The 570000-nt window shown below is 43.7% G+C and overlaps 8 protein-coding genes, 4 long non-coding RNA genes, 1 other non-coding gene and 1 pseudogene across 72 annotated transcripts; 9 read left to right on the top strand and 5 right to left on the bottom strand.

The window, feature by feature from the left end:
• Positions 1-3732: 3732 nt before the first annotated feature.
• Positions 3733-10234, top strand: Tmem37 (transmembrane protein 37). Of its 2 annotated transcripts, none has more exons than XM_087579978.1 (2): positions 3733-3830; positions 9409-10234. In XM_087579978.1, exons 1-2 carry the CDS (start codon positions 3777-3779, stop codon positions 10015-10017), a joined length of 663 nt encoding a protein of 220 aa, XP_087436104.1. In that variant the 5' UTR covers positions 3733-3776; the 3' UTR covers positions 10018-10234.
• Positions 10235-14364: 4130 nt separating this feature from the next.
• Positions 14365-71224, bottom strand: Sctr (secretin receptor). 5 transcript variants are annotated; one of them, XM_087581770.1, is made up of 14 exons: positions 71043-71224; positions 70420-70677; positions 53675-53792; positions 45403-45510; positions 40586-40689; positions 33915-34012; positions 32723-32855; positions 30759-30912; positions 24211-24271; positions 23647-23716; positions 22556-22647; positions 21298-21424; positions 15943-15984; positions 14365-14788 (listed from the first exon to the last, which is right to left on the bottom strand). In XM_087581770.1, exons 2-14 carry the CDS (start codon positions 70492-70494, stop codon positions 14621-14623), a joined length of 1350 nt encoding a protein of 449 aa, XP_087437896.1. In that variant the 5' UTR covers positions 70495-70677; positions 71043-71224; the 3' UTR covers positions 14365-14620.
• A 10435-nt stretch (positions 71225-81659) lies between these two features.
• On the top strand, positions 81660-152213 carry Cfap221 (cilia and flagella associated protein 221). Of its 3 annotated transcripts, none has more exon segments than NM_001429616.1 (24): positions 81660-81765; positions 83814-83998; positions 89838-89938; positions 94658-94744; positions 94939-95037; positions 97607-97707; positions 120339-120442; positions 126751-126910; positions 128323-128443; positions 128523-128634; positions 128827-128935; positions 130253-130340; positions 131429-131518; positions 133041-133139; positions 134852-134957; positions 138220-138347; positions 140681-140761; positions 142074-142181; positions 142486-142617; positions 143675-143833; positions 144191-144279; positions 147006-147098; positions 150185-150280; positions 151928-152213. In NM_001429616.1, coding segments are annotated over 23 exon segments (2511 nt in total). In that variant the 5' UTR covers positions 81660-81765; positions 83814-83859; the 3' UTR covers positions 152037-152213.
• Positions 115566-120571, bottom strand: LOC148001578 (uncharacterized). The gene is made up of 3 exons (XR_015635462.1): positions 120300-120571; positions 117377-117528; positions 115566-116422 (listed from the first exon to the last, which is right to left on the bottom strand). It is a non-coding gene; the product is annotated as an uncharacterized LOC148001578 (long non-coding RNA).
• A 3145-nt stretch (positions 152214-155358) lies between the features above and the next one.
• LOC148001577 (uncharacterized) lies at positions 155359-161992 on the top strand. The gene is given in 2 exon segments (XM_087581921.1): positions 155359-159879; positions 160184-161992. Coding segments are annotated over 2 exon segments (4572 nt in total). The 3' UTR covers positions 160235-161992.
• A 9356-nt stretch (positions 161993-171348) lies between these two features.
• Tmem177 (transmembrane protein 177) lies at positions 171349-174786 on the top strand. 2 transcript variants are annotated; one of them, XM_087580612.1, is made up of 2 exons: positions 171349-171674; positions 173371-174786. In XM_087580612.1, the coding sequence occupies exon 2, from the start codon at positions 173576-173578 to the stop codon at positions 174509-174511; it is 936 nt and encodes a 311-aa protein (XP_087436738.1). In that variant the 5' UTR covers positions 171349-171674; positions 173371-173575; the 3' UTR covers positions 174512-174786.
• Positions 174787-215295: 40509 nt separating this feature from the next.
• LOC120096199 (uncharacterized) lies at positions 215296-216260 on the top strand. The gene is made up of 3 exons (XR_015635860.1): positions 215296-215365; positions 215626-215719; positions 216040-216260. It is a non-coding gene; the product is annotated as an uncharacterized LOC120096199 (long non-coding RNA).
• LOC134481620 (uncharacterized) lies at positions 215372-216686 on the bottom strand. Its single transcript, XR_015635861.1, has 2 exons — positions 216224-216686; positions 215372-215492 (listed from the first exon to the last, which is right to left on the bottom strand). It is a non-coding gene; the product is annotated as an uncharacterized LOC134481620 (long non-coding RNA).
• Positions 216687-226319: 9633 nt separating this feature from the next.
• LOC134481551 (uncharacterized) lies at positions 226320-229623 on the top strand. Of its 2 annotated transcripts, none has more exons than XR_015635858.1 (2): positions 226320-226535; positions 228342-229623. It is a non-coding gene; the product is annotated as an uncharacterized LOC134481551 (long non-coding RNA). The 2 variants fall into 2 exon arrangements; XR_015635859.1 differs by having other exon boundaries at positions 228330-229623.
• Positions 229624-246434: 16811 nt separating this feature from the next.
• On the top strand, positions 246435-426567 carry Ptpn4 (protein tyrosine phosphatase, non-receptor type 4). Of its 6 annotated transcripts, none has more exons than XM_087579981.1 (27): positions 246435-247062; positions 281931-282085; positions 298164-298271; positions 315772-315814; positions 315891-315990; positions 321146-321190; positions 321674-321726; positions 322001-322121; positions 331575-331662; positions 335649-335737; positions 352929-352992; positions 356471-356643; positions 368639-368707; positions 374449-374574; positions 376224-376382; positions 384943-385102; positions 386511-386594; positions 386683-386739; positions 391108-391264; positions 393820-393986; positions 395906-395996; positions 396161-396222; positions 398516-398662; positions 400025-400153; positions 405471-405619; positions 409449-409584; positions 419141-426567. In XM_087579981.1, the coding sequence occupies exons 2-27, from the start codon at positions 281948-281950 to the stop codon at positions 419225-419227; spliced, it is 2802 nt and encodes a 933-aa protein (XP_087436107.1). In that variant the 5' UTR covers positions 246435-247062; positions 281931-281947; the 3' UTR covers positions 419228-426567.
• LOC148001576 (ankyrin repeat domain-containing protein 49 pseudogene) lies at positions 256365-257259 on the top strand (annotated as a pseudogene).
• Positions 426568-430253: 3686 nt separating the features above from the next.
• Positions 430254-546545, top strand: Epb41l5 (erythrocyte membrane protein band 4.1 like 5). 46 transcript variants are annotated; one of them, XR_015635189.1, is made up of 26 exons: positions 430264-430431; positions 435186-435367; positions 445293-445397; positions 456473-456515; positions 458315-458393; positions 459544-459588; positions 460027-460079; positions 462490-462610; positions 462722-462809; positions 463738-463826; positions 464850-464919; positions 468905-469074; positions 470076-470182; positions 472363-472390; positions 477933-477972; positions 479076-479191; positions 497147-497310; positions 502825-502922; positions 505503-505631; positions 507721-507785; positions 518274-518364; positions 519898-519972; positions 523517-523558; positions 524166-524296; positions 525049-525456; positions 545280-546545. XR_015635189.1 is itself a non-coding variant. In XM_087580575.1 (26 exons), the coding sequence occupies exons 3-26, from the start codon at positions 435188-435190 to the stop codon at positions 525113-525115; spliced, it is 2196 nt and encodes a 731-aa protein (XP_087436701.1). In that variant the 5' UTR covers positions 430264-430431; positions 430718-430855; positions 435139-435187; the 3' UTR covers positions 525116-529653.
• On the bottom strand, positions 546523-546629 carry LOC120096454 (U6 spliceosomal RNA). The gene has a single exon (XR_015636451.1). It is a non-coding gene; the product is annotated as a U6 spliceosomal RNA (small nuclear RNA).
• A 1041-nt stretch (positions 546630-547670) lies between these two features.
• On the bottom strand, positions 547671-551004 carry Tmem185b (transmembrane protein 185B). Its single transcript, NM_001191668.3, is given in 1 exon segment — positions 547671-551004. A coding segment is annotated over 1 exon segment (1053 nt). The 5' UTR covers positions 550662-551004; the 3' UTR covers positions 547671-549608.
• Between the last annotated feature and the right edge of the window lie 18996 nt (positions 551005-570000).

Here is a 570000-nt window from a genome sequence, read left to right as displayed (position 1 = left end):
TTTTCTGTCTTTGTGTGTGTGTGTGGTATATAGGTTTGTGTGTGTGTGTGTGTGTATGTGTGTGTGTGTGTGTGGTATATAGGTTTGTGTGTGTGTGTGTGTGTGGTATATAGGTTTGTGTGTGTGTGTGTGTGTGTGTGTGTGTGTGTGTGTGTGTGTGTGTAACAGGCTGAAACAGACACACACACAGAGGGAGCTAGGCACAGCAGTCTGGGCTGTCATTCCACCCTGCATCTACCTTGTCTTTGAGACATGGTCTTCCGCTGTCCTGGAACTCACCAAGCAAGCTAAGCTTGGCACGAGTGGATACCTGTCTCTGCCTCCCTGGTGCTGGCATCGCAAGTGGGTCATAGTCCTGGGATTGCAGGTGGGTCGTAGCACCTAGCTTGTTTTATGTGGGTTCTGGGTGTTGCACCCACATCTTGGTGCTTACCAACAGAACCATCTCTCTAGCCCGCTGTTTCTCTGTATGTGTGGTGCTGGCAATCAAACCCAGGGACTTGTACACACGTTTGTCTGTAACAGGTGAGCCCTCCTCCACTGAGCCTCAGTTCTTTGCTCCATCTGATGTCTTAAGAATTGTGAGGGCAGAAGAAGCAATTTTTTTGTTATAAAGACCAAGCTGTGGGAGAATGCTTTCTGACTGATTAACAACATTAATGCTTTTTGGTTGGTTAGTTAGCCGCAGTTCGCCTGGGAACTTTAAGACACTGTCTTGGCCTGGGTCTTATCAGAGAGTGGTGGGACATGGGGGGAGGGAGTTTCTCTTTTGATGTCATTCCTTTTTCCCAAATCTGACCAGGTTTACTACTAGGAGGAGGGGCAGAGGCTCACACCTGTCAGACCATCTGGAGAGAAGGCAGACAGAGATTTTGTGCTGTCTCAAAGCTCCACATACCTATCCATGCTGCCTCTGGTTCTAACACCTAAGGCCCCACCCTGCCTGTCCCTGTCTACCACGGGCTCCACCATATGGACACTCCTGCTGTTACTGGAGTTCTGAAGGTCACAGCCTGGACCCTGGCAACTCTAACAAGCCAGACTCTGCCGCTGGTCCTCAAGTGGCCAATTAAACAGATAAGTGGCGAGTGAAAAGCAGAGAAAGAGTTATTCACTGGCCAGACCCAAAACAAGAGAAATAAAGAGGTCCAGCCTCAGGGTCCTGACGTGAGGGTCGGCTTTCAACAGAGGGCAAGAGCTGGGCATAGCTAACCTGTCCTGTCACTGACCCAGCCTTGCCTCAGCCTTAATCTCTCCTGCAAGGTGATCTAGCAAGTTACCAGGGTTGTGTAAAAACAAAACAAAAAACAAAACAAAACCAAAAAAACAAAAACAAACGAACAAACAACAACAACAACAAAAAAAACTCTTCCCTGGATACAAATCTGTGCTCTCTGGTGCCAGGCGTCAGCCTTTCCCTCCCCAGCATGGGCTTCCCCAGGGGTTTCCTTGGGGTCCATGTGTGATAGTCAGAGGGAGAGAGGCACAGGCCTAATAAGTAGCCCAGGCTAGTCTATATAGGTCTTACAGTGATCGGCATGACTCAGCTTCTAGAGTGCTGGGCTTAAAGCCTGTGTCACCTCAAGTCACCTCAAGGCACAGTGGTCTCTCTTTCGAATATCTTTGTCTCTGCCAGGACAGTGTCTGCCCTTATAGTGTCACTGGGAAGGAGGGTGTGCTGAGGGATCTTGCTGTGGATTCCTCAAGCCTAGGGTGCTGGATCTTGCCACAAGCCGCACCCAGACCCCGGGCCTTGTCCTGTGCTCCTTTGGGAACTGGACCGACACTTCCTCATTTCTGCTTCTTAGACCTTCTTGCTGACAGGGCATGCTACTCTAAATTCAACTGATTCAAGACTTCTCTATTCTTATAAACAACAGCTAAAAGGCACCCTACCCGTAGTCACGCACAACCTCAGAAGGCACGAGATGGGGACGGATTATGAAACAGGACAATTCTTTATTTTTTTCTCTTTCTCTTTTTGGGATAAGGTCTCATGTGGCCCAGACTAGCCTTAAACTCACCATGTGCTCCGCCCCCCAAGTGCTGTGATTGCAGATGTCTGTAACATCTCATCTACGTAGTCCCCGGGATGGAATGCAGAACTTCAGCATGCTAGGCAGACCTTAACTCTGAACAACAGCTTCAGCCATAGCTCCTTCTGGTGCTTCCTGTGGGCGCTGGCAGTAAAAAAAGGTCCAGTAAAAAAGAGCAACCCAGGTTCCTCTAAAGAGTATTTTAGAGCTGCTTGACTGAAGGGACAGCCACAGGCCCCCAGGTTGGGGAGAGGTAGGTCCTCCTTCCACTGGAATCTTGAGCTTCAGAGAAATGAATGCCTGGCTTCTAGAATCCTGGACCGGGGAGAAAGCAGGTGGCACCATGGAGAGAACATGGTGGACGGAGGAAAGCCAAGTGGCTGGACTTGGCCAAGAGCCCTTGGCCTTAGCTCAGGCCTCTAACCCAGAACTAGCAGTACCAAATGTCACCCAGGGCAGGTCTCAGCCTGGTCCCACTGGTCACAAGTTCCAGGGAGGGGCCCAACAATGTGTGTTTGCACCAGCCAGCATCTCAGGTGGCCCTCACTCAGAGTGGGAAAGCAAGAGAAGGCAAGGAGATGCCTCCACACCCTATCTGTTTGCCCCAGGACTGGCTCTGGGACTGATGAAGGGTTTCTACGGTAGGAAGCAGAAAGTGCGTCTTCCTGGTTTCCCCGATGGCTCCTTCCAGGGAGATAGAAGTGTAGTCTTTTCAATGTCCACAGGTAAACCAGAGAGCTGCCTGCTGAGTCAATCCCTTAGTCAGCTCTTGTTTTATCTTAAGCAGGACCCCACCCACCTTCTTCCCCAAGCTGGAGGAAGGAATTAGGTAACACTAGCTGAAACCCTTGCCTTCGGACCACACCGTCCATCCTTTTGGGGTGGGAGTATTTTATTATACTCACCTATACCCCCTCCCACCCTCGTTTACTTACACTGCTGGGAAAGAAACCTAAGGCCTTGTGCTTGCTACACTAAGCTCTTAGTCACCCTCCTCCCCTCCTCCCTCCTGGCCCTTCTCTTCCTCCCCCTCCTCTTCTGCTCCACCGCTCTCCTCCCTTCTCTCTAAGATTACAGGGTCTCACCCTGTGTCCCGGGCTGCTCACATAACCCAGATTGGCCTCTTACTCAAGGCAATTCCTCTGCATCAGCCCTTCAAATGCTGGGATTACGGGAGTCTGCCACCACATTTGACCTAGTGTTTGCTGATAGTCCCTGAAGGGATCAAAGAGACAAGAACGCTGTCACATCCTCTTTAAACCGTAAACTAAGGCAAGTGATAGCCTCCGAAGGTTCTGGTCCATTCACATGTCACAAAAGCTTTGTAAGAGCCCAGCCAATCACATATTATCTCACTTATTAACCAAGGCTCAGCGATGTTAAACCCGCGATCCAAGGTCACACAGCCGCCGGTGTAGACGGCAGAATCCTGGCGGGATCCTCCACTTTTTGCGCCCAGGTGCTCCTTCCCGACACTCCGCCCTTCAGACTTGGACTGGAACCAAATTTCTCAGTCCTCGAGGAATCTGCATCCAGGGGAAGAACGTATGCTGGGTCACCGCATACCCCATCTCTGGGACCCAGAGCGCTGCTGAGTCAGCGTAACCGGAGCAGCCCAGTGATCGCGAAGCCCCCGCCCCCGGCTTGCGCCCCGCCCCGAGAGAGGGCCAACCCCGCGGACGAGCACAGCCGGAGTGCGACAGCAAGGCTAGGCGACAGCGCTGCCTCCGAGAGCGCAGCATGACGGCCATCGGCGCGCAGGTAGCCCGAGGGACCCGCGGGGCGCAGAGCCGGGTACAGTCTACTATGGGGGAGGACTGGGAACCCTCAGTGACTGAAACCTTGGGTCAGGGTGACAACTCCCCAAGGTGACCAGGTCTTGATTGGACACCCTTCCTCCTGGAGGGTTTCTCTGAGAGCGGTCCGGGGGTACCTGCTCCCCCAATGCAGCTCGCTCTGCGCAATCTTCTCAGCCTCTGATGGCGCTCTGAGAGCACCAGAGGCCACCAAACTTTTCTGCGGGGTCACCAGTGAGTGACCTATCGGTTAGGCTTTTCTCAGGGGTCGTTGGGAATCTTTAAAAACTGGGCGTCTAGAGTGGCAGACTGACAGGATGGACTTGGAAAAATGCCAGGCTTGGTTTATGTAACGGACGGAGGACGTTGCTCGCGAAGCCAGAACTTTCTGGGAGCGGGATCGCAAAGACCATCTTCCTCCGAAGTGCGTGTGAGGAGCTAGGTGGAACTGAGGTGGGACTGGGGACCCGACGCCCCAGGAAAAAGGTTCCTGGGACAGAAGCGGCCGCTTTCCCTAAGATCTGCCTTCTTTTGGAGCAGTTCTGAGTGTTTGTGTTGGCTGACAATCTCCGCATTCCTGCCCGCTTCAAAGGGCGGTCGGGAAGTGTCCACTACCCCGCGGGCCAGCTTCCTGCTCACCCAGGCATCCCGGCGGCTGGCTGTGCTCCGGGCTGTCCACTGTCCGGTCTTGCCCTGAGAAGTACAGAGGTCAGTTGACTCTGCCTTGAGGTCCTCAGGGCCTGATAATTTAGGTAGTGTTCCGCCCATTAATCGTCATTATTTTTATCATTATCAGCCCTGCTTGAGACAGACAAGATCTGTTCTTGCTGCTCTCAGACTCCTGGGCTCAACCCGCCCTCCTTTCTTAGCCTCCCAGTACCTGGCATTATAGGAATAGCTACCTTTACAGCTCTACCCATTTTACAGAGAGATAACTGAGGCTTAAAAATAACCTGGCCACAGTGGACAGTAGGTTGCCAAGTGACAGGATGTAGACAAATTCAGGTCTTCCTGACTCTGAATCTCACTCACACCTTTGGTAACAAGGAGAGAAAAAAAAAAAAAAAAAAAAAAAAAAAAAAAAAAAAAAGCCCTGCAAGGCACCCACAAACTCTTTGTCCAGAACTGTTGCTAGGGTGTGGTAGGGACTCTGATTTGGCGACTTGTTTTTCTTTGTTCCTGGGCATATTCCAGACCATTTCCAGGGAGGGGGCGTGAGAGGAAGGCACAGGAAGAAAGGAGGAATAAGCCAAGGTGTGGGGGCACCCCAAAGGAAATACTCAGAAACCTGTGTGGGTGTGGGAGGGGCTAAACTAAGAAGCCACTGGTAGGAGCCCCTTTAGGGAGAGGGGGAGGGGGAAGGGGGAGGAGGGGAGAAGGTGAAGAAAAACAAAGCAAGGAATAGGAAGATATGGGGGAGAGGAAAGAGGCAAGGAAAGACGAAAAGGGAGGGGAGGGGAGGGGGAGGAGGGAGAGGAAGAGGAGGGAAGGAGAATAATGAGAGGAGGAGGGAGGAGGGGAGGAGAGAAGAGAGGAAGAACAGGAAGAGGAGGAGTTAGAGAGATCGAGGAAGAGGCAGTAAGAGGTAGAGGGGTGGGAGAAGGGGGGAAAGAGGAAGCAAAGGAGAGACAGCAAGAGGAGAGAAGGGAGGAGGAAAGGAGGGTTCCCCGGCATATTTGCCCCAGACTCAACTGCTGTGGAAGTGAGGAAGACGATCTACAGCCCAACTGTCAGTGCAGGATGCAGAACACACTTGTCCCTACTGAGGGAAACTTGGCCAATGACTTCATCCCTAAAACAACCTTAGGTGTTAGGTACTATTAGCACCCTCTAGTGGAGAGGAGACAGGGTAAAAAATGACAGGTAAACACCAAGACCTGTTAGGGCAGGCCTCCCTATTCCAGCTCCTTGAGAGGCTGGGGCAGGAAGATCGCAGGTTCAAGGCCTACCTGGGCTAGCGTGAGTGTTCATCAGACTGTCTCAGAATAAAACGTGTAAAAAGTGTGTGTAGCTAGGGTAGAGCACTTGCCTAGCACGGAAGGGTCTATATCCAGTAGCAAGAATGGGCACAAGGCCTGGAGCCTGCAAGCAGAGGTTGAGCTGAAAGAAACAGGCACAGGCTGCAGAAGAAATGTTACTGTGTTAGAGGTAGTCAGTGCTGGGATTGGTGGCCTGACCCAGGCTTGGGCAGAGTGCTCATTGAAGAGTCGTGAATACAGGAGTGTGAGAAGTGAGTATACATAGTTGGGGTGTTGTTGGTCTTGGGGAGCAGAGGCCCATTCAACATGGCACTGGAGTTAGCCTCAGAAGCCTGGTTGAGTCAGGTCAGTGGAAATCATGCAGGGTCACACAGGTTCAAAGAATGGGTGAGCAGTGTTAGCAGAGGAAGTGGAGGCCCTGTGTGAAGGGACTGTCCTAAGGCACAGAGATGAGGCTGACAGGGCAGGACTGGCCGCATGCTTCTGCTTTTCTGGCCCCTCCACTCAGCATGTGCCATTCAGCTGTGCCACCCTGCCTCCAGGAGAGGATGGCAGAGTCACAGATGTCATCAGAAGTTGATGGATGTACCAGTGGTATGGGGTGAGGCACACAGGTTCGAGATGAAGATTGCAGTAGACATGATGGGGCTGGTGAGACTGACTGCCCTCAAGACTTGAGAGCCACCTGTGGCCTACACATTTTATATGTGGGGATGAGGGGTGTGGAATTCCCGGGAGTGCCCTTCCTCCTCAGGCTCTGTCTACCTTGTGTTTCTCACTGGCCTAGAACTCAGCTGAGCTAGCAGACCAGCGATCCCTAGTGACCTGCCTGTTTCCCTAATACTGAGACCCCTAGCACCCACCACACCCAGGTCTGCTATGTTTTCTAATATAGGTTTTAGGGATGGAATTCAGGTCTCTTATTTTACTGACTACCCCTGTGATGTCAAGGTCTCTTCCTGGCCTGGAACTCACCCAGTAGGTGAGACTGGCTGACCAGTGAGCCCTCCCTACAACTCCCCTTCCCCAGTGCTGGGATTACAAGTGTGCACCAACAAGCCCATCTTTTTTTCTTGGCATCTGGGGACTGAGCTCAAGTTTCCAAGAACTTTCCAGACTGAGACACCTTCCGGGTCCCACACATCTTTATCAACATGAGCTTTTAACCCTGGCAGTTTTACGAGTGGTCAGTGAGTTTTAATGAAGCCTGTTTCAAGTCAAGAAAAGGGTACGTGACACCAGATCTGTCACCTCTGTCTGATCCCAGTGTGGTGTCTTAGCGCCTGGAGATTAAAGTCCAGTCTGGGTCTGGGACAGGCGGGGCTGAGGAAGGGACTGGATGTGCCTGTTTCCAGACAGTGTGAGGCCTAGGGTCAAAAGGTGTCTGAGCTGGCCTGTGTCTTGTGACTGTTCTCTTCATCCTTGGCTGTCCCGTCTTGTGACCATATTAGTCTCTAGGGATTTTAAACCTTGCCAGGTGCTTTCCTGCCGGGATCGCCAGCTTCCCTGGGTAGCTTGGAAAGCAAATGCCCGCTGGAGAGCTGGCTCCATTGGGAAAGTACTCGCTTAGTTAGCATGGGTGAAACCCTGGTTCCAAATGCTAGCACCAAATCAAACAGTGTGGTGGTTCTCCCGTCGTCCCAGGAGGAAGAAGGGTTAGAAGTTCAATGTCATCTTTGGCAACTTAGTGAACCAAGACCAAATTTGTATATATAAAATTCCAGCTCAAAATAAAGGGAGGGAAGAAAAGGAGAGAGACAGAGAGACAGAGACAGAGAGAGATAGAGAGACAGAGACAAAGAGAGACAGGGACAGAGAGACAGAAAGAGATAGAGAGAAGGAGACAGAGAGAGACAGACAGATAGAAAAAGACAGAGAGAAACAGAGACAGAAAGAGACAGAGAGCGACAGAGACAGAGAAAAAGAGAGAAAGAGACAGAGAGACAGACAGAGACAGAGAGAGACCGACAGAGACAGAAAGAGACAAAGGCAGAGAGACAGGAAGAGACAGAGGCAGAGAGACAGAGACAGAGAGAGGAAGAGCATGTGAACACACAACATCGAAGCCATAGGTTGATGCCAGGGTGTCTTCATCTACTTAATTGTTTGAGACACGTCTTTCACCGAATCTGAAACTCATTGATTTAACAAGACTGTCTATGAGCTCCAGAGATCCACCCATCTGCCCCTAACCCCACCCAGCACTGGAGTTACAAACATGCATCATCACCATGTCTGGTTTTTTATGGGGTGCCAGAACCTGCCCTCAGGTCCCACGCTTACACAGCAGGCCTTTACTGACTCACTACCTCCCCAGCTTTCGCCGACAGCCTCCTACCAGTCTGCCAGGAGCCAGGCTCAGCACCACATCTTAGAAAGGTGTGGCCCACACTCCCCTCTGGAAATCTTTGTTTACAGCGGACATACGGTGCTCCCTGAAGCCCCCCTCCCTTGTTTGCCAGCACCAACCAGTCCATGTGTGTGACCTGCTTCTGAACATCCTATGAAGGGAGTCACTCATAGGATGGAGGCTCAGTCTATGAGGAGTCGCAAACGGAAGCACAAGTTGCAAACTTGACCAATTTCCCCCATGTTCTCCCTCAAGTGCAGGCCTAACACCGTGACAGGTACTAGGACTACCCCAGTGTCTTGACACATGGCTTTGTCCCTGCCCTCCTAGTGTCCAAGGAAGACAGTCAATAGCATGTTAGTCCAGCATATCATCAGAATGGAGCAGAGAGCAGCACAGGGCACCTGGTGGACAAGAGCAGTAGAGGACCCAGTGGGCTGACTGGGTGGGAAAGACATGCATGAGAACAGAGGAGGGGGGTGAAGTCAGGGGACAGCAGGGACCCAGGAGGTTTGAAAGAGGACCCAGGCATGGAACTATATTAATTAGAGTGCCATCCATGGTGTGTGTGTGTGCACGAAACCTGCATGCATGTGGAGTTCAAAAGACAACCTTAACCGTTGTTCTATAGGCACCATCTTCTCTCCCCTCCCCCTCCCCCCTCCTCCTCGAGTCCCCTCTCCCCCTCCATCTCCCTCTCCTCTTCCTCTCCCTCTCTATTCCCCTCTCCTCCCCCCTCCCCCTCCATTCTCCTCTCCCCTCCCCCCTCCCCCTTTCCCTAGCCTTCTTCCTTTCCCTGACCTAGTCTGGAGCTCATCAAAGTTCCTAGTTCATCCTGGGCTTCGCTGGACAGCCAGCCAACCCCAGGGATCTGACTCTCTCTGCCTCCCTGGCACTGGGGTTATATACATTTGCTAGGTAAAGCAAGCACTTTACCAATAAGGCCATGTCCCCAGCTCCGTTTGGGCTTTTCACTCTCGGTAAAGATCCTGAGATGAAGAACAGTAAGGGATTAGTCTGCCATGGTTAATCGCCTGACCAGGCTTCAGTAGAGGAGGGAAGACAGGTAGAAAAAGGAATCCCCCCCTCCCGTGAAGGTGGGTCTAATAGGAAGCTGGGTGGGTCCGTTCAACGTTTTCCATGGTATCAGAGCAGAAAGCCGGGCTGGAGGAAACGGGATTGCATGCTGGGTCTTCCCTGGTGTCGCGGGCCCTTGCCAACTCATTGCTTCCCGTGGTGTCTTCCAGGCCTACAAGCTGTTGGGCCCTAAGAGGCCTCACCGGTCTTTCTTTGAGTCCTTCATCCGGACACTCATCATCGTGTGCACTGCCCTGGCCGTGGTCCTTTCTTCGGTCTCCATCTGCGATGGTCACTGGCTCCTCGTGGAGGATCGTCTCTTTGGGCTCTGGTACTTCTGCACCATCAGCAACCACAGTGAACCACACTGTCTGAGAGACCTGAGCCAGGCGCAGGTGCCCGGGGTGGCTGTAGGCATGGGCCTAGCACGCAGCGTGGCCGCCATGGCCGTGGTGGCTGCCATCTTTGGCTTGGAGCTGCTCATCGTGTCCCAGGTGTGTGAGGATGTCCGCTCACGGAGCAAGTGGGCCATCGGTTCCTACCTCCTCCTGGTTGCCTTCATACTCTCCTCTGGGGGTCTCCTCACCTTTATCATCCTCCTCAAGAATCAGATCACCCTCATGGGCTTCACCCTGATGTTTTGGTGTGAATTCACTGCCTCCTTCCTCTTCTTCCTCAATGCCACCAGCGGTCTTCACATTAACAGTCTCACTCGGTCCCCTCCAGCGGGGACCCTGGCTTACAGAAAGCAAGGTCATGACGGGACTTCTCTGATATAGGACCTCTGGCTGAGACTGCACGGGACAGCCAGCGACCTTGCCGCTGACACTGCCTCTTAGGCACTACTAGCTCTAGAAATGCTGTGGGAGTCTCCTCAGCTGACCTCCAGGGCAGGGGCCAGAAGAGTACCTCAGTACCACAGCACAGAGAGCTGGATAGGTTAGACAAGCTATTAAAGATGTCAATTGTGAAATAAGAAGAATATCCTAAAATGTCTTCCTCGGGTGTTTTCTTCCCTGACTGGAATAGGGTTTGAAAGAGACCAAAAGTCAGTTCCTGGCTGGCTACCCAGGTATGTAGGGCTCAGACCTGTTTCATTGATTGCTCTGGGATCCGCATCCCAGACTTTTTTTTTTTTAAAGAGGATTATTTATTTTACGTATATGAGTACACTGTTGCTGTCTTCAGACACACCAGAAGAGGGCATCAAATCTCACTACAGATGACTGTGAGCCACCATGTGGTTGCTGGGAATTGAACTCAGGACCTCTGGAAGAGTAGTCAGTGCTCCTAACCACTGAGCCATCTCTCCAGCCCCCTGAGACTCTTTTTAAATGTTTTCTTGTGTATATGTATGCGCTATTTGTGCATATGTGTGTGTGGGAGGTATGAGTGTGTACATGTTTTCACATGTGTATGTGTTCATGCATGCGTGTGTGACTGTAGATACAAGTGTGCATACACAGAGGTCTCACGTCTGTGTCTGGACTCATCCTCAATTGCTTTTCTACCTTTAAAAAAAGCTTTATTTATTTATTATTTATTTATGTATATGAGTGTCCTATCTGTGTATATACCTACATACCAGAAAAAGGCAACAGATCACATTGTAGATGGTTATGAACCACTATATGGTTGCTGGGATTCTAACTCAGGAACCCTGGAAGAGCAGTCAGTGCTCTTAACCACTGAGCCACCTCTCCAGCCCTGCTTTTCTACTTTATTCATTGAGGCAGGGTCTCTCAATCAAACCCAGAGTTCACCTGTAAGGCTAGTCTTTTGAACTAGCTTGCTCTAGACATGCCCCGACTCTGCCTCCAAGGCCTAGAAATACAGGTGTGTCACCACACCCATCCAGATTTATGTGGGTTCTAAGGATGCTTGTGGCAAGTGATTTAATCACAAAGCAATCGCCCAGCCCAACTCCTGGGACTCTGGAGGTTTCTAAGAATGGCTCAGTCTTCCACCTAAAGGGCCAGTCAGTGCCTGGGACCTTCTCCCGTCAGCTTCAGGAGACTTTGCACCCATTTTCCTGGCTTTATCAGGATTCCCCTAGAAAGTCTTGTCGATGGTAGCTTTCAATCTATTGACTTAAAGCCCGCCCTCCCCACCCCCTGTCCTCTGTGTGGACTCACAAGCTTTGGAACACCCTTGTTTCTAGGATCTAACTGTTCTCTCTCGGCTTAGTTTGAAGTCTTCCTTGAACAGCTGCCCAGCAAGGGTGCTCAGATGATTTCTAAGGGAAAAAGTTCTGAGGCCAGTTTGGACTCAGGACTGTTTGCCAGGCCGTCCTTGGTGAGGTTCTGGAGGCCTCAGGGTACGTTTCTGATCCTGGAGCGCCTTTCAAAGAGCACAGGCTTTCAAGGCTGAGTTCCACAGTGGGTGAGGAGACAAACAGATACTGTGTAATCATTAACAGCTTGCAGGGGATAGGTGGAGGTGAAAGGGGTCAAGAACCAGTGGAGATTTCCATACTCACAGGAAGAACTGCTCTCCCTCCCTCCCTCCTGCCCCCCCTCTGTGTGCATGTGTGCACATGTATGGAGGTGCATGTGTGTGCACCCATGTATGGAGGCCAGAGGACAACCTTGGCTGTGTGGTTTCTCAGACACTTCCCACTTTTTAAAAAAAAAAAATCTCTGCGTGTGGATGTGGGCCCACACATGCCACGGCACACAGGTGGAGTTCAGAGGTCATTTGATCTCCTCCATCTTGTTTGAGATAGGGTTTCTGCTGCACATACCAGGGTAGCCAGCCGGTGAGCTCTCAAGGCTTTCCTGTCTCCTTTTCACTCCGAGGGCGCTGGGATTACAGATGTGGTCACGACTGCATCCAACTTTATGTAGGTACTGGGAATCCCGGCTTGGGTGTTCGTAGTCATGTAACAAGTGCTTTTACCCACTGAGCCATATGCTTAACCCCATTTTTTTTGTTTTGTTTTGTTTTGTTTTGTTTTTTGAGATGGCCTGGCTCTGGTCTAGAATTTGCCAAGTAGTCTAGATGGGCCAGCCAGAGAACTCCAGAGTCTCTAGTCTCACCAGGGCTGGGATTGCAAGCACACACCTCCATGCCCAGCTTAAACAAACAAAAAAAAGAGACATTGGTCATGCAGATTGAACTCTAGTCTTATGCTTGTAAGACGACTAACAGATCAACCAGCTGAGCTGCCTCCTCGGGCCTCAGATCTGAAGTTCTGCTCATTCTGTTGCCTCATTTCCAGTTTCTTCCCCACCCAGAAAAACAGGTGAAATGTTTTCTTTAATGTTCTACAAGATCCCTTTCTCCCCCAGACACCGATTGGATTTTTAGACTTTCTCATCTTGTCGAAAGGGTCTCTTCCCAGGGTAGCTGTGCGCCTACATGTGTTTTTTTGTAGTTTGTTTTTGTCTTTTCAGGATTTTTTTCCCCTGGAGATCAAACCCAGGGCCTTATATATGCTAATCAAATACTTGCCCACTGAGGACCCATTTTATTTTGAGACAAAATATTGCCCAGACTGGTCTCTATTTTGTGGACTTAAGTGGTCCTACTGCTTCAGCCTCCCAGAGTAATATCTAATGTGATTTTTGTACATGTATAGATACATATTCATGTGTGTACACATATGTGTGCATTGGAACTCAGAAATCAATGGTAGGTATTGTTCTCCAGAATATATGCCTTGTTTCTGAGGCAGTGTACCTCATGGACCTAGAGCTCACCGAGTGTGCTTTCCTGGATGGCCAGTGAGCCCCAGGGCCTCCTGCCCCTGCCCCAGCCCTGGGATTGTATCCATTACAGCCCTGCTAGGCTTTTCCATGAGTTGCTGGGACTGAACTCGGATTTTCAGGTAATTTACCCACTGAGCCATCCTCTAGCTCCTTCTACGATGATTTAAAATATCTTTATTTTACTTACCATTGCGCGTGTGTGTGGGTATGGACATATGAGCTGTTCTTTCTTTCCCCCTTTGCATGGCTTCCAGGGCACTGTTACTGGCTGAGCCACCTCTCTAGTCCCAGTTTTTAGGCACTTTTTATTTCAGATCATCTCCCATTGCTAAAACTGGACCACCCCCGACACAGACCTTGGAGGTCCCACAACTGGTTGATTAGCTTTGGTTTTTCACAGTGATGAGGGTCATTCATATCCAAGGCCCAGTGAATCTGGGCTGGCACTCTCCCACTGAGCCATATTGCCACCTCCACCTGAGGAGTTTGTGCGGGCTGCCTGGTTTTACCAAAATCCGAGTTCATTAACCATTCAGTCTGACTCTCAGCCAGGGAAGGGGTCCCGAAGCAACCTGCATGCAAATGGGAGGCCATGTCTCCACTTCTGTCTGGGTTCCCCCGTTAGGTTTCATTTTGGAAGAAGGTTAAAACATTTCATCCCTGGTCATCCTCTCATGGAGCCAAGGAGTGCAAACTCGGCATGGAGAGCCAGAGTTATGGAAGCTTAAAGCTCAGGGAGACGGACCTTTGTCCTTTCCTGTTTGAGAGTTGGGAAATCACCACCTGCCTCAAAGCCCAGATATAAAGCAAAAAGTCTGTGGACTAGGGCTCCATGGAGATATCACTCAGCTCACAGAGTGAGCCTGCAGTGAATGAAGCCGCAAGTCTGATTGCCAGTTGCACTCCTGTAATTCTAGCACCTAGAAAGTGAAGGCAGGAGACTTGCAAGTTCAAGGCCACCCTCAGCTACCTAGGAAGTACCAGACCAGCCTGGGCTACAGGAGACGCTGTCTCAAAGTAACAAGACTTCCATATCAATGTCGAGTAGCTTGGCCAAATCTTGGGCCTTCCAGGAGCTGTGTCTCACCCACAGAGAGTACGGCTTATTTTCTTATGCACTTACTCTCCCTGGAGTCCTCTTACTATATCAGGGTTATATAATGAAAGGGGGTCCGATGCCCTGTGATTTTATAATTTAATTTCACCTTTGTCCTGAAGGCTTGGTGAGAGAGCTATAGGATAGGCAAGAGCTGTCTGAGGCCAAGGGCCTTGATTCCTCATATTTTCTGTGCTTCTAAGCGTGTCCTTAAAAGTGAGATTTGGAGGCAGGGAAGCTCCCTCCTCCTGTGGGGACGAGTTGGAAAGTGATCTAGAGCACACTCCCTCTCTAGGTAGCAAAAGACTGACAGACTAAGGTTTCTCTGGGTGTCATTTTATTCCCCTGCCCCTTCTGGAGTTGCTGAATTGCTCTTCTTAGAAGAACAAGAAAAACCAAGTCATGGGTCCGTTTCCTGCTCCGCGATGACCTAGTAGTCTCCTCTTGCTTGATCTCCGAGGAAGCTCGGACCCGAGAGACAAGCCTGTTCAGCCAGTCGAGCACGAGATGGCTATCAGACAGATGTCCGTCCTACTGAATATCCAACCCTTCGTCCGCTGGCGCCTTGCTGCAGCCTCAGATGATACTGGCCCTGGGGATGCTCCGGCTTTGCTCAGTGCTAGCCTTGGTGCTGTGGGTGGGGCCGTTGGTGGCGTTGCTGAAGGAGTTATTGAAGGCCACAGGGCGCAGCGGGAACTCTTGAAGGTGCCACTGGCGCCATTTTTTCTGAACTTCCAACTGCACCTGCCCAAGACCACCATCAGCTGCAGCAATTGCCTGGGAGGGAAGGCCAGGCCTCTGCCTGGAACCTCGCTCACTGGTTGGCCCAGCTGCTCCTGTTCTGCCTGTCCCTTTGCCAAAAGGCCTCTGAATGACCATTTCCTGTCCTCCCCCGTATAGAAGGTACTGAAGGCCCCCCATAACCTGAGCACTTGTATAGGTCTTTAATTTTTTTAAATTATATTTTACTTTATTGCTTTAGAGATGGGGACGGGAAGAGTGGGCGAGCCACAGGACAGATACAGGCCATGGTATTCTTGTGAGGTCTGAGGACAACTTGAGTTTCTACTTCCCCCCATCAGTCAGTTAAAGGAAGTGAACTTGTCGTCAGTCTTAGGGCAACCACTCTCACCCACTGAGTCATCCTGCCTGATCTGTACCTGCATCTTCTGACACTGCGTCCCACAAAAAGGGAGTGAGACTTGTTTCACAAACAGCAACACCAACCTTCGAGAGTATTCCCATCAAACTCCTCACCCTGGCTCAGAATCTGTCAGAGGCTTCCTAGATGGGGTCCCCAGTAGAACACTCGAACCAACCTCTTAATTCAGGTGTGAGGTTTGAGCTTTGGGAAACATCTGAGGTCGTTCCCATTCAAGTGCGTGAACCAGACAGATTGGCCAGCAGCCACAGAGACACTTGGCTCTGGTGCCGTAACTTAGTTAGCCAGGGTCAATGACTGGAGCATCATATCATGAAACTGAAGCCTCCATGCAAGGCCGGGGCAGTTCTGAGTGATCCACTTTACCTGTGGGGAGGCTGAGCTCCAGGCAGGACGTGACCAGGCCACACACAAAGCAAGCATCAGAACTGCCGGGAGCTTAGGTTCTAGGGTGGGGTAGAGGGGAGCTGGGCTCATCTGGGTTTGTTGAACTTGTCCACAGATAAGAGGCACCCAGAGAACTTAGTAAGGATCACTTCCCCAACCTTAGCCCAGACTCACAAAATCTATTTCTGCTGGCTCTATCCTGGGTATATTGCCCAGGATGTGAATTAACACGTCCCCTAGGTAACTCTGCCAAGCAAGCAGACCTGCTCAAGAACCCTTCCCAACCCTTTCCACTGCTCTCTCCAGGGAGCCTCTGCATCGGAATCCCATGGTTCCCCAGGACACTCACCTCACCATTGAGGAAGCAGTAAAGGACAGCTACCACCAGACCCTGTCAGAAGGAACTGGGTTAGTTCATAGGCTAGGTTGAGGGACTTAACTCACCCCTCCCATCTGGCCCTGCCTAAGTATGCCTCAAGCACTCAGGGGACCATGCATATCTGTGAACACACACACACACACACACACACACACACACACACACACACGCACACACATACACACACACATACACACACACGCGTGTGAACATAACATAATCTCTCTCTCTCTCTCTCTCTCTCTCTCTTTCTCTCTCTCTCTCTCTAGCACACCTTTCAGCCTTGAAGAATCCCCTATTTGGGGACCATAGTGCCCTGATATGCCTGTCTTATTGAACACAAACCAGGAATCATTTTTACCTATTGACCCTGAGGCCTGTCACATGACCTCTAACACTTTTCAGAGGTGACAAGGGAAGAGCTTCTGACTAAAGGGACGATTCGGATCCCCTGAATGGTAGAGAGGGCCATCTGGGATGGTAAAAAGAGGTGGCCCCTGAGGTATGCCCCTCCCCTTCATCCCACTGTAAGAGGCGCAGCTATCCTGTGGGATATCCTGGGCTCAGGAGACAGATGGCCAATTCCTACTGAAGACCAGGTGTGTGGTAAGAGCAAAGCGTGTACAATGCAGGTGTGTTGTTAGCAATGAGGAAGGGCTCTGTGGCCCAGGCTCTGTGTCTCCTAATTTGTAGGGGTTGAGGCTATCTGGACCTTCTCTCAGTGTTCCTGTTTTCCCCGATGGTGTTCCGAGGGTCTTAGCATGCATCTGTGTCAGGTTAGAGGTGGCCACAATGTCTGCAGAGCCATGGGTAATGTGTAATGGCTGATGCTGTCAACTTGACAGGGGCTAGGATCACCCAGGAGGAAAACCCCTGTGAGGATTTTCTAGATTAGGTTAATCAAGGTGGAAAGATGCTCCCCGAATGTGGGTGGCTCTATTGTCTCTAGGGGAGGGAAAGCTGAGCACCAGCGTTCATTTCTCCCCTGGGGGACTGCCTGTAGCTACTTACCGTGTTGAAGGACCCCAAATGGCAATGAACCTGCCCCTCCATAGTGGGCTTAATATGTACAAGTACTCAAGAATATTGGCTTTATATTTGGTGTGTGTGTGTGTGTGTGTGTGTGTGTGTGTGTGTGTGTGTGTGTAAGTATGCATGTGCTGATTGGTGAAGGCCTAAAGCCAACAAGTTGACACCGGTCATTATCCTCAACTTGGTCTCCCCATGCCTTTCTGAGACAGGATTTCTCCTAACTCGTGACTTCCCAAATGGCCAGGACAGGCAGCTCCATGGATGTACCATCTCCATCCCCTCAGTACTTGGGTTACTGTCACCCCACTTCAGCGTTCTACATGAATGCTGTGATTCTAGATCAGGTCCTCATGTTCATATGTGTGGTGAGCAATCTCCTCAGGCTGGCTTTGAAGGGGGTAGGACTTGAACCCATGGCCTCAGACATGCTAAGTACACGTTCTACCATTGAGATACAAAGCCAGAGCCATACTGGTGAGTTTTTGTTGTAATTGTTGTCGTCGTGTGTGTGTGTGTGTGTGTGTGTGTGTGTGTGTGTGTGTGTGTACGCATTGCAGTGTTCACGTGCCCGTGGAGGCCAAAAGAGAACGTTGGAGCTGTTACAGGCAATTGTGAACCACCTGATAGAGGTGCTGAGAATCAAACTCAGGTCTTTGTAAGGGCAGCAAGAACTCTTGAGCATGAAGCCATTTCTCCAGCCATGGGCCACATCAGTTTGTTGTTGGTGTTGTTGTTGTTGTTGTTGTTGTTGTGGTGGTGGTGGTGGTGTTTAGACAGGCTCCTGCTACATTGTCTAGGATGGTTGGTGGATGCAGGTTCATTCTGATCTTTGGTATGTGGTAGAAACTTTGATACGTTTATATATGAATGCACATATGGATATGTGGGTGCATATATATATATATATATATATATATTTCCTGTATGCGCTTATATAAGAATGCACACACACTTTTGGGGACAGAATACCATCAAGCCTCTCACAAGCCACTGGCTGGCTTGGAATTTGTAATGTAGCCAAGGCTAGCCTAGAGCAAGATGCTATCTTCCTGCCTCTGCCTTCTAAGGGCTGGGGCCGCATGTGTGGACCACATGTTTTTATGATCTTTTTATTTATAGGAAACCCCATGGGGGGTTAGAAAAGCATTCTTGTGTTTTCATTGTTTTCCAATCTCATATTCCCAGTTCTGGGGACAGCGAGTCCCTTCTATATGGAAAGGCAGCTCTGGGGCCCGCAAGCTCTGAAAGCTCACTACTTGCTTTGGTGGTCAAGCCAAATACTTCCGAGCTTGGACCAGACCTCAAATCCCACAGTCAGTGGACGGGTCATAGTGAACCCACTGTCACCTATGCAACAGGACCCTGGCAGGGTCAGGGAAGCTTCTCAGAGGTGGGTACAGGGCACAGCCTGGGGTTGGGTCTGAAACAGGAGAGAGGACAAGATCTGGTTCCCTGCATCTCCAATGAAGCATCTTCCCTGGAGCCCAGAGCAGTGGCAGTAGCCAGCTCCGTCTGCAGAGCAGAATCCAAGTGATGAAGGGAGAGTGCTGCCATCCATCACCCACTGGGAGGTTCTGCTGGAGTCTGAGTGGGAGCACTAGCAAGGAAAACTTAGCCGGGAAAAATGTCCTCAAGCCCCAAAGCATGATCACAAGACTTCTTCGGCAAGGAGTTTACTTTCGTGGTGTATTGGTGTGTGTGTATTTGAGAGAGAGAGTATGTGTGTGTGACTGTGTGTGTGAGTGTGCAAGTGTGTGAGAGTGGGTGTATGTAAATGTGTGAGTGTGTGTGTGAGAGAGAGAGTGTTTGCCAGCCTGCCTGCCTTCCTGACTGTGTGTGTGAGTGTGTAAGTGTGTGTGGTATGTGTGTGTGAGAGAGAGAGAGACTGTGTGTGTGTCTGTCTGCCAGCCTGCCTGCCTTCCTGATTTTGTGTGTGTGTGTGTGTGTGTGTATGTAAACATGCATGCCAGGGTTGTACTTGGGAATGGAACCGAGGGTCTCAAGCATGCAGGGCAAATGCTCTACTAGTGAGCCACAAGCCAAATCCATCGGCTTTCATCTAATGGATACTGTGAGTCTTAAACATACTGTTCCTGCTCTGGCTTCTGGAAAACTCCAAACCCAGGCTGACCCCAGACTTACTATATAGTGAAGGGTGACCTTGACTCACACCTCCCCCTCCTCCTCCCCCTCCTCCTCCCCCCTCCTCCTCCCCCTCCTCCTCCCCCTCCTCCCAAGTGCTTGGTTTACAAAGTACACTGGTTTATATTCTTCCCAACCACCCCTGATAAGTCATCTACATATTTTTCTCCTCTGTTGTTTTTGAAATTGACTTCATGTTATTTTTGGATGGAAATGATTGTAACCAAATAAATAAAGTAACAATGTGAGGCTCCAGACTCCAGTTACGATTTCTTCTTACCCATCTTGTTGTTGCCTTAACAGTCACAGCATTTTGGTGGAGTAGAGATCAGTGATCTCCCCCACTTCCTGGTTAAACCCCATAGCTAGGGGCTGAGAAGATGGCACAGTAGGTAAAGTGCTTGCTTTGCAAGCACAAGGCCCTGAATTCCATCCTGGAACCCACGTAAAATATTCAGGGCATGGTGGCACACTAGGGAGACAGACTGGCTGATCCCTGAGGCTGGCTGGCCGGCCAGCATGGTCTAGCCTACTTGGTAAGTTCCAGGCCACAGAGAAATCCTGTCCAAAAAACAAAATAGAACTAAGGTATACGACACCTGAGAAATGTTGTCCCCTGGCACACTCATTTGTGCACACACACATATGTATAAATAAGACACATAACACTACATACACACATGCATACTCATATACTCACACTCACACACATACACACACATACACACATGCACAGACACATACACCACATTCACACAGGCACACATACACACACATGCATGCACACACACACACACACACACACACACACACACACCACACTGGCACACACACTGTGAGTCTTTTTTTTTTTTTTTTTTTGGTTCTTTTTTTCGGAGCTGGGGACTGAACCCAGGGCCTTGCGCTTCCTAGGTAAGCGCTCTACCACTGAGCTAAATCCCCAGCCCACACACTGTGAGTCTTAAACATACTGTTCCTGCTCTAGCTTCTGGAAAACTCCAAACCCAGGCTGACCTCAGACTTACTATGTAGTGAAGGGTGACCTTGACTCACACCTCCTCCCTCCTCCCCCTCCTCCTCCTCCTCCACACATACACACACACACACACACACACACACACACACACACACACACACCTGCCATCCACAGCCCCCCACCCCCTTTTCCTACTCCTTAAGGGTGACTGGAGTCCAGCCTGAACTCTTTTAACTGATTTTACACAATTTGCTGATGTTTCGAGTTTCCAATTTCTTAGCTTTAAGCATTTGACTTCCCAGTAGAGGAGGGGGGGTTCATGTGCCTGCCTGTGACTTTGGACAGCCTGTGCCTCATTGTGGTTATGAATGTGTTACCTGCTACGGTTGTGTAACACCATGTGCATCATGCTGGAGTGATTTTGCCCTTCTTTCTCCCAGGAGTCAGCCTCTCCCATTTCCAATATGTTTTTACTACTAGAGACTCAAAATCACTTGGCATCATAAGGTCCTCCCCCTGTGGCCCTTGGGTCATCACTGTATGACTTTCAGGCTTGCTGATTCTGCAGGCTCATCATTTATCTCTCTCTCTCTCTCTCTCTCTCTCTCTCTCTCTCTCTCTCTCTCTCTTTCTCTCTCTCTCTCTCTCTCTTTGTGTGTGTGTGTGTGTGTGTGTGTGTCTGCACACGTGTGTAGATGTGGAGGTCTCAGGTATCTTTATATTTTTTTAAAGATTTATTTATTTATTATATATAAGTACACTGTAGCTATCTTCAGACACATCAGAAGAGGGCATCAGATCCCATCACAGATGGTTGTGAGCCACCGTGTGGTTCCTGGGATTTGAACTCAGGACCTCTGGAAGAGCAGTCAGTGCTCGTAACCGCTGAGCCATCTCTGCAGCCCAGGTATCTTTATATTTGACATAGGGTCTCTCATTGGCCTGGCCCGTCACTGAGCAGGCTGGGTAGCTCACTAGTGGTCTGCAGAGATCCTGTTGTGTCTCCCTCCTACCTCATCCTCACTGGGATCACAGACATGCAGCCCATGCAGGCTTTCTGTGGGATCTGGGGATTGAACTCAGGCTCCCATGCTCACGGTGCCAGCACTTCACTGAGTGAGCCATTGCTCTCATCCTGAGGAGTCCTCTTTTAAGTCATGGTTCCCAAAACGTACCTGGAAGGAGCCCAGGGCCAGTTCGAAGAACAGCTGGACCTCCATGGCGTCCTCTGGGGAGAAGGCGAAGACAATGTAGTGGATGCCAAAGAGCGGGATCAGCAGGAGGGTGGACTTGGCCAGGCGCCTGGGGACACAGGGACATGCCGACACTCCCCATCTGACTCAGCCCCAGTCACAGATATAGGGCCTGACCGCTTTAAGTTTGGCTGCAATGTCTTGCTTGTTTTTCTGGATCTCTCTTCTGCCTGTCTCCCCACCTCTGTCACTTATTTGTGTACCTAACAGCTATTTATCTACCATTTATCCATCATCTTCGTATGTACCTGCATACCTACCGGCCATTTGTTTACCCATCACCTACCTGTGTTCTGTCTTTAAGTGTTTGTCTCCATATCTGCCATCCATCTATACAGTTACCTATCTACCTACTTATCTCTGATCTGTGTATTTTGCACTGCTAGGTGCTGAGCCCTGGCCCTCACTCACGCTGGGCAAATATTCTGTTACAGAGCAACATCTCTAACATGCTTCCACTTATTTTGAAAAATCTCCTAAGTCCCCCGTGCTTGTCACGTGGTAAGAACAAAGCTTGCCAGACTCCTGGCTAAGCCTCGGTGCCTTCCGGTCACTCACCTCTATCGGTAACAGCTAAAAGAAACTGTGCCAGCATTTAAATCAGACAGATGCCTGCTCTACTGCTGCTGTGCTTAACAAACAATGCCATGGCCTTTGCGTTCCTTGCCATCTCAATACTTCCTACCCACCTCCTCCCCCTCCCAGCCTTGCAATGGTCAGATCTCTCTGCTTGTCGGTTTCCTGTCTGATTTCATAGTTTCTCTCTGCCCAGTGCCTGAGGTTTCATACTCAGGGTCTAGATCCACCCGCCTGCCCTAGTTGCACCGTCCCCAGGCTGTCTTCACACTTAGCACCGTGGAGTGAAGAGCAGGCACTCAGACGCTGCTTGCTGACTACCCAGGCAATGCCAAGCTTACCTTACTTATAATGCTCTCCACTTACTTATAATGCTCTCCACTTACTTAGAATGCTCTACACTTATAACGCTCTACACTTATAACGTTCTACATTTACTTATGATGCTCTACACTCATTTATGATGCGCTACACTTACTTATGATGCTCTACACTCATTTATGATGCGCTACACTTACTTATGATGCTCTACACTTACTTAGAATGCTCTACACTTACTTAGAATGCTCTACACTTAGAATGCTCTACGCTTACTTATACTTACTTATAATGGTTTGTTTCACTTCCTCTTGTTTCTTGTGTTCTAAGTTTCCTCATCAGGATTCTTAGAATGTTTATGAAGAAGATGAAATTGATCTGCAAAGCAAAAGGCAGAGGTCAGGCTGAAGGTGTTTTGGTTTCCCAAGTCCTCTGTCCAGGCCCTGACCCCTAGAGCTGGGGACAGGAAAGACACCACAGCCAGAATGGCAAATCATAGCTGTCCATCCGGGCACCCAGAGTCCCAGGGTCATAAATAAATCTAGATACCATGGCTGGAAGTAGCAGGCACTGCTGTCCAGGGTCCATGACTCATAGATTTACACAATTTACAGACAATCACTCACTCTTGGGCTTGGAATCCTTGGTGAATCTTGATAAACGCAGGCTTCCCTGAGCCGTGGGGTCCACTTTTATTTATTGGTTTATTTATCTTTAAGTTTTATTATAATATTTGTGTTTTTGCTCGTGCATTTGTGCACACGCATGTATGCACGCACACGCATGTGCATGCTGGTGTCGGTCAAAGGTTAACTGTCAGTGACAGCTTCTCTCTTCATTTGTGGGTTCTGGTGATGGAACTCAAGTTGTCTACTTGCACAGCAAGGTCTTTTTCTCATGGAGTCATTGTGCCAGCCCACCCTCTCCTCTTTGACACAGCACACCACGATGTAGCTCAGATAAGCCTCCAACTCTAAATTCTCCTGCCTCAGTCTCCTGAGTGCAAAATTACCTCACCACGCTTGGAATGAATTTGCTTTCTGGTTGTTGCTGCTGCTGTTGGACTTGGGTTTTTTCTTTGGAGGGAGAGATTTTAAAGGTGTTTGTTTGTTTATGCAAATGTACAAGCTCTAGGTCCTGTGAGAGACTGCCTCAAAAAAATGACATGAATGCCTCCTGACAAGCCTTACCCACTCCCTCCTGCCACTCTTTAGGGAACAGCCTGCTGACCTCTGACCTCTGACCTCTGCGATCCTGCAGTTTCTACCTCCTGGCCCTTGCTGAGAATTCAAGCTCCAGGCTCTCCAACCCTCAGGGTTACTCACTACATCTGAGTTCCCCTACTTGTCCTCAGCTCAGCAGAGGACAGTCACTCACCAGGATGGACAGAATCACAGGCCCTCGAATGACCCACCAGACGGAAGCATTGGCGTTGATGTCCCAGCATCTGTGGAAGAGAGTGTCAGGCATCACTAAGAACGGGGAGCTAGGCGGACAAGCAGACCTGATCCCCAGTGCAGCCTTCGAAAGGAGGAGGAATGTGCTTACGCCCTTAGGCCTCACAGAGTGTGCCCACCATTAAGATCTGTTCTTGCAGAGTTCCTGAGTTCAGGTCCCAGCACCCATGTAGGACAGATCACAACCACCTGTAACTGCAGGCCCAGGGGATCCAATCCCCTCTTCAGCCTCCACGGGCAGCTGTATTCATATGACATACCCTATATGTATAAACATAATTTAAAATACTTATTCTGAAAAGTATGTCTCTCCTATATCAGTTAATGCTGGGCTGAAATCAAACGCTGAATTTCATGCACGCTAGGCGAGCATTTTGCCTCTTGAGCCAGCAATTCCTAGCTGCAGAGGCAGCAGCTACCGAGGCTGATGGTTGGATGATATACTGTGTTCTTGTTCCTCCTCCTCCTCCTCCTCCCAACTTACCCAGTATTTTCTAGAAAGTGCCTGGTGATAGCCCACAAAGCAACAAAAATGGCTGGAGAACCTGAAGATCAAAACAAAGAGAGGCACAGTGTGATAACGTTGACTGCCAGCTTGACAGGATTTAGAATGACTGAACAAACAAGGCTCTCGGTGTGTCTTCAAAGGACTGTTCAGGTTAGGTACACCGAGGTAGGAAGACCCACCCCAGACATGGGTAGCATTATCCCAAGGACTGAGGTCCTGGACTGAATAAAAAGGAGAGTGAGCTGAGTCCCAGCATTCACGTCTCTGCTTCCTGACTGTGGATGTCATGTGAGCAGCTGCCTTGGGTGCACACTGCCCTGCCTTCACTGCTATCATGGACTGTATACCCTCAAACCGCGAGCCGCTTTCTTAAGTTGCTTCTTGTCAGGGTATTTAGTCACAGCAAAGGGACAAGCAACTCATTCTTTAACACAGGCACATGAGTGGACATTTATCCTTGTCCAGGTACTAAGCAGATGACAAGATTCAGTTGCCATGGAACCCCCTTTATCATTTTGTAGCATGTGTGCAGTCATGTGCTTCCGGGGTTCTGTAATGCTATGAGGTCTGCAATGGGGTCAGGTGGATCCTGCAGGGACAATCTCCTTGCAGGCTTGGAGGCTGTGTAAAGGTTGTCTTTATATTATTCAAATGCTGACTTCTGTACCGGCAAAGAGTTGGGTACAGGCCGGACTTTTGGTATTGTTATTTTTATGAAGCATCACCCGTCTCTGTGTTTTATAAACTTTCTTCTCCATTACCTTCTGATTGGTTAATAAAGAGCTTGTCAGCCAATTAGCTGAGCAGAAGAGAAAAGGGTGGGACTTCTGATCTGAATGGGGGAGGTGTCCCAGGGAGGAGAGGAGGGAGGCAAAGGAGGACCAAGAGGAAGGAAGAGAAGAGGTGGCCATGAGGCAGAAGGTCCATGAGTCATGAGGAGCACGTCACCAAGGATTCTCCATGAGGACAGGCATGGAGCAGAGCAAGCCAGGATGAAGAGCGTAGAGCCTATGACTGGGAAGTAAATGGCTTAGAGGGTTAGAATAACCCAGAACCTGCCCAGCTCAACTTTACAGTTTGTTTTTGTGTCGACTATTTGGGTGCAAGAAAGAGAGTCCATAGGCTTCCTCTATAAACTACATCCTACAGGAACATGGATGCCACTGGGTTTAGAACATCCCAGGAGCCTGGACCATCTTCCTGAAGACTTCTGAAAGGGAGAGAAGGCACAGATGCAATTTGGGGAAGCTCTGGTTTAAAACAGGGCACACCTGGCAGAGTCAGGTAGATAGAGGATCCAGCGGGTAGAAAAACCATTAACTTTATTGAAACACTAACTTGTACCAACCTTGTCCGTTGGAATGGGAGATGGGTCAGTAGGTGTGAGTGCTTTCTGGGCAGTGATGTGCTGTCTGAGTCTGAGTTCCCAGAAGCCACATAAAAAGCAGGTATCCCAGGCCCTAGCCCAGGTTGGCCTGGAACTCAATAGGTAACTGAGGATGACCTGGAACTCCTGATGTTCCTGCCTCTGCTTCTTGAGTGCCCAGCTGATGGGTGTATATCACCATGCTGGGTGCTACAGACTGAACGTGGGACTTTGTGCAGGATGGGCAAGAATATATATATTAAGAGATGAGGTTTCACTATGTTGTCCAGAGGCCTCAAACTCCTGGACTCCAGTCATAGTCCTGCTTCAGCCTCACCAGGAGCTGAGGGCCCCACGCTTGCATCACTGTGCCCAGCTTCTTTAGTGTTTCACTGTGGATCATGCAGGGATTCTAATAGGTATGCTCATCTATACAGTGGATGGGGAGAGGCCAGGCACACGGGTGACTCCATTTTAGATCTCTAGTAGGCAAGTCTCTACCTCACTCTGACCCTGTGACTCCAAACAAGGGCACTAAAGGATGCTTTTCAGGATAAACCGAATGGCCCTAGACAAAAGGCCTAGAAACAGGGCTGCCGAGATGCCTTGTTGGGTAAAAGCACTTGCCACTAAGCCTCACGACCTGTCTTTGAGTCCTGGACTCAAGAACCAACTCTCTCAAATTGTCTCCTCACCTCTGCGTGTGTACCGAGGCCTGTGTACGTGAAAGCACAACACACACACACACACACACACACACACACACACACACACACACCCCTTACACTACCAGGCAGTCTCTCTGGGGAAACAAACAGCTTTCTGTCAGGTTGGCAGTGACTCATTCTTAACTATGAACAGAGAGTCAAGGTCACAGACATCAGATCATATCAAAAGCTAGAAACAAAACAGTCAAAGAAAAGGAACAGAGAGGAAACGGACCATGCAGGGAGCTGCAGGAACTTGAACAAAACAACCCCAGGGAGATCACCAGAGAGACAGGGAAGATTACATCTATAAGAGACAGCGGGATGCTGCCGGTCCGGAGCACCAGAGAACAAGAAAGGGCAGAGAAACGAATACACGGTTTCCAAAATAAATACTCAGAAGATGAGATAAAGGCTAGAAGACACCCCCCACCCCCAATGCTGAATAAACAGAGGGAACAGGGAAGATAGAGCAGGAACTTAGGAAAAGAAAGTATGTATCAGTGACTTAAAGGAGTTTCTGCACCAAGAACAAAGTCCGGGCAAACAGAAAGGATCTAAGAGCTGGGTCGGGAGCATCCTCCCAAACGCGGATGCAGTCTGTAGGATGCTCAGTGAGCACATCCCAGGGACGCTGAGGTTGAAGGAGAGAGTCAACTCCCACGCCCCTCCCTCTGTTCCTCAGTACTCAAACTAGCACACACATGAGCCACAGGCCTGCACTTGCCGTGCTGAGGAGACTGAGGCAGGAGGATTGCATGTTCAAGGTCAGCCTAGGCTAGACAGGGAGTTCCTACGTCAAAAACAAAACCAAAAACTGCAAGAAAAAGAACTGGAGCCGTGCCCTGTAGATGAAAGCAGTAAGATTTCAGGGAGAGCAGGGGAGGGAAACTGTATCATGCTACACGCTCTGACGGAGACACAAAAACATCTCTCAGTTTTACTGAATACGTTTTTGTGGCGTGGGGATCAAACTCAGGGCCTCCCACATGCTAGGCAAGTACTGTACCATTGAAATGAATCTCTGATGCTGGCATTTTTCAAACTAGTCTTTGGATAACCTCTCTCTGACTAACACTTTTTAAAAAATTAAATATACACGGCTGGAGAGACGGGCTCAGTCCATTACATCACAAGCATATGAACTCGAGCTTGTTTCCCCAGCACCACAGGGAGCTGGAGAGATGGTTCAGTGTTTAAGAGCACTTGCTGCTCTTGCAGAGGACCTGGGTTCAGTTCTCAGAGTGAGCGCGCGCGCACACACACACACACACACACACACACACACACACACAGTGACTTACAACTGTTTGAAAGTCCAGTTCCTGGGGACCTGATGTCTAATTATGGCCTCCATGGTACAAGGTTTACACATGGGTGCACATACATACATGACAGCACACACTGATACCAGGTTTACACATGGGTGCACATACATACATGACAGCACACACTCATACACAATAAATAAATATAAATTACCTTTAAAAAATAGTTGTGCCTGGTAATAGGTGTCAGCCCTGGGAGAGAGGGGAGGCCAATGTGGGGGCATCCCTGGACTTCCCTGTCCCCTGACTCCAGGGAGAAACCATCTCAAAAGATTAATGGACAGTTATAGTAGAAGACACTTGACATAGACCTTCGACTTCTACATGTATGTGCGAACATGCACACACTACACACTGCACATACACACAAAATACTTAAGAACTTAGAGGTTTCTTGTTCACTTATTTAATGCTTTGGCAAATAAGACTGAAGGGGTTTTCAGAGGGTTTGGAAGAATTAGTAGAAGTCTGATTGGTCTCCTCCCTTCTGGTCTAATGGAGAGACAAGGTCCTAGCGTGTGGAGATTTAGACTAGCAGAAGACTCGGAGTGACATCCCTAGGAGAGACACTTATTAATGAAGTACACAAGGAAGGGACAGGAGCTGGAGAGATGACCGAGTGGTGAACAGGACTGGCTGCTCGGTTAGAGGACACAGTTCAGTTCCCAGCATGGCTTGCTTGATGTCGAATCAATTAGGGTTCCGGTATCCATTTCTCGGATCCTGACAGATTAGGGCTCTGGAGCTCTGTGAGCTGCGTTCTAAATCGGGAGCTTAGGGACAGCCAAATCCCTGTCCCCTGTAGGAATGCCTGTCCACACAAACATCCATCTGTACAGCCCTGTGAGCCGCTGCTGGTCCAGGGCCACATGCCACCTAGACTGGCGATCTGGAGGCGGAGGAGGGACAGCCTCCCTTCCGGTCTGACGAAGAGACAAGATTCTAGTCTGTAGGGATTCAGACAAGCAGACACATCCGAGGAGGGCTTTACTTGCAGGGACACTGCTTAATTAGTTAAAGGTATCAGGAAGAAACCAAGGGAAACTGTAAGTCACTCCCAGAACCTTATTCTACCTAGAACCTTGAGGTTACCTACACATAGGATAAGTCAAAAGAACAATGAATAGGTAGGTAGCTGGGTGGATGGATGGATGGAGGGAAGGATGAACGGATAGATGGATAGGTTTGGGATTAGTAAGTGATGGCTAGATAGATGTATGGAGAGGAGCATGGATGCATGAGTGGTTATGGGCATAGGTATATGGTTATATGTATATACACATGAGCGGGTGGATATGTTGTGTTTGTAAGTGGGTGGGTGGGTGGATGGATAGGCAGACAGGTGAGTATTTGGACACATAAGTGACTGAGTGGGTAGGTGGATGTTTGTTTCAGGCAAATAATCCTGAGTCCACCCTTGTTTAGAGTGTGAATTGACACGTGTGTCCCATCTTTGAGCTGAAGTCTCTTCTGGGGGTTGATGAATTGATTAAATGACCAATGTAAAGAACTGAGCCCATGAAGCACTCAAGCAATAAAAGTTATTTTCCTAGGCCAGGAAGGAGAGGAGTAAGACGCTGTGGCAGGGGGTGGGGGGGTTGCATGACTGGCTTGCTATCATTTTCTCTTTCCTAGAAACTGAATCCTTAACTTCCTTTGGACACCAGGTAATTTGTTTGAGTGGCTTACGGTCATCGGTGTATTGTGTTCTCTTGAACCCCTGTGGTTGCCTCAGCCATGGGTATGAGATTCATGTGGCTCAGTCAGACAAACTGCAGAGCAGTGCAGGGACCGGTGGGACATGATCTGTCATGTGTGTTTGTACATATGTATGTGTGTGTATGTGTATGTGTGTATGTGTGTGTGTGAATGTGTATATGTGTGTATGGTGTATGCATGTGTATATATGTGTATGAGTGTGTCTATGTGTGTGAGTGTATTTGTGTGTGAATGTATGTATGTATGTGTGTGTATATATGTGTGTGGTATGTGCATATGCATATATCTGTATGAATGTGTGTATGTAAGCATGTGTCTATGTGTGTTCATGTGCATGTGTGGGAGTGTGTGTATATGTATGTGGTATGTGTTATTTATATAAGTGTATATGTGTGCATATGTGTGTGAGTATGTGTGTGTATCTGTGCATGTATGTGTGTGAGTGTATGTATATATGTATCTGTGTATGTGTGTGTGTGTGTGTGTGTGTGTGTGTATGTGTGTATAAATATATGTGTCAGAGATCAGAGGTTCCTTGACTTTGTCTTATTGGAGTCTCGTCATGAGACAGAGATATCCCAGATTCCCTTGTGCTAGTGACATGGTAAACCCTAGGAATGAAGAAAGTGTTGTTACAAACAGCAATACAAAGGCAGAAGGAAGACATTAAAAACCTGAGTTCAACTTGGTGTGAAGTTGGTGGTCTCCGTGCTCGACAGTTATGTGAACCAGTTTGCTTCCTTCACCCTGGAAGTCTGTCTGTCTGCTCTCTCTCGATTCCAGACTTGCAAGGATCCCCATGAAGAGGACTCAAGAACAGATTATGTGTAGAACATAAGGTGAGTGCAGGGCAGAATAAAACTAGAAACAGCTCAGGGTGCCCACCATTCAGCTGAAGCTAAATTACAGCTCTTACTACACTTGAGAGACAGGGAAGCTGAGGTTAGAGGGTTAACCATCCAGCAACTTGCCAAAGATAACCCGTTAGTTAAGTGTGGATCTGGGACTCGACACTAAATCCCTGGTTGGTCGGTTGGTTGGTTGATTGGTCAATTGGTTGGTCGGTTGGTCGGTTGGTTGGTAGGTTGGTTGGTTGGTTGGTTGATTGTTTGGTTGGTTGGTTGGTTGGATGGTTGGTTGGTTGGTTGGTTGGTTGGTTGGTTGGTTGGTTGGATGGTTGGTTGGTTGGTTGGTCGATCGATTGGTTGGTTGGTTGGTTGATTGGTTGGTTGGATGGTTGGTTGGTTGGTTGGTTGGTTGGTTAGATGGTTGGTTGGTTGAGAGGATGAGTGGGTTGGTGGATGGATACATGGTGGATGGACTGATGTGTAGCTACATGGAGCTGCGACAGGAAACCCTCCTTCCCTGCATAGCACACACGTATAACACCGTGGACGGACCTACCCCATCCGAGGAGCACAAAGGCCTGCAGGTACTTCCTTTCTGAGAAGAAGGAGATGGCAAGGAGTGTGTGAAGGTAGAGGCCCTCCACCAGCAGCCATGCGTAGTTGGCCATGATGCAGTACTGGAAGAAGATCATGACCAGCTTGCAGCCCACCTGGAAGAGATAGCACGTGAGCCTGGACTTGGTGACTGTAAGCCTCGGGTAACTGCTCCCTCAAAGGAAACAACACTACACGGAAGGAGGTAGGAGGTAGCTTAGAGTGAACCTTGGGGTATATGGTGGCCTCCACAGGACTGTGGAGAGAGCTCAGTGGGTAAAGTGTTTGCTGGGTGAGCATGAGGACCTGAGTTTGATTCCCAGAGCCTACATTTTAAAAAGCCAGGTATGGTAGTGCATGCTTGCCATCCAAGCACTGGGAAGGTGGAGACAGGCAGATCCTGGCGGGGGGCCACCTACTGGCCAACCTAACATATTTGGGTAGGGGACAGTTCCAGGTCAGTAATAGATCCTGTCTGAAAAAAAGTGAGGCAGAGTCTGAGGAAGGGCATCTAAGCTCGACCGTGTGTGTGTGTGTGTGTGTGTGTGTGTGTGTGTGTACACACAGCTGTGAACACACTCAAGTGTTCTCCTGAAGCCGTTCTTGGTCAGGAGGCCAGACCCAGTGGGGTTAGTCAAGATGGCCTAGGAGCTGCCGGACTCAGGAAGTGGATTCCAATTGAACTGGTCCTGAGCCTTGGTGAGGAAGACATTTGTGCTTCTTCATGGAAAACCATCTATTACTAACCAACACCTTTATTTTTCCACAGAGAACACTATAGCCTAGGGAGAGAAAGGAGGGCCTAGACAAAGTTAGCAAAACTGCCTTTCCTCTTCTGTGAGTGGGAGCATGTGTGTGTGTGTGTGTGTGTGTGTGTGTGTGTGTGACTGTATGTTAGTGTGTGTTTGTATATGTGAGTGTGTTTATATATGTATGCATATGTTTGAGTGTATGTATGTGTGTGAGTTTGTGTATGTATATAAGTATGTGTATGTATGTATTTGTGTGTGTATGTGTGTGTGTGTACACTTTCTGAGAGAAAAATAAAAAAAGCAAAGTCTCTCAAAATGAAAAAAAAAAAAACAACAACAACAACAACAACAACAACACCCCTTTAATCTGCAGCCTTCTTCCGTGCCTGGAATGGATGTGAAGCCTAGAGTCGCAGCACCCATATTGCAAGCCTGAGATGCAAGGCTCGCACCAGGGCAGAACAGACCAAAGAGAAGCATTGTGCCCTATGACACCACGGGGACATGGAGCACTAAGGAGCTCTCATCAGTGAGCTGCTTACGTGGGCAGTTAGGGACCCCAGGTGACACACAGAGAGGGCAACACTTAGGAGGCATCTGGACACTGGGACAGAGAAAACAGGTCACACTTGGCAGAACGACGTTCTTCTGAAGACGTGTGTATGCAGACAGTCAGGTGCAAACCTGCCCTTTTTGCTCTCCAATAACCAGGCAACTTCACCTAGACTTTGCCATTTGTCTGTAGCTGGCAGTTGGCAAAGTCCAGATAAAAGAAGTCTCACGATAGGTCTAGTTCCCAGAACGGCTGGTGCACTCCGGACACTCAGAACTAAAAGCAGCCCCCAGCGATTCTAACACACGGCTTGCATCACGCCTCCATGGCTGCGTTACGGTACCCCCTGGAACTTCCACTTCCTGCCAAGCACCGCCCGTTACTTGGAGCATCTGTGTAATCTTTTTTTTTTTTTTTCTTTTTTTTTTTTTTCCTTTTTTTTTTCTTTTTCTCGGAGCTGGGGACCGAACCCAGGGCCTTGCGCTTGCGCTTTAGCGCTCTACCACTGAGCTAAATCCCCAACCCCGCATCTGTGTAATCTTAATGGTGCTTGCAAGGAGGACGGTATGCTACAGGGCTTGGTCCTCTCCTAGGTCAGCCTAGGACATTTAGTCATGTTACCTTATGGGCATCACAGTAGGTGACGTCGTCCGAGGAGAAGAGTACGGCGTCCTTGATGAAGTTGGACAGGGCGCGCAGGATGAAGGACACGAACAGGTGCATGTGGATGTAGTTGCGAGTGCAGTGCAGCCTCCTGTCGGAGAGAACGTGGGGCTGCGAGATCACGAGATCACGGAAGGAGCCGTGGGTGCTCGCACAGGCACACCCGCCCCCGCCCCCTCCCTTTGCATGGAGAAACGAAAGCCCCACCGCGGGCCCTCAGGTCCCATCTGTCTTTGTTAAGAGAACCCGAGTGAGGGCATAGGTCCCTAGGTGCCCGGCACACCCTGTGCAGAAGTTACAGAGAGGACAGCCAGGCCTAGTGGTCCATGCCTGCAATCCTAGCTCCTGGGTGGTGGAGGCAGAGGGATCATCTCGAGTTCTAGGATAGCAGGGGCTGCTACATGATGATGCCATGATTCGGAACAGAGTGGAGTCACATGATCATTAGTTTGGTAACAGTAACATGTCTTCTGCCCTGGCCAACCACCACCTCTAGCTGCCCAATTTTCTCCTGTGCTCTAGGGACTGGAAGTTTGTTACTGGTCCTCCATGCCACCATTTGATTTTGAGATCAGATTGTATGCAGCCTAGTCTGGCCTCCAAAGATGACCATGGACTTCTCGTCCTTCCATCTCCACCCGGAGTGGCAACAGGCATGTGCCACCATGACCGGTTTATGCAATGCAGGGGACTGAACCCATGGCTCTGTGCTTGCTCGGTGGGTACTGTGCTAACCGAGCCCCACCCCTAGCGCCACAAGAGAGCTTTGCATAGAGGGTGTCCAACCTTTTAGTTTCTCTGAACTGCACTGAACAAAGAATTGTCTTGGAATACACATTAAATCCAGGGGTGTCCCACCACCGCCTTCTGGATTTGAAGGCATGCATTCGTATGTTCACATACATCTTTGCATGATGTTGCAATAGCACACGGTCATCTACAAAATTTACTCCCTTTGTGAGTTACAAAATAAAACATGTTTTAAGTTTCCAATTTCATGTTGAGCCAGATTTATAGCTATCCTGAGCTTAACAAGATGGCCGGGCAGCCCACCCAGACCTCCCTCTTTCCATCCTGGGTATTAGGGAGAGATTTGAGGACTGTGTCCCTGAGGGCCAGGGCGACTGGAGAGTGGGCAGGATGTTCTCACCGGAAAGAGCACAGGATGCTGAGGGCGACCAGGAGCATGGCCAAGGAGGAACTGTAGCCTACAGTGTACATGACCTTGAGTTTCAGCAGGTACGCATGCTGCAGAGAGAGGCACAGGTCAGCCCTACCTGCCCGCCTCGCTGTAGCTGGCTTTCCTGCATCCCAGGGCACCGGCTTGCGGCAGAGCTGGTCCCATCAACCTCCACTACTGTTCCAATGACTGTTGGCAGGTCCCTTTACCAGCGCTCTGAGCGCAAGGCTTTACTTGAATACTTGCAGAAGCATGCTGCTTGCTACCTTTGGTGGAAGTCGTACCACAATGCCGAATGCTGGAAACCAGTTTTGCTGAGAAAGGGTTTTACGTCTATCAGTCTGGCCTCAAGCTTCCTATGTGGATGGCCTTGAACTCCAGATCCCCCTGCCTCCACTTCTCAAGTGCTTAGATTACAGGCGTGGACCACCATGCCTGGTCTACAGGTACTAGGAATCAACCCCAGGGCTCCATGTATGCTAGGCAAGCACTCTTTCAACTTAACCACCCCGCCAGCCCCCACCCCTCCCTTTTTGTCTTTCAGACACAGGGTCTCATATATTCCAGGTTGGCCTTGAACCCATAACATAACTGAAGATGACCCCGAACTTCTAATCCTCCTGCCTCTACACCTTCTAAGCGCAGGCATCAAAGGTGTGCTATGGGTCCCAGCAGGAATGTCTTAAAGTAGGACTCAAAGTAGATAACTTCTGTATTCAAGTTTGAGTCTTTTTCTTTCTTTCTAGAACCATCTGAAATAAATGTGTCTTCTAGATGGAGTCCGAGGAGGGTTTTTAATAGTTATTTTACCCGCTGCCCCCACTCACCCTCTCAGCGCTCACTGCCTGCATCTTCCCTCTCTCCACACCATTCACCATTTAGTTCAACTAAAATGGCGCTTTGTTGGTGTCCTTAGAGAAGACCCTCAGGGGCCTGGGACATGGCTCAAGGGTGCTGTGCCTCTTGAGGAAAGACTGAGTTTGGTTCTAGTACCTGTGCTAGGCAGTTCACGGTGACCCGTAACAAATTCCAACTCCTGGGGACCAGACACATTCATCTGACCTCCAAGGGCACCTTCACGCATGCACATATAAGACACATAAATAAAGATACAATCATTTCTGTTGGTTTTCTGAGTCAGGGTCTGAGTCCTGGCTGCCCTGGAATTTAAACTGTAAACCAGGCTGGCCTTGAACTTAGATCCGCCTGCTTCTGCCTCCTGGGTGCTGGGATTAAAGGTGTGCGCCAACATCTCGCTCCCTGGCATAAAATAAATCCTTTTAAATGACAATGACAAGAACGGCATCACTGTACGGCCCAGGCCAGATGCACAGGAACAACAGCCCCGCCCCCGCCTGTGCCCTACCCTACTGTGAATGTAACCACACAGACATTACTCGTTCTCCAGCCGCCTCACACTGTTTGATGCAGAAATATTGCAGTAGAAAGGAATACTGACCGAAAACACCGATTAACACCTGCATTCCGACTCAGAACAACGAATTTTACAACAGTCTTAAGGTAGGTCAAGGAAATGAACGTTAAAACCATGATTATTATTTATCATATTATAGTATAATATATTAATTCTATGTCAATTATAATATATAACATATTAATGAATATATTAGTTCTGTATCAATTATATATGTAATATATAATAATATACAATTAATACATTAATTGATTGATAATAAGAATATAATTTTCTGACCCCCCCTTCCACTTCAGGACAGGGTCTCACATAGTTTGATGTGTACCTGATGATGGCCGTGAAAACCAATCCTTTTATTTGTGCCACCCTGCCCAGCTTTCACAGTACCGGGGACGAAGGCCAGGGCTTCCTACATGTTAGCCAAGCACACTCTACCAACGGGGCTGCAGCCAGACACTGTAGGAGTTAATTCTAAGAAACGGAGCCAGCTTTCCATAGGCACAGGCACTGTGTTCACAGATTCAATGAACCACAATTTTTTAAATATTGGTAGAGGTGGGGGAAGCTGTTTCTGGGTCAGAGAGATGGCTCAGCAGATAATGCTACACACCACCAAGATTTAAACCCGAGTTCTATCCCTGGGACCCACATAGGGGAAGGGGAGAACCAAGCTGCAAACTGTTCTCTGACCTCACATGCCTCCAACATGCAAAAAAACCCCAAACCAACCAACCAAACAAAAACCCAAAAAGTCTTTCTGTCCTGAGCATGTGCAGACATTGGCCCTTCCTTATTGCCGGAGGAGCACAGTGTCAATGTTTGTAGAGCATAGCATCCACACAGTGCATTCAGTGCCGTGAGTCCCCTAGAGGTGACATCGACTATGCAGAAGGATGCGCATGAACGCTGTATAAATATGTAATTTTATATAAGTGACTTTAGCGTCTTCAGATTTGGGTATACATACATTTTCCAGAACCAAGGCCACGAAGACACTGAGGGACAATTGTCAGAAAATATTTGCGTATAAAGACATTTTAAAGGTTACATTTATCTTTTTCCATGTGTGCAGCAGCAAGCTTGGGAGAAGCCCCTATGTCCTTCTCGTGGGTTCTGTAAAGGTGTTTATTATAGAACTGCTGTGATGAACCTTCCGTGCCCAACACTGGGATAATTAATTAAGTCCATTATCTTAAACCTATAGATCGTTAATGCTATCCCAGTGCTAAAGGTATGGTTTCTAAAGAGGTCAAGACCTATTCATGGGACGTCATACTAAGCAAAGGCAGAAGATAAACTTTACACGTGCTGTGTGGTTTTAGCTACACGTAAAAATAGGATTAAATGATAGTAGACGGCGTGTGTGTGTGTGTGTGTGTGTGTGTGTGTGTGTGTGTGTGTGTGTGTGTGTGTGAGAGAGAGAGAGAGATATCAAAATGATTGGGAGGTGGGGCTCAGGCTGTTTGTCGACTGCATATCCAGCATGTTCGAAGCCCTGGTTTCCACTTCAGCACTTTGTATAGTGGGTATGTGGGGGTGCATGAGTAGGTAGAGGTCAAATATCATCAGGTCAGGGTTCTTCCTAGCCACAAGGAGAGTTTAAAGCCACATGACCTTGACTGAGGAAGTAAAGCAAGCCACTGGAACTTGCTCTGTGTTAAATGTTTTTCTTCCTGAATCCCACATTCTGAGAGTCTTGACTGGAACCTGCACTTATATATGCTGTGATCTGATCTATTAGTCACAATTTTAAAATCTATGAAGCCGTGTAACATAGTGAGTTTGAGGCTGGCCTGTGGTACACAAGACCTTGTCTCAAACAAACAAACAAACAAACAAAAAGATATCAGCTAATCCATGGGACTCTGTTTCATACCTTTATTAAAAACAAGCTGTGAGCTGGTAGGGCTGCACACCAAGTCAAGGCATTTGCAGACAAACCTGAGTCTGTCCTTGGGCTCCACAGAGCAGAAGGAGAGAACTGATTACAGCAAGTTGTCCTCTGGTCTCCTGAGCTGTGGTGCAGGGGCCCACCCCTCCCCCGTAAATAAACTAATGCAATTGTGATCATTTGTATCTGCTCCGCCCAGGAAGTGGCACTATTAGAAGGTGTGGCCTTTTGGAGTAGGTGTGTCACTGTGGTGTGGGTTTCAAGACTCTCATCCTAGCTGCCTGGAAGCCAGTCTTCTGCTAGCAGCCTTCAGGTGAAGATGTAGACTCTCTGCTCCTCCTGCACCAAGCCTACCTGGATGCTGCCATGTTTCTGCCTTGATGACAATGGACTGAACCTCTGAGCCTGTAAGACAGCCCCAATTAAATGTTGTCCTTTATAAGAGTTGCCTTGGTTATAGTGTCTGTTCACAGCAGTAAAATCTTAACTAAAGACAATAATAAAAAATTCTTAAAAAAAATATTGGTAAGGTGTCAAATGTCAGCAAGTCACTGACCGTGGTCTGATGTTTCTGAGCAGAGCTGTCATTTCCTTTCGTATTTTTCTATCCTGGCAATTTCATGAGTGCTGTTTGGTAAGCGAAAGAAAAGGGAAGTCACATTTTTAAGGCACAAGAACTGTACATGGGGCCTTGATGACTCTGCCCCGTGTGGCCTCAGTATTGGAATGGCCTAAATGCCACAGTCATACAGTGGTAAGGAAACAAGGCAAGCTTCTACATCCTAGAGGCCAGCCATTCTTTAGCTGATGTCCAACCCGGATGAACTACTTAACTTCCCTGAGCCTCAGATTCTCTACGTACAAAGTGGGGACCATATTGTCTCTCTTGCGTAGTTGTTAAAAACAGGGAAAAGCTAACAGAAAGGGTGTGTGTGTGTGTGCAATGCTGCCATTCAGCATACGTAACTTCCCCAGCGACCGCCAGCCACTCTTCTTGTGAGTCAGCAGGATGAGGTGGTGGGAGTGCTGAGAATATGAGTTAGCCTCCCAAAATAAAAATGGACCTGTTTTCTCTTTCACCGATAGAATGCTCTGAACAGGTGGCTGTGCCACTGGGCTGTCACTAGTCCCACTGTGTTATTTTAAGAGGCATCTTAATGAATATGGGTGCTTCTGGGTTGCCTCATCTGAAGTGCAGAGGAAAAGCTGAGAGTGTGGGGTGAGAGAGCAGGGACAACCTAAGGGGGCGGGGAATATTAGAATGATTGACAAGTCGAAAGGCAAGACTCCCTGTGTAAGGTCGCTGGAAGAAGCTTCGAGAAGGTATGTAGATTTGTGACTCAGAATAAATGAGGCCATTTTGGCTTCAGACCCTGGGAGTGATACGGCTGTGTCAGGTGGAGCCTCCCTCTAGCAGCAACTGTCCCTGCAGCCAAAAGCCACCCCTCAGGGATGACAGAAGAACTGTGAAGGTAAGTTACCTTAGATTAGTGACCCCCAGAATTTGGGACACAAAATAATTATGTATGGTGGCGGGTACAGCTCAGCTCCACCCTAGTGTCATGTTAACTGGGCATGGTGACACAACCCTGTCATCCAACTCAAGGGAGGCAGAGGCAGGGGGACCAGATATTCCCAGACATCTCAGCTACATGAGGAGTTTGAGGCTAGCCTGGGCAACAGGAGACCCTTCCTCATAAAAATCCAGTAAGAAAACATGGACTGGTTGTGACTGGGAGCAGTTTCAGGGACTGGGAAGGGGAAAACAGGGAATGGTTGGTTCAGTAGTGCCAGAGTGTCCACTTCCTAAGGTGAGAAAGAGCTGACGTAATGCTTGCCTGGCAGGTTGAGTTCTAATCTCAGCACCACACACACGAGGCACGGTGTAGCATGGGTAATCCCAGCACTTTGAAAGAGGAGCCCGGGAACAGGAGTTCTAGGTCATTCTGAGCTATTTAGAGAGGCTAAGGTCGGCCTGGGCAGCATGAGACACTATCTAAAAATAAAGAAAAAAAAGTAAAAAAGGAAAGATTTGGAATTTCACAAGTCCTGTTGTGTGCACTCCCAACTCCTGAGTTCATGCCCCGAACCACCAGACTGTGCTCTTACCTTTAATTCGAAACTTGATAAAGCGAGGCCCGCACCACTTGGCCGGGGGGCGGGGGGGCAGTCTGTTCTAGAGATGCCTACACTGGCTCGTGGGAGCCTGAGAGGGCACGGGGTGACTGTGTGCAGTGTCCTGGCAGAATAATTTGTCCTATTCAGTACCAAGTGACCTTCAGCCCTGACTTCATGTCCGTGATGTCTGTCCTCAGCCTGACTGTGACTCCCAGGAGTTCCCATATGACCCTTGTCCCCTCAGCTTTTAACAGCCACAGTCTTCCATTGCCTCTAGAGGACTCAGAGTCCAGGAACACCCCTGGCCTGGGTCGAACTGTCTCTGCCTCAGGCCCTGACAGTGCCACCTGTTTACTGTCCCCTCTCCTCAGCTGACAGCAAGCATTTTTTTTTCCTTTTCTTTTCTTTTTTTCGGAGCTGGGGACCGAACCCAGGGCCTTGTGCTTGCTAGGCAAGCGCTCTACCACTGAGCTAAATCCCCAACCCCGCATTTTTTTTTTCTTAAGAGACAGACAGTAAATAGTTTAGGCTCAAAATGCCACTTAGCCTCTTCCAGCTACTCAGCTCTGTCTCTGTCACACAGGAGCAGCCTCAGGGTGCTAATGGACTTGGCTTTGTCCCAACAAAACCTCATTTGCAAAAGCTGGGGGAGGCTGATCATGGCCCAAGGCCAAGGTGTGTTGATCTTTGCTCTAAGTAGGTGCCCTCAGCATTGTAGACGCGTAAGGGCACCCGTGCCTGGTCTTTCTGTCCATCTATGTCTACTACTGACATCGTCTAATACACAAAAAAAGGAGGGAAGGGAAGGGAAGGGAAGGGAAGGGAAGGGAAGGGAAGGAAAGGAAAGGAAAGGAAAGGAAAGGAAAGGAAAGGAAAGGAAAGGAAAGGAAAGGAAAGGAAAGGAAAGGAAAGGAAAGGAAGCCAGGCAAGACATATTGTCATCACGAGCCAGTGAAAGGAGGAGGGTTTTTAATAGAAAGAACTAAGTTGGCCAGGACGTGACTCCACTGAGTGCTGCTTGTACAGAGCGCACAAAGCCTTGCTTGGGTGCTGTGCTCCACTCCCTGTGAACTAGCTATGACGGCACATGCTTGTGACACTGTCACTCAGATCCTCTCTGGCATCCCTGCCCTTTCTGGGAGTTTGCCCTCCATTCATTCCTCTCGAGGGCACAGAGCTGCCATAAAACAGGCTTACCCGTCTCTCATTAAAGGAGTTGTTTATGTTGACCCCACAGGCCAGGTCAGGCCTGGGGAAGGTTTCTGACCATCCATCTTGTGTGCAGTTCCGGAACAGAGACCCTGAGGGTGACAAGGGCACAGCGGATGAATAGTGGGGTCATTCCAGGAAACCTCTGGCAACACAGAAGTACTGACACCATTCTACAGGTGGGCAAATTGAGGCATGCGGTGGCCATATAACATGTCCAAACCACAGCCCAGTAAATGGAGGAGAAGGGTCGGACCTGCAGGACTCTTCACGTCAGGTGTGAATGCCCTTTCTTACCCCTACCCGGGTTCTGTCCCCCCACCCCGGCCCCCACATGATAGGTCTCTCTGTCTCCCTCTCTCTTCTTCCTTCCCCTCCCTCCTGTCTTTCTGTGTCCCTGTCTGTATGTCTGTCTCTCTCCTCACTCTCTCCTATCTTTCTGTATCTTTATCTGTCTATATGTCTGTATGTCTCTCTGTCTCCCTCTCTCTCTTCTCCCTTCCCCTCTCTCCTGTCTTTCTGTGTCTGTCTGTCTGTCTGTCTGTCTGTCTGTCTCGCTCTCTCTCGCTGTCTGTGTGTGTGCCTGTGTGTATATAGGTCAAAGGTCAACTTTGGGTCTCATTCCTTCCACCTTGACCTTTGGAGACAGAGTTAGGCTCTTACTGGCTTGGAACTTGTCAACTACTGAGCCAACTGGTTGGTGAGTCTCAGGGCCGCACCTGCCTCTGCCTCCCTCGTGTTTTCATTGCAAGTGCATTTTATGCCCAGCCTGGCTACCAGACTCAGGTTTTTGTGCTTTTGCCACAGTGTCCTGCTTAACTCTCCAGATGGAAACCAGCAGAGGCCACTGAGGTAAAGCCTGTCAGGTAGCCAGCCGTTCCTTGTGGAAGGAGGTGGGTTATTATTCCTTTAGCCACAACGTTGCAGGCTGACTCCTTGGACCACATGGGCAATGGATTTCTGGAACCGAGAGTGTAGTCCAGAGTCCTTGGACATCAACACTGACTTGCTACATAGACAGAGTAAGGAAGGAGACTGACAGACATGAACTCTTCTAGAGAACAGGGTTGAGTTTCCCACTGCGTGAGATATGTTAAGTGGGGAGGGTTCCCACTGTGGGCATGCATGTGTGTGCTTGTGTATGTTTGCATATATGGCTCTGGGAATCTCGCCAGGACCACTGCATTCCAGGCACACATGCTAGCACCTACCTGTTGGGAATTTGCCTCATTTTTGCTCCCAAAAGTTTCCAAACCTGAGGTTCCCTGCTCCCTCCAGGGTATAGAGTCTTAGCATTCAAGAGTTTTGGAATGAAGTCAAGGAGGGCGGTTGTGGGGCAGGAAAGGAGGAGGATCAAATGTGGGCTGACTGAATGGAAACACAGAGCTCCAGAACCAAAGGCCGTCAGGACAGGTGGAAGTGGTGGCTCTCTATGGGTCCAGCACAGCACAGCTGCCTGCCTGTGTAGGGTCCTCAGGGACCCAGTAGCATTCCCAAGATATCTGACTGTGACTCAGGTGGTTCCTGAAACTTTGACAAGGCTAGAATGCTGCAACAAAAGAATGGGCTTTCTCTGTAGCCTCAACTCCAATCCCTTCCTCTGCGATTCACTCCTAACAGGGATAGAGATCCCTTCAGAAGAGCCCGGAAGCTTACACTTGCATGCCTGTGTGTGCACACCTGTGTGTGCATGCCTGTGTGTGCACGCCTGTGTGTGCATGCTTGCATAATTCAGTGAAGAACCTGTCTAAATTTTCATTTGACTCTCAAGTCCCTGGGATCCTACCTAAAAGGCTGAACCAGCACCTGATCCCACCCAGAAACTTGTGGGGTCTGTGTGTGTGTGTGTGTGTGTGTGTGTGTGTGTAGGGAGAGAGAGAAGTTGGGGGTTGAACCTAGGGCCTGAGACATTCTGGCCAGGAGCTCTTTCACTAAACTATATCTCTAACCTTTTTAAACTATGTGTGTATATGTATACATACTCATGTGTGTGTATGTGTGTATATGTATGTGTGTATGTGTTTGTGTGTGTATTGTGTATGTGTTTGTATGTATGTTGGTGTATGTGTATATATATGTGTGTGTATGTATATAGTTATGTATGTTTATATGTATGCATGTGTGCATGTGTGTATATATGTGTGTATGTGTGTGTTTGTATATATGTGTGTTTGTGTGTGTATATATATATATGTATATATATATGGTGTGTGTGTGTGTGTGTGTGTGTGTGTGTGTGTATCTGTGCAGGGAGGCCAGATGTTGATATAAAGTATCTTCCTTGACAACTCTTCACCTCATTTTGTTTTTATTTGTACTTTTATTTATTTATTTTTTTTAGGCTCTTACTGAACCTGGAGCTCATGTAGCTTGCTAACCTAACTGGTCAGCAAACTCCAGATCGTACATGTCTGCCTCCCCAGCACTGGGGTTACAGACAGGCACCCCTGCCCAGCTGTCACCTGGGTGGTGGGGATCAAACTCAGACCCTCACGTTTGCAGTAAGCACTTTTACCAGCAGTGCTGTCTCCCAGCCCCTCCTTTAATTTCCATTATGAGACAGAGTCTCTAAGTTGCTCCGAAACACCTTAGACTTGGGAATCTTCCTGCCTCAGCCTTAGAAGAGGCCAGGTTTACAGGCCAGGTATCAAGGCCTACTAAGGGACATTGGAAATACCAGTGCTGTTTAAAGAATCAAAGGAATGTGTCCTTGAAGGAACATTCTAGGCCCCAAATGAGAACTATCTGGGGAGAAAGCAGCCTGCAGTTTTTCTAGTCACAGGCAGATGCCTGTCTGGGCCAGTGTGGAGACTGCTGTGGGGAAAAGCTACTTAGGAATTAACTCTAGAATGTATCTGTCCCTGTCAAAAGGAAGTTGTCCTGAACACTGGCTGGTGTCCATGAACACTTCTCCCTGGGATTGGGGACATACTATGGGGAGGCTTCTGGAGAGGCAAAAGGCAAAAGTCTAATCAGATACTATGCAACTATGCGAGAGAAAAGTTCTTGGTGACTAGCAGGCCCAGACAGGTCCTGACCCTCTGACCCACACTCTTTGGCCAGCCAACACCCCAGGCTAGGTATGACCCAGTGAGCTGAGGATCCTCCCACCAGCGCTGGAGCCAGGCCAGCTCCCAGAAGGCAGGGCCTCAGGGTAAGCCCGTGTCCCCACAGTGACACCTTGTGGCAGGTAGAGGAAGCTGCAGCAGCAGAAAACGTAAGTGGGGGACTTGGCTGTGCATCACCAACAATTCAGAGGTAGGTGGGAGTTCAGAAAGTTAACCATGGAGAAATGTGACCAGGCCAGCATTTGGTCACTTTTGTGTCCACAGGAACTGGTTCTTCCTAGTCAGGCTGCAGGGGGTAGGGGTGGGGCTCTAAGGTTTTTTTGAGGGAATGCATGGCAGAGAAGAACAGGCATGCATCCTATTAGGAAGCTGGGCAGCCATGGGTGGTACCTGGGTGTTAGGTCAGCACATTGCTCCAGGCCAACCATGGCTGCATGAATGGCTGAGTCCTGAGCTTCACAGACCCAAGGACCTGCCATGGAGGGGTCCTGCCAGGGGACATACCCTTAGTAGAATTGAAGGTGTGAGCACAGGAAGGGAAGGGGACTATGGTGGGCAGGTGAAGGTTCACAAGGAATATATGGGAGGGGACAGGAGAGGAGAAGGAACAAAGGGAAATGTTTTAAATTCATGTCCGGGGCAGGGGAGAGGCCTGGTGCATACAGAGCTCGCTATGCAAACGGACGTGCCCAAGGTTGGCTCCCCAGCAGCCATGTGAACTGGGGCACGGCAGAGTGGCCCAAAATGCAGATGTACTCAGGTAAGGCATCCCTCCAGGAACCAGGGCACCCAGGGACGCTTCTGGTTACCAGCGAGGGCCAGAATAATGGGCACAAAAGTATTCTAGACACAGGCACAGTGTATCTCAAGCAAGGTGGCTGGTTGCTAAGGGGACAGAAATATTGGAAGGGAGAAGGTTCCTAAACTGGGGTTAAAAGGTACATCTTAGCCAATGCCAATTCCTCTTCCTCCTCCTTTCCCCTTCCTCTTCCCATCTTCTCCTTTCCCTCCTCCTCCTTTCCCTTATCTTCCTCCTTCCCTTCCCCTCTCCCCTCCCCTTCTCCCCTTCTCCCCTTCCTCCCCCTCTTTCTCCTCTTCCCCCTCTCCCCCTTCCTTCTCCTTTTCCCCCTCTTCCCCCTCCTCCTCTTCCCCTTCCTCCTCCTCTTCCCCTTCCTCTTCCCCTTCCTCCTCCTTTCCCCTTCTTCCTCTTCCTCCTCTTCCTCCCCCTCCTCTTCTTTTTCTTCACCTTCCTCTTTCTCTCCCTCCTTTTTTCTTTTTTTTGGTTCTTTTTTTCGGAGCTGGGGACCGAACCCAGGGCCTTGCGCTTCCAAGGTAAGCGCTCTACCACTGAGCTAAATCCCCAGCCCCCTCTCCCTCCTTTTTTAATTACCCTTTTTTGCTTGGACACCCAGTATGGTGGTGAGAGAACAACTTGTAGGAGTTGTACATCTTCCACAGATGGTGGGGATCAAGCTCAGATCAAAAGACTTAGCGGTAAGCACCTTTAACAAGCTGAGCCAACACACTGCCAGCCTTCTCATACTTCCCTAAAGCCTTTGTCTCCTGCTTCTTCCCTTGGGACCCTGCACTCTCACACACCCGTGCAAGAATTCCCGTCTCCCAAGATTCCCCCTATCATTTTCCACACCGCTCCTCCTCAGAGCTTCCTGGCACCCATGTCCTCATCTGAGAACCGTTACAGCCTTTGGTCGGGGTGCTTCCTTCTGAGTGGTTTACCATTTTTGTTTGAGAGCATCAGGAGGAACTTCGGACACTGCACTTCCACTGTCCGTGCTGGTGCAGAGGAGGGCCAGCAGCTCATGTTGTCCCAAAGCCCCTCACAGCCTGCAGACAAGATTGGACTGACTGGAACGGAGCATGGACCAAGGTCACCCACCACCCTTTAACCCCAGTTCCCATTATACACTGACACCTTGAACTCTACCTTTCCAGGACTGGGACCTGGATGGAAAGCAGGGTCTCACACATACTGGGCAAATGTTCTGCCTCCGAGATATTTTTCCAGCTCTTGCCTCACCCCCACAGTTCCCAAAATCTTTCCCAATAGCACCACCACCGAGAGGCAAGTGATTAACATGTAAGTCTACGGGGGACATATTCAGCTCCTAACACCAGGGCTAAGGAGTGAATACTTAGTTGGATGAGCCCTTGCCTGGCAAACTTAAGAGCCCTGGGTTTGCTCCCCAGTACCACAGAAGCTGGCCGTAGTAGCACATGCCTATAGTCCCAGTAAGGAGGAGGCAGGAGGATCAGAAGTTCAAAGTCATCCTCAGCTACATAGTAGGTTCGAGGCCAGCCTGGGCTACACAAAACCCTGTCTCAAGGAAAGAAAACAATGCCATCTAAGTAAGGGGCTTCCCAAGGCCACTCCCACCATCTTTATCTTGGGTCATAGCCTGACCTGGCCCCCTGCTTCAGCTACCTCTAAACTTTGCCAGGCCCACTAGGTGCCTGGTGCCACTGACAGGGCAAAACACACCACAGCTGACTCACCTTCTCACCCTACCAGACCTCTGTACCCTCTACTAACCCAATTCATCCTGACCAGGCCCACTCCTTGTTCTCTCTCTCTCTCTCTCTCTCTCTCTCTCTCTCTCTCTCTCTCTCTCTCACACACACACACACACACACACACACACACACACACACCTCCTTGCCTCTTCACAATGGCCCTGAACCTGCCCAGAATCAACCAATGCCTTGGGACATTGGTTGGGGACTATGGACTGGCACCAGATAGTAAGCTAGGCAGACACATCCTGCCTCTATGTTTCCTGGCCGTGTCAACTCAGTAAGCCACCCCATCTCACTCTATTTCATGGCTTCTGCTTCATTGAAAGTGCGGGCTGAGTCAGATGCCTTGGCTTCCTCCCACAAACACCAAATCAGAGACTGGCAGCAAGAGCAGAGGGCCCCGATAAAGACATGGAACTGAGAAGCCACAAGGATATCAAAACATCTGTACACCAGGGGAACGGGTGTGAACACCAAGGATGCCAGCATTGGTCCATCCACTGGTTTCCTGGGTTCATAATGAGTATCCTCAGTGTGCCAGGCCCACAGGAGGCCCAGGGCTTCAGCTGAAGACCATCAGATAGGCTTCTGCTCTTGGGGACCCTTCTGCCTGGTGGACAATAGTGTTCTCTTTGGAAGTTAGGTCAATGACTGCCTCTGTCTCTGTGTGCTGAGAACTGGGGCATTCTGGACACTCAGCTCAGGGAAGAAGGGAAGGCTGGGTGAATTCTCAAAGCATCTCTGGGGAGTTTATAAAATACACCTCCCAAAGGTTGAATTAGAAAACTGTAGGCCAAAGCCCAAAGAGTTGTGTATTGGACATACTTCCCATCGCTTCTGATGGGAAGTAAAGGGCAGAGCTTCTGTGGTGGGTCTGGTTACCATGGAGACTGTACTGAGAAGGGATACAGATGCTACGTTTGTTTGGACCTTGCTTGTTTGGACTGATGCTTCAACATGGCCTCCTACTGTTTCTCTGTCTCCTGGCTTCATGTATCCCAGAACAGCCTTGAACTCTCTATGTATCTCAGACAGGCCTTGAACTTCTGATCCACCTACCTCCACCTCCTGAGTCCTGAGGATACAGATTGGCTCACTTAGGTCACTTCTGTTGCTATGATATAATATTCTAACCGACAGAGAGAGGAAGAATGATTTATTGTTTTATATTTCTAGGTTAAATCACAGTGGCAGGAACTTGAAGCACTTAGTTACACTATGTCCACGTCAAGGGCAGGCAGATGAATGATTGCATGTGTGTTTCCTTTCTTGTTTGTTCTCAACTCATTTTTTCCACTTTTATACAGCTTGGGACCTCTGCCTAGGGGATGGTGCTACCCACAGTGAGCTGGCTCTTCCCACATCTATTAACTCAGGACAATCCCCAACAGACACACCCACAAGCCAATCAGTATAGACCCTCCTTTACTGAGATTCTCTTCGCAGGTGATTTTAGGTTGAGTCAAGTTAACAATTAAAGTTAATCATCACAATAATCATTTATGAATGGCTAGGGATGGAACCCAGGGATTTATGCATATTAGGTTATCAACTGAGCCACATCCCAGACTGGGTTGTTGTGATACAAATAGAAATGTCCCCTACTGGTTCGTGTACTAATCAGTTGGTCCCTAAGTGGTGGCACAGTTATAGGAGGTTAAGGAAAGTTTTTGAGAGGGGCTTGTTGAAGGGAGAGTGTCTATGAATGGTTTGCACAACTTTCAAGCTCTTTCTTATGCATTGCCTCCTGTCCACCATGAAGCAAACAGCATCCTTCTGAACATGTTCTTACCACCATGACATTCTGCCTCACCACAGGCCTAAAGTCAGTAGGGCTGAGGACAATAGACTGAACTCTTGGAAACTGTGAGAAAAACAAATTCCTCCCCTCTTAGGTTGTTTATGTCAGCACCATCCAATATAGATGTGGTTCCAGGGGCCAGCAAAAGCATCTGCAGAATGAAGGATTAGACAGATGCTGGTCCCTTGAGGAACCCAGGACATAAGCAGCACTTGAATGCTTCTGAATCTTCACTCCGGATGTTACAGGGAGCCTGGGGCAGGAAGCCCTGTGCTTCTCTGTCTTGGAGCAGCTACAGAGTGCTTGTCTGTCCCATGATCCCGGAGGTCAGACTTTCTCCAGGCACCCACGGGTGTCCTCTTCAGGGCTGGGAAGGGTCTTCCCAGGTGTCCCTGGGTGCAACAGTTAATGTCCCACTGTCAGTTTGATGGGATGTAGAATCACTGAGGAGATAAACTTCCATGCACATCTGGGTTAACTAGGGTGGAAAGAGCTACCTGGAGTGGGAGCTGTTCCATGGGCTGGAGAAAAAGGGACAGAGTGATCTCAGCACAAACGTCCATCTCTTCTCTGCTGGCTGTGGATGCCGTGTGAGCAGCTGACTCCTGATGCTGTGCCTGCCTTGATGGACTGTACCCTCAAACTCTGAGCCCAAACCAGCACCGTCCTTTCTTGCGCTGATCTTGTCACAGCGATGAGAAAAGTAATTAATGTAACAGGTATGACTTGGTCCTAGGAGAGTCCTTTCCTTCCGGACTGCTTTCTGTTTCTGGCATTTGGAGTTCCCCCTTCCTTCCTTCCTTCCTTCCTTCCTTCCTTCCTTCCTTCCTTCCTCCCTTCCTCCCTCCCTTCCTTCCTTCCTTCCTTATTTATTTATAGATTTATTTATTTTTAGATTTATTCATGTATTATATATGAATATACATAGCTGTCTTTAGACACACCAGAAGAGGGCATCAGATCTCATTACAGATGGTTGTGAGCCACCATGTGGTTGTCAGGAATTGAACTCAGGACCTCTGGAAGAACAGTCAGTGCCCTTAACTACTGAGCCATCTCTCCAGCCCACAGTGTTCCCCCTTCCTTAAGCAGGTATCTCCATGCGCTTTCTCCAGTACTGAGGGAAGATGGCCACTTCCAGAGACTATTAGCCACCTGAGAAGTGAGACTCAGAGCTGCCTGGAGCTGGCCAAGTCACCAGGGCACTAGCCAAAGACTCCAGTCCACATGATAGGTGACCTTGCCTGCCTGGCCAGACAGAATGAGGTGTCAGAATGTCTGAGAATCTTCTGGGGGTCACGTTGGGCAGGGTCCACAGAACAGCCAACCCAGAGCTAACTGGGGCCTGGTAAAGGTGACTGGGGTAGGTAGGCACCCTTGCCAGCTGGCTCAGTGCCACACTCCTCATGTCAGCCAGGCCCTGGGCCAGGGTGGAACTACTGCCAGGCCTGAGCTCTGAGAAGCAGACATTCTGGAACTGCATATTGCAACAGCCCAGGTGTCACAGGGTGTCAATGGCCCATGTGTGGAGGAAGAACAGAGGAGTCCAAGGTGGAGCAAGAGACAAACGCAGGAGGATGACCAAGCTGGGGTCCTGTACAGCCTTCCTGTCTCCTCAGTGAAGGGTCACCCGCCAGGCTGCCCTCACATCAGGAAAACTGGCCCTAAACCCTGCATTTCAGAGCATTACCCACAGACGCACTTATTTGCCCAGTTCATCTCCATCCTCTGAGCAAAGATGGCAGAGAGCAGACCTGTGAATTCCTGGCAGGCGAGGAAACGGCTCACATGGAGGCTTGGCCTTTTCCGTGGCACTTGTTTGAACAATTTTTATTTTACTGGTTATGTGGTTTTTAGAGAATTTACTTTGTCTTTAGAAGATGGGGGGGGGCAAACAGGGTGCTGGGGCTACAGCTTTGTTGGGGGCAGTGCTGGCCTAGCATGTAGGGAGCCCTGAGTCCAGCTCTAGCATCACAGGAGCAGGCAAGGTGGCACACACCTGAAATCTGAGCCATCAGGAAGAGGAGGAGGAGGAGGGAGAGGAGGAGGAGGGAGAGGAAGAGGAGGAAGAGAAGGAGGAGGAGAAGGGAGAGGAAGAGGAGGAGGAAGAAGAGGAGGAGGAGGAAGAGGAGGAGGGGGCGGTCAGAAGGTCAATGTCATCTCTGACTACCTCGCAATTTGAGGCCAACCTGAGCTACATGAGACGATGTCAAGAAAGAAAGAAAGACAGCAAGGAAGGAAGGAAGGGAGGAAGGGAGGGAGGGAGGGAGGGGTAAAGAAAGAAGGGAGGGAGGGAAGAAGAGGAAAAAGCACAAGGCCCCTCAAAAGCCATACGACTGGTGTGAAAAATGGCTCTGTGGAGAATGGCTACAGAGACCAGAGCACGGACAGCCCAGCAGAGAGCTCTTCCCCGGCCAGGCACAGAAGGACCCTGTGGCTACGGGTAGTGATCCCTTAGCTACCACCCATGCAGAGCAAAGTCTGAGGTGTTTTCAAGAAATGCCAAGGCAATGGGAGGGACCAGATTGGGGGAGGATGGCGAGAGATGGTACTGGGAGAGACAACTGGAATGGAAAGCGGGGGTAGGCATGTCTGGGATGAGCTAGAAACCTAGGACAGTGGAAACTGCCAGGAATCTGTGAGGGTGATCCTAGCTAAGACCCCTAGCAATGGGAGACATGGAGCCTGAACCGGACACCACCTGTAACAGGCAAGACTTCCAGTGGAGGAATTGGGGACACCAACCCAGTCATAAAACTTTCAACATACAAGATGTGCTGGGGTAAAGGTGGCTTAGAAATTGTGGGAGTGGCCAACCAATGACTGTCCAACTTGAGACCCACGAGCCCATCCCTGATGTTGCCGGGAGATCCAGACCCAGAGTCTAGATAGCGCAGAGACCTACGATAGAATCAAGCACTACTCAGGGGAAACAAAGGTCATGAAATGATTCCTCATGGTACTCTGCTATACTCATAGACTGGTGTCTAGCCCAACTGTCACCAGTAACTGATGGAAACAGATGGAGAGACCCACAGCCAAACATCAGGTGGAGTTCAAGCAACCCTGATGAAGAAGGGAAGGGTGGACTGTAGGAACCACGGGATCAAGGACACCACACAACAAAACCCAGAATCAACTAACCTGAGACTTAAACACCAACAGGGAGCTTGCATGGGTCTGACCTAGACCCTCTCTGCACATATGCTACGTATGTTGTGTAGCTTTATCTTGTGGGACTCCTAACAGTGGGGGCAGGGGCTGTCTCTGACTCTGCTGCCTGACTGGGACCCTTTTCCTCATACTGGGTTGCCTTGTCCAGCGTTACTACAAGGGATGGTACCTAGTCTTACTACAACTGGATATGCCATGTTTGGTTGACATCCATGGGAGGCCTGCCCCTTTCTAAAGAGAAAGGAATGAGGAGTGGATGGGGAGAGGGTAGAGGGGACGGAGGAGGGGGGATTTGGAGGAGAGGAGGGAGGGGATATGAAAATAATAAACAAGCACACAAGCAGATGGATGGGTGGGTGGGTGGGTGGAGAGATGGACGGATAGATGGATAGAAGTGCCAAGGCTTAAGTGTCAGGAGAACAGAGTCAAAATAAAAGCCACAGCTAAGAGAGAATGATCTGTTGCCACCCAGTGGAGGGTATAGGCTCCTCTAGCCTCTGAGTCTGGAACAACCCAATGCGTGCCTGTGTCTTGCCTAGAGATAGCCCCAGATGCAGGCTTATGGTGAAGTAGGGCCAGGAAATGGCGGAAGACTGAGCTGGAAGGCAGAACGGGGCCTTAGAGACCTTCAGGGCCCCAGCCAGCCAGGGTGCTTGGCTCACAGAGAGCCAGCCCTCTGTCAACTTTTACTCTTTCCTGTGTGAGTGCATGGGGCTACCCTCAGGGCTTATTTATAAATCGGCACAGATGGCCTGATGATAACAGGGACTATTTCTGGAGTGTGTGACAGAGGAGTTGGAACACCCCTGCTCTGGGACCCTGAACCTGCTGGTGGAGGTCCCGGGGAGTCAGCTCATGGTTCTTCCTTGCCTGATAGGAGCATTTTAGACTCACTATGAGTGGTTGCATAGTATGACCAATGCCAGGGCATTGTAAACCTCCCAGAGGTTGATTTAATGTGAGGTTCATGTCAACAGAAAAGCACAAAGGTAAAAACCTTCTGTGCCTTCCCACTCATGCTTGGGGGAGACCAACCAGCTGGACAGACAAGAAGAGAGCATGGACGTGCTCCACTTGACAGAGAAGGCAGAACACCAAGGTCTTGCTGGAGGTCACACAGGCCCTATGTGACAAATCTGGGTGGATGCCCAGGCCTGTTATGACCACAGAACCTACAAATATCTGGCCACATCCTCTCCTTCTGGAACATTTTTTTTATAAGGAGAGCCAGAAACTTCCCCCGGCCCCCTCTGAGAGGACGGTGGCTTCTACAAACCCAGTAATAAATATCCTGGTAGAGTGGCAGCTAGGGTCATGACCCCGAGACATTCCCACAGAACGGACTGGGCCCCCTAACTCAAAAGAGCTGAAGAGTCAGTGTTTTATACGTGGTAGGTATTTCAGGCCTGGTGACTCTCCGTGAGTGGCATTTCCTGTAATTTGTCTAGCTTTCAAACATTAACCTCTACCTGAGAGAAGCAACAGCTTAACCATTAACCCCAGGCCCCCAGCAGAGAGTCCCCTGACTGCTCCTGAGCACAGGAGCCAACCTTGCGAGGGATTGAGAATTGAGTTTATTGGAAACCCACTGAGGTGGCAGGGTGGTGAGGAAAACACCTCAACCCCTCCGAGGCCTTGCATCAGGCTCAGAGCATTTGACACCTGCCTGGTTCTAAGAACAACCCTCAACCAGGCAGTCAGTTCTGTCCACAGGAGCTCCTTCCCCCTACCTCAGCCATCTTGGTGCCACACTGCCCCTCCCACCTTGCTCATCACAATGGGCCAAGAGTGTGGATGAGGGACCAGGGATGGTGTGAAACACTTCCCAGCAAAACTTCACTTTGCACTAGGGAGGTGATTTGATGGGTCAAGTGCTTGCTCTACAAGCAGGAGGACTTGAGTTCAGAGCCCTAGAACCTACATAAAGCTAGGTGTACTGCAATCTGCAATCCCAGCATGCCTGCGGGAGAAAGGCACAGAAAGTGCGCAGGTGCCCTCAGGTCAGCCAGCCTGGCATAGCCATCAGTGTTGAAATCTTGTCTCAAAGAAGGTGAGAGGCAAGGAGCAGTTGTCCTCTGACTTCATACATACTCCCTACATGCGCGTGCGCGTGTGCGCGCGTGCACACACACACACACGCACACAGACACACAAAGACATATATATATATATATGTATATATATATATATATATATCATACACACACCATACAGATGCACGCACTCAAAGATTTATAAATGAACGACAAACTCACCTTGATAAACTGCGTGTGAAGAAGCAAATGGTGAGAATACGCTAGCTGTTCCCAGAGAAAGGAGACATGAAGATGCTGCCTTCTGAGTCCATGAACACCATGGACCCGATCCGACAGCTGATTGGGCGCACAAAATTGGACCCACCCCGGACAGCCACCTGGTCCTGAGGACAGGTTTCCCACCCTGATGACTGGACAGTTTCCTCAACCTGCAGAGGGTACTGGGCTGAGGGAGGCCTCCTACCTGATGCTGTCTCCGGGCCCAGTGCTCCTTTCTTCTCTTTGGAGAGTTGCTGTAGGCAGTGGGCCCGTTCCTCAAGCAGCACACGCCGCACGTCACACAGTCGGGGCGGAACTCCAACCTGCAAGTGGAACACCGAAGATTCTCGTCAGTGCTGCTGGTGGATCCTGCCTTCTTCAAACAAGAACCGGAAGGCAGGCAGATGATGACGGAGAGGGTGGGGATACCAACTCCCACACGGGTCTCCAACATTAGCTTCAGCGTTGCAGCGAGGATCTGCACCTGACCGCCTCATAACCCTACTCTCTAAGGATGAGACCTTTGCTACTTCTAGGTTAGGATCAAATGGTCTCCATGGATACCAACCCCTGGCCAGGAGTGAGAGAAAAAGAGGAAGAGGAGCATCTTAGCCCTACTCACCTTTCCAAAGGTAACACTTACAATGACCTCCCAATTGGTCCCAACAGCACCAAGCTTGGGTAACTCTTTGACACATGGGATTTGGGGAACATTCCAGAATCAATTTTTAGAAAAATTACGTAAGTGCAAGTGTAGCAAACATACACAGACTTGGTGAATAAAAGGTATATGGTGTTGAGAAAGGAATCCAATGGTCTAAATCAATGCATAGAGATGTCCTCACCCAGCCTGCTCTCATTGGATGTTACCAAGTCAAAACTGGAGCTAAGACCCTGGAGTGACCTAGCTTGTCTCCTTCCCAGAATTCTACAGGGTCGGCTACAGAGTGGTTTTTGTAAGACTGCCCACATCTCTGAATTATTCTGAAAAGCTTAACTTTGCCTTTCCTTCTCTGTCCGTTGGTTCTAAGCATGTTTTCCCCAATCCTCTGGGTTCTTCATTCTTTTGTAATGGTCTCCTCCTCGCCATGTGGCTGCAGCACTGCTGTGTGCCAGGCTCGTGGCACGACAGCTTAACTTGAACGACCCAGCCATGCTTTCCTTCTCTTCTCCACTCTCCTCCAAGCAGCAGCTGACATTTACAGCTTACCTGCCCTGAAACTTTCCCCCTTGAACTTTAATGAAACTGACCTGGAGCTTGAAATAAATGTACTTAAGGCATGAAGATATGGCTCCTTTGGAAGCATGGGGCCTGAATAAAGCCCTGGATTCGGTTCCCAGCTCTCTACGAACCAGGTAAGGTGGTCCATTCTAGCACATGGGAGAAGAGGGCAGAGGATCAAGGTCTAGAGAAGATCTTGCCTTTAAAAAAAGCAAACGAAAACCTCTAATGCACCCATGTGAGCATCACGCTGCTATGCAGCACAAGAGACTGCATCTTGTGGCCGACTGCCAGCACCCAACTTCATCAGAAATGAGAAGTCCGGGTATCTCTAGCCAGAGAAAGGATTCAAATGCAAAAGGCTTGGCCCAGCAATGCTGAATACCTGTCACCCTCTCACTGCTGCAAAGTCACAGGGATCACGGGTCATCTGTGAGTCCAGAGCAGACTTGCCGGAGATTTCGGCAATGCATTTAATCTGTTAGGAAGCACTGAACTATGGCTTCCTCGTTTCCTCTCCAACCCTGTTGCTTCTCTGTTTATTGTTCTAGTTTATTCTTGTTCTGTGTGTGTGTGTGTGTGTGTGTGTGTTGCGTGTGCGTGTGTGTGTGCATGTGTATGTCTGTGTGTGCACACATATGTGTGTACATGTGTGTGCAGTTGCACATGCCCGTTTTTGAGACAGAGTCCCATGAACCTGGAGCTGACTGATTCAGCTGGTGTCCCAGTTACTTTTTGTTTGTTTGTTTGTGAATGTGACACAAACTACAGTTATGTGAGAAGAGAGAATCACCACTGAAAAGGTGCCTCCATAAGACTGTGCTATAAGTAAGCCAGCAGTACATTTTCTTAATAGTGATTGACGCTGAAGTGTCCAGCCCCTTGTGGGTGGTGCCACCCCTAGACAAATGATCCTGTGTGGTACGAGAAAGCAGGATAAGTAAACCACAGGGAGCAGGGAGTGCCATGTTCCCTGCTTCAGTTCCTGTCTTTAGTTCCTGTCTTCAGTTCCTGTCTTCAGTTCCTGTTCCAACAACTCCTTCCAATGATGGATTACAAATTGTAAGGTGGAATAAACCCCTTTCTCCTCCTGTTGCTTTTGTTCATGGTGTTTTCTCACAGCAACAGACAGCCTGTTACTAGTGTGTGCAGGGACACTCACACATGTGTTTGGTATACTTATTGACTTCGTCGAGCTGGGTGCATGGCTCAGTACTTGCCTTGCAAGCAGAGGACCTGCATTCCATCCCCCAAAATCCACATTAAAAAGAAAAATGAGCCAGGCATCATGATCGTAATATATTTTATGCGTGGATGGAATTCTCAAAGGATAAATTAAAATAGTTTTTAAAAAGCAGACATGGAAAAGGGCACTTGTCGTTCCCACTGGGGAAGGAAGGGTGTCTGAGGCTCACAGGAAGGCTCCAGGTCACTGAGAGTCAAAACAAACCAAGAACAAGGTGGGCAGTGCCCAAGGAACAGCCAAGATGTCCTCTGCCCTCCACATATATACATTCACACACGCATATGGTTGCTAACACACATGCACACATGTACACAGACATGAACACACATGTACACGCACACAGTTGTGCATGAAATTCACAGGAGCATACATGTTCTTCTTCATTTCTCTTGTACCAGGACCTGAAAGGTTAAAACGAAACTGGCCATGCTCCCTTCCTACTGTCTGCCTGTTTCTCCCTCGGCAACCCATTTCCTGCTCACTTTCATTTTTATCTCCATATTTTTAATTTGCATGTTTTAAAACGACAGTTCTCCCCCCTTCCTTCTCCCTCATGTGCACATTCATGCATGTGCGCCTGTGTGCATCTGTGGGTGGAGACCTGAGGACAGCCTTCTATACATGAAGCCTCAGACACTGTCTGTCTTGGTTGTTTTGTTTTGAGACAAGGTCTCTCCCTGGCCTGGAGAAGGCTGGGGTGGCTGACAAGTAAGACCTTTATGATTTACCCATCCCTGCCTCTTACCTTCTGGAATCACAGATGCATGCCCTGTGCCCGGATCTTTCATTTTTGTGTGTATTCTGGGGACTGAACTCATTTTAAAATGTATAAATCTATAAATTTTTAGATTATGTGTATATCTATGTATGGGAATGTGCATACATGCAAGAACCCACAGAGGCCAAAAGAGGGCGCCAGGGCCCTGGGGCTGGAGGTTGGGGCAGTTATGGTGCTGCCCAGTTTCTGAGAACCGAACCATGCAGAAGCAGTACTCACTCTTAACCCCATCTCTCTAGCACCCCCCCCCCCCACATTCTTAAAACCTATTTCTTAGATTGTTGGAACATCTCAAGATTCCTATTAAGGCCATTAAAGATTTAGATGTTTTAAATTCTCCCTGGAAATATTTCTCACTCCCGGATTCCACACACTCTGTTCATATCCCTTTCAGTGAAAGCAACGTTCCATGTTTATAATGGCTTCTTTTGACAATGACATATTGTTAGCTGTTGAGGCAAGTCCCGTAAGAGGATTATGTGTCCTTGGGCATTGTGTTTTCCCTGAGGTCAATAATCAATGTGCTTTTTCATCTAATTAGTTTCTGTGTACCTGTGGCTAACCTTCCCTTTCCTCCTCCCCCAAGGCTTTCTAGAATTCCATCTAGTCAAACAGTAGCCATCTGAATTGGCCCCCTAGCCTTTCAGCTTTCTGAACTTTTTTTTCTACCATTTCCATGAAAGAGTTCCTGAATATTACCTGTGATAACTCCTTTGTTCTTTCTGTTCTCTTGTGAGACAAGGTCTCAGATATGCCAGGCCAGCCTTAAACTCCCTGTGTAGCCAAGGATAACTTTAAACTTCTAATTCTCCTGCCTCCATCTCTCTCCAACCATACACCCAGTGCTGGGATTACAGGCAACGCCTTCTGGGGCTTGAACCCAGGGCCTTGTGCATTCTGGGCAAGTCTTATACCAATTGAGCCATATCCTCAGCCCTGCTTCTTTATTTTTTAATCTTATATATTTTAACTCAATTTTGGTATTGCCAGGGTATAGCCTGTGCTAATTTTCTTTTTTTTAAAAGATGTGTTTGTAATCAAAACAACCCTGAGACTCCACCTCACACCAGTCAGAATGGCTAAGGTCAAAAACTCAGGTGACAGCAAATGCTGGCGAGGATGTGGAGAAAGAGGAATACTCCTCCATTGTTGGTGGGATTGCAGATTGGTACAACCATTCTGGAAATTAGTCTGGAGGTTCCTCAGAAAATTGGACATTGAACTGCCTGAGGACCAGCTATACCTCTCTTGGGCATATACTCAAAAGATGCCCCAACATATAACAAAGACACGTGCTCCACTATGTTCATAGCAGCCTTATTTATAATACAGAAGCTGGAAAGAACCCAGATGCCCTTCAACAGAGGAATGGATACAGAAAATGTGGTACATCTACACAATCGAGTACTACACAGCTATCAAAAACAATGACTTTATGAAATTCATAGGCAAATGGATGAAACTAGAAAATATCACCTTGAGTGAGTTAACCCAATCACAGAAAAACACACATGGTATGCATTCATTGATCAGTGGATATTAGCCCAAATGCTCAAATTACCCTAGATGCACAGAACACATGAAACTCAAGAAGGATGACCAAAATGCGGATATTTCACTTCTTCTTTAAAAGGGGAACAAAAATACCCATAGGAGGGTATAGGGAGGCAAAGATTAGAGCAAAGACTGAAGGAACTGCTATTCAGAGCCTGCCCCACATGAGGCCCATACATATACAGCCACCAAAACTAGGTAAGATTGATGAAGCTAAGAAGTGCAGGCCGACAGGAACCGGATATAGATCTCTCCTGAGAGACACAGCCAGAACATGTCAAATACAGAAGCGAATGCCAGCAGCAAACCACTGAACTGAGAACAGGACCCCCATTGAAGGAATCAGAGAAAGAACTGGAAGAGCTTGAAGGGGCTCGAGACCCCATATGAACAACAATGCCAAGCAACCAGAGCTTCCAGGGACTAAGCCACTACCCAAAGACTATGCATGGACTGACCCTGGGCTCCAACTGCATATGTAGCAGAGAATAGCCTTGTTGGGGCACCAGTAGAAGGGGAAGCCCTTGGTCCTGCCCAGGTTGGACCCCCAGTGCAGGGGAATATGGGGGGCAGTAAAGGGGATGTATGGGGGAACACTTATATGGGGAGGGGGAGGGGATGGGGGCTTATGGACAGGAAACCGGGAAAGAGAATAACATTTGAAATGTAAATAAGAAATACCCAATTTAATAAAAATGGAAGAAAAAAAGATGTGTTTGTTTTTAATTTTATGTGTATACCTGTATGAAATTATGAGCATGCAGTGTCCCTGGGGGAGGGAAGAGGGCTCTGATCCTCTGCAACTACAATTATTGGTAGTTGTAAATCACCCTGTGGATGCTGGGAACTGAACCTATGTCCTCTGCAAGAATAGCAAACACTTTAACCCCCAGAGCCACCTCCCTTTACACAACCAACAGCATCGGAACTCCTCCCAGGGGCAGCCCTGTGGCTGTGTCTGTTGCACTTTGTGTCCAGCTCACTGATGAGGCCAAAGGAGAAAAAGAAATCACGAGTTTGGGACAACCTGTATGCTCTTGGATTCTTGGCCCTGCCATGGGGCGTCATGCCAGCCTACCCTTCCACCAAGCAGATGGACTGGAAGCTATAGGCAGCCATGGTCTGTCCTTAGGAAAGCAATGGAAGAGTTCACCCCAGTCTGAAGGTAGGGATAGTGAGGCAGATGTCAACAGAAGAAAGATGTTGCATTCCATTAGCTATTGTTAGTTTAATTTTGGACTCTGCAGTCTGAAAAGAGAAAATTATGACAGAATTAAAAAATCTGTTCAATTCTTGGAGGCGTATAAGAGGGCTTGGCCGGTGAAATGTTGGATAAGTATGAGGGCCTGGATTTGGATGCCCAGGAAAGAATGGGGCATGGGACCTTGCTGTTGTAATCCCAAGGCTGATGCGGTGGAGACAAGAAAATTAAGGAGAATGCCTGAGTCTTGCTTGTCTATCAATTTAGCCAAATCTGCAAGCCCCAGATCCCTATCTTAAAAGAAGAGGGCTGTGGAGATGACTAGGAAAGTAAAGAGTTTGTTCTGCATCCACTAAAAACCAAGCAAATGCCTGGTAGGCTTGGTGGCCGGGCCCACAGAGCAGAGACAAAGGTTCCCTGGGGCAAGCTGTCTAGGTAAATTAGCATAACTGTCAAGCTCTGGGCTCAGTGAGAGACTCCCTAGAATAATAACCCAGTGGGGCTGGAGAGGTGGCTTAGCAGTTAGAAGCACTTGCTGCTCTTGCAAAGGACCCAAGTCCGTTTCCTACGACCCATGTTGGGTGGCTAGCAAACCCTTGTAACTCCAGCGCCCTCTTCTGGCCTCCTCAGGAAACTGCACTCACAGGCTCATGCTTCCATGTAGAAAATGAATGATACACATAAATAAAAATAAATAAACACTTTTTAAAGAAAAAAGTGGAAGAGTGATTGAGGGAAATACCTAGCCTCAACCCCAGGCCTCTACATGCACATACAGAATGTGCTTTCACACACATATGCACACACAGAAACATGTGCACTACATACATGTCATCTGACCAGGCCAGGGTACCAAACGTCACCGTCAAACATTGATCGGCATGTCTATAACCCAGCAGTCTGCTTACATGACACAGGGGCATGGGATATGACTTCCACTCTTGGAGACCATGGTCTTCAGTGGGTACAGAGAGGTCAGCAGCCAGGGGGGTGTGGTGATAAGGGCTTAGAGGGAGGAGGTGAAGGTGGGGCCCAGGAATGGGTATGGAGACTGCAGGAAAGGGCAGTGCTTAACCCAAGTGCTGAGGTGACAATAGTATATCCATACGAAGAGGAGTCAACAGTGAGGGTCTCTGGGTGGGGAACCAAAGTTTGAGTAGAAAGATTTAAGTACAGAGGCGAAGTGGGTGGGTGGATGGAGGGATGGATGGATGGAGGGCTGGACGGATGGATGGGTGGGTAGATGGGATGGGTGAGTTGGTAGACGGGTGAGAGGGTGGATGGGTGAGTGGGCGGGTGGATAGATAGATGGATGGATGAATGGGTGGATGGATGGACAGACACAGGGCTGCTGCAGAAGGTCACTTGGTGACATTAGCAAAGTAAGAGAATAGTGACCATGGGCAGAAGGATCCTGTGAAGCTGAGAGGATGCAGCGTGAGGAACCACACAGAGGCAAATGGGAGGCAGGGACACAGGCAGAGCCAGGACAGAGCCCCCAGCTCCACAAGCCTGCAGGGAGCTGCACTGCTTGGCCCCTCTCCTTAAGTCAGAGGAATGCATTCTTCCTGACCTCATGTCTCTATTACTGTGTCCTTTCTATTTCTCAGATGATGTGCTGCTGTGACTTGAACGTGCCACCAGGTTCTCCTGCTGAAAACTCAGATCAATTTCCAACACACACACACACACACACGCAACATATACACACATGAAGACTCATGCACACACACACACACACACACACACACACACACACACACACACACTGTCTCTTGCCCTTCTCCTTCTATGGTGACATAGCATGAAGAACTGAGTTAGAGGCAGCTCCCCAGTATTGGATTCTCCATCCTCTGAAACTGTACTAAACCTCTGAGCTGGAAAGATGCTCAGTTGACGCACCAGCAATGAGGACCTGAGTTTGATTGGTAGAATCCATGTCCAAAAGCTGGGGTCTCTCTGGCCCCCCAGCCTGCATGTGTCAGCAGTTACAAGGCCAAAGGAGAGACGTCACACAAAAACAAAGTAGACAGCACATGCATCTGTACACGCATACACATATGTAGGCACATGCACACAGATTCCGAAAAGACAAATGGACTAAAACAGTATAAAGTGGTGATTACATGGAGCTGGGAGATGAAGGAAAGGGAGAGATACTTAGAGAGTGGATTTCAAGGGTTCTTCACACACACATACACACACACACACACACTCACACGCACGCACGCGCAGGGATGGAGCTCTAAAATGTTAATTTGCTTGACTGTGGCAATCATTTCACCATGCACATCAAAACATCTTGTCCTTTTAAGCGCGTGAGATTTCTAATCGTATAAGCGTGTGTATGTGTGCATGGGTCAAAGCTGGGGACTACCTTGGATGTCATGCTCAGGAATACTGTCTTCCTCCTTTGATACAAGGTCTGTCATTGGCCTGGAACTCACTGGTTAGGCTGGACTGTCAGGCCAGCAAGTCACAGGGACTCTCCTGTCTCAGTCTCCCTAGCCCTGTGATTACTGGTAACCACCACTCTTGATACTTTGACCTGAGTGAGGATGGAACTCAGGTTCTCCTGGTAGCCAGGCAAGCATTTACTACTAAGCTGTCTCATCTTGCACTCGAAGCACACCACAATTTTTAAAGATTTTTTTCCCAAAAATGTCTAGCAAATGTGTCTACCGGAAGCCACTGATAAGCCTGATTCTGTGGATGCTGAGCAGGAGCCCAGCTTCAGCAAGAAAAAGTGAGGGCTACGAGCCCAGAAACAGCTTCCAAGAAGCTGGCCACCAGGGGGCAGAGCTGCGACTGTGGAAGGAGGTGTTAGGAGAGCTATTTTACCAGCCCTGAAGGGGCAAGAGGGAAACATTCAGTGTGACCCCCACTTCCTAATGGAATCTGAAGAAATCAGACACAGAGAAGCGGGTCTGGGAGAGACATCAGTGGGTGGTCATGCAAGATGGGGTCTCCTGGGGAAGGAAGCTCCTGAGGTATGGGTCAGCGGTATAGTTTGGATCTAGTATGGTCCCCAGTGTATTAGAGCTGAGTACCTAATTTAGTGTTATTTGGAAGGTTGTAGAACTTTTAGAAGGCAGGAACTAGTAAAGACAGGGCACATCTTACTTTTGTGTCTGTTGCTGTAAAAAATACTCTGACGAGAGCAGAGGGACAGAGGGAGGGGTTTTCTACCGCACAGTTCCATGATCCTTCGCAGCTCTGTGATCCATCATCCATCATGGCAGCAGGAGTGTGAGCCAGCTGGTCCCATCATATCCACAGTCCCAACAAATGCTCGCACGCTAACACTCTGCTCCTCTCTCTACTTCTATTCTACCCAGAGAACAGCAACCTCGATGACGTTCCACCTAAATTAATCTGATCTGAGTAATACCCCAGAGATATGCCCAGCGGGCAAGCCAATCTAGAAACCCTTCAGTGATACTCCTTCCCAGATGGTTCCGAACCAACCATCACACGGGGCGCCTTTGAAGGGGACTGTGTACCTACAGTCCCTTCCCGCCTGTATTTTGTTTTCTGGTTATGAAGCATGAAGTTTTGTTCCACTATGAACGTACACCATGAACAATAGGCTAATTCATCATGAACTGAATCTCCAAAACTGTGAGCCAAAATTGACCTTTGTCTTCCTAAGTTGGTCACCCCATGTGTTTGTTTCAATGACAAAAGCTGAGCAACACAGATAGGTTTAGGGACTGGGCATGACAAGGGGGCTGAGCTCCTGCTCAGATAGTGTCATAGACTGAAAGTCTATGTCACCCCAATTCATACACCGAAGCCCTCACAACAGTGTGGATATCTTTGAAGACAGAACCTTTCAGAATATAATGAATGTGTGTAAGATGGGTGGAGGCTGGACCCTAAACGATCTATATTCTCATAGAGGAGACAATATCCACCCAGCGTGCTCCCCAGATAGGCCACATGAGAACAGAGTAGCTACCTAGAAGCCAGGAAATGATAATGTGTATGCTGGTCAGCTGTGGTGTGTGTGTGTGTGTATGTGTGTGTGTGTGTCTGTGGTGTGTGTGTATGTGTGTGTGTGTGAGTGTGTGTATATGTGTATGTGTGAGTGTGTGTGTCTGTGGTGTGTGTGTCTGTGTGTGAGTGTGTGTGTGTCTGTGTGTGAGTATGTGTATGTGTGAGTGTGTGTGTGTGAGTGTGTGTGTCTGTGTCTGTGGTGTGTGTGTCTGTGTGTGAGTATGTGTATGTGTGAGTGTGTGTTAGTGTGTGTGTCTGTGTGTGTGAGTGTGTGTGTCTGTGTATGTGAGTGTGTGTGTCTGTGGTGTGGGTGTGTGTATGTGTATGTGTGTGTATGGTGTGTGAGTACGTGTGTGTATGTGTATGTGTGAGTGTGTGTGTATGTGTGTGTATGGTGTGTGTGTATGGTGTGTGAGTATGTGTGTGTGTATGTGTGAGTGTGTGTGTATGTGTGTGTATGGTGTGTGTGTGTATGGTGTGTGAGTATGTGTATGTGTGAGTGTGTGTGTCTGTGGTGTGTGTGTCTGTGTGTGAGTGTGTGTGTGTCTGTGTGTGAGTATGTGTATGTGTGAGTGTGTGTGTGTGAGTGTGTGTGTCTGTGTCTGTGGTGTGTGTGTCTGTGTGTGAGTGTGTGTGTCTGTGGTGTGTGTGTGTGTATGTGTATGTGTGTGTATGGTGTGTGAGTACCTGTGTGTATGTGTATGTGTGAGTGTGTGTGTATGTGTGTGTATGGTGTGTGTGTGTATGGTGTGTGAGTATGTGTGTGTGTATGTGTGAGTGTGTGTGTATGTGTGTGTATGGTGTGTGTGTGTATGGTGTGTGAGTATGTGTATGTATGTGTATGTGTGAGTGTGTGTGTATGTGTGTGTATGTGTATGGTGTGTGAATATGTGTGTGTATGTGTATGTGTGAGTGTGTGTGTATGTGTGTGTATGGTGTGTGTGTGTATCTGTGTGGTGTGTGTGTGTGTCTGTGAGTGTGTGTGTGTCTGTGTGTGTTCACACACACAGGTGTACCAGAGGTCAACCTGATGCGTTATTATTATCACTTGCTGCCTTGGTTTTTGGTTTTTTGTTTTGTTTTGGTTTTGGTTTTTTTTGTTAGTTTGTTTTGAAGCAGAGTCTTTCACTGACCTGGAACTTAACAACTAGACTAGGCTGACTGACCAGGAAGCACCAAAGATCTGCTGGTCTCCACCTTTCCAGAGCTGAGATATACGCACAAACCATCATATCTGACCTTTTTAAACATGGGAGTCAAACTTAGGTCCTTGTGCTCACTAGGCACGCAGTTTGCCAACAGAGCCGCGCCCTCAGCCCTGGTGTACGGTTTTCTTAGGACAGTCTGACTGACCAAGATGAATAGGAAGGAAAGAAGCAGAGGGCTCGCAGGAGACACATCTATCAGAAGCTAGCTGCTCAGAGGAAGCCAGTCCAGGTAGTCTTGACTCTCAGGAAACAACAGGCAAATCCATCAGCTGGAAATGAGATTGTGAATCAGGAGGGCAGGGATTCAAATAGACAGGTCATGTGAGAGCCGTGGGTGAAGGGAGCAACGGGGAAAGTTCCAGATAGAGTCCTGGGGTTAACTGAGGTTACGGGGCCCGGTTCCAATCCTAACAGACTCATGTTCCTATAAGGGACAGGATGGGCTGGACTGCAGGCACAATTCTGGGTATACCTCTCCCCACTACAGTTCATCTGTCAGAGTGGTCTGTTGAAGCCAGCGGCGCCTGGACAGTCTCACTTTCTTAAGTCCAGTCAGTGCTGAGCCGCCTGATATTTATTGTAAGCAAGCACAAGTAGAGAGGATCTGAGTGTTGTGGGTTTGCCTGGGTACCCCGGAGCCTGGAGAAGGTCAGCGTCTTTAACTCTGCAAGGAGACTGGGGCCCCCGTGAGGAGACACTGGAAGGGGCTGCCACAGTGGCAGAATGCTAACCACTCAGACCAGCAGGGATACACTGCTACAGTGCGGGAGAGTCTCTGCTTCAGAGCAGGGACAAGGAGAAGACGCCAAAGCCGGCAGCGAAGACGACACATTCTCTACGGTCTTCTCTCCGGTTTGGAAATGGGTTCTTATTAGGTGTGCTTAAGTGTCCGTTAGCTTCCCACTGCTCTGATGAGGTGACAGAGAAAGTCAGCCTAGGAGGGAGGACGTATCTGACCTAGGGTGTCATTTGAGCTTGTGGCAGCAGAGCCTGTCATACTGAGAGCACTTGAGCATTCAGGGTAGCCAGGAAGCAGAGAGAGGTAGAGGAAAGGCCAGGGTCATAATATCCCCTAACTTGCTCCCATTAGACTCTCCCTCCCCGGTCTGGTTATCTCTGGACTGTCCTAAGGACTGGGCATCAAGTCTTCAACACAGGAGAGGAATTCAAGATTTAAACTATAGGGCTGGGGAGATGGCTCAGTGGGTAAAGTGGCTGCATTCCAAGACCAACGACCTGAGTTCAGTTCCAAGACCCCACATAACAAAGCCAGGCATGGTAACACATACTTAAAATGTCACTAGCGGGAAGTAGAGACCGGCGAGTCCTTAAGGCTTTCGGACCACTCAGCCCAGCCAAACCAGTGAGTTCCAAACCCCAGTGAAAGACCCTGTCTCAAAAAACCAACATGGACAGAGTCCCAAACCAGACAGAGACCTGAGGAATGATGCTCAAGGTTGACCTCTGACCTCCACATGCATTTCTACACACACACAAGATCCAAATTCTAATAGCCTGTTCCCACCATGACTCAGTCGTTGTCATCATAGTGCCTCAAATCCAATCAGCAGCCCCTATTTTTAGTCCTGTTGATGTACCTCTCAGACACATGACAGACCTTAGGGCAGTAGTTGTCACACAGGGGCAATGCCCCTCCTTGTTTTCATAGAACATTTGACAATGTCTGATATTTTCTGTTGTCACGGCCTTGCAGATATACTCCCGGTTCCTCATCTAGGGAGATCAGAGATGCCTCTCAGGCTCATATAACGCACAGAACTGCTATATCTTGTCCACATGTCAAAAGTGTCAGGTTGGCCTGGGGATGTGGTTCAGCTGGTTCATGGACTAGTGTGCATGAAACCCCGAGTTCCCCCACCCCCAGCATGAACTTGGCATGGTGGCACACGCCTGTACCAAGTAGGTAGAGGCGGTGGGATCGGAAATTCAAGACCATCCTTAGTTACCTAGGGAACTGGAGGCTATCCTGGGCTACATGAGACCTGTCTCGAAAAAATTGTGTCAAAGTTAAGAGACCCTGCTTGAAACGTGGGTCAGAAAGATTACAAGAGCCGGGAGGTACAGAGGATTGCCTTAAGGCAGTGTTTTCCTGACATGCCGGGGCAAGCACACACAGGAAGTCACTGCAGACATGGTTGCCTGAGCAAATCAAGCCAGCAGCCTACCCACAGGGAGGGGGAGGGACGGTGAGACCCTGCCTCTACTGGGGCGCTACAGGCAGCTAATCACTGATGTGGGGATGAGGGTCAGTTAACCACTGATGTGGGGATGAGGGTCAGTTAACCACTGATGTGGGGATGAGGGTCAGTTAACCACTGATGTGGGGATGAGGGTCAGTTAACCACTGATGTGGGGATGAGGGTCAGTTAACCACTGATGTGGGGATGAGGGTCAGTTAACCACTGATGTGGAGATGAGGGTCAGTTAATCACTTATGTGGGGATGAGGGTCAGTTAATCACTTATGTGGGGATGAGGGTCAGTTAACCACTGATGTGGGGATGAGGGTCAGTTAACCACTGATGTGGAGATGAGGGTCAGTTAATCACTTATGTGGGGATGAGGGTCAGTTAATCACTTATGTGGGGATGAGGGTCAGTTAATCACTGATGTGGGGATGAGGGTCAGTTTTCTCCAGGGATGCAGACCCTGGTGGGTTCCCCATGCTTCAGTGGATTGCCCCACACCCATGATTATATGGGCAACACTAATAGCACTCAGTGGGTTATTGGAGAGAGAGAGAGAGAGAGAGAGAGAGAGAGAGAGAGAGAGAGAGAGAGAGAGAGAGGATGAACTGGGGAGGGGTTAGGATGAATCCAGGAGAGTTAGGGGAATAAGTGAGGAATGAATGTGATCAAAATATATTAATAATATTCTAATACAAACAATAGAGCTAGTATAGAGGGCATATTAATTTTAAAAAGAATTTTACATATATGGGTATTTTGCCTGCATGTAGGTCTGTGTAGCCTGTACATGCCTGGTGATTCTAATTTGTGACGTTTACGTTAAAACCAGGCATAATAGCCAGAGCTAGGGAAATGGAGACAGGAGAATTCCTGGGGCTTACAGACCTTACTTGGTGAGTCCCAGGCCAGGGAGAGACCTGGCTTTAAGAAACCAGGGTGGAATTCAGAGCCTGCCCCATTGAAGGAATCAGAGAAAGAACTGGAAGAGCTTGAAGGGGCTCGAGACCCCATAGGTACAACAATGCCAAGCAACCAGAGCTTCCAGGGACTAAGCCACTACCTAAAGACTAAACATGGACTGACCCTGGACTCTGACCTCATAGGTAGCAATGAATATCCTAGTAAGAGCACCAGTGGAAGGGGAAGCCCTGGGTCCTGCTAAGACTGAACCCCCAGTGAACTAGATTGTTGGGGGGAGGGCGGCAAGGGGGGGGAGGATGGGGAGGGGAACGCCCATAAAGAAGGGGAGGGGGAGGGATTAGGGGGATGTTTGCCCAGAAACCGGGAAAGGGAATAACACTCGAAATGTATATAAGAAATACTCAAGTTAATAAAAAAAAAAAAAAAAAAGAAAGAAAAAAAGAAACCAGGGTGGATAGCACATGAGGAATAAAAGCCAGAAGATGCTCTCCGGCCTCCACATGCACACACACACACACACACACACACACACACACACACACACACACCAAAGACAGACAGACAGACAGACACACACACACACCAAAGACAGACAGACAGACAGACACACACACACACCAAAGACAGACAGACAGACAGACAGACACACACACCAAAGACAGACAGACAGACAGACAGACAGACACACACACACACACACACACACACACACACACACACACCCATCGAGTTTCCTCTTATGGGACAAAATAGAACAAGACAAGTCTCAAGTCTCAGTGCTCAAGCTACAGCATGTGTCTGCTGGGACGAGTGTGTGTGTGTGTGTGTGTGTGTGTGTGTGTGTGTTTGTGTGTTTGTGGGGGGGAGGGGGAGAGAGGTCAGATGTTATATATGAAGAAAGTCAGCAGAGAAGATGGCATGCTCAGTTTCTTATAGAAAAAAACCCAACCCCCTTCAGCAGTCACAGTTTTTCAGTTTCTACTTGCAAAGGACCCTCTGGCACCTCCCCTGTAGAAAGAGGTGAGGAAGGGAGCTAGGAACAAATACTTCAGCTTCAGTGGTCTCTTTGGAAGAGGCTTATGATGTCCCTCTGAGGGAAAACCAAGAGGAAGGAAGAAATTGTCTTTATTGTCCCTGGATGTCAAGAGCCAACGGGTGAGCACCCAAAGTCAAAGAAAGGATCAAGAGGAGAAGTTGCAGAAGCTGGGAAATGGTCCAAACAAAGCAGGCCATTCCGCCCTCATTTATTAAAGGCGTTTTCTACCACAAACCCCAAGAGATAGGATCACAGGTCTGGATAAACCCTCACAGTGACCAGAGGCCCACATGAAACCTTTTCCTAGAGATACCCACGGTGCATATGTGTATGTACCTGACATGCAGAAACAAGGGACGCAAGGGACAGAACAAACCTCGGGCAGGTCAGACCCCTCCTCCCAAAGTGAGGAATCTAAAGATCTGGGCTCTGGTCCCAGCCCTGCTCCTCAGACGCTGACCAAAAGCAAATCTCCCGCTGAGGCCTTTCATGGTCTGAAAAAACGTGGGACTTGAACAGACATACACAGCAGGGGTCCCAGGTGCAGTGAAGACTTGAACCAAGCAAAGCCTCAGTTTCCCCATCTGTTCATTCCTGAGATTGCCTTTGAGACAAAAATGTAAACTGAGCCTGGCCCGGCAGCCCTGGCACCACACGAAAATGCCTCGGGAAACAGGAAACAATGTTGTAGACCCAGATGGTAGTGTCAGGATCTATTCCCTGTGTTAATATTGCAGTCCAACCGGCAGCCTTGACCTTCTTCCCAATTCTTCCCATCCTGCCAGCCTCGAAGCAGGCTGTCTCGCATCCAGATATCCCAGGGGAAAGTTCCCAGAAGTTTCTATGGGAAAGAAACACAAACCACCCGCCTGGCCTCTCTCCCCACTCCTCCAACTTTCTTCCTCTCCTACCCTGAGTTTGTTGCAACCTACCGCTCCTAGGAGGGGCAGACTTCAGAAGGTCAGTCCCTCCAGGCGGGGGAGGGCTGAAATGGTCCCATCACAGATGCGAAAACTGAAATTTCCCATCTGCACACCGGAGCACGTGAAAAAAAAAAAGTGCTACCTAGCCTGAACAACGTGGTTCTTTTTTCTGACAGTAGCCTCTCCCGCTCCCTTTCTGAGCCTTAGTCTCCGTGCTTGAGACCAGGTTCTCAAAAGGAAACGAGGGTGTTTGGATAAAATCCTAGAGAGCAAATATCTAGCACACGTCGTTTCCCCGGCGGCTACAGAATTTTGTCTCCTGGAAAGAAGTGTGTTTAGCGGCGGGCGGCGGGAAGGGGTGAGCGAAGGTGAGGGGAATGAGCCTCACACAGAGCCCATGAAGTTTTTGCCTTTGGAGAAGAAGGGGGCTCCGACAGAGCGATAGTATGTTGAGGGAAGAGAGATCGGCTGCTCCCCATAACTCCTAGGACCCGATAGAGGACGGTGGACTGGTCCGTGGGGTCCACGTCCGGGGGGCGCGGGGTGGGGGCGCGGGGTGGGGGCGCGGGGTGGGGGCGCGGGGTGGGGGCGCGGGGTGGGGGCGCGGGGTGGGGGCGCGGGGTGGGGGCGCGGGGTGGGGGCGCGGTACTCACGGTGTGCGCTGCTTTGGTGAGCAGCAACAGCCTCAGCAGAAGCAGGGACAGCCGGGGTCTCATGGTGCTGAGCATGCTCCGCCCACTGTTGCTCCCCTTTGCGTTCTGGCCCCTTCAGGAGCTTGGTGGCCGGTTCTGCGTCCAGCTCAGCGACCTGCACGTGGTCCAGGACCCTGGGCCACCTCCAAGCCCAGAGAGACCATGGCTGGACCTACCCAGTCCGATCAGATCCACAGCCAGGCTTGAGGCTGCTGCTCCCTGAAGGAGGTGGCAAGACTGTTAACAAACCTGCAGTGCCTATTGATAAGGACTGGACGCTGCTCTCGACTCCACCCTGCTGGGAATAGCAGGGAGGGGTTGCGGGGGGCAGCACAGAGCTGGAAGGGTGGAGACAGGAGGAGGGACCCCAGACACCCTACTGGAGGCAGCTGTAACCTCCCTCCTTCCCTTCCAATCCAGAAAGTACTCTCTCTGGAGGATCTAAGTCAGGTGCCTTGAGCAGAATAACGAGGTAGGCAACACTTTTTTTTAAGTCCTTAATTGAGACAGGGTCTCACTATATAGCCCAGTTTGAACTCTCAGACCTCCCGCCTCAATTTTCTGGGATTTCAGATGTACTACACCTGATCTAGTATCAGCAACCGTTCGTTTCCCAGGCTGACTTTTAAACAAACAGAATTAAGTGAATGTCTACTCCATCCTACAGAACGGCGTGAAGTGATGTAAACCCTCTTTTCTTTAGCTTTCAGCACTGCAGTAAGTAAGCAGCTTATCCATGCATAAAGACGAAAGGGTTGTTTGGCTCGTAGTCTGGGGAGCTTCAGTCCATGATTGGTTGGCGTTGGCGCAGGCGCAAAGCAGCCCCATGATCACGGTTTGGGAGTACATAATGGGGAAAAACTTCCTGCTTAACGAGCCCGCCGGACAAAGAGAAAGAGGCCAGGGTCCAACGGTTTCCTCTGAGGCCACATCCCTTATGACCTAAAACCTCTCACTAGGTCTCACCTCCTAGGAGCCATCACTCTCCACTAGCTCCACCCCAGGGACAAAGTCTTTATCAACACAGGGGTCTTTGAGTGACACTTATAATTCCAAACTGTAGGAAGATATTTTTTTTCTCCTTAAAACAGTTTCAAACCCATCCTGGCCCCCAGCTCTCTATGTAGCCAGAGATAACTTCTGATCGTCCTGTCTCTCTCTGCTGAATAGGATTGTAACTACGTATCAGCGTCACCTCACCCAGTGCACGCAGAGCTAGAGAGCAAACTCAAGGCTTCCTGCATGCTAGGCAAGCACTCTGAGCCCAGCAAACCACACTTCTCCATGTGACAGGGAAATGGGAGAGACTGTGGTGGCCACTATGGGGAAATATCATACTGTACAGTCTCCCAGGTTCAACGTCACCCTCTCTGGGGAAGAGAGGGCCATTCTTTTATGTCAATGGCCTCTTAGTTCTAACACAGTTGACCCAGTCACACGTACCGGAAAGTGGGATCTCTAAACCAAAGTCCCAACCATCAGAACCCTAGATATTCAGTATGTCCTTCCAACAGGTCATCCTGAGGAGAGGAGAGTCTGTTCTTGACTCTGGGGTCAGTTCCACCAATACTTCCCATTTGATTATGTGCCTGTGTGGAGGTGTGTGTAGAAATTAAAGATAAGTAGTGAACGCTTTCCTCGTTCACTCTTCCCGGAACTTTTGAGGCAGGGTCTCTCAGTGAACTTGAAGCTCCTCTTCTCTCTGCCTCTCCAGTGCTGGGACAGCAAGTGCCCACAGCACGCTGTGCCTGGCTTTTTGTAAGGTCCTCATGCTGGCGTGGCAAGCATTTTACAGACTGAGCCAACTCCCCAGCCCTCCTGCAGACACACTTAGCACCTCACTGAGGCAGTGACACGAATTTTCAGAAAATGAAAATCTCAATGAAAATGAAATCAAGTGCCAAAGGGGAAAGAAATTTCCCTCCTTTCTCCTTTCTTTCGGCATATCCTTTAGAATACTTTGCCTCTTTACTGCATGTACAAATCCATGGAGATATAAACAAGCCCCTTGCCAGCTTTGAATCCCAGTCCACTCTTCAGTCTTTTCTAGGCCTTAAATTTTGGGAGAGTGTCTCTAACCCAGGCTTGCCTTTAATCCCCTGTGAGTAGCTGGGGATACCCTTGAAAGTCGGGTCCTATCTTCACACCCCACGTGCTGGGGCTGCAGATACGGTGGTCTGTCACACCTGGTTTTATGTGACAGCTGTGAGATACCCCAGGGCTTTGTAAATGTTAGGCAGGCACTCCACAGGGGCTTGGTTACTGCTTGTAGCGTAGTACTTGTGGAATGGGCTGAGGTGTTTCCTCTTTTGTTTGGCTAAACACAGTCCTCTGTGTATAGATGAGTATGCATATCCAGGAGTGACACTTCTGCTGCTTTTGTAGAGGGCTGGTTAAAGTGCATTCAGTCTGACTTGATGCTGACTGAACATGGTTACTTTATCGGTGCCCGTGATAAAATACTTCCACAAAAGCAGTTTAGGGGGAGCGGGTTTAGTTTGGCTCATAGTTTAGGGGTATCGTCAGTCCATCATGGTGGGGAAGGCACTGCAGCAGGAGCCTAGGGCAGCTGGTTACATTGTATCCACAGTCAGGAAGCAGAGAGACAGACGCTGGGGCTCAGCTCTCTTTCTCCGTTTTTACTTGGTCCAGAACAGCAGCCCATGAGATGGCGCTGCCCACAGTTCCAGGGAGCCTTCCCGCCTCAATTAACCTAATTAGTTAATTGCATCAACGAGTAACAGCAGCTATCTAACTGAGTTAGAAAATTGTCTTGTTTTCTTCACATTGTGAAAAGGGTTTACCAATGATCCCTTTTTAAAAATTATTTCTCCATTATGTCATATGTAGTTTCTCTTTCTTTCCCCACAAAAGGAATAAGATATGCTAGAGAATTAACATTATTCGACAGATATTTACAAAGCCCTGCTCTGAGGCAGGTGCTACATTAGGGAGACGGAGGCCTGTGGAAATCACCCTTGCCGACCTCAGCCCATGTGGACAGTCTACAGTGCTACACCTTCATCCTCTCCCGGGAGCTACAAAGGATGCTACTTAAGTCCTGCATCACCATGAAATGAATAAGTCTGTTGGTCAGCAGACATAAGCAACCGTAGAGAGCAGAGCAGGCAATTATTTTTCAGACTGAAGCAAGTTCTATGCAAAGGACATAGAGATGCTATGAGGGTGTTTTCCTTGGTCAAGTGATTGTAAGGTAATATGGAGACCTGAGGTTGATCCCCAGAATGCATATCATTCACATAAAAGGCCATTAAGTTTGGTGGCATATATCTGTGATTCTAGGGGAAGGAGAGATGGGTGACCTCTGGGGCATGTTTTTTTGTTGAGCCCGAGGTCTCAATGAGAGACAAACAAATAAACAAAAAACCAAGGTGCATGGTGCCTGAAGAATAATTCCTGAGGCTGAATTCTGGCCTTCAAGTATATGCACACATGTGTTCACATGTTTACGTGGTACATGTGCTGGGGCATGCACATGTGGCATACACACACACACACACTCGCATGCACACACACTCACACACACACACAGTAGATAGGAAGGCATGAGACAGCTAAGACCATTGGATCTGCACATTAGTTGAGCCCTACCTGTCTTCAGGCTTAAAGGCAAAGCACATTTGATCGTCCTTATTTTATAAGGTCCAAGCCTGTTTTGACTCCATTCTCCTTCTTAATTACTTTTATAACTTAATGCCTACTTAATAACTTTTCTTGTCTACTCTCAGACCATGAGCCTTATTGAGGCTTTCTGGAAGAACAGCCTAAGAGTTAGCACGTGAACCAACAGGGGAGCAACATCACCATCCCCCAATCAAGCAAGCAGTGACAGGTCCTGAGACAGGCACTGGACTCATTCTGACCAGGAGGAGTGGGGCACCAACACATCCTATATGTGGGCATCCTGATCAAACTAATAGCAAGAAGGCAGTCTTCCAGAGCATAGGGACCGCCTTGTTGAGACTGAAACCAGTTGAAATGGAAAGAACCAGCCATCGAGAGAGGATGGCCCAACAGCTGTCAGCTTAGTGCAGACATCGCTGAAGTCCTAACTTGCTAATCTTGGTTGTCAAGATGACTACATCTGGAGTTAACGAAAACCCAAGCAGCTGGGTACATCTGTGAAGGGTGATTTTTTTTTTTTGGTTCTTTTTTTCGGAGTTGGGGACTGAACCCAGGGCCTTGCACTTCCTAGGCAAGCGCTCTACCACTGAGCTAAATCCCCAACCCCGTGATTTTTTTTCTTAATTGAATCATTTGACATAGGAAGACCCATTTCTAACCTGGATCTTTAAGATGGGAAGATCTGCCTTTAATCTGGACCACACCTCTGCTGGCAGCCCAATAAAGGACAGGGAAGAAGAAAGCTTTCTCTTTGCCAGCTGCTCTTACTCTCGCTGGCAAATCCATTCCTTCACTGGCATTCGAGTCTATTTCTTTAGGATTCTGACGTAGATTCTAGTCCAGCTGAGACATCCAGCTTTGGGGACTGAAAAACCACTACATTCTTGGATCTTTTCCTGGTAGAAAGTCATTGTTGGACTAGCTGGGCCAAAGCCTGTAAGCCATTCTAATAAATTCCCTGAATAGACAGATGATAGATAGATAGATAGATAGATAGATAGATAGATAGATAGATAGATGATAGACAGACAGATAGATAGATAGATAGATAGAGATAGATAGATAGATAGATAGATAGATAGATAGATAGATAGATAGATAGATCGGTAGACAGATGGATGGACAGACAGGCAGGTAGGTTCATTCTACAACTTCTGTTCCTCTAGAGAACACTGACTAATGTGCTTGCCTTCCAGTGAGGCTTCCCTAAGGAATATTTGAGATTTTGTAGTTTGGAGGTTGTGGGGGGAGACAACAGAGGACAGAGAAAGAAATGGGCTGCTCCATATGTTCGAGTCAAAGGTGTCCCTCAAATGACTGCACAGGTTCAAAGAGAGCCATCCGAGGCATGGAGTCAGCTCCGTGGAGAGACCTGTGCGCTGAATGGCAGGCAGCTTTACCGAGAGCAGAACTAATGTTTGATTGATGAGCCGTGAGTAAAGAGCCAGAGTGGTTTCCTATTGAGCGCTGAACTACAAAGGCTCGACATTCACGTTGTAATGAGGTTTTAATGCTCCCGCCTCTGTGTTTACTCTCTAGAAATGCGGACTGCAGTTCTCAGGAAAGCGGTTTCTTCTTTACTTTTTCTATTTTTCGCCACCGTTTGTCAGCATCCTTTTGAATATTTAAATGAAATATGAGAGTTAAAGGAGATCAAATAAAAGAGCAAATATAGCCACCTCTGGAAGAGTGCTGTTAGTGCTTTCAAATCCTTATCATCGGTGGATGGAAGATCAGGAGCGCCCAGACCTTCCTAAAGAAACCCACAGGGCTTATTCAGCCCACAGAATACTTGTGGGCTGGCAAACTGGCTCAGCAGGTAAAGGTGCTTGCCTCCAAGTCTGATGGCCTGAGTTCAATCCCCGAATCCCACACTGTGGAAGGAGAAAACTTAGTTGTCCTCTGACCTCTATACATGCACTGAGTCATATGTGCACGCACGCGCGTGTGCGCGCACACACACACACACATGTATGAAATAAATAACAAATGCATGAAATACATAATTGTTATAAAAATTTTAAGAATTTTGTTATCAGCCAAACCTGGATTCAAGTCCTGACTTAATATTCAATTAGTACTAGGACTTTGGGCAAATTTCTTGAACCCTGGAGACTTCAGCTTCTTCATTTATGCAGTGGAGGGGGGGTAAATACCCATCTTCAGCATCACCGTGTGGGAAAGGGACCGCCATTGTCCTCAGCCCTGTATCCAGTGGTATGTCCACAGGGCTCTGATGGATAACCCCAAAGCCCTGGTCACACAGATGGCCCTGGTTAAACTCTGCAGGTCATAAAACAAAAAAGTGATAGATGGAAAAAATGACTTATAGGGAGGGAAGGAGGCTAAAAGGCTCTCAGGATGGGGTTCGGAGAGAACACGTTATGCATGTAGGTATAGAGAGATAGTGAGTTTATCAGTGAGCCAGCTCAGTGACTATGGTGCTCACCTCAAGCCCCCAGGTAGGAGGAGAGACCTGGCCTCAGTGTTAGGCTCTGATTTCCACATGTGTGCTCACAAAACAAATAATATAAAAATAAAACAATTACTACATACATGCACAGGGTTGTCCGAGAATAAGTTGAGTAAGTTGCTCTTTTTTTTTTTCTTTCGGAGCTGAGGACCGAACCCAGGGCCTTGCGCTTGCTAGACAGGCGCTCTACCATTGAGCTAAATCCCCAACCCGTAAGTTGCTCTTTTTGGAAGATTTCAGCGCATGTAAATAGTGGTCTGAGAGCTTTGTTCAGATTCCCAGCTAGCAGCATAGGTGCCACTGTCAGATGATGTGGTCCAAGAGATCTGGGCTTCAAACTGAAGCTCTCGTCGTCGAGGAGGAGAAACAAGCTTTCTTTGCTCTGTCTTATTTTATTTTTTTTTTAAAAACTATATAACTTTTTTGGGCTGGAGAGATGGCTCAGTGGTTAAGAGCTTTCCAGAGGTCCTCAGTTCAATTCCCAGCAACCACATGGCAGCTCACAACTGTAACTCCAGGGCTCTGACACCCTCACACAGACACACACGGAGGCAAAACACCAATGAACATTCATATACGTGTGTGTGTGTGTGTGTGTGTGTGTGTGTGTGTGTGTGTGTGTGTGAGATATACATGTATATGTATATGATGTATATGTATATGTATGTGTGTATGTGTATATATATGTATGTGATATATATGTATATGTGTATGTGTATAATACATTATATATTATATATAAAGTTTATTTTATGTGTATGAATGAATATTTCTTGTATACATATATATTTAATCACACCATATGCATGCCTAGATGCTGTCAAGAGAAGGCTGCAGATCCCGTGGAGCTGGGGTTATATATGGTTGTGAACCACCATGTGGATATTGGTAATTGAACCAAGGTCCTCTGCGTGAGCAACATCTCTCTGGTCCCCTGCCATATATTATTTGAAATGTTCTTCAGGGAAAACATGAAAGCAAGAATGGGAGAAAGATCATATGAGAGTTTGGAAGGATCAAAAGATAAATACAGCACATCAAAAGGTTTTAAGACAGAAAGCATTACCAGTATATTCAAATATCAAGTGTGATGGCTGTGTCAAGTGTCAGCTTGAAAGGATCTAGGTGCACCTAGAAGACTTGGGCACACCTGTGAGGGGTAGTCTGGGTCAGGTTAGTCTCTTGGGATGACTACAGAAATTATTCTGATCACATTAACCGAGGTGAGTAGACTAGCCTGCCAAGGGTGGCACCATTCCCTGGCTGGGGTCTTTGTGTATAAATGGAGCTGGCTAGGAGTCAGTCAGTCAAGTTTCTCACTATTTGATGTTGCACTGTAAACTTGTATCACAAAGTTAGTGTCTTGAAACAAACACCATGTGAAACTTTGGAATCTTAAATTCAGGCAGGGCTCAATTGGACAGTGAAGAGAGTCACAGATCAATGAAGATCCAAGGAGAGACAGGGCCATGGAAATAGAATGGGTCAGTATCTGGTCTAAATCGCCACACCGTCAGGCAAAGAAAGGGCAGTGGGGTAGGGGGCAAAAAGAGAAGGCAGGAGTGGGGTGGCGGTTAAGTCTGAAAACATGGTAAGTATTTTGAGTTTTCTTCCGCATACAGTGTGAAATCCCCAGAGAGATTTAAACAATGGAATTGGTGGCCCTCCCTGTTCCATAGAAACGTGTGACAAGCTTCTAAACCTGTGTCTCGCTCATTGTCTCTTCTCATTCTCCTGGGGCCTGGGGCACCTCTGTGTCTGCTCACTGTGGACGCCAACTGCAGCATGCATATGAATAGAGGAAGTAATTAACCATCTAGACCGGCCATAATTGTAGAGCATCCTTGGGTCCAGAATTCTCAGACTTTAATGAGCTCACAAACATCACAGCGGAATTTTACTAAAATGTGGTTTCTGATTCAGGAGATCTCAGACAGCCCGAGATTCTAGATTCTTAACAAGCTTCCGTGCCAGTTCCACGGAATGAACACCAAGGGTTTAGAAATCAGGTTGGGAGTGTGGATGGGGGTTGTGGAGGATAGTTCACTCTGTGAAGTATTTGCCTTACAAGCATTAGGACCTGAGATTTTGATCCTCATAGGCCGCATAAGAAGAGCCAAGCATGGTTTAACCAGCTTGTAAACTTAGCCCTGGTGAGGCAGAGCCAGGAAGATCCTTGGGACTTGCTGATCAGCCATCTTAGATGACCTGGTCACTTCCAAGCCATTTAGAGACACTGTCTCAAAAGGCAAGGTGGATGATGGCTTAGGAATGATGTGGAAGGTTATGCCCTGGTCTTCACATGCACACATGCATGCACATATACACACATGAATGTATGTGGGCATGAATGCACGAGCAAACACACACATACACACACGCACGTGCACACACACACACACACACACACACACACACAAAGAAATCACTCTATGCCAGGTGTTTGAAGCCCTAAGAACAAGAACATGAGCTACAAAGCTCAGATAGAGAAAGATATGGTAGGGTTCATACTGATGCTTAATCTAACAAGCTCTAGAATCACCTAGGAGACAAATCTCTAGACTTGTCTGTGAGGAAGTCTTCAGACTGGTAACTTGAGGTGGAAAGACATACTCTGGATGTAGGCAACACCATTTCATGGACTGGAGTCCTGGGCTGAGAGAGAGAGAGAGAGAGAGAGAGAGAGAGAGAGAGAGAGAGAGAGAGAGAGGTGAGCGCCAGCATCTGTCTTCTCTGCTTCCAGACTGAGGATTGAATGTGACCGGCCACCTCCCACTGATTGGCACGCTATCCCCCGTGGTGTACTATATTCCTGAACTGAGCCAAAATGAATCCATCCTTTTTAAAGTTGCTTTTGTTGGTGTTTTGTCATGGCTATGGGCAAAGTACCTAGTGCAGTAGTATATCTCTGTCTGTCCTTCTTACCAGAGAGAAAGCCATCTACAGGCTTCTGCCAGGAGCCAGAGTTAGACGATGTGCCCAGCCCTAAATTCATCAATGCTTGGCCTGGATGCAGCCGAGCTGCTATGAGACAGTGAACAACAGACAGTGACTGCATATGACAACAGGCCCTGTTGCTAATTGCTGTGTGACCATATGGGTACTTTCTTGTATAATAGAAAATACGTTTTTACTAAGAAAAATGCTAAGTTCACATTTCATTCTGTTCACTCAGCACAATACACATGGGAACATCTTGTGGTCCTGCTCTCCTGACGTCTTGTCCTGTTGGGGCACAAAAAAAAAAAAAAAAAAAAAAAAAAAGAGAAGGAATTAAAGCAACCCATGAGCTCACCCAGTGATGTCCATTCTCTCAGTCAACAGTAACCGGGTAATCACTGTGGACTAAGAACTGCATCAAGGGCTATGGGAGAGCCAAGGACGAGATGTGAGGCTCTTCCCCTAGGACTTTTGCTGGGGGGATGTAGCATGGCTGCCTAGAACGCACAAAGCCCTCCAGCATGCGCACCACGGAGAGTGACAGCGCACATTTGCAAGTCCAGCACTGAAGCAAGAAAATAAACAAGTCAAGGTCAATAAACGTAGCCAAGTTTTAAGTCAGCCCAAGATGCCTGAGATTATCTCAAAACCAAAAACAAAGCACATACACAAACAATGATGGGTGTGACATATAAAGAGCTATGTGTTATAAGAAATGGAGATGGAGGTGGGTGTGGTGGTGGCCCTCACCTACAACCCCAACATGTGAGAGGGAGAGATTGGGGGAGCAGGGGCCCAAAGCCCTCATATATAGAGTTCTGGTTGGAAGTGAATCTTACCAGTGCCAGTGTTGATAGATGAGGATATATTCTCATCTAGAGAGAGAGAGAGAGAGAGAGAGAGAGAGAGAGAGAGAGAGAGAACACGTGGAGGTCAGAGGACAACTTACATGAGTCGCTTCTTTCCTTCCATCAGATGGATTTAAGGATCAAACTAAAGTTTGGAATCAAGCACACTTAACTACTGAGCCACCCTCCCAGTCCCGAGATGAAGGTTTTTTTATAGGTAGGAATGGTGGTAAGGAGAGAGGGGAAAGCAGAACCAAACCAAACCAACAAAAAACAATGAACCTTTCCAGATGGGGTAAGGGCTACACACCCAGCGCCACAGATGCAGGAAGTAGACAGTAAATAGGAGGTTAGACATCATCTAGTCTCTATAATCCAGAGTCTCCCCATATGTGACTGTAAATAACATCAAGTTTCAAGTCATACAGGGAAAGAGAGAGACCAAAAGAGAAACCGGAAAGAGAATTTTGAATGGACGCTGTAAACTTCCGGTGCTTTTGGATTAGACTTAAAGTCTTCCCCACAGGTAGGAATTCAGGCCTGGTGCTGTGAACCCAGTCAAAAGCTGGTGCCTGCTGGGTCAGCGCTCTAAGGACTACTGCTGTTTTGCGAAACCGCATGTTGCCAAACTGCCTTCTAGATATTTGTGCTTATGCCCATGGGTTAGTAGAGCCTTAACCTTGGTCGGAGAAGATGCGATGCTCTCTGTAGTCCGCACCAATTTATGCAGAGATTCCTAAGTGGTCAGAGCGCTTAGAATAAGCACCTACTGAGTGTTCAGCCTAAGCAGAAATCTGTGTCAACCCAATGCTCAAGGAAATCAAAGAAGTGGGGCGGAAAGAGTGACGAGCCAGTGGGAGGAAGGAAGGAGTGCTGTGAACTCCCTGCAGCTGTGGTTATCTGCGTCAGCCTTGCGCAAGTCAGGTCAGCCTTCCAGCAGGGGACGCTAATTGGAGTCAGTGGGCTATTAACAAAAGATGATGTGGCGAGGGAGGGGATGCATTGAGGGCTCTTGGTCCGGGTTGGGGTGCATATAATCGAGATACGTTTACAAGTATAAAATTGTCAAAGAAGAAATAAAAGATATATACTATTTTTTAAAAAATATGCAAGAGAATGTGGGAATTTCTTCAAAATAATGGAAAGTGCAACTGAAACTAGATTGGCTGAGATTTGACCATGGTTGCAGCGGGAGAAGGGGAGCTTCTCTTTAGCATATTGCCTAACTCTGCTAGTGTACGAACTTTACCATGAATCGAAGTGTAAAACTGGGAGGGGACTGGACAGGAGGTCCCGCCCACTGTGCCGGGGCCCCGCCCCCATCTGCTCAGGCAAGCTGCCCAGCCCGCAGGGTGGCTAAACTTTCTCCGCTCCTCTGGGACTCCATTAGTTTTCCACATAGTAAGTGGCGCTTTCTGGTCTTTCTCAAGCTCCGCATATTGTTCAAAGAAGTCAACCCTCGCCCCAGAACAGAAACCGCCAACTTCCCCCACGTTTGGGGGCCGTTTGGGCGCGTTCCCCAGCATATCCTGGGAAAGCGTCCGCGTTGTCATGGCGACGCTCTGAGTAGGTTCCTGCGCGCCCGCCCCGGAACTATCATTTGCAGGGTAAGAGGCTTCGGATTTGTGGCTTGAGTGTCCCAAGGTGGTGGTGGTCGCCAAGCTACTAAAGCAGCGGGAGCCCCCAGGCAGATCCCCTAGATGTTCATCTAGGCATCGGGTCGGGGGTGGGAGCGAGGTGAGGCCCAAAGAAATGATGGTGGTAGGAGTGAGTCTGCGTTCTACCTACCCCTTTAGCTTGGGGTTGGCAAGAAAGAAGAGGGGATTAGCCAGGGTGAGGTCCAGTTTAACTTGGCCCTACCCGAAACACAAACAATGACTGTATGGGACCAAGAGCAGCAGGGTTAGGGGTGAAGTTGGGGTAGGCAATGGAAGGCAGAAGTCGTTGAGGGGGGGTGTTAAGCGGGTTCCCCAGGCTGTGTTGAGGATTGTGCAGCCTTTGCTACTGAACAGGATGCTGGGGAAAGGACGGCCCAACTTATTTCTGGAAATAATTTTTACACAGCTATTATACTGATAACCTCCCCATATCTCTACTTTCTCTGTGTCTTCTTCAAAGCTATGAAACTTCTCCAGGGAAAACAAAAAGCAAAACTCATAAATGTCCATTCTTGGTTTTACCTTCAGTTTCAGGGGATTCTCCAAGCAGCCCCCTGGCTTGTTTGAAGGAGTCACAAGTTATGCATGATATAGAAAATGTGGTGTTGGGAGCCAGTGAGATGGCTCAATAGGTAAATGTGCTTGCTTTGCAAGCCCAATGACCGGAGTTCAATCCCAACAACCGCCCGCCCAAGAGTGGGCAGAAACAACCAACTGCACAGATCTGTCATCTGACTTCCACATGTGCACTTCCTGCTCCCCACCACTCCCACAAAATAATAAAGGTTTTCAAAATGTGGAATTTGTAAAGTTCTGTTTCGAGGCAATGAATTGTCAATGCCAAATGACATCTAAAATAGTAATTGAAAAGAATGTTAAAGGGGGTTAGGACTGTCAACTGAAAACGGTCTCAACCCTGAGTCCTAGGCATACCGCAGGTTTCTGATTGGCCACCTCCAGGATCCATCACCCTTCTACCATCTCCTAGTAGCAGACAGGTCCAGAAGGTGACATATGAATGCCTGTGTCTTGCAAACACTCAATATGTTGAAGGGACCCTTGTTCACATCTCTGCGGATGTGATGTGCAGACTTGTCGGAAAACTTTTAACTGTCAACTCGACACAATCTAGAATCATCTGGGAAGAGAGTTTGAACGAGGAGTTATCTAGATCAGATTGGCCTCTGGCTATTTGGAGGTTGTTAATTGATGTGAGAAGACCTCACCTACTGTGGGCAGCACCATGCCCTAGGCTCTGAACTGTGGAAGAGTGAAGAAAGCTAGGGGGCATAAGGGAATAGCTAGCATGGGAGCATTCATTTCTCTCTGCTTTTGACTCTGGGTATTAATGTGACTAATTGAGTTCCTGTCTCAATTTCCCTTTGATCTGGAGTTGTGAGTCCAATAAACCTTTTCCTCCCCTACGCTGAATTTTTTTTTTTGTCGGGATGACTTGTCATTAACTAGGGAGCTTTCCAAATTTATTAGCCCTTGAGAGTTCTTTCTTTTCCCCTTGGCTGCCCAAGAAGCATCTCAGGAACACGTTTTAGAAAAGCTCAAGAGAGTCATGGGAGAGTTGCGAGCTTGTGGCCATATTGGGTTATGGTGTGTGATGTCAAATGATTAATGAGACAGCCTTGTGTGGGAATGCAGTGTCCAGTACATGAGAGGCAGGCAGGGTCTGAGCCGCAGCACACCATGTAGAGACAAGAGGTACATTTGTCAAAAACCGAGAAGGAATATGTGCGTGATTTCTCATGATAAATCCAGGACTCCTGTTTTTCCTCCCAGGAAATAACCTTTGACTCTAGACAGACAGCTCCATTTTTCACGAGAGATGGCAGCTGTGAAAAGCCCCATGCAGGAACTAAAGAACGCAAATGAACCCTTTGATACGATGTCACCCATCCTCTTGAAGAGCCTGGTGGAGGAGCCCAAGAAGAGAACTGAGGTGCCTAACCACCTTCTGGAATCTAGTAAGTGGGCAGCAAACCCTTGCCTGTGAATTACATTTCCAGGGGATGCAGAGTGCAGGACGCTGGGATTGTGGGTACTGACCTAGCTGTATCACTATGTGCAATGATATACACTACCACTATGCATAGGCTTGTAATAGTTTTTGTTATTAAGACTGGTAGTTTTATTTAGATCTAGCTGCTTAAATGGTAGATTTATAAAAAATAATAATTTTTATTTTCATTTATGTATATGTTTATGTGTCTGTGTTTATGTACAGGTGTTTATGTGTACATGTGTATATGGCACATGTATTGTGGGTGCTTATGGAGGCTATAAGAGCCCCTCAGATGCCCTGGATCTGGAGTCACAGGCATTTGTAAACCATCCAGCGTGGGTGCTAAGAACCAAACTCAGGTCCACAGGAAGAGCTGAAAGTGCTCTTAACCACTAAGCCATTTCTCCTGCCTCTGAACAATAGATTTTTGTCGTAAAAAGTACTCACAAATTCAGTGACTTCCATTTCTTCACATGTTGCTCTTGTCTGTCCCACTGTGTAAGGAAAGTAGGAGGTGAAGCAAGGTACATGAGGCTAGGGACCTAGGTCAGTAAGTAAAGCACTTGTAAGCACAAGGACATAAGTTCAAATCCCAGATCCCACATTCAAAAGCACGGATGTGGTATGCACTTGTAACCCCAGCACTAAGGAGGACTCCTGAGCGTCGGAGATCCCTGAGGCTCACTGACCAGTCAGCCTAGCCAAGATAGGAGACCCTGCCTTACAAAACAATGTGGAGAGTGGCTAACAACCAAGGTTGTACATTCTACGCATATGCACACTCACGGGTGTTCATGCGCACACACACACACACACCACATACACACCACACACACATACACTACACCACACACACACACACCCCACATACACACTACACCACACACACCACCACACACCACATACACACCACACACACACACACACACACACACACACACACACACTTGACATTTGAATAAAAGAACACTGGCAGAGAAAGCCTGGACTACTCTCTGACCAAGGCTGATATGTCCCAGGCATGTGGAGAAAATATGACTGCTACTCAGATGACCAGAAGCCTACTGAACTGGACTGGAAGATCCTGATCTGTGGTTCATCATCCACCATTGAGCCTCTGACCTTTCCCCAGCCCCATGCACTTCCATTTCCTAAAGTGCTTTTCTCTCTTAATAAACTACTTCTGTTTGACTGCCACTCACGTGTCCCTCATGCAATTCCTTGCTCTGGGATGTAAGAACCTAGAAATCCCAGGGAGCACCCTCCAATGTCCAACATCTGCCTGTAACACCACAGACAATTTCCATCCTCAGCCAGGCTTGGGACTGCCACGCTTCTTGCCTCAGTATCCACACTCTCGGTTTCCCTTCTAGAACCCTCACTCTCACCTCTGCCCTGCTTATTACTCTCAATAGATCTCTGTATGCCGGGCAAAGTCACAGTTCTCACAAGCTTGAGGAGGCAACCTCAGTAGCCTGAGGAGTTCCCCTAACCTTTAGGGGCTTCTCTTGGGCCAAACCAGAACTCGTTTCTTTGACATAGAAAAACTACCCAGTTTGGGAAGCAGGTATATTATATTATTACAAAATATATTTTAATTATAAATTTAACTAAGAAGATATATTTTAATGACGTCTTCGGCACAAGGGTTGAGGGGAAGAGAGGTACTCAGCAGAAATCAAGACACAGGCATTGATGCGGGCAACTCCACATGAGTCACAGGGAGGCACATGAGCCCAAGTGTAGGCGGGCTCCTGGAGGGATAGCCGTGATTAGCCGTCTTGTTGGTCGGAGATGCATATACCTTTTTTGGTGGCTTTCAGGATGCATTTTAACAGGTTGCCAAGAACTCTTTTCTGTCCTTTTGGCTCTCTTCTGGAGACATAACAGGGTGACTCTGGCAATTCTTGGATAGGGTTATAATTTGAGAAAGTAAAATAAGAAACCTCTGGGTCTGCACAGGCAGGCTTCCACAATCCTTTCCTTGTCAATGGGCTTCTGGTGATGTTCTAAGAAGCCTGGGTTTATAGGTGGGAGGGTGGAAAGGCCCTGGGTGGTTGTTAATTTGCCGGACTCTTGCTTCTGTACAGATGAGAAGCTTTGGCTAGGGTGAGGGGCTCTCCTGCCTTTTCATATCCCCCAAGTTTTTCCTGTGTCTCCGTCCCACCTCACCCAGAGCTGCCTGACCTGACACCTTTGCTATCCACGTGTCCTGTCTGACTCATCCCCAGCCACATGGGTCAGTCTGCTTCTCCAGACAAGGGCATTCCACCCTTTCATGCGTATCACATAACCACACAAGCCTCTGGAAAACCCTGTTGCTTGATGGGAGAGGAGAACTACAGCTCTGCACCTTAGGGTCATCCAACAACGTCCTGAAAACACTCTATTTCAGTTCACAGTTGGAGCAGCTGACATGCGGGAAGGTCCCACCATTTGCTGGAGGTGGACACCTTGTGGGGGAGGAGGGGCATTCAGTGGGTGGTGAGCTGTGGCCAGCTCCCCACTGTCATGCTTAGTCACCCCATCTTGGTTTCATTTCCATGCTGTGGTGAACTTCCCTGACAATGGCAACTGAGGGGACACAAGGTCTATTTCAGCTCACAGTTCATCAAAGCAAGGAAGTCAAGGCGGGATCTCGACACAGCCAGTCACATCATGGCCATGGTCAAGAGCAGAGAGAGAATCAATGCACGCTGGTGCTCAGCTGGTTTCTTTTGTACAGCCCAGGACTCCCAAATCGGGGAATGGTGCCCCCTCAGTTTCAGGTTGTGTCTCCCCACATCAAGACAGCCTCACAGTTGTGTCCACAAGGCTAAGTTGTTGTAGTTAGGGCCCGGTGTTTCCTCCCAGCTCCATGCTCCTAGAAATAAGACTCGGACTCAAAATACATTTACAAATACCTTGGCCATATAGCTAGGCTGATTAGACTCTTAACTTAAGATAGACCGTTTATTTTCATCTACGTTCTGCCATGTGTCTGGTTACCTGTGCTCAGGCACCATGCATCTGTCTCCTCACGTCTTCCCCGGCAGATCTCCCGCCTGCCTCTGTTCCAGAATTCTTTTCTCCTCCCAGACGTCCCACGTCTCAACTCTATTTCCTGCCTAAGCCGTAGGCCACAGGCGTTTGAATTGACAGGCGATGCATTCATACAATACACGAGATACTCTCTCTACATTAACTTGATCTAGATTCTAGGCAGTCCTTCATGGAGGCTCTTCTCCCAGGTTAGGTAGGTTGTGTCAAGGTTATAATTAAAACTAACCACACCCCCCAACACAACCACGTCAATCATTCCAGCACCACCTTAGACCTTAGGAACGCCTCTGCTCCACGGGGCTCTTTTGTCAGCTTAAGACAAAACCGGTTCTGAGCAGGAGTACAGCGTGCTGCTTTGCGATCCCAAACAAATTTTGAAATTAGAAAAATATCAGAAATGGATTAGAGTTGTAGCTCAATTGTTAGAGCCCTTGCCTAGCACACTTGAGGCCCTGGCTTCCATCTCCAGCACTGCAGAAATCGAATGTGGTAGCTAGTACACATCTGTAACTTGGCACTGTGGAGTTGAAGGCAGGAGAATTAGTAGTTCAAGGTCGTCCTTTGTCCAGATTGTGAACTTGATGCAGCCTGGGATATAGAAGACCCCAACTTTAAAAAAAAAAAAAAAAGGGAAGGAAGAAAAAATAAGTTGAGCGGCTCACTGGCCAGCGCTGCTTGCTTACTAATGACAGGCTGTGCATAAGTGGTGAGTCTCGGCTCCACTTCTATAGAATGGGGACCCTGGCTCCATATTGGTGCAGTTAGAGCTTAGAAGACGCCTACAGGGAGGTTCCAGGTGCTCATGACTCAGAACAAGGAACCAGACAGAAGATGTGGGGATTAGCAGGAGCAGGTGCATTTGAGAGCTAGGACACCTGAATCTTATCTCCAGACCCCAAGGTCTTTAGAAAGCGGGGCATGGGAAACTGCGTGTGTGGTCCCGGTGCTGGGAGGTGGAGACAGGAGAATGAAGGGCTCACGGGTCAGCAAGCACAGTTGAATGAGGAGTTCTAGGGGAAGGTGAGAACCCCATCACTAGAAAAGGGTGTGACTTCCAAGGAAGGACACTCCACCGCAGCACACGTGAATGTGTACACACACACACACACACACACACACACACACACACACACACAAAGTATACACAATGGGGCAGGGGCAGAGAGGAAAGCCTGCGTGTTTCAAAGAAGGTTGAGGTAGGTCAGAGCAGGGAGAGAGTCTGGAAGCTAAAAGGCCCCGTTATGCAGAGCAGGACCTTTCATGTTACAGTGCAGGCTTTCTCTCACATGAAACTTAACGTAAAGTTCCATCGGCATCTCAAATCTCGGATGTGTTTAGTGTTATAATGTGCCACAAGTCACTGTCAGACACTCTGAAGCGTCTGTATCTGTGCCAGTGGCTCCAGAGGGGAGAAGGGTCCAGCCATTTTAATACCAATATCTATTAACTTTTTGCCAAGGTCTGCTGGACAGTTTAATGTCAACTTGACACAAGTTCAAGTCATCTGAGAGGAGAGCACCTCAACTGAGAAATGCTTCCACAGGGTCAGACTGTAGGCGGGTCTGCAGGGAAGTTTCCTCATTGGTGATTGATAGAAACCCTGCCCTCTGTGGGTGGAGCCGTCCCTGGGCTGGAGGTCATGGGTTCTGTAAGAAAGCAGGCTGAGCGATCCACGGAGAGCAAGCCAGAGAGCAGCACCCCTCTGTGGCCTCTGCATCAGCTCCTCCAGGGCCCTGCTCAGTTTGAGTTCTTGCCTCGACGTCCCTCAGAGCACTGTGACTCAGTAGGACATGAACGCCAAAGAAACTCTTTCCTCCGCAAGCTGATTTTGGCGATGGTGTTTTACCACAGCAACAGTAGCTCTAACTACGAAACAAGGGATTTTTCATATTCTCATTGTGCAGCCTTTATGTAAACATGTGTAACGTGGGCTAGGAAGATGGCTCAGAGAGTAAAGTTCTTGCCTTGAAAGCATGAGGACCTGGATCATGCTTTCAATCATGAACTCACGTAGAACATACACTCAAACCAGCAGCAGCAACAACAACAGCAAAACCCATGTCTGTGTGATATGTGCTTGCAGTCCCAGCACTTAGGGGAGCAGATCCAGGCAGCTCCCTGGGGCTCCCTGGGGCTCCCTGGGGCTCCCTGGCCCACTACCCTAGTCCACCTTCTAAGTATCAGGCCTGTGAGACACCTCATCTCAGAAATCAAAAGAAAAGTGGACAGCACATGAAGAATGACCCCAGAGAGGGGTCATTTAACCTCTACGAGCACACACACGAAGACATGCATGACATACGTGGAGAGCGAATAACTTTAGTGGGCAGGAGCATGCATGAACACAGACGAAAGGGAGGGGATAGAGAAGATGACCCAACGAGGGCACTGGCTGCTCTGCAAACCTGAGTCCGTTCCCACCGCTCATGCCAGGGAGCTCTCAGCTGCCTGGAACTCCAGCTCTAGGGGATCTGGCATCCTCTTCTGGCCTCTGTAGGTACACACAGACATAGACAGATGGACACACACACACACACACACACACACACACACACACAGAGACATGTAAAAATAATTAAAAAAAAAAAGGAAAAAGAAGACTCAGTACAGTTTCTTTTGGGATTCAGAATCAATCTTACTGGCAGCTGAAGCCACTGTGCTTAAAGCTCCCTAAAGTAGAGACAGCCCATACGAAGACCTTTTTCAGTGCAGTGCTCGCTTTGGTTGCTCATGACGGGCGTGTCTACCTTCCTCCACAGAGGTTTACGCCAAGCTGCTGAACAACAAGGTCATCCAGGCCAGACCAGGCATAGTCCATTTTGGAGGCTATACGATAGAAAAAGAGCACCAACAGATCCTGGTAGGTACTTGCTAAGGGCACGGAGTTGGAAAAGCATTTATGTTACTAATTCAGATACAGAGCAGGGGCTGGGGAGATGGCTCAGTCAGTAAGGTGCTTGCTCTACAAGCCTGAGGACCTGAGTTCGATTCCCAGCACTACGCCAAGAAGCTGGGTGTGATGGCATTGGCTTGTAAGCCTGTTTGCTAGGGAGGTGGAGACAGACATTGGGGCTTCCAGGCCAGCCAGACCAGGTCATGACCTCAGCCAGACCTCCAGTCATGGAGCCCCAGATAAAAATGAGAGATCTTACTTCAAAAAATACTGGGTGTGGGAGGTGAGATGTCTGTGGTAAAGGCTCTTACCAACAAGCTTGACAATCTAAGTTCAGTCCATGGGGCCCACACGGAGAGGGAGAAAACCAACTCCCACAACTTGTCCTCAGACCTCTATAAGCAATCCATGATTCGCACCCCCCAATAAGTAGATAAATGTAACCAAAAAAAAAAATTTAAGGCAGGGCCCTTGAGGAAGCTCAGTAGGTTAAAGCACTTTCTGCCAACCCTGATGGCCTGAATTTGCTCCCCAGGATCCCCATGGCAGAGTGAGAATCAGTTCCTGGAAGTCCTCTGAGCACCAGGTGCCATGACACATGCTCACCCTCCCTCTAAAGAAGCCTAGTACAATTTTAAAAATAAACTAGAAAACAACTAAGGAAGACACCCAAGGCTGACCTCTAGCCTCCACACACACATGCACACAAGAATACAAGTACTTACACACACACACACACACACACACACACACACACACTCACACATGGGGTGGGGGAGCACTTAGTCAGAAAGGCAGTTCCTTGAAGAGAAATTAGGCATCAGTGTCCTTGAATGAACAAATCCATCTGCCACAGGAGTCCTCCCAGCACCCTTTCTAGAACTGTGACCCTCTTGTCCACAGGAGGGCAGGGTCTGGGCTTCACGGCGGCTCCGAGGAGGGACTATCTGAACGAGAACCCCTGGTTCCAAAAACTTAACTCAGTTGTTCCAATACACAGGGGGTTGAATGATGTGGTCCCGACTGCATTCAAGGACTGTGTCCTTCCAAACCAGTGTGGTTACAACACCAGGGGACGGGAGGACCCTTTCCTAGGACATCCCAGGTAGGGGTCTCCTGCTCCTATTCTGATCATGCCTGTCCAGAGATGTGTCTAGGCCTGGGTAACAGTGGGCACTCCAGTGTACACATTCCAGAATGTGCCAGAATGACTGATTTAGGCATGACCCATGCTCAGAGCATATCAGAGAGAGCTCTGGCTGCAACCTCATCTTTTCTATTCCTTTTTTTACCATGCGGGTTGAGATTCAGATATTAACATAAACAACATGAGGGGACTGGAGAGATGGCTTAGCAATTAAGAGTGCACACTGTGCCTGCAAAGGACCTGACCTTGGTTCCCAGAACCCATGTTGGGCAGTTCACAACTACGTATAACTACTCTAGCTCCAAGAGATCAGACACACCTTCCTAGCCTCCACAGGCATCCACATGTATGTGCCCAAACCCTGACATACATGTACACATGATTAAAGATACTATCTTTAAGATCAAAGTGTCAACTCTGCCCTGTTGGAGGGCAGCCCCATGCCTGCTTTTCCCCCCTATTGCTACTTCCTCATTGTCCAGCACAATGCCTGACCTGCAGAGAGGAAAGACTCCGAGCTCACTCTCACACCAGGCTGACCTGATGGTTAATTCATTCAGCGAGGACAGTGTGACATCTAAAACGCCACGCCGATTCTATCAGACATTAAAACAAACAAGAAGTAGATAAAAGTACAATATGACTTCATCTTAATAGCATTCTGGGGCATGCTGGAAAAGCCAGTTTCCTGTTCCCATCAGGAAGGCTAAGCAGAAGCCCAAAGCAATTACCTCAATACTCTCATCGAAGGCACTCGTAACTGCTAGAGGTGCTAGGAATAAGTTAGCGTGGGCTCAGCCTCAGAAGAGGTATCTCTGTGGACCTGCTTCTCCACCCACTGAGCTCAGAGGACACTGCTAGAGGGCAGAAAGAATGTAAAAGCCACACAATGGGGAAGAGATAATCTTCTGGACAGGACTTATCCTTGCACGTTTGAACCCAAAGCAGCTGTGGTTGCCTGCACAAGACCTTTGCAAGATCCAGCCAGTAAAACTCCAACAAGGGTTGGACAAAGGCTCTTGAGCCCCAGCTGGGGGCTGAAGGAGCTATAGGCAATTGATGGCCACCAGGGGAGGGAGAGTCAGTTTTCTGTGTGTAGGTTGCTTGTGCCCCAGTAGATGACCTCACACTCATGCACATATGGGCGGCACCAATTTCAAAACAAGTCTTGCTAAACAAGGGGAGAACACTGTTTTACTAAGGTTTCCCCCTTCCCGCAAATCAGTAGAAGTCTTCATTTCGCCAAAATAAAAGGTCTCAATCATCAGCCAGCTGTACCATTTCTTTTTCAGAAACACCAACACCATCTAAAACCTTTCTCCCATTCTTTTTTTTTTAAAGATTTATTCATTTATTATATATAAGTACACTGTAGCTGTCTTCAGACACACCAGAAGAGGGCATCGGATCTCTTTACAGATGGTTGTGAGCCACCATGTGGTTGCTGGGATTTGAACTCAGGACCTCTGGAAGAGCAGTCAGTGCTCTTAACCGCTGAGCCATCTCCAGCTCCTTTCTTCCGTCCTTGGCTTGTTAACTGCAGCTGAACTCAGAGCAAGTGTGATAGCGTTTCCTTCAAGGATTAATACATCCTAGGCTTCATATACTAGATACACAACACCTGTCCTGTCCCAAACCCTGCGGTTCAAGCCAAGAGATCCCTTGCTCTGAACCTTGGTGTTGATGGAGACATAGGTACAGACATGTTGATTCAGGTGGCAGCCAGCTCATGTATGCCTCCCACCCTGGTCAGCTGGAGCCTCCATTTCTTTTCAAGGAGACTCAGGCCCATGCCGACCGTATTGCAGTCTCTCAGAAGGTTCACCGTCATTACATCCCCTCAGAGCAAGGTAGACATTCTGTGGAATGTGGGTAGTCTGATTGCTGAAAATGGTCTTCGTTGTTGCAGAAGATGACAAGGCACGGGAAACTATGCAAATTGCCCACAAGTGGGATGAACTGAGTGCAGTTCATTAACACTGAGGCCACGCAGATCTGAAGGGTCTGAAGCATCTGTCTGCATGCATATTAATATTAGTGATTCAGTCTACTTTGAAAGTTTAAATAATGATCTCTGTGGGTTTTTTTTCCTAAAACCCAAGGCCCCTAGTATTCTCTCCCCCCCCCCCCGTTTTGGGAACAGAGTTGTCTTTGTCTCAGAAATTATATTTATTAAGAAGTAAGCTATCACTTTTCCTAGAAGACATCCAGAGTGTTTATAGGTCCAGACAAAACTCATTAACCTCGAGCTTTCTGTAATATACTGTTCAACTCCATGATACAGATTTTACGGACTCTACCCTCCCCTAAATGTTGCTTCTCAAAATTAGGTCCACGAGTAGCAGTCAGTGTCTTCTCCTGAGGGCCTGGGGATTTGGGGCACAGTATAGACACAGCACACCCTGCCACAGCACGCCCCACATGAGCATAATCATGCTTATTGTTTTTTTTTTGAACCACACTTATTTATTTACTGTAGTCATCAGTTGGCCATGAATGCAAGGTTTAGGCAAAAATCAACAAGGTCATCTCTTTATTTTATTCCCATACATGAGAGTTGTCTGGGTGACTGTATACCACATGTGTGTAAATTCCCTCAGAAGCCAGAGAGGGCTTTGTGTCCCCTGGAGCTACAGTTACAGGTAGCTGTGAGTCAACTTGTGTGTGTGTGTGTGTGTGTGTGTGTGTATGTGTGTGTGTGGTGGGTGGGGGAGAAGGGAGGTGAGGGTGTGTGCATGTGACTGCTAGTGCCCGTGGCATCCAGGAGAGGGTGTCCTCAGAGCCTCTGGATCTGGAGTTACGGGTGCTGTAAGTCACCAGCTGTGGGTGCTGGGAACTGAACCCTGATCCTGTATAAGTACAGAAAGCAATCAACTGCTGAGCCATCTCTCCAGTCCTAAAAAAAGTCATTTGTGATAATCAATTGGCAATCTAGAACTTTAAATTAAAAGTATAATGTGTCTTTTTTAAGTTGCGTGCTATTGAGCATAATAAACATATTACATATAAACACATAAGCACACATTTATAACCCACATATTCTAAGAACATAGGAAAAGCTAATTTTGCCTAATGCTATTCTCTCTCTCTCTCTCTCTCTCTCTCTCTCTCTCTCTCTCTCTTTCTGTGTGTGTGTGTATGTATGTGTATGCATACACGTACGTATGACATACGTACACATATGTGTATGTAAGCACATGCACCTGTATACATACAGGAGAAAGCCAAAAGAGGGCATGGGCGTCTTCTGCAGTCGCTCTCCACCAGAACCTGGAGCTAATCCATTCTTCTAGACTTGCTGGCCAGGGAGCCCCAGGGTTCTCCTGGCTCCTCCCCAGCACAGGGCTCACTGGTACAAACTGCTGCTGTGGTACCCAGCTTTCCCGTGGGGGCTGGGGATCTGAACTCGGTGCCTCATGCTTACCCAGCACTCATCGACTGAGCCATCTCCCAGCCCATATTTCATGTCTTTTGAAAATTTTAAAATAATAAGGTGTACGCAAATAAGCCCTATTCTTACTGGTCTTTCTCTCACCCAGAATATCGCCAATATTTCGGATGAAGACACACACCTTCATATTTTACCTCCACAAACCAAATACTTTCAGATCAGCTTTGAGAAGAAGGTACTGCCCCTGGGTCACCTTCCCTGCTGAGGGAGATGTGGGAAGGGTTGTGGTTTCTGACTCAGGCCTGCTAGGGCAGGAGTGTGTGCATTCTTCCCCCCACCCCATGCCCCACCCCACCCCCATCCCACCCCAGTGCTGCTGCTGTCTGTCAGGTCCAGGGCCTGTCCCAACACAGCCTACCTGCCTTCCAGGAGCATCGCCTCATCCCAGGCTTGTCACTCACGGTCACTATTACATTTTCTCCAGATGAGTGGCGTTACTATTATGACTGCATCCGCATTCACTGTAAGGTGAGTTTCTGGAAGTTGCTATTTGTCTGGGGTTTGAGATGGTGGGGGAGGGGGACACTTTGTATCCTAATCCTGAAGGAGGATGAAGGACAGGTAGCTGGACCTGTGTGCTCTCAGTGTCCTAAGAGAGGAGACTGCCCTCAGCTGTACCTTCCTCCCAGTGGGAAAGATATTAGAACACAGTGATCCTGAATCGCCTGCACCGCGAGTCTCTCTCTGCCAGCCATGCCTTAACTCATCACACCCTGAAAGGAAGAAGAGCGAGCCAGTGTGGCCCCTCAGCACTCCCCGAGTGGTGTATGAGGCTGGAGGTTCAGGGCTGTGCCTGGATCCCAACTAGGAAGAGGTTAGGCCACAGCGTTCCTGGGAAGACACTACCCTGCAATCCCCCACTGCCTATGCCAAACCTCCATTTATCCTGCGGTGGTGGGGCCCTGTGAAAGTTTTGTCAAATAACCTTAATGTGCTCCTTTAAGTGCGGAGCTAGAAAATAAATAGCACCCCATTCTGTAGTTATAAACACTGGCGACTGGAGACTCCAGCGGCAGCAACGCGCACAGAGAGGGGTGGAGTCTTCAGTCCTCAGAGAGGCGGAGCCTACTGGCCTGAGGTGCCTGCGGGTTGAGCTCTTGGGAGTCTATGCCAGGTCTCTTCATTCAACCTTCAGCTCCGGCCTGAGTGAGCAGGCCCCACAGTGCCCTCCACTCATCTTTTTGTCAAAGGCCCAGTCTTTCAAAGATCCGAAGTCTCGAAGTTAGCTTCACTCAATGGGAGGTTACCAAATTTGCAGCAGCTGAGTTCCTTTTTTCTTTCAAATAATACTCTTATCGCTTATCATCTGTGTAGCAAGGTCTGATTTAAAGGCCTTTGGTTTTCACTTTCAAAAGGCCCATGCCCTCAGTGCTATAATTTCAGCTCTGAAGAGGATCTCAATTTCATGGCCATCCTGGGCTGTAAAGAGAAACCTTGTATAAGAACTAAAGTCAAGGCTGGGGAGACAGTTAATGGTTAAAGCATTGAGTTCGAGTCTCCAGAACCCATGTAAAGACCTGGGCATGAATGTGCATCCCTGTATCCCTAGCACCATGCCGTGATGGAGACAGGAGGATTGCAGGGACTGTCTGGTTCGAGGTTCACTGAGAGACCCTGTCTCAAGGGAATAAGGCAGGTAGAACAGGGCACTCAACATCTTCCCCTGGCCATTCACAAGCATGTATACTAACACACACGTGTGCCAACACTACACACATATACAATAAAACTAAAGACCAAGCAGACAAACACACAAAGTCCCGTACATTCTAACATAATACAATCCCAAGCTACACTTGACACGTGCTGAGGAGTAACAGAGGAAGGCTAAGGTAGCTTCACTGCTGAGGGGAAGTCCCCTTTTCCCATGATTAAAGTGTTGTGTTTCTGTAGAACTACTCTGCAGACTATCTCGTATGTACAATTTACAAATACTCTACAATTAACATTATGTGATAGTCTTGGCTCTGAGCCAGGGTGTTTCAGCAGTGTCGACTGGCACTGCTCGGACTCACGGCATACACAATGAAGTGCACATGCCCTGTATTCAGAGCCAAGGCTGCAGTGATGTCAGATGAACCATGGGCAAGCAATCCTGGATACATCTCAGATTCACCAGCACTTGGTTTTAAATTAAAATTTTTTAGGCCTTGTGCATTTGGACCTTTTACCAAATATTTTATAACCCCATACTCAGTTCTGTGATCTCATACAGAGTCAGGAAGCTGGGGCATAGAGCCCCACAGCACATTTCCTGCCACTGGAAATGGTCACCGAGCTAATAAAGATACACCACATTAATGCAGTACTTTTCACATTTTAAGGCTGTAGCCTGCTTTGACTTTTAAAGAGATCCACAAAGGAAAATATAACTGTACCCATGTTGCTGAGGACCTCACAAACATGGAGAAATCAAAGACCTTTTTTCAAGGTCACAGCCAAACTAGAATGACCGAGAATTGGTCTTTGTGCTCTTTCTGACGAATAGCTTTGCACTCCACCTTGCTGAGCAGACCTTGTCGTGGTCTCCTCTCTAACCGCCCCCCCCCCCAGGAGCAGATGGAGCAGCAGGGTGGGGGGTTATTACCTTCGGTTTCTATAGGTAGCAGCAGACATTGTTCCAGTAAGATAGATTTTAACATCTCTGTGCTTTGTTCATGGTTAAGAAATACGATTTCCTAGGAGTCGAGACACAGCTCAGTTGGTAAAGTACTCACCATGCAAGCATGAAGATCTGAGTTTGATCCCTAGAACATACTTTTTAAAGATGCAGGCCATGTTGCTATGTACTGGTGATCTCATTGCTGGGAGGAGGAGGTAGGCGTAAGAGGATCCCTTGGGTTCTCTTGCCAGCCACTTCTGTGCAAATGGATGTGTGCACATGTCCACACACATACACTCACAAAAGAAACCCAGGATTTCTAATGTTTTACTTAAACCACCGAGGTTTCCTAAGGAAATTCTCGAAGGATTAAAAAAAGTTCAAAATGATAGTTTTCCAAACACTAAATTTAACTTTCCTCCACACTAATTTCAGGGAGATGACACCTTGCTTGTCCCCATTCATGCCTACCCTGTCTTGAATGACCTGGACTTTCCCACGTTTATAAATCTATCAGATGTCCTCCTTGGAGAGAGGTGAGTTTCCAGGGTTAACCAGTAAGACGCCACAGAATGTGAAAAGTTACCACAGTCTGCCCACATGAGCCCTTCCAGTTCCTTTCTAAGCATCTGAGTCCTGAGTCCTGGTGCTGTGCCTTGAAGTCCTGCTTCCTCAAACACTGACCATTTTTTATTCACTGACTGCCACATCTGGCCCTCAGTGGGTAGGAACACCCACTCTCACTGGCCCCAGAGGATGCTTGGTAACTCTCTCTCTCTCTCTCTCTCTCTCTCTCTCTCTCTCTCTCTCTCTCTGTTCTCTCTTGAGATGCCTTTTCTTGCAATTCTAAAAACTCTTTCTTGATAGCATAGCCTTTTATTTTCATAGTAATTCTGTCATTACCCCAGGTTCCCTTTTGATTATCCCATGAATCAGCATCCCATGACCCCAGCCCCTTGATTCTTTTTTTTTTTTTCTTTTCTTTTTTTCGGGGCTGGGGATTGAACCCAGGACCTTGTGCTTCCTAGGCAAGTGCTCTACCACTGAGCCAAATCCCCAACCCCCCCTTGATTCTTAGTAAGAGACAGCAAGCACATTTTATTTACATTGTGATAGAATTCAATGATCTGCCTGCCTTTGTTAAACACAGACAGTAAGTTAGCTGGGTAGGATCCTGCCCTAAAATTACCATTCCTCCCATGCCTGGGCCTGGACCTAAACTCCCTCTGTCCTAGGCTGACCTTAAACTCAGGAATCTGATTGCCTTTGTAAGCACATACAGTGAACTTAGCTGGGTGGGATCTTGCCCTGTGATCACCAATCCCTAAATCTCTTTATCTCCTTCCTTAGTACCTTTCTGATTAGCTGCCTCTGTTCCTTTGTCTTTGAAGCTCCTTATACTATTCACATTGCATCTTTATATTTTGCATAGTTAAGAAATTATATATTTTGAGCTCATGTTTTCAGAGTTCTTTCCTACAGCCTTAAGGGCTATCCTGAAGGTCTCAGCATTTACCATTTTGCTGAGACATAGACCCACCCTTGCCTCTCAGACTCATGCTGTCTCTGATAATCATGAAGTCATTAACCTTGTCAGGAAGAACATTCCCTAATAACCTTGGCAGGGAGAATATTTCCCAAAGGAGGGACATAAAGTAAAATATATATTTTCATACAAATAAGCTTTATGCCCATAGCAACTATAGGCACTCATGGAAGCCCACGCCCTGCTGACTCTGTTCCAGGGGTGGAAACCATGTTACACTGCCCCAGCCATGACCAAGCTGGACTCAGCATGGGGTTGGGGAGATGGATCAGTGAGTAAGACTGATTGCTGCACAATCATTAGGGACTTGAGTCAAATCCCAAGTATGTACAAAAAAAAAAGTATGATCACATGCACCAGTAACTCAAGTATTGTACTTGGTGGACTAAAGAGGATCACAGGGTCTTTATGGCTATCCAGTCTCGCAGAAAAATGACAAGCTTGAGTGTGCTGATAAGTTTTTTGTCAACTTGATACAAGCTGGAAAGAGAGACCTTCAGTTAAGAAAATGCCTTCATCAGATTGGCTTTTAGGTATGACTGTGAGGTTCGTTATCATTATTATTATTATTATTATTATTATTATTATTATTATTATTATTTATTTGTCAATGTGAGAGGGCCCAGCTCACCGATCAGGTGCCACCCCTGTGCAGATGGTGCTGGACTCTCTAAGAAAGCAAGCTGAAGAAGCTATGGGTGTAAGCCAGGAAGCAGCTCTCCTCCATGGTCTCTGTTTTAGTTCCTGCCTCCAGGTTCCTGCCTTGGCTTTCCTTTGTAACATACTACTATAGGATGAAATAAACCCTTTCCTTCCCAAGTTGCTTTTGGTCATAGTGTTTATCATAGCAGTTGGGAAGCAAACTAGGACACTCAAGTTTCAGTGAGAGATTCTATCTGAAGCGAATAAGGGGGCAAGTGACAGAAGTCACCTGGCATCCTTGTCTGGTTTCCACAGAGAAGTACATGGGAATGCACGCCTGTACAAACACACATGCACATGTCACATAGGACATGCATATCTACAGACACACACACACACACACACGAGAAAGAGAGAGAGAGAGAGAGAGAGAGAGAGAGAACATTTTTCTGATGAAAGTTCATTCTTCCACTTCAATTAGACAGCATTTACAGCAGCAAAAGACAAAACAAGATGATTCAAACAAACCAGTTCAAAATACTGTTAAGAAAGAAAGGAGAACCCTCTGAATATGGCTGGATCCAGAATCAGTTGGAACTGCCTGGCTCTGCCCATGTCTTCTTTCTGCTACCTGAGGTGCCCTTCCCATAGGACCTGCTCACGGCAGGCAAGACAGCAGTGGCCCCTCCAGCCTATAATAGAGAGTGACAGGAGGGGATGAAGAATTAAGCCAATACTAGACCAGCTTGCATCATATGGCTTCCCCAACCCTCACACTCCCCTCACCAGTCTTCCTTTAGAAGAAGGAAAAGCAAATACAACTAGATCTCTGATTCTGCCCTTCCTTCTGAGGAAATGGTTAATTATTCTAATTGTGGTCCAGTTTATATCTCATCCTGTGTGTGTGGTGCATGTGTGTAGTGTGGTGTGTGTGTGTGGTGTGATGTGTGTGTTTGTGGTGTGGTGTGTGTGGTGTGTGTGATATGTGTGTGTGGTGTGTGTTGGGTGTGTGTGTGGTGTGTTGGGTGTGGTGTGTGTGTGGTGTGGTATGGTGTGGGTGTGTGGTGTGGTATGTGTGTGGTGTGTGTGTGGTGTGGTATGGTGTGTGGTGTGTGTGGTGTGGTATGTGTGTGGTGTGTGTGTGTGTGTGTGGTGTGGTGTGTGTGTGTGTGGTGTGCTGTGTGTGTCTGTGGTGTGTGTGTGGGGGTATGTGGTGTGTGTGTGTTTGGTGTGGTGTGATGTATGTGTGTGTGGGGGGGTGGTGTGGTACGGTGTGTGTAGTGTGTTGGGTGTGTGTGGTGTGTGTGTGTGGTGTGTGTGTGGTGTGTGTGTGTGGTGTGTGTGTGTGGTGTGTGTGTGTGGTGTGTGTGGTGTGTTTGTGGTGTGTGTGTGTGTGGTGTGTGTGGTGTGTGTGTTTGGTGTGGTGTGTATGTGTGTGTTTGTGGTATGTGTGTGGTGTGTTGTGTGTGTGTGTGGTGTATGTGTGGTGTGTGTGTGGTGTGTGTGTGGTGTGTGGTGTGGTGTGTGGTGTGGTGTGTGTGTCATGTGGTATAAGTGTAGTGTTGTGTGTGTGTGTGGTGTGTGTGTGTGGTGTGTGTGTGTGGTGTGTGTGTGTGTGGTGTGTGTGGTGTGTTTGTGGTGTGTGTGTGTGTGGTGTGTGTGGTGTGTGTGTTTGGTGTGGTGTGTATGTGTGTGTTTGTGGTATGTGTGTGGTGTGTTGTGTGTGTGTGTGGTGTATGTGTGGTGTGTGTGTGGTGTGTGGTGTGGTGTGTGGTGTGGTGTGTGTGTCATGTGGTATAAGTGTAGTGTTGTGTGTGTGTGTGGTGTGGTGTGTGTGTTGTGTGTGTTGTGTTGTGTGTGTGTGGTGTATGTGTGGTATTTTTGTGTATGTGTGGTGTGTGGTGTGTGGTGTGCTGTGTGGTGTGGTGTGTGTGTGTTTGGTGTGGTGTGGTGTGTGTATGGTGAGGTATGTGTGTGGTATGTGGTGTGCGTGTGTTTGGTGTGGTATGATGTATGTGTGTGTGTGGTATGAGTGTAGTGTGGTGTGTGTGTGTGGTGTGGTGTGTGTTTGTGGTATGTGTGTGGTGTGTTGTGTGTGTGTTGTGTGTGTGTGTGTGGTGTATGTGTGGTGTGTGTGTGGTGTGTGGTGTGTGGTGTGGTGTGTGGTGTGGTGTGGTGTGTGTGTCGTGTGGTAAAAGTGTAGTGTTGTGTGTGTGTGGTGTGGTGTGTGTGTGGTGTGGTGTGTGTGTGTTTGGTGTGGTGTGGTGTGTGTATGGTGAGGTATGTGTGTGGTATGTGGTGTGCGTGTGTTTGGTGTGGTATGATGTATGTGTGTGTGTGGTATGAGTGTAGTGTGGTGTGTGTGTGTGGTGTGGTGTGTGTTTGTGGTATGTGTGTGGTGTGTTGTGTGTGTGTTGTGTGTGTGTGTGTGGTGTATGTGTGGTGTGTGTGTGGTGTGTGGTGTGTGGTGTGGTGTGTGGTGTGGTGTGGTGTGTGTGTCGTGTGGTAAAAGTGTAGTGTTGTGTGTGTGTGGTGTGGTGTGTGTGTGGTGTGGTGTGTGTGTTGTGTGGTATAAGTGTAGTGTTGTGTGTGTGTGTGGTGTGGTGTGTGTGTGGTGTGTGTGTTGTGTTGTGTGTGTGTGTGGTGTATGTGTGGTGTGTGTGGTGTGTGGTGTGTGGTGTGCTGTGTGGTGTGGTGTGTGTGTGTGTGTGGTGTGTGTGTGGTGGGGAGGGGTGACAGAAGATAACCTCACTCTTTATGCTGTTCACTTTTTATTTAATCTTTTGAGACAGAGTCTTTCAGTGGCCTGGAACCTGCCAGTAGGCTAGTCTACCTGGCCAGTGAGCCCCAGGATCTGCCTGTCTGCATCCCTGTAGCACTGGGATTACACATGCACACACCACCATGCCTGGCTTTCTGTTACGTGGGTTCTGGGGATCAGACTTACATCTTCATACTGGCGAGGCAGGCACTTCACCAACCAACTCATCTCCCCAGCTCTCTGTATCTCAGTCTCTTGGCAGATGCTAAATGCCTACCAGCAGGCATAGTGCCATCTTCCCCAGAAATGCCAAGGGGATGCCATTTGGCTGCTGGATATACATAAAGTGGCTGTGTTGGTTGTTTAAGGCTTGAAATACTCAACTCAGGTTGCTTAGAGAGAGCTGGTGACTAAAAGCGATGTACTGAAATCTGGGCCACTGGGATGTACCTGCCTCCAAGCCAGACAACTGAGTTCCATTCCTGGAACCCACATGGTCAAAGGAGAAAGCCCCCTCCCACAAGCTGTCTTCTGACCTGCACACACATGTCGTGACATACATGTGACACACTCAATGAATAATAAAATAAAATTTTAATGTAAAAAATCAAGTCTTTCTGCACCAATAGGAAATGCCTACTGTCCTGAGAACTTCATCTCTCTACCCTAGATGTCTAGCCCTCCCCTGGCTTCCTTCCCTCTTTCATTATGGTAAAATGTCCATACAAAGGAACTTAAAGGGGAAAAGGATCAGAGGGCTAGAGCCCGTCATGGTGGGAAGATGTGAGCAGCAGGGAAGGCATGACCACAGGAGCAGGAAGCTGGCTGCTCATCTCATCCATACACAGAAGATATAAAGAGAACTGTAAGGGGCGTGAGCATGAACATCTGAAGCTCATCCCCATCCCCATGACTTACATCCTCTGTCAAGGCCCTACCTCCTAGAAGTTCTACAACCTTCCAGATCACACCACAGCAGGGGACCAGGGGGCATTCCACACCCCAACCACAGCACCCACTGGGCCGTCTCATGACTGGTACAATCTGGTACATTCTGGTACATTCTGGTGCATCCCTTCCCGTTCCTCATTTCCGCAGAATCATTCTGACAGAACTCCATGCCTGTAAACTGGTGTGTTGGGGAACAAGAAGTCCTGATTCACAGTTCTGTCTCTGTAAGCCGCCTCTCATTTGGGTCACAAGCAAGGCTTGTGGGTTGAAGGGGAAAGATGGTCTAAGAAAGCGGTTCAACCAGAGTGCCTCACACTGCGGACATCAGTCACTGGCCCTTGAAACAGATGTCCACCCTCCTAGGGGCCTCCCCCAGGCTATTTTCCACATAATGCGTCTCTTTTGTATTCAGAATGAAAAATTCAGCTAAACAATTTACTTAATTGAGTTACTGTTTATAATGGCATAATATATTTTTTAAAATCTCTTAAAAGATAAACAGGCTAGTTTTCTTCTCCAGACATCCTGGCAGCAGGCAGTACCTTCCCAAGACTTTCTGCCTTTTACAGTCTCTTTAGCAACGTTTAAACACTCAGACCCTTCTTTGCTTCTTTCAATCTAAACCATCTGCTACTAAAATGATATGCTTGAATAAGCGTTCCCCAGAAGTGTTCCAAGTAAGTCATAGGCCACCTTAGTGGTCTAGTGTATCATTGGGATGGGTTCTTTATTCCGCATTCATTTAGTCAGTCAGTCAGTCAGTCAGCCAATCAGTCAGTCAGCCGGTCAGTCAGTCAGCCGGTCAGTCAGCTAGTCAGTCAGTCAGTCAGTCAGTCAGTCAGTCAGTCAGCCAGCCAGTCAGCCAGCCAGCCAGTCAGTCAGTCAGTCAGTCAGCCAGCCAGTCAGCCAGCCAGTCAGCCAGTCAGTCAGTCAGCCAGCCAGTCAGTCAGTCAGCCAGTCAGTCAGTCAGTCAGTCAGTCAGTCAGTCAGTCAGTCAGTCAGCCAATCAGTCAGTCAGCCAGTCAGTCAGCCAGTCAGTCAGTCAGCCAGTCAGTCAGTCAGCCGGTCAGTCAGCTAGTCAGTCAGTCAGTCAGTCAGCCAGCCAGTCAGTCAGTCAGTCAGTCAGTCAGTCAGTCAGTCAGTCAGTCAGTCAGCCAGTCAGTCAGCCAGTCAGCCAGTCAGCCGGTCAGTCAGCTAGTCAGTCAGTCAGTCAGTCAGTCAGCCGGTCAGTCAGTCAGTCAGCCGGTCAGTCAGCTAGTCAGTCAGTCAGTCAGTCAGTCAGTCAGTCAGTCAGTCAGTCAGCCAGTCGGTCAGTCAGTCAGCCAGCCGGCCAGTCAGTCAGTCAGTCAGTCAGTCAGCCAGCCAGTCAGTCAGTCAGTCAGTCAGTCAGCCAGCCAGTCAGTCAGTCAGCCAGCCAGTCAGTCAGTCAGTCAGTCAGTCAGCCAGTCAGCCAGTCAGTCAGTCAGTCAGTCAGTCAGCCAGCCAGTCAGTCAGTCAGCCAGCCAGTCAGTCAGTCAGTCAGTCAGTCAGCCAGTCAGCCAGTCAGTCAGTCACTCAGCCGGTCAGTCAGCCGGTCAGTCAGCCAGTCAGTCAACTGGTCAGTCAGCCGGTCAGTCAGTCGTTTTTCAAATGTTTGATGTGTTATATACTGTCTCAGCCCATTTTTGTTGCTATAATAAAATGCCAGTGAGTTATAAAGAACCGTTTGCTTCAGCTCTTAGTTCAGGAGGCTGATAAGAGCATGGTGCCAGCATCCTTCAGCTTCTAGGTAGAGCCTAAATGACGTAAAAGAGACACGACTCAGGACGACTCAGGGCCCTTTGTCAGTTATGTCACCACTGTGACAGAAAAGGAAGAAAGGGACAGTTCACATTGGCTCACAGTCTGAGGGTACAGTCCATCATGGTGGGGAAGGCATGGCAGCAGGAGTGTGAGGCAGCTGCTCACACACAGCCACAGTCAGGAGACACAGAAAGGCAAAGGCCTGTACTCAGCTTGCCTTCTTTTCTAGTGAATCCAGGATCCCAGTTCCATGGAATGGTGCTGCCCACATCCAGGGTGGGTCTTTGTCCTCAGTTAACCCCATCTAGAAACTCTCACAGATATGCCCTGAGGCTTGTCTCCAACTTAGGAGTCTAGATCCTGCCAGGTTGGCAGTCAACATTGACTGTCACTGTGCCCCTTATAAGTCTGTGTGCCCTACTCCCCTGCAATCCCACTGGGCATCATGCACAGAGACCAAAGCAGAAGAGAGAGTGAGGATTCTCAAGCGAGGCCTTCACAGAGCCAATGACTTTCTTCTTTTTCTATGTGAATTCTTGGGATCCAGGTCAGGTCCATAAACTTTGGGAGGCAAGAACTTTACCAACTGAGCCATCTTCCCAGCGCTGTATATGTGTTTTCTTAAAATGTCTCAGTAAGACAGCCATTTCTTCTACCAAAGAACCTCCCTGAATTATGAAGAAGTGAGAAAGCAATGGGAGGACCTAGACTGGCCAGATGGCAGGGTTCTGGTTTTGTTCTGTTGCTGTAACAAATACTCTGATCAAAATCACTTTAAATGGAGGAAGGTTCATATTGGCTTGGGACTCCAGGTTGTAATCCATCACTGAAAGAAGTCAAGGCAAGAACTTGAAGGCAGGGATGTTTGATGTTCCATGCAACATTACCTCCAAGTAAGGAACTCACCTCACAGCCAAGAAGTACAACAGGAACCATGGAGGATGCTGGGTGCTGGCTGGCTCAAAGGCTGGCTTGGAATTAGCTAGCTTTCTAATATGGTTCAGGACCATCTGCCTAGGGATGGTGCCACCTACAGTGGTTCTGGGCCCTCCTATATCTATTAACAATTAAAACAATGCCCCCACCCCAGACATGCCAGTAGGCCAATCTGATCCAGACATTAAAGCTTCCCCTCTCACATGACTCTGGGCTGTGTCAAGCTGACAGCCACGGCCAACTAGGACAGGGGACTCAAAGGACTCTGTTTTCCCCTTTGCACATAAAAGAATTTGGACAAAATTGTCAGAAGTTGGGGATTTGTGTTGAAGTCACTCATGTGGCTTTCTTACTATGGGGTGCTTTCTTACTGTGGGGTAGTTCTGTGGAAGAACAACTGTGGTCTGACCAAGGGCTCTCTGAAGCCCAGACAACATCTTCATCCATCTTCTTCTAGGTTACACAGTGGGCTTGTTCACATTTATCATCTACATTTTTTGGTGACTTGTTCTGGCTGTTTTCAAGTTTTCCTTACCGAGATAAAATGCCATGGGGATCCTTGCCAGATAGCCATAAACAACTTTGGTGGCTTAAGATCTGCTAAAACGCACCCTGACATTCTCTGTAAATAAGAAAGTTGCATTCCCACGTCTGTCCAACATCCCCAAGTCAAACAGTGTCGCAAAGGACTTGCAGTTCTGTACTCCTCTGTGGGCTCAATTTATAATTTGCAACCAGATAAACTCAAGTGTGCTAGCTTGTTAAATGCGGCAATCAGGGGTTTGGGTGAGTGGCTCAGGGAGTAAGAGTTTGCTGAACAAACATGAGGACCCGAATTTGGGTATCAGCACCTACAGAGAAAGCCTGCACCTGTGTGCCTGGCACGAAGATGGAAAGACCCCTGGAGCATGTTAGCCAATCCGTGAGTCCCAGGCTCAGTAAGAGACTGTCTCAGAAAATAAGGTGGAGGGTGATAGAGGAGGATCCTAATGTAGATCTCTGGGTGTCATACACATGTGTACACAGGAACACATACATAAACTTCCCACACAGAGCACTGGATGGTCACTTGATATCGCTGAGAGTATTGCCGCCACAGTGCAATCTCATTCTTCCTATGCATCAAGATAAATAACTTTCTTGTATTAGATACAGAAAATGTGTACCACTCCACTCTCCTGGTTCTGAAAAGGTTTCGTCAGGTCGTCTTTGTCTGCAGTTTTGCAACACCGCTTTCCTGGCTGAGTGTGATGACCTGCACCTGGAATCCCAGCCCTCGGTGGATAGAGGCAGGAAGAGAAAATTTTAGCTCATCCTCAGCTGCATAGGGAATTGAAGACTACACCAGGCCCTGTCTCAAGACCAAAACAAGTGTCTTCCTCGTACCACATAGCCAGCCGAAGCCACTGACCAAGCTCTCCTATCTTTCCATCTTCCTTGCACCAAGCAACCGCTGACAATCAACCAGTTAGTTAGCTAAGGCTAACTCAATGATTCATCTTGCAACCTGATAGGGCTTAGAATCACCGTAGAAACAACTCTGGGCCTGTCTGTAAGAGAGTTCCAATATTGGATTAAGTGACGAAGACCCACCCAGATTGTAGGCTGCACCCTCCCGTGGGCTGGGATCCTGGACAGCAGAAGGTGAACCGAACACCGGCCTCCATCTCTCTCTTCGTCTTGACAGTGGATGTGATGTGACCAGCCCCCCTCAAGCTTTGTACCTCCAGCCTTCCCTGACACAACGATCTGTATCCTCAGACCAAGAGGCAAAATAAACCATTTCTGAAGTTGCTTTTGTCTCAACAATGAGGCACTGATCCTCATGGCTTACTCTAGGTGTGGGAATGGCCAACGTCAGAAGGTGTTGTTCTGCCCCCCCGCCTGGGTTACACGGGACTGTGTATTCCCCAACTCGTGCTGACAGGGAAGATGGACGACACAGACAACAGCCAAGCCCGGCTCGCTCTTTGACAACTCTGAGCCCTTCTGGGAGGCTCAGAGAACCAGCTGCCCCAGATCACAGCAAACACATCAGCAGACAAATCCATCTCCACGAAGAGCTTCAGAGGTCAATTTTCAAGAGAAAAATTACTCTCCATACTAAGACTCTGTTTAGGCATCCCAAATTCAAGGTAGAGTTGAAGAAGTATTTTATTAAAGTGTTCCTAAGTTGGCAAAGTTAACAGCATATTCAAGAGACTTAAGAAAAGAGACAGTCTTTAATATACAATTCTTCAGAAAGACGTCAGCATAAAGAGAGGGCCAAAATGGCCAGCACACTGATTTGGTACAGCAAATGTGATTTTCTTATACAAAATGGACAGTAACAATTTGTTTCTTACCACAATAAGGATGACTTTATCTTGGGGAAAAGCTTCTTTATTTCAGCTTCTACCTGCATCTCTAGGACAGCAGTTAGCTTCCATTTCAAAATCAGTATTATGGATCAAAGAAATGATCATGGGCAGAAGAGATGGCCCACTTGTAAACTGCTTGCCGCACAGGTATGAGGACCTGGGTTCAATCTCTGGAAGCCACAGAGAAGCTGGGTTTGGGGTTTGGTGGTCCCCAGATGCTGTATTTGTTTGGGAAGGACTAGGCGTGTGGCCTTGTTGGAGGTGTGTAACTAGGGGGTGGGCTTTGGACAAAACTGTTATCATTCCCAACATGCCCCTCTGCCTCCTGCTTGTACATCAAGGTGTGCGCTCTCAGTTGTTTGTGCCAGCATGCCTCTGCCCCACTATTGTGAGCTCTAAGCAAGAAAAGAAACAAATACAGCCATGTGCACTTGTAATCTCAGTGCTACTAAATAGGCAGAGATGGGAGGATCTCTGGGGCTTACTGATCAACCAAGCTAGCCTACTCGGTGAGCTCCAGGCCAGGGAGAGAACATGCACACGAGTGCACCTGTACAATGCGTGCATACAGACACACATGCATGCACGCACACACATGCACACACTCCCTGTCAATTGACAAGTGCCTGTGGTTTTGTTACATGAACAATTCTCCCCTCCTTTGTAGTTAGGATGTCTTTGACTTAAGATGCTCTGACTGCACACACATCAATCTAGTTGTTCCTCTTAGTCCAGTCTCCTGAGTCTTAGTAGGAAAGGAGTCTAACCTCTAGGGATTCCACTGAACAATAACGCAGGGACCTAAGATCTTCAGGTGCCAAGTTCAGACAGCTAACAAGGGGGACTCGAACCTAAAGACCTGCGTTAACACTCTCTTTCTCCAAAAAGGACATAGATCCTGGGGAAAGCAAAGGAAAGCCCGGTTTTAAAGCTTTAATACGCTCTTCTCCCATCAACTTCATTTATACTGTTCAGTTGGTTTATGTGGTGGGTAAAGCGGACTAAATTTATGATCTGCTCCACGAACAAATGAATGTGTGTATTGGGCAGTTAAGGATAGAACATTTTTCACGACAGGACCATCCAGTCTATAATGAGTCATTTGTTCAGTATCTATGCTTAAACAGCCAAGCTAGCATCACATACTAAGTCCTGATGACCTCCATTGTTAGAGAAAGTGTTCACAAAGACCAGAGAGATGGCTCAGTCCATAACTCAGTCAAACAGGAGGAACTAAGTTCAGATCTCTAGAACCCAGGCCAAAAAGCTGGGTGTGGTAGTATCCATGCTTGTGATCCCCATACTGCCAAAGTGGAGATGGGGGGGTCCCTAGGGCTTGAACACACACACACACACACACACACACACACACACTGACACAAAGGATTCATGGATAAATTGCTAGACCTAATATTTAAGAATATAACATAAAGAATGTCAGTGTCTACCCAAAGCACATTCCTTCAGGGAGCATGAGCTACATTCCCTCACCTTCCGAGTGGTGTCTGAATGCTCCCCCCTTGCTCGGTTAATATGGCTGCTATTTCCAACACAAACTTTACTCTAGTAGCCAGTTGGCATGTGGCTGCTCCATCCCAGATCTGTGTAGCTGGCACTGATGATATGTGATACACGTACACAGGTGCACATGAATGCACATGCAGGCACACAAGCACACAGGTGCATGTGTCCAGTGTGCATTTTAGAATATGTCCATTGGGTCCTTGTCAAGTAGGATGAAAGAGTAGTTGCCAGCTCCCAGAATTATGACTAAAATTCTTTCCTTTCTTCCTTCTGTCCTTTCTGTGTCACGTTGTAGCACAGGCTGGCTTCAAACTCTCTATATAGCACTGAGACTGCAGGTGTGTGCCACCGTGCCTCTTGGCATGGTGCTGATATTCAAACCTAGGGCATGCTAGGCAAGCATCCTGTCACGGGAGCTACATCCCAGGCCGTGGCTGTAGTTTTGTAAACAGCCGTCTTCTGTAATGCATGGCCCCAGCTTCTTAGCCCAACTCTTAGACACAGCGGTTTCAAAACCAGAGGGATTTGAGTTTCCTTCATGTTATTTAAAAGTAGTCAATTTCCTCTCCCCAAGGGAAGAGAACACCAATTGATAATCCAATACCAAGTGGTTAGCCCTGAAAACATACATACAAGTGATATCATACAGACTGAGCAGGTCGTAGTTATGCAGTTAGGAAAACACACACGGCAACAACAGTTAAAGAAAAGGGGCCATGCATTTGAAAGAGCATTGAGGAGGGGTATATGGAAGGTTTAGAGAGAGGACAAGGAAAAATGATGTAATTATATTATCATCTCAAAAGAGAAAATATATTTTAAATAAACAAAAGACATGCATTTCTTTCTCCAACAAAGAGTGAGCCTTTTGTTTTGATGGCTGCAGGTGGATGGACCACAAGGACAAGCAGATGGTCAGCAGGGTGTGCTGTGGGTTATGTCAGCCAAACGTCATTACAAGCTCTTAGGCTGGGAGAAACTGGTTTTAATACAATTGGCATATGGTCACTTCCACCACCTAATATAAAGAAGCTAGCTTGCACAGCTTTTCATGGCGCTTAGATATCTTCATATCTTCCCCTAACGATGATCTATAGTTCTCCATCTGAGAAGCCAGCACTCTGCAAGAGGCTTTTCATTACACACACACACACACACACACACACACACACACACACACACACACCTCAGCCCCCATTCCTTCCCCGCAGCTCCCTTCCTGGGTCATGCCACCACCTGCCTCCCTTCTTTAGGCTGCAGTCTGACAGACCCTGCTTCCTCCCAGGGAGCAGTCCGGAATTTCCCTCTGTATCTCCACTATCCTACGTTACCCACACCCGTGAGAACTGCAAAGCGCTGTTTGCCATCAAATACGTTGTTTCTATTAAGAATTCCATGTTGAGTGAATTTAACATTTAGTTTTTCCTGTGCGTGTTCAGTTGTATGTTTATGTTCATATCCTGGTACATGTCTGTGTTGTGGGGGAGGTTCTGAAACACATTTACACATGTGTACAGAGGCCAGCAGACAATCTTGTGTATTATTCCTCAGTAGCTAGCCAGGTTCTGTCACGGGGACCTAGAGACCCGTGGTTCCACGATGCTAGTTGGTAAACGAGCCCTCCAGATCTGCCTGTTTCTGCCTTCTCAGCACCAAGATTTAAAATGCAAACCACCACACCCAACTCTACCCGGGTGTGGGATCTGAACTCAGGTCCCTGTGCTTGTGAAGCACGCTATCTCCCAGCCCCCTTAGCACGTAGCTTGTAAAGGCATTTTATTCTGTAAGATCCTTGTCATACAGAGGACCTACAGACATCACATTCTTGGAGATGGGTATAGATGTGGCTGCCAGTGTCTGGGGAGAAAAAAATGGGGATGGGATTTAAACAAAGACAGATCCTGAGGGCGGCTGAGGGAGGCTCAGCACTGTAGTGCATTTCATGCCCAGAATGGCACATTTAAAGTGTTAAAACAGGAAATGTTATCGCACTCTTCTAAGTGAGGCTGTGGGTTCGATGCAGGGATTTGAATCCAGCACGTCACTCAGGCTAAGCAGGCGCTCCACCGGGAGCTGCAGCCATCACGGAAGGCGTTCGTGGAACGTGAATAAGCTATGTATGATCTCTGCAGATGACAGACACCACGTAACTTCTGCCGTCTCTGTTTCAAGTGTGGTGTGCAGACGTGCGTGCGTGCATGCGTGTGTGTGTGTGTGTGTGTGTGTGCTCACATGTGTGTGTACACATGCTCGTGTGTACTAAAGGTTAGCACTGAGAGCTCTCTACCTTATTCCTTTAGATAGCGTTTCTCTGAACCTGTGACCCCAGACAGGCCCTGAGATACACCTCTCTCCTCTCTGCCAGGGTCTACCTGGCCACACCCGATATCTACATGGATCCTGGGAACCAGAATTCAAGTGCAGAGCAAGACTGAACACATTGAGTCTCTTCTCTTCTCTTCTCTTCTCTTCTCTTCTCTTCTCTTCTCTTCTCTTCTCTTCTCTTCTCTTCTCTTCTCTTCTCTTTTCTTCTCTCCTCTCTCTCTCTCTCTCTCTCTCTCTCTCTCTCTCTCTCTCTCTCTCTCTCTCTCCAATATCCATGGGGGAAAACACATCTTTTATTAAGTCTAGAGAGGTGAACTCTCTGAATCCAGGTTGTTCTCTTAATCTTAACTCTTAATCTCCTGGTCATCATTGCACTTGTGGGTTGTAAAAACTTTGGCAACAGTAAAAGTCTTCCAAATGTACATCGACCAAAAATTAATTCAAAATCAAATGTGTGGTGAACCTCAGGTGTTTTGAGCTGCACTTGCTCCTGTTGCATGGAGATAGCCTGTGTGCTCACAGAACATAGACATTTTGCATGCTGTCATACAACACTTTGACTCAGATCACAGACTCTTGTCTTTGCTCTGAATGGCACATACACAGTTTTTTTCTAAGAGAAGCATGATGGACCCTATCATAGAGGAGCTATACCTCTATGGTGGGTAGAATATAACATGAGGAGAAGAGAACAAGAAAGACTGGATATAAGGGAGTGAGGGGCGCTGAATGCAGGTGGTGGATACAAGTTATGAAAGAGGATTTAACGCTGTTTGCTTTCTAGTTGTAATTCACTCATGGATTTTTCTGGTCTTGGTGCTGATTTTAACTGTGTAGAAATTCATTGACGAGTATAGACTTTGGATCTGCTTAATTTTAGTGTGTGACATTTTTATTTGCAAGTTTCTCTGCAATAAAGTTTATAAAATTAAAAAACAATGATGTAATTATAGAAAACAAAGACCTCTAATACTTAATATTAATGTCTTAGCATTGTGAGTGTGAAATCAGTATCTTTAGGTATAACAGAATCTCTCACAATTCTGGTGCCCAAGATCACAATCTGGTTCTAGTAAAGGCTCACTTTCCCCTTAAAAGAACATTAATCTCAGATGCACAAGGTCCAGCTGCCGTGATAAAGGTGGGGTTTGTAACTAGGTGTACTTAAGGCCATATGGGTGGGCCCTAACTACTATCTATCCCCCCCATGTGTGTGCATTTGTTTGCGAGTATACATTTGTAAGTGTACATTTTGAGTGTGCATTTGGGGGTGTGCATTCATGAGTGTGCATTTGTGAGTGTGCATTTGGGGGTGTGCATTCGTAAATGTGCATTTTCATCATGCTCAGCCTTTTAATGTGAGTTGTGGGTCTCTAACTCAGGTTCTCACATTTGCAAGGCAAATACTTTGTCAGCCCCATCTCTCCTAGAGTTTTATAAGACATAATAACTAATAATTGTGCTGCTGTAGCTGCTGAGTCCAGCCATTGTGGGACAGCTCACATCTGTCATGCCTCTTGTCCCTTGCCCTTCCCTCTCTAGCAAAGGAGCCAAATCCTATTATGGTAAAGTGGCCTGTTCACGACACTCTCCAGACACTGAGAGCTTTAAACAGTTTATTTGATTTTAAGTCATCCAATAAGTTCACTCTAAAACAAATCAGAGATGGGAAGAGAGAAATTTGAATTTATTCTCTCTCTCTCTCTCTCTCTCTCTCTCTCTCTCTTTCTCACCTCCCCTTTCCCTCCCTCCCTCCCTCCCTCTCTCCCTCCCTCCCTTCCTTCCTTCCTTCCTCCTCCTCCCTCCCCCCTCTCCTTTCTTCCTCACAGTGGGGTCTCATGTAGCCCAGGCTAACATCAGACTCACTGTGTACCAGAAGATGACCTTGGTCCTCCTGGGTGCTGGACTGCACGCATGTATGCACCAACCCCCTTGGTTTATGCTGTGCTGGGGATGGAACCCAGGGCTTTGAGCTAGGCAAGCACCAACCGAGCCACAGTCCCAGGCCCTCCCCTCTCCCGTGTACTTTCTATAAGGTAAATGTGTGCTCTCTTCTGATGATGAAATTAGACCATAATAAAAGGCCTAGTATTTTAAAGGTTTATGCTGTCATTCAAAAAACAGGAAGTGATTCTTCTGCAGTATGTAACGTACTTTTATCTGCAGTCCTAATGAAACTGATAAAATGAGTGATAAAGTCAGGATAAAAGCTAAGATGGTCTCCCAGAGCGCCGACTTCCACCTGCTTTTCTGTTTCAATTGCCTGATGCTTGTCAGTTCGAGAACTCTGACCTAAGGTCCTGTTTGCTTCTGAGGAATAACAAGAATGGGTGTTTTTCTTCAGTGTAGATCAGAATTCATCAGTAGGGATTTAGCTTAGGTGTGTGTGTGTGTGTGTGTGTGTGTGTGTGTGTGTGTGTGTGTATGTGTCTGCACATATGTATGTATGCCTGTGAGTGTGTATGCTTGTGTGTATGTGAGTGCGTTTGTGTGCATGTGTGTCCAGAGGCCAGAGGAGAATATGAGGTTTTCTGATTTTCCACCTCAGACTCTCTCCCTGGTCCTGGAGCTAGGCTGGCAGCCATCAAATCCCCAAATTCTCTGGCCACTTTCCCGTCACCCAGCAGAGTTTTAGGTACCCTGAAGCCTCATCTAAATTTTTAGGTGGGTGCTGGGTATTTGAACTTGGGCCTTCATGCTTGCACAGACAACACACTTGCCTAGCTACACATGTCTCCAAAGCTGAAGAGGTTTATTTGTTTATTTGAGATGCTGTCTCAAGAAAGTTTCCCAGGCTGGCTTTGAACTTCTGATCCTCCCGCATCTGCCTCCCACGTGCTAGGATTACAGATCTGCCCTGCCACTCTCAGCAAACACTAAACAACTTCTAGTACCAGGCTTGAACCCAGGACCTCACATGTGATAAGCATCCCATTCCCTTTCCTGACGCTGTGTGATAAAATACCCTAACAAAAGCAACTCGAGGGAGAAAGGGCCTGGGTGGCTCACAGTTCCAAGTGTGCCAGTGTTCGGCTTGCTTTCTCCAAGGTTGTTTGCTTGTTTTCTACTCTTGTATGGCTCAGAATCCCACTTACCCTCTCAAGGGAATCTTCAGACATCTTTCCTTAATTAACATAATCAGGATAATTCTGCACAGCTGGAGGCATTGTGGTGCATCCCTCTAATTCTAGCACTGGGGAGGCAAAGGCAGCCATGTCTCTGAGTTCAAAGCCAACCTTCCACATGATCCTAGACTGTGCCAGCTTGGTAATTGAAATTAACCGTCATATAAGGAGGGAAGACTCATTGGTTAAGAGTGCATACAGCAGAGACCCGAGTTCATTTTCCAGCACCCACATGTGGCGGTTTACCTCCAACCACCTGTAACTGCAGCTCCGTGGGATCTCACAGAGACCAGCATTCCTGTGAACATCAACACACACGCACACACACACACACACACACACACACACACACACACACACGCTCATACACGCTCATGCACGCACGTACACACGTGGAAGCATGTCATTTAGAAGTAAAATAAGAGGCTGGAGAGTTTGCTCAGAAATGAACACTCGTTTGCTGCTCTTGCACAAGAACAAGGTTTAGTTCCCAGCATCCGTATGGGATGCATTCATAAATGCACAATAAAAGTAAATAAATGTTTATAAACCCCAACAATGTCTCATCCGGGTAACGCTGCTGAGCTGCAGTCCAGCCCCACCCTGCGTGCAGCCCTGACTCTGATAAAGGAGCAGGAGTAGCTGGAGCAGAGTGCAGATTCCACGCAGCCTGGTGACCTGCATCGGCTGCTGCCTTCTGAATCACGGTGCTTGGACTTCTGTTCCCTTAAGGACCTGTTTATTTTTCCAGGCTGGCAAGTGCATCGGGAACTTGGCTGATGGTAATCATCACTAAACAAATACCTCAACACCTTTTCTGAGAACTATCAGAGCTTAGGAGTTCATTGAAAATGGGTCATTTATCACCAATGGGAAGGACCCCAGGAGAGTTTGTGGGGAATTATTTCAGCTGGAAAACATTCAGCCATGTGGCATTTATCAGAAGTGCCTTGAGCATCAGATCGGGGTGGGGGGGTCCTTATTGGGACAGCTCTGTGCTGACCCCTGCAGGTGCTGACCTATAAGTCATAGTCGCTTGCCTTATCCCCAGAGACCACGTGTGGACAGCAATAAGCCATTGCCCACAGCCTGTTCACATCTCCATGAGTGGGATCCAGCCCTGGGTTGCCGTAACAAAAGGTGTTAGTTCAGCCTAACCATTTTGGGGTGGAATGGCTGGCACGGAGTGGAGTGCCTAAGTGTCTGCTCGGCTGATCCACCTTCTGTTTTAGATACGGTTGGGAGTCTTCGGGGTGGTAAGGCCTTAGACAGACTTCTGTAGTCACCACTTTCTAGATGCTGTGACAAAAAAGAGAAAAAACAACGTGATGAAAGCAACATAAGAAATGGCTTATTGTGGCTCACATTTCCAGGGCACAGTCCATCACGGCGGAAAGGTATGGTAGTGAGGACTCAAGGTAGCAGCTCACATGGCCTCCACTGTCAGGGAGGCAGAGGGAAGGATGCTGTGCTCAGCTCATTTTCTCCCTTTTACTCAGTCCAGGACCCCAGCACGCAGGATGATGCCATCCACGTTTACTTTTAGGGTGGCTAAAAGTGGTTTTCCTGCTTCAGTCAACCTAATCTAGAAAATTCCTCACCACCATGCCCAGAAGTCTCTGTGCACGGTGACTCTAAACGCCATCAAGTTGACAGTCAAGGTGACTGTCACACCTTAAACAATGCAGCAACTGTTGTACATGGTGCATTGTTTGCAGAATCGGGATGCTTTGCAGGGAGTTCTGGTTGGCTGTACACCTGAGCAGAGCCTGAGGTAGGACAGTTGTTTGGTAGAATCCTGTAAACTGGGCTGAAGGAAGGATCCCATGTGACCATTATCCAGGATTTATGTCAACAAGTGTTATTGTCGGAGCCCTGGTCTCCTTGTCTCCTACCAGGGCACTTGGGTGTTTATAGCGCACCTACCCACAGCTAAGGAATAACATTTACCAAGAAGCAGCAGCAGCGTAGGGCTGGAGGTCTGGCTCAGTGGGTAGCGCGCCTGTTTAGCATGCAGGAAGCCCTGGGTCCCAGCTCTAGCACCACATAAACCAACTGTGGTGGCTCACACCGCCATCCCAGCGTTTGGGAGGTGGGGACAAGGGTGATAAAGTCATCCGTGCTACACAGGGAAGATGGAGAAGAGCCTGGCTACAATGAGACCGTTTTCAGGAAAGAGGGTGGGAGGCAGGGAGGGAGGGAGGAAGAGAGGGAGGGGGAGGGAGAAAACAAATAGCAGTGGAAATCACTTACGAGCAGGACGTTGCGTGGCAAGTGTCAAGAGCAACCTTCAGAGCACAGATCTCTTCAATGTCATCAGATGCACTACACCAAATGGAGCGGGGAAAGGTTGCCATGTTAGCACGGTGCTCGCTGGGCAAGCAGAAGGACCCGAGTTCAGTATCCTAGCACACATGTAAAAATTTAGGTATAGCACACTGCATCCGTAACCCCAGAACTGAACAGCCAGAGACAGGTGGCTCTTTGGTCACCCAGTCTCATCAAGAAACCCTACCTGTCTCGAAAACAATGAGGTAGATAGTAATAAAGACACAAGGCAACACACACACACACACACACACACACACACACACACACACACACACGAGTGGGGGGCAGGGACTATATCCTTTCCATACCTGTAAACAGGCAGCATAACACCGGAAATGCCTTTCAGCAGAACAGGGAGAAGCTGCAACCTCCAAGGTCTGGAGCTGCATCAAACTCCAGCAGGCCACAGGCAGGTTCCAGGGCTGCCAACTCTCTGGGCTGCAGTGGGCTCAGAGGCTGCAGTGGGCTCAGGGGCTGCAGTGGGCACAGGGGCTGCAGTGGTGTCAGGAGCTGCAGTGGGCTCAGGAGCTGCAGTGGGCTCAGGGGCTGCAGTGGGCTCAGGGGCTGCAGTGGGCTCAGGGGCTGCAGTGGGCTCAGGGGCTGCAGTGGGCTCCTAGCTGTGGAGTTCATTCCCATGGATCAAGGAGGCATGGTCAACTGATCCCAGGGAGTAGCTGATCCCAGGGAGTAGCTGATCCCAGGGAGTAGCTGATCCCAGGGAGTAGCACCTGCCCTTGCCTTGAAGCTGAGGGGAGACTGAGGTTCTCTTCCTCTTCATCCAATGAAAGCCAGGTATTGTTGCTGACCTGGGCTTGGAGCTTCATACCAAGTTGGCATCAGAAGTAAGTAGAGGATAGTGACAACCAGCTTGGGATGCAGAGCAGAGCCAAGCTGTCTGTTGGCCCAGTGGCTGACGGCACTGTAGCCCTAAAATAGCAGCATCCTTAGAGAACGTCATACATGATTATAACACATCTTACTCCTCTCCTCCTTCCAGCTTCTCCTGTGCACCCCCATCCAGGTTTTCCTCTCAACTGCATGCCCTGTCCTAGTTTTTAAAGTATATTACCTACTGGACCCAGTTGCCCGTGTGGCCATGGGTGTAGTACTGACTCCCAGAATGTGGACAACATACTGAGGACCATGACCCTGACAGAAAATGTCTGTCTCTCCAGTAGCATCTGTCCAGGGGTGGGCTTTGCAGACTCTGTTCCCATCCACACTGGAATGTCCACCAACTTATCTTCCTCGTGTCTCGTGAAGGTGACCACAGCTCTTGAGGGGTCATGAGTGCACTGACAAATTTGACTTAAGTTTGGAACCACCTAGAAAGCACACATGGGTGTGCCCAAGAGGGTATTTCCACAGCAATACAACTGAACTAGGAAGACCCATTCTGCATGTGGTGGGTGGGATCCTATGGGGCAGGGTCCCAGATTAATAAAAAAGGAGAGAGGGAGTTGGAGACCAGCATTCAACACTGGCTGCCTGCCTGCCTGAGATGCAATGTGGCCACCTGCATGACATGTAGCAATGTTTACACACACACACACACACACACACACACACACACACACACACACACACGCGCGCGCGCGTGCGAGCACACATTTTAGACAGAGGAGATCCAGTGCTGGTCACCTCTGCAAAGAAAAGAACAGAGATCAACAAGCACAGTCAGCTGGTGATGTTTTATTTCCTTGGGAAAAAAAATTTGTAGATCTTAATAATGAATAAAGAAACCTTAATTGTTTAAAAATATTTATATCTGAACTATTTCAGATATTTCACAGATTATTAAAAGATCATGAATTTCAAAGCCCAATATAAATGTTTTGAGCACACTTTTAAAAACCACACTTATATATATAAATGGTTACGTGAAAACCAAATGTTTATTGACCATTGTATGGTGGTATGGTGTGTGTGTGTGTGTGTGTGTGTGTGTGTGTGTGTGTGTGTGTGTGTGTGTGAATCTGGGATATCACTGAAATTCCTACACATTTAACTCTACCAGAATACAGGGAACTCTGGCATTGTTGGTGAGGCCCAGCCTAGCATGTAGGGGTGAAGTCCACGGAAGTGAGCAGGTCAGATGGATACTTCCCAAGAAGGCAGAGTCCCCAAACTCGGCAGCTCCACTGAACGTTGATTATAATGGAGTTCTCTCAAGAGTGTGAGCGAGAGATGGAACTCATTTGGTAGACTGTTTGCCTACTACGGGTACAAAACCCTGGGTTCCGTCCTGAGCCCTGTGCACACCTGCAATCCCCACTACTCAACGGGAAAGAAGAACAGAAAGTCAAGGTCTTCCTTGGTGTGGCGGTTAGTGTTAAGAGTTAATATGATTCGCTCAAGAATCACCAGAGAAGTGTGTCAGTGAGGGATTGCCTAGATCACATTGGCCTGCAGGCGTGTCTTTGAAGGATTATCTTGATTACATTACCTGACATGGGAAGACCTGCCCACTGTGGGTGGCACCATTCCCTGGGCTTAGGATCCTGGACTGTGTAAGAGGGAGCTAGAGAGCTCAGCACAAGCAAGCATGCATTACTTCATAGCTCATTGCTCTTAGCGGACGTAGCTGCTTCAGTTTCCTGCTACCTCAGTTTTTCTCTACAGCGATGGCAACAACTTGGCATTGAGAACGGAACAAACCCATTCCCCCTTAAGTTGCTTCTGTCAGGGCATTTTGTCACAGCAACTGGAAACTGAACTCAGGCACTCAGCCATGTGGCAAGTTGGATGCTAGCCCAGGCTACATGAGAGCCAATTTTAAAACTTTTTTTTTTTTTTTTTTTTGATGAAAGACAGGAAAGGCCAGTTGGGATCGGGCGACACTTACTGTGCTTCCTGAGTGTACTTTCTTGGGCTTGTTTTGCAGCAAAAGCTATGTGATCCCCTTGCAGTGCAGCTGCCCCGTGGATTTCGAATTCCATATCACGTTGCTTCGGTCTCATCAAGCCTTTACGATTGAGCCAAAGTCAGGTGAGGACCGTGTGACTTCAGACACCTGACTGCCACAGCCATGTCATGACAGAGGCTTGAAACAAGAGCCACTTTCCTTGTTGGTGTAGGAAAAAAAAAACAGGAGGAAGAAATGGAGGGAGGGAGGGAAGGGAGGGAAGGAGAGGGAGGGAGGGAGGGAGGGGAAGGAGAGGGAGGGGGAGGGGAGGGAGAAAGGCTTGCTTTGGCTCACAGTCTGAGGGTCCAGTCCATCATGGCAGGGAGCCACGACAGCAGGAGCTTGAGGCAGGTGCTCACCCTGCATCCACAGCCAGGAAACAGAGAGACGGATGCTGCCACTCAGCTCACTTCTTTTCTCTCAGTGCAGCTCATGGAACGGTGCTGCCCATTCAGGACGGGTCTTCTTACCTTGGTTACACATTTCCGGTAGCACTCTCATGAAATACCCACTCAGAATGTGTTTATATGGTAACTCCAAGCCCAGTTCAGTTGACAAGAAGTATTAACCAGCGTATTTGGAGAGCGAGCACACACGTGCAAACATGCACTATGCACATGTGCTCCACACACAAGAAAATGGGGGGGTGGATGGGGCATTGAAATGAGTCAAGTGTACAATTGTTTCAAGACACATTTCTTCTTCCAAGCAGTTCAGTGGTAACTGAACCCATGTGAGTACCCCTTGCCTGTGCGGCCTAAAGGCTGGGAAGTTCAGTTTTCAGACACTGCACTTGAGCTCACCTCAGATCCTCAGATCAGTGTATCCTTTAAGCCCTATCCCATTTTACAGATGAGAAAACTGAGACTCCATTAAGGTTTTCAAGCTGAGTCACAGAATTCCTGAGTGACCAAAGAGAATTGTGTCTGATGGATACCCAGTGACCCTTGAGACTGCTCTCTTGCCCCAGACCCTGGGCAACAGCAGTGGCCTGTGACTGGGAGGTAGAGGGAGGCCCTGTCTTCTTGGTGCCCTCCTCCATAATCTCAGTGCTAAAATTTATCAATAGCTTGTCCCCAGATAATGTTTAGATTGTGCAGCTGTTCACTGAATCTTACAGTGGTTAGTCCACTCCAAACCCCGTTCTCAGTGGGACGCTAAATCTTAGAAGGTTAAAATTGTCCTTACGAGACTCTAAGCATGAGGCTTTGGATGTCTCTGACAATTCTTGGGGAACAGTCTGCACCTCTGCGCTGTTGGGAGGACATGTTTAAAGCTTGTGCTAATGTAGGTGATCTCACGGAGGTGGGATCTGGAGTTTGATCTCATAGGAATGTAGCTCAGGTGGCAGCGTGCAAGCCAAGCAATGCTCCACTCTCAGCCCTGCGGAACTGCACGTGTAATCCCGTTGCATGAGACGTGGAGCAGGGTGATCAGGCACCCACAGTCCTCTTCAGCTACACAGAAAGCAAAGGCCTGGCACTGGCACCCCCACCACACCCCTACCACACCCACCACACCCCCATAACACCCCCATAACACCCCACCACACCCCCACAACACCCCCATAACATCCCACCACACCCCCATAACACCCCACCACACCCCCATAACACCCCACCACACCCCCACAACACCCCCATAACACCCCACCACACCCACCACACCCCCATAACACCCCACCATACCCCACCACACCCCCACTCCGAAAAGCTTTGTTTTGGTCAAGTGTGGTGGCACATGCATTTAATCCCAGCACTCAGGAGGCAGAGGCAGGTGAATCTCTGTGAGTGTGAGGCCAGCCTGGTCTACATAGAGAGCTCCAGGAGAGTCTGGACTACAGAGAGAGTAGGTTTATGTCTTAAATTTAAATAAAAATAATTAAAAAAATTATTGCATGGAACCAGAATCTAGACTAGTGGTTATCAAGAGCTGGGGACACGAGGTGGGATGGTCAGCAGGTTACAGTTAGAGGAAGTAAATGCACATTAAAGTAATAGAGGTCAGTAATGTACAGTTCGAATGACTCAGCACCACTGAAGGGAGCCCCTCAGTAAAGTGCTTGCTGCTCGAGATGACTGGCTCTCCAGCACCCCCATAAAAGCCTCATAGAGGAACTTTGCCTTCAAGAACTAGGTCAGGAGGAGCCCTGGTCCTTGCTGGCCACACAACCTAGCCAGTCAGTGAGCTCTGTGGTCAGTGAAATATTCTGTCCCACAAAGTAAGGGAGAAGCCACAGAGGAAGGCACCCAATGTCAGCCTTCACACACACCTACACATGTGTGCAGACACAGGTGTGCATAGACAACGGGTGTGCACAGACACTGGTGTGCACAGGCACAGGTGTGCACAGGCACAGGTGTGCATAGGTGCACAGACTCCTCTGAGAAAAGTTTAGATGACTTACTGTGACAAAGATAAGGTTTGAGGTGATAGACTACCCTGCTTCCTCCTCCAACTGTATATGTATGGAAAAATCATATCTTTACAATTATATGTTGATTAAAATTTTTAAAGGCTGTAACAGTATAAAAATGTATAATATGGAACAATTTTTACAAGTTTTCCCAGCCTGGGCCTTACTGCCCTAAAACATAATGTACTTTTATTTTCTGTTCTTTTAGTCCCTGCCCATGCCTATATTTTCAATTAGATCATTTACATATTTAAATATGTCTACTGCATACTTATATTATTCATTTACATAGTTAAATATGTCCATGGGAATACTTCCTACTTTATTTACATGTTTAAATATGTCCACCTTTGCTTTATAATAGTGTCACCTAGGAAATGACTCAGGAACACCTCCTTGTGACATCGCATTGCCCAGTGTCATGCTTACACTGATAAACTATGGCCTTTATTTTTGCTCTCTGTGTGTGTGTGTGTGTGTGTGTGTGTGTGTGTGTGTGTGTGTGTGTGTGTATGTATGCCACATGCGTGTGATGTCCGTGGAGGGTGGAAGTGGATCCTCCTGGAGGTGGAGTTACAGGCAGTTGTGAGCCGCCGGATGTCGTCACTGGGAACCAAACTCAAGTCATCAAGAGCAGCAAATTCCCTTAACCTCTCTCTGAGCGATCCGTGCAGCCAGAGCGTCCTCAGCTTTTTCGTTTTGTTGTTGCTGTTCTGTTTGTTTGCTGTTTGTTTGCTGTTGTTAAGTGCAGACTAGCCTGGGCCCTGCCTTGCTTTCCTGAGTCCCAGGATCATAGGCACACATCCCCCCACCCAGCTTCCTGCTCTGTGACTTTGCAGTATTCATTTTTCCTGGCTGTGCCGAGGGTAGCGAGCTGTGAATTGATCCAAGAGTAGTCATTTGAGCTCTAGCTTTGTTTATTACCTTCTTAAGTATTTATTTCATGGACTTGTGCATGCACATGTATGTATTGTGGGCCAAGGGCAACTTTCTAGTTAGTTCTTTCCTTCCACCATGTGGGTCGAGGGCTCAAACTCAGACCATTGGCTTGACATCGTGCACCTTTACTATGAGCCTTCTCACCGACCGCTCCACAGACACACTTGTACTTTGAAGGATGGCCTAAAAGTCACTATGTAGCCAAGGATAACCTTGAACTTCTGATGCTGCTGCCCTTACCTCCTGCGTGTTGACACCACTATGGGCGGCTTCTGAAGGGCTGGAGGTCTTTGTGCAAGCTAGGCAAGCTCCTCCAGACTGAGCCACACCCCCAGCCCTAAGGTAGACTTTTTCTAATGGGGTTAAACATTGAGAATACCATTCTCACTTATAAAACACAGGACAGGGTTGGGGATTTAGCTCAGTGGTAGAGCGCTTGCCTAGCAAGCGCAAGACCCTGGGTTCGGTCGCCAGCTCCGAAAACAAAAAGAAAAAAGAAAAAAAAAAGAAAGAAAAAAACACAGGACATCGCTCCTTTGTGCCACATGAATTTCGGCCAAGCAGTAGCTGTCAAGACTTGGCACATGCTCTACAACAGTTAGCATTGCACAGCCTGCACCCCCATGTTCTAGTGATGGACAGGGCTGCAGGAATAGGAAAAAAAGCAGTTTACTGTGGTTGCCTTGGCTACATCTCCACCACTGGCTTTATGTATTATGTCCGGACTGAGAGCACTTAAAAAAAAATAAATCACCCAGATGAAGTTACCGTGATCCGTGCCCGCGCTTGACCTTACGTTTTTTAAGTTAATGAGCTGAAGTAAAGCAGTAGGGTGCTCTTGGCATCAAGCCCTAAATGGTCTGCAGTGGCCACAGGGTAGGTGCTTCGACCAAGTGATGGTCAATGCATTATAACGTCTCTGTGGTTGGAATTTCTACCCAGATGTCTTGCTGTTAGCCTGCACACCCAATGTCTCTAGTGACTCTTCTACCTGGCCCTGGGCTTGAGAGACAATGGTGGCCATTACTTAACCCTTTTGATCTCTATCTGTATCCAGGAAATTAACAAATGCCCACTTGTGTGTGTGTGTGCATGTGTATGCATGTGTGTGCATGTATGCTTGCATGCATGTGTGTGTGTGCGCGCGCGTGCGTGTGTGTGCATGAGCTCGTTGTGATACCTAATTTAACTGTTCCTCTGCCTTACCTCTTGAGGTAGGGTCTTTCATTGTTTCTGCTAGGCTGGCCAGTGAGCTCCAGGAATCCACCTGTCTCCTCCCCTCCCTATGCTGGGGTTACAGATATGTTCACCTTGTCTGGCTTTTACATTTGTGGGTGTTGGGGGAACCTCATGCTTGTGCAGTCAGTCCTTTACTCACTGATCCATCCCCCCCAGTCTTCTGTATTGTTTATATAATGGCTTGCGATGGTATTTTCATACGTTTGTAATGGTTTTCAATCATATTCACCCCACTACTCCCTCTTGTCCCCCAACCATCCTTATTGATCTCCTTGCCCTCCCCAACTGGTTGCCCATCTATTTTCACTTCTGTGTGTCCCAATATGCTTCATGAGAGCTTCTTACAGGAGCGTGGGTGAGGAACTGTTTCCCAGAGCATGTGCACCTTACCAGTGGTGTAGCCACTGAAGAAGCCATTGCTGCTTCCCTTAGGGACTAGTAACTGCCTGTTTTTAAAGCATCATAGAAGGCCTTCAGGTGGATAAAAGAGCTGTGAGTGGTGTTTGCCTTGGGGGCTTGCAATTTCCCTGGAAGGTACAGTCAGTAGGACCCACAGAGAGATTTCACACAGTGCTGACAACCTGGGTGAGTGACGGGCAGGATCACACCTAGACCGGGACAGCTTAGCCATGCCCAGCTCTTGTCCTCTTTGTAAACCTGAACTTTACAGCAGGGCTGTATGGGTGGAATTATGGGCCATTGCACCTTGTCGTTCTTCTTCGTGGTGTGTACACTGACCGCAGCTCTTCTCTTTCCCATTGTCACTTTGTCTCTGTACCTGAGTTCCTGAGTGCTGCAGGCAGCCTGACTAACACAGTCAGGCTATGAAGGTCCCCGACGACCCCTGGAACATACCAAGGAGGAGTGTGGCATAGTGTACTGCTTGGTGTTGGAAGGAACACCAGTTCATTGGACAGATTTGAAAGGAAAGGGCTGGGGTATAGCTTTGTGCTAGAGCACTTGCCAAGTGTGGATAAGGCCTTGGGCTTCAGCCCCAACACTGAAAAAAAGAAAGGAAAGGCAGGCAGGCAGGCAGGCAGGCAGGTAGGCAGGCAGGCAGGAAGGAAGATTTGAAAAGAAAGAATGAAGTTATAGAAAACACTGTACTGAACTGTTCCCAGCTTTCCACGTCACTCCCAGCACTCACATTGCATTCTGGTCATTTGCTCTAGGCTCAGCATCCTGTGAATTTGTGTCTAAGGCACTGATGTACTAGGGTTTGTCCATATCTGTGTAACTCCATGATCAGACAGCTGTTGGAAAGGATTCCCCTAGTCACTGATAAGCAAGGTCTGTGTTGAGCCTCGCACACTTAAGGAAGAGACTGTACAGAGAGCAGACACACACACACACACACACACACGCGCGCGCGCGCGCGCGCTGTGCTGGGACAATGGGGTTTGTGTTGCCTCTTCCCCTGCACTTGCTGAGCAGAGCACACCTCTGTGGTGGTTCATCTTACCCGGCTGTGCCAGAGGGAAAAACACCTTCTGGGCAGGGCATAGGTTTGAGGTGAGAAGATCCACCCTACATATGGGAAACCCCATCTCATGGCCTGGGGTCCTAGACAAAATAAAAAGGAGGAAATGAGGTCAGCCCCAGCATCCACCTCTCTCTGCTTCCTGACTGTAGCTGCCATGAGACCAACTATCTCACGCCCCTGCTGCCGTGCCTTCCCCGCCATGATGGACTGTGCCCTCGAGCTGTGAGCCACTGTACACTCTTCCTCCCTGACACTGCTCGTGTCAGGCATCCTGACACAGCATTGAGAACAATATGACATCCCCCTCCTTACAGGAATAATTCCAGCTAACGGGGAGGCAAGAGTAACTGTCACGTTCACGCCCATCCAGTATGGGATAGCACAAATAAAAATTCAGTTGTGGATCTCACAGTTCAACTCTCAGCCATACGAATGCGTCTTCACTGGAACCTGCCACCCCAACATCGCCTTACCGTATGTATGGTGTCTTCACTGTGCTTCTGTCTATTCATTAGACCAGGCTGGCCTCAGACTCACTATAGACCCAAGATGACTTTGAATTCTGCCTGCCTCCACCTGCAGAGTGCTGGGGTCATGGACATGCACCACTACACCCAGTTTATAGGGTGCTGGGGACGGAATCCAGGGCCCTGTGTATTCTAGACAAGCACTCTTCTGGCTGAGCCACCGCCACCGCCACAGCCACCGCCACAGCCACGGCCACGGCCACAGCCACAGCTTTTTTCTTAACACTTCATCACAAATCCGGTACAATCCAGTTCTGGGCATTGTGGTACACATTTGTAATCCTATCATTGAAAAGGCAGAGGCAGAAAGAGCATGAGTTCCAAGCTAGCCTAAAGTACGTAGCAAGAAGTTGCCTTTTTAAAAAATAAGAAATATTTGAGTTTTTCTTTCCATTTTCTCTCTTTTCTTGTTTAAAGCTGGGAGTGAGGGTCGGTCACTGGCCTCTTGCCTGGCATATATGTGGCTCCAGGTTCAACCCAACACTATGAGGACATTTAGACTACAAGAAGAGTCTACACAAACAGCTTTAAAGCATAGAGGAAGGGATTCTATCTGTTTCAAATGGTATAGCCATTCTTTTACTAGGATAATAAAGTAACGGTTGGTTTCTAAATTAATCAGCTTAGGTGGTTGAAGAGCTACAGGCTAGAAATAAATTACACTAAACTAGGAGAGCATTCCCCAGCCTGGTGTGTTCATTTACATATTCATGAGAAATGCAAATAAGACCTGGTGAAGGAGCTGGCTGCCCAGGCAGACCTGAGTTTCTATCTGGGACCCACAAAGTGGAGGAGAGAGCTGTTGTCCTCTGACCTCCACACATATGTCATGGCACACCCAGGCACACAGGCACAAACACACACAGACACACACAGGCACACATGCATACTCCCACACAATAGATATGTATAGCATTTTAAAGAATGGGAGGAAAAGCAACCACTGGTGTATATATGTGTACACACAAACATATGCATATATACCTATCTACATTATATGTTAATATATTGATATGAAATTTGTTTTCATGGACACACAAATTTACTTTTCATTTAGTTATTAGTTACTACTGGTCACAAGTAATAGTTTTATCAGAAAGAATACAATAACAAAATACTTGAGCTACGTGGGTATAGAGACAGCTCAGTGGCTAAGAGCAGTGGCCTGCGTTCAGTTCCCAGCACTGCGTGGCAACTCATGGCTGTCTGTAACTCTGACCACAGGGGACCAGACGCCCTCCTTTGGCCTCAGCAGGTATACAGACAACATGGCAGCACGATCAAAAATAGAAATAAACATTTATAACAAACCTTGAACCTTGGATCATACACTAATTTAACATCTGTTTTAAACTCTAGATTAGAAGAGTTTAAACGATTAAATGACCGTTCTAAGAAAGTAAATGTTCCTCTAGAAAAAACAGCATACGTGCAATTTTACCCAACTGTGGCACAGGCAAAAAAACCTCAGAAGTTAAAGGTAAGAAGTTGGGTGCACGCCCAGTGTGATGGGAACTTGGGAAGAAAAGAACTCATTCCCTGCCCAATTGGGTCCTCAGGAAATCGATTATCAGGACCTGCGGTTTCCAGCCGACCTGTCAAATCCATTCGCCGTGGCGACCGTCCTAAACCAGGAAGCCGGGAAGATGAAGATTAAGGACTTAAAACAAGGTAACAGTCCTTTGGCCTTCCCTAAACCAGTCCCTGGGGCAGAGGAAGAAAGAAATGTCTCCAGTCACATTTATTATTAATGAGCAAAACTCAGTTAGATGTCTGTTAGGTGACATGGTTAGAAACTTGTGTTCGTCTGGGCAAATGACTGATTTGATTACGGCCATGATCTCCGCTCGTTCCTGCCTCCAGTCCTGGACCAAGGTGACGAAGTCTCCAAAACCAAGCAGATGAAGGAGGCGATCTTTGAGCAGAAAGTCAGACAGGACATCGTGACAGAGATCGAGAACCATCTTAAGTGGTAAATATCGAGGGGTAATTTGTATCAAGTGACAGGGTCACTGCTTTTATGAGATAGCCCTTGACACAGGAGACACAATGACACACAATCATTGATAAACTCTCTCTGTGAATTCGATTACTCCTTCCCCTCGGCCAGTGTTCCTGTCTCAGAATGGGCGGCTATGGGGCATCAATTAATAATGACAACATGTTATTTCCTACACATACGCAGACACGGCAGAGCAACAGTGAACTGTGAGCGTGGGGCCCCTCCTTTCTTCCTGATACCCTAGTCCCCATTCCCAGACAGACTTGGGGTGTGACTCAGGTACCCACATTGCACCCCATAACCCCTCACCTCCCTGTGAGCCCCCGTTCCATGGGGAGCATAGCAGCTGGGGGGGGGGCGGTTCTGGCAACAGAGGTTCAGATAGGAGGGCTCTTGTGTTTCCATCTGGTGAGTCTACCACACCTCAGCCACCAGCCTTTTTACATTTTCACCCGCAACACTGGAGGATTGCAGGGGTTGGTTTTCCACATCCTCATCAGCGCCTGCTGCCTCGTACAGCTTATATCTGCATTTCCTGAACACTAGTGCTGCTGAGTACTCAGGGGTGTGTGCGTGTGCATGTGTGCGTGTGTGCATGTGTGCGTGTGTTTGCATGTGGGCACAGGTGTGTGTACTTGTGGCACCTGGAAGTCAACCTTGGGTATTGTTCCTCCAATGGCCTCCACCTTACATTGTTTGTTTTAAAGATCGATTTATTTTGTCTTCCCATTTTGCCCGCATGTTTACCAGTGTGTGTGTGGTACCGTGAAGGCCAGATGAGAGCATCAGATCCTCTAATACTGAAGTTGCAGTCCCTTGTAAGCTGCCATGTCAGGGCTACTAATTGAATCTGGGTCCTCTGCTCTTAAACACTGAGCTGTCTATCAGCCTTTTTTTGAGACAGGGCCTCTCACTGGCCTGGAGCTCACCCAGCAGGCTAGGCTGGCTTGTCCTGGGATCCTTTGTCTGTACCTGTACAGTGCTGAGATAAAGAGAGCATCCTCCACTCCCAACATTTTATACCAGGCTCCTGCTCTGGGGCTTGAACTCAGATTCTCAGGCTTACAAAGCACTTTACTGAATGAACTATTTGTCAGGCCCTTGTCTTATTAATTCATAAATATTTTAGCATTAATCACTAAATGATAAGTTTCATTTCCCTGGACCCCAAACTGCTTTCATCCGGTTCTTCCTCATCCCTTCTTGATTATAGTATATAGCAAAGGCACTCACTGCAGAGACGATGTTTGTGGATGGCTTCTGGAAGTTGGCTTTTGTTCCCCACAGGCAGGTGCACCTTGGCAAAGAGCACACAACTTACAAGTTTAAAAAAGAGCTCATTGAGGAGCGGCAAAAAGCACGTGAGAAATACAAGGTCAGAACGGCTGCCACGATGAGCTCGGTTGTTTTGCTGAATCTTTTCAATTCCCGTTGCACGCAAGATGCCAGACCAGGAGAAAGACAGCTCGAAGACAGCTGAGAGTACCGGAGAATGGCAGAGCACTGCCTAGAATGCGTGAGCCCCAGGTTCAGTTCTGAGAGAGAGAGAGAGAGAGAGAGAGAGAGAGAGAGAGGCTTTCAGTCCAAGGAGATGACCAGACTCAGGCTCTGTTTCTAGCCGTGAGATATACCTGCTGTCTAGAGAGCATCAAAATGAGAGGCCCCAAAACTGCTGTCAGGAGTCACCCTGAGCTGGATGCCATGTACAATCATGTGCTGGGGAGCTAGGGTTGAGGCACCAGCGTCTGAATTATAGGGGACCTCCGCCCCCCAAAAAACCCTAGCAAATCTTAATAGTGTGAACTACAGGGTCTCAATGAGTAGGAAGGATGGGGGCGTGGTCGAGCTTTTATTTTTTGAGGATTCATCCTATTTGTAATCGTAAGTACACGTGTGTGAGCATGCCCCTGTGAGTGGAGTGACTGCAGAGGCAAGAAGGGGGGCAGCTCCTCCCCTGGGGCTAGAGCTCCAAACAGTTGTGGGCCAATCAACACCGTGGTAGGAAGTAGACCAACTCCTCCGCAAACACAGCAACCACTCCTCACTGTTGAGCCTCCCCTGCAGCCCCTGTGGCCAGCCTTGTAGGCATTACAGTATGATGTCATACAAAGTTCACAATGGAGGACCTGCAGTCAAATTATATTTTTTTTTAAAAGAAGGGATAGCCTTGTGGTGTTTAGGAGGGCATGGGGGGAGACTGGTTCCTACCTATCCTGGGATGCTCTGTGAAGTAGAAGCAGGAGGCATTCAGACTCATAGCGAGTTCCAGGCTAGACTGGGTTGCATGAGACTCTGTCTATGTGAAATTTCCCCATGTGTGAACAATAAGAATGGTGGACACTCTAGCCCGTCAGCACTCTGTGGCAGGGTGACCCATTGTCCCTTAGGCTTCTACGAGCTTTAAAGAGAAAGTTTCACGCATTTGTTTTTGACTTTAGTGTGTCTACTAATATAAAAATCTAGCAAAACAGAGGCGACCCTATCATAGGGGAGGAGCTTCAACGACTCCAGATGAAACAGAGCAAGAAGCGCATCGTCCACAACTTGGAGGAGGTAGGTAACTTCCCTTCCTGTGAAATCTAATTAAGCGGCAGTTCTTCGACTGCTCATTTCCAGAGACACCAACAAATGTTACAGGAAGCCCATCAGCAGGGAGTGGTTGCTTTTGGTTCTTTGTATTTTCAGTGTCGTTGTACCCTGTCTCTTGGTTTCCTTTCTGACCAAAAGTAGCAGAAGGAACCTGGAGAGGCGGTTGTGTGGCTGAGTACACTTCAGGGGCTCAACTCCCATCCCCACCCTTGTAACTCCAGCTCCAGTGGATCAGATGTGATCTGCTGAACTTCAGTGACACCTCACTCCCAGTAGCATACAACACACACACGCACGCACACACACACATACACGCACACACGCATGCATGCACGCATGCGCACACACACGCACACGTGCACACAGGCACACAATTTAAAATATAATAAATCTGTTTTGTTTGGGTTTTTAATGTATATTTTCGAGGTTTTTAAAACTTATTTTTTTCATATGCAATGGTGTTTTGCCTGCGTGTATGTCTGTGTGAGGGTGTCAGATCCCTTGGAACTGGAGTTAGAGACAGTTGTGAGCTGCCATGGGAATATGAACCCAGGTCATCTGGAAGAGCAGTCAGTGCTCTTAACCACTGAACCATCTCTCCAGCCTTTGTGTTTTATTTATTTATTTATTTATTTATTTATTTATTTATTTATTTATTTTAAAAAAAGCAATTTAGGGGAATGAAAATTTTATTTGCTCACAACTCTGTCGATCACACTCTATCATTGAAGGGACTCAAAGTAGGAGCTCAAAGTCTGCCCTGCATGCTGTTTCCCACAAGCATTACCTCTGACCACAGACTTACTTCACAGCCAGAGCAGTGCATCAGAACCCGTGGAGGAGGAGGATGCTAGCTGGCTGAGTTTAGTTTTCCTAAACACTCCTGGGCCACCTACTTAGGTATGATGCTGCCCACAGTGGACTGGACCCTCATCTCAATTAACAATCAAGACAAGTCCCCATACACACAGATACCTGCCCACAGGCCAGTCTGATTTAGGAAATTCTTCAACCGAGACTGTCCTCTCAAATGGCGGCATGTGCCTCCAGCCCCAGCACTGGAGAGATAAAGAGACAGTCTATTCAAATAGGTGAGCTCCACACTGAGTGGAAGACTCGGTCTCAAAAAGATGAAGTAGAGGCTGAAGAGCTGGCTCAGGGACAAGAGGATTCGCTGTTTTCGGTTTGAAGACCAAGATTGGATTCCCAGCACCGATGTAGCAGAGAGCGAACTCAGGTCATCAGGCAGGGTGGCAAACAGTTTCGTTCTCTGAGCCACTTGCTGCTCCTGGCTTTGCTTGTTTTGTTAAGAGTCTTGCTAAGTGGGCCAAGACTCTTCTCAAACTCATGCTGCCCCTGAGTTGCTGGTATTCCAGACATGCACTACCACATCCAGCCAGAGATCAAACTCAAAAGCATTTACGAAATGTTCACTCGGAAGAGTTTGAATTCAAAGTAAGCTGTGCCTGTGTTTTTAAATTCACAGAAAGTCCAGGAATTCCATGCTAATTTCGATCCACTCATTAATAACATGTGGCTGAGCAGACACCGGGCACAAAGACGATTTCAGCAAGCAGCACGCAAGGTAGTTCTCACCTCTCCATTTCTTTCTTCCTTTCTTTCTTTGGTCAGTGTCTATACCTCAGGGGAGCCTTTGAACCACTCCTCCTCCTGCCTCTACCTCCCGAATGCTAGAATGCTAGGACTACTGATGTGCACCACCACACCAGGTTTATGTTTATGGTTGGAACTCGGGGCTTTGTGAAATGCAGGCATGCACTCTGTGGACAGACTGCACCGTCTGAGGTACACCCCTGCCTGCTACCTAGTTCCAAAACATTTTTGTTATGCAGAAAGGAACTTCACAGTTCCTGCCCATCCCCTTCCTCCCCAGACTTCTGGCACCCACTAGATCTATATTCTATCCCTATAGACTTGGCTCTTCTGGTCATTTCATGAAACAGGATTACAGAGTCTCTGGCTTTTTGGAACTGACTCTTTTCTGTTATATCTCCAAGTTCCCTGGTGTCATGAATGAGCACTTCACTCTCTTTTTTATTACTGTGTAATGTTTCACTATTTGAATAGACCAGGGGTTTTTTCGTTTGTTTGTTTTTTAACTGTTTATGTACTGATGGGCATCTCAGCAATTTTTACCACGCGGCTATTCGAAGCATGCTGTATAAACATTCACACACAAGTTAGTGGACATATATGTGGTTCTCTACTCTCCAGGGTATACACATGTAGGAGAGGAATTGCTGAGGCTCCTACAATGACTTTAAAGCTATGGGATTTTGGGGCAATTATTCCTATGGAGAATGGAGACTCTCAGAGGTGACATTGGGCTCACTGCTTTCCCCTCGTCACCTCCTACAGTGGCTCCCCATTACACCTATCCTCCAAGAAGTATTTGTTATGTAAGCGTGAGGATAGATCCTTACCCCTGTGTAAATGTCAGGTGTGGTGGCATGACCTGTGATTCTAATGTTACGGAGGTTGAATCAGGATGATCCTGGGACTCCATGACCAGCCATTCTAGCCAAATCCAAGACTTCTGTCTTCATGGGGAGACCCTGTCTCACAAAATAAGGTGGAGATGTTATTAAGGATGATACCCGGTATCATTCTCTTGTCTTCACCAGCACACATATACCTGCATACGTATGTACACATGCACATGCATGAATACATAGATATGCGCACCACACAGAACAGAACCGTGGAAAGGGAGGAAGAATGAAGCCTTCTGGAGCTCTAACTCAGTAGAGACGTGAGGGGGCGTGTCCGACTGCAGCCACGCCTCTGCCTTATGCCGCACCCATCCAAGAACATCATCCCCACTGTGGACCTGCGTTTCTACTCCTCCCCTATGATGGAAACACTCCTGTCTCCTTCTACGGTTCACCCCTGTCCTTCCCAACTGGAGTCCACCTCTCTCAGAAAGAACAACCCTTCTGCTCTTTGACACCAAAGGAGGTGCTCAGCCACTCCGTCATCTTAGGCCACCTGCAGGCCTCTCCCTTTCAGAGTGTGGCTCCCCTAGGGGACAAGGCCATATTCAAGCAAGGGAGAGAGATGATTAAGACTTTGCCTGTTATTCAGCTTTCTGCTGTGACAAAATGCCGGAAGCAGTCACGACTGAGCGCAAAAGAATGTCCGTGTGTCGATTCGGTTCCAGAGGTGTCACTCCATCCTACAGGGCGTCACGGCGAGGAGAGCCAAGCTGCTCGCCTCACGGCAGCAGAGAGACCCACGCAGCGATGCCTAACTTGGAGATGTTCTTTCCGATTGCAGATCATGCTTGAACGAAGGTTACTTCTTATGCTGTGTGCCATCCGTGAAATGGACAAAGAAGGCATCATGAGAAAGCTTGTCCAAGTCAAGCGGTCGCTGGTACAAGGTAAACACACCGGCAGGGTGCTGGTAACCATGGCCCCTTAGAGCCCGAGGTCTCTCCTTGATGAGCTCTGTGCTGGCGACATCCAGTCACATCGGCTTCCTGGTGCCATTATACCAACCTCGCCGCTCAACACTACACAGATTCAGGGATGGGACAATGGCTCAGTCAACAGAGCCTGGAAACTGTGAGGACCTGAGTTCAACCCTGGAAACCAATAAAAGGCAGGTGCAGATGTCTTGTGACTGTGAGTTGGGAGGCAGAGACAGCAAGGTCCCGAGAAGTTCCCTGACCAGCCAGCCTAGCCTGTTTGGTGACGGTCCAGACCAGTGGGAGGTCCTATCACGAACAAGAGGTGGAAAGCACTAAGACTGACAGCCAAGGTCCTCCAACCTCCACATGAGGTGTACAGACATACATGTGTGTGCACACATGAGCACACAGATGTCAGATTCTAGAAATCAGATCAGGAGTCTAAAACTGAGAGAGAGAGAGAGAGAGAGAGAGAGAGAGAGAGAGAGAGAGAGAGAGAGAGGGTGGGAGGGGGGAGGCGAGGGGATGGGATGGGAAAGGGAGGGGGAAAGGGAGAGGAAAAGGAAGGGGAGGGGGAGCGGGAGGGGGAAGGAAGGGGGAGAGAAGCAGATTCATTTTGACTCTCTGGTCCACAAGGTGCTTCCAAGAATCAACAAGTCATAATTTTCTCCTAGGAGATGAATTTCCAGTCTGTGGACCACACACACAAAGACCCACAGGCAGCACCCTGCCCTGCTCTGGGCCTGCCTCTAGCACTCCCTCACCTCCCCAGCAGCAAAACATGCCCCTCTCCACAAGACTACCTTGCTTCCCTCCCAAAATGCTTTGCAGCCTTTTAATTACTCTTTTGTTCCTCCTATAGCATTTTATTTCTAAAATTGAAATTTCTGACAAAGACAGTGTTATTGTTGTTGTTTTTTTAAATAACGAAACAGTAAACTTTACACGAAATTCTCATCTATAAGCCATCTCTAGAATTCAGTTTTTCTTGGTTAAAATTCATCAGAGGTTATTTAAGTAAGAACTTAGTCTGGAGGACTGAGATGTGGCCCAGCAGTTGCTGCTCTTGCAGAGGACAGGAGTCTGTGTCCCAGAACCTGTAATTCTAACGCCAGGGATTTTGTCGCCCTCCTCTGGCCTTCTTGGGCACTGCATCCATACGCACAAGCCTGTTCACATGGTTAAAAATAACAATAAAATCTTAAAATAAAGTAAAAACTTAGGAGAATTGTAGCTTGAAAAGCAACATGAAGTACAATTTTAATATTAAAGGAATCCAAGTGTGGTGGCACACATCTTTAATCCCAGAACTCCAGAGGGAGCTGGAGGCCAACCTGGTCTACAGATGGCATTTTGGGACAGCCAGGGCTACACAGAGAAACCCTGCCTCAAAAAAAAAAAAAAAAAAAAAAAAAAAAAAAAAAAAAAAAAAAAAAAAAAAAAAAAAAAAAAAGAAAGAAAGAAAGAAAACAAATAAAGAGAACGGGTACTGGGAACGTCGCTCAGTAGACTGCTTGCCTGGCATTCACAAAGCCCTGGGTTTCATTCCTAACATCCCATAATCCTAGCATGATGGCACACACCTGTATTCCCAGCATTTGGGAGGTGGAGGCAGGAGGATCAGAAGTTCAACATCATCCTTAGCTACACAGTGAGTTCAAGGCCAGGCTACACCACATGAGAGATAAAGAGGGAAGGAGCACAGAGAACTAACAATGTACACATGCATTACATGTGTGTGTGCAAACATGCTTGAATCTACAGCAATGTGAATGTTATTTCTAAAGCCTATATTAGCATAGATTAATGCTCTATAAGATTTCCAGTATGATGTTTTCACGTGTGTACCTGTTTCTTGGCTTTATTCATTCCGCACTGGTCTTTTTCCTTTCTTCCAACTCCTGTGGATCCCCTCTTTCCCAACTAATCCCTCCTGTGCAATGTGTGCATCTGTTTGTGTGCTCTGTGTGTGTATGTACATATGTGTATGTGCATGTGGCAGGGAATATGAGTGGTATGTGCTCTGTATGTGTTTATGTGCGTGTGATTGGTGTGTGTTGTGCATGACAGAGAGGGGTGTGTATATGGTATGTGTACATGTATTCTCTGTATATGTGTGAAAGAGATTGGAGTGTGTGTGCTTTGTATATATGTATAATGTAGAGTATGTATGTGCGCTGTGTAATATGTATGTGTTATGTGAATGTATGAATGTGGCGGTGCTGTGTTGTACGTGGTATGTGTATTATGTATGTGTGTGCATGTATTAATGTGGGGGAATTGTATATGTATGCATATGTGTGTGTTGTATGCTGTGGGGGGGGCGAATATGTGTGTGATATGTGCTGTGTGTAGGTAATAGGTGTATGGAGGATGCTTGGCATGTGCTATGTGTTGCATATGTTGTTGTAAGTGCGTGCATGTTCATGCCTGCATGTATGTGGTGTGTGTGTGTGTGTGTGTGTGTGTGTGAAAGTGTGTATGTGTGTGTGTGTTTGTGGTGTGTGTGTATGTGGTGTGTGTGTGGTATGTGTGGTGTGTGGTATGGTGTGGTATGTGTGTGTGTGTTTGTGTGTGTGTGTGTTTGTGGTGTGTGTGTGGTGTGTGTGGTATGTGGTGTGGTGTGTGTGTGAGAGTGTGTATGTGTGTGTGGTGTGTGTGTGTTTGTGTGTGTGTGTATATGTGGTGTGTGTGTGGTGTGTGGTGTGTGTGTGTTTGTGTGTTTGTGTGTGTGTGTATATGTGGTGTGTGTGTGGTGTGTGGTGTGTGTGTGTGTTTGTGTGTTTGTGTGTGTGTGTATATGTGGTGTGTGTGTGGTGTGTGGTGTGTGTGTGTGTTTGTGTGTTTGTGTGTGTGTGTATATGTGGTGTGTGTGTGGTGTGTGGTGTGGTGTGTGTGTGTTTGTGTGTGTATGTGGTGTGTGTGTGGTGTGTGTGGTGTGTGTGTGGTGTGTGTGAGAGTGTGTATGTGTGTGTGTGGTGTGTGTGTTTGTGTGTGTGTGTGTATGTGGTGTGTGTGTGTGTGTGTGTGTGTGTGTGTGTGTGTGTGTGTGTTTGGTAACCCAATACATTTAACTAGGGCCATTTATGGAATCATGGCACCGTATCAGTCCCTATAGCAGATAAACCTAAATATTCTGTTGCACATGGCATCTGGTACGCACACAACTGAAGATGCTGGTTTCACATGGAAATGCCTTAAGAAGCCCTTAAAATTGCTTGTGTTTCTCTAGCAGAGAATCCCTACCGGTCCCTGAAGGTCCGGGTGAGTCAGGATGACAACCTCTGGCCCTACTCACTACAGCCTGAGGAAGTGCTACACTTCGCCTTCCCAACAGACTCGCAGAGCTACAATGAGCTGGTGGGTGTCTTTCCTCTGTTGGGGAAGCAAACAGGATCACGTGGGTGTGGGCAGATTGCTAGCCAAGCTGGCTCCCAGTCTCTCCACTTACTGTGAGAGCCTCTGAAGGAGGCTCGTACCTGGGACTCTGTGAGTACCCACTGCTGTCTGCCCCGGGCCTACTGAAGCCACAGGTCCCCTGGAGGAGCTCCCAGTAACCTGAGCTGCTTCCCCGGCTGAAGCCCAGCCAGCATGGGCACTGGGGTGACTCCCAGTAGACCAGAAAGAAGGGAAGACAGGACAGAACATCCTCCTGGCCTGTGCCCAAATGAGACCCTGGCCTGGCAAATCGAAGACCAAGATGAGAGCAGCTGCTAGGTCTGGGCATGTGGCCCCAGACTCAGACGAGCTAACCCATCAGACGTGGGACCCCACCTCTCCACCCCCATCTCTTTCTTGAAGTATAACAATGCCTCCCTTTTCTTCCCTTATGGGTATGATGAGTCATAATCATAACAACAATAATAACAATAACAACAGCAACAACAATAATAAACAACTGTCGTAAATATGTCTGGGAAAATAGCATAAAGACCCAGGTTTGATCTTCAGAATCCAGGTGTAGAGAGGAAGAAGCCAAGCATGGTAGCCTTTGTAATCTTGTGCTGGGGAGGTAGTGACTGGCAGGCCCTTGGGGCTCACCGGTCAGCCATTGGTGAGTTCCCGGTAAAGGGAAATATCTTGTGTCAAGAAACAGAGTAGAGGGCTGGAGAGATGGCACAGCGGTTAAGAGCACTTGCTGCTCTTCCAGAGGATCCAAGTTTGATTCCCAGCAACCATGTAGGATATCTCACACCTACTTGTAACTTTAGTTCTGGCAAATCCAGTCTCCCCCTCTGGACTCACCTCCACATACACGTCATACGCTGACTCAGACACAGACACATACACAATGAAGTTAAAAAGCAACCTTTTGAAAAGTATAAACCAGTTCTGAGTAAAAATACATCCAAGGCCATTTTCTGTGTTCCACATCCAGGTGTATACATATGCACCTGCACATACATGAACCTGCACATATACCAACACACATATAACAATAATAAATAATGTAACGATGATAATAAAATAAACAGTAATAATTAAGAGAGTTAATCTTTACATGGCATTTACAAGTCATGTCTTAAGGGCTTTGGGTGCTAGACTTCATCAATTCTAAGATGCACACTTTTTTTTTAACATTTAGCAAATTTAAAATTGAGTTATCTCTTTCAAATGATGGCATGTTAGCAATCCACCATATTAAAGGCATGCTGATGCCTAACTGGAATAAAGTAAAGAATGATATCTGTTGGGTGCCAGAATGTACCTGGGCCTGCCCCAGGGTCTCTGGGTATCTGAGGCAGATGGCTGTGTGGAAAGCTCTTCCAAGGCCAGCACAGCGATGGAGCCTGGGTGGAGAAGTGTGACCACAGTGTTTTTGGTAAAGGACTTGGCTAAGCCCATGAGGATCTCTGAATCTCTCACTTTGACTTCAAACTGTCCTAGGAGGTAGACCAGAAGGTTGTGAGGCAGCTCCCTCAGACAAGACAACTCCTTTGCTGACCTCACCAGTTGCTACTTTGAACTCCCAAGAGTTCATGAGCTGTCCTTTAAGCCTGAGGGGACTCTGGAACTGATAGTATGAGAAAGTGGGGCAGTGTTATTAGATTTGTTTATACAATACAATCTGGGTAATCCAACAATGGCTACCTTATACCAGAGGGGCTGAGAACCTGGTAGCTGCTTGGTCCACAGGTCGCATCCCTCAGTGACCTGCCATTGAAGACCCTGGAGAGCCACTGGCCCTCAATCTGCAACAGAAACCCAAAGAAGCTGAGTTTTGATCTCAGCCAAGGAATGTAGCAGCAACGGCAGGAACAGGGTAGATAAGCTCACTGGTGAGCTGTGTAGGCAATGAGGCAAAAATCAAAGCTTCCTCCTCAGAATTCTGTCTGACGCTACCCACATTTCAGGTAGGTCTTCCCATTTCAAATAACCTGGTCAAGAGAATCCCTCATAGGTGTGCCCAGCAGCTTGGGTCTTAGTTGACTGGATTAACTACCACAGAAGGGCATGTTGCAGCCTATGTGACAGCCCATAAGATTCCCACACAAAGAGAATGAGAGGGTGGGAGCTGCCTTCATGCCCACAGCTCAGATAGCAACCAGGGCCACAGGAAGGACTGTTTTGAGCACAGAACTATTCAGGTAATGTTTCAAAACATGATGACAGCACACACACAGCTGTTTCTCTTCACAGATGTGTATCTGTCCTTTTATGGTTTTTCATTTTTGTTTCGTTTTCCCATGTAGGCTCTTGATGGCCTTGGACTAGTCCCAATTAAGTCTTCGGACATTCAAATCAAGCACAATTATCCCTTCTTCACTTTAAAGGTGAGACTTGCACAGAAGGTAAATGATCCAGGTTGCTTATAGGTTGCTTATAGCTATCAACTATCAATCATCCGGAAGGCACACATGCCACAGTGTGTGTGTGACCAGCGTGGGACAACTTTGGGGAGTTGGTTCTCTCCTTCTAGAGTATGAGTCTTAGAAATTGATCATCAGGCTTGATGGCAAAACATACTGAGCCATGTTACTGGTCCTCGGGTTTCTTATGAAGGAGCAAAATAGGCTTGAATTCGAATTGCATTATTTTGTTAGTATTGCTCAATCCTGGCTTATGCGGAGTGGCACACTGCTTTTCTCGATTATTTGGTGGTGTATTGAGCACACCTCAGGTTCTTTTTCTCTAAGGTAAATATGGAAACTCATTCTTTCCTGTGTATGCAGTACATATTATGGATATAGGAAGCTCTACATGTATTAGAAACCTCAAGACACTAGTTAGTCTTAACTTCTTTCATTTTTTCTCTTTTGGTTTTTCAAGAGAGGATTTCTCTGTGTAGCTTTGGTTGTCCTGAAACTCACTCAGTAGATCAGGCTGGCCTTGAATTCTAAATATCCACCTGTCTCTGCCTCCCAAACGCTGGGATTAAAGGCATGTACCACCACTGCCTGGATCTTTCTTGACGTGTAGGACCATTTGTGCTTTTAAAATTAAAAATATGTTTATGTATGTCTCCAGTGAAGCCATCTGGTATGAGAAAATAATTTGAATACTGATATGTGCCAAGACTCAGAATAAGGCTCAAGACTGGCCCTGTTAAGCAGCTGTTGTTGAGATGCTAGTCTTACCAAACAGTAATGGATTCTTGTGAGCCATTTTCTTTTTAAAGAAAAACAAATGTCTCTTCACTCTAAATAAGGTACTGATGACAGAACAAAGAAATTATTTCCCTCAGTCTAGCTTGAAGATCCAGAATGTTTATTGGAATTACTTACAGATACATGGGTGAAAGAATATGTATAGGAACATAGATGACTCAAAGGGGCCTGGGTCACAGAAACCTCACATTGTCATGGGTGAAGACTCAGTAAAGCTGCATCTCCGAAGCACCCTGCACAATTTGCAGGCAGCTCAGTTAATCAGAGAGTCTCCTCTCCCCAGGAACTGGTCACCTTGGAGAGGAGCTTTTTCTGTGAATCTTGTAAGTTTCAGGGACTTCTTGAGACTTGTGAGTTTCATTTACTACCTGAGTCTTAGTGGGCCTTCTTCCAGGAAGGGATGTTTCCATTTGAAGGAAGTAACTATACAAAACAGGTTTTTATTTATCACCAATATGCTGTCTTTTTTCATTTTCAGGTTCCACAGTTATATAAAATCAAGGGATATCACCCATTTTCTGTCAACAAGTCCTCAACAAATTACAGACTTCAGAAACTTGCACGACCACTGAAGCATGGTGCTGAGGTAATACATCTGAAAATTCAAGAACTGTTCTTACCACTCATGTCCTATCAAGACTAACAGGTTATTGAGTTGGAGGAATGGCTTAAGTGGGTAAGGGAATTTATTATTCTTGAAGAAAACTCTTGTTTGAGTCCCACCACCCATGTGGTAACTCACAACCATCCATAATCCCAGTTCCAGGGGATCCAACAGGCATACACACAGTGCGCGTACAGGCAGGCAGGCAGGCATTTGTTTACATAAAGTAAAATAAATAACTCTTTAATGAAAAAAGATTAGCAGGTCATTCTTGTTCCCTACACAGGATGAAGTCACCACCATCATAACCCTACCCAAGAAGAACACCGTACAGGTCTCAGAGAAGCCCTCCATCTTGAGTATGAAGCCACCTGAGGGCTTGGCCATGTCTGTAGAATATGACCCGCTGTATATTTTCGTAAGTTGGCAGATGCCCATGTTCTGTATCCCTTTATCTTAGCACTTTCATGAAAACACGAGCATGAGTTGGAAATGAGTTTTCTTTTTCTTGTTTTCGTTTTTAAATTAAGTTTTTCTTCACTGAATATCCGTGTTTACTCTTGTTACTTGTTTGTGCGTCCCCAAAGGAGTGGGGACAGGAGAGGACACTAGATCCTCTGGACTTGGAGTTGTTGTGCTTAGGAGCCATCCAACATGGATGCTTGGATTTGAACTCTTGTCTCCATAATAAAGCAAGAAGCACTCTCAACCCCTAAGTCCTTTTTTTAGACTCCACTTTTAAAAACAGTATCTCATCGCCCAGGGTGGGCTCAAGCATGATAACGCGCCAAGAGTGACCTTGAACTCCTAACCCTCTCGCCTGCCTCTATGTCCCAAGTACCAGGGCTGCTGGTGAGCTACACCACATCCATTTTCATGTGGTGCTGGGGATTGAACCTAGGGTTTGACACATGCTAGGCAACTGCTTTTCTAATGAGCTACACCACAGCCCTGGAATGTTTTTTCTCTTTGGCATCTCAAGTCAGCTGAGCACTCCTCACCCTTGCCTTCTGATTATGAATGGTGTGATATGGCAAACTGCTTCTTCCTCTCTGAAGTTGCTTTCCTTAGAGCATTTTTCCACAGCAACAGGAAAAGGAAAGAAGGCAGTCCCAGAAATGGCTTTTTCTCTCTCTAATCAGTTGGCTTATTTAATTATTACCCACACCTCCTCGCTGATAATGGCCAGAAGCAGTTTCAAACTGCAATTCCAGTGACATTTTCTTCCTCATGAGGTCAGCAAATTTAAATAGCGTCTAACACAGCCCTTAAACCAGAAAACACAGATCTGAAGCTGGCAGTGCTGGAGAGACGGGCCAACCTTAAGCTCTGCTCCTGGGCCCCAGTTTGCTAGAAAAGTTAACGCACATTCCCACTGTCAGTGCTAGGGGAGGAACAGCAGGCACCACTGACGCCTGTCCTGTGCCTGCTATGGACATTGGTGAACACCGTCAATCTCTTCCTCTCGTCCACAGAACCCCAGCCCAGGACTGTTTACTATGAAGCATCCTCTGACCTATGAAGAAACGCTGATAGATTACCATCTGTGCACTCACCCCAAGTACAAGTACACCCAGGAGCCCCACCAGGGGTCCAGCATTCCTCTTACCCAAAAGCAGTTTCTCCATCACACGGTAATGTCAGCCCCAGGCTTGGCAGAGCTGGCCTTGGACTGTGTGCAGGGGCAGGGAACAGGGGGAGTGGAGACAGCCGTGGAGACAGCCGGTCGCCTCAGGGCCACAGTCAGGAAGGCAGAGGGAGGGATGCTGGGGCTTTCTTCTTTGTATTCAGTCTGGGACCTCAGCCTGTGGGATAACACTGCTCACATCTAGGGTGGCTCTTCCCGCCTCAGTTAATTCAAGTTTTTAAAAAGCCTCAGAAACGTTCCCAGAGCCGTGCCTCCTAGGTGAGTCTAGAGGCTGTCAAGTTAACAGCGAATACTAGCTCTCAAAGCTAACTGCATCCTGACCGTGCACCAACTTTCCCCACAGGATATAATTCCTGGAATCATGAACTGGAAGAAGTTCCAGCCCCTGGTATTCTCCTCCATGTCTGAGTCCTCTAAGGAAAACACTCAGAGGTAAGCTGGGAAGCTGCTGGCCCCTTGGGTATGTTATGTTAGCGCCTTAGCATACAGAGGCAGGGAGACCCTGAGTCAAAGGCCAACAGTGACAAACCACACTTTCAAATCATGTTCGAAATGCGAGGGGCTTGCCTACCAAGGAGATACAATGACAGACAGCAGATTTTCATATTTTGAATCTATCTTAATCAAGACATGCCTTTTAAAAAGTAATGTAAATCCTGGCCAGTTGGCAGCACAGATAAAGACTTAACTGATCAGATAATTCTGCTGAATTATTCATAGTCTGGTTTTTTCCTTTATGGTTTATGGTGTGTGTGTGTGTGTGTGTGTGTGTGTGTGTGTATTCAGGTACACATGCTGATGTGTGACATGCTTATGGAGACCAGAAGGTGATTTTGAGTGTTCTTCATCAGAAACTGCGACTTTTTGCTTATTTTTAAATTTATTTCTTTATTTCCTTATTTCTTTCTTTCTTTCTTTCTTTCTTTCTTTATTTCAAAACAAGGTCTTTTATTAGTACCTGGAGCTAGCTGATTCTGCTAGGGTAGCCAGCCATATTACCACTGGAGTCTCCTGCCTTTGCTTCCTCCCCTCTGGAATTACAGTTGTTCATCACCAAACCCAGTCTTTTTAAGTGTGTTCTGGGACTGAAACTCAGCTTCTTGGGATCAAATTCAGGTCCACAAGCTTGCCCGGCAAGCACTTTATTGAGTCATTTCCTGGCCTTTGAGCAGTTATCTTCCTCTTTATGAGACAGGGGCTGGGATGAAAACGTCACTGGGATGTTGCAAATGGCTATATGAAGAAGTATCTAGGATCTGACTGACGCTTGCTTTTGAGAACTCATTTTCAACTGAGCGCACAAAACTGTGCATTTGTTCTCTTACCACTAGATGGCAGCACCAGCCCCCTAAACCAACTCCTACAGGAAAACTGGAATGACCGGTTTTCTAGTTTCATTTCTGTTGCTGTGATAAAATACCCTGACACAAAGCAGCTTAGGGAGGAAAGGGTTTGTTTGGATTGCAATTCCAGGTTACATTGTGTTACTGCAGGAAGGTCAGGGCAGAAACTTCAAGCACCATCAATCACATCCACAGCCAAGGGCAGACAGGATAGAATCCTTGCTCATTCAGGACCTGCTGCCTAAGGAATGGTGCCACCCACAATGGGCTGGGTCTTCCTATATCATTTAATAATCCCGACCTCCTTCATGCACACACGGGCAGACTCACAGACAAACCTGATATAGACCTGTATGGAAGCTGGTGCGTAACTAAGTAGTAAAGTTCTTGCGTGGCATCCTCACCCCTACAGTGAGTGGGAGGGTGGAAAACTGACTCATTTAATCAGCAAACTAGACTCTGCTGGTTCTGGGGTTGTGCCTGGATTCCAGCGCACCCACTGTTAGCATACATGGATTCCAAGTATTAAAAACTAGCCAATTCATTTTTCCAAAGTAATGTTCTTGCAACATCTCCCAAAACGATTGTTTTAGTGGGAAGTCAGGAGGTTGTCTTGTCGTGGAATAGCCATGCATTAAGCATTCCTGCCACGAATTTTGCCTTCCAGCTCCTGTGCCTGAATGCTCTGTTGGGCCAGCTTGTTCCAGATAAACTGCCATTATGTAATAGCTCAAAAATCAGGAGCAGGGCCCAGGCAGGGATGCAGCTCAGCAGGTCGAAAGTGTGTAACAAAGCCTTGGGCTCTCTTAGCATGGAGAGGTTGAAGCAGAAGAATCAGGAGTTCTAAGTCATCCTCAGCTACACACTGAGTTCAAGGCCAGCCTGGGCTACATGAGATTCTGTCTCAAAAGAAAAAAATAATCTTTATTTTTCTGTTATGTGTCTATACTGGTTGTTGGACTGAAGTTCACGCCATTGTTTCTAAAAGCAGTTATAAGTAATAATGGTAATTCTTTTTCTTAATTTTGTATGAATCCATCCAGGGTGCTATAGCAAAATGCTATAGTTTCCATGGGTTAAAAATAACACATATATCTCTCATAAGTCAAGCACCATAAGTCAAGATTTTGTCTAGTGAGGGCTTACTTCCTGGTTCACACACAAGGCCTTGTTTCCTATTCTTATTTATCTATGTGCATGTGTGCATGGTATGGGTGCACTCAGGGCACATCACATATGTGGAGAACAGAGGACAGCTTTCAGAAGTCTGTCCTGTCTTCTCACCACGTGAGTCCCAGGAACCAAACTCATGGCATCAGGCTTGGTGGCAGGAGCCATCTTGCTGGCCTAGAAGCCTTGCTTGTGGCCTCCCACGGAGAGACGGAGGAGTGAGGCATCTCTGTGGCTTCTTTTATGAAGGCTCTAATCCTAGCTGTGGGGCACTGCTCTTACAAATATTGTTAAGTCATGCAGTGTGGTTATTAAACATTTATTTATTCCAAATCATTTAAAATATTTTTACTTTTTTTTTTTTTTTTAATCTTGGAGGATGAGACATAGATCACAGTGCACATGTGGAGGTCAGGGGGAAGTTTCCAGAAGGCAGTTCTGGGCTCCCCAGCCTCTGGGTCATGGCCCTCCAGGCGGTGTCAGGGTGGACTCCCTCTCATGGCGTGGGTCTCAAACTGGACCAGTTAGTTGTTGGTTGGTTTCTCCCATAATTGCTGTGCCATTTTTACCCCGGCACATCTTGTGGGCAGGACAAATTGTAGGTTGAAAGTTATGTGGCCTCATTGCTTGTGCCTTCCTCCACAGAAGTGACTGGTACAGCCCTGTGATGCTACCCATAGATATCCCCTCCCCACTGGAGGACTTACCAGAAGAGGACAGATTGGAAACTACTGAGCGGTATGTTTCTGATTTTCTTTTTGGGTGGCTTTTGGTGTGTACGCTGTTACGTTTTCCTCACGAGGCTCTCTGAGGGATTGTGGAAGAGCGCACAGCACCCGAGTGTCTACCTGAGGGGAGCAGGTAAGGCTTACACCCAGCTGTGCCACCAGGAGATGAGATAGACGCTTACGTCGCAGTGCAGACATCCCTCAGCACACACACAAGAAGCCAGACTGGGGCCGGCGAGGTGGTTCAGCATTTCAGAGCACTGGCTGTCCTTGCAGAGGACCCAGGCCCATTCTCACATTCCACATGACACTGCATAACTCCCTGTAACTTCAGACTGGGGGGTCCAGTGCCACCTTCCAGCCTCTGTGGGCAATGGGCACACACGTGGCACACACCATGCATGTAATCAAATACTCATAACTGGAAGAAAAGAGGGGTGTGTGTGTGTGTGTGTGTGTGTGTGTGTGTGTGTGTGTGTGTGTGGTGCACATCTGTAACCCCAGCACAGCACTGAGGTCACAGAGACAATCAGATCCTCCTCCACACTCAGTCCCCACTCTCTCCAGCTGAAACCCAAGCAGTCAGAGTCCTGGTTTAACCAGCCAGCAACAGCTCACAGGTCAGCCAGCAACAGCCCATACACAAACCTGGCCCACCGCCTGTGTGTAAATAAAGTTTTGTTATAACCAACCACACCTCTTCATTTACATATTTTTCCATGCTTCCCTTGATGGTTAGCCTTGGTGGTAAACTTTGCAGGATCTAGAATTACGAAAGAGACAAACATCTGGGCACTTCTGTGAGGGACTTTGCAGATTGTGTTCACTGAGGTGGATGGCTAAATATGGATGGTGTCATTCAGTGTACTGGGGACCCAGGCTGCATAAGGGAGAGAGTGAGCTGAGCCCCAGCATCCACCTCTCTCTGCCACTGAGAGCAATGCCACGTGACCATCTGCATAAGCTCCTGCTGCACCACCTCTCCTACCATGATCCCTCACCCTTGATCTGTGAGGTGGAATCAGCCTAACCTTCCCTCAGTTGCGTCCATCTGAGGCATTCTGTCTCAGCAATCGTAAGTCAGTATTGAAGTCCTTTAGTGCCACGTGGCAAAGCTGAGGGGTTATAACTGAGAGCACAACCCACAGAGGCTTCAAAGAAAATGCCTGCTGCTCTCATGGTACCCAGACGCTCTCATCACTGTGGCAAAGCACCCAAAAGGAACACCTTCCAAGGGAAAGGGTTGGCTCTGGCTTCAGAGGTCCATCCCTGTTTGGCTAGATCCATTTCTTTGGGTGGGAGACAAAACAAACAGCATGGAGATAGGAGCCTGTGGCTCAGTGGCCAGAAAACTGAAAGAGAGAGAGAGAGAGAGAGAGAAGGGAGAGAGAGAGAGAGAGAGAGAGAGAGAAACAGACACAGAGACAGAGGCAGAGAGACAGAGACAGGGAGACAGAGACACAGAGACAGAGGCAGAGAGACAGAGACAGGGAGATAGAGACACAGAGATACAGAGAGAGACAGAGACGGGGGAACAGGAAGTGTCTGGGGATTGGACATCCTTCACAGACATGCCACCTGTGATCTGTTTCATCCAACAGCTCCCATGACCCATGACTGTCATAGAATCATTAATGAATTAACTCCCATGAATCATTAATGAATTAACTCCCATGAATCATTAATAAATTAACCCATTGATTAAGTCAGAGCCCCTTATGAACCAACACTTGAAAAATCCTCATGGCAGAATTCCACTGTGCCGGGAACTAAGCCTTCAACACTGGGCCTTTAGGGAGATAACCTCATAGTCTAGTACTAAGCCTGAATTAAATGCAACTGAAATAAGCTGGATCAGACTGGGTCCATGACTGCATAGGTAAAGTGACTGCCACATAAGCATGATGGCCTGAGTCCAGGTCCCCGGACCCCACATAAAAGCTGAGCACAGCAGTGCACATCTGAAATGGAAGTGTTGCTAATGCAAGGCGGACAGGAGAGTCACTAGGCTCTCACTGACCAGCTAGCCCGGGTGCACAGCGGTAATAGCAAGACAACATGCCCACACAACACAGAAGGCAAGGTTGTAAACTTGCATACATGACACTCACAGTACACACACACACACACACACACACACACACACATACACGCATGCACACATACACAGAGAGAGTGACAAAGAGACAACATACACACACACACACACATGCATGCACGCATGCACGCACACACAGGGAGAGAATGACAGAGAGACAGAGATGGACAGAGACAGAGAGAAAGCTTGAATTTCTTTCACTAAAGACTATTTAGAAATAGACTGTTCACAAGGTGACTCAAACACAGGAAGGCAAACATGTTCTCTGTCACATGCAGATCCTAACCCAGAGTGTATGCATATATACATGGAAGCTGGTGTGGGTAGGGGTAAAGCTTAAAAATCCGGAGGGGAAACACAGAGGAGAGCAATAGGTGATGCGGAAACAAGACAAGGCACATGGGACGTGCACAAGGAATTAATCCACAGTGGGGATGATACAGGGAGAATGCAGGGGTGACAGGAGGCAGGGGAGACAGGGAAGAGAACTGCAAAAGCACAGTTTGTTCTAAAATGCCATAATGGTACTTAACATCTTACATGATTTTTAAAAATAAATTTCAAAGAAATACACATTTGGTTCGCAGCAGCTGCAGGCTTTCTAGTTATCTGTGGCTTTAGCTCTCCTTTGGTCCCATTGTGCCCAGAGGACGTCATCAAATGAATCCCACCTTTTGAAATCGTTTGGACCTCTTTACTGGGGAAACGTGGGATAAAGGCGTGAGATTCAAGGGATAAACATTCTGGGTGCCCTTGAAAGGAGCCTGAAACCTGTGACCTCCCCCTTTTAAAAACAGTTCTTTATGAATATCTCCCCCCAGCATCGTCAGGGGGAGGCAGTTTGTCTGCCCTCTGCTTCTCTGGACTCGGCAGAAGCAGCCGGAGCTGACCCTGGAAAGCACCGGGAAATGCATGGCTCCCAAATGCTCTGATATTTCATCCTATTTTTATGCTGAGAAAGAAAAACCATTCCCATTCAGCATCTTATTCCTTTCCAGAGATCTCTGTGATCAGGATATAGAAGTCATGCTGACTCCAGAAATGATCCAAGTGGAATTCCCCATCCTGACCCACAGGGACTCCAAGAAGGAGAAGTAAGTGGGTGTTTCTGCCCGGGATAATATCTGTCAGAAGGAGGTCAGAAATGTCATAATGTCTGAATCGAAGTATGTCCAGTGTTGAAGGGGGCCTATCTCCAATGCTTCGAATATTCAGATGCACATCATCCTTTATACACCAGCACCTCCTTCAAATGCTTTAGCAAGGAAACCTTTAAAAACTGAATCCACGGGCTGGAGAGATGACTCAGTGGCTAAGCGTGCGTATGGCTCTTGAAGAGAACCAGAGTTCAGTTCCCAGAACCCACACCAGCTCAAAACTGCCTATTGATCCAATACCAACCAACACCTTTCTCTGGCCCTTTGGGCATTGTGTTCACAGACATGTGTGCGCGTGCACGCGCGCTCGCGCGCGCACACACACACACACACACACACACACACTTTGCTTAAAGAACAATAAAATATTTTTAAAACTTGCATTCAGATTTGGGGATGATCAGTCAGTAAATGTCCACTGGGCAAGTGTGAAGACCTGACTTTGATCCCCCAGAACCTACGGTTTGTCTTGTTTTGTTTTTCAAAGAGGCAAATTGGACATGGCAGGCATGTCTTTAATCCCAGCACTTGAGAGATAGAGGATCTGTGTGAGTTCAAGGCCACACCTGGTCTACATAGAACAGCCAGGGTCACATAGAGAGACCCTGTCTCAAAAAAAAAAAGTGAAAAAGAAATAAGGCACGATAATGTATGCCATGCCTGTAATCTCAGCACTTGGAGAGGCAGAGGCAGGAGGATTTCTGGGGCTGGCTGGCCAGCTTACCTGAATTAGTTAGCTCCAGGTTCAATAAGAGACCCTGCCTCAAAAAATAAGGCAAAGAGATTCTGCCCTCCAGCACACACATGCGCTCACGTGCACGCAGATATGCCCTCAGCACATCCACACGGTTGCACATAGCTACTGCTGACTGAGAATTGAGACTGTATCCTGTAGGATCTGTGTGGCTGGTTTCTCGTCACCCTCACAGTGGTGCAGGGTGACAAGGATGACCAGAGTAGGAGGTAGAGACTTCCATTCAGAATTCACCATGTAGCAAACTGAGTTGCTAAGACCCACATCCATGTCCAGTCCCTTAGGAGACGAAAGTTATCAACGGTTATTAAGCTACTGCTAAATATAACTACAACCTTTTTTCTATATTAAAGTGAAAATTTCCAGTCTTCATGGGACATCGGGTTGATTTGCATAGTTTTTAAAAAGTTTATTTGTGCGTATGAGTGTGGTGTGTGTGTGTGTGTGTGTGTGTGTGTGTGTGTGTGTGTGTGTGTGTTGGTTCTTTCCAATAAAGTGGGTCCTAGGAATCAAAACCCCATCCTAAGGCAGGGAAGTAACTGCCTTTACCCACTGAATTATCTCTCCAGCTTCTAAATTCTTTTAAAGTATATTTATTGATTGACTTTTGTATGCATGCATATGTATTTATTTATGGACCATCATGTACCATGGTAAACAGACATATGGAGGCCAGAGGATACTTGCCTCTCTCCTTCTATCATGCAGGTACCAGGGATGGAAGTCAGTTCATCAGCCTTAGGGTAGCGTTTATCCACAGAGCCATCTAGCCGGCCTGACTTTCATGTCTTATTATCTTGGTATATCTTTATTGTGTTTCCAATATCCAGGGATTTCAAAGACCCGACCCAGTTACCAGAGAAGGTGGGAGAAAAGGTACAGGAGGAGATGAAGAATCTGAGAAACAAAGCTCTCAACACATACCTGATTCTAGACTAAACCCCATGCTGTGCCCGTGGCTCCCCTCGCCTTCCAAGGTCACTGAGGTCCTCAGAGTCCACTTACATTCGAGCTACTTTTGCAATTAAAGTTTCTAGAGACAAGAATTAAAATGCGGATGCCCTGCTTTAAACTATGTTTTTCTTTTTGAAAATAAAAATATTCTGTTATGATGGCTGTGCTGGGGGATTCTTAGTGCAAGCCTTTGTGCAGAAATGAAGCCTTCTTGAACAAGCCAAGAGTCAACATGGCAAGGGCCAGTGGCCTGGGGCTGGAGAGAAGGCTCAGTCAGTAAAGTGCTTGCCTTACAAGCATGAAGACCTGAATTTGATCCTGAGAATCATGTAGAACACTAGTATAATGGTATATACTTCTAATCCCGATGCCGGTAGGTAAGAGACAGAGAAGGAGGACTCAGTGGCCAGCCTGTCTAGCCTACTTGGTGAATTCCAGACTAGTGAGGGACCTTGTCTGAAAAAACAATGTGGACAGAATCACAAGGAATCACACCAGAGGTTAGCCTCTAGCTTCTATACACATATGCATGCACACGCGCGCGCGCGCACACACACACACACACACACACACACACACACACACACACACACCAAGAGACTAATGCCTAAGCTCCTGTAGCGGAAAATCCACATTGGGGAGAACGCTGGCTCCCAGAGTAGCTGTGCTGGTAGCAGAACTGGGCTAGCACTGGCACTGGCCAATGTGAGACAACTAGAACTCGCAGATATACTTGGGAAGAGCTGGACAGTATCTGAAACTTACGGAACTCCCAGAAGCACATGGGGCATGGGAAGTCACTGTAGAGATGCCAGGAAACCTGGTTCTCAGGTCTTTAATTGTGTTTCTCAATGGGATTCCATTCATATGTGCAGGGGAGGGTGGTTGATAGGGTTTGGGTTCTGTCATGCACAAAATTATCCATTTGTGATTGGATGTTGTGGTGGTTTGAATATACTTGACCCAGGGAGTGGCACTATTTGTGGTCTTGTTGGAGAAAGTGTTACTATGGGTGTGGCTTTAATCCTGTGGGAACCAGTCTTCTCCTAGCGGCCTTCAGATGAAGATGTAGAACTCTCAGCTCCTCCTGCACCATGTCTGCCTGGATGTTGCCATGCTCCTGCGTTGATGACAATGGACTGAACCTCTGAACCTGTAAGCCAGCCCCAATTAAATGTTTTGCTTTATAAGAGTTGCCATGGTCATGGTGTCTGTTCACAGAAGTAAACCCTAACTGAGCCAGATGTATTCTTTTCCCTTCTCTCTCTCTCTCTGTGTGTGTGTGTGTGTGTGTGTGTGTGTGTGTGTGTGTGTGTGTATGTATGTATGTATGTATGATGCAATTGTTTTGTTGCTACAACAAAATACCTGTCAAAAATGACTTAAAGGAAGAAGGTTTCATTTGGGTTCATGGTTCCAGTGACTAAAGTCCACCATGGCAGGAAAGACATGCCATCAGGTGAGGACGGCACGGTGGCGGGAGCATGAGGCAGCTGGTTGCATGGCACCCACAGTCAGGAAGCAGGGAGAGGTAAACATTGGTGCTCAACTGTTGCAGTCTTCTTGGACCTGCTGTAAGGGTCCGAAAATCTCTGAAGGAAGACCCCAGACTCAGGTAGTATGAAAAGGCAAAGAGCATTTATTCTGCAGAAACAACTAGGATGCAGGGGTCAACCATTTTCTCAAAATGGTGGCCTGAAGTGGAAACTTCTAGTTTCTTTGGAAAGTGTGATGGTTTGCATATGCTTGGCCCGAAGAGTGGCACTATTAGAAGGTGTGTCCTTGTTGAAGGAAGTGTGTCACTGTGGGGTGGGCTTGGAGACCCTCCTCCCCTACGATGCTGAGGCTGTTTGTGGCTTTCTTTAGGTGACGATGTAGAACTCAGCTCCTCCTGCCCCACGCCTGCCTGGATCCTACCATGTTCCCTCCTTGATGATACTGGACTGAACCTCTGAACCTGTAAGCCAGCCCCAATTCAATGTTGTCCTTTATAAGACTTGCCTTGGTTATGGTGCCTGTTCACAGCAGTAAAACCCTAACTAAGACAGAAAGTTATGTCAAATGGCGTGTTGCTGGGTCACGCAGGTGAAAGGATAGGACACAAGATGAAGGAGTGTGAATATGGCTGCACAGACAGTGGAAGACAAGCACTGAACATTGGTTTGGTTTTGCTCCACCTCGCTATTCTTTGCTAATGACAGGCACGTACTGGTTCACCTTACATAGTGCTGTTGAACTCAGCTCATGGTAACACTGAAAGACCCACCCCATGAGTCTTAACTCAGAGTTGCAACAGGCTTGAACGAGCCCAGGCACGCCCAGATACCTAGGGCCGAGTCACCGTTAAAACTAACAGACCATAAAAGGAAAGGAATACAGAACAGACTAGGAGTACCGGATCTGGCAGGAAGGGATAAGTCCCTAGCCCCCCGACATTCAGGACGTCCCAGCCCGCATGTACTCTTACCATGTTACAACCTCATTCGAATATGATTCAAACCTGCCAATGTGTGTAGCTATACCTTATTACCTCATCTTGTGAAATAACCAATCATATGTGAACATGTCTATATGCCTCGTTTAAATCCACCAATCCCCGAAACTATGCATCTGCTTCTGTATGCCCGCTTCTGCTTCCCCAAACCCTATAAAAGCCCCATGCTGGAGCTGCTGGGCGCGCAAGTCCTCCGAAGAGACTGTGTGCCCGCAGGTACCTGTGTTTTCCAATAAACCCTCTTGCTGATTGCATCCGAGTGGCCTCGGCTCGGTCATTGGGCACTTGGGGGTCTCCTCCTGAGGGAAAAGTCCTCTCCGGAGGTCTTTTCATTTTGGGGGCTCGTCCGGGACCTGGAGATCCTCCACCCAGAGGTCACCGACCACCCACCAGGAGGTAAGCCGGCCGGCATCTGTCCTGTCTTGCCCTGTCTTGTCTTGTCTTGTCCTGTGCGCGTGTTCAGTTCCTCTCAGTTTTGGACTCAGATCTGGGTTTTGGTCGGAGGAGAAGGCCCAGGGCCTTCGGTGTCTCAGGGTTCAGGACCCTCAGCGCCTCCGTTTGGGCGGGTCAGAGAAGGAGCTGACGAGCTCGGACTTCTCCCCCCGCAGCCCTGGAAGACGTTCCAAGGGTGTCTGGAGCCCGGTTCTTTGGGGCTCAGCCCGTATCAGAGGGATACGTGGTTTTGGTTGGAGGAGAGGGTCCGGACCCTCGGCACCTCCATCTGACTCTTTGTTTTGGGCGCGTCTGTCTGTTATTTGTCTGATCGTTGGATTTGTCTGTCTAATTTGTGCCCTAATTTTCTTTGAAGCTACCATGAGACAATCGCTAACAACCCCCTTGAGTCTCACTCTAGACCATTGGAAGGACGTCCGAGACCGAGCACGTGATCAGTCGGTCGAGATCAAGAAAGGAAAATGGCAGACCCTCTGCACGTCCGAGTGGCCCACTTACGATGTGGGATGGCCGGTGAACGGCACTTTTAACAAGACCACTATTTTGCAGGTTAAGGACCTGATTTTCCGCCAGAAGCCGTACGGACACCCTGACCAGGTGGCCTACATTGTCACCTGGGAGAGCTTGGCATTTAGCCCTCCTCCTTGGGCAGAACCCTTTGTGGACCCGAATTGGCTTCCTGTTTCCCCTAAACCTGTTTCCCCAAGCCCACCTGACCCTTTGGTTGCCTCTTCCTCTCTCTATCCTGCTCTAACTAAGGAAGAGTCTCCCAAAGTCCCTCCCCCGAAACCTGTCCTCCCAGAGGACCCAAATTCCCCCCTTATAGATCTCCTCTTGGAAGAACCTCCTCCGTACCCTGTACCTACAGCCCCGCCAAGAGAAGAGGAAGTGGAGCCGCCTGCTAGACCTCGACTCGAGGAGGCCCCTTCCCCTGTGGCTGGAAGACTTCGGGGACGACGCGAGGTGGCGCCAGACTCCACCTCCCAGGCCTTTCCACTTAGACAAGGGGCTGGCAGCCAGATGCAATACTGGCCGTTCTCAGCGGCCGACATATATAACTGGAAACAACACAACCCCCTCTTTTCTAAGGATCCGGTGGCTCTCACCAACCTGATAGAATCTGTCTTGCTTACCCATCAGCCCACTTGGGATGATATACAGCAACTTTTACAGGCCCTCCTGACCTCTGAGGAGAAGCAGAGAGTGCTCTTAGAGGCCAGGAAACATGTTTTGGGGGACAATGGACGCCCCACCTTGCTCCCGGAAGAGATCGATGACGCATTCCCACTTACGAGACCTGATTGGGATTTCACCACGGCTGAAGGTAGGAGACACCTACGCCTTTATCGCCAGTTGCTCCTAGCGGGTCTCCGAGGGGTGGCACGACGCCCCACCAATTTGGCTCAGGTGAAACAAGTGGTACAAGAGGCTGCGGAGACTCCCTCAGCCTTCCTAGAGAGACTTAAGGAAGCTTATCGCATGTATACCCCTTATGATCCAGATGATCCAGGACAAATGACAAATGTCTCCATGTCCTTCATCTGGCAGGCAGCACCAGATATCAGGGCCAAGCTACAGAGACTAGAAAATTTACAAGGGTATACACTGCAGGATTTACTTAAGGAGGCAGAAAGAATTTATAACAAGAGAGAGACACAAGAAGAAAAGGAAGATAGAGTACGTAGAGAAAAGGATGAGAGAGACCGAAAAAGAAGCAGAGAGTTGAGTCGAATCTTGGCCGCCGTAGTTCAGGGTCAAGAGAAAAGGGGAGAGAGGGTGGGAGTTCGAAAGGGGCCAAAGCTAGATAAGGATCAATGTGCGTATTGCAAAGAAAGAGGACACTGGGCCAGAGATTGCCCTAAGAAACCCAGCGGGCTCCGAAGACCCCGCCCACAGACCTCCCTCTTGGCCCTAGATAAAGATTAAGGAGGTCAGGGCCAGGAGCCCCCCCCTGAGCCCAGGATAACTCTTGAAGTTGGGGGGCAGCCAGTCACCTTTCTGGTGGACACAGGAGCCCAGCACTCAGTCCTCACCCAGGCCCCTGGACAACTCAGCGACCGGACGGCCTGGGTACAAGGAGCCACTGGCAGCAAGAGATACCGTTGGACTACAGATCGACGGGTTCAGCTGGCTACTGGTAAGGTGACCCATTCCTTCTTACATGTTCCGGACTGCCCATACCCTCTGCTGGGCCGTGACTTGCTTACCAAATTAAAAGCTCAGATCCATTTTGAAGAAGGAGGGACCCGAGTAACCGGGCCCCGCGGTATTCCTCTTCAGATTTTAACCCTTCAGTTAGAAGATGAATATAGATTATATGAACCAGAACAGGACAAGCCAAAATCTCTAGAAATAGACTCTTGGGTCACGAAATTCCCACTGGCCTGGGCGGAGACTGGCGGGATGGGGTTGGCGCTCCAACAGCCTCCCCTAATTATCCAGTTAAAGGCCACCGCGACTCCTGTCTTCATTAAACAGTACCCCATGTCATGGGAAGCTTATCAGGGCATAAAGCCACATATCAGGAGGCTCTTAGACCAAGGCATCCAAGTCCCTTGCCGGTCACCCTGGAATACGCCTCTGCTACCTGTTAAGAAGCCCGGCACTGGAGACTATAGGCCGGTACAAGATTTGAGAGAGGTCAACAAAAGAGTAGAAGATATTCATCCAACTGTCCCAAACCCTTATAACCTACTCAGCACCCTGCCTCCCACCCATACTTGGTATACGGTCTTAGATCTGAAGGATGCTTTCTTCTGCCTCCGGCTGAGCCCAGAAAGCCAGCCCTTATTTGCTTTTGAGTGGAAAGACTCTGAAATGGGGCTTTCGGGACAGTTGACTTGGACAAGGTTACCACAGGGTTTCAAAAACAGCCCAACGCTCTTTGATGAGGCCTTACACCGGGACTTGGCTGACTTTCGAGTCCAGCATCCCACTCTTATACTTCTTCAGTTTGTTGATGACCTTCTTCTAGGGGCCACTTCTGAGATAGCATGCCACCAGGGAACAGAATCCCTCTTGCAGACTTTGGGGTGATTGGGCTATCGAGCTTCTGCCAGAAAGGCTCAAATTTGCCAGACCCAGGTTACTTATTTAGGCTATCAACTAAGGGATGGACAGCGATGGCTGACTCCGGCTAGGAAACAGACCGTGGCCAACATCCCAGCCCCAAGAAATGGCCGACAGCTACGGGAATTCCTAGGAACGGCGGGATTCTGCCACCTCTGGATTCCTGGGTTTGCCGAGATGGCAGCCCCCTTGTACCCTCTCACTAAACAGGGGGTGCTCTTCCAGTGGGGGGCAGAACAACAGGAGGCATTTGATAACATTAAACGGGCCTTGCTGTCCTCCCCTGCCTTGGGTCTCCCAGACATCACCAAGCCCTTTGAACTATTTGTGGATGAGAAGCAAGGGTATGCTAAAGGGGTCCTAACACAAAGACTGGGACCCTGGAAGCGCCCGGTAGCCTACCTGTCTAAGAAATTAGACCCTGTGGCCTCCGGTTGGCCACCATGCCTGAGAATGGTGGCAGCCATTGCCGTCCTAACTAAAGACGCTGGGAAGTTGACCTTGGGGCAGCCACTCACCATCCTGGCACCCCATGCAGTGGAGGCTTTGATAAAACAGCCCCCCGACCGCTGGCTCTCTAATTCCCGCATGACCCACTACCAAGCCTTGCTATTGGATGCGGAACGGGTCCAGTTTGGGCCCGTGGTCGCTCTCAACCCAGCCACTCTGCTTCCTTTGCCAGAGGAGGCAGAACAGCACGACTGTCTGCAGATCCTTGCAGAAGTACATGGAACCAGACCAGACCTATCGGACCGACCTCTCCAGGATGCTGACCATACGTGGTACACCGATGGTAGCAGCTACTTGGTGAACGGGGAACGGAAAGCTGGAGCCGCGGTCACTACGGAGGACAAAGTGATCTGGGCAAGTGCCTTGCCTGTTGGTACCTCCGCACAGCGGGCTGAACTCATTGCCTTAACCCAGGCGCTCAAAATGGCAGAAGGTAAGAGGCTGAATGTATATACAGACAGCCGCTACGCCTTTGCTACAGCACACATCCATGGAGAGATCTACCGGAGAAGAGGGCTGCTCACATCTGAGGGTAAGGACATTAAGAACAAGACTGAAATTCTGGCCCTCCTGGCAGCTCTGTTCCTACCAAAAAGACTGAGCATTATACATTGCCCAGGGCATCAGAAGGGACACAGCCCCGAGGCACTGGGAAATCGGCTAGCTGATGTCTCAGCGCGTGAGGCCGCCATGGGCACCCAAGTTCTGTCCTTAAAAGACCAAGATCAACCCACGTCTCCACAGCCGGAACAGACCGGTTGGCTCTACACCACGGAGGACACAAAGCTCCTACAGAAAATGGGGGCCGTTTGGTGCCCACAACTAAAACGGTGGGTCTACACAGGGAAAACAGTTATGCCTACAAAAATGACCTTTGAATTAATCTCCTACCTACATAAATTAACACACCTGGGACTCAAGAAGATGAAGACCCTCTTAAGACAAGAAGAGATTGACACCTACCTCCTGGGACGAGATTAGGCCTTGAGGGAGGTGACTGAAAGCTGCAGGGCCTGTGCTCAGGTAAACCCAGGAAAAGCTAAAATTGGACAAGGAGTCCGTCCCCGAGGACATCGGCCTGGTACCCACTGGGAAATTGACTTCACTGAAATCAAGCCTGGTATGTACGGACACAAATACCTCTTAGTGTTCATAGATACCTTCTCCGGATGGGTAGAGGCTTTCCCCACGAAACATGAAATGGCCAAGGTAGTGACCAAGAAGCTCCTCGAAGAAATCTTCCCCAGGTATGGAATGCCCCAAGTATTGGGGTCAGATAACGGGCCCGCTTTCGTCTCCCAGGTAAGTCAGTTGGTGGCCAAGTTATTGGGGATTGATTGGAAGTTACGTTGTGCTTATAGACCCCAAAGTTCAGGACAGGTAGAGCGCATGAATAGAACAATTAAGGAGACTTTATCTAAATTAACGCTTGCAACTGGCTCAAAGGATTGGGTGTCCCTACTACCCCTAGTCCTATACCGGGCCCGGAATACACCGGGCTCCCATGGCCTGACTCCCTTTGAAATAGTATACGGGACCCCACCCCCATTTATCAATTTCTTTGATTCAAACATCGCTGAATTCGCTAATAGCCCTTCCTTGGCAGCACATCTTCAGGCCCTACAAATCGTGCAGAGAGACATCTGGAAACCTCTAGCCGCGGCCTACCAAGACAGGCTTGAACAACCGACGGTGCCGCACCCGTTCCAGATCGGAGACACCGTGTGGGTGCGCAGACATCAGACCAAGAATCTCGAGCCTCGGTGGAAAGGACCCTATACAGTTCTCCTGACTACCCCGACAGCCTTGAAGGTAGACGGAATTGTGGCTTGGATCCACGCATCTCATGCCAAGGCAGCCCGACCTGAGGAAACGGCAGATCACAACATCGCGCCCCAGACATGGAAGGCTCAACGCACTCAAAACCCCCTAAAGCTAAGATTTTCACGTTGTTGCTCTTAACTGTCTTATGGACTAGGGGTGGGGCGAGTCTGGGGGCTAGCCCTCACCAGGTATATAATATGTCCTGGATAATAACTAATTTAGAGACGGGCTGGTCTCAAGTCCTAGCTAATGGTAAGCATGCTGAAGGAACCTGGTGGCCCCCTTTGACTTTCGACCTTTGTCAACTGGCTAAGGACTCCTGGGAGCATACTGAGCAGACTCCCCACAACTCATACCCACCCTGCAGACACTCTGATTGGTATACTTGTCCCGGAGGTAAGAGGACACGGGAGTGTGGAGGTCCTGAGACCTTCTACTGCGCTAAGTGGGGGTGTGAGACTTACACTCGAGGATGGTGGGGGACCAAGAAGGGGGACTTAGTGGCCTTCTCCCCTGAGACTCCAGGCGAATCTCGAATTACAATAGAATTCACGGATCAAGGTAAAAACATAGATTGGAAGGTGGGGCGTAGGTGGGGGATACGGTTGTATACCCCTGGCCAAACTAACCCAGGACTCCTGTTCTCCCTCCAACTGGTGAGAGAACGGGTCACACAAGAGATTGGTCCAAACCCAGTCCTCATGGATCAAAAGCCCCCTTCCCGACCAGCACCGGCACTGCCCCCGGTCGGACTCCCACTATGGCTAAACACCACTCAGAACTCCGGGGATATCTTGACAACTCCCTCCCCGACTAGGGACCCTTCCACACCGGCCCCTCAGCTGCTAGGAACGGGAGACCGGCTAATCAACTTAGTGACCGGGGCATACTTGGCACTCAATTATTCAGAACCTGACAAGACCCAAGAATGCTGGCTGTGCCTGGTCTCTAGCCCGCCCTATTATGAGGGTGTGGCAGTCATGGGGAATTATACTAATCAGACTACGGCCCCGGCCAGCTGCACAACCCTCCCTAGCCATAGGCTGACGTTGCCGGAAGTCTCAGGACAGGGACTCTGTATAGGGACCATACCCCCCACTCACCAGGTCCTCTGCGCTATCACCGAGAGGATCCCCACTGGAAGCTACTACCTAGCAGCTCCTACAGGCACCTATTGGGCCTGTAACACTGGATTGACACCTTGTATCTCCGCCGCAATCCTCCGCAGATCCTCAGACTACTGTGTACTGGTAGAAATTTGGCCTAAGGTCACCTACCATGGGCCCGAGTACATATACTCACATTTTGAGGGGCTGACTCGATTCAGGCGAGAACCCATCACCATGACCCTAGCTCTACTCTTGGGAGGAATCACCTTAGGAGGAATGGCTGCAGGTATAGGGACGGGGACCACCGCCCTCATCGAGACGGGTCACTTTTCGTCAGCTACAAGCAGCCATGAATGCAGATCTAAAAGCTATCGAGGAATCCATGAGTGCATTAGAAAAGTCCTTAACATCTTTGTCTGAAGTAGTCTTACAAAATAGGAGAGGGCTAGACATGCTGTTCCTTCGCGAAGGAGGGCTATGTGCTGCTCTAAAAGAAGAATGTTGTTTCTATGCAGACCATACAGGATTAGTGAGAGATAACATGGCTAAGCTCCGAGAACGCTTGGCCCAGAGACAGAAGCTGTTTGATTCCCAACAAGGCTGGTTCGAGGGGTGGTTTAACCGATCCCCTTGGTTTGCTACCCTGGTGTCCACCTTGATGGGACCCTTAATCATCCTCCTCCTAATCCTCCTCTTTGGCCCCTGCATTCTAAACAGATTGATGCAGTTCATAAAGAACAGACTCTCAGTCATTCAGACGCTTGTTCTCACCCAACAATACCAGAGGGTAAGACAACAGGAAGAGATTCCTTAGAATTCGATTTGAGTAAAGGATTTTACTCAAGTCTAAAAGAAAATGGGGGAAAATGAAAGACCCACCCCATGAGTCTTAACTCAGAGTTGCAACAGGCTTGAACGAGCCCAGGCACGCCCAGATACCTAGGGCCAAGTCACCGTTAAAACTAACAGACCATAAAAGGAAAGGAATACAGAACAGACTTGGAGTACTGGATCTGGCAGGAAGGGATAAGTCCCTAGCCCCCCGACATTCAGGACGTCCCAGCCCGCACGTACTCTTACCATGTTACAACCTCATTCGAATATGATTCAAACCTGCCAATGTGTGTAGCTATACCTTATTACCTCATCTTGTGAAATAACCAATCATATGTGAACATGTCTATATGCCTCGTTTAAATCCACCAATCCCCGTAACTATGCATCTGCTTCTGTACGCCCGCTTCTGCTTCCCCAAACCCTATAAAAGCCCCATGCTGGAGCTGCTGGGCGCGCAAGTCCTCCAAAGAGACTGTGTGCCCGCAGGTACCTGTGTTTTCCAATAAACCCTCTTGCTGATTGCATCCGAGTGGCCTCGGCTCGGTCATTGGGCGCTTGGGGGTCTCCTCCTGAGGGAAAGGTCCTCTCCGGAGGTCTTTTCAACACCACTATTGAAACACGAAATGAACTGCTCATGAGATTCCTGCAGCGCCTGAGGCCTTGCCTGGGACCGGCTGGTGAGACTGGCAGCTTCTTCGGGACTGTAGCTGCTGGTTCATCGTGACTGGAGGTTGCCTGCCGAAAGGGCTGGGCTGCGGTTGTTGGTTCCTGTGTGCCGTCTGCCTACCTAGAGGACTGCTCTGCAGCTGCTGGGTTAAATTTGGTGTTTGCTACGGGACTGAACTGCTGAGGAAAAAGATCGAACTCTCGCCCAAGGAGCTACTGCTGAACAGGTCCACTTCCCTCATAGCCTAATAACTTTTATCTTCTACTACCTCTGCTTGGAGGTGGGCTCGAGGAGAGGTTGAACACTTATTAAAAGTAGGTTGCAAGAAATTTATGCCTACACTGACCCCAGACAAAGGCACACAAGCCTAACGTGGGGAACAGAGTAAACTCTCTAGAAGGATTAGGTAATCTAAAATTTCATTGGTGGGTGCTAGGGGTCACAGGTGGTCAATGGTCTGCATTCCTACGTCATGACTGTTTAACCATACGATGGCATCAGGCTGCCCAGCACAGATGGCCCATCCTGGGATAAGATATTTCCCCATTCGGTGGTTATCTCCAGGCTGTTCTTTGGGAGGGGGTTTTACGACCTTGATTCTGAATTTCATGATCTGTTCCTGGAACTTAGGATCTGTTCCTGCAACTGGTGCTTTGTGGCCTTCTTTCTGAAATCAGGCCTGGTCCTTAAATGGAGACAAATCGAGTTTATTTTGTCCTTTTACCACTAGCTGCCGAATAACGACACAGAGATTTATTATTTATTTATTTATTTATTTATTTATTTATTTTTTTTTTGGTTCTTTTTTTCGGAGCTGGGGACCGAACCCAGGGCATTGCGCTTCCTAGGTAAGCGCTCTACCACTGAGCTAAATCCCCAGCCCCAATTTATTATTTATAAAAGCTTGGGTCTGCCTCCCAGGTAACGCATACAAACCAATTAAACTATGTAGTCCACATCTGTCATGTGGCCCATTACCCACCCCCCCCAGCCCACCTCCCCCCAGCCCACCCCCATCTCTCTCTCTCTCTCTCTCTCTCTGTCTCCCCCCCCCTTTTGGGTATGTCCTACCTCCTCTGCGTCACCACGGTGAATCGTCCCTGATTCTTCCCATAGTCCATAGCGTGTATCTCTCTCCAGAAGTCCCGCCTTTTCTCCCCTGCTTAGCTATTGGCCATCAGATCTTTATTAAACCAATCAAAAGTGAGGAAGATGTATGTTTACAAAATATGGAGGCAGGTGATCAGCCATAAGAAAGACAGACAGTACGTAAGTTCAGCCACTAGTCATCTCTTTGCCCGTACAGAATCAACATATGAATCATACAGAGACAACCTTCGCACATTGCACCCAAACGTTACCCCAGTACGCAGCTCGCTTCCTCCTTTTTGCTCAGTCTGGGACTGCAGCCCAAAGATGGTGATGTCCTCTGTAGGATAGTTTTCCCATCTCAATTAACTTAACCTAGACAATCCCTCTCTAAAGAACCCAGTGTAAGAGTCATGTCCAGAGATTTGTTTCCAAGATGATTCTAAATCCCACCAAGTTAACAACCAAGATGAGCCATCAATAATATGTAATTATAAATTGTCAAAAATCTGTATCTTACACACACACACACACACACACACACACACACACACACACACACACACACAAAGTGCCCACGTGCTGACATTGATTCCAGGACTCTCACGACTCACCCCTTTGGACAGGACAGCTGTTGACTGCCAGGAGACCACAGGAATCCATCGCTGACTCCTGTAACAGTCACCTGCAGGGTGGCCTCTCATCTCCCATCCCATGGGGTGGGTGTCAAGATGTGGCTCAGATGGTGGGGTGCTGTGGAGCCTGTGTGAAGCCCAAGTTCCATCCCAGCACTGCATAACTGGGGTCCTACACTTACTTAGCCTCAGACCGCACTCCTTGGAATGGTTACATTGAACTTGTTGGAGACCTTGTGCCCTCTAGTGGATGCTACAAGAAATACATCTCTTGACTTGAAAGTTGTCGCCTCAATTTCTACACCAAGCAAACCACCTTCAGATCATCAGAAGAGCATTCTCCGCTCCCTCTTCAGATCTTCTGTATATGAAAAGAGGCAGGGGATCGATGCCGTGGATAAAACTCCTTCATTGCACCCATTGTCCCGTGTGATGTTCAGGGAGGTTCTCTGGGATCAGTCACCAAGTTCCCCGAGGATAGTGGATGCATCCTGAGTGGGAATCTCAGGTACAGCACTTGCTGAAGATCTGGCAGCTCGCTTTTTCTTACACTTACTAATGTTTTTGTCTTATGCTTACTAACATTACTGTTAGATTTAAACTAGGGGCTGATCAGACCACAGTAAACTGTACCCTATGGAGAGCCTTTCTGTGAGTCTGTAACACTATTTCTCCTGGTACAGTGGGCTCCTCAGTATTCAGCACCAGGACCCCAGAAGAGAAATGCTAAATTCCAGACCAGATTATTTCAGACCAGATTGCTCAAGTTAATTCCACCTGCAAGCCTCCTGTCCTCCCCACCCTCCTCACCTGTTCCCACAGTCTGGGATCCCTGCTGCTACAGCCTCCTGCCCCCCCATACCCCCCAGTCCCCATCCGTTCTCATTGTTGATTCTGGAACCCCAGCTGTCAGAGAGAGAGAGGGACAGTCTTCAGAGAGCTTGTAAGTCTGCCTGACTCGCAGTCCTGAAGGCATGGGGGTGCACACCTTTAATCTTGGCAGTCAAGAGTTAGAGGCAGGCAAATGTCTGTGATTCCTTACCAGCCTGGTTTCCATAACAAGTTCCAGGCAAACAAAAGCTACACAGTCAGACCCTGTCTCAAAAACAAAACAAAACAAAAGCAATCAATGAACGAAGTAGATAGCACCTGAGTCAGCCATAGCGCAGAGAAACTAACTAGAGCACCCCTGGGGAAGAAACCAAAAGGTTTACCGGGGATCAGAGGGCCAAGGCCACGTTTTGTGTGGTGGGGAAGCAGAGAGAAGTACGTAATAGTAGAAAAGCAGGCAGATTTAAGAGTCTGTGGTTCAGAATTCCACGTCCAGGTACAGAGCTGGAAAGATGAAGCAGAGTCTGGAACAGGTGGGGTCTGCAGGGTCCTGGTCTGGTTGGGAGCTCCGGGGTGTGGGAATGGGGAGGTGGGGGTGAGAGTGGGGAGGGGATTCTCTGAGGATTTGAGTGTTACAGCTCCTTTAGACAGTACTTGAAGGACCTTAGGGGCTTTCTCCAGGCTTACACTCACCTCCTCAGGTCAAGATTAGGCTGAGTACCAGCTTCCCACCTCGGGTCAAGGCTAGGCCAAGTCCCATTCTCCACCCACAGTTCTCGGGAAGAGCAGGGACATTCTTGAAAAATCTCGGAATGTACTGACTGAGAGTCACCTGACCCTCTGGTCCCAGATAGAGTTTGAATGCATGGCATGCTTGCTAGCCATTAGATTCAAAGGTTAATATACTTAGTCAATAAGTTTAGACTATAACCTTGCTGATGTGACCTCTACCCCTAAAAAGTATAAAAACTGCTCGTTAGAGCCATTCAGGGTCATCTTCTAAGTCACTCACCACGAAGGGCTGATTGAGGGTCAACCCGGATGCCGGAAAAATAAACCTCTTGCATTTGCATCAAACTCCATTCTCCCGTCTCACTTAGGGGGCGGGGCCTCCTGGTTGTTAAGACTCACTTCGAGCCTTACATACTCAATGAAACAGCTTTCTTAGCAGGTCTTCAGTGAAACGGCTTGTGGGCATGCACTCTATTTAGGGTTGATGAGGGCAATATATGAACCTTGGAGAGTAGGAAGGAGTTTTCAGGGTGAATGTAAGTCTTTGGCTGGAACTTAACGTACTGAAAATGCCTCATTTGCACGGAGAGGTGGTTCAGGAATCTGAGGCACTTTGCTGGGCAGATTCTTCGGGGGAGGAGGGGCAATTGAACTTGTAGGTTTGTCAAGGACTACATGACCTTTCTGAGGTAGACCGTGTGGGTTCCGGCTCCCCAGGTAAGGTGGAGCGGCAAAGGGATCCTCCATTGAGGAGCTATCCCGACATGGTGGACTGAGACCTTAAATAGCAGTGCTTCCCAACAACAGTCAGCAGGTTGGGGATCTGAGAGGATACAGGTTGGGAACTAGGTGTCCTTGCCCAAGGTAGTTGACCTTTGAGGGAAGGTCAGGAGAGGTCTGTGACAGGGCAAGACAGTACAGAGGCTCCTCCATGTTCTATCCTTGCTCAGGCCCCTTTAGGTTTAACTAGAACTTGATCACCCTGATAGAAAACCCCATGGAAAATTATCCAGGTCTATTCTAGGAACCTGTGGTAAAGATGTCCCAGGAAATGTATCTTAGCTTCTGTCACACTGCCTGGTGTGCAAGCCTCCCTGTCCAGCTAACTGTTCATCTTAGCTCCTATTGAGTTACTTGCTTCTGTAAAACGTCTCCCAGCAGCTGTCAATCGAGATACCTGGATGTGGTGGGGGGGCTGCCTTTAAAAAAAAACCCTTACCCAAAACAACACTACACTTGGGTCTGGAATAGCTGAGTGTAGTCCCAGCCAGCTGGAACAAAGATTTTCAATTGGCGGTAAACTGTATCTGGGTGCTCGTCTCTGGTGGGCTCCTAGTAACAGTTCCTGGAAAACAGGAACTACCTTAGGAGATGTATTTCTCCTTCCAACAAAGCCATCTTTAGGTTTGTTTCTCTGATAACAATCCTGTTTACCGTGCCACAGTCCTGTTTAGGACAATGTCACCAACACTGCCATTTATGAGGTGTGTGTGTGTGTGTGTGTGTGTGTGTGTGTGTGTGTGAACTATATCTGAGGTTGACCTCTGACTCTGGTCTCTATGAAGCTGCACACACAAACACACAGAGAAAGAAACAGGCCAAGGCGAAGCAGAAGGATGCCCAACCATGAGCTGCTCAGCCAGAACAACTATACCCTCTCTCTCAGAAAGTGTGAACCTTTAAGGCTGGGCTTGGCCAGCTTCCTTTGGAGCGTTGGAGACTGGTCAGCAAGGAGAGAACACTTGCCCTGCAAGTGTGAGGACCAGAGTTGAATTTCTGAGAACCCATGTTAAAGCCTAGTGGACATGGTAGCCTGCCTGTAACCCACTCCATGGCGTCTCAGAGCAAGAAGGCCTCCTAGACTACCAGACTGGCAAATTGAGTGACTGAGGAGTACACCCACCATCAGCCTTAATCCTCAGCATGCACACATGCACATCCACATACATATAAACATGCATGCACACATATGTGCACATACCCCATATACACATACATTTTAAAAAGCAAAACCTTGAGGTGCATATGGAAAGTAGTCAGAGGGCTCTAGCCCCAGTAACCATCAGTGAACATCTTATACAAAGTGATAAACCGGCATGCCTCCACCTTAGCCTTGAAAGCCATCTTATAAAAGATGAACTAGATTCATTCCTGTTTATAATTAAATACGTTTCTCAAAGATAGGCCCATGCCCCACCTGTTACCTTAAGTACAAATGGTTTTTGGACTGCCTTTTCCAGGAAACATCAACCACACCTTTGTTTCAAAAGGTTAGTATAACCATCTATTGCCGTGACCACCTTGTTATAACCACCTTCAACCATGTCTTTGTTGCAGGAGGTCGTTTATGTTCTGATCCTACAGCCCTGCCTATTTGCCAGCCAAATCCCCCCTTTCAAAACCTCCTGCTCCTGAATCATAAAAACCCTTACCTTACCCATGTCCAATGCTGATCTCTTGAACCCTACCTTTAGGGAGAGAGAGACCGTGCACACGGGTAATGAAAGCTTGCTTTAATTAATTTGGCTCTATGATTTGGGTCAGTGGTCTTTCTCCTTGCATCTGAGAGATTAACGAGAGATACAAATCTACCCCATCCTGGGTCCAGCCTAATAAACAATGGGACTTCATTGTGATTATGTTTCACGAATGTACATAATGCTCATCACAGCACCCTTTCTCGCCCCCCTCCCCTCTCACTGGTCTGCTTCCTCTTCCTAATTACTTCCCCTCTCACTGGTCTGCTCCCTCTTCCTGATTACTTCCCCTCTCACTGGTCTGCTTCCTCTTCCTGATTACTTCCCCTCTCACTGGTCTGCTTCCTCTTCCTGATTACTTCCCCTCTCACTGGTCTGCTTCCTCTTCCTGATTACTTCCCCTCTCACTGGTCTGCTTCCTCTTCCTGATTCTCTCCCTTCCACTTCATGCCTCCACGTGTAACAGTGAATTTCACGGGGGTTTCTTACAGGAGCATGGGTGAGGGGTTTTTTAAAGCACAGGCATCGTCCCAGAGGCTACAATGCTGAAGAAAATATCTCTTTGTCTCCTCAGCAGCCTTAACTTGCCCATAGATTCTCTCAGAGGGGTAAGGACTTCCAATGACCTCCCTGCTTCGTGACAGACGTTGACCCACCCAGTGCATCTGGCCAGGAGTCAGGGCTGCTGTTGGGGCACCGACTTTACCCCTTAGTGTAGAGGTATGCAATGGAGAGCACTGTTGTCTCCATACCTGGGCCACCAGCTAGTCAACGACCACCATTATCTTTATGTCCTGTTTTGAAGCCTTGAACTGGCTATGCATTGTTCCTTATACCTCAGGTCGGTGGGCTATGGGTTAGTCCCTTCCACAGCTAATGTCATGCCTGACAGGACCACAGCAGTCTGGTCTAAGAAAGAGCTCTCCCCCCCCCAACCCCCCTAGGGGCATAGCTAAGGGCCATAAGAGCTTCACCGAGATAAGCAAAGCACCCAGCCTGGGACATTGGTGTTTTCCTAGCTCTGGACTAAGAGTCAGATAAGAACTTTTGCATTGGTCTTCTTGCTTTGGGGGCTTCTGGTTTTGACCAGTGCTGGGCTATAAGCAGTCTTGGCTGTTCAACTATATGAGAACAGATCTCAGGTCTTTGGCCTTCTTAACTGTGTGGACCATAGAGATCTGCCTGCCTCTGTCTTCCAGTGTTGGGATTAAAGATCCTTGCCACCATGCCCCTGGAACCAATGCTTTCTATTAAGCTTCTTTACACACACCCTCACACGCCAGGCTCTAGCTCCCCGGAGAACTCTGACTAATCCAAGAACCAAGTAAACCTGGTGGTGGAGCTGGTGGAGGCTGCAGCAGTAGCCGTGGTGCAGGCCTTTGATCCCAGCACTCAGGACATAGGCGCAGGTTTGGATATCTGAGTTTGAGGTCAGCCTGGTCTACAGAAGGAGTTCCAGGACAGCCACACAGAGCAACCCTGTCTCGAAAAAAAGCAAATCAAATCAAAACAAAACAAAAACAAGCTACATTCAACCAAAGTGTGGCCTGAGATGCCTCAGGATATTTGATTAAAGATGGAAATTGTGAAATATAAATAAGGAAGAAAATCTGTAACAAAGTGGGACAATATCTTTACACAGAGATTCTTGGATGTATTTAGGTAATATTTGTAAACACTTTCAGGCTTAAAAATAGGAGATAAACATATGACTCTAACCTACTGAATAGTAATTAAAACACTAGTAGTAGTAGGTATCAACACCCAAAGATCCCTTGGAATTGTGTTTTAGAAAACTCCGACTATTAATGAGATGGCTCAAGTAGTAAAGTGGCTGACACTAAAGCATGCAGTCCTGAGCTCAAGCCTCAGCGTCCACATTTTAAAAAAAAATTAAAAATTGGTCGTTAATGGTGTGTGCTTGTTATCCCAGCACTCGGGAGAAAGAAGCAGGCAGATCCCTGGGGCAAGCTTGACCAGGCAGGCTACCTGAATTACTGAACCTCAGGTGCCAGTGAGATACCCCTATCTCCAAAAAATTGGTCAGCTGGTACCTGAGGAGCAGCATCCAAGTTCACCTCTGGCTTTTAAACGAATGGGCACATACATGTGTATCCACGCATCTACCATTTACTGGGTGTACCTTCTGGTATTTCTTACTTAACTCTAATCTGTTCTACACCGCACTTCTTGCAGGCCTCACAAGGTCACTTGACCTTCGGAATGCAGCGGTCGTGGGCGCAAATTCTAAACTTTCCTGTCCTCGCTTTTCTCACTAAACTTAGCTCTCTGCCCAGCGTACTGCACAGATACATATTCTGCACTGACAGAAATCCGGACTAGCAAGTCTCTATCTTAGCCCGGACAGGCGCCGCGACACAGTTGAATTGGATAACAAAATCCTCAAGCTGCTTCTACTCCCTCTGAATAAGACTTAGAGAGCTGACTCCAGGGAGGTGACAGCCAGGACCACAGCAGAAGCGCTACACCAAGCTCCGCCCGCAACGGCCCGCCCCTTCGCAACGGCCCCGCCCCCGAAGGCCCTAGACCAGCGTGCTTTGCGCCTGCCCAGTCTGGTGCAGGAGCGGCGTGTTCCAAGGTTGCTACAGAGGTAAGATCCGGCTGTGAGCAGAGGAGTTCTCTGATGTCCAGCTTCCGGGTTCAGTCAGGCTCCGGTTGTTGGAAGCAGCCCTGTGCTAGTCAGGGTGGAATCCCATTGGGATCTCTTTTAAAGCCAGGATCCTACACCCGCTTCCAGGCCACCTGCGAGACTCAGAGGCCGACCCGGGAGAGTATTTTTGGTTCCCTCCCAAGGACCCTGCCTTTTCTAGCCTCAGTTTCCTCTTGGAAAGAATGAGTTAGCTTATGTGATGCAGAATCCTGCGTCTTGTTTGTGGTAGGACATTGCTATTCAAACGCTTCACAGAGATAGGAATAAAGTGAAATTTATCCAAAGATAAATAACAGCCTTAATTAGTGACATAATCACTAACGAAATAAGGCACCCAGAATATTCAAAAGTGCACCTGTGAGATCTTGTTTCAAAGAAAAAGTAAAAACGACCACCAGCAAAACAGTATGAACTATGCTAATGAGTTAGGTTGATGGTCTATTTGTGTATATGTAATAGATAACATTTTTAAAGTGAACCGCTTGCTGTGGACCCCTAACGGCCTGTGATCAAATACTGAGCCTCAACTATCAGTGGTTAGCATGCCAACCAAAGTGTCACATGACACGTGTTCCGACTGACAGGAGTTTATTTTTCCTTAGTTTCAGATGCTGGAGGTCCAAGACGCAGGTGTGGCCAGGCTTGGCTCCCTGGGCCTTTCTGCTTGGCTAACAAGTGACCATCTTTCCCCCTCAATATTCATGTGGTATTCTCTCTGTATGTGCCCTAAACTGAGATTGAAAGCATTGAGATTTGATTATTGCCATCCCAAGAACCTTCTGTTTCCTAGTCACTCATAGACCTAAGCTCCAAATACAGCCACCTCCTAAGATAATGAAAATGTGACCTCAACCATGGGAGCTTGGTAGAGGGGATGCTATTCAGGGTATGGCGTTGCCACCTGGAATTCTGATCAATATAACTGTCCAGCCGCATCCCTTTTCACAGCTGGAAACCATCTGTTGTGGTATGAGTTCTGGAGTGAGGAGGATTTTTTTTTTCTTAGATTGCGTCCAGTGAATCATTTGCATCCTCAGACTATATTTGGTGATACCACCAGCTACCTATGAACAACTGTTTGGGGGGAAATTTTTTACTTGTACTGAACATGGCTTTATTTTCTGGTCTTTACTCCCTAAGCAATATAGCACCACAGCAACATACGTAGCATTTGCATTGTAATAAGTACTGTGAGGAATGCAGAGGCACTCGGAATATAGGTCATAACAAATACTAAGCCGTTTTTGCAAGAGATGAGCACGTGAAGATCTTGGAACGTTTGGGGATCTTGAATCTAATTCTCTAAGGATATGCACATGCAGTGTGTATTTATGTATAAATGTGTGTGTGCATGTGCGTTTAAAGTTTCCCCGTGTTTATTAGTATGAAAAGTATATCCTAGTGCAGTTGGCTGGCTGTATCCGTGGACGCATATTCAATCAGCCAAGAACTGAAAATATGCAAGAAAAATTGTGTCTGCTAAGCATGCAGACATTTTATAGAGTCTAGCTCTATATGTGGTGTCATGTCGTAGTGGGTATTACGAGTAGTATGGAGATAATTTAAAGTATGTGAGAGGTGGGCATATGTATATAAGAGCTCATATGCAAATGCCGTGCTATTTATGAAGCAGCTGATGGTCTTTGGATTTTGATATCTGTGGGGATCCTGGAAATAAACCTTTGTAGCCACGGAAGGACAGCTGTACACGCAGTGCTCTCAGAACTGCGTCTGTGTGAATTAAATATTTGGTTCATTCATAAGTCAGCTAGAGTTACTCTGGGATGAGTGGTGGATGGAGTGAGGCTGTTGAATACTTAGTGCTGTGTCTAGCCATGGCAATATGTAATTGCAGGCATTGCCACAGGATGCCCACCACTGTGAGGCACTGAAATGTCCTCTCTGTATGTACCTATCACAGTTGCTACACATCTGCCTGGCAGATGAACAACTGATTCCGTGAAACCTGAGGTGTCTGACTGGATGGAAGCCATACTCTCAACCACAGTGCAGCATCACTTCAGTTAAGAACTGTGTGGCCCCAGAGGTGGTGGAGTCCACAACCTGACAGAACCATCGACTGACTTCTCCTGTTCTTGGCTAAATTATCAGCAGAGGCGGTACTCATGGCTGGTCCTCTGTGGAGGGCTGCAGTCTTTATACAGAGACATAGAACAAGCCTGTTGGTGGGTTCCTGTGTGGGCCTGTTTGGAGTTCAAATCTCATTTCACCTCTTCCCAGATCCCATAGTTCAGTGGCTCTACCAGTACTGGCCTCAGGGCCAGCCAGCTCCTCTTTCCCCTCAGCTGCGGAGCCTCTTCCAAGAGGTGCTAAAGGACATAGGTGTCCCTTCAGGTCACTGCTACAAGCCTTTCACTGCCTTCACTTTTCAGCCTGTGAGTGCTGGCTTCCCACAATTGCCTGCTGGGGCTGTGGTAGGCATCCCCGCCATCTTCCTGGGTGGCCTTGTGACCAACATTGACCACACTGTGGTCATACATGGGCAAAAAGTGGATTGGCAAAGCCCAGCAGGCACCAGGCTGAGAGATGCCCTGACCCTGTCTCATGATGCCCAGAAGTTTGCCTTGGCCAAGGAGGTGGTATACCTGGAGAGCGGCATGGCTGCCCTACAGACCCTGCCAGCCCCTGTTTGCCTAGCAGGAACATGGGCAATAAGTGTGGGTGCCAAGCATGCCCTGGGTCTCTACGGAGGCCCCATGAGCTTACGAGCTGCCTTCAACCTGGTGGCAATAGTGGTAGGCTATGTGGCCTACGCCTTTTCCAAAGACTCCCTCACTGTTGCCCTGGAAGGCTGGCTGGACCGCCGCACAGCCTCTCTGTCTGCAGCCTATGTCCGGGGTGGAGTGGAATTCTATGAGAAGATTCTGTCAGGCAACTTAGCCCTACGCAGTCTTCTGGGCAGACAAGGGCAAAAGCTGTACACACCAAGTGGAAACATTGTTCCCAGACACTGGTTCCGCATCAACCATTTGCCCTACACCACCCGTCGGGACTCTCTACTACAGATGTGGAGGGCAAAAGTCAGCCCAGGCCACTTCTGAGAATCCAGGCAACAGGGCAGTCCTGCCTCACCGAGGCTCTGCCCCGGGATGAGCTCTGGAGGAGTCTCTTGGTGTGGTTGCGTCACCATCTTTGGAATTAAACAACTCAACTCTGTCCTCCCCTTGAATGGACTCTAGCTGAGCATGAGTCCCTATGTGAATCTTGAGTCTTATTTACCTCAACTGTGAAGTGGGAAGGACTGATTGTAGAATGAGATTGTGAACCTGAGGGCCAGGTAGAAAGCAGCATAAATAAACAGGACTTTCTTCCCTCATGGTCTCTGAATTCTAATGGGCCATGGAAGTCAAACCGTGAGTCACCACTGGACATGTTTCTGATTTAGTGACCCTTTCTTGCGTTGGAGACCTACCCCCATATACCTGATGTCAAATACCTAATTTATCCCTCGCCTTTAAACCTTGGACAGGAGACCGTAGCAGGGCAAGGTGAGGAGACCTGTGGTCAAAGAGCCAGGCCTAACATGGCCATTCATGTCATCTTCTCCTTGGAAACTGTCTCTTCTCTGAGGCAGTCTTGAAGGATGCCAGCCTGGTCCAGTGTAACTCAGGAGAAAGGGATTAGGCCACACCAAAGGAAGGGTACACTGTGGTGGCTGGTAGAACACCTCAAAAGATGGGCGAGCCAGGCAGGCTAAAGAATGGCAGGGTGGGATACCGCTGGCTTCTGCTCAGACTTCGTCTAGGACTGAGTGTGCTGCCAGTCACAGGGCCTTCCCCTGGGCATTGCAGGCCGAGCTCTTGAGGACAAGGGACTCTAGAACAGTATCCAATATGGGCCTGACAAACGGATGGTGTTCTAGTTTTCTGTTCTGTTGATGTGATAAAAATACTCTGACCATAAACAACTCCAGTAGAAGAGGTTTACACTTCCAGGTCATACACAATCCATCTTTGAGGGAAGTCAGAGCAGGAACTCATCAGCCTTGGAGGCTCATCGGCCCTGGAAGCAGGAACCACAGAAGAGTGCTGCCCTCTGGGTCACAGGCTTGTGCTTAGCTTCTATATACATACATACATACATAATACATACATACATACATACACTCATACATATATGTACACTGTAGCTATCTTCAGACACACCAGAAGAGGGCATCAGATCTCATTACACATGGTTGTGAGCCACCATGTGGTTGCTTGGGACCCCTGGAAGAGCAGTCAGTGCTCTTAACCCTGAGCCATCTCTCTAGCCCTTAGCTAGCTTTTTATACAACCCAAGACTACCTGCCTGTGGATGGTACCATCTACAATTGGTCTCTACATCAGTTAACAGTGGAGATAACCCCCCATAGACACACACACAGAGACCAATCTGATCTGAGCCATTCTTCAATTGAGGCTTTCCCTTCTCGTGACTGTAGCCTTTCTCAAGTTGACAAATCTAACAAGGACAGATGGATAAAGTAGTTCCTGGATGAATGGCTCTCCATCTTGGCTAACAACACTCCACAGACTCTGGGGTATCTCTCAGTCACTGCTATTGCTGGATGCTAAGGGCCAAAAGGCCACATTAGCCATCCAGATGGAAAAGTCTGGACACTGTGGGCTCCATCTTCTAACTCTACACCATCTACACTTAATCTTGCCAGGAACCAAGATGGTGACAACAGGCCTCTCTACTTACTTGCTCAAGTGCTAGAGTTTAGATAAGGAAGCCATGTCCCCACTGTGGCAGTGTTGGAAGTAGGGAACCCTTTGAGAGGCAGCCCCCATGCGAGGTGATGAGCCTCTCAGGAATATCATCTTCAGGAAGGATTTGTGCTGGTTCTGCACAGTGAGCTCTGGCAGGCACAAGGAGCTAAAGTTTGGTTTGCTTTAGGTTTTCAGATGAGGTCTCACTGTGTTGCCCAGGGTGAACTCTAGTGGTCTTGCCAGCTCGGTCTCCTAAGCTGGCGCTGCAGAAGCAACACCACACCTAGCACAGATTGTTAAAATAAGGGCCACACTAACACAGAGGGCAATGGCACACATCTGGAATCCCAGCATTTAGGAGGTTTGGGCAGGAGGATTACTAGTTTAAGGCCAGCCTATGCTACATAGTGAAAACCCCCAGAAAAACAAAAAACGGGGCATGGTGGCTCACACCTGTGATCCCCAACATTTGGCAGGTTGAAGCAGAGGGGTTCGCGGCTAACATGGGTTACATAGTGCTGAATTCCAGGCAAGACTGAGGTAGGCCCAGACCTTATCCAAAGAGCAAGTCATTGTTGGCTTCCTGATGTGCCCTCTTCTGTGACACCTTCCTTAAGGTACCACCAGAGATGGGCAGACAGAAGCAGGTGCTATTTTCCTGAACCTCCAGAATTATGTGCTAATTAAACCTCTTTTTTAAAAAAAAGATCCAGTCTTAAGTTTCCTCTTGGAACAGCCTAAAACACCAATACAGGAAGCAAGTGCCGGGCAGGGGAGGAAACTAGTCCCTGGAATAGCTCCTTATTTCTCTCTCCTGCTCCTGGTCTCCACTCATAGGATTTCCCATGTGCTATACATAGCTCACTGCTCCCAGAGTCTTAATCTTAGCTAATGTTCTCTCTTTCTTCTTCTTCTTCTTCTTCTTCTTCTTCTTCTTCTTCTTCTTCTTCTTCTTCTTCTTCTTCTTCTTCTTCTTCCTCTCTCTCTCTCTCTCTCTCTCTCTCTCTCTCACACACACACACACACACACACACACACACACACACACGAGCACACACACCCCAAATAAGTAAATAAAGCTTTTAAAAAGATGGAGGTGGGGCTGGGGATTTAGCTCAGTGGTAGAGCGCTTACCTAGGAAGCGCAAGGCCCTGGGTTCGGTCCCCAGCTCCGAAATAAAGAAAAGGAAAAAAAAAAAAAGATGGAGGTGGAGGCAGGGCTGTTGAGATGGCTCAGTGATTAAAATCACTTGCTACGTTTCCAGAGGACTTAAGTTCAGTTTCCAGCATCCACAATGGGCAGCTCACATCCACCAATAACTCCAGCTTCCGGGCATTTTGACCTCCTTGGGCACCTACATACTTGTGGCCTATAGAAAAACAAACGTTAAAAATACATGTAGTGGGGTTGGGGATTTAGCTCAGTGGTAGAGCGCTTGCCTAGCAAGCGCAAGGCCCTGGGTTCGGTCCCCAGCTCCGAAAAAAGAAAAAAAAATACATGTAGTGGCTGAAGAAGATGTGCCCCGCCCCATACACACCTCCCACCTCCCCTGTCTCTCCCAGCTTGGTCATTCATGGGCCTTCCACCTCGTGTCCTCCCTCCTGGTGGTCTCATCTCAAGGGACCTCAACTAACACTGTTGCTCCCTCATTCAGGCAAGCATATGAGCTCCTAGAACCTCGCACCTGCCCTCAGGTAGCTCTCAAACCTACACTCACACCCGGCTGATAACATATGAGACCAGAACATGGGAGAGGCTTGAAGGAGCACAGGAGAAAAGGTCTAATTCAGCTTGGGTTGAAAGAGCAGAGAGGACTTCCTAAAAGACATGCACTGCTCCCTAAATCAGAAGGGTTGACCCACATAACAGTGCCTTGTCTGTACATGTGTCTTGCATATATTAGCTTATGTGATTCCTACAATATTCATATTACTCTGTTGTCGTCTGAATATTTGTGTCACCTCTAAATTCATGCACTGAAACCTAAGCCTCTGTCTGGTAATATTAAATGGTAGGCCACTAGGGAGGTGTCCTGGTTTGCTTCTTCATTGCTGTGACCAGGCACTGACAAAAGCAGCTTGAGGAGGAATGTGTGTACTTGGCTTACAGGTTACAGTCCTTCATGAAGGAGAGCCAAGGCAGGATCAAGACAGGAACCTGAAGGCAGGAACTGAGGTGGAGACCGTGGAGGAATCCTAGTTAATACTCGCTTCCAGGATCACACTCAGTCACCTTTCTTATACAACTCAGGACCATCCATCCAAGAGTGGCCTGACCCCACAGACACACCACACACAGGCCAATCTGATGGAGCCAATTCTTCAACTCTTTTTTTTTGTTCTTCCCACGTGGGTCTAGTTTTTATTGAGTTGACAAAATCATCACAGGAAATGATTAGACGTGAAGGCAGACTGGAGTTTGGGGCCTTATAAAGTGACCAAAGGAGCTCCTTGGCCCCTGCTACCATGTAGAAGCACATAGGAGAGACCATGTATGGATAGCAGGCCCTCCGACACATCAAATCTGCCTGCGCCTGGACCTTGGACCCCTCAGCCTCCAGAGGGTGGAGCCGTACATTTCTACTTAGTCATTTCCCTTAGTCCATACACACGTACTAAGGACAAATGTACTAAGATACCTCTGCTTACGCTAGACATCAAGGAGGAGGGAGGCTTAGTGGGTTTCACCAGCCAGTGTGTGCAGTTTGGTCCCGCGGAGTCTGTCTCAGCCCTCTTACCACACTGGCCAGTCCTATCCAAAGACCCTGGACAAGAACCACCCATGAAGTGGTTCTTATGCTTTTGTGTCAGTTTAGGTTTAAGCCAGAGACTGAAACCCCACAGGTTACAGGAAAAGTTCACTGTAAAGAATCTTCCTGGGCCGGAGAGATGGCTCGGTGGTTAAGAGCACTGACTGCTCTTCCAAAGGTCGTGAGTTCAAATCCCAGCAACAACATGGTGACTTACAACCATCTGTAATGAGATCTGATGCCCTCTTCTGGTGTGTCTGAAGATAGCTACAATGTATATAATAAATAAATAAACCTTAAAAAAAACATTAAAAAAAAAAAAGAATCTTCCTTCTGCCAATGTCCTTATGCAGGCCTCCAGGAGAAGGTGTGGCCCAGATTAAAGATGTGAGCCACTAATGCCTGGATCTAAAACTTGCTTTGTTCCAGGCTGAACTTGAACTCAGAGATCTCCTTGCCTCAGTGTCCTGGAACTAAAGGCATGTCCTACCTTGTCTGGCCCTAAGATTTTCATGGCCACTATGCCTCAAGATCTCCATGTCCAGAATCACAGGTGGGCCCTCCAATTCTGGATTGTAGTTCATTCCAGATGCAAGCAAGTTGACAACCAGGAATAGCCATCACAACAGGAAAAGATCAAGGTCCTGGCCCTCTTCCATAGCAGTAAGGACTGTCTCTCTTCTTTGTCCCTGAGCTTAGGTTCCTGAGCTGATTTATAGCAGAGCTAAACTCAGCAGGTGGGAATGTCCCTGACAGCTCTGTCCTTGTGAGCACCGTACAGGTCCAAAAGTTCGTGTCTTTGTCAATTAGTAAGGCAGGGAAGAGTTGGAGCAAGAGTCCTGGCATACCCTAAAGATCAGACCCACAGGTACTGTTCCAGGCAGCCTTTGGCCTTGAAGTCAGACAGCATGAATCAAGGCACAGGTTCTGGGGGCCAGAGAGATGGCTCAGCAGTAAAGAGTGCTTGCTGCTCTTCCAGAGGATCTGAACTCAGTTCCCAGCATCCACACAAAGTGGCTTACACTACTCATAATTCTAGCTCCAGGGGGTTTGACAATAGTACCTCCTTTGGCTTCCTTGGGCACCAACAGCACACATGTGACATGAGCACAAGTGTACACACACACACACACACACACACACACACACACACACCACACCACACCACACCACACCACACAAAAACAAAACCTCTGCCTCTGCAGCTTGATATTCTAGGTATGTTGATCTCTCAGTGCCTCAGTTTTCTCTATGAAAGTAGGAAAATGGTGGCAATGGCCACCTCTTTCCTATTACAAGTTTTATTCATAAAACCCTTTGACAGTGTTGAATCCCGAGGCTGAACATTTTTTTTTCTGTCATTGCCAAAGGCAAAGTTGTCAGGAAGTGGCTAAATGCGAGCTAACCTGGCATGGCACTTACAGAATCTCCGGTGTCTGTGACAGTGAGTCAGGAGTGGCAGCCATGCCCCACAGGACATTCCCAAACCACAGTAGAGCCTCTAGTGTGTGTGTGTGTGTGTGTGTGTGTGTGTGTGTGTGTGTGTGTGTGTGTGCGCGCGTGCGCGCGTGCGTGCGTGGATGCACAGAAATGTCAGTCACCTCTTCCTGATCTCTTCGTCTTTATTTTTTGAGATAGGGTCTCTCACTGAGCCTGAAACTTATCCGCTCAGGCAGGCTGACTGCACAATGAGCTTCACGGATTTGCCTGTAGTTACAGGGCAAGCCCACTGCCATATTCAGCATTTAAAAATTATTTATCCATTGTATATGAATGTTTGCCTGCGTGTATGTATGTGCACCACATGCGTGTCTGGTACCTGTGAAGGCCAATAGAAGATGCTGGATCCCCTGGAACTAGAACTATGGATGGTTGTGAACTGCCATGTAAGTGCTAGAAACAGAACCTCTGTAAGGGCAGCAGCTCTGGGCCATGTCATTAACTACTGGGCCATGTTCCCATCCCCATGCTCAGCATTTTTATGTGAATTTTGGGCATCTAAACTCCGGTCCTCATGCTTGCAAAACAGACACTTGACTGGCTGATCCATCTCCCTAGTCCATTCATGTATATTGGCTTAACCCCGGCCTGGTACCCTTAGAAACGCTGCAGTGGGCAACACTGACCTCTTCCTGCTCCTGCCCCTGACAGTCAGTGTTCAGAAAGCGTTTGCTGAATGAGTCGACATGGGAGTGACTGACAGTACAAGTGGCATCAGGAAGACAGATGCACTGTAGCTCATCCCTTTGGATGGTTTTTAGCCCATTGTGGCTGTGAAGGTGTGTTGGAGAAGCTCGGTCCATGGTTCCAATGGTGGCTGCTCACTTCACTGTGGATGTGCTGGTCAATTCTGACAATCCAGAATCACCTAGAAGAGAGTTTCCCCCCAATTGTCTGGATTAGGTTGCCCTGAAGCATGGGTGTGGGCGAGTGTCTTGATTGCTAATCGGTTTAGAAAGACCCAGTGCCATTCCCTAGACAGGTGGTCATGAACTACGGTAAGAGTCAAGAAAGACAGCAAACAAGGAAGCCTTAGGCTCCCTGTTCTCCACTTGTGGCTGTGGTGAAACTGGCTGTGCAGTGGTTTGAATGAGATGGAACCTGTATTCTCAGGCATTTGAGTACCTGGTCCCTAGTTGGTAGCACTGTTAGGCTAGGTCGAGGAGGTGCACAGCCTTGCTGAAGGAAGTGTGTCACCAGGGGTGGGCGTAGTCATGGTCCTCTAGAGTAATAGAGTAATATGTATATATAATAATGACTTACAGGCTACAGTTCAGCTAACCCAACAGTGGCTAGCTGTGAAAAGAGAGTCCAAGAGTCCAGTAGTTGCTCAGTCCATGTGACTGGATGTCTCGGCTGATCTGGAATCCCAAAGAAGTAGGCCCCATTGCCAGTGAAGGGGTGGACATGCTTGTAAGTTAGGGCAAGCAGAGTAAACTCTTCCTTCTTCCACATCCTCATATAGGCTTCCAGCCGAAGGAGTGGCCCGGGTTAGATCTGGATTAAAGACGTGTCTTTTCCCAACGCAAAAGAGCTGGATTAAAAGTATGTCTTCCAGGGTTGGGGATTTAGCTCAGTGGTAGAGCGCTTGCGTAGCAAGCGCAAGGCCCTGGGTTCGATCCTCAGCTCCGGAAAAAAAAAAAAACAAAAAAACTGTGTCTTCCTACGTCAAAGACCCAGGTGAGAAGGGAACCTTCCTACTTCAAATTAAGCAAAACAAACAAAAAACAAACAAAAACAAAGAAAACACAGGGGTGCCATTCATTTTTGGGTTTTAGTTCATTCCAGATGTAGTCAAGTTGACAATCAGGAGTAGCCACAGTGGGTTGGGAGGTTGAGAGCCACTCGCAGTCCAGCTTGTCTGTTCTGTGTTTGGGGATGAGTGTGTGACCTCAGCTTCTGCTCCAGCTGGCAGACTTGCCTGCCTGCTGCCATCTCCTCGATATGGCAGTGATAGATTCTGATCCCTCTGGAAGTGTAAATCCAAATACATCCTTTCTTCCATCAGCTGCCTTGGTCATGGTGTCTTACCCCGGTGATAGGAAAGTAACTGATGCAAGCTGTCCCCAGCTCATCCGTGACTTCCCTGCAGTGATGGACTCTAGCCCAGGACTGTAAGCCAATAACCATCCTACAAGATGCTCTGCTCAGGGCATTTTATTACAGCAGCAGAGAGGAAAATGGGAACTGTGGACCAGAAAATGCCCAACAGGAAGCACTGGATATAATCTTCAAAGGCTCCCTCAGGGTGACCAAGAGTGACCAATCCCGCCTGCCGAACCCCCATCCCTAAGCCTTCCTTCCGTCTCTCAAAATAGTCCCACCGCCTCGGGGCAGTTAAGACACAGTTTCAGATCCAAGTCACAGCAGTGTCTGGGCTGCGAGAGTCATTTCAGTGTAACCTTTCCCAGGGGGCCATGCAGCAGAGAGGCTGCTGCAGCCAGACCTCACAAGCTCAGGCTTGTCCCCTCTGGGTAAGGTAGTTCGAAAGGGACCCACCATCTTCTGACCTTGCTTGTCGTTAACACTGGAGTCTTCTCTCAAACCCCATCTCTCAGGTCCAGCCCCGCCTTGTTGGCATCTGGAAAACTGACTGTCCTGGTTGGTCCATGGGGGAAAGTGTTTCAGTGAGGAAGCCCGGATGCCGCCCCTGTAGGGGACATGTGTGCAGACGTCCTGGACTATAGCCAGCTCACGGGCTGAGAGTTCCCAGGAGTTGGCCCAAACTGCCTCACCCTGCCTTTGGTGCCCACTCCTGCTAACCCTGAGAAAGCTTTGCCTTCTCCACCTCCCGATTCCTGTTCTACCCATTTTGAATGGCCCCTGGGGCTGTCCCTGCCAACTTAACGAATGTCAGACACCATCTGTTGCCTAAGCCTGTGGCAGCTGTTGGGAACATGCTTGCATACATATGAATTGATTTGGTTTGCCCTTGTGATAAGGCCCTTAGATGAACAAAGGAAGGGTTGCTAAGTTAATCAGGGGTCACATCAGCCCGAGGAAGGCCTGACGACCCAGAGCAAGGCCTCGGGGTGAGGGGGATAGTGGCAGAGAGGTGGGGCTGAGGCCACCCAGGAGACCCAGTAGGCTGTGGCCTCAAAAGGAAGCTTTAACTCTCAGTTTTGGCTCCTGCATGCCTATGAGAGGAACGGTCTCATGTCTCCCAGACAAGGCCAAAGCTGAAGTGACCTTCAGCAGAGGTGGCTCCTGGCATTGCATGGAGATGACTTTTCCTTCCTTTACTCTGCCCAGCTCAACACTGGAGCTTATCCCAGGAACAGTGTTACAGCTACCAAACCAGGAGTCAGGCTCTTTCCTTATCGCCACAAAACTCCTCAAAGGGAACACAGGCATCTGGGCTGGGGACATGGCTCAGCGACTAAAGCACTTGCTCTTGACTTTCCGAGGGCCTGAGTTTGATCCTTAGTACTCCCCACACACACACAAAAAAAGCTGGGTGTGCTAGTGTGTACCATGATCCCAGCCCTGAGTGGGAAGAGTCGAGCCATCCCTAGGGGCTTGCTGGCTGGGAACCAACCTAGCTGAATGGAGGAGCACCAGACTAGTGAGAGACATTGACTCAGGAAACAACATGGAGGCTCCTGAGAGACAACACCAGAGGCTGCCCTTGTCAGGGTATTTTGTTACAGCAACGGAAATGAAACAGGAACAGTGGACTAGGAAACAGAGCTGGACAGGAAGCAGATTGGGTATAACCTTCAAAGACCCACAGTGAGTTACCAACTCCTGTCATCTGGGTCTCCATTCCTAAGGCTTCCACAAGTACCTGCATATCTGCACACAGACGAGCCTCCACATGCACACACACATATATATGCAGGCATATCTGCACACAGACAAGCCTCCATATGCACACACATATATACATGCATATCTACGCACAGACAAGCCTCCATATGCACACACATATATACATGCATATCTGCACACAGACAAGCCTCCACATGCACACACATACATATACACGTATATCTGTATATAGAGGAGCCTTCACACCTGCATGTGCACACACAAAAGAAAGCAGGGTGTTTTCCTTCGGATACAATGGAGAAGCAGCAGCTCAGAGAGGTTACATAATTACCCATGTCACAATGCTGAGGGAGGGTAGGACATGGACCCACGGCAGCATCATGCTGCTTCCTGGGAGAGAGAGCCTATCAGCACACTTTCATGGCTATCAAAGGCTCCTGGTGACTGGGGATCCTGCCCAGGAGAACAGGCAGGAAGTAGTAGCATAGATGGAGTCTCCCAGGAGTTTTGAGGACATTTCAGTCAACTTTTCATCCTGAGGTTCAGCATGTTACTCCTGAAATCCGTCCACAAAGAGTGGAGAGCAGAATTAGGCCAGCTCTAGAAGCTCTGACCCACCTGGGACCTGAGTGCTGGCACATAGGTCCACCCAAGAATGCCCTGAGCTTCTCGCAGTTTCTCAGGGTGTGTGAGCACCCTGAAGTCCGAGGGTCACTTTGACTGGGAGACCCAAGAGCCATGCTTCTGACAGGACCTCAGATACTGAGTTCCCAAGCCAGAGTACTGGAACACAGACCACCATTAAAGGGGCACATGGTGAGTACCAGCACTGACACTTTGTGGTCCCAAAGTGCAGCATTTGGGGATATTTGTCTCCATGATATTACAGGTCAACAGGGTGAGGTGGGGCCAATGACACACATCCATGTGGCTGACTTTGGAGGTCTTTTCAGGAACTGCTTCTTGATAAAACTGAGATTCTTGACTTCACTGAAGAAAAGAATTTCAGGATGTACAGACTGGCTTTGTGTCAAGCTGACACAAGCTTCAGTCACCAGAGAGGAAGGAGCTTCAGCTGAGGAAATGCCTCCATGTAAAGTCTTTTCTCAATTAGTGATCAATGGAGGAGGGCCCAGCCCATTGTGGGTGGTGCCATCCCTGGGCTGGTGGTCCTAGTTCTATCGGAAAGCAGTCTGAGGTTCTGTAATGGTTTGTATATGCTTGGCCTAGGGAGTGGCACTATTAGAAGGTGTGGTCCTGTTGGAGTAGATATAGCCTTATTGGAGTAGGTGTGTCACTGTGGGTGTGGGCTTTGAGACCCTCGTCCTAGCTGCCTGGAAGTCAGTATCTGCTAGCAGCCTTCAGATGAAGATGTAGAACTTTCAGCTCCTCCTGCACCACATCTGTCTGGATACCATCATGCTCCTGCCTTGATGATACTGGACTGACCCTCTGAACCTGCAAGCCAGGCCCAATCAAATGTTGTCCTTATAAGAGTTGCCTTGGTCATGGTGTCTGTTCACTGCAGTAACACCCTAACTAAGACAGGTTCTATAAGAAGCCATGTGGAACAAGCCAGTAAGCGACACTCTCATGGCCTCTGCATCAGCTCCTTCCCTGTTTGAGTTCCTGTCCTGACTTCCTCCAGTGATAAACTAGTATTTGGAAGTGTAGACTGAATAAATCCTTTACTCTCCAACTTGCTTTTTGGTCACGGTGTTTTCATCTTAGCAACAGAAACCCTAAGACACAGGACCAGAGAGTATGGATCAGAGCTGGAGTTGACCAGAGAGAAAATGTAACATAGATTAAAGCCCAAGGGTTAACAGGAAGTGGCTCGAGGAGAGGATGAGACATTCGAGTGTAGGCGTGGGCTTCTCAAAGAAGAATTGAGCTGAAACTTTGGGGCCTAACCATTTACCATTTTGGTAGCTCTCCAGTTATATATCTCAAAGGGTCCCAAACAAATTTTCCTTCCTCTTACAAATATTTATTTGTATGGATGAATATAAGTGGGCCCATACATGCCACATGCTGGCTGCAGCGTGTGAATGCTATCCAAAAGAGGACATCTTCTAAGACTCAGTTCTCTCCTTCTACTATGTTCTGGGACTTGAACTCAGGACTTGACCTTAGGAGGTTGGGCATGGTGGCCAGACCTTTACTGCTGAGCCATCTTGCAGCCTTTTCCCCTTCTGTTTTGATAAAGGAGGGCACAGGGTGATGTGGGGTGTAAAAGCATGCCAGGAAGCTTGGTAAAGAAGAGCAGGTTGAGACCGGGAGACTCAGTGGGCACACACCTGAGAGAGGTGACTCCACACTCCCTGCCAGACTCCTGGTCTGGAGCGTGTGCCATGCTTCTCACATAAAAGAAACACGTCCTATGGTCATGTAGGCTCAAAACAGAGTTCTTCGTGCTAATGAGGTAGATAGAGGCCTGGAGAGCTTAGCCAATAAGTTTTTCAGACACCCCTCCCTGCAAAAGGTATTCAATCTCAGTTGGGTGTGATTTTGCTCATCCATTTTCCACCATGACAGTAAACTGTGTAGGATCATGGGCTGTCTCTTTTCATCAGGATCACTATGGGGAGCCATAAAGAAGGCCTTTGCCTACAGAGTCGCAGTTTAAGCTCCAGTAGAAGGCCTCTCTGCGCTCTTAGCCACAGCTGCCACCAAGCCCACCTCCGCCAAGCTGAGGACAATCACCATCACCCTGTGAGCTACCCTTTTCTCTCAGGCCCCGGGACTAGATGCTGTCACCAGCCCCAGACTCTGCTCTTAGCTCTCTGTGACTCCCAGAGTTGCCTGGATGTCCAAGAGTCTGAGAACCACACGACCCTGTCGTCTTTGCAGGAGTGGGGCCCCCAAACCAGCTCTGGGCTTTTCCACATCTCAGCCTGTCTTTTCCCACCCCTGGAGCAGTGCCTTGGAGCTTCTGAACAGACTGGCATCTGCCCCCGTGGCAGTGTGGGATAAGTGCAGTTAAACTCCCGGTGTTCCGCCTCCCCAAGGGGCTGTATCCTGTGGCAGGGTGGACACAGGCCTACAAGGTGACTCTGGAGGTGCCTTTCGAAGGACAATATAAGGTAAAACCATGTTGCAGAAGAGGTTTGTGACGCGTCTTTTGTAGCTAGGTTTGTAGCTCGGAACCGAGGAGAGTCTTTCACACATGGGATCTAAGCACAGCTCCCACAGACCAACGGTCTTACCTGAAACTTCTCTATAGAAGTAGCATCTCTGTGAGCAGCCCTCACAGGAGATGTTGACTGCCTCTCCGACAACCAGAGACTGATCAGACTCTAGAGTGAGCATTAGCCCCCATTTACACATGGGGAAACTGAGGCACAGAGAGGGTGACAAGCCCAGAGTATCATGCTGCAGAGACAGATGTTTCCGTAGGAGTCCACGTTCTCATATTTTCCCTACCCCAGACGGCTGCTGCAGCGTTTTCAAGAGCCACCATTCCAGAAAGTGCTGTGGCTTGGTTCCTCAGCAGCGTGGAAGAATCCCGCTCCAAGGAGACCAGGCTTCAAATTTCTCAGCACATGGGCCTTCTGAGCCTAGTGCTGGATGATATTGTGGAGCCTTTCCAAACTCACCAGGAAGCGCTGAACTGCCAAAGCTGTCTCCCTGGGCCAGGGCGGGGGCGGGGGCTGGGGCGGGGGCTGGGGCGGGGGTCGCCCAGTGGTTAAAGCATTTGACCCAAGTTTGGATTCTCTAGAACCCAGGTAAACACTGTGTGGACATAGAAGTCCGGTAGTTCCAGCCTTGGAAGGAGGAGATAGAGATCCCAGAACAAGCTGGGTATTGCGACTAGCCCTATCGGTGAACTCTGGGATTGCTTGAGAGACCCTTCCTCAGTGAAAAACAGAGGAGTGCTGGAGGAAGACTCCTCGAGTCAGCCTCAGCCCTTCACATGACACGCATACATACACATTCGAAGATGCACATGTGTCATTATGCACATGCAAACATGTACACATACCCACCACACACACAAATGAGAAATAAATTGGAAACCACCTCTTTTGTGAGTCTTTCGGAACATCATTGTTTCTTCCTCCTTGGGATTTTAGCACTGAGGGACTAAGAAAGCTGATTCTTGCTTTTTTCCATCCCTCCCCCCACCTTTCACACCCATGTCTTTGAGACGCTGAAAGGCATGCGCAGATGTCGGGATCCGCTCTCATCTGTGCGTTCACAGGTCCGCCTCTCCGTTCCCATGGCAGCCTGGCACCCGCTGCCTGCAGTGTTTTTTTTTTTTTTTTTTTTTTTCTCCACACTGTAGTCTGTCTGGCAACTTGTCTGGCTCTCCCAACTGTGCTGTGAATGGCTGGCGGGCAAGGCCGGGCCATTTTTCCACACCTGCCTGGCCGCCTGGTCCAGCATAGGTGCTCAGAGGCCAGTGAGCGGGAATTGCCTGTGGGGAAGATGGAGCAAGGACAGGGAGGTAGGAGGACACTGTGAGGTGAGCCCTACGGGCCAAGAGCATTTCTTGAGCACTTGCTGTATGCAAACCACAGTGCAAAACTCTGAGGAGAGGGGTTGGGGATTTATCTCAGTGGTAGAGCGCTTGCCCTGGGTTCGGTCCCCAGCTCTGAAAAAAAGAAAAGAAAAGAAAAACAAACAAACAAAAAAACCCCCAAAAAACAAAAAACTCTGAGGAGGCCAGCTCGTAAGACCCATATGCAGTTTCTAAACACTGAATGTATTGAGTGTAGCTTGATCATAGGAGACCTCAAAGTCTTCCTCCACAGTGACACTTCCTCCAACAAGGCCACACCTCCTAATAGTGCCACTTCCTATGACCAAGCATTCAAACACAAGGTTCCTCAACCTTCCCAAACAGCACTAATGAGTCCATGTGGGGACACTTCCCATTCAGACCACAATACCTGCCGTGTCTCTACCTCACTGCTGGTCCCACTCTTTGGGCACCCATGCACTAGGCTTTATTCTAAGCTTCAGAGAAACAGAATGGTTAGGAATTATGGGCTGGCGAGATTGCTCAGTGGTTAAAGGTGCCTGCAGACAAGTCTGAAAACTTAAGTTCGATCTTTGGCACCCACATGGAGGAAGGAGAAAAAGAGTTTCCACGGAGCATCCGCTGACTTCCACATATGTCTGTGCCCAAGCTCAAAGAATCTTCCCGTTTACATCCTACAAGGGCACAGGCAGCTAACAAGGAGGAAGTAATGACAGAATGGGAAAGGACCGTAAGCCTGCTAGGAGACAGGACGGGAAACGCTAAGGTCAACTATCTCCCTAAATGGGCAGTGAAGAAAGCTGGCCCAGAGAAGGTGATGACGGCATGCAAATTGGGAGGAGCCAGGTAGAAACCTGGGAAAGTACACTCTGGAGACATGGGTCTGGAACATGTTAGAGCAGGTAAAGGGGTGAGAGTCCTAGGAACATGTGGACCATGTTGGATCTTGTGAGGGAAGGGCTTGAGCTCTTCTTGTCTTCCAGCGAGCCCGCTCATCTTTCTGCTTCTAACGCTTTCTTTACTAGAGTCTCTTTCTTCCTTCCTTTCTTTGATTTTTGTTTGTTTTGTTTTATTTTTCAAGACAGGGTTTCTCTGTGTAGTCCCAGCTGTCTTGGAACTCACTCTGTAGCCCAGGCAACCCTCAAATCCAGCGATCCATCTGCCTCTGCCTTTGGAGAGCTGGGATAAAAGGCTGGTGCCACCACCGCCTGGCTTAGAGTCTCTGGGACAATTTAGAGCCTTCTGTGCCTCATTGCTTCCCTAGTAGCCCAGGGGGTTTGTGGGGGCACCACCTAGACAAGAAGGGGACACACATGGTGCTTTGTTGGGGGAAATATCCTCAAGCGCCGTTCTTCCAGCAGTGACCGCCACAGACTGGTTATTGACGACATCAGTCACCTTTCATTCCCTGAGTGCCAGCCTCAGCAGTTCTGTGGTGACAACGAGGACTTTGTTTACCAGCTGGGAAAGCTGGAGTACGTTAGCTCTCTGACGGATGATCTCGTGGAATAGTTGCACGCAGAGCTGAACGACCCTGGAGTTCACAGTCCGGCTTTCCTTTCTCAGCAGCGTCCCCTCTCCTCTGCTGTTCCCATCTCCATGCACCACCAAATGCAGGACATGCATCTCTCCTGTCTGCCTAGAGAGCACGTCCCGCCCAAAGTCCATCCAAGTGCTCGAGTCTTTAATGGCTCCTGCGTCCTGGCCTTTGGTGCTGATTCAGATTTGTCCTCATCTTTTCTGTTCAGGTACCAAAAGTGTTATGAACATTTCTTCCTCCTTACTATCTGGGTCACGGCGATATCTTCTTGGAGTTGATTTATTTTTTTAACGGTCCTCCTTTGCAGTAGGGAGAGTAGCATGCCTAGGGTCCAAAGAAAAGCTTCACTGTGAAGTGAAGCTGCTCCATGGTATCCTTCAGACAGCATGCGATGGTGTTAAGGCCTAGGTAAAATGTAAAGGCCTAGGTAACCGGCCTGGATTGCCTGCCATTGTAAGGAAACTTTCTTACATGCTTCTGCTGCTATGAGGAAACTTTCTAATGCCAAGATTAATTACATATCCTGTTATGTTCTGTGCCCTTGGAAACCAATCACAATAGAAGTCAGTAGAACTGTATCGTATAGTTACCCACAATAAACTTGGACCTGAGTCAATCACCCAACCTGTGTATAAGCTTTTATGGTATTTGCCTTTTTAAGTTGCCCCTGGGATGGATCCTGCACCAATATGAGAAACTATTTGGAATAAGATTTCCATTTTTGAGTAGTGGTCCAGTAAAGTTTAAGTTCCCACGACCTCCCTGGAAACTGACATCCTACTTGTCCGAAAGAGACATATGTGTGGGTAACTGACATCCTGGTGGACAAGTTAAGACATGAATGTTAGACATGGCAAGTCCCCTGCCACAGTTGAATACCCCAACCAATGGGAGCAGGGTAAGTGTACAGCAGTCATGTTCCTAAAGAAATCCCCCTGTTCCTAAATCCTGATTGGTGAAATAACTTGGCACAGACGTTTGTGGATTTGGGGCTTAAAAGCCCTTAACTCAGAGTCATGGTTCAGTTCCCAAATCTGGACCATGGCCCTGGTCAACCAGTCCTGGGTGTGTGCTCAATAAACCATCCATGTCTGACTGAAATTAGTGTTGTATGGTTTGTGAGGTGACTCCTGGATCCTAACACGTGAAGGGAAATGAATTAATATTAATTTGACTGCGGATCAAAATTACATTGAGATTCCATCTTATCCCCGCCAGAATGGCTGTCACCAAAAACATAACGAATGCTGGCAAGGATGGGGGCAGAGGTCCCTTTCATGCACAGCTAGTGGGAATATAAACTAGTTTAGCCACGATGGAAATCAATATGGAGGTCCCTCAAACAAGAAATTGAACTGCCACATGGTTGAGCTATTCCCCTCCTGGAAATAGAGCTGATGGCACCCTTGTTTGTGGCAACGTTATTCACTACAGCAAACTTATGGGATCAGCCCAGGGTGTCTGCCCATCAAGGGAAAAATGAGTGGGGGACAATGTTTCTGTGGGAAGCAGCCAGCAGGGATGTGATGCTTCTGACCACAGCTAGGCCTCACTGGCCGTTTTCCCTGCTGCTGCCGCCGCCGCCGCCGCGGCCAGTTGTACTGCTTTCCCAGAGGCACCAAAAACTCAGCTCCCAGGGGAGCATGCCCCACCTAGTCTGCCTTGGAATGGGATGGTGCTGTATTAGCTACTTCTCCTTGTGCATGAGGGTGCATGTGTGCATGGGGGCCTGAGGGTGGATGTCAGGTGTCTTCCTCAACTGCTTTCCACCTTGTCTCTCTGTCTGTGACACAGGGTCTCTCCCTGAACTCTGGAGCCCACTGATTGGCTACACCGGCTGACCGATGACTCAAGGTCTGCCCACATCAAGAGCTATTTTTCTCCCCCTACCTGTCCCCCCCTCACATAGAAACTTATTCCTGGGATAGGCAAACAGGAAGTGATTGTAAGCAAGTTGCCACAACTTCTTGGTGAAGTTGGGGCTCCAAATAGAAATGTAAAATTTAGAGCAAAATAAAATTTCTTTTCGTCAGAGTCAAGAGACGAACAAAACGAGAATAGCATAGGGCAGGGGAAAGGAGCAGGGGTCGGGGGCACTGCGGGGGTGGAAGGCTTCTGAAGGAGCCGAGGCTGAATCAAAATGTCCCTAAGCCATGGAAGGGAAGATGGCTCAGTCAGTAATATGTTTGCCAACAAACATAGAGAACTGAGTTCGGAGACCCAGCACCCACTTAAAATGCCAGGCATGGTGTCACTCACTGGTAATCATAGCTCTGGGGAGGTAAGACAGAGGGATCTCTGATCCTGGCTGGGTCAGAGCTCTGGGCTCAGTGAAAGACCCTGTCTAAGAAACCAAAAGAAACAACAAAAACAAACAAGCCCACAAAGGGACTGGGAGATAGTTGGGTGGGTAAGAACACTTGTACAAACAAGAGGACCTGGAGGTATGGCTGTGGGTGCTTGTGACCCCAGGAGCATGCATCCATATGCACATGCACATATATGTGTACACATGTAAGCAACATGTAACTTTAAGGTTTGTGCTGTGTGTGCCAATTTAGAACAGCAAAAGACGCCATTGCACTCCTGTTCTGTATTGTAGGGAGCTGAACCCGAAGGATCTCAGAAGTTTATGGGGATTTTTGTGGCAGGAAGGGACTTCTCAGAGTCCGAGTGCCCAGAATCCTGACAATCTGTGGGTGCCAACTGGCATGGTTTAATGCAGATGCCCCTCTGGCCAGCAGGGGGTGCAAGTCCCCTGTGGCCCGGGCCTGGCAGGCTACCAGGAGTCTTTGGATGGAGAAAGACAGCAAGAAGCTCCGGAGGCTGAGATGCTAGCATTTATTAACAGCCCTCAAGGCAGAGGGCAGCTGTGATCATGGACAGTCCTCTACCCCCACCATGGTCAACCCTAGACCCAGCCCTGCAATTTCCTCCAGAGTCTTCCCCCATGCTCCCCAAGCCCCTTCCTTGTCTGTAATCTAGCAAAGGCAGATAGAATTTAATAGTCACTATGGTTTCCCAAGGCCTCTTGGGATGGCCTGGGAAGGCCTGGCCTCTGGTGTTTCTTGGGTTCTCCAAGCCTATAAGCTATGGGAAGAACCCCATCAGTTAGGGCACAGGAAATGACAGATGCTGAAGAATAACTATGATCAGAGAAATCAACCCAAATGCCCTCCATTACTGATAGAAATACAACCGTTGTGCTGTGTGATGTTTTTGAACTGGTAAGAACTTTGTCTCAGGGTTGGGGGTGTGCTCTGTTGGAAGACTGCTTGCACAACATGCAGGAAGCCCTGGGTTCCATCTCCAGGAACACAAAACCAGCCTGGCAGTGGTCATGGCACTGGAGGGGAGGGGGTGTGGGGGTTGAATGAGAGGATCGGGTGTTCAAGGTCATACTCAGCTTCTTAGGGAAGCAGCCTGAGATACTCACTGGCCCCTCACCAAGTGGCTCTGTGTCTGAACTGCTCCCTGCCTGGTGTCTAGAATGGTCTGATGCTCTATGAAGAGGGACGAAGCTGAGGCAGAGGGGAGCATTGACACCACATTCAAATTTAGAAAATGTTTGGAAGGAAGATTCTTGCCTGGAAGGGGAAGAATATTCTGACAAAAAGCAAAGAAAGGCGTCATACTGGACCCTTGCTCCACTCAGAAATCACCGTGTATACCCACAGAATTGTATTTTTAAGATTCATCATATTATAAATCTATGAGAATGTACATCTTAAAAGAGGAGTGGAGGAGGGCAGGAGGAAAGGGGCAGGCAGGAGAGGAATGCAGCTAGATAAAGTAGGCCACATGAGCTCAGATGGCCTGGTTTTTCCTCAGCCAGACTCTCATCTAGCTTAGAACAGGAGGAGGTGGCATTTCTTAGAATCTCTGCTCTCTGCTGAATTCCTCAGTTTATCCAACCATGGAATGGGCTGATGAACACAACCATTGTGTTCTCTATGATACCAGAAGGAGCTCAGTGTGTGTGTGTGTGTGTGTGTGTGTGTGTGTGTGTGTGTGCATGTGTGTGTGCATGTGTGTGTGCATGTGTGTGTGCATGCATGTATGTGCATGTGTGTGTGCATGTGTGTGTACATGTGTGTGTATGCATGTATGTGCATGTGTGTGTGCATGTGTGTGTGCATGTGTGTGTGCATGTGTGTGTATGCATGTATGTGCATGTGTGTGTGTGTGTGTCTGTGTGTGTGTGTGTGTGTGTGTGTGTGTACTGACTGGCTCTGTACCCGGGTCATTATAGGGCTCGCCAAGTGTAAGCTTCCCTTCCTGTCCCCTCAGTCACATCAAGGTCAGAAAGTCTCTGCTCTAGCTGTGTGCTAAAGAAGGAAGGCCTTGAGACAAAAGCCTCAAAGTGTGACTGGTTTGCTCATGACATCGTAAGCAGCTGAGAAAGGTAGTGAATGGACATGTGAGTGTTCTGCTCGGATCTGCCCTCTGTGGGCCTGGGCCAGGTGGCCTCTGCCCAGCTCCTCTCCGCCACTGTGTGTGTCCAACCTCAGCCCACGGGCCGCATTGTGACACGTGACTCGGGAGAGCTCCAAAAGCTGTTCAACATAAACTGGCACTTCACTAAAACCTGAGATTGGGATTTCCCCCCAGGACTGCACAGTGAGGACTTTACCAACAGAGGCGCTGCCCCAGCCATACAGTGTCTCTCTCTCTACCCTGCGGGTCACATGTGCATGTAAGTGTGTGCACATATATATTACCTTGGCCACAAGACATAGCCTGACGTGGGGAATGTCAGTTGACCACCACGGTCGTGTTCTCAGAACAAGCACCAGTGTTACAAGAGCAGAGAAGTTCCCCAGGGTACCACTCGCTGGGGGTCCCATTAGGGTGTGTCCACCATACCTGCTGTCCCCTTACTCACTGTGTATCTCTAGCTTGGAGTCTTGCTCTGTAGACCAGGCTGGCCTCAAACTCACGGTTGTCTACCTGTTTCTGCCACCCACGTGCTGGGATTAAAGGCCCCGGTACGTATATTGGGGAGAGACTCAGGTCTGTGTCCAGAAGACAGCATGGAAACCCCAGAAGCTTGAGTTACAGGCAGCTGTAGACTGCCGTGGTGAATTCTGGAAGGTACACTTGGGTCCTCTCCCAAGAGGCACAAATGCTCCAGCACCATGGTCTCTGCTCAGGTGGACACCCACTGGCCCACATCCATTCTTTTCCTCTGCTTCTCCAGTTCTAGCGCTGTGCCATAGAGGGCAGGCTGGGTCTTAGGTGCCAACTTACTTACTCCCCCTCCCCCTTCGTGTTGAGCGAAAGCTCGATTGCATTTTTTTGTTTGGGTGGTTGTTTTGTTTGTTGGACTGCTTGGAACAACAATCACATACTCAGCTGAACTCAGCCCATCCTGGGCTGTACCGTAGTCCTGCCGCTATGGAGTTGTGTTGCTGCTGTGGCTGGCTTGCCTCTTTGTTCCAAAGGATCACACTGCCCAAGGACGTTCATCTGTAGCTCCTTGGCCTAAACTTGATCACAAGGCCACTGGTAACTTCAAGAGCGCCGGGGAAGCAAGCCTTTTTTTAGCCGCCAGGTACATTGTCGACCTGAACAAAGTCTCTGTTTTATTCATAGGAACGCTGAGGAAATGGATTTGGGGTAGGTCACCAGCAGGACCACTGTGGGAAATGAGGCCAAATCTCCCCAGGTTCTGAGAGCTGATGGCTCAGGGTAACAGCAATTGACTCGCTCTGGGTTCTCACTGACAGGCCGTGGAGACACAGAACAGCCCTTGCTTTATTTGCCGGAGAGGAATGACTTATCTAAAAGTGCTGGCTGAAAGTAGTGAGTCTGCCCTGAGAGCGGCATTGCCCAAGGCACTCAGCAGGCTGCAAGGAGTCTCCATGGTGACCTCGGGCAATGGGATGCCATGGGCAAAGTGCTTTATGGATGAGAACTCTAAGAGGCACCATGGGGCTGAGACGCGCCTCCTCTGGTACAATGCCTGTTTAGCATTCACAGAGCCCTGGGTTGGATTCCAAGCACCACACAAAACTGAGAATGCTGTGGACTGTGTCCTGAGAGGCAATCCCATGGAGGATGGAGGACAGCCGCCAGAGGGAGTATCTCCACTGTCACTGGGGTGCCGCACATCCAGAAGGCCTACTGGGGTTCCCACTAGGTCAGTGACCCCATCCCTGGCTCTAGGGGCAGCACCCTCTGGCTCTGCCCTTCAGTCCCAGGTTGGCAGTGACAATCTCAGCTCTGAGTTCTTTGTCAGGTTTCTGGTCTCCATCCACCGTGTAACCAGAATTCTGTCTCCTAGGCTGTATGCTTTAAATATCTCCCGGTGGTTCCTCCTCCTGGGTAGATCCTGACTCATGCAGACAGCTCAGTAAACTCCCAACACCCATCACTTAGATGCAGCAATGGGTGCCACTCTCCCTTCAGCTATTTTTATTTTTGTGGGGAAAAATTCCCAACCACTCTGGCTCTGCAGAACGGTCCCGGCATGTGGCTCTAAACACAAGGATGGCTTCTACTTACATGATTCGTGTGTGAAATCCCTCATACCTGTGTTCAAGCAGCGTAAGTTCCTTATTGCCATCTAATAATCAGCCTATAGTCAGTCTCTCAAATGTTCCAAAGACGCCCACGTTGCTGTAAGTTTGTTGGAGTCTGGATTTCAGCAAGATCCACACTGATTGGTGGGTGTGTCTCTTGCCTGTCTTTTCCTCAGGCGAGGAAGGAACTCAGAGCTCTGTGAAGGCTACTTCACTGTCTTTTAATCTTAGTCTCTCCATCAGCAAATACCAAGCTCGCCATGTACCTGTTACACTCTTATTACTGCCATAACCACACCACACACACACACACACACGCACACACACACACATGCACACGTACACACACACAGACACACACACACACATGCACACACACACACGCACACACACACACGCACACACGCGCGCGCACACACACACATGCACACGTATACACACACACAGACACACACATACAGATAGATACATGTTTTAAAAAGCTAAAAATGAACCTGTAGACTACACTCTCTAACCATGTCTGTGCCTAACAGATCCTCTGTGACAATGGCTGTTTTGAGATTGTGCTGTTAACTAATGATTGGTGGTTTCCAGCTAAAACTCCCACCCCATACCCCAATCCCTTTGAATTTACCACCACAAGAACCAGAAGCTTTTGATGGTTACTGATGATCTTAGATGATACATACCACACTTGCAACCCATCAAGACAGAAAGCAAATTGGTCATCACCAGGGGCTAGAGGAGAGGGGGATGGGAAGCCTCTGATGGCTTCATAGGGTGAAGAGATGCGGTGAGGAAAGGCCTTGAAACAAGGTAAGAGAGGGGGGTTATACCACATTGTGAATGTCCCAAATGCCACTGAATCGTTTGTTCTCAAAGGTAAATTTCATGTTATGTGCATTTTACCCAGTAAAAATAAATACAGTCCACTTGACCAATTTCAATCAACTCAGCTCTGTTAGAATGAACCACACCCTGGCTGTACCACTATTTCAGACCATATGAGCAGAAGACAGAGCTTCTGGGGAAGTTCAACTCTCAGACCATATGAGCAGAAGGCAGAGCTTCTGGGGAAGTTCACTGGAGTTGAGGAATCACAGTATCAGGAATTGCTTGGGGGGGGGCATGCTCGAATTGGGGGGTCAGCATAGGAGAATCCCCTTCTGATGAGGTGAGCCTGTCAGAAGTCTGTCCCTCAATTGGACACAGGTTGCCCAGAGGAAGGGGTCTTCAGGTGAGCAGTTCACATGCCTAACATGTGTCTATACCTTTAGGGACCGTGTGTTCCATAGCACCTCTCATGCAAAGGGCTTTCCACTGTCAGCAGGAGTGGAGGAAGGGCAGGGGAAGGACCCCAGAAACACTGTCCTCTGGAGATGGTATTTGGATACCTGGCATAGAAGGACCCATAAAGCCCAGGGGAGAGGAAGCCTCAAGTGTCCCCTGAAGATATTCACAACCTTCCTCTACGTCTCCTCAAAATCCCTAAGTACAGGGAAGGAAAGGGGCCAAAAGAGTAAGCAAGGGCTGGGAAGCGGGCTTCGGTCAGAAGACTTTGCTTGTATTTGATTTTGCAGAACCCACACACACCAAAAGCTGTGTGTGTGGTGTGCAAATACTTGTAATCCCAGAGCTGGGAAAGCTGAAATGAGTGGACAACAGGTGCTCACAGTTAGACAGTCTGGGCATAGCAAAATGCTTCAGCTCAAGTGAAAGACGCTGTCCCAAAAAACCAGAACAAAACAAGACAAAACACCTGCTGAGATGTTTGTGGATAAAGACTTTTGCGGACAAGCAGGATAATACGGACGTGATCCCTGGAGCTCAGCAAGTGGAACAAGAGAACCAACTCCCTCGAGCTGTCTGTGCAGGAAGGTCCACTACTAGACTCACACTTTCCTTCTTTTAAAATATTTTTTTATGTGTGTGTGTGTCTGTGTGTGTCTCTGTCTCTCTGTCTGTCTGTCTGTCTGTCTGTGTGCGTGTGTGCATGTGCCATATCATGTGTGAATAGGTGAAAGGATACCTCTATGGGATGGATTCTTTCTTTCGATTTTTAAGTAGATTCCAGGGATCAAATGCAAGTTGCCCACCCCAACCCCCGGCCATCTCACAGGCCTAAATTTACTGTTCTCTATGAACTTAACCCTCTCCTAACCTAAGAGAAGCTTTGCATAAGGCTTCCTTCCTTTCTTCTTTTCCTCTTCCTCTTACTCCTCCTCCTCCTTTTCCTCCTCCTCCTCCTCCTCTTCCTCCTCTTTCTCTTCCTCCTCCTCCTCCTCTTACTCCTCTTTCTCTTCCTCCTCCTCCTCCTCTTACTCCTCTTTCTCTTCCTCCTCCTCCTTCTCCAACGGCCTCATGCATCCCAGTCTGACCTCTAATTCGCTAGTAGTTGAAGATGATCTCCAACTCCCTGTGTGTGAATGAAGGTGTGTGCAAGCCTCGGCAGCTGTGTGGAGGTTGGGGTAGAACCTCAGAAGTCGGGCTGAGTCTCTTACCTTGTTTGAGGCAGGGTCTCATCGCCTCTGACTAGCTCATGGCTAGCTGACCATGCCATGGGCTGGCAAAGCTCTCCTGTGTCTGCCTCCCATCTCACCCCAGAAGGGATCACAGACACGCACTACTGCATCCAGTCTTTGCATGGGTTCTCATATTTATACAGTAAGTGTTTTACCCACTGAGCCATCTTCCCCATCTAAACTTTGAACCTCTGATCCTCTTGCCTCCACCTCTCAAGTGCTAAAATTATAAAAGTGCAAGAACTCTACCAACTGAGCCATCTCTCCAGCCCACGGCTAAGCCTTCTGCATTAAGAACTATCAGAGAGTTCAAGATGTCTGAGCCCAAGAGTGATAAGGGACAAGGCCAGGAATGCAGCCAAGCAGGTGAGCGATGGCTGGATGGTGGGCAGCTCTGGGTGCCATCTTGGAGAACTTGGGCCTTGTGGGAAGAGCGGAGCAACCATGGCAGACTTGGTTATAAACAGACAGGAAGACTGCGTGAATGCACAAGTGAGAACGAGGGTGGGTTCTGCAGCGGCAGGAGGGAGATACAGAGAAGGCATCATCGGGAGAAACAGGGGCAAGTCCAGCCTGGAGGGCTGTCAGTTGCAAAACGACATCCGATCCAGCCGGAGGTGGAACCGTCCTGGGTAAAAATGGAAGCAGCCAGCGATTGCTATTTATAAAAATAACTACAAAGGCTTGACAACCCAGAGAGAATGCTGAAAAAGTAAATTGAGGGCTGTTGGGGAAATGTTCAGTGATTCTCATCTTCAAAGCATTTCTCAGACATGAGCTCATGGCTCCTCCTTCCAGAGCAGTCCAGGGGAGGACAGTGGGGGAGGGGAGGCAGAACATGGGTAACCACCCCACGGGGGCAGACACCCACCAGAGGTGCTGCTACTCTCCAACATCACTCCCAAATGTTCACTTTTCTAAATGGCATCTTGTTCCTCTCACCTGCCTGGTATGTTGTGACAATGGGGAGAGCAGCCACAGAGCAGCCAATGCCAGGAATTGGGCTAGGTCGCCATTAGTGCCAGGACCTAAGATCCAGGTGACAAAGGCCAGGAAACAAGAGACTGCCTGGGGTCTCTTGCTGATCAGGGGTCACTCTGACAAAGGATGGAGGCAGACCTCTGGCGGAGACATGGGGGACTTGGCATACTTAAAGTCCCTCTTGTGAGGGGGTTCTGTGGATACAAACTCAGGTCCTCATGCTTGTGAGACAAATGTGTCCCTCACTCATCAGACCAACTTTTAATTTCTGATCCTCCTGCCTCCACCTCCCAAAGGCTCAGACGATCAGTATGTGTCATCATGCACAGTTCATGGAGTGCTGGGGAGACTTTGTGTTTCTTGCCGAGTGCTGTGGATTGAATCCAGGGCCTCATGTGTGCTAGGGACACGTTATACCCACTGAGATTTGTTCTCGGCCTATGGCTTCATCTTTTATGTTAGGGAGTAGCAGAGAGTTTACCAGAAGAAGTGCTTGTCCTCAGACAAGGTGACAGGGAAGGCATGGAAGGCACCAGAGGAATAGGAGGCATATTTCACCACAATCCCCCCAATAGTTGGAAAGAGCTAAGAGCTGGCCAAGTTCCTACCGCTGTGAGCCCTACATGGAGGAAGTAGACTGTAGTATTGGGGCATCTCATCTAGCAGCAGTGATGAGATCTCAACCCATCTCCCTGACGCTCTTACTCCTGCTTCTACTCTGTCCTCTCCTCTGGAAACGTCTATGAATGTTCCCAGAAGGAGAGCATGTTTGGTAGCTCTTCCGTGTCCCCAGCAGCCCAGAGCTGGTTTCGTCAAGACCATCCATCCCATTGAGTTGTAAGTAACTGGTTGCTTGTCTCCCAATGAAATCCCAGCCTTTCAGGCAACACAGGAGCCAGCCTCCCCTGCTTGCTTATAGTTTGTGCTTTCCACAATTCGTCTCACCCAGGTCTCCTGCAAGGAGACCTGTAATTGGCCTGTGTCTTAGGGCAGCCTCCCAAGAGGTCAGGGTAAGCAGAAAAGCTAGGGTTGTTGCAGTAAAAATAAAAATGGATCGGAGGCTACCGGTACCGTGTGGATCCACGGGAGCCATGCACTCCGGCTGTCCCTCTGCCAGCCACTTTCACACACTGTCCTTAACCAGCTGTTACACACCTGACACACATATCGAGTTCTGAGGGCCGTTCTATCATGGCGCCACACCACGCTAGCCCCAGGCATTCTATAGCCTAGCACAGCTTCCAGAACTGAGACAGTTTGTCTCTCTGCCTGCCGGGAACTTTGCTCACATCCCCTGTAGCCCAGTAAAATCAAAGCTCTAGAAACTTGTAGTTTAACAATTAGATTTATATGTTAAATTCTCAATCTATAATACATCCACACAATGAATTTATAACCAATTGATATAAACTGCCCACCTAGATAGGATAAATTTGCCTACAGAAATCCATCCCAGCTACCTTGGCAATTCAAGACCACCCAGATCTGGGTCATCATTCCCCATCTCCATCTTGATTCTCCCACTTCTCCTCCTCTCTCCTTCCTAGATCCCCCTCCCCCACCTACCCTTCCTTCTCATTCAATGACAGGCTTTGCCTTATCCTGGACCTGCCTTGCTGCATAATGACATCATCCTACACTGGGTTAGGTCAGGAATTAGGATGCTGTGATTTGAATATCCACTCGGAGGAAGTGGGTCACTGGGGGTGGGTCTTGAGGTGTGATAACTCACCCCCACTTCCTATTCACTCTGCTTCCTGACTGTGGGTCCAGTGTGACCAGCCAAACCTCCTGCTTCTGCCATTAGGCGTCTCCAGGGACATATCCTGTTGAACTGTAGACCAGGATAAACCCTTCCTTCCTTAAGTTGCCATTGTCAGGTATTTTTGTCACAACAGGGAGACCATTATATGTGGCCTAACCTGCAGGTGCAGTGACCAACAGGTCCAAGGGAAGATTACATTCCAAACGCTCTCAGTGTATAAGAAAGGACCGAGTGCTGGGGTTCATCAGTGGACAGAAAAGGTCATGGAGTTTAAATGAGCGATGAACCGCATGTACACAAATCAACAAGGTAACCCGTGTTGGGGAATGTAGCTCAGTGGTAAGGATTTTACCTATGACGTGGGAGACCCTGGCTTCACTCCCCAGCACTGACTGACTGTGAGGTGTCCATGCTGTGACCGGACCAAATGCCCTTGAACTTCTCCATAAAGTCTTCCTCGAGTCCCTTTTCTATAGTCAGGACTTCCCTTCCTTCGGGGAAGGAGCTCAGAGGTTAAGTGCCAGTTTGTCCCTTGCGTTCCCTGCACCCATCCCTTCCTGGCTGGGAGACGAGCGCTACCAGAGATCCTGGCATGGAAAGAGCTGCCAGCTGGTCCCATACCCACATCTTTTGAGTAAATTTTTCCCAAGCATATGTACACACACAAATACGCCTTCTGCAGAATGCAGTGAAATTATCTATCACGAAGGCTGGGGAAAATATGAGGCCATGAAGTCAAAGCTGTGCTTTGGGACAAAGTTCAGTTCTCACCAAGAGAGACTCTATGTCACTCTGGCTTTCGGGTGTGGGATTTGAATGTCAACAGATAGCGGCTGTCTTGCAGAGACTTAGCCATGAGTGTCTAATTTCCTGAGAAAGGCTTGTCCACCCTGGCTAACCAGATGCTGCTCAAGACAGGTTGAAGTATCCCCTCCTGGAGCCTTAAGATGTAAATGAAACCATTCATGGTGGCATACACGGAGGAGGCAGAGGCAGGAGGATCTCTGTGAGTTCAAATCAGCTGATTTCTGTAGAGAGAGTTCCAGGACAGCCACGGTGTGCTGACCAGTTTTATGCCAACTTGACTGAAACTAGAGTCATTTGAGAAGAGGGAACCTCAGTTGAGGAAAGGCCTCCATAAGATCTGGCTATAGGGCATTTTCTTGGTGACTGATGGGGAGGGCCTAGCCCGTTGTAAATATTTTTGCCCCTGGGCTGGTGGTCCTAGGCTCTCTCAGAAATCAGGTTGAGCAAGCCATGAGGAGCAAGCCAGTAAGCAGCAGTCCTCCACGGCCTCTGCATCAGCTCCTGCCTTCTGCTCTTTTCTGGACTAATTCAACCATGAACAGTGATATAGAAATGTATACCAAATAACCCCTTTCCTCTCCAACTTGCTTTGGTCATGATGTTTAATTACAGCAATAGAAACTCTAAGACACAGTGCAGCTACTGTCTCAAAAACAAACAAACAACAAACATAAATGAGACATACAAGGTACAGGAAGTAAAGGAAACTTAGAAACTCCAGAAAGTTCCAGGATTCTCAGGTCCCCTCCATTCCTTCTAGAACAAAGCCTTCTCCAATATTATGGTATTGTACTGTGTGTGCACATGTGCATCTGCGGGAAATGCAACTAGATGTCATTTGGAGATTTTTTTTAGTCTCCTGAAAGACCTTGTCAGGCAATTGCTCCTAACCTGCTCAAAGACTAGAGTTGCTAGTACTTCCTCATAAGTAATTTGTTTTTGTTTTTGAGAGGCGATCACATGTATCTCAGGCTGGATTCCAGCATGCTTTAATAGCTCACCAAGGCTGCGTTCCAGAGTCCCAGTGTGACAGCTCACCAAGGCTGTGTTCCAGAGTCCCTGCAGCTTTCAGGCAGCCCCACCTCTCCTGGTGACTGCTATTGCTTATATGACTTTGGGGGTGGGAGGGGGTTGTGACTCACAACTTTCAGGAGTTTGCTGAGTCTCTTTCCAGGAGGGAGGGTCTCAACCTGAAGGAACCAGCTGTAGAAGCCACAAGAGTGATGCCAGCAGCGCCACACACCTACAAGTTCACAGCCAGGAAGGGAGGGGAGTACGTTCCCAAGCACAGACTAGATGTTCCGAAGTCTGCTCTTTTTTTCCCCCTGGGGGATAATAATGTCCATTCGACAGGAGTGTATCTGAAAGTTAAAGTAAAAGCAATTGTGCCTGTCATATAGCAGGAACATAATCAAATGCCTAGTGTCATAATTAAAAGCATGGTGTTTCCACAAGAAGACCTACAGAGCCAACTAACCTGGGGCTATTGGAGCTCACAGAGACTAAGAACTACCAACCAAAGAGCATGCAGGGGCTGGGCCTAGGTCCCCCACACATTTGTAGCAGGTGCACAGCTTGGTCTTCATATGGGCTCCCCACAAATGGTTTTTTTTTTTGTTGTTGTTGTTCTTTTTTTTTTTTTTTTTTCGGAGCTGGGGACTGAACCCAGGGCCTTGCGCTTCCTAGGCAAGCGCTCTACCACTGAGCTAAATCCCCAGCCCTCTCCACAAATGGAACAGGGACTGTGGCTGACTCTGTTGTCTGCCATTGAATTCCATTCTTCTAGCTGCTCTGCCTAGTTGGGCCTTGGTGGGAGAGGATGCTCCTAGTCCTGCCGAGACTTGATGCCCAAGGGTGAGTGGTATCCAAGGGGAGGGGTTTCCCTTGGAGAATGGAAGGGGGCATTGGGGGAGGGGTTTGTGAGGGTGAGACCAGGAGGAGAAGAGGGACTGGGGATGCGTGCAGGATATAAAGTGAATAAATAAATACATTAGTTAACGAATGAAAAAAGCATGGTGTCTGATAGATTGCAGATAATGTAATTAAGCATATAGTCTCTGAATACAGTAGGCGCATACTTACTGCACAATGAAAACCTTAGCATCAGGCCAAGATGGCTTATTCGGTGAAGAGCTTGCTTTGCAAGCACAAAGACCCAAGTTCAATCCCCAGAACCCACATAAACGTGGCTGGCTGGGGTGGCTCAGGTTTGTAATTCCAGACCTAGAGAGGCAGAGTCATTGTATCCCTGGGACTCACTAACCAGCTAACCTAGCCTACTCCGTGTGTTCTAGGCTAGTGACAAACTGCCTCAGTAGACAAAGTAGGTGTCATGAGATGATTCAGCAAGTAAAGGCCCTACAGGTTGTTCTCTGACCTGCACGTACGCACGCACGCACGCACGCACACACGCACACATGCACACGCACACACACACACACACACACACACACGTCACAATAAATAAATAAATAAATAAATAAATAAATAAATAAATAAGATGTTAAAGAAAGCTTTTTAGGAGGTGTATTTATCGTCTGCATGTGCATGTGTGTTTGCTGCGTGAGTTTACGTGCACCACATTTGCAGGTGCTCAAGGGCCCCCTGCACACAGAGTTACGAGTTGCCTGGTACGGATGCTGGGAAATGGATGCTGGGAATCCCACTTGGGTCCTCTATAAGAGCAGTAAGTGCTCTTAACTGCTAAGTCATGCTTCCAGGCCCTCATAGTTTTGTTTAAAGATTAAAAACAAGAAGGCAGTTGGCATGTAAGGAGCAGCAGCTGAGATTGGCCTCTGGTGTTCCTGTGCAGGCATACCTGCATATGTACAAACATGCACATGCGTGCACATAAACAGGCACGAGCCCATGCATATGCAAGCATAGTGTCTGACATAGCAGACTAAGTGTACGAGTGTGGGCACACAACGGGCACACCTTGAAATGCACAATGAGTATGCAGGTACATTCCCTTCCCCCAAGCTGGGTCCAGCTTCAGGAGGGGCCTGCAGCCCTTCATCCCTGATAGGCCTTGGCCTGTGGTGAGCATTTACTAGATCCTGAACATATGACCAAACATATTCCTCTGAGCTATCGGACCCTTTCTCCTCCCTAATACTAAGAGGCATTAGAAGAACGTCATGGCCCATTCTTGCTTTGACACTAGCGATATTTTCGGCACTAAATTTGAATTTCAACTGTCACCAGTGTGTGGCCTTCATTGTCCACACAGCTGTGGTCCTCTTTTCTCAGATTCTGATTTTCTTTTTCTGTTTTCTTGGGCCTGGTTCTCTTCATCTCCTTTTGGTTTTGTTTTCCCAGTGTCTTGGCTGTAAGTGTCCATGGTGTATGCTACACTTGTAGAGAGAGAAGACGGAGAAACAGGCAGGAAGGCAAATCAGATCTTAGCTTGACCGAAGACCCTGAGGCCATATTGAAGCCTTTCCCCCATTAGCAAATGAGTTTCTTCCCATGCTGGTGCAGTTAGTACCAGTCTTTCCAGCAGGCCTTGTTCCAAGGGGCCATGAATGCCAACAGGGTACTGTGGCCTAAAGGATGTCCACAAAAAAGGCCTCTTTTAGAAGGCAGCCCACATTGCACAGTTGGCAAACGCTAAGCCCAGTGCTCCCCCAGCTTCCAGAGGGAAATGAAAGACACTTTTCCCCATAGCTTCTCCTCCAAGCTCTTACAGCTGGAAGGACAGGGGAGCCAAGTTCTGCCCTTTTCAATGTGGGTTGTCACTAGCGTGCCAGGATTTTCTGATAGATTAGCCAAACACCCAACATAAGAAAAAGCCCATCACACATCTTTCTGCTTATCTGCCATTCAAAGCTCCATTTCACCCCAAAGAACCTTGACTTTTCCTTTTCTGCATTCGGCCATAGCTCAAGAACACTGCCGAGGAGATATTTCTTCTAAAAGCTGGCAGAGGGACCTGGAAGAAAGTAGTGGAGTTCCCAAGCAGACCTCTACACCTGAGGGTCCCTGTGGTTCCTAGAAACTGAGAGCTGAGGGAGACTGGGAGGGTTTTCTAGGACCACTGCTGTGTTTTCCAGCTTGAAGCATAGGTGCCCAGAGAAGTAAAGTGACGCATCTGAGGTCATAAGCCTGGTGTAGGGGGTGGCTAAGGCTAGGGCTGGCCTGTATGTGTATGCATGTGTGCACTTGTGGGGGTGTGGGGTGTGTGTGTGTGTGTGTGTGTGTGTGTGTGTCTGTCTGTCTGTCTGTGTGTGTCTGTGTGTGTCTGTGTGTGTGTCTGTCTGTCTGTCTCTCTCTGTGTGTATGTCTGTGTGTCTGTGTGTGTGTCTGTCTGTCTGTGTGTGTCTGTCTCTGTGTGTCTGTGTGTGTGCCTGTGTGTGTGTATGTCTGTGTGTGTGTCTGTGTGTGTGTGCCTGTGTGTGTCTGTGTGTGTGTCTGTGTGTGTGTCTGTGTGTGTGTCTGTGTGTGTGTCTGTGTGTGTTGTGTCTGTGTGTGTATGTCTGTGTGTGTGTGTCTGTCTCTGTGTGTCTGTGTGTGTATATGTCTGTGTGTGTGTCTGTGTGTGTGCCTGTGTGTGTGTGTCTGTCTCTGTGTGTGTGTATGCCTGTGTGTGTGTGTCTGTGTGTGTGTTGTATCTGTGTGTGTGTGCCTGTGTGTGTGTGTCTGTGTGTGTGTGCGTGTGTGTGTGTGCGTGTGTGTGTGTGTTGGAGAAAAAGGAAAAGGGTGAGGGAGAGAGAAAGAGAGAGAAACAGACAGAGAGAAAACACACCTGGAGCAGACATCCACTTTTTGTATTTTTCTTAGTTACTCTCCACCTTACTTTGTGAGACTAGGTCTTTCACTGAACAGGTTGGAAGTCACCGGCTGATAGACTGGCTAACCAGTGAGATCCAGGGATCTGCCTGCCTCTTCACTGGTTGCTGGAGTGACTGGCGTGTGGTCATGTCCACTTTTTCATGACTGTTGGAGATCGGGTCTTCATGCTTTTTCAAGTCTGTACTTTACCAGCTGAGCCATTTACCCAGCCCCAGGCCATGCATTTTTTTCTTCCATGTGTGTGTGTGTGTGTGTGTGTGTGTGTGTGTGTGTACACATATATGCATATGTATGTATATATGTATATATTTAGTTTTATATGTATATATACAATAATATATATTTGTGTGTGTGTGTGTGTGTGTGTGTGTGTGTGTGTGTGTGTTAATTTTTTTGTCAACTTGACACAGCTGGAGTTTTTTGGAAGAAGGTACCTAGACTAGGAAAATGCCCCTAGCAGATTGGCCTGTGTACAAGTCTATGGTGTATTTTTTTAATTGAGGTTGATTGATTGATGATGTTGGAGGGCTGAGATCACCACAGGCAGTGACTCCTCTATGGCTTCTCTATCAGTTCCTGCCTGTAGGTTCCTGCCTTGAGTTCCTTGGACATTGGGCTGCAATCTATAGGATGAAATGAATCCTTTTCCTCCCCAAGTTGCTCACGGTCATGGTATCTTACGACAGCAGTAGAGAGCCCAGATAAGATGGTATACTTACCCCAGACTCTCCTGGGATACTTCTGTGTTTGGTTTTTGATCACTGGACCAGCAAGGCCTGGAGCTCACTGTGTAGCTCAGGGGTGAGGAACTGATCCTCCTGCCTCTACCTCAAGAACGCTACAAGACTGGCACTCAAACCCAGGGCCTCAGACAGGCAAGGCATGCATTTACCAACTGGATGCATGCCTGGACCTCCTATAATGGACATGGGCAGCAGAGCCTCCCGCCTGTCTTATTTTAAACAGACACCCCAAATAGCATAACCAGGGAGCCCAGTTTGTTTTTTTCTTGTCGTGCAAAAATAAAACAGTTTACAGCAGACATTCCCTAACTCACAAATAAGCCTGCATCCTAACAGTGTGTTTGGATTTTTGCTATTTAGGATCCAGGATGTATTCTTCTTCCCAGGAAATCACGTGATCAAGTGGGTAGAACCCCAGGCAAGGTCATGGGGTCAATTTAGCTAAAAAGTAACCACACTAGACTCCAAACAATTCTTTATCATATTACTTCTGTGAAGATAATACACACATGCCTACACACGCGTGCGTGTGCGCGCGCACACACACACACACACACACACACACACACACACACACACACACACTGTACACTGTGGTCATGGCTTAGAAAGAGGGAAACAGTTACCCTGCTAGATCCCCCAGGGTGAAGATGCCCACTTAACAGGGGAGCTGACAGCTGGCCACATAAATTCAGGAACTGTTCAGTTTTGCATGACAAGAAAAGGCAAAGTGGGCCCTTTCATTATGCTATTTGGGGTGTCTGTTTAAATTCAGGGGCTCCCGAGTCTCCACCCATCTCCGAGGAACTCAGGGCAGTTAATGGTGGATGGGGAGGAGGAGTATTTTCCTCAGTGGTGTAGCTACAACCCTAATTAAGCTCAGTGGGCCACACACATACACAAGAAGGGGGGAAGGGTAGGAGGGGGCTTGTGGGAAGACGAGGGAGAAATTAACACGAGGTAATACGATGGAAAAACATTATGTACATGTATGAAACAGTCATGGAAGCCAGGACTTGGATATGGCTCAGTGACAGGAAGTGTTTAGTGTACACAAAGCCCTGGGTGACAGGAACAGCTACAGATGAAGCTGGTCTCAAGTCACCTCTGTTGCCCAAAAGTTAGACAAATTCTTTCTGCTCTCAGCCTCACAGGTGACTTATAAGGACGGATGAAGACAGCGTACACAATGGACCCATGGCGGCATGTTACGGAGGCAGGCAAGCTACAGGTTATATGGCTGATTCATGTAGAGGCCCATGTTGTGTCATTTAAGGGGTATGGACTGTTCCTTAGAGAAGGTGGGATCTGAGGCAGGAGGCCTGAGTAAGGCAGACAGTGCCATTCCCTGCAACTGCCACAGAAATGGCTACCCCAAGCCATGGACGGTCATCAGCAGCCCCGGTCTGCCTGCTGCCCTATGTCAGCATTCCTTCTCCCTTGGGGACGCTCTGGCAGCTCCCACAGTGCTTCTGGGCCCTTTCAAGTCTCTTTGCAGTGACTTAAAATGTTCAAGCTGGTATACAAGCAAACTGTCAACACTAGAACAAACCAAGCTACAGCCTAAGCCTCAGCCAACCATAAGCCTGACACTGCCAGGGGTGGGGTTGGGTGGGGGGACAGGAGAGGACTGGGTCTGACTCGCTAGCCTTTCTCTCCAAGCCCCACCTCATACTCTCTGGCTGGGGTTTGGACCATTTGAGGTCAGGTCCAGAGGGAGAAAACAATAGGGAAGAAATGAGCTGTAGCAAGGCTGGCATGGGTCTCTGGGGGTGTGTAGGACCCAGTATTTAATGTTTCCTGGGGCCCATGGCTTAAAAGGGGACCCTTGGACAACACACACACACACACACACACACACACACACACACTCTCTCTCTCTCTCTCTCTCTCTCTCTCATACGCATGCACGCACGCACACATACACACTGTATTAGAGCAGAAAATAACCAAACCTTATCCCAGCATGGGCTGCTGGTCCCCAGAAATCAGGAGGGTTGGTGGCCTGACCCAAGGGGTATGGTAGAAAACACTTTTCTTTCCTTTTTTCGTGTGTGTGTGTGTGTGTGTGTGTGTGTGTGTGTGTGTGTGTGTATGTACACATATGTGGAAATCTGAAAAACACCTCAGGAGTATGTCCTCCCTTTCCACCTTGTCTGAGACGGATCTTTTGTCATCTGATTCCTGCACAGGCCATCTAGCTGGCCTGCAACCTTCCTGGCACCCTTTCCCCACCTCCTATTTTGTTGTAGGAGCCCTGCAACATGCTCCTGTGTGCAGCTTTTATGTGTGAGTTCTGAGGGTTCTAACTCAGGTCCTTACATTAATAAGGCAAGGACTTTACTCAGAGTCACCTCCCCAGCCCCAGGGTGGTGCAGGCTGGAGCTAGAAGGCCAACGCTATGCCCTAAGCAGGCCTTCCATCAATGATGTAGTCCCTATAGTGTATGTGAACCCATATGTGTGTATCCTGGGTGGGGGAGGGACATAGTGTGAAGGCCAGTGGACAGTCTCAATTGTTATTGTTGTTCCTGTTGTGTTTTTGTCTGGGGAAGTATTGTTTGTTTGTTTGTTTGTTTGTTTGACATAGGGTTGCTCACTAGCATGGAGCTAAGGCTGCCTGGCCAGCAAACCCCACAGATTTGTCAATCTCTATGAGATTACAAGTGCACACTCTCATACCTGGCTTTAAAACAAAACAAACAAATATAACATGGTATATTTTCTTGGGTTTCAAGTGCTATGATAAAACACCATGAGAAAAAGCAACTTAGGGTTTATTTCACCTTATAACTCTCAGGTCACACTTCACCACAGTGGAAAGGAAGGGTAGGAACCTAAGGCAGGCACCTGGATATAGGAACTAAAGCAGAGGTCATGGAGAAACAGCTTATTACTAGTGTCCTGCTCCTCACGGCTTATTCATTCAGCCTGCTTTTTTACATCCACAAAGACCACCTATGCAGGCCCTCTCCCTTACACTTCGGGCTGGGCCCTCCCACATTAATCATTAATCAAGAAAGTAACCTACAGACTTGCTTACAGGCAATCTGATAGAGAGGCATTTTCTCAGTTAAGGTTCCTCTTCCCAAATAACTCTAGCTTGTATCCAGTGGACAATATCAATCAATCATCAATCAATCAGCCAATCTATCACCAGAAAACATGGAATCTGGGGATCAAACTCAGGCCCTCAGGCTCACAACGCAAGCACTTTACTAAACAACCCATTGTTCCTAGCCTCGGATACAGATTCTTGGCATTTTCTTGATGCTGTCTTGATGGCCTCTGCTTAAACGGAGACTTGCCTGCAAGAGGGCAAGTCAAATTGGTGAGCTCCAGTTATTCTCAAAGTTATTCTTTGCTACATTGTGGGTTTTTCTTTCTCCCTGGCCTTTATTCCTCTCTCCCCTGTTTCACCTCTAACACTAGATAGGAGAGAAAGAAGGATTGGGGTGGGGGGAGATAGATCTAAATCTTCCTTCTTGTTTCTTTGAGCACGACTACTAACAAACCATAACCAACAGCCCCTGAGCGGCCAGTAACCACTCACACTGCCTTGTTGGACCCTGGCATGTATGCACCCTCTGAAAAGTTCCTAGCGTCTAAAAGTCACAGTCACAGAAATTATCTAAGGCTGGCAAAACTATGCCTCTGCTAGAGCACGAGGCAAATCACGGTCACTTGCTGCGAAGCGGCCTCGTATTCCCACACCTGGGAGTAAAACAAACATATCTTATAATATTTTTGTGTTTTTTTTTTTAAAGAAACCAAAATTCCAGAATTCTCATCACACAAGGACGTATCACCGTGCCTGGCCTTTTAACACACGTTTTGGGTTTTGATCTTAGGTCCTAATGCCTGTGAGATGGGCACTTTATCTACTAGGCTCTCTCTTCAACCCAATATACACACATTCAGTTTGTTCTAGTCTTCTCTAGAAATTAATGTCTAATACAGAGTGCCATCATGAATCATGATATGAAAGCTCTCCCTGGTGCTTGACGACCTCACCAGGGACCCTCGGAAAGGCAGCTGTGTCTGGATATGTTATAAAGAGATGAGGTTTTCCTGTGGCATTGGCTTGACTTTGGAGGTGAGTACTGGTGGGTGTCATCCCAGTGGAGGAAGGGCATCAGAGAAGGGAGGATCGCATGGTGAGACGGGAAGCCAGAGAGAAATCGGATTCCTGGGAGACCTAGATTACATTGTGGAGCTGATGTTCCCACTATGCTTTCTCACTTAGGAACAGGCTCCTGGTCCACAGCCCTTTGGAAGACACACTCAAACCGTAGCTTATTTTAACATTTCTGTGCCTCTATTTCATCAAATGTGATACGAGTTGATAGTGATACCGACCCTTATGGAATTACCTGGAAGATTAAAAGAATTAACTTCTGTCACAGGTTGGTGGGCATGGTGACTACATAATAAATGTTACCTGCTCTCGACACTGTAGGAAGCGAGGATTGCATAACAAGACATTTTAAAGTTTCATACCTGCTACGGGCGTATATGTTCATGACTTATTTTCCTAATTTTAAAGCCAATGGGTAAGCCAATGCTGCCAAGACCACCAAAGAGAGAGCTTGCACTCGCAAGCTGCCGGTGAAAGGGCAAATTGATAGTCCCCGGGGAAGACTATTTAGCAATAAATTTCAAAAGCTCTAAAAATGCTTTTGAGCAACCAGTTTCACTTCTAGGAATTTATCCTGAGGAAATAAGTGAAGAACTGATTCAATATTAACGAGAAAATTATTCTTTGAAGTATACTGGGAATGGGAAATAACCAGAAGCCATTTGAGTACTTTATAATACACTTGGGTTCATACGAACCACGATAAGCCATGCAATCACTAACAGCGATGTAATAGGGCTGAGAGGACAGCTCAGTGGGTGAAAATGTCTGCTGCACAAGCACGAGGACCTGAGTTCAAATCCCCAGCATGCATGTAAATTGTTGGGCAAGGGTACACCAATGTTTACAGTTATAAGTGCAATACTGTCAGGGACAGAGACAGGAAAACGGATGGGACTGGCCTAACTACAAGGTTAGTAAGAGGTCATTGCAAACAAATGAAGAAGAGGGTTATCACCTGTTGTTGTAAAAATATAAAAATAAAACAGTAATGTTGGTCTTTTTTCCCCTGCTAGGTCTGCCCCGCAGTGTCCCAAGATATCTGCTAGATATCTTGGCGGAAACACATCCCAGCCGCACACTTTCCTACACTCAAACCCTCACATAAAAGAACACACAACACAATAATCTTAGATCCAATTGGCAAGATATAATTGCCCACTTAAACATACAAAGCCTGGTACTATCCATCCCTTGAGAACATTAATAACAACCTGTAAATACACAGAGCAGAATCTTAACATCACCTGCCATCTTGTCCTGCCAAGGCTTCTCTCCTCTCTCCGGCTCCCTTTCTCTTCCTGTCTCCTCCTCTTCCTTCAAACTTCTCTCCCGCCCATCCTTCCTTCTCCGCCAATGACAGGCCTCCTTCTATCCTGTACCTGCCCCTCACCAGTACTTTACAAATTCAATGGAGAGGTGGTTCTGGTGAAGTCACCTGAGTTCTGAGTCCTTGACTAGGCAGCTGTCCTTGGGGCAGTGGAATTAGCATCAAAATACAGTAACTTCAGGGCAAACCACAACAATCACCTGAAGCCCTCCTCTCCTCCACATGTGATGAATATACGTATGACAGACAGACTGACAGACAGACAGACAGATGGGCGGGAGGATGGGTGGAGACATAGACAGCATCATAAATAGCTCTATATCATTGTCATGAATCATGGCCATGTCAGATAGTGTGCATATGTATAGAAAAATTAATTTTTGTTACATTAGTTTATTTATGTGGGAAGTAGGAGGGACATCTACCATGGCATGTCTGTAGGTCAGAATTGGTTCTCTTCTCCAAATGCGGATCCCTGGGATCAGACTTGGGTTATCAGGTATCAAACTTGGTGGCAAATGCCTTCTTTACCCATTAAGCCATCTTGCTGGCCCATAGAGAAAATAATTTTATGTGTTGTGGTGTTGGGAATGACTCCGAGGCCTTGAGCATGCTAGGCAAACCAACTAGCCACATTTCTAACCCTACACTCTTCTTTTAAAAATATTCTATATTCTACGACTTTCCAGAACATACAGATTTATTATAGTATGAAATCAAAATGTCTGTGTAATTTTGTCTCTTGCTTTTGTTTTACTTAGCACTGTGTAGGAAATGTTTTTCATTTTTATGTGTTTGGGTATTTTGCCTGAGTATATGATGTGTCCCACATGCATGCAATGCCTGCCGAGGCCACAAGTGGGTGCCAGATCACTTGGAACTAGAGTTACAGCTGGTTATGAAGCATCATATGGATTTTGGGAATCCAACCCTGGTCCTCTAGAATAGCAGTCGGGTGTTCTTAAGTGCTGAGCCATCTTTCAAGCCCTATGCAGAAGATATTTTGTCCTTGTAACAAACTTTCTACAAGCTTCGAAGGCAACGCTAACTATTGAAGTGATGTTGACTGATTTAGACAGTCATTGTTTCTTTTCCTGTTGCTGTCTTAAGGGACAAAGGGTTTGTTCTGGCTTCTAGTTCAAGGGCACAGTCATCATGGAGGTTAAGGTGGCAGGAGCGTGAGGCACCTGGCCATATCCCATTCACGATCAAGCAGAGGGGGAATGAGTGCTATAGCTGTGCTGTGCAGCTCTCTTACTCCACTGACACAGTCTAGGATCTTAACGCAGGGAATGTTGCCACCCACAGTGGGCCTTCTTACCTGAATTAATGCAGTCAAGATAATTTCCCACAGACATGCCCAGAGGTCTATCTCCTAGGTGATTCTTGAGTCTGTTAAGCTGACAGTGCTAATCATCACAATCATTTATTGTTAGAGAAGCTTATTTAAAACTCTTTAGAGCTGGACATGGTGGTAAACGCCTTTGATCTCAGCAATTAGAAGGCAGAGGCAGGTGGATCTCTGAATTCAAGGCCAGCCAAGGACAACATAGTGAGACCCTGTCTCCAAAAACATTATTATATTTATTTCTTTTGTGGGGAAGCACATGCATGATGCAGAACGTGTGTGGAAACCAGAGGACAACCAGAGTTGTTTTTCTCTTTCCATTGTGTGGGTCCTAGGGAACAAACAGATCAGCCTTAGCAGTTAGCATTTTTACCTTCTGACACATCTTCCAACTCTCCAAAACCAATTTTTAATGACTATGTTGTTAAGATCTCTAGATGTCCTTTCTTGGTTTGTGTGTACAGGGGCAGATTTATTGGCACCATCTCAGATATCCACCACTGGGATTACAGCACTGACTTATCATGATTGTGATGGGGTTCTGACTCAGGTCCTCAGGTGAGCATCGCAAACACATTATCTATCATGCCCTCTCCCCATCAGCAACTTGTTTTGACCCATCCTCACTGTCCTCCCCTCTCCTCACTCTCCTCTCCACTCCTCACTCTCCTCCCCCTCCTCCCCCCTCCTTCCCCTCCTCTCCCTTCCTCTCCCTCCTCCCCCCTCCTCACTCTCCTGCCCCTCCTCCCCCCTCTTTCCCCTCCTTCCCCCTCATCTCCCTCCTCTCTCCTCCTTCCCCTCCTCTCCCCTCCTTTCCCTCCTCCTCCCTCCTCCCCCTCCTCACTCTCCTTCTTCTCCTTGTTGTCTTTTTCTTTTAGGTAAGATCTCACCGTGTAACCAGGACTGGCCCTGAGCTCTCACATTTGCCTGCCTCCGTCTCCTGAGTGCGGGCTAAAAATGGGCAACACCGTGACTGGCTCCTCTTCAGTTTGGCAGCTTTGTTACCCTAAGATTCAGTCCCCCTTGAAGTAGCAGCTATGGGGAGGGCTACCAGTTACTTACAGAAGGACTTCATGCAGGTTCTCCAAAGACATCACCAGCAGGTTGTAAACAATATTGATGTTCAGGGGCATGGGGGAAGGGTGTTTGTTGCCTATGGGTTCTGTACCAGCAGGTGGGAAGCCATGGACAGTGAGATCCCTTAGGGTGTCTCTTCATCACCCTGGCTGTTTGGCTGTCCACAGGCTCATTACATCCTCGCCATGGTCTGCAAGAGTCATTGATAGTCGGCTTTTAATTTTCCCCAGAGAAAGAAACTGGGGCCAAAGAACTAAAAGCAACTTGCGGAAGTTCCTACAGCTCAGCTGTGGGGCTTATGCTGACCCTGAAACCCAGCACCCTTCCCACCGCCCAGTTCTTTTCCTTTCTTGGTACCTCCATTATTAGACCACCTGGATATTCTTAGCTAACAATGGACGACATAAATAAATGCACGGTCATTTCCCCACATTTCCGCACAGGTCCCCTGCAGATGGCCAAGCCTTTCTCTGAACACAGCTTGAAAAGGCACCGTGCAGAATGGAAAGACAGGATCAGCATTAATCATCCCAGAACAGCTCAGACCAGCTTTGCAGGGGAGAAGTGGGCTGCAGGGAAGATTGGCAGCTGGGGACCTGCTGTCAAGAGACTCCGGGGTGGAGGCTTCTGCTAGGTTAAGGAGCCAGTGTTTGGACTCAGTTCCCAAGGGTGTACACTGTCTGCTGTTCTCCCCTGCAGAGACCAGACTGAAGTCCCAAGCAAGGCAGTCCCTAGGCCAAAGTCCAGAAGATGGAAGGGGCGGGGGAGGGGTGAAGGGGGGAGGGGGAGCCTATAAGGCTGCTGAGTGTTGTCCATGTGTTTACCGAGGAAGAGCCAAAATAAATCCTATACTATCATTTGAGCCTCAGCTGTTCCCCAAAGCCCATATGCTAAAAGTTTGGTCACCAAGGTATGGCACAGTTGGGAGCACAAGCCTAGTGGGAGGAAGTGAGGCTATTGGAGGCATGCCCTCGGTTAACACATTGGAACCCCAATCACTCCTCTCTCCCCTCCTTCCTGGCCACCACGAGGCAAACAATCCTCTTCTACCGCTGTCCTTTGTGATGTACTGTGTTGTCACAGACCCAAAGAAACGGAGCCAAGCAACCGCGCACCAATCTTCAGAAACCGGGGCCGAAACAGATTTTTCTTTCTTATCAGTTATTATCTAAGATGTTTTGCCCAGTTTTACATTCTAGGGTGGTTGGCAGGAGATGCCCCCCTTAGTTTTTTCTTCCACAAGATTTGGGAGATAGCATGGCTTAGTCTACTTGCTATGCAAGTATGAGGACCTGAGTTTGAGACACACACACACACACACACACACACACATCACTCAAGTAAAAGGCCAGTGTACACAGTGCACACCTGTAATCCCAATGGTGGAAAGATGGGAGACAGAGATGGGTGGATCCCTAGGGGCTTGTTAGTCAGCTAGGCCAGCTATTTGGTGACGTTTCAGAGCAACGAGAGACTTTGTCTCAAACAAAAAGTGGGAATGGTCCCAAGGAACAGCGCCTGAGACAGTCCTTACACCCCTTCACATACACACATGAGCACATACACAGTCGAGAGAAGACAATTACAAACAAGAAACAAAGAGGCTGGGGTGGGGGTAGCACAGTGGTTAAGGGATGTATTGCTTTCTCAGAAGACCAGATTCCTGTTCCTGTTCCTACCAGAAACAAACAGCCTGTAACTCCAGCTCTAGGGGCATGTGATACCAGGCTTCTGCTGGCACCTGCACTCACCCATGTCTCTCTCTCTCTGTGTCTCTGTCTCTGTCTCTGTCTCTGTCTCTGTCTCTCTCTCTCTAATTCTGTCTATCTCTCACAGAGAGGGAGGGAAGGGAGAGGGAGAGAGAGAGAGAGATTAAAAATAAATATTAAAAGAGTTGGAGTAGGAGCCATCCCAGGCACCTGGGGAGAAAGGCAGGACAAAGCTCAGAGCAAACACAACACAACCAATCTGCCTGTAAGTCAGACTTGGGGCGGTTTGCAAAGTGTATTTCCCATTCGGTTCTCAGACATACAGGCCAACCATTGTTCTCAGAAAGCAGCAACTGCTTCTAGGGAGTGTTCAGCATCTGGGTGTGACGCTGGGGAAGCTGGTTTTCCATGGAAGACATGAGGCCATTCTTTGAAGAAGACATAGGAAGTCCTGGATAGGGTACTTGCTTTCCACTGCTCCCCAAAATTAAACACCCCAGATTCAGTGACTTCCCACAACGCAGTTTATGTTTGGTCTCCTGGGCCACAGGAGATGCAGGGACAGGTCCATTTCCTCGTGAGCTGAATTCAGTTCCATGATGCTGAAGCATCCTTTTCCTGTGGGCTGTCAGCCCCTGGGGCGGGTTCTTAGCTGCATCTTAGAGACATCTCTCTGGTCCTCGAACTTTCCAGAAACAGCAACAGGCCCCGTCTCACGCTACCAAGTCTGTATCTCTTCTTTTGCCACACCTCTGCCTGCGACCACAGCCAGCCATGGTTCTTTAGCTTTCTGCCCGACTTGCTTTATTTGTGCAGGCATATGTGTGTGTGCGTGTGTGCATGCAAATGTATGCCCGTGGGTGTCCTCTACTTTATTATTTTTTGTGTTTGTCTACTATTAAACTTGTTTTGCATTGCATTCGAGTAACTTGTGAGAGTTCACTATTAGATCAAAATGCAGAACTCTAATGCCAGAAAAATGTTTATCAATAAAATAAAGTTGACATTGCTGTCTGGTGAGAACTGTAGCCTTCAATGCTACAGGAGAAGATTTACGTTTTATTCTACCTTATTTTTTTTATACACACATAGATTTTTCTTGGATATATACATGTGATATGCATTTGTGTATGTCTGCGCGCTCAAGTTCATGGACATGTGGAGATCAGAAGTCAACTGCAGGCATTAGTACATGCCTTCTCTACCATGTGGATTCTGGGAATCAGACTCAGGTTGATGATCCTTCTTACTTGTAGAGGGCCGCTTTAACATTCGCCACCACAAGATGGCGCTGGCTTCCACTGCGCCCCACGTGGAAGGCCAGGATAGCCTCCGCCATTACAAGATGGCCCTGGCCTCCGCCGCGCCAGCCGACTTCCTTTCAGGAAGTTAACTGTGTGCGCATGTGCAAGAGTGCCTTCATGCCAGGTCTTTGCCCACTCCAGGGTGTGCCTAATGAGATCATGGGTAAGCGACCAATCATGTGTGGATGCGCCACGCTAGGGTGTATATAAGCCGCGCCATGCGGGCGCGCGGGGCTCTCCCTAAGATTTCAATAAAAGGTTTGGCTGCCGCAAGGATTCGTATGTCCCCGCGTGTTTTCTTGCTGGCGAGAGGTCGCGCGTGGGACACTTACTGGTCTTTCTTTGGGGATAAGTTTTCTCATTGCTTGCTGATTGAGCTAAACTGGCTAGCCGCCAGTCCCAGCGATTCTCCTGTTGCTGTTCCTGCACTGAGATTACAGGCACATGTCATCATACCCTGTTTTCAAGAGGGACTTTGTGTGTTTTGTGTGTGTGTTTTGTGTGTGTGTTTTGTGTGTGTGTGTTTATGTGTGTGTGTATATATATATGTATATATATGTATGCATGTGTTTATATGTGTGTGAATGTTTTTGTGTGAATGTGTTTATGTGTGTATGCATGTGTATATGTTTATATGTATGTGTGTATATGTGATGTGTATTTGTGAATATGTGTATGTATGTATATGTAGGTGTACGTGTGTGTAATTGTGTGTGTATATATATGTTTGTGTATGTGTGTATATGTGTGTATATGTGCACATGTGTATGTATGTGTGTATGTGTAGGTTATATATATATATGTGAATGTGTGAATATGTGTGTGTATATGTATGTGCATATGTGTGCCTATGTGTATTATGTATGTTTGTGTGTGCTCATGTGTTGGTACACATACATATGTGTGCATGTATGTGGATGCCAATGACAGGTATCGTCCTTCCTGACTCTCCACCTTATTTCACTGAACCAGAACCTCATCAGTTCAGCACGCTGGCCAGCAAGCGCCGGGGACCGTCCTGTGCTTTCACAGTGGAGTTGTGAACACATGCCACCATGCCACGCCTTTTCTATGTGTGTTGGGGATCTGAACTCAGGTCCTAATGTTTGCACAGAACACATTTTACTGACTGAGCCACCTCCCCAGCTCCTGTGCGATTCAGTGGAGCCTACCTGGATACACTTCTTGTGTGAAAATCCTAACTTAATTGCATCCACAGAGTCCCTTTTGCAGGTTACAAATTCATATCAGGGAATCGGAAAGTGGACGTTCTTAGGGCCCTGTTACTCTGCCTTCTGTAGTTAGATCAGGCTGTGAGATTTGCTCATCTTCCATGAGATGTTACATGCAGTAATAAATGTCGACTAGACCAATCACGTGACAGGGTGTAGTGAGCTAGAGCTAAAGCAAGTGCCAGCTGGCATTATACAAGCAAGGCAAAGTGCTGTCCCCAGCAGCTTGCGTCAAGCCGTCCGTCAGATGCATGGTTTGGGAATGCAGTTCTGCAGGTGAGTGTGTAAAGCATCATTGTAAGACCTGACACAAATGGACGTGCTTGGTTTGCCTTCAGGGCTCTGTCTTTTCCAGGCACCATTAGGAACCCTGTGGAGCTGTGTGAACGTCATTTGCCAAGTCTCCCAGCCAGCGTGGACTAGTTCAATGGTTCTCACGCTTCCTAATGCAGTTTAATACAGTTCTGCAGTTTAATACAGTTCTGCATCTGTGGTAACCCGAATCATAAAATTATTTAGGTTGCTACTTCATAACTGTAATTTACTACTGTTATGAACTATAATATAAATGACATACAGGATATCTGATGTTCGGTCCCTGTGAAAGGGACCACAGGTTGAGATACGCTCGATGCTCTAGACCCTTGGCCTTGGCTAACTACATTCGCACCTGCTGTTCCCACAGCCTACATGACCTTCCGCCTCCTGACAGCCCCAGCACATCAGAGAACAATGCCTGAGAGCTACGGGGAACCCAGAAGCTCAGTCCCCACGCAGACCACCTGAAACCAAGTCGACATTACAATACAGTCCCACTGAAGGATAGCTCAGTCAGTACTGCTCAACTGTCAAAGGGTTTGCCCTACAAGCATGAAGAGCTGGATTCAGATCCCCAGACACATGTAGAAAGCAGGGTGTGTTGGTGTGGGCCTGCAATCCCAGCAGAGCAAGATCAGAGGTGGAGAGAGGAGGATCCTTGGGAGAGCGGGCCAAGGAGCTGGGCCCGTGTGGCAGGCTTGCAGGCAGTGAGAAACCCTGTATCAAACAAAAGGTGGGGGTGCACCTGATATGCCTGAGGGGAGAACACTTGATGTTGTTCGGTGACTGCCACACATGGTGAGCACGAGCGAGCACGCACACACACACGCACACACACTCACACACACATACACACACACATACACACACACATACATGCACACGCACACGCACACGCGCACACACTCAAACTTGGATGTACCACAGGGCTTTCCAAGTACTTGAAGGTTCCAATAACTTTTGTCAGGGGCCAACTGGACAGCTTGTCTTCTGGGGAGCCCATCCTTATTACCCTCCATTCTTTGCACCCCAGGGAACTTCCCTTGCATAATATCAACTTACGAATGAGGGAAAGATATGACGTTTGCTTTTCTGAGACTGGCTTTGTTTACCTGATGTGAGTGCCTCCGGTTGTACCCATTTTCTTTTAAGTGAACTTCATTCTTTATGGATGAAAGAAATTCATTCCGCTGTGTGTATATACCACATTTCTTGACCGATTCCTAACATGCATGTGCATAAGGGGTGAGGGCAGAGTAAGGGGGACAATACACTTGATAGATAATATAATTTGTATGATGACCCTTTCTTTCCTTTTTTCCCTTCCTTCCTTCCTTTCTTCCTTCCTTCCTAAAAGCACTGGTTCAGTTTCAGCCCCTATTCGAAAGAGCTGCCATGACAGTATGGACTTGTAACCATAGTGCCAAGGAAGGGAAGACAGCCAGATTCCTCAAGCTTGCTGGGTAGCCAGTCTAGCCAATTGGTGCGAAAAGAAGAGGAAGAGAAAAAGGAGGAGAGGAAGAAGAAAACAAGGAAGAAAAAGGGCCCATGAGAAGAGAATGAAACTCAAGCCAGGCTCACACAGCTAACTGTGGAGGCCCAACAAGTGCCCAGCAACTGCCTTGTTGACTCTATGCCCTTGGTCTCCCCCCCCTCCAAGTTAGGACTTGTAACCCACAGGCAATTATGATATTTGTTTTATTTGGAAGTCTCCAAATTACGTTTAAAAATACCCCTGGGTTTCTTTGAGAAGGCAGGTTGGGAAAGAGTCTGGCATGAGGGAAACCACAGAGCACTGACAGCAAAAGAAGGGAGACAGAGCCCTCCAGAGATGCTGTTTCCAGCTGCACCAGAGAGACGCAGATGGGGATAGAGGGGGAAACAAACTTCAGCCACTCTAAGAGACAGGAGAAAACCAGAGCATGGGTGGGCCTGGGAGCCCTTTGCTCCCACATTTTGGGAAGAAAGAAGTTTCATTTCAGTAATTGTGGGTCTTTCTCAAAACAGCAATTCTTGTGTTTGCTTCTAAATTATACACTAGAGTTAAGCGTGGGGAACGTCGCCCAAGATGGTGCCTAACTTTGCCCTTTTGAGCCAGGTTCAGGGCCTTGTAGAACCTGCTGAAGTGATATCACTGATCCCAGAAACTCAAGAGTGGCCTGAGCAGCACAAGAGCCTCTCTCAAGACTAAGTACTGAAGCTAGGTATGGTGACACTCCTGAGACCCCAGCACTCGGGAGGTGGGGGCAGGGTGATCAGAAGGAGTTCAAGATCAACTGCAGCTAAATACCAAGTCGGAATGACTGGAGGGGGAGGGGAGGACAGGTCAGGTAGTGGGGCCTGGGGGTTACTTACAAAATACATCATATACTTGCATGAAAATGGCCTATGTCACCCTGTTTAATAGTACTTTTTAAAACAAATGTTATTACATTTATTTGTTAGGTGTGGCACACATGTGCCATGTCCTGTGTGGATGTCAGAGAAGAAATGGCAGAGACTGGTTCTCTCCTTTCACCATTTCGGTCCTGGGGATAGAACTCAGATTCTCAGGCTTAGTGGCTAATGCCTTTACCTGGCGAGCCATGCTGACAGTGCGATAGCATACACACGGGGGAAGGAGTCTAGTTATGCAGCTGGCCTGAAACTTAACCTGCTATGTAGATCAGACCAGGTATGAACTCATGCAGACCTGTCTGCCTCTGGATCCTGAGCGCTAGAATAGAGAAAGAGAGAGAGAGAGAGGGAGGGGGAGGGAGGGAGGGAGGGAAGGGGGAGAGGGGAGAGGGAGGGAGGGAGGGGGAGAGAGAGAGAGGAGAGAGAAAGAGAGGGGGGAGAGGAGAGAGGGAGAGAGAGAGAAGAATTAATTTAAGGGGCCGGAGAAATGATTCAATAGTTAAGAGACTCATCACTCTTGTACAGAATATGGCTTCAAGCACCCACGTGGCAGCTCACAACCCTCTGTAATGCCAGTTCCAGAAGATCCATCTCCCTCTCCTGGCCACCATGGGTACTACATACACACGGAATGCATACGGGCAGACAAACATACACATACGTTTTTAAAAAAGGAATAGAACAAAGGGCATGCTGGTGGGAAGTCTTGATCTTCAGCTTGGAGGAGCTGCAGTGAAATAATCAGAAAGTTAAATCCATTTTAAGTAATCGTACCCAATTTTATACATGAAAGAAAAGTTCGTATAAAGCTAGCATCCATTTTGGCTCAAAGTTTCTTACTAGTGTTTTGTGTAGAGGGAATGAATATTTAATGTAGCTGTTTGAGTTCTACTATCTCTTAGATGCGAGAAACGGGGGTCCTGTTCACTTTATGATTTTTTTATGAAAGCTCTATTTTTATTTATGCGTACAGGTGTTTTGCCTATGTTCATGTATGTGGACCATGTACATACTTGGTGCCTGCAGAGGCCAGAAGAAGCTACTGTGTCTGCTGAGCCCTGAGATAGCCCTCTTCAAAGACTGACAATGACCGACACCCATCAGCTCATAATTTCTTTATATGAAGTTCTTTTTCCTGCACTTGGATTATGGACACACTTGTGACAGCTTCCAAGTTCCCCATCCGAGATCTTTAGCATCTAAGTCCCCTCCTTTCTTATGGAGGTGTGTGTGTGTGTGTGTGTGTGTGTGTGTGTGTGTGTGTGTGTGTGTGCACATGCAGAGGCCACAGTAGGGCGTTAGATGTCTTCCTCCATCCTTTCACTGAACCTGAAGGTCACTGTTTTGGCTAGACTGGCAAGCCAGCAGGTCCTCCAAATCCTCTTATTTCTTCCCAATGCTGGGCTTATAGGCATGCAAAGGCACGCCTGGCTTTTAATCTGTGAGCTGGGGTTCCAAATTCAGGTCCTGTGCTTGTGTGGTAATCACTTTACCAACTTTGAAACTGCATTCTTAGGTACTATGGGCCGTATTCCATGACTGGCGATCATTTGAGTTAGTGCATTTATTTAATTATGTGCACCAGAAAATACACTTGTAATCTCTAAAACTTTTATTACAAATTACTTGCTGGAAAGACATGCAATCTAAAGGCTAGTTGATTTATCATTGTATATGTAATTTCTAGTCAGTATAAAGCCAATAGGGTGTCCTCCACTAACCGAAACCAAACATCGCGTGCCATGAAGGTGCTTTTCTTTTCCGTTGAATTGGTCCAGGAACTAATTGCTTTAATGACTCTAATTAAAAAAAAAACTCAAAGTTAAATCCATCATTTTGTTGGTAGGGAGTTTGAACACCGTTTTAATGAGTCTGACATTTTTTGCTCTTACAGATTGCCTTGTCACACTGCCTTCATTAACCACACTGCCTTAGTTAGGGTTTCATTGCTGTGAAGGGACACCATGACCAAGGCAACTCTTAGGAAGGCAAACATTTGACGAGGTTGACTTACAGTTTCAGACATGGTTCTGGAGACGGAGCTGAGAGTTCTACATCTTGATCCAATGGCAGCCAGAGGAGACTGTCTTCCACAGGCAGCCAGGACAAGACTGTTACCCACAGGGCAGAGCTTAAGCACCAGGAGGCCATGCCAATGTGACACACTTCCTCCAAAAAGGCCACACCTCCTAATAGTGCCACTCCCCATGGCCCAAGCATTCAAACCTGAGTCTATTGGGGCCAAACCTATTCAAACCACCACAGATGCATAAGTTTTCTCTGCAGTGCAAAGAGGATCCTCTCACTTTCCTGAACTCCCACATCTCAGGCTGGACCATGCAACTCAGTGTCCCACATGGGCCATATAAGAGCTATAGTGCCAAGACACACCCCCAGCCCATTCTCACAGCCCTTTCCAGTTTTGCTTCTCTGCCTGTGTGTTGAGTTTCCCAAGAGCCCAAAAACTCCCCATCTGAGATCATTGAAGCTCAACCATTGCCCTTTGTGAGCCTCTAAGGAATCCACTAGTCTTGTGTTTACTAGTGGTTCCCTCTTAATGCTGGCTAAGATTTTCAAGCTCTGTTTTCATTGAGTTGTGGAGGTTTATAGGCATAAGAAAATAAAGACCATAGAAGAAAATATTAGGTCCTTTGAACCATGTTAGGTTTTCAGATAGCCAAATGGTCCCTCCAGAGTGGCTCCAGGTGATTTTGTCCATGATATCCTGGTGAAAAACCCCCTCCCAGAAAGGGAATTGTACAAGCCCAAGGCCCTCAACTATAAAAATAAAAAATAAGTTTTTAGATATGTGGGACAAGCTGACCCATCATTTAGACGAAACAGACCAGAAAAGAAAACAAAATGCAGAAACCAGACTAAATTATGGGCACTACTCCATGGGCCACCTGACAGGAAAAAAAAACAGTCCCTGAGCCCCCGGAAGCCCTGACCACCATGTACTTTTTGCTAACTCACTGTTATGATTATAGCCAAAATAAGTAACATACACGTATGCCTCATTTACTCCACCAATCACATCCCTGTAACCATGCATCTGCTTCTGTAAGCCTGCTTCTGCTCCCCAATGCCCTATAAAAACCCGTCCCTGGTTCTGCTAGGCGCACCAGTCTTCCAAATTGACTGGGACGCCCACAGATACCTGTGTATCCTGATCAATAAAAATCCTCTTACAGATTACAGCCGGTGGACTCGGACTGGTCATTGGGGCTTGAAGATCTCCCTCCTGAGGGAAGATTCTCTCTGAGAGTCTTACATATGGGGGCTCGTCCGGGATCGGAGATCCTCTGCCTAGAGACCACCGACCACCCACCGGGAGGTAAGCTGGCCAGTGTTTGTCTTGTCCTGTCTTGTCTTGCTTTGTGACTTGTTCTGTAAATGCTTAGTTACTTGGCTTGGGTCTATACCGTTTGTATTTGGGCGGGCCAGAGAAGGAGCTGACGAGCTCGAACTTCTCCCCCGCAGCCCTGGAAGACGTTCCAAGGGTGTTTGGAGCCCGGTTTTTCGGGGCTCAGCCTGTATCGGAAGGATACGTGGTTTTGGGTTGGAGGAGAGAGGAGAGAGCCAGATCCACTGAAGGATCCGGACCCTCGTCGCCTCTGTCTGAATTTTTGGTTTCAGTTTGACACCGAAGCCGCGTGGTGCGTCTGTCTGTCTGACTGTTGAAATTGTTTGTCTTCTTTGTGTCCTAATTTTCTTTGAACATCTGTGGAAATTGGTTATAGGATGCTTTGTCTTGGTTTTGTTTGTCTGGTTTGTTTTCTGTGGTATTGTCGAGTGTCTTTTTGACTTTTGTTTCATTTTTTGGACTTTGGATAGATGACTGTGTTTAAAATCTTGGACTGACGACTGTGTTTAAAATCATGAAACTGTTTGCTTTGTTTGTCAAGGAGTTTTACTTGGTCCTCTTGGTGCTTAACTTGGAAATAATTTGCTTGAGAAAAATTGTTTTATCTTTCTCTCTTGAGCCTCCTCCCCAAGGAGAGATGCCCCTCCCTTTGCTCCCCTTGTCCAGCCCAGCTGCTGTTAACCGTTGTGTATGAAGAACTCCAGGAGTGAGTGACCCTGTCTGAAGCAAGCATTAACAAGAGCCTGAAAGCTTTACCTTAGATCCTGAAGAAAAATTCTCCCTGTTGCTTAAACATTCACAGCTTCTAAGGAAGGGACAACACAGAGTAGGAAAATGTAGGGGCTGAGGGTGACAAGGATGCAGGCCTGCTAGCAAGCTGCAGGCTGCGCGTGGGCAGTGGCGCAGCTCTGGCCAAGTCAGCGTAAGAAGAGTTTCAAGGTGATGAGGCCGGCCGGCTTTGACAACAAGAAGATAGCGTAGAGTTAGTGGTTGTTTTTATGAGACTTTTGGCCCTGAAATAATATATAATTCCAGTTGCTGCCTTCAGTGGCCAGACCTTCAACACTTGCTCACAGAAAGAGAGCGTCCATTAAGAGAAGTTCTTTAAGGGAGCCTGCCTTATCTGCTGGCCCTATTCCAAGAGAGGAGTTGATCTCCAACATTAAGTAACCTTCCCTGTTAGTCATCATTGACATGGAGAGTGCCTTTGATCCTTTCTCCACAGCAGCCAGTTCCTGCCCCTGTGGTCAAAATGCCCCAGGTTGGGGGACAGAGAAGCCCCTGAGATAGTTTCGGAGGGAATCTACAACAAACTGTGAAGAACTTTGTTTTGCCAGTCAAAATTTAGAATTCAGGCTTTGGCTGTGGCCAAGGTCAGGATTAATGTTTTCTTTTCCATGGGCCTTTAGCCCACTGAGACAGTTTAGTAAAGGGCTGCTACTGAGGTCCTGAAAGTCCCAGGTGAACTGGTTACAATTCTTTTGTCAGCCACTTGGCATCTGGCACCCAGGTCCTAACCATCTCTCCATCCTTTTGTTATTAGTTCTTAAGTCCAGAGAGATAGTCGGTAACAGATCAGCTCCCTCTCTGCTTGCCGTTCTGTTTCACAGACACAAAGCTTGTGCTTATTTTTACAATGGCCTTTTTGTCCCCAAAAGTCCTCCTGGTTTAGCTGTGTGACTAAATGCTATTTGGCCTCTTCAGTGGACCTCTATTCTCTAGATTCTCTTGTTTTCCCACCATCCCATCTGAGATGCTTGTTAGTAACTGTTACAGGTCTTCTTCACCACTGAGGAAAGACGGAATCCTACTAGAGGCCAGAAAGAATGTTCCAGACATGGATGGAAGACCCTCACTCCTGACTGTTGACTTGAATACCCCTGAAGGTAGGGAGTGCTCCAGGTCTGCCACCAGGCTCCAAGGGTGGGTCTCTGAGGGGCTGGAAAATGCCCCACCAATCTGGCTAAGATAAGGAAAAGATATAAAGAGAGAAAGTTACAGAAATTTAAAGGGTTAAGCTAAGTTGCTGAGAGTTAGTGTAAGTTACAGAGAAAGTAAAGTTGAAGTGTAGTTACATAAGTGGACAGCATCTAATAGCTGTAGAGGAAGATGCAGAAGATATGAGAGCGACTGAGGAAGAGAAAGAGGAAAGAAGGTAAAAAGAGCAGGAAGCTAAGAAAGAAAAGAGACAAAAAGAAGAAGTTGGAGAGCTAAAGAGGGATAGAAGACAGGAGAGGAATATATACTGGCCACAGTAATTAGGGAACCTAGGAAGACAGTACCTGGCAACAGAAGAGAATTCCTAGCTAAAGATCAGTGTGCCTATCGCAAGGAAAAAGGACATTGGGTGAGGGACTGCCCCAGGAAGAACAAGAAGGGCCTCTCCAGCAACCCGGGAGGCAAGCCTCTTGGTTCTAGAGTGCTGGCTATGCGCAAAGATAGAAGGGAAGCCTGCCCAGTTGTTTTGTGAATACGGGGGCCCAACACTCTGTGCTCCTACGCCCAAATGGGCTAGTGTCCAGCAAAAGACCTTGAGTACAGGGGACTACCGACAACAAATGATACTCATGGACTACCCGAAGAACGGTGGACCTTGGCGTGGGCCGGGTATCCCACTTGTTCCTTGTGATTCCAGACTGCCCCTACGAGTCTAAACCCTGCAACCCTGCTCCCGGACCCCGACCTAGACACCCCCCTTCATGACTGTCAGCAGGAGCTCACTAAAGCACAGGAGTGGCATAAAGATCTGACTGACCAGCCACCAAAGGGGGTAGATGCCATCTGGCTCATAGATGGGAGCAGCTTCTTAGAGAAGAAAAAAGATGGGCTGGGGCAACAGTGGTTGATGGAAACAGAGTCATATGGGTTCAGGCCCTACCAGAAGGCACCACTACTCAGAGAGTAGAGCTTGCTCCCCTCACCAAAGCCCTTGAGCCGAGAAGGAGACTTAACATCTATGTAGACAGCACGTATGCCTTTGCTACAGCCCATCAGCAGAGGGGCCTGCTGACATCTGAGGGCAAGAAAAAAAAAAAAAAAAAAAAAAAAAAGAAAAGAAGGGCCCTCCATGACCCAGCCAGGCCGAAGAAGAGACTCTGGTACACCTCAACGAGAAAGAAGATCCTGCTACAATTTTTACAGGCAGAGGCCATGGTAAAACAAATACATCAATGGACTCACTTAGGGGTAAGCAAACTCATCCAGACGTTTTCAAAAACTAAATATTATGTTACAGGTCTCAAGTATCTCGTGGAACAGATAGTACAGTGATGTATACCATGCCAAAAGGTAACTGTTTTCAGAAAAGTTGACTGTGGTAGGAGGCTCCGTGGGGAACGGCCTGGATACTACTGAGAAGTGGACTTCACAGAGATAAAACCAGGAAAATATGGTTATAAATGTCTCCCAGTGTTTATAGATATCTTTTCAGGAATAGGTAGAAGCTTTCCCCACCAAGCAAGAGACGGCCTCAATAGTCATCAAGAAGATACTAGAAGAAATCTTCTCCTGATTTGGAATGCCCAAGGTAATCTGGTCAGACAACAGCCCTACTTTCGTTGCCAAGGTAAGCCAGGGTGTGGCCAAGTATTTAGAGGTTGATTGAAAATTACGTTATATTTACAGACCTCAAAGTTCAGGACAGATAGAGAGAATAAATAAGACTCTAAAAGAAACCCTGACCAAATTGACCATGGAGACTGGCGTAGACTGGGTGACACTCCTTCCCTCTTGCTCTCTTCAGAGCATATGGGGCCTCAGCTCCCCTGACTGTATTAGATGATGTTACTGAACCAACATGTCATAGTAATAATGATTTATATGCCAGGCTAAAAGACCTACAGGTGATACAGAAAGAAATCTGCTCACAGCTGGCAGCAGCCTATGCCCCGGGGACCCCTGAGACATCTCATCAGTTCCAGGTTAGAGACTACAGCTACATACAATGACACGGAGCCCAGACACTCGAGCCTCGCTGGAAAGGACCGTACCTGGTGCTGCTGACCACCCTGACAGCCGTCAATTCTCAGCCCTCACCAGCAGCGTACTAGCTGTTGGGGCTGAGAGCTGGGACCTAGAGGGACACTCAGATCTTCAAAAAGCTCCCTAGACTTAAGTGATTGGGAGGTTGCTATAATGCTCACTTGAGGAGTGTGTTTTAGAAACAAGAATTTCATGTTTGCCTGTTTGCCCTGGGTTCCCTCGGAATAGGTGTAAGGATAGGCTTGATTTTTATTGCAAATGATGTAACATTACATATGTTAGTACTCCTAACACTTCTTGGGACTGTGCCTCAGGGATCACAATCTATATAAGTTTAGAAGTTCTAAAAGACCTTGGTGTATAGGTTCAGATAGTGTCCAGGTTAGAATCCTGATGCTAAAGACTTAATAAGACACAAAAGAGAGTTGAGAATTATTTAAGGCTATCTAGGTGCTACAAGGGCAGCACAAGGACATCTGCTGTTGCCCTACAATGCAAGGCTTATAGAGAATTCAAAACTGCCATTGACTCAGATATGAAAAGATTAAAAAAAGACTTTTTAGCTGGCCTCCAAGAACACCTAACCTCCCTCTCAGAGGTAGTCCTTCAAAATAAGAGAAGATTAGACCTGATATTCCTTAAAGAAAGAGTCTGTGTGCTACACTAAAAGAAGAATGTTGTTTCTATACAGATCAGACAATAATAATAAGAGATATAGTCTTTCAGTCATTCAAACTTTTGTGCTGAGACAACAGTATCAGATGGTAAAACAACAACAACAACAACAAAAAAAAACAGAGGTACCTTAACCAAGTTGAGTGGAAGATTCCACTCAAGGACAAAAAAAGAAAATGGGGGAATGAAAGACCCCCTCCCCGAAAGGGAATTGTACAAGCCCAAGGCCCTCAACTATAAAAATAAAAAATAAGTTTTTAGATATGTGGGACAAGCTGACCCATCATTTAGACGAAACAGACCAGAAAAGAAAACAAAATGCAGAAACCAGACTAAATTATGGGCACTACTCCATGGGCCACCTGACAGGAAAAAAAAAAAAACAGTCCCTGAGCCCCCGGAAGCCCTGACCACCATGTACTTTTTGCTAACTCACTGTTATGATTATAGCCAAAATAAGTAACATACACGTATGCCTCATTTACTCCACCAATCACATCCCTGTAACCATGCATCTGCTTCTGTAAGCCTGCTTCTGCTCCCCAATGCCCTATAAAAACCCGTCCCTGGTTCTGCTAGGCGCGCCAGTCTTCCAAATTGACTGGGACGTCAACAGATACCTGTGTATCCTGATCAATAAAAATCCTCTTACAGATTACAGCCGGTGGACTCGGACTGGTCATTGGGGCTTGAAGATCTCCCTCCTGAGGGAAGATTCTCTCTGAGAGTCTTACACTGGCAGCCATGTTGAACATACAGTCAGCTTCAGCTCCCATTGAGTTGAACAGGAGGATGGCTGGGGGATAAGACAAAGACTCTGCAGGCAGACAAGGCTTTCCCAGTGCTCACTGGCCAGATCCTACTGGGATTTGGTTATGTGGAGGACTATGTGACAGGGACCAGAGCTGGAGAAGTGATAGGCACGTTCCAATTTAGTAGATGGGGAAACAAAACATAAGGGTGGTCAAGGAGTTTTCTAAGCAATAGATGGAGGAAGTACAATTTGATTCAAGTTTACATCAAATCCAAAAGCTTTGCATAGCAAAGGAGACAATGTCCACCATGGAGAAAGGACATGCAGAGCGGAGAAAGTCTTTGCCAGCTGTTCATCTAACAGAGGATGAACATTCAGGCTATAGAAGGACCTCAAGAAACTTTACAGCAAAAGAAGGGGTAATCCAATCAAAATGGGGCAAAGAATCCTCTCACAAGTAGGGCGAAAAAAGAGCACTTCCCTATAGTTGTGAGGATCATAATTTTGGAGCCTGCCTATATGTGTGAAAGGTAGACAAAGGTAAAGCCCATAGTTAAAGCCGTTTCACTTTCTGGATTGCTGGGTTTCTGGATTGCTGGGTTTCTGGGTTGCTGGATTGCCAGATTGCCAGATTGCTGGACTGCTGGTTGGAGATATCCTGACAATGAAGACTGTATTCGTCCCAACAAACCCAGAGTCCCTAATGGCAGGAAGTAGCCTAAAGAGGTCTAAGCCCCTTTCCCCTCTAACCTTCTTTCTTTCCTATCTAGGGATGGAAGGGATTAGGGTGGAATGAGGGTTGAAAGAGCGATAGGCATAAGAACCCAATAAAATAGCTTTAAAAAGTACATCTACAAAGAGCGCTGTAACAACTAGGGAGCTAATAGACTGAGTAAGCATTAGCATAGCTCTCACCTAGGTGACTAGCAGTGTGTTTTTGCCAGTTGTAATCCACAAGAAGCTTTTCTTTACCTCCAGCAAAAGTTCCGAGACAGAAGCGGAGGCATGTGTCAAAGCTGGTGACATATGTCATGATAACACATCAGGTTTCCAGTATCTCACATCTAGGCCATTGCAACAGACTTCTGAAGGTCCTTTCCCTGCACCTCAGGCATAGAGCAGAGTTCACTCTACACCACTGATCCCATGGCATGGGAAGGGTGTGGGTGAGGCATCTGATGGGGCGGAGAAGGGAGTGTGAGAGCCAGGACTGTGATTCTAATACAGGGAAGATATTGTATCTCCTGCAACTGGCCTACCAGGATGACTCTCAGTCCAAACCTAGTCTCTCTTCTTCCTCCACACCATGAAATTAATTTTTCTTAAACCATTGGCTTCACGGTCAGCCTTCCTTCTTATACCCACTCATTACGTCACAGTGAATGCTCATGTACTCCTGCTTAACTTGCAAGGTGCTTTACAGAAATTAGTCCAACTCCTAATGAATTATGACAGATGGTTCTAGCACCACCGCCAACCTTTAACGGGTGCAGAGGTTAGCCACATCTCCTGCTATGGAGGAGATGGAAATGAAATTGTTTATTTTACGGCTGATGAGATGGTTCAACATGTTTGGGGTTCAAAGTCTCTTGCCACCAAGCCTGACAGGCTGGCTTCCATCCCCAGGATTCACGAGGTGGAAGGGGTGAGCTGCTTCCGGAAAGCTGTCCTCCCATCTCCCCATTCGTGTCTGTCACACCACGGCATGCACACCCACACCCAAAGCAGATAAGAAAATAAATAACTCATAAGACACACGGTTGATCTCACAACCCGTTTCCTTTTAACCGCACCAGGTGACTATCTGAGGAACTGAGAGTAAATGAGTCACTACTCCACGAAGCCTGAACGTCACCGGGTGAGGGCGGGGCTGCTCCATTGTGCTGTCAGGCTATGGGTTTAGATGGAGCAGAGTTGAGGCCTTGGGATGGGGGGGATTATGCAGAAGTCAAAGCGAGGGATGGCATCCAAAAGGTAAAGAGGAGTTTGGCAAAGAAAGGGGATGTAGGTATTATAGTCAAAGGGGCAGGACTACATGAGCTAGTGAGATGGCTCACAGGTAGAGGTCCTTCCTGACGACCTGAGTTTGATTCCTGGGACACATGGCAGAATGAATTCCTGAGAGTTGTCCACTGATCTCTATACTTAACACTATGTGTGTGAACACCCACACACATAAACACACAGGCACTCAAATAAATAAATATAATAATTTTTGAAAAAAAAAAGACATATAAAAAAGGTGAGGGATCATCAGCTTAGAACCAATGAAGTTATCTGTGGCCAAAATCTGCATGAATACAGTTGGCAGATACATTGTCAATTAAAAACTTCTAAGCCATTCAGGTCTAGTCAAGGCAACTCTGTTTAAAACCTGGGGGTGGGTCGGGCTACAAGGACAGCTTAAGAAGGAGGGCCTGAATTCTGTTGATCCCCTAGAACCCTGTGGCAGAGGTGGGGGGGGCAACAAAAAGCTGGGCCTGCTGGTATGAACATTTGTTCACAGTGCCAGGCAGATCTATTTATCAATGGATCAATCAGTCAGTCAACCAACCAGTCAATCAATCAACAAGTCAATCAATGGTGGATGGCTGAGAAAAGACACTTGAAGTTGTCTTTGCTTCTCTATGAGCATATTCTCTCTCTCTCTCTCTCTCTCTCTCTCTCTCTCTCTAAAATAAAATAAAATAAAATAAAACCAAAACTTGGGTCTGTGGGGTGGCTCAGCAGGTAAAAACACTTGTGGCCAAGCCTGACAAACTGAGTTCAATCCTCAGGACCCACATGGTGGAAGGAGAGAATTGATCCCCAGGTATGTCCTCTGATCTCCAGTCACAAATATAAACCACCTGATTTGGTGCTAGGAACTGAGCTCCAGTCCTCTGCAAGAACAGTACATACTCTTAGCCCACTGGGGCTGGGGTTGTAGCCCTGCTGACTTAAGCTTGCCTGGCGTGGAGAACACTGGGTTGGGATCTACACACCAATAAACCTGACTTGGTGGCACATGCCTGCAAACCCAGCAAAGCAATGTGGAAGCAGAGGGAGTCGCGATCAAGGTTAGCCTCCGCTCTATAAAAAGTTCCAGGGCGGCCTGGGGTACGTGGGAATCTGTCTTGAGAAAATAAAACCAGACTAGAACAAGGACGCAAAGTTCAGCATAGGACAGATCTCAGAGCCTGCTCAGTCTGTGCGTTGTTCTGATAAGATCAAATTGGGGCTCTGTAAAACTCAGGCCCAATAGTCTTGTAGCTGCCAAGGATGCCCTGGTGAGGACTTGGCAGCCCTGCTCCTCAAAGATTACCACTCCTGATCGTGTGTGTGTGTGTGGGGGGGTACATGTGAGCTCAGGTGCCCGGGATGCCGGAGGCATCAAAGCTCCTGGAAAGGAAATTATAGATAGGGCTGGAAGCTGAACTCTGGTTCTCTGCAGGGGCAGTACATGTTCTTAACCACTGAGCCACCCTCTCTCTGGCTCCAGACCTGCTCCTTAAAAGCAGCGAGATTTCGTGTCCTACTGACCTCATTACTTGTGTTTGACCATCTCCCCGTCTTCTCTTTGGCCTATTTCCACAAAGAAAGTACCTGAGAGCAATCAAACTCAGTTTGCAACACTGTTAAGTGTTCCTTCAGAAGGCCACATATATATGTATTTATATGTATTTCCGTGTGTGTGTGTGTGTGTGTGTGTGTGTGTGTGTGTGTGTGTGAGAGAGAGAGAGAGAGAGAGAGAGAGAGAGAGAGAGGGAGGGAGAGAGAGAGAGGTGAGAATGAGCAGCAAGAACCTTTTAGAGAACATTATCAGTAACTGACTTCTATTGAGTCTAATAACAAAAGATGATTGCGTTTTATCATATGCCACTGCCTTTGCATTTCATGTATGGTAATTTATTTTGTATTTTATAAAAGCAGTGGTTCACTGGGAATAGAGACAGAGTTCTGCTATTTTCTAGCATACACCAAAACAGGCTTTTAATCTCTGGCACCACATAAACTGGATGTGGCCATGTTTGTCTGTAACCACCGTTAAGTGCGAAGAGGACGCACGGTGAGAAGTTCCAGGACAGCCATTGCCACACAGCAAGTACTAGGTCAGGAGACCCTGTGTCAGAAAAAAAATCAGTCAAACAAACAAAAAGTACCGGGTCTTGTAGTTGCAGAAGGCCAAGTAGAGGGCGGTGGTGGATTTTACACAGATGCCGTGTGGGAACGGTGCCTGCCGCACAGAAGAACGTCATGGGAGCTGGAAATAAAATCTGCATTGATATCCAGAGATGGAAACATCAACAGTGTATATACCATCTCGGCTGTTAAGAATGCTTAGTGCTCGTCAAACACATCATGGTTCAGTTCCTTGCACCCACGTTAAGCAGCTCACAAGTGCCTCAGGAGCTCCAGCACCCTCTTCTGGCCTCCATGGGTATTACACCGACGTACCGTTTCCCCCCCCCCCCCCGACCCCCCATGCATACAAAATTTTAAAAAGGGAAACCTCATCAGTTCCACCTTGGTCAATTAAATGAGAGTGGGGGTTGATGGTGGTGGAGTGTCTGCAGTTACTAAGAACACCTAGATGTTGCCAACAAGCAATCAGGGATAGGAATCTTCAACGTGGGTGGTGCCTAATCAATGTGTATGGGTTGATGTGCCACTAAAGTAGGCCAGCCAGCCCTCGGCAGGTGCTTATGGTACAGCAGGAGCATGTCGGGCAATGCCATACAGGTGCTGAGGCACGTGCTACAGACATGGGCAGAGATTTTCCAAGCCGATGACGACCAGGTCATCTTCTGTGGACAAGGTCAACACATAAAGAGCCCAGATCAATAAACCTCTGGTGTCGACTTATACATATATTCACATACGGTGGAGGGATGGGGCTTGCCCCTCCTTCCCACCCCTCTTTCAAAGAAAACTGTATAACAACGAATTATCAGCCAATAGGAAGGAGATTCTTTAGGTTGCTGTATTCTAAGTGGTTAACCCTGGATGTCACTCAAGGCTCCTAAGGTTTTCTTTTTTTTTTTTTTTCCTTCTGTGTTTTGTTTTATTTTCTGAGACAGGTTGTCATGCAGACCAGACTGTCCTTGAAATCACTTTGTAGACAAATTTGAGGTTGAGTTCATGAGCGTCTTGATTCTATTTTTTGCTGCTTTGCAGCACTGGCTTGTAGGGGGCTCTAGAGTCAACGCTGGGCTTCTTGCTCGCTAGATGAGCATTGTGCCAAGCGAGCTACACCTCCAGACCTTCTAGCGTTTATTTCTCCATGACGTTCTCTCTCTCTAAAATGTACATTTGAGGCACTGACTCCGTGTGGAAGCACTGCAAACCAAAGGAACGCTGTGTGTGTGGTGATGAACTTAGTTCAGATGTGTGAGGCCCCGAGCTCCATTCCCAGCGCTGAAAACAAATCAACCGACAAACAATGAAAAATTGACTAGTTCTTTGCTCTCTTTCTGGGACCCACCCCATTGTCTATGTGAGAATAACGGAATGGAAATTTCCATCTCAGACATTGGTCTAGGGTCTAGTGAAATAATGACTTATGAAATACTGTGGCCTTGTCTTCATCGGGTTTTCAGAGTCATTTGTGAACATATTTCTTCTAATTTGGGTTGTGTGTGTAGGGGGTGCATACATGTGAGTACACATATGTGTGTGTGTACTCATGTGGGAATGTGTGGAAGTCAGAAGTTGATTTTGGACTGTGTTCTCTATTGCTCTCCTCCAATTTATTGTTTGAGGCTGTCTTACAGAATCTTGAGTCTGTCATTTTGGGTAGACTGGCTAGCTGGCTGGCCAGCAAGACCACAGGTTCTTCCTGTCTCTACCCACCAGCACCAGGATTACAACTGTATATCTCTATGCCCAGTTTTTTTTTTATGTGGGTATTAGGGGTCTGAACTCAGGGCCTCCTGCATATGTGTCAAGCACTTTACCCACTGAGCCATCTCCAAACCTCTGTCTATTTATTAGTAGTCCCTTCAAGGGGACGTCCTCACATTCTGGACTGTCACATCCAAAGTAACTGAGAACAATACAGTAACTGAGAACAATATATATTTTACCCTGTAACCTACAAACTCCCACAAGACCATGCTTGCCGTTTGTGTAATGCACTCTAAGATTTTCTTGCCTATTCTGACTCCGTTTCATCTTTTTTCTCACAATGCAGGTCATATACAGTTCTCCAAATTGATCCCACAACCCACTAATAAGTCACAATCTTAAAAACGGGAAATATGCTGGGCATGGCAGCACATGCCTTTAATCCCAGCATTTGGAATGCAGAGCCAGGTAGAATTCTGTGAATTTGAGTCTAGCTTGGTTTAAAAAGTGAGTTCTAAAACAGCCAGAGCTACACAGGGACACACAGTCTCAAAACAAACAAACAAACAAACAAAATAAACAAAAAACAAATAAAAAAGGAAAAGACTTGTGTGGTGTTTTGAATAGGATTAGTCTCCATAGGCTCGTATATTTAGCTATGTGGTCATTAGGGAATGGCACTACGTGAGAGGAATTAGGATGTGACCTTGTTGGAGGAAGTGTGTCACTGGAAGTGGGCTTTGGGGTATCAGAAGTTCAAGTCAGGCCCATGTCCCTTCTTTCTGCTGCCTGAGGATCCAGATGTAGAATTCTCTAGCTACTTTTCCAGCACCATGTCTGACTGCATGCCACCATGCTTCCTTCGCACCATGGTAACAATGGACTAAACCTCTGAAACTGTAAGCAAGCCCCAACTATGTTTTACTTTATAAGTGTCGCCATGGTCATGGTGTCTCTTCACAGCAACAGAACATTAAGACAACTTGTCTGGAGGACGGGGGCTATCTCTTATCCCTAATCCCAATATCTGTAAAGTACTGAGTAATACAGGATTTTTAATAAATAATGGAATATTTGTATTGGTATTTAATTACAAACACTTAGATAAAGGTTAAGTGGCTTACCTTTTGCACATCAAGATTCTTATAAATAAATGTACCTACACACATTGTATTCACATTTGGGAAGCAGATAATATATTAATCTTGCACTAGGCATAGTATATATGCTGTTGATGTATTTTAATATTCCATTCACAATCTGAGGTTCCCATATTTTAAAGTCATATAATTTAATATACATTCATCTTGGTGCTGAGTTAAGAGCATGTACTACTCTTACAGAGGACCCAAGTTCATTTCTCCACATCCAGCCGTTCACAACCTCCCATAATTCCAACCACAGAAGATATGATACCCTCTTCTGGACTCCGCAGGCAACTGCACTGACGTGCACATACCTACACACAGATACATTCACATTATTAAAAATAAATTTACAATGTACATCTTGGAAGTAACTAATGCTCTCTAATATTTAAATGTATAAACCATAATGACCCCGAACTGAATGGTAGTAAAGGCCCTGGCACACAAAGCAACAGACGGACACTCAGGTGCCTAATCATCAGGTCCTCTGACTACGTGCATTACCCGGCAAAAAGGACTTTGTAGATGTCATTAAGTTAAAGGTTTTGGGATGAGGAGCTTATCCTGAATCATCTGGCTGGACCCAGTGGACCCCAAAGCCCAGCTTGTTCCCTCCTTTTTATTCAGTTTGGGACACTAGCCCATGGAGTGGTGCCACACATAGTTAGGGTGAGCTTTTACACTTAATTAATCCAAGATAGTCACTCCCTCACAAACATGCATAGAGGATTGTCTCTTAGGTACATCAGGGTCTTCCCATGGACCCAGAGTCGGCTTATTAGGGAGAGTACAGCAGAATATTCTTCCTCTGCTTGCCAGAGACGGAGTTACAGGGGGGCCTCCACAGCAAGCCAGAATTTACATGGCTGTTGGGGCTCACTCCAAAGCCTGGTTTTCATACTTGCCTGACAAGTGCTCTTTATCTACTGAGCCATCTTTTCAGCATTTCCAGACACATAAAGAAGGGAAATACAATATATACCGGATGACCTCTTGTATGCATCAGAGATGTATAATGTTTACCTTATAGCAACACAAAGAACATTCTAGAAACTTGAACCCTTGTAATCACTCACCTTTAAAGAGTGGGCTGGAAGTGTAAGAAATATATACTGTTTTTTAACTTTCTGAATAGAATTTCCTCTTGAACACACTATATAGACCAGGGTGGCCCCAGTATGTAGCACAGGTTAAACTTGATCTCCTTCTACTTTGAGGTGCCAAGTGCTGGGATTATATGCATTTGTCACCAATATGTCTTTTCATATAATTCTTGATCTCAAGATCCTAATATGGGGCTTCTGCTGTTCTTAAGGAAAAAAATGGATGACATGTGACGAGGGAAGCTCTCAGACAGACACATTTAGATCAATAGTCTCAGAGCTGTATATTATCTGAGTTTAAAAAGCAGTTTTTTTTAAAAATCACATTTTATATAGTTCTGTAATCACAGGAAGACCAAACCACACAATTCTGCCTTTATCAAGAAAATGTACAATAGGATGAGTTCACAGTGTGTGTGTGTGTGTGTGTGTGTGTGTGTGTGTGTCCGCCCATGTATGCATATGTGTGTAGAGTCCAGAGGCAAGTCTTTGGGTGTATTTCTTTGCAACAGCTGTCAACTCTGTTTGTGACACAAGACCTCTCACTGGGACTTGAGGCTTGCCAAGTAGGCTAGGCTGACAGGTCAGTGAGTCTGAGAGATCGTAAAGTCTCCAGATCTCCAGGGCTCGGGTTACAGGCACATACCACTGGCCTTTGTGTAGGTTCTGGGCTTGAGTGTGGGTCCTCTCTCTTGCATGACAAGCTCTTTACCAACAGAGCCATCTCTTCAGTACCACCTGCCTCTCCTGGGTTGTGTTTTCAGACGGGGTCTCCCTCTGTATCCCTGACTGACCTGGAATGCAATATGTAGACCAGACTGTCCTCAAACTGACCTACCTGCCTCTGCTTTCCAAGTGCTGGGATTAAAGGTGTTTGCCACCACATCTGGACAGCCCCATTTTTTGGTCACAGAAATATATGTGTTCCACACAGGCCTCAGATTTGCTATGGACCCGACTCTCTGTTGATACTATGTCCATCCCTCAGGTCTGGGACTACAGGGATTCACATACCATGCAGATTATGTTGTGTATTGAACCTGGGGCTTGGGGGCTGCTAGGTAAAACACTACCAACTAAGCTACACTTGGTTCAAGCCAACCATTGACCCAACCCGTGACACTTCCATTTGTTTGGTTCATTTGATTTTGTCTCAGTTTTTCCAGACCAGGTTTCTCTGTTTAGCCCTGGCTGTCCTGGAACTTACAGTGTAGATCAGGCTGGCCTTGACCTCTCAGAGGCTCATCTACCTCTGCCTCACCACCAGATCTGATGACACTTTTTTAAAAAAAAGGTTTAAACTCTTTAAGTTTGCTTAGTTTGTTCTGCTTGGCTTTAAGTTAGGCACGAAGATTTCAGATAGGTAAAAAGTTCAAATCCCTTCATTCCCAAGTATATAGCTAAGGGAGATAGATACCCCACTGAGGTCATTTGTCAGAGACTTGTGTGATCCTCATAATCATTTGAAAGTCTGTACCATGTTTTGGCATGGTGTGCATTTGTGTGTGTGTGCGCGTGTGTGTGCATGTGTCTGTATACATACATGTATGCAGATGTGCATGCATTCAACAACCTTGGGTGTCATCCTCAAAGAGGCCTTCTGCCATAGTATTCCTTATTGGACCGAAATTTACCAATTAGGTGAGGCTGGCCGGTCACTGAACATCAGAGATCCACTTGTCAGTGTTAGGGTTATCGGCATAGGCCGCCAAACCTAGCATTTTGTGTGAGTGTTGGGGGTTGAGCACAGCTTCTGGAGATCAAACTTAGGTCTTTGCATTTGGTAAGGCAAACACTTTACTGATTTAAACATCCTCTGAGCCCTAAAAATCCATATACCTTGTAGCTTTACCTCAGAAGCTTAGGCAACAAAATTAAGTCATTTTAACATAGGTGTTTTAAAGTTAAAATTTATATCATTTTGAGCTATCCCCAGCAAATGGTGTCTAATTTTTCTTTCTAGCCACCTTTTTGGATCTCCTCACTGACCCCAACGTATCTCTCTGTCTCTCTCTGTCTCTGTCTCTCCTGGTGCTGGAAATCAAACCTAGGTAAGCACTCTACCACTGAGTTATGTGAGTGTTCTTATTACATTTTTTTTCTTGTGGGTGCACGTTTGTGCCACAGCATAAATGTAGAGGTCAGAGGACAAGTTGTGGGAGTATAGTTTTTCCTTCTACCACGTGGGTTCTGGGAAAAAAACTCCAGTCATCAGGTTTGTGGCAAGCACCTTTTTCCAGGAAGCCATCTTGGCAGCTCAGCTCCTTCTCCCTCCTTCCCTCCTTTTCGTCTTTCCCTCTGTATCTCTATTCTGAGATAGGTCTCATTAAGTTTCTCAGCCTGTCCTTCAATTCACTCTACTGTTCAGAAATTAGGGCTTGGATTTGTGATCCAGAGTTGGGTCACTCATTTCTTTTGAAGGGGTCCCTCCAAGTCACTGATGGTAGGGTAACTTATGAGTCAGCGCTAATGCCCAGTCAAAGCCTCCCCTACCCTGTTGGTGCATGAAGCCACTGCCAAGAACCAAGAGGCTGAGCTTGGTTGTACAGGAGAGAACAAACGCCTATTACCTCCAGGGCCTAGCTCCCAGGCTTAGAAGAAGTCTTGCCATCCGTGGCACAGTCATTTTTGTCTGCCAACTAATTCCAAGTGAGGACAGAGCCCTTGCTCTTAATCTCTCAAAGCACAGCCAAGGGCAGACTGCAGACACAGGGAAAAGTCACAGTCAGTAGCAGTGTCTGCCAATATCCAGTAATGCTTGCCAGTTCTAATGTGAAAAAAAAAAAAAGAAATCTTGCAACTCCCAACTGTTTAATTATCTTAATTATGATTCTTAGGTATAGGATTAGATTAGGTATAAAATCCATATTCACAAGGTCCCTATATGAATAAAATGTAAGCACTATACAAACTGAACCAAAAAGTGAAAAACTATCAATATTGTGTAAGTAACACAATAGATAGTGTTTTGCTGAAGTGAAATTGTCTCTTGGGATGGAACTCGTGGCTATGGTTATAACCAGGGCCAGTTATAAAGTCAAGTGCAGTGCTTGGTTAACAAGGTTATCATCAGATCATTCAGAATAGGCATTGACGTATATGAATTGTTTGAAAGAATAAAATTTAAGTAGAGCAAAAACGTACTTTTCTTTCAAAGAGAACTTGTGAGCACAGGATCATTTTATCTGCCAAGTTCATGCAGGGCTGAGGGGTCTCTTGTCCCACTCCAAATGGAATGAGTTGTAGTCTGCCTTTTAAAACTAATTCTTACAGTTTAAAATGTATGTCCTCGCACACGTGTGCTGTGATGTGTGTGTGTGGTGGTAGGTCTGTGGATGTCAGATGACAACATTCAGGAATCAGTTCTTTCCTTTCCCCATGTGGGGTCCTGGGATTTGACTTGGGCCATTACGTTTGTTTGCATGTGTCTTTATCTGTTGAGCCATCCTGCCAGCCTAGAACCTGCATTTTAAACAAGATGCCCAAGTGATGGATATGCAGGTCAAAATTTGAGAAGCATGAACTTATTTCTGAGTTTATTCGTCACTGAGCAAATATGAAGATGGGGTGTGGTCTAAAGTTTTGTTTTTAAGAGAGGGTCTTGCATAGCCCAGGCTCGTCTCAAACTCATCACGGAGTGAGAATCACCTTGAATTTTTGGTCTTCCTCAGTGCTAGAATTTCACACATGGATTATCATGTGGGGTCTTACACTGTCCTGGGGGTCAAACCCAGGGTTTCCTGAGTGGAAAGCAAGCATCCCACTAACTGAGCCACACAGCCTGCAAAGCAACTGCCCCTCCTCTTCCTCTTCCTCTTCCTCTTCCTCTTCCTCTTCCTGTCTTACGAAGTTCCTTGCTCCTTCTTTTTTCAGGGATGCAGGAAGGTAGGTTTAAGATGAACTTAGAATTTCCTAGGGGTGACAGTGAGTATTGGTCACGTTAAAGGGCCCATCTAGATATGGAGGCTCTATTTGGGAAGTTACTCTGTGTGAAATACCCAGAGTAGGCAAACACATAGAGACAGAAAATAGATTACAGCCTGGTAAAGGTTTGGGGAGGAGAAAATAGAGAATGACCAGCAGGCTGGGGGCATCTTTTGGGGGTTAGTGATGATTAGAAGTGACAGTTTTGAGGAAGACTCAGGGTTGATGGTGCACAGCTGTGGATGGCTCACCAAGCCTGGCTTTTTCCCTGTGCTCTGGGGAATCTGAACACAGGTCCTCATGATTGCTCAGCAAGAAGTTTACTGACTGCCGAGCCCTTCCAGGCTCTGTTTCAGGTGTTTGCTTGAAACCCTATTTACTGTGATTCAAAGGTTTTGTTCATTCCCTGCCTTTATTTTTCCCTGCCAGGCAGTGTCCTCAGGCTATCTGAGGGCTGCAGGGATGACTAAGGCTTTGCCTTAGGTAGTAGCAGTGATCAAACCATACTATCAGCAATACCCACACAGGGCTGAGTGTTGTGCAGTAAGAGGAACATTGTGAAAAACACGAAAGGGATGTTTAAACCTAGAGCCATCTGTGTTGCAGAAGGGAGAAATGTTATCTTAGTGCTTGACTCTGCTGATTCCTCTTTGATGTTTTGTTCAAGGATGAATGAGTCCTGACCAAAGTGAGATAAGAAGCATTTTTAGCAAGACCACGAACAAAGAATTTCGAAACGGAGAGCTGGGGGGAAGAAATATACTCAGGGAAGAATGGACGAGCACAGGCTGGAACTGCCCTGTCCCACCAGCATTCTGAGGCAGAGTATCATGGAGCACAGTCTGGCTTGAGACTTTTGGTGTAGCTAAGATTTTCTTAATCCTCCTGCCTCAGGCTCAGCATTCATCAGCTGGACAAGAAAAACTAGGAGCAGAGTGAAAGTGAGAAGGTGATATAAAATGCTGTCCTCTACAGTTTTGCACAGGTTTTCCTCAGTGGAAAAGACGTTTTGTCAACATGGAGAAAAGAAGCATTGCAGCATGTGGGTGTGGGGTGCTAAGGACCTTGTACCTACACTGGGCAAGTGCTCTCTCCTGAGCTCCTTGGACAAACTATCTATCTATCTATCTATCTATCTATCTATCTATCTATCTATCTATCTATCTATCTATCTTCTATCTATCTGTCTTGGTTTTTCAAGACAGGGCTTCTCTATGTAGCCTTGGCTGTCCTGGAACTTGCTCTGTAGAACAAGATGGCCTCACACTCACAGAGCTCTACCTTCCTCTGCCTTCCAAATGTTAGAATTAAAAACATTCATTACCACCACCCAGTAAAACATTCTTTTATAAATATGGTCCCTAGTGAGGTACAAAAACTGAGATTAAGAACTAATAAGAACTCTGGCCACAGAAAAGGGCATTGACCACCCCAATCCCCAGCCCTGGGTCGGGGAAGTCAAGGACTTTTGAGGTGGGTCAAAGGGTAAAGGAAGGGAATTTGCTGCCAAGTCTGAAGTTCTGGGTTCAATCCCGGGGAACCACATGGGATTATTAACTCCCAAACCTGATAGACAGACAGGCAGACATCTGTGTGCGCATGCGCGCGCTCGCGCGCGCGCGCGCACACACACACACACACATACACACACACACACATGCTCAAACATGTGCACACACATTTTAGGTGTATACAAAATAAAGACATGTAGAAAAACAAAACAAAACAAAACAAAACAAAACAACAACAACAACAACAAAAAAAACAAACAGCAAAGAGGAAACATGAGAGTCCTCCCAACCCACTCTTCCCTCATTTGACCTCAGCCGAGGTCACCCATTGCATAGGAATGTTCTATCACCAACAAGTTTGTATTACCCAGAAAATATTAAGAGTATATCCTCCTCAGAGCCATGGCATGATAATACCAACCCTCATTCATAAACCGATGGAACGACTTTGATTTTAAAAAGCAGTGTTCCTTGCACACAGAAAGCACCTATCCTTTGTTTTATCCTTTTGCTCAGGCTTTGTTTTCGAGGGCCTTTATTTAGGAGGAGAACTGATTGAAAACTGCACTTCAGAGCCTATACCCTCTATTAGCACTTAGTTAGGACAACCAGATGCCAGGAGGTCGAGTTTCCCCACTTCATGCTATTCCCCTCTTTTGTGTCCTGAGAGTCGGTCTGCAGGTACACTCCAGAAGAGGGAGGAGGGGCAGGACTGACAGCCAAGGAACCAATCGCTGCCGGGCCATGGGGTGTGGACACGGAGCCACGCCCTTCCCTCCCAACCCGCTAAATTCCGCCTATCTCGCACCTGTGAGTGCCAGTGCTCTAGGCAGGCGCCCATGCTCCGAAATTGGGTAGGAGGAGGGAAGGAGGCGGAGCAGGGGCGTGGCCTCACCTCTCGCGAGACCGCCTCCTGTTGCCGAGGCCGCCGTTCCGGGGCTCTGACTGGCCCGGGGCTGCGCAGCCGCCATGTTCGGTTGCTATGCTGCGGCCTCGGAGACGGGGAGTGCTTGAGAGAGGAGGAGGAGACGGAGGAGGCGGTGGAGGCGAGGGAGGAGGAGGAAGGAGAGGAGGAGGAGAAGGAGGAGGAGGGTGACCGAGGTTCTCCTTTGCACTCTCACACAGAGCCGCCTCCCTGGAGTCACCCGCCGCCTCTCGCCGCGCGCGCTTCCCTGCTCCGCGGACGCGACATTGTTCTTGAAGACTCCCGGGACCTGTCAGAAATCGGGGCTCCGGGACTTGAAAGAGACTTGACTTCGGCTCGCGGGTTGCGGGGACCGCGGTACTTTCGGGGCGCGTGTGAGGGGATTAGCTCATCTCGCCGCGAGGTGCGAGCGCGCGCCTCCCCGCGCACGCTGGCCCCGCCGCAGCCCCGCAGGATGACGGGGTGCAGGCGGCCCGCGGCCGTGGCGCGGCCGCTGTGGCGGCGGCTGTTCGCGGGGCGCTGAGGGCGAGCACCCGGACGCGGACCACGCGCCCCTTTCCCCCGGCCACGAGCCCGGGGCCTCCTGGCTTTTTGTATTTGGATTTTGTTTTTCTTTCCCCAGCCGAGAGGACGCGGCTGTGACAACGAAGGTAAGAGAGGCGCTCGGGGAGGTTCTTCGCTCGCTTGGCCTGCTTGGGCCCCCTTTGCAGGTCGTGGGCGCGCACCTGAAGCTCGCGGGACCAGGTGGCCAGACTACCAGATCGACTTTCCTTTTCTTAGGGGGTCCGGGCACTCGAATCTTCCCGGGGTTTACAGTCCGGGCACTCGAATCTTCCTGGGGTTTACAGTTGAAATCTCTGCTAGGGATGAGTGCAAGGGAGAAGGGATGGAATAGATGCGGAGATGGAATGCTCCTAAACTCAGGGCTGGAGAATCTTCAGTATTTCAGTTGTGAGGTTCTTTTTTCTAATCGTTATTTTTAATTGACTCATATCTTTATTTCTTTTCGCATGCGGTAGGAACACACGCTCCCTTCCATTGAACTTGAAGTCTCTTGTGACTTGCTAGTTATTCTACTTGCTTTTAGGAATTTCTAGTCGGGCCCAAAAAGTTGAGATGTAGAACAGATCTGAACCCTTCACTTCACTATATTTTTTCATGATGCTTTTGGATCCCTACCTTCATGATGTTTAGATTCAATGTGAGTCTGTAGTAAAGAACAGATCAGTGTTTGTGGCTTTTTGTAAAATGTAAGCGCAGTGATTTGTGGCGTTTTGGCCTTACAGTTTTGTTTTTGGGTCAGTGTTTGTTTTATAGTTACTTACAGGAAAAATGGAGCGTATGATTGTCCTTTGTGGACAGGAACTGTTCTTACTAAACCGTAGTCACCCGAATTGTCCCAAGACGATTTCTGAAAAATCAGTTCATTTCAATTCAGAGATTAAAGAGAAGGTAGAATGAGGGGTGGGGGGAGGTAGTTAAATTGCTGGGGTTTCTTCAATAATGGAACAATTTACAGTGTCACTGACAGTGCATATGGATGTTTCCCAGGAACTTAGGTTACTTTGTTTGGCTTTGCATCACAGAGTGACATCAGTGTGCACAAGGACTATGTGTAGGGTTTTAAAAACTGCTTGTTCCAGGAGGCCTAGTCATACCTACCTTTGGAATGAGCAATTCAAGAAATACTGAGTGTGTGACCAATCTTGGGTCCAGATGAAATAGCACAGTTCATTGGTCACATTTAAAAGATGATGGTGGAGGAAAAACAAAAAGCTAATGTATCTGACTTGTACAGACAGCCTAGTAGACTTGAAGGGTAAATACCACAGCTTTTTGAAAACCCTGGGTTTGTGAACATTAGTGTGTCAGAGGGAAAAACTTGTTTTCCAAAAGGGGAGGGGATGATCTTAAACAATTTTTTGGAGTTCCTAATAGACTATACCTAGATATATTATTTAAATCTCGAATTTGAGGACTACAAATTCGATGTCCTTTTTAAGAAAAAGATTGCTTTACAAGGAGAAGCTTATGAGCTATATAGAACCATTTTATTCACTCATAAGATCAGTCATGCCACCTTTTTTTTTTGTCAGAATACATTTCTGCTCCAATTACCACAAAAGATATTTTTGTGTCTCTTCACATTTTTTATGGAATTCTTATTTTTGTTCGTATTTTGTAATAGCACATGTGCATAGATGTGATCTTGATTTATAAGATCAACATAGTTGTGTGTGTACATGTGTATGTGACAGTATTTTGTATTTACCTGAACTTTAAACATTTGCTAAAAATGATTGTTTTAAACACAAGGAAACAACACTGTTTTAATAGTTTTTTCTTAATACTGAGATGGTTACAGTTTGTTAAGGTAGAAAAATCAGAGATTCCTCAAAAGTAGTACCAGATGGGTGAGTATGTGACATTCTCATCTTGGGTTTCTAATGGCTTCTAGGTGGTGTTAAATTGTGTCAAGTCTTCTCTCCTCCCTTACCATGTCCTAATTGAGTAGCTTTAAAATGCCCTTAGTAACATTGTTGCTTTAAATTTATGACACGAATTTCTAATTTAAGCTAGGCATAACACCAGCATCTATTGAACACATTTGCTAAAAATACTTTCTGGGTCGGATGTACTTAGAATGCAGCCTTAGGAAAATTCACTTGAACTGTTCTACTGTGACCAGTTGTGAATATTATTTTTAAAAGAACTTTGGTAAAATTACAGAATCTTATAAATTAGATTTTATCAGTTTAGACATAGGTGCCACCTTTTTAATACATAAAATGAGACTAATAAATTTATGTGTGATAGCAATAGAAACTTTTTTCAGTTTTTAAGAATACTTACGTGAACTCTTGATTCTTAAGTACTCTGGTTTGTATCCCTGAAATGTTTTAATTTTACGTATTGCCTATAGAGTTGTAAAATGATGTACAGTGTGGATTGCTATTTGTGTAGTACATATAGCCTTTCCTCAACTCTGAAGGGGAGAACAGTAGTTACTTTTCTGAGTAAATTATCTTTAAGGAACAAAATACGAATTAGATAAAGGAGATGCTTATTGAGAATACTTCTTTCCTCCTCTGAGAGTTTGGTTGTTTAAAAGCAAGAAACCTTAAAACAAACAAACAAACAAACAAACAAAAACCAAAACAACCAAAAAAAAAATCATGTAGGAGTCCAGTCTTGTTTGGTAGATGTTTAAGGGCAAGTGGTTTAAAGGTCTGTTTGAATTCTTCATGTTAGGAATGCAAAATAGGTGAATTTGTTAGGAATACAAGTCTGTGTGACTTAATGTAGTGAAATAGAAATTGTTACTTTTTTTTTTTTTATTAACTTAAGTTTTCTTATTTACATTTCGAGTGTTATTCCCTTTCCCGGTTTCCGGGCCAACATCCCCCTAACCCCTCCCCCTCCCCTTCTTTATGGGTGTTCCCCTCCCCATCCTCCCCTGATTGCCGCCCTACCCCCAACAATCACGTACACTGGGGGTTCAGTCTTAGCAGAACCAAGGGCTCCCTCTTCCACTGGTGCTCTTACTAGGATATTCATTGTTACCTATGAGGTCAGAGTCCAGGGTTAGTCCATGTATAGTCTTTGGGTAGTGACTTAGTCCCTGGAAGCTCTGGTTGCTTGGCATTGTTGTTCATATGGGGTCTCGAGCCCCTTCAAGCTCTTCCAGTTCTTTCTCTGATTCCTTCAACGGGGGTCCTGTTCTCAGTTCAGTGGTTTGCTGCTGGCATTCGCCTCTGTATTTGCTGTAGAAATTGTTACTTACAAGTGAAATTTGCCTATTGATAAAAATATACTGGTTTTACAAACTGAGCTGAGTTTTGTTATTTTTCTGTATTTTTACATGTAACAAAGTTTTTAAATGATACAGTTCAGAGATGTTAAATTTACTGGCTCAGTAGAAGCCTTAAAGATTAATTTCTGGAAGTTGGATTTTTTGGGGGAGGGGGCAGCCAGTAAAGTACGGAAGAGAAACATATTGGTATGTTTTATGTAATGTTCAATCAGTACAGATAGTGAGGAAGAATATAATGAAGTAATATAGAATATTCTTTACTGGCATAGAAGAATAGTTGTCTAGAAACTGTATAATTTATTTTATATTCTTGAATGAGAATTTAGTATAATCATAAAATACAAGGGCTGTTTATTATATTCACAGTTAACATTTATTTCATTATTCCCTAGTAGAAACAATGGGAGAAAGGTATTTGAAGAAATTGGTAAGAACTGAATGCTTTTCTTAAGAGGAAGGCATTAATTTGGGAGGCTCACTTATTAATGTCTTCTCACAGGAGGTTCTGTAGAGTACTAGAAGAAAAGAGGATCCAGAGAGGGAAATATGTTAGTATTTATTATCTGTTGAATTCAGACAGTATACATATAAAAAGGTTATTTCACTTAGCCATCAAGTATGCTTTTGAGGTGTTTATGAGTTCACCGTATGTCAACCTTGTGCCATATGCTCCTGTCCAAGCAGAATTCAAACCATACCTGTCCCACTCTAATGTGTTCTCTAGAGCAGTGCAGTCCAGTTAATCTTTCTGTAGTGATGGGATTACTTTGCCCTTTTCCCCAGACTTAGTGAAATATATTTGACACATATGGGGGAAGTATTTTTTCCCTACCCTGTTAGATATGGTAGTAGTTAGCCATGTGTAGGGTGTGGAACACTTGAAGTGGGACTGGTCTATGTGAAAAACTGAGGCTGATGTTACATTTTGTTTTAATCATTTAACATTCTAGCCAAATGTGGTTGCTTGTTATATGGTCTGAGTTAGCATAGCTTTAAGATCTTGCTTCCTAGAAAAGCTGAGGTCTGGCATTTTGTCTTCCATGGGTTTACACAACTTAGTTAATTCTTGAGCTTCAGTTTAACCTGTTGAGAAAATGAAGGGATTACCTAGGCTCTGTTTTGCTTTAAGGTTCAATAACTCTTTAGAACCCGCCGTGACATTTAATGTTTCCAAGCATTGTTTCTGAAGTTTTCCCTCCCCATTGAGTGCATCACTCATATAAAGGATTTAGTTTTTGAGAATATAAAGTACACACAGAGGTAAGGGGTTATTTTCTGCATACACTCCTCTACACAGTTGTTTGGTAAAAGCATTGTGTGACCCAAAGTGCTACTTTATCCTTTTATTTGTTCCAACTCAGGGCCAAGGTGAGCTAGGTAAGTGCTCTGCCATTGAACTACATGTTGAATAAAAACTGAATCTTTTAAAAAAAATCCTTTTTTTTTTTTTTAAGATTAGCTGCTTTACAAAATAGAATTGCTGAACACAACAGTGGATTCATGAAGCAACAGGACAGAAAAAAATCCTTGCCATTTTCCCATGTAAGATATATTGCAGTTTCTGGTACTTATCAAATTAATTCTTTTTTTTTTTTTTTTTTTTTCCGGAGCTGGGGACCGAACCCAGGGCCTTGCGCTTGCTAGGCAAGTACTCTACCACTGAGCTAAATCCCCAACCCCTCAAATTAATTCTTAACCTGTTTGCTGGGCCTTGAAGACTTTCTCCCTGTTGATCTTACCCTATTTCTTATTCTTGCTTAAAGCAACAACATTGTTTTCCCTTTCACCCTTGTCTCCCCAGTTTATAAATTTTTGATTCTTCAGTCCATACCTCTTAAGTCTTCCCCAGAACTCACCTTTTTGTTAGATAATCTAGTCGAAATGATCTGGGTTTCAGATCTGGCAGTTAATATATTTGTTTAGATATAATTTTGTATATTTTTCTTACGTTAATAAAGTTTACATGTGTGTGTTCATATGTGTGTGTATGTGTGCTAGCCCATGCAGGTTCATGTAGAAGCCAAAAGTCAACATCGTGGTTTCTTCCTTGGTCCTTATTCCCCTTCATTTTTTTTTTTTTTTTCCGGAGCTGGGGACCGAACCCAGGGCCTTGCGCTTCCTAGGCAAGCGCTCTGCCACTGAGCCAAATCCCCAGCCCCCCCCCCTTTTTTTTTTTTATTTTTCAAGTGGTGTTTCTCACTAACCTAAAGTTTAGTGGTTCTGGCTAAACTGGCTAGATGATAAGCTTGTTTCCCCTGCCTAGTGCTTGGGTTACTGGTGTGTGTCACCATTTTCAGTTTTTAGGAGTTAGGAATTCAAATTCAGGACCCTACTCTAAGCTACCTCCTCAGAACCCCCTCCCTCCCTCCTTCCTTCCCTCCCTCCCTCCTTCCCTCCTTCCCTCTCTCTTCCCCTCTCCCTCCCTTACTTCCCTTTTTCCTTTTTTGGTAAATTTTATCTAATAACTATAAGAATATTTTTTAATTGATAGGAGATTTATTTATGCAAAAATAGGCTCATCTTTGCCAAATGTTAAATTTCTGTCCAATTTTCCTTCCTGGATAAGTTTTTCCTTTCTCTTCCTGATTGTTTTGAAAACATAATACAGAAGATGAGGGGCCAAAACCTGTCACAGCTCCTAAGAGAGAGTTCTTGGGAGTGGGTCTGAAATTAGGATAAATATTAGCTGATCTTGTGTAGGTCCAACGAATCAAGGCAGGATCCTTGATGTGCATTTGTTGTTTGGGGTCATACTGAGGCAGCTATTCCTGTTTAAGCTGGGCCCTCATGCTCAAGCGCTCAACCTATGCCTTTCAGGTCTCAGGAGACAAGTGAGGGTCGAGGATACTGGGGAGAGTGGCCAGGAATGCAGAAACCCAACATCTTAGATCCTGGTGCACATTAAAACAGGGGTTGTTTCTTTTCTATTGTTTCATGAGTTCAACTTTTGTTCTGCAATTTTTTTTTGTTTGTTTGTTTTTTTAAAAAGTTATAATTTTAAAAAATTAGCATTTACACCAGTCACCATTTGAATTGATAATTTTGTTCCCTTCTAGGCAACCCCCCCTCCCATTTGTGTTTGATAAAGTTTTGTGACAAAGATACAATTTTGAATACAATATATTGGAAACATTGCATGGTGGAGGCCTTTCAATAAAGAAAAAAGATCATAGACTTTGGAGCCAGATAAATGAGTTTAAAATCTTGTCTTATAAAAAACCTTGGCAGATCTTTAAGCCAGTTGATTTTTTGTTTATTTTATTTTTAAGACAAGGCCTCATGTTGTAACTCAGACCTAAAACTTATCATGTAGTCTAGGCTTGCCTTGAAGAAACACAATCTTATTGTCTCTGGTTTCTGAGCGCTAGTGTGGCTTTGAATTGTTGAGTACTGAGAATATATATGTTTGAAGCATATGTTTTAAGTAAGTGGCAGTTGGCATAACCACTTTTTCTGTTTTATATAACCATGTTCATGAACATAATTTAAATGATAATTCAAACATTCAGATAATTTACTAAATCATTTGCCTGTTGTTAAATAGTTTTTTACTTCTTCAGTCTAAAACTAGAGGACTGGGATTATGGTTCAGGGTTATCCCATATATCTCTTTTGTAAAACTAGACTATAGATATCCTTACTTTGTAAAAAATAGTTATACCTTGCATTTTTGAAAGTTTTGTCTTATTGGGGACTAATGTGGCAAACATTCCTGTACATGTTAATCAAAAATTTGAATCTCTGATATAATGGCAAAAATGTTATCTATAAAGGTAAATGTAGTTTGGTACTTCCCTTTGAGTTCAAATTCTAGGCTGACTATACATGTGTGTGTACACACACACACACACACAACACACACAATTTAGGATGACAGTGTATTAAGAGCTTGGGGGAAATGAGAATTGGCATTTGGATGTGGTCTTGAAGGGTAAGTTGGAACTGATCAGGGTAGAAAGAATAGCTTGTATAAAAGTCAAAAGTATGAAAGGATATGTAGTATTGTTTAAAGAAATGCAAGTTGTCTGTTATATATTTGCTTCTCTGAGTGGGCATAGTTTCTTGTTCCTATGTGTCCACTTTGGTGGGAGAAGGAGCCGGGTCAGATGACTCTTGTGCTTGGGGTCATATTTAAAATGTATCTTCCTGTTGAGCATGTAAGAACCTGGAGGATGGTTTCTTCTGACTTTAAATCATCTCTTGATTTATCCTACTGGTAAAATGATTGTTTTATTTATTTGATGTCAAGTTGGGAAAGGTGCCATATCATCCCATAACTCTCAGTACTTAACTTCGTTCTTTTCTTTGTGTGTGAATATGTGAGTATGTATATGGAATACCTTTTCATTTTCCTACCTTGTAAATCGCATTAGCAGTAGGCAGTGGTTACAGATATTTAAACAAGCAAATAAAATTAAGTCTAGGTTTTAGTAGTCTGGGTTCCTGATTTCAGAGTTAATGGTATAAGGGTATCAGGGAGACAGAATGCTGTTACAGTGGTGCAGGTGAGGTGTGAAAAGAATTAGAGATGGGGAAATAAGGACTGACAGTATATTTAGACATAGGGGAAGAAGGGGAAAAGATGAAATTAGGTTAAGATTTATTCCTTTGGCAGTTCTCCTTTGGGAAGGAAGGACCAAATATTTCTGGATATAGTTAATGAACCAGCTGTTTTTTTAACACCATGGTTGCCATGAGTTTACACGGAAACTTTTGACAGTTAACACTTTGGAATAATTTCACACCCAATGAAAATTCTTTTTTTTTTTTTTTTCCGGAGCTGGGGACCGAACCCAGGGCCTTGCGCTTCCTAGGCAAGCGCTCTACCACTGAGCTAAATCCCCAACCCCCCAATGGAGATTCTTAAAGAGCTTCTGAAATCTCATTTTAACATTGAACTAGCTATGTACTATATATACACAAGATTAGCCTGGGGTATCTTGTTATGCTTGACTTAATAAAGTAGGTCCAGAGGTCCCCCTGGTATTAGAATTCATCCTTTTTTCTCTTCTTCTGTAACTATTTTGTTGTTGTTTTTGGAGACTGGATTTCATGTGACTCAGGCTAATCTTGATTTCCTTGTATAGCTAAGGACAACCTTGAACTTCCAATCCACATTTCTGTATATCCCAAATGCTGGGATTGCAGCATGTGTCACTGTGCTTGGTTTATGTGATGCTGAGGATAAAACCTAGGGCTTTGTATATGCTAGGTAAGCTCTCTACTGACCTATTCATGTCTTCACCTTAGCCCTCTTACATTGTACTATGTTGTGGTGAAACTACCTAATCTCTTTGCTGGTCCATTCCCTTCCTTAGTACCACTTTGCGGTTCTTGTCTTTTGGTTATATTTTGTTTTTGCTTTTGTTTGTTGGGCTTTTGGAACAGGCTTTCCCTGTGTAGCCCTGGCTGTCCTGGAACTTCCTCTGTAGGTGAGGCTGACCTCAAACTCACGGTGATCTGCCTGCCTCTGCCTCCCAGAGTGCTGGGATTAAAGGCCTGTGCCACCACCCTGGCTCTAGCTTCACATTTCTGATGACTGCACTATTTGTAATCTGATTAGACTTTCTGAACCATTTGAGAATAAGTTGTAGACAAAAATGCCTAAATATTTTAGTCTGTATTTACCAAAACATGGACAGTCTCTCACAAAACTGCCTGATTAAGAAATAAATGCTCGGGGCTGGGGATTTAGCTCAGTGGTAGAGCGCTTACCTAGGAAGCGCAAGGCCCTGGGTTCGGTCCCCAGCTCCGAAAAAAAGAACAAAAAAAAAAAAAAAAAAAGAAAGAAATTAATGCTCACGCACTCGGGGCTTCCGCCTGGGACCCGCACGCTACAAGACCTTAGCAAGGCCTAAGTTACCCCAACCTGAACTTGACAGAGCCGACCAGCGAGGCTACAGGCCATCTCTACCTCGGGAAAAAGGGGAAGGAGTTGTCAGAACGAGAAGAAAACCGCTACCCGAAACCTAAATTAGGCGCGGGAGAGCAGCATCTGTACTTCTCCAGAGATCCAGGGTATCAGGACTTCATAGAACGTCTAGAATCTCATTGGCTACAGAATAGCTCACAGGAGCCAATCCTGAGCAGCAGAGGGGACAAACCCGGAAACGAAGTTCTCGGCGAGATTCTCTCCAAAAGGTTGGAAAGAAACAATGTAGCCATAATTCATCCCTTTAAAGTTTGAGCCCTAGTACTTGAAATGCTTTTGAGTTAGAAGAGTAGTAAAAATGGAAGAAGAAAAAGTAAAGGACGATGAAAACCCAGACCTGGAAAACTCTGGACTTTTTTGAACAGTTTAACCAGCTTGAATTGTTGGAAACTCATGGACACCTGATTCCCACTGGTATGCAGAGTCTCTGGGCAGGCAATTCTGATGAAGATGAGGAGCAAGAGGAAAAAAACGAAGAGTAGTATCCATTGCAAGAAGGAAAAAACCGGAGAAAGATCCAAGCAAATTGCTTCTTTGGGCCGCTGAAAAAAATCGGCTTGCTATAGTGCAGAGACTACTCTCTGAGAAGGCCGCTGAAGTGAGCACCAGAGATGAAGATGAATATACCCCTCTTCACCGAGCAGCCTATAGTGGACATTTAGATGTTGTTCGTGAGCTGGTGGCTCAGTGGGCAGATGTTCATGCAGTAACCATAGATGGCTGAACACCGCTGCACATACAACACCCAAACAAAAGGCCTTTTGACCCCTTTGCACCTTGCTGCTGGGCAAAGAGACAGCAGAGACACCCTGGAACTCCTCCTGATGAATCGTTACATCAAACCAGAGCTGAAGAACAACTCACGAGAAACTGCTTCTGGTATCGCCAGGAGGACAAGTATCTATCACTACCTCTTTGAAATTGCGGAAGGCTGTTTACAAACATTTCACGTCCCTCTTAATGACTCTAGTAATTTTCTTAAGTTTCAAAGAACCAGTGTCTTCCATGTGTGAGATGTAAAATATTTCCATGTACAGAGAACAGATGTTTCACTACAGAAATTCTGTTGTATGTATCATGGTTTTCTTCCAGGCGAGCTGATGTCAAATGTCTCTTCTGAGAGGTGTTTGGGTGCACCCTGGTGATTACTGCAGTTTGTGATTTTTATCAGAAGTAATTTTACTGGACACAGGTAATACAGAAACGAAGGATATTTTTTGGTGCTGATCCAAGAGAAAAGTATTTTTAAATATCCCATACCCTGGGTCTTGTACAGTTTAGCATATTGACTTGTATTTTTATAAACTAACTCCAAATTTTCATCTTGAACATACTGGTGCAGTTCAACTATCTTCTCTGCATCTCCAGTTGCTTTTCTTCTAAACAAGAAACACTAAAAAGTCAGTGACTTAACATCTTTGTAAGTTTAAAACAAAAATAATAGAATGTTTAGATGTTTTTTAAGATGTAGGCTGTTCTGAGAAAAGCAGTTAGGGAGATGCTTAATCCTTGAATGTTTTACACTGTCTCCTCCACCACACTCATAATCCTGTGGACAGTCCTACCTCACCCTGGTCGACCCATGTGACCCTTACTGTGATGGCCAGACAGTGTCTCCATTTAGACATGCACAAAATTGTACCTTGGTCCAAAAAGATTAAAACTGCCCTCCCAAGTGTTCACCTTCCCTCCTGCAGGATTGGGCATTGCTCATGAATTCCAGGAAATGTCCAGCACTACCCCACAACCCTCATTTTCTACAAGCCATGACAAAGGAAAAAGGACAAGTATTCTAACAGTGAGGAATGATTGTCATATGTGACCAGAACATCATGTAGTTCAGGCTTTCTTAAAACAAAAACAAAAGCAAACAAACAAAACTCATAGTATGACTAGTAACAGAGTGTAAATACAAATAGAATGCAAGTTTGACAATGCAGAAGATAACCTGCATATGACTTCACTAGATCTACGGCACGTTTGTTTAAATTACACTAACTTATCTTGTTGATGCCTGCAACACAGATTTTGATGGACTCCCTAGCCCCTCTGTATTCCCAAGAGGTTTTCTGAGCATGAGAATTTGAATTCTAGGGAAAGGGCACTGAGGGCTCATTGTCAACTTAGAATACACCTCTAGCATGTAGAAACTCCTCCTCTAGAAGGGAGTTTCTTGAAAAATTTAACTGAAGAAAGGATGCATATCCTGATGTGGTGGTACCATCACCTGAATTCAAGTCCCAGATTAAATAGAGAGCAAGCCAAAAAAAAAAAAAAAAAAAAAAAAAAGAAATGCTCACAAACCTTAGATCCATACATTTCACATTTTTCCAATGATCCTAACGGTATTTCTTTGTCCTTTGTAGTCCAATTTAGAAGCTAATTTAGGATCATATATTTAATTGTCGTGTCTCTTCATTCTTCTTTTGTTCAAAAAAGTTTTTGTCATTTATTTTCTGTGTTTACTGTGCTAAGATAGTTGTATATAGGTTAGAAGACAACTTCTGGAAGTCGACTCTTCTACCATGTCTAGAGATTCTTAGGCTTGGTGGCAGCATTTTTACCTGCTGAACAATCTCATTGGTCCCTTTTTACCCGTACTTTTCAGTTCAGAACCATTCCTTACTTACCTCTCCAGTCTTTAATGACTTGACAGTTTCAAACAGTATAGCCCTTTTATTCTGTAATGTGTCTTGTTAGTTAAGTGCTCCAATGGCTGCTCACATGCACACTGAGGACATTGTTGGCAGGAGTGCTTGCCACAGAAAGACGTGCTATTCTTAGTGAACCACCCAGAGATACTATCACTGGTGATGTTTGACCTTGAACATTATAAGCTCATGCTTGCTGAGTGTCTCTGCTATGTAAGTCATATGGAATCATGTAATTGGATTTTGTTTTGCTTTTTCCTTGTTCTCATATTGGACATCCAACCCAAAACCTTGTGCTTCCTAGGTAAGTGCTCTGTCATTGAGCTAAATCTCTAATCCCTTTTTTCTTTTTGTGGTGCTGACGATCAATCCTAGGGCCTTTACATATACTAGGCCCATATTCTTAGGTGAGGAGACACTCAAGACTGTACCATTCCTCTCATCAGAGCTTAAACATTATCACTTAGGTTTACCCCTGTGTGGGGTAAGCTCATTGTTGCAGATACTACTCATGGAATTCTGTTCCTGTTTATTGGTTCTTATTAGTTACTGTGATTTGAAATTTATTTCACTGCTCAAATTGTTCCAGATTTTGTAGTAGAAGCCTTTGAAGTTGCCCTCTGTGTCTCCATCCTTGGTGTACTTCCAGTCACACAGTTTATTCTCAGATTATCTTATATTTTTCTGTTCCAGCTGTGCAATTATTACTTTTTCCAAGGAATCCTGAGTTTGTTTGTTTGTTTGTTTGTTTTCCCAGTAGAGGAGGTGTTTAGAAACAGAAAGAGGGGGTTGGGGATTTAGCTCAGTGGTAGAGCGCTTGCCTAGCAAGCGCAAGGCCCTGGGTTCAGTCCCCAGCTCCGAAAAAAAGAAAAAAAGAAAAAGAAACAGAAACAGGCACTTTATATGTTTGTTTAAATTGATAAAACAGTTCGAGTCTAGCACTCCAGGAATCCTCTCCAGCCTTTTTCCTTCTCAGTGTTTATATTTGATTTTATTTGAATTTTACTGGTGTTGGAGTTTAGATCCAAGGACTCAGGCATGCTAGGCAAGCACCACTGACTCAAGTCCCATTCTCTATTTATGACTCCCTTTGCCATCAGTGAGAAATTGCTTCACCATTCCTTAGTGTAATTACTTATTTGCTCAGTTACTTTGTGTGCTACTTTCCTAACCCCAGACTAGTGTCTCCTTCCCTGCCACTTTTGAGGCCCGTTTCCTCAAGTCACACTTTAAGATAGGGTAGTCATTTCCCACTTAATTGTTTTTTCTTTAATCATACGAAAATTTGTAGAGAAATGTTAAACCTACTTGTGGAGGAAAACAAAGGTAAGATTCAGGAAGTTATGTCAGTCAGAGGAGACAGCTCAGTCACAGCTTACTGTTGACACACAAGGATCTTAGTTAATTTCCCAGCACCCCAAAAGCCAGGTGTGGTGGCATAAGTTTGTAATCCCAGCATTGGGTAGGTAGAATAAGGTGGATTCTTAGGGCTTTCTGGCCGCCAGCCTAGGCTAATTGGCAAATCCTCAGGTAAGTTAGAGACCCTGTCAAAATACAAAATGTGGACAGCTCCCAAGAATAACACCCTAACTTGACCTCTGAGATCTACATTTATGTGTGTACATCTGTATATCCACCTGTGTACTAGCTCTAGCGCCCTCTCTCTCTCTCTCTCTCTCTCTCTCTCTCTCTCTCTCTCTCTCTCTTTCTCTCTCCCTCTCCTTCCCCCTCTCCTCTCCCCCCTCCTCTCTCCCTCTCCTCTCCCCCTCTCCTCCACCTCTTCCCTCCCCTCTCCCCATCTCTATCTCCATCTCCATCTCTATCTCTCCTCCCCAACAGACACATAAACAAACACACAAATTAGTACATTTTGAAAGTCATGTGCTTTTTGGTCTATACATATAAATAACAAGGCAAAACTCTCAAATTTAGATTTATTACTACTTAAGCATCTTTATATACCTATACCACAGTACTTCCTTCTGTGAAGGTCTGATTTGGAAGCCAATGGATTTAAATTTGTTTAGGGTTTATGGCTCATTGTTGAAATATTATGTTTGTCAGTGCTTATGAAGGTGACCACTGTGGTTCTAATCATCATTGAAAGAGTTCTTAGATGTGAAGAGGCCTGAATGAATATAAAAATATCTGCTTATAGGCTAAAAGGTAGGGAGTTTTTTAAAAGTGTCAAATGCTTCTGTGAAAGCAAAAGCCAGGATGCTGTGATTTGGACTATTGGAAAGTTATTGGCGACCTTAGCTAATTGGTTTTCAGGTGTATTTTGGAAAGTCAACTGTTTGATTATATATGGATTAAACATTTACATTCTTTGGGTTTCATCTTAGGCTCTATGGATTTTTAAGAATAAGTGGGGAATGTAGAGGTGGTTGCATAGCAGCAGAAATCTTTTGAGATGCTGCCAAAGTTATTGTGACTTAAACGCATTAGAGACCTTATTGCTTTAACAGAAGAGGTATAAAATAGGTCTTTGTTAAGAAATACAATCAAGGAAACTAGATATAATGTGTCTATTATGTCTATACATAATAGACATATTTCTATTACTAGACAAATTTCTTCAAGAAAATTGAGAAGGTCTAGATCAGATTAGGAGACAGAATCCAGAAAGGCATCAGTTTTTAAGGTTGCATACATCTTAACGTTTGTGGGATTGAGGGAAAGAATGATTATGTAGAAGGCAGGTAAGCAGAACCATATGGCAATATCTATTATCAGAAACTGTTCTTAAATTAACTTTGGATAGGGCCCTGCTCCCATTTCAGATGATCGTCATCTTAGTGCATCTTTAGAGTAAGACAAGCATCATTTGTTAACTTATTTTTCCTAATTTTCCTTCCTCCTTCCTTCCTTCCTTCCTTCCTCCTTTCTTTCTTCCTTTCTTCCTTCCTTCCTTTCTTTCTTTCTTTCTTCCTTCCTTCCTTCCTTTCTTCCTTTCTTCCTTTCTTCCTTTCTTTCTTTTGTTTACTCTTTCATTCATTCCTTTGGTTTTTATTTATTTATTTATTTATTTATTTTTATTTTTTTTTTGTTTTTGAAACAGAGCTTCTTTGTAGCTGTAGCTGCCCTTGAACTTGCTCTGTAGACCAAGGTGGCTTCAAGCTCAGATCTGCCACTGCCTCCCGAGTGCTGGAATTAAAGACATGAACTACCATGCCTTTTTCATTTTTATTCATTCTTAAGAAGCTTATATTGTCTTTATTTAGGTAAGTTTGAAGTCTATTGTGAAGCTAGAAGTGATATAGATCAGCTATCATTAGTTATATGCAAGTAATACAGCTGCTGCAGTAAGTCACCGTCTCTAATTGTAACAGTAACATTATCTGACCCCTCTGACTTCTCAACTTACTTTATTCATTATTTTCAGGAAGATGTCTTATATCTCAGGCTGGCTTGGATTTACTGTATAGCCTAGCCTCACTTAATGACTTGCAATCATCCTGCCTCCTCTTCCTACCCAAGTTCTGGTATTGTAGGCATGAGTCACCATGCCTGGCTCAATTATTTTTAGAATTTCACTTCCTTTATTAAATTGGTAATGTGGCTACTTGGTTCAGATTTCAAAATAATATAAAAGGTCTATGTAGAGAAGTTGGAACATTCTTGCTGTTCCTTCCCGACTGGTTATAGGTAGCTCTTTTTCTTTTTGGACAGTATTTTATGCAAATAAAAACAAATAAATTATTATTCACTTATTTGTGCATGTGGAAACTAGCATAATATATTGATGTTTTGCATTATATTTTTTCTGTACAAAGTCTACCATGAAGACTATTACTTTAATATGTAGAGACAGACTTCTTTCCTCTCTCTGTCCTTTCTAACAAGGTGACATACTTAATTGTGTAAATATAAAATGAAGTTAACAAATTCTGATTACTTAAGCTCTTCAGTTTTTTGGTTCTTTAACTTATATAACTAATTTTCTTTTACCCCCTTTCTGTATGAACTAGAGTTCCCACAGATATTTTTCACTATGATCTAACTGACTTTATCTCAGATCCTCTAATGCTCACTTAAACTAACCTTTCAGATTTTCTGGCCTAGCCAAAGTCTTTCTCCTAATTTCCATAGCCACACTGAAGGCTGGAAGGAAAAGAGGAAGGCATGAAACTAATATTTGTTAAGCTGTACTGGGTGTTTTAAATATGCAAGGCTGGAGAGATAGCCCAGAAGTGAGAAGTACTTTGTCTTGCATAGGACCCAGGTTTGATTCCCAGTACCTACATGGTGACTCACTGCCATCTGTAACTCTGGTTTCAGGGGATCTGTCTCTTTTGGCCTCCATGTGCACTAGGCATGCATGTGGTGTACAAACATGAAGACACATAAATAATAAATTTAAAAAAACCCTTAAATGTATGCAATTAATTCTTTCAACATATGGAATAAGTAGTATTATTCTCTTTTTATGGATGAGAAAGTTAGGGTTCATAAAGGAAAGTTGTCCAGACTTCCTCATTCAGATATCTCAGTACTTAAAATGTGTTCTGCTCTCAAAGAACCTGGATAGAGTTTCTAGCCACCATTAGACTGCTCACAACCATTTGCAACTGCAGATCCAGGGGATCTGATCCCCATTTCTGGCCTCTGCAGATACCTACACACATATACAACCCCCCCTTCCCAGTATATAAAATTAAAAATAAAAAACTTAAAACATTTTAATATTTATTTATTATATTTTATGTGTAGAGCTGTTTTGCTTGCATGTATATATTACGTACCCTATGTATGCCTGATAACTGTAGAGGTTAGAAGAGGGCATGATTTTGAGTCACCATGGAACCTTTATCCTCTGAAAAGCAACAAGTCTTCTTAACCACTACACCATTTCTCTAGCCCTGAAAGATAAATTAAAAGAACATTTTTTAAAAAGTTTGAGTAAGGTATATTGGGTCATCCTTTTAATCTCAGCACTTTGAAAGCAGAGGCAAGCCAATCTCCATGAGTTTGAAATTAACCCGAACTACAAAGCAAGTGTAGGCCATATATGGCTATATAGTAAGACCCTGTCTCAGGAAAATATAGGCTTGAGTTGAGTATCTGTAGTTGTCCTGCTTCTGCATGGTTGTGTGTTATGCCCTAGTTTTGATTTTCTGAACTTTAGTCTGAAAGCTGGAGCTCTCTGTCTGCTGTAGACACATTTGATCTAACAAGCACATGTCTGCTGACATGTTCCCACATTGTGCTTTTCCTAGTTACTGGATGCTGCCTGCTTAAAGTGACTTTGCTTGCTTTGTGTCTGTTGTTGTTAGCTCTGGATACTATTTTTTTCTGATTGCTTGAATGGACTGCTGTGTATCATCACTATTGAGATTTCTTCCTTAATTTTCCCTATTATAGCCCTATTGCCACCTAATCTTCATATGGTCAGTGAAGTTTGACTAAAACTTCTGAAATTATTTGGGATATTAAAGAAAAAAAAAACCTCTTGACGTTGTCAAAGGCACATCATTATCTCTTACCAGGAATTTTATGGTAGTCTCCTTAAAGAGTATTCTGCCATTAGTTTAGCCTTCTAAAATTTGAACTACACTATAGCCAGAGTGATCTGACCTGCTTGTTTGATCAAATGTGTCTATTTTCCATCTGCCTGTAAAATAAAGTGAAGAACTTTTCTAAGGAGATTAAGAACATTTTAGGATTGTTTTATTGTGATTATAATAAAATCTCTGTAAATGTGTTTTTTTTCTTAACATTTCTAACTTAACCTTTTTCAGTCCAAAGTTTATTGTAGTCAGTTGCAGTGGTTTTCTATAGAAGCTACTAATGAAATAGAGTGTCTTTGTAGGGAAAGGTTTTAGATTGTGGAAAACTTTTCTTAGTTGATTCTGATATTGTGGTCTACTTTGTATCTATCCATTTATATGCTTTTAAGAAAGATTCTCTCTCTCTCTCTCTCTCTCTGTCTCTCTCTGTGTGTGTGTGTGTGTGTTGTGTGTGTGTGTGTGTGTGTGAGAGAGAGAGAGAGAGAGAGAGAGAGAGAGAGAGAGAGAGAGAGAATGCAGAATGCAGAATGCAGAATGCGTACATATATGAGTATAGGTATGCTCTCATCTCACACATGTGGAAGCCAGACAAGGGAGTTAGTCATCCTCTTCTATCATTTCTATCTGTTCCTATGAGGCAGGCTCTCTCCCTGAACCTGGAGCACTCGGTGATCTTTCTATGTTCCCCTTGGAGCTAGGGTCACAGGTGTTTGTGGGGATGCTCAGCTTATTATATAAGTTTTAAAATTTGAATTCTGGTCCTCGTGATTGCTCAGCAAGTTCTCTGAGGCATCTCCCCAACCCCACTTTTATCTTCTAAAATGTTTAAGCTTAATTACTTGCAAAACGTTCTATAGGTTAACAGTTTCAAATCTCTGAAAAGGGTTTTTGTTGTTTTGTTGTTTGTTACATACCTTAAGCATTGTATGCAAGCAAGGTATATCACAATTTTCTTATGAACAATGTGCTTAATACATTTAATGTGCACTTGAGTGTACGTGTGTGTGTGTATGTGTGTATGTGTGTGTGTGTGTGTGTGTGTGTGTGTGTGTGTGTATGTGTATATACACATGTGGAGGTCAGAGGACAACTTACAGATTCTCTCTCCTTCTATCATGTGGGTTCTGGGGATCAACATGCTGCCCCAAGTGAGTCTGGCCCATCTAGTTTTATGTTATTGAGTTCAGTACAGAAAGTATGAGACTCTTTCTTCACTGAATTATAGCAACAACTAAGCTAGTCTAATGTCTTATATTGCCATCATTTTACTTTATTTTAAAGTCTAAAGCATTAGAAAATGCAGTTGCAGCAAAGTAGCACCCTTCTTCCTTCTCCTGTTAGTCTCCTCCCACCCCCAGGGCTCTTTTGCTTTCATGTTTCATATTTATGAATAGTTTCACTTATCTGCAAAGAATTTTGATGACTAGGGATTTAGCTCAGTTGATAGAGTGCTTTATTCATGAAGTCCTGACTTTGATCCCCAGAAAATGAACTGGTTGAGGTGTGCACACCTATGTCCCAGATGTGGAGACAGAAGTATCAGGAATTCAAGATCATCTTGGCTACATATACATAGTGAGTTGAAGCTAGTCTGTGCTCCATGAGACCCTGTTGGTGTATTTGTTTAGCTATTTTATTGGGTTCTTATATCTACCACCCTTCTAAACCTTATTCCACCGTAATCCCTTTCAACTCCCTAATACTAGATAGGAGAGAAGGAAGGTTAGAGGGGAAAGGAGGTTATAATACTTCCTGATGATTAGGAGTATTGGGTTCCTAGGGGCAAGTCCCATCTTTGTTGGCAGAATATCCAGCAAACCAGCAAACCAGCAAATGCAGCAGCAAGGAGTAGTGTCACCACAGGCCCTCCCAGTGCTCTCCCCTTTAAAACCCTTTCAACAGTCCCTAGAATGCCAAACATAACTATCTGCAGCTGGCAAACATCACTTCTCTTTTAGAGCACATGACAATCATAGTTAATGTCTGTGGACAAACTGAAACAGCCCCATATCCCACACTTGGGATTAGAACAAAATCATATTCACATAATATAATTGGGTTTTAAAGAAAACAAAATCTTACAAGACCCTATCAAAAAGAGACAGGGTTGGTGGGGGGCATAAAAGCCACCAAGCCTAAGGATCAATTTTATCCTTGGAACCAAATGGTGATAGAGAATTCTGACTCTTAGAAGTTGCCCTCTGACATGTACATGCATGCTGTGGCATTAGTACATTCCTTACCCGTACAGAAAATAAATATTTAAAATGAATAGAGACCTGAAATATAGCTCAGTTGTAGATCACTTTTATAGGTTGCTTTAAGGCCAGCGATTTAATGCCCAACACTGAAAAACAAACTTTTACAGAATTTGGACTTACTACCTATGTAATTGTTTTTAAACAATTATGCCAGCATAAATTAAACAAAACAAAAACAAAAAGACATTCTAATGTGAGAGAGGAGTGTATGCATTTTAAGGTCAAAGGAAAACTTGGTGTTGAGTTGGTTCTCTTTTTCCACAATGTGGATCCTGGGAAATGGAACTAAGGTTCTCAAACTTGGTGATAGGTACCTGTATCTACACAACTGTCTCATCAACCTAGCTTTGTGTGTGTGTGTGTGTGTGTGTGTGTGTGTGTGTGTGTGTGTGTGTGTGTGTGTTTGTACACTATTTTTACATGTTTCTTGAGTTTTCATCAGCATTTTCTATCAGTTATTTAAGTCATGAGTTGAGCATACTGTGATAGGTAAAACAAGTCTGATCACCTATTTTGTATTGCCTATGAATTGTAAGGGGACTTTAAATTTTTTTTAATTCTTGGAAAAAACATCAAAGGAAAAATAATATTTGAGGACCTGTGAAAATTATATGAAATTCAAACTTCATTATTAGTAGTTTTATTGGAATACAACCACACTGCTTTGTGTTATTTGTGGCTGATTGCATTCTATAATGCTAAAATTAAATTGTTGCACTAGAGATCACCTGACCTGTAAAACCTCAACTTTTACAACTCTAGCTCAGGCTGGAGAGATGGCTCAGCAGTTAAGAGCACTGCCTGCTCTTCAACAGGACCTGGGTTCAATTCCAAGCACCCCCAGAATTCATCAGAAGTGTCTGTAACTCCAGTTCCAGGGAATCTGACTTCCTCACATAGACCTGCCAGCAAAACATCAATTTACATTAAAAAAAATACAAAAATTAAAAAGTATGGCTTCTTATAGGAAAAGCTTTAAAATTTTTATTTTATGTTCATATGAGTATTTTGCCTGTGCGTGTGTGTATGTAACTATGTGACTGTGGGTATGCCTGATGCCTACAGAGGCCAGAAGAGAACTTTGGATCCCTTAAAACTGGAGTTACAGACAGCTGCGACATGCCATGCAAGTGTTGGAAACCAGACACTGGGCTTTTGGAAGAGCAGCGAATGCTCTTTGAGCCTTCTCTCCAGCCCCCTCCATGCAGGAATGTTTTATCAGCTCTGGTCAAGAATATTAAAGTTACTAGGATTGTTTTATTCCCTTGTTGTAGTTGTATTACCAATTATGCAGTTAGATTTATTTATTCAAATTTTGAAAGCATAGACCTTTAAACAGTTTGGCATTAGAAATGATTTAGTTTTAGAACTAGGGAGTATGCAGAGACACTGTAGTCTTGCAGTTAGTTCGTGTAGTCCTGGACTGTCCAGTGGATCATCATTAACTGGAAGTGACAGCTTAAATCTCAGTAAAAACCATTTGAGCCTGAGGGTAACTATCTCAGTGCTGGAGTCTTTGAGTTCATATGAAAGACCTGAGTTCATATGTTCAGTCCTCAGTTCTCATTAAAAGGCAATCCTTAAGCCACATGTATCACATTTTAAATGTTTACTCATATTCATTCTATTCAACAGAGGAGGAAATCATAGCTCAGAGAAATGGAGTGACTGCTTCAAGAAAGAAGCTGTGGTTGTTAAAATTTAGGATATTTATCTCAGTGGCTTTCCAAGCATTCTAAATGTTTTTGTTGTTACTAAAAACAACCTATGCAGTTGATTTTAAAATTCTCCTGCAACACAGTAACTTCAGAATATTTATTTTAAGAACTAATAGTTGGTGTAATGGGTGCCCTGCTTTTGCTGCCTCCTTTATTCATTTGTACAACAAAACTTTTTTGTTGTACAATGACTTATTTAGGAAGTCAGTTTAGAAAGTTTTTTGTTGTTTTGTTTTGAGAGGTTAGGGAGGAAAAAGCTAAGTTAGATAAAATAGCAAAACTAATACTGATTGTCAGGCCTCCTGTAATCTCCCCCGCCCCCCAACACATAGGAGCAGTGAATTCTTATCGTAGTTTAACTTTTTTTTTTGGAGTCAGGATCTCTCTGTTAAGCCCTGGCTGACTTGGAACTTAGTATGTTTCTAGGTTGGCCTTAAACTCAGAGATCCACTCTCTTCTTCCTCTTGAGTATTGTTTGCCACCAATTTAGGCTAACCTCTTAATATGTAATGATAGATATGATTAGAATAGAAATGATTTCATTTCGGTTCTCAGTTTTCTAGTAGTGTTGAGGTAGGTTATACAGTGGATCAAATGGTAGATTCTTTGATGGATGACAGAAAACCACATTAAGAATTATTTTAGCTTGCAGAAGTAAAAGTCATTAAGATATGGTGGGAAGGGTGTCTTTGTGATTAGGTAAATCTGTATTCAAGTGCTTCTCCTAGTTTTGCTTGCATAATCTTGGGTCAGTCACCTAGTCCTTCTAGCTGTCATGCCCAACCTTTTAGCATACTTCAGCAGTGTTCTCTTCTCAAAGTGTATGCTTGAGAGCTGTGCACAAGTTAACACACACACACACAGGCAAAAAAATAACAAAAAAGAAAACCCTCAAGGTTGTAAGTTTATAGGTTTTTGTTTTGTTTTTCACATCTGCATGTGCTATTGCCATGGCCTGGAGCAAACTGCTGCAGCCAAGGGGATTTCTCTCCATGGAAACTAGTGGCCAACCTAGTGAACAGGAGCAATACTTCAGGCCACTGCAGAACACATGGAGTCCAGGGGTGGGGCACAGGCCTTGGTAGCACAGTGTGGATGGGGATCCCCTAACAACCCTTGGGTTACATGAACCTATAGATCCATATGGCATCAGATGTCTGTGCCACCTAAGTTTACAGTTTGTGTTGGGTGGTTTTCATAACTACCCTTGGCCATGTGTGCCTGTGGGTTACTGGTTGGACATCTTTGCATCTGCAAAGAGATAAAAATAGTGAACTATCACTGTTTTAAGAGTGAAGTGATAGACACGAATTATTCTAGTTTTTATTGGTATCTAATAAGCTGTGCCAACACTTAGCAGTCACCATTTTATGATTTGTCGATTCTATGTGTGAGGAATTCTAATGTAACAGGGCCTGGAATGATTACTGTTTTCTTTTCTACAATATAATATATGCTTACTGGGCTGGGAATACCTGGGAGTCAGAATGCTTAGGGAATAGAGGGCCCTTTCCAGGCATGCTTGTTTATGTGTCTCATGACTCAAGCATAGGCTCAAGGGAGGCTATAGATTGGAGCTCTTACTTATGAACTTTCCATTGTGGCTGAGGGAGGGAGATATACTAGCTGAATTTTGAGAGAAGTGTCCTTAGAATGAGTAGTCCAAAAAAAAAAAAAATGAGAGCATAAAGCCTCTGATGGTCTTAGAGTCATTAAGGCATTTTCTTCAATACTGGCAATTAAACAGTGTCCTATATGCTAGGCAAGCCTTATTTCTAACCCACCAAATGATTTCTGAATACTTTCTATTGCTTAGCTAATATATGCTCTAGAGGAGATACCATGCTTTGAATAATTCTTAGACCACAGGTTGCTAAATTGATTAAATAGACTAGTTAATCTTTGGAGTCTGATTCCAAAGATTATTAGATCATTTTCTAGCCATCTCAAGTTGTCAGTGTTATGCCCCCTCTGTTAGCCTCTTTTTTTCAACTTTAGAAATAAGGCTGATATTTTCTATGTACCATTTATAGTAATTAGGTATGCATACAATGTATATCTTTCAGGTCTGGTTTTAAAGCTTAGTAGATCTATGTAGAAGAAACTGCTTATGTTAAAGACTAGTACTGGATATTAAATGTTTATTTATTTGAGACAGTTTGTCATAGATCTTAGGTTGATCTTCAGTTGGTTTTATAATCCATTATAACCAAATATTTCTGATTCTCCTGCCTCTACTTCCCATGTGTGGGGTTTAGAGGCTTGGACTATCAGGCCAAGTTCATAATTTAGGTACTAAAGTTTTCAAAGTAGCATGCTGCCCCCTAGGGACAGTATAGTATTTAATCAATTGTGGAAATTTCTAGTCTTTGGCTTGTATAAGCTTGTATTTGGAATAAGTATTAATGTTAAACAGCATTAAGTTTTGGGTTTTTTGTTTGTTTGCCTTGCTTTGGTTTTTAGTCCTTTCCCCTTCCTCCCTTTTAAAAGAGAACTAAGCCTTTATTTCTATGTTTCTCAAATGAAGCTGACTGAGTTGGTTGCTTTGAGGGGATAGTCAAAGAGACCAAGTACCATATCCTCCTCTGATTTCTGACTCTTTTTAGCCTCAGCCTTGGTTAAGGTAGCCAGCAGTAGCAGCAGGGGCAGCGATGATGTCAGTGCTGGTGGCATCCACCTTAAGGGCAGTAACCACAAATACAGATGGATTGGCCAAGAAGGCCTAGACCTTTTAATAAGTGAGAAGGTGTACTCAGTCCCCACAAGACCAGGACCTACTTGTATCCATTGACAATAGAGTGTGGCACCAAGGCCAAAGTCAGGTAACCAGTCTGCAGACAAGCACAGGCAACATCTGGACACCTTCTAGGATGCCAGAATGCAGAGTCAGCTCTGGGATGCTAAGTACTTCCAGGTTGTAAAGGCTGCCATTCTCGGGCTGGAGAGATGGCTCAGCGGTTAAGAGCACCTGACTACTCTTCCAGAGGTCCTGAGTTCAATTCCCAGCAACCACATGGTGGCTCACAACCATCTGTAAAGAGATCTGATGCCCTCTTCTAGTGTATCTGAAGACAGCTACAGTGTACTTATATATAATAAATGAATAAACCTTAAAAAAAATAAAAAAGGCTGCCATTCTCAAACATCTGTTCAATGATCATCCCAGAGGATGAAAGGGGGGATGTTCAGCATGTTCATAGTGTGGTTTCACTGGCTCCTGCTTTGTCCTCAGTTTTTATTGGCTGTACATCACTAAGAATATCAGTGGTACCTCTGGAGAAGTTCAGTGGTGATGCCTAAAGCCAGGAAGAAAGAAGTTATCAGACCCCTAATTCAGTCTTCTGGGCTGGCACCAGAAGTTGGCACCTTATTGGCCAGCAGCATGTCCCTAATCTTGATAAGGTCCTCAAAGTCCGCAGATATGAGGCGGCAGTTTCTCCAGAGCTTGGTTATTTGCCAGATGCCCCCCCCCCCCGTGTGTGTGTGTGTGTGTGTGTGTGTGTGTGTTTGTGTGTTTCTAGCTTCTTAATCAAAAAATTAGTTGTCCATAGGTTTGTGGACTTATTATGTCCAGGTCTTCAATTTGATACTGTTGATCAACATGTCTGTTTTTGTGCCAATACCATGTTATTTTTATTACTGTGGATCTGTAGTGCAATTTGGAATCAGGGATAGTAATATCTCCCACAGATTTCTTGTTATTCACAGTTGTTTAAGCTATCCTAGGTTGTGTTTCCATATGAGGCTGGAAATTATCCTTTGAAGATTTATGAAGAATTGTGTTGGAATTTTGATGGGATTGCATTGAATCTGAAGATTGCTTTTGGTGGGATGGCCACTTTCTACTACGTTAATCCTACTGGTCAGTGAGTATAGAAGATCCATCTTCTGACAGCTTCAGTTTTTTTCTTCATGTCTTGAAGTTTTTATTATACTAGTCTTTCTTTTGCTTGGTTAGAGTTACCCCCAAGATACTTTTATATTATTTGAGGCAGTGGAGAAAGGTTTTGTTTCCATTCTTTCTTTCTTAGACTGTTTGTCATTTGTATGTAGGAGGACCTCTTATATTTGTGAGTAAATATTGTATCCAGCTACTTTGCTAAAAGTTTTTATTTTTGTGGAGGAATTTTTAGGGTCACTTATGTATACTGTTACATTAGTTGCAAATAAAGACACTTGATGTCTTCTTTGTGTATTCCCTTGACCTCCTTCAGTTGTCTTATTGCTCTAGCTAAGACTTCAGAAAGTACTATATTGAATAGGTAGGGAGAATGGACAATCTTGTCTTCTTCCTTTTTTAATACGTGCTTTGAGTTTTTCTCCATTTAAGTTGCTGTTTGGACTTGCTGTAAATTACCTTTATTATGTTGAGGTATGTCCCTTGTATCTCTAATCTCTTAAGGACTTTTATCATGAAGGAATGTTAACTTTGTCAAAGTTCTTTTCTACATTTAATGAGATGTTCATATTGTTTTTGTCTTTCAGTCTATTTCTATAGGTAAATTACATTTAATGATTTATGTTAGTTGAACAATCCCTGCATCTCTGGGATGATGTTTACATCATCATGTTGGATGATCTTTTTGATGTGTTCTAGGATTTGGTTGCAAGTATTTTTTTGAGTATTTTTGCATCTGTGTTCATAAGGGAAATTCCCTTTCTTGGGTTTGTATATGGTTTGCACATCAAGGGTAACTGGGCAGAGAAAAAGGAATTTGGCAATATTCCTTATGTTTCTATTTTGTGGAATAATTTAAGGAATATTGACATTATTGACTTTAACACTTCTTTGCAAATCTGGTAGAATTCTGTGCTAAAACCATCTGGCCCTGGGCTTCTTTTTGTTAGTTAGTTACTTTGTTTGTTTGGAAGATTGGTAATAACTTTCTATTTCACTAGGGGCTATCATGCTTAAATTGCTCATATGATTTTGATTTAACTTTGATAAGGGATGTGTTGGGAAAATGGCCCATTTCTTTTAGATTTTAGATTTGGTAGCATAAAGGTTTAATGTGTGTCCTTATGATTCTCAGGATTTCTTTGGTTTCTGTTGTTATATTCCCCCTTTGACTTCTAAAAAGAGTACCAACTCTTTTTTCATTGATTGTTGTTTAGTTGTTTTTTTGTTTATTTATTTAGCCTTCAGTTTGATTACTTCCTGCCTTCTACTCGTTTTGGTTGATGTCTTTTTGTTCTAGAGCTTTCAGTTGTGTTGTTGTTCTAGAATAAGACCCCTCCAGTTTGGGGTGTGTGTGTGTGTGTGTGTGTGTGTGATTACTTACAGGTGTGTGTGTGTTTCTGTGTGTCTCTGTGTGTGTTCTGTATGTTTAGTATTTTGATTATTATGTGTTGAGGTGTTGATTTTGTTGAAAGTATTTTCTGTGCCGTTGACTCTGTCCTTCCTCTATTCCTATTATTTTTAGATTTGGTCCCTTCATAGTGTTCCAGATTTCCTGGATATTTTGTGCCAGTTTTTAAGATTCAACATTTTCTTTGACTGAGGTATCCATTTCTTCTATCATGTCTTCAGTGTCTGAAATTTTCTCATCTAGCCTCTTGTATTCTGTTAAGCTTACCTCTGAGGTTCCTGTTCCTAAATTTTTCCTTTCTAGATTTCCCTCAGTTTTGGTTGGTGATATTATCGTCGTCATCATCATCATCATCATCATCATCATCATCATCATCATCATCATTATCATCATTATTATTATTGATTCTATTTCTACTTTCAGGTCTTGAACTCTTTTATTAATTTCCTTCTACTTTTTGTACTTTTATAGATTTCTTTAGGGGATATTTATTTTCTGTTTAAAGACCTTTATTAAATTTATAAAGATTCATTCATTCTTGTGCTTCAGCTATGTTGGAATACTCAGGACCTACTGTTAGTTGCTGGGCTGTAATGGAGGCATATTGTTCTGGCTGTTATAGATTGTGTTTTTAGGCTGGCATCTAGTTATCTGGAGTTGGGAAGATTGTAATTCCAGGTGTTGATAACATTTTGGGATCATGCCAGATGTGACTACTGGGGGAAGGGGTTCCAGGTAAAATGTGTGTCTTAAAATTGGGAGCTGTCACTTAAGAATGGGGATAGGCTAGGGGTCTAAAGGGATTCTTTGGAGAGAGGAAGGCAGAATTTTCCACCAGGATCTGCTTATTTAGTCTCCTTGGAATGGGAGTAGAGAGTGAAGAAAGGTTACCCCAAGGTCTGCTGTGGATGAGATTGGGGGGTTGGATTTGGAGGAGCAGTGGGTGAGGTGAACATCAGCAGTTAGTCTACTTGCTTCTCTGATCATAGTAGCCTGTGGAATACCAGGGACCTGCTGGAGTTGGCTCTGATAAAGCAGTGAGTGGGGATATCAGGGTGATCCACTAGAGATGCTAACAGTGAGGAAATGTGGCTACAGCTGGTGTTTTGCTGCAGAGCTGGGAATGAGACTGGGGAATTTGGATTTGGAGAGGCTGAGGGAGAAGTGAAGATATGTGGTCAGCCAGCCTATTTGCTTCCCTCTGGTATTTGCCTTTTGGTTTTTCAAAGGGCCTACATTATTGGGCCCTGGGTAGAAATCCCATTAAAACTCTACAAAGCTCATTCTTAGTGAGGTTTAGCTGTTTGTTTTAAAATAAAGCTCTTCAGGGTGTAGCAAGCAACCTTTTTGTTAATTTCCAGACTTTTGACAATGTTGATTTTGATACATTACCAGTGTCCTTTTACCTTTATGGAGGAGTGGGTTTCCAGCAGTCTTCCTTTACCTCTTATAAACGCTTCTTCATCTTTTCTTTATTCTTTTTATATGAAGTTGGATGTACTGAATTTTATAGTTGCCTTTCAGATGACTACTATTTGTATTTAAAAATTGGAAATTATAAAGATTACCATTTACCAAAAAGTAACTTTATTACTTTCAAATGGTTGCTGAGGTTTGTTTATTTGTTTGTTTATTTATTTATTTTATGTATATGAGTACACTTACTATCTTCAGACACACCAGAAGAGGGCAACAGATTCCATACCAGATGGTCGTGAGCCACCATGTGGTTGCTGGGTTGCTGGGAATTGAACTCAGGACCTCTGGAGGAACAGTCAGTGCACCACCCCCCCACGCCCCCCCGACAGAACCCAGGGCCTTGCGTTCCCTAGGCAAGCACTCTACCGCTGAGCTAAATCCCCAGTCCCTAGTCAGTGCTCTTAACAGCTGAGCCATCTCTCCAGCCCCCCCTGTTGCTGAGTTGTTTTTTGTTTTTTGTTTTTTTTCACATTCTAGTTTATGCTTATATTGAACTTTAACTCAACTCAGTGCTTTTTTAATTGGACAAACATTTTATGCAGACTAACTAGTAAGCACTGTAACTAGGGTATATTTATTAAGTTGCTATTTATTTATATTTATTTATGAGCTATTAACATGAAAAAAGTTATTCTTGTGATTTTCAGACAAAGAAACTTGTTTCTAGGTCAATCATTTGTTTTCTTTTGTTGATTTATTTATACAAATGTTATTTATTTTCAGCGATACTCCATTTGTGCAGCTATGACTATGGTGGCAGTAATATGCTATAAGTTATGATTACTATTGTGGATATTGAGAAAAGTAGCCGGAGAAGAGTTGTCAGTGCTTTGCCAGATGCACTGTTGCTTCTCACTGATCCAGCAATAAAGTGTAACACACAAGAGATTTTAAATTAAAACTGCATGCAATGTGTTGTTGTTGTTGTAAAGAAGGTTCTTTTGACTTCTTACTTTTAGCTTTGTATAATTACAATTTAGGGTCATTTAATACTCCTCTATTGGTCTATACAGAGCTCAAAGTTCTAATTTCAATTTGTTAGTATTTTTGTTTTAGCTTTCTCAAATGAAACATAGAAAGCTAGTTAAAGGAGAAAATGATTATTTTAATGGTATTTGTTTTTCCAGTGTTTGGGTATATTTTATTGACAAATCATTAAGTAAATCCAAGGTTACCAGGCAAATAAGCTAGTAGAAGAGCATTCCTTTAACGAATGATAAATTTAGTTAAGAATCCTTATAAATGAGATAAATGATGACAATACTTTTTAGAGATAGTCATTTAAAACAGAATAACTAATAATTTGAAAGTTACACGTAAGACAGGAAGAGCTTTTGACTTTTAAGTTGAAATTATTTGTGAGGTTGAGATTATTGACCTCTTCAGAGTTTCTCCATTTTAAACAGTGTTTCTAATCTAAGCACTTCTATTGCCCTGGATACTTTCTTCCAAGAAGTTGAAAGAATGTATTGGGAATTTAAAACCCTGAAATATTGGCCCAGGAATCAAGAAAAGGAAGAGAGACCAGAGTTACTTAAGAAGGTTAGCTCAAGCCCTGTTTCTCCGTTCTTTTCTCTTCATGAAATTCAACCAGGAGTTGATTGTTTATTTTTAAAGTAATTGATCATTTGCTAGTCAAAAGAAACACCATTTAGAAAAATGTTTTAGGCCTAACCCAGTATTTTAGTTTTCAAAATAAAGGCACATATGTTTTAATCACTAGAAAAGTAATATAAATCAGAATTTCTTAAGGTACACAATAGAAGAAAAAAATAGAAAAATTTAGATTCAACATAATATTCTTGTGAGAAAGAGGTAAAAGTTTTAAAATGAAAGACATGATCACTTCATTCCTCTAGATTGTTTTAAAAGCCTTTGTTCTCTTGTATCCCAAGAGTATACAGTTGTTAACCTTAATATTTCCCTCTTATTTATACTGGGATATTTAATGTATATGTGGTCGTCTTTTGGTATCCATGGGTGATTGATTCCAGGACCCCAGAGGACACCAAAGTCCGTGGGTGTCTCAAGTTCTTTACATAGATGGTAAATATTTGCATAAAGCCTGCATGTATCTTTGTATGCTTTTAAGTCTTATGTATATTATTTATACCTAATATAGTGTAAATGTTTTTGAAGATTTCTTTTTAAATTATATGTTTGTGTGAGTTTTGCACTTTAGATTTTACATTTAAATATGATTCATTGAGTGCTTTTGAATAAAGTAACCACAACAAAAAATGGCATTGTCAGGGTAATGAGATAGTGTCAGGCTCAGTGACTCACCAGAATCTATGTAGTGGAAGGAGAGCATCTTCTGTGGCAAGTTGTTTTCTGACTTCCATACATATGCCATGGTATACATACACCCCTTCCCCAAATTAACGGGGTGGGGTCACTTCAACCATGAAAGAGAGTTGTATACATACAACATTACAAATGAGCCTCAGTCCACATAATACCTTGCACTTTATATTCAAAAGAACTCCATGAACCAGACTTAACCATAGAACAACCTAAACTGAAATTTTTAGAAGAAAATGTGAGAAAATCGTAAGTGTCTAAGTTTGATGAAGTATTCATAGGTATGACACCAAAAGAATGGTTCATCAAGTCTATGTGTATACATGTTCAAAAAGAAAATATGGTGGTGCACACCTTTAATTCCAGCACTTTGTTCTCAGAGGGAGACAGATCTTCACCTACAAAGGCCAGCCAAGAGCTCAAGTAGTGAAAACCTGTCTCCCCCCCCAAAAAGAAAACAAAGTATATTTTATTTAGAATTAAAGTATACAGTTGGAAAAAAAATTCCCACATTTCTCAGTGTTTTCTTTCTTTTTTTAAACAATATTTTTAAAGTTTTATTTATTATATATGAATACACTGCATCTGTCTTCAGACACACCAGAAGAGGGCATCAGATCTCATTACAGATGGTTGTGATCACACCATGTGGTTGCTGGGATTTGAACTCAGGACCTCTGGGAGAGCAGTCAGTGCTCTTAACCACTGAGCCATCTCTCCAGCCCTTCTCAGTGTTTCCAAATTCCTGGCATATTACTACTCTTTGATATCCCAGACCAGTAAGTCAGCATTCCCAGGTGTTCTCAGAGCTTTCAAAATTATATTTTAACATACTTCTAACAATCTTCAGACTATATGGTTTAAATAACTAAAATTCTTGTTTGAAGGGTAAAATATACCAAGTTCAACATTACTTATGTCTTTCGGAAATATTCAGTGAAAAACTTAATTTAAAATTGACGTCTTGCCTATATAACAGCCCTTTAGGTTGGCATACGAGGTGGGGCACCTACCATACTAAGCATCTATCTCTTCAGCTCATCTTGTGTAGTTCTTAGCATAATGTTGTATATGTTTTGATATATTTGCACATCTTATTTTTTGTTTAGCTTTTATAGATAGGACTGTGTTCTAAATTAAACCCCATGCATTTTATGTATACACCACGTAATTTACAAACATGGCTAGTTTTATTTCTGTGTGCACCCTGCCCTTCACTACTCTCCCTTTCACTGAATTATTTGCTTTGTTTCTGATCTTAGGATGAAAATGTTTAGGCTTTAACCATTAAATTAATTAGGATAGTAACCATATAGACTGCTCTTATAGATGTCTTTAGTCATGTTGATTTTCTTTGTTTTCTTTTTGAGAATTCTTACTGTGGTATACTTTGTCAGATGCTTTTCTGCATTGATTGAAAAGCTTATATGATTTTTTCCTTACTCATTTAATGTGGTAGATGACATTGATCAATTGTGTAACTATAAGCCTTGCCACATTTCATGAATAAAACCCTTCTTATACAGTTCTTACAGTGATGAATTCTCTGTGCCTTGGGTGTTTCAGTAGAATGAAATGAAAATGAGAAGTGCTGCCTGTGTGCTTCCTGTGATTGTAGACACAGTGGTAATCGGCCCTTAAATAGCAAACCATCTGGGTTTGAACATGCCATGGGGTTTTAAGGTTTTTTATTCAAAATTTAAAATAGCTACAGGGCTATTTAAATTGTTCTGAATATTAATTAAATTCTGATATTTTGTGCCTTATGAGAAAATGGACCACTTTATGTGTCAAATTACTGCACTTGAATACAAATTGTTTTCAGTATCATTTTGATGTTGACAAGGTTCACATAGTGCTCTATTTCATTCCTAACATTAATACTTTTTTTTTAAAGATTTATAATTTATTTCATGCATGTCAGTACACTCTCTTTAGACACACCATAGAGGTCATAGGATCTCACTACAGATAGTTGTGAGCCACCATGTGGTTGCTGAGAATTGAACTCAGGACCTCTGGAAGAACAGTCAGCCATTTCAACGTGGCCATCTCTCCAGCCTATGTTAATATTTTTTACTTTTCTTTTGTTAATCTTGGTTCATTGATCTTTTAAAAGGATCAGCTTTGCATCCCAGTTGATTTTTCTTTTTCCTTCTGGGGGGGTTGTATAGTAGTCTTTGTTTTCTTTTATTTCCTTCCCATTGTTTACTATTTTATTAGGCTTTTCTCTGAGTTCTTAAGAGATTAGATAATTGATTTGAGGCATGTCCTGTTTTTCTGTTAAATACATGCAGTCCTATAAATTTCCTTTATTGGTGTGTGGCATATCTGTCCACAAATTTTGCTAAATAGTATTTTTAGTTTTACTTAGTTCTATGCATTTTTTTTTAAATTTTGGTTTCCTTTAAGATTTCGTTTTTGTCCCATGTGTACATTTGAAAGTATGCTGTTGGGACTGGAGAGATGGCTCAGTGGTTAAGAGCACTGACTGCTCTTCCAGAGGTCCTGAGTTCAATTCCCAGCAACCACATGGTGCCTGTAATGAGATCTGATGCACCAGATCTTCTGGTGTGTCTGAAGACAGCTACAGTGTACTCCTCTATAATAAATAAATAAATCTTTAAAAAAAAAAAAAGAAAGTATGCTGTTTACTTCCTTGTGTTTGGAGATTGTTCTATTCTTAATTTCTAGTTTAATTCTTTATTCTTAGGGACCATATTTTGTAGAATTTTATTTCCTTAAGGATATTTAGTTTTGTTTTGTGTCCTAGGATATGGTCTTTCATTGTAATTTGTTAAGGAACATTTGGAAGTTATATGTGTTCTACTATCAGTGACAAGGTGTTTTATAAATGCTTATTGGATCCTGGTAGTTAATTATATTGTTCTATATTTTTACTAATTTCTTTTTTTTTCTTTTTTCTTTTTTTTGGAGCTGGGGACCCAACCCAGGGCCTTGCGCTTGCTAGGCAAGCGCTCTACCACTGAGCTAAATCCCCAACCCCCTAATTTCTTTAATTATGCCAGCTATTGAGAAATGAGCTTTTCATTGTGGATTTGTCTTTTTTATTTCAGTTTTCTAATTTTGATTAAAATATTTTGTGCCTGTGGATTATTGTCTTGTTTGTTTATTACTGTGTCATTCTTCTCCCTGTTAATTTCCTCTGAGGGTAAAGTCTAGCTATGTAATATTAATGTAGCTACTCCTCCTTTTGTTGATGGTTTCTGTGATGTATCTTTTCCCATTGTTACACCATCTACTATATTATAATGTGTTGAGTTTCTTGGAGGTAGTTTTTATTGTTTGTTTCCTATTAGGCCAGCAGTTGTCTTTTAACTGAAGAATCTTATCTGATTAGTCCCTCCTCGTCAGCATATTAAAACACTTCTTGTATATTAGTTTTATTAAATGTAGTGTTAACATTTCCTTTCATCTTTTATCTATGAGATAGTAACTCCAGTTACTGAATACTACTGACTTGAAAGCCTGTTTCTATTAGTATTTCTACTTCTATTAGTATTTCTAATAGTATTTGTTTACTGATTATATAGTTTACTACTTATTGTTTATGGTGCATGCCTTTAATCCCAGCACTTGAAAGGCAGAGCCAGATGGCTTTCTGAGTGTGAAGCCGGCTCCATCTAAAGAACTAGGTCCAGAACAACCAGGGCTGCACAGAGAAATCCTGTCTTAAAAAGTAAACTAAAATAACAGCAACAACAGCAACAATTTCCTTTGTTACATTATCTTTAATGTGAAGTTGTATGGAATGTCTGACATTTTTTTCTCTCTCTAATATGATTGTTAGTTTTTGGGTGTAGAATTCCATGTTCTGAATAATTTTCTTTCAGAATATTGAAAGTACAATTTCATTGTCTTTTAATAGCCATTATTGACAGTAGATAGATGACCTAGTTTTTTCTCTACTTATTTAAAAATTTAACATGGCAGAGAGCTAGGCACATTGCACATGCCTGTAATACCACCAGTTTGGGAGGCTGAGGCAGGAGTTCCAGGCCAACCCAGTTCATAGTAAGGCCCTGTCACCCCCCCTCCCTCATTAAAAAAAAGATGGAATAGTTGGCTGAAACTGAAGTAGAATTATCTCCACTCTTATTATTATTCTACAGCTTCTTTTTAAGTAAGAAGAAAGAAGAAAAAGTAGAGTGAATTGAAACAGTCTTCTCCCTGTTGCCTTCTTCAATATGTTTAAAAAATACATCAGTGAGTCATATCCAACTTGCTGAGCTCCCACACTCCTTCTACACATAGAATTTGTATTGGAGTATGACTTCCCAAAAATTTTATCCTTCTCGTAAAACATTTCAAAATAAATTTCTTTAGAGTGGTTTGTAATTTAACTTAGATAATCTAAATATATATCTATTTTATAACCACTTTCTTAATCTTGATGTTTCAAAATTTATAATTTTTTTGTCCATATTTTAATCTGAAATGTGAATTAACTTTACTTTTTAAAGCTATAGCATGTCTTCCACTGTCCTTATATTTAGTGATTTCTGTTTTTTAAACCTAGGTTTTGTGCGGACAGTAATGACCGCACGTTTCCGATTGCCTGCTGGCAGAACCTACAATGTCCGAGCATCAGAGTTGGCCCGAGACAGACAGCATACAGAGGTGGTTTGCAACATTCTTCTTCTGGATAACACTGTACAGGCATTCAGAGTTAATGTGAGTATTTTGTTTTTTTCTCTCCTTAGCGTTCATATCATCATCATTATCATTATCATCTTCAGTATCTCTGGATATTAGTCTGAATTTAGATTTATCTTAAAACTAAAACCATTAAGTTATAGTATAATTTAAACAGTCATAGTTAAGGAAGTCTTTTTGATGCAAGTTTATAAAAAGTATTCCTGCTCATTTAAACTGAGTCTTTCTTATATTTTTGGTTGTGAGCCTAGCCTTTAACGGCTGAGCCATCTCTCCAGCCCTTTTTTTTTTTTTTTTTTTTTTTTTTAACTTGAGTATTTCTTATATACATTTCGAGTGTTATTCCCTTTCCCGGTTTCTGGGCAAACATCCCCCTCCCCCCTCCCCTTCCTTATGGGTGTTCCTCTCCCCACCCTCCCCCCATTGCCACCCTCCCCCCAACAGTCTAGTTCACTGGTGCTATCCACTGGCTGTTCACAAACAGCAGAACATCCTAGTTCATGAACAGATCAGTGGTCTATGGGTAAATTTATAAGGTGCACAAGGGTGCCAGAAAAGAGTTTCTTCTCTTAAATACCTTATATGTTTTTAGGAAAGCCATATTTGTACTGTCTGAATACAACTTTGGTTAAACAAAGATAAGTAGTAAGACTGATCTTTCCTAAGTATTGTCTAAAAAGATTTATTCAACAAGTATTTGTTCTTGTTATTATTGTCAAACTTCAGTTGTTCATTGTCATTTGAGTTTCACCTATGTGGTCAGTCGTTTTCATTGCTGCATGCTGTTTTTTGAATGAATATACCGTAATGTATCCATTTTCCTATATCTATTTAGTTAGTCTATTTTTTCTTGGTTTGTGTTTGGATTATTTCTACTATGGGCTTTTAAGTTCTTATTCATGTCTTAGTAATATATACGTGGACACATACACCTTTTTTATTTTAAAAACTTCAAATCTGTAGGGAATGGAAGAGTAGTGTTCCAAGGCTCCCTTTGTCCAGTCTGAGCTGGTGTTAACATTTTGTACATTTACCTTCTCTTTCTCGTTTCTCCCTGAACTTTCTGAAAGTAAGTGGTGGACACACCAATATGTATTTAGCATTTTGAGAGTCTTAACAGTAATACAAAATCATTGTCATACTCCCAAATTTATATTATTTGTATGATGCTAATTAATATGTAGTGCGTATTCATATCCAAGTCTCTGCCATGATGTATCATCTGATTCCTGATGCCTTCCTTGTGTCTCTCTAGACTTAATTTTACTTATTACATTCATGTGCATGGAATTTGGAGGCACACATGCCACAGTGTGAATGTGGAGGTCAGAGGACCACTTTGTGGACCTCGTTTTCTCTTTCTGCCACTTTTGCATGGGATTTGGAGACCAAACCCAAATGGCGAGGCTTGTGAGGCGAATGCCTTTATCCACTGTGCCATCTTGTTAGTCCTGCTTACTATATTTTTTTAACTTAAATTCTCTGAATATTACCTAGTATATAGCTTTAAAAATTCTAAATTTCATTTCATATTTGAAAACAAGTTGCAAAAGTACTGAAAATTTTATTATTTATAAGAAAATTAGTCAATAGCTCAGTGTGTTTTCTATTTCTTTTGTATTCTGTCTACTAATAGATGAAGAGTAGATTGCCAATCAGAATAAAAAGTAGAATTCTCATTCCAAAACCTTCTCTGTTCCTTCCACTAAGGTCAACAGAATCTTCAGTTCCTGGCCTTGAGCCTTGAGCCTCAGGTGCACCTCCTCTTACCATTCCATGCCTCATCAGGCTAGGACCTGCCAACAGGCCCTGACTCGTCTGGACTCTGCCTGGCAGGCAAACTTTTCTTTTTTTTCTTTTTTTCCTCTGCTTCAGAGACGCAGTAAAACAACTCCAGACAGTGTACCACATGCATACCTGATGCTCTTGGAAGCCAGAAGCCAGCATTGTATCCCCTTTTACTTATTGTGAGCTACCAAGTCATTACTGGAGTGCAGATATTCTAGAAGAGCAGCCCGTGTTCATAACTGCAGAGTCATCTTTCTAGCCCCCTATTTTTTAGCATAGAAATTTATTTAGTTTCCACAAAGTAAAGCAACAGCTGCTATATATGAAGAGTTAGTAATAGTGTTATCACTTTTTTCCTGAATGTGTAAATGTTTCCCTTTGTTTATGATAAACATCAAAGCTGATAGTTTTAGCTGCTTCTTCTGTAGTTTAGAAAAACTTCCCATGTACAAAGCAATCTGGAAGTAGATAATTTACATTGAATAACTACTTAATTTTAGCACAATGTTAGCTTACATCATGGATTCATTAATTTTTCTCTAACTTTTTTACTGATGCTTTGTGAATTGCACATCATGTATCCCGATCCTACACACCTCCTTGTCCCTCCATATCCACCCTTGAAAATCCTCCCCAAAAAGAAAACAAATCAAAAATCTCGCTGTGTAAGAAGCTGTGGTGTGTAACTGTGTGTCACGTAGTATACCCTTTTGCCCAAACAGCTTTAGTTGTAACTGTTCATTGCAATGAGTCATTGGTCTGGTTCAAAGCAAATGGCTTCTGCTACGATGTCAATATTGGATCCTCACTGGAACTCCTTTTGGATATCCTGTTGTTGCCCTGTGTCATGGAGATCCTGCAGCTTTGGTTCTGCCTGACTGTCCCCTTCACAATGCTTCAGCAGTTCATAAATGGGGTAGATGTTGGGGTGGGCCAACTCAAAGTCCTGGATCTGGTCCTGGGTGATAGTGGGTCTGTCTGTCCCTCAGGGCAACTCACCTATACCCATGCCACCAGCGTCAGCTCTGTAGTGCTGCACAAGGAAGGTACAGCCAGGTCCCACAAGTGCTGCAGCTGGTAAGGGGTAAGACCAGCTTTGCTCAGGCCTCAGACATCAACATGGCCCTAGGTGGCAGCCCAGACCAGGGAATTCCACATAGCCTTTAGTGGTAACATAAGCCACTGACATCAACATAGACCCAGACATAGCCCTTATGGGCCAGGACATCACCATGGCCTCAGGTAGCAGTGCAGGCTACTCACATCAGGCTGTTCCTCACCACCTCTGCGTCTCCATTTTCGCTTCTCTTCATAGTGCATGAACTGCTCAGCTTCTCTTTCTCTCCTCTCTCCCTCATAACTTCTCATCATAGTGGCACCTGTTTGTGCTGTGTCAGCAATGACATCTTCTTTTGAAAGACAAGATGATTAAATGTCTGTCCAACTCAAAGATTCCAAAGAAAATAAATCCCTTGCCAAAGTTAAGTACAGCACAGAAAAACAATAATTGACCATAGAGTTGTCTAATTTTATGGTTGAACCACCGCCAGATAGACCAATGATGAGAAGTTGTGAGTCTGCATTCTGAAGATGCTACTCTTCTTTTTGGGCTTGGATGCAACTCTGGGGGCCTTCACACAGTAGTCAGTTTTCTTAAAGAATGAAAGCGTAGTCTGGCTGGCACTTGAGATTATTACTGGATCTACTGATGGATAGTGTAACTCATCATTTTCTAAGGATCAAGAACAGCAACTGCCTTTGAGTTTCCAGTTCTCTTTTTCTACATAGCACCGGAAGCTTTTCTCCCACTCTCATCTCTTCTCATCTCTTGCTCACTTCTTTCTCTCTGATCATACCAATACTTAATTGCTTGTTTCTGCCATATGCCTGTCAGTACTTTTCCTTTCATAGTGCTAGTAATCAAACGCTAGGTCTCATCCATGCTAACGAAGCACTCTGACACTGAGCAATACGAGCACCATGCCATCATGGGTTTTATGTCACTTAAAATCTTTTTTGATTTTTGATTTTATGTATATGAATGTTTTGCTCTGTATGTATATTTTTTTAAATGCATGCCTGTTGCCTGTGGAGTTCAGAAGTGGTCGTTGGATTCCCTGTAACTGGAGTTGGTGGATGGTTGTTAACCCATCATGTGAATGCTGGGAACTGAGCCCAGATCCTCTCCAAGAGCAAGAACTGTTCTTTTTTTATTTTTAATTTTTTACTAGATATATTTCTTTACTTACAATTCAAATGCTATTCCGCTTCCCAGTTTCCTGTCCATAAGTCCCCATTCCCTCCCCTCCCCCTCCCCCATACGGGTGTTCTCCCTATACCTCCCCCTTATCCCCCCCCCCATATTCCCCTGCACTTGGGGTTCAACTTTGGCTGGACCAAGGGCTTCCCCTTCCTCTGGTGCCCCAACAAGGCTATTCTCTGCTACATATGCAGTTGGAGCCCTGGGTCAGCCCATGTATAGTCTTTGGGTAGTGGTTTAGTCCCTGGAAGATCTGGTTGCTTGGCATTGTTGTTCATATGGCGTCTCGAGCCCCTTCAAGTTCTTCCAGACCTTTCTCTGATTCCCCCCAAGGGGGTCCTGTTCTCAGTTCAATGGTTTGCTGCTAGCATCGACCTCTGTACTGGATATGGTCTGGATGTGTCTCTCAGGAGAGATCTATATCCAGTCCCTTTCAGTATGCATTTTTTAGCTATGTCAATCTTATCTAGTTTTGGTGGCGCGCTCTATCTATCTATCTATCTATCTATCTATCTATCTATCTATCTATCCATCCATCCATCCGTCCGTCCGTCCATCCATCTATCTATATATGGACCACATATGGGGCAGGCTCTGAATGGCCATTCCTTGAGTCACTGCTCTAAACTTTGCTTCCATATCCCCTCCTAGGAATATTTTTTCCCCTTTTATTTATCCGCATTTTGGTCATCCTTCTTCTTGAGCTTCTGGTGGTCTGTAGATTGCATCTTGGGTAATTTGAGCTTTTTGGCTAATACCCACTTACCAATGAGTGCATACCATGTGTGTTTTTCTGTGATTGGGTTACCTCACTTAGGATGATATTTTCTAGTTCCATCCATTTGCCTATGAATTTCATGAAGTCATTGTTTTTGATAGCTGAGTAATATTCCATTGTGTAGATGCACCACATTTTCTGTGTCCATTACTCTGTTGAAGGACATCTGGGTTCTTTCTAGCTTCTGGCTATTATAAATAAGGCTGCGATGAACATAGTGGAGCACGTGTCTCTTTTATATGTTGGGGCATCTTTTGGGTATATGCCCAAGAGAGGTATAGCTGGATCCTCAGGCAGTTCAATGTCCAATTTTCTGAGGAACCTCCAGACTGATTTCCAGAATGGTTGTAGCAGTCTGCAATCCCACCAACAATGGCGGAGTGTTCCTCTTTCTCCACATCCTCACCAGCATCTGCTGTCACTTGAGTTTTTTATCTTAGCCATCCTGACTGGTGTGAGGTGGGATCTCAGGGTTGTTTTGATTTGCATTTCCCTGATGACTAAGGATGTTGAACATTTCTTTAGGTGTTTTTTGGCCATTCGATAATCCTCAGCTGAGAATGTTTTGTTTAGCTCTCTCCCCATTTTTTAATAGGGTTATTTGGCTCTCTAGAGTCTAACTTCTTGAGTTCTTTATATATTTTGGATGTAGGATTGATAAAGCTCTTTTCCCAATCTGTTGGTTGCTGTTTTGTCCTAATGGCAGTGTCTTTTGCCTTACAGAAGCTTTGGAGTTTTATGAGGTCCCATTTGTTGATCTTAGAGCATGAGCCATTGGTGTTTTGTTCAGGAAATTTTCCCCAGTGCCTATGTGTTCGAGACTCTTCCCCAATTTTTCTTCTTTTAGTTTCAGTGGATCTGGTTTGATGTGGAGGTCCTTGATCCACTTGGACTTAAGCTTTGAACAGGGTGATAAGAATGGATCAATTTGCATTCTTCTACATGCTGACCTCCAGTTGAACCAGCACCATTTGTTGAAAATGCTATCTTTCTTCCATTGGATGGTTTTACCTCCTTTGTCAAAGATCAAATGACCATAGGTGTGTGGGTTCATTTCTGGGTCTTCAATTCTGTTCCACTGATCTATCTGCCTGTCTCTGTACCAATATCATACAGTTTTTTTTAAAAATAACTATTGCTCTGTAATACTGCTTGAAGTTAGGGATGGTGATTCCCCCAGAAGTTCTTTTATTATTGAGTATAGTTTTTGCTATCCTGGGTTTTTTGTTATTCCAAATGAATTTGCAAATTGCTCTTTCTATCTCTATAAAGAATTGAGTAGGAATTTTGATGGGGATTGCATTGAATCTGTAGATTGCTTTTGACAAAATGGCCATCTTTACTGTATTAATCCTGCCAATCCATGAGCATGGAAGATTTTTCCATCTTCTGAGATCTTCCTCAATTTCTTTCTTCAGAGACATGAAGTTCTTGTCATACAGATCTTTCACTTGCTTGGTTAAAGACACACCAAGTTACTTTATATTATTTGGCACTATTGTGAAGGGTGTCATTTCCTTAATTTCTTTCTCAGCCTGTTTATCCTTTGAGGAGAGGAAGGCTACTGATTTGTTTGAGTTAATTTTATACCCGACACTTTGCTGAAGTTGTTAATCAGGTTAAGTAGTTCCCTGGTGGAACGTTTGGGGTCACTTAAGTACACTATCATATCATCTGCAAATGATATTTTGATTTCTTCCCTTCCAGTTTGTATCCCCTTGACCTCCTTTCACTGTCTGATTGCTCTGGCTAGAACTTCGAGTACTATATTGAATAAGTAGGGAGAGAGTGGGCAGCCTTGTCTAGTCCCTGATTTTAGTGGGATTGCTTCAAGTTTCTCTCCATTTAGTTTGATGTTAGCTACTGGTTTGCTGTATATGGCTTTTACTATGTTTAGTTATGGGCCTTGAATTCCTGTTCTTTCCAGGACTTTTATCATGAAGGGGTGTTGAATTTTGTCAAATGCTTTCTCAGCATCTAATGAAATGATCATGTGGTTCTTATCTTTGAGTTTGTTTATATAGTGGACTACATTAATGGATTTTTGTATATTAAACTATACCTGCATCCCTGGGATGAAGCCTACTTGATCATGATGGATGATGGTTTTGATGTGTTCTTGGATTCGGTTTGCAAGAATTTTATTGAGTATTTTTGTGCAAATATTCATAAGGGAAATTGGTCTGAAGTTCTCTTTCTTTGTTGGGTCTTTGTGTAGTTTTGGTATAAGAGTAATTGTGGCGTCATAGAAGGAATTTGGTAGTGCTTTGTCTGTTTCTATTTTGTGGAATAGTTTGGACAGTATTGGTATGAGGTCTTCAATGAAGGTCAGATAGAATTCTGCACTGAACCCATCTGGACCTGGGCTCTTTTTGGTTGGGAGACTTTTAATGACTGCTTCTATTTTGTTAGGAGTTATGGGGTTGTTTAGATGGTTTATCTGTTCCTGATTTAACTTTGGTACCTGGTATCTGTCTAGAAAATTGTCCATTTCCTTCAGATTTTCCAGTTTTGTTGAATATAGGCTTTTGTAGTAGGATCTGGTGATTTTTTAAAAATTTCTTCAGATTCTGTTGTTATGTCTCCCTTTTCATTTCTGATATTGTTAAATTGGATACACTCTCTGTGACCTCTGATTATTCTGGCTAAGGGTTTATCTATCTTGTTGATTTTTCTCAAAGAACCAGCTCCTGGTTTGGATAACCAGTACTTTCTTTGTTGGGAGAACTGGTCTCTGATGATGCCAAGTAGTCTTGGTTTCTGTTGATTAGGTTCCTGCACTTACCTGTAGCCATTGGGTTGTTTCTGGTGTTTGCTTGTCTTGCTGTTTCTGGGAGTGACTTGGCCCTGCTGTAGGCCTCTGTGTCAGCACTCATGTAGAACTGTTTTCCTGTTTTCTTCCAGCCTTTCCTGAGAACAGGTGCTCTGATTTCAGGTCTGTCGGCGTTCCTGGAGACTGTCTTCCAGCTGTAGGTGCGGGCAGGAGTCAAAGCGTCCTGCCCCTGATTGCTTGTAGGTCCTTGCAGTCCATGGGCACAGTTGGCACTATGCCATTCCCTCTTGGTTCTTGACTGTGGGCAGAGGGTAGTCTCCTCTGGCTTCTCAGGAGTATCCACACTTCTGAGGGTCCAGCTCTCTCCCCCAGGGGATTTGGGTGCAGGGAGCTATTTGGCCAGTTCAGTTCGGTCCTGGGCGCAGACCAGAACCACAGGTACCAACTGCTGTCTGTTCCTGTATCCCCGTGTCCAGAGGCACTGTGCAGTTTCCCCTTTGACCAGGGATGTGGGCAGAGGTGTGCAGAGGTGGCAGTCTGTCCTTCGGGCTCAGTGGTCAGCTCTCTAACCCCGTGGGATTGGGTGCAGGGAGCTGTGAGATGGTAGCAGTTCACTTATGGGCAGAACCAGAAATAGGAAGTGCCCTGACACAGAGGATTCTGCCTTTGTATATCCTGAATCTACTAACCAGGTCACTTGATACCAGAAAAGTGTCTTACCTCTGCTCTCAGGTGTGGCGGTGCTTGTCTTCCTGCTCTCAAAAAACTGTTCTTAACTACTGAATCATTTACTGTCTAGCTCCAGTGCCACTTATTTTTATTATTGTGTAATTCTTTTATTTTGAGACAGGTTCTTGCTGTGTACCCCTGGCTCACCTGGAACTCACTATACTAGTATACTAGACTGGCCTTGAATTTGTGTTTTCTGTAATAGTTACTTTTAACTGTCAACTTGTACAATCTAGAATCACCTAAGAAGATAGTCTTGCGATTGTCTAGTTTAGGTTGGTTTGTGGCCACGTTTATGATAGATTTTGCTTAATTGCATTAAAATTGAGGTAGGAAAACTTAACATGAATGTGGGTGATTCTATTTTATGAAGTAGGCAAAAAGGAGGGAGGGTGTGTATATGTGCTCTGTTTACTTGTGGGTATACTATGACTAGATGCTTCAAGTTCCTGCTGTCTTAACTTCACACCAATGATGGAGTATACGCAGGAGTTCTGAGCTAAAATAGGCACCTTCCCCCTTTTTTTTTTCCCCCTCGGGGCTGGGGACCGAACCCAGGACCTTGCGCTTCCTAGATAAGCACTCTACCACTGAGCCAAATCCCCAACCCCCACCTTCCCCTTAAGTTGCTCTGTTCAGGTTGTTTTATCATGGCCACAGAAAGCAGCTAGGATATAGTCTTGCCTCTGCCTCTGTCTCTGTCTCTATCTCTTGAGTGCTGGGAGTACCGGCATCACCACGGTGCCTGTATTATATTACTTGTAGTTATTATGAGACAATTTATATTCTTAATTATATTTTGTATGAAAAGTCTACTAGTTTTGCAAAAATCCTTGGACGCCGACTTAGATCTGGTCCTGGATTATATGATTTCTAGGTATCAGATTGTTAGTTTAAATATATCCAAGATCAAAATTAAAACTAAGAATTTTAAACAGTTGCTATGCAATAACAGTGTAATATAGGGAGGCGGCTTAGTATAATAAAAAATTGGGGCTGAGGACATGCGTCAGTGGTAGAGTCAGTACTTGAGGTGGTAGGCTTAACCCTCAGCACTGGAAAAATATTACTAATATTTTCGTGATGGTATATACCTATAATCCCAACATGTGGAACCTAAAGAAGGATTTTCAGTTCAATGACTACAAGCATTATACAGAGTTCCAGTATAATATTGGTTACCAAACAAGCAAACAAAACAGTACATGGACCCCAGTACCTTTGCCCATTAAGCTATCTTACTGGCCTTAATTTAAAAAAAAAAAAAAAAGGTTCAGTTATGCTTTGTTTCCACTTGTGTTTTATTAACGAGTTTTTAAAAATAAGTTTAAAAAAACATTTCTATTGTATGCGTGCCTGCATGTGTGTGTTGTGTGCATGTATATGTATGTACATGAAGGCCAGAGGTAAATCTTGTGTGCCTTCCTCAGTTACTTTCTGTTTCATATTTTGAAATCTTATAAAAATCACTACTTATCTTTTTGAAGTTGCTATTGTCTATTATGAAGGTCTATTCCTGGAGATATTCTTCATCCAGAAAGGTGATCCAAGTCTATCTTCTGTTAATGACCAAAGGATTTTGGTCTTTTAAGAGCCATTATAATTATAACATGGAGGGAACTCTCCCCTGTGTCCTGTTGGTCTTCAGAAGAGCATCTTTATAAATAGGTACCTCATGTACCATCCAGGTTAGTTAATTACATTTTAAAATGCAGAATCCTTTTAGTTTTCAGTAAAGATATACACATGCATATATGTGAACTGTGTATGCAAAATGAATCAGGTTATAGTTCTTGTAAGGAGTCCCAGCTTGGCTGTGGACTTTCCCCTTTTCACTACATTAGCTTTAATTACACTCATTCAGTCCTAGGTTCCATACAGTACAGCTATGGTACTGTTGAAGCTAGAGTTCACATAGTTTAAGGTCATGAAACTGCTTTCTGAAGAGTGTGGGTCTCCGCCTATGTCTATAGAGCAGCTGCTTGGTCTTCCCTATAGCCAGGTCTCAAACATCTCTCTTCCTTCTTAACCTACCAAAAAGGATGTTTGATTAGTTAGGCAGTTATTGTTGTCTTAAAACTCTAGCCACAAAGCTTAATACATTGTTAGGATTAGTCTTTACTTGTAAAAATAGTTTACCCTAAGGTATCTGTAGATGTATTTATTATCCCTTGAGCTATAGCGATTCTCCAAATGCCTTGTTCTTTTACTGGTGAAACAAGGGAAATTGAAGGGCTGGCAGTAATAACAGAGAGACTAAAACCACACATAAACTTTGGAATTGTTTCAGTATACTATTTTTATCATTCACTGACTCAACTAATCAAATATTAATTAACTGCCTTTTAAAAACATCCTACTGAGAATTGTTAGTACATGGCAAGTCTCTCCCTCAGCTGTTTTCTTTTATTCTCATCTGGGCAATTTTATCTGCTCTATTTGTCACCCTTTTAGTGGCAGCCTGTAAGGAATATGGCCATTCTGCACATCGCCTGGCTTTACAGGCTTTCCTTTGAAATGTGGGTAGAAACTTTTGTGACCTTGAAGTTCTTATAATCTGCATGCCTGCAAAACCCTTATGTGAACAAAGTCAAGCTTTTGCTGCCAGCATGAGTGGTAGCTGACCATAGTTGAAGCAGGCTCCTTGTTCCTGATACTACTGGGTTCATAGAAAATGCTTCTGGGAGTGGTCTGGTGCAAGCAAGGTTGCACTCTCTATGCTCAAGGGAAAGTCTTTTCCAATGAGTTTTATACTTTTAAATTCTTGACTCTGGCGTGGGTGGTAGTCTCACTGATTCTAAGGCATCATCAAGGACGTTTTCCTATGTTCCTGGTACAAAATCCTAGGCTTTTAAAACGACCTCCCAATTTCTTTAGCAACTGCAGCCTATTGTCAGCAAGTTTTAAATGCCAGACTACATAAATTTTTGGCCAAACTATGTATTTTTCCCAATCTTTTTTTTTTCTGTCCTGTGTGCTTAAAAACAAACAAAAGGCTAGCAATGACTGTACTATTCACTAACCATTCATAGCCTGAGTGCTGGATTTCTTCCATCAGATTAATTAATACATCACCATTAAATTCTGCTTCATTCACAGTCTCAGGCACAGACAAGATGCTAGTTTTTTTTGCTACACTATACAGTGGAATGCCCTCTAGTCATATAGTCTTTATTCTCATCCCAAACCTCATGAACCTGACCTTCATTGTCTACAGTCCTGTTAGTCTTTTCCCACCTTTAAATCCCCCCTACATCATGCTGTGGCCTATGTAGCTCTTTTCATCACAGTTTCCCACACTTTTCCCTGAATGAACACCACTTTAGAAAAAGAACCCTGTGGTTAGGCAGTGGCAGTATCTATCTCATGTCGTGACTTCCACTTTTCTGTTAGCTTTTCATTTCTGTTATACCCGATAGTGAAACAATTTACTGTGATTTCATGGTCTCTTGATGTGTTAGGTAGAACATCATAATGAGATCTGTAGTAAAACAAAGCTGCTTTCTTGGTGAACACCAAGAAGCAGAAAGACAGGAAGGATCCAGGGCAAGATGCAGCCCCTAGTACCTTACTTATTCAATCCCTCCCCAAATAGCATACCCAGCTGAGGATCATCTCTTCAACATATGAGCCTGTGGAGGATATTTCATATCTAAATTATAAAATATGCACACGTTTTCTGTCTCTTGCTCATGATACCTTCATGACCTGTACTCTGCCAGCAAGAAGGGTGTTGGTATATGTGGTCCCTTTGCTTTGTACTTTCAGAGCCGTTGTTCAAAATGAAGGGCTTTTGGTTTAAACTTACCCAGTCTGTTTTATTGTGGTGTTTACAACAGAAAGTTAATGAAGCAAGGGATGAACTGATTATTTCTTTTTTCATTTGCATTTTTAAAATAATGAGCCCAACTTTTTCCAATATGGCCACATTAGGAAGAGGGACAAAGAGATCCAGCAAACCACTCGTCTGGTTTCCTCTTTCAAAGACTATTTTTACTTATTATGTTTGAGTGTTTTACCTATATGTATTTATATGCAGCATGATCATGTAGTGCCCATGAAGGCCAGAGTGAGAGCATGCAATCCCCTGGAACTGGAGTTATAGGTAGTTGTGAGACATCCTATGGGTGTCGTGGTCTGAACCCAGGTCCTGTGCAAGAGCAGCCAGTGAGTGCTCTTTTTTTTTCTTTTCTTTTTTTAGGAAGGGCCTTGCCTTGCGCTTCCTAGGCAAGCGCTCTACCACTGCGCTAAATCCCCAACCCCCAGTGAGTGCTCTTAACTGCTGAAACACCTCACTGGTCTCTCACTTGTGTTTTTAAAATCTTCTTCCTCCTCTTTTTTTTTTTTTCAAAGCTCATTGCTTTTGAAACTAAACTTCTCTCATGGATTGTAGTATTTCTTTCCTCTTTAAGGGCTTCTACCTGTTTATCTGTGTCATCCTGTATTTCCTTAAGGGAGTTACTTATGTCCTTCTTAAAATCCTCTAACATCATGAGTTGTGATTTTAAATCAAAATCTTGCTTTTCTGGTATGTTGGGGTTTCCAGGGCTTGCTGTGGTGGGGGAACTGTGTTCTGATGATGCCAAGTAGCCTTGGTTTCGTTGCTTAAGTTCCTGCACTTGCCCCTCGCCATCTGCTTATCTCTGGTGTTAGCTGATCTTGCTGTCTCTGACAGTGGCTTGACCCTTCTATAAGCCTGTGTGCCAGCACTACCAGGAGACCAGCTCTCTCCCAGGGGGATCTGGGTATAGAGAGCTGTGGCACAGGGTTAGTTCATGGCATAGACAGAAACTGGAAGGATCATGCCCCAGACTGCTCCTCAGTTCCTGTGTCTTCTTGGGCTGGGAATGTGAGCAGATATGGTGGTCTCACCTGTGTATCACCACTTCTGGTAGACCAGATCCCAACCCCGCCCACCACCACTACCCCCCTGCCCCCGCCATCCTCCCAGGGATCTAGGTACAGAGAACTGTGGCACAGGGTCAGCTCAGGGCACTGGCAGAAACTGGAAGCAACTGTAGTATTTCTTATATTGTTCCTTTTAAATTAACAAGTAGCACCATCAGGAATCCATTTGCTAATCCAGACATACAAATGTGATGTGTCATTTGTGTCATTTTTTCCCCTTTCCTATAGTCAATTCCCTTTTTACTAATCTACTACTTTGGAATTGGTCCATATGACTTTGTCATCCGTGATACTGTAATTTAGGTCATCAAAATACTATTAGTATACTATCTCTTAATTGAACTTTCTGCTTTTTAGATTTATTTTTGTTTTATGTGTGTATTTTGCTGCATGTATGTCTATATAGAGGTTAGAAGAGGGGCACTGATCATTCAGAACTAGAGTTATGAATGGGTGTGAGTCACCATTTGAGTTTTAGAAACTGAACTCTGGTCCTTTGTAAAAGCAACAAAGGCATTTGGCCACCTTTCCAGTCCTTTTTGTCTTTATTATTAACATCTCCATTTCACCACACAAAACCACACGGCAGCTTTTGTTTCAAATTTTAAAAACTTTAATGTATTTTAATCAGTTTATTATTTGCATTTAAACTGGAAGTATAGCAAGAAACATTTCATTTTAAATGTGTACATGTTTTGACTGCATGTATGTCTGTAGATACTTGTGTGCCTGCTGTCCAGGAAGGTGGGAAGAGAGCATCAAATCCCCTTGAACTAGAGTTACAGATGGTTGTGAGCTACTGTGTGGGTACTGGGAATGGAACCTGGGTCCTCTGCAATATCAGCAAATTCTTTTTTTTTCCCCTCCCCCAGCAAATTCTTTTAACCCCTGAGCCATCTCCCCAGCCCCACCTATGGAGCTTTTAAGAAGTAATCTGTAATCTTTTCCCTGGACCAATTTAATCAGAATGGGGAAAAGGTAGAGAAGATGCATCAGTACTTAATTTTGTTTTAATGCTGGTAACCAAAAGGGCACTGACACTATTTGAAGCACATACTTCCTTCACTGGTTGTCAGTCTTAACACAGTTTTGACCAGTAAGACGTGATATGTAGTCTTTTTGCGTGGTAAGTTTACAAGTATGTTTGTTCTCTTGGACATCATCGGGTATGAATGGGGATCTTGGATCTGCTAGTAATGCTACTAAAGGCCTGCGAGTGCAGCCAGCACTGGAAGGCAGATGAGGTAGAAGGGAAGGAACCTAGTTCTCGATTGTTTCTCATTGGCTGATTAGCTCTACCTTTATACTTTACATTATAGAAAACAATGTCCTCTCAACTCTGAGATTGTTTCTGACTTTATTTAGAATATTTCTGACTACAGCCAATGAGAGGAAATTTTAGTGATAATAAAATATACCACTACTGTATTTTTCTAGTGAACATATTTGATGTGTTTAAGCTATTTCCTTCAATATTGGATTTTATTTTGGTGTTTAGGTATCTGAAGTAGTTGATTACTGTTTTTGCTTAATGCTTACAGATTTAGGCTGGGCAGATGGTTTTGTTGGATGTAAAGAATACAAGTATGAGGGTCTAAAATTAGACCTTCAGTACTCATCTATATAGGTGCAAACAGCACCTATCTAACTTCAGGATGGGGTGTGGAAACAAGAGGATCCTGGGAACTTTCTGTTTATCAGGTTTATCCTAAATGGAGCATCAGGTTCAGTGATAGTCTGTGACTCAAAAATAAGAGAGGGCGTGGTAGGCAAGATGGCTCCATGGGAAGAGGTATTTGCCAACAATCTTAACTTCTGAGTTTAATCACTGGAACTCACATGGTAGAAGGTGAGAATTGACTCCTGAAAGTTGAACCCTAACCCCCACATATGTACCGTAGCATGTACATATGCTCTTCTATAGACATAAGTAGACAAATATAAAAATAATGTGAAAAAATATGGAGCACAGTAAGGAGATATCTGTTATCAACCTGATATCCACATGCACACACAGATGAATATTTCTGTATGCACACACAATTTTCTCACTGTATCCCAACAATATGTGTCATTTTACAGTTTTGTAATTTAAAAATATTTTTATCTTACTCATTGAATTTTGTTTTTTGTTTTCTACTCATGGCATGTTACTGTAATACCTCAGTTTAATTTCTATTGTTATTGATGAACTAGTTAATTATTTTTTATTTATTATTTTTACTCATTTAGTAAATTATTCAGAAATGTCTTTTAGAATGTGTTTAGTAGCTGAATGGTAAGGTTAAAGTGAGACATTTTCTAAAAATCTGTAATTACAAAGTTATATTCTGATAAATCAAAGGCCTTTCTCAAATATCTGCAAAGATTTTCCATCTTCTACCTTTTATGACTTTTACACAAAACTGTATTTAGACTGTAGTCAACCTTCTAATCGTATTTCAATAAAGAATAAAAGGCATAGAGAGATAGCTTTGACATATATACATATGTACACGGACATATGTTATTGTGACAACAATATAAAATGATGAAAATACCAGGGTAATAGTCTATAGGATGCATTTCTCTTTAAACCGTTTTCTTTAAAAAGAATTATATCACATGAGAAGCTTTACTCTCAACCAAGTCATTGATATAACAACAGTGGCTATTGTAGTATTAAAGAAAGAAGACAAAAATGTGTGCATGGTTAAAAAAACATAAAGCACTAGGTATGGTGGCTCATACCTTTAATCCTAGCACTCAGGAAGTACATGGAACTCTGTGAGTTTAAAGCCAGCTGGGGCTGCTTAGTGAGATCCTGTCTCAAAATAAGACACAGCCTATTAAAGATGCTTTCATATTATTTTTCTTTCAGAAACATGATCAGGGGCAAGTTCTGTTGGATATAGTCTTCAAGCATCTTGATCTGACTGAGCGAGACTATTTTGGTTTACAGTTGGCTGATGATTCCACAGATAACCCAGTAAGTTCAAATGGTTGCCTTTCATTTCCTCATAGTTTTTTTCTGTGTTCATTATATAAAGCCTTTTTTGATTTAATGAGTTTTAACATTTTTAATTGAATAATTAGACTCCATTTCCTTGACTGTTGTACTTTTCTTGGTGTTTTAAAGTGTATGAGTCCACTTCTGTTAGTTAATTGTAGCTGGAAGTGTAGTACTAGTTTCATTGAATCTCAGACACCTAAAAAGAGGCCTATTGCTCTAAAGAGAATACCAAACAGGAAGGATAAGGTACCTTTATATTAGTGGTTCTTACCTGTGGGTAGTGACTCCTTAGCAAAATTAGTTATGAAGTAGCAATGAAAATAATTTTATGGTTTGGGTTCATAACATGTATTAAAGGATCTCAGCATTGGGAAGGTTCAGAACCATGGCTTTTAGGTCTGTATAAGTGTACTAAAATGAAATTGGTGTTGCTTGGTGTGGATAGTCTAACAAAAATCTTAATTTTTAGTAGAAATTGTCAAATATTTCATGTTCTTTGAATATATTTATAATATGAATAAAGACCCTTCTTACATGAGATATTCCATTTCAGAGCTTAACAAATCCTTAGTTTTCATCTCCTTGGTTTCCAACAACACTTTAGTACTTCCATTCATGGTTCTTCCTAGAAGTAGGAGGTCAGAGAAATAGAAAAGAAGATATGGTGAATCATAGATATGTTTACTTTGACAATTAATCATTATACACTGCACTAAAGAAATACACTTATGAACGTAGATGAAGGATATGCTAACACAGCTGCATTCTTTGCAATTTTATGTTACAATTTTATATTAGGCTGTTATAGAATTAACAAAACATGCTATCATTTTGAGTAATGTAACAAAATTCTGTTTTTGTCGTTTAATTTCTCTGTTTCAAACAGTGTTACTTATGTAGCCCACACTGGCCTTATGCTCAGCTCTCAGTCTACCAGTTTTGTCTCAGTCTGTCAGTGAGAATAGAGGTGTGTGCTACCAGACCTGGTCAAGATGATTATATTTTGAAAGAAACATTTTGTACTGTTTAGAAAAAATGTAGATTGAAGACAGGGTTCTTTGAATCAGTGTTTAACAGTCTATTAATTGGCTGGGAGAGATGGCTCAGCTTCCTCCTCCTGCAGAGGACTTGTGTTTATTTTTCAGCACCCGTATGTCAGCTTACCGCCTCCTGTAACTCTAATTCTACGGGCTCTAATGGTCTCTTCTGGCATCTGTGAGCTCTGACATACATGGTGTACATATGGGCAAATGTACATATGTATAAATTAAATAAATTGCATTTATAAGGCTGTTTTAATAGAAAGGCTATAGAATGTTAAAGCCTCTTAAAAGAGGTGTTGGAAAATTTTAAGTGTAATTGATATTATTAGGAATCATTATTTGAATGTAACGAGGTTAAGTCCCGAGTTACTTCTGACATTAATAAAACTAAAAGCTTGGTCCTCCTAATTCCCTCTGGTCATTTATTTTTAAACACAGTACTGTTATTTCTACCACAGAACTAACTAACTAACTTACTTTCTTTCTTTCTTCCTTCCTTTCTTTCTTTCTTTTTTCCTTCCTTCCTTCCTTCCTTCCTTCCTTCCTTCCTTCCTTCCTTCCTTCCTTTCTTTACTTCTTTCTTTCTTTATCTTTATTAACTTGAGTATTCCTTATTTACATTTCGATTATTATTCCCCTTCTTGGTTTCCAGGCCAACATCTCCCTAAACCCTGCCCCTCCCCTTTTATGTGGGCTTCCCTTCACCATCCTCCCCCCATTACCACCCTCCTCCCAACAATCACATTCACTGGGGGGTTCAGTCTTGACAGGACCAAGGACTTCCCCTTCCACTGGTGCTCTTACTAGGCTATTCATTTGCTACCTATGCAGTTGGAGTCCAGGGTCAGTCCATGTATAGTCTTTGGGTAGTGGCTTAGTCTCTGGAAGCTCTGGTTGGTTGGCATTGTTGTTCATATGAGGTCTTGAGCCCCTTCAAGCTCTTCCAGACCTTTCTCTGATTCCTTCAACGGGGGTCCCATTCTCAGTTCAGTGGTTTGCTGCTGGCATTCGCCTATGCATTTGCTGTATTCTGGGTGTGTCTCTCAGGAAAGATCTACATCCAGTTCCTGTCAGCCTGCACTTCTTTGCTTCATCCATCTTATCTAATTGGGTGGCTGTATTATGTATCGGCCACATGTGGGGCAGGCTCTGAATGGGTGTTCCTTCTGCCTCTGTTCTACACTTTGCCTCCTTATTCCCTGCCAAGGGTTTTCTTGTTCCCCTTTTAAAGAAGGAGTGAAGCATTCGCATTTTGGTCATCCTTCTTGAGTTTTATGTGTTCTGTGGATCTAGGGTAATTCAAGCATTTGGGCTAATAGCCACTTATCAATGAATGCATACCATGTGTGTTTTTCTGTGATTGGTTTACCTCACTCAGGATGATATTTTCCAGTTCCCTCCATTTGCCTATGAATTTCATGAAGTCATTGTTTTTGATAGCTGAGTAATATTCCATTGTGTAGATGTACCACATTTTCTGTATCCATTCCTCTGTTGAAGGACATCTGGGTTCTTTCCAGCTTCTGGCTATTATAAATAAGGCTGCTATGAACATAGTGGAGCATGTGTCTTTGTTATAGGTTGGGGCATCTTTTGGGTATATGCCCGAGAGGTATAACTGGGTCCTTAGGTAGTTCAATGTCCAATTTTCTGAGGAACCTCCAGACTGATTTCGAGAATGGTTGTACCAGTCTGCAGTCCCACCAGCAATGGAGGAGTGTTCCATTTTCTCCACATCCTCGCCAGCATTTGCTGTCACTTGAGTGTTTTTTTTTTAAGATCCAATTGGTAAGATATAATTGCCCACTTAAACATACAAAGTCCGGTACTATCCATCCCTTGAGAACATTAATAACAACCTGTAAATACACAGAGCAGAATCTTAACATCACCTGCCATCTTGTCCTGCCACGGCTTCTCCCCTCTCTCCATCTCTCAGTCACCTGAGTTTTTGATCTTAGCCATTCTCACTGGTGTGATGTGAAATCTCAGGGTTGTTTTGATTTGCACTTCCCTTAGCACTAAAGATGTTGAACATTTCTTTAGGTGTTTCTCAGCCATTTGGAATTCCTCAGCTGTGAATTCTTTGTTTGGCTCTGACCCCCATTTTTTAATAGGGTTATTTGTCTCCCTGCGGTCTAACTTCTTGAGTCCTTTGTATATTTTGGATATAAGCCCTCTATCTGTTGTAGGATTGGTAAAGATCTTTTCCCAATCTGTTGGTTGCCGTTTTGTCCTAACCACAGTGTCCTTTGCCTTACAGAAGCTTTGTAGTTTTATGAGATCACATTTGTCAATTCTTGATCTTAGAGCATAAGCCATTGGTGTTTTGTTCAGGAAAATTTCTCCAGTGCCCATGTGTTTGAGATGCTTCCCCACTTTTTCTTCTATTAGTTTGAGTGTATCTGGTTTGATGTGGAGGTCCTTGATCCACTTGGACTTAAGCTTTGTACAGGGTGATGAACATGGATCGATCTGCATTCTTCTACATGCTGACATCCAGTTGAACCAGCACCATTTGCTGAAAATGCTATCTCTTTTCCATTGGATGGTTTTGGCTCCTTTGTCAAAAATCAAGTGACCATAGGTGTGTGGGTTCATTTCTGAGTCTTCAATTCTATTCCACTGGTCTATCTGTCTGTCTCTGTACCAATACCATGCATTTTTTATCACTATTGCTCTGTAATACTGCTTGAGTTCAGGGATAGTGATTCCCCCTGAAGTCCTTTTATTGTTGAGGATAGCTTTAGCTATCCTGGGTTTTTTGTTTTTCCAGATGAATTTGCAAATTGTTCTGTCTAACTCTCTGAAGAATTGGATTGGTATTTTGATGGGGATTGCATTAAATCTGTAGATTGCTTTTGGTAAAATGGCCATTTTTAATATATCAATCCTGCCAATCCATGAGTATGGGAGATCTTTCAATCTTCTGAGGTCTTCTTCAATTTCTTTCTTCACGGGCTTGAAATTTCTTATCATACAGATCTTTTACTTGCTTGGTTAAAGTCACACCGAGGTAATTTATATTATTTGGGACTATTCTGAAGGGTATCATTTCCCTAATTTCTTTCTCAGCTTGTTTCTCTTTTGTGTAGAGGAAGGCTACTGATTTATTTGAGTTAATTTTATACCCAGCCACTTTGTTGAAGGTGTTTATCAGGTTTTGTAGTTCTCTGGTGGAACTTTTGGGATCGCTTAAATATACTATCATATCATCTGCAATTAGTGATATTTTGACTTCTTCTTTTCCAATCTGTATCCCCTTGATCTCCTTTTGTTGTCTGATTGCTCTGGCTAGAACTTCAAGAACTATATTGAATAAGTAGGGAGAGAGTGGGCAGCCTTGTCTAGTCCCTGATTTTAGTGGGATTGCTTCAAGTTTCTCTCCATTTAGTTTGATGTTAGCAACTGGTTTGCTGTATATGGCTTTTACTATGTTTAGGTATGGGCCTTGAATTCCTATTCTTTCTAGGACTTTTACCATGAAGGGGTGTTGAATTTTGTCAAATGCTTTCTCAGCATCTAATGAAATGATCATGTGGTTTTGTTGTTTCAGTTTGTTTATATAATGGATCACATTATATAAACATTATATATGCCTGAGATGAAGCCTTCTTGATCATGGTGGATGATTGTTTTGATATATTCTTGGATTTGGTTTGCCAGAATTTTACTGAGTATTTTTGTGTCGCTATTCATAAGGGAAATTGGTCTGAAGTTCTCTTTCTTTGTTGGGTCTTTGTGTGGTTTAGGTAAAAGAGTAATTGTGGCTTCATAGAAGGAATTCGGTAGCGTTCTGTCTGTTTCATTTTTGTGGAATAGTTTGGATAGTATTGGTATGAGATCTTCTGTGAAGGTCTGATAGAATTCTGCTCTGGACTTGGACTCTTTTTGGTTGGGAGACCTTTAATGACTGCTTCTATTTCGTTAGGAGTTATGGGGTTGTTTAAATGGTTTACCTGTTCCTGATTTAACTTTGGTGCCTGGTATCTGTCTAGGAAATTGTCCATTTCCTGCAGATTTTCAAGTTTTGTTGAATATAGGCTTTTGTAGTAGGATCTGATGATTTTTTGAATTTCCTCTGATTCTGTAGTTATGTCTTTCTTTCCATTTCAGATTTTGTTAATTTGAACACACTCTCTGTGTCCTCTCATTAGTCTGGCTAAGGGTTTACCTATCTTGTTGACTTTCTCAAAGAACCAACTTTTGCTTCTGTTGATTCGTTGTATGGTCCTTTTTGTTTCTACTTGGTTGATTTCAGCTCTGAGTTTGAATATTTCCTGCCTTCTACTCCTCCTGGGTGTATTTGCTTCTTTTTGTTCTAGAGCTTTTAGGTGTGCTGTCAAGCTGCTGATATATGCTCTCTCCTGTTTCTTTCTGCAGGCACTCAGAGCTATGAGTTTTCCTCTAAGCACAGCTTTCATTGTGTCCCATAAGTTTGGGTATGTTGTACCTTTATTTTCATTAAATTCTAAGAGGTCTTTAATTTCTTTCTTTATTTCTTCCTTGACCAGGTTATCATTGAGTAGAGCATTGTTCAACTTCCATGTATGTGTGGGCGTTCTTCCCTTATTGTTATTGAAGACCAGCTTTAGCCCGTGGTTGTCTGATATGATGCATGGGATTATTTTTATCTTTCTGTATGTGTTGAGGCCTGTTTTATGACCAATTATATGGTCAAGTTTGGAGAAAATACCATGAGGTGGTGGGAAGAAGGTATATCCTTTTGTTTTAGGATCGAATGTTCTATAAATATCTGTTAAGTCCATGTGGTTCATGATTTCTCTTAGTCTGTCTGTCTTTGTTTAATTTCTGTTTCCATGATCTGTCCATTGATTAGAGTGGGGTGTTGAAATCTCCTACTATTATTGTGTGAGGTGCAACGTGTGCTTTGAGCTTTAGCAAGGTTTCTTTTATGTATGTAGGTGCCCTTGTATTTGGAGCATAGATATTTATGATTGAGAGTTCATCTTGGTGGATTTTTCCTTTGATGAATATGAATTGACCTTCCTTATATTTTTTTGATGACTTTTAGTTGAAAATCGATTTTATTCGATATTAGAATGGCTACTCCAGCTTGCTTCTTCCAACCATTTGCTCGGAAAGTTGTTTTCCAGTCTTTCACTCTGAGGTAGTGTCTGTCTTTGTCTCTGAGGTGTGTTTCCTGTAGGCAGCAGAATGCAGGGTCCTCATTGCCTATCCATTTTTTTAATCTATGTCTTTTTATTAGAGAGTCGTGACCCTTGATGTTGAGAGATATTAAGGAATAGTGATTATTGCTTCCTGTTACATTCATATTTGGATGTGAGATTATGTTTGTGTGCTTTTCTTCTCTTTGTTTTGTTGCCAAGATGATTAGTTTCTTGCTTTTTCTAGGGTGTAGCTTGCCTCCTTATGTTGGGCTTTACCATTTATTATCCTTTGTAGCGCTGGATTTTTAGAAAGATATTGTGTAAATTTTGGTTTTTTCATGGAATATCTTGATTTCTCCATCTATGTTTTTTTTTTTTTGTCCTTTTTTTCATAGCTGGGGACTGAACCCAGGGCCTTGCGCTTGCTAGGCAAGTGCTCCACCACTAAGCTAAATCCCCAACCCCTTCTCCATCTATGTCAATTGAGAGTTTTGCAGGATACAGTAACCTGGGCTGGCATTTGTGTTCTCTTAGGTTCTGTATGACTTCTGTCTATGATCTTCTGGCTTTCATAGTCTCTGGTGAGAAGTCTGGTGTGATTCTGATAGGTCTGCCTTTATGTTACTTGACCTTTTTCCCTTACTGCTTTTAATATTCTTTATTATTTTGTGCATTTGGTGGTTTGACTATTATGTGATGGGAGGTGTTTCTTTTCTCATCCAATCTATTTGGAGTTCTGTAGGCTTCTTGTATGTTTATAATGGCATCTCTTTCTTTAGGTTAGGGAAGTTTTCTTCTATGATTTTTGTTGAAGATATTTACTGTTCCTTTGAGCTGGGAGTCTTCACTCCCTTCTATTCCTATTATCCTTAGGTTTGATCTTTTCATTGAGTCCTGGATTTCCTGTATGTTTTGGGCCAATAGCTTTTCCGTTTTTCAGTATCTTTGACAGTTGTATCGATGATTTCTATGGAATCTTCTACTCCTGAGATTCTCTCTTCTATCTCTTGTATTCTGTTGGTGATGCTTGTATCTACGGCTCCTTGTCTCTTCCTTTGGTTTTCTATATCCAGGGTTGTTTCCCTGTGTTCTTTCTTCATTGCTTCTATTTCCATTTTTAACTCCTTTACCTGTTTGATCATATTTTCCTGGAATTCTTTCAGGGATTTTTGTGATTCCTCTCTATAAGCTTCAACTTGTTTATTTATGTTTTCCTGCGTTTCTCTAAGGGAGTTCTTCATGTCTTTCTTGAAGTCCTACAGCGTCATGATCAAATGTGATTTTAAATCTAGATCATGCTTTTCTGGTGTGTTTGGATATTCAGTGTTTGCGTTGGTGGGAGAATTGTGGTCTGATGATGCCATGTAGTCTTGGTTTCTGTTGCTTGGGTTCCTTTGCTTGCCTCTCGTCTTCAGATTATCTCTGGTGTTACCTTGTTCTGCTATTTCTAACAGTGGCTAGACTGTCCTATAGGCCTGTGTGTCAGGAGTGCTGTAGACCTGTTTTCTTTCAGCCAGTTATGGGAACAGAGTGTTCTGCTTTCAGGGGTGTAGTCTTTCGTGTCTACAGGTCTTCAGCTGTTCCTGTGGGCCTGTGTCCTGATTCCACCAGGCAGGTCGCTTGGAGCAGAAAAGTTGGTCTTACCTGTGGTTCTGCAGCTCAATTTGCTTGTGGGGGGTTGCTTTTGAGCTCTCGGTGAGGGCGGCAATCAGGAGGGTGTACGCCACCTTTTGCCGGAGTTCCAGTGCACCGAGGTCCCAGATGGCATTAGGTGTTTTCCTCTGGAGTCAGAAATGTGGTCAGAGTGTAGTCTCTTCTGGCTTCCCAGGCATGTGTGCCCCTCTGAAGGTTTAGCTTTCCCTCCCTCGGGATTTGGGTGCAGAGAACTGTTGACCGATTCCCTTCAGGTCTGGAGGCGTTTGGACTGCAGGGGGTCTGCTGTAAGAGGGCCCCTATCTTCTGGTTCTCAGCGGCCGTATACAATTTCCTCTTGGGTCAGGGATGTGGGCAGGGTGGGCAGTATTGGTAGTCTCTCCTACTCTGCAGTCTCAGGAGTCCCCACCTGTTGGGGTGGTGAGCTCTTTCTCCCACGGGGTTTGGGACCAGTGAGCTGTTGGCCGGGATCAGCAAGCTATTTATTTATTTTTAAACCCAAGCAAACAATTTAAGAAAGTTAGTGACTAGATATGGTGGAACACGCCTATAATCTCATCCTCAGGGAGGTAGAGGCAGAAGGCTAGCTAGTAAGCTCCAGTCTGATTTGCAGAAGGAAACGGTCTCAAACATATAAGGAAAGGAAATAGGACTACTGTTGGTGTTACTGGCAGTGTAACCACTCTTCCCAGCCTCAGTTTCCCTCTCTTTAGGCTGCCATGTCTCAGAATTCTCAGGTACTAAAAAACGGAGGCGAAGCCAGCTTTCCTGAAGTGTTGGAGCCAACTCTGTGTCCCCAGCAGGCTGTCAAGTGGCTTATGGCCTTGTGTCCAGCACAGAGGCAACAGTGTGGGATGCATGGGATAGGGCCCAGTACTGTAAAGTGGTGAGCCTCTTCCTTGGGCTCTGGCCTCATCCTGGGAGACAAGAGTTGAGAGTAGGCTTGTCTTCACAGGTATTTGTAACCAGTCATACCTATGTGCTCTGTATTGTGCAGTCAGAATTGGGATTGAACAAGTTGGTCTGCCATTGTGATGTGATGAAATTGGCACAAAGTGGGCTACGAACAGGACATGTTGGTGCTGGCTGTTTTCTCCTTGGTTGCTTTGCATACATCACTCTCTCCTCTGAGATTCTTGGGAGCCCCAACTGATGGCCTATGAATCAAGTCCCAGGTGGTAAAGGCTATCTCTTCATAGTCCTAGTCTCTGCCAGCTATGCCTATGTGAGGACATACTGAGCCACATTGACTGGGAGTGTTAGTGTTCCATGTCCCTTGGGAACTATCTTTCCGTTCAGGTGTGGTGTGGCCCCTATGTTACTAGCCAGCATTCCTGTTAGGGAAGCCCTTCCAAGCACCAGCAAAGACCAAGGTTATGCCATCTTCAGAGATGGGGGTAGTCTGGATTACAGGACCAGAGAGGCTCCCAAAGGGGCCTGTTGCTGTTCAAGGTCTCCTCATGGTTGGTGAGACCCTGAGCCAGTCTTCAGCCCTAGTGGTCAGAACTATGAGAGGGTCACTTGTATGTGGAGCCATCCAGTTGTGCTTATAGAAAGCCTGGGTGTCATCAGAGTAAAGGTCCAGGCTGCCAGCTGCTCAAATGCCTAGTCCTGGGAGAACTGTGCATTTGTAAGGAGTCAGATTGTAGGAAGGGTGGCAATCCTGAGAAGGCAGTAGTTTCCTCACAGCTCAATCTTGGGCAACTCACAGAACTTTGTGTTTAAATATTCAAAAAGACCTGTCTCAATTTAAGGAAGAGTTTCATGAATTCAGTTCTTATAGTGTCTCTCTCTCTCTCTCTCTCTCTCTCTCTCTCTCTCTCTCTCTCTCTCTCTCTCTGTGTGTGTGTGTGTGTGTGTGTGTGTGTGTGTGTGTGTGTGTGTGTGCGTGCGCGTTGTACATATATTATTGTGTGGTGTGAAGGACAGAACAAGAAGTGGGATGTCTTCATCTATCATTCTTTCCCTTGTTTTAAGATAGGACTTCTTGCTGAATATGAGGTTTGTTGTTTTGGTGAGGTTTGCTTATCAGCGAGCTTTCAGATCTACCTGTGTCCATCCCCTATTCCTGGGGTTATAGGCAGAAATAGCCATGCCTAGTTTTTATGTGAACGCTGAGGGTTCAAACTCAGGTCTTCATGCTTGGACAGTTAAGCTTTCTTACCCACTGAGCCATCTCCCCAGCCCTCCTGATTGTCATAGTGAAATTATAAGGCTTTTGAGGATAATTAATATATTAAAAGAAAGGGATTCCATTCTTTAAAAAGAAAGGAATAGGAGTAATATTTATAAAGCACCTATTGTAGATTTATTAATCAACTGTTTTGCATTTCATTCTTACTGTGAATAAAAGTATCATTAAGTTTTTAAATGAAAAATAAATGCTTACAAAAGTACAAAAATTAAATGAAAAATTGATTAGTTAAATAACCAAGAAAGGATGTTTACTCCCTTCTATCTAACAAAGCCTATGCTTTCTTTTCAATTAAAGTTTCCGCAAGAGATACTAGGCCTAGTGATGGCTCAGCAGCTAAAGGCACTTGGCATGTAAGCCTACTGAACTGAGTTTTATTCTTGGAACCTCTGTAAAAGGTAGAAGAGAGAACTGACTCATAGCCCTGGCCCCCTGACCTCCAAATGTGTGCTGGGCTGCTTAGGCTCCCAGTACACAGTAAGAGAGGAAAAAATTATGATAAGCACACACATTTCAAGGGGAGGAACATGAAATGAGATTACTATCAATGATCAGAGGAATACAGAAAAACTCTACAAATTCCCATCTGTTTTTAGTTTTAAACCTAAAATATGTGTGTTATATGTACTATGTGTATGTGTATATAGTTTATATATATACACACACATATGCACACACACACTACTTTTTGAAGATAGAAGTTATTCTTGCCTTTGGAAAATAGGTATTGAAATTTAATTGATTTATTAAAATGTAAATAATATCTAAATCTTTTTATTTTACAGAAAATACAGAACCTTACCTCACTGTCTCTTTAGCATCTTTCTTGCTTATATACAGATAAGCTTTAGGTTTTTGAAGTTTCTAACCTTCACAATTTTAGCATTTGCCATAATATATTTGGTTTGGTTGGTTGATTTGTTTTGTTCTTTTGTCTTTTGTTTTTTGTATTTGTCTTTTGAGCAGGATATCATCATGTAGACCACACTTGCTTACAACCCTCACTCTTGGCTCAGTTTCCACTGCTTGGTTACAGATGTACTCTACCACTGATTTAATATAATGTACAATAATAATTTATACTAGGTATATTTTGTTGAGGAAAGCAGTGAATTATATAATATTCATTATGCATAATTTTAAAAATACTTAAGGTTCATTTATCATCATGCTATTAAGGCTTAAAGTTTAAGATTCTTGTGCATTTCCCTCTTTTGTTTCTTTACTACATTGAATCACAATGTCTGTTAGGACAAAGATTAGATTGTAGATTTCCATCAGGTTCTCCTAACAGTTTGCATTGTGGACATATTTTGTTGGTTTCTTTCCAACTTTGTGATTTTCAAACTTTAGATTAAATGAAAAATTATATAGGAGGAGATACAGTACAGGTCATATAGAAGATGGTCATTATTTTTACCAATTTGTGATTTGGCATGTGTGGCTAAAATACTTGTTTTTATTTCAAATGTCAGTGTTCTCTTTTCTTTTGAAAGACGTGTTTCTTCTGACATCCTTTAGACGCTTATTTTTGATCACACATATTTCTTTGGTAGCCTGCTGAGTGTCCTTAGTAGTGATGGTGGGCTCTGTCTCAACCTTTTTTGGGAGGAATGACAGAAATACTCACGAATCGGGATATTTCAGAAAGAAGCAGCAAAAATTCAAAGTTTTCAAAGTGACCATACAAGAATGCTACATTTGCAAATCTCATGTAAATCTCTTGAAATTTTGTTTGTAATGCCGTGATGATTAAAGATGGGCTTTAAGCAGTACGTGAGGCTATAAAGTTCCATTCAATCTTCTATCTGTCTGCTTACAGTGTAGCCACTGATGTAAGGTAGCAAATTAAAGATGGTTGGAAGGTCGTTGGAATAATGAAATCACTTAGAAAAGTAATAATCAGCACTTGGAAGGCAAAGGCAGGAGGACCTCTGAGATTGGGACCAGCCTGTTCTACAAAGTGGGTTCCAGGACAGCCAGGACTACACAAAGAAACCCTGTCTCAAGGGAAGAAAAAGGAGTAGTAATTGGGAACACAGAAAAGTGAGTGAGTGCTGGAGCTAAGTAGGAGATGAAGTCAGAGGTTGTGTCAACCTGGCTATAGACAGTTGAGATTTCAGGGAAGAGACTTAAGCCCACTCATTTCAGCAACATTTTGTAAATTCTAAGTGGTTTTTCCACATAGTTTACTATGTGGTTGCTACGTTATATTGATTTCCAAATTTTAAAATGTTATTCCTTTGTATAAGCCCCAGGATATCCAAATCTTGTATTTTGATAAACTTTAATTCTAGTAGCTTGTTTTTATTATTCCTAGTGTTGGCAAACAAAGAGAATCTTGAAAGAAGTAAGAGATAAATGACTTAACAGGTGCCGAGGATCTTCAGTATAATAGGTAATCTTGGTAGAAAACGTGCAAGCCAGAGGCAGTGGAATAATATAGTTAAAATACTAGAAGAAAACCACAGTAACAGACAGATTCTCTATCCAGAAAGAGTACTTCAAATGTGAGGGCATGCCAAGTATGATACCTATAGTCTCAGCACTTGGGAGGCCAAGCTGGCTACATAGTGAGATTTAGTCTCACAAAACAAAATAAGGTGCCAGGGTGGAGGTTAAGGCATTCTCATTTTAGGTAAATTACAGCTGAGGGAGTTCATTACCGTTAGATTTACCTTAAATGCTTAGGGTAAATCCTTCAAGTTGAAATGGGAAGGGACTAGACAGTACATTAGGTCCACAGTATTAGTTTTCTCATGGGATTTGTTGCTTTCATATTGCTGTGACAAAATATCTGACAGAAACACTGAAGAAAACAGTTATTTCAGCTTACAATCCATAAGGAGCTAGTTCTTCATGATTGGCTGGCTTATGTTGTAGGGCAGAGCTGCTCACATCTCAGTGAGCCAGGAGCTAGATAAACATGGACACTAGTTCTTAAAGCCTAGCAACAGCATAGCAATTCCTCACAAGCTATTGAGGGTCAGACTGTGCATTCTGTCGTTACTCCAAAAATGGAAAGTATTTACAAAACAAACAAACAAACAAAAAAAACCCAAGAAAACCACCTTACAGAGAAATTCAAATACAAAGTATTTAACAAAATAGCAACCAACATTTAAGGAAAGTCAACACCTAGATTACCTAGAACTAGATTACCTAAGTGAATAAACCATATTTTATATTGAGAAGAGCAACATGTAAAGATGAACAAATAGTACCAATCTTGGGGTTAAAGAGATAAATTGAATTTTTACATAGGAGTTGCATATAACAGGGCTTGTTGCATTGATAGGTACACAGTAAATATTTACATAGAATACTTTCAGTGCTTGCCATACGTAATGAGGACTGGAGGTGATACTACAGAAACCCTGTGAAAAAGCTGAACACAGCAGTGCATGTTTATAATCTCAACAGCGAGGAATGAGAGACAGGAGGAGCCTGGTGACTTACTGCTTGTTTCAAAAAATAAAGTGGAGGGTCAGCAAGGTGGCTCAGTGGGAAAAGTCACTTGCTGCCATACCTAGTGACCTGAGTTTGATTCCTGGGGCCTATATGGTGGAAAGAGAGAACTGATTCCTACAAGTAGTCCTTTGACTTTAGTGTCAACGTAATGGCATACTTATGTGCACCCAATAAAATGTAATTTTTTTAAAGTAAGGGGTTAAATGGTTGATAAGAACACCAGACATTGATTTCAGCCCTGCACACGCACCCATGTACCCACACACAGACTTAAAAGAACAATTTTGGAAATTATAGTTGCCATAGTTAAACAAAATGAAACAAAAAAACCAAACTAGTACCCACTAGCTAAGATATAGTAGATGCTGTAGAAGTTAAGGCTTTCAACATAATGAAATAGTATCAAGTCTAATCTGACAATCATATAATCTTTTTCTCGTGAACTTTTTCTAGAATATGAGCATACATTGACCAGATTGGGGCAGAATTTGGTCTTTGTTCAGTTCTCCTTCAAAGTAAAATATCCTGATACAAGAAACATAAATACTTAAATAAATGTGGGGGACACAGCTTAGAAATAATAATAAGCATTGAGAAACTTAACAACATTCATAAATGGCATCAGTGAGACAGAATTAGAGTCTTCATTAAAACCATGAAAGTGGAACACTGATAACATGTGATGCTGGGCTGTTAAATGTTCACAGTAACAACAATGGCTTATGCTCTAAGATCAAGAATCAACAAATGGGACCTCATAAAACTGAAAAGCTTCTGTAAGGCAAAGGACACTGTCATTAGGACAAAGCAGCAACCAACAGATTAGGAAAAGATCTTTACCAATCCTACATTCGAGAGGGCTAATATCCAATATATACAAAGAATTCAAGAAGCACCTAAAGAAGCGTTCAGCATCCTTAGTCAGCAGGGAAATGCAAATCAAAACAACCCTGAGATTCCACCTCTCACCAGTCAGAATGGCTAAGATCAAAAACTCAGGTGACAGTAGATGCTGGCAAGGATGTGGAGAAAGAGGAACACTCCTCCATTGTTAGTGGGATTGCAAGCTGGTACAACCACTCTGGAAATCAGTCTGGAGGTTCCTCAGAAAATTGGACATTGCACTACCTGAGGACCCAGTTATACCACTCCTGAACCTATACTCACAAGATGCTCCAACATATAACAAGGACACTGGCTGCACTATGCTCATAGCAGCCTTATTTATAAAATCCAGAAGCTGGAAAGAATCTAGATGCCCTTAAGCAGAGGAATGGATACAGAAAATGTGGTATGTCTTCACAATGAAATACTACTCAGCTATAAAAACCAATGACTTCATGAAATTCATTGGCAAATGGATGGAACTAGAAAATATCATCCTGAGTGAGGTAACCCAATCACAAAAAAAAAAAAAAAAAAAAAAATACATGGTTCACACTCATTGATAAGTAGGTATTAGCCCAAAAGCTTGAATTACCCAAGATACAATCCACAGACCACATGAAGCTCAAAAAGAAGGATGACCAAAGTGGGGATGCTTCAATCTTTCTTAAAAGGGGGAATAAAAATATTCATAGGAGGAGATATGGAGACAAAGTTTGGAGCAGAGACTGAAGAAAAGGCCATCCAGAGCCTGCCCCCACCTGGGGATCCAGCCCATATATATAATATACAGCCACCAAATCTAGACAATATTGATGAAGCCAAGAAGTGCATGCTGACAAGAGCCTGATATAGCTGCCTCCTGAGAGGCTCAGCCAGAGCATGACAAATACAGAGGCAAATGGTAGCAGCAAACCATTGAACTGAGAACAGGGTCCCCATTGGAGAAAGGTTTAAAGGAGCTGAAGGGGTTTGCAACCCCATAAGAACAACAATGCTAACCAACCAGAGCTCCCAGGGACTTAACCATCATCCAAAGGCTGTGGACAGACCCATGGCTCCAGCTGCATATGTTGCAGAGGATGGCCTTGTTGGTCACCAGTGGGAGGAAAAGCCCTTGGTCCTGCTAAGACTGGACCCCCCCCCCAGGGGAGGGGAATGTCAGGGCAGGAAGTGGGGTGGTTGTGGAGGGGGAACACCCTCATAGAAGAAGGGGTGGGTAGGAGGCTTATGGATGGGAAACTGGGAAAGGGAATAACATTTGAAATGTAAATAAAAAAAATCCAATAAAAAATGTTCACAGTAAAAAGATCATTAAATTAAAAAAAATCCTTGTGAGAGACTCTTTCAAATAAGGTACATAGCTGCTGTGGAGCAATATCCAAGATTGTCCTCTTGTCTTCACATACATACATACGTATATGCTCATGCTGATACACAGGGATACCCACGTCCATGTGAGCATGTGTGCATACTTGTATATACAATTATATACTTGTTTGTGTTGGTTAGTTTTAGTTGTTAACTTGATACAATCCATAGTCACCTGGGAAAAGTATCCCAAAGTGTGACTGTCAATTTGGCCTGTGGGCATGACCGTGTGAGATTATCTAGGGTATGTTAATTGATATGGGAAGAAGAGCCTAAAAGTAGGTGGCATCATTCCTTGGGTCTTGGACCCAGGAGAAAGTGAGCAAGGCACAAACATCAATGCATATTTTATTGATGTTTGTTCTTAACCCTGGATTTGATATAGATAGCTTTCTGCTTCAAAATCCTGCTGTGGCTTCCCTTCTATTGTCGACCTGAATCTGTGAGCTAAAACAAACCTTTTCTCCTTTACATTGCTTTTTTTTAAAATGTATTTTATCACAACAATTAGAAACAAAATTAAGACACAGTTACATACCACTACCGGAGACAGAGGTGTGGCGCCACATGCTTGTATTCCTAGCACTTTTGAGGCTCTGGCAGGAGGTTTCTAAGTTCAAAGCCAACGTTAGCCCTAACTACTGACACTCTGTCTCAAAAACAGAGCCCAACATGACATTGATTTTGAACTTTTAAAAATTTGTGATCAAGATTGAATATCTCTGCTATTTATTTCCTAGTCCGTTCTCTGTTTCTCTATTAATATTGTTTTTTTTTTTTCTTGTTGTTGTATAAGATTTTTTTGTGGGTTGATTTGCTGTTTGAATTGTTTCATCTTGGATTTTTACATTTGCTTTCTGTGGGTATGTGTGATGGTGTGCACCTGTGCCACAGCACATTCATGGACCTCAGAGAACAACTTCTGAAAATCGAGCTCACCTTCCACCATGTGATTTTTAAGGGATTAATTTCAGGTCGTCAGACTTGACTGCCAGTGCCATTCCCAGTGAGCCATCTTGCCAGCCCCTCCCTAGGTTTTTGTTTTTTGTTTTTATTTTTATTTAATGATCTTTTTACTGTGAACATATAACAGCCTGCCACTACATGTTATCAGTGTTCCACCTTCATGGTTTTAATGAAGACTCTAAATCTTGTCTCACTGATGTCATTTATGAGTGTTGTTAAATGTCTTAATGCTTATTATTACACTATTTCTAAGCTGTGTTCCCACATTTATTTAAGTATTTGTGTTTCTTGTATCCAAATATTTTACTTTGATGGAAAACTGAAGAAGGACATCAGGCTTTGGGTAGATTATTCTCACATTTAGATAGTCATTAAATAGTTTATGACTGTGTTAGCTTGCTGTAATACAACATGCTAAGCAAAAGTATCTTGGGACAAAGGAGTTTGTTTCATCTCATAGGTTACAGTCTAGCAGGGGACATCAAGACAGGAGCGTGACACAGAAACCCTGAAGAAGTTTTGCTTACTGGCCTGCTCCCATATTCATTCTTGATCACCTTTCTAATACAGCCCAGCTGTACCTGCGTAGGCATTATACTGCCCTTCCACATCACTAGCAGTCAAGAAACAGCATTACTTCTAATTTAATGTTTTTACATTAAACCCTTTTCAAAAATGCGGTCTTCAAGTACAACAGATTTGCAATAACTGATATGCTACTTCTTCAGGGAAAAAAGAAATTTCTCTTTTTTATTTTTCAGAGGTGGCTGGATCCAAACAAACCAATAAGGAAGCAGCTAAAGAGTGAGTATACTATTTACTTGGTGTTTTGCAAATATGCCTTATAAAGATGATGGACTAATATAATCTGATTAATTAGAGCTGTTTTTGTTAATTCTAGGAGGATCACCTTACAATTTGAACTTTAGAGTCAAATTCTTTGTAAGTGACCCCAACAAGTTACAAGAAGAATATACAAGGTTGGTTTATGGAACTATTTCTTTTGAAAACATTGTCAGAAATATAATATGAAAAATTAAAATTAACTAGGCAAAAGTAAATGACCATGCTAAAAATGTGAACTTCCAAACCAGCATATAGAACGTGTATAAGTATCCCAGAGTAGCTGTCTCCTCCATGAGTGGGAGAACTTTTAGGAGTTGGACCCCAGAGCCACCTCATCCTTCCTTAGCAGCGCTGCTGAGATGGCACTGGATGGTACAAGGCGTGTTGCATTGTGAGAGTTTCTGGTACATATTTTTTTCATGCAAAAGCATATTCTTGTTTTTTCTTTCTTTTCACTAAGCAGAACATAAAATTTCTAAAATATCCATGTAGCCATCATGTGTAGGATATATTTTTAAGTCCAAAGAAAATACACTGAACTTTATAAAAGATGTTGCAGGGATAAAGCACATTTGGGCATCTGTGTGCCCAGTTTACTGCTTTACTGCACGTTCTAAGTCTTAGCTTGTCACTTCTGCCTGAGAAACTACTCAAGAATGATCCATTTCAGCAATGTCCCTGAGAATTAGGTAAAATGTTTAGGGTAGATGTAAGAAAAGTAATGACAGTCATTACAGTAAAGCTGCAAAAGTGCAGATTACTGTAGATGGTGAAATTCAGAATTTGTTATTTAAATGAAAAGAATTAAAACACTATCCCCTTTGTACACTTCCCAGATATAAGAACATGGGTGGTAATTCAACCCAGCCACAAAAGCTTCCACCTACAATCTGTCCTGCCTGCAAGATGTGCTGGGACAGGGGAAGCACAGAACTTGTGGGAGTGGCCATCCCAGGAGTGGTTCAATTTAGGGCCACACCACAAGAGGCAGCCCATGCCTGACACTGCCTGGATGGCCTATCAGAATTACTTTAGTGATGCAATGGAACGGAGCACAAGAAGAATAAAGCTATTGAGTTAGTATACACTGCTATTTCTGGACTATTTGTAGAGTTCTCAATACTAAAGAAAGCTTTTTAAAAACCAAACCAAACCAAACTGACAACAAACCAACAACAAAATCCTTTTATTCTTCTCTCATGTGTTACATCCTGACTGCAGTTTCTCCACTCCTCCTAGCTTCTCTGTTCACTTATTCTCTCCTCCAAATCAACTCCTACTCTGTTTCCCTGCAGGGACCATGTTTATGGCTTCAGTTTCTGTGAGCTCCTGTGAGCCTTGATAATTGATTCTGTGTGCTATGTTCTTGTGGTGTCTCCTGACTCCTACAATCCCCTTTTCTCTTTTGCAGATTTCCTCTGGCTCTCCCTGGGGTCTGGCTGTGGGTCTCTGCATCTGCTCTCATCAGTTGCTGATGACAATTGGGCTGGGCTATGAATATAGCAAAATATAACTAGGATCATGGGCTGTCCTTCTGGTTTCCAGCCAACCAGGCAATGTCAGTCATGGGCTCCCTCTTGTGCTGTGGACTTAAATTGGACCCCTCACATGTTGGTCCCTCCCACAAATTCTGTGCTACCCTTGCCCCAGCACATCTTGTAGGCAGGATAGATTGTAGGTCAAAGGTTTTGTGGCTGGGTTGATGTTAAAAAATATGGTTCTTGAAAATCTTTTCTGTTTGCTGATGCTTTTTTGATAAGGAGACCCTGGAGTACAGGTGCCATGTTTGACAGCTGGAATATTTATTTGCAACCACTAATAAATGTTTTTAATTTACTATTATAGCTCTTAGGTTTTGTTGTTGCTTTGTTCCTCCTTTACAACCATACTTTATTTTGTCTTACAATACAGTTTACATATTAAATTTAGCAAATATGTTGATGTTAAATATTTAAAGTAATCTTTTACCATTATAAGTAATCTTAAGTATACTAAATTTTTTTCTAATTTTGCAAGAACTCCAAGGAAATTAGTCAGAATTCATGAATAATTTTAATTATAAAACACTATAAATCACTTTTCATTTTCAGCTACATATATAAGAAATTCTAAAGCATCAACAATTTAAAATTAGATTTCTAACTTTTTTTAATGTTTGTGATATTTGTTAATATAAACAATTACATGCTGTCAATTACATTGTCTTAGTTATTTCTCGTGTTGCTTTGATTCGATACTTGAATAGAAACAAGAGAAGAGGGCTCATTTTGACTTGGAGTTTAGGATTGATTACAGCCCATCATGACAGGATAGGCATGGCAGCAGGAGCTTGAAGCAGCTTGTGTTATTACATCCATAATCAGAAAGCAAACCTCACGACCTGCTTTCACTTCTTCTAGCAAGGCTCTACCTCTTTAAGGTTCCACAACCTTCCACAAGAGCAGTACCAGCTGGATACCAAGTGTTCAAACACCTGAGTCTGTCGGGACATTTTACATTCAAACCATAGCCAAGTTCAATATTCAGATCACACAGAAAACTGGATTTCCTATTAGAACCTAAATGTGTCTCTCTGTGTTAATAGCATATATTGGAAACAATGGGTATATATCACTGATAATTGAGTCAGAACCTGAAGAAAGTATAAATATGTAAGCAGCTGAGAATGAACTTGTGCTTAAGCTGTCAGTGTAGGACACCATTTTTTTTATTAGATATATTTTTTAATTTCAAAGTTCTTTATGTTTTATAAGTATTGCTTTTGTTAAATTGTGGTACACGACTACATTTCATTTACTCATTATACTATACAAAAGTATTTCTCTACCCTGATTAATAAGTTAGAATTAGGACAGTTAAATATTCTAATGTGTCTGTTCGCCTAGATATTCTGAGGCAGTGTGACTCAAATGAGTGCAGACATGTATACGTTTCTCAGGTAATTCTAGTATTATAGCAAAGGAGCCAGGACTATGAAACACTTCAGTGTGCAGCTAAAGAAGATGGCTCAGGGTTAAGAGCAGATACTGTTCTTGTAGATTACCCTACTTTGGTTCCCAGTACCCATGTCAGTTACTGCCTGTAACTCCACTTCCAAGGAGATCCAGGGTACTCTCTTTTCTGACATCTGAGGGCACATGTCATGTGGTCATACCCACACACTGATATGTACACACACAGAGAGTGGTTTCAGACTTTATTCTTAAGGGTTTTCTGTGTGTGCAAATCTGTTTGTCTTTAAGTGTGTATGGGCTTCTTGTGCTTTCTCTTTGGATTTTTGTTTGTTTGTGTTTGTTTTGACTGATTCTGGTTTGTGTGTTTGTGCTGATATTATTATTATTATCGTTATTACTACTACTACTTCTACTACTACTACTATTATTATTATTATTATTTAGATGCTTACTTTATAATAAGAGATAGAAAGAAAGGCTGTGTACTTGGGTGGGTGGGAAAGAGGAGGATATGGAAGGAGTTGAGGGAAGACAAACCATAATCAGAATATATATTGTACGAGAAAATCTATTTTCAAATAAAAAAAAGAAGTACTTAAGTGAGATGATCCTGATTATTATTATCCTGATTATTATCAAGTACCTCCTTGTCTACAGCTGCTACCTTTTTGGGAGTAGTCTCTCTCTCTATCTCTATTTCTCCCTCTTTCTCTCTCTCTCTCTCTCTCTCTCTCTCTCTCTCTTCCCCTCCCTCCCTCTCTCTCTCTCTTTCTCTCTCTCTCTCTCTCTCTCTCTCTCTCTTCCCCTCCCTCCCCCCCCCCTCTCTCTCTCTCTCTCTCTCTCTCTCACACACACACACACACACACACACACACACACACACACACACACACAGATGTTTGCTCTACCTCCTTACTTCGAGATAGACACCAGTTTGAATTTGTGGGAAGAAAAATAGCAGCATCAAAAGTCTTACATCCTGATAAATGTATTTCAGTATTGGCAAGTTCTAGTACCATCAGAAGTGATTTTTTTTTTTAATGCATAAAACATATACACTAGGGGTTGGGGATTTAGCTCAGTGGTAGAGTGCTTGCCTAGCAAGTGCAAGGCCCTGGGTTCGGTCCCCAGCTCTGGAAAAAAAAAAAGAAAAGAAAAAAGAAAAAAAAAACATATACACTAGGCAAATGATCTTATTTTCCTTTTACAAATGTAGTAATTAAGTCTTACCCAAATTTTAGAATTTTGCCCCATATCATAGGCTACTTTAGGACTTAACTTTTGGTTTTTAATCTAACAATTCCCTTCTTTGGTTAAATGAATATATAAATGATTTTCAATAATTGTATTATTCTTACAGAATTTTACAATTATACCAAGTATATATTACCTTTAATTCACAACTGTAAAACTTTTTTTGTACTAAAGGCTTTTTAGATTTTCTTCTTCTTTTTAGTGGTTTTAGGCCTTGTGTATGCAGTGTACATGATCTGTTTGTGACTTATGCCACTAGACCCATCTTAGAGATTTGATTATGAGATCAAATAGACTTGATAGGATTGTACTCTCTGAATTAAGTAAATCATATTTATGTTGAGTTTTGACTTTTTAAAAGCTGATTGACGTCTATAAATCCTTTTTAATATTTAATATCATGACATTTGTTTTTGTGCCAGTATTTTCAATACAGGTGATTTTTGCCCAGGTATTGCCTAGCTTACCCATATCAGGGACAGAAGGACAGTGTCTTCTTGTAGGCAACCTCAGCAGTGTATCATGCTCATTTTAAAAGAAGGTGATTGTTTAAACGCTTTAATACCAGAGCTATATTAAAAGACAGAATTCGATTAATTTTCTGATGAAAGAGCTTCTTAACTCTAGTGGAAATAGAGAGCTGTTTTTTTCACATGAAGCTTAATAAGAAAATGATCTACACATAGGCCTTCTTATCCTGACTTCCTATTTCCACAGAAAGGATCGTTTTTCTCTCACTGGTTTCTAGTGTGCTCTTTTGCTCCAGTGTCATTGACGCTTAAAGTGTCTGTGCTTCAGTTCCTCTTGCATGGACCAGTGTTCAGACTACTGCTCCTAAATCTTCTCCCTGGCAGCAGAGATCTTAGAAGTCTTGAGTAGTTTTATATGAAGTTCCATGTATTAATCAATTCCCAAAATCCTCTATCTGTCACCTTTGCTAATGCATTTGTATACTGAGTTTACATGTACTAATGTGTAGATAACAAAAGGAAATATTTAAATATTTAATTTTGTTAATGTAAGTATAAAGTATCAAAGAACTCAACTTGATGATTCTACTAAATATCTTTTTCCCCCCAAGGTATCAGTATTTTTTGCAAATTAAGCAAGACATTCTTACTGGAAGGTGAGCTATTTTTAAGGGTTTTCTTATAGTATAGTTTAAAAATATTTTAAATTCTGTATTGAAGTTGGGGATTTGGCTCAGAGGTAGAGCGCTTGCCTAGCAACCGCAAGGCCCTGGGTTCGGTCCCCAGCTCCGAAAAAAAAAATTCTGTATTAAATATCTCATGACTGATGGCTGTAAATAAATTTAAACAATGGTTTTTGCTAGTATTAGTTCCTTTTATCAGTCTTTTTGTTGGGAGGGGGATTCTTTTATTTGTTTTTTAAGATGTTTTATTATATAGCCTAGATTGGCTTCAAACTGGCAGTCATCTGGACTTCATGAATGTTGGAATCATTGACATGTGCCATAAAACCCAGCTTGATTAATTTAATTGTGGTTAAAGTGAATGCATGTAGAAACTTCCAATGTTAGTAGTAGACTATAGCACATTTTAAATTGTATTTATCCTTGAATTATGTATTTTATCTTTTGCCCTATTAGATTATCCTGTCCTTGTAACACTGCTGCTCTTTTAGCTTCATTCGCTGTTCAGTGTAAGTATCAGCCACCTTTATTCAAGTTGCACATGGGTTTGTAGTCTGTGTAATAACACATTGCAGGAGTTCTTTAGATGTGTAGGAAGTAGGAACTACTGACATAATTCAATCAATATCTAGGTGGTTATCAATTATTTTTATGTGAATTATTGCAACTTGTTTATTGTAATGCTAGAAACACATTCATTTCATAACTATATATGAATTACTGACGTTGCTGATTTTAATATAATTAAAGTATTAAAGTGCGATATTTTTTTTTTCTTATTAGCTGAACTTGGAGACTACAATCAGTCAGAAAACTTGGCAGGCTACCTCTCAGATTATTCTTTCATTCCTAATCAACCTCAAGATTTCGAGAAAGAAATTGCAAAGTTACATCAGCAGCATATGTAAGTATTTGTTTTATTTTCTGTTTATTTGTTAAGCTTTATGGACAACTATGGTGGTTTGATAGGAATGGCCCCCATACACTCCTGTGTTTGAATGCTTGGCCCATAGGGAGTGGCACTATTAGGAGGTGCGGCCTAATTGGAGTAGGTGTGACCTTGTTGGAGGAAGGGTGTCAGTGTGGAGGTGGGCTTTGAGGTCTCCTAGCTCAAGCTATAACCAGTGTGGCACACAGTCTCCTTTCTCTGCTTGCAGCTCAGAATGTGTGTGGAAATCTCGGTTCTTCTAGCACCATGTCTGTTTGCATGCTGCCATAGAAATTGTAAGCCAGCCTCCATTAAATGTTTTCCTTTATAAGAGATGCCATTAGTCGTGGTGTCTCATCACAGCAATGAAACTCTTATTTAAGAGAGAACCTTTCTAGAGGAAAAGAATGTTTTACATCAGTCTTAATTTTATTGTTGTATTTGATATAGGAATTTCTATTATCATTATAAAAATACGTGGATGATTTATATTAAAGGCATTTCATTGTTTATTCCACCACATAAATGGCCTTGTGTTCATTTCTAAAACAACTATAAATTGTATGTAAACAGTTTATGTTATATTAAATATTTAATCTCAATCAGAGGTTTCTACCTGCTTAGATCATTCAGTTCCCAGATAAAAGAGATACAACTCTTATATTTATAAGCATTTTAATGTACCAGAGCTGGGTAGATATCTACTCTCTAAACTATTATGTCTGCTTTCCTGTCAGTAACCCCAAGTTATAACTTGCTCTCTTCTATCTGGGTAGATCTTAACTCTGTTTGGCCATTTCTCATGGTCATATTTTCATTACTCACCTAACTTGTAGCATATTCTCCCCTCTCTACGTAGCTTCTTTTCCCTCTTCCTCCTTTTGGTCCTCCTCAGACTCTTAGTCCAGGAACTGAAACCCTACCTACTTTCTCTTCTGCCCAACTATAGCATCTTTATTCAAACAATAGTTTTAAATTAAAGAGCAACGTTACATAGCATCACTTGTCTTATGTGAGGATTCTCTTGTCCCTTAGGCAACCAGGGCCAGTATTTAGAATTTCAATACATAGCAACAGACCAAACCTCAACAACTCCCCTTTATTATCTAAATAAAAGACTCTTTCTTTTATAATAATAAAGAATGTATAATCGGAGCAATTATGAAACAATTATGGAAATTGTTTTCAGCAACTTAAGAGAAAGTATTTTATTATCTAACCTATATTGGTGAGTTTGGAGTTTTGTATTTAAATAATTTTATTCTAATTTGCATTATTAACTTTAAAACTATCTTTTTATATCTAAAATATCTTTCTAAATGCTAAACAACTTCAGTGTAATTGTGAGACTGTAACTAGTTTTTAACCCCATCTGAGACCTGAGAAAGCGTATGCAGCTTCCACAGTTTATAGAAATGACAGTGACAGTTGACTAGACAGTCCCCAAAATGGTAGAGCATCTATCTTCAGCCTTTTGGCCCAGAATATCTGATAGACTTTTTCTGAAGCAGGAATTATGAAGGACTTGCTTACCCTGTCTTGGCAGAGCTTGGCAGTTGTCTTCCCTGCATTTGCTTGTTCTTTCTGGATAGCATTCTGTCTGCAGATGAACTTAGGTCATTTTCTTTCCCCAGTGGCCAACATGCCATAAGTAAAGTAACTCCATATGGAGGTTTCTGAAGCTCATCTTTTCCCAAGTTGAATGGGTTACTGTCAGGAGTTGACATGTCTTAATATCAAAAAAGGTTTTAAATTAATAATATTATATTTAAATGCCATATTTATGAGCTTCTGGAGTTTTTTGAAGACCATCTATTTGTAGTATATCTAAATAAACAAACATTATCTGTCTCCAGCTAGCTATTATCTGTACAACCTCGGGATGGATATTTCTGTGGTAATCTAGACTAGTATCTAACATGATCATGAGTTTGGTTGACTGACTCTTAATTTGCATTACTTAATTATCCTAAACAGTTTGTAATTGCAGCTATTAAAAGGATTGGAACTAAATCTTGATATAAATGAGTTGCATAGGCATAATACCCATATAAGAGTTGAACCATACATATATTATGTCATAACAGAATTAATCTTAAATTTTGTATCAGTATACAAAGATTTATACCAATGAAAACTTAAATCTGTATCAATATGCAAAATTCTACACCAGTGTAACAAAGTATAACCTCAGTTTGCATCAAAATATAAAAATCTCCACCAATGTAAGATTATGTCTATAAAATGTCTTTTGCTTTAAGAGTAGATTCAATAATCTACCTCTATTTGTCTAATTTTATATATTTCTATATACCCCCTTTTCCTTCTCAATCCCCTTCCCTTACCTAAGGAAGAAAGATAGAAAAAAAAAGGAAAGGAAAGAGAAATCTGTCCTCCTATTTAGATTCCTCTCTGTCCAAGACCATAAATTTGTAAATCATCCCCTAAAATGCTAACATAGATATTACTCACAAAATGACCAATGACTGCAACTTAATGTACTGGGACAATACTCTTCTCATAATTGCTTCCTCTTGTATTGAGGTAAAGATTTCCTTTTCGGTAGTCCAAGAAAATTAGAAAAATGGTTAAGTCAAAAGAAAGCTCACTGACATTAGTTGTTGTTCAGTCTCTATATGTTGATTAAGTGAAGTGTTTTTTGTTTTGGATATTTTATTTATTTACATTTCAGATGCTATTCCCTTTCCCTGTTTCCCCTCTGGAAACCCCCTATCCCATCTTCCCTCCCCCTCCTTCTATAAGGGTGCTTCCCCACCTACCCACCCGCTCCTGCCTCTCCACCCTGGCATATCAAACATTCCCAGGACCAAAGATTTCTCTACCCATTGATGTTCAACAAGCCCATCCTCTGCTACATATGTGACCAGAGCCATGGGTCACTCCGTGTGTACTCTTTGGTTGCTGGTTTAGTCCCTGAGGGGGGGTCTGGGGGGTCTGGTTAGTTGATGTTGTTCTTCCTATGGGTTGTAAATCTCTTCATCTCCTTCAGTCCTTTTTCCAACTCCTCCTTTGGGGACTCTGTGCTCAGTCCAGTGGTTGGCTGTGAGCATCCCCCTCTGTATTTGTCATGCTTTGGCAGAGCCTCCCAGGAGACAGCTATATCAGGCTCCTGTCAGCAAGCACTTCTTGGCATCTGCAGTAGTGTCTTGGTTTGGTGGTTGTATATGGGATGGATCCCCAGGTAGGGCATTCTCTGAATGGCCTGTCCTTCAGTCTCTGCTCTACACTTTGTCTCTGTATTCCCTCCCTTGAGTATTTTGTTCCCCCTTCAAAGAAGGACTGAAGCCTCCATGCTTTGGTCTTTCTTCTTGACCTTCATGTGGTCTTTGAAGTGAAGTCTTGAATGGATCAGTCTGAAAGACTGGATAAACGGAGGTCACCTGGGATTAGCAGTCCTTTCTGAACCTGTTCCAGAAGCAAGTCTCTGGAAACAGCATCAGTTTAAGGCAGGGTGGGTCACAGAGCTGAAATAGCAGGTCTATACATCTCACCTTGAAGGTGAATACTGTCAGGGATGCTGTGATGCTTTGTATAAATAAGCTTGGCCCAGGGAGTGGCACTGTTTGGAGATGTGGCCTTGTGGGCATGGACTTTAGTACCCTTGTCCTAGTTATTTGGGAGTCAGTATTCTCTAGCAGTCTTCAGATGAAGATGTAGAGCTCTCAGCTCCTCCTGTACCGTGCCTGCCTGGATGCTGCCATGGTCCCTACTTGATGATAGGGACTGGACCTCAGCCAGCCCCAATTAAATAAATGTTGTCCTTTATAAGACCTGCTTTTTTGTCTTTATAAGACTTGCATTGGTCATGGTGTCAGTTCACAGCGTAAGACCCTACCTAACACAGATGCCCTCCTGGTCTTTCATGCTACAGTAACCTTTCCAGGTATACATAGCTCTATAGAGACAATTGTGTGGAACGTGCAGGGCACATAGCTCAATTGAAGATGGTTTTCTGCTCCTTGTTTGAGCAGGTGGAAGATAACTGTCTTTTCTTAGAAGTTACTTTGATCATATGACCAAACGGCAATATAAATTTCCATTTTTGCCATAGGAAAGGATGGTATGTAATAATAAGTCATGACAATTCTGTAGCCAACAAGATTTATTAGCTCTGTATAGTTCAAATTCTGGTAGGAGATATTTTCCTGTCTAGTCAGTTTCAGACCTGTCCACAACTGGAGAAATCAACAAAAATATCACCTGTTTGTTTGGTCTTCTTCACTTTCTCCTCACTGCTGCCAAGATATTCAGGGGGTTTCTCTTTATCATATCTGCTCCTTATTATTTTGGAATCAATCCAAAGCCTTTTCTTCTTTTCTGTCAACACAAGTACAGAGCCTCTCTCCCATCATAGCATGTCCTTTTTCTTCCAGTCTAAAGTATAATACTAAAATGTATACAATGACCCAATTTGACAGGCTCTTTTCTACCTGGGTCTGCTCCATTTTGACCTCTTTCAACGGATTACAATACCATCATAGCCATTGATAACTTCCTTCATTTGATAATTTAAAACAAAACATTTTAAAACAATTATTATTATTCATTGAGACAGGTTTTCTCTGTGTAGCCTGAGATGACTAGAATATGCTCTATAGATTAGGCTGGCCTTGAACTCACAAAGAACCTATTTGTCCCTCCTTTCATCTCCCAAATATTGAGATCAAAGTTTGGGATGGATGGATATGTGTGTGTGTGTGTGTGTGTGTGTGTGTGTGTGTGTGTGTGTGTGTGTGTGTGTGTATTTATTATTAGGTACCCATGCAAACACCAATTCCCATTTCTTCCTTCTTTGGAGATTAAAATTTATGTGGATAAATATATCTATATTCCTCTTTATATAAATTAACTCAGTATCTTTCTTTTTATTCAAGTTTGTTTAAATTTCCTTTCTTTTACTGTATAAACATATTCCCAAGCAACCTTGTGTCTGCTTAGTGTACTAGGGTGAGCCATAATCAGTTTTCTCATGGGATCCCACATTTAAAGAGCATGGTTGTTAATTAAAGCATGACTTCCTATTTTAAGTTAGTTCTTAGGAGCTGCCATCAGTTTTTTCGTGGGAGCCTCATATTCCAAGGAGATGGGCTAGCTGTTCAGAGTAACATGAAACTCTACCCCATGTTAGCTCTTATGAGCATAGCTTTTGTTTTTCTGTTGGATAAAAGCAAAGCAACTCTGTCCCAACCCCAACTCTGGGTTCCCAAAGTGAACAGTAGAATGTATCTTTCTTAAGGCAAAATGCTCTTTGGCAACAGAAAGCATTATCTTTGATTTGAAATTATAAGCATATCTTATGGGAATAAATATACCCATATTTTTCTTCTTTTTTTATAGATTTAAAACTGATATATTGATTGCTTCATTTAACATTGTCGGTTCTTTAAAAAAGTAATTTTAGGGGGCTAAAGAGATAACTCAGTACTTGTTGCTCTTACAGAGGACCCAAGTTTATTTTCCAGCACCCAGATTAGATAACTCAAACTGTGTGGAACTACAGCTTCAAGGGATCTCGATGCCCTCTTCTGGCCTCCATGGGTACCCTCACACAGGTGCACATGACCACACATAATTACATATAGATGTAATTAAAAATAAAATATAACTTTAATTTTAAAAAAGGAAATTTTGAAATAATGTGTTTATAATATTCAGTACAATTGGCTTGGCCATCTTAGTTTTCAGAGTTTTGAAGTATGTTGATTATGTTTAGTAATGAATGAGGGGGAGAAGAGTAACACTCTAATAAATTTCTTCTAATGTTCTTTTAAAGGCAGTTAACTTGTTCCATTCTCGGGAGTAGTCAACTTTGAGAGTATTTTTAACCTCATCTTTTGTGATAGTCCTTCAGATTTATATACTTGCGTGTATGAGTGTATGAGTGTTCTGCATGTATGTATGTCTATGGACCATGTGCCTGCCTAGTACCTACTGAGGTAGAAGAAGGTGTCAGGATTGGAGTTACACTGTTGTGAGCTACCATGTAGGGAATTGAATCTGGGTCATCTTTAAGAACAACCAGTTCTCTTAACTACTAAGCCAAGTCTCCAGCTCCATGGGACATTTTTTTCAAGAAGAAAATTGTTTTGATTTGATTTGATTTGATTTGAGACAGGGTCTCTATGCAGAACCCTGACTATCCTGGAATATACCATGTAGTCCAGCTTCTATCTCACAGAAATCCATCTGCCTCTGTCTCCCAAGTGCTGGGATTTACGCTGTGCATCACTATGTCTGGCCTTAAGCATTGTGTTTTATGGCTCAGAGTGCAGTTTCGCTTTAACCTGTGATTCAGAATAGTGACAGGACAAAGATACTGTTGCATAGTGGTCAAAGTCTGAACTAGAGTTAAATGTCCTGGCTTAAAGTACTTACTATCTCAGAACCTTGGCCATAGATCTGTTTCTGTTGCTTTATTTCCTTAGATTTGAATTTGAGAGGATTAAAATATTTTGAGTTAGAAATTCTGAATCTTTTTCTTCTTCTTCTTCTTTCTGTTTTTTGTTTGTTAGTTTTGTTGTTACTGTCTTTGGAAAGGGTTTCTCTTTGTAGCTCTGGGAGTCCTAACTTACTCGGTAGACCAGGCTGGCCTTAAACTCAGAATTCTACCGGGCTCTGCCTCTCAAGCACTGGGACTAACGTTGTGTGCTACCACCTCCTGGCCAGAAATTGTGAGTCTTGGTATTATATACACAAAGTACAAATAATACTGACAATTTGGTTATAACTTAAGTGTCTCCAAAAGTTAGAAAATAATAGCTCAGTCCCTAATTTTGAACCACCAATGGGCCAAGCATGGCAAATACAGGTTTTCATATGTAATACAATGTATATTTATTTATATTATAAATCTAAAATAGCTAAATATGTCACTGAATATTTGGATCAGACCTAGACCTTCTCATGTTAGGAAAGTGCTCTACCATTGAGCTAATTGATCTGTCTGTCTTTCTATTTTTATATTAAATATATTTAGAGTTTATATTAAGATATAGATTAAGTATATTTAAGTCTATATTTTAAATGCATGGGGGAATATTTTATAGGATGTGAGCTTTTCTGAAATCCATTGTCCACAAATGAATGCTCACATGAACAGACATTAAGTTCTGTGTTGGATGTGGGATGCTTTTGCATTCTACAGTTGTTGCTACAAAAATAATTTATCTTTAAAAATAGATTTAAAAATACTGTTTATGGGGTTGGGGATTTAGCAAGCACAAGGCCCTGGGTTCGGTTCCCAGCTCCGAAAAAAAGAAAGAGAAAAAAAAATACTGTTTATTCCTTTCTGGTAAAAGGTTTTTTGACCTTGGATTTGCTGTAAACTGTGGTCTAGTGTGATGAGGATGCTGTTTTCCTATAAAAGCCATTTCTTTATAAGTAAAAACTTTTCATATAGCCTGTCCAAGTCAAAGCTTTGAAGCTAAGTTGGAGTTTTAAATTTTACCTAATGACATTCCCTTAAATAAGGAAAGGGGTTGTATTTCCAAAGCTAATTCTGTTTGAAAAGCTGAATCATCAGATGTAAAAACGGAAACCTGGTTTAATTGGGAGGACTTTATAGTTTACACAGTTTCCTCGGTGGTCTTGAGGGTCACATTAATGTTGGTTGTGCGTTAGCAAGTTGTTGGATCCTTTCCAGCGTCGGTGATGAAAAGGCTGATATCTTCACCGGTGTAGTTCTCTGCTGTACTGCATGCGAACTCCATTAACTAAGCGTTAGGAGTATATTTGAAATAGAGTAGACGTTTTAAAGGAGCTGTAGTTTAGGGTAGTTCTGATATTTGTGTTTTAAGAATCACTAGAAATATTTTTTTAAATATAAAGCTTTATCCTCAACTTCCCTATGCAATTGTACTTCTAAGCATCTCAGATGAATGCCTGATTATTCCCCATCTGTCATTGTTACTAAGTATATTTTGAAACATAGTAAAAATTGTTGAAATGTTAAAATCAATAAATCGAAGACATTTAATGAATACATAATTGCTCTAAAAATCTCTTGATACTCATGTTTGTTCATGTTATTGGCAGTGTATATATAGTATACTCCATACATTTTTACATGTAGCTATGTATATACTGTGTGGTTATGTATAAACTGTATTATGAGATATGTTTTAGAACTAGAGAAATGTCTCTGGTTAAGAGTACTGACTGTTCTTCCAGAGGTCCTGAGTTCAATTCCCAGCAACCACATGGTAGTTCACAACCATCTGTAATAGGATACGATGCCCTCTTCTGGTGTCTCTGAAGACAGCAACAGTGTACTCACATACATGAAATAAATAAACAAATCTAAAAAAAATGTTTTAAAGTTATGTCAGGAAATAAGTAGCTTTGTTAATAGCTATAAGATCAGCTAGAGGTTTTTAAACTTACTGTATTCTTTTCCCTTTTCTTCACGGCTGATCTGTAGTACTCCTCCGTGATTTCTAATTGCCAGTGTCTTTTAAAAATTTTTTTACATGGACTGACCCTGGGCTTCAACCTCATAGGTAGCAATGAATAGCCTAGTAAGGGCACCAGTGGAAGGGGAAACCCTTGGTCCTGCCAAGACTGAACCCCCAGTGAACGTGATTGTTGGGGGGAGGGCGGTAATGGGGGGAGGGTGGGGAGGGGAACAACCTATAGAGAAGGGGAGGGGGAGGGGTCAGGGGATGTTGGCCTGGAAACCAGGAAAGGGAATAACAATCGAAATGTAAATAAGAAATACCCAAATTAATAAAGATGAAAAAAATTTTGTTTTTTAATTAGAGTATTTCACCACTCTTCTCCTTCCCTTGTCTATGGGTGGGACCTCATGAGTTTCCCTTTTTCCTGTTAGCAAGTCTATTGGTAGCACTGTTGTTTAAGCAGCTACACTGTTGGGGTATCATGAATGAAGCTTCGCTATGGTTTTTTGGAGACCCACTCTCACAGAAGACTTCCTGGTTTGCTGGCTCTTTCAGTCTTTTTGCTTCCCTCTTCCTCAGTGTTCTCTGAGCCTTAGGTTCAGGAGTTGTGTTCTAGATGCACCCAGTGGTGATAGCTTCCTTCCCCCATGATTCATTGTTTTTCTGCATTATCTGCTATGGTTTTCTGAAATGATCTCATATGCTGTAAAGAGACAGCAAAAGTCCCTGTTTCATAAGGGTTAAGAGCTACAGTTACCTCTGGGCACAATGAAAAATTTTAGGATGTAATGAGGAATTACACTGTTGTAGAAAAAGGATGGTAGTAGGTTCTCTACAACCGTAAGGTCCATGACTTCACTAGCCCCAGCACTCACAGTGTTCATGTATTCCCGGAAAACAATGACCTTGAAATAAGGTAGATGTTACTATATAAAACTTAGACTCTTTCTCTACATAATATTCTTGTAACTTTTCTATGGATCTAGTTTTCAACCTCATATTTTCTTTACAGTGGCTTATCTCCTGCAGAAGCAGAATTTAATTACCTAAACACAGCACGTACCCTGGAACTCTATGGAGTTGAATTTCACTATGCAAGGGTAAGTAAGGAAAAATTACTTAGATGTTGAATTAGGCTTTTTCCCTTGATATAAAGGATTTTAAACTCTTTTTTGGTGTGTACAGTGCTGGGGTGATCGAACCAGGGCCTCAGGTACTCTTATACTTAGCCGTAAACCCCAGTGCTTCAAAATTTTAATTCCTTGAGAGAACTAGGTGACAGGATAATTCGTGTTTGCTGCCAAATAGTTCCACTAAAAATTTCTTATTGAAATAAATATTTCACAATAGCATAAGTACAAGATGGGTGGAAATTAATTGTTTTTCTTTTGGGTGTTGGTTTATGTTACAAACCCAATGTGGATTGTAGGGTCCAGTAGTTTTAGAACATTTGTTTTGTAAACAGAAGTTGCCTTGGGGCAGTGCTTTTTTCAAAATCTTTGCTAATCATGATCATAAAAGATGTTCTCATGTCACCACGGTGTGTTCTTTTGTTTCAAACATGAGCTAGCTCATGGTCAAATTTTATTTGTAAAGCCCATGTCTGCCTGTCATGTCTTTAAATATATAATCACTGGCTTTTCACAGTGTAACTCTTTTCCTATTTGAAACTTTTTTTTTTCAGAGATCGTTGTCCTCTGAGCTATATTTGTGAAAGGCTGTCCATCATCTGTAGCTATATTCCTTTTTGTAAATTATCAAGATTTTTATATTCCTTTGAAGTACTTAAAGTCCAGCTATTTTCAGTAGAATTATAGCCCTCAATTGAGTCAGCAGTGCAATTTTTATCCCCTTACACATTCTTGAGCTGTATTTGGCTAGTAGTAGCCATAAAGGGGAGCAAGGGCCTCCTTTTTCCTTAGATTACTTTGAAGTTGCCCCAGTACACAAACAAGCAGGTACAGAATCCACTGGGGAAGTACTCAAAGTTCTATCCTATAGTGCTTTTGCCACTCAGGGACTCACCCAGTCAGCTTCTCGGGAATGACCTCTACCTTTTATGTTTCACAAAGCCTATGTCTGTCTCAACTTTTCCCCCCATTTTTTGAGACAGTGTTTCTTGGTGTACCTTTGGCTTTCCTGTCATTTTTTTATAGCTTTGGCTCTCCTGAAACTTTGTGTAGCTTTGGCTGTCCTGGAACTCCCTCTGTAGACCAGAGTGGACGACCTCAGAGATCTGCCTGCCTCTGCCTCATGAGCTGGATTAAAGGCCTGTGTCACATAGTCCAGACTTGTCTGTCTACTTTTAGAATTCCAGATGGCCTGGTTTCCTCAAAAGATTGATATCTTGTAATTCCTTAATTGTCTCTTTGGACTTTTTTTTTTAACTGACTATTCACTCTCCTTCCATATTTGGGGTTAATTATTTTTACACTTAGGTTTATTACATATTCTCATTGGCATTTGTGCAGAAGTTTTTGTTTTTTGGTTTTTGTTTTTTTTTAAAGAGGAAAGTTTACAACTGATAGAATCACATTTTAAAATGAGTTCATGCTTTAAAATGTTCAGCTAAAACTTATGTTTATTTGAGTATCATAAGCAAAAGAGTGTTTGAAATTAGAAATAAAGGGAATTATTTGTGCTGTTTTCAAATGGACCAGAGTTATTTACAGAATTGAATGCAAAGTTAAAGCACATAAAGCTAACTATGTCATTACTTACTGATAGAATCAAGTAGTCCTCCTTTCTCCTAACTGTTAGATTGTAGAACAGTTTCTGAGCCAGTACTAAATGTAGACTATCAGATTAAAGAGATTTAAGTTTTAAATGGCAAGTTATTTGGAAACATGTTTAGCACAAACCAAACCAAAGAATGCTGCACATGGTGACACATGCTTCTCATCTGAGCATTTGGGAACCTGAGGCAAGATCACTCCACCCAGGCCAGCCTAACAGCACAGTGATGTGATCTCTCCAAAAAATGCCTTTTTAAAGGCCAGGAAATGCATTATTTCTTGTATGGGCATACTAAGACCTCAAAAGATTGTTCAGTAAATATAAAGGAAGAACACAGAAAGAAAACTTAAGTTTATTTGAGCATCAGAAACAAAGTGTATTTGAAACAAGCAAGGTGAAATTTTTGTGCTGTTTTTAAATGGAGCAGAGTTATCCCAGTTATTTATCTTAAAACATATCTAAATATGTTTTAAGCCATTGTTGTGGTGGGGGTATTCTGTGTTTTTCCCTGGTTGTCCTGGAACTCATTCTGTAGACCAGGCTGTCTTCACACTCAAAGATCTGCCTGCCTCTGCCTCCCAAGTGTATGCCACCATTTCTGGCAGTCAGTAGAATTTTAAGTTAAAAAGAAACAGAGGGGGTTGGGGATTTAGCTCAGTGGTAGAGCGCTTGTCTAGGAAGCACAAGGCCCTGGGTTTGGTCCCCAGCTCCGAAAAAAAGAACAAAAACAAAAAACAAACAAACAAACAAAAAAGAAACAGAGAAGATTCGTGAGGAACCACAAAGGGCTATTACTTTTCAGGTAGCGTGTTGTGTATGTTCAGGTCTTTGTTTTAAAGCTTGTGTGGTTTTGTGTAATCACTGCTATAATTGCAGTATGAAAACCCATGCCTCTGGTTGTGCCTTCGTAGTCAGTTTTCTACTTAGCTTATCCTGTCTCTTGCTGACTGTCGACTTAGCTTTTCTTTTAAATAGTTCACCATGTTATATATTGATATTAATTAGGTATTTCAGATAAGTGGTTTAAGAGGCAGATAAATATGAGGAATGTGTGGATGTGAACTACAGAAGGCTTCACAGAGAAGTCTATAGTCCAGACTTTAGTTTGGGTTCTTTTGGTTAACCAGAACCGAAAAGAGACAAAAGCTTCACTAATAAAACATGAAATTATGTTGTCACAAATCAATCATCAAACTTATGTTGCCTAACTAGGTTTTTACTAGTTTGGAGGAAGATAAAATGGGCTTTTACTATTGTTCAAATGATGTCCATACCAAGCTAATCAGTTAGGGCATTTTTGTACAGATTTGGGAGAACTGTTTGTTCTACCTAAGAGTTCACAGAACAGATGATTGAACAAAGGCTTTATTCTTTATTATTTATATTTTTTGAAGAGAAAAATGTTATAGTAATAAGTGATATGAAGAAAATAAAAAGAAGAAAGTAAGTCTTAAAGCTACAGTTTAAAGGATTTGTTTCCTTAATTTGGTCTGGCTTCAGGACACATGGATTTAGGATGTTAAAGCATGCCATTTCAAGTGCAAAAGCAAAACTGTTTCAAAGATTGACATTTAAGAAAAATATTTAAAGTCTTTTCATGCTCATAATGCAGAATAGTCTATTTAATTTGGATTGTCATATGAAAGCGCTTACACATTCTTCAAAACATAATTAATTTTTTTCTCTATGGGCTTTGAAACTTAAGAACAGTCTATTTTGTTTTTTCATGATATTGCTAATATATGTTGTTACTTACAGGATTTTTCATATCATGTAGATATTTTATCATAGATCCCCCTTTTTAGTCAGTCCTGGTCATAAGAGAAATCTTCAGATTTGTACTTTAAGACTGATTAAAAAAAACATTTTGTGTGTGGTTTATGTGTGGGTGCACTGGAATATGTGTACATGTGTATATAGAAACCCAAATTTGATGTCAAGAATCATCCTTAATACTTTTATACCTTATTTATTAAGACAGGATAAAGCCCAGAGCGTGCTGATATGTCTAGTCTTGTAGACAGTTTGCTGGGGGTTTGCCTTTCTCCTCCCTCTTTAGCAGGTGGGCTGCCAAGGCCACATGAGTTTCTAAGGATCTGAACTCTGGTCCTCAAGCTTGTGTGGCAAGGGCTTACCTTCTGAAACATCACTCCAGCTTCTAGAGTAGCAAATTTTAATAATGCTGCATTTCAGCTTGTTTTGAAAGTTTGCCTTTTATGAGGCAACAACAAATTATTTGGATTTGTAATTAAGTACAATTAAATTTTGGGTAATCTTTGAAATGTGTTTTTAAAAAAATCTAATCCTGTTTTAATTATTTTAGAGTGTCATATATTTATTTATTTTGAAGGATCAAAGTAACAATGAAATCCTGATTGGAGTGATGTCAGGAGGAATTCTGATTTACAAGAACAGGGTACGGATGAATACTTTTCTGTGGTAAGGATTTCTACCAATACTTTTGCTTTTATTGTAACATTACCAAATATAATAATTCATATTAAAGTAAATAGCCTTTAAATTGTTTTAGTTTTGTCAACTTACTTATGTGGTACAGTTTATACTTTATTTTGCCCTCTGGGTACCTATCCAAAGACAGCAAGACTTATTTCAATATATCTTTTTAAAAAGAAATATAATTATTTTTATTTTATATATATATTGCTGTTTTGCCTTCATGTGAGTATGTTGAGTCCAGTGGAACTGGTGTTAGAGACAGTTGTGAGCAGGCCATGTGGGTGCTGGGACTTGAACTCAGGTCCTCTAGAAGAGCAGCCAGTACTCTTTAACTGCTGAGCCATTTCTCCAGCCCTCAATGTGGCTTCTTAAAAGTATTAGTTGACAGAAGCCATGTAGTAAAAGGCTATGGCAAACAAGTGAGTTTCCTGGAGCCCACTGTTTTGCTTGGCAGCAATGGGTGCACTCTGGAGAGACCCAGCCTCAGAGACTTCCTCCCAGGACTGCTTCTTGCTGCTGATAGGCCTTTCCTGCTGTTGTTATATAGCCTAATGATTCCTGGGCATCAGCCTACACAATTGGGCAAATTTCCTTCAGATCGGCATGAAGAAGATGGACGTTCACAAATTAATGCTGTTTAGGTGGATTGATAACTTCCTGATTTGATTCAAATGCTTTCAGGAAGAAAGTTTTAGGGAGATGGTTTTACTTGTTTTGTCAGAAAGATGTAATGACGTTAGGATCAAGAATAAAGGCTGCCCCCTCCTCATACAATAGTAAGCAAAGGCTGCATAATGAGTGCATGAGCCCGTGGGAACCACAACTGGGGAGTGAGGCTGATATAGGAAGAAGATGCAAGAGACAGAATACAGAAGAGCAGCCGTGCACACCACGTCAGCAGGCAGGACTGTTCTCTCAGTGTCTTAAAGTCAAGCAGCACAAAATGGACCAGTTCCAGGAAGATAAACAGTGAACACAAAGGTTTAAGTGGCAAGTTTATGATACACAGTATCTATGTTTGACCATTTGAAGGCCATTCCTTCATGTTTGCACAGTCTCTCAAGGACTTATGTGTAAGCAGAGGAACTCAGCAGGGTAAAATGCACATCGTAATTAAAAACAAAGACACGTATTGGGACTAAAGTTAACTCTGGATGTGCTCCCCAGAAATAAGGAATACAGTGAGCTTCCATAAATTGCACTAAGAAGAGAAATAGGCTTGGGATAGATTAGTGATCAAGAAAAAACATTCATTCCAGACCAGGTCCAAGGATGAAGCCTCAGGTGTGCACTATGGTAAAGTGAGGACATATGAAAGTGTTGCTTTAAACTTAAAATGAGCTTATAGAATGAAATACTCTTTTGAACTTAATATCAACATTCTTCTGTAACTGAAGTATTTTATAAAGAACTTTTGTCTAGAAGGTATAGATTGCCAGAGAAAAGAAAGTGTGGCTTTGAGGCGCTGCCCTATCCAACAAATGTATATATGTATATGTATGTACATACATACGTGTGTTGGTATATGTGTATGTATGTAAGTATGCATGAACACTTGTGAAATTAATGAAACAGGTGATTGGGCCTGGCCAAAGTGTTCGTGTGTGTGTGTGTGTGTGTGTGTGTGTGTGTGTGTGTGTATCTTTGTGTCTGTTGTGTCTGTGTTTGTGTGTGTCTATGTGTGTGCTTGACTTTCTTCCTTCCTTTTCTTTTCTCTCTGGCTTACAAAGAGTTAACAAATTCTTTATAAGACTCTATCCTAGCTAGTGAAGGGTATTTGAGCCAAGAGACAAAGAGTTAGGATAACTAAGCTTTTTAAATTAGTCCCCTGTTGCTATCAGCAGGAGTTAAATTGCCAGAAGCCACAAGCTTTTAGCCATAGAATAACGGAGTTAAAGGAAGAAATTGCCCAAACTAACCATCTTTGGCCACTTAATCACCAATAGAAATTGCCAAAGGTAAAGCAGTTTTGGCCACGACTGTCTGCCTCCATTTACCTTGTGATGCTGGCCCAACAATTAATAATTTTTCTTCTTTAAGGATATTCAAATATTATCATAAGAATACTCCATTTATGGTTGCTATCATGTTAAGAACTGCACTTGCTGTTTTTATTTAAATGTAGACCTGGAAAGGCCATTTATTAGCTGAAAGAGAAGCATGGCTACTTAACCAAGACCCTGGTTGTTTAAACCACCAGTACTGGTGTTTTAAACTAGTTCAAACAAACATGTTTGTCCCACTAACGTTTAACACACATACTTCCATTGTCTTACCCATCTGCCATGTTTGCTTGATGTCCTTGCTCTCATTGTCCAAGATGGGTCACCAACATGATTTATCATTTTTGTATGTCAAAAAAATGAAAAAGAGAAAGCATCTTATACTTTTTAAGTAGATAAATTAAACATCATAAAAATTACTTTGAGCATATCACTGTACTTAATGTAGTCAAGGTTATTTAGAGGTTTATCTTTTAAATAAAGTGACTTTTAGGGGAAGAAACAAATTCAGAATCAATTCATGGTATCAATGCATTTCTTTTGTATACTTCCTAAAATATTTGATATTTTTTCAGTAACATTTTTATTTTTAATAGACTTCCATAATTAGTTTAATAATACTTTGGCAGAATAAAAATTAAAATATGATAGCTAACCAAAATAAATATTTTAGAGAGCTACCATAACTTTCCTTTTTAAAAAAGCTGTGCATGGTAATCCATACCTGTAATTCCAGGACTTTTGTAATACAACACCTCTGAAATACTGTTTTGCTGATAGAAATGCAGATAAATACACTAACTTTGGAAACTCATAGTTTCTTTAAAATTGAAAAAAAATGTATTAGCAGAGTGCTCTAGAGGAGTAAAAAGGAGAGGCAAAGGGAAAGAGAAAGAAAGAATGGGATTAGAGTATCTGACATGCTAGTCCTAACACTGGCCATCTGCTTGTTGGAATGGTAGAGAAGCCTAGGATTCAATCTAAGAACTTCAACTGTCTCAGTCCGGTGCCAAGAGCCTGGAAGGTCCCTGAAAAGTTGTGTCTATATGAGAAGACTGAAGAATTAGAATGCAATATCAACTCTGAGTAGCAGGAATAGCATCCATGGATGAACTCAGTTCAGGAAGAAGCAGGGAAGGCAGGAGTACATCCCTAACCTCTTTATATCTCATTGCTGGGGATGGGTCTTCCTCTTAGTTAAACCTCTCTTGAAAACCCCTCTGTGACAGTCTTAGAGGTGCGTCCTCAGTGACTCTAAATCCAATTGTGATGTGTAATCTTGATGGACAAGTTAATAGGGTTAGTATTACCATGGAAACAGGCCTTTAGGCCTGTCTGTGAGAGACTTCCCATTTGGCTACCTGGAGGATTAGAGCATTTCATGAGATGTGGTCCTAGACTAAATAAAAAGATCACAAAACTGTCAATCTAACTGTAGATTCAACGTGATGAACTGTCTTATGTTCTTGCCACCATGGCTGTCCTGCCTTGATGAGAGCTGTATTTCAAACCATGAGTCAAAATAATCCATTCTTAACTTATTTTGTTAGGTATTTTGTCATAATAACAGGAGAAATAATTTATGCCAGGACTGGGGTCATTGCTGTGTTAATTTTGACTATGTGGTTCTTAGGCCTGTGGAACTAGTTTGTGGGGGAGAGTGTGGAAGAGTTTAGGCATTTGGACTAGAAAAACCCAAAATTCTGAATGCAGAACTTTATGGGTCATTGTGATGTAAATTTGGAAGGCCAGAATGCAGAAAACTGGACAGTGGAGGTCTGGCTCATGACAGTTTAAAGAAGAAGAAGGTTATATGGGAAACTGGGCTAGAAGCCTTTTATGTTATGTTATAGCAAAACAAAACAAAACAAAAACCTGACTTTATTTGGCCCAAGTTCTGAGAACTTAATTTAGGCAGAATTCCCAATGTATGGGCTAACATTTTACAGAGGAAATTTCAAGGCAGTATAGTATTCGTACTCTATGCCTTGCTGCTGCTCTTCCTCAGGTTACAGTGATTAAAAGTAAAAAGTGGAGCAAAGCGATATGAAATACATAGGTTTGTAAGGAAAAGAGTATGAGCAAGTATAAAAGTACAGAAAAGGCAAGTTTAAAAGCAGTTGGAATCATTAGAGATTTGTATCATTAAAGAGAAACCTTTACACCAACTCAATAGGAATGGTATCCCAGAAACACTGAAGACTCCATCTTGTGAAAATGCAAATGGTTCCAGAGATTTGCTAAAGCCAGACAGTGTGTGGGAAGTTTGGAGTCCCAGTAAGAAGGTAGCTATTGGGGTTGGGGATTTAGCTCAGTGGTAGAGCACTTGCCTAGCAAGTGCAAAGCCCTGGGTTCGGTCCCCAGCTCCGAAAAAAAGAAGAGAAGGAAAAAAAAAAAAAAAAAAAAGAAGGCAGCTATTGCCTGAGGTTGTAAAGGTAACATCAAAGTTACAGTGGAGACCCAGACCCCAGGATTTTATTGGGGACCAAGAGATGTCCACTGAAGGAATACTATAGGAAATAGAGTGGAACAGGTTCAAGAGTCTATGTATCCTGCTGAAAACAGAACTAGAGAGTTCTGACTGCCCAACCCTTTGAGCCCCTATGATTTGAACCCCAGAAGCCTCATATAGGGCTAAAGATTTTGACTGTTTTCCTTGTAGCATTTCTATCTTGCTTTGTTCTGATCTTTGGAATAGAACTATTAACTCTATTCCACTGAGTGTATGTAACTTGGTTTCTAAATGTACAGGTTCATGGTTAAGGATTAGATGAGGATTGAAAAGATTTTCTGAGCAGTGTTGGAACTGTTAAAGATTATGGGAACACAGAAATAAATATTGGACATGTCTGTCAAGGAGATCCACCTTAGAGTAATAAATAATGTTTCTCAACCTGTGAGTTTTGACCCCTTTGGCAAATCTCTATCCAAAAATTATTTACATTATGATTCATGTCTAGCAAAATTACAATTATGAAGTAACACAACATGATTTTATGGTTGTGGGTCACCACAAAATGAGGAACTGTATTAAATGGTTGTAGCATTAGGAAGCTACACTGGTTGTGGAGAACCACCACTGGCCTAATTGAACTGGAAAGACTACCATAAATGTGGGCAGCACAATTCCTTAGGCTGTAATCTTGGACTAAATAAAAAAAAAAAAGCAAGCTGAACACTAGCATTCATCTTTCTCAGTGCTTCTCACCTACAGACACAGTGTGACCATTTCCTCTTATCACCATGACATCTCTTCCATAATGGATTGTACCCTCAACCTGTGAGCCAGAGTAAACCCTTCTTCCTTTTGTTGTTAGGTGTATTGTCCTAGTAATAACAAAGTAAGTAAAGGGCTGGGGAGACAGCTCAGCGGTTAGGAACACTGGCTGCTCTTCCAGAGGTCCTGAGTTCAGTTCCCAGCAACCATCTGTAATGGGATCTGATGCCCTCTTCTGGTGTGTCTGAAGACAGCTGTACTCATATAAATATAATAATATATAAATCTTAAAAAAAAAAAAGGGAAAAGTAACTAAGAAATACACGAGTCAGATTGGTGCCTTGTTATCCCAGTACTTTTTTCTTAGAGATTTATACAGGAGAAACAATTCACTTTAAAAAAAAAGGTTTATAAAATTCATAATAGTATATAGTATTCATAAGATAAGAATGTACGGGGTTGGGGATTTAGCTCAGTGGTAGAAGGCCCTGAGTTCGGTCCCCAGCTCCGAAAAAAAGAAAGAAAAAAAAGGTACATCAATTGAAAGGATAAATTATAGAATATCTCCACGGTATAATTCTTGGCATTAGAAAGAAACGACCTATGGAAACAATAAAACATTAGCATGATGATTGCTCTGTGGTGGTTATGCAGTTGGACAGATTTTGTTAAAGCTTATTGAATTGTTCATCTAATATTGGTAAGTTGTATAGATGCAAATTATTTCTGGATAAAACTGATAAAACTAAAGATCATTCACTGTCTCATCTTATACTTTTGAAATGTTTTTTATGTAATTGTTACTTCCCATGTTCAAAGATAAAAATGTAATTCTTACCTGCCAGTACAGATAGCACACACAAAGAGTAATTTCTTTTTTTATTTTATACTGTATGTAAATGTCAAAATCATAAATTATAAATAATATCATAAATTATATAATTTAATTAACAAATTTAAAATACCAGAGATAATTAATTTTCTCTGTGTTTTCAAAGTTCTATATTATATAAATTTTGGTTTTTTTTAAACTGTTACTATAAAATAAAGATTCTGGGAAGCTACTTACACTGCTTGCAAACAAAAAAATACATTCTATGGAATATTGAAGTGAATTTGAGATGGCTTTTTCAGGATACAGAGAGGGTTTCACACTTGGAAGGGGACTGAATTTTCAGGAATAACTTTATATATATAGGGTATTTGTTTCAGAAGATTTGATGCAGTATTTTATAGTTATACATACTAGAAGTATGTTTAAAGTTTAGAAATAATATTCATATGTATGTCCAAGGTTTTGTGCAAGAAAACCAAGCAATGAATGTTAACATTGAAATATTATTTAGAAAATATTTCATAATACAAATTTTAAATATTGTTTTCAGTAATTAAATAGATGGGATTTAAAGTTATAGACCTATTAAGCCCACATCACTATGTGCTGTAAAGGATTTTTCCCCAACTATTCTTAACAGTACTCAGTATAACAAAGCTTGTGCAAAGATGTTAAGATTGTAAAAGAGGGACAGAGAATTCACCTTCCCAGTCAGACATGTAAGGTGTTCACTATCTTCTCCCACAACAAAGAGAACTCAATAAAAACAGAAAGTCAACAATCCTTGGGCTCTTCAAGGAGTTGAGACACTGAATAAACTTCTGCTTTGAGAACTGGAGACATGTGACTACAGAGATCTGACTGTTGGGAGTGCTTAAAAGGCTAGCTGGTTGCTGGGTGGCAGAATCTAGACTGGTTTGAAAAAAACAGCTTCTTATGTCCCATCTTCTGAGAGTTTTCAAGCTTCAGGAGTGTAAGTACCAGGTATACATTCCTGTTCTCATGGTGAGAGCTAAGGGGCATAGGCCCGTATGCCACTTTGACTTCATCATAAGATCCAACCAGATTCTCCTGATCACATCTTTTTTTTTTTTCTTTATTAACTTGAGTATTTCTTATTTAGATTTCTATTGTTATTCCTTTTCCCAGTTTCCTGGCCAACATCTCCCAACCCCTTCCCCTCCCCGTCTCTATCAGTGTTCCCCTCCCCATCCTCCCCCCATTACCGCCCTCTCCACAACAATCACATTCACTGGGGGTTAAGTCTTAGCAGGACCAAGGACTTTCCCTTCCACCAGTGCTCTTACTAGGCTATTCATTGCTACCTATGAGGTTGGATCCCAGGGTGAGTCCATGTATAGTCCTTGGGTAGTGGCTTACTCCCTGGAAGCTCTGGTTGCTTGGCATTGTTGTTAATATGGGGTCTTGAGCCCCTTCGGGCTCTTCCAGTCCTTTCTCTGATTCCTTCAACGGGAGTCCCGTTCTCAGTTCAGTGGTTTGCTGCTGGCATTCACCTATGTATTTGCTGTATTCTGGGTATGTCTCTCAGGAGAGATCTACATCCGGTTCCTGTCGGCCTGCACTTCTTTGCTTCATCCATCTTGTCTAATTGGGTGGCTGTATATGTATGGGCCACGTGTGGGGCAGACTCTGAATGGGTGTTTCTTCTGCCTCTGTTTTAATCTTTGCCTGCCTATTCCCTCCCAAGGGTATTCTTGTTCCCCTTTTAAAGAAGGAGTGAAGCATTCGCAATTTGATCATCCTTCTTGAGTTTCATGTGTTCTGTGCATCTAGGGCAATTCAAGCATTTGGGCTAATAGCCACTTATCAATGAGTGCATACCATGTGTGTTTTTCTGTGATTGGGTTACCTCACTCAGGATGATATTTTCCAGTTCCCTCCATTTGCCTATGAATTTCATAAAGTCATTGTTTTTGGTACCTGAGTAATATTCCATTGTGTAGATGCACCACATTTTCTGTATCCATTCCTCTGTTGAAGGACATCTGGGTTGTTTCCAGCTTCTGGCTATTATAAATAAGGCTGCTATGAACATAGTGGAGCATGTGTCTTTGTTATATGTTGGGGCATCTTTTGAGTATATGCCCAAGAGAGGTATAGCTGGGTCCTCAGGTAGTTTAATGCCCAATTTTCTGAGGAACCTCCAGACTGATTTCGAGAATGGTTGTACCAGTCTGCAATCCCACCAACAATGGAGGAGTGTTCCTCTTTCTCCACATCCTTGCCAGCATTTGCTGTCACCCGAGTTTTTGATCTTAGCCATTCTCACTGATGTGAGGTGAAATCTCAGGGTTGTTTTGATTTGCATTTCCCTTATGACTAAAGATGTTGAACATTTCTTTAGGTGTTTCTCAGCCATTCGGCATTCCTCAGCTGTGAATTCTTTGTTTAGCTCCGAACCCCATTTTTTAATAGGGTTATTTGTCTCCCTGCAGTCTAACTTGTTGAGTTCTTTGTATATTTTAGATATAAGGCCTCTATCTGTTGTAGGATTGGGAAAGATCTTTTCCCAATCTGTTGGTTGCCGTTTTGTCCTAACCATATTGTCCTTTGCCTTACAGAAGCTTTGCAGTTTTATGAGATCCCATTTGTCTATTCTTGATCTTAGAGCATAAGCCATTGGTGTTTTATTCAGGAAATTTTCTCCAATGCCCATGTGTTCGAGATGCTTCCCCACTTTTTCTTCTATTAGTTTGAGTGTATCTGGTTTGATGTAGAGGTCCTTGAACCACTTGAACTTAAGCTTTGTACAGGGTGATGAACATGGATCGATCTGCATTCTTCTACATGCTGACATCCAGTTGAACCAGGAACATTTTCTGAAAATGCTATCTCTTTTCCATTGGATGGTTTTGGCTCCTTTGTCAAAAATCAATTGACCATAGGTGTGTGGGTTCATTTCTGGGTCTTCAATTCTATTCCACTGGTCTATATGTCTGTCTCTGTACCAATACCATGCAGTTTTTATCACTATTGTTCTGTAATACTGCTTGAGTTCAGGGATAGTGATTCCCCCTGAAGTCCTTTTATTGTTGAGGATAGTTTTAGCTATCCTGGGTTTTTTGTTATTCCAGATGAATTTGCAGACTGTTCTAACTGTGAAGAATTCGATTGGTATTTTGATGGGGATTGCATTGAATCTGTAGATCGCTTTTGGTAAAATGGCCATTTTTGCTATATTAATCCTGCCAATTCATGAGCATAGGAGATCTTTCCATCTTCTGAGGTCTTCTTCAATTTCTTTCTTCAGAGGCTTGAAGTTCATATTGTACAGATCTTTTACTTGCTTGGTTAAAGTCACACCGAGGTAATTTATATTATTTGGGACTATTATGAAGGGTGTCATTTCCCTAATTTCTTTCTCAGCTTGTTTCTCTTTTTTGTAGAGGAAGGCTACTGATTTATTTGAGTTAATTTCATACCCAGCCACTTTGTTGAAGGTGTTTATCAGGTTTTGTAGTTCTCTGGTGGAACTTTTGGGATCACTTAAATATACTATCATATCATCTACCAATAGTGATATTTTGACTTCTTCTTTTCCAATCTGTATCCCCTTGATCTCCTTTTGTTGTCTGATTGCTCTGGCTAGAACTTCAAGAACTATATTGAATAAGTAGGGAGAGAGTGGGCAGCCTTGTCTAGTCCCTGATTTTAGTGGGATTGCTTCAAGTTTCTCTCCATTTAGTTTGATGTTAGCGACTGGTTTGCTGTATATGGCTTTTACTATGTTTAGGTATGGGCCTTGAATTCCTATTCTTTCCATGACTTTTATCATGAAGGGGTGTTGAATTTTGTCAAATGCTTTCTCAGCATCTAATGAAATGATCATGTGGTTTTGTTCTTTCAGTTTGTTTATGTAATGGATCACGTTGATGATTTTCTGTATATTAAACCATCTCTGCATGCGTGGGATGAAGACTACTTGATCAAGGTGGATGATTGTTTTTACGTACTCTTTGATTCGGTTTGACATAATTTTATTGAGTATTTTTGCGTCGATATTCATAAGGGAATTTGGTCTGAACTTCTCTTTCTTTGTTGGGTCTTTGTGCGGTTTAGGTATAAGAGTAATTGTAGCTTCAATGAAGGAATTCGGTAGTGCTCCATCTGTTTCAATTTTGTGGAATAGTTTGGATAGTATTGGTATGAGGTCTTCTATGAAGGTCTGATAGAATTCTGCACTAAACCCATCTGGACCTGGGCTCTTTTTGGTTGGGAGACCTTTAATGACTGCTTCTATTTCGTTAGGAGTTATGGGGTTGTTTAAATGGTTTATCTGTTCCTGATTTAACTTTGGTACCTGGTATCTGTCTTGGAAATTGTCCATTTCCTGCAGATTTTCAAGTTTTGTTGAATATAGGCTTTTGTAATAGGATCTGAAGTTTTTTGAATTTCCTCTGATTCTGTAGTTATGTCTCCCTTTTCATTTCTGATTTTGTTAATTTGGACACACTCTCTGTGTCCTCTCGTTAGTCTGGCTAAGGATTTATCTATCTTGTTGACTTTCTCAAAGAACCAACTTTTGGTTCTGTTGATTCTTTCTATGGTCCTTTTTGTTTCTACTTGGTTGATTTCAGCTCTGAGTTTGATTATTTCCTGCCTTCTACGCCTCCTGGGTGTGTTTGCTTCTTTTTGTTCTAGAGCTTTTAGGTGTGCTGTCAAGCTGCTGACATATGCTGTCTCCTGTTTCTTTCTGCAAGCACTCAGAGCTATGAGTTTTCCTCTTAGCACAGCTTTCATTGTGTCCCATAAGTTTGGGTATGCTGTACCTTCATTTTCATTAAATTCTAAGAAGTCTTTAATTTCTTTCTTTATTTCTTCCTTGACCAGGTTATCATTGAGTAGAGCATTGTTCAACTTTCATGTGTATGTGAGCGTTCTTCCCTTAAAGTTATTGAAGACCAGCTTTAGCCCGTGGTTGTCTGATAGGACGCATGGGATTATTTCTATCTTTCTGTATCTGTTGAGGCTTGTTTTATGACCAATTATATGGTCAAGTTTGGAGAAAATACCATGAGGTGGTGAGAAGAAAGTATATCCTTTTGTTTTAGGATAGAATGTTTTATAAATATCTGTTAAGTCCATTTGGTTCATGACTTCTCTTAGTCTGTCTATGTCTCTGTTTAATATCTGTTTCCATGATCTGTCCATTGATGAGAGTGGGGTGTTGAAATCTCCTACTGTTATTGTGTGAGGTGCAACGTGTGTTTTGAGCTTTAGTAAGGTTTCTTTTATGTATGTAGGTGCCCTTGTATTTGGAGCATAGATATTTAGGACTGAGAGTTCATCTTGGTGGATTTTTCCTTTGATGAATATGAAGTTTCCTTCCTCATCTTTTTTGATGACTTTTAGTTGAAAATTGATTTTATTCAATATTAGAATGGCTACTCTAGCTTGCTTCTTCAGACCATTTGCTTCGAAAGTTGTTTTCCAGGCTTTCACTCTGAGGTAGTGTCTGTCTTTGTCTTTGAGGTGTGTTTCCTGTAGGCAACAGAATCCATGGTCCTCATTGCGTATCCAGTTTGTTGATGTATGTCTTTTTATTGGGGAATTCAGTTCATTGATGTTGAGAGATATTAAGGAATAGTGATTATTGCTTCCTGTTATATTCATATATAGATGTGAGGTTATGTTTGCGTGCTTTTCTTCTCTTTGTTTTGTTGCCAAGACGATTAGTTTCTTGCTTTTTCTAGAATGTAGCTTGGCTCCGTATTTTGGCCTTTACCATTTATTATCCTTTGTAGCGCTGGATTTCTAGTAAGATATTGTGTAAATTTGGTTTTGTCATGGAATATCTTGGTTTCTCCATCAATGTTAATTGAGAGTTTTGCAGGATACAGTAACCTGGACTGGCATTTGTGTTCTCTTAGGTTCTGTATGACATCTGTCCAGGATCTTCTGGCTTTCATAGTCTCTGGCGAGATGTCTGGTGTGATTCCGATAGGTCTGCCTTTATATGTTACTTGACCTCTTTCCCTTACTGCTTTTAATATTCTTTATTTTGTTCATTTGGTGTTTTGACTATTATGTGACGGGAGGAGTTTCTTTTCTGGTCCAATCTATTTGGGGTTCTGTAGGCTTCTTGTATGCTTATGGGCATCTCTTTCTTTAGTTTAGGGAAGTTTTCTTCTATGATTTTGTTGAAGATATTTACTGGTCCTTTGAGCTGGGAGTCTTCACTCTCTTCTATACCTATTATCCTTAGATTTCATCTTCTCATTGAGTCCTGGATTTCCTGCATGTTTTGGACCAATAGGTTTTTCCATTTTACATTATCTTTGACAGTTGTGTTGATGATTTCTATGGAATCTTCTACTCCTGAGATTCTCTCTTCTATCTCTTGTATTCTGTTGGTGATGCTTGTATCTACGGCTCCTTGTCTCTTCCTTTGGTTTTCTATATCCAGGGTTGTTTCCCTGTGTTCTTTCTTCATTGCTTCTATTTCCATTTTTAACTCCTTTACCTGTTTGATTGTGTTTTCCTGGAATTCTTTCAGGGATTTTTGTGATTCCTCTCGGTAGGCTTCTACTTGTTTCTTAATGTTTTCCTGTGTTTCTCTAAGGGAGTTCTTCATGTCTTTCTTGAAGTCCTACAGCATCATGATCAAATGTGATTTTAAATCTAGATCATGCTTTTCTGGTGTGTTTGGATATTCAGTGTTTGCTTTGGTGGGAGAATTGGGCTCCGATGATGCCATATAGTCTTGGTTTCTATGGCTTGGGTTCCTGCGCTTTCCTCTCGCCATCAGATTATCTCTGGTGTTACCTTGTTCTGCTATTTCTAATAGTGGCTAGACTGTCCTATAGGCCTGTGTGTCAGGAGTGCTGTAGACCTGTTTTCCTGTTTTCGTTCAGCCAGTCATGGGAACAGAGTGTTCTGCTTTCGGGTGTGTAGTTTTTCCTGTCTATAGGTCTTCAGCTGTTCCTGTGGGCCTGTGTCCTGAGTTCACCAGGCAGGTTGCTTGAAGCGGAAAAGTTGGTCTTACCTGTGGTCCTGAGGGTCAAGTTTGCTCATGGGGTGTTACTTTTGAGCTCTTGGTGAGGTCAGCAACCAGGAGGGCCTGTGCTCCCTTTTCTGGGAGCTTCTGTGCACCCGTGTCCCAGATGGCGTTAGGTGTTTTCCTCTGGAGTCAGAAATGTGGGCAGAGTGTAGTCTCCTCTGGCTTCCCAGGCATGTTTGCCTCTCTGAAGATTTAGCTTTCCCTCCCACAGGATTTGGGTGCAGAGAACTGTTTATCTGGTCGGTCCCTTCAGGTTCTGGCGGTGTCTCAGACGCAGCGGATTTGCCTCTGCTGTGCCCTTATCCAAGGGAACCCAGAGGCCGTATACAGTTTCCTCTTGGGCCAGGGATGTGGGCAGGGGTGGGCAGTATTGGTGGTCTCTTGCGCTCTGCAGTCTCAGGATTGCCCACCTGTCCGGGCAGTGAGCTCTCTTTCCCCTGGGGTTTGGGAGCAGTGAGGTGCGGGCCGGGATCAGCGAGGTTGGGAATCCAGCTAAAATCTGGAAGTGTCAGGTCCCAGAGGAATTTTACCTCTGTGTGTCCTGAGACCACCAGTCAGGTTGCTTGAAGCAGAAAAGTTGGTCTTACCTGTGGTCCCGAGGGTCAAGTTTGCTCGTGGGATATTGCTTTTGAGCTCTCCATGAGGGCAGCAACCAGGAGGGCCTGCGCTGCCTTTTCCGGGAGCCCCCGTGCACCGGGGTCCCAGATGGCATTAGGTGTTTTCCTCTAGAGTCAGAAATGTGGGCAGAGTGTATTCTCTTCTAGCTTCCCAGGCGTGTCTGCCTCTCTGAAAGTTTAGCTCTCCCTCCCATGGGATTTGGGTGCAGAGATCCTGATCACATCTTAAAGGCCCTGTCAACAAAGGTCCTGTGTAGTAACAGGACTACAACTGAAAAACTGCCAGGAAAGCAATTTAAAGAGATGTATAGAAGCCCAAAGATAGCAAGATATCCAGGAATAAGGGTACTGGAAGAACCTAAGCATAGCCTTTTGTGAATTAAGCATGAAGTTTCACCTAAGAAATGTTTTCTGGGTCTTTTTATTCAATAAATTATATCTGGGTTCAACTGTAAATTTTGAGATCTTCAAAGGGAGAATCACAAGGAAGGAAAACACCGAAATACCATTTTTCTTTTTGTAGAGAAATAAAGTATAAGAATTTCATGACATTTGTCTTTATAAAAAACTATGACATATTTGCAAGTGTTCAAAGAAATAACATTGTCAATTTAGTCTATAGTTGTATTTCACAATCAAGAGAAAACTAAGTTCTCTCAAACAGAAATTAAAGGAGTCTTTCACTAGTTAGTTAGTTTCACTGTTTCAACAGTTCTGAGGACTGTTAAACTAAGTTCTTCAGAAAAAACAGTAACCACCCTTGAAATTGAAAGAGGCAGATTATCAGAGTGGGTCCTAAAAGTTTGTTATATTTGATATAGTTTATGAAATCATAATATAGCATTATAATTTCATGTATAATATAATCATTATAATGTCATATGTAGTATATCATTATAATATATCATTATAATTTCATATATAATATAATCAGTGTTTGAGGTATGGTAATAGAACAGAGCATTGCCCAATCTAATTTTGAACCATTTTCTTTACCTACAAAAGATTGTTATCAACCACTTTCTATCTCTTGTCTTACCTCTTACAACCAGCCCTAATCATATATCTATTCTGGATATGCTAAAATGAGATACTGTGTGTTTGAGCGACACGTTTAGCATGTTTTGACATTCATGTAAAGAACATTTTATTGCTCAGTGACTCTATCCCTTAGTTACATACCATTTTGTTTCACAGCTCATCCATCAGTTGTTCTTTTTGGCTATTAAGACTCTAGTGCCCAGGTGCCTTTAATTCTAGCACTGGGGGAGCAGAGGTAGGCAGAACTCTTGAGTTCAAGGCCAGCCTGGTCTACTTACAGGACAGCCGGAGATACACAGAGAAACCCTGCCTCAAAAAACAACCAACCAAACCACATAATGATATACTGCATGTTTATATAAAAGTCGGTAGCGGGCATAGACAAAAGAGTAGAACTGAGTTTGCTGAGCTTTTTCTTCACGCTGTGCTATCACTTTCCCTCCCTATGGCGGGGTGGTCTGTGCTGCATTGATTTATTATGTTCTCCCTACCATTTGTAGGGAGAACATTTGAGAATTTGTCTTTCAGCTTAAAACACCTTTTGGGTATGAAATGATATCCCGTGTTAATTTTAATTTGTATTCTTTCGTGACTAAAATGTTGAACATATTTCCATGCGCTTGTTGTTCTTTCATCTGTCCTCTCAGAAATACTCAGATGGGATTGACAAGTTATATGCATACTATCCACCAGAGATATATATGAAACATAAAGAGACAGGTTGGTTTAACTCACTGTAAAAGATTAACCAAGGGCATGGAAACTAAAGGAAAAGTACTATAACCATCTCATTATACAAAATGAGCATTAATCATTGCTTGTTAGACTACATTTATAAGAAACACAAGTCATACAAGTAGACTTTGCTAGAAATTATCATCTGGTGTTGAAATTTGTATTCATTGATGTTTTTCTGGTGTTTGTAAAATGAAAATGACTAGAAATTAGATTAGGTTTTCTGTCTTATTTCTTTAGAAATGAATAACATTTTGTATTGTTTATGCTTGTGTGATTTTTTTTAATGGTGATGTATACATTGTTAAAAAGTTTACAAATGTTTCTTTCTTTCCACAAATATAGGCTGTGTTTTACCCAGTCTTCTTTTCACGTTCTAAAAGTAATAACCTCCATCATATGAGAAAATAATATATCCATTTTCTTTTATGTCTGTGTAGTGAGAACACAAGGCATAACAGTAAACTAAGAAATTGCAGCCCTGCAGCCTGGGATTGGCACAGTGTGAGAGCACTGGACTAACATGTGTAAGGTCCTAGGTTCAATTCCCAGCAGTACAAGCAAAATTCAGACCTAAAACCTAAGCTTGTATTCCTCTACTTTAAACTGTTCTGCCCCCGTTAGACTGGTATATTTGTCTTCTGAAGTGATTGAGATTTGAGAATTTATTCTCTGAAAATACTCACAGCTTCTTAATGAATATGGGTATGAGTCACAAAAATGAAAACTTAGAATTATTGTGAAAATATTTAGAAATATTAGAAAATTGGGTTCCAAATCACATTTTACTAAGATTCATTCTCTTTGGTTTCCTGGTCTTTTAAGTATCATGGGCCTCAAAGTCTAAGTATTACTCTATATATGGTTATTTCAAGGAGCCAAACTAGCTTGAGTGATGGATCATGTAATGGAACCTTGAAAAATTAGTGTTGTATAAGTTGAATATTTTTAGGCTGGTGTGGTGGTCACCCAGGAGGCAGAGCCAGATGAGACTGGTCTACATAGTAAGTTCCAGGACAGCCAAGGCCATGTAGTGAGTCTCTATCTAGAAAAAACAAACACAAATAAGTCATAAATAATTTTTCGAAGGTAGTATGTAAGGGTCAGATAAAAGTAATTATAGTTTTAGGATCAAAATGTTTTACAAAACTCTGAAATTTTACATTTTCCCTTATGCATGCTTTGTTGTATTAAAATACTTAAATGTTACTTATATTTGTTGAGAGTTTAATCTTTGGTAAGTATTTTTGAAAATAGAAAATTGGGAAATACATAATTCGTAGTAGATATAGTTTAATAAAAATTTTTCTCCATTGATTACTTAGATTTTCTTTAGTCTTACAGGAAGCATCATACGTTTTACATTATTATATGTATTAAAGATATGATAAAATATGAAGATGTTAGTATACATTAAACTTAAATCCATGGCCACCCACCTGTGTGCACATGAGTAGCACTAATTGGATTTGAGGTTATTAATATTAAAAACAAAAATTAAGAAGGTGCCATGAAGTTAGGAGGAAAAAAGCTGGTGGCATCAAAGTGAGTTGGGTTTAATGGTGGAAAGATTGATTACTGCTCATTCTACAAATGTATGACACTTTTAAAACCTTTATAAAATATAAAAATGACTAATTTTCCCAAGTTTTGATTATTTTTTTCTTAGCAGTATTTTAAATCCTCCAATTCTCTTTTTTGCAGGTTGAAGATTGTAAAAATTTCTTTTAAATGCAAACAATTTTTTATTCAACTTCGAAAAGAATTGGTGAGTATTGATTAATAATTATTGATAAAATGAAATATTTTAAGATTGCCTATCCATAGGCAAGGGAGATGGCTGAATTTGTATAGTGCTTCTAGAAGTACAAGGATGACTTGAGTTTGATACCTAGAACCCAAGTAGAAAAGCTGCACTTACAACTCTGGCCAAGAGGAGGCAGACATAGGCTGACCCATTCAACTCCTAGGCCTGCCAGTTTAGGTTAATTGGGAGCATTCCAGGCCAATGATAGACTCTGTCCCCCAAAATAAGGGGAAATATTTCTAAGAAAGAACTACTGTCCCCCAAAATAAGGGGAAATATTTCTGAGAAAGAACTATTGTCCCCCAAAATAAGGGGAAATACTTCTGAGAAAGAACCACTGAGGTTATCTTCTAGCTTCCTAGCACGTGTGTGTGTGTGCACCCACAGGTACATGAGCACACACTGATTAAAAAACACAAAACTTTGTGTCACTGAACAAAATTGCAATAAATTCTTGTAAGCTTTTTCTCCATATTAAATACTTCTTTTCATAGAAAGCTTATTTAATTTTGGGAGTGCTGAATATGTAGTTTCTAGTTCATGGACTTACATCTTGTGTCAGAGTGTTAGTACAGTGTTATAACAGCGTCCACCTGTAAATTATTTTACCTGATCAAATTAAACTAGCTTTGCCTGGTGTGATGACACTAGCTTGTAATCCCAGTAGAAATAATGATTAGGGCAAGATCCTAGCATAAAACACATACATATTTACAGACATGAATATGCAAACAAACTCACCTTGTTCTTTGGTTTACATTAATTTTTTTATAAATCTTTGCAAATTGGTACATGTTTCAAGACATATATATGTGTGTATATAACATTTCTTTAAAATTTTAAGAATATATTTGAGTCATCTGCAGTGTCTGCTTGCTGGAGGGTATTGTTCTATTTTGTGACTATGGTTTATCATTTATGTTTAACAAATATGGGAGACTTTTCCAAATAGACTTTTTATTGAAATGGTTCCCATACAACTTTGTATGGAAAAGTGCCTAAACTTTATGTTTATCAAGTATATAACTTGATAAACTCAGAATAATACATAGAGCACAACAAAGTCCTATTGCTAACGGATCTAATGCGCACTTTTAGTAGCTAACCTTCCCAACACATAGTCAGCATTATTCCTACTTGTACTGCCATGAAGTAGTTTAGATGCTGTGACCTTTATAAAGTGAAGCTGTATAGCAAGTCCTTTTGTACTTGGTTTATTTTCTTTAACAATATGAAATTCATATTATACTGACATCAATGATACTGTGTGCTTGGTTCCTTAGTGTGATATTCCACTAAGTGTATATGCCATAAACTAGCAGTTTAGTTTGATATGGGGACAGTTTTACTATTTCCCAATGGAGAGTATCATAACTAATGCTATTACTGAACATTCTTATGCATGTATGTCTTTGTATTTATATATATATGTGTGTGTGTGTGTGTATTTACAGTAAACTTCAATAAATATTCAGAGACAGATGTATAGTAAATCTTGTTATGCAGAAACTAGAGAACGGGCTGGAGAGATGTCTCAGTGATTAAGACCAGTTCTAAAGGTCCTGAGTTCAATTCCCAGTAACCACATGGTGGCTCATAACCATCTGAAATGGGATCAGATGTCCTCTTCTGGTGTGTCTGACAGCAACAGTGTATGTGTATACATGAAATAAGTCTTAAAACAAAACGAGAGAACAGATAATTTACTTGGAGTAACTTTAGTGTTGTAAAAGAAAACACTTTTACCTGCTAGCCGTGGATGTGTTGTCAGTAATGGTAATAACGAGTTATGAAATGTAACATTTATTGAAAACAGTATATGTGCCTGGTAATGTATGAACCATTTTTATTATTTACATCTCATAGCTGTTCTCCGATTGTGTCAGTTAGCACTATGTTTACCTATTAGTAACAGCCTCAAAAGTCAACTTGCACGTCATTAAAGACCACATATAGATAGATGTATTTTGCAGAAGGTCACATTGCCAATATTTTCTTTATAAAAAACATTTGATTTTAACTCTCTAAAGTTATAGGCAGGTACAGTGATGCATACCTGTCATTCTTGTGTTCAGAAGGCAGAGACAGGAGGGTGGCTGCTTGTTCAAGGTTAGCCATGGCCTACAATGAAATTTCAGACCAGGCATGCATAGCAAGACTTTACGACAAAACAACAGCAGCAGAACCAAACTTTCACTTGGTATACTTGACCTTTTAGGACACGTTAAATCCATTTTTCACAAAGTAGAAATAACGGCATCACATTTCAAATACATTTACAGTGTCAAAAGTACATGCAGAGTGTTTAAAGCAATGGTTTAATAGGGAGGCCACATATTAGTGTATACACACTGAAAAACCTTACTTATTATGCTTTCTTGTCAGGTATTCTGTCATCTTATATAATATTTATTGTACATCATACAATATGTAAGCTGTTACTACATACAAACAATTGCTAATGATACATTTAACTTTCTAGTAAATATGTTATGCTTTAGTCATTTTACCTTTTAATATGAAACTGTATTCTTATATCTGAACATTTTATCATGGTTTAATTATGGAAAATATTTTCATGATGAAAATACTTCTTGAATAAAACATAGAAGCTCTTAAAGACGATTCATTGTTTCAATGATAACTATTCATCAAAAGATACTATTAAGAGAGTGACATAGCACTGGCTGTATATGCAATAATATGCCACCTCAAGTCCTTCCATATATACGCTATCCAATAGAAAAATATATGACCTAGCAACAGAAATGTGTGCATATATACACAGCCACTAAGAATGTGTATACATAATATTACTCTTCTATCCCTAATTAGAAAATATCAAATATGTATAAACCGTAAAGTAGGTAAACTATTGTCTGTATATTATACATTACATATAAAGTATATACTTATTGCAAGTGAGCGTGCGTGCTTGTACACACACACACACACACACACACACACACACACACACACGATATTCAGGAGATGTGTGCTTTGATATAATGTGGTTTTATGCCAAAAGAAAAACTACAGAATTGTTCTATTCTAGTGCTAGTCAATTTCTAGTGTGATTTTTGTAATAATGCTTGGGGTATTGAGTATTCTTAGTTTTAATCAAGGCAAATTGCAAGTTGTGAATTTACATAAAGTTAATTTGTATTCCAGGATTATATTTTGCAGCAGAATCATAGCTAATGAAAGTTGAAAATAGTAAAATTTTTAAAGTTATTTCTATGATAAAGAATGTAAAAGTTGAAAAATTACTGAAATTCACTTTTTATAAATTGTTTTATTTATTTCACTGAGCCCTTGTTAAACCAAGAAAAGCATTTAAGAAGATAAGCCTTTACAAGAGTGGAGTAACTCATCTGTCAAAAGTATTATCATATCCTGACATTTTCCTATTTTCTCTAAATTTTGTCATTTAATACAGCATGAATCTAGAGAAACATTACTTGGATTTAATATGGTGAATTATAGAGCGTGTAAAACTTTGTGGAAAGCGTGTGTAGAACATCACACATTCTTCCGCCTGGATAGACCACTTCCACCTCAAAAGAACTTTTTTGCACATTATTTTACATTGGGTTCCAAATTCCGGTACTGGTGAGTACTACTTTTATATTGTTTGTTTTGTTTTGCTTTGTTTTCCTTACCCTTAGAATAAAGGTCTCGGTCTAGAGATAGGGCTCACAGGTTAAAAGCACTGGCTTCTCTTCTAGAAGGACCCAGCTTTAATTCCCAGCACCCACTTGACATCTCACAGCTGTTTGTAACTCTGTAAATCTGTCATTCTTTTCTGGCCCTCATGAGCACCAGGTGTGGATATGTTACACAGACATATTGCAGACGAAATATCCATAGACAAAAACTAAACTATAAAAATAAATTAATTAAAGATCTAGGTACAAAGCAGTATAATCATTGTTAGTCACCAAACCTACAGAGTCAAAATTCCCATGGAATTCCTGTCTGCGTGTCTGTATCAGTAAGTCTATGGTGTTTGCATCATGTAAGTCTGGTGATGCACACTAGACTTGATAACCCCGTGCCTTTATTGTAATGTAGGTAATTATTTTATAAGTAAATAGCCACATTTACATAGTTAGAATCCCAACAGATTTTATGATTCTCAATGCATTTGTTACTTACTTGAAAACTTTTCTATAATGTACACTCATTTCTTTTGTAAAAGCTAAGATACTTTTTACATAGTATATATTTTTTTGTTTAAAAATCCACAGTTTAGCTTTTTTTTGAAGCTATCTCAGCCAAAAGAGTTCAAAGCAGCCATTATGTAAATAAGCAAAAAGATGAATTTGTTCAGCAATAACAGATCTTGCCGTTTTCCTGTATTTTTTAATTTTGCCTAAAATACAGCATAAATTTTGAGAAATAATTTTAGCTGAAATTATCCCTTATGTTTTTCCCTTTATTGTGTGTGTGTGTGTGTGTGTGTGTGTGTGTGTGTGTGTGTGTATTTTTTTGCCTGTGTGTATATTTGTGCATTGTGTGTGTACAATGCCCACAATGCTGGAAGAGATCCCGTGTTTGGAAATCTAGACAGAGTGCTAGAATGGGTGCTGGGAATCGAACCTGGGTCCTTTAGAAGAGTAGAGTAGGCAGTACAGCTGAGCCATCTCTAGTCCCCCTAAATTTGACTTGTTCTCTTTAAGTTTTTTTACTGATACATAATTAGGTATGGTGTGACCTTTGGCATATATGTAATATGAAATCACCAGATATATCCATAGCTTCAGATATGTATCATGTCCTTGGGAATGTTTTTAACTCTCTCTACTACATAATTGAAATTTACAATTAACTGTTAATCATAGTTGAATATGAGAATAGAATATGAGAAATTATTTTACCTATTCAGCTGTGCCTTTTGGCATTGTTGATTTCATTTTCAATACTCCCCAAGGCAACAATGTTTTGGAAATAACTATTTGTAGAAACCTTGAAGAGTCCTAATTCTAAAATGACACCTAAAAGCTAGTTTTAAAGTGGAATCTAGTAAGACTCATACAGAAAAAATTACTGGTGATCTAATAAGACAAATGATATTCATTTTTATCTCTTTTTTATACAAATAAGATTTTTCATCCCTGATATTTTATGCTAGATGAAATTGTTTATAAAAAGAAAAATGAAGGGCTGGAAAGATGGCTCAGTGGTTAAGAGCACTGACTACTCTTCCAGAGGTCTGGAGTTCAAATCCCAGCATCCACATAGTGGCTCACAACCATCTGTAATGGGATCTGATGCCCTCTTCTGATATGTCTGAAGACAGCTACAGTGTACTTACAGAAAATAAACACATAAATCTTTAAAAAAAAGAAAATGCATAGATATACCTCCAAAACGTTAATAATATAAATCTCAACATTTATAAATACTGTTTGTAATACCAGTCAAAACAATATGATATATCACTTAAAATACATGCTTATCATCCCAAGGGGGGAAAATGTATGTACAGGAGCTTAATATTAACCATGAAATAGAATTTTTTTTTTTTACCTAAAAGCAAAACACAGCAGATTCTTAAGGAGTTTGATAACATGCTTTATGAAAGCCTTTCCTACTTTTCTAAAGGTAATATTTAGAAAGGTAAGATGACAGTTCTTGCCAATTTAAATGTTAAATAGACTGAAGAAGAATGTGTCAGGTCAATGGTGACAATCAAGGAAATGAGAGACTTGCTGGTACCAGCTTCTATTCTCAGCAGGGACAGAAAACTCATTGGCCTCTCTGAATCAGAGAGTACACTACAAACCCTAAAGCTATTCCTTAAATGTGTTTAATTCCTAAATGACCAATAGTGTAATTATGCAAGGACACACACACACATGTACATTTAGGCTACAAAGAAATTAGAGTAGAGTACTACAGGACTTTGTTTAGAACTACCAGTTCCTGAATAATGATGGGAGACTTATATTAGTATGCATGCCTAAGCCTTATAGCTAGGCTTGTTCCCAGCTAGCTCTTAACTTAGTAACCCATTTATTTTATCTCTGTTCTGCCCAGTATCTCCTTAGTTACTTATCCTTCTTACTCCCAGCCTACTCTTCTTCTGCACTTCCCTTGGGGATCCTCCCACATTTGACTACTTCCCAGAGACCTATCTCTTCCTTGAAGTCCCACCTATTTTCTTGCCTTCGGTGTAGGCCATCAGCATTTTTAATAAACCAATCAGAAGGTGAGAGAGGGAATGTTCACAAAACAATTAGAGATGTGATGCTTAATTATACCAAAGTCCAGCCTATAATCATCTCTGCTCATTCAGAAATCAGTATTTGTATAATACAGAGACAGTGTTTACACAGTGCATTAAAACATCTTTCCAACAGTAAAGTGCAGTAACCAACTTCCTGTTCCAATTCAGACAGGCTTCAGGTAAAATGAGAGAAAAAAGGCCAAACAGGGTGAATTGCACCGTACAACATCCAATAGAAAAGCTAGGTATGATGAATGTAAATAGAAAAGACAGTTGAAGAAAATTATTTGGAAAAAAAATCACCAATGAAACAGAAGGAACTTTCTAGTATATAGATAGTAATTTAAAAACCAAGCCTTGGGGTTGGGGATTTAGCTCAATGGTAGAGCGCTTGCCTAGCAAACTCAAGGCACTGGGTTCGGTCCACAGCTCCCCCCCCAAAAAAAACAAAAAGCAAAAAACAAACAAACAAACAAACAAACAAAAAAACCCAAGCCTTACACCTATTTTGCATAGTCAACATAGCATTTCTCAGTGGCAGGCACAAGATTCCGTACTGTCTTTTCCTGGGTTCCTGGAGAGTGAACTGAGGTCCTCATGACTCTGTGACAAGCACTTTATTGATTCTGGCATCTTTCCAGTCCTTCTTTATAATACTAAATGCTTAATAGAATTTATAAATTATTCTTTCTGGGCTAATTTTATTTTAAAGAAAGTTTTTTTAATAATACATTCAGATTATTTACATAAGTCAATTCAGATTTTTCTCTTTCTGAACAAACATTGGTAGTTGATGTATTTCATTCCATGTAAGTTGTTGGCCTTTTTGTCATAAAGTTTCCAATAATCTTCCTTATCTTTTTAGGTCTAGAATCTATAGAGATGGTACTTTAACTCTTCATTTATTTATTTGGTTGGTTGGTTGGTTTTTTTGAGACAGGGTTTTTCTGTGTAACCATTAATGTCTGGAATTATTTCTGTAGACCAGGCTGTTTGCAAACTCAGAGAGATGAGCCTTCCTCTGCCTCTCGAGTGCTAAGATGAAATGTGTGCGCCACCACTCTCTGGCGGCTTCTTTCATTCATGTTTGTATGTTTTGTATGTCTTGATCAGTCTTGTTAGAATCTCATCACATTGGATTGTTTTTAACAATCTGTATGTCAAGTAAAAGTTTTCTTTAGACTTATGGAGCTTAGTTCTAAAATGAGATGCATAGAGAAGTAACTGAAAATATTATGCAGCCAGGTTTTAATTCAAATAAGTTTAAAGCCAACATAGTAGATATTATTCAGTATGCAAAATCTCAAGCATTGTAAGATCTCTGAATCAGGAGTTGAAGAGTGTGACTCAGAGGTACTTAAAAGCACTTACTGCGGGGTTGGGGATTTAGCTTAGTGGTAGAGCGCTTGCCTAGTGAGCACAAGGCCCTGGGTTCGGTCCCCAGCTCCGAAAAAAAGAAAAAAGAAAAAAACAAACAAACAAACAAAAAAAAAAAACACTTACTGCTTTTTCAGAGGACCTAGATTTGTTTCCCAGCATCTATTGTTGCCAGTTCGAGGGTTCTGATGTTCTAGAATTAGTATGCCTTCTTAGTGAGAAATGACTATACACTCAGAGTTTAATAGAAGAAAATGCTCTTGAGCTAGGTGTGGTGGATATACCTTTAGTCCTAGCACTGTGGAGAGATGCAGGTGGATCTCTGTGTATTCAAGATCAGCCTGGTCTATAGAGGATTCCAAGACAGGCAGGGCTACACAAAGAAAACCTGTCTCAAAAAACTTAAAAAGGAAGGGAAGAAGGAAGGAAGGACAGAAAGACTTTCATAGGAGTCACATATGATAACCTGTGCATCAGATGTCTGTCTGTCTGTCTATCAGTTCTATTTTTCTTTCCTAAGGAAAGCTATCTGCTCCCTCTAGACCAGTGGTTCTCTCTCTCTTTTTTAATCTTTATTAACTTGAGTATTTCTTATTTACATTTCAATTGTTATTCCCCTTCCCGGTTTCCGGGCCAACATCCCCCTAACCCCTACCCCTCCCTTTCTATATGGGCTTCCCCTCCCCAACCTCCCCCATTATCACCCTCCCCCCAACAATCACATTCACTGGGGGTTCAGTCTTAGCAGGACCCAGGGCTCCCCCTTCCACTGGTCCTCTTAATAGGCTGTTCATTGCTACCTATGAGGTCAGAGTCCAGGATCAGTCCATGTATAGTCTTTGGGTAGTGGCTTAGTCCCTGGAAGCTCTGGTTGCTTGGCATTGTTGTTCATATAGGGTCTCGAGTCCCTTCGAGCTCTTCCAGTCCTTTCTCTGATTCCTTCAACGGGGGTCCTGTTCTCAGTTCAGTGGTTTGCTGCTAGCATTTGCCTATGTATTTGCTGTATTCTGGGTATGTCTCTCAGGAGAGATCTACATCCAGTTCCTGTCGGCCTGCACTTCTTTGCTTCATCCATCTTGTCTAGTTTGGTGGCTGTATATGTATGGGCCACGTGTTGGGCAGGCTCTGAATGGGTGTTCCTTCTGCCTCTGTTCTAAACTTTGCCTCCCTATTCCCTGCCAAGGGTTTTCTTGTTCCCATTTTAAAGGAGTGAAGCATTTGCATTTTGGTCATCCTTCTTGACTTTCATGTGTTCTGTGCATCTAGGGTAATTCAAGCATTTGGACTAATAGCCACTTATCAATGAGTGCATACCATGTGTGTTTTTCTGTGATTGGGTTACCTCACTCAGGATGATATTTTCCAGTTCAATCCATTTGCCTATGAATTTCATAAAGTCATTGTTTTTGGTAGCTGAGTAGTACTCCATTGTGTAGATGTACCACATTTTCTGTATCCATTCCTCTGTTGAAGGACATCTGGGTTGTTTCCAGCTTCTGGCTATTATAAATAAGGCTGCTATGAACATAGTGGAGCACGTGTCTTTGTTATATGTTGGGGCATCTTTTCGGTATATGCCCAAGAGAGATATAGCTGGGTTCTCAGGTAGTTCAATGTCCAATTTTCTGAGGAACCTCCAGACTGATTTCGAGAATGGTTGTACCAGTCTGCAATCCCACCAACAATGGAGGAGTGTTCCTCTTTCTCCACATCCTCGCCAGCATTTGCTGTCACCCGAGTTTTTGATCTTAGCCATTCTCACTGATGTGAGGTGAAATCTCAGGGTTGTTTTGATTTGCATTTCCCTTATGACTAAAGATGTTGAATATTTCTTTAGGTGTTTCTCAGCCATTCGGCATTCCTCAGCTGTGAATTCTTTGTTTAGCTCTGTTCCCCATTTTTTAATACGGTTATTTGTCTCCCTGCAGTCTAACTTGTTGAGTTCTTTGTATATTTTAGATATAAGGCCTCTATCTGTTGTAGGATTGGGAAAGATCTTTTCCCAATCTGTTGGTTGCCGTTTTGTCCTAACCATATTGTCCTTTGCCTTACAAAAACGTTGCAGTTTTATGATATCCCATTTGTCTATTCTTGATCTTAGAGCATAAGCCATTGGTGTTTTGTTCAGGAAATTTTCCTCAGTGCCCATATGTTCGAGATGCTTCCCCACTTTTTCTTCTATTAGTTTGAGTGTATCTGGTTTGATGTGGAGGTCCTTGATCCACTTGGACTTAAGCTTTGTACAGGGTGATGAACATGGATCGATCTGCATTCTTCTACATGCTGACATCCAGTTGAACCAGCACCATTTGCTGAAAATGCTATCTCTTTTCCATTGGATGGTTTTGGCTCCTTTGTCAAAAATCAATTGTCCATAGGTGTGTGGGTTCATTTCTGGGTCTTCAATTCTATTCCACTGGTCTATATGTCTGTCTCTGTACCAATACCATGCAGTTTTTATCACTATTGTTCTGTAATACTGCTTGAGTTCAGGGATAGTGATTCCCCCTGAAGTCCTTTTATTGTTGAGGATAGTTTTAGCTATCCTGGGTTTTTTGTTATTCCAGATGAATTTGCAGATTGTTCTGTCTAACTCTCTGAAGAATTGGATTGGTATTTTGATGGGGATTACATTGAATCTGTAGATCGCATTTCCTAAAATGGCCATTTTTGCTATGTTAATCCTGCCAATCCATGAGCCTGGGAGGTCTTTCCATCTTCTGAGGTCTTCTTCAATTTCTTTCTTCAGAGGCTTGAAGTTCTTATCATACTGATCTTTTACTTGTTTGGTTAAAGTCACATCGAGGTATTTTATATTATTTGGGACTATTATGAAGGGTGTCATTTCCCTAATTTCTTTTTTTTTCTTTTTCTTTTTTTTCTCTTTTTCTTTTTCTCTTTTCTTTTTTTCAGAGCTGGGGACCAAACCCAGGGCCTTGCGCTTGCTAGGCAAGCGCTCTACCACTGAGCTAAATCCCCAACTCCCCCTAATTTCTTTTTCGACTTGTTTCTCTTTTGTGTAAAGGAAGACTACTGATTTATTTGAGTTAATTTCATACCCAGCCACTTTGTTGAAGGTGTTTATCAGGTTTTGTAGTTCTCTGGTGGAACTTTTGGGATTGCTTAAATATACTATCATATCATCTGCAAATAGTGATATTTTGACTTCTTCTTTTCCTAGCTGTGTCCCCTTGATCTCCTTTTGTTGTCTGATTGCTCTGGCTAGAACTTCAAGAACTATATTGAATAAGTAGGGAGAGAGTGGGCAGCCTTGTCTAGTCCCTGATTTTAGTGAGATTGCTTCAAGTTTCTCTCCATTTAGTTTGATGTTAGCGACTGGTTTGCTGTATATGGCTTTTACTATGTTTAGGTATGGGCCTTGAATTCCTATTCTTTCCAGGACTTTTATCATGAAGGGATGTTGAATTTTGTCAAATGCTTTCTCAGCATCTAATGAAATGATCATGTGGTTTTGTTCTTTCAGTTTGTTTATATAATGGATCATGTTGATGGTTTTCCGTATATTAAACCATCCCTGCATGTCTGGGATGAAGCCTACTTGATCATGGTGGATGATTGTTTTGATGTGCTCTTGGAATCAGGTTGCCATAATTTTATTGAGTATTTTTGCGTCGCTATTCATAAGGGAATTTGGTCTGAACTTCTCTTTCTTTGTTGGGTCTCTGTGTGGTTTAGGTATAATAGTAATTGTGGCTTCATAGAAGGAATTCAGTAGTGCTCTATCTGTTTCATTTTTGTGGAATAGTTTGGATAGTATTGGTATGAGGTCTTCTATGAAGGTCTGATAGAATTCTGCACTGAACCCATCTGGACCTGGGCTCTTTTTGGTTGGAAGACCTTTAATGACTGCTTCTATTTCGTTAGGAGTTATGGGGTTGTTTAAATGGTTTATCTGTTCCTGATTTAACTTTGGTACCTGGTATCTGTCTTGGAAATTGTCCATTTCCTGCAGATTTTCCAGTTTTGTTGAATATAGGCTTTTGTAGTAGGATCTGAAGATTTTTTGAATTTCCTCTGATTCTGTAGTTATGTCTCCCTTTTCATTTCTGATTTTGTTAATTTGGACACACTCTCTGTGTCCTCTCGTTAGTCTGGCTAAGGATTTATCTATCTTGTTGACTTTCTCAGAGAACCAACTTTTGGTTCTGTTGATTCTTTCTATGGTCCTTTTTGTTTCTACTTGGTTGATTTCAGCTCTGAGTTTGATTATTTCCTGCCTTCTACTCCTCCTGGGTGTATTTGCTTCTTTTTGTTCTAGAGTTTTTAGGAGTGCTGTCAAGCTGGTGACATATGCTCTCCCCTGTTTCTTTCTGCAGGCACTCAGCGCTATGAGTTTTCCTCTTAGCATAGTTTTCATTGTCCCATAAGTTTGGGTATGCTGTACCTTCATTTTCATTAAATTCTAAGAGGTCTTTAATTTCTTTCTTTATTTCTTCCTTGACCAGGTTATCGTTGAGTAGAGCATTGTTCAACTTCCATGTATGTGTGAGCGTTCTTCCCTTAAAGTTATTGAAGACCAGCTTTAGCCCGTGGTCGTCTGATAGGACGCATGGGATTATTTCTATCTTTCTGTATCTGTTGAGGCCTGTTTTATGACCAATTATATGGTCAAGTTTGGAGAAAGTACCATGAGGTGGTGAGAAGAAGGTATATCCTTTTGTTTTAGGATAGAATGTTGTATAAATATCTGTTAAGTCCATTTGGTTCATGTAGACCAGTGGTTCTTAACTTTCGGGTCAGACACCTTTCACGCAGGCACATAGCAGATATTCTGCATATCAGATATATACATCACTGTCCATATTATACTATGAAGTAGCACCAAAAATAATTTTATGGTTAAGTTATTAAAGGGTAGCAACATCAAGAAGGTCGAGAACTGCTGTGCTAGACCTTTACTCTATATCTGCCCTCTGTAGTTCTGTGGACTGTAGCTTGGTTATTGTTGCCTTCGTAGCTAACACCCACAGAGTTACTGTACACCATTTTTGTCTTTCGAGTCTGAGATACTTCTCACAGGGTAATGTTTTTTCTACTTCCATCCTATTTCCTTCAAATTTTATGATGTCACTTTTTAAAAGAACCACATTTTCTTTATCCATTCTTCTGTTGAGGCACATCTAATAATATTTGGCTATTCTGAAACTTCAGGTTTTTTTCTACATCACTGATACCTGTTTCTAGCCTCTGAAGGCACTAAAACAATATTCGTAGTACACATGTATACATATAGACAAAATACTTTTACTCCTAAAAGTCAAAATATAATTATATAAGTTTTTTTAAAAATAGTAAAATCAGACCAATTAAATAACAAGAAAACCACTCAAATAACTCAAGAAAATAAGATAACTTCAAGAAGTCTTGGTGCAAAGCCCTGAGAATAAAGTGTAAGCCTTTACCAATAGCATTCATCCTCACAACTGTGAAAAGGATTAGAGAAAGACCTTAAAATGATAAAAGCTTTTTAAAAATATAAGCATAAATTTAAAAAAAAAGAAGAAGCAGATGAATCGTACTTGAATCCCCATGGACAAAATATCTAAATGTGTCATATTGAACATACATACTTTGTGACATTTTCCTAAACTTCTCTCCCTTTTTTCAATGAACAGCAGCTCTCTCTCTCTGAACATATCTACTGTAATCACAGTATAAGATTATGCCTATAACTCTAGCCTTGCCTTTTCTAAGTAAATATGTAATAAGTTTCAGTAGGCTTGATAGATGGCTTAGATATTAAGAGCACTGGCTGCTCTTTCCAAGGACCCAGTACAATTCCCAGCGCCCACATGTGAGGTCAATACTGTAACTCCATTTACAAGGGGTTCTCACACACTCATACATGCAGGCAAAACAACAGTGCACATACAAAAAGGAATCATCAAAAAAGAGTTCTTTTAAAGAAAAGAACTCTTAGAATAATTTTTGTAATGAGATCTCAAATTTAAAACTGGCCTACATTTTAGTTATTTTCTCTACTACTTGAATTATTACATTGAGGTTGTATACATCTATTTAGCAGTTGGTACCTTCTCATTTTTTAAATTCATACTGTCACAGTTTGATATTGCAATTGCTACAGAGTTTTATTTTATGCTGACTTTGAAAGGGTATCTTATAGACAATATGAAATATAAATCCCTTTTGAACATTAATTGTTCTTGCTTGCTACAGATATTGACTTGTTATTTCTAGCCTCTTGATCAATAGAGTTGTATTTCAATCTGTTTCACTGCAATATTAATATATCAGTCAGGGAGTGAGAGAAACTGAGAGCTCTTTTTTATATTTTAAGTAAAATAAAATTAATCCAGAGGTTTGGTTATATAGGCCTTTAAAAATAAAACAATAAACACACAAAAATGGGCGAGTAAGTGTGGAGGGTGGTTATGAAGAGTCAAGTGTGTGCGAGGAATAATGTGTAAGGGTCACATTTGATCTGGATTCTCTATTAGTTACAGTGCTTCAGAGACACTTTCATGGCCACTCCAGTTGGTCCTGGGCCTGTCAGAGCAGTACTGCTTCATCAAGATGTTGTCTTCAGTGCCCCAGCACTTGCCAGTACCTGCTTGCATTTCTCTCTCTTCTCTGATCTTTCACTTACACATCATGAGAGTATAACCTAGTAGAAAACTAAGTAGAGAAGGATCTAGAAAATGGAGTGTGATTATTTACAGTCCCATAATAAATGTAGCAAAGCACAGAATTATGGGGCCTGTGATAGTACACTGCACATCAGTGTTTGGACATATGTCACATATATTTATAGTGTCTGTGCTTATCGTTCTTGTTCTTAGCTTTAGAATGTCTTGGAAGCACGTTTTAATTATTAAAATGTTAATATACTTGGAAATGAAGCAGGAAAGGCAGGATGACCAAACCTGTCCGTAGTTCTTAACCTAATGGAGATGCTTCATGGTAAGCAGTGGCCAAGGGTATTGATCCTGTTGTTATACTTAAGATGTTGAAAGATTATTGACTAGAAGTAGAGCTGAGAATTTTGAAAAAAAGTTTTTTGCTTTCTTGACCATCTCTGTTTATATTCGTGCTTATTGCTATTCTGTATATCCAAGGGATTAAGTACATTCAGACTAATGCACCCAAATATATGGCCTAAATAGAGGAAATATAATATTTAGGAAACTTCACATTTAAAATAAAGTTTCTTATTAATCTATTAATTATCAGTCATGCCATTTTTTTCAAAATTACTTATATTTGTTATAGTAATATAGTCTGAAATTTGCTAATGTGGCTTTGGGAACATGTATTTAGCTACTTTTATATACATTAAATATCTATATTTATAAATGGTTCTTTCTGTACTAGAAATTGATGTTTACTTACAACTCAGTAACAGGTTGCCTTTATAAATCCACTGAGAACTACCTTCATTAACATAGTTAGCTGGATACACTGACATACCATGGAGGAGGATCAGAATCTCCTCTGCAAGTCACTTTCAAAGCAGAAACAGTGCCAAGCATTCACAGTATTTCTGACATCATTTCTTTTCTATAGTCAGAAACCTGAAATTTCTTATATTGTACAGAAGAAGTTGCTGCACAGTCTTCATGTCTGTGATAGTTGGGAGTAGGAAAGGAAAAAGTTAACGAAATCACCACATAATTCAGCCCCATCATTAGGTAACAGAGGCGTTAACTAAGGCTCTTCTGTTAGAGTAGGTCAGGGCCATAGAGCTCGAATGGTACAGGCCACTTCGGACTTTAGAGAGGCCGTTTTAGTAGGGCACCCAGGAGAGGAGTTCCTGCCATCAAGCATGTGTCTAGTGACACATCTTGGTCTAGTGACTTGAGGAACTATTAATTAAGTTTCCTTCTTACTCTGCCGCTTTTATTGTTTTTATTACCTCAGATATCTTGTCACTTGTAAAATTGTTGTATACTCATGTTCTATATTGTAATTTTATGCTGTAGTCCCCTTTAAGATGTCATGTATATTTATATATTTCAGTGGGAGAACTGAAGTCCAGTCAGTTCAGTATGGCAAAGAAAAGGCAAATAAAGACAGGGTATTTGCAAGGTAAGTCAATCCTGTTTTAGCATGGAAGGGTTTGGGTTTTGTTTGTTTGTTTGTTTGACATTTTGTTGACATGATGTATGGCAGGGGAGGTAGTGGCACACAAGATGTGTGTAAATAAAAGTCAGAGTAAAACTTTTTACACAAAGTTCTTTCAATTGAGTGAGTTCACATTGTCAGGCTTGGCAGTAAGCACTTGTAGTTACCACTGAGTTATCTCACCAGTCCAACAGGTCACTGAATTCTTAAAAGCATTAAAATGATTAGAAATGAGGATTGGATATTTGGCTCAGTAGTTAAAAGCTGTTATAGAAGGTCCAAGTTCAGTTCTTAGCACCTACGCGGTAGTGCACAACTATATATAGCTCTAGTTCAGGGGTTCCGATGCCTGCTTCTGATCCATGTACTTTTGCATGCATGTAGTATGCATGCACATAGTCAGGTGTACCCACATACATGTGAAATACACGTTTTTTAAAAATCATTAGAAATGTTTTCTAAATGATATACTTTGTCGATGAAATGGAAACTAGATTGTCTAGTGCCCTGCTTCTTTTATTAAAAACATATTTAAGAACTTTAGTCATGTATTGAGCACAATAGTTTTGAATAGGCTAAATTGAGTATCAATACAACTTTTTACTAGAAAGTTACTCTCTTATTACATACTTTTGAGCATTGTAAGGAGTCTTTCTTATCAAGCCCATTTATATGTATTAAATCATACTATCAAAAGATAAGGTGCTTTTTAGCTAGCTGCCTTTTAAAAAAATGTATTTATCTGCATTTCATTAGACTTTGTGAGGTCCAGTTCATTTATTAGAGACAAAAATGATACAATCAGTTTTACATTTCAGAAAAATAATTAAGGGTAAAGAATGAGTTAGCCAAGTATGGGTTTGATACCTAGTGTGTCTGTTTGTCTATGCATGGCGGACACGACTGTTCCAATTAAAAATGGTATAGACCTGGAAAACAAAGGGATTTGTTTAGTAAGTGTCACTGAAATGTTTTCCATACAGCCGACCTTAAGATATAATTTTACATTAAATGGCATAATTGTTCTAATTTAGAAAGAATTTGTTCTGGTTTTCTGTACTGTCTTGCTTGCAGCTCCCACCCTCATTCTTGAGAATCCAAATACTATGGTGTTTTAATGGTTTTAATGGTTTTGTACATACTAGAATGTTGTTATACCTGATCTTCCTTGTTTTGTTATTCACTATTAAAATGCTATAGAGTTTGTAGGGGACTATCTTTTGTTTTTTTGGTGTATGTGGCCCAGGAGGGTATGGAAGTTTCTTTTTTAAGGTGCTAGGTTCCCAAATCCCAGGGAATGCATACACTCTGTGCTCAAGTCTTGGGGAGAAGTTTTAATATTGCTGGGCTGTCTTAATGATTTTTCTGTCTCTGAAAGTCTATGCTTTCCTGGGCTTGTTTGTTGGTTTGTTTGTTTTTTGTTGTTGTTATTGTTGGTTTTGTTTGGTTTGTCCAGATAGGATTTCTCTGTGTAGCCCTGATTGTTCTGGGACCCCCTTTGTAGACCAGACTAGCCTCGTCCTCAAGAGATTTGCCTGCCTATGTCTCCTGAGTGCTGGTATTAAAGGTGGGCACCACCACCACCTAGCTCCTGAGATTGTTTTATGTAAGACTCTAACTCATAACTAGGTATTAAAATTCTCTAATGGTCTTAGCAAGAATTAGGTCATTTTGGTTAAGAATTCCAAATTTATTATCTCTCTTAGAATTTTAAATGGCAGTATAAATAAAAAGATAAAAAAGGCCTTAAACTTTATATGAAAAATTTTACCAATGATTATCCCATTTGTCCTTATATATCTACTTTTTTGATTGCTTTCACACTTTTTCAGTTATCATATAATAATATCTGAAAAAGAAATGAGAGCAAATTTCTTCAACAGAAAAATAAGGTGCCACGGTCAGAAAATAAACTCACCACATTGCTAACAGTGTGGTATTTTTTTCTCTGAAATTTCCGCTCAGAACAGGAAACAGACAGCAAGCTTGAGTGGGTGGGTCTCTGAGGTTAAAACTGTTAATAAAGTAAAATGCCTGAAATTTAGTTAACTCAAGACATTTCCAAACATGTTTAGTTCATTACCAAGAATGAAATGTTTGGACAGTTTGTACTAGGTAAGTATGCTGGATTTTCAATTTTTCAGGTGATTTTTTTTCTCCTAGTAGTAATTAATCTTAGCTCTCACCACTTACATTTAGTCTAATATATGAAGAAAGAACAGTTTGTGAGTAGTAAGGATTAACATTAGTAAAGGAACTATAGGTGGTAAATTATGATGAGTTTGAGATTTTATGTTTTAAATCGAAGAGATTACATAGTATATTCTCATTTGTGACTAATTGAATTTATGTGCTCTCCACTGTGAGGGGTTAAATCTAATGGTGTCCAGAATTCAAGTTAAGTCTTAAACTAAAGCTCATGGTGCTAGGAAGACATCTCTGTGCTTAAATTACTTTGACTTTACACTTGGAAAATGAAATTTGAGTCTGTCCTTTTTGTTTGCTTGTTGGTTACCTTTAGCACCATGTCTCTTTTAGAAGATGCACGTTGGTTTTAGAGTTCAAAGAGATTAGGTCAGACTAAGATGGTTTGGCTATCAAATCCTGAAATAATAAGATACTTGTATGATTTTGATTCATACATATTTATTGTTCATAACTTAATAAAGTTTTTATACTTATGTACATTAGTAGTTTATCTTCATGTATGTTTGTATTTGGTTGCTTGATGCCCTGGAATAGGAGTTCCTGACAGTTGTGAGCTGCCGCAAGGATGCTGGGAATCGAACCAGGGTCCTCTGGAAGAAGAGCCAGTGCTCTTAACTTAACCACTAAGCCATCTTTCCAGTTTAATTTAACAGACTTTTAAAGAGTCTGAAACCTTGTACTGAAAATCTAGATTTTTCATAAAATTAAGTGTAAAGAAGTATGTCATGACCCTGTTCTACCTGTGAACTTAAATATTTAGTATAGAAACAATTTTTCTATTGTAGGCCATAGTTAGAATTCAGTGTCCCTAGTAGCCATGATTTTTTTAATGCTTCCTGTTGTGGACATAAAACACGGTGGAGCACCATTTGCTGAGCATTGCCATTCTCTCAGGCCATTCTGTTTGTGCAGCTAATGTGTCATAAAGGAAATTATAGGCTGCAACTACAAGCTTAATCACACTGGATTTAGGTACACACTGATTTCACTCTTTGGGTCTGTTTGAGGTACTTAATTTTGCATTTACTTTGTACTTTGCTTGGTATTTTTTCTTTATTTGTATAAATTTATGTAGTGTAATATATGACAAGAGAGGAATTATGGACAGTATTTTAAAGTGGAAAAACTTGCAGTAATCTAAAATTACATAGGTCCAGTCTTTATTATTATTGCAAAATCTGAAAAAAAATTCGCAGAATGAAGATCTTTAAATATAATGGGCCGTGACCAAAAAAATAGCTTTAATTGGTTTTTAAATAAGTTTTTATGGGATTTTTTAAATTTTGTCCATTATATTTTGATCGTATTACCTCCTCTCACAAATCTTCCTAGACCTATTCCTTCTCCTGTTATCCACCAACTTTGTGTTTGTTGTGCTTTTGTCTTTGTTTCTCTATCAAGGCCAATTTGTATTGCCCGGATAGTCTTGGAAGCTTTCTTCTAGAGCATGGTAGACTTATCAGATGCTACATCATTACTGACCTTTTCTTTCTTGGCCGCTAAGAACTGACAAGAGCTACTCATCTAGGGGAGGCTGTAGTCCAGCTCGAGTTTACACAGCTTTTGCTTTGCTGTCATAACCACTCTGAATTCATGTGTGCAGTCACCCTACTGTGCTGTTTTATACAAATAAGTGTTTCTATTTAAAAGTTTTATGATCTGATTTTTGCAGTATGCCTATATTGTGATGTCATTGAAAATAACATGATTTTTATGGGTCTTGGGAAATTTATTACTGAGATTAAAAGCATATAAGGTGATTTATTATATGTTATATTTGTCACTTAATTTATTTTATTAACCTCCAGAATTCTACATATCAAAAAAGTATACATTTAAGTAAAGGAGATTTCAGTAGTACTTAAATTTACATGTTGAAGACATTGGTTATTAACATTCGTCAAATTCTAAGGGCTTATGTTTTTGAATACCATTTGATCTGTGGAGATTAGCATCTTTTTCTTAGCATGTTACTTAATTCTATTTTATCACTATGGTAGTGACAATAGATAATAAAACATTCTTTTGTGTTGGAGCAATTTCTTAGTGGTTGGGAGCCATTGCTGCTCTCTTGCAGAAGACTAAAGTCCATTTTCCAGAATTCATCCCAGGCAGACTCTAGCTGCCTACTTTTTACTTTAGCTCCAAAGGACCTAATACCCTCTTCTTGCCTCTGCAAGCACCCACACTGTGTGCATAAACACATACAAGAATACGTGCACATAACTAAAATTAGAATAATCTTTATTTAAAAAGATACAAGATACAGAATGTTTTTTACAGAAACAAATGGAAAAAAGAGAAAAAACTAAATTCAGCATGCACGATTATCTTTTTGGACCTCCTCATTGAAGCAGAGGTTCAGAAAGTCATTGAGGAGATGATGTGGTAAGAATTGTTCATTATACTTTGTGGTAAACTGTGTTCTGAGTAGATAGGTAAAGACTTCTGACATTAGCAATTTGAGAAAAGCAAACTACTCATTGCTTCTCATATTTTTTTCAATATCCCTTATTCTTCATAGACCCATGTAGTAGTAAATATTAAAAAAGGAATTCACAAAACCACACTGTTGCCAGCTCCAGTCGACCACATGGCATCTGTGGGGTATTTTCATCTCAATGAGCAAAACATCTCTATCTGTCTCTTAAGTTCCCAATTTCCATCCCACATTCCAGCAGGCTACTCTCTGGACCCTGCAGTGATCTCACCATTTATCTGGTTCCCAAGGTGGGTCTCTGCCAAGTCATTCCATACAAAGACCACCTGTCTCGCAGCTCTCTTGTTGCAGACTCTGTTCACATTACCAGCAGCTGCCCCCTGTAGTTATAGTCAGAACTTGGAGTAACCCATTAAAATCAAAATTCAATCAGATTGTAATTTATCAATCAGATTTATATCTTGGGGTTGGGGATTTGGCTCAGTGGCAGAGCGCTTGCCTAGGAAGCACAAGGCCCTGGGTTCAGTCCCTAGCTCCAGAAAAAAAAAAAAAAAAGAACCAGATTTATATCTTAAATTATGACTCCACAAAACATCCACACAATAAACTCAGAGCCATCTAATATTGATATAAGCTGCCCACTTAGATAAGACAAATTGTCCTATAAAATTCCATCCCTTATGAAATATTTATAATTACCTGTGGCCCGTTAAGGCTACACAGATCTGGGTTGTCCTTCCCTGCCTCCATCTTGGTTCTTCTCCTTTCTCCTCTCTCCTCTCTCTTAAACGCTGTGCCTGCCTTACTTTTTCACTGTCCAATCACCATATCTTGTGATAAGGCCTTGCCTTATCTTGTGCCCTCACCTGCATATAGACAACAATCTATAGACCCATTCTTTTTTTTTTTTGTCATGTAAAGCCTTTTGATAATCATAACATATCAAATCATGATATAAATATATCATAATGAGCAAATTGACTATGACTTACTAAAATGAATTTTAAGATTATATAAAAACAAAACTTTTTATGCATTATTCATATATTTTCTGCAGATCTCCAAGTAAGCCTTTGGCCCGGAAATTAATGGATTGGGAAGTAGTCAGCAGAAATTCGTTATCTGATGACAGGTTAGAAACACAAAGTCTCCCATCCCGGTCTCCACCTGGAACTCCCAACCAGTAAGTGGCAAGCCTGCATCATGCTTGTGTTTTGTGCTTTCTAAGTTATTGCCTAAAGATCACAATTTATAAAGTATTTATGTCCTTTGATCAAACTTTCAACAAAATATTGTATTTTACTTTTTTTAAGCATGTCTCTCTCTCTCTTCCTCTCTCTCTCTCTCTCTCTCTCTCTCTCTCTCTCTTTCTCTCTCTCTCTGTGTGTGTGTGTGTGTGTGTGTGTGTGTGTGTGTGTCAAGGGTATGTGGGCGTGCATATACAACAGTGGACATATGGGGCTAGAAAACAACTTGGGGGGGTAAGTTTTTACATTTTAGGATCCCCAAGATTGAAACCAGGTCCTCAGGCTTTGTGGCAGATGCCTTTACCTGGGTAGCCACCTCACCAGTCCCACACATGGCTTTTGTTACTTCAGACATTCTTGCTTCTTTTCCTGCTGCTCTGCTCCTTGTAAAGTGACCTAGAATAGCCTTAGGGAATGAGCAAGTAGAAGGTTGAAGAACAGCCTTCACTTTCCTCAGCAGTTTGTTTTCACTGGAAGGATAATTCATGATTTAGTCATGACTTGAACATTTCCTAAAACTGTCCATTTACTTTCATATAGATTTCTACCAGAATTTCTAAGGGGGTATAAATTGTTTGAAAATGCTTTGTTTGAATGATTGTGATGCAATCTCTAGTACTTTCTGTGGCCTAGGAAAAGACTAACAGTAACCCCGTCAGCTCAGGTAGAGCTGGGCCAAGAACCATGTGGTACAGCTCTAACCTTTCGTGCAGTAGTGGCTACACACTTTATTGTTTAAAGATCACAATTTATAAAAATTATGTCCTTTGATCAACGTTTCAAAAATTTTTTATTGTATTTTGCTTTTCTAAAATGTGGGTCTCTCTCTCTCTCTCTCTCTCTCTCTCTCTCTCTCTCCTCTCTCTCTCTGTGCGTGCGTGCGTGTGTGCGTGTGTGTGTGTGTGTGTGTGTGTGTTGCAGTCTAGCATTTCTTACAAACCTGCCAGGTTTTGGAATAGGTAATAAAAAGATAAGAAAGTCTTCCTCAAATATGTATCAGAGGGAGGGCAAGGTAAGAGAAGCAAGGTGAGGAAGGGAGAAGTGTAAGAGAGATGATCTAGATAACAGCAGTAGCTGGGATTAAGTTTCTAGGGAATGAAATAATTTTAAGGATGATAGGTTTCTTTTGTTTTTTATGAGTCAGGACAGCATAGTGATTAAGCAGTGGCTCTAGAGTCACTGTTTGAATCTTGAAACTAATTTCTGTCTCATTTTTTTATCTACAAAATCCTAATTATAGATGGACACATGCATCCTTGTTGTAGTGTCTTAGAGTCTTAATGCATGTGAAAAGTGGAATAGGACATAAGGTTCATAGTGGCTGAAATCAAGTAACACTAGGTGGAGATAAGAGTGGAGTGGCTAAGGCTTGAGGGCAGCTTATAGACTGCAGGCATGTCTTGACTTCACAATGTGTGTTCTTTTCACTTATATTACACTGTTTATATCACTGTTAGAGATTCTACGAAGTTAGTATAGACTCTCTCACACACAAACACACACATTTTCTCATGAAAACATGATCAAAAAAGAACAGGGAAAATTAAAGTATACTATTGTTCAGACTTTGTTTCTCTTCATTTAGTCGAAATTCTTCATTCACACAAGAGGGGACCCGGGTTCGGCCGTCTTCAGTTGGTCATTTGGTAGACCATGTGGTTCATACATCCCCCAGTGAGGATTTTGTAAGTCAGAGATCTCCATCATCAACGCAAGCTAATAGCATAGTTCTGGAATCATCACCGTAAGACTGCTTTTTCATTTTGCTTCTTAATTCTTTATTTTCAAATATTTTAACTTTCTTCACTTGAAATAACTTTGGGAATTAGATAGAGTACTTGATATAATTATAAATTCATATTTGTAAAAGTACTCATTTCTCCTTGAGATACCTTGTTCCCTCTCCTCCTTTTTACCTGTCTGGTTACTATTATTTCATTTTTTAGTGTATACTCCCAAATATTTTTTTCAGATAATATAATAGTGGAGTCAGGAAGATGGAAAATGTAAAACAGTCTTCCTAATTTTTTTTAAGGAAAGAAACCATATATAGAGTATATGGCAACATATATCAAGGGAAAAAATAAGTGAGATAGTTGTCACACTCAAGCAACTTCCTACCTTGGGACCTCCTTATTATCCAGTTTCTTTGGGTCTGTGGATTGTGGCATGGTTATCCTTCACTTTATGGCTAATGTCCACTTATAAGTGAGTACATACCATATGTGTCTTTCTGGGTCTGGGTTAACTCACTCAGGACAATATTCTCAAGCTGGGTCTTCAGGTAGATCTGTTTCTAATTTTCTGAGGAACCTCCAGACTACTTTCCAGAGTGGTTGTACTAGTTTGCAATCCTACAGCAATGGGATGAGTGTTCCTCTTTCTCCACATTCTTGCCAGCTTGTGCTATCACCTGAGTTTTTAATCTTAGCCATTCTGATTGATGAAAAGCAGAATCTCAGGATTGTTTGGACTTTGAACTTTTCTTTAAGTGCTTCTCAGTCATTTGAGATTCCTCTGTTCTAAATTCTCATAAATACCTCATTTTTTGATTGGGTTGTTTGGTTTTATTAGAGGTTAGCTTCTAGGGGTCTTTATATATTTTGGATATTAACCCTCTATTGGATGTGGAGTTGGCAAAGATTTTTTTTCCCCAACCTGTAGGATGCTGATTTGTCTTGTTCGTTGTATCCTTTGCCTTACAGAAGCTTTACAGTTTCATGAGGTTCCCTGATCAATTTTTGATCATAGAGCCAAAGCTAGTGGAGTTCTCTTTATGAAATCCCAACCTACCCCAACCCGTGCCAATGAGTTCAAGGCTCTTTTCCACTTTCTCTTCTTTGAGATTCAGTGTATCTGGTTTTATGTTGAGGTCCTTGATCTACTTCGACATGGGCTTTGTCCAAGGTGACAAATATGGATCTATTTTCATTTCTCTACATATTAACTGCAAGTTAGACCAGCACCATTTATTGAAGATGTTTTCTTTTTTTCCATTGTACGTTTTTGGCTTCTTTGTCAAAGATAAAGTGTACATAGGTATGTGGGTTTATTTCTGGGTCTTTAATTCCTTTGATTGACCTGTCTGTACCAATACCATGCAGTTTTTATCATTATTGTTTTGTAATACAGCTTGAAGTCAGGAATGGTGATTTCCCCAGAAGTTCTTTTATTGTTAAGAATTGTTTTCACTATCCTGGTTTTTTTTTTTTTTTTTTTTTTTTTTTGGTGTGTTTCCATATGAAATTGAGAATTGCTTTTTCCATGTCTTGAAAAATTGTATTGGAATTTTGATGGGGATTACATTGAACCTGTAGATTGCTTTTGGTAGCATGGCCATTTTTTACTGTGTTAATCCTACCAATCCATGAGCCTTCTTCTATTTCTTGAGAGTCTTGAAGCTCTTGTCATACAGATCTTTCATTTGTTTGGTTAGAGTCACACCAAGATATTTTATATTATTTGTGACTGTGGTGAAGGGTGCTGTTTCACTCTTTTCTTTCTCAGTCTCTTTTTTCATTTCTATAAAGGAAGGCTACTGATTTATTTGAGTTAATTTCATATCCAACCACTTTGCTGAAACTGTTTATCAGCTGTAGAAGTCCTCTGGTAGAATTTTTGGGGTCACTTATGTATACTATAATATCATCAGCAAATAGTGATACCTTGACTTCTTCTTTGCCAATTTGCACCCCCTTGATCTCCTTTCGTTGTCTTATTACTCCTCACCAGTCCCAAACATGGCTTTAACTTTGAGTACTATATTGAATAGATATGGGGAGAGTGGGCACCTTTGTCTTGTCCTTGAGTTTAGTGGGATTGCTTCAAGTATCTCTCCATTTAATTTGATAAGGGCTGTTCATTTGCTATAGACTGCTTTTATCATGTTTACATATGGACCTTGAATTCTGATATCTCTAATACTTTTAACAAGAAGAGGTATTGTATTTTGTAGGCTTTATCAGCCTCTAGTAAGATGATCATGTGATTTTGCTTATATAGTGGATTATGTTAATGAATTTTATATGGTGAACCAATCTTGCATCCCTGGCACGAAGCCCACTTGATCCTGGTGACTGGTGTTTTTGAGATGTTCTTAGATTCAGTTTGCTAGAATTTTATTGCTAGCATTTTTGCATTGGTATTCATATGGAAAATTGTTCTGAAATTCTTTCTTTGTTCTGTCTCTGTGTGGTTTAGTAATCAAAAGTAATTGAGGCTTCATAGAATGAATTAGGTAGTGTTACTTCTGTTTTTATTTTATGGAATAGTTTGAGGTGTGTTGGTATTAGCTCTTCTTTGAAGGTCTTGTAGAATTGGGCACTAAAACCATATGGTCCTGGGCTTATTTTGACTGGGAGGTTTTTAATGACTTTTTCTATTTCCTTAGGGTATGATATGGGCCTGTTTAGATAGTTTACCTGTGGGGACTGGAGAGATGGCTCAGTGGGTAAGAGCACTGACTGCTCTTCCAGAGGCCTAGGTCAATTCCCAGCAACCACATGGTGGCTCACAACCATCTGTAATGGGATCTGATGCCCTTTTCTGGTGTGTCTGAAGACAGCTACAGTGTACTCATATGCATAAAATAAATAAATCTTAAAAAAAAAAGATAGTTTATCTGCTCTTGATTTAACTTTTTTAAGTGATATCTGTCTAGAAAATTATTCATTTCCTCTAGATTTTCTAGTTTTGTTGAGTATAGGCTTTGGTAAGATCCGATGATTTTTGAATTTTCTCAGTTTCTGTTGTTATGTCTCCCTTTCACTTCTGATTTTGTTGATTTGGACCTCTGGGCCCCTTAGTTAGTTTGGCTATGGTTTTAATCTATCTTGTTGATTTTATCAAAGAAAACAAACAAGCAAACAAATAAAAAAAAACCAAAACAGCTTTTGGTTTTGTTGATTCTTTGTATCTTTCTCTTTGTTTCTATTTCAGCCCTGAGTTTGCCTATATCCTGCTGTCTACTCTTCTTGGGTGTGTTGGCTTCTTTTCATTCTAGAGATCTCAGGGGTGAATTTTCAAACTGAGATATTTCTCAATGGCCTCCTTCCTGTTCTAGGGAAAGAGTTTAAGAGTGGGCAGTGCCAACTGCCACAGCTGACTTGCCACAGTCCCCTTGTCGTTTATTGTCTTGTCTCATAAGTCTTCTCTACCTGGTGGCCAGAACCTGACCAGGTTATCATTGAGTAGAGTTGTTGACTTCCGCGGGTATGTGGGTTGTCTGTTGGTTTTGTTGTTTTGAAGGCCAGCCTTAGTCTGGGTGATCGGATAGGACGCATGGGATTATTTTAATCTTCTTGTACCTGTTGAGGCTTATTTTGTGACTGATTATATGGTAACTTTTGGAGAAGGTAACATGAGGTGCTGAGAAGATGGTTTGTTTTAGGGTGAAATGTTTTGTATATATCAGTTAAATCTATTTGGTTCATAACCTCTATTAGTTTCACTGTGTCTGTTTACTTTCTTTTTGAATGACCTGTCCATTGATAAGAGTGAGGTGTTGAAGTCTCCCACTGTTATTGTATGGGGTTCAATGTGTGCTTTGAGTTTTAGTAAGGTTTCTTTTATGAATGTGGGTACCCTTACATTTGGGGTATAGGTGATCAGAACTGAGACTTTCTCTTGGTGGATTTTTCCTTTCATGAACATGAATTGTCCTTTCCCCGTCTTGCTTAATGACTTTTGATTGAAAGTTTATTTTATTGGATATTAGGATGGCAGCTCCACCTTAGTTTTTGGGAGCATTTGCTTGGAAGAATTTTTCCAGCCTGAGATTCTCTCTTATAACTCTTGTATTCTGTTGTTAATTCTTGTATCTGTAGTTCCTGAACTCTTTCCTAGGTTTTCCATTTCAATGATTTTATTTGTTTTCTTTATTGTTTCTATTTCCACTTTTAGGTCTTGAACTGCTTTTTTTCAATTCTTTCACCTGTTTGTTTTCCTGTAGTTCTTTAAGGGATTTATTTGTTTTCCTCTTTCAAGGCTTCTACCTGTTTACCTGTTTCTCATGTCTTTCTTTCAGTGAGTTATTTATGTCCTCTTTAAAAGACTCTATAATCTTCATGAGATAGGATTTTAGTTGAGAATCCTGGTTTTCAGGTGTGTTGGGGTATCCAGGACTTGCTATGGTGGGAGAACTGTGTTCTGATGGTGCCAAAATATATTGGCTTCTGTTGTTTATGATCTTGTGCTTGCCTCTCGCCATCTGGTTATCTCTGGTGTTAACTCTGGGTGTCTCTGCCTGGAGCCTTCAAGACCTGTAGCCCTGGCTGCAGCAGATCTCCTGGGAGGCCTTCAAACTGTGGGGTTTTTCAGAGGGGCAGGCACACTGATGATCTGCCCTGGAGAAAGGCACAGGCAGGAATAGAGGTGGATTTTGAAAAGAGGGTATGGGTTCTGAGTCTGCTGGGCTCCTTGGTGATCCAAGCCTCTGAGGTTATTTGGGAGTGTTCCTTACCTGTTCCCCTGGATGGAGCAGATCTCCTGGGAGGCCTTCAGACTGTGGAGTCTTCAGAGGGGCAGGCATGTTTATGATCTGCCCTGGTGGAAAGCATAGGCTGTCATGACTTTTTTCTTAGCACAAACTTTTTCGTGCATCCATTAAGTCACACTACCCAATTTTAAACCTCTCCCTCCATCCCAGAACTACAGGGTTTCTAGCAGACAGCTTCTGAAGAAGTTCTTGTCTCTACTGCCAATGGAAAGAATATATATTCAAGGTCACTCTAGCTGTCTTAGTTAGGGTTTTACTGCTGTAAACAGACACAATGATCAAGGGAAGTCTTATAAAGGACAACATTTAATTGGGGCTAGCTTACAGGTTCAGAGGTTCAGTCCATGATCGTCAAGGAGGGAGCTTTGCAGCATCTAGGCGGGCATGGTGCAGGCAGAGCTATGAGTTCTACATCTTCATCTGAAGGCTGCTAGTGGAAGACTGCCTTCCAGGCAGCTAGGATGAGGATCATAAGCCTACACCCACAGTGACATACCTACTCCAACAGGCCCACACCTCCTAATAGGGCCACTCCCTGGGCTAAGCATATACAAACCATCACACTAGTTATTTCAGTTTCATACATACATACATGCAGATAAAATACTTACACGTGAAAAGTAAAATAGTATATTTTAAAAAGAATTTTTTAAAGGGTAAAAACCTTTAATACACCTTTAACCCCAGCACTCAGGAAACAGCAACAGGCAGATCTCTTTGTTGAGTTCAAGGAAAGTCTGGCTAAAGAGTGAGTTCCAGGAAAGCCAGGACTACACAGTACAGACCTGTCTTTAAGAAACCAAAGCAAATAAAGAAAAAGCCAGTCATTTTTATCAGTCTGGGAAACCTGGAAATTCACATGTAAAAGACTGAATCTAATTTTCTTGGTCTCAACCTGTGCAAAATCAACTCGACAACCTTAATGGAAGACCTGGACCTAATAGAGGACAACAAATGGGAAGAACTTCAAGACAGCAATATGGACAGCAAGCTTTTGAGTAGCACTCCAGTAGCTCAGAAAGTAGGACAGCCAAAATTGACACATGGAATTGCATCAAATTATGAGGTCTATACAACAAATGAAACAATTTTCAGAGTAAAGAGAGACAGTCTACAGGGTAGGAGGAAAATCTTTGCAGGTATTTATTGAACAGATTAGCATTTCGAACACGTAAGGAACCCAAACAACTTAAAAACAAAGGAATAAATAATCCAGTAATGAGTGGGCAGATAAACCTAGCAAATAATTCTCAAAAAGAAGTGCAGGCCTGCCAGTACCCTGACTTGTGGCCTTTTTTAACTCTTGATCATCATCTAACCTAGCTCCTTGCTTTAAATAAAGTTGCTACTTTAATTTTTTTATAGCATAAAAGTGACTGATAAACACATGACAAAAATGTTCAACAACATATTTAGCCACCAGGGAACTACAAACCAAAACTCCATTGAGATTTTATCCCACTCAGAATAGGTATCATAAGAAAACAGCAAACAGCTAGGTGTGGTGCTGCATACCTTTAACCCAGGCGCCCAGGAGGCAGAGGCAGGACAGACTGGTCTACAGAGCGAATTCCAGGACAGCCAGAGTTACACAGAGAAAGAAACCCTGTCTCCAAAACCAAAACCCACCAAACAAAGGATAAGTGTTAACAGTGATGTTGAAGGTTGCATAAAAAGAATCCTTGTACACCGTTAATGGCTACAGAAGTCAGAATAGATGCTCCTAAAAAAAAAAATGAAAACTATCAATATGATCCATCTTTAATACTCCTGGGAATCGAAGTCATCCTACACTAATGATAAGTACTTTGCCACCTTTACTGGGGGTATACATAATTGCTAAATTATGGATCAGCCAAGCCGCCAATCAGAATGGATGAAGAAAATGTAGAATATAGTTACAATGAAATATTTATTATTCAAACATAGAAAAAATGAAATCATGTTGTTTTCAGGGATTTGGATAGAACTAGAGTTCATGATGTTAAATAAGCCAGTCTCAGAAAACTAAGTTTTCTGCTGTGGGTGGAATCTAAATTTAAAAGGATGAGAAACAGGACCAAAGGCAGCAAGGAGGATGTTAGGACAGAAGAGAATAGTGGCGATCACATGCAACAAAAGTGCAGAGTATACATGGTCTATATAAGAATGACATAACAGTTTTATCCAGTTATTAATCTATGCTCATTTAAAAATGGGAAAAACATTCTGTTCCAACTGACTTTCTCCCAAGATGATTTTCATCGATGCTAGCATAGTAGGATAGGAGTTGAACCACTGGTTCTCCCTTCTGACCTTTGTGGAAATAGACTGTTTGCTTTTAAAAGTTATAATTTCTACCTTGAAATTACTCCTGAATTCCTAGCTATCAATTCCTGTTGCCATAAATTAAAGGTTATGCTTTTTAATACTTGTAAATTGCTATTTTCTCGCCTTAACACCTGGCAGGATTCCATGAATTTTTTCTTCGCACTGATTATTTCAATATTCTAATCTCTTGTTTTTTTATGTTCAACACCCAAATCTAAGGGTTTTTCCTTTTCTTTTTGACGTTATAAGTACACCATTTCCCCTGCCATCCCTAAAAACCTTCCAATACTCCTTTACTTGTTCTCTTCTGAATTCCTAGCCTATTTTTTCATTAATTGTTGTTAAATGCATTCATACATGTACATACATGTGTGTATGTTTGTTCATAGCCTGCACTTTCTGTTCCTGGTTTCTGTGCTTTCAAGGCTGGCCTGACCACTTGGTACTGGATAACTAATTGGTATATTCTTCTGTGGAAGAGTATTTCTCCTACTCTTTGCTTTTCGTAGTTCTTTGGGTAAAGTTCAGGCCTTGTACAGTTAAAAACCAAACCAAACAAAATTGAGTGTATGATTCACAAAGAACCATTATAAGGTTTTTTAAAGGTTCAGTGCTTGAAAGCTTTCCTCCACCTACTTTGGATGTCTGTTGTCCTTGTTCACCTCATGTGTAGATAACCATGCTGCTGAGACTTTGTTAGGTTTCTGATTTTACTAGGAGATACAGTCTCACAGGACACACTTTGATCCTCTCTGCTTCTTTCTACCCACTCTTCTCCAATGTTCCCTGAGCCTTAAATGCAGGAATTATTATTTAAATGTATCCATTGAGGTTAGGTTCCACAACTCTGCATTTTGATTGGTTAAGTTTTCTGTAATAGTCTTCATCTGTTGGGCAGAGTTCCTTGATGATGGGTGAGAATAAGGACATCCGTAGAGTGTTCTTAGGTATGGTGCTAGTTTATCATAGTAGTGGTTGTAGGGTCTTCTCCAAGGTCCATGAGTTCCCTGTCCCTGGGTTTCCTGTATCAGTTGAGTAGATCCTCAGTGCAGTTAGAGGGCATTCATCAGCACTAAGGTGGATGTGCCACTACAGCCTTGCTGCTGCTTGTTCATAGGTGCTCTAGCTGGGTAGGCTGCTGGTTGTCTTCTCCCTTTGGAAGCTTGCATGGAGCCGTCCCATGACCTGGAAGCTGCTCCTCAGCTTGTAGCCAAGTAACAGATATCTCCATAGGAATCTCTAAGCCATTCTATAACTGTTGGTTTGAGATTTTACAAACAAACAAACAAACAAACAAAAAACAAACAAACAAAAAGCAAACCAGATCTACTACTTTAAAGATAAATTCTTTATTAGATGCATTTCCAAGTAAATACAACACTTAAAAGTCTACACATTAGACATAGTTGGTATCTAGTTGCTTTACCTAATTTAGAATAAGGTATTTCCATCAGATGATTCAGAAAAATATTTACTTCTAACCACTTTTCTTACCTAGATCACAAGAGACCCCTGAAGATGGGCAGCCTCCAGCTTTACCACCCAAACAATCTAAGAAAAACAGTTGGAACCAAATTCATTTTTCACATTCTCAGCAAGATCTAGTCAACCATACTAATGAATCCTTTGATGTGCCCTCTTCCCCTGAAAAGTCCACTGTAAGTAGCTTTGCTTTGAACTTTTAAAATTCTGAATCCATTTTAATTTCTATTCAACTGTAGCATGTTTCAGTAGTAAATTATAATACTTTGTCTTTTTCTTCTGATTCTTTAACCATGATTTATACCATTTTGGTGTTACCTTTTTTTTTTCATTTGTAAGGTCCCCATTGCTTTAAGAGTTAATGTCTTAACAAATTGGTGTAAATGTAGTATACATAATAAACATATGTTTTTAGATGAAGTGCTAATAATTCAGTAAATAATTTACTATGTAATATCTTAATATAGAGATATTCCTAAAAATTTTAAATTGAGTACAGATTGTAATGCTATATGTTCAGTCTATATTTTATAAAATAATAACTTTTGCTTATATTGAATATGCTTTATATAATAAAATGATTGTTAAAATCCTAACGGCTTTTCAATCTTATTGCTTTCTTAAGACAATTGTAAACCACAAGTGAGGTTATCAGCTTATCATTAGAATACACCGTGTTCCTAAAAATGCAAGCATAGTCACAGGCAGATATGTTTCAGGAAATTTAAAGGAACACTGGAAAATGAAATAAGATGTAAAGGGGAAAGTCCATAAGACGCATCAGCACCTGGTGTTGAAGGTCTCCAGTGATTACTGTACTCCCTGCCTTTTCATTTATTTCCTCAGAGTTTCTCCCATTACCAAAAGTTGAACGCATTCTGTTTTCTCATGTATACTGTTCCACTACAATTGGTTTAATCAAAGGAGATCAGAATTTTTGCCAAAGATGGCAACTTTTATACTAACTCTATGGTAATGTTTATGTGTGTCTTATACCTGGATATATTTATGGTTACTGAACTTGTACTTTCATGATAGAAGGTATATATTTTTAAAAACACAATAAAGGGAATCATCCAGAAATATATGTAGCTATCCAAATAAAGGCCATAGAAACAAATTGTACGAATAAGAGAGATGAAGGGAGACTGAGAATATGCAGCAAAAAGGTAGAAGGAAAAGTAGGCCACATCGTATGATAAAGAAGCCCAGTGGAAAGGGAGCACTTTGTCCAGTGCTACAGAACGTTCAGGTAAGACCAGGATTGAGACAGAATACTGGATTTAGTCATGGGAAAATATTTCTTGTTGTTAGCTTCGTTATGGAATGGTGGGTGTAAACCCTGAGTGGTATTACACAGATTTAGAGGGAAAGGAGATCACCATCTCCCTTTGCCGCTTGCCAGTGTTGTTCTACTACAATGGAGGGAGAAATGAGAGAATGGCATGCCAGTTATTAGGCCAAGAGACTGTTCTCCTCACAGCCAACACCTGCTTAGGGTATCAACTCTCCATACATAGATCACACAAGCAGATGAATTATATAATGTGTTCATATTCTCAAATTTACTTTTGTCTTTTCAAGCCTAATGGTGGCATTCCACATGATAACCTTGTTCTAATCAAAATGAAACCTGATGAGAATGGAAGGTTTGGATTCAATGTAAAGGTAATCCCGAATATATGTTGTATTTAGTTTTTATATTAAGATGTTCTTAGTTTGGTAGTATTTGACTTTTTATTTTCCTATTTTCCAGGGAGGGTATGATCAGAAGATGCCTGTAATTGTGTCCCGGGTAGCACCAGGAACACCTGTAAGTTATCCCAAATTTTATCTAAAAAATACTGTTTCTAAGAATATATACTTTAAAGGACAGGTGTGATGGTTACCTGCCTTTAATCCCAGCAATCAGGAAGCAGAACCAGGCAGATCTCTGAGTTCAAGCCTAGCCTGGTCTGCAAAAGAGAGTTCTAGACCAACTGGAGCTACAAACAGCAGCAACAAACCCCAAAACCTAACTATACTCTGTCAAATGTGTCTGTGTGTATGAGTGTTTGTGTACACGTATGTCTGTGGACTGTGTGGGAGCGACCCTCAGAGGTCAGACTATAGTGCTGCATCCCCGTGGGACTCGAGGTTGGGCAGTTGTGAGCCACTATATGGCTCCTAAGAATCGAGTCCTCTACAAAAACAAAATGCTCTTAACTGCCAAGCCAGCTCTCCAACCCCATATGTACTTAAAAAAATTAGTTTGTCGTGTATGAGTGTTTTGCCTTCCTGTATTTATGTATACTACATGTGTGCCCATTTCCTGAGGAGACTGGAATATGGCATTGGATCCCTTGGTCCTGGAGCAACCAGTGCTCTTAACCACTGAACCTTTTCTTCTGCCCCAGAATCTATACTTAAAAAGTAAGAACACTGGTTGTTCTTCTAGAGGACCTCTGTCCAATTCTCAGAACCCATATTATGGTAGCACAAAGCTATGTGTAACTCCAGTTCCAAGGAACCCAATGCTCTCTCTAAGTTATCAGTCATTTTTGTGGGTTATATACTTATGTGCAGTCAACACCTAAACATATAAAATAAAAACAAAGCATTTTGTTTGCTTAAAGGAAGAAAAGCATTAAATTTCAACTTGTCAAATGTTAAATATAAATGTTAAATGTCGTTTCATAAGTTGCAGGAAAAGATAAATTTTAATTGAATTACATCTTAGAAAGAAGTTATTACTCTGAGTGTTCCTGCAGTGCTAAAGAGTACTGTTGTTAAAAAAAAAAAGCCTCTTTATTCAACAAGTGTAGATGAAGGTGGAGTTTTTTGAGATTTTTGTTGTTGCTATTTGCTGTTTTATTTACTGCAATTCATTATTTGCCTACTTTTTTTTCTTTTGAGGTGAGTGGGTGAGTGGGTGAGTGGGTGAGTGGAGTTTGAGACAGGCTTTCTCTGTGTAGCCTTAACTGTCCTGAAACTTTCTCAGTAGACCACAGTTGAACTCTCAGAGAGCCACCTGCCTCTGCCTTCTGAGTCCTGGGCTTAAAGGCCTGTGCTGCTACTGCCTGGGTTGCAATACTTTCTGTTTTAAAATTACTTTAAATGGGAATGATACAGGATCACTTTTAAATTCTAATATGCACATGCTAAAAACATTATAATAAGGAGTTATTCATTATTAAGCTTCTCTGGTAATGAATTTTTGGTCATCATTAATTTTAATTGTTGTTATCTGGTAGCATGCTAAAATATTAACAGTGTTTCTTCTGAGAAATGGTATTACTGGTATGTTTCTTTTTCTTCCTATTTAGTTATCTGAATTATGACACTGAAATCCTATAAGCTATTGCTGGTCACGTGCTCCCTTCTGTTGAGTAGAACTATGCTATAAAAATATCGATAGAATTTAGAACATGTTGAAGCTATAGAACATTGTTGAACATATTGAATCGATAGATTGTCATTTGTAAATTACCTCATTAATAGAGATACCACCACAGTCTTCCATGTTGTGACCTTTTTAAAAAAAGATGATTAGAGGAAATAGTTTTGTGGTTATTTGTCTTGTTGGTTTTCTGAGACAGGGTTTCTGTGTTTAGCCCGAGTTGTCCTGGAAGTCACTCTAAGTGGACTGAAGCTGGCTGGGTCTAGAGACCCTCCTGCTCAGCCTGCTGAGGGCTGTGTCTCAGTGCCAGGGCTTTGTGTGTGTGTATGTTTTGGGTACCTCAGAAATGGATAATTCACATTAAAAACATCATTTTCTTTACAAACAGAAATCTTATAATCAATGTCTGTTCCTTAGAAAATTTGTCCAATGTCTAGGGTTTCAGATCAAAAAGAAACGCAAATAAAATTTTATATCTGACAAAAGACAGGTTAAATACGAGCAAGTTCCCATCAGTGCTGATGGGTATAGTATAAGATTCATAGAGGACTCGTGTCCCTCATACACAGACCACTTCTTCTTTTCTGCCTCCATACTACCTACCCAAGAGTAATGTAGTAGACAGCACATTCTGCTGAACTAGCATTTCTCCCAGTACTTTAGCAACCATTTTACTTCATTGCTGGAATCCTAAACATACATTTATAAAAGTGTAGAATCAAACTGGTACATAGGTGCTTTTCCCTACATAACAACCATATAAATATTTGCCATCTACTTCAATAAAATATAGCCACAAAAGCCACAAATAATAGATAAAGGCTGACATTTGAATATTTAAGATTTTAAAACATTTTATTGAATTAACTCATTTTTATTTTCACAACTCTAGATGATAAATCAGGATAAGTTCTTGTTGCATTTTCAGGGTGTTGGCTGTCTAAAATCACACATTTCATAAGCAGTGGATGATGAACTTAACCTTACAGCAGTAGCAGTGTCCTTTCCACTAGGCACACTGCCTTGCTGAGAATGATGAAATAATTGTTTGTAATAAACTCCTTCCCTTTGCCATAGCATTGCTTCACTGCCTGGCCTGCCACCTTCATGCTTATTTGGCTCCTAAGTTTTCATAGGACTTTTTATTCCTATTTCTGTTTCTTCTCTCTCCTTTATCTTAATTACTGAGTGATTTTCTCAGTATTCAGGCAGTCCTTAATGCAGTAGTGCAGAACTTTAAAGAAGGCCGTGCAAAGTGAAGTCATGCCATGAGCTGTTAGTCAATTAGAAAAATTATACTGTTTTTACAACTTTCAGATCTATTTTCTATACATTGAAGTCTTTTGTGCTGTGTGTTACAAAAATATTGAGAAATGCAAAATGTGTTCAGTAGCCCAAAACATCAATCATTTATAAAACTTTTATCGCAGTCAGTTTGAATTTTAGGTTATAAAACTGATGATACAGAATGAGCCTCTTACATTAGCAGATTTCCATGATCTTTTCCATATTTGGATCTGCTTCCATTTTTTTGTCCTTTGAAGCCTTGGTATTATATTGTGGGGAAAAAAAAAAACTAGAGTCCTTTTGACTATTCATACCTACCTAGAGCCTCAGACAACAGAAGTGCTCTCACTTCACTCATCCCTGCCTCTCAGGTCAAAGGTCATGTCTGGGAATATCATGCTTCTTTTCTGAGCTTTTCTGATTTCCCACTGCAAGCCAAAGATAAGCACAGCTGTATGCTTTGCTTCTTGGTCATACACAATTGATAGATATGCTTTGACAAGTGTGATCTGTGCCTCCTTGCGTTTTAAAGATATTTTTGAGATTTATTTTTGTTATTTCCCCATTATTTATATATTTTGTGTATTTATATTTTATTTTAATTTTTGCCTGATGTATGTTTTGCACTATATGCATGCAGTACCCGTGGAAGCCAGAAGAGGACTTAGAACTGGAGTTACAGAGGAATTTTTAGCCCCATGTGGGTGTTAGAAAGTGAACCTAGGGTTTCTGGAAGAGTAGCCAGTGCTCTTAACCACGGAGACATCGCTCCAGCTGCATTGCTCAGTTTTCAGATACAGACTTTTGGACTGAAGCACTAGCAGCAAATGAGTAATTAGTGCAGTAAGACACAGTGTATTCTGAAAACTCAAATTCGGAGGATGTAATTCCAAAACTGATGCTCTTTAAGGTGTGGGAACTGAAATTGTATAAACTTCAACAGTACAAAAATAAGACTGCCTGTATGTATATATGCATTGTGACATACTTCTTATCTGAATCTCTATGGACAAAATAGGTCATGAGGAAGGAATTGAATGTTCAGTGAAGCTGTAAAAAAAAATAGGATGTTCAAAAGAAAACTAGATTTCTGCTTTTTCAAGTAAAAGAGAGAGAGAGAGAGAGAGAGAGAGAGAGAGAGAGAGAGAGAGAGAGAGCGAGAGCGAGAGCACTCTCTACCTTATTACTTTACTTTTTGAAATGGTATTCCTCACTGAGCATGGTGCTCCCTGACTGGCTATATTGGTTAGCCAGCAAGTTCCAGGGATTCTTCTACTCAACCTTCCCAACACTGGGATTACAGGACCACATGGCAGCACTGGACATTTATGTGCCTTCTGGGTATTATTCAGGCCCTTACGCTTATCTAGCAAGCATTTTACTGACTGAGCCATCTTCCTTACATGGATGCTTTTCTATATGTAATTTTAGTTCTCTTTCTATACTCTATAAAAGGAAGTTTTACATTTTCAGGATGCTGGGCTCATATTTAACACTTTCTATATTAAATTACAGGCTGACCTCTGTGTCCCTCGGTTGAATGAAGGGGACCAAGTGGTACTCATAAATGGCCGGGATATTGCAGAACACACCCATGATCAAGTAGTCTTATTTATTAAAGCTAGCTGTGAGAGACATTCTGGGGAACTTGTGCTCCTAGTTCGACCTAATGGTAAGTACTCTGTTTAGCACTGAGTATTTGTCATAATGTGTTGCTATTTATTACTGGACATGGTAGCCAGGGCAGGCGTCTTTAAACATATCCTGTCAGTTTTCTCTTCAAACGACAGTGCTATCTATCATACTTGGAGAAAAGAATCCAAAATCTAAGCTTTCTTGTCTCCCACCCACACTTCCATTCACCTCTGATGCACAGTGAAGTTCTTACTGTTTCCCCAAAGTTTCAACCTGACATACTTTCAGGTCTGTGGACTTGTGTTTCCTCTGATCTGCAAATAGTTCTTGGTTTTTATGTAACTTGTGTTTTTCCTTCATTCAGAAATGTTTTCTCTGCTTATTCTACCATACCTGTAGTGGCCTCCCTCTTCAACCTAAGAGTAGTATAGTCAGTGCATATTTGTTTAATGAATAAATACATTTCTGTTCTACTTCTAGGAAATTCCAACAAACTCTAATTTTAAACAAAGAGAAATATGGTTAACTATATTTTTGGGTAGGTGGTGCCCTCTTGACTAATCATGTCAGACTCTCATCTGGACACTTACTACTAGCATTATCCACATTTATATTCACTACAGTACTATTCCCAGTAGCCAAGTTATACACCCTGCTGTGTCCACCTGCAGATATATAAATAGCGTGAGGTATATATGTACTTAGTCAGAGTATTGTATCTTTACAGCGTAAATGTAGAAAGATGTCTTCACTACAGAGGGACACGAGAGGACAGTTGTACAACGGATTCAGATCCATTGTATTCATGAGTGAGAATGTCACAGTGAGGTGTCGTTTAAAGAAAAGAAAAATTTTCTTTTTATATTTGGTCAAAACAGGCATCTTCTTGTCCATATTTTATGTTATTATCCATGTATACTCCTAAAATTGGCTTTCTAAGAGTATTAAACAGGCATTAACAAACATTAATTTTGATTCTGAGGAACTTGTTTGTTCAGGTGTCTACTCTCTTGTTGTGTGTCACAGCTTCAGTTTTATACCAACCGCAGTCTCTTGGCTTGGCTTTCCTGTCCTCTGCTGATAATAACTCCCATGCATGGCACTCAGTGACAACAGTCAGTAGCTGCTGACTGTGTACCAAGGCTGCTGTGTGTTTTCACTTAATCCTCACAGCCACCAAACATGATAGGTACATTACTCTCAGTTTAGAGTTGAAAATACATTCAAACATTCTGTTTCTGTTTGTAGATTCATGATGGGCACAGAGCCAGATATAAACAAAAAGTCTCTTTGATAGCAAAGGCCTCTTTGCACTTCTAGTTGCTTCTTTTATCTTTTAAAACCCACAAGGAATCCAGTTAGGGCCCTGTAAAGGGTTATTCTAGATAGAGACCTTTCTACTCATTTTCAGTGTGGATTTCATCACATTTTTTTTTCTCTCTCAAATATGCTCCATGATGTTTCCTAATCCAGCAAGATGGATAAGAGGAGGCAATGGTTTGTAGAGAATATACACATTTACATATAGATGAACCATTCATTTGTGTGTTAATTAATAGACCCATGTTAAACAGTATAGTTAAGGAGCTGGATATGGCTCAGCAGTTACAAGCACTTGATGGTTTTACAAGGGACCAGAGTTTGACTTCCAGCATCCACATGTTGATTCACAGTGGTCTGAACTCTAGTCCCAGGTTGTCATCCAATGTCTTCTGGCATCCATAGACATCGGGCATGCACTTAGTATACCTACACACATTCAAGCAAACTGCCAATACATATAAAACATAAAAACTCATTTTCTTTAAAGTGGAGCTGAGAGAGAGAATGCTCAAGGGTAAGTTGTAGGCCTGGCATTTATAGGCCCATCATCTGAGATCTGAGCTCTCTTATACTAACTTGAACACGAAGGATACTTAGTGACTAGGTGGATGAGAGAAGGTGGGCCCGACTTATTCAGCTTGGTGTTCACTTATCATATGATCAAAGTCAGCATATCTTTTGACTTTTGTCTATGCTATTGATCCATTTCCTAGAAATTAATGGCATGTCTGTTGAGATCTGCAGCTCAAAAATGCCTGATTTTTTTTATTTTTGTATTTATTAACGTGTGTGTGTTCCTGCGTGCGTGTGTGCCTGCCTGCCTGCCTGCCTGTATTTGCATATTAATGCCCACACATTTGAACACTCTCGTGTGTGTTTATGTTTACTTCATGAGACCAGGATCCCAAGAATGTCAGAAAGGATATCTATCTGTTGGAACTGGAATTGCAGGAAATTGGGAATTGCCAGGCGGATGTTGGTAACCGTATCCTCTGCAAGAGCAGAAAGTGCTCTTAGCTGCTGTAGTCCTGCCTCATTTTCTTAATTTGCCCTCAGATTTTACTATATGGCTAAAGAACCCTTCTTTTCTCCAAAGGAGTAACAGAAGCCTGTCAATCCAAAGCCGTTCTTGGTTATTTCTACACAAAGGCATCAATCAGTGATACTGGAATTATTAGTTATTGAATCTATAGAAAATATCTGTCAGTTTCTTACTGAATTCTATTAAGATTCTTATGGGTTTTTTTGTTTTGTTTTGTTTTATTTTAGCTGTATATGACGTAGTGGAAGAAAAACTAGAAAGTGAGCCAGACTTCCAGTATATTCCTGAGAAAGCCCCTCTAGATAGTGTCCATCAAGATGACCATTCCCTGCGGGAGTCGATGATCCAGCTAGCTGAGGGGCTTATCACTGGAACAGTACTGGCACAGTTTGATGTAAGTGATAACATTGTATTGAATCAGTATTTGCTAATAAGTTTGAGGGTTATTTAGATCTGAATTTACTGTGCATTATAATTCATAATGTAAAAATTATTCCAACAATACTAGTTATGACTATGTAAATAAGTTTATTTTTTTAAAAGAAAAATAAAAGCTAGACAGGAAAATGTTGTTCAGTTCAAGGTGAGTCTAGATCAGTGAGTTCCAGACTAGCCTATGCATAAAGTGAGACCCCTCTCAAAAAGTAAAACAGTAGTAAAAGTAAAAACATTTTATATGTTTTTTCATGTAATTTACTAGCTCTTTTTATTTAAAATACAAGATAAAAATATTGTCTTATAAATTTAAAGCTTGCGCAAATCCAGTTGTGACAGCACATGTCATTTGTAATGTTGGTTATTACACCATTTCAATTTTCCATGAGTTTGGGGCCATCTGAAGCTATATGTAGCAAAGACCTTGTCTCAAAAAATAAAATAAATAAAATAAGAATAAACAAAAGTTTAGAACATAACTTGTATTTCAAATTCATACTTTGTAATATTTAATCTTTTTTTGTCTGTATACTCTTAAAACCTTTGAGATCATTATCTCAGATGAACAAGAATGCTTGATTGATAATCTCCCCCAGGCCCTGAGACAGGGTCTCTCTAATGCTAACAGTCTCTCTGTGTAGCCCTAGCTGTTCTGGAACTCAGTCTGTAGACCAACCTTGCCTCAAAAGTAATTCACCTGCCTCTGACCCCCAAGTCCTGGGATTAGAGCAGTGAACCACCTTTGCCTACCATGACTGGTGTTTTTTTTGATTAGCAAATACATAGTAAATTTGAAAGTCTATATTTAAACCAGACATGTCCAGCCTGTGGCCCACGGATTGTATACATCCAAGGTAGTTATAAATCGAGTCCAACACATTTGTAAATGGCAATATTCTGTCATAGTGAACTTAATTTGTTTATCTTTAATAAAACCAGGAATTTCCCCCATGTGTTTTTAAAACATTGATGGCCATAAATATGTTGTATATAAATGCTTATATTAATAAGCATGTGTTGTAGTGAAAATAAAAAAGTAGCAGAACCGGTTCCCACACGTACCCTGTTTTTCGCTAGTTCCAGCTCCAATGGGCCATTGGAACTAGTACTAATTCATCTCAGATTAGTATTTCTCCTGGCAGCTCTCTGCTAGCTGCCAAGTCTCTGGTTCTAGCCACCCGGTAAAATCAAGACTCAACAAACTGTAACCCAACAATTAGATTTACATGTTAAATTATCAGTCCACAATACATCCACAAAATAATCTTACAAGCAATTGGTAAGGATATAAACCACTCACCTAGATAAGATATAATTTGTCCATCTAGACAAAACCTTGTTCACATCCATTCCTTAAGAATAGTCATAACAACATGTAATATATGCAGAGAGGAAATTTAACATGTGCTGCCATGTTCTCTCAGCTGCCTCCTCCTCGCTCTGGCTTCCTCTGCCTCTCTAAAACTTTTCTCCCACCTATCCTTCCTTCTTGTCCAGTGACAGGCCTTGTTTTCCTGTACCTGCATAATGACATCAACCTACAGACACACATCAATTCTTTTTTTAAAAACATCTCAGTGTATTTTTGAACACTTGCAAACTAAAACAAAGCCAAATGTTCTCTGTGGAGTTGCTATTGAAATATCAGGTACTTTAGTGAGCAAAATTGTTTTCAGACTTTTAAAAATATCAGAGATGCATATTGCATATCAGAAACTACAAAGTTGACTATAACTCTGGGTCAGCACTGGGCTGTTCTAAAGAGTATCATAGAGTGCATGGTATGGAGGTTTCCCTTTGGGATAGAAACAATTCTGTCAAAACACAGCAGAATTGTGGATGGCTTCTCAGATTGTTTGTTTCCTTTTGTTTTTAAAGCAACTGTATCGGAAAAAACCTGGAATGACAATGTCTTGTGCCAAATTACCTCAGAACATTTCCAAAAACAGATACAGAGATATTTCACCTTGTAAGTATTTATTAACTCTTATCATTATAAGGTTAATCTTTTAAATAAAACTTTATTAAATTGTATGACTGGAGTGTGGTTCATTAGTGGTTTATAGTTTTGGTGGTTTAATCCCAAATATCAAAGCAAAAAAAGAAACCAATATTTCTTTTAATTCTTTTTAGATGACGCTACACGGGTCCTTTTAAAAGGTAATGAAGACTACATCAATGCAAACTATATAAATGTAAGTTTTTTGTTATACCTTTGTTATTCGATATAATTGAAAACCATTGTAAATTTTAAGGTTAATTCCTTTTTATTGAAAGTCTAACCTTGATCCTTTGTGCAACTGATGAACTAGGGAATAGCGAACCTCATTTCTAGGGCAAATAGATGTTTAGGAGTTTATAAGTATATAGTCACATTTCATCAGCTAATCAGTGCACTGATTCATTTAAAGCTTTATTTAATGATAACGTTGGTTTGTTAACTTTGAATGTACAGCCAGTAGCATTTGAAGTGTAATTCGTGACTGAAGAAAGCTAATCTACATTCTCTCCATGATGATTAAAACATTGCAACCTTCTTGCACATAAGAACGCTATACAGCACTTCATCGCTGTGACTGTAAATGGTGCAGTTACCCACAATCAACACAAAATGTGAAGAATATGGTACTGCACAGTAATGGAGGCTGCATGTGGGCAATATAGGAGGGGAACGAAACAGCTGCCTTTTGATGTCATCTGCAAAAATGACTTTCCAGTAATTCAAGTGGTTTCTTCCCCAGTAGACATAACCAACAAAGCCCGCCTCCTGTTTTAAAATTACGTAGGAACTTTAGCAATTATGGGGCTAGAGAGATGGCAAAGCAGTTAAGTTTGCTGCACAATCATGAGGACCCTTCATCACAAGAATAGGAAGAGAGTGATATAAGTTGCCACACTTCCTCCTTTTGGTGTTAGATAATGACTTGTGCAGTTGTTTTTGTGTTTGTTTGTTTGTTTGTTTGTTTTTAAACAAAGCCAGAATAATGTTATTAAACAGAAAAGTATCAAATACAGTTAAATGAAAGCTTAAATTTATAAAATAAGTACAAATTTAAACTATATAGAAGTTCTACTATTTATCTGTGAAAATGAAAGACCAAAAATTCTAAAACATGCACACACATAGTTCTTTATCTGAAGCCTTCATGTATGCTTTGGGGTTGACAATTTTTATATATTTAAGACTATTCAGTCTGTGTACCAGTGCTATAGGAAGTAATGTCTGTAGACGATTATGGGATAGGGTTCCTTTAATTATCATACTGATATTATAGAAATATTCTGAGTGGGGTTTATAGAGTATAAATAACCTTTAGGTCAGTCAAAGTCATATTTTGCTATAAGGTTACTTTTAAATGCCTTCAAGTTAAGACAAGATTTAAAACACCAAAACCAGTTTTGCATTTCAGACTATTGATATTTTCAGAGCTATGGATAAAGGAATAAAGCTATATTGGCAAATATCAATTAACTACACCCCTGTGTGTTGTTGGTTGAAATGTAGACTGGTTTCTTTGGGGAGAAGTATGGAATTGTCAGAAGTTGAGGTGTGCGTACATTTACATCCAGCATTTTCATCTCTGCCTGATGTCCTTATAGATAGATATATTTTTACATTTGCTAAAAATGTCATGTTTAGAGAAGTGTTCAGATTACTTTGCTACTGGTAACAAATTTATTAACAATGCCTTAGATGTCTTTTAAATGAGTTGCAGTATTTTCTTCAGAAGCACCATTAAAAGATAGACATTTAGGTATTAATTTAGGTATTATCTTTCAAACAATAGGATTCAGAAAACCTTAAATATTGCGCTACCATTTTAAAATTGGTTTTATAGAAAAATAGTTGTTGTGTACAGACTGTTTATGTGAAAGAGGTATTAGAAAGTAGAAAAACAAATTTACCCTCTGGTAATAAACAGAAGCTGGTTTAGGAGGGAAACTTCAATTATATAACCTTGGGCATTCTCTAAATTGTTACATGTAGATATCACCCTATTGAAGTCAACCTCAAATGTACAGTTGTGATTCCTTTATATGTATCATCTTATTTCATTCTAAAAACAAATTTAAACACCATTCTAATGGCTTTTCATATTAGTTAATGATCATAATTCAGCTAAAATAAATAGCAGAATTTTTCTTCCTTAGAAAATTTACCAATAAACTATAGGTACTTTTAAAAAGACATTCTTACAAACTCTCTGTCTTTAAAACAAAATCCTCTCTAATACTGCCTCTTAAGCCATAACAGTGTGATATATGGCGTTACAAGCCTATAGTAGTTGAGATGCTGGTATACATAGTGAGACCTTGTCTCAACGAAGAAAAAAAACGAGGTAGTGTTTGGAAAATATTTGTTTTTAAATTCCACTTCCGCCAATTAAATGAATAACTATAACTTTGGATATTGCCAGGGAATTTCTTTTACAAGTGAAATTATTAATGAAGATTATTTTTTGTTTTAATATCTTTTTTTCTTGTTAGATGGAAATTTCTTCTTCGAGTATTATAAATCAATACATTGCTTGTCAAGGGCCATTACCACATACTTGTAAAGATTTTTGGCAAATGACTTGGGAACAAGGCTCCTCCATGGTTGTGATGTTGACCACACAAGTTGAACGTGGCAGAGTAAGCTATAGCTTAATCTTACACATTACTTGGGCTTTTTTCAAGTTACATTGTGTTTATATACTCAGAACATTCTCTTGTAGCCTTTAATCTTGTGTTGTCATTCCATGGTTTGAATCATTAAACCCAAATACTTAAGACTGTGTTCAACAAAATACTTGCAACATAAATATTACCGTTCTTATCATTGTATTTATTTAAAATCAATTTTAAATTTTAATGTTTAGAAAGGTTAAAGTTTAATACTAAGAACATTTGATAACAATAGTAACTGAAGTACTGTTAATAGAGTTTGGGTGATCCTGGAGATCATTATGCTCAGTGAAAAATTGTTAACAAAACAAAATCTATTGTATAATTCTATTTTTATGAAACATCCCGGATTGGCTAATTATAAGTACAAAAAGTAGATTAGTAGATACCTAAGTCCAAGTTTGGGAAAGGGGATGAAATGGGACAGAAAGCATAACAACTACTAAAGAGTATATGAGTTTTTTAGGGCATAGTGAAAATGTTCTAAAGTGTTTAAGGGAATGGTTACAGTTATATGAAGTGTACTGAAAGCAGTTGTACTTTAAATGGGTCAGTGATATGGAAATGGGGCTAGGATTATATGGAACACACACACATGCATATACACATGTTCATATACACCTGTGCTAAAACTCTAATCAGGATATAGCCAAACAGATTGTTAGAAAAGTTTTTTAAAATGTCAGTGAATAATCACCAGGCAAGATGGCTAAGTAAAGTACTTATCGTGCAAACATAGGTACCTGAGTTGAGATCCACAGCACTCACATAACATTTAGATCTGGTAGCATATATCTGTAGCCGTAAAGCTGGAGGGGCAGAGCAGAGACAAGCAGATCCCTGTGCTCATTGACCAGCCAGCTTGCCTAGCATATTGATGAGCTCCAAATACAGTGACAGACCTTCTCTCAAACAAGCAAGGTAAAGAGTGATGGAAGATACCCAATATCAACCACAGTGCTACATGTGTCTACATACACACTTATACATACATACATACAGACACATACATACATACACAGACACATTGATACACTATGCACATGTACACATAAAAATATTAGTAACTGGAAGATCTAAGTGAAAGGTGTATGAGAATTATTTCCTATAAAATGAAGGTTCTTTAAAAAATTATAGCATTTTGAAAGTTGGAGAATTCAAATTTCTATGTCTAAATATGGGGTTGGGGATTTAGCTCAGCGGTAGAGCGCTTGCCTAGTGAGCGCAAGGCCCTGGGTTCGGTCCCCAGCTCTGAAAGAAAAAAAAAAAAAGAAATGTAAATCTATGTCTAAATATGTAATTTTCTGTATTCAATCTGTTGATAATCAGGTTAAATGTCACCAGTATTGGCCAGAACCCTCAGGAAGCTCATCCTATGGATGCTATCAAGTCACCTGCCACTCTGAAGAAGGAAATCCTGCGTATATCTTCAGGAAAATGACACTGTTTAACCAAGAGGTAAGAAGTCAAGAGTGTGTGGAAGAGCTGCTGTAAAGAGTTAGAAATATAAAAATGTTTTTAGTCTGAGACTAGTTACTGGGAAACAAAAGTTACTCAACTGGAGGCTAGAAGAATGGATCATCAGGTAAGCTAGGGGCTGGAGAGATGGCTCAGAGGTTTAGAGCACTGACTTTTCTTCCAGAGGTCCTAAATTCATTTCCCAGCAACTACATGGTGGCTCATACCATCTATAATGGGATGCAGATGGTCTGTATATGCTTGGGCCAAGGAATGGCGTTATGAGGAGGTATGGCTTTGTTGGAGTAGGTATGTCATGTGAATGTGGGCTTTAATACCCTAGCCCTAAGTGCCTGGAGATTAGTCTTTCACTAGCAGCCTTCAGATGAAGATGTTAAGCTCTCAGCTCTGCCTGTTCCATTCCTGCCTGGATGCTGCCATGCTCTTGCCTTGATGATAATGGACTGAACCTCTGAACCTATAAGTAAGCCCCAATTAAATGTTGTTCTTTATAAATTTTGCCATGGTCATAGTGTCTCTTGAAAGCATTAAAAGCGAAAGACAGAAACTGGTACCAGGAGTGGGGTTTGCTGTGATAGGCCTGACCATGCTTTTGTTTGGAAGAATGTTGATTCTGGGACTTTGGATTAGAAAAGCAGTAGAATGCTTTAAATGGGGCTTATTGGGCCATCCAAGTAGGAATAAGGAAGACTTCATTACTGAGAGTGATTTGAACTGCTTGGGCCTGGCCCAAGATGCTTCAGTGGAGAAGAATTTCAGTGTGTGGCCTAGAGAATGTTTTTGTGTAATTTTAGGGGGAAATGTGGCTGCTTTTTGCCATTGTCTGAAGAGTCTTCCTGAGGTTAGGGTGATAAGATTTAGATTAATTGCTTTGAAAAAGGAAGTCTCAAAACAGCCTGGTGTAAATTCTGTTATGTGTTTACTAAAGTTCATTCTTTTGAAGAGCATTTTAATGAAAAGGAGCAAGTTGAGAAAGGAAAAATATAAAATATATGGTTCAAGTATTAAAGGGGCACCAGAAAGTGAAATAAAGCTGAATCCTGTGTTCAAGGATATTAAATTGAGTTAAGGGAATGGTGACCTTGGGGCAATTTGCCACCCAGCTAAGTTTAGGTCTAGCCATAGTGCTATACCCCTTTAATCTCAGGAGGCAGAGCCGTGCAGATCTCTGAGTTCAAGATCAATCTATAGATCAAGTTTCAGGACAGCCAAGGTAGGCAGTGAAGGAGTTAGAAAACTGAAAGCTGGTGATGATGTAATAGAACAAGGGGGACATATTCCAGCCCCAGCAGGCAGCAGAACTTTGGCAGCTTCAACCATGTGTATCTGGCTCTGTCGTCAAGAGGAGACTACTGGGACACTTGAAACTGGTTAGCTGGAACTAAGAAAGTAGTGGTGATTAAGAAGAAACTCACATTACTGAGGTGAAATCTTCTGGTAAATGTTCTTGAGAGCACAAAGAAGCTGTGTTCCAGAGATAGGAAAGGTTGTACCTCGTGCTGCAGCTGTACTTGGTAATGTGTAAGTGTCACCAGGTGGTACTGGTTTTGAAGGCATAAAGGGATCATGAAGAGCAGCGGAGGCTTGGCTCTGGGAGAGGCCATGGAAGGCCATTGGTGAAGGTGCAGCTCCAGTTGCAGTTGTCAGCCCAGCACTGAGGGTGTCACATAAAGGATTTGAGGCTTGGCACCATGAAGAGAGCCTATGAGAGGCTACTGGTAAAGCCTAGTTGCAGCAGTGTATTGGAGATTTCAGTACCGTGGGATGATCACCAAGAACAGCAGCAACAATGGAGTGGATCAACCTGAGCTTAGAATGCTACAGAATACAGAGCTGGAAAAATAATGCTAGCCCTTTGGAAGAGCCCAGAAGATCATGTGTGGATCCCAGACATTGAAACAAGAAGCTGTAATAATGAAGTTGTCTTGGAGACCCCAAGATGTTCGAGATGCCAGAGGCATGGGATATCTGCTGAGGAAAGCTGCTTACAGGGAGTGGAACCAGCCTGGGAAAAAGAAATTTGTTGAAGTCAACAAAGATGAAAAAGGAGTTAGAGATCTGAAGACTGCTTTGACACCAGCCTTGGAGATGCAGAGTCTGGAGTTTGCCCAGCTGGCTTCCTGTCCTGTTTTTGGAATTATAGTTAAGTGATTGGATACATCACAGAAGAGACTTTGAACTTTGGACTTTTAACATTTTTGAGATTATAGACTATGGGGACTTTAGAAGTTGGACTAAATGTATTTTTTATTATGCTAAGTTCAGATATGCCCGCCATAGACTTTTACATTTGAACAAGCCTATGGAAGCCTGGGAGTGGAATGTGATGGTTTATATATGCTTAGGCCAAGGAATGGCACTATGAGGAAGTGTAGCCTTGTTGGAGTAGGTATGTCACAGTGGATCGGGGCTTTAATACCCTAGCCCTAGCTGCCTAGAGACTAGCAGCCTTCAGATGAAAATGTTAAGCTCTCAGCTCTGCCTGTACCATACCTGCCTGAATACTGCCATGCTCTTGCCTTGATGATAATGGACTGAACCTCTGAACCTATAAGCCAGCCCCAATTAAATGTTGCCCTTTATAAATTTTGCCATGGTCATAGTGTCTCTTCATAGCAGTAAAACCCTAAGACAGATGCCATGCCCTTTTCTGGTATGTCTGAAGACAAGTACAGTATACATAAAATACTGTACATTTCATATACATAAAATAAATAAATAATTCTTAACAAAAGAGCACTGCTGATCAGTCATAAGGAGAGTTCAGATCCCAACACTTGATATGATAAGCTAGACCTAATTGCAAGTGCTTGTGACCCTAGCTTTGAGAATTCAGACAGAAGGATCCCTGGGCTTTCTGAGTTCTACCATAGCTGTGAGCAAGGACCAGATTCAGGAAGAGATCCTGTCCTAAAGGATTAAGTGGAAAATAATAAAGGAGGATACCTGATGACTTTTCTGGCCTGCACTTATACATAGTCCATATACATGCATATGCACACACACTTAATTTATCTTTGCATAGTTCTCAGGTACTCAGGTATACAAATAAAGATGCCAGGGCTATGTATAGCTGTATAGCTCATCATATGGCTCCATCCTTATTGGCTGTAAGAGAGCCAATTAGGCTCTACTTGTCATTAGTCATACCCTTGGAGTAGCAGCAGTTCCTCCTTTCAAAGAATTAAGTATTGGTGGGGAAGACCTGGACCTTCACAGTCTTATGTGGCAGTTACTCTCTTCCTTTGACTTTCTTTATAAATTTATTTTTTAAGATTTTATTTTATTGTATATGAGTACACTGTAGCTGTCTTCAGACACACCAGAAGAGGGCATCAGATCCCATTACATGTGGTTGTGAGCCACCATGTGGTTGCTGGGATTTGAACTCAGGACCTCAGGAAGAGCAGTCGGTGCTCTTAACCACTGAGCCATCTCTCCAGCCCCCTTGACTTTCTTTAAAATGGCTGTCAGGGTTACTAAATATGGCGGTACAAGTATCTAATCCCAACTTGAGCCAAATAGAATGGAAAAAACAAAGTTTCTACCCGACATAAAAATTCACATACGGTAATAAATCGTGAATAGGCAGTTACCACTCCCAGAGTCTTGATTAACTTTCACTTCATTGAAGGGACTCTAGTTAACCTGAGAATGGCAAACATGGCTCTGGCAGGCCTTGCCCTTCTCCCACATTTTCTCTGCCTTGCTCGATTACATTCTTAAAGCTAGCCAAAGAGGCCCATTTCCTTATTTGGCCACTTTCTCCTCCTGAAGCTGACTATGAGTCCATCTCTCAAAGTATTGAAGTCCAGCAAGCAAAAACCCGCTTCGTCTTAACCTCATTAACATGCCCAACTAAAATTAAGCATCCCACTCTAACCGGAGCTTTCCCCTTTTACCTTTATGAACCGCCATTTACTTATAGGCCAAGTCTGTCTCCTCTATCCAGAGGCAGTCCTTCATCAGCACCCACCCCACCCCCACCCCAAGGACAAACACTCCTTCCCCCTCTCTCCTGTTTCCTCTCCTTTCTCCCCCAGCCTCTATCTCTGTCTTTCTCATTCCTGCCCTTTGTCTCTGGGACAACTAAATCTCCTCTGTGCTGAGAACTTGGTGGGCTGAGCCGATCCTGATCTTCTCATTCATGATCTCCCTTTAACATAAATGGCTGTCCCCAGACTGAATGATGTTGAACAATAGTTATATCCTTTTCTAAAGTGTGCTAGTAAGTAATTTGATAAGGTTTTGTCTTTTCTTTTACCTTTTGTACCTAAAGATGCTGTGGAACTGTAGGTGTCGTTGTTTCACCTGTCAAGGGACCAGTTAAGTGCTGGAACTGGCAGAGTCAGGATTTGAGGATTTGAGCCAAGGTTCTTACTGTCACTATATCCATCATTGCTCCCCCTACCCCAACCAAATAGAATTAATCCTTTTTTAACTTTGTGTTTTTATGGCCTCTAATTTTTAATCTGTGTATTTGAGAGATTTTTGTATTTAAGTATTATTACACTTATGTATGTGTGTACAAGTCTTTGTGGTTTTGTCATGGTGCATCTGTGGAGGTCAGAGAGGGCAGACGACAACCTGGAGGAGTCTAGTCTCTGCTCCAGCAAGTGGGTCCCAGGGATTGAGTTTAGATGGTCATTCCTGGCCACAAGCACTCTTACCTGCTGAGTCATTCCATTCTCCTGGGGCTTTTCACCCTCTAATCTCCATGATGTCATTTGTGTCACGGAAAATTATCTCAAATTTTGTTTATACTCACAAAAGTGTTTACCATCTTTGTTCACATGGAATCTCTACTAGGTAATCTTTTAAGCAGTTCTCTGAACTTAATTTATTTCTGCCTATTTATTTGATCACCATGTTCAAAATACCTTACAGATATAAAAATGAGTTATTAAGGTGTAGCAATGTAGCCTGGTGGTGGTGGTGTACACCTCTAGGAAGCACTTGGGAGGTAGAAGCGGGTGGATCTCTATGAATTCGGACCATCCTGGTCTACAGAGTTAGATCTAGCACAGCCAAAAGCTGCACAAAGAAAGTGTGTCTCGGAAAACCTTAAAAAAAAAAAAAAAAGTATAGCAATGTAAGTAGCTAGTACTTACAAGGATACAGCTATTTCTGTGAAATGTTTTCCTTCTGGTCAAATGTTATATTTAAGTGAGTTTATACACTATGGCAAGAGGAAAAGGAAAGGTGGATTTGCTTTCCTTATAAACTTAAAATGACATGAATTTTATATTTTAGGTAATTCCTAAGTCAAAGTGTGTAACTTTTCATTTTCATTCAGAAAAATGAGAGTCGCCAACTCACTCAGATTCAGTACACAGCCTGGCCTGACCATGGGGTACCTGACGACTCAAGTGACTTTCTGGATTTCGTTTGTCATGTCCGAAACAAGAGGGCTGGAAGAGAAGAGCCGATTATTGTTCATTGCAGGTATTTTATTTCCTGTCCTTAAAAAATAATGAATTAGTACATTCTGAGGAATGTGTTCTGTATCTTGGCCTTTTGTTGTGATTACTTCCTTGATAGAAGCTGGAAGACAGTGGAGAAAATTCTAATATAATGGTATAAGAAACTATGCCAAAGGATAAAAACAATAGTCATTTTTCTGGTTCTCCTATTTTAATACCTGTTCATTGGAATGTGTCTTATAAGTGATTATATAATGGATATGATGAAAAGTAACCTTATTTCCATGTGGTTGTATTGCTATAGCAAGATATTAAAAACTGGGTATTTTATAAAAACAGGAATGTATTTTTTTTTAGTTTTAAATTGCAAGACTACGTGAGGCCAGCAGAGGCTGCTAGTACACAGACAAGGGGAGCTGAAACAGTGAAATGCCTGTGCTTAGCCTGTGCCAAAGATCGAACAGCAGCAGATCCAAAATGTCATCTCTTTTGTTGCCATTGGGTTTCCTGAGGACTTTCCCCCCTACTATACTTTTAGTGGTCTTTTAACTCTATCTTAATGTTTTATTATTTCAATATTTTTGGAAAAAGGTCTCATATGACCTAAGCTGGTCTTAATACTCTTTTTTTTTTTTTTGTAATTGTGAATAGCTCTGAACTCACAATCCTCAGTCTTCCACCTACCCAATCTTGGAGTTGCACATGTGCACTGCCAACCCATCTTACAAAGTAGAATTTTTGTGTTTTTATTTTTTTAATTCCCTTTCTTATGTTTAATTAGTTTTGTTTTTCATTATTCAGCAAACTTTTACTTTTTTTAAGATTTTATTTTGTATATATACACGTGTTTGTATTATTATATATACATACATTGTATAGTATGTTTCAGACACACCAGAAGAGGACACTGGATTCTATCACAGAGGGTTATGAGCCACCATGTGGTATCTGGGAATTGAACTCATGACCCCTGGAAGAGAGTCAGTGCTCTCCGCCGCTGAGGCATCTCTCCAGCCCAAGCTTTACTTTTTAAAAACAAAAACTCCTGTTTTTTCCTCTTCCTCTTCTTTTAAACTTCAGGGGAGCAAAGGTTTAATAAAATATAGAAAGTAGAATGCATTACCAATGGACTAGACCAAGCAACAATAATAAGAGAACATCAGGATTGTGGGCAGGGCTGAAGAACACTATGCAAATATGGTGGTTTAAAGACAAGCAAACAGAAAGTTACAACTACAACTTTCAAAAACTTTAGGATATAATTAAGAGGCAGAATCTAGGAACTGTGTGGTAGAAGGAGTCAACATGCAAAAGCTGGTCTAGTGAGCTTATTTAATGAAAGTAGAGCAGTTTTCCAAATCTAGGGAAGAAATGAACATCTAAGACCAGGAGGCATTTAGAACCCCAAATTACATGACCAGGGACGAACCTCTCATGGTACAGGATACTCAAGGTATCTCCTACAACTGTAGGAGAGCCAGCTAGGCACAGTGGAACATACCTTGGTGCAAAAATAGTAGGATCTTGATGTTTGCTCCAGCCAATACTACATAGTGAGCCCCTTTCCCAAACAAGACAAATTCTATAAGAAGAAAAAAGCAGCAACTCACTTACAACGGTAAGCATAGTGACTGCAGAGGTGGCCTATCAGTCAGAAACACTGGCTGTTCTTGAAGAAGGTCTGACTTTGATTCCCAGAACCCACACAGTAGCTCATAACTGTCTTTACATCCAGTTGCAAGGGATTCATGCCCTTTCATCTTCCTGGGGCCAGAGACGCATGCGATACACATATATAATTGCAGGTAAAAACACTTAAACGCATACCGCGGTGAGATAGTAAGCATTTAGGGGAGTGGCATACATCAAATCTTCTAACAGAAATTTTAAAAAGGCCAGAAAGTATAGAATAGTATATTTCAAGTCCTGAAAATGAATAGCCAATAAAACTGCTCTATTCAACAAAGCTACCTTTTAATATGAACAGAAATAAGGATATTTCAACACTAAAACAGTTCATGACCACTAAATCAGTATTGCAAAAGATACTCAAAGGGAACCTAAATACAGGGCAGTAGGAACCATCAAGAGAGCAAAAGAATGAATTAATTTCATGAGAGAACTAAATTAAACAAAGGATACTTAAACCTATATCATGTTTAACAAAATAAGTCAGTGAAATTCCTAATGCAGATAGAGAAAAAGAAAAAAGCAAACGTTAACCAACCCCCCCCCCAAAATCAAGCAGCAAAATTATAAGAGGAAAGAAGAGAAAAAGAAATGGGAAGAGAAGGAGAAAGAAAATGAAAAGAAACACAAAAGAACCATGCCCTCAACATAATAAAGTCTACAATTATCCTGTAGCTAACATTATACCAAATGCAGAAAAACTGAACACATTTTCCCCTCAGTCAGAAACTGGAAAATTCAGTAGAATGCTCTATGCTTGACTCAGTATAATCTCAAAGTCTTAGCTAGAATAAGGCAAGAAAATGAACATATAAATAAATAATGAAGGAAAAAGTTAAATTATCCCTATTTTCTGGTCATGTGATGTGATTCTTGAAATACCCTGTAGACTCCATAAGAAAGCTCTTAGCTCTGAATATCACTTTTAACAAGATTAAAAGAAAAAAGATCAACAAACAAATATAGATAGTTTTCATATAGATCATTAGCTGCCAACAAAGAAGTCAGTAGGGAAGTTTCATTCATGACAGCTATAATAAAGAACTTAATTAAGGTCACTAAAGACCTTTATAATAACAATGCTAAAATACTGGAGAAAGTGATTGAAGATATTGAAAGGTGAATCTCCATACTTAGCATCCTCATGAGCTTCTATAATAATTGTAAAAATTTCTTTGTTCCTAAAAGAAACTTAGACTAAACATAATCTTTGACAAAATTCTAGCAACATTCTCCACAGAACTGGAACAGAAAATCCTAAAACTCACATTAAAGTACAAAAGATCCTAAGTAACCAAGACAAACAAACAAAACCATAAGCAGAAAGCATCATAATACATGCTCTCAAATGATACTGTGTAACTGTAGTGACAGACACAGCGGGATGTGGGCATGAAACACACTGTACAGATCAGTGGCTAGAATCACGGACCCAGAAGTAAATGCACACAGTTACCTCTACCATTTTACAAGTGTTGACAACATACTTTTTACTTGGGTAGTGTAATGCAAGAAAATGTCATAAAATTCATCATTTTGTATGCTAACTAAAAAAATGTTTTTTAGGAGTCCAGGGTCAGGGCTGGAGCGATGATAGTGTAGTGCTTAAGAGAACTTGTTTCTCATTCAGAGACTAGGGTTCAGGACCCAGCACTAACATGGTGGCTAACAACCATCTCTAACTCCTATTGCTGGGGATGTCACCTCTGACCTCTATGGGCGCTAGGCACAGTCACATGGTGCACTTACATTCTTGTAGGCAGAACTCTTATACACATGAAATAATTTAAAAGCAAAATAAGATGTAATGTCAAGAAGATGAGATGTATGGACCTTTATATTATAGAAATCTTTAGTGGCTACTATAGTCATGTTTGTAGGTTATACTTTTTAAGTATCTCAAGTTGATATAACTTAACTTTAAAACATTGACTTATATAAGGTACAAAAACCATAATTATCTTTTATGTATTTGTTATGATTTATTTTGTTACTTTGCATTTTAAAATATTAAACAGTTGACTTGATAGTTTTATGAAATAAAACCTTAAAATGAAATTGTTTTTCTTCACTGTGATTTGATACTTTGATATTTCCGCAGAAAAGCTACAAATTTAATAATTGCACCACTGAACCTTTGCACATCTATTTGTCTTTTTTAGTGCTGGAATAGGAAGGACTGGGGTTCTCATCACTATGGAAACTGCTATGTGTCTCATTGAATGCAATCAGCCAGTGTATCCACTAGACATTGTAAGAACAATGAGAGATCAAAGAGCCATGATGATCCAAACCCCTGTAAGTACTGGGCTTCATATGTACCTCTGCCTTCTAAGTACGATGGATCTTGATACTAATCTGCATCCTATATCTTTTTTTTTCTTGTACATAAATGTACATATACATGGTAGGGTCCTACTATGTAGCCCAGGCTGACCTAGAATTCACAGTATACCCTAGGCTGGCCTCCACCTCCTCAACCTTCTGCCAACCTCCTGACAAGTATGTGCCTCAAGTCTGCTCTCAATTATATGTTTATCATTTTAATTCCTACTCAGAAACTATTACTCTGTAGTCAATAGCTCTTGGTATTATAAATAAAAATATAGTGGAACAGCCATGTTCGTTGTGTGTGTGTGTGCCATATCTGTCTGCTTTCATGCTGCACCAGCTGAGTGAAGTTATAGCAGATATCTGTTGCCGATAACATCTACAATATTTACTATCTGGCCTTTTACAAGAACAGTTATGCCAGTGTGCATGAGGCTCGTGCATGTTAACTCATGAGTGCTTTGCTAGATGGAGAGGCACTTGTCTTGGGTTGTTTAGTCAAGAGGAATGCTGTCTCTGAGAATAACCCTAAACTGGAGGTCTGGGTAGAGCTTTGTTCAAGACTACAGCTGTTGTAGAAAGCCTTCCATTTTCCTAAGAACTTAAATCGCATAACAATAACAAAATTCCTAGAAATTAAGCTACTTATTGATTATGTTCTCCACTGACTTTTCATTTGCCTCACTAATCAAAAGAATCAAGAAATTTTAGAACTAGTGTTAAGACTGGTTTTTGTATTAATTAAACCAGAGTAAAATGTTGTTGGCATTGTTAGTGACAACAATATTTCTTGATGCTTACTGGCCTAACTACTCTAAAGATACCCGTCATTTTCTAAGCTTCTAAATACACAAAATTTCATACTTTCTCAAAAGTTAACATTGTACTACAATAAAAACATTACAAGTACCTAACATTTGCCTACTAGTTTTATTTGTATAGTTATTCAGTTTCCCATTATTTAAAGAAAATCTTAGATGGCATAAATATTTTAGCATGTAACTAAAAGATAAGATTGTTTTCTCTAAAAAATACTACTGTCTCACCTAAATGTAATTATAATTTCTTAATATTACTAAATAATGTTCAAATCATCAATTTCATAAAAACTCATTTTTGAGTTTTAAAACTTTATTGAAGTACAATTCACATGCCATAAATTTATTCTTTTAGCATGTTACTTCAGTGCTTTTTAGTATGTCTCAGAGAACAGCCATCATTTCTATTTTCAGAACATTTTTATCATCCTATAAAAGAAGCTCCATTCTTGGTAAGCACTTGCTCCCATTTCTCTGATACTCTCCTCAACTATCCCTTAGCCTCAGGCCATGCTGAACTCAATCAGCGAATGAGTACTCAGTACTGTTTGCATCAGTACTGCATAGTCAGCACTGTGTGCATCAGTACTGCATACTCAGTACTGTGTACATCTGTACTGCACACTCAGTACTGTGTGCATCCGTACTGCACTGTCTCCTGCTGAACAGTGCGTAGCACATTTTGTATATTCACCTGTTGACACATGAGTGCATGGACTGCTCCTGTTCTGTGATTTGTTTCTCTTCCATGAACTCTTGTGTCACATATGCCTCTCTGTTGAATAGACACAGGAGGAAAGTCACTGCATCAGTGAGCTAAGACACATTTGACTACTGAGTTATATCTTCCCCTAGGGACAAAATTTTATACTTCCAATAGTGAAATATAAGAGTTCCATTTTCTTAACATCATCAAAATGTACCTGGCTTAAGAGAGATTGTATTTTATATATGGATACGAAGCATTATTGTGACTCTCATCTGCACTTTCTTCATAATGATGTCCAATATCTTCTGTAAAAATTTATTTTGCTCATTTTTATTGTCATTTTGTTGTCAGATTTATATTTTCTAGATACAGATATTTTATGAAATCTGTTTTAAAATACTTTCATTCTCTTTACAGTTCATTTTCTATTTATTTGAAAATTTTTTCATTTATTTAGCGTATGCTCCATGTGTGTGAGTGGGTACACGGCATGCAGTGGCTCACCTGGGAAAGTCAGAGCTCAACTTACAAGAGTCAGTTCTCTTTCTCTTCCTTGGGAGTCCAGGGACCAAACGTGGGTTATAGGCTTGGCAGCAAGCACTTTGAACCACCGAGCATCTTGTTTGCTGGCCTGTGTGTGTTTCTTTTGTTGTTGTTTTGTCTTTTGCCTATTTGTTTTTTCTTAATAATACCATTTAAGAGCCAAATATTAGGTTAATAGTAGAGCCACATATAAGACCCCGGTTTTGATTCATAGCTCCACATAAGTAAGTAACCCAAATGTTTTTAATTTTAATGACGTCTGGTGTATCTTTTTATTTTTCATTGTAGAGTTCCTTAGTTAGGTTTATTCCTAGATATTTTCTGTTCTTTGAGGCTCCTATGAATAGGGTTATATGCATGATTTCTTTCTAAACATGTTTGCTGTTGCTGTATAGAAAGACTCTTGGTTTTTATAAGTGGAGCTGTATTGCCACTTTGCTGAAATTGTTGATTATTTCCAGAAGTTTTATGGTGGAATTTTTTAGATCTCTTATGTAATATTAAAGCATCTACCAGAAGTGGTAGTTTGGCTTCTTCTTTTCCTGTTTGTTTTCCTTTCATTTTCTTCTCTTGCCTTATTGTTCCAGCAAGTGCTTCCAGTCCTGTTTTGAAAAGAGGTGGGGATAAGGTCAGCCTGTTTTGTTCCTGCTACTAATGGACTTGCTTCAGAGCTTTCTCTATTTAGGATAATGTTGGCTGTGGGTGTGTGATTCATAGCCTTTGTTACTTTGAGGTATGTGCTATCCAGTTCTACTCTATGTAGGGTTTTTTTCATGAAAACATGTTGGTTTTATCAAAGGCTTTTTCTACAGCCCTTGAGATGATCATATTGATTTTTGTCTTTAAGTTCATCCATATAGTGTATTATATCTGTTGGCCTACATATGTTCAACCATCCCAACATCAAAGGGTAAAGCCAATTTGGCCATAGAGGATAATATTTTGGATACATATCTGTATTCAGTTTGCAAGGAATATTTTTGTGTTTATCATGGATAATGGCCTTAGTTTTTATTATTATTATTATTATTATTATTATTATTATTATTATTATTATTATTATTAAAGTAATACCGAATTTTGAAAGTGTTCCTTTCTTTTTCTTTTTTCTTTTTCCTTTTTTCTTATTTAAAAAGTATTTTTCTTATTTTAGAAGTATTCACTGTAGATAATCTAAAAACCTAATAGAATTCTGCTATCAATGCATCATCTGAAGACTTTTATTACTGATTTTATTGCCTTTATTTGTTATAGATCTGTTTAGGTTGTTAAGTCTTTTCTTTGCTTAACTTGTATGTCTCATATGAATGTAGAAATTTGTGAAAATTTTTAATATTTCCCAATGTAATAGAATATAGGTCTTAAATAATTCCTTTATAATAATCTGAATATTTTTGGTATATATATAATGTTTTCCTCTCCATTTTTGATTCTGTTAATTGGGGATTCTATCTTTCTTTTGGCTAGTTGGCCAGTTATTTGTCTTCTTTTTTTTTCTTTTAAAGATTTATTCATTTATTATATATAAGTACACTGTAGCTGTCTTCAGACACACCAGAAGAGGGCATCGGATCTCTTTACAGATGGTCGTGAGCCACCATGTGGTTGCTGGGAATTGAACTCAGGACCTCTGGAAGAGTAATCGGTTGCTCTTAACTGCTGAGCCATCTCTCCAGCCCCGTTATTTTTCTTCTTAAAGAACCAACTTTTAGATTCTTGATTCCTTGAATTTTTTTTTCGATTTCATAAATTTCTGTTCTGATTTTTATTATTTCTTGGCATATTCAGAATTTGAACTTGTTTTGTTCTTGTTTACCCAAATTCTTGAGTTTCACATCATTAGTCATTAATCAGTTTATTTGTGGTTGTTCTGAGTTTTAAATGTGGTTAGTATACGTAGAAGAATTTTCAGTTTTACTGCAGGATACAAGGAGTTATTAAAGTTTTCTGAATTTGTTAAGATTTGTTTTGTTTTCCAGGCTGGTCTGTTTTTGAGAGGTTCCATAGGCTACAGAGTAGAGTGTACATTCTTTAGTGTTTGGTGGTATATTCTGTAGTTCTCTGTTAAGCCCATTTGATGGATGTTATTATTTAACATTTCTTTTTTTTTTTTTTTTTTTACCAGATGACCTGTCTGTTAGAGAAAGTGTTGTATTCAACTCACCAAATATTATTGGGTTGATATTAATCTGAGTGTTTAATTCTGGTAGTATACTTTTTATGAAACCAGATACAGTAGACTTTGGTGCAGTTATGTATAGGATTATAATTGGTTAATTGTCTTGGTGATTAGAATAAGGTGTCCTTCTTCTCTGATTAGTTTTGTCAGATATTAGGACTGCAGTGCTTCCTCACGTCTGGCCCCATTTGTGTGGAATATTTTTTGTCCTTTTTTTAAAGACAGTACTTAACCTTTAAAGCTAAGGGGAATTTCTTGTAGACAACAAAAGATGGATTTTATGTCTATTAATTGGAGAGTTGAGGCCACTAATATTTAAAGCTGTTATTGAAAGGTGTGTATTGCTGGCAGTCACTTCATTTATTTTGCTATTTTTATTGTACTTGTGCTTCAGTAATTAGAGCTTTCTATAATTACCGTCCTGTACTAAGTATTATTTTCAGTATTCTTTTTAGGCTGGTTTGTTGGACACAAATTCTTTTTGCCTATTTGTGTCATGGAAAGTTTTCTCCTTCAACTTCAGCAGGTTGTTTTGCTGGGTATATTAGTCTGGATTCATAGCCATAGTCTTTTAGAACTTCGAGTATATTGTTCTAGGCTCTTCTGATTTTCAAAATTCCCACTGAAATGACAGCTGTTACTCTGATGCATTTTCCTTTATATGTGACTTACGGGTTCGTCTTCCCTCCCTCCCTCCCTCCTTCCCTCCCTCCCTCCCTCCCTCCCTTCCTTCCTTCCTTCCTTCCTCCCTCCCTTCCTTCTTTCCTTCCTTCCTTCTTTCCTGTCTTTCTCTCAGTCTTTCAGTCTTTTTTTTTTCTTTTGCTACTTTCTTATACTTCTTCTTTGATCTTTTTATCAATTCAGTTTGTGGTGGTGCCTTCTGATTGAGTTTTGAGTTGTCTACTATGTCTTCATTTCTGCTTAAGTTCTCTTCAATATTTTCCTTTATTGAAATTCAGTCTTCTAACCATGTATTGTCTTTATCATCGCATTCAGCCTTATTCTTGCTGAATAATAGTTCGGCATCATTTAGGCAGTTTGTTTGTTTGTTTGTTTGTTTGTTTTTCTCTTTGAGTTTATTCTACATTCATTGAACCATGTATTTGTATCTTCTTTAAATTTGGATCTTTTGATGAAGTTTATGATTGTAACTTCTATGTCTTGGGGTTCATCTAGGTAATTCTCACTAGAAATTATGGTACTTTTGTAATAAGTCTGATAGATATTGTCTTGGGTTTTTGTATTGTTTTCCTTTTTTATGATAAGGCCTAGGCATGTCTGATATAGACACAGTTGACTAGGCCTAAAGATTAGATATGGTGAAACTAGGTGAAGCCAGGTGTATCCGGTGGGGGGTTGGACTAGCATGCAAAAGACTGGAGACAATGTGTGAGGGCTCAGCAGAATAGGCTTCAGACTGGGGAGGTGCTGGCAGGGTGGGCTCTGGCACCGAGCATCAGTTTGGTCTAGGGGCTGGGTATGGCCCAGGTGAGGTCAAGATGGGTCTATAAGGTTATTTGGTTTTGTTCTTTTGCTCTTTAATTATGTATGATAAAGTACATATAACAAAATTTTTCATTTTAACCATTTTATTTATGCATTTTAGTCATATTGAGTATATGTACATTGTTGTAGAACTAACTTTATGACCTCTTTTTTATACCATTAAAAAACTTCTTCATATCCATTCTCCTGAGCCTCCAGTTACCTCTAGTCTACCGCTTGTTTCAGAGTTGGATGTATCATATAAGTAGAGTCATACAGTACTTGTGTATTTCTGACTGCCCTATAGTTCAGATAGTTAATATTCTCACAGTTCACCTGTTTGGTAATCGTGTCAGAATCTAACTTTTCTTCAAGGCTAAGCCATATCCCATTGTTTTCTATACTAGATTTTTTGTAATAATTTCTCCATCAGTGGACATGTGGCTGTTTCTAGCTTTTGACTGTTCTGAATGATGATGGAGGATATATAGAATATCTCTTTGAGACTGCAGTTTGACTTCTTTCAGCTCTGTACCCACATGGAAGTTGCTGAGCTGTTAACAATTATAATGTTGTTTTTATAGTTTATTTGAAATCAATGTTCTAATAATGGCCTGCACATTTTAATTAGTTTATGTCTAAATTCTAAAGTTTTATAATCAAGAAACTACTTTCTGCTGTTTTTGTACTTTGGGGGGGGGTTGTTTTGTTTTTTCAATTAATTTAATAAACCAAGTTACTTATACTGTATCATTTGCTAGAGTCTCAGTTGGTTTGGCTTATATTCTCAAGGTAGCGTTCTCTGTATTTCCTCAAAGTGACAGACGAATCTGTAGGCTAGAACAGTTTAAGTGGAAATTCTTTCCTCAGGATGCAGATGATGTTTGATTATCTTTCTTTTCGTGATGTTAACACTCCTTAGTTGATCAACACTGCCATCCATTATTCATTGGGTGTAGAGTGATTGCCTTCTGTTTGTTTGTTTGTTTGGCATTGTTTACTGGATTGCTCCCAAGTCATATCCAGCTGCCATTGTTATATAGATCAGGCCTCCCTGCCTAGGAATGGGTGCTATCCACAATGGGCTAGGGCACTTCATTTATAACTAGAATGATTTTTTTTAAAGATCTACTCATTTTTATTTCCTGTGTATGAGTATTTCACCTGCATATATATGTATATGTGCATCATGTAAATGCCTGGAACCTTAGAGGTAAGAAGAAGAATCAGATTCCTGGGAACTAGAGTTAGAGGTGGCTGTTAGCCAATGTGTGGGTACTGGGACTCAAACCCAAGACCTCTGGAAAAGTAGTTCTTAACTTCTAAGCCATTTCTCCAGCCTCGAATGATTTAGAAGATAAATATTTGATTCTTTACCTTGATTTCCAAGTGCTGTTTTATTTTTTATGGTGCTTTACAATGCTAGCATGGAATCCAGCCTCATACTTGCTGCACAAGTGCTATCACTGAGCTCAGGCACCCAGCTCAGATTTCACTGTGGATTTACTAGCTTTCTCCACTGCCAACAACTCACTTTTGTTTGATACAATTAGAAATTGTGAACCTAGGTGGTTGTAGTGGTGCACACCAATAATCCTAGCACTCCGGAGGCAGAGGCAGAGGTGCAGAGGCGCAGAGGCAGAGGCAGGTGGATCTCTGTGAGTTTGAGGACAGCTTGGTCTACATAGTGAGGTCTAGGAAAGCTGGAATACACGGTGAGACCCTGGTTTTGGGGGGAGGGGAGTGAATCCAAACATACTTTATGTGTTTTCAATACTTTTCTTGATGGTGCCCCAAATTATCCTATATTTTGGCTAGCAGGAATCTCAGTTTCCTAGAACCACAATAACTTACTAACTTCTTTATTAGCGGAAAAGATCACTAAGCCAGCTTTGTATTTTATGACCCAGATTTGGGATCTAATTTCTCCAGTAATTCTTGGTCCTGTCAGTTTAGATGCTACTCTTTGAGTTCTGGGGATATGGTGGTGTTATAGGTGATATGTTTCTCTAAACATATGTCACGTGTCTGAACACACATGTCCATGATGTTTTGTACTTAACATCTTTATCTACTTCTTTCCCCTTTCTCGTTTAACAAGAATACATCTTCTCTAGGACAGCAGTAAGACTATTAAAAGTACTCTACTATTTTATCTCATGTGGCCTGCCATAGTCTCAAAATGGCAGTGCCGATTGTGAAGAATTCCTGGATTCCCACAGTTTTATTTGAATTTTGGATGTCACTCCAAAATCTAATCAATTACTGTCTTAAAATCAGCAAACAGCTGATCAGTGTAGTTGTGTCATCCATTGATATAGACATTGTTGATTTGTTTTAAGTTTTGTATTTGAAATCTGCAAAAGAAGAAGAGTAGGGTCTGAAGAGATGGCTTAGTGGTTAAAGAGCACTGGACTGCTCTTCTAGAGGACCCAGATTCAATTCCCAGCATCCATATGGCAGCTCACATCTGTCTATAATTCCAGTGCCTGACGAATCAACACCCTCACACAGATATGACAAGGCACAGAGAAAAATAAAAGTATGGGGTTGGGAATTTAGCTCAGTGGTAGAGCGCTTGCCTAGCAAGCGCAAGGCCCTGGGTTCGGTCCCCAGCTCCGAAAAAAAGAAAAGGAAAAAAAAAAGTAAATAAATCATTAGAGAAAAAGAGGAGGAGGAAGAAAAGGTTTATTATTCAGAGGAGTCTGATCTCTGTTTCTTTCTGCTCCTTTTCCCCTCTATTCTTTCATGAAAACACTTTAAAGACTTAACATTTTCTTCCTTAAAAAAAGTTAAACTAACAGTAAATTTTAAATATGTATTTATATTTTCCTTTTATAAATGTTATACATACTTTTTATCTCTCACCTTTTAATATTGTTTAAGTGACACAGAGAGACAAAGTGATTGAATGTGCAAGTGTATGTGAGGCGGATAAAGGTGGTCTTCGCCACTCTCTACAATCTCTCACTGTGCCTGTGCCTGGAGCTGAGCTGCAGTAAATCTTAATGATCTGTCTGCCCAGACGCACTGGGTTTACAGCACATCCAGAAATGCTCAGTTCTTTTACATGGGCGACAGCTAAGTCCTCATGCTTATTCAACAAGTATGCTGACCTGCTGAGCCATATCCCTTCCTTGCCTTCTTTTGGTGGTGGTTGTAGGTTTTTTATTTTGCCTTGTCTTCTTGAAACAGGCTGTTGTGGTCTTCATTATGTAGGCTATGCTGGTCTTGAACTTAGGGAGCTCTTGCTTCAGTCTGTCGAATGTTAATATATGCGTAAACCTCTCTACCTGAAATCCCTTGCTTGCTTTCACTTATCAGAATGGTGTGACACTTATCATTGTAGGACAGGAGGATGTCTGTGAGTTTAAGGCCAGCCTTATCTGCATATCAAATTGATGGCAACTTAAATGGTTTCCCTGTTTTTATTATAAAGAAATGAATATATATTTTCAGGGTTTGTTTTTTTTTTTGTCTTTTGAATTGAATTTTCTGGAAGTAAAAATGTTTGTTCCAAAGGGAAAATAATATTATTTTGTTAGATACTTTGAAATTTCTCTTTATATTTTCAGTATTTTAACATTCCTACCAGCAGTGTCTTGGATTTTGCCTACAAAGTATAATGTGAGGGATTTTTATTTGTTTGTTTTCTTAACTTTTTACCTATTGGTAAAACCCTCTATCTCTGTTCTATTTCACTTTTCAAGTTTTTTAATAAGCAAGATAAGTGAGATGCTAGTTTTTGGTTTTCTAGTAGTGATTCTTTTTCCTACTTGTGTTTTTCAGAGTCAATACAGATTTGTATGTGAAGCTATTTTGAAAGTTTATGAAGAAGGCTTTGTTAAACCATTAACAACATCATCAAATAAATAAGAAAGCAAAAAGGTTGGAATAAGTACTGGGAACCTGAGTTTGTTACATTCACTGTGCCATAATACTGCTTGCAGGAAATGGCCTCTCACACAAAAAGTGAAGAACTCAAAGAGACCTCGAGAACTTCAGCACTACTGCACTTTATGTTTCAAAAAGTCACTCAGAACTTACCACATGTTTGAATAGTTTGTGCTTTGCTCTGAACAAATAGTGGAAACTGGGTATGTTCAGAGTAATTTATGGAATTGTGAGGCATTGCCATGCAGTCCCTTCTGGTAGAATTGCCGCCGACAAGGCTCAGATTCTCATCTCTGTCACACACCTGTACCTTGAAAGCAGAAGGAGTTATCATCAGGAGTCTGCTCTGGATTTTCCCAGGGGTCATGCCCTCACTCTACTGATTACCAGATTTTATTTTTCAAACGTTAGCAATACCATTCTCAACATTAGCCAGTACACTGCCTGTGGGTGCAGCACATCTTCCTAACGTCCCCGTGGGGACCTGCTGTTGAGAAGAAAATTGGAACTTGCTGTTCCCAGGAAATGCTGCACAGTGTCCATTTACCAGCATCTTATAGAAATAACTATGAATTTTCTTGGATTTAATAATGTAACTTATATTTATCATAAGGTTGGCTTATTCCAAATCATGTGATTTCACAGTCTTGATGTAAAGGAATGCATGCATCGTGTCTTAACCCCTTAAGTGCCTTGAGATATCTTTGTCTAATGAAAAGGCACTCATTTGACCCCATAGGAGGTATGTATGTATACTGTACATTCTTATAGTTTTACGAATTTTTAATGAGATCACAGTGTTTTAAAAAGCTGTTTTAAAAACCAGCTTCTTATGTTGAGAGTTATACAAACAGCAAAGGGTAAGGCCATTCTGTCTTTTACTCAGTGCTTGTACTTTGCCGTAAAAGCCAGGATATCTGTATTCTGCCCAGAGTGCATCTGCTGCTATGGAATTGTTCACAATCTGCACATTCCTTTACCGAAGGGAAGGATAGGGGTTAAAGTTTAGCAGCTTAACTTAAAAAGAGGGTTTATTCTTCAGATTTCACATTTACTTTATCCTAAGGTAAGAATTGATGTTTAATATGTGCATCAAAGATAAATATATTGGTATTCTAGGTTACAGTGAGAAAGTCGATCAGCTGGGTTATGCACCCGTAACTGACGAGCTGCCCTGGAGCATCATCACTCCAAGGCCTGTCAGGCTGGCTCACACTGCTCCTTCCTTCCACTGGGGTTCTTCACACAAGGAGTTAAACACTTTAGCATTCTCTAAAGTGACCCTTCCTTGTCATCCAGTTTATATATGCCTGTTAAATTATAAGCATGTCAGTAAGTAGGCCATCTTAACGGAAGATCCAACTCCCATTACAGATATGTCTGTTTTCCTTGTTTTAAGTCTGTGGAGACAGATTTTTAAAATTGCACAATTTAATGTGAGAACTTGCTCACCTATTCACATGTTATTTTATAAGGATATGGTTAAAATAGACACATTTACTAGTGGTTTTCAGATTACTTCTGTAGTCTCGATAAAACATAGGTCCCAATGGTAGATATTTTGGAATGCTATTTAGTTGAGGGAATGATACACATTTAAAAAATCTTTAGTAACATATAAATTATTGCTTCAGGTATTCAGAACCCATAATAGTAAAATTCAAAAGTTAAGCTTCTAAATATTAATTGCCAGGGTACCAAATAAATTGGCACTTATAAATACTTCTTGTCTTTTTTTTAAAGAAAGAAATAAACATCTTTACATCAAACAGAAGTCCCCTTATTATGATTTCACAAGCAAGACAATAATATAAGTTCGTAAGTGAACTATAATTATACTCAGACATTCCATTCTGTAACCAGAGGCAAATGTAATTTAGGCTGGTAAGCTATCATTACAACTTAAAAAGGGGAAACAAGCTAGAGATCTATGTTATAAAGCTATTTTATTTCATTGGTGGATTTTAGCCTAAATTTTATATCTTGCCATGTGGGTAGAAGGTGATAAGTGTAGACAGGAAGAGAAAAGCTGTGTAGAAAGGCAGTGTCATGGTTCGTTTGCTCTTCAATGTAAAGCTTTGGGTACATCTCTGTGGTTAGCACTGATGTTGGCAGCAGGCATTGCTGCCTTTTAAATCAGCAGTGCTTAATCTGAAATGACAAGTGTAGAATTAAATTCAAATTTATCATAGCAGTTTCTTATCTGAGAACTATGCTCCATTCGTGTTTTACATCTGAAGACAGCCCTTTTAGAACATTTATTAGGATCTTAAGCTAAACTTAGCCTTCACAAATTGTTAATATAGATATGCTAACTAAACTTTCCTAGTTACCTAACAGAACACTTGTCTTTTCCACCTAAGCATCTAACCAGTTTATGAATCTAAATAGGTTACTAGAAATAATGCTAGTTTTCATATGCCAAGTACTGCTCCACTCCATAGATATTGATATAATATTGTGTGACAAAAACCAAATTTCTTGAACCAAACTACTTTTCCATTACTACTTAGCCACCCTTAAGCTCACACCCCAACAAACTCAAGAACAAATCAATGCATTTCTTCGGACAAGGAGAAGTTAGTATTGGTGAGTTAGGGCTTCTGTACATGCTAAGAGTAAATATGAAAATTTTCCCTCTCAAAGTTCACATGACTTTTCTGCTTCTTTCATAGGGCATTTAGTTTTGTCAGCACTAGATGCTCTGTAGTAATCTTTTGGAGTAGACTTTGCATTCACAAAAAGAATAGGTTGTATTTGTTAAACTAATCCATTCATTCAAAAGTGAGACAGAATAAACAGCCCAAGAACAGTTTTTGTATAGCTTGCTGGGACAAGTAATTGGGAAAGGGCAATGATTGATCATTTTGACTTCGGAATAAAGGTAACATTGTATAAAAAATGACTTCACAAGCAGTTATGCTGAGCCATTAGGACAGATGCTTGAAAATTTGGGGTACTACTGTAGCTGCCTTCAAAGAGAAACATCAGTGTGTTGGTTTGCATGTGTACTTACTTCATAAAGACATGTTCACAGATTGAAAGGACTTTTAACCATGGGGTTGTTTATATCTCTTGGCAGACCAAGTCTAATGAGTTATTTGAAAAAAAAAAAATCTCCATGTCACTAGAAGTAGTACTACACCTTGAGAGCTAAAAATTTGAAAGATTTTATCCACTCTCTGTGTCCTTGTTATTATAGAAAGGACTACAGGCCCAACAATTAATTTAGCAGAATCTGCTCATCTTCAGGTTTTCTAATTCTCAATTTAGTGTCTCTGTATTAGACTGTAGCTTCAGTAAATTGTGACAAATGCTTGTAAGTTTTTCTACTTGGGAAGTATGCTCAGTGTTGTCACTTAAACCTGTAACACCTTAGAAGTTGGAAAGGAGACTTCAAAAGTGATGCCAATGAGGACTTGGACTCAGTTTTCTGGTGCTTCCCAGACAGATTAGCATAAACTATTGTGAAGTATTTAGGCTGATACACATGCAGTATAAAACTGAAATGCAAGTAGGAAAGCATTTTTAAAGCACTTAAAACGTGGACCTGAGATTTAGATCTTATACCTACTTACAAAATAATATGTTCATGTGAACATGTGATAAAAAGGAAATATAGCTTGTTTAGCAGGAAGAGAGAAGGAAACATGAACTTATAGCAATATGCTATTTAATGTCTGTGTTTTGAATATTTAAAATATCTGATGGTAAAATTGCCAAAGTAGTTTGAATTCATGTAAGTTGTTTATACTACAACAATGTGGGATATGTTTACAGGCTCTTTATAGTGCTTACTTTGTAGTTCTGATGAAGTTTGTAGTTTGTATTTAAGTCATTTATAGTAAATGTATGATAAATATTTGCTGGAATAAATATCTCAGTAATATAGCAAAACGTATCTAAGTAATCCCACAGTCTGCTTTCATACAAGGTGCTTTGTCCAGAAAAGCAAGTACTTTGTGACACCATTGCTTACACCCCACATTTGCACCAACTGTCCAACTACATTCCTGGAACCCTGTGTGGTGGGTGCTGCCTCCAAGTAAAACAGCTGTGTTACTATAATTATATCAGAGTTACTAATCTATTAACAGATATTTGTGTCTCAGTGTGATCACAAATTGAGTGACTTTTATGAAATTCTTAGAAAATTATATACATGCAAAGAAATTTATTTAATCTTAAAACTTTTTGAGGGCTAATTGCTAATAGATAATGTTATCAATTTTAAGAGTAAAAGAAATCAATCCCAGAATTATATGTTTTGAGTTCTGCTTTTTACCACAATTCTTATTTTGCATAGATTTCATTTACTCTTAGTAGTACTTATTATAATATATTTCTCTATGTTATCAGAAACAACAACCCATGTATTCCGGCCCACAATTACTTGATTTTCATGCCTTATTGAATTCTTTTGAGTAGGTACCATAATGTTATTTTCTGTTTCCATCTATCAGTGTGACGCTGCTTATTTTACAGTTTTCTACTGTGGAACACTGTTGATTTCTAAAGTCATTATTTTTTTTTTTTTTAAGTCCTCCGAAGGTAAATGAGCAGCCATTAGTTCTAGCTTTTTGGTGGCAGTCCATCTGTATTGGCTAGGTATGGTTCAGTGCATAAACAAGTACACCATTTTGCAGAAAGTTATTAGCAATATTTCAAGTTAAAAACTACACTGTTCAGGAAGAGTTCAAACGTTTAACTTCCTGGAGCCTTGTAAATTTTCCAGTATAAGAATGAAAAAGAAAGCCTTGGTAAGTTCATAAAAGTTTCAAATAAACACTGTAGAGTTTTCCTATTATGTAAATGATATACAGAAAATATTTTTCTATGAACAGAAGGTTAAAACTGTTAACTTTAATTTCATTGCTTAAAAGGGATAAAACAATATTTGTATGTCTTTCATGCTGTAAAGAAAATGAATGTATCTTTCAAATGTTAGAGTCATTACTTGATTGTAAGTATATGTGTTTTTAAAAATCTGTAAAGGGTTGAAAAGAAGAGTATTACAAGTCATTATGTAAGACGCAATGTTGGAAGAAATGGAATTTCATTATAAATGAGCAGTCACTATCAAAGCATATTTCAGTATAGTGCATATTCATTTTCACATTGCTTTGTTTTATCTCTAGAAATGTTTCTTAAAAATTGTGTATACTGTTTTGGGTATACACTAATTGGTTTCTACACTTGTGTGTTAGGCTCAGTGTGCTGCTGCATGTGTCTACCATGGGGAAAAGTTACCAAGTTTTGTCAATGTCGAAGCCACCAATGGGGGCATCATTGTTAGAATGTGAAACCCATGCCTAGGAGCCACTGCAGCAACTCTGTGCAGAGGCCTCTGACTGTGCTAATGTGTTTCCCTTTTTATCTTCAATGACATGGATAGTAAGACTACTGGGCCCAACTCTCCTGACTTGTGGTGGTTTGTATGCTTACAACTTTATTCAGCTAGTGCCCGTAGGTGTGAATGATTTGTTCAATAGCTCTTTAAATCTAGTATTTATCAGTTATTAAACTTGATGAAAATTGGGAATTCATTGTTTTGACACTTTTCTAGCCATCCATACTAATTTTAACTCATCATGATGGACCCTGAACAACCAAAAAGTGATCCCTGGTTAGTGTCAGATTTCCTCTACCCCAGCATTTACAAGGTTGACTGATGACTTAGAAGTTGCATTGTTAAATAAAGTCACTGCCAAGGATCATGAAGGAGGTAGCTTTCTCTAAACTTTGGCCCAGAGAGTTGCTGCTTCCTGGTTCCCTAGATGGACTAAATATCTGCTGTGTGTCTTCATATCCTCTATAGTCACAATTAGGCCTAGTTTACCTCTTAAAAATTTTTTTGTTTTCCACTTATATTTGCCTTCCTGGGGAAGGAAGATTCAACCCAATTCTATGATTCTCTGGATTCATTTTTCCAAGTTTTTCAATGAGTTAGTGAGATTCCTCATTCATGAATCCTGTAGAGTGTGTCCTTTTCCAGTGCTAAAATTGATTTCAAATAGCACTTTATTTCATGCTTACTACTGATTTAATTTATACATTAAAAATATCTATCCTAGGAATTTTGTAAATACAGAAAAGCAATTGATTAGTAGTAAAGTTTATTAGATTGGCCCCACGTTTAAATGCTTTATAATGATCTCTTGATAGCTTCTTTGATATTTAAGAGGTAACCTATGTGATTGAAGCTCTGCCATTTTCCTGTAATCTGTGTAGTACAGTGGAGGCTGGCCCAGCTGGCTGTATTGCTGGACTTACTTCTCTCAGCTAGCTTCAGCCAAGCTTGGTTGCTAAAACTGTTGATCTGCTCTGCATTTTGTGGACATGACATGAATGTTTGGAAAGCTGTTTTTTGTCAGTGTAGTACCTAGAGATTCAGTAGATGCTGCACCACCAGTTCATAGTTTATATGGAAGACAAAGGACAGAATTTATGACATAACAGTTTCTGTTAAGCTGTTTTCATATTCTGCCAGGACAGTATATCTGCTGTAAAAAAAATAAAAGTTGTCTACCCTAGTGGTGCCCAGCATCAGAACACACCAATTATAAACCATGCTGTGAGCTTTTCAAATAAGAAAGGCTGGTCCTTGTTTTCTATAGTGCAGGTTAACTTTAGGACTGATGGCTTATACTTATCAGTACTATTTTAAACGTTAGCTTAAAAATTATTTTTATGTAGAGGGTATTTTAATTTGGGAACTTTCTTTTCTTGTAATAGGTGCTATATGTAAATATGGAGTGAGAATTTGCTTCATTAAAGGTCTAGCTTATTTCCTTATTAAGGTATTTTTCATTTCTGTTTCCATTTCATGGTTTGTACTAAACTAATAGCAGAATGAATTAGTCCCTTAAGGCTGTAACTACCTTTTCTCCCAGTTGTACAAAAATATCTCCATTCGGTTTCATCTCAGATTAAGAGGCAAAGAAGCTAAGAATGAAAACAAAATGCATAAGCTTGAATTTGGTCAACACTGGACTATTTGAAATGATCACTGTGTATTTGTCACTGCAGTTTACTGTGTCTGAAAGGCATTGTGTGTGTGTCTTAATTTCAGTGAAAATCAGAATTCCTGCCATTCATGTTTAAACAAGTCACACATAGCAACAGTGAACAGGATAAAAATGCGGGTTTGCATTGAAACCGTTTTAGTCCTAACCTCAATTTATATTATGCAAAACACATTTACAGACATTTTGTTGGTTATGTTTCATTTTGATTTAGTACTTGTTCAGGTACAAATTCGAAAAGAAAACAATAGCTGTTAATGTTCGATTGAGAAATAAAGATCCTCGTTAGTAACCTAATGGCTTCGTCTCAAGGTTACTTTATGGGGATGACAGTGATTTACTTATTAGTGAGTGGTCACTAGAAGAGCGCTGAATGCTAAACCTGATGTTCATTTCTAAAGTCAGCAGTGCATGTGGTGTCTCCTCTCTGAAGGGGGAGAATAGAGAATTTTGACAATTAAACTGTGTGTGTGTGTGTGTGTGTGTGTGTGTGTGTGTGTGTGTGTGTGTGTGTACTGGTACAGCCACCTGTGCTCATACTTGTAGAAGCCAGAAGAGGGCATGTGATGTTCGCTCTGTCAATCTCCACCTGATTTTCTTGAAACAAGGTCTCTCACTGAACCTAGAACCTACTGGTTATTTTCCAGCTGGCCTGGCTGGCCAGCAGACCTGTCCTGTTTTGTCTCTTAACACCACATGACATGCTTGCAGGCACACCAGTGCTCGCTTTAAACATGACTTCTGAGAATTCCAACTCAGGTCCTCATACTCAAGCAGTAAGCATTCTTAGCCATTGAGCTTTTCTTTTTCCCCCAGAGAATAAAAATAAAAATCCCAGAGAATATCTGTAGTCTCCTCTTTTGTAGCCACCACTCCTCTAGTAATCTCAGAGCAAGAGTGGGATTGTCACTCAAAAATCTCTTCTCTTGAAGTCAGCCTTGAATCTCATCCTCCCAGGTGCAGTTGGGCCTGCTGTTTTTGCATCTTATGGGAAGTGAAGGAGGAAAGTTCTCTTTTTGTTTGAGGGAGGTGTTTGATTTTAGGTAGCTTTGATTTGCCTTGAACTCAAGAGAGCTGCTTGCTTCTGCTGGAAAACTACACTCAACAACCAATAACTGTTTTAGGTGCATAAGTGATAAAGGATTCATTATGGCAATGACATTGTAACCTGTGTGTGCGGTCCTGATTCAGTAGGAGAATCACTTTAGGCCCAGAGTTCAGGGGCAGCCTGAGCAACACAGAGAGATTCTGTGTCAAAACAATAAGGAGAGAAGGACTGAAGAGAAAGCTCTGCATTAAGAGCACCAGCTGTTCTTCCAGAGGTCCTGAGTTCAATTCCAAGCACCCACATGGTGGCTCACAACCATCTGTAATGGGATCCAATGCCCTCTTCTGGTGTGCATGAAGACAGAGCACTCATATACTTAACATACATAAAATTTTTAAATTAAGAGAAAACGAAGTTATGAGAAACATTTTGAGAAAGATCCAAAATGGTTTACGGCAAACTTGTACTAACTCCCTGTCTCTGAGAAAAGCCCCCTCAAACCAGGTGAAGTGACACAGGCCTGTAATCCCATTGCTCGGGAAATTGGGGCAGGTGGATTCTAATTGTGGGCTCCTCTGAAGTATAGGAAGCCCCATCACCCCAGTGATGACCTCTGTTCAATTTCTTACATTTTCTTCCTGGGAAAATGTATATTTGTGTATACATAAACATTTATGCCTGTAGGATTGTATGATATAGTCTGTAACTTCGTTTTTTCATTGTAGGGTATTTCCATATTAGCATATTCACATTGATTGTATTCTGTTAAAGGTTACTATTTGGGGGCTGAGGGGCATGCATGACCATATAATTTATTTATTTATTTATATATATATATATATATATACATATATATATATATATATATATATATATATATATATATGCCCAGCACTTACGTAGAGGTCAGAGGAAAACTTGAAGGATCATGCTGGGGTCATCACGCTTCACGCTTGGTTGTGCCTTTACCTGCAGAGCTATCTCAGCAGCCCAACTCTTTCCTCTTAATTATGCCATCTCATGGATGTTTCCTAATTTCATTTCACAATTATTATATTTGTATGTGTGTGCATCTACCAGGTGAGCTAGATCCCTGGCCTACCCTTGTGTCTAGAAACTACTTCTGCTTTAAAGATCTGTCCCAGACAGCAGAAATGATGCTGGTTTCCTGGTATCGTCCCTAATCAGCCGGAAACTTCAGTTTTCAATCTCTCCACCTCAAGGCTCCGTGGGTAAAGCCATGTGTAGTACTCAGCCATTGCTCCATTGGCTCCAGCTGAGGTGCCAAACGAGGTAACTGACAATAATCTAGCAATGCCAAGGGAGCAGAAAGAGCTGTTGGTCCAGGCATGGACCCAGAAACTGTGGATTCTGATTTTGGTGAGCTGGATCCTCGCCCTACTTTTCTGGCAAGATCCCATGAAACCCTCCTTCCAGCATTTTCCCCTCTTCTACTCTTCTTGCCTTTTTAGCAATTCACTAGAGCCCTTGTGTCAGTCCACACAGTCCACTGCCCTTGCTTGTTTATGCTCTTCCAGGATGTCTACTGGGCCCTTTCCTCACACCTACGTTAGGTCTGAAGTCAATGTCACTGCCCTAAGAGCCCTCCTCCTTGCTGAAATTGCCTTCCTTCATTCCCTGACCCACGCCCCATTGTTACTTTTCTCTTTAGCAATTAAACATGTTTCGAACCCAGGACTTCATGTACTACAAGAACTGAGCTATACCCTACAGCATTTGCTTTTTCCTTTTGAGATGGTGTTATGTAGACTGATCTCATGTTTCTGGGCTTAAGTGATCTTTCTGCCTCAAGGGCTATAGCCACAAAGACAACAGGCACACTTTACCATACAGGCTTGACCATGAAATAACTTGTTTAATGATGACAGAACCAATGCTGGTCCTGAACTCACTACTCAGCCCCCACAGGGCTTTTGTCACTGTGGTTGCCTCTCCGGACTCCTGTCTGTCTTCTTTATCGGCCTTATCTCCAGGGCCTACAGCAAGGTAGACATTTTGATAAACTATCTGAAGAATGAATGAATGGAATGTCGCCCTGCCACTCAGGGCCTCCCTTCCTGACCATAGTGCCTTGAGCATCATCTGTTATTTCCCTTCCCTAGCCTTGTTTTCTCCTGGGCCTTATCACCACTTGACACATATTTGTTTGTTCTCTTTCTCCATTACAGACTAAAGGTTACTTTAATCGCCAGGATTTGGGGGGAGGGGAGCAAGGAAACATTTAAATAAATGCTGGATCAACTAATAAACAATTGCTTAAGAGAAATACAGATATACCAGACCACATTAAAAGTAGAAATATTGACTCATTTTTGCTGGGCCAGGAATTGGATCCATGACCTTGTATATGCGAGTCTAACACCCTACCACTAAACTGTATCCCAAATCGAATGTTTCATTTTCAAATTATATTACAAGGAAAGTGAAAATTTCAAAATGTAAAACCAAGGGCCATGGAGATGCTCAGTGGGTAAAAGTGCTTGCTGCCAAGTGTGAAGGTCTGAGTTAGGTCTTCTGCACCCACATGATAGGAAGAGAGAACCAACTTCTGCAAGTTGTTCTCAGAGACAAGGACTGTGGAATATGATTACCTGACCCACACACATAAACACAGAAACCTTTTTTTTTTTTTAAAGACAGGATTTCACTATGTAGTCCTGGCTGACCTGTAACTCACTAAGTAGACCTGGCTGGCCTCGAACTTATAGAAATCCACCTGCCTCTCCCTCTGTCTCTGGAGTGTTGGAATTAAAGGTGAACTGCACTTCTTTATTTCTGTCGGCCCCACCTGGTATTGCCAGCTTAAATTCAGCCTCAGGAGGACGATTTCCGGGGCGGTGCCATTGCCCCTTTAAGAGCAAAGCACCCCGCCCTTCGGGGGCGGAGCTTAGATGGGACTTTAAGGGGCGTGCCCACGGGCGGCCGGGGTCCTCCGGGGATTAGCGCAGGGTGGGCTCGCGCCTTGCGCCGCCATTTCTCGGCATCTCTGGAGACCTGTTCTTTCCTCCTGCCGGCTGGGCGTCTCTCTCCTAGGTCGCGCGACCCGCTCACCGTGGTCTCCGTCTCTTCACGGTGTTCACCACCCAGTACAGGTAAGAGTTTGGCCCCGGGTGTCCAGTTGGCTCTTCTCACGGAGCGGAGACTGGACCATGCGGGGTGGGCGGCCGGGCTCCCCCGGGCGACGCCGCGGGCTGGGAGGGGAGTGGCGGCGTTGGCCAATGGGGCTGGGCGCTGAGTTTCGGGCGATACTGCGCGGTGGCTGCCTAGGGCCGGGCGCGTTGCCGGGGTCCCGCGCTTCGTGGAAGGAACTCTGATCACCCCTGACCGCTGTGTAGCCGTGGGATTAGGGGAAGGTAGCCTCGCTTATCACCTCGCCAGGATCGTGAGCAGACATCTGACGGGACGTACAAGCTAGCTGGCAGTCGAGTGAAACTTGGGAATCCTAGAAGGCAGGTGCGTTCCCGGGAACCGCCGAGGCCGAGGGAGCTCCCCGCCCCGATGCGTGGCGCGCGCCGGGTAATGATGGGTCCTCCGGTGGGTAGGAGATAATCGTGTCCGTCTCTGTGGTTACTCTAGTCTCCCGGGTTCTGCGTTAAGAGCGAGAAGACTCCAGTCTCCGAAGTTGTTTAGCAGTAGTTCAAAATTACTAGTAGTGGTTTTTTTTCTCTCTTAATTAGAAATAAGCCCACCAAGAAACTAAGAATGTAATTCACAACTCCGCTAACCCCACTTGCAGCAAGAACTGAGCACTGAGCACTACTGACCGCAGTGGGTAACTTGTATTTGTCTCGCTAAACTCTTGGGATCACTGTTATTTTTCTTTTCCTCCCAACCCCCACTTCGTTCTTTTTTGCTTTCTTTCGATACTGGGAACCTAACCCGGGTTCTGGAGCGCGCTAGGCTGAGCTAAATCACAACTGTTTGTTGCATTGTTAAGATAACTTGTTTGGAAAGCGATGTTTGTAATATTCCTGCGTTTAGTTTCACAGTTACATTTTCTTTTGCGGGAATAACTGGATGAAAGATACTGATAACTTTAGGACATTTTCTATAGTTTTCAATATTACTGTTTAAAAAAAATTCAGTGGCTTGACTGGAGATACCATGTGGTAAAGTGTGGGTACCCAGGGTTCAGGAGGTACTGAGTCTTTCATTATCCTCTTTTAGAATTTGCATATATATATATATATATCCATTTTCTAATGTATCATTTTGCTCTATCATATTAGTTTTCTTATTACTTATTTCTAGTATGTAATATGTATCATAGCAACTTTGCCACCATAGCTGTTTGATCAGTAAACAAGTCAAACTAGGTTCCTGTCCTTGTGGGGGTGGGAGGATAGCCAGTAAAAAGAAGTTAATTAAATATTTAATTACAGTTTCTTTCCATGTTATAAAGAAAAGTCTGCCAACTAACAGGGCCATCTAATCTGGCCACAGGATCTGAGAAAATAAAATTTCATGTGTGAATATAGAGCTCACTCTCAAGAGGGAGAAGAATGGCAGATGGATTGCACAAAGATTTCCCTAGGAAGACAGAACCACTAGTAAGAAAGTTCTGGAACTAGATATTTGAGCTGAGCAAAGCGCTGGAGCTAAGAGCACACAGCTCCAGAGAGGTCCAGGAGGAGGAGCCTGGGTTGTTAAAGATTTAAAAAGGAATCAGATTTGTGGAGGCTGATAATCCACCATCTGCAGCAATGACCAGGATTGGAAACAGGTGGGGTGAAGGAACAGAAATATGGGGACACTTTATTATTGCCTAACCCTCAAGTTTGTTTGTTTGTTTTTTAATATTTAAAAACTTAAGCAATACATACTCTTATGACCTCTGGTTAACTCTTCACAGAGAGAACCTCCCTTAACTCATCTGCATTTTGTAGTTTCTATATGTGTGTGTGTGAATGGATGTGGACTATATCTCAAAGTGGAATAATATTATTTCACTTTTCTATTAATTTGATTTTCATTTATTTTTCTATAATTTAATTTTCACTCTAAGATAGGTTTGGTTTGTTTTAAAACAAGGTATCACTATGTAACCTTGACTGGCCTGGAACCCCATGTTTACAAGGCTGGCCTCCAACTCAGAGATCCATCTGCCTCTGCCTCCCAAGTGCTGTGATGAAAGGCCTGTGTCGTCCCCACCGGCTAATTTGTGCATCTTTTAAATCAGTAGGCCAGGAAAAATTTTTGTTCCTGCAACTTAGAAATAGAATTGCTACATGAAATTATGCAATTTAGTAATTTAGTATTTGTTCAAATAGCACAGTGTATGAAAATGTATATAAGCATTGGAGATCCAACCAAGGACCTTAGCCGTTACAGTCTTGTGTGCCTGCGTGTGTATGTGAGAGAGACAGACAGAGAGACAGAGAGCGTGTGCGCATGCAGTAGATGTCAGAGACAGCCTATAGGAGCTGGTTGTCCTACTGCATACAGGGCCAGGCCACTTTTCTGGACTTGTTTGTGCAGTGCTAGAGGTCTAATCTAAACCTTCCAGTCTGCTAGGTGCATACCTCTTTTTTAACTTTCTCTTTTTACTTTTTTGCTTTTTTGTTTGTGAAAGTGTCTCAAGTCTCCTCACTTGGCCTACAACTTTTTTGGTGGCGAAAGATCATTTTGATCTTCCTGCCTCTGCCTCCCCAAGTGCTAGGATTGCAGAATGTGTCATCATGCCTGGCTTCTGTCTCATTTTTCAGTTTAGATTTTCTTGTCTGCTATTGAAATCCATCTTTAATCATGGTGCCACTGTTGGGACACTTGCAGAGTTGCTTCTCTATTTCCAGGCTTTCTCAAGGGCCTTTACTCACTGAGCAGTATTACCAACCATATCTTTGTTTTTGTTGTTTTTGTTTTAATGCAGCTCAAGCTAACCTGAAATTGGCATGTATATAGGTTTCCTAGAACTACGTACATTCCTACTGTGACCTTCCAAGTGCTGGAATTACTTTAGTAAGCTTCTGCATTCTCATTTGGGATGTCCCTTTTCATGTCACCCATTTTCTTCTGTTGGGTTGTTTATCTAGTTACTATGGTTTTGTGTTGGTATCTTCTGGAGGGCCAGTGTATAGCAGGCAAGCACTCCATCACCAAGCTGTATCTCTGAAGAGACGGATGATTTGTATTAACTCTTTGTTAAACTACAGTTTTAGCCTTCAAAATATCTTTTCAGAAATTGTTTAAAACTCCCTTGTCCTATTACTCTTTGTCTTTTGATACTTTCTCAGTTTTTTGCTTGAAACATATTTTATTTCATGCTATCATGGATCTGTGAAAAGAACTTGCTATCATGATATTGGGTTTTATTGTTCAAACTAACAGTAATCTAAAAGGTGCTTTTCTGTAGATAACTTAGAGTAGTTTTTGACAGCACCAGGATAAGGTGACAGTAGAAAAGCAATTTGGTAGTTTCTTAGGAAATGTGGTTACAGTGCATTTGGAATATTGCTTTCTTCTAAAAGACTTCTTTAATAAAATTAAGCATATATAAAAATCAGAAGGAAAATAAGGATTATACTCTCAAGGTACTTACAATAAAGTAAAAGAATAAGTCTCTGATTATAATAAGAGGTTCAGCATCAGGATGTGTTTCTGTGAGTGTGATGGAACTGAGTCAAAAGGAAGAAGTAGGAGTTAATTAAAATAGAACATCAGAACACTGGAGTCCACAGGCAAAGGAGGCCAAGCACCTATTTAAAAGCTACCTGCAGAGAGCTGTACAGCTGGTGAACCTTGAAGGCTAGTTGGCTATCCCAGATTTTTAGTTATTTCCTGGGGCTAATATCTGTAGTACACATTGTAAAATACTATTATAAAATATATTTGGTCGTTTTTCAGTTCATGGGTATTCAAGTTTTAATATAGTAATATGATCTTAAAATTACCCTTTTGAAAAGAACAGATCAATAGCCCTATCTAGTTAAAATAATAACTTAATTTGGAGGCTTTGAAAAACCCAGCAGTGCCTGGAATTTTGCTGCCTCCTCTCCCAGGCGTCTGCTTTCCTGTGTTCCTGTTGCTCTTTTGACACTGTGTCTAGCCTCTGCCTGGGAGCACCTCCGCTTGTGGTGGTTACTGTAGAGTTGTGCTAGAGTATCCTGACAATTCCAGTTATTTGTCTGCTCTGCCCATTTCCCTTTTTCTGCATTTTTCCCCTGGAATTAATAATTGTCTTTATGTGTACTTAGCTATTGTTTGCTTTGCTCAAGTCTCTTAGTTGTAAAGCTAAAGACACTAGATTGATGGAGGAACTGTGAATGGTGTTGGCATTGCATATGTTTCCTTCCAATCTTGTATTTAGTATTTTCCATTATAATGTGCAATATTTTTATATATCTAGTAGCTGTTTAACTGTTTAACTTTAATGTTCTTAGTATAACTTTAAGAATAAAACTTAGTTTAAATTTATTTGAACTTTACTGAAATAGATAATTACTTGTATTTTGAATGCTCAGTTTAGAAAAAAAGCAAAACTCAGAATCTACCTCTCTGGTGTCTGGCACCTTAGGTACTACTTACGGACCCCAAACACTTGATGAACAGCGTGAGGGACTGCTTTCTCCTGCTAGATCAGCTCCGTATAAAATAAGACACCAAGTTTGAAGAGCTGCAAGCATTCATCTATATTAATAGGTGTTTTAAAACTTCATGTTAAAATCTAGCTTTAAAAGTGATTTTTGAAATGAAAATTGAATGTATTGTATTCAACATTTTGATGTGAAAAGTAATGTGTTTCAACTTTTTCAAATTAACACCGATAGCCTTACTAGATCCCACCATTAATTTGACTACAGGTTGCTGCTTTTCCTTGCTATCACTTTCACTGATTCTGTACTGGCAGAAATGCTTAGCTTCCTACGAAGAACGCTTGGCCGCCGGTCTATGCGCAAGCATGCTGAAAAGGAGCGACTCCGAGAGGCGCAGCGTGCTGCCACACACATTCCTGCGGCTGGAGATGCCAAGTCCGTCATCACATGCAGGGTGTCCCTTCTGGATGGTACAGATGTTAGTGTGGACCTGCCGGTAAGTAGGACTTTATTAGTGTGTGAGGTCACTATTGCCTGTGCTGGCTGGGTGCTCGGTGGGATAGGGTGAATATGCATGAGGCACAGGGGCCGTCATGGACATGGACAAGTGACTGTAAGCCCAGGGGACCTGGAGTTAATGTCAGTTGCAGGAAACATTGCTTGCTAAGGCAGTTGCTGATGTGAATTAAGTCTGTTCATGTCTACATGCGCGCGCGCGCGCACACACACACACACACTCGCGCGCACACACACACACACACACACACACACACACACACACACACACTCGCACTCGGGTGCCTGTTTATAGATGGGATCACAAGCTCAGATTGGCCTTGGATTTGTGAATTTCCTGCCCTAGCTGCCAAGTGTGGGAGTACAGTTGTGTGTGCTGCCTTGCTGGGTTTAAGTTTCAGAACTATTTACAGATACTAAATCTCTTTGTTCTGTTTTCAAAGAACAAAGTCTTTGTTCTGTTTCAAAGACTTGACAAAACTATAAATTATGTGATTTTGATATGAGTTTCATTGGATAGTTCCTGATGTCTGCCATCCCTGTTAGCATTTTACTAAAATTCAGTTTGAAGAGTCTCTTTGGAAGGCTCTCTGTCTTTGATATGCAGTTGAATCCATTCTGAAAGGCCTAGGATGCAGAGGTTGAAACAAGCATTGGGTAGTCTGCTCAGGTTTGCGCTGTCTCTGTTTTTGTTGGTGGTGGTTTGTTTGTTTGTTAGTTAGTTTGTTTTTGAGACAAGGTCTCGGCATGTGATCCAGGCTTTTATCACCGCCTGAGTCCTGGCTCGAAGGTGTGCCCACTCCACCCAGCTCCCCAGCGGTGTGCAATTCCTCATGTGTATGCTTGTTATCCATAGAGACACTGGCTTGTACATTTTTAGAGTTTTTGAATTTGTAAATGTTAAGACATCCATTTTCTTCCTGTAAGGGCTTGTTGAGGTTTGGTGAGCTATTCCAACATGAGATACTTAGTAAGGTTAATTTTCATATTTTTTTTATTTGATAGGAATCTCGAAGAGTTTTTTTGTGTATTAGTCCATTAAAGTATCATTAAATATTTAGTGGAAAGCCTGAGATTGTTGTGTGAGAGCCTGCAAAAAAATGTATTACCTAATGTTTGAAATATGAAGCCTTAGGGTTGTTGATGGGTAGGCTGTACTGAGAGAGTCTGAAGGGCAGTGTGGGGTAGAGGAGAAAGGTCTCAGCCTCCAAGCAGCCGAGCAGCAGCTGTTTACTCACTGGTGGAGAATGCTCATCAGTTCTACACACATCACCAATCAACTGTAGCGACACAGTCACAGTTTTAGATCGGACCTCTTTGGGAACAAAACCATGGCCTTTAACAACGGTTTTTGAAGATTTATTTTGAGGATTTTGCATACATTTGTGATCAGTTGATTTATGATAAGGATACTAATACTGTTCAGCAGGAAATTTTTTTCTCCAACAAATGGTTATACCTACAGGCAACAGAATAAAGTTGAACCCTTTTTTCATACTACATAATAAAAATTAAAATAAATCAAAGACAGAAACATAAAAACCAAAACTGAAATTTTAGAAGAAAATGTAGGAATATTTATTTTCTTAGATAATGACATCAATATAATGAGTAACAAAAAGGAAAATATCAGACAAATTGGACTTAATCAGGATTTGAAGTGTGTGCCCCTCAAAGGGTTCCACTTAGGTAAAAGATTGTACAACATAATAACAGGAAGTACTTCAAAAGTAAACATCAGATAAAGAACTTGGATCTAGAATATATAAAGAACTGTTGCAAACCAATGAAAAGAGAACTCATTTTAAAAATAAGCAAAAGATCTAAGTAGAAATTGTTTAGTTAGGACATATAAAATAGATAAGAACAAATATAAGAGAATTCAGAATCAGGCGAATCATAGTTTAGTGGCCAAGTGTGTGCCGTCGTGTATGAGGCCCTGACTTTAAGCCCCATTGTCAAAACCCAGAAAACAAACCACAATAAAATACTTATTCACAATCAGGATGTCTCAAAAGTCAGACAATAGCAAGGTAGAGAAACCAGGACCCTCTAAGCCTAAGATTGGGGAATGTAAAGCAGCTGCTTTGGAAAACAAGCCTGTAGCTAGTCATAGGATAGAGCATTGTTATCTTGTGACTAAGTGTTTCACTTTTCAAAAGAAATTTTAATTCCATGAGAATTAAAAATGGGGACTTGTTAGCAGCATTGTTTCTAATAGCAGAGGATATCAGGATGTATAGGTAAAGTCAAGTTACTACCCATAGAGAAATGAAATACTGACATCTATACAAAGTGTCACGGGGCTAGAGAGATGGCTCAGCAGTTAGGAGCACTGGCTGCTCTTCCAGAGGACCCAGCATTCCAAGCTGTCAACTGTCTGTAACTCCACTTCCAGGGGATCTCTCTCTCTCTCTCTCTCACACACACACACACACACACACACAGAGAGAGAGAGAGAGAGAGAGAGAGAGAGAGACAGAGAGAGAGAGACAGAGAGAGAGACAGAGAGAGAGACAGAGAGAGAGAGAGAATTAACACCAATGCAGGTAAAAAAAAAAAGTAATAAATTGTTTTTAAAGAAAAACCAGTCACAACCACATGTTTTGATTTTTTTTTTTTTTTAATAAAAGCCTAGAATAGGAAGAGCTATAGAAATGCAAAAGTAGATTAGAGGTTGCTTGGGGCAGATAGATTCCTGGGAGCTGGCAGAGAGGCGATATAAAGTAATAGTTGTGGGATGGACTTTGTCTTAGAGGTAATGAAATGTGTACTAAAATCCAGTGACTTTCGTATTTCTGTTGTTTTTGACACAGTGTCTCACTAGGCAGTCCTAGCTGGCCTGAAACTCACTATATATAGACCAGCCTAGCCTCAAACTCAGACATTGCCTGACTGCCTCCCAAGCACTGAGATTAAGACTTTGTCTTAGAGGTAATGAAATGTGTACTAAAATCCAGTGACTTTCGTATTTCTGTTGTTTTTGACACAGTGTCTCACTAGGCAGTCCTAGCTGGCCTGAAACTCACTATATATAGACCAGCCTAGCCTCAAACTCAGACATTGCCTGACTGCCTCCCAAGCACTGAGATTAAGTCTGTGACACCAGGCCTAACCTAAATTATATCCTTTTAATGGGTGAATGGGATATGAGCTACATTTCAATTAAGCTTTTTTTTTTTTTTTAACTTCCACCCCTCAAAACAAAAACAACAAAACAAAACACACTTTTTGGTTTTGGGTGTTGTGTTTTTGTTTTGTTGCCAGGGAATATGAATATAATGACATTTAGTTGTAATTATAGATGATAGACTTGATTTGGAAAGAAGAAAAGCTAGGAAGCACTAAAGCAGTGCAGGTACAAGGAGATGTGAGGTCACAGAGAGAGGAATGTTTCCTTAGCACAGGAGGGCGGTGAGGGGAGGATGGGGGTGAGCGTGCTGTGGACCAGGTCACAGTCATGGGTGGGAATTCTGAGACTTCTCTGTCAGCTGTCACAGTGGGAAACAGTGGGAGTGGGGAAAGGCACTTTGGTGGGCAAGTGTGTTCGCTGGTCGGGTTAATCAGTGGTAGTTATGTTGTTTGGAATTTTCTATACTTTTGGACATAGTAGCTGCTTTTAACACATTAGTTGTTTGAGCAGGTGCATGGAGGGAAAATGAAAGGTTACCAGCTAGAAAATGGCTGAGCAGGGAAACTCTTGAGTTTGTTTCCAGGGATAGGAAAATTGTTCCTTGGGAATTGGCTTTATATATGCAGACAAAGGAAGAATGTTCTGGCAGAAATAAATACCTTTACTGAGGGAAAGGAGGCTGATCGAAGCCTTCGGGACAGGGGAGATGGCTCAGCGGTTAAGAGCACTGGCTGCTCTTCCAGAGGTCCTGAGTTCAATTCCCAGCAACCACATGGTGGCTCACAACCATCTGTAAAGGGATCTGATACCCTCTTCTGGTGTGTCTGAAAATAGCTGTAGTGTACTCATATAAATAACATAAATCTAAATAAATGAGTGAGTGAGTGAGTGGGTGAGTGAGTGGGTGGGTGAGAGAGTGAGTGGGTGAGTGAGTGAGTGAGTGGATGAGTGAGTGAGTGGGTGAGTGAGTGAGTGGGTGAGTGAGAGAGTGAGTGAGTGAGTGGGTGGATGAGTGAGTGAGTGAGTGGGTGGGTGAGTGAGTGAGTGGGTGGGTGAGTGAGTGAGAGAGTGGGTGAGTGAGAGAGTGGGTGAGTGAGTGAGTGAGTGAGAGAGTGGGTGAGTGAGTGAGTGGGTGAGTGAGTGGGTGAGTGAGTGAGTGGGTGAGTGAGTGAGTGGGTGAGTGAGTGAGTGGGTGAGTGAGTGAGTGGGTGAGTGAGTGAGTGGGTGAGTGAGAGAGTGGGTGAGTGAGTGAATGAGTGAGTGAAAGAGTGGGTGAGTGAGTGAGTGAGAGAGTGGGTGAGTGAGTGAGTGAGTGAGAGAGTGAGTGGGTGAGTGAGTGAGTGAGTGAGAGAGTGAGAGAGTGAGTGAGAGAGTGAGTGAGTGGGTGAGTGAGTGAGTGAGTGAGAGGGTGGGTGAGTGAGTGAGTGAGTGAGAGGGTGGGTGAGTGAGTGAGTGGGTGGGTGAGTGAGTGAGTGGATGAGTGAGTGAGTGGGTGAGTGAGTGAGTGGGTGAGTGAGTGAGTGGGTGAGTGAGTGAGTGAGAGAGTGGGTGAGTGAGTGAGAGAGTGGGTGAGTGAGTGAGAGAGTGAGTGAGTGAGTGGGTGAGTGAGTGAGTGAGTGGGTGAGTGAGTGAGTGAGCGGATGAGTGAGTGAGTGGGTGGGTGGGTGAGTGAGTGGGTGAGTGAGTGAGTGAGTGGGTGAGTGAGTGAGAGAGTGGGTGAGTGAGTGGGTGAGTGAGTGAGTGAGTGGGTGAGTGAGTGAGTGGGTGGGTGGGTGGATGAGTGAGTGAGTGGGTGGGTGGGTGGATGAGTGAGTGAGAGAGTGAGTGGTAATGATCATCTTAGTGTATAGCAACAGTAAATTATAATCCACTCTGAGCTCCAGGCAGGTGATCGCACATTTCCACCCACCCAAGTTCTCTGGATTTGCAAATGAAAGACGCATGGCTGTACATGGAGCCTTTATATTTTAATATGCTTAACTAGCTCAGAAGCTGGACTTCTCTTTAAACCCACGTGGCTAACCCACTTTGCCCTCTGATGTTCCTGAGTTATACTTGCTAGATCTACATTTTATCTCTGCTATCCCAGACCCAAGTGGGGGAGTGGATCATGTAAGCACCAACCAAATCCCCAACATTAATGTCCCTGGAATAGAATGTGAAGGGAGGACGGGTCTGACTGAGATAGTGGCCTGGAGTCATTTGTTAAGTAGAAAGAAACTAAGTAGTAGTTCTAGGATAGAGGCAGCTGGTGTGGATTTGTAGTGGCCTAGAACTGTGCAGGTCAGTGTCCCACTCTGTCTACTTGGTATTATCTTAGGTTGTCTATTGCTGTAATAAAGCATCATGACCAAAAGCAACTTGGGAGGAAAGTAATTATTTGCCACACAATTTAACAGTCCTTCAACAGAGAAACTCCAGGCAAGAATCTAAAAGGCAGAACCTGAAGCAAAGTCCTGCTTACTGACTTGCTCCTCCTGGCATTTTTAGCCTGCTTTCTTATACAAATAGAACCCAGAACCACCTGCCCACAGTGGACTGGGCCCCACAATATTAATCATTAATCTAGAGGACCAGTGCCTTGTTCAGACCTCATCAGCTTTTTTCCCCCAGTAGATAGAAATTAACACAGAGAACCACAGCTGGACAGTGTACAGAGAGGAAGACTTCTAAATGAGATATCTTCACCAGACCCCTCCCCTCCAAGCTTGGGGATCTGTGCAAGAAAGAGTGGGGGTTGGAAAGAGGTGGTGGATGACACCAAGCAAACAATATATTCTAGCACAGCAAGACTGATGAGGGGTGCACATATGAACTCACAGAGACTGTCGCAGCATGCTTAAGACCTGTACTGGTTCAAGTCAGTAAGGTGCCAGCACTGAGAGGGGGACATGAACAGGAGGTCCCACCCCTGACCAGAAAACTATTTGCAACTGAAGACAAGCTGAAAAAGAGAAAATCATTTTTTTTTCCAATGGCGTGTCACTGGGCATGTCAACTGCCCTGCAGAGTAGACTCACGAGCCAACAAAGCAAACCCCCCCGGGGGGTTGTTACACCTTTGTGTTGTTGACATTTGATTTTGTTTTTAGTGTTGTTGGAAAGAGAGAACAAAGTTGGGTAGTGGGTCTGGAAGGAAGTGGGGGGGAGAAAACATGTTGCATCTCGTAGGTACCTATGCCTGCTCATCTTACTCTTGCTTGACTCCTGTCTGTTTCTGCTCTCCGTGCCACCAAAGACTCAGGACCCCCTCCTATCTTTATTTTGTTTGCACTGATAGTGGCAAAGCTGCATTTGTTCTTTTAGGCTCAATTTGAAATAAAACCCCTGAAGCTATTGGTACTTTGAGGCAGTCATTCCTTTACAGTCATTCCTTTATTGCAAAAATAGCACTTGTGGCATGTTTGTTATGTTTAAACTATTGTTCTTGGATAATAAACCTTTAGTTACTCTGACATTATGAACTAGGTTTGTTAAATATCCATGCTATTCCAACAGCCAGATTATTTTAAGAAATTCTGTTTTAGATGTAGATTTGTTTTAGATTGGGCATCACTGGCTTAAGGAATTTGAAAATGCCCATGTCTGCGTTATTGGATCGTTCCAATTGGCTTCTTACTAAAGAAGGTAAAACACATAACCTTCATACATACAAGAACTGGCTCTTGCTCTCTCTGTCTTGCAGAAGCCCATCCTCTCTAGGGCACAGCTATCATACTTCAGAAGGCAGGGACTGATACTTGGACAGGAGGGGGTCAAATATTTTAAAGACGGTGGTGGTGGTGGTGGTGGTGGTGGTGGTGGTGGTGGTGGTGGTGGTGGTGGTGGTGGTGGTGTTGTTTCTGGAACAAATGCAGAATGTTGATAGAATGTGAAATTAAATCTAGAAGTGTAATCTAGAATTGGCGTAATGGAAGTTGGACACTTTGGTGCATTGGGAGTTAGGGGAGAGGATCAAGAGTTTAAAAACATTTTGGGCTCCCTTTTTTGTTGATGGCACTTTATAAAATAAGCATAATTGTTACTTTTTATATTTGTTAACAGTGAGACCAGAGAGGTAGCTCAATAGTTAAGAGTGTATACTGTTATAGAGGACTCAAGTTCGATTCTCAGCACTGTATCAGAAAGCTCACAGCAGCAGAGGGGTCCACTGCCTCTGCCTTCACACACACCTACATTTACATGTACAACATCCCATACCCAATCAAAAAAGGTATCTTTGTCATGCCCAATAAACTACCGTTCCCTTCCTTCCTTCCCAGTTTGTAGACTGTTGAGACAGCAGGCTTGTTCTGTTTGCCTATTCAGTTTCAATGTTTATGGGTTAAGAATCTGACACATTGGGCTGGAGAGATGGCTCAGTGGTTAAGAGCCCTGGCTGCTCTAACAGAGGTCCTCAGTTCAATTCTCAGCAACCACATGGTGGCTCACAACCGTCTGTAATGGGATCCAATGCCCTCTTCTGGTGCATCAGCAACAGGGTTCTCATACACAAAATAAATAAATCTTTTTAAAAAGGGGGAATCTGCCACATTTTTAAAAAGGGGGAATCAGTCCACTCTGCTTCAGCTGTGCTGGACTTGTCCCTGATGGCCTTTGCCCTTCCAGTGTAAGGACTTTGCATTTCTGTAGGGAACTGCTTCCTGTATTCATAGTTCATTGAAATTTTTCTTGCTTAAAAGAGTCTTCCTATTTGAATACTATCTCCCATTTATTTTTCATCTTGTCCTTATATTTAACGACATTATAATTATTTTCTTAAGGACAAGTGCCCTCTTGTTTTGTTCTTCTGTGTAGTTCTGTGTAGTGGCACATTGTAACTGCTCTATTAATATTTGTTAAATTAATCAAAGAAATTAGCAGTATTTGAAATAGAGCTTTAATATAGAATACAGATTGATCCCCAAATGAAGTTAAAATCATCCTCAATCCCAGATTCCTTCATGAGACATTTGGCTCTATTGGGACACAAAAGGAATTTCTGATTTCCTGCTTAAGACTAGCCCATGAAGGAATGTTTATAAAACCTAGGAAATAAATGCGAATATTAGCAAGAGTTCTGGTTCACACCCCCTATTATTTCTTCCCTCTCTCCTGTGTCTTTCTCCTCTGCCTCTTCTGCCCTGTCTGTTGGTCTCCCTCCCTCCCTCCCTTCCTCTCCCTCATGCCTGGGATAGGCATGGGGTTATCCTGACTGCAGACTAGAGTGTCCCTGGAAAGAAAGATAACTGAAGAAAACAAAGTTTGAATACACGTCTTGTTCTCACCCTTCCATGCCCATTGTGGTCTTGATCTTTAGTGTGTGCCCTCCAAGGGGCTCTGTAGCAAAAGAAGCTTGGGACAAAAGGCAGGCTGTGGTGCCTGTTAGCATAGCAAAAGGGGTGCTGGCCCCTTGCTCCCTCTCTATCACCAGTACCTGTTCCAGAGCCAGGATGCCAGCCTCTCAGCGCTTCTCACCCTGCCCTCTACTCTAGGCTTAGCTCACAGGGCTCCCTTCCTTCAGCTTCCCACTCCCTTATAGCCTGAGGTTCAAGCTCTCCACTTGCTCGTTTGATCTCCTCTGCCTGCACTCTTGGGCTTCATCTCTCTCCTCTTTTCTCATGGCCAGCTAGTCTGTTGACCATGTTTATTTTATTAATCTTTCTGCTCTGGACTCTTCCAGATTCTTCTGCCTGTATTCTCCCTTACATACTCTGCTTAACCATACCTTGGAGCTGTCATACCGTCTATTTATGTATCCTTGCCTCATTCTAGAACCCCCTAACCTGGACAGAGTTCCTTCCCTATTACATGGCACCCAGTTACAGTTGGAGGAATGTCCCTTCTAGGGACGGGAGTGGATGGATCGCTGTCCTTAATGCTGTGCTGTATAAAATGCAGCAGGTATAATGGTGTGGGAGGGAGCACTCAGTGGACTGCCGCGGTTCCCCTCAGGTGAGCCTCAGGACTCACCATTTAGAATGGAGAAGGTTTATTAGTGGAAAGGTAAGGGGACCTGGAAAAGGAGTAGAGGCAGAGAAAGGAATTCTTGTTGAAAGATAAGTGATTAACTGATTTTGTGGTTCTTAGGGCTCTCTTCTCTAGGATCCTACCCAGCCTGCATCAGAGCTAAATGAAGCAGTCATAAACTTTAGGGTTAGATTGTTTTTTCTCGTTATATTTAGTCTGGAGAGGGTAACTTCCACTCCTGAAATACAGAGACAAGTACATAGAAGTATCTCAGAAGTCAAAGATGACAAAAACTACATTACAGATCATCCTCAGGCAAAGGCAGGTAAAGTCAGGAAGGTTAACATGGGAAATAAGAGCAGTGGCTTATTATATCCCCGTGGAAGGATACATTAGGTGGGAAAGTATAATTAAATAGAAAATACAGGGAGTGGAATTGGGGATTGCACATCAAGAAGAAATTTGGGCTGGAGAGATAGCTCAGTGGTTAGGAGCACTGACTGCTCTTCAGAGGCCCTGAGTTCAATTCCTAGCAACCATATGGTGGGTCACAACCGTCTGTAATGGGATCCACTGCCCTCTTCTGGTATGACTGAAGAAAACAACAGTGTACTCACATAAAATAAATAAATAAGTCTCTTTTTTAAAAAATGAAGAAATTGGTGAGGTTGTATATGGAAATCTTCCAATTGGAGGAAAAAAAGCATTTAAGAAAATTTAGAAATAAGTGGAAGACTAAAAGAAGTACTTTTTCTCTCTAAGATCAGAAATAGGACAATGACCCTGCTTAAACCACTTATTAATTCATCTTCTTGCCATTTCAGAAAAAAGCCAAAGGACAGGAGCTGTTTGACCAAATTATGTATCACCTGGACTTGATTGAAAGTGACTATTTTGGTCTGAGATTCATGGACTCAGCCCAAGTAGCAGTGAGTATCTTTTGGAAATTCTGTTATGACTACAGAAATAGCAATTTTCAGATCATGGACTAAGTGCTTAAAAGCTAAAATATACTCAATGCTTTCTTTATTTTTGTGTCATTTCCTATAGCCTGAAACACAATCTTTATCTTATTTTACTTGTTGGTTAAAATAGGGTCTTGCTCTGCAGCTGGGCTGGCCTAGAGCTTGACACTCTTACCTTACCTAAGCCTAGGATTAGAGTTGGGTCCACTATACTGTGCAGTTCTTTACTATCACCTGAAATAATTTTTTACAAAAAGATCTGGCCCTAATCTGACTTATGAAAGCACATTTTTGAATATGAGGTTTGGAAATCTATCTAGGGTGCTATGAACCACTGTGTAAAGAATACTAATACTGGAGTCTTATTTGCTCTTAGACAATTGATGTTAATTTCTACTTTATAAAGCCAGCAGACAAGCATCTCTAAGGCTTCTTTCAGATCTATGATTCTGTGTCTATAAAAACTATTTGTGCCTTTCAGATGAGCTAACAGAGTAGGAAGTTGGAAGCTATTCAAAGAACTTAGTGCTATATTATGATTTCACTGAGGTGTGTGTGAAAGAAAGTAGGTGATAGGGTTGAGAGGGATTAGTGGTTATCCTTAAAACTGACTATCAAAATTGTTAAGTAATACTTGGAATACTTATTCTTCAGTAATTGGAATTGGATCTTTTGCAAGCAGATTATTTTTGTTTAAGAAAGTTTTTTTAAATATTTATTATTTTTATGTTGGGGGCATGTTTTTCTACATGTATGTCTGAAGTCAGAAGAGGGTAGCTGATCCTCTGGGACTGGAGTTACAGATGGTTGTGAGTCACCATATAAGTACTGGGAAGCAAACCCTGGCCCTCCACAAGAGTATCCAGTGCTCTGAACTCTCTGTCTCTTGTTTCAGAAAATTCTATGTAGAAAAATCGTATAGGATTCTTTAGAATAAGATAGACTGAAGCCAAGAAGAGTTAGCGCTGGAGAGATCTCAGCAGTTAGAGCACTGGCTGACTGCTCTTCAGTTGGATCCATGTTCAATTCCTGGTCCCCACATGTCTATAACTCCAGTCCCAGGGGGCCTAACATCCTCTTCTGGCCTCTGAGCACTGCACTCACTTGGTTCACAGACATAAATTGAGGCCAAGACCAATACATAAAAATAAATAAAATCTTTAAAAAAAATATAAGAAGTTATTGTGATAACACTTTGGTAGAAGTAATAGTAGTGATGATGGTGGTGGTGGTGGTGATGATGATGCTGATGATGGTGATGGTGATGATGATATAGGCAGAGAAAGCAAAAAGAATAAGGGCATCCAGGTATTGCATGTGCGCAAGCACATACATACATGCACACCCCCCAGAACTCTGAGACTATGGGAAATACCTACAGATCTCTTCATATGTATACACATATATCTAAAGTGGACAGCAAAATATAAGGATCCAAGGTATTAATGTATTATACTTTAGTCATAACCATGTGGCATGTTCATACACCTAAAACTAATGTACTACATTTTAATTCATTAGTATTACCAAGCAGTCCTAAATGTGTATGATGCCTATTGAATAATGGAGTCATCATAGAGATAACCAAAATTAATAAGTAGATTGGTTACATTTATTTTTCTGTATGTATGTATATATAGATAATTGTTTGGTTTTTTGTTTTTGTTTTTGTTTTTTTTAAACAGTCTCACCTTTTATTCCTGGCTGTCTTGGTATTCTCTATGTTGACCAGGTTGGCCTTAAATTCAGAAAGAGCTGTCTGCCTCTCCCTCCAATATACCAGGATTAAAGGATTAATATTCCTTACTAAAGACTTTATTTCATTCAGTCATTTTATAGTTGCATACACATTCAATAATTTCATAGTTGGAACAGTCTCAGATGCACACAACAGCCATAAGAATGATTCAAATATCATTTGAAAGTTGGAGGGTAAGATGTCCCATCATCCTTAAATTCTTTCATGTATGCTTTCTATAAACAAGCATGGTTTATAATTTCGTTCCACCATCAAACCCAGCAATTGAGAAATCTTCACCATCCAGTCTTTATTTTAGTCAATAGAGTTGTCTCTAGAATGCCCTCGGTAGCCCCCGAGGTCTGGTCAGAACCTGTTTTGCTTAGTTGTCATGTCTCTAGTTGCCTTTAATCTGAGACACTGTGCTTCTGTGGCATTTTTATTTTCATGACTTCGAAGAAACAAACCGGTTACTTTGCATGCTGTCCCTTTCTGTGGATTCTGCATGCTGTCCCTTTCTGTGGATTCATTACCTGCTGAAGTAGGTTCATTTTAGAGTTAATCCTGTGTTCCATTCTGTCCTACCCCAATTAGTGACACTAACTTTATCACTTAATGACATAGTGTGTCTTCCAAGCCTCATTTGTAAGTCACTTACTTTCCCCTTTGTATTTTTTTCATACATCCCAAACTCTACTGTGTAGGTGAGCTAGCCAGCATCTGTGAAGCTCCTGCCTCTGCCTCTCAAGCACTGAGATTGCAGGTGTGCACTGCGTGCTCCGGTTTCCATTTTTCCCTTTGTAGTTAATTGTTTATTAACAGTTTCTCTGAGACTGTTCCCCATCAAGCTATTTGTAAATAGATTCCTATTTCATTCAGTGTCCTGCTGCTGTCCTTTATTTTGATGCTCACATTTTCCCAGTTTGGTCAAATGGGAGCTACTTCAAAGTATCTTCATGTTCATTTAACATGAATATGTCATTCTTTGTGCACTATCTTACTTTATGCCCAAGGAAATGTTCCAGGTTCGTCTGGTATTTCCACCTCAGTCCTGGAATTAGCAAGATGTTTAGCAAGCATGGTGATAGGATTTGAGAGCATAAGTTCACAGTGATTTCCATATAGAGATGTATAGTGGGTGCCATGCAATGTCTATTAAGTCTAATTTGAGTCAGATACTACAAAGGTTTTCACCTTCTATATTTGTAATAATAGTTCTCATCTATGGAGATGCCTACTGGAATTCCTTGACTTAAGATGGAGTATGTCCTAATAAATCTATTGTAAATTGAAAATGCTATAAGTTCAAAATGCATATATCTATGGAATATATCATTCTGAGCAATCTGTGATTGCCTACTCAGCAGTCATAGCTGAGCGCTGGAGTGAATGGCAGAGTCCTGGCTGTTTATCACATGATAAGCAGCCCTGGAACTGAAACTCTTGACTCACTGCCACTGTCTCTCAGCCGAGAAGGTAATGCTACTTGTATTATTCGTCTGGGAAAGCATCAAAAACAGAATGTTTCTGTTAAATGTGTGTTCCTACTACACACCTAAAAAATTGTGGCTGTGTAACCAAACCTGATCAGTCGCTCCATTCCCCTTGTGCAAATGCTGACTGAATTCAAGCCACTGAATTATTCCTGGACTCTTTCTCTGGGGAGGAAGTAGAGCTCATGTACTGTAGTGTTCAGTTGTCTCGCATACTGTAGCACAGTCGTTAGGGAACGCCTTCGAAGTTGTCTACTCTGGAGATAGTGTTTGACAAGGAAGATTAAAAGGCGTGCCTGAGGAAAACAGTTGATTTCAGCTAGGGGCGCCATAGCATTTTTTTGTCAAAACGAGGCCACTTTGAAAAATCGAGATGTATTTTTCATGCTATAAAATTTGCCACTTTAGATTTTATAATTTTTTTTATCACGTTCAGAACTATGCAACTATTACTGCCAGTTTCAGAACACTCCATCATTCCTTAAAGGAGCCCTGGATATGTTACCACTTGGTTCTTATTAAATGTCTCCAATACTTTACTTTGGCAAGTACTGTATTTCTGTCCATATTGATTTACTTATTTTGAAATTTTTATATATTTAGTGTTTTTGTTCTTATTTTTTATGTGGTTACAGCCTTTCTTGTCACAGTGTTCAAAGCTAGTGTTTGTTGTACTTGATCCTGTGCTGTAGCTGGGCGACTTAGGACTGACTGCTCCACGCTTTGCGTGTTCAGCAATGGATGTGCATTTCCTTTGCTTCCGTTTGACTGTTATGGATGCTGCCGTGACCATCAAGTCTCAGTTCTCCAGGTTATGCACCAAATGGTGCATAGAAAGGATTGGGTTAATCTGGTAACTGTTGACATTTCTGTAGAAAATTCAAACTTTCCCATAGCAGATGCACCATTCTACATCCCCACTAAGTGCATGAGATTGCAGTGTTACATGGTGACTACACTGGCTCACCTTCCCACAACAAGGTAGAAGGGGTCCCCCCACTTTGGTGATAGCCATTCTTTCTGGGGTGAGAAGGGGTCTCAACTGTAGCTCTGATTTGTCTCTTCCTGAGAAGCCTAAAGAGGCTGACTTGTCAGTGTACTTGCCAGCTGTGCTTTTCATTTGAAAAGTGCATTTTCATTTCATTTGCCCATTTTCTGTGTAGACTGTATTCTCTTAGGTGTTTGATCTCTTATGCTCCAGATACTGGTCCTCTTGGAGATGAGTAGCTGGCAAGGTTCCTACCGTCCTCTTGCCTCTGGTGATTGCTTCTTTCACATTACAGGAACTTTTAATTTTATGTTTTGGGTTTAGGGTGCGTGTGCGTGCGTGTGTGTGTGTGTGTGTGTGTGTGTGTGTGTGTGTGTGTGTGTCTCGAGTGCACATACACGACAATTTAGGGAGTTGGTTTTTATCTTCTGCCCTTTTGGGGTGGCATCTCTTTTGATTCTGCACTGCAGACATCCTTGGGGCCAGTTGGCTTTTCTGTCCTCCCCAGTTCGCTGTGGCCGTGTTAGCACGACAGATGCATACCCCCGCATTGGGTTTGTGGGTTGCTTTGCTTTGTTGTTTCGTCTTTTAATCTGGGTTACAGGGTTTAAACTCAGATCCTCGGATTTATATAGCAAGCATTTTTACCTATTGAGCCATTCCTCCCAGCCCCAAGTGTGATCTTTAACAAGTTGTTCTATTCTAGTTGCAAGTCCTGAGAGGTTGTGCATCCGTGCTCATCACGGAGTTCTTCCTGGTTTTTTGTTTTGTTTTGTCTGTTGAGTCCTTACCTGGTTTGATTATCATGGCAATACTGGCCTTGTAGCAGAGAATTGGGAAGCATTCCTTCCCTTTGATTTTGATCATTGATGTTGGTTATCTTTAAAGTGAGTATATTTGGTACTGGGCTTTGTCCTAGTCGGGAATTTTTATTACCATATCTTAAATATTGTTTTTAAGATTTAATTTATTTGATGTATATGGGTGTTTTTCTTGTATATAGGTTTGCATACTATATGTGTACATTGCCTACAAAGGCCAGAAGAAGGCATTAGACCCCTTGTAACTAATTATAGAGAGATGTTAGCTGCTGTGGCAGTGCTGACAATTGAATGTGGGTTCTCTGGAAGAGTACTCAGTGCTCTTAACCCCTGAGCCATCTCTCCAGCCCCTCAATATTATTCTTGTTCAATCTCTAGGTTTAATTTTGGTAGGTCATTTGTCTTGGAGGTTATTCTTCTTTCTCTCTCTCTCTCTCTCTCTCTCTCTCTCTCTAACTTACAAGTTTTCAAAATGGACGTCTGCAGTATTTCTTGTAATTTGTCTCTGGTATTATAAATATAACTTATAATTAGTAGTAGTTTAGCCTGTGGCTCACCAATAACTGCTTATCCTTCCAGGGAGCCATCTCTTTGTTATGTTAATACTGTTTTTTTTTTTTTATTACTACTTCATTAATCTCAGTTCTTGCTGAGTTAGGTTTGGCTTTCTTACTGGTTTTTTAAGACCTTGAGGTGCACCATTAGGTCATTGATCTCTCTGATTTCTTAATGTTTAAAATATCTACTTTCATTTTATGTGAGTGCCTGCATTTATGTATGAGCAAAGGATATGTGCCTGAGACCCCTGGGGTTACCTTCTGTAGGTACTGGGAACTGAAGCATTATGAGTGAGAAAGAGGCTGACTTAATACCTGAACCATCTCTCTAGCTCCAGTGTATGCACTTTAATACTTTCCTTGTTGCTGTGACGAAGTACCTTAGAAAAGCACCTTGTGGAAGATCTGTATCCTTTCCTGACCTCCACAGGTACAAGCATGCATGTGGTGCACATAAGATAGGCAAGACAGAAACACAAAAAGAATAAGTGTATTTTTTAAGGTGATTTACATACTTAGATCACCTATATTTTAGACATGAATTTGACAGTTTACAAAATTTTAACAAAGATACCTTGAAAATATTTTGTAATGGCTGGTCTAAGTCTTTTGAAATATTTAGGACAGACTGTTAACTCTAAGGAAAGCAGTCACTAAGGAAGTGTTTCTTAGCATCTAGACTAAGCAGAAGTGTTTTATTTTATTACAAATCCTCTTCTCTCTCTCTCTCTCCCTCTCCCTCTCTCTCTCTCTCTCTCTCTCTCTCTCTCTCTCTCTCTCTCTCTTTCTCTCTCTGTGTGTGTGTGTGTGTGTGTGTGTGTGTGTGTGTGTGTGTGTGTGTGTGTCTTTTTTTTTCAACAGTTCCTAGAGTAGTTTGAAATGTTAAAAATGCCTCTGCTTACAGAGCTATTTCTTGCGAAGGCTGTTTTGAAAGATAGCTAACATTTCTGTGTTTTACACGCCCTTTGCCCTCTCAGCAGTGGTGGGAGCTTCTTCAGGCACTCAGAGGCTGGGCTCACTGAAGCACTGCATGCACACTATTTGGATGGAGGGCATGGAGTTTGTGTGTGTGTGTGTGTGTGTGGTTGTTGTTGTTGTTGTTGTTTTAGAAGCTTCCTAGGTGATTCTTTGGTTAGTTGTACCTGTTATTTTTATGATTATATATTATCTTTTAAGATATATGAGTAAATTTTTATTCCATAACCAGATGCTGAGAGTGAAAGGAGAGACAGCTTTCTATATTGTTTGTTTGTTTGTTTGTTTGTTTGTTTGTTTTTTTGGTTCTTTTTTTCGGAGCTGGGGACCGAACCCAGGGCCTTGCGCTTCCTAGGCAAGCGTTCTACCACTGAGCCAAATCCCAAACCCCTTCTATATTGTTTTTAATATCTTAGTTTTTAGTATCAACTAAACTTTAAAACTAGAAAGTCAGAGGGAATTATTTTTTTCTAAAGTTTGAGTTTTGCCCCCGGGAATCTGTGTCTGCATGCTTTCCGTCTTGATCTTCTTAGCACTGGAAATGTAACTCTTCAGACCTGGTTTAGGAAGCACATCAGCTCCTGACTCTGAGCTCTGAGCTTTCTAGTCCCTGGCCATGGAATGCAGAGGAGAGGAAAGAAAACAGACTTGAGAGTCCATGAACATGAGCTCAGACCTCCCTCATAAGAGTGGTGACCAGGACTCCCCCAGCTCCTAAATTGCATTTTCGGTGTGTTTGTTTGAGTTGTCCACTGAAGTGGAGCTACAGGACTCCATAGTGAAGACCGAGATTACTGTACTGTGTGGTGTACACCTCCAACCTGTCTCTACCGGCAGAACTTTGTATTAATGGTAGGCCGTTGGTAAGAGTAGAAAAGTGTAGTCAGGAAGATAGTCTTTCGGTTTTTGTTTGTTTTTATACTTTGTGTCGTGTGTTTACCTACATGTGACACACATGGGAAACTCAAGGGCAAGTTGGAGGAGTCTGTTGTCTCTTCCACCGTGGTCCTAGAGATTAGACTAGCCTTGCCTGCAGATGCCCTTTCCTGCTGAGCCATCTTAATGCTCCTGAAAGTAGCCTTGAATAGATCAACCAGGAAGAGGTTTCTACGCCTGGGCATGATTTTAGTTAAGTGCTCTGTTTCCTTCTCTTATTTCCTCAGTGTAATGAATTGGCCGAGCGTTGTAGAGTGTTCCTTTAATCCCAGCACTAAGGAGACAGTGACTCTCTGAGATCTAGGCCAACCTGGTCTACATAGCAAGTTCCAGGCCAGCCGTGGCTATAAACTGAGATCATATTGCAAAAGAGAAAGAGGAGTAGGAGGTGAGGTCTTAAGTAGCCTGTTAATTTATCAGTGTAATGTTAACTGTTCTTCAGATATAGACATGCAAGATGGTTCTTCCAGTTTGGAAAAGTTGAGAAGGAATCACATGAAACCATACTCGAGGAAGTGCATATAGTTTATAGTGGATAGATCTTGGAGAGAGAGAGACAGAGAGAGACAGAGAGAGACAGAGAGAGACAGAGACATGTGTGCAGGTGTGTGTGGAGGCCAGAAGAGGGCATTGGCTCCCTGGAGCTGGAGTTAAAGGCGAAGCACCTGACGTTGGTTCTGGGAATTGAACTCGTTCTCTGAAAGAGAAGCAGGTACTCACAACAGCTCAGACAACCACATATATCTGCACCATAGCAACTGAGTGCAGATAACTGCCTCCGCTTTTTAATATTACTGCCCCAAACGTGACTATATTATCTATTATCAGATGTATAATAAAGGTCTATATTATTCTTTGAAACAAATGTGTTTGTTGCAGAGTAAATTGAAAATATAAGAAAGCAGAAAAATATCATTAGTTATCTTCTTTTAAATACTTTTTGCTCGCTGGAGAGATGGCTCAGTGGTTAAGAGCACTGATTGCTCTTCCAGGAGTCCTGAGTTCAATTGCCATCAACCATCATGGTGACTCACACCATCTGTAAAGGGATCTGATGCTCTCTTCTGGTGTGTCTGAAGAGAGCAACAGTCTACTTAGATACATAAATAAATCTCTTTAAAATACACTTTCTGCAGTTTCTTTTATGTGTGTGGGTGTTTTACCTGCATGGATGTCTGTGCGCCGCATGTTCACAATGCCTGTAAAGGCCAGAAGAGGAAGTCACATCCTCTAGAACTGGAATTGCATTAGGCTGTGAGCCACTTTGTGGATGCTTGGGAGTTGAATCCAGGCCTTCGGGAATAGCAGCAGTCAGTGCTCTTAACCACAGAGCCATCTCTCCGGCCCCTCACCAGTGATCTCATTTATTGTTTTATTGCTACCTCAGTGTTAAAGAATATGCATTTTATGTGTATACATTTGTACATTTTGAGGAAGGAATTTGTAATACTTTACAGTATGTCCTTTAGAATGCAGCAGTATGGCCAGGCATGGTGGCACACACCTTTAACCTCAGAAGGAAGAGGCAGAAGTTCAAGGCCAGCCCAGCCTACATAGATCCAGGCTTTCCGCCACCCCTCCCTATATCCTCCGAAAATACCAGTAAGGTGTTTCAGATCTTTTAAGTATTTGCTTTCACTTTTTAATTGCTATATTTATGCTATACCTTTGTCATATTTAAATGTTTTATCCACTCTATTTTTGGATTGTTGTCTTGGATTTTTCTTATGAAATCCCTTGTACATTTATTTCTGAGTTAGACAGTCAATCGATATTTCTCGATCCCTCCTTCCCCCACTCCCTTCTCCCCTCCCTCCCCCCTCCTCTTTTAAGATTTATTTATGTATGTGAGTACACTATAGCTGTCTTCAGACACACCAGAAGAGGGCATCAGATCCCTTTACATATGGTGTGAGCCACCATGTGGTTGCTGGGGCTTGAACTCATGACGTCTGGAAGAGCAGTCAGTGCTCTTAACCGCTGAGCCATCTCTCCAGCCCTAGTCGTGAGTTCTTGAGACATTAGCTGCTGTCTACTAATAAAAGTTCCTACCTGAGGGGTGTGCTCATTTGTACTCAGTGCCATGCACAACAGGATTCCATGAGTGAGTGACAAGCCATGGATAGGGTTTTGGGTTTGTCTTTTGCAGACACTCCCCAACTACAGTAAGAGAAATAAAACGTAAGCAATGTCCAGGTTTGTGGTTCTGAGAGTAAACATTCTGGACACAAAACCTTTTTATTTCATGCTCAGTGTGTAATAGCATTAGACTGTCGCAAGTCTGAGATATTTGAATATGGGTTTCTAAGCCAAAATGAAAGCACTATTTGCTGTCCCAGGTTGAAGTCATTCCCAATAAGTCAAACTTTTCTGTCAGTAAGATTTGTACAGCTGACCATTTTCCATGCTGAAAGATGTTTAGACGGGGGCATCCAACAGTTTATTAAATGAAAAATGTCTAAGTAGCACACATAACTTCGAATCCAGAAGAAACACTAACATGGGACTGGCATGCGACTCAGCTGCAGGTCTCCTGGCGAGGATGTTTGAGGCCCTGGGTTCAGTCCCCCCAGGCCCAGAACCAAGACAAAGAAAGCCTGGCACAGCTGCACTGAAATGCTTACGAGAGCATCTTATTCAAGGGTAGGGGGCACACTGCTGGCACAGTTTTCTTTCCTTATGTTGGGGAAGAAAGGAGAGAAGAAGCCAGGCATTTGTAAGGAGAGCAGACAGAGCCATGGCAACAGTGCTGCCTAATTCATTCTTTGCTTAGCAGGATCCTTGAAACTGTATCCTCGGCTCTGTGGACTAGTTAGCTAGCACAGAGCCTCCCTTCTTTGGTGCTTGGAGTTGAAAGCATGCTGAGGAGCGCTGCCCCTTGGGTCTGGTCCTTCAGCCTGCTGCTGTAGGGTCTGTTAGGAGGGGTGTGTGATGAGAGCTGAGCCGATGGTGCTTTGTCAATGCAAGCATGAGATTGGTTCAGGTGTTTTGTATCATGAGCAGTTCCCCGTGAAGAGGCCATGGAAATTAAAAGGCTGATACTGCTCAAAGCAGAACTCTGCTTGTCAAGTAGCAACATTTTTCTTTGTGAAGCAACTGCTTCGTTTGATAGATGTCATAATTTTGAGAAAAATCTTTTTTTTTTAAAGCCCTTCCAGCTCTTTGAATGAGTGCTAAAATCAGTTTTGCCATATTTAAGAAACATTCTCTGCTCAGTGTTAGGTCTGCTGGAGAATCTTATAAAAGAATGGTATTTAATGTTTCTCTAGATTTTATTTATATACATGTTTGTAGTGCTATCCGAGTGGTATCTACAGCCGTCTTTTCTCTAAGTCTCAAGAGCTGTTCATTTGGGAGCTGGGGAAATTAGGGTATAATCTAAGCCCTAAGAGCCACCTCTTTCAAATTCAGTCCCTTTGTAGAATATCGCTTTGTGGTTGTTAACAAAGTTACAGTAAGCAATAACTCTTATTAAACATTAAAGTCCTGCCAGTTGCATAAGTACTCAACTGTTATTTTTTCTTTTTACAGCATTGGCTGGATGGTACAAAAAGCATCAAAAAACAAGTAAAAAGTAAGTGTTGGGAAATCATGTGAAAATAGTGCAAATAAAAGATATCAGAAATGCTGATTCTTAATGGGACATTTCAAAAATTATGTTCCCTATGAGTTTCTTTACCATCTGCTTTTTGGGGGGTAGGCTAAGGGTTATGTCAGCCAAGAGTCTCAAGATATGTAGCCTAGGCTGGCCTCGTGCTCAGGACCTTCTCCAGCCTCCCAAGCATTGCTAGGATTTTTGGTGGACTCTACTTGTGCCTCACTGGCGTGTCTGTTTCAGCGTAATGTACCTACTCCAGGTTTAACCTTAACCTAGACTCTTCTAGAGTCTTATAATTTGAGTTTATAGAAGAAACATTTGCAGCTTACAAATTAAATTGAACTTTTATGCAATATTTTGCTTCTCTGTAGGTAATTACTTGTGTTGAAGTTTCTTGATTGGTTGGTTGGTTTTTGGGGTTTTTTTTTGGTTTTGTTTTTTTTACTGTTGGTTTTTCGTGGAACTCCCTCAACTAGGCTGGCCTCAAAATAGAAATCCATTCTGTCTCTGCCTCGACCTCTGAGTACTGGGATTAAAGATGGGTGTCACCACCACCCAGTGTTGAAATTTTTGGGTTTATTTTGGGGGGGCGGTGTTGTTGGTTTTGTTTTGAGAGTTCTACCTGTCTCTAGGAATCATTTTGAAACCTTAAGACTGTAATAATCTTCTCCCCTTGTCTTTTTGGAGATTCATGACACAGACTAGGCATAGTGGACTGGTAAGAACTACATGGTAGATTTATTGTCTCCTCTGACTTTCTGTAGTCAGCAAACAACAGAAGCCTGTCATTTTTTTTAAATGTTTTACTTAAATTTATTTTTATTAGGTATATGAGTGCTCTGCCCGCATGCATATATGTGAACCATGTGTGCCTAGTGCCCTGGTTGGTCAGATTCCTGGGAACTGGCGTTGGATGGTTGTGAACCAAAGAGGTGCAGGCAGTCAAAGCCAGGTTCTTTGTAAGAACAACAATTGTCTTAAGCAATGAGCCATTGCTCCTGCCTTTACCTGTATTTCTTTTTAAATAAGAATAGTGAAACAGTGCTGGAAAGATGGCTCAGCATTTAAGAGCACAGTGTGGTCTTGAAAAAGATCCACATTCAGTTCCCCACACCTGCAGCTCGAGGGGAATCTAACATTTTCTTCTGTACTCTGCATGAGCTATCTTACCTAGCTAGAATCCAACACATGCACATCGCCCCTCCCCCCACACACAATTAAAAATAAGTCTTAAGAATAATGAAGTAATTCATATAAAATGAAGTATTATTAAGTGGGCAGAACTAGAGAAAATACCCGTGTCTGCTCCCCGCAGTCTGTCTTGTTCCTGTAGTGTCAGATTTCAGGGCAGTTTAACTGCCTTTATAAAATACATAAACCATCTTTATAAAATATTGGAGCAGACTTGCTGAGAACATAGCCGCTAGTGAATCCACTGGACTGAATTTGAAAGCGTGGGGTGCTTGGCCTTGAGCTACTTCATGTTGGCGATCCTTGGTGCTCACTAGAAGGACAGATCAGCGCTTTTCCGGGCTGTTTGATTGTTCCACTAAGATTATACATTTGCCCCTGAACTGTTAGAATTAATGTTTGACAGATGAATGTGATAATGCTGTGCTGTGCTTGGTATGCTATGTTTTCCTTAGAAGCAATGTTAAGTAATCTGTTCTTTCTTTTTATAGTTTAGTAACTTTGAGCAAATTTTCTCACTGAAGATTACTAGTAAATTAATAAAAAAATTAAAGCTCTTTTCTTTTTTTTTTTTTTAATGGCAGTTGGTTCACCCTATTGTCTTCATCTTCGAGTTAAGTTTTATTCCTCGGAACCAAATAATCTTCGTGAGGAGCTAACCCGGTAAGACCACTGCTCAGAGGTGTGTCAGGAGTGCTGAGACCTTTAGAAGACAGATTTTAGGAGTCTTCAGGCCTATCAATTAAGTGTCAGATGAATTTTTATTCTAGAACACGATGTTTAAGATACTGGATTCTAGCCACATAAGATAGCACGTCTGTAATCCCAACACTCAGGAAACTAACGCAGGAGGATTACTGTGAATTCAAGGCTAATCTAAGTCCCAAAGTGAATTTCAGACTAGTCAAAGCTACAGTGTGAGACCTTGTCTTAAAATATTAAAAATAATTGAAGTGTGTGATTCTTTTATTTGTTGTAAAAGATGAAGAGCTGATATTCATGCATCCGTTGGGAGTGACCAGTGAGCCAGTTGATGGGATTTGAAACAGAATTGATAACGTGTTAATCAGTTATGTTTATTGACTTCACTCTAATGTGTCTTCTGTTAGGATGTATCTCTTTATTTTACACTGGCTCTTAATTGCATATGTGTTGCTTCGTGGTGGAAAAGCTGAGTTGTTAATACCGTTTGAGGGATTGTCCTTTGAGTTGACTGCTGTTATCCTTACGCCCCTGAGAGAAGGTGTGCGTGTTGACACAGGCCCGTTTACACACCGTGCTCCTGACATTTTCTCTAGAGTTGCTCCGCTCCGTTCTGCTCTTCTCTGTCCTGTTTTTCCAGCTCTTACTTAGATTTCCTGGCTCCCTTCCTCCTTTCTGTGCCCTCTTTTTTCCTGTATTGTTTTTCCCCTTGTACATTTTTTGGCAGTGAAATTCTGTAAGATAGTTCTGTCAGTCAGGCAGTGATGGCACACGCCTTCAATTCCAGCACCCAGAAGGCAGAGGCAGGCAGATCTCTGAGTTGTAGGCCAGCCTGGTCTACAGAGTGAGTTCCAGGACAGCCAGGACTACACAGAGACCCTGACTTGGAAAACCAAACCAGAAAAGAACATTTTCTCAGGGTGTGGATGTGTACACCTTTAATATTAGCAGTTGGGGGAGAGAGGTAGGAAGGTCTCTGATTTCCTAGCCATTTAGGACTGCATAGTAAAATCCTGTTTGAAAATAAAAGTATTCTCAAGTTAAAGTGATAGGATTTTTTTCTCTAGTGAATTGTTCTATTTAATTAATTTGTGCCTTTTATTTTTCTTAGGTATTTATTTGTCCTTCAGCTAAAACAAGATATTCTCAGTGGGAAGTGAGTATTAAATTACTTACTATATAACTACAAAATCCTTGAGTAGTAGAAAAATAATTTAGAAAATAGGTTCAGTTCAGGGCTGGAGAGATGATGACTGAGCAAGCAGAGTCTGACTCTTCATCCCGCACCCATCCCAGGAGCAGTGTCGGTGTCTGTGGCCCCAGTGCTAAGGGCTCACTGGCCAGCACAGTAGCTCAAACAGTGAGCCCCAGGTCCAGTGAGAAGCACTGTCTCAAACACAGTAACGTGGGAAGAAACAAAGGAAGATTCTTCAGACAGGCCTTGGACTTCTACATACACATCCCTGGGGACGTAATGTGCTTGCACACTAGTGAACACAAATAAGTTCAGAGTTGTGTAAAAGCAGATGTTCAAGGTGCTGTTCATTTTAAAATTAAGACTATAAATTGATGGAAATTTGTATTTTGTTCTCAGGTTAGAGTGTCCCTTTGATACAGCAGTTCAATTGGCGGCTTACAATCTGCAAGGTACGCGATTCTTGTGCTTGATTGTTAAGGCTGAGACATAATTCTTTTGTGTGATACATGTCTAAGGAAAAATCAAATGACAGGCTAGGAAAGCTACAGCCCTGTTTCTGTGGAAAACTTCTAGTGTCCAAGTCCTGATTTCTGCTTGGTTTTACAATACTCCTTTAAAACGTTATTGTCTTCATGTCACCTTTTCCTCTCAATATTTTCCCTTTTTTTCCTTTTCTTTTCTTTTTTTTAGTTATTTTACTTTAAGTGTACAGGTATTCTGACTGCAGTTGTGTCTGTACACCCTGTGTGTGCCCGGTGTCCTTGGAGGCATTGATGTCCAGGAACTAGAGTTACAGACGGTTGTAAACTGCCATGTAGGTGCTGAGCATCAGGCCTGGGTTTCCTGGGAGAGGAGCCAGTGCTCCTTATCCTTCTGTGGTACAAAGACACAACTGGCAGCCTCCCTGCTAGTTGAATAGATGTTAATATAGAATGCTAAGTTGATTTCTTTTCCATGGTTCCTGCATGACTTGCTTTCTTTAGTCTTCTTAAAATTGAGTTCATGGAGACTCAGGATGCACTTAGACAAGATCGGGCCAGTACATATATTAAACCCCTGTTGCTCACTTTATTCTTTAGTAAATGAGATTAGTGGAAAACTTACCCAAAGGGTTAAATTGCTTCTTGTTAAACTTAGGGATTTTTCTCTTAAAAGTTGACATTTTAAAGGAAAACTATAATTTGAGTCCTTGTTCATGCATTGAAAGGAAACATTTCTCGTGTGTGTGTGTGTGTGTGTGTGTGTGTGTGTGTGTGTGTGTGTGTGTGTAATGAATGCTGCTGTGACTAGAGTTATGATGCTCAAGACTAGGTTTTTGCCTTCTTAGTGGTTGTACCTTCTCATTCTAAGATCAGTGGTGTTTGTCACTGTGTAGATAATAAAACTACATTTGCATCTTTTACAGTAAACCTAGTGTTTTTATTTGTTTCGAATATATGTTACTAAAGAATATTTTTCTGGTGATAAGAATTTTTACCTACTTGGGTTTTTTTCATTATCGTAATCTGTTTCCAAATTTAAACATGCTTTCTATGTGCGAAATGAAGGGGAGACATTAATTTAAAAATGCTATCTGTGTTCTGTTTGACCCCCATGACAGCCAGAGTATGTGTTTACAAGTAGGGTTTATGTGGGACTGTTAGATCATTTAGTGAGTAAGGGTTCTTAATCTGCTGATAGAAAGATACCAGTACATGGCCCCATATCAGTATCTGCCAAAGTCTCCTAGAATTTTGGAGCCAAGACAGTCAGATCCAAGAACTCGATGGCATCCAAAATGGTGAGACACCTGGACTTAGGCTGTAAGTCAGAAAGTGATAGAAAGGAACCCCTGACATCCTGTTCTGGACTCTGCGTGCACAGGCATAGGTGTGTGTCCTCAAACTCTCAAGCACATACACCTCTCACAGAATTACAGGAAAGTAGTATTTATATCTTACATCTTGGGTGTTTTTTTTAGATTGTAGGTGTCTTATAAGAATTAAGTTGGACTAGAGAGATGGCTCAGTGGTTAAGAGCACTGTCTGCGCTTCTAGAAGTTTGAGTTCTATTCCTAGCAACCACATGGTAGCTCACGACCATCTATCCTGGGACCTGATACCCTCTTCTGGCATGCAGGTGTACATGATATGCATATCTGGCTTACAGACAGCACTTCTAATAAGTAAATAAATCTTTAAAAAATGAATTAAAGTCAAAGATTTTTTTCTCTATGGAAATACAGAAATTTATTTTTTAAATCTAAGCATTAATATATATTAATATTTAATAAACTGGAGAAATGTATATTTAGGAATACGTCACCAACAACAAATGTGATTTATATTGTCTTACTCTTCTGTTGCCATGACGTAGTACCATGACCAAGGCAACTTAGAGAAGAGCATTTAATTTGGCACTCCCAGTTCCAGAGGGTTAGAGTCACTGGCCATGATGGCAGGGAGCATGGCAACAGGCAAGCCAGCATGTCACTGAAGCAGTAGCTGGGCGCACATCTAATTGGGAAGTGTGAGGCAGAGAGAGGGCTGACTGGGAATGGCATGGGAATTTTAGACCTCAACGCCTACCCCATTAACATGCTTCCTCCAACAAAGCTCCCTCCGAATCTTTCCCAAACAGTTCTACCAACCTGGGAGCAAGCGTTCATGGGCCTGTGGGGTTCTTCTCAAACCACTACCTATGTGTACGGACCAGTCCTAGGTCTAAATTAATTTAGAGGGGAATGGTCTAGGCATTGGGAATGTCCGGTAGCTTAAGAAGGAGTTTTACTATTCTTCTTAATCTTCGTTTACAAAAAAATTTTAAAGCATTTTCTTAGTGTTACTAATATGACATAACTGTGTTAATTTGTATCTGTAGCTGAACTTGGCGACTATGATCTTGCTGAACATAGTCCTGAACTGGTCTCTGAGTTCAGGTTTGTGCCCACCCAGACTGAAGAGATGGAACTGGCTATTTTTGAGAAATGGAAGGAATACAGGTAACTCATCACACTTTTAATATCACCACCATCATTATTTTACTTTTTTCTCTCTTTAAAAAAAATCACTGTGTGCTTATTATTTCATAATTACTATATTTAAAATTTCAGAGGTCAGACACCAGCACAAGCTGAAACCAATTACCTGAATAAAGCCAAGTGGCTGGAAATGTATGGCGTTGATATGCATGTGGTCAAGGTGAGCCTGTGTGTGGTACCTTTGTAAAATGTTATGCTGGAGCTAGAGGGATGGCTCAGCAGGTATAAGCAAGCCTGTGCTGTTCTTGTAGAAGTCCTGAGTTCAGTTCTCAGCACCTGTGGTAAGCTCCACAAATACCTGTAACTCCAGCTCAAGGGGTCAAGGGGGTCTGACACCCCTTTTCTGGACTTTGTAGACACGTGTCCTCAATGTGCATATATATATATATTTTTTTTAAATAACAAAGCATTTTTAAAAAATCGTTCCAGGATTAAAGGCAACTGTGAATGTTACAGTATTTAGAAGGCATAGAGTTTCTATTAAAATACCTGTGAGTATTTTGGATGTGTAGTAAGGTAAAATGGTTGAAATTAGAGATTGAAAGACTAGAGTCACCTGAGATAGGCAGCACACACCTTTAGTCTGGTTATTCAGGAGGCAGAAGCATAGGCAGATGGATTTCTTTGAGTTCAAGGACAGCCTGGTCTACATAAGACAGCCAGTGATGTGTAGAGGGACCCTATCTTAGAAAACAAACAACAGAAAAAGCAAAAGACTAGAATCTAAAGAAAAATTGATCATGAAACAAGAGAAAACTAAAGTTCCAAGAATTATATATAATCCTTGTAGTATAAATGTTGATTTTTTTTTACACTGAGAAAAAAACATTTTTAGATTACTTTTTATTATTTGATGCAGTTTGATATCACCAGTGCTCGCTATTAAGGAGACTTTTCTAAAAAGTAGTTTAGGGAGCACGGTTGACACTTTATAACCTGAAGAGGATTGTTTGTCAGAAACATCTGGAATATTAATAGTAGCCTGTGTATAATTAATATTTAGTGTGAAAAAAGAGCCACCTGTATAAAAACATGAAACCTGCTTGGTGTATACAAACACAATGTACTTTATTCTCTCCTTAAATTAGGCTAGAGATGGCAATGACTATAGCTTGGGACTGACTCCAACAGGAGTCCTTGTTTTTGAAGGAGAGACCAAAATTGGCCTGTTTTTCTGGTAAGCAGTGTTAAATATCAGAGGCACTCTTGTCTTGTTTGAATGAGTCAATGTATTTATATCAATTAATGAAGAAAAAGTTGTGGAAACAGAATCAGGAGATGTCTGCAAGGGAAGTTACTGTTTCCTATTTTCTCTTACTACTCCTCTGTAACCTCTCTCCCCAGAGGCAGCCTCGCGTCTGTAGCCCATTAGTTTCACAGTGTGTCAGTGCATGTCTTAGTATTCTTATCTTGTGTTGTGTACTTACAACATAGCATGTTCCTTAAACGATGACCCCCCCCCCCCCACCGCCACCCTTCCCCAGTGTGGCTGTCATCTCAGTGTCTTCCATAGGCTGTCTGACCTCCACAGAAAGGGAGGGAGATGATAGTGCTTCTGTTCCTAATTTCAAGCTTGGCTCTTTCTGTTTTCCAATTTCTGTCTCCATACTTAGAGTTGTACAGATTTCATAACCCTAAAGCATAGAATTGGGAAACTATTTACATTATTACACTTTTGTTAGAACTAATTCAGAGTTTTGGCATATGTTACAGATAAGAGCTAAAGATGGCCTATGCTGCTCATTCTGTAGCATGTCAAGACTGCTGGCTTCAAGCCTTTCCACCTACACTCAAATTCATTTCCAGGTGTTGCTGCTAAAAATATAGCTAAAGATCATAATCAGAGATGCTTTCTTTTATGCCCTTCAAAAATACTTAGTGCCTTTTTGCTATATCTAATTCCTATGCTGTTTTCTTGATACATTTTGCCTAGGGTTACAGAATTTATTATGCCACATTAGGTGTGCAAAATACACTGTATTTCTTATTTCCTTTATAATTTTAAAGTCTAATAGATGGGCAGCATCATTTTGTCAGTTGGTTGCTTTTGAAATATGTATTTGCCTTCTTTTCCTTAGAGACTTTGGCAGGCGGGGCTGGCTGTGCTTCCCTTACCAGTGTTGAGAGTTAAGATGGGGAAACCTACTTAATGCAGAAGAGGATTTCCCTTAATCTCACTGTTGGTCTCATATTATTGCAGGCCCAAAATAACCAGATTGGATTTTAAGAAGAATAAATTAACTCTGGTGGTTGTGGAAGATGATGATCAGGTAGGAATCTGCTGTACTACTTGCTTAACAGTTCTTAGGTGGTAAACAGGTGGTGTCGTACCCCATTTATGCAGAGCCTTAAAACAGAAGCTTAGTGTTACTCATACTTGGAAGTATAATACCTCATTCAGGTCATTTTGTGCCACCAAGCTTAAATGTTTATCATGTGGTGAAAGACCCCCAGATCGGAGAGACCCTCACTCAAGTCTCGGGATAATGCGACCCCCCCAAGAACTCACACAAGACCATCTTTGCTGTAATCACATGAGGTTTATCGATAGAAACCAGCACACTGGGGTCGAGACTTGTATCCCACGAAGGGCAGTGGAGTTCGACCCCGAGAGGCTGGGAGAAGGGGTATTTAAAGGGAGAAACCACAACCCGAGGGGGCAGGGATGGCGTCATTGGAAAGTGTGTAGAATAACAGTGAAAAATCACAAGGAAAGACTCTCTGTTTTTCAAGATTGTTTCCTAGGAGAAGCTGCTTCCTGCTTCTCAAGATTGTTTAACTTCATGGTCCACTAGTTCCTAGGAGAAGCTTCCTGGAACATACAGTTCTGAGGCCTAACCTGTTTCTTCTGCTCTAAACTTTGTGTCTAGGGGGGGGCAACTTTAAAACTTTTATCTTTCAGTGGTTTTTCTGTTTTGTTTGTTTTTGTAGTGTACAGCATTTAGATGACTCTATGCTTTAATTCCTAATGAAATTGGTAAAAAGAATAAGCCAGTTGGTTTTTATCCCAATACTCTGTAGGCACAGACAAGTGGATCTCTGAGTTCAAAGCCATCCTCCTCTACATAATGAGTTCCAGACTAGTTAACCTTGGCCAGTAAGACCCTCTCTCAAATAAACAAATAAGAAAGATCCACCTGCTGGTATTCTTCACAACAAACTCTGGTTTCTTATTTTTGTTCATTGTTTTAAATATATAATTTCAGTGTTCTCCCATTTAAAATTATATTCTCTTAGCTTTTATCATATTCAAATATATTTTCGTGTTTCCATTCAGCTTACAATTGACCTTTTGTTTTTTCTTCTGTAAGAAGTGATAAGCAGCAGGCAACAGTTCTAACAATTTTCTGAAGTTTGGAAGATATAAGATTTTAGAATCTTAGTGTTTTAAGTTTCACATCTTTTAATTGTTAAAGATCAGGTAAAAAGACTCTTGTATTTTGATAAGAGCCTTCTTACATTTCCCATAGTTAAGGGTATATGTGGCCTGATAAACATCATAACTGCCCGAAAGAGTCAGACTGTAGCTTAAGGTGGGTCCTTAGACAGCTGTACTTTTTCTTAAACTTCTTTAATACAGACAGGTCACTTCTGTAAGAACAGCCCCGAGTATGGCATTAGTAAGATAGTTGGTAGTTTATCAGAACGGTTTTTCAGGGGAAGCACTGCTCTTCACTCAGTACACTTGATCTTTTCTTGTTACAACTCTAAACCTGTTTATTAAATAAAAACAGAATTCTTGTGGCTGACACAGTGTAATGCTTTTTACTTCACAGAATGAATGAGAAGCATTCATATTCTCGGAGAATTAGAATGCAGTGGGATTATCCATTGGGGAAGTTGTTTTTTTTTTTTTTTTTTTTTTTTTTTTGGTTCTTTTTTTTTTTTTCGGAGCTGGGGACCGAACCCAGGGCCTTGCTCTTCCTAGGCAAGCGCTCTACCACTGAGCTAAATCCCCAACCCCCTGGGGAAGTTATTTTAATAGTGTGGTTGGTTAGTGGTAACAGGAATACATGATCTCGGCAAGTCTGTAAAGATAGCTAGATAGGAGTGCTCATGGGGCCATTTTCATGAAATAAAATGATTCATAACTGAGAAAAGTACAGAATTGACACAAAAAACTTTATAGTGCTATAGTGAATGTTTGTGGGAGTAGTTTGTATATTTAGGTCTTTTAAAGCAAATTTTGTATTTGAGAATTTCCTACCTGCATATGATGTCTTGTCATCAGATCACCCACACTGCCTCCCCGCTAGTCCTCCCCCCCCTTTTTTTATTTGTTTTTTTGTTTGAAATAAAATAAGGAGTAGGGCAGATTTCAAGCTGTTTTGCCTTTTGTTGGAAGGGTAGTTTTAATTTTGGATGATTTCATTTTTTCTCTCTTGTTTATATTTTCCTAGATGTGTTTCATAAAACCAGGGACAAGTCACAGGAAATACAAAGGTTCCAAGTTCTGTTATGTTTATTTTTATTTATTTGTTTGTTTTTGTTTTTTGTTTGTTTTTTTGTTTTTGTTTTTGCTTCTAACTAATGAGTCACCTCAGAGGCCCCTGAAGAGGTCCTTCCTGAAAATAGTTTATATTACTATCACTTCCCTCTTTGTGTAAGTATAGATGTGCTCTTGGTTTTGATTTTAAAGTTACTACCATGACCACCCCAACTCTTAGAAAAAGAGAGTATTTAACTGGGTCTGGCTTACAGTTTCAGAGGCTTCATCCACTACAGTCAAGGTGGAAGCAGGGTGGCATGGAGGCAGGCATGGTGCTGGGTTCTACATCTTGATCCAAACACAAAAGAATATTGTCACACTGGCCAGACTTGAGTTCATAAGACCACAAAGCCTCCCCACAGTGACACACTTCTTCAGACAAGGCCACACCTATTCCAATAAGGCCACGGCTGGTATTAGTGCCACTCCCTATGGGCCAAGCATTCAAGCATATGAATCTGTGGGGGCCATTCCTATTTAAACCACTGCAGATAGAATATATGAAAAAATAGGATAATTATGTATTACAGATAGAATATATGAAAAAATAAGATAATTATGTATTTGGGGATATGTGGTCATAATTTAATTGATAATCTTGTTCTTTGTCTCATTTGGGAGTTTTTTGTTTGGTTTTTTGACTTTGTTTTTGAGACAGGTTTTCGCTCTATAGTCCTGGATGTGTTGGAACTCAGGCCTCAAACTTGTGGAGACCCCTCTATCCTATCTTCTGGGTTCTGGGATTCCAGGCATAGAACACCACATCTAGCTTTAGCATGCCTTAAGATTTACTAAAGCACATGCTGGGTTTTTGTTTGTTTGTTTGTTTCTTTGTTTGTTTGGTTGTTTGGTTGTTTGTTTGTTTGGTTGGTTGGTTGTTTGTTTGGTTGGTTGGTTGGTTGGTTTGGTTTGGTTTGGTTTGGTTTGGTTTGGTTTTTAGTATTTGATGACAGGGTTTCTCTGTATAGCTATGGCTGTCCTGGATCTTGCTCTGTAGACAAGGGTTGACCTCTAACTGAGAGCACCACCTGCCTCTGCCTCCTGAGTGCTGGAACTAAAGGCTTCCATGCCGGTGGCTTAGCACATGATCCTGGGCTTTTCATGTGTGTTGTGTATACATGTTCATATGGAATTGTGTATGGTACACATGTACATGTTCATATGGAATTGTGTATGGAGGTACACATGTACGTGTTCATGTGGCCAGATCCCAATGTTGATTACTCACCACCTTACCTGTTTGCATGAGGGTCTCTACTGAGCCTGGCACTTACCTATCTGACAAGACTAGGTGGCTAGTGCCAAACTCACCCATCCCACCAAACCATTTCAGAGAACAAAGTAGAGACTTTATTGTTCTTTAAGGTTTATTTTATTTTCAATTAAGTGTTCAGGGTGTGGGTGGGTGCTTAGTGCAGATGACCTTGGAGAGCGTTAGGTGTAGAGCTGGAGTTACAGGCTGTTAGGAGTTGTCTGATATGAGTGCTGGGAACCAGACGTGTCCTCAAAGAGTGGTGCCTACCCTTAACCACCGAGCCATCCTCCAGCGCCTTCATTGTTTTCTTTTCTGTCCAGCTGGCCTGGCATTTACTGTGTATGCAGGGTTGGCCTTGACCTGGTGGCGTTCCTTCTGTTTGCTGGGATCATAGGCCTGTGGCACATGCTTGGTTAGCTGCCCTTTGGTATTGGTTGGTTGTCTTTCCCTTGCAGCAATGGAAGACATGGCCAGTTGATGTAATAAACACTGCTTTCTTTGTCTTTTTCAGGGCAAAGAACAAGAGCATACCTTCGTCTTTAGATTGGATCATCCTAAAGCCTGCAAACACTTATGGAAGTGTGCTGTGGAACACCATGCCTTCTTCCGACTCCGAGGACCTGTCCAAAAGGGTTCTCATCGATCGGGATTCATTCGACTAGGATCACGATTTAGATACAGGTCCATTTCCCTACATTTTCACATCATTTACTCTTGCATTCAGGCCAGAAAAATACTCATAACTTTTGATTTTACTGAGACAGAAACAAGACAGGAAATAAAATGTTGTCAAATATATCCATTAGCCAAAATTTTTAAAGAAGTAATGTTATTGTTAATAATTTCTTGACTAAATGGGAAATCAGTTATATTACTGATATTTATATTGACACATTTTATACATAATAAGCCACAATTTAAATTTATGTAACAAGGTAGATTGTCCATTTGACAGGTTTTCATCTCATACAGAAAATGTATGGGACATTAGTATTGAATACTACTGTGGCTGAAGACCAGTTGACTTTTCCAACTCCTCTGTTATGAGCTGGAAATGTCCATGCTGTGTTTGAGTAGCGGGTCAGTTGGGTCTTCAGTTAAAGCTGGGTGACAGTGCCAATGATGTAACAAGTCAGCCCTAGAGAGTCTTAAGATGATCTCAGTTCTCCCATGTCAGAAATGTGGGGAATTTTCTTAGCTGGAAACGAAAGAAGTACAGTAGTGGTTTTAAAAGCATATCTAGACTTTTTTTTGTGGAGATAATCACAGAAAAGGTACCTGGAATTGGGACTGAAGATATAGCCCATTGGTAGAGTGCTTGCCTAATGCGTGTAAGGCCTGAAGTTTAATCCACAGGACTGCAAAAGATGAACTATGGAAATGTTGAGGAAAGGAGAGGGTGCTTCCCTGATAGCATGGGCATTTTCTTCCGTTTTAATAGGTGATATATAGGTATTTGTATAGATGATATATATGTTTAGAAGAAATCCTATATTATTGTTACATATTTCACCAAAGCCTAGAGAATAAAAAAGTATTTGGATAAAGAGAAAATTATCCAAAACTATTGATGGTAGTAGTTTCCTTCAGCATGCTTCACGGGATAATATGAGTGTAGACATTTACCTGTGTGTCTGGTTGCCTCATACTGTTTTCCTGTTGACTTGCTTCAATTATTTTAGTGGAAAAACAGAGTATCAGACCACAAAAACTAATAAAGCAAGAAGATCGACCTCATTTGAAAGAAGGCCCAGCAAGCGATATTCCCGACGGACCCTGCAAGTGAAAGGTGAAGTGTGGCCCTGCTCCACAGGCTCGTCCCTCCTTGCCCGTCTTCATGTACTCCACTTCCTGTTTGCTGGGAGGAAGCTGCCCGGGTCTTCTCAAGTCTGTTTTAGATAACTGAAAATATCTTTGTAGGGCTTTCCTAAGCTGCTTATAATGGCCCCTGTATTTGGCTGAGGTTAAACTCAGTAGCAATCTCAGTGCAGATGCTCTGGGCAGTGTTGCACTTAGCGTATCTACACTAGGGTGGTGTTTTCTCTCTCGTGCCTTTCCAATCTCGTGATGAAATGCCAGTTGATCCTCTTGGATATTTTTTAATATTAGCGTGTAATGAATACATTTAAATTTTTTTACTTGTATATGTGTACCTATGCACACATGGAAACATGCATGTGTGGCGTTTGATGTCCCCTATGAAGGCCAGTTGTGAGCTGCCTGGTTTGGGTACTGAGACTTGAGACAAGACCTCAGGAGGAGCAGCAAGTACTCTTAACCACTAAGCCATCCCTCCCGGCCCAAAGAAGTTTTCAATAAGAATTTTTCTCTGTTAGGCTGGTTAGGTGGCTTACGAGGTAAGTGCCCTGAGCTGCCAAGTCTAATGACCTGAGTCATTCTCCAAGACCTACAGAATGAAAGGAATTATTTTTTATGCACACCTACGCACATATGCACACACCATGATATGTGTTTTCACACAAAAGACACAGACAATAAGGCAATATAAGTGAGTAAATGAAAACTGGGTGTGATGGTGTATGCCTTTAATCCCACACTCCGGAAGGAGAGGCAGACAGATCTGTCAGATACCAGCCTGGTCTACAAAGGTACTTTCGCGGTTTGTTTGTTTATTTGTTTGCTTGTTTTTAACAAAGTTACTTTCAGGACAGCTGGGACTGTTACACAGAGAAACCCTCTCTTGGAAAAACAAATAATATAAAATAAAGATGAGTAAATGATATTGTTCCATATTACAATTTACTAATGAGAAATCTCACTAAATAAAATTTTATCAATGTCTGTCATGCATAGATATTTACAAATTCATAAGTGTTGTCTGGCACTTAAGAGATTTCAACTGTGTAAGAAGTGCATAGTTAACATTATACATAAATTAAAGCGTATGTTTGGTTTCTAAAATACAAATGAATTTAAGCATGTCTACGTCAGGTCGTTAGCACCACTCACGACACATCTGCCGCGAGCTGTCTCTAGCAGTGGTTTTTAAATTCATGTTTTTGCCTTATCTATACTCAGTTTTTGTTGTGGTTGTGAATTTAAATATATGATTCTGAGTTAAATAATTCCGTGATGGTTTAAAGCCTTATTATCTCATCCTTCTACTGACAGAACTCAGAATCAGTTGCCATGGTCCAGGAGACTTAGAGAAAGTCAGTTTGTTTAAAAGACAGATGTGGCTGGCAGCCGAGCTCATGAGTGCAGTTTCTCGTCACTGAGCCTGACCTGAGTTTGACCTGCAGGGCCCAGGCCATTTCAGCAGAAGAAAATGGACTCCCACGAGTTGTTTTTTGATCTTACACATGCTCTGTGACACTGACGTGCAAACACAGAAAGACATTTTTAATGGAATTTTAAGACGAATAGATGTTGGGCTGCAGAGATGATTCAGCAGTTAGAAGCAGATGCGCTCCTCCAGAGGGTCTTAGCCTGTGTCCGATGAGTCACTGTCGCCTGGAGCTCCAGCTCAGGGGAATCTTACCCCTTTGCTCTCAGGCACCTGCCCATACACACGCACTCACATACACAAGCTTCTAAATAAAATAAATGTGAACGTAGAGTAGGGTGCTGGAAAGATGGATGACTTAGTAGTTAAGAGAGCATACGGCTTTTGCAGAAGACCTGAATTCGGTTCCAGCACCCATATCAAGTGGCTCACAGGCGCTTATAACTCCAGCTCCAAGGGATCTGATGCTGCCTTTGGAACTCCAGGTACACTGCGCTCGTGTGCACCTACCCACACACACACACACTCAGGCCCACGGCAGTAAATAAGAGAACAGACACTGGCGGTGGTTGCTGCTGTTGGCCTTACTGGCCAGGCCTGCGCACAGCCTGTGGTCGAGAAGTAAGTTTTTACAGAGCACTTAGTCAAGGTCTTACTTTAAATAGCACAGCAATTTGTCATTCAGACTGGACTAATAAGATGTTACCTTTTCTCTTTGCCAGCAAGCACAGCAAAGCCTGACGATCTTGGGTAAGTAATGCCTTGCAGTGTCGGAACTAAGAAGATATATATAGATAGATAGATATGGTTGCAGTTAAGCGAATATTTCTTGAAAACCTCAAGAAATGTCAAATTTTCACAGGCATTAGGATTATAGGGAACAAATAAACACCAGATAGAATTAACGTTCAGGAGAATTAAGCTATTTACAGAAGTAGAATAGGGTAGCTATGTTATTCATAATGAGAATGTCAAAGAAGAAAGGTGGGTTTCTAGGTAAAAGCGATTTACTCTAGGCAGAATCCAGTCGTTGTATATAGTTTCTACCCCTGTATTACTAGATTTAGCTGCTGGTATTAGTGTCTGTGTGTCTGTGTTCATTAGAGGTCTTGTTCTATGCTTTTCTTAGACTTTTTTTTTTTTTTTTTGCCAGTTTTGGTATGAGGGCAATTCATACGAAGGCAAATGAGTCCTAATTTTTGCAAAGAATTTGTAAGGACTTGATCTGAATTCTTTCTTAGCACTGTAATGGTATTTATTAATCTTTTGTTAGCTTTTAAAATTCTTAATCTGGTCACCTTCTGTAGACATTGAGATTTTTTTTTTCTTTTTTTTTTTTCTTTTTTTTTTTTTTTACCCCATCAGTCAGGTTGGGAATGTGGAAAATTAGTCCCTTTTTTCTGTCTTAATACCTTGGAATGTAGTTCATATTTTATCATGTTGTTTCTCTAAGATCTTTTGCTTTGCCTGATTCCTTTCTAATTTAAACTGATTTCTTCCCTTTTTTTCTTAGTTCAGTTGAAGATTGTCAGTTTGTTAGCCTTCAATTGATTTTTGCTCTAATATTTCTACTTGTTACTTAAGATTAGTTTGCTCTAGCTGCTTCCTCCTCTTCCTGGGTTCTCGTCTGTTACCCAGGGCCTAATGCGGCCAGCTGGGAGAGTGCTCTACAGCAGCCACCTCAGACCGCGGCTGTGTTGTTACTTTCTGTTGGTTTGTGAGACAGATTCTCACTTAGCAGCCTTGGCTGGCCTAGAGTTTAGTTGTTTTGAAGCCAGGTCTTAAGTGTGATCTTAAATGTGTGGTCTTTCTGCCTTCGCTCAGGGCTCAGCATTGGAAGGATGCACTGCACCAGCTGACTTGTCCTTTCGATGTCTTCTTAAAGTGGGTTTAGGACTTGCTGTGTACCCTACACTAAATTACTCTGTCCTGCTGATTCAGCCTTTCTACTGGTGGGCTTACAGGCTTATATGCCCAGTATAAAGTCTTTTATTTTATTTTATTTTATTTATTTATTTTTGAGCTGGGGACCGAACCCAGGGCTTTGCGCTTCCTAGGTAAGCGCTCTACCACTGAGCTAAATCCCCAGCCCAAGTCTTTAATTTTTTAAGTAACAATTCCAGCTGTAAAGTTCCCCTTGAGCACTATTTAATTGCATTTTGTAAATCTTAGTGTGCTTTGTTTGCATTTTGGGGGTTTGTCCCACTTGATTTTCAGAAACAATTATGTATTATTGGTGTCTCCCACATGCTTATTAAACAATCAGATTCAAAGCTGGGTGTGCTGGCACACAAGCCTTTAATCCCTGCACTTAGGATCCAGAGGCAGGTGGATCTGGATCTCCATGAGTCTGGGGCCAGCCTGTTCATATAGCAAGACCTGGTCTCAAAAAGGACAGCAGCAGCAGCAGTAGTAGTAACAATAATAAGAAGAAGAAAACAATAGTAATAATAATAACAACAACAACAACAAGAAAGTGGTAATGGTGGTGGTGGTGGTGGTGGTGGTGGTGGTGGTGGTGGTGGTGGTGGTGGTGATGATGATGATACAAATCAGATTCAGGCCAATACCTATAAACATACCTTTGTGTGGGTTGTAACTGGATGAGCCTGTCTGTCTGTCTATCTGACTTAGGACTTCTCCAAAAGAGGTTTGTTATTTTAAGGTACTGAGTAGTCAACTTTACCTTTAAAAGAAATTTTTATTACATTTGCTTGTTTATTGTGTTTAAGTTTATTATACTTCCAGCTTCTGAATTGTCTTCCTCAGTTTTATTCACTTGAAGCTGTTCAAGCTGGGTTGTGATCAGTGATCCATTACAGAAAGACTCTGCTGCTGTGAACAAGGACTCTTAAGCCTTTCTGGGCACTCTACCTCCCTTCCCCCCTTCTCCTCCCAGCTAAGCTATTTCAAAGCTGTGCTTGTAAGGAAATTGGGAAGTAATGTAATCTTTGTGGTTTTTAATGTCGTTGCTTATTAGTAGGTCATGTCTTGCTTTGACCTTACAGATGGGCCAGGAAAGAAGTAGGAATAGGAAGAAAGCATTTAAGCAGTGATGTGATACTGAATTGTTAAGTTTTATTTGCAAAGTAAAAAGCCCCTCCTGTAAGATGTACTGAAGTACAAATTTTTAATCAGAGCATAATGAAAATAAGCATGGTCCCTTTCTTGATTAGTTTCACATTAGTGGATAAATGCCATTGTCTCTTCATTGGTGGTGCTTTTGACTCTAGAAGACCACAGAAACAGGCCACTTAAGAAATGGTAGTCCTGGGGTTGGGGATTTAGCTCAGTGGTAGAGTGCTTGCCTAGCAAGCGCAAGGCCCTGGGTTCGGTCCCCAGCTCAGAAAAAAAGAAAAAAGAAATGGTAGCCCTTTGGAGGGAGGAAAGGGAAGGGAGACATGATATAATTGTGTTTTAATCTCAAAAATTACACAAAACAAAGTTCAGTGGCTCACAGCCCCAGGTGATCTGAGTTGGCTTCCAAGGACACAGTTACATGCATGTACTCACACACAGACACATCCACAGACACATAAATAAACCTGGATATGGGCTTTCAGAAGTTAAAGGATGAGAGAGCGCCATCCCTCCTGAAGTAACCTCATACAGTACTCTGGAAAACCCGAGTTCATATTGGCATCCATGCCCTCTGTTCTTGCCCTTGCCTCTGTTTGCATGAATGGTTTTGCTCCAGTGGACCATGGAGAACAGAGCCTTTTTTATAGGGTACAACTATTTGACCTAGAAGTTTCTTGACTTTGTACTCTGCTCTCTCATAGAGTATACCGGTTTGAGTAGCAGGTTTATAAGTCTCTTTTTTCTTGTTATATTTTTCCTTCTTGTGAACTTGAACTAAAAGTACATTAAGAAAAGGCAGTGTTTTAAAGGATAGTTGATGCTTTGGGTTACAAATACAGTTTTCTCCTGAGTGGTGAGACTGTAGGCATATGCCTGCATATGTACCTGGGTTAGAGCATCTCTGAGACAGGGAAGGGGAAGGAGATTAAGTAAGTGCTGTACATGAGCAAAAAAGGGTCAGATATTACATGTGGTATTTTATACAGAGGCTCTTCTCTAAGTTGCTCTAAATATACATTTTTGATCAGAAATCAAGTTACTAGTAAGTATTTTAGATTAACATCAGTTGTCTCTTCATCACTGCTGCTTAGTTTCTACCAGTGAGCTACATCTCAAGCCCTGTCTTTTAGTTATTAAGTTCATATTATTCAAAACAGGAAGTTGTGATTTAGTTTAATATGACTTTATTTGTTTTTCTCGTTTGAAATCTTTATTTATTTATTTATTTATTTATTTTGGTTATTAATGAAGTTATTCCTAGCTAAAAGAAATGTTCCAAAGCAACAAGTGGACCATAGACTCACTGAGGCTAACTTCTGCTCCAAGCAGGCTTGGTGAGATTTTACACATAGACTAGGAAGTCACTTTCACTGGTATAATAGAGTCTGGGAACAGCAACCACAGCTCTTTAGAAAAAAGGGCAGAGGGAGCTAGGACTTAATGGTGGGTCTCCTAGACGTGGTGCAGCACCCTTAATAGTCAGTCATAATGTAATAATTGAGATTCAGTGCTTTAGCATGCTGGCTGGTCTTGTGGAGGCCCCAAGCTTCATTCCCCACTCCCACATTGGGTCATTCACAACTGCCTACAACTCCAGTTCCAAGGGATTCACGCTGCCTTCTGGCCTTTTCAGGCACCCTCATACATGTGTGCACATATGCATACACACACAACACGCAAATACATAAAAATAGAATGAATCCTTTTTAAGGGTGAGGTATGATAAGACGAGTCCACGGATAAAAGCACCTCCCCAAGCCTGGTGTTCTCACTTCAGGCCTAAGGACCCATGAGGTAGAAGGACCCTCTCGCCAGCTGTCCTGACCTCCAAACACACACACACACACACACACACACACACACACACACACACAAAGTAAATGTTCAAAAATAAACAACAAAAACTTTTAGAATTCATATTGTTTTGAGTGAAAAATATTTTACAAAGGTATAATGTTTATGATGAAGCCTAAGTCCCATTACCATATTACTCATACTAATTAGACTAATTATGCACAAGTTATATAAAATGAGTGCTTTGAATATAATTTATTAATGAAAATAAAATTACTAATTTAAAAAAATTAACCTATAATAAAAATGAGTTATGGGGAAGGAAGAATAACCAATTAGGTCAGTGGTTCTCAATCTGTACATGGTGACCCCTCTGGGTTACATACCAGATATTTACATTACAATTCGTAACAGTAGTAAAACAACAGCTATGATGTATCAACAAATAATTTATGGTTAGGGGTCAGCACCACATGAGGAACTGAGTTAAAAGGTCACAGCATTAGGAAGGTTGAGAACTACTGAGTGAGGTTATATCGATTTTTAAAATCTCTTCAGAGATCTGGAAGAGAGGAACTTGAAGGTTCCAGATATAAACGATCCTGGGATGGGAGCGCTTGGTGTCCTGTTTGGCTCCTGGCACCTGATGGTAGCATGTGTTGGAAGATCCCTAGTAGTGTAAAGCAGTTGTAGCTATGTCTATGAAAAGTGCAAATACCCATAGAAGTAAGTGTCTGATAGTGAGTGTGACAGGTGCAGCTTGAGAAACCACCAAAACAGCTTCACAGGAACAAGGCATTAGCACCGTTGGGGCTGCTTTGAACAGTACATATGCAATCTTAGACAGCAAAACCGCTGGCCGTGGTGCCACATGCCCTGAAGCTCAGCATCCAGGGGCAATGGCTGGTGGGTCTGAGGTTAAGGCCAGGCTAGTCTGCATAGCCAGTGCCAGGTCAGGTCAGCCAGGACTGTGTAATGAGACCCTGCCTCAGAGAGAGAGAGAGAGAAAGAGAGAGACAGAGAGAGAGGGAGGGAGGGAGGGAGGGAGGGAGGAAGAGTGAGAGAGAGAGAATTTTATATGTAGGGTTTCTTTAACCTAGAATGCTTTATGTCATTAGTAATAAAAGAAAAATTGTAATTATACATCATTAAAGATAAAAGTTAATGAAAAATAACAGGTAAACCTTATGTGCATGTATACATATGTCATTGTTACCAAAAGATTATACAGTTATGCTCTTGGATCTTATTTTCTCAGTGATTCAGTTGCAAAGCATGAATTGATTCGTTAGATCTAAGATAGGTGAGCTCATAAACACAGGATGTTACTGATAACTGGTTTCACGAAAAAAATTTAAAATGCTATAAAGTAGCACTTTAATATAAGTTTTTGATTATGTTATTTTCTTCTTTACAGTGTTCATAATGCTTCGGCCCAGAACAATGACTCCCAACAGGTGAGACAGTAGTAAGTTTCTAAAGTACTAGAGCACATAGCTAATTACAGTGACTGTCATGGTATTAGTTGGATTTCTGTAATGTGTGACCTTTTACAAGTTTTGTACATTTTCTTACCCCCATCACTTCTCCTGTTTTACTAAGATATGTAAGTAGAACCGATGATTCATAAAACATTTTCTGTTCCTATAAATCAGGCACATCCATAAGTTGTGAATGTTCGTTTATTATTTAAGTCTACTATGTAAATTCAAATTCAAACATTTAACTGCTACTGAGTGTCTGCCTCGGTGCCTGTGGTGCCCGGATTGCTGGGAGGCAAAACACAGTCTGTAACGGGTGTCCTCAGTCCCTGTTTTTCCAGGTGGGAAACAGCAAAGTCTCGGATGATTGCTGTGGTCCCCAGTCTCCTGCATATCTAGGTGCCACTGGCTTAGTCCTGGGATTTGGAAAAGGGGTTCCTAGTCAGAGCTTTCCCTCAGGGTGTCCACGCACCAGGCTGGAAGGGGAAGACACAGCCCAGACAGGGTCTGAGCCCAATTTGGTTCCGAGTGAGTAAGAGTGAGTGCTGAGAGTGTGGAGAGGCTAGAAGAGAGAAGGCCTCTTCCGGGAGATTTGCCTGCTCTTTATGAGGAAGACGTACCCCTCGGGGATCCTGAGGAGAGGGTCCTTGCTTATTCAGACCGCTTTATTTGTTAGCAAATGTGAATGAAACACCTTACTCAGGGTGAAACAGGGCTCAAATACCTTCTGTGAGAAGGGATGCCCAGGAAGGGAAGCTCATTGGCTGGGGCCTACCTAGATAGCACATTAGCACGGAGAACTCCAGGTTTTATGCTGCTAGAGGCAAGCACAGGGGCTTAGAAGCCCCCAAACAAGGTCAGTGTAGGAGAAAACTTGCTAACAAGGGGGTCTCCCATTTTGTGCTGAGCTCAGAGGCTGTCCAGTCATGGTGGATGGACTTTAATATTAATTTGCAGAGTGTTCCCACATTTGAGCACACCTTTTTACTATACAGAGAGCACTCCATTTTAATATTGTGTTTCTCGATGTTAGTGTTTCTGCCTGTTAGTATTTGACTATCCTTATGCTTTGTCCAAAGGCTTGGGGTATGAAGTCTCCTGTGCCTGTCACTTCTTTCTCATCCTCTGGTCCAGTGCTGGTGGAGACCGAGAATCTTCCACAGAACTCTGCAGCGGACCAACATGACAGGAAACGGTTTGTCAGCTTCCTAAACCAAAATACTGCTTGCATAATTTTATTCTAAAATTTAAGCTATAGCCTTAAAGCACTTTAAGTATAATTGGAAACAAAGTATTCATATTTGTGAGCTGAAAGGGAGCATGCTGAGCAGCCAGAGGGATGGTGAGCATACGGTTTGTGGATGAAGGAGGGACACATTGTCAAAAGGCAGAACGCAAGCCAGCTGACTTTGCTTTCCTTAGTCAGGTCTGGGAGTGACTGCTTAAAGTCCTTTCAAACTTCCAAAGTAAAGATATTTATATAAATGGTAAACACACAAATGTGGATACTTTGTGGCTTGTTGGATTTAATCGTTTTAATCGGTTGGGTTCATGCTTTCCTGGGAGCAGTGTGGCTTGGTAAGGGGCACCTTAGAAATTATTTGGACTGAGCAGTCCTATTGGATATATCATCTGTTCAAGCTCTCGTGTCTGTTTATTCAATGCACTTGGATGATTCATGAGATTCTTTTCTTTTTCTCTTGCTCTTAATTTGTTAATATCTGAAATCTAATGAGATTCTGTGGTGATGTCAAGGTTCGGGTTGGATTTTCGCGCAGCCGTTCTTCCTGCATGGTGGTGGGAGCGGTGGTGGTGACTGTCTGCTCTGTGCTGTGCACTCCTTCAGTGGTATTGTCGGCTTACCTACCGGGAACTTTGCTTGTGGTGCTTGGGTATATTTTATTTCAGTTTAGGTAAATTACAGTTACCATCAAAGAGGATTCCTTTCTTCTTTGGTTCTTTTTAATATTTTTTCCCTTTTGTGTTTTTTTTTTTTTGAAATCTGGTAGAGGGTACATAGGTGTGTATTCATATACACATACCAAAGGTTAGGTCTAAAAATGTCGTTTTAGTCTTTATTTAAGACATTAAACGTTTCAGTTTCTTGCTGAAGCTAACAGCCCTGGCAAGCAGTTATGCTCCGTAATGTGCCACTGAAGCTCATTGTCACGGAAAATAGCGGCGAGTCTTCAGCTGTAAAAGGACTGTCTTAGTGTATGCATGTCTTATTTAATTCCAAGTGAGACTCTGATTAGTTACCATCCTGTGTTACAATGCTGTCTTTATTTAATTCCACTTTAATGAGTACATATTTAAATCTGTTTAATTTGATTTGCTAGGCACTACCATTTTTTTTTTTGATGTAGCCTTTAGAGAGAATATTGAATTTGAGATTCAAGAAAAATGAAATATCTTGGAGCTGTGTGTCCTCTGCTTTTATAATGGGTGTGCCGAGACCTCCTTTGCTGAAATGGAGTAGAGATGACCCTAAAACCCTGATGAGCCTCAGAGTACGTTAGCAGAGCATGGAACTGAACTACGGCTGGCATGCCTTAGAGCTACTGATTCTCTAGCCCCAATTCACGGTGCATTCTGCCTCTTTCTTTGTTTCTGCATGCTTAGATTTCCTGTAGAAAGTGGGAATAAAATTTGGAAACTGAGTACTGCATTGAGCAGCACAGAGTGTGGAACATCTCTCTGGCAGAGAATCTGGGACAGTTTAATTTAAACTGGTTCTCTGGTGCAGTCTTCAGCTTTTGTTTCCTGGCGTCCTAAATGAAACCATTAACCAGGTGAATGATGTGATGTGTCAGCAACTTAGAATTTTTACTTCACATCACTTGGAATCCACAAAGTGTTTATTTACGACAAGAAGCCACCAGACTGTGGTATGTGCTTGAGAGGCTAAGGCCTAGAACTTGAGTCCAGCCTGAGCAACAGTGTAAGGCCTTATCTCAAAACAAAACAAAGCCTGCCTGTAACCCCAGTGCTTGGGAAGAACCATGATTCCCGGTCCAACCTTATCAAAAGACAAAAAGAAATAAATAAAACTGAGAAAATACTCTATCTATAAACAGAGCAGAAGCCTAATTTAATTTCTAACTTTTTAGAGACTCTAAATCAAGGGCCATGAATTTTGCTTGTTGGGTCTGATAAGCAAGTTGAATTCCATTGGAAATAAAATGATGGTAGCACTTAATTCAACATCCTGAGGAGAAAATATTTAAAATTAAATTAATATTTTATTGTGTTTGAAAAATAAAACTTTTTTTAAATCTAGATTTTTGGATGCCTTTTATAATTGGAATGACCGTTTTCGCTTTGTGATTATGTGACATGCGCTCCTTTGTCACATCACAGACGTTTGACTTTTAAACTAGGGCAGGTGTCCTTTCTACGGGAAGACTCCTGTCACTCCACCCAGACCTGCTTTTGTGCATGTGGGATGCATGTCTGCCTTCTAGCTCTCCGGTGCTTGTGATTCCTGCTCTTCCTTTGTGTGCGCCTGCTGAGAATCCTGATTACAGAAGGTACAATCGTCACTGTTAATCAGGCTGTGCCCACACCACCCTGAACACACCAGTCTCACCCGTCGCTTGATTTGGAGCACTGATGGAAACTTGCTTGATGTCAAAGGCAGGATTCTGTTTTTTGTTTTTTAATCCTCCTGAATTTTGTTTCCTGGATTATACCTTTTTAAAATTGTATAATTTTGGACATCATTTTTATAATTATTCTTATCCCATATATGTTTTTGTTCTTCAGTTTTCAAATATTTGAATAAAGCTCTACTTGGATTTTTTTTTCCCCCACTAGAATCAACCAACGTTTCTACCTTGGAGTTACCCAGAAACATCAGGAATAGAGAATAGTATTTTGCCTTCTGTGACTTTGTTATGCTAATTAATTCACTTGACTCATTCCTGCTTTCGTGTGTTTCCATGTTGGGGTTCTCCATTCCCTGTGCCATGTGGCTTTCCTCCTTTGCTGGCCTTGAATGTTGGCGCTACACGGTAATGCTCGGCAGTGGTGCATGCTGACCACATCGCCTCTCCTTTGCACATCCGTGTTCTCTGTTCTACTGACTAACTGTACTCCCCACTCCTCAACCATCTAGGCTCTCTGCTACCAGTGACCGCTGCCAGCGAGGTGGACACCAGTGGAACCCAAGGGCCTTGCCCCCACCCCAGACTGCATATAGAAACTACACTGACTTTGTACATGAGCACAATGTGAAGAATGCAGGAGCCCATCATGATGCTCATTTAGCTGGCCGTGCAGCCATGACTGACATATGAGTCATTACACCTTTTAGGTCGTGGAACTCTGTCGTCTAGTTCGATAATGTATTTTGTGACATTTATATGGAGGACTGATTTCATTAGGAATATTGGAGAGAACTTGTTTCATACTGAGTCACTGGTTACACAGTGCTATGACTGACTTCTGTCTGCTGTGGAAGGGAAGAGGATCTGAAGAAGCCGCAAACTGTCACTGACATGGCAGATACTGCTGTGTTGAAAGGGTGTACATCCCCCTGTGTCCTTTTGGGAAGGGTTTTCATAATTTTAGCATTTAACATATCACTCAAAACATCTCAGGAGGTTAGTGTTTATGACAAACTGTCAGTTCTCATCCACATGCCATCTAAGAAAGACTGAATTGTAAAGATAAGGCACAAAATGTACACCCAAAAGGAACCATGTTCAGTCATGGTGTGTCAGCCTTTGTGGTGCTGTAGTAACACTGTTCTCAAATACTACTTTCTGAAGGACTTGTGCCTTCATTTCAGCTAAGTGCCTGCAGTTTAATAAAAATTTACCATCCTTTTTTTAATAAACATATTTTGTTACCACAGGTCTAGAAATTGCAATAACAGCGTGATTCCTGTAGAAGATAATTGAGTCTAAGTGGTTTCTCTAGGTGGTTACCTTACAGTTAACTTGACTGGTTACATTGCTAACAGGTAGTTACACCAAGTGCAAAGTGGAAAGCTTCCCTTACTGTTTCTCTTTCTTACTGACATCCTTGACTGATCGATCAGGTTTGTAATGCCCTCAAAATCCGACCCAATCAACCTTTTTTTTTTTTTTTTTTTTTTTTTTTTTGGTTCTTTTTTTTTTTTCGGAGCTGGGGACCGAACCCAGGGCCTTGCGCTTCCTAGGTAAGCGCTCTACCACTGAGCTAAATCCCCAGCCCCCCAATCAACCTTTAAAATAAAATTCAGAAGTCAAAGTGTTACCATTTTGAAATGGATTGCCTATATTTTCACTTTTAGTCCTTTTTGAACTTTACAATGTAGTTAACTCAAGCTCTTTGGTTTAACTCACTGGATGCAAGTTGGCTAGAAAAGCACGTGATGATTGAGACAGTAAGGAAAAACAGGGTTTCCTCTTTTACAGTTATTTTTAATTTTAGAAAAATTTCTGAACTTTAAGCTATATAAAGAGAAGTGAGAAGGGTTATATTCAGAACTATTTATGCTTTGAAATAATAATGCTTTATTATATTTAACTTGTCCTGCTGATCTCAGAAGTTGACGTCATCCTATAGGTTCTCTCTGCTGGGCGATGAGACTTCAGAGGGCTTTGACAGAGGCTGCTGTTGCAGATATAATAGGGCTTGTCACTAGAAGACAGGCGGGTAACCGAGAACATTTACAGCACGAAACTCACAGGCAAATCTTGGTGGGATTTTTTATTATATAAGAGTATCATTGCTTAAATGTACTGTAGATGTAGAATGGATATTCAAAGTATTAGTATATCCTGCATAAAAACTTAAGTAGCTGATCTTCAGACTATCACTGTCTAGTGTGTTTTAAACTAGCACTAATGTAGGACCCTCTGAGGGGTTTGTGGTTTTGTTTATAGCTCAGATTGTAACCACTAAGTATTCCCTATGGTGTTCTTTCCCCTTTTTAAGACTTGTTTATTCTTGTTCACTTTATGCGAATGGGCGTTTGCCTGCATGTATGTCTCTGTATCTGTGTACCCATTAGTATGCTGCCCTGGAGACTGGAAGAGGGTATTGGATCCCCTGAAACTGGAGTTGTGGATGGTTGTTGGCTGACATGTAAATGCAGGGAACTGACCCTGCATCCTCGGGAAGAACACCAGTGCTTGTGATGCTGCACTATCACTCCAGGGCCCCCCCCCCTCGTTTTCTCTCTCTCTCTCTCTCTCTCTCTCTCTCTCTCTCTCTCTCTCTCTCTCTCTCTCTCTCTCGTTTATTTACATCACAACATTTTAAGCACTCTGCTTTGTGCCATAAAAATATTTAGTTGGTATGAATATAAAGGCATTTAATATAGTAGTTAGCATTTCTGTAACACGAATGAGTAAAAGGCTTGTAGATTTCTTAGCAAATGATAATTTTATGAGTTTTGTAATTAAGTAGTGATATCTTTAGTTTCTATTGGAAATGATCACTTTTATTAGGATTTTAAATAACCAATAGTGTTCAATTTGAATGCTTCAGAATCACATCGTGGGTTTTTCTTTCTTTGAAACTTAGTGATGAAATAATTTATTCATAAAATTTTAAAAGAAAACTCTGGGTTGGAAGTTCAGAGACCGGAAAGCACAGAGGGCAGTAGAATCGTGCCCTAAGTGTCCTGGGTGCTCAGGATGGCATAGCAATATGCTGAGCATCCCTGTGTAAACGTGTATCCTCCAGGTAGCTGACGTAACAGTTCCACTCCTGACCTCGTGTCTTACAGGTTGCACTTAAAGGCAGCAGCAAGGAAACCCAAAGCATTGTATCTGTTTAACCATCAGCCCACGTCCATAAAAACATACATGGTTCAAGTTCCGTCTCACAAATACTTTGTGTGTGTGCATGCACAAATATTTGAAAATCTTATCTGAAATGGAAAACATTCCTGGTTACAAGTGTTTGGGATAAGGGGTATCCATCCTGTACTGTAAATATTTGCTCTTGTGAATGCTAGTCTCAAGATGGTAATACATTTTTCTGGAGCAGTGAAGGGATTTACAAGTAGTTCAGCCTCAGTAAATAAATTGTCTCTGATATATTTCTGCCCTTGTGATCCTCTAGCCCTAGACTTGAAGGCAGAGTGAGATGATTGAGTAGGTAAAGTCACTTATCACCAAACCTGGCAACCTGAGTTTGATCCCTGGAATACGCGTGTTACAAAGTAAAGGCCACCCCAACTGTGTGTGCACACATGCAAATAAAAGTAATTTTCAAAAATTGGCAGATTTTGAAGTTAAACATCACCTAGAAGGCTCACTCAAACTTGGGAGTTTAAAGTCAACCTGAGCATGATAGTAAGACCCCTGTCTCAGTGCACAAAACAAATCTAGATGGGAGAAATACTTTTTCCATAATCACAGGACTGAGCAGTGTTTTGGATACTGTTACTGAATATAAGTATAACATTTTCATTAGATTGGTTATGTTCTGTGTGTTTTTATAAACAGGATTTTTAGAGAGGTAAAAATGTCCTTCCTTCATAAACAAGCTCTGCTAATCATTGTTTTTGTGATTAAAAACATTTCTGCTGGCTGGGCAGTGGTAGTTCACACTTTTAATCCCAACACTTGGGAGGCAGAGGCAGGTGCAACTCTTGAGTTCAAGGCCAGCCTGGTCTACAGAGTGAGTTCCAGGACAAAACTACACGGAGGAGAAACCCTGGAGCGTGCGGAGGGGAGGTCTACTGGACATGGCAGTTCATGAGTGGAAGAGGGGGAGGAGGGAGGCAGGAAGATTGTCTTGAGAGTTAGACCCTCTGAAAACAAAAGTCCTAGGGGGTTTTTTCTAACCTGTCTTTTAAGTATGCTATAATTTTTCTGGCCCTAAGATGATAATCACTTGCATATTTTAAATGAAATTACAAAAGAAAACTATTTTATCCCATCCTGTGCCTGTTTTTTTTTAATTTGAAGATTATAAAATATTGGTTTATTGTAGAAGAAATAAAAGAATAGCTGGTTAAATTCTTTCCTGCATGCTACCCATTGCAACCAGGATGTCGTGAAGAAAGAAAGAACACAGAGAGAAAGGGTTCTCAGGTCTGCTGTAGTCAGCACAAAGGGTTTGATGAGGTCAGAGTGCTGTCAGGCACCAGGGCTGCTAGACATTGAGGATAAACTAAGGACGCTTGTTTTTTATAACAGCTAATACACAGTTTGATATCATATCCGCTTAATTCATCGTGACTTGAGATTGTGGGCACATGCCTGTAATCCCAGTACTTAGGAGGCAGGAGCAAAAGCGTAAAGTCAGCTTAGTTACATAGCAAGTTCCAGGTCAGACAAAATAAAACCAAAAAACGTCACTTCCCAGGGAAGTGACCTACAGACATACACCCCAGCGTGCACACATACAGTAAATTATTGGGTAAACCACAAAAAAAGTTGAACTTTTGAGTGGGAATTAATTGGTAACACTGTCTGGGATGTAAAAATTATTATGTAAATATACCATATAAAAACAATATATATGTAGAACATTGATATAAAAATATTCTAAGTGAAATGTTTTTTAGGGTAATATAGTTCATTTACATGCCCTCCCCAACGCTCAGTGTAGAACCTCAAGCCTTGTACATGGTGAGTGCTCCATCGCTTAGCTATGTCTCTGGCTTACTTGGGTTTGTTGTTGTTTTTTTTAAATTGCATTACTGCACATTTGATTGATGTGAGAATGATTTTGATTTGTTAATGTTGCTCTATTACTTTTGTATGTCCCTAAATAAATAAATTTATCTTTCCATTTTCTAAATCGGTAGCTGAGGGAGATTGGGAGGGGAGGAACTTACTGGGGAGGAGGCCATCTTCCCTGGCACGGGACCCACCCCTCAGCCTGGGTTCCGCTCCTACCCCCGTGCATTCCCGAGTGTGAACAAAGGTCAGGAGTGGTTGCTGTGTATTATCCAGCACTGATGTGCAAAGCCGTGGATAAGCACAGGGGGCTCTGACCTTTCAGTCAGTAGGCTCTCCTTTCTAACCTATTCCCGGCTATTTCCAGTGTGTTAAGACATTAGGTCTGAAAATCATCCCACATTGGATACATTCGTTTTATTTTTGAGATTAGAGCTTAAGGATTTTCAAAAATAAGATGTTGGTTCCATAACTCCAGTGTCTCTCCCTCTGAAGTGTTAGCTATCATTGTGTGTACCCTCCATGGTACATGGAAGTCTCAATACTTGGAGAGTCATTTCTTTCCTCCTGCCTTTCTGCGGTTTCTAGAATTAACCTCAGGTTACCAGGCTTGCAAGACAAGTTCCTTTGCCTACTGAGCCATCTTGCCAGTCCTTCATACATTTTAATATAAATTATACCCAGTATTAATTATATCTTTTGTCCAGAATTGTTATGAGCACTCACATGTAAAATGCTTTGACATTTTACACACGAAACATTGATCTTTGGAACATGAATCTCTGTGGTATAGAAATTATGACATCATTGCCAGAAAGATGACATGTTAAAGTTCTTGCCACCAACCCTCGGACCAACTCTTACTGCTGATAACACACATGCATGTGCATAGATTATTTCAAAAAAAGAAATGAGCAAATGAAGCGCATCACTTTCTATGTAAAATATATTAAACTTCATTTTTTCATTAATTCTTGTCCATTGTTAACTAGTACTTGTTGTCTGAGCAGTTTGGGATACTGAAACAGAACTTATAAAGAGAAAGGAATTTTTTGTAAGTTGAAAACATTGTGTGACTTCATTACCGAGAGTTTAGAATACATGTTCCTGTTCTTCTGGAGGAACTGTTCTCATGATTTTTTTTTCTTACTAATTTCCTATAGTTGTGGTCCCAAACGCTGCTAGCTATGTCACTAGCTACACAGTGGTTGGAGGTGGCACAGGTTGAGTGAACATTGTACAATGTGTTCCTGACAGCTAGCCAGCTGTGTTTATATTGGCAGGAAAAAGGTAACCCGACCAGGAGAGCAGCATTCTCCAGGGACTGGGACCAAGGCCTTGTGCGTGCCACAGTGAATTTGTACCTCACTTTCAAAAGCAGGCTCAACCGGCTATAACTGTCATTGTGGGGGAGGGGCTTTTTAACTCATTCTACTAAAGGAAAATGTAGATGCATGTATTTGTGGCTAGGATTTGCAACAAATTGTATATTCTTTAGTAATGTCTTGCTACAGATGCATAATCTTTGTTAATAAAATAAGGGTGAATAGTAGGAAGGGAAATGCTGGTTTGCCTCATCCTGTGGAGTAGCGTGCTTTGATTGAGAGAGATCATGCAAAGCACCCCAGAGTGTCATGGCCATTTTTACCTATCAGGGATCTCCGTGTGGTCCAGCCACAGCTTCATAGGTAATTGTAGACTCTAGGAGTTGGAAGATCTAGATATGACAAATTGCCTTAATTCTTTCTGGGGACACTATTAGCAATCCTCTGGGAAGTCTTTGGAAAGACCTGCAAAGATTTGGATAATTCTGAGTATCCAGGCTATTAATCAAATTTCACAATACTGTAGAAGTAGTAACATGAAAATGTGGTGATACACAGCTTTACCACTGATGAAGAGCAAGCTGGTCAAACTCAAAGAGATCTGTCTGCCTTTACCTGTCAAGTATTGGAATTAAGGTGTTGTACCACCATTGCAGTCTTTGATAACTTTTCGAAAAATATTATTGTGTGCAAGTGTGGAATCCATTCCATGACACACAGTGAAGGTCAGGACAACTTTGGGGAGTTGGTTCTCTCCTTATATCTTTATATGGCTTCCAGGGGTCAAACTCGGGTCATCAGGCTTGCAAGGCTTTGCCCTTTGAGCCACATCTGTCAGTATTTTAAACGCCAACCTCAGCACCTCTGTGGTCCTCCTGCACACTCACTCTGCTGTGTGCCCTACATTTTCTTGGCCTTCTCTGTACACTTCTGGTTAAATCCAGCTGTGCCCCTATATCAGTAATTCCCACAGGGCACACATCAGATCCTTACATTATGAGGTTACAACAAATACAATTTCGTGGTTGAGAGTCACCACAACATGAACTGTGTTAAGGGACTGCAGCATTGGGAGGGTTGAGACCCACACTGCTGCCTCATGGCTTTGGTCCACTAACAACCATGGAAGAGGAAGTTTACATTTTTGATAGTGGCTCTCCAGTACATGGTGCTGTCTTGATCACCATGTTGTATGTTCATTTTGTAAGAAATAGAAGCCTGTCTCTAGGAAATCCACATAGTGATACTGCATGATCTAGTAACAGTAATACCACCTCTGCCAGATAGTTTGCTTGGGTCACAGATGACCTCCACAATCGGTTCACAGTGGATTTATTAGCACTGACAGCAGCTGCTTTCTTCCCTTAGGGACACTGCTCATGTCTCCTCACCTCCCCAACGTTTTTAGTTCTCTTGCTAGCCCTGGTGTCTGACCCTGTCAACTGTTTAGTACCTTTTTTACTAACTCTCTGGGTAATTTCCTCTAGTGTAATGATATTAAAGCCCATTACAGGACGAAGGAGCTGGATGATTCAGTGAGTAGAGTGCTTGCTGTCCACACAGGAGAAACAGCTTGAATCCCCGCATCCACAGTGCTGTGTGCCTGAAGCTTCAGGGCTGGAGAAATAGAGACGCTAAGGAGGAAGCTAAGCCCTAGGCTAGTGAGAGATCCTGTGTTAGAGACTGTAAACTGAACAGTGTCTCATGTTGACCTCTGGCCTCTCACACATGTTCATATACCACACACACATGAAAAGATCATGTACATGCTTGCAGTTTCTGATTTACATCATGAGCTTGGGCTTGATTTCTAGATGTGCATAGCATGTACATGACATTTTTTACTTAAGTATTGTAAGCAGGCCTTTTTATTAAAAAAAAAAAAAAGTGGGAGCAGTGTTAAGCTCACTGCGCAGTTGCAAAGATGATGCTGAGAGCTCCCACAGCCCTCACTTTTGTCTTGCTGGATGCTAATGTCCTGCCTGACACTGAATTCTAAAATCTAAAATTAGGGTTGGGGAAATCAGTCGGTAGTAGTGTTGCCTTGCAGACATGAAGGCATAGGCTCCGTTTCAAGACGCCATGTCTTTAAACATCTAGGTGTAATGGGTTGTGGCCATAGCCCCGGTGCTGGAAAAGTGAAGATGAGGAAGGAGATCCTGGTGCTCATTTAGATTGCACACTAAGCTCTACACAAGCCGTGTGCACATCATGCAGAAAAATCCAAAAATGAAATTGCCTCTATCGAAGCTGGACAGTGTTTAAGTTTTGTTAGTCTCTGCCCAATGATCCAGGGTGTGGCATTTAGCCCCCTTGGTCTGTGATGGTTTGTGGGTTTAATGATATTTGAAAGAGTACTTGCCAGATACGTCACAGAATGTCCTTCAGTGTGGGCTTTTGCATGTGATTCAACTGAAGCCATGGATCTGAAGGAGAAATGCTGGGCTGATATATGGCATCCCAGACTTAATAGATATCATTCGTTTTCCCATCTCTACAGATTTTCCTGCCTTAATAAATCTGTTATCTATCCCTTTCCTATTGCCAGCCTTGGCTAGAGCTTTTGAACAGAACAATGGCGGACAGAGGGTCCTACAGATTTCCATGCAGACTACTGGTCACCTTTGCTGAGTTCTGCAGGATGTGTCCAAAGCCAGCGCTTGCCCCATCTCTGCTGCTGCACCTGCTTCAGTTTGTTACCAGGAGTGTCCTCTTACCAGGCCTTCCAGGCAATGTTCTCTTCTGTTTTAATTTTCTCCTCAGTACCCATGCAGCCATAACTTAGATCATACTACCCTCTGCTCAAACCGTCTAGACTTCTCAGCGCCAACTGAAATAAATCCTTCCCTTAGTACACATGATTTCCTCTTCTGATTCTCTGCTGGTCTGATCGTGTTTCCTTGCCTCCTCATCTCCTACGTTTCCTGTCTGTATTTCATTGCTAATGCCATTCCAACCTTAAAGCTTTATAGTTCATTCTAATACCTTCACGATTTGTTTGCTTTTACTATTTTTAATCTTGAAATTTTCTTACATAATCCCACTCCTGGAATCCCCCTTCTCATGGTCCTCTCTTTTAAAATGATAGCCCACTGTGTTTAATTAGGTTCGCTCGAATGAGTCTGTGGGGTTACTGTCTGGATAATGAGAAAATTGACCAGAGGCTGCACCCTGAAGAGTGGTCCTCCCTCCCTCCCCTAGCAGCCACTCATTACCAACAGCTCCACAGCTGGAGGGGCTCTTGTGCCTTCCCATCCATGGTGGAATGTTGACTGCAGGTAATCACAGCTCCTGTGAGTTCTTGAGTTTAGCAACTATGTAATGTCCAGAAAACAGCATTTTACAGCACACCTCTACCTCTAGTCCGTACCCTTTCAGACCCCTGTGACAATATCGCCTGGGGCTGGGGCTGGGAGGTTGTATAGATGTTCTATTTAAGGCCACACACTGAACAGTCACTCATTCTTAGCACTCCAACAAATTAGGAATCTATATTCACCACTACCCTCTACAAAAATAATCTCTGACTAAGGTTGAAAGCAACACTAATCTATGGAGATACACACACACACACACACACACACACACACACACACATATTTAGAAGGCTTTTGACAACATGTCTATTTAGCAAACTAACAGTATGTAGGTTCTCAGGGTCTATGATGCCATCAGCTATGGGTTTCTGGCCAGGTTTGCAATAGCCGCATGAAATTCTCCTGTCGAACAGGCCTCAGATCTGATCAGAAAGAGGTGGTTACCACCAAACATTCATATCACTGTCAGACTAATGGACATACCTTGTGTAGTGGATCAGTATGTAGCATGCAAGGTGAACCACTGGGTAGAAGCTTAGATGACTTTACTCCCTGGTGGTACTCTGTAAGCCAGCCAGCAGAAAGGAAGATCAGTGCCAGCTCTATTTCTCAAAACCTTACAACCTAAGTATGTAGTGTCTTCAGCCACGGGGTCTGGTTCTGTATGGCTTAGAGCAATGGAAAACCCTGCTTTGCTTGGGGGTCTCTGGCCCTTCCTGGCCAACAACTCAATAGGGAGGCATCTCACACCAAGCACCTAGACTTCTACTTAATACCCCATGTTATTAAGTTTCTTAGCAGTAATCTCTCCTGACCACTCTGAAATAATTGTGTGCACACTTAATCTTGGCCTTCTCTAGTCCCTTTCTCCATTTTTTTCTCCTCACTTCCTCTTATATAGTATGTTTAGGGATTTCCTCTCCATATTTCCTAGATTGTCAATTCCATTAAAGGAAAGCACGTGCTTGTCTTGAGAATATGAACTTTGTACATAATCTTTGGATGGATGGATACATGCATGCATGCCCGCCATGCAAAATATACTCAGAACTCTTTCACGAAATCCACAAGCTGGGGACAAGCAGCTTTACAAATGCTGACAGAAGCATATGCCGTTAGGAAAACAAACAGCCTTTTAGGAAACTTAGAGCTTGAAGTTAAGACTTTGAAGTCAGTGCAGACCAAGTCTCTAGTAAGGGAAAATAACTTTTTACAACTTTGTCTTTCTAGCAAAAACAAAAAACAAAACCCTTTAAAGTAGCAAAATACAAGGTGTGTATAGTTGAGGAATGATGAATCATAGTTGGATAAAGTTATCTAAATGGTGAATACGTGTTGTTTATTCAAAAGACAGCCCAGAGACTTCTAATTCAGATAGCCTAAGAGCCACACAGGTTGGGTACCACTTCATGGCAGCCTTGGTAGGGCCTAGAGTGGAGAACAATGGAATACAATAGAAATTGTGAGCTAGAAAGATGGCTGTGGAAAGACCAGATGACGTACACAGCACAGCAGGAGAAACAAGGGATACTCTCCCTCAGCAAGGTGGAAGGTCAGAACTGACTCAGCAGGGCTGTCTCCTCCCTCTGCTCTCCTCTGTCCCCCACCTCTCTAACACACACACGCACACACACGATCCCTCCCTCCTCTCAACCCTTTAGAAGATAAGCTTGGTGACTTATGCTTTAATGAGAGGGGGAAGCATTTAAATATCTGAGATATGGTCCCAGCTTTCAAAGAAGTTAACCAAGCCGTGTATGTTTGTGTACATACTCCTTTTTTTAAAAGAGAAAAGACTTAACTCTCACCAACATACAACCTGCCCCCTAGGCTAGGCTGCACAATCTGTGGGCCCTGAAGATGGTAAAATGCTACCATCTCACTTGGTGATCTACACCCTATATCTCAAAAACCAAGAAAATAGATGTGTGCATACACACACCTGCTCACGAACTGCCATAGCAGCACAGAAGTCCTAGCCAGGAGTGACAGTTCAGGCAGAGTCCCAGAACTTTTTCTTCCCCCAACGTTAAACATTGAGTATACTGTTTCCAGGGCTTTCTTTACATGCCTACGTAGTTTTCATTTAATTACATATCAGAATTAGTAACTCAAACTATATCTAGTGGCTTGGACTTGTAATCTGAGCTATTTGGGAAGCTGAGACAGGAGGATTGCAAGTTGATGGCCTGCCTGAGCAATTTAATAACGTGTCTCACAAAGAAAAATAAGGGCTGGAAATGTAAGTATGACTCAGTGGTAGAGCACTTCACCTAGCATGGCGACGCCCTGGGTGCAGCCCTCAGTACTGGGGGAATTCAGTGCTTCTTGTTAATAAGTCCATTTCTTGCTACCCTAGGTTCTAAAAGTAGAACAGTAACATGCTAATGCACCAGTAGATGAAGATGCCGTGATCACTGTGGGTGATGACAGCATGAGAGGTGGAGATAAGGAGTAACCCACGGATGACAGTATTCCATCACTATGCTAGTTCAGAGACCCTGAGATGAAGGGGAAGTGGTGACAGTTGAAGGATAGAGTGAAAACCGATGGGCAGAGCTTAGTCAAGGAAGATGATGGCTCTGAAGGACTAAGCAAGGGATCTCGCACCTCATGGGCCATGGCTCTCACAGCTGGGAGTTTAGTAAATTTTAAAGAAGAGAATAGCATGCTGATGCTTTTAAGACTTCCTTGTTTAGGGGAATAGGAATAAAAGTGGATTTCCCTCCCTGTATTCATTGACAGCAATGTACAGAGCTTCCACGTATAAATTCTTCAGTGGGTGTGTTTTAAGAGGAAAACACAGTTCTCTTTTTTCATACATCCTTGAGGCAGCTGCTGCACTGACTCAGAAAATCAAGGAGCTAGAAAGATGGATGGTTCAGCAGTTAAAAGAATGCTGACCAGTCCTGCAGAGGACATGAGGGTGGTGCCCAGCACCCAGATATCTCTAGTTCCAGAAGCTGGACACTTCTAGCCTGCATTCACATCATTTAAAGTGATAAGTTATTTTAAAATGGCAATAAAAAGATACTGCTGTTATATAATAGTTTCTTCCACATTCTGATTTCTTGGTTTTCCCAATGTTTCCATTCATATCAACATCTTTGATCCATACCGGATTATATGTATTTGTTTATTGTGTTTCTTGGGTCTGTTAATCATCAGTTCCTTACCCATGCCTATCCTGTCTTTTTAACACTTGTTACTTTGTTTTATTTGTGTTACATCTACATGTAGGTCCATACCATGTGTGTAAAATGACAGTGAAGGCCACAAGAGGGCATTAAATCCCATGAAACTGGAGTTAAAGATGGTCATTAGTCACCATGTGTGTGCTGGGAGTAGAGCCTAGGTCCTGGAGGAAGAGCCATTGCTCCTAACCATCGCGCCACCTCTCAAGCCCCAAAGCTTGGATCTTAGACAGTATGTTTGTTTCACAGACAGTTTGGATTAACTTGATTGCTTCCTCTTGATTCAATCTTAGTTATAAATTATTAACAAGATCTGTGATGGGGTTGGAGAGATGGCTCAGCGGTTAAGAGCACTGACTGCTCTTCCAGAGGTCCTGAGTTCAATTCCCAGCAACCACATGGTGGCTCACAACCATCTGAAGCGGGATCTGATGCCCTCTTTGGTGTGTCTGAAGACAGCTACAGTGTTCTCTTCTCATATACATTAAATAAATAAAATCATTTAAAAAATAAAAACGAGACCTGTGATATGCCTATAATCCATCCACCCAGAACCCTTGATGTCAGTTTGTCCCATCTCTGGCATTAGATTACTTGGTTATAATGGGTAAAGTAATATATATCAGTTTTTTTTGGTTGGTTTGGGGTTTTGGTTTTCAAGACAGGGTTTCTCTGTGCAGCCTTGACTGTCCTACAGGGCTTGTTTATGTGTCTGTTTGAATACGTTTGACTTTTTTAAGGATTTATGTGTATGAGTGGTCTGTTTGCATTTTTGTATGTATGTGCACCATGCGCATGCCTGCTGCCTGAAGAGTCAGGTCTCCACAGCTGGAGTTACCGATGGTCACAAGCCACCGTGTGGGTGCTGGGAATTGAACACAAGTCCTCTGCAAGAGCAGCAAGTGATCTTAACTACTGAGCCATCTGTCCAGTCCATATATCTATCAAGTTTTCCGTTCTCAAGTTAACCTGTATTTATAATAAATTTACCACATGCAGTGAATTAATATTTTCTCTCCCTCAAAGATAACCGAGGGCTAGCAAGGTCAGTCAGGTAAAGGCATTTGCTGCCAAACCCAACAACCTGAATGCAACCCCCAGGATCCAGATGGTGGGAGGAGGGGACCGACTCCCACACGAATTGTTCTCTGACCTCCACACCTGCTCCATGGCGCACGCAGTAAGCAAGTTAAAATGTAATCTTCACACTGCCTTTGCACTAATGCTGTGCTGTCCTGGTTATTGTTGCTCTGGAATAAGTTATCAATGGGATAAGTTGTTTATTCTGCTCCTGTGGTTTCTTTTCTGCTGCTTCTATGAATACATAGCTGATGCACTTGGAGTAGTCTGACAGTTTTACTATTTTACTTACTAAATAGTTTGGTTGTCCTTAAGTTTTCTGAGGTGTTTTCAGGTGTGGTTTACCTGGTAATAGGTTGAGCCTATTAGATCTTATCTCATGGTTTGTTAGGTCTGCAACACATGGTGCTTCTGTGGGCTAATGCTTTCACTACAAATCCCATGCTCCTGTGACTCGGTGCTCTGTGAATTATGTCTTCATTTTTATCAGTAGAAACAAACTCTGTGGCCCAGTTAAGGACCCAACTTTCCTCTAATCCCTTTATTTACTTCTTTCCCAGGCCTGGAAACACCATCTCTATGCTTCTCTCACGCCTCTTGGCATCCCCAGGACACTGTAAAGTTTGCTCCTCTGGCACTCGGCCTTTGATCTCTTTCTGTGGCAGAAGCTAGTAAGGGGAGAAGGGTTTCTTTGGACTCCCAGTTCAAAGGAATGCGGTCCATTTCTACTGTAAGCATGCTGGCAGGTGTAGCTTGGTGCATGGTGCTGACAAAGAAACATAAAGGTGAATGCCAGTGCTCAGCTGGCTTTCTCCATCTTCCCTTTCCTTTTAGCTATTATTTTTGTAATTGGTGTGCACTTTTGTGTGTGAGTATGGTTGAAGGGACAACTTGAGGTGTCGGTCCTCACTTTGCATCCTGATAGAGTCTTATTGATCTTCACACACTCTAGGCTAGCTAGCCATTAACATGCTCCTGTCTCTGTTTTGCATCTTCTGGTAAGGGTATTGGGATTAACATTTTTGTCTGCCACTGTGTCTATCCTTGTGTGGGTTCTGGGGCTCCAGACTCAGGCCTTTATGCTTGCAAGGCAAGTGTTTCCCTGTAAACCCTCTCTCTAACCCTTCCCCTATTCATTCTGGGATCACAGCCCATGTCTGGTACTGGCCATGTTCCACACGTCCCTCTTCTGATAAACTGGTCTGGAGACACCCTCAAGGATACGAGCAAGGGTGTGCCTCAGTACTAACCCAGGAGTTTGTTCACAGAACTCTGGCTACCTTGATCTCCCCAAACTCATCTCTTCCCAATACCTAAGATAGTCCCCTGTTCTGCCACCTGTCCCCACCTCTGCACAGTGGCCTGAATGTGTTCTCCAGGCAGTCATTAGGGTCACCTCTTATATCTTGAGTCTAGTGATATTTCAGGTAAGAAACTAACCCATTCCCTTTTACTCCCTCTTGACTGGGAAAAGTATATCCAAAGATTTTGAAAGGTGAATAAGGTCAGTTCAGTAAACTCTTGAATTAATTTTTTCAATATTGCTTCTTGTTTGTATTTTAATGATAAATTTCCTGGTTTAAGTAAACTTTCTGTTACTTTTCCAGCTTGCCCCTGAGCATTGATTTGCTCAATAGCCCAGACTTACTAGAAACAACCATTGGTGATGTAACCAGGCCATCAGATACCTCTGCACCATTCCCAGCACCAGATGACGTTAATGTAGCCACCATGTCACATGAATTAGAGGAACTCAGAGCTGACTGTGAGAGTGAGTACCTGCTCTGTAATTTATGACATTTAAAACATTCTTATTACATGTATGTATTTGATGGGGTATGCCATGTTATGTATGTGGACATTTGAGGCAACTTTGAGGGTCTTGTCTCTCCTTCTACCCTGTGAGTTCAGGAATCAAACTGAGATCCACATCCTCAGGCCTGGAGTAAAGCACCTTTACCCTGATGAGTCGTCAGCAACACCAGCACCTTTTGGATCAAGATCTTTAAACCACTTGTTCCAAAAATGTTGTGTCTAATAGCTTGGTTGAGAATATTTAAATCCCCTTGCCTTTTGATTTAAGGAGACTACTGTGGAAAGTTTAAGATAATACAATATTACTAGGTTTATAATATGATGGATTGTACATGTATGACTATTCACTCTGGGTTTGTAATTGTTCTTTGAGTACAAACTGAGAAGCTAAAGGAAACAAGAATGCAAGGATTGTGAGTTCAAAGCTGCCTGGGTGACATAGTCTCAGGCCAGTCTGGCTGTGAATAGTGAGTGAAACTCTGTCTCTGACAGTTTCTCTAAATGTCTTCTGGGGCACAAGATTGAGCGATGTTTTCTCTTAAGCACCTTTTAGCTACAAGAAGATATTGTCTATTAGTGCCTACTTGCCAAAACGAAAATGCAGAATGAATGCTGCTTTCGTTAGTTTTTTTCAGGGGATAACGAGTAGGAAGTAAGTTGCTCATTGAAAAAACATGTCTATTTGCAAGCTAGGTTTGATTGCAAAGGGTAAATTTAATGGTAAAAAATACTGTAAGTGTAAAGTTTAAAACTGTTTTAAACAGGTCAATGTAATAGGGTTCATTTCCAGGCAGATCATGTTTATATGGTTCTTGCCACTTTTGGTTTTGTCATAGGTAAAATTAGATGCCATCTCTCCGCCACCTAAAATCTTTACAGCATAGCAGTGGTATTTAGTAATTCAGGATGAGAGTGTTAGATAAAGAGCAGTGCTTTGCTTCACAGAGCATGCTGAAGTACCACTGGCGAGTGGAGATGATCCTGGGCAGGCCCGCTAGCGCTTCTCGGTAGTGTTTAAACCGTGCAGCAAGAGTTGCATAGTTATGTTGGTAATGTTAGAGTAGTATCTTTTAGCTTTTCTAAAGCAGTGAGATATTGGACATTCTCCACTAGAGAGAGATGGCGTAGAGATTAAGTGTACATACGCTTTGAGTTTGGTTCCCAGAACCCATATTGGGTGGCTCACAATAGCCTGTAGCTCCAGGGCCATACATCAACTCTGGCCTCCAGAGGCAAACTGCACACACATGTACCTACCCACACACAAACACTCCCACACATAATTAAAAATAATAGTATATAAAAAGATATTTTCTATTGCCATTTGTCAGATATTATTGTTTCCTCTGCCATAATTTCTTTTAGGTAGTTAATTTTGGTAACCCTGTCCTGGACACTACCTTCTGTTAGAAGTAGTTACTCATCCTTAACTTAGAAAGATACAAGATAACAAACCAAAGCTGTCGGGATCTAGATCTTGCCAGGAGCAGGACTACCTTAGAGTAAAGCACTTCTAGGATCCGAGTAAAAATAGTGTCCTGTTAGGAGACTTTCTCCTCAGGGCAGGTTTCCCCGGACAAACCAAAGTATGATTCCACCAGAGTTCATGGTGGGCAACTAGTGAGTTTATTGGGCTTCCATACTGAATGTGAGTGAGAAGCTACAGCTGACCCTAAAGCAGCCGCACCAGAAGATCTGCATCCAGCATGACTGATAGCTCCCTCATAGCCACTGCACGTGGGGCCTCTCAGGGTCTTCCTCTGTATAGTCTGGCCTCGCTCTCAGGTGCCTTCTCCCAGCCCTTGTGCAGATAGGGGAAAATTGTATCCAGATGGCTAGGAGGAATGGCTGGGTACTCAGATGAGGATCCGGTGACCCATCTTCTGTTCTATGAGGGACTGTCAGCAGTCCACAGGACCAATCATAATGGACTCACATATACAGAATTGGTCTCATCAATAAATACAATGACTGCTGGACACAAAGAACTGTTCTACATCCTGTCTGTTTGTTTTGGGTTTGGTTTTTCAAGATAGGGTGATAGGGTTTCTCTTAACAGCCCGGGCTGTCCTTGAACTTCTGCTGTAGACCAGACTGGCCTCGAACTCAAGAGATCTGCTTGCCTCTGCCTCCCAAGTGCTGGGACTAAATGCATGTGCTCCCACACCCATCTTCTTTATGGAGGTGGAATTGTTATTTACATTCTATTTTATGTCTTATGTTAAATTTTAAAAGTTTAATTGTTCCTTTATTGCATAATTTTGTATTGCCAAACAGTTATTGAGTATGTAATTGTTGGAGGATTGTGTCAGGTAGAATAGCACGATATAATGAAATAGGGATCCCTGTAATGATCAGATCTGGGGCTAGTAAGGCATCTCAGCCAGAGAAGTGCTCATTGCACAAGTCTGATGGCATGGGTTTAATCTCAGGAACCCACATAAAGGTGGAAGAGAGCAAACTCAACAGAGTGTCCTCTGACTTATGGCATGGGTATACTCCCTCCCACACACACATCATGCACATATAATAATAATAATAATAATAATAATAATAATAATAATAATAATAATAATAATAATAATAAAATTTATAACATTAAGATATGATAATTCTCTTATACTTTCCAATTATATATGAAATAATTTATAGAGTTTTATTGGTATAGAGAAGAAATTTACAAGTGTAGAAAGCAAATTTTGTATCAATTTAAGAAAAATATTTTACGTTCTTTCTGCCATACCCTAGCTATAGATGCCTAAGAATTAGTGTTTCTCATTATAGAAAGTGTTCAAGAAGGGCTTGAATACTATGGAAGGGTTGGAACAAGAAATTCTTCCAAAGTATAGAGAGCTCATTAATGTAGCATAGTTCATATTATACCGTTTGCTTAAACTCAATCAATGAGACTAGTTAGAGCGTTTTTATTTTGAGTGTAAGTCTTAGGTGTGGAGAAGATGGCTCCACTGGTAAAGTTTGTGCCACTAAAACATGAGAATCTAAAGTTCATAGCCACATAAAATCCAAGCATGACAGCACATGTCGATGACCCCAGCATGGCAGGGGGAAGCAGCAGGCAGGGTCTAAAGGATCCCCAGAGCTCATTGGCAAGACAGTCTAGCTAAATTGATGAGCTCCAAGTTTAGAGAGAGACCCTGCCTCAAAAAAAAAGTGTTAAGAGAGAGACAACTAACATTGACTTCTAGCCTCCATGCTATGCACATGTGCACACATGCACATAAAAATACATACATGCATACATACCATACATACACACAAAAAAACTTTGTTAGAGAATGAAAGTCTCTGGTCTTGCTTTGTTTTGACACAAGGTCTCAGTACAAAGGCCAGGCTCTCCTTAGAACATGCTATGTAGATTAGGCTGGCTTTGATCTTGTAGTGATTCACTTGCCCCAGCCTTAAAGGTGTTGGAAATACAAGCTTGTATTCTTACGCCCAGTTTGTCTTCTCAGTCTTCCTATCCTCTGTACTGTGTATTTTGTAATGGTTCTGGTATGAAAATGAAGACTCATGTAAGTCATTTGGAAAAGAGTACTCCTGGCCTCACAGAGACGCATGAAGACAGCAACAGAAGCTCAGCAGCACAGCTTTTGTCAAGGGCGCTCTACCACCCAGACCAGGCAGGCAAGCAAGCACCCCAGAGTAGGAAACTCACTCAGTTTCTATCCTGTCGCTGGGTACTGACTGTGCACCCCATTGGTGGAACCTTACACTGTACAGTGTGACTTGATTTGCTAATTCCTAGATGGTGCCAAAGGAAGGGGTGTAGTAGAGTCAGGTCTCAGGAATGTTTGGCATCCAGGAGTCTGGCAAACAGGCATGTATGCAAGAGGTTTAGAAAGTGGAGGAGGTTTGTAAAATACTAGCTATGGGTGGTTCCCATCTTTATAAGAAAAGACTGTTTCTGGGCTGGAGAGATGGCTCAGTGGTTAAGAGCACTGACTGCTCCTCCAGAGGTCCTGAGTTCAAAGAAAAGACTGTTTCTGACAAGCCCCTGCCCCCAAGCATACATTTATTTCATACTCAGCCAGCATGGATTGACCTTCTACCGTCTCTAGTAGCAGTCAGTTATTGTGGAAGTTGACTGGGAAATGTTGGTTGAGAGTGGTCTGATGCACCCTAGAACAAGGGCCCTAACACATGGAAGGAATTTGCCATCATGGCTTAAGGTGAGCCATCTTCCTAGCGATGATGGTCCTTGGCCACGAAATTGACCTGGACCAACTTGAGTGGTAGGCCAAAACTTCTCTTGACTAGAAGTTTTCTTTTAATGAGCCTTTGCCTTTTCTAACATTATCCTCTCTGAAAAGGTAACCCGACCATTTAAAAACCACATTAGAGGTCAGAGCTCCCAAGCACTTCTGGAATCTCTAGCAAGAACATTTCTGGCTTTCAGTCAAGAAACTGATTCCGTGGAGGGGCAGAGGCCTTCCTACCCTAAGCTGTCAGGCACTTTGTGCCTCCTGTTCTCCTCTGAACCTAAGGCCAGGATAGGCCTGGGCGGTGTCCAGTATGGGCAGACAAGGTACCAGGCCCACAGGCCTAACCAAAAAGTGACAAGAGTACACTGGAAGTGTTATTTAAATTACTGCCAGGATGAGGGGGGAGGGGTCCTTGGCTGATGCCTGGGAAAATGTGAGGGAGAATTAAAGGCAAAAGCTGTTCGCATTACAAGGCCTATGCCAGGGATCAGGAGAATCGAGAATACAGGATATTTTTTAAATATCAAGATCAAAATCCACTACAGTTCCTTAATGCACTCACAAGTGCATTTTCCATTTGGTTCTATCTCTTTTTTTCCCCTTGGGTGCCTAAGGCTGGTCCTGAAAGGGTCCGTTTTCAGGCACTTTAATGGCTCTTTAAATAGCTAGTATCAAGTCCCTCCAAGATGGCTTCTCAAGTACAAGGGAAGGAGGGAGGGAGGGACAAAAATTTAACCATCATCTCATTCTTAGGTTAAAACACTAACAGGCCTGCCTCTCTTGGTTGTATGTAGGTGCTGGAATGTTGAATTGAGCAATCTGACATTTCTCTTCCCAAGAAGAGAATTGATAGTGAAAAATGGTTCTTTAAACATTATGTACTTCATGGCCAGGTTGGCCCTGACCTCGCAGAGATTGGCCTGCTTCTGCCTCTTCTTGCTTCTGAAGTCAAGGGTTGTGAAACCGTGCCTAGCTCTAGGACTAATTTTTTTTTAAAACAGGGTCTCACTATGTAGACCAGGATAGCCTCAAATTCATAAAGATCTATCTCTCTCTAAAGCCATACACCAAAAAGCCCTGCTGTAAGATTAACTTTTAGTTGAGTTATTAGAGAGTTATTGGAAATGTTTGTGTTCACCTTGATTATTCCACTTCTAATGAAGGGAAAACAACTTCAATGTATACCCTCATGTAACCATCAGCCAGGCAGACTGATGAGAAGTTTTGCTTTTTCTTTTCTTTTCTAGCATTAAAAGATGACACGGAGAAGCTTAAACAGCTCAACACGGAGCAGAATATCTTGCCATCTCTTCGCCCTGCCATTGACATTAATGTCAACAGCCAGGTATTGGGGCCTCTCTGTGTCTACCTGATGCACGGCCGCTTCCAGAGAGACCGTGCCTTAACCTGCTTTCTGCTCCTGAAGCCACCTGGAGAGGGATGGGTTTATTTCATCGTACACTTCACCATCATCATGAAAGAAAATGTGGGCAGGAAGTGAAGCAAAAGCCACAAGAGGGCTACTGCTCACTGCCTTACTCTCCATGGCTTACTCAGTCACTTTCTTTTCAGATGACCCTAGCTTGTGTCAGGTCGACAGAAAAACTAACCAGCACTGCAGTCTCATTTTGGGTGGGAAATCTGTCTGTGTTGAGCTCTAATCGACCTGTTTTCCACTTCTGACGAGGAAATGTGTGGATACATAGGAGGGAAGGGAGAGGTTTGCATGACAACATTAAGAAATTCATGGAGCTGAAGAGGGCTAGGCTCAGGGTGTGGTGCTAAGAGATGGCTCAGTGGCTGAGAGAGTATTTGTTGCTCTTAAAGAGGACCCACATGTGATTCCATGTATCCACGTGGCAGGCAACAACCATCTCTAACTCCAGTTATCCTCTTTTGAATTCTAAGGGCACCATACACACGTGTGATACATATATGCATGCAGGCAAAACATGTGTACACAGAAAATGAAAATAAATCACAGAAAAAAATTAAGGTCAGAAACAGGCATATCTCAGTCAGTTCCAGGCTAGCCTGGTCTATATAGTGAGTTTTAGGCCAGCCAGAACTAACTAGTAAGATGCTCTCTTAAAAATAAAATTGAAGGTATCTTGCTTTTTGTTTTTTTGAGACAGGATTTCTCTGTGTAGTCCTGGCTATCCTGAAACTCTTCTTTGTAGACCAGGCTGGCCTCAAACTCAGAGATCTGCCTCCCAAGTGCTGAGACTAAAGGACTTATGCTGTTTTATAAAGACACACTGAGGGGGGATGGTCAGTGGTTGAGATTACTGGCAGCTCTTCCATAGACCTGAGTTCCCAGCACCCACATGGAGGTTTACCCGAATAGAGGCTCGCAACCATCTGCCATGCAGTCCCAGGATATCCAGTGCCCTCTCCTGACCTTGCACTCACATGCACATACAGATAAGTACATACAAAAATTTCAAAACTAAATAAACACAGTGAAAAAATATTATTAGGCTGACTTAGAGTAATAGATTACATGGTTTGGTTTGGTTTAGTTGGGGTTTTTTTCCCCTTTTTAATTCCTTGTGTTTTGAGACTTTACAATGAGGGTTGTTGTAATGTGCGAAAGATGACTAAGGAGTACTCAAGTCTCCAGCACAGTAGTCTTCAGGAACACGAGGAGATGTCAGTCTGCTTGGATGAGCCATGATTGTACAAGGACAGAGACAATCTCTGTGACCTGAGCTTAGTGACTCAGGGCCATAATCCCACAAACCTGGGAAGCTAAATCAGAAGAATCAAAGCCTATCACCTTGTGATGTCACCATCAGTCTGGACAGCTTAGTGAAATCCTGTCTCTAAAACCGAAGAGGGAAGGGGTTGGGCCCACACACTGCTAGGATCGCTCCCCAGAAACACACACACAGGGACTAGGACTAACTTCTGCTACAGGAGCTAGGAGATTACAGGGAAGGTCAGATCTTCAGACTTAGAGCCAGACCTGCTAGTATAGTCTTATAAGCTCAACCTTTGGGAGCCTGAGTCAAGATTACCAGCTCAAGATCAGTCTGAGCTACACGGGGAGAATATCTCAAAAAACAAAAATTTTAAGTTCAGATTTTGGGGTGCTACCTAGAGGCTGAAATAGAGACCACATTGAGAAATATCGAAAGTGGAATAAGAATATCAAATACATCCAGGCATAGAAGGTGGTGTGGTATTCAGACCTATGCCCATTAGTCATAGCTACTTAAGTTAAGCAAAATAATAAATGTAATAAGCTTATATTTCTTTCAAAAGTATTGGTCTGCCTCCCTTTGTGTATTTCTTTTTTTTTGTTTGTTTGTTTTTGTTTGTTTGTTTGTTTATTTATTTCTATTATTAACTTGAGTATTTCTTATATACATTTCGAGTGTTATTCCCTTTCCCGGTTTCCGGGCAAACATCCCCCTTCCCCCTCCTTTGTGTATTTCTAACTACTGATTTTAAACTACAGTTTTATTGAGTGAATTTGTGCATTATATTTTATCAGTGTGTCTGAGAATGTTTACATATTTGTTACATTAATTGTTACATATAATTTGTTACAAAAAGCCACCTCCTTCATTGGTGACAACTCCAGAGTTAGAACCATAAAGGATGAATGGTCAGGACCTAATGTCCAGTCTTTAAGCAACTGAGTTACTGAAATGCTTGAATTAAAACAGTCACAGAGAATATATGATACTTGCTGACATTTGTCCCAGGTGGCTTTCAGACTGGACTCTCTAGGGGCCAGTCCCTTTGATTCTGGAGCTCTGTATCTGCAGGTAGATAGTTAGAGGAGTTGGGTATGTCTGGAACAGGAGGTAGCTGCTCGAGGCATGCTATTTCTTGATTGTCTGAATATGAACTTTCAGCATTCCTGTTTCTGCATAACTGTGGCCTATGGAGAGTGATTATATCTTTTAACATTCAGGAAGAAGTGGTAAAGTTGACTGAGAAATGTCTTAATAATGCCATTGAGAGCCCAGGATTGAACACAGTAAGGGTTCCTCCTGACTTCAAGAGTAATATTTTGAAAGCTCAAGTAGAAGCTGTACATAAGGTAAGCATCTTTAATAGACATGGTCCTGAAGTATGCTGGCTAGTTTTATGACAACGTAATACAAGCTATAGTAATCAGAGAGGAGGGAGCCTCAACTAAGAAAAGATTGGACTGTAGGCAGGTATGTAAAACACTTTCTTAATTAGTGGTTGATGGGAGAGGGGCCCAGCCCCTGGACTTGTGGTCCTGTGTTCTATCAGAAAGTAGTCTGAACAATCATGATAAGTAAGACAGTAGGCAGCACCCTCCATGGCCTCTGCATCAGCTCCTACCGTGTGTTTCTGCCTGACTTCCTCCAATGATGACCAGCAATGTGGGGAAGTGTAAACCAAATAAACCCTTTCATCCCAAGTTATTTTGGTCAAGAGTGTTTCATCACAGCAATAGTGACCCTGACTAGGACAAAAAGTTCAGTGACTGACATCTGGGACCTGCTCCCAATTCTCTGGACTCCAAAGCACCAAAGTAGCTTCACTTCTCAGGCTCTACCCTCTACAGAGCACGTAGCTTTCGTCCTGGGCTCAGCAGCTCCACACAAACTCTACTGCTGTCCTTGATTAATCCATGGTACCAGCATGTCCAAAACTCTGGAGTCTCTACTGTAACTAAGGCTGCGCCAAGAACTCCGACCCTGCATGCAGTGCAGAGCCTCAGCTATTCTCCATGACCTTGAGAACCAATACAGACAGACTGACTCTTACACATCACCAAGTTTGGCTGCTGGCGTAGGTATGGCCTTGACTACTTCTGGCCACAGCTTCTGTCTGATAAGCCTGAGGAAACACTTCCCACAAGATATCGCCGCAATGATCACAGTTGATTCTGCAGCCCCAGCTGACCAGAACCACAGAGTCGTTATACAAAACAGCATACCAACAGCTCCAATAGAGTCTTTACTTCCCTCTAAGATTTTATAAAGTAGCCCTTCATGATCTGCATGTTCTCAGCTATGTCTTCTAAGTTCCCACAACAGCTCATTAAGATGTGAGTATGCAACTGCCTTTCTAGCCCAAAGTTCCATAATCTGCCCCAAATTACGGCAGGCCTATTTCAGCAATTCCCCATGAACCTGGTACAACCTGCCTCAGTCATCTATTGTGATAGAACAGCATGACCAGAAGCAGTTTGGGGAAACAGTCCATCATTGGAAAACATGATGGCAGCAGGAACTGAAGCAGAGGCCATGAAGGAGTGCTGCTTACTGGCTTGCTCCTCTTGGCTTGCCTAGCTTTCTCCTTTATACCCAGAGCCACCTGCCCAGGAGTGGTATCACCCACAGAGGTCTGTGCCCTCCATATTTGAATTAGCAAAGAAAGGGGCGGGGCATGCTGCCAAGACTGACAGCTTCAATTTAGTCCTCAAGCCCCATGTGGTGGAGGCAGAGAAGAATTCCCACAAGTTACCGTCCAACCTCCATGCTTGTGCTGTGGCGATTGATACCCATCACCCAAACACATTTATAAGTAGAGTGGTGGTTTACAAATCATGATGCTCTAAAGAAATAAAAACTAACTAAATAAATAAAAACTAAAGAAGCTTATATGACATTGTATGAATGTTTTCAGTCAGGGGAGTAGTGAGAATGTTGTATTTGTTACGCAGCTGTGAATGTTTTTCAGAAATCATCAGTTGAAGCGAGCACATTTACCATCTTAAACATTACCTTAGAAATGTTGGATAAAACTGAGCTCTTTAGATAAACATTTGGGTTTCCTCCTTTAACTATTCATTTCTTTTAAGGAGAAACGGGATCAGTGATACCGCTAACCATTTTCTTTTTATCATTGAACTTTGAAAACTTTGGCATTGAATCTTTGTGAATTTGTCTGTGTTGGGTAGCACTCTGTGTGTCTTAAGTAAGTAACAGCTGTGGATAAGAAGATGCACCATGTGTATTCTGAACTTGAGTCTTGCATTGTTGATCTGGCTGTTGGATAGGACTGTACTAGATGTGACATTGGTAAGATATAATTAACCTCTTACTTGAATTGAAGCAATTGATATCTCTATTTTTAGAAAAATGAAAGATAAACTTGTTACTTGAGTATTCTTTTAAATATTTAGTGCTTTCATTATTTAATTTTCTTAGGCTACAAGAGAAGATAGTTTATTAACTCATAAAAATGCCAGCGTTCAGGATGCTGCCACAAACAGGTACAGTAAACTGCATTAAGTTGATTTTCTTGTTTTTTTCTTTCCTTCTATGTCTTTGTCCATCGTCAGTGCATTGACTCTGTCTATTTGAATTCACTCTTTGCTGTCCGTCAGAGAGCCAGCTCGTATCTAGTTTTAGATTGTTTGAAGATATTCTTAGTCATTCTTCATCCTCATTTTTCTTTGACTCAAACTATAGAGCAACAAAATCAGGTTTAGTTAGTGTGTCCTATGACTCCTGAGTTCACAGTTCCTCTCAGCTTCGTCTTGTCGTCACCGTAAACTGACATTAACTCAGCAGAGGTGTTTGCTGTCCCTCCTTTTATCTTTATTTCTCCTTCATTCTTGAAGGGTAGCTCCTTGGATGTAGATTCTAAACTGACATTTTTCTTTTTTAATAACTTTTAAATATGTCATACAATGCTGTCTGATCTTGGGTTTTCCATTTGGGTTTGTTGTTATTGGATATTTGGCAATTTTATTTTTATAATTGAAAAAGTTTTTCTTCATATGCTATCTTCTAATCATGGCTTTTTCCTCCTTCAACTCCTGCTAGATCTTCCCCAGCTTGCCACAAACCAACTCCACACCCTTTCTTTCTCTCTTTAAAAAAAAGAAAAAAAAATTTTAAAAAAAGAAAGAACAAAAGAAATACAGCCCCCCCCCCCCCGGACAGACACACACACATACACACACATTCTCTCTCTCTCTCTCTCTCTCTCTCTCTCTCTCACACACACACACACACACACACACACACACACACACACACACACACCACAGACACACAAAGACTGAAATCAGAATATAAGCAAAGGCCAATAAGACCAAAAAAAAAAAGCTTAAACAAAGCAATTTGAGACAAAAATACCATTGAGTTCATTTTCTGTGGGCCATCTTCTGCTGAGCCTACCATGGTTTGTGGTTTATATTCCCAGTGAGACTCTGTTGGAAAAATTATTCTTTATTCAGTTACAGAGAGCTTCTCGGTTAGAGGCGGGAGTCTATCTCTGCTTCCCCCTGTCTGGCTGAGACCTGTGCAGCTGTTTGTCCGCTGCCACGGTCTCTGAGTTCACATGTGCATCCGCCCTGCTGTGTCTGGGGCCATTCCCACTGTTACCGCCGACCTTTACCGTCTTTCTGCCTTCCCTTAAGCACACTCCCTAAGCCCTGGGGGGTGGTCGGATGAAGACATCCCGTTTAGGTTGAATGCTCCAGAGTCTGACTGTCTGCATATTGTCCAGTTGTGGGTCTCTGTCCTTGTTCCCATTTACTGCAAGAAGCTTCTCTGATGACGGCTGAGCAAGGCCCTGATCCATGAGTATAGCAGAATGTCGGGAGGAATCATTTTATTTCTCTGTTTCTTTGGCTGAGCAGTAGTATTTGGTTTTCCTTAGGCACATGTCCCATTCAGTCTCGGTTCCTGACCACCCAAGCAGTGTCCGTAGGAGTCCTGTGTCTAGAGTGTGTGACCTTAACTCCAATCAGAGCGCTGTTGTTCTTCCCACAGCGTCTACGCCACGATCCCACAGTGTATCTTGTAGACAAGATCACTGCTGTAGATCACAGAGTTTATAGCTGGGCAGACAGTTACCTTCCTCCTAGTAGCATGCAGAGGACCGTCCAGTGAACAATAATCAGTCGGATAAAACCTCTAATTACACACCAGCTTGACTTCTCCAGGTTTGCTGAGAGATATCAGTATTGTCTTCAACAACAGAACCTTCCCCTCAGTTGTAGACACCCACCAGTGACTTTGACCTGAGATGTTGGGGGTGTCCTAGGTGCCCCTCTGGTTAATGAATAACTGGATGGAACTCATTCCTACCACTGGAGGTTTCACTTGATGGAAGATGTCTCAGTAGGTCATTGTCCTCCCTTGTTTGGTGACTCCATCGACATTACTTTCATAGGTTTTCAGTGAGCCTTGGTGTTAGTTGACCTTCCCCCATCCCCTCCTTTATTCCTGTTTTCTATCCGCCTCCCATTTAATCCCTCCACACACAGGGTTCCCCACCAAATGTCTTTATAATAAAGTGTTCTATGTATCCCACTCCCAACCCCTTACTATGTGGCTGATCTCTGTGTTTATGTAGATCATAGCATGCACACCAAAGGCTTAAAGTCCAGCATCCATGGGCTGGAGAGATGGCTCAGTGGTGAAGAGCACTGACTGCTCTTGCAGAGGACTCCTGTTCAGTTCTCAGCACCCACACGGCAATTCACAGCTCTAGTTTCAGGGGTTCAGACACCCTCTCACAAACAGATGTACAAGCAAAACACCAATGCACATAAAATAAATGAAACAGGGGTTGGGGATTTAGCTCAGTGGTAGAGCGCTTGCCTAGGAAGCGCAAGGCCCTGGGTTCGGTCCCCAGCTCCAAAAAAAAGAACCAAATAAATAAATAAATGGATGGATGAATGAATGAATGAATGAATGAATGAATGAATGAATGAATGAAACAAAACAAAACAAAAAAATAGCTGAGCAGTGATGGGACATGCCAAGAAGAGGCAGCAGAGTTCTGAGTTCGAGACCAAGCTGGTCTACAGAGTAAGTTTCAGGATAGCCCAGGCTACACAGAAATCCTTTCTCAAAAAAAAAACCAAAACGAACAAGATCAACAAAGCCAACATTCGTATATAAGAGAAAACATACAATATTTGTATTTGGGGATCTGGGTTACCTCACTCACTCAGGGGAACCATCACCCTGATTTCCATTACAAGTTTGTACTCCCACCAGCAATGAATAAATCTTCCCCTTTCTCCATGTCCTCATCATGAGCTGTAATTTGTTTTGTTGACATTGGCCATTGCGACCAGTGCAAGATGAAATCTCAGAGTAGTTTTAGTTTGCACTTCCCTGTTAGCTAAGGCTGGTGAACATTTCTCTAAGTGTTTCTCAGCCATTTGTGTCTCATCGTTAGAGAGCGATCTGCTTAGTTCTCTACCTCATTTTAAGTTGGATCATTTGTTTTCTTGATGTTCAGGATTTGGTTGGTTTGTATGGTTGGTTGGGTTTTTGTTGTTGTTGTTGTGGTTTTAGCTCTTTATGTATTTTCAATACTATCCTTTTCTCTGATGCATAATTAGTAAAAATCTTTTCTCTCTCTGAGGCCCAAGATGTGTCCAAATGATGGTACTTCCTTTACCATGCGAAGCTGTTCAGTTTCACGAGGTTTGTTTGTTTGTTTGTTTGTTTGTTTGTTTGTTTGTTTGTTTGGAGCTCGCTCTGTTGCTGTCTCATGAAGAGTATTTTCCCGTGCCCATGGGTTGAAGGTTGTGCCCTGGCCTCTCTTCTGTCAGATTCAGGGTATCTGGTCTTCCGTTGAGGTCCTTGATCTATTTGGAGCTGAGGTTTGTATGGGGTGATAAATGTGAATCTCTTTGCATTCTTTTATATGGAGCTGTCCAGTTCATCCAGCACCATTTTTTTTTTTAAGATGCTTTTTCCCAATGTGTATGTCTGGCTTCTTTATCAAGAATCTGGTGACCATAGATGTGTGGACTTAGTCTGGCTCTACACTTTAATCCCATAGGTCAAACTGCCTGCTTTAAAGCAATTTTTATTACTGTTTATTATGTGCTGTTTTTAATTACTATATCTGTAGTATAACTTACAATGTAGGATGAGATACCTTCATCTGATCTTTGATTATTCAGAATTGTTTTAGCTCTTTTGGATTGTTTCCATATGAAGTTGAAAGTCATGTTTAAAAATTCTGTGAAAAATGGTGTTAGAATTTTGATGGGAAGTGCATTGGATGCTTATTTTACTATATTAATTCTACCAATCCATGAACATGGGGAATCTTAAGTCTTTTAATGTCATCTTCAATGGCCTTATGGTTTTTATTATATGTCTTTTAATGTCATCTTCAATGGTCTTATGGTTTTTATTATATGTCTTTAACTTGCTTGGTTAGAGTTGTCCCAAGATTGAGGCTGTTACAAAAAGTACTGTTTCCCTGGTTTCTTTGTCAGTCCGTCATTTGAGTGTGCAAAGGCTACTGACTTTTATGTGTTAAATTTGTATCCAGATATTGTACTAATAATGTTTATCAGCTGGAGCAGTTTCCAGGTGGAATTTTTAGGGCCATTTATGTATTTTGACTTCTTTCTTTCCTATTTATATCCCCTGATCTCCTTCAGTTGTCAATAAGATGACTAGCTAAGAATTCAAGTACTAAATTAAATAGGTATGGAGAGTGAATAACCTCATTGTTTCTGATTTTAGTGGAAATGCTATGGGTTTCTCTCCATTTATTTTGGCTCTGGGCTTGCTCTATATCATCTTTATTATATTGAGATGTGTTCCTTGTATCCCTAGGCTCCATGCCCTTTATCGTGAAAGGCCCTTAGATCTTATCAAAGGCTCTTTCTGCATCTAAGGAGATGATCATGTGGTTTTTGTCTTTCAGTCTTTTATGTGGTAGATTATATTTATCAAATTATATTTATTGAACCCTCCTGTATCTTTGGGATGAAGCCCACTTGGCCACGATAAATAGTCTTGTTTATGTGTTATAGTCTTGTTTATGTGTTCTTATATTCAGTTTACAAGAACTTTATTGAGGATCCATGTTCAAAAGGAATATTGGTGTGTAGTTTTTTTCTTTTTCTTTTTTCTTTTTTTTTTTTTGTTTTTGTTTTTGTTTTTTGGATCTTTGTGTGAGTTAAATATCAGGTTAATTGTACTCTTGGAAATGAATTTAGAAATGAATTTGGAGATAATATGAGGAATATTTGGTATTCTTTTTTGAAGGTTTAGTAGAATTCTGCCCTGACTCCAACTGGCCCTGGGCTTTTTTTGGTTCGGAAATTTAACTGGTCTATTTCACTAAGGATTACAGGCTTATTTAAGTTGCTTATCTGACTTAGCTTTGATAGGCCATATATATCACGAAATTCATCCATTTCCTTTCAGTTTTCTAGTTTGCTGGAGTACAGGTTTTTGAAGTATATCCTTATGAGTCTCTGGATTTCCTTGGTCTGTTGTGATGTCCCTTTTCATTTCTAATTTTATTAATTAGGATCTTCTCTCTGTTTCTTTACCTAATTGGGCTAAGGGCTTTAAGTCTTGCCCATTTTGTCAAAGAACTAACTCTTTGTTTCATTACTTTTTAAAATCTTTTTCTTAGTTTATTTCTGTTTCATTTATTTCAGCCCTGAATTTATTGACCACTATGTCTGCTCTTTTGGGGTGTTATTTGTTCTTCTTGTTCTTTGGAGAATGCCACTAAGTTATTAATACAAGATCTCACCAATTTTTGTATGTATGCACTTGCCTCTTAGAACTGCCTTTATTGTGTCCTATAAGTTTGGGTATGTTATATTTTCATTTTCATTGAATTCTAGAAAGTTTAATTTCCTTCTTCATTTCTCTCTTGACCCATTTTTCATTTGGTCCTGAGTTTGAATACTTTCTTTTATTTCTGTGGTTGATAACAACCTGCAATCCATGGTTATTAGATAGGATGCAGAGTGTCCTGAATTTCTTTTATTTGTTGAGACTTGATTTTTGTCAAAGTATGTGGTTAATTTGGAGAGTTCCATAAGCTTCTTTTGTGTTTGGGTAAATGTAAATATCTGCTAGGTCCATTGGAATTTTGGTATTATTTAACCTCTAGCATTTTTTGTTGAGTTTTTCTGGCTAACCTGTGTATTGGTAAGAGTGCAGGATTGAAGTCACCCACTATGACTGGATGGTTTTAGCTGTAGTGGTGTTTCTTTTATGAACTTGGGTGCCCTTGTGTTTGGTGAACTTTAGAATTGATGGATTTTCCTTTGATGAGTTTGTAGTGTTCTTTTTCTTTTGATTGGTTTTGGTATGGAGTCTATTTTGTCAGATATTAAAATGACTACACCTACTTGCATCTTAGGTCCATTTGCCTGGAAAACCTTTCTTCATCCTTTTACCATGTCTATAGTTGATGCTAAGGTGTGTTTCTTGGACCCTGTTATCTAGTCCAGTCTGTTAGTCAGTGCCATTTTACTTGAAAATTGAGACTATTAATAATGTGTTACCCATGAGCATGTTTATCGATTCCTGTTATTTTGTTTTTATGGTGTGGGTTATTCTTCCTCTTTAATGTACTGTTCTGGGATTATTTATAGCTTGTGTCTTCTTGGGTGTGGTTACCCTCTTCAGACTGAATTTTTCCTCTTGTGCCTTCTGTAGATTTGGTTGCTAGATAGATATTGCTTAAAATTGGCTTTATCTATAGAATGTTTTTCTCTCTCAGTCTGTTGTTGTTGATAGTTTTGATGGGTAGTAGACTAAGCTGGCATCTGGAGTCTCTTAGAGTTTGTAGAACATGCATTCAGGCCCTCTGGCTTTCAGAGTCTCCAATGAGAAGTCAGGTGTTTTAGGCCTGCCTTTGTCTTTTTCTTGAACCTTTTAATATCCTTTCTTTGTTTTATACATTTAATAATTTGATTATTATGTGTTGTTGGGAATTTCTTTCCTGGCCCAGTCTCTTTGGTGTTCTTTATATCCCCCTATAGACTCATGTGTTTGCATGCTTGGCCCATAGGGAGTGGCACTATTAGAAGGTATGGCCTTGGTGGACAAAGTCTGTCACTAGAGGGTGGGCTTTGAGGTCCAAAAGCTCAAGCCCAGGATCATTATTAGTTCAGTCACTCCTGCTGCCTGCTGATTCAGATGTAGAACTCTTAGCTCCTTCTCTAGCACCATGTCTCCCTGCGTGCTACTGTGCTTCCAGCCGTGACAATAATAGACTAAACCTCTGGACCCGTAAGCCGTCCTCAATTAAATGTTGTCCTTTATAAGAATTGCTGTGGTCATGGTGTCTTTTTATAGCAATAGAACCCTAAGATAGTTTCTTATACTTTGTTAGGCACCACGTTCTTTAGATTGGAGACATTTTCTTTTTATTGTGCCTTTAACCTGGGATCTCTTTCTTCTGAATTCCTTATTTGTAGATTTGGTCTTTTCATAAGAGTCCCAGATTTCCTGGCTGTTTTATGCCTGGTCTTTGTTTTGAACATTTTCTTTGACTGACTTAATCATTTCTCCTACCTTGCCATCAGCAGCTGATATTCTCTTTCCCTGCCTTTACCTTGTCGGTGAGGCTTAACTCTAACTTTGTTTGACAGCCTACATTTTTCGTTTCCAGATTTTTTTCAGCATGGGTTTCTTTAGTGATTCTACTTCTTTCCTGTTTTGAACTGTTTATTTCATTCCTCAGTCTCCTTGTGTTTGCACAGACTTCATTAGTGGATTTATTCATGTCCTCTTTAAGGTCCTTGAATATAGTCATACTTGCTATTTTGAAGTCCTTGTCTTGTGTTTCAGCCATATTGCATTTCTCAGGGCTACAGTAGGTCTTGGTGGAGGCATGTTGTACTGGCTGTGCATGTTTGTTCTGCGTTGAGGTCTAGGCATCTGTAATTAGGATTGAAGCGTTTCTAAGTGTTGGCCCCTGGTTGTCTTTGGATGGGGATCCATCCTTTGACTGCTGTTGCCTTCTCAGGATCCCAGGTAGAAAGTTCTGCCAGTCAGCGGTTGGCCAAGAGGAATAGAAATGAGCTTGGAGAAATAGCTGAGAGGAGCTTTGGGAAGAGGTGGATTGATCCAGTCCTCACCAAAAGGCAGGTTACCCAGGGAGTGGAGCTGTGAGGGGAGGAAGGGCTCCTTAAAGTTGGCCCAGGAAGACAAAGAATATGTCTGGAGAGACAGAGATGAAAGGACTAGGGAGATCCTGGGTCAGCATCAAGAGTCGAAGTCTTTTGTGAATAGAATTAGAGTGGGAAAGGGGGGGACCGCTAAGCAGACTACCTCAGAGCTGAGGTAGGACTGGAGAGACTGTAATGGAGGAAGGAAGGATGTTTAGTGAAAATCACCTTCCTGAGTCCCAGCAGAGCATGGCCACTGTGGGTTCTCGGGAGAAAGTCTTTCTGGATATTGGCAGCTCATACAAAGGAGTGGGATGAGTAGAGGGGAAGGCTGTGAGATGGTTGGAAAGGAGCTCAGCTGGGTCTGCATCAAGAGGCAGAATGCCCAGGGAATGCTTTGTGTAACCCAGGCTCCCCGTGACCTGCTCCTATTTCAGTCAGTTGCTGGGGTTACAGGTGGAGGTTTTCTGATGAAAAACTGACCTTGTCCATGTAAGGATCCATTGAGTGAGAGGAGTCATTTCTCAAAAGTCTCTGCTTATCTCTGGCTCTCAGTACTGACTGGTTAATACAAATGGCATAGACTTGAGTTTACTTACCCTGCAGAGTTTAATGCGCTCATGTGCTTTCTCTTCTCTGATCATTTCCAGCTGTTGTTCTTTCAGGCATGCTGCCTGTTACACACTTCTCCTAACTCTGTTTTCCATGTTTGGCTTCTGCTCTTGATTTTTCCATAGACTCGGTTGCTCTGTTCAAGCCTACTGATTCTTCTGCCTTACTAAATCTGCTGTTGAAATGGTGTAGAAAATTTTAATTAAACAGTTATACTTTCTGGCTCTAAATTTTCCATTTGGTTCATTTTTCGTCTGTCGTCACACTGTTCTGGTCTCATGTAGTTTGTTTTCTGAGAGAATTGACCCAGTTGAGCCCTTTGCCCACTGAAGCTCTCTGTGCTTTCTGAGCTTCTGCTACAGTCTTTCTTCTTGTGAATGAGGCACGATTTGTCACATTTAATTTGAAAAGTGGACATTTTGATCTTGATGATGTAATTCTCAATGCTGAGTCTTCTCAGGCTTTCTTGATTCTGCCTGCTGTGTGGTTATATAATAGTTGGTAACTGTCCAAAGTAACATTTTGAGATGTCTTTGTAATCTGTGGTCTCTGATGCCTGCTGCCCTAGTTTAGAATTCAGCTAGTGATTTGAGAGTTCATATGACTAGAGCCAAGACATAAAAGAAAGTGAAAAAACAACAACAACCCAAAAAAAAAAAAAAAACAGAGAAAAGTAGGGCTGGGAGCTGCCTAAGAACAGTCAGCTCTTTACAGAGGGCCTGGGTTCACTCCCAGCACCCCCAAGGCAGCTCATAACCATCTATAACTGTAGTTTCAAGAGATCCAACTTCTCCTCCTCCTCTTCTTCCTCTTCCTCCTCCTGCTACTGCTGCTGTGTGGCACCAGGCATGCATATGATGCATAGACATATATGCAGGTGAAATACTAATACACGTAAAAATAAAAGTAAATAAATCTTTAGGTCTATTCACTCAGTGAATAGAGGGGCTTGTTGCCAAGTGTGACAACCTGAGTTGAATCCCTGGACCCATGTGGTAGGAAGAGAACTGACTTCCACAATGTGTCCTTCTAGCCTCCACACACGCACACATTGCCTGTGCACAATAGCACATGCACTCGTGCATGCACGCGCACACACACACTCACACACACGTGCGTAATAAAATGTTTTAATAGAGAAAAATGTTCTCGAAGTCTGTATAGTTGGCTGTGATGGGACATAGTTTGCAGCATTTAGAAGATTGTCAGGGCTGGGACTGCAACTTAGTGGACGAGCGCTGCCTCCCATGCAACCTGAGCTCCAGTCTGCTCTCAGGAGGAGACCTAAAGTCCTACCCTTGGCACGTTCAGCATTTTCCAAATTGCTCCATTTTGTGGGGACTTCAGGGGTTTTCCCCCCAACTTTCTTGCTCTGTGGCTCTGCCTCTTAGCCTTTGTATGTGCACAATGACGATGATTGGTGGTGGTGGTGGTGGTAGTGGTGGTGGTGGATTTGTCTGGGAGTAGAGAGAGAGGGTGTCGCCCTGAGCTGCAGGTGGCTTACAGTATTTCCAAAATGCACAGGTTCCTGGCATCATTTTCTAAGGAATTTGTGCCCAGAGTAAAGCAGAACCAGTGCAAGCCTGTAATCCAGCCTGCAAGAGGCTGGGGTGCAGAAGCCAAAGGAACGCCTCACTGTCCTGTGCTGTCACTCTGCCTCCCTTGAGACAGGCTCTGTCACCAAGTCTGGTGCTATACTGGCAGCCATCAAGCCCAAGTGAACCTCTGTCTCAGTCACCTATAGGTGTCCTCACTCTTCTCCTTTGTCCACCGAGCTGTCTCGCTGTGCAGTTTATCACAGATCAGAGGGAGAGGCGGCCAGGCTTGGAGGCACCACATGTGCAGTCCCAGTACTTGGGAGGCAGTGGTGGGGTCTGTGAGTTCAAGGCCAGCTGCTCTACACAGTGAGCTCCAGGACAGTAGTGAAGGCAGAGCAAATAGTGAGCTCCTGCCTCAATAGAGGAGGAGATCTTCCTCATCTCCTACGTAATCCCTCCAGATTTGAGCCTCTGACCATACTTTTCTGAAGGGTTTAAACTCTACTAACAACTCTTAGTTTTTAGGTCCTGCCTGTGATTTTTTTTTCCCCTAAAAACGAGTTTTCTATCATTTTAGTGTGATTTTTAGGAAGGAAATAAGATAGTGTCACCTTTATACAGGTCCTCCATAGTCTTCCTGGGGAAGTAGTGTCACCTTTATACAGGTTCTGCATGGCCTGCTTTTTTTTCCTTTCAGTACTGTGTTCAATGAAAATAACATGCCTCTCTGCAAAGACTCCCTCACGCCAGTGCATGGCACAACTGCAGACAGTGACTCTGTACTAAAGGTAAGAAGACTGCTTTCCATTTTTCTAAAGACAATATTGAGTTTAACCTATAATATGACCAGGGATATCTGGGGATTTCTAGTTGACATTGGGACTTGAAGCAGGAGGAACAGCTGAGCCTCCTCTCTTGGGAAGACCCTGTTTCCCAAGAGCCACTAGAATCTGCTCCCCACTTTCTACATGCCTATGTCTGCTTCAGCTGAGGATAGTCTGGTTGCTGGCTGTGCTTCTGCCTGTTTTCCTCCAAGACACATTGTTCTATGCAGATAGACACATTGAAGGTGCTTGGTAGATGAAAGCATTGAGGCTGTGTATGTCCCGCACATCTACCGCTTTGCTGAAGTTTATAGTCTGATTTTCCTAGGTCCCATAGCAGTGTGAGTGGACTGACTTGTTCTGTTGAGTCAGCCCCTTGCTGTGGCTCAGGCTGGCCTCAGTGGTCAGTCCCTCCACTCTCTCTCCCTAGGCAAGGATTCCGGTAGGATGCCAGCAGGCCCGGATAGTCTGTTTTGTTCAGTCTTGTATTCCTCGTACCTCAGATGGTACCTGGCAAGTAGTAGGCACTAAGACAATGTGTACAGCAACAGGCACATCTCACTGCTTACAGCATAACCACCTCATTCCAGTTTCTGCCCTTGCATGTTCACTCCCTGTATCCTAACCAGTTCATTCCAGTGTCTGCCCTTGCATGTTCACTTCCTGTATCCTAACCAGTTCAGAAATCAGAGCTTCAGGCTCTTTTCTATTCCACCATTTCACTGCACAATGAACAGTTGTACAGAAATTTACCAGGTCCTCACAAAAGGGAAAACTATGAATCGCCTTTAGTCCTACCGTGCAAGGGCAATATATAGTTGATATTTACTTAAGTATTAAATCAAAACAGAGCACATATTTAAACTTCTCTATTAACTTGAAAGTAATTGTTTTGTTTATGCAAAGATGGTGAAATTACAGCCATAGCCTCATCTAGAATTGAAGAAACAGCACTTTGGTAAACATCAGTTTGTTTAGTAAATGCCGCAAAAACAATTTCAACAGTACATGTTTTCCTTGAGCTCTCTGTTGTCAAGAGCCCTGCATTTCAGACAGTAACTTCTTTTCGTACACGGTCACAGTCTGTTGCTGACTGCCTTTGGCCCTCCGCTCTATGTATTAGATGGCCTGCATCTCACCACCATCTCATTTCCTTCCCCTTCTCATCTTAGGAGAACTCAGCCAGGACACCATGACTGTCCTGTCCAAACCTGCTAGGCCCGCTGCAAGCCAGTCACTCTTTTAACTCTTCAGGTTTTCTCTGCGTAGATGCAATAGCTCCATGAATATTTACAGAACACTTCTTTTTCTAGTTCTGATTGTGGTATAGTTTCTTCCCCCTTGAAATGGAGCCATTGATAGCTCATTTCTGAATGTCCCTTTTTGTGTAAAGGTTCAATACTAGCTAGATCCTGGTCACTATTAGAAATCCAGAGATTGGGAGAGCTTAGTGCGATGGCAGTCATCCATGGGTTGGCGGTGCCTTGTCTTCTCTAGGATGCTACTGATGAGCTGGACGCCTTACTTCTTTCTCTGACTGAGAATCTGATGGATCACACAGTAACACCTCAGGTGAGTGCATCTTCAAACAGCTAGGTCAAAAGATAATTTGCTTTGAAAATGTTCCTGCTTGGTTACAATTTTTTCTTATTTAATAATTTTGTAAAACTTCCATTTATTAAGAGTTTTTAAGGACTGGGAAGATGGCTCTGTGGATAAATTACATGCTGTACAATCACGAGAACCTGAGTATGGGACCAACACTCATAAAGCTGGACACAGTAGTTCACATAAAGTGACGGTTAAATAGAATTTCCTGCAACTCTTAGACCAGGAGCCAGATGTACACACTGGAACACAGGAAACCCTCCCTCAGACAAGTAGACTGACACCTAAGACCTCCACGTGTGCAGTGTGGCCTGTGTGCACCCAAACAAAGAGCCTGTATTTGCCTCTTTAGCATTGCCTTTTTGTACTCAAATTCTGCTGCTTTGAATTGGTATTTCTCTCTATGGAAATCACATGTCACTATAAAACTATTCATAATTTAACACCATATTAACTAGCATGAGAGAAAAACCTGTAGCCTGTTCCAATGTAAAGAGGTAAGGCAAGGAGCTCTGTGGTTGAGAGTTCTTGCCGCTCTTACAGAGGACCTAGGTTCTATTCCTGACATCTGTACAGTAGCTCACAATACCAGGTAATTCAGTTCCAGAGGATCCATTGCCCTGTTCTGGTCTCTTCATTCACTGAACACTTGTATTACACTTACATACATATAGGTAAACCATTTATACACATAAAAATAATTTTTTAAGAGTTAAGACAATAATCTGTGCCTGGTGTCTTATGTCTGGATTCCAAGCATTCAAGGAGATTGCCACAAGTCTGAGGTCAACCTGATCCATGAAACAAGTTCTAGGCCAGCCAGAGCTATAGCTGGCTGAGCAAAAGCCTGTCTATGTTTATTACAAGTGTTACGGCTATAAGGACGTTATCTTCAGAAAGATGGGGTCATAATTAACAATTAATATTGAAAATCTCACCCCTTGTTTAGCCTGCAAGGCAGTGGTACTCAATACCATAGCCATAAAGCAAACAAGGCGGTTCATTTCTTCACCTACACTTCAGTCAGGTAGAGATATGAAACAGCGTCAGGGACTGTGGGACAAGAGATGCTGAAGGAGCCTCATCCCTGTCTGGGGATTCAGGAGGTGCAGGTGGCACACGTTCTGTAGATGCTTATGTAAACCGTAATTAAACAGACGAGTGTATATCAGAGTTGCCCAGAAGGTGTACTAAATAAATAGACTGTTGGGCTTCACCTCAGAGTTTCAAATTGTGTATATCATGGAAAGATCCCAAAATTTTCATTTCCAAACATGTTTCCAGGTGATATTAGTGATACAGACTACCACTTAGATAAATAAACAAGAAGACATTACCAAAGGAGAAGTGATCCCAAATCTGATCTGGACCCATAATAAATCTTGAAAGAGACGAGACATAATCTCTAAAATCAATGCCTAAATTACCTGAAGCCCAGAGAGATGAAACCCCAAAGGCATCGCTCAGAATGCTCATGCTGTGTCTCACTGTGTGCTGATCTTTAGCAACCAAACAGCAGGGTGTAAAGTGGTCCACACCTTAGGCCAGCACTTGGGAGGCAGAAGTTGGGGAATCTGTTACTCTCTGCTGACTTCGTGGGCTTCTGCACATCTGCAGTGTACAGACTTGGGTCAGCAGTAGCACGCTCACCTGGAAAGCAAGTTTGTTATTTTGTTTTGTCTAGATGATGGCTCCTGTTCTTAGGCTTTCCCAGGGATGCAGATGTAGTCAGTGCAGTGATTTCCTGGGTTCAGTCCTCTAATATAAACTGGTCTACAGGTCAAGTTCCAACCATTAGGTTACAGGTGTGAGTCTCCACCACACCTGGGTAGCTGACTTTTAAAACTTTATTGGCGGGGTTGGGGATTTAGCTCAGTGGTAGAGCGCTTGCCTAGGAAGCGCAAGGCCCTGGGTTCGGTCCCCAGCTCTGAAAAAAAAGAACCAAAAGAAAAAAACTTTATTGGCATGTGTTTATGTGTCATGTGTGTTTATGTATATGCGTGGGTATGTGAGCCACTGTGCATGTGGGGTCAGAGAACAACTTACAGGGGTTATTCTTCCCTAAGATCATGTGTGTGGCAGGTGTCCACTTCAGATGGTCAGGCTTACTTACCTACACGTGCCTTTACCCCATGAGTTCCCTTACCCGTCTGACTTTCTTATTTTATCCAGTTTAATGCGTTGTCTCACTGTCTCAATGATGTAAGTTAAATTGGATATCGCCCCCATATTGATACTGATCTAGGCTTCCTAGTGGTGGCGTGTGCCTCTTCCTGTTGGTTCTCCTTTTTCATACTCATTTCTAGAGCTGTACTTTAGATATCAACTGGAGGTTACCCACTATGCATTCCACAGAGAGGAAGGTCAGCACAGGAGAAATGTCCTCCATGCTTCTAAGCAAAGCTATGGTCAAGCAAGGCCTTTGACTTCTGTAGACAGCACAACTGGCCAAAGGAGCCAGTGCCTTCCCTCACCTGGTGACCTCTGAGGACCAGACCCGTTCATTTGTTGTTTGTTTTTAAAGTGATTGGTTTTGGCCACCTGATGTTCTCAAGCACCCTGTGTGAGGTATATTTGAACCAAAGTTCAAATAGTGGATAATAGAAAACAAACCTGGGCTATGCTTAACAGGTCTCTGAGTGACTGACGTGCTAGGTGGGATAATCACAGCCATCCCAGATGTGACCAAATTTAAAGGGCTCTCATCCTCTTCCTGGGGTTCTGTGTACATTTATGATTATTCTTCTCATGTCTCCTTTGGTTTATAAAGTTTGTAAAATCAGACTAAGACCACACCAGATATCACCATCTTGTTGGTGAATGGCTGTAGTCCTGGGTCTCTGGACCTATCCACATCCAACACTATTTTAACCCTCCACTCATTTACAGTCTAGCCACATTTAGATGCTCCTATGATAACCTAACTCCAGTGCCTGGAAGTCAGCCAGAGTGGAGACCATAAATCCTTCTAGGGCCCAGTGCCCACTAGCAGTTCATGTCCTATGCACGTGTGCACGCTCTCTCTCTCTCTCCCCACCCCTCCCTCCCGTGTGTGTGTGTGTGTGTGTGTGTGTGTGTGTGTGTGTGTACACAAATCAATATAATTTAAATATTGAAAAAATATTTTAGTGTTGGTACTTGCCTTTAATTCCAGCACTCAGGAAGCAGAAGCAGGTGGATCTCTTAAGTTCAAGGCCAGCCTGGGCTACCTGGTCTACAGAGCCAGTTTCAATACAGCCAGAGATACACAGAGAAATCCTGTCTTGTAAAAGTAGAAAGGGAGAGAGAGTAATAAAGGAGCTAACAGTGGTTGTAGCATCCTGAGTTACAGCTTTTCCTGACACTGTCTGTTAAGTAGTTTGAGTGTTGCAAAAGCCTGGGTTGAGAGTTGATGTTAGCTCAAGAGGCTGGTTGGGAACTGCATCCCTGTGGTGTGTTTCACAATGGACAATGTTGTGATGGAATAAGTCAGTCTTCCCTGAAAGTAAGTAGCTGTGCACTTTTTTAGGTTTCCTCGTCATCCATGATCACACCCCGGTGGATCATTCCAGTAAGTTCCTACTCTATGATTCTTTTGCTCATAATTTCAGAACATTAAAGGACTCTCAAGCTCTTGTTTTTACTACAAGTATTGGAGCCATTATCAATGCTCTATTAATTTAATGGCTTCAGATTTGTGGCTCAACTTTTCTGTAAATGCGGCATGATTCAGACAGAATAAAAATAAAAACCTGGGGGTTGGGGATTTAACTTAGTGGTAGAGCGCTTGCCTAGCAAGCGCAAGGCCCTGGGTTCGGTCCCCAGCTCTGAAAAAAAATAAGATTAAATAAATAAATAAATAAAAATCTGAGGTGGAAGGAGCTTGGACGATGATCGGTGGTCGAGTACTTACTTTTATTGCAGAGGGCCTAGGCTTGATTCCTAGCACCCACGTGGCAGCTCACAACCATCGGTTACTCCAATTCCAGGGGATCTGACTCTTTTCTGGACTCCACAGGTAGACTCAGGCTCACCTGTGGTACACAGACAGACATGCAGGCCAAGCACCCATGCACATAGACACCTGGGCTGCTCCAGTCAGTGAAGGGGATGTGAAGCTTCTTATGGGACAAGGCTGTTGTCTCTGTTAGGACATGTTTGTTGTTCCTCTTCCACAGCAGAATTCTACCATCTCCAATGGGCTCGCAGGATATGGGGCATCTTTGACAGGGACAGAAGGATGTAATCAGAAAGATGGATTCTCGCTGATTTCCCCCCCAGCACCATTCTTGGTAGATGCTGTGACCAGGTGAGGAAATGACCTCTTAGTTGCAGCTTTCAGAGCACCTGATGGAAGATGTAAGCTGATTGTATTTAAAATGATAGTGTTCCTTTAAGGTCTTAATTGAACCTTGTTGAAAGTGTATAATAAGCCTTTTCTCTGAATACTGTTTAACAGTATTTTTTCTTGGTATTGGTAATTATTCATAAACCTATTAGGATTTGTTTGTGAATTCTTTAGTAGATAAAAATATTAGTAGACTTATCTTTAAATGTCTTGCATTTTGAAGTTGCTATTCATCCATTCCTGCTTTACTCTTGTGATTGTGCCTGCAATCCTAGTAATGAATGGTGGTACTCTACCACACAGGGCAAGGCACAGTGCAGGGTGGGAGACTGGAACATTCCCAAGGTGAGGGCCCTGGTGTAGCTTTTACTGAATAGGAGTGTGAGCACGGGTGGTATGGGTCCTCGGGTCAGCCTAAGTCTCCTCACCATAGAGGATGAGCCAAGTCAGTTCAAAGGGAAGCAGGACGTGTTGCTCTTGTGTTTGGTACCATGCGGTTCTTCCTATTCGTGAAGAAAGGTTTGACTGTACTTTAAGCTGGAGTCAGGGGAGCAGGAGCATCACTATGTGGAAACCGTGCCCTGCAGAATATCTCACTGCTCATGCGGTAGCACTGCATCCCCATTTAGGTCTGTCATCTCTCTTCTCAGCATGTCCGTGTGGGTACTGGAGACATGAGCCCATCGCTTACTAGGCCTCTCTCTTCCCTGCAGCTCTGCCCCTCCTCTGCCTGGAGACTCAGCCTTGAAGCAGAAGTGCTTGCTGACTACTGAGCTCTGAGGGCTGCTGTTCCCTACCTGTACTGGGAATGCCCCGCACCATCCCCGGTCAACCCTGGGGCCAGCTGATCAGCTCCTTTACTTGGGGAAAGCCTTCTACCAGGATTTGACTTTAACTCCATGAAGAGAGTAGCTACATTCTCCGTCCAACTGGAAGTCTACCCCATATCACTGCTTAATGAAGATACCTCCTCCTGTAACTGTATCTGCATCGCCAAGTCCTGAAGACATGAAGGGAAGTTTCCTGCAAACTGTTGGCTCCACCTAGCGGTTGCAACTGTTTATAGCTTAGAGCAAGGCTTGCTGTCCAGAGCCTTTCACTGCTGGTCCCTGTAATGTCAGGTGAGCACACCCGACCTGCGACCTGACCTGCGTGTCTGCTGCAAAAGTGAGTGGCACTTTCCTGTGCATTCCCTGGAAATCAGAATTGAGGAAACAGATGAAAACCCCATGTCAGTAGATTCAGGCCAGCTCTTGCATAGTTCCTAGGATTCTTAGAGAAGCTGAGAACATAGAGGGGTGAAGATGTCACCCACACTTCCACTTCTGAGCAGTGTAAGCTCAGTATGTAACCCATTTATCAAAGATACATGTTGTCTCTGGGTAACTACAGAGAGGTCGGTCTCTGGGCATGTCCTCCTTAGACCCCTTTTCCTGTCGGAAGCATCTGAATCATCACCTGTCTGTAACTTTGCAGCCTAGAGGCAGCCGGTGTCTGCTCAGACCCGAGGCCTCAACCTGAGGCCTGTGCTCTCCTGAGCAGTGGAGAATGCAGCCCTACTAGGCTTTCCAGTTGGGAAGGGCTGTCCTTAGGCATAGCCTCCAGTTCCTTTTGGGATACACTGAAAGGAAGAGAAAACACCTGGCAGAAATAGGGAATGGCGGTGAGAGGGATGGGTCCTTGATGAGTATAATGACCGAAGTCAGTTTACATTAGGGGTTTTGTATTCATTTTAAACTTTTATTCCCTTAGCCTGTACCAAAAGAAGTGATGATTTTATAGTACCCACTCATCATAGCAGAGTGTATGGAGGTGTCCCTGTCGGCCCAGCACAGGGAAATGACACTAAAGTAGCTTTACCTTGTTGACTGAGACCTGAGGCCTCAGTTGCCATGGAGATGAGGGTGATGTGCAGACGTTGGTGATGCCGATAGTGTTGCCTTGTTACCACACACTGATGCTAAGCTGTAACAACCCCGGGTAGGGGGGGTGGTTTGCTCAGCTCTGCCCAGCATGTGCTGTGTGTACTTGAGTACTCATCCTTACTTCTCAGTTAAGACAACACCCAGCTCTGCGGTCTTTAAGGAGCTATAATTTGAACTACCCTGGCTTCCTTGTGACATAGTATATGCTTAAGCAAACACTGGTGTCTTGATTGGTAAGCTCAGAGGGTTCAGTTTCACAATGTCCAGGAGAGCTGGACAGTTTAGAAACCACTTTTGCTAAACGGTTTGCTGGCTGTCTTCCCTTAGCCAATATAGTGTAGCTTGCCAGTCCTCAGTGATAAGACATTTCTTAGAGTATGGCGCCTAGTACTGGTAATGTGACCCAGGACACACTGGTTTGGCTATCAGATTCCTATTGTCTGGAAGTCCTGGGTAGCCCACAGGGCTAGCTGTTCTACTAACACAAAGCTAAGACACAGTGACTTAGAGGTCCTAAGTGTCCTGTTCTGTTTAGGAGCAAGCACTGTCCCTTCAAGATTGAGTCGCTGAAAGTACCCATGACATTTTTGTCTGCAGGTACATGAGTTCTTGCTAGTGAGAATGTTTGTTACGGACTTGGTTAGGATTCACTTAAATCTCCAGTAAAAAGAAGTCCTATGTGCTACTGTCGAGTCGTAAGCTTACCCGTTACTACTTGAGTGACCAATCTGCCCTGACAGATTAAATGTTTCCTGTGCTGTTACAGTGTGCAGGACTCTGCTCCTTTGAAAATGGTAGTGCTAATGAGACAGGCCTGAGGGCACCAGTGGACAGTAGGAGTGGGGCAAGTGCGTGAGGCAGTGAGGATGCTAAGTGAGGCTGGAGGTGTCAGCTAGGTAAAAAGGCAACTGGCTGTATGAGCTGAATCAGGAAGATGGGCAGCCGCCGGCCATGTGGGTTTATGTCACAATGGAGATAGGGCCAAAAGGCTGTCCTGCATGTCTAGGGAGGGAGGGAAGGAGGGGTGTGGACAAGGTTCATATTGTATTAGGGACTTGGCATTGCAGTTTCCAGTAAGATATGAAGGTTCAGTTAGCACACAGAAAGGAGTCTGTACATGTGAGGGAAGGATCTGGATTCTGACAGCTTCTGGGTAGCAACTCTTTCCACACAGGCAGGGCTCCTGGTTACATTCCTGTTCCTCAGGATGGTGAACAGCAACAAGCACACAGGCTCCTTGGCATTTTACCTTGCTTTGAGAGACATACATGCCTTACAGTCCTGCTCACTGTCCCTAGGCCCTTGCTTTGCACAGGTTCCACTCTCCTGGGCATGCCTGGGACGAGATCTCTGGGCTATTACTAGGATCTCCTGCTTGTTTTTCTCAGTTCTGGCTAAAGCTTGGACCTCGCTTCTCTTAACTGAGCCCCAGAAAACTGCTGTCCCTTGCTAGATTGTTTACTAACCACTCAACTGATGGAAAACTGGAACTCACTCTATAGACCAGGCTGGTCTGTTTTAGAGATCCTCCTGCCTCTGCCTCTGCCTCTGCCTCTGCCTCTGCCTCTGCCTCTGCCTCTGCCTCTGCCTCTGCCTCTGCCTCTGCCTCTGCCTCTGCCTCTGCCTCTGCCTCTGCCTCTGCCTCTGCCTCTGCCTCTGCCTCTGCCTCTGCCTCTGCCTCTGCCTCTGCCTCTGCCTCTGCCTCTGCCTCTGCCTCTGCCTCTGCCTCTGCCTCTGCCTCTGCCTCCTGGGTGCTTCATTAAAGGCCTGTGCCAGTGCACCCGGGAACTTATTTTCTAAGTAAGGTTCTTGTCTTTTCATTTGACAGGTTTCATACTCATTTGTTGTTTTGTGTTGTTTCACTTTGTTTTGTTGTTTTGAGACAGGGTCTCACTATGTAACCCATAATGGTCTTGAACTCCTAGCAATCCTCCTGCCTCAGCTTTCCAGGTGCTGGATTTTCAGTCATGAACCACCAAGCCTAGCATGTACTTGTTCTGACAAGTTTTTTGTTTGATTGGCTTTGTTTCTGAGTTGCTAGGGATCAGAACCAGGACCTTGGAGTGGAGATGGTGGCTGGTCCCTTTAACCCCATCACTCAGCATTTCTGAGCTGCAGGCAAACTGAGGCTACATGGTGAGGTACTCTGCCACCGAGCTATGTCCCCAGACCCACTGCGCTTGTTCTGTAGAGAGCCTGAGGTCACAGCTACTTCGGTAACCAGTTCTGCTGGTGCTGTAGAGCACAGAGGGCAGCGCTCAGCACAGCTGACTCCCTGGAGCTGGTTTACCTGCCTCCCAGCTCTGAGCACAGGAGAGCGCTGCCTGCAGTTCATGTTCTGCAGCTCTAGCAGCCACTCGGGCAGGCAGCACCTCTGGACACTGTGGAGTTGTCCACAGGGCTGCCAGATGAGATTGTGGGTCTCTCTCAGCCGTTACAGTCTTGGTCCTGTTATTTAATCCGTCTTTTGGCCATCCAGTTGACTGGAAACCTTCATACATGTATACAATAAAGAATGTGGGTCATAGATCACTGATGCTTCTTTTCAGGAAATAAATAAACTTGGGTTTGGATGGTCAGAATGGACAAGAAACCTTCCTGTGTTGCCAGCTTCAGGACTTGGTTTGCACTGTGGGAACTTGTCCTGAGCTGTGCTCCGCTGTGCGAACTTGTTGGGGCCGCTTCTCTGCCTCCTTATTGCACTGTTGGGAGTGATGTCCACTAATGCTCAGGATTCCTTCTTACGTGTGTGTGTGTGTGTGTGTGTGTGTGTGTGTGTGTGTGTGTGTGTGTATGTGTGTGTATCTGTGTGTGTGTATCTGTGTCTGTGTCTGTCCGTGTGTATGTATCTGTGTGTGTGCATCAGTGTGTGTATCTGTGTCTGTGTGTGTATCTGTGTGTGTGTGTGTATCTGTGTCTGTGTGTGTGTGTGTGTATCTGTGTCTGTGTGTGTGTGTGTATCTGTGTCTGTGTGTGTGTATCTGTGTGTATGTGTGTGTGTATCTGTGTGTGTGTATGTGAGTGTATCTGTGTCTGTGTGTGTCTGTATCTGTGTCTGTATGTGTGTATCTGTATCTGTGTCTGTCTGTGTGTGTGTATCTGTGTGTGTGTGTTTTCATGGAACTCTGTATTCTTTCTGTTTTCACATCTGGATACAATAGATGGTTATGAGGACTCACCAGCTATTTTGTGTTTACTTTTTCTAGTTGTTAAGCTCTGCAGTAGCTTTGGAACTGTAATTTATTTTTGTATCACGTGCACTATATTCAGTGACTTCCTGTTGTATGTGGCCTGTATAAGAAGCACTGCACTGAACTGTGAGTTGTCTATACACTGAACAAGAACTCTAGATATGACCCACTCCAATAAAACTCCACAGATGTTCATGTTTTATGTGCTGTTTCTTGAGCATGAATGGCCCTGGCTAAATTGTTAAGTCCGAGCCACCATTAGAAGTGACCAGATGGAGTGAGTTGCTGCACTGACACAGTTGGGATTCCTGTCAGTGTGGGTGTAGGAGATTGGGAGTGGAAATGTTTCCAAAGACCAAAACCCTCACTGGTGGCTGGGGAGATACCTCCGTGGGTAAAGCACTTGCTGCACGAGTATGAAGACCTGAGTTCAGATCCCCAGAGCCTGTGTAAAACCAGACACAGTAGCACACCTATAATCCCAGCACTCCTGCAATGGGGGATGCAGAGGCAGAAGAATCACCTGAAACTCACGGGCCCCTTTGCAGAGATAAACGAGAGACCCTGCCTCAATGGATGGCCAGAATCTCCACATAAGGCTGTCCTCTGACCTCCATATGCATGTTTCTGCACTTACACACGTGAACATGCACACAGCACAAAGTTTTTGAAGGCATTGGTCAGCGCACAGTACAGTACATACCTGTAATCCCTCGCAGCACTGTCGGAGTGTCAGCATAGACTAGAGCAACACTGTCTCAAACTGAAAAACTCTGACTGGTCATACGTAAGCTACCCTGGAAGGCCACGGTGTCATGGAAGGCCACGGCGTCATGCTGGGGAACACAGAATAGTATATACATATCTGGGACTTGAGTGCACACTGCTTACTACCCACAGGCATAGAGTTAGTCACCTCAGACTACCGTGTCAGTATTATCCTGAAAGGACCCATGCAGTATGACTCTGCCTCCACCTTCTGTTCCCCAATCCCTTCTGTGAACAGCATGACTGTCCAGGTCATTTGTCAGGCTTCTCCTGGTAGCAAGGCAGCAAGGCTTCCAGGAAAGTCAGACCTTTCTCCCATCCCCTCCTTTTCCTGGAGAAAGGTGGGCTTTGCTCAGCCTTCACCTGTGCTGGAAACTAAAGAAAATGCCTGACAATAAGTAACAAAAGCCATTCTGACATAAGCAGGACAACCCATGGGAAAAGTGAATTGTTCTCCAGAGCCACAGGAAGCTGTCGTGGACAGAAACGAAGTGGGTGTTGGTGCTGACAGGTTTCCACCCAGCTGTTCTGACTCAGAGGGTGGGGCCCCTGCCCAGGCTGCACTTCCCTGAAAGCTCCAAAACACCCCAAGTACCAGGTGGGCTTCTGAGGCCTGCACTCGGCAAGCCTGCATGTGCTGAGGTAGCAGATCCTGGGTCAGTTACAGTCAAGGCCCCGACGGGTCAGACTAGAGGAACTCGGGATGCTCTGTTCGTCAACAACAGGGAGCACAAATGTCCTAGGCCAGAGTAAGTCTAGCTCATGCTCCTAGGCTCGCACGGTGCTGGGGGGAAGAAACAGGATGAGCTGTCCTGGCTCCTCGGGATAGTTGAGCATTTACCCAGCACAAAGTCTGGAGTTCACTACCATTCATCCAGGCATGAAAATGAGCTCACTTAACCCCAACATGGGAGGGAGGAGCAGAAGCATCAGGAGCTCGAGTCATCCTTGACCACATAAGGACTTTAAGGCTAGCTTGGGCTACATGAGAGTGACACACACCCCCTCCACCCCCATGCACAAACTAAAGAAAGATGACCTGTTCGGGATCCTCAGTGTATAGATAGGAAACAGCCCCAAAGAGCGACAGGGACTTGTCTCAAGCTTGTGGCCCAGATCTTGAGACTCCAGGGCACTGACTCACTGCTGTCTGGTTCTTGTCTGCTTCCATTGCTACTGCTTGTTGTCTTGAAACAGAGCTGCAGCTAAGAATCATGGCTCCGTTGCTGCTCCACAGAGTCCCTTCCTGTGGGGATCTGGGATCCCCGCAGGGAGAGTTTATCATTGTTAAAACAAAGCAAACATCCACACACAGGTCAGGGATGTGTGTTCATGTGCCTTCCTTTTGGGTTCCTCCTCTCTCCTGAGTACAGCCAGCACTTCTGACCACCGTATGTTCTCTCCCCTGGCATGCTCCCCAATCCCCCAATGTACTGTTTCTTTAAGAGTTCTAGGTAGCCAAGTACTTTAATTCCAGCACTCAGAAGACAGAAGTAGGCTGGTCTCTGAGTTTGAGGCCAACAAGTTTCAGGACTACATAGACCCTGTCTCAAAAAACAGAGGAGGTGGGGTGGAGGGGACACAGAGGAAGAGAAGCATCCATTTTCTGAGAGGCCCTACCAGCAGCTGACTGAAACAAATGCAGATCCTTACAGCCAACCACTGGACTGAGGTTGAGGACCCCTATGGAAGAGTTAGGGGACACCTGAAAGGAGCTGAAGGAGATGACAACCCCATAGGAAGAACAACCAACCTGCAGCCTTCAGAGCCACCAACCTGAAGAGCCTAATCCTGGGGAGACTTGATTCCCCAGGGAATGAGGGTACTAGGAGAGAGGGGTGCACCTTCTCAGAGCCAGAGGGGAGAAGGTGAAGAACTCGGGGTGGGGGGGAAGGGGGCAACATTTGTAATGTAAATAAATAAAATAATAAAAAACACAAGTTAATCTAGAAAATTACACACACACACACACACACACAAATGGTCTAGTGCTCAAGACCAGCCAGAAACTTACTGTAGCTCACTATGATGATCTTGAATTCCTGATTGTCCTGTCTCCATCTCTCAAGTGCTGGGAATAAAGATGTGCACCATCTTACCCAGTTTTATGATGCCTGGGATTGAACCAGGTATTCTACAAGCTCCACCCCCAGCTTGCTCCTGGCTGGAAATTCTGTTTCAAGTTACAGACCTACAAATCTGGACAAATGGGAGGTCTGCCACATAATTTCACACACTTTCTGATCTCTAGGGACCTTAGGCTGGCGGTACTGATCATTCGGCATAACTGTCAGGTGAGCCAGAGAGTCAGAGGGGTCTGCTGTTCAGAGAAATCCAGTATGAAAGAACTGCTCTCCATCAGCAGAAAGCGCAGAGAGGCTGAAGAAAAGCAGACAGATCCAGGAGTATTGGGTGCAATTTCATTTGGGCTCAGAGAAGCCTGGCCCAGAGCAGCAACTGGACTGTTGGATCCCTGAAACTCAAGTCAGAAGATGAAACTGGAATGTTCTTAGTTTATCTCAAGCTGTTATCAAGGGTGCCAGGCACATTCCTGATGCCGACAGGACTAGAGTCTGGCTATAGAATTCCACACACCACCCTAGGGGTTTTGTTTATCTGTATCAGTGGTTCTCAACCTGTGGGACATGACCCCCTTTATGGGTTGCAAAGCAGATATCCTGCGTGTCAGATACATTACAATTCACAACAGCAAAATTACAGTTTTTGAGGTAGCAACGAGATAATTTTATGGTTGGAGGTCATCACAACACGAGGAACTGTATTAAAGGGCTGCAGCGTTGGGAAGGTTGAGAACCCCTGCTCTAGAGTATGCTGAGAGACCGCAGAAGGGGGAACCATGGTGTTACTCAGAAGCCAACGTGACAATTCAGCATGGCTGCATCAAGTCAAACTGGGTCCCTGCACAGTTTTCAGAGTATAAAGTCCATGGCTAAGAATGCGAAGTCCCATGACATTTGGAAACCAGCCATTTAGAATATTGCAGAACTACAGAACATGGCTAAACCCTGTTGGAACCTTGTTCACCGTTCCCTTCTGCCTGGCCCGTGTCACATGGGGGTGCTTATAATGACACCTGCTTCACAGAGTGGTAAAGACTGAGTGCGTGCTGCAGAGACGGCTACACACAAAGCAGGATGGTGGCTCATGAGGGCCCGAGTCGGAATCACCAGCAACCAGTTAGCTGGGTGTGTGCATGGTGTGTGCATGTAACTTCAACGCTGGGAAGAAGTGCACGAGAAGGTCCGTGGGGCTTGCTGTCCAGCCAGTCTAGTGAAGTAGTAAGCTCTGGGTTCAGTGACAAACTCTCTCTCAACAAATAGGGAATAAGTTGACTTCTGACCTCCACACACAGACAAGTGCGTACACGTAGACCCACGCTGTAGTGGCTTGACTGAGACATCCCCTACAATGTCAAGCATCTAAATACTTGGTCCCCAGTTGAAAGTCCCTGTTTAGGGAGGCATTGGAGGTGGGACCTTGCTGGAGGAGATGTGTCACTGGGGGTGGGTTTTGAGGGTTTAAAGACATGGCCAGTTTGTGAGTTTGTGCTCTCTGCTTTCCGCTTGAGATTTGAGATGTGAGCCCTCAGCTGTTTCTGCCACCATGCTGCCACAATTCTCTGCCATGGTAGGCCCCCAACCGTCTGGAACTGTAGGCCCAAACAGACCTTTCTATAAACTGCTTTGGTCATGGGGTTTTGTTTTAATATTTACTTTTTTATTTAATGTATACCAATGCTATATGTACATATACACCTTTGTGTCAGAAGAGGGCATCAAACCACATTGTAGATGGTTGTGAGCCACCATGTGGTTGCTGGGAATTGAACTCATGACCAGTGCCCTTAACCGCTGAGGCATCTCTCCAGCCCTTGTCCATGGTGTTTTATTACAGCACCAGAAGTTCGTACCAGAGAGTGGGCTGTGATAGACCTCACCATGCTGGGTTTTATTTTGTTTTTGATCAATGTGGAAGGCTTTGGACCTCAGAACTGAAAAGTGGCAGAACTCTAAGGATGCTTAGTGGGCCGTCCTAACAGGAGCTTGGAAGACAGTGCTGAGAGCAATGTGAACCTGGGGGCCAGCTCAAGTGGTTTCCAAGGGAAACATTAACAAGCCGGGCTTCTCACAGTTTGGATTTCTATTGCCGTGATATAAGGTCACAATTAACAGCGTCTTGGGGAGGGATTTGTTCAGCTTAAAGGTACCAGAGACTTAGGAGGTGTGACCTTGCAAGAGGAGGTAAGTCACCAGGCCTGAGCTTTGAGAATTTGAAATCTTACGCCATTTCAAGTCTGCTCTGTTTCTGGCTTGTGGTTTGAAGCCACAGACTCTCAGGTGTTCCCAGCCAGCATGACTGCCACCCACTGCCCGGATCCACCTATCTTCCTGGAACTATAAGCTCAATGAAACCCTGAAGGGCTCTTGCAGGCCTGGGTTTGGCAAATGTGGTGCTACCAGGCCTTGCCTTTCTTCCCCATTCCCTCTATCTTGCTAAAAAACCACTAGATTACATTCCTAAAGCTATTCCAAGGTCTGTTCCTTATTTGGCCGCTTCCTGCCCCTCCTGAGACTGACTACCGAGGTCCAGCTATTGAAGTACTGAAGTCCAGCCATCAAAAGGCCCCTTTGGCTCACCTAATTAACATTCCCAATTAAAATTAAACACCTCATCTTAACATGGGGTTTCCCCTTCAACCTTCATAAATTGACATTTTCCTGTGGCCCATCTCTGTCTTCTCTTTTCAGAGAAGGAGTCCTTCCCCTCCCTCGTCTCCCTTGTTCCCCTCCCCTTCTCTCTCACCCTCTGTCTTTGTCTCTTAGTCCTGCCCTCTGTCTGTCTAGGGAAAATAACTCTTTGGTGCTGAAAAACTTGGTCTTGGGAGTCCTGAGCGCCAATACTGTTCCTTTCGAACACTTTCGAAAGTGGTCATGGTCATGTTGTTTTATCACAGCAATAGAAAAGTAACTAAAACACACACACACACATACAGAGAGACAGACAGACAGACAGACAGACAGACAGACAGACAGACAGACAGACAGAGAAACAGAGAGACAGAGAGAGAGACAGAGAGAGAGAGAAGCCACAGTTTCATGTCAATTACATTTCTTTACAGGAGCTGGAGGCATATCTCATGACATCCACGTGTCAACTCTCTCCATCCATCATGTGTATCCCAGAGCTCAAACTCAGGCTGAGCATGGGGGACCAGTGCCTAAACTACAGAGCCATACATCTCATGGCCCTGAATACTTCACGCTAGACGTTAATGGTGATGGTGTTATGTCCCTGGCCTACCCTCACCCCTGCTCAGCCCACTGACCTGGTCATTTCTGTATTGTTGGATAGATCCTGCCACCACTCACAAGGGCCTGATCTCACCTGCAGAGAACTGCCTGAGTCACCTCTCCTGCACATTCCCGACTCTCTCCTCAGGGTTTCCTTACTCTAAGTACACGGTCTCATACCTCCATGATTAAAACAGAGTGTCTCGGGCAGGAACATTCCCAGCAGTCCTCCCTGCTCTTCCTTCCTGTTGAAACAGAAGTGGAGTACTAATGGACCCATTCTGTAACGCTGCCTTCCCTGTACTCCCCATCCTGTCTCAGTGTGGTACTGAAACCTTTCCACCTGCTTCTGATGTGCCCAAACTCCCCCTGCTGTGTCTTCTAGCTCTCCTTCATACACACAACTCTCGAGAGAGTTGCTCCCTGTCTCCTGACTCCAGCAGCCCTGACCAGCCTTGCCCGCCCTCATGGTAGCATTTGCTGTTTATTCTCTGCCTCCCTTCTGAGGAGCAATGCTTGGGCTTGTCCCATCTCTGCCGGAAAGTGACACCCGTCCCTGAGCAGAACAGATCACAAAGGTGTGTCTGTATTCAGAGAGGTGGGGCAAGGGCAGAGCACAAGCTGACTCCACAGTGTGCCTCTCAGGCTTCGCACTACGTGTCCTGTTCTCCTGCCTCTGTGGGATTCACATACACTATCCCTCCCTGTTCTACGCCTGTCCGATGCTATTTGGCTTGTTTTGTGAATTCCCTCCTCCAAGGCAAGGGCCTAATCCCTGTTCTTACTCTCGGGCTCCCGAGGTGTGGCAGGCAGCTCAAATGGCTCCACTTCTACAACACCAGATCTCCAGTCTGCATCTCCCCCTGCCCTCCCTCTGGAGCCTGTTTGGGTTTTACATGAACAACTCGGTGTCAAGAGGAGCAGTTTTTCTGTTAAAGGCAGTCATCCCATATTTCCCAAACCTCCCTGTTCCCCTCTGTTGTTCCCAGTTGCATTAGATTGGGACATCGAGTTTCCCACCAATGAAATGAGACTCAGTCACCACCTACATCAGGGATAAAAGGCAGCATTCGTTTTGGTGAGTGTGTTTGGCTGCTTGCTTACCTCTTTTTGTAGAAGAATCACCTTAGCAGATTGTTTTCACTTTGTTCATGTGTGTGGCTTAGCGCAACACCAAGGTGATTCTTTTGTCAATGGTGTGCCTTAAGCAAATCCCACAAGGACACAAAAGAGCTCTCAGCTCTGTGAACAAAAGTTCCACAGGAGCTGCACCTTCCATCATCCCTTCTGCAGGGCTAATTAGTTTCCGTGCTGGTGTTAAGGCTTGCAGTGCTGTATCCAGAGCCCAATTACAGTTTAACTTGGGCTATATTTTTAGTCACCTAAATAGCCATTCCTTGCCCACCTCTTTTTTGCATCTGACAGCCTGTGGCAGATTGTACACCTTCCATCCCAGCACTGTGGAGGTAGAGCCAAGTGGACCTTTGTCAGGTCAAGGCCAGCCTCGTCTACATTGTGAGCTCCAGGCTGGCTAGGGCTACACTGAGACCTTGTCTCAATAAAAAGGGGTTGAGAGGATTTAGCTCGGTGGTAGAATGGAAAGAGGAGATGTTTTAATAAAACCATAGTTGTCATTAACCAAAAGGCTAAAAGTCCTCAGATAGCATCTGAGGCCTACGGTAGAGATCCTCCATGTTGCTATAGCATGTTTCCACCGGTGTATTTGAAAAGTGTCTTGATTTATGTCTTTCTTTGTTCTATCACTATAAAAACTTCACAAAACTGATTCCTCATTGGAACATGGATTTTGATTTGACCTTAATCCACACTCTGGGCATGGTCACTCATACTTGGCTCTTCAATAAACTGTCCCTTTGAGGTAAGAGTTGTGGTTTTGTGTCAACATTCTAAAGAAAATAAGAGTGTATAATGAAAAAAAGACACCATGGCCTGCAAATACAGGTTCATGATACCCCCCAACCACCATGTTCCAGCATGGTAACGGTTTTGTGGATTTTTATAGTAAAAGAACAAAGGCAGTTAACAATCAAGGCATTTTATAAATTCATGTTTCTACCAGGCAGACAGGTTACAGCACAGCAGGGAAGTCTCTGCTGTAGGCCTTAGATGCTATCAGGTGACGTTCTTAGCCTTTGGGATGAAAGGGAGAAATCTGTTGTGCATTCCAAAGGATTTACCTAACAGTCACAAGGCTGTTAGGTCAGACACTGAAGTGAACAATAAATGGCCATTGCAGCCTAATGCTAGCAGGAGGGAATGGCTTCTGATCTCTCACAGTGCAGCTCTCTGCAACCAACCAGTTTAACAAGCCTGGCTATGCTGCCTCCCAGAGCCCCCAATAGCATTGGTCTTGCTGTGGGGTATTCACCAAAGAAGACTACTCAGACCCGGGTTTCAGCCGACTACACTGGGTGTTTGGAATCACAGTCTAGCCCTGAGCTTCCTCAGGGTGAGCTTTTAAGAACAAAAACCACGATCTGGGTTGACATACTTCAGTTAACAAGAATAGGTACTTCAGTTAACAAGAATAGGTACTTCAGTTAACAAGAATAGGCAACCAGAAGCAGAAGTACAGCAAGGTGCGTCTGTTTAGACCTTTCCCAGGGTCGTGGGCTTCGATGGATCGTGCCTCTGCTTTAGTTTTGAAAGGTGGTGCTGCCTGTGTGCATGGCACTTTTGTCATGGGGTCCACAGTGCTAATGTTTGGGGCCTGTTACAGATATGTCTTAACTCTTTTATCTCCTCTTCTATCAGTCTTTGGTGTCTACAGCCAAAGTCCTTTTAAATTATCATGTCATGTGTGGGGTTGAAGTGCACAGCACACAGGAAGGTCAGAGGACAATGTGCGAGAGTCAGTCCTTTCCTCCTACTATGTCAGTCCTAAAATGAGAATTCAGGTCATCTGGGATAGTGGCAGGCATAGCGGTAAATTGTCAGAGTTCGCTATACGCTCCCAGTGGGCGTGCACTTCCTCTGCACCTGCCAAGGGTTCTGGATTCACGAATGAAGTCCGCATGCTGGCTTCTTTTTTAATACGCCTTAACTAGCTCAATGACTGGGCCACCCCTGAACCTCGAGGTGGCTAACACATTCCCCTCCGATATTCCTGAGCTAACACTTGCTGAATCTGTATTTTTATCTTTGCTGCCCACGGACCCTTCTGAGCGGCTCTTCTGGGCCTGCTTTCCCCTTTGCACCTACATTTCGGCTGTCTCTCCCTCCTGCAGCTTCCTGGCAGCGTGGTGAATCCTGTGCCTTCTCTTAGCAGACTCCCCTCTTTCTCATCAGCAGGCAGCGATTTCTTCCCTGGGGATCCTAAAGGTCCCGCCTCTGTCTCCCTGCCCAACCATTGACTGACGGCAACTTTATTTCCCAATCAGACCCAACTGGGGGCAAGCTTCCGTTAGCCTAAGTGCAGGACATTACAAACAGGTTTTTGGGTAACAACTAGCATGAGAAGACAAGCCGCGGGCACCTTTACTCTCTGGGCTGTCTCCTGAGCCCTCTAACATCCAGTTTACCCCAGATTGGCACCAATAACCGACTAAAATGTGGCTTTTACCAGTCTACCGTGGTGAGACCAGGTGTTTTATTGGACTTGGTAATGGAGCACAGGTGACCCAGAATGGCTTCATCATAGCATTAGTCCCTCCTCGTCATGAGTAGCAAAGGGCTCTAGCAGGCCAGAGCATGGTAAACGTAGCACTGGCAGGCACTTTTTCCTCTTCTCCATTTGCTAAAAACCTTTAGATTACATCCCAAGCTAGCCCCCAAGGTCCTTTCCCTTTTTTGGCCACTGACTTATTCCTGAGACAAAACACCAAGGTCCAACAATCAAAATTCATTATTTGGCTAACATGTCCAATCAGGATTTACCAACTCGCCCTAGCACAGACTTCCCCTTTCCCCCTTCAAACCCATTCTTGCAAAAATACCTATTTGCTGCTGCTGCTTTTGCAGTCTCCCCTTCTAAGCCTTCTGGGGTAATAAGTCTCCTTCGTGCTGATTACTTGGTGTCTGGGTGTGCCGTGTACAGATTGGGGCTAGGGGAAGGACCTCCCTTACACGTACCAACCTCATTGGATTACAGGAGTATGCGTCATAATCCACCCCCATGGAGTTTGGGTTTTTCATTTATTTGTTTGTTTATTCCCAGCCCCCTCCCCACTCCTCTCCCAGTCACACCCTCACAAATTCCTCCCCCATTATCACCTCCCCTTCTCCGAGGAGAGGGGAAGCCCCCCTTGGGTACCGCGCCCGCCCTGGGATATCAAGTCACAGTAGAATTAAGCACATCCTCTCCCAATCAGGTAGTCCAGTTAGGGGAAGGGGCTCCAACTGCAGGGAACAGAGTCAGAGACAGCCCCTGCTCCATTTGTTCGGGCTCCCACATGAAGGCCAAGCTGCACATTTGCTACAAATGCAGTCCAGCCCCTGCAAACTCCCTGGTTGCTGCTTAGTGGCCCAGTCTCTATGATCCCCCATGGGCTCAGGTTAGTTGACACTGTAGGTCTTCCTGTGGTGTCCTTGTCCCCTCTGTTTCAATCAATCCCATCCCGCACTCTTCCACAAGGCTCCCCAAGCTCTGCTTCCGCTGACCCGAGCTGTGGGTCTCTGCATCTGCCTCCATCTGATGCTGGCTGAAGCCTCTCAGGAGACAGTTAGGCTTGGTTCCTGTTTGCAAGCATAGCAGGGTATCAATAATAATGTCGGGGGTTGGCTCTCTCCCATGGGCTGGGTGTCAAGATGGGCTAGTCCTTGGTTGGCCATTCCCTCGATCTCTGCTCCGTCTTTATCCCTGTCCATCTTCCAGGAAGGACAAATCTTGGAACAAAGTTTTTGTGTGCAGGTTGATGCCCACTTCCCTCCTCTGGAAGTCCTACCTGGCTACAGGAGGTAGCCACTTCAGTTTCCATATCCGTTATTGGTAGGCATCTCAGCTAGGGTTACCTCCATATCCCAGGACCCTCCCCTATCCCAGGTCTCTGGCCAGTCCCAGAGAGGCTCAACACACACACACACACACACACACACACACACACACACACACACACACACACTGATTTCCGTTCTCCCAGCTCTCTCTCCCACCTTATCCCCATACCCGTTCCCCTCCTCACCTCCCTTTCCAAGCCAGATCCCTCCCTCCACTCACCTCCGAAGATTACTTTATTTCTCCTTCTGAGTGAGGTTCAAGAATCCTCCCTTGGGCTCTCCTTGTTACTTAGTTTCTTTGGGTCTGTGGATTGTAGCACTGGTATCCTGTACTTTGTGGCTAATGTCTACTTATAGTGAGTATGTGGTAATGCATGTCTTTCTGGCCTGGCTTCCCTCACTCGGGATGATATTTTCTAGATCCATCCATTTGCCTGCAAATTTCGTGACCTCATGGAGTTTAATTAATCTTCTTATATATTCTATCATCTACCCACCGTGGGGTAGGCCCTCACACATCAAACCTTAGTCAAGAAAAAGCATTACAGACTTGCCAGCAGGCCAGTGTGATGGAGGTATTTCTCAAATGAAGTTCCTCTTCCAAATAACTCTTGCTTGTGTCACATTAACCACAGCAGAATCTGACCAGCAGCACATCCTGGCTAGACCCATGTTCTTATGGCCATCAAGGTAGAGCCAGGATGACATCAACTTATGGGTGGAGGAGAAATTGCTAACCATAGACACACCAAATAGAGCTCTGGATTTTCCCCATTAACTCACCAATCCAGTCAAATGGATACCTTGAACCAACCTTCACTCCTAATCGCCACATTGTTGATACTGAAATGTTCTTTTGTGCATATGAGTGTTTTGCCTGCATGTGAGTCTTCCTTGGTGCCCAAGGAACCTGAAGGAGGGTAATCAGATTCCCTAGGACTGGAATCATAGACAGTTGTGAGTTGCCATGTGGGTGCCGAGAATTGAACCCAGGTGCTCTAGAACAGCAGCCAGTGCTTTTACTAGTTCAGCCATCTCTCTGGCCCCCATCCTTGACACACTTTTGAGGTGTTTACAAACAGCTAGCAAATCTCAGTGCTAGAAGAACTGGACCAAGGTTTGTGTTTGGAGCAGACTCTCATGTAGCCCAGGTTTCCCTCAGCCTCTCTAAAGAGCAGACATCCTTGAAGGTTTCATCCTCTTGTCTCCCCCTCCTGAATGTTCAGATTACAGGTACGCACCACCACACCTGGTTTATGCAGTTTCTGGGGACGGAAGCCAAGGTGTTGGGCTCGCCAGGCAAGTACTCTGCCAGTTGAGCTACACCCCCTGGTGGTGGGGGTGGAGGTGGGTGGGGTGAAGCTGACTGCCAGAGGTTAGCTCTTCTGGAGAAAGACAGAACACTGTCTATGCCCACCCAAATTGAGTCACAGCTCCCTGAGAAAGGGAGGGGTGGTCCCAGTAGAACAGCAGTGGCAGCCTTTTTTTTTTTTTTAAGATTTATTTATTTATTTATATGTAAGTACACTGTAGCTGTCTTCAGACACACCAGAAGAGGGCATCAGATCCCATTACAGACGGTTGTGAGCCACCATGTGGTTGCTGGGAATTGAACTCAGGACCTCTGAAAGAGCAGTCAGTGCTCTTAACCACTGCGCTATCTCTCCAGCCCAGCAGTGGCAACCTTCAAGCTCCTCATGCAAGATAAGAAAAACAACAAAGGGGGCGCTGTAGATGTGGCCCAGCAGGGCAGAGCGCCAGCTGGGCATGCACAGAGTCCTGGGTTCCATCCCCCCAGCCCTGCACAAGCGGAGTGTGGTGTGAACACCTGCTTCCTCAAACTCTGGAGGTGGATACAAAAGGATCAAGGTTATCCTCCGATACATAAGCTGGCTCAAGGCCAGCCTGGGCTATATGATACCTTGTCTGGAAAGACCAAGGGAGAGGAGGGTCATAAAGAAAAGGAGACAGAAGAAAAGCCAGCAGAACTTTGCAGGTTAGGGCAGTGTGTTGCCCTGTGGCTGTGACAAAATGTCTGCCGTGAAACAACAGGAGAAAGGAGTTGTGCTGGCTCACAGCTCCAGAACACAGACCCATAGTGGCGGGGAAGAGGGAAGTGGCTGAGAGGTCACCTCTTCAGTCAGGGGAGGAGAAGGAGGAGGAAGAGGAGGGGGGAGGAGGGGGAGGGGAGGGGAGGAGGAGGAGGAGCCATGGAATGTGGGTACACATAGAAGGGTGCCAACCACATTGGGACGAATTGGCCTAACTAAGTTTGCCTCCTAGTTGATCCTAGGTCCTGGGTAGGTGACATTAAGCATCACAAGCTCTGGGTGAATAGGGTCCTTTTGTACTTTCCCCAGCCCTGTTGCTCACGCATGCCTCACCTATGACTGACTTGCTCTCCCAGCGGGAGGGCATGGTCAGTCAGCCCCTCCAGTCTCAGGTAGCAGAGGGAAAGGGGCTTCAAGGACCTCAGGACTTCTTACCCAGGCTTGTTCATTAGGTCACACATCTTTTCTTTGTCAAAATGCTCAAGCCACCACTCTCCTGTGCCTTTGACCTGAATCTCCACTGGGCATGTGGCCAACCCATCAGAGTTGCCCCTGACACAGAGAGAGTTAACAAGGAAGGAGAGGGCACCTAGGTTGAGCCACTTGCTCACATTGAGACCTAAGCATGCCCTCCAGGCTGCTGACATGGGCCTAGTGGCGCTGTTGGGGTAGAAGCAGCAATGAAAAGAGGACTTGCTATGGCATAGATGCTCACAATGGTGTCTCCTGTGGTAGGGTGGGGGTGAGCCCTGGGCATGAGGCAGAGTCTGCCTAGACCTTGGCACCAGGTGCTGTGCCTCCGGTTGAGGCAGTCTGCCCCTCGGGAAGGCAGGTGATGATCCAGGCTACCCAAGAGGGCACTAAACATGTGTTCATGACTGGAACAAGTTCCAGTGTCACATTGGCCTCTGGGATGTGGAAGCAGTGGCCACCTCCCTGGAGTGGGGAAGCAGGGCCACTCAGCACAGCTCTGGGCCTTCTCAGCAGAGCCGGTCACCTTCCTGTGTTCTTCCCAAGAAACCTCTTGTGTGAGGCATGCTGTGGAGTGTACTTCGTGCTATTCCTCAGAGCCACAACACCACCGTCAGGGATGCCCTTTCAGAGCTGTAACTCTTCACAATGAACACAGCTAGAGGAAGAAATGGCCCAGATGCCTGAGTGGAGTCAGGAGCAGCAACTGGCAAAGCTTTGTAGTCTCTTTCCCCCTTTGCTGAGAGGAGAGATTGTCTTGGAGGAGTAGATTGCTTTGGTGAGCCACACGGATGAAGGTAGGTGCATGCCAGACATCTCAGGAAGAGGTGGGGTCAGTGTCTATTTATATAGCCTCCAGGTATGTTTCTGGTTTTTTGAAAACCCTTTATCAAGTGACTAGACTTGATACTAGACTCTAGTGACTAGAGGTAAGACAGCCACATGACCTCGTTTCTCCAGCTCTACAGGGTCCAGCGAGAACCTACACACAAGGCTGACACAACTCTGTCCTCCTCCTCCTGGTCTCTAGCAGGTAGTTGTGTGACAAAACTTTTCCTGGGAGACACAACGCAGGTCTATTCACTCCAGTTAGGGAACCCATATTTGGATACCACCAAAGCCCGAGTTGATGAACCAGTGAGTTTCGTTAGGGTTATTTGTAGCAGTAAAAATTATTCAAAGACAGCAGTATCACCAAGGCCTACTCCAGCATGGGTGACAGCTCACAAAGCTGGGAACCTGGAGCATACTGCACAGCCTGCAGGCAGCTCAACAGGTTGGAGGGAATCCTTTCCAGGTGCCTCAGTTGGTCTGAACCTCTTCCAGGCAGCATGGTTGGTTTCCGCTGCTTCTAGGCAGCTTCTTTGCAGTGTGGCTTTCTGAGTCTTTGGCAGCTCTATGCCCAGTGCTTACTATGTAGGGAGGGGCCTAGTGAATCCTGTTCGGTTTCAGGAACTTCCTGAAGCTATTTTGAGTTATTTACCTTTCTGTTTAGGGAGCTTCCCTGCAGAATGGAATGTGTCAATCTCAGGGAAGACTTTCACAAGGTGGATGAGGAATTTCTGTGGCAGCAGGAATGACACTATTAGTCCCTTTTGGTGGTAGAGTCATGTTGCCAGTGGTAGTGGTTCCAGTGGCAGCCTCTTCACCTCCTGGTTCCCTGAGGTACTTAGCCCTTGACTCGGGTTCCAGGTGTGGCTCCCAGGGTCCCAAGCATGTACTTCCTGCTGCTTATTACCTCGGGAGCTATCTCCCAGTAGCTTCCTGTTTTAACCCTGAGCCCTGGAAGTGGCCAGGTGGTGGCTGCTGACAAGGCCACTGTCCTCTCTGATTTCCACATTTTCCAGTACCCTCTACCTGGATGGCCCCCCTGTACCATCCTGACTCTTCCAAAATAACCCTCCAGCAAGGCTCCTCAACTAATGTGTGTGTGCATATGTGTATGCCGTGGTGGTGGGAGGACTCCCCCCTTGTCAACCTTCAAGACAGGGTCTCCTATTGCTTTGGAGCTTGTCAATTAGGCCAAGCTGTTGGCAAGCAAGCCCCAAGGGCCCTCCTAGCTTCTCCCCACACCTAGAGTTACAAGGGCACACCACCTTGTTTAGCATTTTTACACGGTTTCTGGGGCTTGGCCTCAGATCCTCATTAAAGGTTAGTGCAGGACCTTGATATCACTCCAGTAGTTTTAAAAATACTTTTATTTTTATTTTTGTTTCTAAGACAAAATTTCATCCAAGGCTGGCCTTAAACTGATCTTGTTTCTTCCTCAGGAGTTGAGATTGGCACTCTCATAACACTGTGCTGAATAACTGCTGAGATTCCCCTCCACTGTTCACAAAAGGACCTGAATAGGACCTTCCCTGGGTTCCTTTCAACAGTGGCAGCTTTTGAACACTGAAGAAACCAGTGACCTACAAATCTTGGTTCCTTTAGAACCACCTGTAACACTATCAGTTCATGGACTGACAGCTCCCTGGGTAGACTGACTGCCTTTTAGTCCCTTGGACACATACTGCCTCCCCTGACAGGCTTGCCCATGTTCTTGGGCCGCTGGAACTGAGCGGGCTGGCATCTGTCACCTGTGAGAAGGAACTATTTGTGCTTGCAGACTTTGGCTTGGGCTCCTTCAACCTGGCATCCTGAACAGGACGCATCAAAGAGACCTGGCATAGATCCCAGTCCTGAGTGTATTCCTCAGCCAACTTGCAGCTCCGGGGAGGAGTCTGTAGTTACGTCTGTTTACACTACTGTTTGTGTGAGTACAGGTGTACTCACACACTACAGCATCCTTGTGAAAGGCTGAGACTTTTCAGGCGTGTACTCACCCCTTCCACCATGAGACGCAGGGATCTAACAGCTCATCGGCAGCCTTGTGCAGAGTTTTTTCCTTCCATCTTCCAGCTTTTTAAGGCCCATCTTGTTGGGCCTTAAAAAAATTTTGTCCTTAGGGTTTTTTTGTTTTTGTTTTAGACAGTCTCCCATTGGCATAGACCCTCAACCCAGGGGACTCTCACCTGTGCCTTCCTTACACTGGGACTCTAAAGTTCACGCACACCTGGCTTTTGTGGGATTCTAAGGTCCTTGTGGTTGGGCCCTCGTGCTTACACAGCCACACACTCACTAAGACAGTTACCCAGCCCAGCCACTAAGATCTCGGAAGTTGTGGAGAAGTAGAGACATCCCTTTGCAGAAGCTGTGACAAAACCGACCTGCGAGAAGTGTGGAGCTGCTGTGCACAGCCCTCTCTCCTCTTCAGCTTCACAGGGTCAACGACTGACCACAGTCCTCCACTGATACCTGAAAGTCTTGATGTAACTGAGGCCGGGGACAGGGATCTAGGTGGGATACTTGTAGCATGCGTCTACACTGGCTCTCCAAAACTACTCCCGTTGCTGGGAGAGCACGACTGAGCGTTACAAACCCTCTTAACCAACCCTTCGGTTGCTTCAGAAACACCTGCTCCTCCATCCCTAGATATTCTATAATTTATTTTGTGAATATGGGTATTTTTTTAAAAATATGGAACACTTCACGGATTTGCGTGTCATCCCCGCGCAGGGGCCATGCTGATCTTCTGTGTATCCTTCCAATCTTGGTATATGAGCTGCTGGAGTGAGCACACAGATGGGTATTTTTTTTTTCTTTTTTCTTTTTTTCGGAGCTGGGGACCGAACCCAGGGCCTTGCACTTGCTAGGCAAGTGCTCTACCACTGAGCTAAATCCCCAACCCCACAGATGGGTATTTTGCCTGTGAATCCATCTATGTACCACATACATGCCTCCAGAGCCCAGAAGAGGGAGCTGATCTCCTAGAACTAGAGTTACTAGGTGGTTGTGAGCCACCGCCTGAGTGCTGAAACTTGAACCCAGGACCTCTGGAAGAGAAGCCAGTGTTCTGACCTTGAGCCATCTCGCCAGGCCCCACCTTTAGGGCGTGAAGCACTTATCAGAAACTCTGGGCGGGGGATGGAGGAGAGGTAGGAATGTGGTGAGTGGGGGAGGTAGAGGGGAAGTAGGTGCTGAGGTAGGGGTGTGGTGAGTGGGGGAGGAGGGGTGTGGTGAGGGGGGTAGAGGGGAAGTAGGTGCTGAGGTAGGGGTGTGGTGAGTGGGGGAGGAGGGGTGTGGTGAGAGGGGAGGTAGGGGTGTGGTGAGGGGGGAGGTAGAGGGGAAGTAGGTACTGAGGTAGGGGTGTGGTGAGTGGGGGAGGAGGGGTGTGGTGAGGGGGGTAGAGGGGAAGTAGGTGCTGAGGTAGGGGTGTGGTGAGTGGGGGTGGAGGGGTGTGGTGAGGGGGGAGATAGGGGTGTGGTGAGGGGGGTAGAGGGGAAGTAGGTGCTGAGGTAGAGGTGTGGTGAGTGGGGGGAGGTAGAGGGGAAGTAGGTGGTGAGATAGGGCGGCTGCCTGAATCACAGGTGAAGTTCACCCAGAAGCCAGCAGAATTCTTTCATGCTACTTGTGTCTGCTCCCACACAGGGGATCACTATGAGAAGCAACTTCTCAGTGCCACTAGCAGCCCTGAAGTTTTGGAAGCACTCACCCCCACTGCTGTTCAATACTGCCTTACATTCCCCTAGCCAGTCCAAAGCAACCACGTAGCAGGTACACAGAACTCCCCAGTAGCTTTGCATGATTCGTCTTGTTTGTGCATCTGCATAAACTAGAGGTGAACGTCAGATGGCTTTCTTTATTGCTCTCCAAGTTTTAAAGAAAACTAACTTCATGTGTCTGGGTGCTCTTCTCACACACACACATCTGTACATCACCTGTGTGTCTGTTGCCTGCACAGACCAGAAGAGGGCATTGGGTCCCCTCGGAGTTACAGTTGTGAGCCACCATGTGGGTGCTGGGAATCAAACTGTGGGCCCTCTGGAAGAACAGCCAGGGCTCCTAACCACTGAACCATCTTCCCAGTCACTTTATGTTAGAATCTGATGGCCAGAGGACGACTTGAGAGTTGGTTCTCTTTCATCACGTGGATCCCAGATCTGGAACTTAGGTCATCAGCCTCGGTGGCAGGCACATTTACCTACCACCATCATGTGGACACTCCACCTTGCATTCTGAGGCAGGCTCTCTCACAATCTGGAGCGCCATGTTTTAGAATGGCTAGCTAAAAGCCTGGGAGTCCAGCTGTCCCTGCTGCTTTCCTTGCTGGGGATGGCTGCCAGGGGTGTGAGCACAGGTCATGTTTGCACCGCACAATTTACCAGCATCTGACTTTCCCTTCAAATAGGACAGGACACCATGCCACACCCAGAGCAAAGGGGCACTATCGCCCATGGGACCCGATGTCGGTAATCCTTAGTAAGCTGACAACCGCCCCACCCTGGTCTTCTCCTCGTTGATGAGTACTCCATGTTACTTTAACTTCCATTTCCAAGAATTTATTTCTTCCCAGTCAGAACCTTATTCTGAGCTCTGGCTTTGTCCTCTGGTTTTGATTTCCTGGGGTGACTTCAGCTCCTAAAGAAACACTGTACTCATCTTTAAAAATACCTAAACATTTGTTATTTGTTATTGATGGACCAAGGACATCGGCCCTTACAAGACCTCGCACTGTTGGTTATCACGCTCAGCATCCCAACAGTAATGCTTGACATTATGACAGACCTTAGGAATGGCCAAACCGTGTGTTGCGTATTTTGGTTGTTCCTGGAGAGATGATACCACCAGTGAGGAAGAGGCCAAGGTGTTAAGTGACAGTGTTTGTGGCCTGGCACCACACTGGACATGTCTCAGTGTCTGTTCTGAGTGGTGGTGCCCCTTTTCTCTGGGAGTGCAATCACACACTTTAAAAATTGTAGCACTCCTGTTATCTACCACACCAGACCTTCATTCCTAGACTCAGACAGGGTCCCACGTCAGGGACATATTAGCATCTCGTTCAGTCTTTAAGGATAGTTGCAATAAATACGTATCTTCACACAGAAACTTAAAAAAAAAATACTTTAACACAACACATTACTGCCAAGAACTACAATTCAACACAGATAACACTGCTAAAACATTCACATAGGTACTAATATATGCAGAGTCACTCCATTAGAAAATTCATCTATTAGAACACTAGAGACCTGTGTCAGCAAAGCCCAAGGGAAACGACAATTTGAACAGTAGGAGTGCTAGAAAAACCAACTGTATGAGGTTTATGGAACAGGGGTGGGGGAGAATTTGGTACATTTACCATTACGTCACAATGGGCACAATCTGATATACAATTTTAGACTAGCAGTATATAAAAATACTTTTTAAACAATACTTTTGGTAGGCATAGGTAGCACTTTTAAAACAAACAGCTATGTAGTTTTCAGGTCTTTGGAAGGCCTAGAAACAATTCTATTTACCGCCTTTGGCTAGCTCGACGAGGACCTGGAAAGCAAGCTCTCTTGCACGTTATGTACACCCCCCCCCCCCAATTCTACAGGCTGCAGCTTCTGCCTACACAATGACCACTGCAAGAGGTTTCCTTCTGTCTTACAGTGGGTGTAAAATGAGGAGGGCCTGTTTCCAATTCCAGGGCTGGATGAACACAGGGGGAAAAAAGCAAAGTGGCATTCATGGGTATACGGTTCCTATTTCACTTTAAGGCCCAGCCTGTGAGTTTAGTCTGGCATATCAATGTTTAACTTGGGAGGTGGAGGGACGTATTTCCCAGGGCTCTGTGTTATAACTACCCGGGCCTTCTTTCCAAACATTGGGGCAATTTTCGGAGCTTCTAACGCCGACGCGTCTTCAGCATCTTCGCTGTCTTCGTGATGGAGATCGTAAGAGATATTCCCATATTCTCTTAAAAACGGGAAAACCTCAAGTAGAAACTGACAGAAATCCCTGCGAATACCGAACCACCAATGATTGCCCCCTTTCCGCCTGAACGTCGTGGCCATCAAAGTCAGTAATGACAGCCAAAGAGGGGTGAATATGGAAATGTAAGAGAACGTATTGTGGCCATCCAGTCTGTGAACTAGCAGGACCTCAAAGGTGAGCAGGGGCACGACAATCGTGATCCAGCTGATGGCCATGGTCACATGTGTTCTTCGCTGCTCTGCAACCACATCCAGGGACCGCAGGAACAGGAGGGACCACACGATGTAATAGAGAACCACCAGGCAGAGGAATGACATGAGGATCCACAGAGGCACGAATACCACCAGCCACGGCCAGTGGATAATCCTGTCCAACCTCAGAGCGATGAAGATAAACTGCAGGATGTTGACGGAACACAGGATTTCCAGTTCCAAAGACCTGTCATGTCGGAAGCCCCAGACGCAGGCGGCCACGGACACCGGGGAAACGAAGAAGAGTGGCATGAAGACCAGCAGCCAAAAGTGGGTTCCCCTCTCCACCCGGTCGCAGACTAGAATCTCAAACATGAGCAGCAGCAGGTGGATGCCCACAGCGATCAGCATGGCTTTGAATTCCACACAGGCTTCCCCCTCCGTACGGTAGCGAGGGTTGCGGGCCCACACGCCCGCACCCACCGAGGCGCCCACGATGACCAGGAGCTTCCACAGCCAGATGGGGGCGAAGACCGCCCAGTAGCTCCACTGGATGATGCCGTCCAGACGCAGGGGCAGCAGCACGGAGAAGAGCAGCAAGCAGGCATAAATGAGGAACTTACTGGGGTTGAAGTCCTGGAACAGGCCCCTGGGGTTCATGGCGAAGGCTGCTCTGCCTCTAGATGGGCATCCGCCCGCTGTGTGGAGGAGACTCCAGATCACAGCTCGGAGGGGCCGGAACACGTGCGCGCAATCACGTGGTCCGGCCGGAAGCGAGCGGAGGACACGGCGTGCGCTGGCCGGGAACGGTACGGTGCCTACGCCGGGGACACTGCCTCGGCCCCGTAGCTCAGGCTAGGGTTGGTGCCCACGCCGCCTGCCTTCATTCCGCACCCTCAAAGCCGACGCCGCGATGCGTGCGGTATCGGGTGGGACGTGGCGCGCTGCGGACTCGGCGACCCGCGGGTCGCCGGCTGTGAGCTAGCCGAGACCTCCGGAGGACGCTTCCTGGAGGAGGCCGGAACATGGAGGAGGGAATGAGCTCACATCCTCCCGGCAGGCTCGGGGGCGGGGCCCATGGCGGGGCGGGGTCGGAGAGCGGAGGGGAGCGGAGGGAGCGGAGCTAGGCGAAGGGGCAGGAAGAGCCTGTCACGGCAAGGGCGGGGAGCGGGCGCGGGGTTTGAGGTCTTTGGGAGTGGGGAGAACAAAAGCAGCGACTTGCCTGGTGCGGGAGCCTGGGTGTGCACCGGCAAAGGCGGGTGGCTGGAGGGCAAGTGAGTCTGAGAGCGCGCCGGTAACTGTGACTGCCCAGCACCGATGGACTGGCGCGCGAGGATCAGTGGCTTTGACCTTGGGTTCGGCGCGAAGGTCAGGGGTGCAGGCAGTCAACGGATTAGGGCTGTGCCCAGGGCAAAACTCCAGAGCGGCTAGCGATTCTCAGGCTGCCCCTAAAAGGTAGTGCGGAGCGCCTAGGTGCTTACCAAGGCGCTTCTACCTGTGTCACCCGAGAAGTGGAGGGGTACCCGGGAGGGTGACCCACCAGGACAGAAACAACTCCTTGAGGGAACAGGTCTTGAGGGAACAGGTGAAGAAACTGGACCCGGAGAAGTCCTGGTGAACGGCAGAATTAGGACCTGGATTTAGGGATCCCAACCTTGAGTCTCATTTTCATTTATCTGGTCCTGAGTCTAATCCTTTTAGAACTGTGTTAGGAGAAGGTGCAAGGGTCAAGAAATTTTGGTTGCACGCCTGCCACCCACCGGCTGAGAAAGGAAGCAAATCCATCCCACCCCTACCCCCTCTCTGCTAAGCTGCAGTGGGTCTGTGGTTTAGAGTACTATTTTTTCCTGACCGCTGGGCAGAACTAGAGGATTCTTTCCTCCCTTCTCTGACCCTTGCTCAGCAGAGCCCTGGTTGCTAGTCCTTGCTTTTAAGCCCCGGGCCTCTCCTTCGGGTTTCCTGAAATGGGATAGTGCGCTGCCATGAAAGTCTTAGGTCATTAGAGGAAAACAAGGGGGTGGGAACAGATGACTGCCAATCTCTGCAGTTAGGAGAGTAGGGCTCCCAATGTACCTTCGTGAACCGCTACTGCCTCTGCTCTCAGCCTCCCAGGGATAAGTGGGGACCGCCGCTCCACCCCAGGTTTTCCTTGTGCGTGGTGGGCACCAAGGAGTTGCATAGGGTTGCTGGAAGAGACCAGTCCAGATGGCCGAGATCTCCCCAAGCCCAGAGGCTGCAACAGGTGAACCAGTGCCCGGGGACCCGTTTCTACAGAGTCCATTTGAGCGATGGCCTGTACTGGGGATACCGTGGTCTGTTTTGTTTCTTGGCTTTTTTTTTTTTGGTGCTTCTACCTTTCAAAAAGAATGCTGCCATAGAAAACAGGTCCTGGGTTGGGGATTTAGCTCAGTGGTAGAGCGCTTGCCTAGCAAGCGCAAGGCCCTGGGTTCGGTCCCCAGCTCCGAAAAAAAAGAAAAAAAAAAAAAAAGAAGAAAACAGGTCCTTCTATGTGTGTGGTGTGCATTTGTTTGAACGTTTGTGTGTGTGTGTGTGTGTGTGTGTGTGTGTGTGTGTAGGTGCACATAGAGGCTTGAAATTCACATCAGGTGCCAACCAGTTTGCCCAAGGGATCCGTTGTCTGCTTCTGAAGGACTGGATAGTAGAGAGCTATTTATTACCCCTGTCCAGCTTTCTATGGGCTCTGTACCAAACGCTGGTCCTCAAACTACAGGGCAAATAGGCAAGTACTCTATCCACTGTTCCTCTGAGCACAGCTACCCTGAGGCTAGCATACAAACTGAAGATTAAAACTGCTCTGGTCCTGGAGTGTGCACAGAGTAGTGCTCCCTGCCACCAATGCCTCCCTTTTCTGAGGGGGCACGGCTTTGGGAGACAGATGGAGCCTGACCTAGTGTCCTCCCACCACTCGTGTCGGGCAGCCTCTATCTGAGTCATGGCTCTAACCTGAGTTTTCTCCTGAACTCAGCTGGCCACCTGCTGACCCCTTCCTTGTGTTGGGGAAGAGGATGTGTGTCTGCAGGGGACAGACAGTGTCAGGCATCCTGATCTGCCAGTCTCCACCTTATCAAACAGAATCTCTCTCCGAGCCTGGACATGGGTTGGCCAGCAAGCCCCAGCATTCCTGTCTACCCCAGCCCTGGCCTCCGTCCAGCACAGGAGCTACAGGAGAACCTGCCCTGCCTCTTGTGCAGCTGCTTGGGATTTGCCCTCAGGTCCTCAAACTCCACAGGACCACACACTTTAAGCATGGAGCCTTCTTCCCAACCCCCACCCCAGGTGACACCTGGCCATGCTTCCAGCGTTTGGCTCAAGCCTCGATCTTTCCAAGGCCTCCGGCCCCTGATGAACGTGCTCTGAGTTAATACTGCAAACCTAGGAAATTCCTTTTGAGATCCATATAGTTTAGTCCTATCTACTGTGTCACAGAGAAGCCATGGTCCACCTGTTGCTTTCTGTCAGCCTCCGTCCCTAAAAAGAGCACAGTCCCGTCTCTGCCTACAACAGCAGGGTCCAGCTCCCACATCCCTTTCACATACTGTGGAGGTGGAGGAGGCCCCACTCTGTGGCAAGCTACCAAGGCTGTCCTGCCCTATCTGACAGAAAGATAACCACCTCTAAGTGAGGACAAAGGGAGCTCTGTGTGAGAACCTGGTGCCTCGTTCCCAGCAGTAGTGGCTATTGTCACTGACTGTCTCTGCATCAAATTAGGTGTCCCCTCCCACAAGGACAGGAGCCGCTTCCAGCAATCCTGCTGCTGTGACCTTGTCATCTATCAGCCTCTCAGGCCTACTCAGGCCTGTGAGGAAACGCTGGGAAACACTAGTGAGGCTGCTCGGACTGAGAGAGCCCCCAGAATCTGCAGCAGGGTGGCCACACACAAGTGGTAAAGCCACAGCCCTGGGGGTCACTCAGAATAGGTGTTCTTGGACACAGCTTTTCGGAGCATGCTGTTGCCTGCGGCCTATTTGAAAGGCTCTGCTCAACCCTAGGTTGTGGGCTTCCTCAGCTTTTCCTGGTGTTCCGCTAGCACCTGATGTGTCCCGAGGAACAGACTCGAGATTACAGACCCAGGGAGTCAAGTTTCATCAGGACCTTTGAAACTTAGTCTCAGGCCCTAGCTGCCTTCCCTGTATGCATTCATTCCTTAGCTTGTGTATTAACTAGACAATTACAGTCCAAGCATCTGCCCTGTGACCCAGCCCTGTCCTACACACACACACACACACACACACACACACACACACACACACGACACAGTATGGAGCTCCTCCCATGGCTTCTCCTGTGCTGGCCCCTTCCCAGTTCTAGTGTATGTCTCCTCCTCCAGGAAGCCCTCCCTGACGATGTTCCCTGAACACAGCACCCCATATTTTTTTCCATGTTTCTTTTGTGTCTGCCGGTACTCATGCCACAGCATGTATGTGGAGATCAGAGGACAACCTCAGGTGTCTGTCACCTTGGTTTAGGCAAGATTTCTTGTTGGCCACAGCATGCACCAGGCTAGGTGGTCCTGGAACTTCTGGGTCCTCCTGCCTCTACCTTCTCTCGCTGTGGGAGTCACGTGATTCCAGATGTGTGCTACTGTCCTGCTTTACATGGGTTCTGATGATCCACACTGAAGCTTATGTAGTGCGTCCTTTGCCCACTGAGACATTTCTCCAGTTCTCTCCCCCAACCCCCGTGATTCTTATGTGGTCACGAATTGCTAATCACTCCAGAAGAATCTGGGGAGTTCAGAGTGCTTGAAGAAGGACGACAAGGTTTGCAAGCCTTGCAACCTACAGAAAGCCACCATGAGCCTTGGCTGTGCTGTCCCATCCATGTGGCTCCTTTTAAAGGGGGAAACTTGTTGCTTCTGTTCTCACAGCATTGACACAACAGCTCACTTATCTCTCTTCGGCCTCTGTCTTGCAGCAGACAGTGAAGGGAGCACGGGTGTTTGCTCTGACTGTTCCTGGGTACCCTACCACAGACAGTATCCTCCTGTCTCTGGGATTAGATGTACTCTACTCAGTTTATTCAAAGCATGGGGTAGAGTCAGGGCTTTGTGTGAGCTCAGGCAAGCAGTCTTCCAACCAAGATACAGCCAACCCCACTTGAGCCAACTTGAACTTAAACTCACTGGCAGAATTTGCTTGAGGTGTTTCCAGTACAAACTGTGAGCACTGGCTCAGGGCCAGTTGTAGTCCAGGCTATACATTTCTTGGCCCCTGCTTTGAACTAACTTAGAGATCATTATTAAATGATCCAGCCTGGGCACGTGTGTGTGTGTGTGTGTGTGTGTGTGTGTGTGTGTGTGTGTGTGTGTGTGTGTGTGTGTGTAGATGCACACGGAGGCCTGAAATTCACATCAGGTGTCAACCAGTTTGTCCAGAGGATCCCTTGTCTGCTTCCTAAGGACTGGCTGGAAGGGAGCTATCACACTTGTCCAGCTGTCTCTGGTTCTGGGCCATTTTCCTTATGTCACAATGTGTGACACATGAGTGGAATTTCCCTTGGGAAGGAAGAGGCACACCTGCTAAGGTTTCCACAAGGCCATTGACTGAGCTTGCTGCTTACAGGGTCAGAGCGTTGCACACCAGAGCCAAACGGTCTTGGACTATTTCTCTTTGAGATTCGTTCCTTGCACAGTCCTGTGTGTGACCTGTCAAAACCCTTTACAACCCAGAGGCCAGAATGTCACTGAGATCACCTAAAGCCCGTGCTGTTAGCTCTCGTCTGTGGTTCCCACCACTGTATTTGAGGAGTGATTTGATTTCTTCGTTCTGTAACTAATAAAATCTCACGTGACCACTTCCACCGTGGAGTCTGTGTCTCAGGGCGCAGGAGTCAACTGTCTCTTTTCCCCTCGAGTCAAGAACTGTGTTTTGCACCAACACATGGTGGTGGGTCTTACATTCACCCGTGGCCTATATGTGATGAAATCCCACAGGTAGGAACAACTTCAGGAGCCAGTGCAGGATGATAGTGGCCACTTCATGCCGGGCTGTCCCATCTCCGCCCGCTCCTTTTCACTCTTGTGTACATGAGTACAGATGTATGTGTCATGGAGAAGGTATGTGGAGGTTAGAGGACAACTTGCAGGGTTCAGTTTTCTCCCTCAACTGTGGAATCCAGGCCTCACCCACTGAGCCATCTCACTGGCTCTAAAGTGTCTTACTAATCTCCAGCTATGCTCTGCCCTGGGATCACCCTTCTCGGTGAAGACATGAAGGCTAGCTTCACAAGAGTGGAGGCTCCCCAAGGCTAAGCGTGCTGATGCAGGGGTGATCTGGAGCTAAACTTTGAGTCACAACACCATAAATGCTCATGGCATTAAATGTGGGAGTTGCAAAAATAATTTGGTAGTAGCAAAAGGTTTTTGAACTTTGAAGTCAAACATGTAATGAATCCCTGGTGTTTCTAGTCTTGCCCCACCCCCTCCATATTGCAGCCTATGACTTCACTACAGCCTTGCTTCTGAACACATAACATAAACGTTTCCCACCGTGCATGCACCAGGCCACACAGCACCAACCAGCGTTGCCTGAAACCCTGGACTCAGATTTGAGATTGTTGTATGTTTGAACCATAAGGTTTTTACCATGCAAGGTAGAGAGAGGTGTGATGGTTTGTGGAAAGCAGACTGATTTCACCATGTCAGCCCTCAGCATCAAAGTACCACATCAGCACATTGTGTTAAAATATTTGACTTTTAAGACTGCTGTTCGAGTCGTTGACTTAAGTTTCAGAAAACATTACTTGGTAGGTTTGGGCTTAGGGAGAGGAGAAAATTTCTCAGTTTCTGAAATGGACCTGCACACACTCCTGCATTCTGCCCAGTTCTCTGCTCTCATATTCTCTAAATATCTCTCAACTCTGAAAAACACTTTATGAACACACTCTGCATCCTGCCTTATCAAATATTCAGGAAGGATCTAACCTTCTTGTAAAATAAGTATTCAGGGGCTGGAGAGATGGCTCAGTGGTTAAGAGCACCCGACTGCTCTTCCAGAGGTCATGAGTTCAATTCCCAGCAACCACATAATGGCTCACAACCATCTGTAAAGAGATCTGATGCCCTCTTCTGGTGTATCTGAAGACAGCTACAGTGTACTTATATATAATAAATGAATAAATCTTTAAAAAAAAATAAGTATTCAGCTCACTGATATGTAAATTTGCTTTCATACTTAACAATAAAGTTATGTTGCCAATGTATTCTTATAAATTTCTTTATGATTTCTTATCCGCGAACTTTGATTCGAGTCCCTTCTTTATAAACCTGATGTCCTATAAATCTCCAGTGAAATGGGATCAAAAGTGATGAAACTAAGGCCTGCACTACTAGTGTGCTTGGAGTGTCACCTGGGCTCCTTCCAGGCTGGCCGCACAGCCTCTCGCTGAGATGTGCAGTTACGGGGAGAGGCAGGGCACCCCTTCAGTGTGTAGAGCACAGTGCAGCTGCAGGGGAGGTTTGCCCTGTGCTTTGGTTAGCGTGTCAAATGCCTCCCACAGTCTCGTGGGTTTGAAAGCCCACGAGGTTGTGGTTCTGTTGTAGGGAGGTTGTGGAACCGAGAGGCGGAGCATAGCTAGAGGAAGTGGGTCCCTTGGAGTGAACCTCTGCTTCCTGGTCTGTAAAATGAAGTATACCATGCCTTCTCTGCCATAGTGCACTACACCTCCTCAAACTTTGGGACAAATAATTCTCCTATAAGCTGTTCCCGGTCGGGTATTTGGTCCTATCAATGAGAAACGTAGCAGTGGTACTTTGAATGAGAATGGTTCCCATAAGCTTGGTCTGAAGCTGGTGGAACTGTTTGGGAAGGATTAGGAGGTGTGACTTGTTGGATGAGGTTTGTCAAATGGTGGGCTTGAGGTTTCAAAAGTCCACAGCATTCCCAGTTACTGCGTGCTTTCTTTGCCTCCACTCTCCACTGCTGCTTGTGAGTGAGATGTGAGCTCTCAGCTGCTGTTCCTGCGCCATTACTGCCTGCCTGCTCCCCGCCATGGTGTTCATGAACTAACCCTCTGCAACCGTGAGCCCCAAATTAAACGTTTCTCTTTGTAAGTTGTCTTGGCCTGATATTTTGTCATAGCAATAGAAAGGCAACTAAGGGGGTATTTGGTACCAGAGTAAAGCACGTGTGTGTACAAGAGTTAGTATCAGGAGTCAAGGCCTGCTGTGACAGACCTGACCATAATGGTTTTTAGAGGAATGTGGAAGACTCTGGGACTTTGGACTAGGAAAGCAATTGAATGCTGTCCTAATTAGGGTACTGTTGCTATGATGAAACTCCATGACCAAAATCAACTTGGGAAGGAAAGGGTTTGTTTGGCTTAACATTTTCACATTGTGAGCAATCATTGGAGGAAGTCAAGACAAGAACTCAGAGCAGGGCTGGGACCTTGGGGTAGGAATTGATGCAGACAGAGGCTGTGGAGGGTGCTGCTCACTAGCTTGTTCCTTAGGGCTTGCTCAGCCTGCTTTTATATAGAATTCAGGACAACTAGCCCAGGGGTGGCCCCACCCACAATGACTGAGCCCACCCCCATCAACCACTAATAAAGAAAAGTCCTACAGGTTTGCTATAGCCCGATGTTATGGAGGCATTTTCTCAGTTGAGTTTCCCTCTTCTCCAATGGCTCTACTTTGGGTCGAGTTGACATAAAAATAACCAGCATAAACACGGTTGGCAGGCAGTGGCGATTAATGGGCAACCCTACTAGGAGCTTGTAAGACAGCAGTGCTGAAAACAATTCTGCAGGCTTCAGAAGGGAAATATCAGTGACTGGGCTAGAGGCCCCTTCTGTGATATTTTTGGCAAAGCGTGCGGTGCGGCTGCCTTTGCACTAAGAATCTGCCCAAGGCTCAGTTGGAGAGTTTTGGACTAATTTCATTGGCTAAAGAGATTTCAAGATAGCCTAATGCTGATGACTCTGTCCTGTGGTCCTAAGTGCATGTCTACAGTGAAACAGATCAAGCAAGGCAAAAATAAACACAAAATGTACATTTTGAGGACAAAAAATAGAACTGGAAAATTCAGTGTTAGGGCCAAGCCTTGTGCTCAAAGAAAGGAGACATTTGAAGAAATACCTGATTTGAAATGGAATAGAGAAGGGTGCCCTCAAGGCAAACCACCACCCAGCTAAGCTTCCACCTTCTAAAGAGGAAATTCCAGAGGAATCATCTGCACCAACACAAAGGAAAGCTCGGTCTAGGAAAGAATCCATCAATAAATCAAAGTGTACGCAAGATGTAATTACGGAGAGGCCCAGGTTCCAGATGAAGCAGGCAGCACAATCGGGCACCTTCAGGCCTTGGCTTTAGAATCAAGGAGGATTCGAGAGTAAAGGAGTTGTGGAATCTTCTGAACTCATGGAGCACCACTGAGGCCAGGTATGTGGCAGGGGAGTCCCTTACTGGAGATCTGAGGCCACTGTGTGAAAGAGAAGGCTGGATTGCCTTGGAGACCCTAGGGGATTGGATCTGCCAGTGGTGTGGGAGGTGTGCCAGGGAGAGCTGCAGACAGGAAGTGCAAAGAGCCCAAGGGAGAAAGATGTGTTACAGTCAGTGTTGGAACCCTCCTTCCGAAGCCCACCTCCATAACTGAGTGACAGTGGCCACGTCATAATCAGCTACCAAATGGGACACATTCCACTGTCTGTACGAGTGATCCATTCTCCCTATGAACATGTGCTAGACCTCTTTATAAAGCCAGAGCCTACAATGCCTGTCCTCTTTCCCTCCACCCTCACTCAGAGGCAGCCTTGTATCCACCCCCACACAAATAAGTTTCTCTTGTGAGGCCCCTGCTGCATGCTAGGACCTTGTGGCATTCCTGGTCCCTAATCTGCCTTGTGCCTAATCTTTCCATGTGAAACCCTAATAGTCAGACAAGCTAGAAGGAAAGAGACATTGTGAGGGCTAAAGCTATGTTTAAAGATTAAATTAGTGTGCTTAAGAGAACCATAAAACAAAAGTGCCTCTAACCTGTAAGCGCCAGTTGTCCAAAGACAGATAACTTCCTGGAATGCTGGGGGCTGTTGTTCATTTAAGATAACAGGCCAAGGATTTTTTCTCTTTTATTTTCTTGGTTGCCCCAACTGCACAGGATGTGCTTGATCACACATTGGCTGGAGGTTCGCAGGCAAGAATTGTGCCTGGGTGTATGCTTGTTCCTAATTTGCTGACAGTGGGAATTACGTATCTGTGGAGGTTTGAAAGGATATGGCCCCCATAGTCTCACGTGCTTTAGTCCTTGGTCTACAGGACTGACTTTATTAGGAGATGCAGCCTTGTGGAGTAGGTGTGGCCTTGATGGGGGGAGTGTGTCACTGTGGGGGTGGGCTTTGAGGTCTCCTATGCTCAAGCTCCACCCAGTGTGGCTCACAGTCACCTTCTGCTGCCTGTGGATCAAGACGTAGAATCCTCGGCCCCTCCAGCATCATGTCTGCTGGGTGCACCGTGCTTTTTTGAATCTCTGAACCTGTAAGCCACCCCCAATGCCTTGGTCATGGTGACTCTTCACAGCAATGAAACCCTAAGAAAGTAACCGTGTAGAGTTTGCCTTTATAAGCACTGACTACTGCAATATTCCTATTGTCTGGGAGTCCCAGGTGTGGACCTGTCCAGTGTCCATCCTGGCCAGCATTTAATAAAGCTTTCTTCAAATTTGGCTAAAACACTGTGGCAGTGGCTTTATTTTCACTGAAATGTTGTGGGGTCAACAACATCTCAGCACATTGACCACACACATGGAGCTACAGGATTTGGAGTCTTGCTTTGGTTCAATATTTCCTCATCGTGCCCCACTTCCTCATTCTGGAGTTGTAACGTATGCTTTACATCCTATAATGTTGGAAATTGTTAGATTATTGACAGCTGCTATAGAAAGAAAGAGAAACCTGGTCTGATCCCAGATGGGACCATGTCTATTCAGGGTGAGGGGGCACTTCTGTTGTCCATGTGTTCAGAAAGCCATGATATGTACAGAGGACGATGGGATGCCAGCCCCTTATAAGGGCAGAAATGCCTTTTATAGCCTGCAAGAGAAGCTGGGACATGTAGACTTTCAGCAGAAAGCTATTAAACATGCAGTTTGCTTCTTTATTTTACAGGAGGTTATAATTAAGGGATCGCCTCGAGTTTCACAAGTTGTTAAACAGTCTTGACACTGAAAGCCTTGGGAGAATGTTGAAGTTGGACTAAAGGTATTTTGTGTTATGACATGGCCATGAGACTATGGAGGACAGGGTATATCATGTGGGAGGTTTGAATGAGAATGGCCTCCATGAACTCATATATTTGAATGCTTGATCCAAAGTTGGTGGACATGTTTGGGAAGGATTAGGAGGTGTGGCCTTTTTAGATTACATGTGTCACTGAGAGATGGGCTTTAAGGTTTCAAAAGCTCATGCTATTCCCAGCTCTCTCTGTCTCTCTGTCTGTCTTTGTCTCTGTGTAGGTTGATGTCTATATGCAGATGAGGGCTGGCAAGGCAAAGTCTGTAATTGGACAGTGAGAAAGGGGGGCAGGGACAAAGTTTTGGTAATGGGAGAGAAAAGAGAAAGAGGAACCAAGAGGGAGGCAGAGAAGGACGACCCAAATCTGTGTGGCCCTAAATGGCCACAGGTTATGAATATTTCTTAAGGGATGGATTTTTATAGGTCAATTTATCCTATTTAGTGGGTGGTTTATATCTTTTTTTTTTTTTTTGGTTCTTTTTTTCGGAGCTGGGGACCGAACCCAGGGCCTTGCGCTTCCTAGGCAAGCGCTCTACCACTGAGCTAAATCCCCAACCCCTGGTTTATATCATTATTAATTGGCTCTGAGTTTATTGTGCGGATGGTTTGTGGAATGCAAATTTATTAAGGTAAATTATTTAGATAAGTCTGATTGTTAAATTACAACACCTGGAGCTTTGACTTTAGCAGGTTGTTGGGAGTTGATATTATAACCATTAGGGAACAGTTGCTGGGAGTGTGGCAGAATACGTGGCAGAGAGCTGCGATAGGACAGCCACTGCTGGGACCAGAGCAGGTCACAGAGCTTTGGGGGACCAGCTACTGCTGGGACCTCTAGAGTCCTGATTTTACCAGGTTGCAGGGAATGTGAGCAAAGTCTGAGACAGAGAGCCAGCAGGGAGAGGGCGGCCACAGCATGCGGCTAGCAACAGCAACAGAGGCGGAGAGACCTTTGGGGACAGAGACCAGCTGGGGATAGCATGGCATGGTACCCTAGAACCGTCCGCTGCTGAGTTGAATATACCTTCTAATGCCATATGGCTCAATGATGCCAGCAATAGCGAGAATAGAGGGTGTTTTAAATGTCTCTGTCTCTGTCTGTCTCTGTGATCCTGTGTCTCTGTTTCTCTCTATCTCTGTCTGTCTGTTTCTGTCTCTGTTCCTGTGTTTCTCTGTCTCTCTGTCTCTGTCTTTCTGTGTGTCTCTCTCTGTGTGTCTGTCTCTCTGTCTCTGTCTTTCTGTGTGTCTCTCTGTGTGTCTGTCTCTCTGTCTCTCTCTGTCTCTTTGTCTCTGTCTCTCTCTGTCTCTCTGTCTCTGTCTCTCTCTGTCTCTCTGTCTCTGTCTCTCTCTGTCTCTGTCTCTCTCTGTGTCTCTCTGTCTCTCTCTTTGTCTCTCTGTGTGTCTCTCTGTGTGTCTGTCTCTCTGTCTCTCTCTGTCTCTCTGTCTCTGTCTCTCTCTGTCTCTCTGTCTCTGTCTCTCTCTGTCTCTGTCTCTCTCTGTGTCTCTCTCTGTCTCTGTATCTCTCTCTGTCTGTCTCTCTGTTTCTGTCTTTCTCTGTCTCTCTGCCTCTCTCTGTCTCTCTCTGTCTCTCTGTGTCTGTCTCTCTCTGTGTCTCTTTCTCTGTCTCTCTCTCTGTGTCTCTCTCTGTCTCTGTATCTCTCTCTCTCTCTGTCTCTCTGTTTCTGTCTTTCTCTGTCTCTCTGCCTCTCTCTGTCTCTCTCTGTTTCTGTCTCTCTCTGTGTCTCTTTCTCTGTCTCTCTCTCTCTGCCTCTCTCTGTCTCTCTCTTTGTCTCTCTGTGTGTCTCTCTGTGTGTCTGTCTCTCTGTCTCTCTCTGTCTCTGTATCTCTCTGTCTCTGCCTCTCTCTGTCTCTCTGTTTCTGTCTTTCTCTGTCTCTCTGTCTCTCTCTGTCTCTGTCTCTCTCTGTGTCTCTCTGTGTCTCTCTCTCTCTCCCCCCCTCTCCCTCTCTCTCCCTCTCTCTCCCCCCTCTCCCTCTCTCTCTCCCTCTCTCTCCCCCCTTTCCCTCTCTCTCTCCCTCTCTCCCCCCTCTCCCTCTCTCCCCCTTGCTTGTGGATCAGGTGTAAGTTCTTAGCTGCTGCTCCGGTGCCATGCTTGCCTGCCTGCTGCCATGCTCCCACCATGATGGTCAAAGGCTGACATTCTGGAATGGTGAGCCCCAAATTAAATGTTTTCACCAAGACAGTAACTAAACCAGCCACGTTACAGGGAGGACACTAGTGCTAGGAGAGGTGGAGAGCCTGGCTCAGGCATCCTGGCCTGCTTCTGCCTCTCCACAGCAGTGCAGAGCAGGAGGCAGGGTGGGTGCTGGTGCTGACCACTGCCTGCAAAAACAAACAAACAAACAAACAAACAAACAAACAAAAACTTGGAGGGTTCTGTTAAACTGTTGGCTAGCAGTGGTTTCTAGAGAATTATTGCCTAAGGAGGACCCAAAGTTTGAAAGAATTATTGCTTATGAGGATCATTTTCATTGAAACCACCACAATGTCTGAACGTATATGTATACCACATGTGTTATGGAGCCCACAATGGTCAGAAGTCACCAGACCCCCAGAACTAGTTACAGAGGGTTCTGGGAACTGGACCTGGCTCCTCTGTAAGAGCGGTAAGTGCTCTTAACCACTTAGCTATCGCTCAGCCCCGCCCCAGTTTTTTTTTTCCTTTGGCCTGGGATCAGAGCACTGAGTTCAGTGTTTTTGTCGTTGAAGCCAACCCTCCTGACAGCAGGCTTTGCACATCTCCAGTGGGCAGCCTCGGTGGTGACCCAGTACTGCCCCATCTTCCAGTCCAGAAGCCTGGATGTGTTCAGCGCCCTTCCACCCAGACACGGAGACAGGAGGAGATGCCGAGGGAGACTAGGAGCCCGAGTCACTCCCTGTACGTGCTCTGACGTTCGACTCTACACCCCACATCAGGTGTTGGCTTCGCCCAGAGCAAACCTCACGGCTTGCCGCAACTGCATCTAGACTCTTCCTCCTTGTTCTGTCGACACTCTGAATGGCCTGGGTACTTTGTCCTGCCGTCTGTCCCCTGGCAGTTGTAACTTCGCTTAGAGCTCGGGCTTCTTAGACAATCCCTTTTCTCCCATCTCTGCCACTGCTTCCTTTACCTCGTGGATGGACAGTAACCCAGTCGCTGTGCCTATTGGAGTCTGTGCCCGAGACTCACACCAAAGGCGCCTCCGGGCAATTCCTGTGCCATTTTATGGGAAAACTCAAAAACCTGTGTCCCCAAAGTGGAATTGATTTTTTTTTTTGTCCCAAGCCTTCATTTGATCATAGCTCTTCTCTTTAGATTGAAAAACAAAAACAAAAACAAAAACAAAACAAAACAAAACAAAACAAAAACCTAGACTCACCGACGCAGGAGAAACTGCCTTGGTTCTCAAGTGGGGTCTATCACAGTGCACACGTACATGACTGCACCCTGGGCCTCGGACGTCTAAGGGAAGGCAGAGCTGGGCTCCAGCACCGCTGTTTGGAGCCGTTCTCCTGTGAGCACTCTCACAGCTCAGTGGGACAAGTTGTACTGTGCACCCACGTTAGTTACTTCCTCACTGCTGTGACAGAATACCTAACAAAAGCAGCCCAAGGATGGGTAAGTTTGCCTCATGATTTGCAGTCCATCATGGCAGCAGGAACTCAAGGTGGCCGCTCGAATTGCATCCACAGTTAGGATGTGGAGAGGTGAGTGTTGAGCTCAGCTCACTCCGCACTGTTCCTTCTGTCCAGTATTCCAGCCCACGGGACAATGGCGCCCACATTTAGAGTGGGTCTTCCCAACACAACCCAATCTAGGAATTCCATCATGGACATGACTGTCTTAGGGTTTTACCGCTGTGAACGGACACCATGACCAAGGCAACTCTTCTGAAGGACAGCATTTAACTGGGGCTGGCTTACAGGTCCAGAGGTTCAGTCCAGTATCATCAAGGTGGGAAACATGGCAGCCTCCAGGCAGGCCTGGTGCAGGAGGAGCTGAGATTCTACATCACCTCCATCTGAAGGCTACCAGCAGAAGACTGGTTTTCTTTTTTTAAAGATTTATTTATTTATTTTGTATATGAGTACACTGTAACTGTCTTCAGACACACCAGAAGGGGACATCAGATCCCATTACGGATGGTTGTGAGCCACCATGTGGTTGCTGGGATTTGAACTCAGGACCTCTGGAAGAGCAGTCGGTGCTCTTAACCACTGAGCCATCTCTCCAGCCCAGAAGACTGGTCTTCAAGGAGCTAGGACGAAGGTCTTAAAGCCCACACCCACAGCGACACACCTCCAGCAATGACACACCTTCCACACCCTAGATCCTGTTAAGTTGCTAATATTAGCATCACAAATACGTGTTCCGAGGATGGTAAAGGAAAACAGAATTAAAGCCCCTGATCACATCTCCCTCAGGAAAGAAGAAAAAGAGAGAGAGAGAGAGGAGCAAGAGCTGCAGCAGAGCTGTGACTGCCTTAGCCCCTGACATCTGGGCCAGGCCCTCTCTGAGCAACACAGAGAACTAGGGACCCTGGTAGCCTCCCTCCCCTGCCCAGGAGTGCTGACTGCACAGGGCTGAGGACCCGGGACCCATTTGATCGGTAGCAGTCCGCCTGCCTGGTCCTGGCCTTTCCCTCAGGCTGCCCTGTGTGTGGATGCTTGCTAAGCCAGCACCAGAGGCTTATGGCACTTGGGCGTAACAACTGGGGCAGTAGAATCCAAAACACAATTAACTAACACGTCCTTGGGGGAAATCTGGGTTGGGGGATGGTTTGGCTAGATCTTCTTTGGTGGTTTATAAGGTGGAAGCCGGAGGCTGGTTGCCACGGTTACTGGCTGGAGAGCCTCTGATGGGAAGCACATCATGGGTGAGGAGGCTCCCTTGTCAGCTCTGTCTCCACAACATGTTCTGGTCGAGCATCCAGCAACAGTCATGATGAGCGTGAAGCCAGCTCTACAGGGAGAGCACTGGTGTGCCATGGCTGTCAGAGCCTTGGGGACCAGACTGTCTCGCAGACTCCTCCATGGACAGAGGGTGGATCTTCTGTAGACCCACGCGGAGTCTCCAGCCAGAGCTAATTTGGAAGAATCAAGGTGGCAGACACTAACAGGTAGAGGGTAGGGAGCGCTCACTCAGTGAAGGGCCTGCTTTGTAAGCAGGAGGACTGACTTTGATCCCCAAAACCCATGCAAAAAAAAAAAAAAAAAAAAAAAAGCCATGTTCTTGCCCTCCCAGTGCAGGGGAAGTAGAGAAGGGCAGAGGCTATCTAGCTTACTTTGTGAGTTTTAGGCCAGTGAGGCACCATGTGTAAACACACACACACACACACACACACACACACACACAAATATGCACACACATGTACATATACATATGCATACACACATGCACACACAATAACAGCTGAGATTGTCCTTGGGTTTCTATACATGTGCACACATACATCACACTTTGTAGTTCTGGTTGGCCTGGAACTTGTTAACTAGACAAAGCTGGTTTCGAACTCATAGAGATCTGCCTGTCTCTACCTCCCAAGTGCTGGGATTAAATGTGTGCACCACGATATTCAGTGTGCTTTACCTCAAGGAAGTGTCTATTTCTTTTGTTCTTTCTTTCCTTTTTTTCAAGACAGGGTATCTCAGTGTAGCTCTGACTATCCTAGAACTTACTTTGTAGACCAGGCTAGCCTCAAACTCACAAAAATCTGCCTGGCTCTGGCTCCTAAGTGCTGGTATTAAAGGTGAGTACCACCATGTCCAGTTCAGAACCGTCTTTCTCTAAGCATGTGTTTCTGGTACAACTCTTTGTCCTGGGACACAGGAACCTGGAGATCCCAATGGATACCATGGCACTCAGATCTGTACCTATCACAAGGGAAAAAGAGACAGGTAAGCCCTACCTTTGATTTGCTGTGGCACAAGCACATGAGCTCATGGATACATGCACACACACAAGCACTCCAACACACATGTGACCATGTGTGCATACATGCTCAGTCGAACACACACCCACACATATGTATGCACATGCATGTATGCCCACACATGTACATACAAACATACACATGAATACACACATGCACACCCATACATGTACACACACACACACACACACACACACACACACCACACCACACACACCACACACATCCTTCACTGAGGCATGCAGACTCTGGTTGTGGAGAGTGAAAGCTGAAGTTGTTGTGCAAGGGATCACTAAACCCTGAGAGAAGAAATGAACTGTGTGAACACCGGCTTTGTCTCAGATCTGCCTCTGGTAGCTGAGGTCGCCAGACAGACCTCCATCTGCAGAGGAAGTCTGCAGGGATTTGCTCCTGAAGCTTCCTGTCTGCAAGGCAGGCAGAGGTGGACTGGGGCGGGGGTGGGGTGGGGGGAAGGGGGCGCTTTCCTGTTATTCCCGGATTTTGGCTGTTGGTGTAGTTTTTGAAATTTCCCCTTCTGTTCCTCTCCAGACAGCCCCATTGAAGCCAGCTGCCATGAACCCTGAGCTTGGGCCTGTGAGCCTCAGAGCCCAGCCTTCCAGCTGCTCCCTTCACCCTCAAAATCCTCTCCACTCCTGGTGTAGTGAGCTTTACTCCCAGGGAATTTCACACTGCTGGTTTCACTCTACTAGGAGGGCTGCTTGCACCGAAGCCTCTGAAATGTCCAAACCCTTAGCTTCTTGATTGTAAAAGGCGGCCCTGTGACACCACATGACATCATGGGGTATGCCTTAGCCAGCACACCTAGACCCTGGATGGAGGCATCCTTCCTTGCTTCAACCACACACAGAAAGACAGTGGTTAGATACAGTTTTCTTGGGTCAAGGAGGTCTGGGGTGCAAGGAACCTGATGAACAGGGGTGGCAGAGGCCTTTGCAGGAGTCCATTTCTGTTACTGGCATTGTTAGGGTCAGAGCCTGGGCCTGTCCTAGGCAGGGTTATTAAAGAGGCAAGAAGTAATGAGAAGCAGAGAAAGACTTACTCAGTGTGGCCCAGTGATGCCCTCCCACTCCCCCCACACCCTAGGCTGGGTGAAGTTCAGGTTTAACTAGAGAGCCAGGTCTACACATAGCTAAGCAGTCTGGGTCAAGGTGTCCTCCTGTCTATCCCTGACCTCCAGTCTGTCTGTCTGAACCCCAGTCTCTCCTGCAAGGTGGACTAATTGTCAGAACGATGTGAGATCTCATCTCCCCGTGATCGACACCAGGCATCAGGCTTTCCCTTCTCCCACAGTAGATTCCTGGGGCAGTTTCAATCCCTTGGGGTCCATTGTTTCAATACTTAGCCAAAGAAAGTCCTTAGAATATCGCCATTCCTGCCTAGACAGTCACTTTACCTTCATTAGAAGGACAAGAATGACAACCGAGAGAGACAGCAACAGAAGAGGGGACATGAGGATGCCATGACATGGGAGGAGGAGAGCCAGGTTGTAGGTGTCACCTAGGAAGCCCTGGGGTGAGCTAAGGGGCTGAGTGTTATCAGGGACGTTGGGAGTCACTGAGAAGGGAGGGAACTAGGTCTTGAATCCCTGTACAGCTGAGGAGGTGGTTTGCTGGCCAGGCAGGGAGGGCACAGGGCTGGCTGTGAGGTGTCAGCCCTGACTCAGAATGAGTCACAGTCTCCGTCCCAGACTCTCTGTCCCTGCAGCCCTGACTGAGATGAAGGGGGAAAGCACGTCCTCGCTCATCCCGGTTGCCTTGAGTTGGGTAGAGAGGACGGATTGCACGGGACTTTGACTTCCTTGTGGTCTCCCCTTCTGGGCTTCCGCAGTTGGAATCCAATCCCCTTGAGCCTCTCTCCCTCTGACACTTAGCTCTTACCTTATGCTTCTGCAGCATGGTGCTGAGAATGGAGCCCAGGCCTGAGGGGAACAGCATGAGGCAGCCTTCTACTGAGGTCACCCCTAGCTCTAGCCTGGTTCTCACCTTCACCCCCCAAACCTCCCATTCCCACCGTGAGTGTGTGTGAACCTGGTATGCTGAGCTTTTGAATTCAGCAAGATGGAGGGGAAAGGGAGGGGGAGGGGAGGGGAAGGGGAGAGGAGGGGGAGGGGGAGGAGGAAGAGAAAAAGACCCTCACCTCATGATTACCCTCCCGGGCCCCAGGAGGATAGACTCCCCATCTGGATTTATCACTCAGCATCTGCCAAGGAGACAAAGAACTGTCTCTGAGATGCCACATTCTCTGTCCCCAGGTGCCTTCACTGTTCTTCCTCCCTCCGACCCAGGCCTTGAATTTCTGATTCCCCTGCCTCCACCTCACAAGCACCGGGACCATAGGTAGGTTCCACCGTGCTCAGTTAAGGCCATGCTGAGAGTGGAACCCAGCCTAGCTGGGAGCCTCAGTGGGGAACATGGGTGACAACTGGGCCCTCCCCAGAGTGCCCGTCCTGGGTCTTACTCCTCCCCTGTATCCCCAGGAGTCTCATGCTGGGGTGAAGGGGGCTGGCTTATGGCCCAGGTTACCCACACAGATGCTGCAGCTCTAAACTTCCTCTTTGTGTCAAAGCTTGGCAGCCATCGGGGGATTTCTGGAAGGAGGGTGGGGGAGCCAGGAAGGAAAACACTGTGGGATCTGGTGTTTCCCCAGAAGCCTGAACACAAAGAAAGGACGGAGGGGAACTCTGCCCACGAGATTGTTTTTTCCCTTTAGAAAGGGCCAGCCTGGGTCAGAAAGGGGAGGGCCAATGCTCTTCAACTTCAAGGGTTTCCCTCCAGTCCAGAATCTAAATGGTGGTTGTCTC

Source organism: Rattus norvegicus, chromosome 13 (genome assembly GCF_021556685.1).
Source record: "Rattus norvegicus strain SHRSP/BbbUtx chromosome 13, alternate assembly SHRSP_T2T, whole genome shotgun sequence".
Classification (NCBI taxonomy): domain Eukaryota; kingdom Metazoa; phylum Chordata; class Mammalia; order Rodentia; family Muridae; genus Rattus; species Rattus norvegicus.
Note: the sequence above shows the minus strand (reverse complement) of the source record. Positions and strands in the feature narration are given on the sequence as shown.

Coding starts and splice junctions, on each gene's coding strand:
- Tmem37 (XM_087579978.1), top strand. CDS start 3,777: ATGACGGCCATCGGCGCGCAGGTAGCCCGAGGGACCCGCGGGGCGCAG. Junction 3,831..9,408: donor CCCGCGGGGCGCAGAGCCGG/GTACAGTCTACT, acceptor GGTGTCTTCCAG/GCCTACAAGCTGTTGGGCCC.
- Sctr (XM_087581768.1), bottom strand. CDS start 70,494: ATGCTCAGCACCATGAGACCCCGGCTGTCCCTGCTTCTGCTGAGGCTG. Junction 23,717..24,210: donor CACTTTCTAGAAAATACTGG/GTAAGTTGGGAG, acceptor TCTCTTCCACAG/ATGCTGGGACATCAACGCCA. Junction 15,985..21,297: donor TGGCCCTGGGCTCCTTCCAG/GTACGTTTTGGG, acceptor TCCTTCTGACAG/GGTCTGGTGGTAGCTGTCCT.
- Cfap221 (XM_087581119.1), top strand. CDS start 83,860: ATGGCAGCTGTGAAAAGCCCCATGCAGGAACTAAAGAACGCAAATGAA. Junction 144,280..147,005: donor TCTAAGGAAAACACTCAGAG/GTAAGCTGGGAA, acceptor CTTCCTCCACAG/AAGTGACTGGTACAGCCCTG. Junction 150,281..151,927: donor AGGGACTCCAAGAAGGAGAA/GTAAGTGGGTGT, acceptor TCCAATATCCAG/GGATTTCAAAGACCCGACCC.
- Tmem177 (XM_087580612.1), top strand. CDS start 173,576: ATGGCTGGTCCTCTGTGGAGGGCTGCAGTCTTTATACAGAGACATAGA.
- Ptpn4 (XM_087579981.1), top strand. CDS start 281,948: ATGACCGCACGTTTCCGATTGCCTGCTGGCAGAACCTACAATGTCCGA. Junction 321,191..321,673: donor CAAGACATTCTTACTGGAAG/GTGAGCTATTTT, acceptor TTGCCCTATTAG/ATTATCCTGTCCTTGTAACA. Junction 400,154..405,470: donor TGACACTGTTTAACCAAGAG/GTAAGAAGTCAA, acceptor ATTTTCATTCAG/AAAAATGAGAGTCGCCAACT.
- Epb41l5 (XM_087580572.1), top strand. CDS start 435,188: ATGCTTAGCTTCCTACGAAGAACGCTTGGCCGCCGGTCTATGCGCAAG. Junction 435,368..445,292: donor ATGTTAGTGTGGACCTGCCG/GTAAGTAGGACT, acceptor TTGCCATTTCAG/AAAAAAGCCAAAGGACAGGA. Junction 524,297..525,048: donor TTGGTAGATGCTGTGACCAG/GTGAGGAAATGA, acceptor TCTTCCCTGCAG/CTCTGCCCCTCCTCTGCCTG.